At 32.3% G+C, this 487587-nt stretch overlaps 7 protein-coding genes across 20 annotated transcripts; 4 read left to right on the forward strand and 3 right to left on the reverse strand.

Annotated features, from left to right (window-relative positions):
• Positions 1-74496: 74496 nt before the first annotated feature.
• LOC118200189 (B-cell receptor-associated protein 31-like) lies at positions 74497-110937 on the reverse strand. Of its 2 annotated transcripts, none has more exons than XM_035372121.2 (8): positions 110810-110937; positions 106908-107013; positions 90793-90893; positions 88641-88788; positions 86703-86829; positions 81824-81920; positions 81647-81747; positions 74497-74971 (listed from the first exon to the last, which is right to left on the reverse strand). In XM_035372121.2, the coding sequence occupies exons 2-8, from the start codon at positions 106997-106999 to the stop codon at positions 74921-74923; spliced, it is 717 nt and encodes a 238-aa protein (XP_035228012.1). In that variant the 5' UTR covers positions 107000-107013; positions 110810-110937; the 3' UTR covers positions 74497-74920. The 2 variants fall into 2 exon arrangements, with proteins under 2 accessions (XP_035228012.1, XP_035228013.1); XM_035372122.2 differs by lacking the exon at positions 110810-110937 and adding an exon at positions 110756-110775.
• Positions 110938-111193: 256 nt separating this feature from the next.
• On the forward strand, positions 111194-156408 carry bys (Bystin). Its single transcript, XM_085819651.1, has 9 exons — positions 111194-111364; positions 133413-133498; positions 136051-136153; positions 137285-137417; positions 138309-138546; positions 141737-141815; positions 143436-143501; positions 151106-151314; positions 156168-156408. Exons 1-9 carry the CDS (start codon positions 111230-111232, stop codon positions 156385-156387), a joined length of 1269 nt encoding a protein of 422 aa, XP_085675777.1. The 5' UTR covers positions 111194-111229; the 3' UTR covers positions 156388-156408.
• On the forward strand, positions 111371-112765 carry Trmt6 (tRNA methyltransferase 6 non-catalytic subunit). The gene has a single exon (XM_035372119.2). The coding sequence runs from the start codon at positions 111440-111442 to the stop codon at positions 112688-112690; it is 1251 nt and encodes a 416-aa protein (XP_035228010.1). The 5' UTR covers positions 111371-111439; the 3' UTR covers positions 112691-112765.
• Positions 156409-201462: 45054 nt separating the features above from the next.
• Positions 201463-310666, forward strand: 140up (RPII140-upstream gene protein). 9 transcript variants are annotated; one of them, XM_085819675.1, is made up of 8 exons: positions 201465-201676; positions 210283-210448; positions 221363-221451; positions 223278-223348; positions 241543-241621; positions 255840-255941; positions 273106-273180; positions 290989-291219. In XM_085819675.1, the coding sequence occupies exons 1-8, from the start codon at positions 201576-201578 to the stop codon at positions 291065-291067; spliced, it is 762 nt and encodes a 253-aa protein (XP_085675801.1). In that variant the 5' UTR covers positions 201465-201575; the 3' UTR covers positions 291068-291219. The 9 variants fall into 9 exon arrangements, with proteins under 9 accessions (XP_085675816.1, XP_085675801.1, XP_085675805.1 ...); XM_085819679.1 differs by lacking the exon at positions 290989-291219 and adding an exon at positions 292085-292124 and having other exon boundaries at positions 201468-201676; XM_085819678.1 differs by having other exon boundaries at positions 201473-201676; positions 223281-223348; positions 290989-291145.
• LOC118199208 (phosphatidylinositol 4,5-bisphosphate 3-kinase catalytic subunit alpha isoform-like) lies at positions 262806-363716 on the reverse strand. 2 transcript variants are annotated; one of them, XM_085819669.1, is made up of 19 exons: positions 363201-363716; positions 350558-350755; positions 345296-345508; positions 340980-341189; positions 334203-334450; positions 319887-320114; positions 319611-319799; positions 312445-312720; positions 298302-298487; positions 292767-292931; positions 291786-291889; positions 287718-287886; positions 277731-277837; positions 277495-277616; positions 266781-266859; positions 263686-263856; positions 263494-263611; positions 263263-263414; positions 262806-263179 (listed from the first exon to the last, which is right to left on the reverse strand). In XM_085819669.1, exons 2-19 carry the CDS (start codon positions 350688-350690, stop codon positions 262918-262920), a joined length of 3132 nt encoding a protein of 1043 aa, XP_085675795.1. In that variant the 5' UTR covers positions 350691-350755; positions 363201-363716; the 3' UTR covers positions 262806-262917. The 2 variants fall into 2 exon arrangements, with proteins under 2 accessions (XP_085675795.1, XP_085675797.1); XM_085819671.1 differs by lacking the exon at positions 319611-319799.
• Positions 363717-364804: 1088 nt separating this feature from the next.
• On the forward strand, positions 364805-416857 carry LOC118183038 (ATPase inhibitor mai-2, mitochondrial-like). Of its 4 annotated transcripts, XM_035352441.2 has the most exons (6): positions 364854-364930; positions 393469-393511; positions 403185-403387; positions 407063-407088; positions 407182-407245; positions 416390-416857. In XM_035352441.2, exons 3-6 carry the CDS (start codon positions 403322-403324, stop codon positions 416549-416551), a joined length of 318 nt encoding a protein of 105 aa, XP_035208332.1. In that variant the 5' UTR covers positions 364854-364930; positions 393469-393511; positions 403185-403321; the 3' UTR covers positions 416552-416857. The 4 variants fall into 4 exon arrangements, with proteins under 4 accessions (XP_085675825.1, XP_035208333.1, XP_035208331.1 ...); XM_035352442.2 differs by lacking the exon at positions 393469-393511 and having other exon boundaries at positions 364824-364930; XM_035352440.2 differs by lacking the exon at positions 403185-403387 and having other exon boundaries at positions 364828-364930.
• LOC118193937 (meiotic recombination protein REC114-like) lies at positions 416847-476971 on the reverse strand. Its single transcript, XM_085819692.1, has 5 exons — positions 476825-476971; positions 475345-475428; positions 466810-466893; positions 418379-418546; positions 416847-417042 (listed from the first exon to the last, which is right to left on the reverse strand). Exons 1-5 carry the CDS (start codon positions 476948-476950, stop codon positions 416887-416889), a joined length of 618 nt encoding a protein of 205 aa, XP_085675818.1. The 5' UTR covers positions 476951-476971; the 3' UTR covers positions 416847-416886.
• Between the last annotated feature and the right edge of the window lie 10616 nt (positions 476972-487587).

Genomic DNA, 487587 nt, shown 5'->3' on the forward strand with positions numbered 1-487587 from the left:
CCCATTACGTCTACCTGTATATCTGCGCATGTGCTACCGTACATCACCTTACTTAATCTCCTGATTGGTCTTTCTGTCCGCTCTGCCTCTTCGTTCAGCTGATATGCAAATTTTTCGACTTCGTCCTTAATTTTTGCACACCAGTGTACTAGACATTATATTAAATTTTCGTAAGTTTAAGATAGCGTTTTGTGGAGACACTGAGAAGGTCTTTTTGATGATAGGAATTGCTGAAAGTGATAGACAATTTCTAAAATTTCTTTTGTTTACTGAAAATAATGACTCTTCAAATGTGTCGCATAGCTTTCGGTTTGACACCTTTTATTTTGGTTGTCACTGTAAAATATCGCATTCAAAAATATAAAGATAAAATGTCAGACAGTTGCGAAATGTTAAATTCTTCTATCTATGTCGACAACCTGTATTTCGGAGAAGGAACGGTTGAAGATGCATATCGGTTATCTGTGGATGCGGTTAACATATTTAAGGATGCTGGGATGAATTTCAGAAAATTAAGAACTAATTCTAAAGCATGTAAATGATTTATGGATCTTATTGGGATAAAGGAATCAGATAACAAATTAACTAGTGAATCAAATTTTTTGGGCATGATTTGAAATTCCATTGAGGACAATATAAAGTTAAATTTTTAAAAAAATTTATTGACTTTTCTTCTGAAAACGATTTTGCTATACAAAAAGGAAAATTTTACAAAGTATCGCCCGAATATACGATCATCCATTTGGATTTATTGCGCCCTTTGTTATTCGGGCGAAATTCATTATTCAAGAAATTTGGTGTTCCGGTGGTGACTGGGATGAGGTCCTTCCTGAGAAGATTAAGGACAAATTTAACATTTGGCGAGATGAACTTTGTGATTTAACTGAAATATCGATGCAGCGAAATTTCTTTGGCGAATCCAATGAATGTAAGTCTTCATCCATTTTCGGACGCTAGTCTTAAGGCATATGGGGCCATCACATATTTCAGATACTGTACGAGTGATTCAGAAATTAAAACTTCCTTTATCATGTCGAAATGCAGGGTTGCACCTTTTAAGATCAATCACGCTTCCTCGTTTAGACTTGATAGGAGCACTCATGGCTGCTCGAATGTATAATATTTAGAGAAATTATTTGGCGATTTAATTGAGAACGTTTATTTTTGGAACGATTCTGAAATCGCTATTACTTGGATTATTATTGGAGCTGCAGCGTCTGAGGATGAAACTATATTCAATGCAACAGAGCTGGGGGTCTGCTGTTTACATGGTGTTTCAAAACAGTTCCTTCAAAGAAGCTTTTTGGGTAAATCTTTACATTATGGTAACTTGGCGATTTTTTGGCGAAATTTTGGCGACCAACCCTGTTACAGCAACCTGCTAGTTTTGTTTTGGACGCCATTTTGTTTTAACGAAGTAAAGCAATTTTTTTTTTTTTTTACTCAAAATTTTTTCCAACAATCTGCTAGCCGAATTACGCTTATACTAGAACTTTTCTGGAACAAAAATGCTTAATCATGACGAAGGAAGATTAGGTGCGAAATTGGGAGAAACTGTAGAATCGCAAACTGCTTGTCGCGTTTTAAAGAATTGCACATACACAGTATCCATGTACACGTCGACCTATTTTCACTTAAAAAAAATCCCAGAATTGCACAAAAATGGCATTGCGCACACTCTTGACTTTATCTATGTACACATCGACCTATTTTCACTTAAAAAGTCAAAGAAAATTGACAAAAATCCAATTCTTCTTACTCTTGTAAAAAGCGCCAAACAAATAAGTGGGCGATTCTGCATTTTAGCAGCGAAATTGTTTCTAAGTGCTTATTAGCTAAAATCATGATCGGAATTTTCCGGAAGATGTCACATTACATGTCTCATGATTTTTCATTTCTCTGAGACAGAATAATCTGTAATTCGAACTGTGTACTTCTCAGATTATTGCTAAAGTCCTAGCTAGTAACCTTTATCGCATTACCAAAATGTCGCCAAACTACCTGTTACCATATTCTAAAGATTAGTCGCTTTCTGTTTTGTCTGACATTTTCCCTCTGTCCATATTTCGTAAGTTTTATTTTAAAAAACCCTTAGAAATTATTTTATTTTACATAATGATATCCTAGTTACCAAACATTACAAAGTTTTATTGTCATTCAGTTGAAAATTTTACATTTTATTTCTATAGAAAAATTCCTACTGTTGGTGTTATTGACATATAATACTGACGGTTCTCGAGTTGATGGGAAGTATGGTGCAGCCTTCTGTGTTTTTTATTAAGGAGCCGAAATTGATAGTGGTTGCTTTAAACATAATATGTATAATTCCGTTTTTCAATCAGAATGCTGCGCTTTACTACAAGCCTTGAAATGGATTAAAGAAAAATTAAAGTGCTGAACCGAAATAGATAGTTATTCTGATTCTTTATCGCTCCTTATGTTACTGGCTGCTCCTACTATAGAAAATTATCTGGTTTTAAATATTAAAGATATTTTAAAATCCCTGCAGAAAAATTTTTTTATTAGAATTCACTGTGTCAAATCACATATAGGATGGTTTGGTAACGAACGGGCGGACAGCATAACTAAATATTCCGCTTTAGATGAGGAGGCTCCACTTTTTTAAACTTCGGATTCAAAACGTTTTGCAATTAGATCCATGAAATCTTACTATACTAATCAATGAAGAAAGTGGTGCGAATGGTCTGACCGAAATCAAGGTTTAATTCGAAATATTAAAATTTCCTTGAAAATGAATATATACAATGATATTGACCCAAATCAGTTTATTACCGGACATGTCCGTTTCCCCGCTTAAGATTTATTATTCAGAAAATTCTTTATGCAACCATTATAAAGTTTATGGCGACTCGGAACATTATTTGTATGATTGTAAATTGTTTGAATCAATTCGTCCTGCGGATTTAAAGCGTAATGTAGATAGGGTGGATCTTGTGAAACTTACTTGGGCTGCCAGAGTACCTATGAATTATTTACACTCATGTCCATAAATTAAGGATAATTCGGAGTCACGCGGAAATCGAACTCCAAAATAAATATATCACCTGTAAAATCACTACACACATCTTCAAGAATCATATGCAAATTTCAGGAAGTAACCAGATGACACCTATGGTACGTCACAATGAAGAGAGTGTAAGAGAGTGATATATAAGGAATACAGGCAAAGAAGTAAAATTGTTCGCAGGTGCTTTATAAGCATTTCAGTGCAATAACCGAATAGTTATGACACAAAGGACACATTTGGATGATTTTTTACGTGATAGAATTATCGGCCGTCTGGAATGTGGTCGTACCCAACTGGAAGTATCAGACGAACTTGGAATTGCCCAGAGTGTCATCTCCAGGCTTTGGCAACGATTCCAAGATGATGGTAATGTGAGCAGACGTTACAGCACAGGTCGCTCCAGAGTTACAACGCCGAATGAGGACCGGTACTTGGCAGTTACTGCCAAAAGAAACAGGCGGAGCACAGCCTCAGACCGTCTCGTCAGCTCTCTTCAGCCACTGGTACGACAATTTCAAGGCAGACCATGTACAGACGCTTAGGGCAGATTGGTCTATATGCTCGTAGACCTGTCAGATGCGTTCCACTTACTGCAACTCACTGTCGCCTGCGATTAGCCTGGAGTAGAGAGCATGCATTGTGGACACCGCAACAGTGGGCTTGTGTAATGTTTTCCGACGAGTCCAGGTTTAGCTTGCAGTCTGATTCTCGCCGGACTTTCATATGGAGAGCTCCATGTACCCGTTACCACCAAGAAAACGTCATTGAACGTCACCGTTACGGTAATGCAGGAGTGCTCGTTTGGGGTGGAATTATTCTGGGTTCCTGCATTCTGACCTACATGTTCAAATTGCAACCATGACAAGCCAGATCTATCGGGACGTCATTCTGGAACAACATATACGTTTGTTTCGGGGCGCCGTGGGAGCACAATTTGTGTTTATGGATGACAACGCCCGTCCTCACCGTGCAAACATCGTAAGCGAATGCCTTCAATCGGAGGATATCACCCGTATGGACTGGCCAGCATTCTCACCGGACTTGAATCCGGTACAGCACGTGTGGGACATGTTTGGCCGACGAGTTGCAGCCCATCAACCTCCTCCTACATGTCTACCGGAACTTCGGAGAGCATTGCTTTTTGAGTGGTGTAATATTCCCCAAGACCGGATTTATAATTTGATACTCAGCATGCCTAGGCGTTGTACGGACTGTATTGCATCGTCTGGGAGACATACAATGTATTAACCATCATACCAAACATGTAATATTGGTTTTTTGTAAATAGGTTTTTTTTTTTTTTTTTTTTTCTTGTAATTTGCTCCAGGGGGAAAAATCGCTACTTTTTTTAATAATATCAAACATATAGCATCTTTTTTTGCTCTTTACCTTTTGTTTAATAAATAAGCTTTACAAATAAGTAAAATTTGTTTTGCTTCTAACTCTTCCTTTGCCTGATTTTGCATTATCCTTAATTTATGGACATGAGTGTAAATTCTAATGTGGTATTGAAATCTGAGACTGTTCTGATCTTTTGTTTTTATTTAAAGTTGCGTGATTGATCTTATGTTTGCATAATATATAATTTTGAAAACAGGATAAAACAGGAATTTGTTTTGATAGTATTATGAAATAAGGTTTGTAAATAAGTTATTTGGGTTGAATATTTTGTATGTTTTATTGTAATTGAAATTGTACTGTTTTGATTTTAAGATTTTAAACTTTGTAATGTAAATTTTATTTTAAAACTGTTTTGAACGGGTGTTCATCTTTGACAGATCTTATTGATTTAATGTGAAGTTTACCAGAAAAAATTTAGATGTGATGCCTTGTATTGCTCTTGCTCGACAATTTGTCTTGTTTGTATTACGGTTTTGTATGTTTGTGCTTTTTTTTTTGTCTGTTTCTTATTTGTTAACAAGCTTGTATGATCGAGGCGACCTATATTGGTCATAAGGTCTTCATTGACAAGAGGGACCGGGTCGTCCTCCAATTCAATTCAATTACTTGGATTAAAGAGTTAAGAAAAAAGTATTATTTTGACGGCACCCATAACTGACTATAAATCCCCAATTGTGGGTATAGAAAAATTGCGCTATAGGAAAATTACTCCGAATTACTGCCTATGTATTAAGATTTATTGGGAGGCTTCTGAAAAAGTCTACAGAGAATAGACCTTAAAGTGCTTTTGAGATGAAGCAGCTGAGCTTTATTGGGTAAAAATTACTCAACGAGAATCATATCAAGTGGAAATAATTAAGTTATCAAATAAAAAACCAATTCTTGATTCTTCCATCTACACCCTTAATCCAAGGCTTGATGAGGAGGTAATTCTCCGGTTGAAAGGTCGCATTCAATTTGCAGACTGTCACGAGAATTTAAAACACTCTATTCTATTACCCTCTAAATGCAAGTTCACCGAGTTAATCATCATGGACTCACATGAAAAGGTACTCCATGCTAGAGTTAATTTGACAAAAACTCATATCAGAGCCAAAGACTGGAACATTAAAGGGAGGCAGCGTGTTAAAACTATCATCACTAAATGTCCCCTGATACGCAGACAATATAATTCTCGTCCTGCGGTACAGGATATTGCTCCACTTCCTCCGAACAGAATCCAAGAGTCGCTTCCATTTGCTGTGACCGGGTTAAACCGTGGCCTTCGAGAACAAGGCCTTACAGCTCAGTGACGTAGAGCGCGTGGCGTCAGTACAGAGAGTGCACCCTTCTTTGGGTTTGAAGGCAGCGTTGGGTCAAAGGTTATTGTTAATCGCCATTGCTACGAGAGAAGTGGTTGAACTGCAATTATTGACCTAAAATCTTGGTATATACCGTGCTTTTTTCGTAGTCGGACACTTTAAATTTGAGTTTTTTTTGCAATTTGTGTGTTGTTCCAGAAACAATATAATGTCTTACATGTGTTCAGTGCCGCGATGCAACTGAAATTACAATACATATTTTCGCTTTTCCTGTTGATGCAGATGTGAAAGTGGATACGTGCAATAAAAGGGAAGGACTTCATTCGGACTAAAAACAGTAGGGTGAGGTTTCATCACTATGATTTTATTGATATTTAAAGAAAACTAGATTAAATATTCGATGCGTTTACTATGTCTATTTTTAAAGCTAAAATGATTTCTACTGAAAAACTAGTGTAAAATATCAAAAAAAAAAAAAGTAAACAATAACTAGTGTAAAATATAAAAGCAAACAATAAACTAATTAAGTCCATAATACTACAGGATTATTTAATGTATTGTAAATTTTGTTTCATTTATTGCTGAAACGCTGTGCATTATGATTATATATTAATCATATAGCATTAAATGATTTGTAATATCTAATTACTTCAGTTTTATTTTTAATGTACTTGTCATTATAGATTTAAAGATTTAAAAGTAATAATGTTTTTCATTTAAAAATCCAAATTTGTGTTATCATTTTTTTAAACTTTTTTTGTCATATTTTCAAAATTTTTGTGAAAATTGTAATTAATATTATATTTTTAAAAATATATAAACAAAACTTGAAAACAATATTGTTACACCAGTTGCTTATAAAGCTTAGACTTTTCCCCCCTAAAATTTTGCTGTTATGTTTTTTAAATTAAACTTCATACATTAGCAAAATGCTATATTTTTTAAAAGCTATAGAGTATATGATGTTTTAAATGGATGCAATAGAATAAACAATTAAAAAAGATTAAATATACTGGGAGAATGAAGTGCTTTTGCAAGGGACGTCCGGTATCCTATATTATCATTGCACTTTCCTGATCTGATATAGGCTTTACCACATGTGCTTCGGTAACGAGATGTGGGAACCTCGGCTAACTGCCTTGCATATTGTAAAATTTAAAACATAATTCTGAAGTGTGTCCCTTTCAAGATGTTGTCTATTAAATTTTCAGAGAATTATTATTTTTTCCCCTTTACAATTCCTTAAGGATACACATAATTAATCCAATAAATCAAAACTCACACCTAGTCGCAGGCACAACTTTCGATCTAGAGAGCTACGAAATTAACTATTATGATCATAAACTCTAAAGTGGACATATCAAGATTTCGCTAAAGAGTAATATAGAATAGTAAGAATTCATATCGCAATTAAAAAAGTGTTTAATAAAGACAGTCGGCAAAATTAAAGTAAAATGATTTTCTGTGACAGATTAAAAATAGATCTTTGGTTTTTATTCTGTAAGAATCTGGATCACTGTAAGTTTAATAATTATTTTAATAATAACAATAGCACCATTTGACAGTTTAAAACAATGCTGACATTAAAAATTATCATTAAAAATAAATTTTAATATATTTATATCGATAAATAAATGATGAAATATTCCTTTTTAATATTTAGTTTATTATAAAAGATCTTCTACACTAAAATTTGTTTAAACAATAAATGTAATAACAAAAAATGCTAGTTCTTTCATTTTATCGCCATACTGAAGAAAATTAAATATTATTTAAAAACGTCTGTAAGAAAAAGTTGGTTCTTGTAAAATGCTCTTTTTTTATTCATATTTTTCATGTTTACATATGAATGAAAATTAATATACAATGTTTCGTTTGCAGTTCGAAAGCTTAACATTTTCTCGTTATGAAGTGTTGGAAAGTTTATCCAATCTATGGAAAATAAAATGGGACTAATATAAATAATTATTGATCATCCAGGTGAAAATTTTTATCAAGTATTAAGAAAAATAAGCTCAGATATCTGAAGTCTTAAAGCATGATATATAATGAATAAATATCATGCTTTAAGACGTGATAGTATCATTTATTTAATGATCTTTTATTTACTTTACATCAGAATAACATGAAATTAGCTTCTCTGATAAATTAGCGCGCTGTGGGTTCACTAGCTTCGAATGCAGGAGAGAGATTTCTTCGCACTCCTCATCGTGACGTCACGAGAGAGCTGGACGGCCTTGTTTCTCAAAGGTCACGGTTAAACTTCGCAGACACATTTTTTACGAAAGACAGCCAAGGTAAAGTTTACATGCTGTTGTTAACGTGTGCAGTTACTAGTGCCTTACATATAGAGATAGTATCTAATCTAAGCATTGAAAGATTTTACTAGCTTTAAACAGATTTTTAACTCGACGAAGATTGTGTACCACCGTGTACTCTGACAATGCCAAGACATCTTAAAGAGCTGACAAAGCTAAAACATATTTTCAGAACTTTGACTCATCTGTGAAATAATTATTTTCTGCTAGAGGTATATATTGAAAATTTATTATTGAGAGGGATCCATGGTGCCGAGAGTTTTAGGAGCGTATGGTACGAATCATAAAATACAGTTTACGCAAAATTAATGGTTGATCATCCCTTACTGTGAAAGAGCTTGAAACAGTGTTCATTGAAATCGAGGCAATGATTAATTGTAGACCAATTACTTACGTGTTTAGCAATCCCAATGAACCTCCTCCACTAACGCCCTTTCATTTTCTGGTTGGTAGACGATTACTATTTCTGCCTGGCAATAAAATAACGTCAAATAACTTGATTGGATCAAGAAATTCAATTATTGAACGATATAAATGCCATCAAGATATTTTAAATCATTTTTGGAAGCGTTGGAAAAACGGAGCATCTTTTAATCTGAGATATGCTAATATTTGTCTTCCAAACTCGAAAGCATCTCCGTTTAAAGCCAAATCTATTCTCTTTGTATATGACGATAAATATCCCATAAATTTCTGGACAATAGGTAGAATTTTGGAATTAATACCAGGCAGGGATGGTAAAATAAGATCTGTATAATTAAAACGCCTACTGGTACTTTAAAAAGGCTTATAATATTGTTTTATAGTATGGAAATTAACTAATGTTTGTATTTTATATTTTTGCGTTTAATTCTCCTGACTTCGCTGATAGATAGCATTTAATGTCTGTAAGATTTATATGCTTATATTTATGTATGCGTGTTTGTTATATGTAACCATTTCTCTATGATTGATTGTCGAAATATTAATTGAATATTCTAGAATATATATTATTGAAACATGAACTCTCCACCGAGTTCAGGCGGGGAAAAATATTAAAATTTTGTGAATAACTGAACCACTATCACCTGATCTAGAAACTCATTTCCAAAATGGCAAAGTACTCCCGAGAGATACGTTTTTAAGGTAAAACCGGTTAGCATATATATCACATGCGAGGAGAACCGCGAAAATGCCCAAACCCCGGACCGAAAGACCAGCCGTCAGAGACTTTTACTCGGCCGCTGGTGGGGCAAAGTACAAGGGTCTTGCAAATTGAACACATAATTATCAAAGGGATCACTCCAGACTCTTAACAGTTCACTTCTTTTCTTCTTGTGGAATGGTGTTTGATACACCTGGGTGCCTAGGCTGACATTTTAACCCAAATCGAACATAGTTGAAAGTTTCGAAATATTTTAGAAAGTAATTTATTTGAGATATAGCAATCTTTTTTAATTTAAATTTTGAAGAAATTCACACACTATAAATTCAGGCCTCATAGCTGTCTAATTGAATCTATGTAATTAAGGTAATCTTAAATCATTAGGTGTCAAGTGGTGAAGTTTTCAAGTAGTCAGCTCACTTCTGTGTATAACACTATAACACAATACTGTTAAGATTGCTTCAGTATTATTTATGTAATTACTGTCATTTTTTTATTAAAATTTTGCAAAAAAAAAATTGTTGCTATTTAATTGAACTTGTTTCTTTCATTGCAAGTCTTTAATGGTTGAAAAAGAGATATTAAAATAAGAATAAAGAAGTAAATAGTTACTGCAAGAGAAAATAGTCCTAGTTTTACATAGGTAATGATTTATTAAATATAGCAGCAAGCATACATTAAGTATTCTGATAATAAACTGGCAGTTTTCCTATAAATGTATTAGATGCTATCGGTAAGTAATCAGTTCGGTAAATTAAAATAAAAAATTGATCTTTTCCAGTAAAAGATAACACATGAAAAACATCTCTTTTTTTTTTTTTTTTTTTTTTTTTTTTTTTCCGAAAAAGGCCCATGTACCAAATTGAAACTTAACAGCGAGAAATTATCAGCTCATTATAACTGTGATAAAAAAAATTTTCAACATAAGCGATACATCTTTTAGGTTATTGAATGAAATAGAATGATTTATTTTGAAAACTTATTAACTACACTTAATTCGGAGGAGGGACATTGTTGTAGGTAATGAGGGTACTATATAATTTAACTATACCTAGCAACTCAACGTCTGCATACGTGTCTTTTGGAGGGAAAAAATTTGGCACATAGTAGTTTTAAAACACGAAAGATCTACAGTTCGTTTTTAGTTAAAATGTTGCATTTATTTATAGTTCAAAACTCAAGCAGGACAATAATTAAAGACATATTGAATTAGTTCGAATATATTTTTTAACTGCCTGTGTTCTTTATATTTAATCATGAACAGTAGAAAGAGAATTCACAGTAACCAAGCATTCAAAATACTTTCCACACTACGCTTTCTCCTCATCCAAGATTCTTATCAGAAGTCGAGCAAAAAGATGTTTCTACATCTTGACACTCGAAAATAAAATACGATCTGTGTGTGAATTTAAATCTGAATGCGATTTAAGCATGTTGTCACATAAAACGATAAAGATATTAAAGTCAAAATTGACATTTGATTAAAAATTAAAAATAACTCATTATGAGAGAAAAGAAAGTTTACTGACTGACGCATAAGATTCTACAATTCGCCTCAGTTTATATCAAACTGTGTTAAGATATAAGCATTTTACGAAATTAGAGAGGGGAAGAACCTAATTAAATTTAACACATATTCATTAATTGCAATATGATTATTTTTCGAAGAGGGATTGAAAAAAGATCTTCAAACTAATCATAGAAATCATTAACCATGAAAACCGTAAGTTATATTTAATAATTTGAAGAATAAAATATAATCACTAGTGAGAAGAATTAGATTTGAAGAATAAAAGATAATCATCAGTGAGCAGAAGTGTGGTTAAGATAATATTATCTCACAACTTAACAGTTTGTATATAAAGCTATAAACATAATCCATCGCATAAAACCATAAGCATTTCCTCTTCTGTCACGAAGATTAGCTTCCTGGCAAGGCATATAAATGTTTAAATTTGGAATGGCCAAAAGATAACGCCATCTAATGCTCGCGACATTTCTGGACCCGTTTTTCTCCTGCAGTTTCACCTCCTTCTTTAAACTCCGTGCCGCGAATGAAACAGGTATCGTGAGATTGATTCCTTTATTCGAATTGATTTGTAGTGCAAGAATTTGATTGACTATCGAGATCAATACCAAGATCAAACTTGTCTGGAATCGTTTTAGAGGAGGTTCATGTGTAACTTAATATTTGTTTTCCGGTTTCACTTCTTATTAGTCTATTATTACAAAACGGGAAATTCAAGTTTATTTTCCACAGTTCGATTTGATTCGTAACCATAGGAACAACAGCTACAGAAAATAGGTAGACTCACTTAATATCCCCACCCCATTCCATTTATCATGTTTCTTTTCATAAAAAACATGCGAATGATGACTGATTTGAACTACAGTCTTAAATGAGGTGGGGAAAAGCTATATTCTGATGATGGCACGAATTACGATCGAGATGGGGAGAGGTGGCTAGCAGTGACCTGGAAGGGCTATTTTAAAGTAACAGACTACAAAAAGGAAAGGAACTTTTCATATTATATTCTAGCATTTTATACTGTCCGATACTGTCCATTTTCATTTTGGTTCAGTTTTATCCTTTTTAATGGCAGCTGCAACTATGAGAATTTTAGCGTTGTTTCCCTCGCATGGAAATTGGGATAATTCATCAGCATTAGTATTATGAGGCCAAAATGATAACTTCAGTTTTCATTATTATTAAAAACAGAGCCATTACTTCATCTGGCTTACTGAAAGTGCATCTACTGCTGATTTTTCCCTTTCAGTTTCAAACCAACCTAATTATGATTCTGTAATGTCAGACGGATATCCATTTTAAAAATATTTTATTTCTATAATTCAGAAATCTTTAGAATTTAAATTTATGATTAGCAAAGTTTATTATTTTTTTGCCAACCAACCAGAATAGTGGTTACCGACGCTGACTACCGCACGGAAGGGCCTGGGTTCCAACCCAGAAGACATGCATGTTTGTAAATGTATAGGGTCTGTACGTCATGGAGGCACTCTAAATATGCGGCGATCCGAAAGTCCTCTCGAGAGGTTATGAAAGGAGAAGAGGGATAGGAGACCCTTGGACCAGTCCCCACCCCGGGTGGTAATCTTAAAAATTGGGGATGAAACGGAGCAAAGTCGTACTGTCACCTGTATGGTGAACAAGACTCTTGCCAACAACAGGTGCAATCTTTACTTCTTGCCATGATAAATTTCGTGAGCTTTCTCTGATATCAGACAAGCGAGATTAGTCACAACAACGACAATTTTATTTTTTTTTAGCTTTAATGTTTTGTTTTTTAAGTTGCTAACGGAGTTAATACATATTAATAATTGAAGTATGGCAACAAATTTACTCACTGGGTTTGTTTGGGTAAATAAAGTTTCGGTTTGATTAGCTCGAAGTTAAACATTATGTTAACGAAAAGGTTGTAAAGCTAAATAAATCTGAAAATGTCTTCCACTTTTCTTTTTCTTATTGTTGTTTATTTGTGTATGCTCATTAATTTCAGCCAAACAGGTAACCACTACATAAAGTTCATCGTAATAATATGATGTGAATTAAAATGTTATGTAAATTATGGTATTTGTAAATATTCTTTTCATTAATGATAATCTTTTGGTTAATTTTTTTTTAAATGAACAATTAGCCTGTTTAACCGTTTTTTTTTACATCCGAAGCTTATACTTTTTCGTAGGTAATCGGATTGTTATGCTTGAACTTCTGGTGATAAAAAATAGTCAAAGAGAATTAATTGTGTAAACAATGTTTATTAAAGCAGAGATGTATTAATTTTACTTCTATATTGTTTTAAAAATATTTCTTACTCTCAAGCAAAATATTTCGCCAGTTTAATGTTTTATTAATGTCCATTAGATTGCACTTTTATGAATTTGTGGTTAATTTTCTTCTATGAACTGTTTAATTTAAAATGTGTCTGTGATTGACATTAATGCACTGAATACACTTTTATTTTAAACTTTTCTAGTTTTCTTTGTTATTACCTTTAATATTTTCATCAGGAACTTTAGTATATAAATGTGTTATTTCTGTTACTTGTAACAAAAGATGCAAGTAACATGAAGCAAGAACTGCCAAATTCTAACAAATGTTTCATTTTCAATTAATTATTAGTAAAGTTCTGTATGTCTAATGTGTGAACGAGACAGTTTTCTATAGAATATCTTACATGAAAATCTCGCAAGGCTTACAGCCCACATTTGCTTTGTCAGTTTCTAATGTTCTTAAGTCTTACACTTTTTCTAGTTATAATTAATTGTAAAAATATTTATTGCCTCATATTGTAATATTATTAATTGAACTTTTATGGAATTCTATTCTTCCTTCCACAGATGTGAATAAAATTTGGACTTTTCATGAAGGATTGTATTGCTTTGATCCTTAAAATTTTGTATTTTAAATCATGATTTATGACTGAAAAAGATGCGCAGCAAGGAAAATTTAAATTTTTGCTTTACAGCTAGATTATTGTAAATGCTTTGTAATATATTTTTTTGAATATGCTAGCTGATAAGTCAACAACACTTTAAAATTTTAAAGAAAAAAGAAAGCCTAATTTGGCAAATAGTTGAAAAGTTTCATTCATACGTATTGAGTATTATTTGCCAGTTATGCATTTTCTCTAAGATTTTAAAGAAACAGTACTTTCATATTATCCCATCCACCATGAAAGTTGATGAAAATGCGGATAAAGTTGCACCAATTGTCCTTGCTGAATTCTAAAGGAATTCATGCTCTTTATGTAATAAACAATTAGAATTTCACTTGCTTCGTATTTTTTGCCTTTTGAAAAGGCTTTCATTGATTTCTTCTATTTTGTTAGGCTCTCGCATTTTACTGGAAGTATTCTTTGGAATGCTGTGAGCAGAAAATTCATGCAGATAATTACTCCAGTCTGTTACTGTTTTGTCGGCCATATTCAGCTGCTCTAATGAAGTCCATTAATGCACTTTTATTGATGGTAGGATCCCATAACTTTAAAACGTAAGCTGCGATTTGCTTTTCTGTAGAAGGCAGCCCCCTCCCAAATTTTAATTTTTTTTCCACTCAAAATATGAGAAAGAAATGTAGCAATAGCAGTTAATTTACATCCTTCAAACTATTAACTCTGTGTATAATTGTGCTATCCTTCTTTGTCATTTATTATGCATAGTTTACATACAGTTTTTTAATTTTTATATTTAGGCTTAAAAAGAAAGACGTAAATTTTAATTCTGCTGTTATCATTGTATGCTTATTCTCCTCTCACGAGCAGTTGTAATTATATTCCTGTTTAAAGTGGTGTGAACTTTTGCCAACCAAGCTGATCCTGAATTTGCTGGTCCATCTTTTTTTATTCTAGAGCTTAAATTGCAGGCTCCAGCTCTTCTTTTATGTAACTGGACTACAATTTCAACAGAAAATCACAAATAAGATGCAGTCCAGTATTTTATTATTTACCTGTTTATCTTTAGTTTAATAATTTATTAAATTCTTATTTATCTCTTTACATTTTTATAAATTTTAGTTAGCAGTTACTAATCCTTAATTTATTTTTGTTCCTGTTTCCTGATGGTCTTCCATAGGACTCCATCATTTCTAATTTTTGTAATCAAACCCTGCTTGATTCGCACATAAATAACTACAAAATGACATGCAGGGAAATAAATTAAAATTCTATATTTTTAAGAAAAATATTTAATTCCTATATTCTAAAATTATATTATTCTGTTTATTCTCCTGTTCGCAAAGCCATCAATGTCATTGCAGTGGTCGGCTACATTGCTCTTGCTGCCGTTATGTAAACAGTATTGAAAGATTACTTAAGTACAAAATGATTTCTTAAATGCTTTTTATTTAGAAAATGCTTGTCAGAATTAATAGCACGTACCGCAATTGAGAGAAAAGTTTGCACTAGTGTTACAATATTTGGAACTTCATTCTAGAGATTTTATTTTGGAATAAACAGCTAAAAATTCAAAAGGACTTCCCATGCACATTCCTGTTCCAATTTTTCTAGCACGGGGAAGCTAGAATTAGCTGTATAATGGAGATAAAACTCTGAAATACTTCTTCCTATACAAGGAATTCCTCCTTTTGAATGTCACTGTGATCGTAATTTAGTTTATATTTGTAATTTGCATTCAAAAGTTTGAGTGGAATAAATAAGATGTAAAAAAAATATGCAGCTGTTGAAAACTTTGAATGTATTATCTAGAGTAAAAACTATTTTCTTCTCAATTTAAATTCATATGGGAGTTCACCTACCGTGAACGTTAACATGACTAAACACTTAACCCCCCTCCAAAAAAAAGTACCAAAAAGAATATTTCCCATGCTTAATTAATCTTAATATATGTTTTTTTAAATGTTAAAATTTAAAAAGAATATTTTTCAGGTTTAATTAATTTTAATATATTATTATTTTTTAAATGTTAAATTTTATTTATTTATTTTTTTTTTTTTTTAGAAAATTTTGAAGTTTTGTCGAGAACTGGAAGAAATCTCTTATCTCAGATTAAGAAATCAAACCATACTCATAATGAAACAGTAGGTAACTTTTTTATGAATAAAACATATTTCTACTATTTATCATATAAAATTAATTGTTTCTTTCAAAATACTATTTAATCAAATTTATATTGAAATTGCATATAATGTGTATATGACTACATTAATAGTTATATATTTATATAGAAGTTGATTTGGATATTTCATACAACTAAAGACTAAATTAAAACATTTTGTTGTGCTTAAAATTAAATAAATATTTTCCGTATGAATTTCAATATGACTGCTATCAAACTTATAATTTTTATGTAAATAACTTATTCATGTATTCTAATGGTATGTATCTTCTGTAGCAGCCTTGGCTACAGAAAATGGCATTGGCACAATTTGTTCCTTTTTCCTGACAGTCTTCCACAGTTCTCCCCTTTTTTAAAAAAACTCTGAAAGTTTAACCACTTTCTCTTTTTGGTCTAATTTCAATGCTTGCTGAGTTGTTAACTGATTTATATAAATAAAGAACAAAAACCTGACCATTCATTAAAGAGTGTTTTTTCAGATGGAGAATCTAAAAAAAAGGGGAGAGCCAGGTACCAAAAATCTTTCAGTTTATTTGGTAGTTGGTACTAGAATATTCTTTTGACTATTTTAGGTCTTAAGATTATTTGCAGTGTAATTTCCGATTTCAAAATAATATAATATTTATAATCTCTCTTTAAAATGTTCCTTTTTCTCAGTTATATATGAAAATATTACTGCCTTCGAAAACATTTTCAAATTTAGAAATCTTTAATCACTGAATATTTTTGTCTTTGTCCAATAATTGTAATGAGATATTTATTCGCTCCTAATTATAAACATTGATTGCAAATTGCACTTTTTAAAATTTTGTGTTTACTTAATAAACTCAGTTTTTAATGATGCAGTGCATTGAAGAGAATATTTACCTTTTATCATCTGTTAAATTTAAACTTCAGAACTAAGGGGCCAGAATTTTCTTGATGCTGTTGGGGAATTCTGATCAGGACTTTCCTTAGATTTTCAAAAATAACAAAAAACTTTGGAACTTACAGAATTTATGCTGCATATTTTTCTAATTTCTTTTAAGATGACATACATATGTTTATTGTTATGTGATGACAATGTAAAAACCAACCTATTTAAATCTATTCTGACATTTTACTACTATTTATTAATGTAGTTTTATACAAAGTTTTGATTAAAAGGAGTACATGCCAGTTACATATTAGTGCAACCATCTTGACACAGTTTGTCCAATTTTATGGAGGGGGAAAAACAATGACCTTTTTCCTTAAAAAAAATATTTATTGCATGCATTCGCATTATTATACAGTACAAAGTCCGTAATCCGGACCTCCATTATCCGGAATGATCTATAATCCAGACCTCAAAGCTACAAACTTTTTTTCTTTTGTATGCTTTACGTATGCACGTTTAATGTATAACAAACGGTATAAGCTATTCTAAAATTATCTTTATTGATTCTAAGGCATTTCAATTAATGTTGCAGATTGTGCTGTTCCTTAATCTTCTTATTGGATCTTTCTTATTATTTTTTGCAGACTGTTAGAGCAATTTTATAAAAATTAAGCTTGAACTTTCGATTATGTCAAAAAGAGTTTCCAATTCTGGAGCTGCCAAAGGATCTACAAAGTGAAAGCATGTTTCGATGTCCATCAAACAAAAAGTGGAATTGCTGCAAAAAAAAAAAAAAAAAAAATGGATAAAGGCATATCCATCTCAATTATGCGAGGAGTATGACATTAGAAAGTCAACTGTATATGACATAAGCAAAAAGAAAAAAGGAACATTTTGAATTTTTTATGGATTCCGACCCTCTACTTGCAATGAATAACAGAAAAAGGGTTCGTTATGCTAAAAGTGATGATTGAATGCGTCAGACAGCGTCACAGCGAGCGCATGCCATTGACGGATCCAATGCTAATGGCTCAAGCCAAAATATTTCATGAAGAAATGAACTTAAACACCACGTGCACATATTCGACAGGTTGGTTAACCAAATTAAAAAATCGCCATGGTATAAGACAATTAAAAATTTCAGGTGAAAAAGCTTCAGCTGATACTGAAGCTGCTGAATAATTTGCAGATGAATTCATTGAACTCATTACTAGTGAACAATTATCTCCAGAACAAATTTACAACGCTGATGAAACTGGTCTTTTCTGGCAATATGTACCGCGAAATACCTTGGCAACCTCTACAGAAAAGGCTCCAATTGGTGTCAAAGATTCAGAAGCAAGACTAACAATTTTAGCATGTGCAAATGCTGCAGGAACGCAAAAGTGCAAACTTTTCGTAATCGGGAAACATGCACGACCTCAAGTTCCCCGTTATATATCGTGCAAATAAAAGAGCATGGATGACACAAGTGATGATCAATGATTGGTTTGAAAATCATTTTATACCCGAGGCTTGGCGACATTTGAATTCGGTTGGTTTACCTGATGACTCAAAAATAGTCCTGATTGTTGACAACTTAAAGTTTTAGTGAAAGATAATCTATCCGTATTATTCTTCCCTCCAAATTGTACATCTATCATTCAGCCTATGGATATGTGAATAGTGCACACATTGAAATGCAAATATAAAGTAGCATTTTTAAAATCTATGTTAAATTTCTTGAACAATGGTAAGACTATTCAAGACTTTTTGAAACTTTTTAGCATAAAATCTGCTGTGTGGAGCATCGCAAGATCGTGGGAGGATGTATCTCCAGATATGTTAAAAAATGCTTGGCATAATTTATGGCCGGCTACAATATTTCATGGTGAGGACGATGATGATGATAGCCGCGAATTTGAAGGTTTTCGGACATCGCAAACTAAACGTGAAATTTTTCAGTTATTGGATTTTGTAAAGAAATGTGGAGAAGCGGTAATAAATGAAGATGATATAACAGAAGTTTTTCATTGCGACAACAATGCCCCAATCATCAATTAATCAATAGACAGCGAAATCTGTAATATGGTTCTAGATCCAGAAAATACCTCTTCCGATAGTGAAGAAAGTGACAGAAAGTATTAGCACAAAAAACGAAGCAAGTTAAACAACTTACATTGAAAAAAATGTTTAATAAAGTAAACAAATAAATATTAAACTTTTTTTTTTTTTTTTTTTTTTTTGTAAATTTTGATACTCTTTGGATCATAATTGCTCTTTATTTCATAAATTACAGTTTCATATTTTTAATTGTATTATTTCTGCATGCCATCTTACCAGATTTAAATTGATGATCTTATAATCCGGAATCACGAAGTCCCGACGAGTCCGGGTTACGGACTTTGTACTGTATACATGTTTAATGTTTAAGCTGTATATTTATTCCAAAAAGCAATCAATGAATTTTTATAAGTGGACTTTTATTTCTTTTGTTCTGGTGGATATTTTATGACGATTGCTTTTAGAAGATAAGAGAGTTGAAGAGATTCAAAGCATTGTTCCTTTGAAATTTTACAGCAAAATACTGTATTCCTGCAGAAATTTAGCCCAACTTTCATTGAAGGCAGCACGTATTTTAAAATTACATATTTTAAAATTGAGTTTAAGGCATAAAAATAATCATGACTTGTCCATAAAAACTGCTGGAATTTTAAATACCAAAATAAATAAATTATTAAATAAAACCAAAATGGTGACATTGATTGTTAAAACTGAAGAATTGTTATGTGTGTAATTGCCAGAGATTGGTGTATTCTGAAACTTGAAACTCTGGTAATTTCTGGAGATGCAGTTGTGATAATATGTAAGTACGAAGTAAATAATATGAATTTTAAATTCAGAGTTTTGTTATGCCTAAAATTATTTATGCTGAGTGGCCACCTTTATTATGATCACTCCCTTCAACATATCGTTAGACCACCTTTTGTTTTTAATATCTTCTTTGCATTGATTTTGCAAGATTTTGATAAGTTTTTTTGTGAAATCCAACACCATGCTTGATAAATAGTACTTTACAATAATATGACATTGTATGTGTGTCTGGATATCTGGTAGCTTTTTCAGTCTCATCCCACAAATGCTTTATGGGATTGAGATCCAGGGGTTGGGGGGGGCACGTAAGCAAAATAAACTCTCCTTTATATTCCTCAAACCAGTCTTGTACAATACCAGCACTGAGGCAAGATGTTATTATCTTGTTGAAAGTAACTATTCTTATAGCAATAAACCATCAACATTTAACATATTTTTTCCCTCCTTCCAGCATGCCTTCATGGTGTAATGGTAGCACACTCAACACGTATTAGAGAGGTCCCAGCAAGGGCATTGCTCATTTTTCATGTACTCCTGCTTAAATAACAAGATGACTCTACGAACATAACAGAGTATATTAGATAAGCAACAATTTTAACTATATCTTGCTCAAATGCTCATGAATAGAAATTAAAAGGCTCAAAGTATGCCAGAAAATATTCTTCAAACTATCACATAACCTTTTCCAACCTGAAAGTTATAGTGAAGCACTTGGTGTCTATGCTTTTTTATGCTGTTTCTGCCAAAATCTCATTTTGCCCATCTGCATTGTATAGCTAAAAGCTATATTCATTTGACTACATACCATATTTGATGGCATATAAGACGCACTGGCGTATAAGATGCACCCTTATTTAGAAGGCCACACACATGTAGATGTAGAAACAGTTATGTGTGTCTAGACCAGTGTTTCCCAACCTTTTTTGTGCTATGCCACACTTAATCCTCTCTAAAACTTTTAAGCTCCCCCCCCCAGCATATACATAATTTTTAATATTTAAAAATTGAAATGTTCTTGAAAGAAACTTGAATCATAGCTTTTAGGAAGAAATGACTACGAAATTTTGTGAGCAAACACAGTAAGTGAACTTTAAAAACATGGAGAACTGAAATTCAAGAAAAAAACTCATTTTAGTGAAAGTTTTTCATTTTAAGTACAGTCAAAAGTTGTTAATCTGGACTCGTCGGGACTTCGGCAATTCCGGATTATCGTTTTTTCCGGATTATAGATCATCAGTTTAAATCTGATAAGATGGCATGCAGAAATTATAAAATTAAAAATATGAAACCGTAATTTATGAAATAAAGAACAATTATGATCTAAAGGGTATCAAAATTCACAAAAAAAAAGCTTAATATTTATTTGTTTACTTTATTAAACATTTCTTTCAATGTAAGTTGTTTAAGTTGCTTCATTTTTTATGTGATAATACATTCTCTTTAATTCTATAAACAGACATAATTTCTTGTTCAGTTACAAAGTTCCGCTGTTCAAGTCCTATAATTGCTTATCGAGAATACCGACTAATTTGTCAGTCGAAATTTTTTCGCTTTCAATAACCTCTGTCACTTTCTTCGCTATCGGAAGCAAATTATGATGACAAGGAATTTGATTTAAATCATATCAAAGACGGAGTACATCGAGATGAAATACTACATTTAGTAAGGAATTATAAGCCAAATAAAATAAAAACATCTGCCATGAAGATAAGGATAGTGCTGACAGATCAACTTCCAATTCATTGCGCGCCGCGGTGTTAAAGATAAACAAAGTTTATATAAACAAACTTTAAAGTTTAGATAAACAAAGGATATGCCTTTATCCATTTTTTGCAGCAATTCCACTTTTTGTTTAATGGACTTTGAAACATACTTTCGCTTTGTAGATTCTTTACATATTAGTAAATATATATCAGAAATTCTATTTGCCATAATCGAAAGTTCAAGCTTCTTTTTATAAAATTGCTCTAACAGTCTGCAAAAAATAATAAGCCAAATCCAATTCGAAAATTAAGGAACAACACAATCTGCAACATTAACTGAATAAGATAATTTTAGCTGAGCTTATACCGTCTGTTATACATTAAACGCGCATTCATAAACGTATTTTGCACACGCGCACACACGTATTCACAGCCGTAAAGGTCTTACGTGCATGCGTCAACGTGACGCATGCGCAGAAAGTTTGTAGCTTTGAGGTCCAGATTATAGATCATTCCGGATTATGGGTGTCCGAATTAACGACTTTTGACTGTATTAGTAATTTTTATTATTTAAATTTAGCGAGTTCCTTGCGCTTGATACTTGCTGCAAAGTCAGGTTCCAATCTAGATAACTTCAGTCTCAAGTCTCCTGGTTTCATTATATCCAACCGATTCTGGTTTCCTCACAAAGCTATGTCATCGCTCCTTTTATATTAAATAAAGTTTTAATTGACTCATCATTTTGCACTTTTGAAATATCAGCCAAATCCACTAGCATTGGCTGCATCATCCAAGTCGGGAAATCAATTTTTTTTAAGTTACAAAATCTTTCAAATCAGCCAATAAAATTTTCAGATCATCAACAATAACAAGTATAGCAGTATCAATAACAGGTATAGCGGTAGTCACGCCCCATTTTTGGAGCCAATGAGACTTTTCAAAATTTTTGTGGTAAATAGAATATGCCTGACATAATTCAACAAAGATAATGAAAACAAATATCTTCCTTTTGCATCGACATAAGTTTTATTTGCTCCTTGAAGTTGTTTATTTAATATATTTAATTTTTCAAAGATATCGGCTAAATAACCCACAATTGCCTTGTTATAATCCATTAACGCATTTTTCATTTCAGGTTTATCGCTTGTAAAATAACTAAGAGTATCAAATAGTTTCATAAATCTTTCCAAGCAGTTCCCTTTCGACAGCCTTCTTACTTCAGTGTAAAGTACAAGTCTCATATAGTCTTCATTTTGTTCTTCATAAAATAACGTTAAAAGACGTTCACATTTGGCCCTAGCTTTAATAGCTCTATTAGACACTTATACACTTTATAACTGAATTTAGTACTTCATTTGGAACAGGGGAATTGTTTTTAGCTAGCAGGTTTTCTCTATGAATAACACAATGCACAAGAAGCATTTCTGGATTCTCATCTTTTATCAATTTTAAGCAACCCTTTCTCTTATTCCATGCTTTATTTTATTTTTCAACCATCATATTAGGAGCACCATCTGCAGTATAAGATGTATTATATTTTTTATTGGTATATTTTTATATCTAAGTAATTAATCTAACCTTATATCTAAGTAATTAATCTAACCTTACTATAAATGTCTTTGGAGGTAGTGGTGCTTTCTAGTGATTTACAGAAGAACATTTTGTCAGCAAAATCCCCTTTATGAATATATATTACATAAGTTATAAGTACGGCTTCTCTGTCTCTCAAAGTTGGTTCATTTATTTGCACCAAAAATTTTCTTATTTTCAGCTTTTCAACAAGTTGTATTTCAATATCCTTATTTAATCTTTCTTTTGCAAACAGTATTGTTATTTAGTGGCATAGATTTAACGTCTTTGTCATCGTTTTCTAGAACAGTTTTAAATGCTGATATTGATGGTTTGATTCAATTCTCCCCTATAGTACGGCTTTTCCCAGCTTAAACGATGAGTAATGAAATTTGATAACCTCAAGAGCACAATTAACAGTTGTATTATGAGCAGTATTTAGAGACTTTAATATTACTATTTTTTCAAAAATTTTCCTTAAAGTATGAAAATAATTCAAATCGAAATTAATATCAGCATTATGTTTCGCCTTCAAATGTGTATCAAGACAACCTAGTTTCATTAATTCATTGGTCAGGCATTATTGGCATAAAAAAAAACAAAAGTTGACCGGGTATTAAACCAAATTTTAAATATGCCTCCGAATACCGAGAAACATTTTTTTTCTTGCTTGCACCCCTCATTTCACTAAGGGCTGAAAGAAATAAATATAAGATCAATACAAACAAAGCTGAAAGCAGCTGCTCTTGCCATTCAAGGAAAGAATAATATACTGGTTGCCATTCCTACAGTAAAAAATAAAATAAATTTGTTGGCTGAAATGTGCGAGAAACTTCTAGAAAGCACAATGTGTCAGTTATTTAAATGCCTTTAAAAGCATTTAAATGTCCATGTCTACAGAGAGAATTCTTTATAAAATATTTAAAATTCACCGCAATTTAAAAACTTTTTCACGTATACATCACTTACATTTTTCTTTATTTTGGGGAATAAAAAATGGAATTTCGAAAAATTTTGACTTCATGAAACATATTTAGAATGTCCTTTGTCCCCTTAAACTCTGGACATGTCCATTTTCGAATTGCCCCCCTTAACGGTCACATTGCCCCTTGTGGGGCGTGGGCCCCACGTTGGGAAACACGGGTCTAGACGTTTATCTGGGCTAAAAATAGCATTCACTATTGAAAGTTAACCTATGTCCTTCACATATAAGGCGCAGATAACTTTTTTGAGACCAAATTTAGGAAAAAAAGTTCATCTTATATGCCGTCAAATACAGTAACTTATTTACAACTATTCTCTGTCCAGTCCTTGTGCTTCTGAGCAAATTTGAAATATTTTGTCATGTTAGCTGCAGACAGCTAAGGTGTTCAAACTGGCCTTTGACTTCCACACTCATATGATGCATTGTATGGAAGACAGTGCAGTTGGAGATCTTTTGAGACTATACTTGATTAAGATCTGCAGTTTTACTGCATTCTTACTATTCTATTGTCTGTTATAAATCTGGACAGCCTTTGTTCCAATGCTATCCGAGTATTCACCAGCCAATTTCGAGTTCCATCCGAGTATTCACCAGCCAATGAAAACCACAGGCTGACATTTGAAACCATTTTTTGTTCTGGGGATTTGGTCTTCAAACTTAACTATAGCTGCTGTTCAACATTTCATAAATGTGGTTGTTTTATTGATATTTACTCCATGGCCTCGAGCTCCTGCAATCATCTGAGTTCAAAGCCCATCAAATCACTTTTCTCCCTCATATGTTCACAAGCAATTCATGTATGATACTGTCTCAGGAACTAAGCTTTACTTTTTTATACTAGTCTACCTGTCTAGTTACAACAGTGTGATGACATAGTTAACTTAAAACTGTCAAGTGATCATAATAATGTGGCACTCAGTGTGTAATAAACTTTGAAAGTATAACATGACATTATATCAAATTATATTTAAATATTTTAGCTATATATATAATGCCTAATATAATTTAGTTATTTAAGTGTTTACATTTTTATTTAATTTTATTTATTTATTTCCTTTCTTGTATTTCACCAGAAAGAAACAAAGAATATTCCTAGTTCTGTCAAGGAAGAAGATTCCATGGTAATACAAGTTTCTTTAATCTTCTAATCAGCTTACAAATTTAATCATATTTTTTATAATTTTTTTTTTTTTTTCATTTTCAGGCTGGAACAGAAGCTGCGGTCCTCATCATCGTTGTCATAGTCGTCCTTGCTGTCATTGGTATGGTTGTTTACTTCGTACGTAAATTTGATCAACTCAACAGAACGTAAGTGTAGCATAACATTCTTATTTTCATATCTGTGTGCTATTTTTTAAAAAGCATGTGAAGGGATTTTTTATTAAATAATATGGTACTTGTCTTCTGTAACAGCTTTAATAACCTTCGCAAAGAAATGAAGGATGCCAGTATAATTCAAGCTTAAAGAAAGTGTGATTTGTTGCTGAATGTTGTAAATATCCGTGAAAACAAAATTGACTGCTGTAAATGATAAATTAGCTATTCAGTCATCTATTATATTCAGCATTATGTAACATAAGTTATTTAACCTCAAGATACAAGTTTAATGTGTTTTAGCATTGAGCTCGTATAGGAAATTTCTCATATCTATAAACAAACTCCATTTAAAATAACAGAAATCCAGTTAATCCATTCCGCACCCCAAAAAAATCTCATTGCCATCTCATCTTGAGTTGACATATCTGGTGTTTTTCGGAGAAGGTACAAGTACGGATTCTTAGCCTTAGTCTTAGTGCAAATGAGAGCTTCCGACACCAAATCGCCTTTTAACTGCTCCTTCCTAATCCACAACAGCTTCTCCGCATCTTCTAAGAGTTTTGGACAGTGCTTGTAAATAATGGGAACTCCTTTTGTCACATCAAGTTTCATAATTTCTTCCTTCTTCTCCAGAATAGTGCAGATCGTCGATGTCGAACGGCCATAAATCTTTGCCTATTATGATTTCTTTCTTAATTTCAAAGGCGGTGACTTCATTCTTTTTCTTTGCAGAACTATCTGAAGCAGCAACCTTCTTGGGAGGCATTGTGAAATAATTATTTTCGCATTAAATGTAAAAACAATTAACTCACAAACGCACAAACATGTAGATCAAAGAACACCAAGTGATCTGACGAGGGGATTCCCCGAGTGAGCCAGATCAGGAAACGTGCCATGCATACCAATAGCTTGGCTCGTTGCTCGTTACTCAAGTCAGTGCTCGTATTTAGAGATGAATGTTTTTGCTCATGCTTTCCTCGTATCTAAAATTTTTCGTATATACTATAGAGGTACTCTTATCTTGAGGTTCCACTGTACATATAGAAGGAATTTAACATAAATTTGTATTTATTATACAATACAATACAATATTTAATATAATTTTGGCAGCAATTTATTTTAAATAACATGAATCAACAGAAAGTATTTAACAGTTAGAAGACAGTAGCCAAAATATATGCCAGAGTCTTAAAAAGGCTGTGGCTGAAATTTCAGCCAGAGAAATTCCTCCACCCCTTTTGCAGAGATAGTTATTGTCTGATAACGCTACCCTGGCACTTGTCCGATGACTTTCACACCTCACAGATATTGAGTTTCATAAATTCCCTTTCCTTTTCCCTCAACAGTAAAATGTTAACTCAGGACAAAAACTTTCAGTTGTGTTTTGCATGATTCACTTGGCCTACACAATTCTACACAAGTAGCCTAACCATATTAATATACATATGTGCATGGTATGTATGTATGGAAATGAGGTGTGCAATACAAACCAAATATGTAATGTGTATATGCTAATTGTGTACATATATGCAAACAGGTATATATGTGTTATATGCACATGTGAATAAATGCATATACATGTAAATATGTCTAAGTGCCATGTATATAATTATGTATTATTAATAATTGTATATATAAAGAAACATAGTGCAGTACAAAGTCCATAATCCGGACGTCCGTTGTCTGGAGTGATCTATAATCCAGACCTCAAAGCCACAATTTTTTTTTTTTTTTTTTTTGTATGCTTTATGCATGTGTGTTAATGCTTGTTTACGCAGGCACGTGTGCGTTGGGAGGATGTGTCTCCAGATACGTTAAAAAATGCTTGGCATAATTTACGGCCAGCTACTATATTTCATGATGAGGACGATGAAGATGATAGCTGCGAATTTGAAACATTGCAAACTAAAGGGGAAATTTTCCCCGTTATGGAATTTTGTAAAGAAATGTGGAGAAGCGGTAATAAATGAAGATGATATAACAGAAGTTTTTCATTGCGACAACAATGCCCCAATCATCAGTCAGTTAACGGACGGACGGCGAAAACTGTAGCATGGTTCTAGATCCAGAAAATACCGCTTCCGATAGTGAAAAAAGTGACAGAGAGGTTATTGAAAATGAAAAAATTTTGATTGACAAGTTATCGGTATTCTCGACACAGCAATTACAGGATTTGAACAGTGGAACTTTGTAACTGAACAAGAAATTATGTCTATTTATAGAATTAAAGAGAAAGTATTAGCACAAATAAATGAAGCAAGTTAAACAACTTACGTTGAAAGAAATGTTTAATAAAGTAAACAAATAAATATTGAGCTTTTTTTTTCTTGTAAATTTTAATACCTTTAAATCATAATTGCTCTTTATTTCATAAATTATGGTTTCATATTTGTAATTGTATAATTTCTGCATGCCATCTTGCCAGATTTAAATGGATGATCTATAATCCGGAAAAACCCCTAATCGGGAATCGCCGAAGTCCTGATGAGTCCGGATTATGGATTTTGTACGTAACAGGTCAAAAGTTGCTGCTTCAATTATTAATATTGTTGAGGGATTGCCCTGCTTTGATTCCAATTTAATTTTAATAATGTTTTAAGATTATATATAGAGAGATATATCTCTCTGTATATGTGTGTGCATATATATTTGTAATAATAAAATTCCATAGTCAAGAATACATTTAAAATTCTAACTGTATGTTCTTTTTATTTTTAATGGCAACGTTCTCTTATTTGAAAGTACGTGGCCCCGTAGTACTAAATCCACAGCCCCGTAGTCAAGTTGTTTTTCTCACCTTTTCTACACGTACAGTTATAGATTGTTCTGGAAATATTTAAAGCGAACTGGATTGGCCGACGTCATTTCTTGGAAGCTCCGCCTTTCAAGAGGCTATAAAAGGACTCGCCTATCGGCTATCGGGGGCCGGGGGCTTTTTCTTAAATGTCACGATACAGTAAACTTCATACAAAAAGTTATTAGTAATTATTTTTATTTACTCCGGATATCTGATTTTGTAACTGCTATTTCTCCTGAATAATAATAAATGGATCTTGTTTTTTTTTTAAACTTAGCATCTGATAATTTAAGCTACGACTAAAGCTTTTACATCACATATATATATAGATGTATCTCTATATATATGTATATATGTATACACACATATATTTGAAAAATCACAGATTTAAGTTTAACCCTTAGCGCTCCGCACGTTTTTGTACCACTGCCTATCAGCAATTCCGGCACATTTTCTCTGCAGAATGCAGCATCCAGAATATCTACATAAATCTTTTTCTTGTAAATATTTTACCGAAGAAAGGGATGTGACTATTCTCCTCAACAGACCAGTAATCCTGCATATTCGCCAGGGATATCGTACCCATATTGATAATAACTCCAATAAAAGCCCAAAACTCATCCTTTTCCACCACACGCCACATTTTCCAAATAGAATTACTAGATATTTCTTTATTCTTTAAAACATTTTCTGCATAATTGTTGGTTTCTTTTATAATTTCATTTACCAGTTCGTTTGTGAAAAATAATTTATAATATTGAGTCAGCTGTACAATATTTGTAGGAATTTGTGGTCCAATGACCTTTGGCAATACACTAATATTTATTCTATTCCGAATGTGTAATTCTTCCGTGACATCGCACCATTCATCTAAGTCTTCTGGCGACTCTTCGCTTTCACTTTCATTAACTACCATTCGTCGTCTCTTTGGTAGTATAATTTTGGAACCACTACTTTAAGTTTCAGAATTATAATCAACATTGTCTTCCACAATATCTTCTAACAATGAAAAATCAAACACATCTTCACTATCACTCAACTATATATTCTCATCACAATAATTATTTTTCTCCATGTTGCTAACCATAAAATGGGCTAAATAATGTTTCAATCATAACAGTAATGAGACTGAGCATGTTTTAACTACAGATAACAATTGCCAACGGCGATGATTCCGTAACGTCTTAAGCCAAATGATGATAAAAACATTGGGCTCCACAGCGGAGCCTACGGAGTTACGGAACAAATGATGGTCGGCTTCGTAGCAGAGCCAATGGAGCGCTAAGGATATTATATTTTACTAATTTGTATTTTTTTCGCATTTGGCATAGAAGTTTTATTAAAAAATACGAAACACAATAATATTCCAGTTATTGATGATTTTATGGAAAGAGACTATAAAAGTTAGGATTAAAAAAAATTTAAATTATACCCTTAAAAAGTTAGGATCTTTCTATGTGATAGGCAGTAATTAATCTTATACAGTCAAAAGTCATTAATTCGGACACCCATAATCCGGACCTCAAAGCTACAAACTTTCTGTGCATGCGTCGCGTTGACGCATGCGCATAGGCGTTTATGTGCGTGCGTAAGACCTTTACGGCTGCTAATATGCTTGTGCGCATGCTCATAAAACGTCTACGCATTAAACAATGTATAACGGATGGTGTAAGCTAAGCTAAAATTATCTAACTCAGTTAATGTTGCAGATTGCGTTGTTCCTTAATCTTCGAATTGGATCCGGATTATTATTTTTTGCAGACTGTTAGAGCAATTTTATAAAAGTAAGCTTAAACTTTTGATTATATCAAATAGAATTTCCGATATATATTTGTTAATATGTAAAGGATCTAAAGTGAAAGTATGTTTCGAAATCCGAAATCTGTTTATCAATTTCACGCTGCTCGGCGGGGGAATGCCGCGGTGCGCATTGAATTGGAAGTTGATCTGTCAGCACTATCCTTATCTTCAGGGCAGATGTTTTTATTTTATTTGGCTTATAATTCCTTACCAAATGTAGTATTTCATCTCGATGTACTCCGTCTTTGATATTAAAACAAGTTCCTCGTCATTATAATTTGCTTCCGATAGTGAAGAAAGTAACAGAGGTTATTGAAAACGAAAAAATTTCGATTGACAAATTAGTCGGTATTCTCGACACAGCAATTATAGTACTTGAACAGCGGAACTTTGTAACTAAACAAGAAATTATGTCTTTTTAATAGAATTAAAGAGAAAGTATTATCACATGAAACGAAGCAACATAAACAACTTACATTGAAAGAAATGTTTAATAAAATAAACAAATAAATATTAAGCTTTTTCTTTTTGTAAATTTTGATACCGTTTAGATCATAATTGTTCTTTATTTCATAAATTACGGTTTCATTTTTAATTTTGTAATTTCTGCATGCCATCCTACCAGATTTAAACTGATGATCTATAATCCGAAAAAATCGATAATCCGGAATCGCCGAAGTCCCGACGAGTCCGGATTAACGACTTTTGACTGTATATATATATCATGCTTTCTGTTTTTCTTTCACTTTTAATATTTAAGTTTTATTAATTAAACTTAATACATTTTCCACATTTTGCTTTTCCTAGTTTTACAGCATTTACTAAGATTTACCGTATTTAACTGCATATAAGATGCACTTTTTTTCATAAATTTGGTCTCAAAAATGTTACCTGCATCTTATACGTGAAGGACACAGTCTTATACATGAAGGTAATTGCATTGAATAATTTGTTATTTGGTTTTTACGAAACGTGAGAACTAAAAGAAACCACACTATTGAAACTTTTTTTTCTTGTGTGTGGCCGTCTAAATAAGGGTGCATCTTATATGCCGTCAAATATGGTAATTTTTAAAAAAACTTTCATCAAATTAGTCTTTATTGTTCATTTCCTAAGAGATAATCAAAATTTATATTAATAATCAAAATATAGCAACTTCTTTCTTATAAAAAATTGTACTCGTATTTATAACAGTTAGGTCATATCTTCAGTCAACTGAATATCACCTATTGGCATATCGGTAAGATCAATATACACTGGTGGTTCTCAACTTTTGTGTTCTCTGCTGCTGGCTAGAATGGCTAAATAAAGCTTCTGTTTTTCCATCTACGTACAACAAACATATGGACCAGTTTCACAGAAAATTACACTATTGTCATAAAATTCTATTGTCTGCTGCTGGATAGAATAGCTAAATAAAGCTTCTGTTGTTCTCTCTACATAAAACAAACATATGGACCAGTTTCACAGAAAACTTTTAATGAAGGCACACCATCAGCTGAATGGTAAAAGTCGCTAAATGCTAGTAGTGCAGTTAGTCTAATCATCAAGTCTCTGCAAACAGGCTGGCTGGATGGGCATTTTCGTGGTTTTCCGTGGGTATGAGCAAGTTTCCCTTAAAAAGTTCTCCTCGAAGCATCCTTCGCTTTCGCTGCTTAATGGCAGAACACATAATAAATACAGTGGCTCCCAAAAGTGTTCGTACACTTAGGATTTTCATTGAAATAGGGCTCTAACTATTAATTAAAAGTAAACTTTCTGAATGAGATTTTAATAATGAGATCTATAATCTATTTGTAATAAAATTACACAAAATATTTTTAAAATATAGCGAAACTTTATTTTTGGGAAATTAATAATAAAAAATAACAAACATTTTATCTCATAAAAGTCTTTGTAGGCTGAAATATTTTTGGATAAAATCAAAATTAGAATTATCATTTGCCACTTTTTTTAATTTTTGCATTGTGCTGGTATTTAAAAAAATTGTTTGCTTTAATTTTTTATTGTTTACTTCATAATATTCTATTATTGAAAAATGGGTCACAGTGGTAAAGAAATTACGAACAGCATTTAAAAACTGATAATTTTTCACCATAGTAGTGGTAAATCAATTAGAAATATCTCAAAATTAGTTAATTTATCCCAATCTACAGTACAGTATGTGATAAAACACTTTAAAGAAGAAAATCGGATTGAAAACAAGGTAAGAAAAGGTCGACCGAGAAAGTTAACTAAACGTGATGAGAGATTTATTATTAGAAAATTTGTGAAAAACCCACGTTTGAGTGCTGCAAAAGTTTCTGCAGAATTTAATACAAAGTTTTTTACTTCAATTTCACCTGAAACTCTTCGATGAGTTCTCAGAGAAGCTGGATTACATGGGCGTTCTGCCCGTAAACAATATTTTGTTAGTGAGAAAAACAGAAAACTTAGGCTTTCATTCGCAAAATCAATGATAAATACACCCGAAACGTACTGGAATAATGTCCTATTTGCCGGCGAAAGCAAATTTAACATTTTTGGTTCCGATGGTCGAATAACTGTATGGAGAAGTAAAAATGAACTTTTCATTCTAAGAACTTAGAACAGTTATGCATGGCTGTGGAAGTGTTCTTGTGTGGGGGTGCAAGGCAGCATCAGGACTAAATAATTTGGTTGGTATTTATTGATGGCATAATGAATCATTCTCTTTATTTAAATATTTTAAGAGATAATTTAAAATAATCAGCCCAAAACTTGGGTATTGGAAACAACATTATTTTTAATCATGATAACGATCCTAAGCATACAGCTCCCAACGTTCGCCTGTGGTGTCTCTATTAATTGTCCACAGGTTTTCCACCTCAGTCGCCAGATTTAAACCCCATAGAACACATTTGGAAAGAACTGGAGGTTAAAGTTCGAAAACACGACATCAAAACAAAAAGCGAACTCAAAACAGTCATGATGGAAGAAGTGGACGATCATTGAGACAAAAAAAACTAGTAAAATATATTCCCAGACATTTAAAAACTGTTGCTGATGCTAAAGGATATTCTACGAAATATTAATTTAAAGAAAAAGGAAAATACTTACTAATATATCACGATTTTTTTGAAGTGTACAAAGACTTTGTGAGATAAAATGTTTGTCATTTTTTTATTATTAATTTCTTAAAAATAAAGTTTTACTATATTTTAAAAATATTTCATGTTATTTTGTTACAAATAGATTATAGGTCTTATTATTAAAATCTCATTCAGAAAGTTTACTTTTAATTAATATATAGAGCTCTATTTCTATGAAAATCATAAGTGTACGAACACTTTTGGGAGCCACTGTAAATAATAATAAATAAAATGTCTAATGATATTATTTGTCCATACTGGCAATAATTTTGCATAATCATACAATCTACTTTATCTGTACTATCTAATTTTATTTATATTATCTAATTTATCTCATTTTATGTATTTCTGAGAGATTGAATTACTTTTCAACCAAGTATCTCCTCTTTTTTTTATTATATTTTATTTTTGTATATATATTGTGATGAAATAGCAACGAGAAATCCTATTTTAATAACATTTGTAAGCTAAGTACAACAGTTGTTTGCAGATTTTTTAGACTATTTTCATTGCAATTACAGAAATATTTTACCAAAAATTTTTATGTTTTAATTGTTCTATTTGATAACTCTTATTCTTCACTATCTTTATACACCCTTATTTTAAAGACAATAAAGCCTTTTGTAGTATTGGAAGAGATATTTTATCCCGTTGCTCTCGAACAGTTTTCCCGAGTCCAAGGAGGTTGTAGGTCGACGTTTGGACAACCTGCTTTTTAAAAGTCGAAAAGTGAACAAATAAATTAGCGATAGATCAGAGGATTTAGGTTGGATATGAGAGAAGTGTATGGCCTTGATACCCATTTCTCATTCCACTTTCTCCAGGAAATTAGCAGATTTTGATGTGTTGCTGCTTGCTGTGTCTTGATGCAATTCTACTGATTGATCACACTGTGTGTAAAGAGAAGGTATTTCATGTTTGAAAATTGGTATACAATATGTTTTTGATAACATGTGGAGTCGATTTTAACATTTTCTCCACTCTCTTTATTTTTAATTTGCTGTTATATGAAAAACCACCAACAATCATAAATCCGTTAGAAAAACTTTTTATGTATTCCGTGAACCATGTTTTAAGATTTTTTTTCTCCTCTTTGATGGTAATAAATGGATCTCTTTTTATTGCAGTCATTTAAATACATCAACGATTCATCTGTTGTGACAACGTTTTTCCATTTTTGCACTGGTAAATGTTTCTCATAAAGAATTATTCTGCAGTGCATTCTTTATTCGGCAACATGTCATAGAGAGAAATGATGCACATTATGTTTTTTGCCTTCTTAAGATAAAAATCAGCATTAATCACTTTGTTTACAGCTGACACTTAGCATTTGAATGATTTTGCAACCGTGCTTTGAGTTGGCGAATTTTCTTTTGACATTAAAGATCTCATTTTTGCAACATTTGAAACATTCTGTTTTTTCCTTAGATACATATTTGGAGCAATGTTTCCACTTAAAGCTAAATGTTGATGTTTTTTTCCTCTTTGTTGTGGACAACATTTAGATATAAAAAAACTATGGCTTTCACGGCGTTTTTTAATAACTAAATACAAATAATTTTCCTCAGAGAGAATACAAACATAGCTTTTCATTCATTGCTTCTTTAAAAGTAACATTTTGGCTGAAAACAAAATGATAGCAGACAATAACTTACAGGATACCTCTCTGTTTATGACAATTGAAGTCTTTATATGCAAAATATAAATAAAAATTGGAATATTTGTATTATGACCAAGGCACAAAAGGGAGAAGGGGCTTCCTTGAGGACATTTTAAGGGGAATTGGTTGATATTCACATTACACAAGAGGCTACTTGCAACCAGCTAGCTCACAAAAATGTGAATCCAACCCAACTACCAGTATTCATTCATGTTACTTTTCAGCTGCTGGTGGGTCAATATAAATTAATATAGTAAGTCCAGTTGAAATTTTATGATGTTTGCATTCATTTCACCAATTTTTCAGTTTCATCAAAAATGTATATACTTGCAGATCAAGTGCACCCTGAAATGCTGCATTTCTATCCTGATTGCAAGATATACTTCAAGGACAATAATGCAATACATCATGCCACAAGTGTTCAAAATAAGTTTGCTGAACATCAGTCTGACTTCCTCACCTTTCCTGGCCACCACATACCCTGGATCTTAACCCCATAGAAAATGTGTGGGATAAGGTGGAAAGATACATTCTACAGTACTCTCTTCTTCCACCTAATTTGCAAGATCTAAAAAGCTGCATGACCTGTGCATGATATTCTCTGGATGTAAATGCACTCCAGAAACTTGTGGACTCAATGCCCACAAGTAAAATCAGAGCAGTTATTCGTGCAAAAGGTGGTCTGATAAAATATCAATCTTGGGCTTCTAATTCATTGGCAAGTGTGTGTAATATTTGTATTTATTTCAATACATCTAGTTGAAATGAAAGTTTTCTGCCTAAAAACCTTAATAAAGTTAGAAAAAAATGAAAGGCTGCAAGTTACATTGGCTACAAGTCCCAAAACAGATCAACCTCATAAAAATCATCAAAAAATAAAAACATGAAAGCAGTACCTTTAGTGTGGGTAGTAATCATCACCCAAATCTATGATTTTTCTGCCAACGTTTTGGTAATTTTTTAAGGAAATAATATCGCGAATTTAAAAAATTGTATGTCACAAGACGGGATAGTTGTTTTGAAAGGTTTGGGTTCGAATCCTGGAGAAGGCACACGTCTTCTTAAGTGTGTAGTGTCTGTTTTTCTATGAATTTTCAAAACATGAAATGTTTAAAAATGAAGTTTAAGACAAAATATCAATTATGAAAAGACAAGAAAAGCTGTATAAGTAATGTTAATCTGAACGTTGATATGATGAATTGAGAAAAGACTGGAAAACAATTAATGGCATCAACAAAGAATTGTTACTGCTTTTAAAATTTTTGTGATTTTATTGTTGAATTTTATGTGACGTAAGTGGGAAGAAAGTGATATTTAATAATAAAGGTATAAGGACAAAAAAGTTGTACAGGTCATCAAGAAAATTGAACATTGATATGATAAACTGAGAAAAGACTGGAAAAAATAGAAAAGTGTATGGCAATGCTTAACAGTCTATCAGGAATTCTGAAAATGTGGTCTTTTAAAAATGTGATTTTGCAGTTGAATTTTATGTAAATGCAAAGAAAATATGTTTAATGGATTAGAATTAAAAAATGTTTAATTAAAAAAAAGTTTAAAAGGAGGAAAAAATTGTCGTAGCAGGATTGATTCCAAGTCCAGATTGGTAATTTTTAAGTGCAGTTAGAGCATAAAAGAAACCTTAACAAATCCTATTGTGTAGCCATTTAGATTTTTTCTTTCTTCTTTTATATATATATATATATATATTAACTGTGTGCCTCTTGATTCTTCAAGTTATTGATGCCTCATAAAATATTCATTTTATCCAAACATGTTACAAGTTTATTATTTGTATGCATTGCATACTTAAATTTCTTGTGGGCTTTTTCTTTCAGACTACCAACTTATAGGTACTCTTCATTAAAAACAGAAATTAATGGAGTTTATGGCCCAGATGATAAAACAGAGTCTCAAGCTTTAGTTAATGTATCTACGGAGGAAGAAGATGATTATGATGATGATGAAGAAGAAGTATGATAATTTTATATTATCATTTTTAACTTATATGCATAAGTTAAAAAATGTAATTTAAGTTTGCATGCAAAAAAAGATTACAAAATATAGTTATTTGCATTTTGCTCTATTAATGTGTTTAACTTAAAATATGTTTTGTTAATTTTAATTTTAAAATTGTAATGTGTATTTTGCTGTAATCTATAGATCAGAAATATGCAAACACTGAGTTTCAGTGCACTTCATAAATTAAAAAAATGGTGTTTAAAAAGAGATCCTTTAGTAAATGGATCTCTGTAGAAGTGCATAAAATGAATGAAATTTACTCAGTGTGTAAATTCTCTTCACCTTGACAGCATGTTTCTCTCTTTCAGTCGAGCCACCTAAGTCTAGGTCTCCCTCTTTTTCGGGTGCCGAATGGTCTGGCCGAGAAGATCTTTTTAGTTATTCAATTTTCATCCATTCTGCACAAATGTCCTGCCCATTTAATTCTCTGAATCCTTATATATTTTACAATATCTATTTCTTTAAATGATTTATAGAGTTCAGAGTTAATTCTTCTCCGAATATTGTTACATTTTATGCCACTAAAAATACTTCTCAAAACTTTTCTTTCAAAGACAGAAATGATACTTTCAGCTTTTTCTGTCAATGCCCAGGTTTCAGCAGAATGTGTAAGAATGGGTCTGATTAAGCTTTTGAAAATTAAAATCTTCATTTTTCTGCTAGTGTTTTCTCTGACTGCTCTTTTTTTCTGTTTCATTAACAATCATAAGTTTTAATTTGAAAAACAAATATTTGCCATATGATTTATGCTTTGGTATGTAAATAAAAGAAACTGAAAGATTAGGTTAGGTTTATTTGAATGTGGCAAAGGCAGAGACTATCTGCTTAAGAGGAGAGATGTTTTCATAGAGGACATTTTGAGGCAAATTGGCTCATATTCATATTATACAACAACAGCCCCCCCCCAAAAAAAAAGAATGGAAGTATATGACCCGTAAACTAAAGAGGAAGTTATAGATAATTTCCTGAAGCACTTTACACTTAACATAACAGGGCACATGATTGACTTTTGACATTTCAGGAAATACGCGTACACCTAATCCCTCGATTTACACAGAAGATAAGTTCCGCACAAAACCGTGTAAATCAAAATCTTGTATTTTGCAATCTATAAAACAGTGTAAAAAGAAAAACATACTAAATGTGTATAATTTAGTTATTTATTTACATAAAACAAAAAGTAAGACATTAGGAATTAGACATTAATTACATTAGGAAAATATAAGATCATTCGAAAAAATTATTATAAGTTTAATCACTGTCATCACTTTCATAAACTATCAGTCTTTTCTTCTTGATTGGTATGATGTCACTTGCATCACTTGAGCATTCTTGATAAGATTCTGCTTCACTGTTTGACCAATTAGGGAAGATCTGAGATCAACAAGACTTTGTAATAGACTTTAGAGTAAGAGATTTATCATTCTCCATTTTTTTCTAAAATATGCCTGAAGGTTTGTTTGATATACAATGCCAGAGTCTACGTTTTTTCTAATTGTCTTTATTGTTGCTTCATTCATGGATTAAAATTTAGCAACATCTGTTACTCTTTTTCTATTACATTCTATTACACATTTTCTTCTTATTTGATTTTCTTTCAAATCTTTTGCCATTATAAAACCTCAAAAAAAAAATTACATAAATTATAAAAATGCCACAAAAAATATAAATGTTGAAAACTTACTAGTAATCATTCAAATATGTAGATAAAAATGATGTAAGCTTTGCTAAAATACTGATTCTGCACTAGTTCACATGTACCAAATAACTTTGCTGTTGTGAAATATACGTACGTAGGTTAATCCAAAAAAAAAGTTTACAAGCAGAAGCATTTGAAACGTAATAATTGTGGAGTGAATATTTTCACCCAGGGTGGTTGACAGATGGCGCTAGTTGTCCTACAGCAGTTCTACGAGTAAGTAGCGTCAGTACACAGACACTTAAGAGCAACAGTAATGGCATGACGTCTAGAAAAGTGGTCTCGCATAGAGGTTCGAGCCGTAATTCGATTCGTATGGGCCAAAAATGTGGCCCCATCCAAAATTCACAGACAAATCGTTGAGGTGTATGGGAACAAAGCAATGAGTTGACAACAGGTAGCGAAATGGTGTCGTTCTTATCAAGCGGGCAGGGAGCATGTGGAAAATCGCAATATGAAAGCGAGCGGCCGTCCAAGTTCTTCAAGGACGGATAGCAACACGTCATGTGAAGAAATCATCCAAAGGGATCGACGAGTAACCGTGCGTGAGATTGCCTCAGAGTTCGACCTGAGTTATGTTAATGTTCAGTGTATCGTAACTGATGAGTTGCGATATTCCAAAGTTTGTGTCCGCTGGGTTCCACGTGCGTAGTCATGATGTGCAGCCTCACATTTCTTCACTTCGGCCAACACTTCATTCATCGCATCGTTACCGGTGATGAAACATGGCTTCATCACTTCACTACCTCATCCAAAAGAGCCACGATGGAGTGGAAACACGCTGGATCACCAACGAGGAAGAAGTTTAAAGTCACACCCTATGCCGGTAAAGTGATGGCAACCATTTTCTGGGGTACGACTGGTGTTATCCTAATCGAGTATTTGGAGCGTGGCCATACCATTAAGGCCGATCGTTATTGTGCCACCTTAACGAAATTGCATAAAGTCATCCGACACAAACAGCCTGGATTACTGAGCAAAGGCGTCATTCTTCTGCATGACAATGCCAGGCCCCATACAGCTCGCCAGACTCAGGAATTGCTGCAAAGGTTCAAGTGGGAGGTCTGGAATCACCCCCATACAGCCCCGATTTGGCTTCCAAGTGACTATTTCATTTTTCCGGTGTTGAAGCGATACTCATCCGGAACACGGTTCACCTCAGATGATGCAGTGAAAACGGCTGCTGAGAAATGGCTCAAGGAGCAGGGCCCTGATTACTACCAAGATGGGATAAACAAGCTCGTCAAATGTTCTGACAAATGCCTAAACAGGTTTGGCGACTATGTGGAAAAGTGAAGGCCAGATGTGTCTCTTGATTCCCATTTGTATCTTGTTTCTATTGTTAATAAATACTTTTTCATTTGCCTTGTAAACTTTTTTTTTGGATTACCCCTCGTACATACTGTGGGGACCTTTAAGAACACGGGAAATCTCCATCCTTGTTGTTGCTACCAGTATTACCAAAGGAATGAGATTCAAACATGACTTCAAATATACTATGTATATGCATATATGCAGATGAACGTACATTTTTACCAAGTTTTTGAAATCCGTTAATTTTTAAACCGTGTAAAACCGAAATCATGTTAAACGAGTACCATGTAGATCGAGGCATAGGTGTATTCTATATTGGGTAATGGTGTGTAATCTTCTTCTTTCTTTTCTCTTTACTTCGACTGTATATTATATCAGTAAGAACTACAACAAAGGGAAGCATAACTAAGAATGAGATAAAACTCAGGGAAAGCAAAGTCTTGCAATTAGTGAATGAGTAAATTCAAAGTATAAGATTTTTTAAGATTCAGATTATTCAAAATTTGATTTTCGTTTAGTTGAATAAGAGAGCTAGTTTTAACATTAAAGATTTATAAGCTTTTGATACATATTCAGTATTCTCATGACAAGAACTGATAACATAATTGTACTAAACCACACAAAAAGCAGCAGTACATAAATAAATAAATACAAAGAAATTATATGTGCTTATCTTTATTGTATTACCATAAGATATTTGACATTTTTTTATTATTGCATAAAATTATACAACACAATTAGAAGAATACACTGATGTGCTGAATAAGACTTATATCTCTCAATGGTCATCGCTACACTTTAAACATATTAGAAAAGCAGTTTAAACAGCCCTATTTTGCAATTTAAGTGGTTTCCTTATGTGTGATCCTAATTTCTGTGCTCTATTTTATCCAAAAAAAAATTATTTACCCTTTTATTTCTTGAGAGAATTTTCATAGTATGGAGCTGAGCAGTGAATTTTTATATTAAGTTTTGTACTTTTTCAGTGGAAGAATATATGTTCTTAAAATAACACTCCAGCCTTTTTGATTATATATATGATTTTAAGGGTGAAATTGTGAACTTTGTTTTCATAGCTTCCCCTCCCCTAGGAAACATATATGAATTTGTTTTTATAGTCATACCGAATTATTTTGGGTAAATCTGTTTTATAAAGAAACATTTTATTATTTTCAAGATTATATATTGAAAATTATAATTTGGGACATGAAGTACTAAAATGATAAATAAAAAAATAATAAAATAGTTCTTATTTATGCATCAAACTACATTGAGATTGCATTGAAGTGGAGTTTTTGCTGCAAAGTCATTTATGAAAGCAGTGATTCACAGTTATTTTATTATTTTTATTTATTGAAAAGTTTATTATCTTTTTAATAGGAGGGCTATTTTTTTTCAACCTCCGATGGGCTATAAAGAAAAAACGGGTGAATATACAAAAAAGATTTTATTACCAAACGTAATGTACAATACAGGTTACTTCTCTAGATGATCACCTTGACGATTGAGGCATTTGTCATATCTGTGAACAAGCTTTGCAATACCCTCTTCATAAAATGTCCCCGCCAATGATTGGAAGTGAGTTATGACGGTTTCTTTCAGCTCCACGTCATTTTGGAAGCTCTTCCCGCCAAGCCATTGATTCAGTTCAGGAGGGGAGTGAGGACGGGCATTGTCGTGGATTAGAAGAATTCCAGAAGCCTCTTCGTTTGTTTTGAATAACTCTCCGTAAGCGTCTCAAAGTTTCACAATATGAATCTGCATTAATTGTTGTTTTAGCTGCATAAACTCCCCAAGCAACGCAGCTCTTTGGTCCCAAAAAACAGTTGCCATAACCTTACGGTCGTTAAAGGTTCGTTTGAATTTTGTGGGTGTCTTCGGAGAATTTGTGTGCATCCACAGTTGCGATTGTCGTTTCGTTTCAGGCGTGTCATATTGAACCCACGTCTCATAACCTGTCACAATGGATTTCAGAAACTCTTCTCCGTCAGTATTGTAACGGTCAAGAAACTCAAACGCTGCAACCATTTGGCGAGTTTTGTGGTCGTCAGTCAACATCTGTGGGACCCAGTGAGCGCAACTGTTCAGTAACGATAGAGTACAGGGAAGATCTTGAAACTTCCAGAAATTTAATCGATAATTCACTTATGGTGAACCTTCGATTTTGCTTAACCGCTTGGTCAACTCGTTGAACAATGTCCTCTGTAGCGACAGACTTGCGTCCTTGACCCTCTTCATCATGCACATCAGTTCAGCCATTTTTAAACTTTCGATACCATTCACGAACAACGCGATCACTCATAAAGCTGTTTCCATACACTCAACTCGTGCTTCGATGAATTTCCGCTGTACTGTTCCCTTCTGCCTGCAAGAAATGAATAACAGCTTGCAATTCATACTTGGCGGGAGAATCAGTAGCGACAGCCATGTTTACATGACTGCAACTCAACAGAAAATGGTGTGTTGAATATGCCAGTGACAGAGCGAGTGGAAGGGGAGATGCGCAGTCGCCTACTATGCACACCAACCACCTGCTGCATATCTGGCCATCATACTATGCGATCGGAAGGTTGAAAAAAAAAACAACCTACATATTAATATAATTAATTTTTTAAGCATATTCAAATTTGTGTCGCTATTTTATGGCCTTTTTTATATGTATACTCTGGTTTTGAATTAAAAATTTCAGTATTCTGCAACAGGTGACTTACCACATGTATGATGACCTGTATCCCACGAATCATGATCAAAATCAAAGAAACTGATAATTTTATCATATTAAATTACACAAAAGCTGCAGTATATAAGTAAACAAACATATATGAAGTAATTATATGTATATACTTTCATTACATTACCAGATTATTATATTAAGTTATACAGTAGAATTCCAAAAATCCGCAAAGCTTGGGACCAGACGTTGTGCGGATTTTAGAATTTTGTGGATTTCAGGACAGAAAAGATAAAGCATAATATTCAGACTAAAAGTGCAAAAGGAATAAGGCATATTAGATACATTTAATTAAATTTTTATATACATTATTGCAATAATTTATTATATGCATTAAATTATTATTACATATATAAATTGATTATATTATTCATTGTATTACATGTACACAGCATCAAGGTTTGCCGATTTCGCCTCATACAAAGATTTCCAGTTTCGGATTCCGGTATTAGAATCATTGTTGCTGTAAAATTTCTACAGCTTTTCTTTATTTTTCCGTATATCATACACAATCGAGTCACATTTCCATACCATTCTGCTATAAATCAAAGAGTAGCACCTGCTTCCATCTTTTGCAGAATTTGCACTTTTTGCGTTACCGTCAATGCAACGTGTTTATGTTTTTCAACATTGCAAATCCAGTATCATGAGTGCGTTTCTTATCTGTAAAATCATGAGTGCGTTTCTTATCTGTCATTGTATTATAAAGGGCTGAAATTAAAAATATTCTTAATTTATCCACAAAATATCCAGATTAAAAAAAGGCAGCACTAAACAATCTCGTGAAATGAAATAACAAAGCTCAGAAAATACAACGTGAATCGTGAACTTGAACAAAGTGTTGAGTGAATCATCTGCTTTTTTACCTTGATGCAGATTAGAGGGGAAAAAACTTATCTTATTTATCTTATTTTTTTTAACTCTTTTATATCAATAATTTGGTATTTCCATTTTAACCCATTATTATTCGATAATTATGACATCATTATTCAGAAAGTAGTTTTTTCTTCGGTATTTCGTACTCAATGTTGCGGTTTCCATAACCTATAAACTGAATGTTTATATTCTGAGAGGCAACGCGGATTTCAGGTCGGCGGATTTTCGGTATTTGACTGTAGAACATAACAGAAGGCAATTTGCACTAATGTGACCATGTAAAAGACCTTTCATAATGTTCATTGGTCACCATTGTACTTTAAATACATTAAAAAAGCAAATAAAGGAATCTTATTTGGCATCTGTTAATTGAAGTAATTTTAGAATCAATAGTCAGTTGTCATAATTTTACTAGTATAATCTGTTATAATATATAATACTAAAAACCCTCATTTGTTAGAAGTAATTTTAGGATCAGTAATCAGTTGCATAGTTTTACTAGTATAATATAATAATATCAAAAACCCTTTCTATTTTTCATTCACATGCACACTATCTGGGTGCATCTTAACATAGCAAGAAATTTGGTCTCCATTGTGGACGGATAACTACCACAATTCAGCAAGATGATGAAGAAGCATCATGAGTGTTGTTCTTCTCATATTCCATGCAGTTATTTGTTTAAGATGACCTCATAGACATTCTATTGTCCAATGACAGGTGGGTGTATCACATAATTCCTCCTCATAACCAAAGCCAAATACAGGGTAGACCATATGTTTTTGTAGATACAACCCTGTAGGTCACCTATCGCAAGAATACCATCTGATGTTGATTTCATATAAGCCACTTTTGATTTTTTAAAAACAAAGGCTTTTTGTGTATTTTATAGTACTGATCTTTTTATTTGTATCATAATAAACTTACTCTGTTATTTAATATTCACTTATTTATTTTTATCATATGTGCGTAACATCCATACTACTTTATGTTTTAGGATGTTTCTCCGCCAACTTTGTTAGTGAGGTCTCAAACAGTTATGTCCAATAAAGCTGTAAATGGCTCCATACCTGTGCCCATTGACAGAAGTTTAATGTCATCTGAAATGACTGTGAGATCCGAAGATGCCACCATTGATTCTGATGATGTAAGCTCATAGATTATTAAAAAGTCTTTTCTGTTCTTTCTTTTTGCATTCTTAAAACACTATTATAGAAGAGATTTGACATGTTTAATGATCTAAAAAAATGTTTTAATGATACCATAAACTATGGTTTTAATAATTTAAGAACTATATTTTTAATAATTTAATAATTTTGAAAGAAATAATTACATGAAGTATAGTTTCATTTTATATTGAAATGTCTAAATGGCTTGTTATATATGCTGCTTACTATAACTAAATTAATTACCTAAGTTACTTAAAATAATTTTTACCATTGGAATCGTAAAATATGCTCACCTATAAAGATTATTTGATCTCATATAAAATGAATTATGACTTAAATGATATGTGATTAGGCTAACCAAAATATTTTTTTCTGAAAACAAGAAAATTTTGAGAAAATATTCATGACAGAAAATAAAATTTATTAGATAAATACCTATGATTTAAAAGGCTAAATAAAGAAGTTGTTAATAAAATGTTAGTTAAAAGCAATTTTTAGTAACTCAACTGTACATTAAGAACTTATGAATATTTGTTACTGGTATGAACTTTACAAATTCTTCGTTAGTTTTAATGGCATCGAAAAATTCATTGCAATTTAGTTCAATGTTAATTTTGCAGCAAAGTAAAGCTTTTAGGGTCAAATTCAGCCATTCTAGTGCTTTCTTCAAGCCATGCTATTCATAATTGAGAAAAACTCTTTCAACTGGTAAAGATGTACCCATCATGTTAAAAATGTATTCTATAATCTGAACAAGATTGAGCAATGTTTTTTCCTTGTAATGAAATGACTGAAAATTTATATCAATCATTTTTACAACTTATCTTCAAATTTTATACTTTCATACTGACCAAAATGTTTTTGCAATCACTACCTTCATCAAAAAGTTGATCCATTTTTATTGTATTATTTGCAGCAATTTAAATAATTTGTTTGCCTAAAACATCAATCTCAAACCATGCTATTTCATTTCTGGTTATCCACATAAGAGATTCTTATCCAAAACTGTTTTCCAATATCTCCGTATAAGAGACATTTGTCATAAAATGTATGTTTAAAGAATTCCTGCTACTGCTATTAAGATTGCCTTATGTTTCACACATTTCAAGTGGTTTTTATGTCTGAACCTTCATGAAAACCTTTTGGAGATTCTGAAAAGCACAGTTCATATTCCACTAAATCAATAGGATCACTAATATTTTTAAAAAAATAGATAATCCTTTTAGTAAACTTAGTTCCTTTTTGGAGGTGAAATCGATTTTACATTACAATATATATATTATCCACTGCTTGTTCAGCATTGGCCACTCCTAAGGCCAGAAGTGGTTCCAATTTTATTGTGGAAGCACCTGATATGCATTCACTGTTGCCATGCCTTCTCTGGGTTTTGAATTTGGCCCTTTGGTTCCACTGTAGGCTCGCTTAACCACAATACTGTCTTGGCAGCACAGTACTGTGTATCTGCATAATTGCAAACTGATTTGCAATTTGAACTCCATTGAGATAGAAGTTCCAGTGTTGCCAACTTTAATTAAAACAAATTATCTAAAAGATGAAATAAAAATATATAGATTGCATATGGTACATGCTATTATAAATTCTGGGGGGGGGGAATGTATGGATTAAAAAAAAAAAACATGCCACGTGCCATAAATTTTGACGCAAAACATCTAGGCAACATTAAAAGTACTTTGATACAAAATATTTAGATCGGCAACAATTGGAGTAATAGAGGAGATATTTTTGTTTCCAAATCACTATTTTACAATCACCAAATCGCCATTTACTGCCCTATTTTTACTTCTCCTATATTTAGCATTTTAAAAATTTTATCAAATAACTGGGATAAAATGAGAAACTGACCAGAGGATGTATTTAATAAAAAATCATTAATATAGCTCATGGTGGTCATATATACAGGGTTGCCACGCTACCTGGAAAACCGGGAGAACCGGGAAAAGTCAGGGAATTCGAAAATTGACCAAAATATTCAGGGAATTTAAGTATTTTTGTCAAAATCTGGAAAAGTCAGGGAAGTTCATACAACGATGCCGCCAAAAAAAGCGATTTTTGCGCCGACGTCGGAAGAGATAACTTTTTTGGCGAATTATGTATCACGTGAGTGTCATTCGGGTAGCTGGCATAGAGCCAATTTTCGCAGCTCCAATTTGATTGTCTTTTTAGAAAGGCAAAGCAACTTTCCCGCAACTTTTGGTTTCCAGTATTCTCGAGAATCGCATGTGCAGTGCATGAACTAAAGAAAGTACCTGTTCTCGTATAAAACAAAATGGGTTTAATCCTAGTATATGGTACCATGGAGGTTAGAATCAAAGAATATGTATTGTAAAGAAGGAAAACTTTTCTGCAACAGACGTGGCTCCGTTCCATCATAGAGGGAAACAGCTGTGCATGTCTGATATATCTGTCGCCGAAGATCGAAACCGGTGTCGAAGTTCGAAGGTCACGTTATCAAGAGTTCATAAAATGAATATCGTTTAAAATTTCTTGAACGACTTGCGCTAAAAAGACGTGCCACGCGCGTCGAGATGCTTTTGTCTCAAACCGTGAGCGACGTGAACACCACGTCGATAAGCATTTATCGCAAAAATGAAAATAACGTGGTGCACACGTCGCCTAACAACGAGATTGTTTATTTCTCTAGTTACAGCTCTGGATTGCACTCGCAGATGCTGAGCGGCGTAAATGAGACACTTTACCGCTTGTTATATTGTAGCGCACGGCACCGCAACCGTGAAGTTTAGTCTTAGCGCAAGTGGTTAAACTCTAAAGGAAAAGAAAATATTTTTTGGCGCAAGTAAATTAATTCATGGATTAGTTATTTTCAGGGGGAAAAAAAACTACGAAAATCCGTTTTTAAAATTATTGCGTGGATTTTTCGCAATAATTTTTAAAACGGATTTTCGTAGTTTTCTTTTTGTCAAAGAGCGTTTCTTCTTAACACGTGTTTCTCAATTTCCTGTCACATCGCGAAGAGAGAAATTCTGGCCGCCAGGTTCCGTCGCCAAATCCCTTGACAAATTTTCCCTCCGCATTCTAACGGCGTAATAGCATTTTACTTGTATGGAACCTTTTTTTCTTTACATAGACGTTCTTTGTTTAGAGTAATAATGGGATTTTGCGACATCACGATGCGCAGTAAACGGGTCATTTTGGTCTTGGCGACAATTTTCAAAATCGTTCCAAAGCCTTACCGTATACTAGAATTTTACCGCAAAATCTTTTTAAACCTTTTATTTTTTTATTTTATTTTTTTTTTTTTCCTTTTTAATAAATACCTTGCCATTTTGCAGTAAAATAAAAAAATAGTAATCAGTCATCTAGGCTAGCCATGTAATATAACTATATTCGCTAAAATATCGTTGATTATTCTAATTCAATTTTTAAGTAATTATTTTTATGTTATTCATATAATTTAATGTTGCTTCTTCCCTCTAAATTTATTTATTATTAGTAAATAATATTTCCAAATTTCAGGAAATTTTCTCTGGCATAATCCTAAAATTAATTATAGTAGTATGATGACATACCATCACGAAATTTAATACACATATTTTTTCCTTATGTATGCTGCAAAATAAATATAAAATACCTCAATTTATTAAAATAGATTTCTTTCTTTCGTTTAGCTGCAGAACGTCTGCAAAAAAAGCCTTATTTTATTCCAGATTGGGAAGATTCTAATCTCAATCTTCAGTGGAGAAAACAACAACTATTATAATTATATTTGTGTTTCCAAGTGTTAAGGTGCCTTTTAAGAACATACCTCATGCAAATTAAATTTACCTAAAATCTAACCTAACTATTTAGCATTGCGTTGTGATTTATAAGGACCGGATTAGCCTCGTGTTGAACTGGTGATGATCATGAGTAATAATTAAATAAAACATACATTTGTTATCCAATGTATATATCTTAAATTTTATTAAGTTTCTTAAGTGGAAAACTAAACAAAATTATCAAACAAAGTATACCAAGAATAATTAAGAATAAATGTCCTCTGGGATTTATTGAATAATTAAGTGAATTTGCTACACAATACAAGTAATACCATAATTAATTTACCTCTTAGCACAGCCAACGTACATTACGCGGATAGACTGGAATTTTCTTGAAACACACCTGGAAAAGTCAGGGAATTTCATTCTCCTGTTTGAGTGGCAACCCTGTATATATGTGATGATTTAAAAATTGATTGCATAGCAAAGAACATGATTTACACAGTGACAAAGCTTGACTCATAAAATATAACAGTGGTAGTGGCTGATTTTAAGATTCCTGTAGAAAATGTAATTATTTTGAAGAGAAGAGAGAGATACTTGCAATCATGGCCAGTTTTAACATTTCTTTTTATTTTAGTTTAAAAACTTTGTCATCCTAATATAGATAAATATCTGTTCTTAAAGAACTACATTAATACTTGTACAATTTTGAAGAGATATTTAAAGACAGGCAAAGCAGCTGGCTAGCTAGCAAGAAAAGCAGAAAGCAAATGTGATGTGTTTAAGATGAGATCATTGTTAAAGTGATTTAATTTTTATTTAACTGTGATGTGATTGGCTAATATTAACAATCTGAAATTATTATTTCCAACATCAAAATAAAAATGCAAAAAAATTAAAAATTAAATTTCTTGATGTTCTAATTGAAGAATGTAAGAGAACTGAAATTAATTGGTAGCATTGGTTCTATATTACCCATTTATCATGAGAAAAGTGGGGAGGAGCACTAGAAAGAACTCTTGATTCTTTTTTCAGAAAGACATCCAGGTCTTCATATCTCACTGTATTTTGTGATATCCCAGATGATCCAATATCTACCTTTTTCATGACCTAACTCCTTGGGCTGAAAGGAGAGATTCTGGATCACCTGATTCTTACAACTTGACTTTTAGTTAAAAATGAGCCTTCACCTAATTCCACCTTGCTATCATTAAAATCATATAAAATGCCACTGTTGATCCAAAAGTAAGATTAAAGTTTACTTTTAGATACAGATATAAATTATAATTTTTTATTAATTATTATGTTATATTAATTTAACTTAAAACTAAATATTTTATATTAATTTTCATTGTAAAAATCTTAATATTTCATTTTGTGCGGATGTGATTTAACAGCATTGATATAAGAATACAATACTGGAATAAAATAAAGGCCAAATGCTTTACTATATTTTTTTAATATTTTTAGGTTATTATTATTTATCATTTTGTTTCATTAGGTATTCTGGCAGTGTTATTGCATCAGAAATTAAATACTGAGTGTAAAATATTCATTTATTTATTAATTTCCTAATACAGGATGGCTAATACATGCTGAGATTTTTTGTTTTTAGCCTGAAAGGGCTATTAGTCTTGAAGTGAGATTTTGGGCAGAATCACTTTTCATTTGAGTCTGTTGCTATTCAGTAAAATGTAAGATATTTATTACTCTTTCCAGTTAAATCTATCTGTTATGAATTAACAAATCAAGCTATTAAAAAACAGTAGATACAGTTCTTAAAGACTATTATTTATTTTACTTTTTAATCAGATTGGTATAAATAAAAATGCACTTAATTCATGACATATGTAATTAAAACATTTCATTATTTTTATAGAATTAGGTAATATGTTTTTTCACTATTCAAATATGCAGAAGATGCATAATGTTCCCATGTCATTCTAAATGTCTGTTCACCAGGCAACCCATAAAATGTTTTGCTATTCTGCCTGGACCATTTCTAACGATGATCTGTACTGGTAAACCATATTAATCTTTAAAGTAGCCCTTTTAGGCAACAATTAAAATCTGAAGCTTTTTTTTTTTTTTTTTTTTTTTTTTTTTTTTTGTTCTTTTAATGTTTATAACTACACCTAGAAACCACATTGAATTTCGAAAGCTTGTGCACAACCAAAGAGCTATTTATTTATACTGCAAATGAAGCCAGTAATTTTAATTACTATTTTTTCTAAAACTGTTATTCCAAACATATTTTACTGCATGGTAGTGTTCAATCATATCGGTCAGTCTGCATGCAGCAATTCATAGGTACGTAACCATCATTTCTGTTCTCCATATTTTATGTCTTTGGGATTACTTTTTTTTGGGCGGGGGGGAAGGTGGACATTAAAAAAGATTTTAACATTTAACTGTGACATTCATCTCAAGAGTCATACCAACAATGGGCATCTCTTCATTCATTATTTGCTTGTGTTAATATTTTCCTTAGTGCATGAGACTGATATTTTGGGTAGTGTAAGAAGAGCCTTTTTTTTTAAAAGCATGCAATGTTATTTAATTACCAGTTCTGTATAAAGTATACTGATAATGTATGCTACTGTGCTAAGTTTTATGTACTTGAATTTTCTTTAATATTTTATTTAGGAGCTTCTACAATGATGAAGTTTTTATATTTTGAAGTTCTGTTCTGGAATTAGAAATATTTCTACAAAATTATAGGAGGAATATGTGCATTATTGAGTATTTTGTATTTCTGCCTTCATTTCAAGATATGACATATTTACTGGAAGTATTTATATCAAGTGAAAACTGTGTCAAGCTATGTAAATTCTGTAAGTTCTGCTGAAGACTATTCAAAATTCATATTTAATATTATATTCAGCTTCAGTTTTTTTCTATAAGAATGTTCTTTTAAATTTTTAATTTAATCAAACTTTAAGCATATAGTATAGTATTATTACATTATGAGCTTAAAATGAAAAGACCATAAAGTAAATTAGCACGGATGTCTTCTATTCCAAAATAGGGTTTGGATTCTAAAAATTTCCTTTCATATTTTAAATTATTATAAAATAAACATTGCTTTTTTGCAGCCAGCAACACTATTAGAGAAATCGTTTGGTGGTTTTGCTGTGTGCAAAATATGTAAAATTTTGCATTCTAGGTTCTCCATTTGTAAAAACAAATATATTGAAAGACCATTTTAATTATCTTGTGATATATCTTATATGATTGATATTACATATTCTTATATATAAGATCAATCATATAAGATACGTAACATACCTTTTTGGGGTTTATGTTCATTATATCCATTGTTATATGACTTTTCATTATTTCAATATGATTAGCTATGCCATTAAAATTATCTCCCCTTTGATAAAGTGATAATGTTTGTATAATAACATTCATTAAGTTACTAAAAATTCCACATTATACAAATTCATGTTAATAAAACTTAAACAAAAAAATAGGCATAGGCTGAAATGAAGCAAAATTATGCTGTTTTCCTTTTTTAACTACCAGAAATATGGTTATTAAAGAAAAAAGCATTGGTAATCAGTTAGAGATACTGTGCAATGTATTCCTTTAAATCATCACCATGAAAGCATTCTTACGTAAAAGGATTATCTTTCATGCTAAATTCTAACATCCTCTTAGTTTATGCTTAATTCTTTATTATCCAATTTAGCTCTTTTTTATCCAAAAAATGGTTACTTGCTGTTCTTAAGAGAATTTTCATGGTATGGAATAGAGTAGTGAAGTTTTATTTTGATTTCTGTGCTTTTTTTTAAGAATCTATGTTCTGAAAATAACACTACAGACTTTTTGATTACATTTATGTTTTCTGAATGCTTTCTAAGCTAAAATTTTGAACTTTGTTTTCTTAGTCGCCCCCCCCCCTTCCAGAAAAAATACATGAATTTGTTTTTATAGACATACTGTAATTATTTTAGATAAGTTTGCTGTATGTGGAATCATTTAATTATTTTTGTAATTATACACTGGAAATTATCATTTCGGACATGCAGTATTAGAATGATAAATAAAAAAAATAAAATCGTTTTTATTAATACTTCAAACTGCAATGCGATTCCAGTAAAATGAAACTTTCACAGAAAAGTCATGTGTGAAAAATGGATCACAATTATTTTATAATTATTACTTATTGAATATTTTATTATAATGTTATAATAATTTTTAAGCATATTTCAATTTGTTTGGATATCTTGTAGTTTTTCTTATTGACATATATTGGTTTAGAATTAAAATTAAAGGTATTCTTGCAACAGGTGACAAACCACTGTCTGATGACCTACTGTCCATGAAGCAGGATAGAAACTGAAGAAGCTGATAACATTATTGTATTAAACCACATGAAAAGCAATTTTACATGAAAAAACAAAAAAATAAATACAAAGGAATGATTTAAACACGTTAAAAAAAGCAGCAATCCTGTTTGTCATCTGCAACTGAAGCAGTTCTATTTCATATTTGTTTACTACTATTAATCAGATAAGAATTAAAGGTGATAGCCATCCATAGTTTGCATTCACACAAACAATGTTCTGATATCTTTTGATATGGCCAAAAATTTAGCTTGTGGTGTTGACAGATCGCCACCACAAATCAATAAGGTGACAGGGCTATGACTCCATAGACATTCTATTGTCATAGTGTTGGCACCATAGCAAGATCGACAAAATTATTTACTATCAGGTGAGATCATGTGGTTCATATTCATAACCAAAGGCAAAATACTCAATAGGTCACCTGTTGTGAGAATACCAAATTTTATTCTAGAACACATTTTTTTATTCCATATTGTACGAGGGGTGATCCAAAAAAAGTTTACAAGGCAAATGAAAACGTATTTATTAACAATAGAAACAAGATACAAATGGGAATCAAGAGACACATCTGGCCTCCACTTTTCCACATAGTCGCCAAACCTGCTTAGGCATTTGTCAGAACGTTCGACCAACTTGTTTATCCCATCTTGGTAGTAATCAGGGCCCTGCTCTTTGAGCCACTTCTCGGCAGCAGTTTTCACTGCATCGTCTGAGGTGAACCGTATTCCGGATAAGTATAGCTTCAACGCCGGAAAAAGGAAATAGTCACTTGGAGCCAAATCGGGGCTGTATGGGGGTGATTCCAGACCTTCCACTTGAACCTTTGCAGCAATTCCTGAGTCTGGCGAGCTGTATGGGGCCTGGCATTGTCATGCAGAAGAATGACGCCTTTGCTCAGTAATCCAGGCCGTTTGCGTCGAATGACTTTATGCAATTTCGTTAAGGTGGCACAATAACGATCGGCCTTAATGGTACGGTCACGCTCCAAACACTCGATTAGGATAACACCAGTCGTATCCCAGAAAACGGTTGTCATCACTTTACCGGCAGAGGGTGTGACCTTAAACTTCTTCCTCGTCAGTGATCCAGCGTGTTTCCACTCCATCGAGGCTCTTTTGTTTGTGGTGGTGAAGTGATGAAGCCATGTTTCATCACCGGTAACGATGCGATGAAGGAAGTGTTGGCCGTCTGAATGGTATCGCTGAAGAAATGTGAGGCTGCACATCATTCCAGTGGCCTTATGCTCCGCGGACAACGCATGTGGAACCCAGCGGGCACAAACTTTGGAATATCGCAACTCATCGGTTACAATGCGCTGAACATTACCATAACTCAGGTCCAACTCTGAGGCAATCTCACACACAGTTACTCGTCGATCCCTTTGTATGATTTCTTCAACATATGATGTGTTCATATCCATTCTTGAAGAACTTGGACGGCCGCTCGCTTCCATATTGCGGTTTTCCACATGCTCCCTGCCCGCTTGATAAGAACGACATCATTTCGCTACCTGTTGTCTACTCATTGCTTTGTCCCCGTATACCTCAACAATTTGTCTGTGAATTTCGGATACGGCCACATTCTTGGCTCATAAGAATCGAATTACGGCTTGCACCTCTATGCGAGACCACTTTTCTAGACATCGTGCAATTACTGTCGCTCTTAAATGTCTGCGTACTGATGCTGCTTACTCGTAGAACGCTGTAGGACAACTAGCGCCATCTGTCAACCACCCTGGGTGGAAATATTCGCTCCACAATTATTACGTTTGAAATGCTTCTGCTTGTAAACTTTTTTTGGATCAACCTACGTAAAATTGCCTTGGTATATGAGGGCATCAGCAGTTATTTTAATATCTTCTAGTAAAGCTTTATTATATGGAGAGTACACTTTTCTGGTACACTGCCAACAAGTACTCTCATGAATGAACTCAAATGTGTACTTTTTGGGGGCCATATCAGCCATTCATTCGTTTAATAAAGTTAATCAGTTCATGAACAAATAGGACATCTCTATTCCTGGCATGCTTTCAATAAAAGTTCTGCTGGATAGAAAGAGAGCTATCCCTCTGTTTTCTGAAATCCCTGTTTATTTCCTCACTAAAGTGAATCAGTTCTGGAGCGACTTATCCAATTCTAGTTGTAAAGCTGTTAGATATGAGGATTGCCTGTATTGCTAACTGAATAAAAAAATGAATTCAAAAGTGATAATCAGGTATTAATGTAAATATTTGTGTTTTATGAGACAAATAAAATATGGGTTGTGAGATGATTGAAATCTGGAGAAATCTGTATTTCTAAAGGATTTGTCATTTTCTTTTGACTGTGATAACAGGAAACTGTGATTTTCTTTTTTCGATCAAGCCTGTTTTCCCCCAGTTTTGACAGTCTTCAGCTTAGAAACTTATGTACATAAATGTATAATACTTTATAAGCCATTTATTTCTCAAAATTTGCAGTGTTATGCAATATATAGGCTTATGTAATTATTACAACTGAATATCCATCAATCTCCTTTAGTACCTATTTCTTGATTCTATTTTTTGCATAGCATCCATCATTCTTTTGTAAATATTCTTGTAATATTTTTTATTCTTTATTTTCTTATCTCTGTCATATGCCGTGTTATTTTTAAACATTTCATTGGAAGAAACGTGGACACAATGAATTGGTCAGTGGTCTCAAACTCAAGCATGTGAGTTGAATGCTTAATTTGAAAGCAGCTGACTAACCAAAACATTTTTAATAAAATTTTAACCGGTCTATTTATAATCTTTTTAGCCAATGTTTGTTGCCACAGTCGAAATGGAATTAGGATTGAAAATGTGAGGGTTTGCTTTCACGAAAATGTACTTAACAAAAATAAATAAATAAACTAAATTTTAAATTTTTCTAGTTAAATTTTTATGAACTTACATAAACAATTTAAAATAACTTACATAAATAAACAGTAATAACAATACAAAGGAAAAATGTTTAATTTATATTTATTTTTGATCTGAAGTCTAAAGGCTGGTACTTGCAAGCCATTTCTATAGAATACCATGGAATACTGTGAAGCCACCAGCTGTCAGCTGGCAAACTAAGTTTGCTTACCATACTAATGTGGGAAATTCTGCCACCTGATCCTGGTTACATAACCTTACCTATAAACATACAGTGGCAGAGCTATTCCTTTAAGTGCAGTTGTGCTCATAAGCTCAGTTCATAATCTTATATCCCTAAAACTATAAGCACTTCAATTGCAACAACTATGTAATTGAAATATATTTGTGGGTAAAATTCGGAGGCCACATGCAGCGTGCAGGCTTTGAGTTTTAGACCACTGCAATAGATTAAGAAAGGCCATAAAGTGACTTTTGTAATTAAAGTTTATTTTAAAATATCTTTACTATTCCAAAGTCACAAATTTAAAGTTCTGGCACATTTTTTCAGTGCTTTTTAATAATCCCTTCCCTCAAGGAGAAAAAAAAAAATATTAAAAAAATTATTCTCCTTACTCGATTTTTCTTCAAGGATGAAATCTTCAAATGCATTCTCTCAGAAGATTAAAGATTATTTTGAATATTCATGCTTTTGCCAAAGTGTTGCTTATGTTTTAGTTTCAGACTTCGTAATTTGTTAGTGTGTCATAAAATATTCTATCATTTTTATCTGTGCTTTTATTCATTCAGCTTTGCTAATTTTATTTTAATTGCAGGAAATTCTTGTAAAAGATTTTGTATGAAATTAGCACAGTGATTTTCTTTACAAATTTCATTTGTCTTTGTTGGTTATGCTATTATGTGTTTTGCATATGTATATATAATATAGTACCAAGAGAAGTGCTCTGTAAATTGTGTGTTATTTATCATAGTGTGCTGTATTTTATTAAGTTTTCTAATTGAATTTGTCTTTTATTTATTGCCTTTTGAAATGATCTAATATACATCTTCAGATGTTATGCACATTAGATATATACATATAGATTTTTTTTATCGTACAAAATTATGTAAACAAATAAAATTAATCTTATAGAGGGTGCACGTATCATAATTTATTGACTTATCTAAAAATATAACTGATGCTTGTTGTACTTTTTCATGTTTTAAAAGCATTAGTTTCATACAGCTTGTAATAATGTTTACCAAATTAAACCAAAACTAAGTAATTTTTGTGTTGCATGAAACTGATATGAGTAAAATCTGCAACTTTGTTCTCACATTTATTGAGAATTCTGTTCTTGTTTCTGAAGATGTAGCCTTTTGAGCATTTGCTTTGAATAGTACAGGTTCTCAAAACAATTTTCTGATGCATTTCATCTGAAGATATATGAAAGATTATCTGAAGTATATTTAGACTAAGATTATTAAACAATTAAAGATGAAATGAACTGCATTTCACAGGAGATTTGTGTAATTATTACTTACATATATCATACACTTTAGAGGTTGAAACAAACTGGATTTTGAATTCAAATTTTCTTCCATAATTGCTGCAAAGAAAAGGTTTGACGGGGTAGTTGAAGCTGTAGAGTTGCAGGTACTTCATTGTGAAGAAAAAATATTTCTTTCGACACAGAGCTGGTTAATTATAATGGTACATACATATTAGCCATGTCGACCGTGAAATTGTGGCCAGTTGTTCCATAATTGAAGTTAAATTACTTTTAATAAATTGGATGAGGGTGACATAACAAGACATAATGTGTACTTTTGTTTGATGTAATTCTGAATGATGAGTGAATATGAATTCTGAATGATTCAATGAATTCTGAATGATTCCTTACTCAGGATTTTCTGAGCATAAAAGTGTAAGAAAATTATAAAACGAAATTAGCCAAAGAACAAAAAATTTAGAATATCTGATCAGATTTTATTACATTTTTCATGAGAATCCTATTATAAAAGCAGAATAACCTGAATCATCCATTATAAAGTGAATTTGAGTCACTTTGGATTTCTTTCAATATAGCGCTAATGTGGCACGAAAACTTCCCAGAAACTCCCGGTTTCATGAAATGAGATATTTGACACATAAAGGAATTCTAGAGAGTTGGTCAGTTTTAAAAAGCAGCTACCCTTTTATGTCATTTAATGGTCTCAATAATTAATTTTCATGATATCCCTATAACATGATGTGTTTGACATCAGGTTGATACATTCAAACTCATGCACAGACTGGCTATGACATAATTAACCTAAAAGACACAAAAGAGCCAAGAAAGGTTAAACATAGACTTCATGTAAGCATAGTGAAACCAAACGAAACATTCTATTTTACTTTTAAAACATAATATTAAATAAGAAAAACATAACTTTATTGTATACTTTTAAAGTGTACTAAGTAAAATATTTTCAGTTTTATATATTATTTGGAACATTTACCAGTTGAAGTCTAGGAGGCTGACATTTCTGACACATGGTAAGGAAATGATAATGGGACAAAAGGTGAAAAACCAGTCTCATATAATCTAATAAATAGAAGTTTTATATGTACATAATAAAAAGCAAATAGTGAATTTGAATAAATCAGTAGCTAAATCACACAGTGAAAGCTGCCGTAATGAAATAAAAATCTAAATTAATAAATTCAGAAATCATATTCAGATGCAGCAAAGTAAAACAAAAGTGATCTAAGCACTGTAAACAATCACTGTATAAAATTAAGAAAATTGAAATACAAACAGATCTTAAAAATTAAACAGTTTCATATACTGTTTGTTTGCACTGCTTTGATCATTTTCTGATTATTATTTTACATCTGCATCTGAAAATGATTTTTAAAGTTGCCTTATTTATTATCTTGGTCAATTTTTTGTGTAAAGAAACAAGAAAAGATTCTGCTGGGTCAGATGTTTTTAATTATTAAAATTTAATTTTTGAGATAATTACCTCCTGATGAGTTTGTCTCTAACATTAAATTATGAATAATTCATAAAATATTGTAGAATGATATTTTAGTTCTTTCTTTAAATTTTTTTTGAAAAAAATCAGTTTATTTTTTGTTTTGCTTAAGTTTGATTTCTATTTTATTTGCCTTTTTTTTTTTTTTTTTTTTTTTTTTTTTTTTACTAGTTACGATGCTGCTTTACACAAGCATATTACAATTTTCCAGATAGTATAATCTTTTAAAAATTAAATTTAATCAGTCTCAGCTGAATTTGTGCTAAATTTTATACTGTGAGTCCTAAATTATATATATACAGTGGGGGCCAAAATTGTGGACACTTGGAAATTTTTATGTTTTTGAACTTTGTATACTTATAGAAAACGTTACGTTTCACAAAATGCAAACTTGTATATATCATTTTAAAGAGAATTTATTACTGAATTCAATACAAAACACAAAATTCAATTATTTGCAATACAAAAAAAGTTAAATGATAATAGTTATTTATATACATTAGATAGTGATGATTGCAGTGAGTTATCAGTATTTACTTAGTAGGGTACCCTTTATTTTTTATTACAGCTTCACATCGACGTTTCATTGAGCTGACAAGAGTTTTAAGCTCTTTTTTCGTTATTACATGATGCCAGGAAACAATTATAGCCTCAATTAGTTCCCTTTTATTTGATGAGCGCCTCATTCGGACAAGAGTTTTCAAACGGTGCCACAAATTTTCGATAGGATTGAGGTCAGGACTGTTTCCTGGCCATGACAACAATTTAATGCTCTCTGTATGATACCACTCTTTCGATATTTTGGCCGTGTGGCAAAAAGCAGAATCCTGCTGAAAAATAAACGAAGCATTGTTGGGAAAGAGATCTCTGATGGAAGGCAGAAGTTTTGGTTCTAGAATAGTGTCAGTGTATTTTCTGGCATTCAGTGTCCCATCGACGACATGAAGGCGACCAATACCACCTGCTGACATGCATGACCAAATCATAACACTAACTGGGTTCTTCACAGTTGCTTGAATGCAATCAGGATGTAGCTCTTCTCCTATTCTACGTCTTACATATTTTCGCCCATCACTACCGAATAACGATATCTTAGTTTCATCACTTCATATAACTTGTGACCACTGATCATCTGTCCAATTAATGTGTTCCTTTGCCCACTGTAATCTTTTTCTTTTTTTTTTTTTTTTTTCCATTGCTGAAAATTAAGATAAGGCTTTTTTCGTGTAATTCTACCTCTCAGTCCAACATCTGTTAATCTTCTCCTGATTGTTCTTGAACTGACAGAAACACCAGCATCATTCAGATCACTTCTCATGGCCGCTGATGATACTTTTCTATCCTGGAGACATAGTATTTTTATTCTTCTGTCATCAATAGATGTGGTGCACCTTTTTTGGCCTTTTCCGTCTTTGTTTTTTATTGAATTTGTCTCCTGATATCGCAAACAAAACTTTCTGACTCCAGATGTAGTCACTGAACCACCTACCTGTATTGCAATTTCAGCATAGGAAAGACCACTTTCTCGTAACACAATAATATTAAATCTCTTTCTAGGTATCCAATCTACTCTTTTATTTGATGTCATTGCTTCTTGACTAAATATTAAAAATTTTTACAAAAATTCCTACTTGTAATTGTAAGAAACAGGTCCTCCTTCTACAGAACAAAGCAAAATAATGAATTGTTTCAAGTGTAAACATGACGACAGCTTCTACTGGCAGTTGCTAACATTTGATTGGTTCTCAGAACAAGAACAGTGATTGGCCAGGAAAGCTAGACATTACAAACGACTTCATAACTGTGTTTTTTATTTATATTAAAGTACATATAACTTTTTTGTATTGCAAATAATTGAATTTTTTGTTTTGTATTGAATTCAGTAATAAATTCTCTTTAAAATGATGTATACAAGTTTGCATTTTGCGAAACGTAACATTTTCTATAAGCATACAAATTTCAAAAACATAAAAATTTCCAAAAGTGTCCACAATTTTGGCCACCACTGTATATATATATATATATATATATATAATTTTAAATTCACTTATTGCGAAATCAAGTTACTCTACTACTTTTGCAATAGCTGCAAAGAGGGACAATTACTCAAGTAATTTATCAATTTTACTGCATAAATTGCTTTTCACTCAAAATTGAATTAGCAAAAACGCTTAATCAGAATGAGTTCTTTGATGCTCTGCATTGGTTCTTGATCCCTTCAATTCACGGAAATATTTGGCCTAACTTAAATTGCCAGTTTGGCATTGCCTTATTGCTTGAGTAAAGGACAAAACATCTTCATATTTATTTCTTAATTATTGTTCATTGAACACGAGTTGGTTTGTTCTCCTTGAAATGTCAACTAATTTCCGATCAATGGCAATGATTACTTGCTTTTAATTTAATTTCTTTTTACAATTGAAATTTTGTTATTCATGATTTAATTCAAGTCCCAGTTAGACATCTTTAACAATTTACATTCAAGTTACTTTAAAACAATTTTCGGAATTAAACTTACTAACTATGCAGGGTTCGTAGCAGTCCTTGCAAGTGGTTATAAGTCCTTATATTTGAAAAAAAAGTATAAAAGCTCTTATAGGTGCTTATTTTTTCTCTAAAGCACTTACTTTTTGTTTTTAGTGCTTATTTTTTTTGCTTGTAACGCTCTTTCTTTCTTTTTTTTTTTTTTTTTTTTTTTTTTACAAATGTACATTTTTTCTCCGTACCAAAGCCAAAACTAAAGAAACAACTTTTCTAACTTATATGGAATGTCAGATGGTGAATCATAATCCCAGAAATACCTTTCTGCCCCTTTCTCTGCATTAACATACGTGCATGTCGCTCTATTGGTCAAAGAATTGCGAAAGCGGTAGAAAATTCCGGTACATTCCGTATTCTTTTGCTCCCACCCAATACTTCACACGTTTGAATTTCTATGAAGATTTTAATAATTTACATTCTCATTCCGTGTGGTGAGTTCATGTTCGCATTTATTATGATCTGTATGCTTATATCTTTATATATATAAGCGGCTAAAGTGTGTGTTGCTGATAGTTTATTGTTGCCACTAGGAAATTAAAGTTTCCGTAATTTTTAATTAATGTCTTGGCCGATTAAAGTCGTACGAAGATGAGAATGGTATCGATGGATTTGGAGAATTTTTTGGAATCCGAGGATACGTGTCTCGAATTTCAACTCGGCACCGTTCCATAGATATTCGAGAAAAAAGAATTTGGCACGTAGCCAAATCCCTGTAATAGGGAAAACCCAAGAAAGAAAGTGGAAAATGTGGGGAAAATTAGTTTTTAATTAATATCTCGGCTAATTAAAGTCCCAAGAAGACGCGAATGGTCAAAATGGCGTCCCATGGACTCCAACGGTGTACTTCAATAAGCCCGGGAGCCAGCCGTTTCGGAGGAGATGATGTTACTTCACTCCATATATATGCGGCTTAAGTGTCTGTTTGTCACCAATAGTTTATTGGTTGCTTGCGTAACTGTACTAGCCAATGGGGTGAAGTTGCCACGGCACAGGTTTGCCGTTTCAATTGAGACGTAGACAATTTCCTGTAAAACTTGCCTTTGCTATGACCATCCATAAGTCTCAGAGCCAAACGCTTAAGCGTGTTGCCATTTTTTTACCTGAGCCTGAAGCCTGTTCAAGAGTTCATGAAAGAATGGACGTAAAATTAAAAATAATGGATGGACTTCTGCAAGGCAAGTTTAAAAACAATGGAAAGATCTACACAAGAAATGTTGTGTACAAAGAGATCTTTGACATGTGAATTAACATTTCATTATTTAAATCACCTTTATTGAATGAGCTAGCAGTGGCTGTTAAGAAATATACCGCCAGTGGTTTCCTTCATTGCACTCTACTTTAAGCAAGTAGAAGGGGGAAACCCCGTGGGGCAGTAAGCAAAAGGGCGTCCTCGCCGCCTGTCAGTTTAAATTAGCAGACACCTTTGCACAAATCATTTAAATTTCAATTTATAATATCTAGAACAGCGATCATTTCGTATGACCGCCGGGCATTCTAGTTATGAACATATGTATGAATATTTATAATATTATATTTGCAGTAACTGCTGAAGTATAGGTAAACTTCAAAAATGGGTAAGTGTGTTTTAACACAAATTAGTTTTCAAAGGAATAATATTCGGAATGGCATAAATAAAGTGAAAGTAATCGAATAGTCAAAATAATTTCTTTCCCCCCCCCAATGCATTATACAGTACGGAAGTTGGGGGTTCTCCCCTTTCTCCACAAAATCTCAAATATTGAAACCGTTACAGTTTGCAGCAAAGCAAGCAACAGACTTTTTTTTTTTTTTTGTCACTTTCCCATCTGGATTGAATAGGACTAAAAGTTCTGCGGTGTACCACTCCAAGCGAAGAATTATTCTATTCCGGAAATTTAACGCAGTCTGTTCAAAATTAGAATGACAAGCACCCCAGATTAGTAAATCTCTTTATTAATCAATATGAGTATGGTAGGAATATCGCGCGGAGCGCAACGTGTTCTGCTCAATGATAAATATGCCACATGGGTGCATGATGGTGGAAACCGGACGAAGCAAAGGGGCATTTTCTTTATTTAGTTATTTATTCTCCGAATACCGGCAGCTGATTCCGATTGCGTAATATCACGTGCGGAAGAATTAAGGCACATATTGTGCAATAATATTTGCGATATTTCCCAGAGATAAAAGAGTCTTACTGTGCTTGCTAAGCAGATTAATTTTCAGTTCCATTGGACTATTTTTTATATGATGCACATATCAAAATGTCAAGAGCATTATTTAGCTGAAAAATCTAAAGAATGGCTACAACCTACCCCCCTTTCCGCCTTTACCAGTTATGCTCGACTATCCGGAATTTTCAGATATTCGGAAATTTCAGAGTATGCCGGTTAGTTAAGCTTTTACTGTTAAAGGATGACTGCATGAAGAAATGTCCCATCTTCTGATTTCAGAAAAGTTCCTTTTTTTTACTTATTTTTACTTAAATTACTTTGCCTGCAATATCTATTAAAGGAAAACTGTTATACAACGAAAATTTAGAAAATGTTCAGAATTTTGATTTAAGTTATTTAAATATTAATAAGATTGGAAAAATAAATTGTATTTATTTTAGGTGCCAAATGAAATTTTTGTTCAAAATAGAGAAAATAATTAACATTTTATTTATTTTCTCTATTTTGAACAGAAATTCCATTATCTTGTAATATGTAATCTTGCAATATGATTTAGTTCTGCGTAATTTTTTTTCTCTCATTGTAAACTAGTTCTGTGAATTGAACTGTTATTTAAAATTTAAAAAAAAAAAAATGTAATTGTTTTCCATGGTTGAGTAATGCTCTTTCTCTCTTAACTAATACTGAATTTCTCATATTTTAAATTACAAGTCTAATTTTTCTTTTAAGATCATGCAGTTGTATAATGTAATTAGACAGATGCTTATTTTTTTAACTAAAATGTGGCTACAAACCCTGCTATGGATTTACTCTTTTTAGATAATTCTACTAAAATTAATCTTAGGAGGTAATATAATCAATATTTCTTTAGTAAATAAATTATAATTATATTATAATATATAAATTATATAATAATTATGTGTATATAACAAATATTCTCTATTCGTATAAAGCAAATATAAATTTAATTAAGAAATTTTAATTGCAATGAAAAAAATTATTGCTGCAAACTAATTTACAATATCATTTAAATTCTAAGAGCATATGTAAATTAATTGCACTTATCTAAAACCATGAAAAAATATATTATTCCAAAAAATTAAATTTATTATTCCTAAAAATTGCATAAGTGAATAATTGTTGAGCAGGCAGGAGACAGGCTTATGAAGGGGAAGTTGTCCCCAAACCTAACTCTACTCAATTTGTGTTTCGTCTATATACATATATACACACAATTTGTTAAAATCTAATATAATCTTATCTAGTATTTTCGTGCATTAAGCTGCTGAAAAATATCAGTAAAGACATAAAGAAGGAAATTTAGAACCAATTTTACAAAGACCAAAATTTGAAATTAAGTAATAAATTTCATAAAATCCGATAAATGACAAAAAGAATTTAATCAATGTTAAATTTTAAAATTTTAAACAAGTAATACCCTAATTTAAAAAAATCAATGAAATTTAAAAAAAAGAACATAATAGAAGAAAAAATTAATCAAGTTCAACGCTATTTCATCAGGAGGAAGAACACTGAAATCAATTGAAATCGCTCTTCCTCAAAAAATTCTTCCTTTTCTGTATCCAGAATTAGCCGATGAACCATTCCAATGTATTTTAATTATAATAGTTCACTCGAAAATTCTGGTGCCTCCCCAAAGCAAGGCAAAAAACAAATTAAGTTCTAAACATAATTCTGATGTTAAACAAAGAGTTTAATACTTAACGTAAAACAATTTTGAAAATTAAACTAACTCCCTACAAGTTATGAAGTAGATAACATTAAATTAGGAACATCATTTCTTGAAAAACATGTATAAGTGTATTTTATACTATTAACAGTCACAGATATTTTAGATATTTACATGATTATTATTTAACTTATTTGATATTTATTTAAACACAGTCAACTACTATTGTAATCGCAATGTAAGAATATTTTGCAGATTAAAATAACAGATTTGTAAACATACAATTTATTTCTTTGGTTTTTTGAAAGATACTAGAATAATAAACTATACAATAAAAAATACAAAACATTTATGCTTTTTTTAAATCTGAAATTTTTTCAGATATTTTAACATCTAATTTATGTCTTATTTCCTTTTCTTTAACTACTCTTCTAAGTTTATTTGCTTTGATGAACAAATCAATGTTCCTGCAGGTCTCTGCTTCATCTGCTAAAAAGCATCTACTTCTTCATTAATATCCCTTTGAAGAAATTTTTTCTTCTGCTTCATATAATCAATTTCTTCCTGAATAATTTTTCTTTTCCTCTTTGAATTTTCAGATTGAGTTAAAGATTTTTGTTCTTCTAAATACTGCATATATTTAGACCTTGCAGAAGCTGCTGCTGAACTCATTTCTTTATTAATTTCGATATTAAGAATACCTCCAGAAAATTTTATGTAATCAAATACTGTGTGTTGAAAAATGTATGATGAGTCACTTAAATTTTCAATTGCTTTATTTACAGAGAAGCCCCTTTCCACAGAGGCCTGTCCATATGACAAAATAAGAATCATTTTCACTACGAGAATATCCAGAAAGTAGATTACGTTTTGGAATAAAAAAATAAACAAAGTATAGGAAACAAATTTTATTATATACAGATGAAAGCCACACTCAAATACTACTTTTCTACATAGTCACCATACAAATTAAGGCATTTATCGTAGCGATGTACGAGCTTGGAAATTCCTTCGTCGAAAAATTCGGCCGCCTGCGCCTTCAACCACTTCGTTACCTCTTCTTGCAGCTGTGCGTCGTCATCAAAACGCTGCATAGCCAGCCACTTCTTCATTGCTGGGAATAGGTGGAAGTCGCTCGGTGCCAGGTCGGGACTGTACGGCGGATGAGGAAACAACTCCCACTTAAAAGATTCAAGAACTTTACGAGTGACATTTGCCGTGTGGGGCCGGGCGTTGTCGTGAATCAACAAGATCTTAGAGCTCAACATTCCTCTGCGCTTGTTTTGAATTGCTCTTCTGAGTTTTTGGAGAGTTTGGCAATACCTTTGAGAGTTTATTGTAGTGCCTCTTTCCAGGAAGTCCACCAAAATTACACCTTTTCTGTCCCAAAAAACAGTCGCCATCATCTTCCTTGCCGACATTGTTTGCATGCATTTCTTGGGTTTTTGGGGAGAACTTGTGTGCCCCCACTGCATTGATTGAAATTTCGTTTCACAGTTCACATGTTTCACCCATGTTTCGTCACCAGTAACGATGCGATCGAGTAAAGAGTCACCATCCTTATTGTAAGCGTCCAAAAAGTTCAACGCTGCAGCCATTCGCTGACTTTTGTGGTCCTCTGTCAAGTTTTTTGGAATCCATCTTGCACAAAACTTGTGGTAACCAAGCTTTTCGCTGATGATTTCGTGCAACAAACTTCGCGAAATTTGTGGAAAACTCAAAGAAAGTTCCGTTATTGTGAAATTTCGATTTTCACGGACTTTAGCATCGACTTTTTCGAGAAGTTCGGCGGTCACTATGCTGGGTCTCCCACTTCGATCTTCGTCGTGAACATTGGTTCGGCCATTTTGAAATCTTATGACCCACTGACGCACTCCACCTTCAGTGATAATGTTGTCCCCATACACTTCACGAAGCTGCCGATAGATTTCTATCGGTTTACAGTTTTTTGCAGTCAGAAACCTTATTACTGAACGCACCTCGCGGGATTTTCAATTAACGCAGACATTTCAAACCGTCACAGTATCTGAACGGAGCACAGCACGAACCTCTCACTAGCACGGCTAGATGCAGACTGAGCTGCGCAACGCTCTGACCCCAAGATGGCCGCGCTAGCCCCGCCCCTAGCGGACACAGACGGAAACGTAATCTACTTCCTGGATGGCCCTCGTATTTTCCATACTTTTGAATAGTGAAAATCATTGGAAATGATCAGAAATGTCAAATGAGCAAAATTAAGGACTTTTAAGGACAAAAATCATTTTTGAAAAATTTAAGGACCGTACAAACCCTGAAATTTCAAATCAAAATTTTACCTTTAAACAAAGATAACTTATCCAAAGAATTGAAAGCATAAGCGAAATTACTAAATCCTTACATAATTGAAATACACATAATTAAAAAACTTCCTAACTATGAAAAAGATCTTTACGGTAGTGAATTTTAGGTTTGCCAGTTTGGTGTCATTGGTGAGAAAGTAATCTCACAAAAGGTGGCAAATTGCAAATAAAAAAAGTTTTCTTGAAACCAAAATAAAAAAATTTAAAAACTTATATTAAAATATTAAATCAAAGTTTACTTTTTGATAAATAATAATAAAATTTTACTGAATAAAAATGAAATCTAAGTAAATTCTGACTTTTTTTTTTAACAAATAGGGAATAAAGAATATGATTTGGTGAAAAACTTTAATTAAATTATAGAATTAATTATACTTTAAAATTAGTAGACTCAAAAAGTGGTCAAAAAATTTTTTATAAAAATGAGTAGAAAAATTCTATAAGTTGCATTATTTCAGATTTTTTAATTACAGAAATATACAGATGAAAGTTTGAAAAAGAAGTAAAGGAACTCTATTATAAAAGTAAAAACTCTTCAAATCATGTTCTTACCATGACAACTTTGAATATAGGAGGCCCTTCTTTCAATTAAAGGATAGAAATAAACATAGAGAGGAAGAAATAAATAAAAACCTATGAACTCTTTAAAACATCCTTCTCTTTTGGAGCTTTCAGATTTAAAAAAAAATCATACTTTTAAAAAGTATTATAGGGTGTAGACTACTCCAGATTTTTGTAAAAGACTGTTTGCTGAATTTTATTGGAATTTCATTTTCTTTCAAAATTTTTGTGAAAATTTGAATTTCTTATTTTTGCATTGTTTCAGTGCAAACTTTTTTAATTCTGCTAATTTGGTTAATAATAGTATTTGTAATAACTTTTTTAAATATGTTAGAATTCAATTTTTCTACTATTTAACTTCTAAGTTGGACCTCCTTTTTGTTATCAAAAAGTTTAATTTCTTTAAGATTATGAATACTAAGATAAAAATAAACTATTTCTGATTTGTCTTTATTGGTTTTATTTAGACAGCTTAGGTAGATGTTGCTACTTTTATGAGATTATAATTATTGAAACTTTTAATGTCATCAATTTATCTATAATGTTCAGATTTACTGAAATCTTTATCAGAAAGGCTTTTTAGGAATTTAAATTCTTTAGAAAATAGAAACAAGTTACAAAATAAATTGAATAGCACATTTAAAATTCATTCCATATTCAGCACAGAAGGACAGTAGTAAACAAGAAAAACAGGGCGAAACATACCAGAACCAAAAATGACATAAATTAAAACTTTCTCTGCACCATTGTCAAGGGGTTAGTGGAAAGCAGGGATAAATAGAAGGGCTAGGTCATTCCTTTGTTCGACTCCTCGCGGACGCGAGTCTCATGGAGGGGGGGGGAACCGGAAGTAATCTGACGTGTCTCTGTTGCACCTGCTTTGATTTCGCGCCTTTAAAACTGTAGTTTCATTCAGTTGCGAGACGATTTTCTGGAGATAGCATATCCCAAATAAATTTTAATCATACGTATTTGTTTTCTAATAATGCAAATATTTAAAATAATTTGTGTGTATATATATATATAGTTTTAGTCAGTTTTCCTTTTAAATTCTATATTTAAAGTATCCTTTATGTAATATGGCTTCTTGTGCTGTAGCAACGTGCCGTAACACATATAGAAATACGAAAGGAAGAGATATTGTAATTTCATGCTTTCCCCAAGGACAATTTGCTTTTGACGAAAGAATGGATACATGAATGTTGAAGACAGGATTCTATTAATGTAAAAAATGCAAGAATTTGCAGCGAACATTTTCTGTGCAGTGATTATGAAGATGACATGAGAAATCGCTTGCTTGGATTGCCGCAAAAGAAACTGTTGAAATGCAATGCCGTGCCGAAAGTAAATTTATCGTGTGCAGTAAACGAAATAACACCAAGAAATCGGAGACATTTGAAAAGGAAACTAATGCAGAGTGCTTTTGAAAGACTACATGAATTAAGCCCAAAGAAAATTTGTTTTGAGGCCGAGAACGAAATTGAAGCTGACAATAATAAATCAAATGTGAATGATTTTGAAATAAATCTCACAAGTGACAATGCCCTATGTGACAGTATCCCTGAGTGCCCTAAGTGTAAAGATAAACAAGAATGTATTCATAATTTGAAGAACAAAATAATATCCTTAGAAAACTGTAATAAAATATTGAAAAATAGAGAAAAGAAAAATTTTAGAATGTTTGCTCAGCGACAAAGAAGGTGGACGTCATCTAGAAAGAAATTTGTATCGGAAATTCAGAAATTAAAATCCCAAACAGCGAAATTTAGGAAAAAACAGAACAGATCGGAGAATTTGGAAAAACGTCTAAAGCATATTTTTACAAAGACGCAGATTAACGTATTGCTAGAAAAGAAAGAAAAAAATCAGGTGGACTAGTGAAGATATTTCATGTTGCATTGTCATAAGAGCTCTGTCATCTAAAAGCTACGATTTTTGGAAAGAAAAAATGGGAATTCCTTTACCTAGCACTAGCTCATTAAAGAGATGGTGCGCTAAATTTTCATGTAGTCCAGGAATTCAGAGTGATGTTCTTGCTGTAATGAAGGAAAGATGCCAATATTTGAATTCTGTAGAAAAAATATGCGTTCTCAGTTTCAACGAAATGCACATAGATTCTAAACTCTGCTATGACTCTAAACTGGACAAATTTTCGGTCCTTTTCAAAAAGTGCAGTTTGTTTTAATCAGAGGTCTCATTTCGCAGTGGAAAGAACTTCTTTTTTCACTCATAAGACATATTCAATCATCTGGAGTAGAAGTGAAAGCAATAGTGTCCGATTTAGGAGGATCTACTACTTTGTGGAAAGAGTTAGATTTCGATTAATAGTTCTCAGTTTCCAAATCTAGTATTCAAAACGAAAAAAATATGGGTTTTTGCAGATTCAGCGCACTGCCTCAAATTACTGAGAAACCACTTTTAGATAAAGGATTTGTTTTAGAAGATGGAACTGTTTTAAATGTTGATATTATTAAAGAGGTTTTAAATAAAGATTCAGGAGAAATTAAATTGTGTCACAAACTAAAACCAAATTATTTAATGGTCAAGGGAAACGAGAGACAAAAAGTCGCTCCAGCGAAAACATTATTTTCAAGAACTACAGCAAAAGGTATACTCCACCTCACAGGAAATAAAAAAGCATCCGACTTCTTTGAATTAATCGACAATTTTTTCGATATTATGAATAGTACCAAAACATACCCTCCTTCAGATAAAATACTTAAAGCAGCATTTTGATTAAATGAACATCATGAAAAACAAATTCAAGTTTTGGAATTAATGAAGAAAGTCATTGGTGGATTAAGAGTTCAGGGAAAAGCCAACTTACTGCCTTTCCAAAAAGGAATAATAATTTCAATAAATTCTCTTTTTGGCCTACACCAGGATTTGAAATCATCGTATGATGCTAAATATATTTTAACCTCTAGATTAACTCAGGATGCACTTGAAAGTCTCTTTAGTCAGATTCGAGGGCTTGGTAGGTTTAATGACAATCCATCACCTAGTGAAGTTATACGCCGCTTAAAGCAATTAATACTCACTAATAAGCTGCCAAATTTATCTTCAAAAGTATGCATGACTAAAGAAAGCAGAAATATTGATTCATATTTAACATCCGAAATACTTGAAAGGGCTTTGAAAACTGAGGAGGAAGATGCTTTTCCATTAAATACTATTGATGATTTGGATTTCATAGAGGAACCTTCTCCTATGGCTTGGGAATTAGAATTGAATTCTGACAGACAATTTTCGACAGCCGAAAAAGAAGCATTAACATATGTTGCAGGTTATATTGCCTATTGTGTGCGAGACAAAGACCCATCATTGGGAACAATATCTAAAAATAGTGCTGATGAACCAATATTTAATTCTGAATGGATTAAATTACTGTCCTTAGGAGGTTTGACTACACCTTCTCATTCATGGATGAATACAGTTTATGAGTTCGAAAACATATTTTGTGCAGTTCCTGGTACAATTTACTATAAAGGGAAGCATGTAATTGGCTCTTTAATTAATAAACTGGAGAAACATTATCCTGAAGTTAACAGAGAAGGAATTAATTTATTTTGCAGAGTGAGAACTTTTATTAGAATATGTTTCTTAAATAGAAATGCATATGTTTTTTCCCAAAGAAAAGCAACCCAAAAGGCAAAAAAATTGATTGCTTCAAATGTGGCAGCCAATAAATAATGTTTCAACAACTTGTAGTTGCATTGCAACTGTACAAGTAAGCATATATAATATGTTTTGATTTGAAATATTTCTAGATGGCATTTTAGAAGTTAATAGCGTAAAGCATATTTCAAATGAGAATTAATTCTGTTAAGTTATTGTTACAGTTATTTTTATTGTATCCTCTGTTATTATTGATTCGATTTTGTGCTAGCTTAGCATTCTAGATAAAATATATATAAAGTATAATATTAAAGTAATTGGCATAAGTAGACCTGCCCCCTTAACCCACACTTTTGAAAAATTAAATAATTATTTTAGGTACTGTGAGTAAAGTTGTTTTGTCTAAATTAAGATAACAATCTTACATGTATTTATTTAAATGAAATATTGATGTAAGCCTATGTTACAAAATTATTTTTAAAAAATATATATGTTATTATATTGAATCGGGAGAAAAATATGCCAATGTAAAATTTACAATTAGGCTGAAACTCAAACTTAGATTAGCAGAATTTTTGCCATATATAACCATACATGTTTAAAACTAGGCCAATTTAAGGTTGTTTTTTGATTAATTTTAAATAGCTGTTATTATAGTTATCCTAGAAGCAGTAGTACAGTTCTCTTAGTTAACATGCAGATAAAGAAATGATTAGAAACAAACAGGCATTTAAAGAAAAAAAAATCCCTGCAAATAAAAAAAGGAACTTAATGCTAAGAGTAGCGCATTTTATCTATTATTTTAAAATTGAGTAAGTACTATTAAATTTTGTAATGTTCAGTGTAAAATGCATACTGCAGTAACATTGTCTCTTCCAAATTATAGCTATATTTCACACATAGCTCATTTTAAACGCTGGTTCTTCAAATTTAAAACGCTAATTTCTATGTTGTCAATTGCATCTCTGCACTCAGTGGCATCATTGCTACGTCATCACTCCTCACTGCCTGTTTCAGGGCGAAACGCTCTATGAGCTAGCCCTTCTCTTTAGTCCTGGTGGAAAGAAAGACGTAAAAAAATCAGCTTGTTTCTCATTCATTAAAAATACAAATTAAAGTTTAAAACTTAAAATAATTTCAGAAAAACAATCAAAGTAATTTGTAATAAGTAAGTGTAAAGTAATAAGTCCAACTCATACATTCCAAAGTAAGCAGTGTAAAAAATTGTAAAATTATAGCATCAAAAACATAAAAAAAAAAGCATAAAAATATTATTTTGGAACAGACCGAGTCCATAAAACAAAATATGCAAATATAAGCTGCCAGTAAATAAAAACATAACTAAATTTTGAAACCATATAAGATGGGTTAAAAAGTTTTTTAAAAAATTGTATAGCATCAAAATCCTAAACAAGCAAAAAAGGCTTAACAATCTAACAATAATAATTTTCAGTTTAAGTGGACAGAATCCAAAAAAACTTGAAAAACAAAAGCAATCCAACCTATGAAGAAATAACAAATAAGAATTTAATCTAAAAACTATAAAATAAAAAGAGGAGTTATTTCTTGCACCAAAGATGTAAATTTCTTATTTCATTTTAGATTTTAGCATGTTTTCCCTCCTTTTTTGTGCAGTTTGACACTGTACTTCTGGTTTTTACATAAGATTAATCCATAAAATCCTTAAAATAATAGTAAAAATTAAACAGATTATGTTTCTGAAAACTTGAGTATCTGCATATGAAACATAAAGTGTTTTAAAATTTCGTTTATTTACTTTTGAATTTCTTAAATGAGAAGCCTCAAAAACAAATTTGCAGCTATAAATGAAAAATTTTGGTAAATCAGAATTTTTTCTTTTTGTTCTTACTAGTCTTATTGTTTCAAAGGAAGTAAGACTTGTGTAAAAACAGGATTTCATGTTTCATTCTATTAGGAAAAATGAGCTAACCTCAAATCGTACTGAAATTTGATTTCACATGCATTTTTTTCATTAACATTCCTTAGTGGTACTGAAGTGTTTTTTCAACTTATTTCATTATATCTTAATTATATATCTTAAATATTTATACTTCATATAATTTTTATCAGGAGATTTCTTATGAGCTGTGTAGAAATGCAGTACTCTAAGAAATGTGAAAATATCTGAATATATGTATGAAAAGTTAATAATAGAAATATGAAAAATTTATCAGTTCTCAAAATTTGGCGAGATGGATTAAAAATATTGAAAATACATGACTAAATAAATGATAGTTTTATAGTATTACAAGCGTAATATTTTCTGTTTTAATTTAGAGTAATAAACTAATTTTAAGTATGCAGTTTTTTAACTAAACTGCTTGAATTAGATTGGGGGCTTGTGATTTATGGGTGACTTCCAATAGATGAACAAGCCAATGTTTGCATTTCATATGAAGAAAATTTAGAATTTTTTTTATTCTATTTCAGTTATAAATGTACATTATTGTTAACTATCTTTCAGTTGCTGTGAATAGAACTTGGAGACATATTACTACCATTCCGTGGCTCTAGCCATAGAGTGAAGTAAAACCTATTGCTGCAGATTGAAAAAGAATTAAGACCTAAAATTCTTAATAAACTCATTTCCTAATTCACGTTTAAATTTACATTATACAGTGTGAATGTTTCCTACAAGAAACTAACCAAAGTTTACATTTCAGAATTATTAAAATTTATTTCAGTGTTTGTGTAAATTTCATTTCTTAGCAAAAGCAAGAATGAAAAGACTTGAAAATATACTTGATTTACCACTTTTCAACAGTTTACCATCTTTAATATTGCAACCATGTTTTTTGAAGTCATAAAATTTTTAAATTAGTTATCTAGCACATGAGTTAACACTATGATTTCTAAGCTGTATTTCTAGAAATACATTTCAAAAACTCAACCCAATTTGAATTAAGATTACAGTCAGTGTTACAAGTTTGTTTCTGTTTTTACAATTATTAACATGCTAAATGATACATTTCATTAGATGATATGTAACTGTGTTTTATGATAGTTAAATTTTAATTCCTTTGTTTTATGATGGTTAAATTTAAACTTCTTTTGCATGATAGTCAGTCTAATTGTGCAAAAATTAAGAATGGATAAAGTATGAGCATTCCATTGTGCTGATTATAATTTTGGGGGAGTTTTTCTACAGATAAAATGTTCATGAAATTTATTCATTGCTATTTTCAACTTTTTGAATATTAATGCTGTGATATTTATGTTATAAGTATATTACAAAATTTATGTATCGCATTTCAGTACAAATGCATATCGTTGTTAACTATCTTTCCAAGTCTTTGCAAAATGTTGTAGTCATTTTTTACCTAAAGAAAACAGTACAATTTAAATAAAAATAAAAAATTTATTGATTTCAACTTATATTTTCTACAGCATTTCTTTTATTTTTAAAAATTATATGAAATATGCTTTACAGAGGATGCTTTAGATAATACAAAACAATATTTTCATTTATTAGGATGTTTAATTGTGTTAATATTTTATCTGTACACAAATGCAAAAGTGTTAATATAAATTACATAAATACAAACCACACAAAGTACATATCATAAGAATGATAAGTGCATATCAAAGAAGTGAAGTTCTTAATTTTTGTAAGTACGCATTTATAACAGCTTGTAGATTAGATGCAAACATGTTACTCTCACATTTTATCTTCCAAAAATTCTTTATGGTAACTCACAAATGAAAAACATTCTCGATGCTGCAGTATTGTTTCAAACATCAGTGCACAAAATAAGTTTTTATCACAAATCATTCCTCCTTCTTATTTTCATGATCACCTCCCTCTCTTTCACATTTTCTCTGTAAAAATAGCATTAGAAAAAGTTATTTCTCTGTAGAAATAGCTTTAGAAAAAGTTAAGTAAGTTAAGTCCTAGCACTGTTCAGAGTTATATCAAACATTTTTTCAAAATTTTTAATCGAATGCATGATAATTTATACACACATTACCAAAAACTATCAATTCATTTTTAAGAAATAGTATTTTTAGTATTTACTTATAAGTATATACTAAAAAACATCTCTATATTTTTCATTTATATTAATAGTTATAATTTTTAACAATTTCAGTTTGCTTTTAAGTTGTAAATTTATTTGTACCCCGAACATACAGTCAACTAAAATTTGAAATATGATCTAAATCCTAATGAGCAAAAACAATATCTATTTTAAAATCCCAGCCTTCCTCATAAAAGGAAGATATGCCTTAAAAACATTTTTTCTGTTGACTAACCAAGAATCCTGTATGTCAATTTCAATCACTGGCTGACAAGGGAATTGCAGGATGACAATACATTGATGCTTGCACTTAGCCTTTATTTTCAGCCCTTGAGTGATTTATAAGTGGGATTAGCAATTTTTTATTCGATGTAAACAATAAATGAAGCTTGAAGACATGATTAGAGTAAAATATTCCTCATACTGTTTTTCTTTTGTTCGCATAGCAGCAAAGAAAGAATTAAATTTTAAAGAACACAAGTTCAGTTTATGTAGAAAATTACACTCTTCCTTAACTTTGATTTGAAGTAGCTTAATATTTTGTTCTATTTATTATTAATTTTACCAGAGTTGGTTTTAATAAATGATAATGTTTCCATATTACTCTTTTTCCAAATTTGTACATTCATCAATCAACCAACGAATACTGGAATGTACCCGCTGAAATGCAGATATAAATTAGCTTTTCAAAAACTGATACAGCAAGACCAAGAATTCTAGAAATATTTCAGTATAAAATCTGATGTGTGACCTGCACAATCATAAAACATGTTTGCAAGTATAAAAAAAAAAAAAAAAAAAAAAAAAAATTATGTTTGGTATAATTTATGGCCAACTAATCAAATGCTATGATGATGAATGGCATATCCGAAGGTTTTTAATATCGTAAATAAAAAGCCAAATTTTCCAATTAATCGAATATAAGAAAGAATGCTAAATGGAGATGTGTGGCTTCAACCATTACTCAATTAACTGAATGGCAAATATCTGTAGTACGATTTTAAATCCAGAAAATATCATCATCTTAGCTTTGAATCACATTTTAATTTCACATGGTGGTGATTCAGTAAAAAATCTTTTTCAGTACAATACATCTTTTTTTTAAAAGAAATATTAATAGAGGATACTGATTCAGAAGTCAAACAACATGCGGTTTTGCAGCTGAAGATGATGGTTCGGTAAAACCATTGAAACTAGTCCTGTGAAAATTTTGTGAATTAACGCTGATTTTTGTTGTTTGACTTCTGAATCAGTATTTATTCGGCGTGTTATTGTGTCTTAATTAATAGAGGATACTTTTATAATTTCTGCAGGTGATCTTAGTGGATTTAACGAAATCACCTCCTATTTGCAACAAAGATTCTTGTGTGTAGTTTAATGCATTCTCAGAGGGGTGTCTATGTTGCAAAAGAAAGACCTTTGAAAGAGATAAGTGGTTAAAACCCCAAGAACGTCAAATTTGACATTTCACCCCACTTTTCAGCCTAGAAAATGGAGGAAAAAGACATGGCCACTAAAGTAGACAACCCAGTTTTTTCAAAGAGAGGACTCTATGGCCACTATAATGGCTATCCCGTCTTCAAAAGGTTAAGTCAATCCCAATGATTCCGGATCTTGGACTGTAATGTCTAAAAGTGTCCAGATTTGACTTAAAAATACATAAAGCTTCAATTCTTGGCCAAAAATGTAACACTGATTAATGAAATAAGTTTAATAGTTCTAATTATCAAATGGAAGGCAAACTTTTGGAGGAAGACAAGTATAATGTTAGAGAACTGAATTTAGCTCCAGCTCTTAAGATACAGGAAAAGATCTATTTTAACATAGAATTATATGCCAATCTGCAGATAAAACTGAAGGCAAAACAATTGATTTTAACACACTAAGTCTCATACATTCAAACTATTCCTCGGAAATTTTCTTTTTAAATTATACCTAAATAAGAAAACATGTCGAGTTTTAAATAAGCAAAGCACCGCTTTTTTTATTACTTAAAAAAAAAAGGTGATGAGGACACCACGACGTCTGTGTATGGCCTATTAAGTTATACACATTTTTTGTTGCATTTCATTTAAACTTATTTCCTCAAAATTTACTAGTTATATATTTCTCATTCAATAAATTCAGCTCTCACCTCACAGCAAGGCAAAAAATACAGAAAACCTAAAACACAGAGTACAGTTAAAAAATAATTTTTAAAAATAGAAATTATATGCAACAACAAGCAAGTTGGCCAACAGACAGGAAGACAAAATTTTCAGTACACAAAATTGAAAGTTAACTTTTGGCCATACTGGGCAAAAAGACACTGAATTTGGTTCACCAATTGACTTTATTCACTATTCTACTAAAAACTTCAAATGCATATAAATGGTGGCTTTATTAAGCCTACCACCTCTTAATTTTTTTTTTTTTTCAGTTGTTGATAATTGTACAACTATTGTGTGCAGATTAACTAAAGGTAAACGTAACATATGAACAACTTGATTTAATGACTTTAAAAGAAAAAAAAAAAAAAAAAAAGCAATTTACTAACATATAAGAATAAAAACACTGAGGTGGGTATGATAGCGATATATGTATGTGTGCATATATATATAATATACACACACACACAGGCTTGATGTGGTCGATTGCAACAAAAAAATGAGGTGCACAACTATATGTTACAGCCATGCCATATACAAAATTTCAATGTTCTATGGCTAATCACTTTCAAGCTATGAGATATATATATACATACAGACATCGTGAAAAACCCTTCTGAATCCATTTTATAATCCGTTTTGGAAAAAAAATTCCTTCTGTCCATAAATACAGAATCACTTAAAATAAAATCATTGAAATAGATTCAAGAGTGGTCAAAATGGATATTTTCATTGAAATAGGATACCCGAAATTTTTCACGATTGTAATACTTCCTTTACTTAGTACAAAGAAGTAAAAAATTGATACTTTTTATTTACATTCATATGTTTTTTATAATTTTATTTATATGGAAAATTTTAGGCAGTGCTTTAAAAACTCGAAATTATGTAAAACAGACTATTCTGAATACATGCTGTTTCACCATATTCCAGTATGATATTTTAGATATTCCATTATTTTTCATTTTGAAATTCAGAGTTCTGCTTCTGCATATTCCAGCTTTAACAGTATCCTAGTACTGAAATAGAAAACGTAACACTAAACTGGAATCAGAAATGTGATTTATTCTTGTTCTGCAATTTTAAATTTTTGGTGAAAAGACTTAATTCCAGTTGCACAAATCAGTCGTTTCCAAAATATGTTTGCTAAAGTGAAGAATCAGCTGTGTTTCCGAGATATATTTGCTTAAGTGAAGAATCATTTTTGGGAAACAAACCTCAGAGTCTCATTCAACTGATAATCATTGTTTAAAATAATAATACTGTGTTCAGTAAAAGAGAGCAGTCATAATAATCCTTATTCATGATTTACCCTTTTTTTCTGAAGACATATTTTACATTTTGACACTGATTATAAAATGTGGGTTTTGTTATCTTATGAGATATCTTTGATAAACTAAGAGGGTTTTCAAAAGTATCACAGAATTGAGAGCTTTTAAACAGCTAATATGTGCTTCCCAAGCTCATACTTCTAGCAAAAAGCAGTTAAGTATAAAAATGTTACAATGCACTACTTGAAAACCATTTGTTTAATTAATTACATAAATTAGCACTGAATGCAGAGATTTCAATACCAGGCAAAGTTTGCAACCCATTAAGGTATCTGCCTACGTTAAAAAAACGATTTCGGCGAAAAAATCTCTTTTTTTTTTTTTTTTTTTTTTTTTTTTATTGCCCAATTTGAAAGGTCAATTTTGTAGGATTCCGAAAATGGTTCATTTTTACGTTTGTGATAATTAGAAGAGAAGGTATAGCCAATTAACTGCACTGGAAGTGAAAGCAGAAAGACCAGAAGTGCCATTTAAAAGGCTCAACTTAAAGGTAAACAATGTTGTTATCCGTGCTTTGTTTTAACTGTTTGTGTGCAAAATTGTGCTAAAACATTTCATTTTAATTCTGGGTACTTTTTTTTGTTTCTGGCAATAATTATTTGCCTTAATTATTTGAACTGGGACTGGCAACATTGCGGTTTTTTTAACTGGGTTTGGCAACATTGCGATTAGGTATAAAGACTATGTTGCTGGGTGCATATATAGCCGTTTTAATTTTTAATTCAGGATATCTTGGATTACTTCCTGTGTTTGAACATTTAGGCATATCAATTGAACAAGAAATGATTAAAAATTACTTTGGAATTGATAACGAAAGAATAAAGAACTCGAAAATTCATTCGTCGCTCATTTCGAAAATAGCCAGAAAAAAATTAAACTCAAATAGGAAATCAAAATTACTTAAGTATAAAGATATGGAGGGTGTGATGTACAAATGTGGAGAATTTTAAGTGTGTAAATACAAGAGAACAGTTTTTCTGTTAATGTGAAATCTTTAAATGCGTTTTCTGAAAAACTAATTTTTCTAGTGTTTTTACATACAAGAAATGTAATTACTCAAAATGTTCTAAAGATATCTCTATTAAATTTCACTAAAATGTTTTCTATATTATTTATTAGGTTTTAAGCTACAATCTAAGTAATATTTATTAATTTGATTGTTTTATAAGTATTTCTATATAAAACGATAAGAAATATTTTACAAAAAACTATGTTTTTTCATGTAATTACACATATTTTAGTAAATTTTAGAAATATCATATACATTTTAGTTCATAACACAGATAAGTGTTTTAGTAGTATACAGTATAAAAAAAAATTGAAATATATGCTGTGAGAAAAAATATACGGCATTTAACGTAAGTGTTAAATTCTCCTAAAAATTTGCATAAAATTGCATATATTTCAAAAATTTATAAAAATATTCCTAAAAATTTACCTATTTTCATGATTTGATATCATAATTTGACTAAATAAATATATATTTCATCAGAATTCTATGTTTTTAAAAAAAAGTGCTCCGAACGTAGGCAGATACCTTAAGCAGTCAAACAAACTCCAATGAATAAAAACTTTTGATCATGCCTCTCCAATAAGAGATTCAGACAATTGTTTGAATTATATTAAGGTGTGGGAAAAATTATTTTACAAAGGAAAATAATATTGTTACAATTTGTTTTTTTGTTCTTCCGACACCAGTTGTTGCGTTATTTTCTTCGTTCACATTCATACGGGGTTCGTAGATTTAGAGTGAATAAAGACGACACTTGATGAAGTATCGAAACACACTTTATTTGTCAGTATTAATCAGGACAGCTCCAATAACACTTTTTTACAGTCGTCTAAGATCTACTATAAACACACTGACACGATCAGCAACACAGCCTTCAGGTTATCAGGCTATCACAGTGGAGACAGCTTCCTGCAAAGCACCCGACTCTGCTTGGTCGTTCTCGGAACTCCATGTACTCTCGAGACTCTACACACTACAACTCGCGATGCACTCGACGACACACGAGCACAGCTTTTGACTCTTCGGTTCAGTCGTTGCCGGAGCTCAACACGCTCTCTCGATGATGCACTAACAGACTCCTTCGGTGAGCTCGACGACCCACTCGGCACTCGCTGCCCGGCTGTCAACTCAATCAACTCCGCAGGGATTGACTCGCTAGAAGAGACACACTCACTCTCGATGCTACTGACAGACTGCGGACCAGCAGGGTTTATATAGCTTTCGGCTTGTGTTCGAGAACATTCTGGGCTAAACCGGTACGATTTCGTTCCAGAAGGTTCTCCATCTGTCCATGGTATGTCGCCAAATGGGCGATTTCTCGCCAAATGTGGCGACCCTGCCTTCCCTTGCCATTTTATGGCAACCCTAAAACTGCTTTGCGTTATTGCCGCACCTTTACATTTCACAACAATATATAAGGACACTAGCATAGCCGCCACCTTTGAATCTTAAAAACTATAAGATCTTCACACTGAGCAGCAATATCATTTCAAACTAACTCCAAGCTGACTTTATAATGTACGATTCTGGTTAATAAACAATTTGTAATACAATTCTGATGTAACATATTAGCATTTAATTATATATTCTTATGCTAATTTCATTTTTAAATTTTATATTAAGAAAATGCCAAACATTATCTTTATTATATTTATACCAACTTTATCAAAATACTTTTAAATATGGTGAAAACTAATCAGATCAATTAAAATTTAATAAGATCAATAAAAAAATTATGATGAAAATCGCTAGTAGTGGGAAAATGCAATTTGCCTAATTTCAGTTTCATTAATTCAATAAATTTTATTTATCGCTGGCAAACTTCCTTTAGTAAAGACTAAAAATTAAAATACGGAAGAGTTAGCAGCTATGCACTATGAAAATAGAATTAGTACATAATCTAAATAATAAAATACACAAAAATGGTTTCAGTGTGGTGTAAAATAAATTACATAATTAATCAATATACCGAAACTTAATTTTCTCACCTGCAGCTTGGTATACTCTTCTGATAATCTATCGTACTCTCTGTTAGTTGATTCAGCTTGGGATCGTAAAGCCTCTAAGTTTTTATTTGCTTTTTCCAGTTCTGTAAAAATATAAAAAATTTGTATCTTATGATATTTACTTCTATAAAACATTTTTTATACATGTTAATGACGTACCTTTCTCTGTCTTTTCCAGTTCACTTCGTAAAGTTTTTATTTCATTATCATACTTTTCCTTCAGCCTGTTTTCTTCATTTTCTTCTTTTCCATTAGCCTTTGATTTAAAAAAAAAAAAAAAATGTAACACTACTGGAAAAAAACTTCAAAACTAATGTTTCATATTTTAATACTCAATTTTGGGATTCCAAAGTACTATAATGTACAATTACTTCTGTAAGCATACAAAAGTAATACAAAATAATAACATGCAGAATAATTCAATTAGCCGCATTGCACATATTCAGATCTTTTTTTTTTTTTTTTTTTTTTTTATCTAGGGCTATTAAAATTTAAGCTTTTGTTAATTCATTAAAAAAAATATTAAAAATATGTATATTTAAATGTTATAAAAAGTAATAGTAAATATACTTTTAAGAAGCTATACTTTACTATTATTTTATTACATTACCATTTTATGTCAATAAAACAATCTTATTGCTTTAATTTTAATAAAAAAATAGGTTACGAACTTTGTTTAATTTCAGCTAAACAAATAACCTAAAAATAAGGTTATTTGTTTAGCTACAAGACCTACATAAGCAAGCATTAATTTCAACATTTTAGTTAAAACAGAAATGGGTTACACTTGAAAAAAATTTTTTTTATAAAAGATCAGTGGTTATGTCATGAAAAGTGCATTTTGTATTACACTGTTCAATAAAAATATTTTATTTCTTTAAATGTCAAATCTTTGTTACAATACAATAAAAAATAAATTCCCTTGCTTGAATCGTACTAAATATGTATTTAGCTCATAGAAAAAATACATCATCTGTCCTCATAAATATACTATGTATAGATAGACTGACTGTAGTCCCAGTTAAGTTCAGAGATTTAGAGTTCAACAAAATTAAATTGCATTAAAAAAATCAGTTACTTAATTCATTTAATTTATTCCTTTTTTCTTTAATTAAAAATTTTAAGATATAAAAAATCTTGCATTTTTGTTTTCTCTACATTATCTTTTTGCAAGTGCAAAACTTGATTAACCAATGAAATAAATACCCTTTGTATATTTAATTCTTTGTAGTTAGTATTTATTGAAACACACTGGGAGAAGTTTAGAAATTTGCTTGATAATTACTTCAGATAAAAAAAAAAAAGAAAAAAGAAAAAAAGAAATGGGAGATAATGTAAGCAGAGAGCATGAAAGCATAATTTACACTCGTTAAATAATTAAATTACAAAAAATAAATATTGAAACATTCAGGTCATTGTCTAAGTATTATACAATGCCATTCCGACACTGATACAGAAATAAATTTATAAAAAGGAATTAATCATTAACTTGCCAATGTTTTTAATTAAGAACAACTACAAAAACATTCAAATAGATCTTACAGTTTTACACTTATATTGATCACTGCTTGAATACAAATAATTTTTTCATTCTTTTCAGCAAAGAAATATTTACTTTTAATGCATGTTTTGGGATATTTCCAATTTCTGCTAAATCTCTTAATGCGAAAAACTGAAATAAATAGTTAAAAATTTCTAATAAACTAATTATCCAAATACACTCATGTCCATAAATTAAGGATAATTCGGAGTCACGCGGAAATCGAACTCTAAAATAAATATATCACCTGTAAAATCACTACACACATCTTCAAGAATCATATGCAAATTTCAGGAAGTAACCAGATGACACCAATGGCACATCACAATGACGGAAGTGTAAGAGAGTGATATATAAGGAATACAGGTAAAGAAGTAAAATTGTTCGCAGGTGCTTTATAAGCATTTCAGTGCAATAATCGAATAGTTATGACACAAAGGACGCATTTGGATGATTTTTTACGTGGTAGAATTATCGGCCGTCTGGAATGTGGTCGTACCCAACTGGAAGTATCAGACGAACTTGGAATTGCCCAGAGTGTCATCTCCAGGCTTTGGCAATGATTCCAAGATGATGGTAATGTGAGTAGACGTTACAGCACAGGTTGCCCCAGAGTTACAACGCCGAATGAGGACCGGTACTTGGCAGTTGCTGCCAAAAGAAAGAGGTGGAGCACAGCCTCAGACCTGTCTCGTCAGCTCACTTCAGCCACTGGTACGACAATTTCAAGGCAGACCGTATACAGACGCTTATAGCAGATTGGTCTATATGCTCGTAGACCTGTCAGATGCGTTCCACTTACTGCAACTCACTGTCGCTTGCGGTTAGCCTGGAGTAGAGAGCATGCATTGTGGGCTTGTGTGAGGTTTTCCGACGAGTCCAGGTTTAGCTTGCAGTCTGATTCTCGCCAGACTTTCATATGGAGAGCTCCAGGTACCCTTTACCACCACAAAAACATCATTGAATGACACCGCTACGGTGGTGCAGGAGTGCTCATTTGGGGTGGAATTATTCTGGGTTCCAGAACTGACCTGCATGTTCAAATTGGAACCATGCAATCCAAACCTATCGGGACATCATTCTGGAACAACATGTACGTTTGTTTCGGGGCACCATGGGCACACAATTTGTGTTTGTAGATGACAACGCCGTCCTCACCGTGTAAACATCGTAAGCGAATGCCTTCAATCGCAGGATATGGCCTGGCCAACATTCTCACCGGACTTGAATCCAGTAGAGCACGTGTGGAACATGCTTGGCCGACGAGTTGCAGCCTGTCAACCTCCTCCTACATGTCTACCGGAACTTTGGAGAGCATTGCTTTTCGAGTGGTGTAATATCCCCCAAGATCAGATCGATAATTTGATACTCAGCATGCCTAGGCGCTGTACGGACTGTATTGCATCGTCTGGGAGACATACAATGTATTAAGAGTCATACCAACCATGTAGTATTGGTTTTTTGTAAATAGGTTTTTTTTTTTTTTTTTTTTTTTTTTTTTTTTTTTTTTTTGTAATTTGCTCCAGGCAGGAAAAAAATTGCTAATTTTTTTAATATCAAACATATAGCATATTTTTTTGCTCTTTACCTTTTGTTTAATAAATAAGCTTTACAAATAAGTCAAATTTGTTTTGCTTCTAACTCTTCCTTTGCCTGATTTTGCACTATCCTTAATTTATGGACATGGGTGTAATATGTTTATTATGCTTGTTATCCGACATTGCAGGATTTGTAGATATGTAACATGAATAAATCCATTAGTTAAAAAATATATATTCTCAATTTGAGAATATGCCAGAACAGTATAATTTTTTATCCTTAAAATGGCTATACTTTTCACTATGAAAGAGAAATTGCAAGAAGTTGAAATTTTAAATACAAGTGAATTTGTATGTAAATGATTAAATATGCACAGTTAGCCAAAAAAAAAGTACATGACCAACTTTAATTCATACACATAACATTTAAACTTTTTATATGGCATTTTGATATTTACTTAATTTCTTACATGGAAATTCTTAAAACTAGTCGGGTATGTATAAAAATAATGTATTATAAACATCTAACTTCCTTGCACCATAAATTTAATACAAGATAAATTTAGAAATAGAAGGTGTACAAAAGCCTACTATTTCTCTTACATATTTTTATTCAAGAGACCTTCCAATGTATGCTGAACAGAAAACTGTCACAATTTGCTAGGTAAAATTATAATTACAGATAGTGAAAGTTGAGAGTAATCAATAGGTTAGATTTAATAATCAATAGCAATTCAGAAGTAATCACCAGGTCTTATATACAGAGAAACTGAACCTAATGATTACTTCCAAGAACATTTTACACAAATAACAGTATTTAACGTCACTGATGTGAACGGAGAAATTTCACTCTCTCTCTCTCTTTATATATATACACTACAGGAATAATTACATTACTTCAAAAATCATGAAAGATACTGTGCAGTAAAAATCTCATAATTTCAAATAATTCAGAATATTATTGTGAAACGCAGATACATGCATATACACATATTTTCAAACTATTTCAATAGTGAAGGAAAAAGTATATGCATTTTCTTAGTTTCTTAAAAGTTAATTTATGTTTTACTACACCAATTCACATAGTTGCCATAGTTCACATTCACAATACATATCTTTGATTTCTCAATATTTATTATGAAATAATTTAAGCTTGCTCTTTTGGTGGAGAGGGAGTTCCATTTCTGGGACTACTGCATTCCTAACAATTGAAAATTTAGTATGATCAACAAGATATTTTGAAGTAGCCAATGGGCTTCCCAGTGTAGACTATGCATTAACAGGTGTTAGAGATAAACTGCTAGGAAGAACAGAATGGTTCAGGGAATGTAAAGTATTTTAATAAGCTATCCAGTTATGTAATAAATTAACCTTAAAACCTTTACTATCAACAGAGAGATTTTCTGACTTGAAAGCTTCATACATAGATTTGTGTAATGAGAATAAGTAATATTTCAGTCTCTGCAGCAGATAAGCTATTACTGTGTTCAAGGATGTTTTTCATTCTGACATGGTATCACCCATATATTCAAATGAACTTCCAACACTGGTCCATGAAGTAAAGCTCAAAACAAACTTAAAGAGCTTTTTCAATACTGGATGCTTGTTCTTAACCAATCTTAGTCTGAATTTTCAGCCCAGTAATTTTATAATATCAATTTTTTTTTGTATAAGAAAAACAGCAAAAATAACTTACAGAAAAAAAATTTAGCTCGGGCAAGAAGTCTGACCTCTCACTGAACTTTAAAATATAAAACATTTACATAAATTTAAATCCCTGAATAATATTTGTTCTAAAAGAAAATTTGAAAAAGATTTTGATGGAATCTAAAATACATCTCTTGAATGTGAAAAAGTAAGAATTCTAGAATTCCAGCTACATCTGACCATAATCAACCCAATTATATTTTATACTTTCATATGAAACAAATATTTATCTCAGACGTAAATAAATAAATACTTTTTCTCTTTCCTTCATAAGATTTTCTGCAGCTTCGGTGGCACTTTTCGCTTGTTTCAAAGATGCTTCGGCACTTGCAATTAATTCTGCTTGCCTCGATAGTAGCGAAGCAATGCGACGAATGACCCTGCAAAACAAAATTCAATCACATGATCTTTAAATGGAAATACTTTAGCACACATATTAAGTAACCAAATGTAAGTACAGGAAAGTATTTTAAATTCCTGTAATAATTTTATATTTTTACTGTGGACATGAAGTCAAATTCCTGATACTTGATAGATGCACCATGAGAGAAGGAATATGATAGGCTCCACAAGCTTTTAGAAATATGCTGTTTATATTTCGAATAGTGCAGTGTTTCGAAATTTAGGGCTATACCAAGATCATGCACCTGTTTGATAGCACATTGCATGGCATTTCAAATGTGTTCTATCATGTTCAGATCTGGAGACTTGGATGAGAACGGCGCATCTGTATGTGGACGTGCAGATGGAACTCGGATGGATGCGCCAGCAATTATAATGTCACATCTTGACATTTATGCCGAGTTATATTATCTTGTTGGAACAGCTTCTGTATTTTATTGCTAATTATCTTTAATGTTTCAAATACAATACCTATCAAGTATCTAAATATCTACAAAAAACTGATAACGGGAAAATTTCAATATTACACTCCTTTCAGTAATATTGACATACTGAAATATACATAGGTTATTCAGAAAGTAAGGTCTGATTTCTTATAAAACATGAACCATTACAGAATTTTTAAAAAGCTTCTTTTTTATTTAATTCCCTACATGTTTCTATATTTTTCTACATAGTTTCCATGTTTGTTTAAACATTTGTCATAATGTTCTACAAGCTTTTGTATGCCTAAGTCATACATGTCTGATGCCTGCAAGGATAAGCAGTCTTGAACTGCTTCTTTCACCTCGTCATCTGTGGTTAAGCGCTTGCTACTGAGAAACTTTTTAAGTTCTGATCAGATTTTGTATGTGAATGTCAGAATGGGGTCTGGCATTGTCATGGAGCAACAAAACTCCAGATGTCAGAAGGCCACATCACTTATTCTGTATCACACGTCTAAGTTTAGTCAGGATAGAGCATTAAGTAGCTGCATTTATTGTTGTCGCTTGCTGCATAAATTTGACTAACAAGACTCCATGTCTATCCCTAAACACAGTTGCCATAACCTCGTGTACTGAGATTGTCTGCTTGGCCTTGACTTTGACTGGTGATGCTGTGCGACACCATTCTATTGACTGATGTTTAGAATCTGGCATCATGTGAGAAACCACATCTTGTCTCCTGTAACAATCGTCTCAAAAAATTGGTCACCTTCCTTATGATATCAGTCAAAAAAAAAAAAAAAAAAAAAAAAACGAGCACAATTTGTAAGATCGCTAATTTTCAAAGGCAATTTTGTGCAAAGTTGTCCTACCCACATTTGTAAATTCTAAAGCTAAAGTTTAAATTGTGAATCACCGGTTTTCAGGAATCTTTCTGTCTATGGCATTGACCAAATTTTCTGTGATCACACGATAGTCGGACTGATTGCTGTTCATCATGCACATTTTCCCTCCGTTCTTTGAAAGCTCTCACCAACTTATGCACTTTGCAGTCAATCAAAGCATTGGAGCCATACATGTCGCTTATTGTCGATGAATTTCTGCTGCTGAAATCTTCCTTGCTGTTAAAAACCAAATCATTGACTGTACTTCACAGTCGGTGGGCTGATCAATTGTTTTAAACCGACACAGCAAACTGAAACAGTACCAATGCAAATGGCATCGGTAGACGAGCAAGGCATTCCAATGGTCGGCTGATATTCAATTAGCTATGGTAATTCGGACCTTAGTTTCTGAATAACCCTCGTAATTTAAATACTGTCATATTGAAGTATAATTTATATTATCTAAAATATATACATTACGGGGCAAGGAAAAGAGCAAAGCCAGCAATATAACAATTTCTTTGTGCTCTAAACATTTTCATGCTTTGCTGCAGTTCAGCATCTAAGTGGCCATGATCTTGCTCCTGGTCCCTAGCAGTAGAATATTTATGCATCTGTCTCAAAGAATCTGGAAGGAAAATATATATATATATATATATATATATATATTCGAATATATAAATTACCAGAAGGATTATGAATTTCATGAAAGCAGTTTATAAACAAATCAACTTAAAAATGGATGAAATTTGTGTTACATTATAACAAAATAGATATTAATGTATTTCCATTTTTATTGGTATTTTCTTGGTTCCCCACAAGTCACTAATTCATGGTGGCTTTGTGACTTAAGGAAACCATATGTTCGACTAACTTTATGAACTCATAATTCTGCAATATCCTCTTCATAAGAAGCATTTTATGTTGATGTTTAAGTTTTTACAGCTACTTTAACAGTATTGTTGCAAAAAAATGGTTAAATATAAAGCATGTAATCTGTACCCACTTAATCACATATGTGGTACACCCATGTGCAATGTGGCCATTATTGCATGTAAATTCTAAAATACGGCAAACACTTCACAGTTTTATTGAATGCTGGATGTGAATAACCAGAAAGTTCCACTTTTTTTTTTTTTTTTTTTTTTTTTTTTTTATACAGTCAAAAGTTGTTAATCCGGACTCGTCGGGACTTCGGCGATTCTGAATTGTCGATTTTTCTGGATTATAGATCGTCAATTTAAATCGCCGTAAGATGGCATGCAGAAATTCTAAAATTAAAAATATGAGACCGTAATTTATGAAATAAAGAACAATTATGATCTAAAGAGTATCAAAATTTACAAAAAAAAAAAAAAGCTTAATATTTATTTGTTTACTTTATTAAACATTTCTTTCAATGTAAGTTGTTTCGTTTTATGTGATAATACTTTCTCTTTAATTCTATAAACAGACATAAAACAGACATAATTTCTTGTTCAGTTACAAAGTTCCGCTATTCAAGTCCCGTAATTGCTGTGCCGAGAATACCGACTAACTTGTCAATCGAAATTTTTTCGTTTTCACTAACCTCTCTGTCACCTTCTTCATGCCTTTGTCCATTTTTTGCAGCAATTCCACTTTTTGTTTGATGGACATCAAAACATACTTTCATTTTGTAGATCCTTTGGGAGCTCCAGCATCGGAAATTCTATTTGACATAATCGAAAGTTCAAGTTTACTTTTATAACATTGCTCTTACAGTCTGCAAAAAATGATAAGCCGCATCCAATTCGAAGATTAAGGAACAACGCAATCATCAACATTAACTGAAATGGATAATTTTAGCTTGTACCGTCTGTTATACATTAAACGCGCACGCGAAAACGTATTCTGCGCTTGCACAGACACATATGCGCAGTCGTAACGGTCTTACGCGCATGCATAAACGCATATGCGCATATGTCAATGCGGCAGAAATTTTTTAGCTTTGAGGTCCGGATTATAGATCATTCCGGATTATGGGTGTCCGAATTAACGACTTTTGACTGTATATTATATTTCCATACTTATGACTTGTCTCAAGACTATTCTTTTCTTATTTATGTAAATCATTCAAACTTTATAAGCTGACAATATAAAGATAATTAACAAATTATCTAAAAGAATACACATCATAGTATTATGGAAAGAGAGAAAAGTATAATTAAGAATCCATTCACTTCCAGTTTACAGATAAAGTAACATAAGTCTGTTAAAGTAAATTAAACCATCAAAGGATCATAGGTTCTATGCATAATAAGAAAAAAATTAAGTCTGCCATTATGTACAGTATGTTGTATACAATATCTCATGTTCTATACAGTATCTTGGCAAACAGACTATAATAAACAAAGAAGTCCAATGTAAAAATTAATGCAAACAAGCAAGAAATTATCACTGACTCCAGTTTTAGGGGAACTCAGGTTAGTTCTGTCAATTTGGTAAAAAGTAACCTTATGTCTGAATCCAGAACTGCATAACTATCACCTTTCATTAAAAATTAGCTAACTATGTATAAGATACTACAAATACAAATGACACATGATTATCAACATGAACCTTTTGTTACATCATATATTCTACATATAAAAAAACAAAAGAAAATACTTACCTAAAAACAACAAAAGCAGTATCACAAAAAATGCAGAAAAGTAAAAATTTGAATATGCACCCAGACTTTTCAAGAATCTTGATTTGAAGAACTTCTGCCACCTTTAAAAATAAAGCATTGGAAATATAGCCAGCAGAAACATGGAATATTTAAGTATCCAATATAAACATTTTTAAAATAATTTAATAATAATAATCATTTAGTAAGACATTTCAAATTCATTTTAAAATTTAATTTGCAGTCTAAAAAGAATGGTTATCTCTGAGTAAATTATATACAATTTACTGAACAATAACTCTTAAATGTAAATACCAGTAACTGAGTAAAGACTAATTAAATTTTGTGTATACTTTTCTTTTAAGTTTAAACATAAGTAATTACTGCTATTCTAATTTGATGCAACAGAAAGGTATACAGGGCAATAGTTGCATATGATAAAATGATACATTTCACATCATAATACATTTTAGATGATTTAGCTAGAGAGCTTACCAAACAGCTTTTGTTATAAGATTTACAGTGCTCTCAGATTATCTGCCCATCCCTCTTGTAAGTTGCCTATGGTCAGCAATAATCTTTCCCCCCCCCCAACTTGAGGCGTGAAAAACGGTATCCATTCTAAAAAATGGCAGCAAATTGAAATTACACAAAATGGCAATAAATTAACAAAATTACAAGGCAAGAAACATTGACAATTACATACACTCTTGCAAAAAATAAGCATGCCCAAGCAAAATTGAGACACAAATGTATTGCAAGCTGTGTAAATGATTAAACTTACAGTACCACTCAGCATTGTGGAACGATACAACACACGTCTGAAGTACGCAGCTAGTAGAATGTAAAAGGGCAGATGCAGTGAGTTAGGAGCATTTACAACCACACTGATAGCTTCGATATGCGACACTGTAATGAAATGTGCTTTTAAGAGGTATTCAACAGCATTACAAACAGTTGTCAGACTTTGAGATGGGTTGAATCATAGGGCTAAAAGAGGCCAACTGGTCCAACAAGCGTATCAGCTGAAGCGATATTGTCATTGTCTGTTGTTGGAACCAGTCGCTCAGCGAAGGCATAGTCAATTATCATAATGACTCAAGACATCCCTGGGCCACCAATGCACGAGATGATCGCACAATTAAAATAGCTGCCATATCTACAACAACAGTTACGCTATCATCAATTCAATGCCATTTGCCACCTCACAGAGATCCCGGGATATGATTCACAGAAGACTAGATGATGCTGGGCTCAGATCTTGATGTCTATTAAGATGCTTGCCATTGACAACTTCACCACAAGCAGTGTCTTCTTATATGGTACTGTTCTCGCTCAAGCTGGCCAGGTCTAATTGGAGAAATATGATCTTCAAAGACAAATTACATTTTTTTCTTAATGCTGATGACTGCCACATATATGCCTGGAGACCGAGAGGTGAGTGGGCCAATGTACCATTTGTTACCGAGCAAGACACAGCCAGAACACAGGACGTGACAGTGTGAGAAGTGATCAGCTAGGCCATTAGTCATGCTCCAAGGTACTCCAACTGCTGGCAGGTATGTTGATGACATTTTGCAGCCAATCATACTGCCTATTTACCAGGTTATCCAAGTTCTGTTTTATAGCAGCACAATGCTCGGCCACATAATGCAAGACTTTCCCAACAAAGTTTGCGACATATTAATGTTCTTGACTGGCCTGCCAGGTCTCCAGACCTGTCACCTATAAAACATGTTGGGCAAGCAAATTCAGCCACGTAGAAATACACCCCAACTTACTGACCAGTTGCTCAATTTGTGGCCCTATCTACTGCTGAGGAACAGTGACAACCTAATAGACTTCATGCCCAACTGAGTATTGGCTCATATAGCTCCCAGGGATGGCAATATCACCTACTGATTTTCACATTCTTTGGATTGCTACCCATAAATAAAACGCTTTTTTTCCCTAGGTTTTAAACAGTTGTTTACCTATTCAAACATTATACTACTGAGTTTCATAGTTATGGTTAAATTCTTCCCAAGTTCCCCCCCCCCATTAAAGTGTATAACAGCAACAAATTAGCTAAACTAAAAATGCACGAAACATCTATAATAAAACATTTAGCTTTTTGCCGCTAATCTTTCAACAACAACTTTCAACAAGATATAATATTCATAAGAATTGGACAAATTTGTTGGAAAAAATGAAAACTTATCACAATCAATTAAGAATAGTTAATAAACTACTTTCACTCTCTTCTACCACCTACATACCGACACATTTTAACTTAAGCATCAGAATTGTACAAATTTTACAGAAATTATTACCATAATCACCTAACCAGTAGCTGATAAACCATTCTATTCCTTCTCCCATATACACATCAACCTTTTTAATTCAAAAAAGGTCAAAGAATTGCAAGTTCAGAAAAAGCTTTTACCACTAAAAAAAAAAAAAAAAAAATTGCAGAAATTCGTAAAAAGCTTATCACAATCGCTTAAGAATAGTTGTTAAACTACCTTTCTGCTCTTCTCCCATGTACACATCAACCTATTTTAACTAAAAAAAAAAAAATATCAGAGAATTGCACAAATTCAGACAAAGCTAAAACAATCACCTTAGATCTGTTGACAAGCAGCAATCGCATGCTTTGTTGCCAAAATGGGTAACCCATAATGTCACTAAAAGGTATTTACATGAAAACCTAGGTATGCATGCAGAAACAGCAAATGGGTGACATTTTCAACCTTCAAATACAACAGCAATTACTGTTTTTGTTGCATTGAACGCATATCTTTCTTGTAAAGAATCGCAATGGGACAGTGGAATCTGCCAGCTGATGAATAAAAAAGCATTACATTTCTTCAGAAATATGGTATTTTGCCAAACTGTTACAGAAAGTAAGAAATCGCATTTCGTGAAGTCGTATTCTTCATATACAATTGAATTTTATAGATAAAAATTTTTGCAATTTTCTAAATTTATTTTTAGTGAAAACAGACCACTGTGTACATGGGAAGAATAAAAGTATGTGCAATGCCAAATTTGAGCAATTAGCTGTTTTTAAGCGAAAACATACTGCTGTATACATGGGTATATGTGCAGTGCTAAGTTCTACGCGATTCTGGAGTTTCTGCAATTCTGACTTCTTTGAAGTTAAAACATATCACTGTATACATGAGAAAAGCAGAACAAGTAAATGTACTGATACAAGTAAGTATTTTATCATGGACGTTCTTTGCATTTTTAATTTTGTTTATAGGTTTCCTGTTTCATACAGTTCTTACTGTGCCACCATTTTTTAAAACGCTGTCTTGTGCATCTTAGTTTGGGGGAAAATTAGTTACCAAGAGTTGACATCAGTAAGTTACAAAATAATATTAAAATTTAAAAATGTCAAGTTCATCAATATTTCTGGCGCATATTTGAAACAAAACAAATTTTAAATGGCTCTAAAATCTCTACAGATGTAATATCTCATAACCTAGGAGGAGGACATTCAACAGGCTTCGTTTTCTGATTCCAAAAGACAATATCAACTATTGTAACAAGATATAATATTCATAGCAGTTCACTTTAAATCGTTATGGATCATAGAATCACACTATACATCAGGTTCCAAGTATATTTATTTTACAGTTACTGCCTAAAATTTCGAATATTCAGAATCCCATGCAGTTTTTAAACAATTTCAGCTAATCTTCTGTTTCATGATAAGCTTTGGATTTGAAAATATTCACCCTTTCCGCTCGAAGGTGACTCTCAGTCATCACTTAATTTGATGTAGTGACTCTCGATCACCACAGGGTTTCGCGCTATAATTTGAGCTATAATAATGTTTATTTAGGTTTGGTCTAAGCAATATCGCTTCAAGAGTGTTGCGGCGATTAGAGACATGCACCCCTCAGACTTCCAGGTGCTTAATGAGAACTTCCTGTTTTGATCAGAGACAAAATGGACAGCAGAACTTTGAAGAAATGTGCAGTGGAAACCCCCTCGCGTGGTTTCCGGCAATAAGGGACTAATTATTCTCTTTCTAGGTTTCTTAACAAAACGAAGAGAGAATTTCGTGTAAGAAGCTTTTGATGCTGTAAACGAGAGATAGCGGACGCATTTTAGCGTCCTCACTGTGTCAGCGGCTTTTGTTTAATTTATGGCTGTAATGATTCATTTATTTTACTATTTAATCAAGAATTTCTAATCAAGATTTTAAAATAAATATTTTAAAAGGCAACCTGTCTTTCTTGCACCCAACACGGGTGTTCTGACGTTACAGCTTTATTAAAATGGCAGCAGAGGTTCAGATGAGAAAATCCATGCAGAGATTGCAGACCGCCAGGCTCTGAAATTCATCTCAAGTTTGTAGGACAGCCATTGTATGAACATCATAAGTGTTTTGCAGATATTACAGACCACCAGGTTCTGAAGTGCAGCAGGAAAAGTTATGAGCATCAGTTCAGAAAAGTGATTTACAGCTCTTCGAAGCAGCAAGATAGAATCCACGAAGTTTACGGACAACAGTCCAGATAAAAAGGAATGACAGTCTGCTGAATACAGCTCATCTTCAGCAGCATAAATTGTGCGATCATCTTGTGTTCGAGAAAAATTAGTGCAGAAGTGTGCGGACAAGCCTTGTCCGAAGATCATCAGATCATTGTGAATGTGTACTGTAGTAGCCAAAAAAAAAAAGTGATACAAGTGTGATCATCTTTGTGCTCGAGAAAATTTAGTGCGGTGAAGTGCTGTGAAAGTTGTAGTGGGTTGTGATATAAGTGCTTGGATCTTCAGCATCCATAAAAATCTTGTGTTCTTTTCCCGAAGATCATCAGATCATGCTGAAGGAGTAAAGTGCGTGATTCATCAACATCTATATATTGGTGAGACGGGTAAGTACCTTGGATTTTTATATTGAGTTAGTAAAGTAATTTAATTTATTTCTGTAATTTAGTATGTAAGTTCACATAACTGTTTTAAGCCAACTTTGTTTCTGTAAAGCTTAAAGAAATGTGCTGTTTGGATGTTTGTTATGTTACAATAAGAAGTATAAATTTTAGAATTTAAATCTGTGTTAATAGATTCTTTTGATATCTAAAAAATTAACGTGTTGTGCTCAAATTAAGCTTATATAATTGAATGTGTAAAGGAGAAGAATTACTGTAACTTTGAAGGTTCTAAATATAGGTGGCATTCTGACATTCATTTCTAAGACGTCTTGAATATTATAAATATTATAATTTTCAGTTAAGGTGTGTCAAACATTTTTGTAAGAACTGAGAAAATTTTTTCTATTGAATGAGTAAAAAGGGAATGCTAGAAATCCCCAGTATCTCATTTTAACGGATATCATATTAATGTTTAGTTATGAGCATGTAAATATATGTTTTTTATAATTAACCTTTGAATGCATATTTTAATATACCTCAAATTTTGATGAAAGTATATTGTATTATCATAAGCAATTGAGTTTAACGCAAGTGAATTTAAAGCATTTAAGAAGTAATATTATCTGTAATATCATAAGCCCTCAAGTAGACAATTTTTTTTTTTTTTTTTTTTTTTTTGAACGCATAATGTTCATTTTCTGGTGTAAAATGTTTTGAATTTATGTTTAGATCTATAAAATATGTTGTGAAAAAAATTAAGGGTTCAATTTTACTCTCTCTTTGTGAAAATGATATTTGTTTAAATCAATTTTATATATATGTAGTGTCAGGGAGCTAAAATTGTTAGGTTGTTATCATATTGTTTTTATATCATGGCATTCTTAGCAAAAGTTAGGAAAGAGGATCTTAAATCCTTGGCTGAAGAGTTAGGGGGAAACATTAGCCCTGAACTTAGGATATTGAAATTAAGACAGCTGATTATGGGAAATGAATCCTATGAGGAGGAACTAGCGAAAGGTCTCTTAGAAAATATCACTTCAACGAGACTTGAGAAAGAAAAAAGGGATCAGGAAAGAATTAGGAGAGAAGAAGAAGAGAGGCAGGAAAAACTTAAGAGAGAAGAAGAAGAAGAAAGGTAAGAAAGAATTGCAGAGAGGCAAGATAGAATTAGGAGAGAAGAAATGGAATTTGAATTATCGAAGTTAAGATTACTAGCCACTAACGGAATTCACTCTGTAAATGGTGGGAATGAAGAAAATGGACTTAAGAAAAGCCGTTAAATAATCTAAAAATTATGATTCCAAAATTTTATCCTGAAGAGAACGACATTAGTTTGTATCTAGTCATGTTTGAGAGCCAAGCAAAGCGTGCGAATCTTCACCAATCAGAATGGGTTTCGGTTTTATTGACAATTTTGCCAACTGACATAGTTCAGCTGATTATGCGAGAACCAGAGCAGCATGCTTATGACTACAATTACGTAAAGAGGATATTGCTTAAAAGGTTTAAGCTTAGTCCAGAAAAGTTTCGTATCAAATTTACGGAATCCCAGAAAAATACTCTAACTACTTGGAGAGATTTTGCCTTTGAATTAAGGAATTATTTTGAAGAATGGATTGCAGGCTTGGAAGTTACCGATTTTGAACTTTTAAAGGATCTCATGATAACAGACCAAATGAAGCACTGTGTAAATGTCAGAGTGGCAGCATTTTATTGACGAATGGTCGAAGATAACGACTCCAGATAAATTAGCAGAAATGCTAGAAGAGACTCAGAAGGTTTGCAAATGCCTAAAAATTCCATAAGAGAATTGCCCAAGACACCGAGTAGTGTAAATTTACCAAGGAAAGTAGAATCCCCAGTTCATCATTTATCTATACTGATGCCTGGTACTGAAGGGTCAAAGGGGATTAAATATAGCTACTTCATGAATGATGTAAATTCAACTTGCAATGAGGTAGTTTTTTCTGATCTTAAAGCCAAATTAAATGTGCATGTTTACTTTGAGGTCAAATGTAGTAGTTCTCATCCGCGTGTTGGGTTACCATTGAGAGATTATCACAAATGGAAAATTAAAAATCTGCAAGGTTTCCCTTGCCTGGCTAGATATATAATTAATATCAGCCTGGCTAGATATATAATTAATATCAAACTTAGGACTGTATATTGTATATTACATATTTCAGAAAATTATACGTTCTTTATTTGTATGTGTACAATTAAGTTTATTTCTCAGTATTATGTTCACTACCTTATTTGATGGCATATAAGACGCACTTTTTTTCCTAAATTTAGTCTCAAAAAAGTTAGCTGCATCTTATACATGAAGGACATAGGTTAACTTGCAATACTGAATGCTATTTTTAGCCCGGATAAAGGTCTAGACACACATAAAATTTTCTACATTTGCCATAATTATTTTACGCATGCGTGAAATATCTGTCGCCAAAAAGCGCCAAAGCTCGAAGCTGATGTCGAAGTTCAAACAGGTTCGACGGTCACATTATGTATATGGAGCCTTTCCTTCTTTACATTCCTAGACTTTCTTTGACTCAGCCGACACACGTGCTGGTATCTGTGCTACTCTGTATAAACATGTCGGTATCGGTGCTACTCTGTATAAACTTGTCGGTATCAGTGCTTAAAACTATTTGTTTTAAAAAAATACCCTGGATAATATGACTACAAGAAACAAGCTATATAATTCAGGATAAACTAGGAAAGTTAAACTACGCCAAAGCGCATGGACACAGAGCAGCAGCAAGGCATTTCGGTCCACCACCTACCGAAAAAATTATACATACTTGGCGACTGCAGGAAGATCAACTGAACGCTGCTAAAAAACAAAAACATAACCTTTGATGCCCAGCTCCATCTTAACCAGAACTTGAAAATGCCGTAAAAATGTGGGTGATAGATAAGAGGAAATCTGGAATAAGTGTTTCAACCAAAATGATAATCAATGAGGCCAAAGGATTTGCAGAAAAACATGGGAATCGGAACTTTTCCGGGTCTAAGGGCTGGTGCTACAGGTTCATGAAAAGGCAAGGCTTAATCAATGTGCACAAAAACAACAACTGCACAGAAAATGCTTGCAGATTATAAGAAAAAATACTAGCATTTCATAGGTTTGTTATAAATGCATGCAAGAAAACTTCTTTTGAGTGGTCAAATAGGAAATATGGATGAAATTCCACTCACATTTGATGTACCATCGAACAAGACTGTGAATATTAAAGGGTCTAAATCAATAACCATAAAAACCACAGGTCATGAAAAAACCCGATATACGGTAGTTCTAACATGTTGTGTTGATGGCACAAAACTACCGCCATTTTTCACATTCAAAAGAAAAACTCATCCGAAAGAAAAACTTCCAACGGGTGTAATTGTTCATGTTCATCCGAAAGGCTGGATGGACGAAGCTGGAATGAAACTGTGGTTACGGAACGCATGGGCGAGGCAACTTGGTGGACTCCTAAGAACACCCTCTCTTTTGGTTTTGGATCAGTTTAGCACCCATAGAACTGAAACCATAAAGAATAAATCAAGAGAATTAAAAACCCAGATAGCTGTCATTCCAGGTAGACTGACTAGCCAATTGCAGCCTTTAGATGTATCGGTGAATAAGCCATTTAAGGAAAAAGTGCGAGAACGATGGAACAAGTGGATAGGAGAGCCACATCACGCCCCTCACACCCTCAGGTAGAATGAAGCAGCCCTTTATTTCACAAGTGTACGAGTGGATAAAAAGATCTTGGGAGGACATAAAGGCTAAAGTAATTGTTAAGGCCTTTAAGAAGTGCGGAATCAGTAATGCTCTTGACGGAACAGAAGACGATGCATTATTCGAAAAAGGTGATACTAGCGATGACGGAAACAGTAGTGATGACGATATTCTCGTTTTCGATGATGATGATAGTGAAAAGGATTTTTATGGTTTTGAAAGTAATTAAAGTCAAATTTCATGATAGGCAATGTTTTCCTTGAATCTGGGTTTTTTGTTGTTTCTGCTTTATTTTGTATTATGTTCGATTGCTTGCCGTTCATTCATTTATTCATTATTGAAATTTGCATATCATGTTCAAAATAGCTTGCCGTTTGTTAATTTTCCTTAATAAAAATATGTTTGGTAATTGCATTCAATGATTGTTTATTTGGCTTTTACGAAACGTGAGAACTAAAAGAAACCACATTTCAAGTTATTGTGGTACCGCGCTTTCGGGCGGACTATTGAAACTTTTTTTCCTTGTGTGTGGCCTTCTAAATAAGGGTGCGTCTTATATGCCGTCAAATACAGTGTATATGTATGTATATTTTTTTTTTACTGGCTTCAATATAGTTGTTATGTTTATCCTTGGTACTTAGCCCAGCGTTGTGAAAAAAAAAAGCATTAGTGCTAATAACTATTAGTTAGTTTTATTATTAAGACTTGCTGTGGTAAGGTACCAGGAAGTGGAGTTCTGAAAACACCCTCACCCCCGGCGAGGGTAGGAGTTGTGACGATTAGACACATGCACCCCTCGGACTTCCAGGTGCTTAATGAGAACTTCCCGTTTTATTCAGAGACAAAACGGACAGCAGAACTTTGAAGAAATCTGCAGTGGAAACCCCCTAGTGTGGTTTCCGGTAATAAGGGACTAATTATTCTCTTTCCAGGTTTCTTAACAAAATGACGAGAGTTTTGTGTAAGAAGCTTTTGATGCTGTAAACGAGAGATAGCGGACGCATTTTAGCGTCCTCGCTGCGTCAGCGACTTTTGTTTAATTTATGGCTGTAATGATTCAGTTATTTGACTATTTAATCAAGAATTTCTAATTAAGATTTTAAAATAAATATTTTAAAAGGCAACCTGTCTTTCTTGCACCCAACACCCAATGTTCTGACGTTACAGTGTATTTAACATAGAATGAGTATAAAACAACTTCCAGCCATTAACCTTAAATATGTTTTTTATGCATCTTTGACATTAGTTCAAACTCAACAGTCGTGGCTACAAGAATATTATTTTCAAAATAACAGAGACTAGTAAGCATGGAAATGAATAAAATTTATGTCCGTGCATTTAGTGGATGATAGGATTTACGATAGAGAGTAGAAACCAGCGATGATAATAGTTGATAAATAATTATTAATTTTGTTAAATGCAAATTTGCATTTAACAAAATTAATCATAATTTTGCAAATGAAACTGAAAAACACAAGTGTCTGAGAACAAATACAAGACACTATATTTATTTTGCCAATGCTAATTTTCTCTAGTAAAATCTTGAATCATGAAAGTTAATATTAAAACATAAATTTTAGCATACATTTACGTTTAACTTCATTCCTGGCACTTAAATTTTATCAAAAGATAGACTGAAATCTACCAAGCCTATCAGATAGTTTTTGCTATCTGTGTTTGTAAACTAAAATAATTTTATTAATGTGAAAATTTAATTTCATAAAGTTAGGCTTTCAAATGGATTTAACCTTTTGACTACTAACAGGACATATAAGTCCCACTAAAAGTTTAAAAAGTACTTAGAATTTCCAGAATGTTGTGAATCAATCATCTTCCAATAGTTGGAAAATCAAGACGCCACTAAGCTCGTTGTACACAAATGAACATAGAGAAAATTTGATATAGTTCGACCATCTCAAGTGCAACCCTGGTTGGTATTCTGCCAAAACACATAGACTCGTCCAAAAGGGGCGGTATTACTTGCTGCAACATGAAAGGTCTTCACTTCTCCGGAAAGAGCTATGCTGGAGGGAAAGAAAGTCCCCATCCTTCCACCCTATTTTGAGATTATATCGGTCCGAACACGCATGCGCCATTCGGACTATTAAAAGGTAGGGGATGAGGTGGTCGACCTATAATATATGAAGTTGATGATAAACAAATATGAGTTGCCCAATGTGTAATGTTGGGTTATGCAAAGAATGCTTTACCCTTTAGCACACAATGTAAAATCTGTTTCATATAATAAAGTTTTCCAGAATAATAGGTATAATTATAGTAAGTCGATCGCTACATGTGGGACATATGTATCCCACCCTTAACTACGGCTGGGACATATGTGTCCCAAACTTCGGCTTGAAAACCATTTGTCAAAAAAATCCAAAATGCTAAATTTACCTTATTTACGACATATTTTGTTCACTTGGATAGAAAATGGGGTAATTTTTTTTTTATTTGTAATCAAAGGCTTAAGCAGTATATGCATTTAACATAATAGAATGCAAATCTGTAGAAAGAATATTAGTACAGAAATTAACAATTTTTGGTACTTTTCCATTTTGCCAGCACAAGTGATAAAGTCGCCAAAAATAGCACAAATGATGCCGAACGGAATATCCTCACTGGTAACCTTTTACAGGGTTCGTACACATTTCCTTACATGAAAATTAAGGACTTTTAAGGACCATCAAAGAAAAAATTAAGGACCTATCAGCAAACAAAAAAATGAATAGAATAAAGCAATTATCCATAAAACCGACTTCATGCTTGTAATTTCACTTTAAGAAACTAACAGAAGTGTGTATTATGCACTATTATTAAATTCAATTTAATACTTAATACCATAAAACAATTTTGAAAATTAAACTAACTCCCTACAAGTTATGAAGTAGATAACATTAAATTAGGAACATAATTTCTTGAAAAACATGTATAAGTGTATTTTACAATAATAACAGTCACTATTTTAGAGATTTACATGATTATTATTTAACTTATTTGATATTTGTTTAAACACAGTCAACTACTATTATAATCACAATGTAAGAATATTTTTCAGATTAAAATAACTGATTTGTAAACATACAATTTATTTCCTTGGTTTTTTGAAAGATACTAGAATAATAAACTGTACAATAAAAGATACAAAACATTTGTGCTTTTTTTAAATCTGAAATATTTTCAGCTATTTTAACATCTAGTTTATTTATGTCTATTTCCTTTCTTTAACTATTCTTCCAAGTTCATTTGCTTTGATAAACAAATCAATGTTCCTGCTGGTCTCAGCTTCATCTGCTAAAGCATCTACTTCTTCATTAATATCTTTAATGTCCCTTTGAAGAAATTTTTTCTTCTGCTTCATATAATCAATTTCTTCCTCAATAATATTTCTTTTCCTCTTTGAATTTTCAGATTTAGTTAAAGATTTTTGTTCTTCTAAATACTGAACTTCTAAATAACAAACTCCACTTCTTGCAGAAGCTGCTGCTGATCTCATTTCTTTATTAATTTCGATATTAAGAACACCTCCAGAAAATTTTATGTTATCAAATACTGTGCATTGAAAAATGTATGATGAGTCACTTAAATTTTCAATTTCAATTGCTTTATTTACAGAGAAGCCCTTTACCACAGACGCCTGTTCATGTGACAAGATAAGAATACTTGTTACAGTGAATATTTATTTGAATAGTGAAAATATACATTTTTTACTATATATAATTTATTTCCTAAACAATATTGATTAATTGATTATATTACCTCCTAAGTTTAATTAAAGTAGAATTATTTTAAAAGAGTGAATCCATACTGGTAAGTTATATTTTGAAAGATGTGTATATATATATATACAGTACAAAGTCCGAGATCCGGACATCCAATATCTGGAATGATCTAAAATCCGGACCTCAAAGCCACCAACTAATTTTTTAGGGCTTTTTTGAAGGGAAAGGGTATGCATTACGCACGCGCATTAGATTTTTTTCCTCATCATAAAAAAACGTGTCGGAAATCCCGATTTTTAATCTCAGTTTGGAGCTAAATAAAATATCTCATTATTGAAGAAATAATTATTTTAGCATAAATTTGTGTGATTAGTAACTTGACTCCATAGCTGCGTATCTGCTTGGCATAATCTCAAACCGAAACATTTGTTAATTTTACACCAACTAATATTTTATATCCTTGATGCCGAAATCGCAAATCATTATTTATTGCATTTTGCTTTCATCACCTCATGTTTATCAACGGATGACAACTTGAGTGATAAATCATGCAGCGACGCCAAATGACAGAGTATTATCCGATTACAGATTTAAGTTTAATGCGCTAAAATGTTGACAAGGGAAGATTTAGCAGAAATTTCTTTCCTTATGCTAAGAATATATTTTGTTAATGATACTCATAGGACAAACGATTATATTTAATGCTATTTAAATTAAGAATAACTGATTTGTTATTCACATAAAGCCAGAACTAGCACCAGAGCTCGCATGGCCGCATCAGGCGGCAGAATTTAACGAAGTTAAACAGAAGTTTTTCATTGCGATGACAATGCCCAATCATCAATCAATTAATGGAGGGCGAAATCTGTAGTATGGTTCTAAATCCCGAAAATACAGCTACCGATAGTGAAGAAAGTAACAGAGAGGTTACTGAACGAGAAAAAATTTTGATTGACAAGTTATTCGGAATTCTCAACACAGCAATTACAGGACTTGAACAATGGAACTTAATAATTGAACAAGAAATTATATGTCTATAGTACTAGTCTAAAGTATTAGCAGAGAAAACAAATCAAACAACTCACATTGAAAGAAATGTTTAATAAAGTAAACATATAAATATTAAGCTCTTTTCTTTTGTAAATTTTGATACCCTTTAAATCATAAATGCTTCATTATTTCATAAATCACGATTTTATATTTTCAATTTTATAATTTCTACGTGCCATCTTAGTAGATTTAAAATGATCTAATATCCGGAAAAATCTCAAATCTGGGATCGCCGAAGTCCCGACGAGTCCAGACCTCGGACTTTGTACTGTATAAATATATATATATAATACGGAATGTATATTTTCAGTTAAACTTCTACCCATTAACTTTAGTAATTCATGAAAGTTAATTTTGCGTCTAGTTAATTTAGGAAAATTAGTTTCAATTAGTTGTTTTCAACTTTAAAAATATTAAAAAAATTTTAATTAGTTAGTTATTTTCAACTAATAATTGTATCGCCATTAGCAAAAATTATGCATTACTATCAACAACATAGGTTTAAACCAAATACTTAATTGTCTATTGAAGCTTCAAAACGTATTTCCGAACTTCACTTTTTCTCGGCTAGCGTTACCGAATTTGCCCTTGGCGACCTAAAATCGAAATGGAGCCAACAGATTTCCCGCGAAATCGATAACAGACCCTCTGCAGAAATAAACTCATAATTCCGATATCCCACATATATAGTATGTGCAAAAGAGAATAAACTCCGTAGAAGGTGATAAAAAATTAATTTATGGCTTAATTGAAACAAACAGAAATTAAGCTAAGCAAAACCGTGTAAAAACAAATTGAAATGATAAAACGAAACTTAATTTTCATGTGAATTTTCAGCGCTGACTCTCCCATTCTAGAAATTTCAATTTTTTCAAGACCACATTTAAGGATTGCCATCTATCAATATCTAGTCTTTTTATTCAGCTTGATAAAGCCACAGTTTATTGAAAATGCACTTTCCAGGCATCTCGTTCCTATTTGGCGTCGGAAGGCTTGTGGCCTTCCAGGTTGGAATTGCTCTAATTTTGGCAAATATTTTCAGAATCCCCCCCCCCTTTTTTTTTCTCGAGGACCTTCATCATCACTTTCGCCTCTTAAAGAACTTCCGGCTTCACGCTTTCGTCACAATCTGCCTAAATTTATGGATAACACCTGTTTCGAAAGATTGGGTGAATAGCCAATCAGACACCGATACTTTCGTTCGGGTAGCTAATTGTGTTTTTTTTTTTTTTTTTTTTTTTTTTATCGTTTGCAATGCAAATCCGCCAACAGATTGGTTAAGAGCCCTGTAATTTTAATTCCACATTCATGAGAAATCGTAATTCACACTTAGAATGGCAATCATTAGAAATGATAAGAAATGTCAAATGAGCAAAATTAAAGACCGTTTATTCATTTTGGCCAAAATTAAGGACTTTTAAGGACCAAAAATCATTTTTGAAAAAATTAAGGACTTTTAAGGACCGTACGAACCCTGTTTTACGTCTCATTTTTAAAACAAGTCGCAGCCATTTCTCACCAGATTGACTGTTTCTTTGGCTAATCTTTGGAATGTAGTAACAGGTAGTTTGGCGACATTTTGGTAAGGAGATAAAGGTTACAAGCTACGACTTTAGTAATAATTTGAGAAGTACACAGTTCCAGTTCTTTTTACCGACTTCAAAGATTCACAAAATCTTTCTGCATTTTCATGCAAATTTTTCTAATTTATGAGAAAAATTATTTACATGTTTCATACATAAATTTGCCTTGTTAAAACAAATTTCTGTGCATGTTTGTTCCACTACATTCCGGAAAATTCCGATCATGATTTTACCTAATAAGCACTTAGAAACAATTTCGCACCTAATCTTCATCATGATTAAGGACTTTTGTTCCATAAAAGTTCTAGCATAAGCGTAATTCGACTAGCAGATTGTTAGAAAAAATGTTGAGAAAAAAAAAATGCCTTTTCTTCGTGAAACAAAATGGCGTCCAAAAAAAAACTAGCAAGTTGCTGTAGCAGGATTGGTCGCCAAATTTTCACCAAAAAATCGCCAAGTTACCATAATCTGAAGATTCACCATTTCTTTCAATACTAGCATACAATTACATATAATTTTTACCAGATTATGCCCCAAGACCATTTGCGGTAACCAAGTCAATTAGGATGCAATTACACCGCTCAGCCGAAGGCAAAAACACAGAAAAGGCAAAGTTAAGGGTTAAATTCATCAATTTCTAATGAGAATGCACCAGCGAAGTAAAGCACTGTGGTTTTACATAATTTCCGAGTAAGCTATTTGTACGAATTAACATAATTCTTGCACTTGAGCTTGTATTCCAAATTAAGATTTAACTTAAAATTAATGTAGATAATTACTGAGAGAATTAGATTTTTGCGATTTATGCGAGATGAGACCACTTGGGGTCACATGATATGAAACAGCGAATCAGGATTAAATGAATCACCATGAAAGCATAGTAAATTCTTAAATTAATGTCTTTTTACAAATTTATTGTCTTTATTATCTTTTTACAAAATTTTAAACAATATTAAAATGTTTATGAATTAAAATTAAAAATTTCATAGAACTAACATTCGTTAACAATTTTTATGTGTATACTGTGTGTTGTCGCCAATAAAGTCTGCCTGGCGAGATTTGCACCGGCGAAATGGAAAAGTACATAATTTTTTAATAACTTTATTTAAAATTAAATTTGATGCTTCTAAATATTTAAGAAGAGAAAATAATTTTAAGTTGTACTTACATGGTAGCCGATATGAAAGGCAGCATTAACAAAACTACAACAGCCATTTCCGCATACAAGAACCCTGCAACTAATGTCCACTGCAAACTCATCTTGAATATATTAACTATAAAGTACAAAAAAATAATAATTAATACACGATATGTTTACTTAACTATACATTCTTTTTTTTGGGGGGGGTAAAGTGCAGAATCGCCCACTTATTTGTTTGGCGTTTGTTTGCCGCTTTTTACAAGAGTAAGAAGAATTGGATTTTTGTCAAATTTCTTTGACTTTTTAAGTGAAAATAGGTCGATGTGTACATGGATAAAATCAAGGGAGTGCACAATGCCATTTTTATGCAATTCTGGTATTTTTTTAAAGTGAAAATAGGTCGATATGTACATGGATACTGAGTATGTGCAATTCTTAAAAACGTGCCAAGCAGTGGGCGATTCTGCACTTTCCCCAATTTTTCTTACCAAAAATAATTTCAATTAAAGGCATCATGCAAATTCAAGAATAAGCATCTACTTGTTTTTAAGATGAATATTTTTTCCCCTTAAGCAGCTTAACTTTTACCTATTAGTATTATAAATACAATCCAGTTATAAATCTTAGAAATTCCTTATTATAAGAAAGGAAAATACAATTCTGATTGAACCAATATTAAAATATAGTATAATTTTGCATTCAAATGAATGTTAAAATGACATTCACAAGCTTTCTTGACGCATATTAACTAAGGTGACCAGACGTCCCGATTTAGGCGGGACAGTCTGGATTTCAGACTTCATGTCCCAAGTTCCCTCGCTTGTCCCGGCGGGCAACTGTTTGTTCCGCTTTTCTGCAAAAGAGACTCTAAACGTCAATTAACTCGAATTTTCTTGTAAATGCATTACAAGGGAATGGTGTGACAAAAAATGTTGTTGATTTCTGCACAGACAACTCTAACACGAATTTCGGGGGATTAAAAAGAAGAGGTAGAAACAACGTTTTTGCAATATTACAAGATGCCCTCAGGAGGAAACTGCTAGGTATTGGTTGTGCTGCTCGTATCATTTACAATGCAATCCAAACAGCAGGAGATTGCTTTCAAATTGACGTGGAAGCAGTTATTATGAAAAATTATTATTATTTCTATATCTACACTGTTCGTGTTGAATTCGCCGTAAATGTATTAATTCGCAAAATTCTAGGTATTGGTTGTGCTGCTCGTATCATTCACAATGCAATCCAAACAGCAGGAGATTGCTTTCAAATTGACGTGGAAGCAGTTATTATGAAAAATTATTATTATTTCTATATCTACACTGTTCGTGTTGAATTCGCCGTAAATGTATTAATTCGCAAAATTCAAAGAATTTTGCGAATTAATACATTTACGGCGTCGTTCTGGATGGACACGTTCAAGCAGCAAGGTAAGTAGAAAGTTACAAACTTTTATATTCCGACTGCCTTTTTTTTTTTTTTTTTTTTTTTTTAATTCTTTGTTCACTCTTACTCGTACTGAAAGCGCACAAGTTGTCTCAGTCCAGATCCCAAAATCCATGATTGTTGACTTAATAATTGATTCAGTCTGAGATATGGATAAATTATATTTTTTTTTTCTCTCAATAGAGTCTGTTTAACACACATGCTAATTCGCAAATGATGGGTAATTCTTTACAGGACAATGTGACTTCACTAAAAATTTTTAACTCCGTATTTTCACCTTCTGAGGGGGCTTCGCCCTTACAGTAAGGGTTTTACGACTGTCGGAGGACTCTCTTACAGCAAGAAATTAAAAATAAGATGATAAAAAATATTAAAATGAACTCAATGTACTATCAAAAGAAAGTTTTAAATCAGATATTTACAGAAGAAATTTCATGTCTTTATCCCAAGGACTTTATCAAGTAAGAAAGAGTGAATCTTCATCAAGACAAAGTAACAAGTTATATTTTGAAAAATAATTTTGCAACCCATGAAAAAAATAAACGGTTGATACAGGTATTACATATATGTTCCAGATGTTACACCTATGGACCATTATGCTTTTGGTCTCTTAAAAAAAGCTCTTTTTAAGTATAAACCCACCACGATTCATGGACTCTGGAAAGCAGTGGAAGAGGAATGAAAATCAATACCACTGGAAATTTTAAAAAAGCCCTTCTATTATGGAAATCATGATGCAAACTTAAAAAATTATCAGGTCAAATATTTAAAAAATACTTTTTATTTTAAGCATTAATTAAAAGATCTCAAAATCATTTTAAAAATATGTACACTTTCTGCACAATATGAATAGAAATGTGCTGCTCACACGTTAATTGGCCAATAAAATTCATCAATGTGTTAATCATTTATATACTTCAGCCAGTTATTAAATCCTACACCTTTCTATTAAGGTACATTCACTATTAAAATAAATTAGTTTATCAAAATCAAATATATACATTCATTTAATTTATTTTAAATAAAAAATCCATAAAAATCTGCAAGTTGTCTTTTGTACATGCACTTGACAGTTACAAAATTCATTAACTATGTCACTGCTTTAAATAGTGTTTTTTTAGTAAGTCTTTTGACTCTACTTAATCCTATCAATGTAAAAGAATCTTAACAGGATTGTATAGCAATACATGAACTGATGGAAAAAAATCTTAAAAGTTTAAAATGCTAGGCAGAATGTCTGTATTGCTAGTTTTCAACTCTAATGTAAAATTAGTTTTGTTATACAGATCCAAAACCTGCGTGTTATAAAAGTTCACAAAAATTTATCAGTTTCCTTTCCAGACAAAATATATTCATTATTAACTTTACATACACAATTATTTTCATTATCCAACCATATACAGAAATAATAAAATTCACCGTAGAAGGATTTAAATACAGAATTTGAACTTCGGCAAGGTTTGCATTAAGAATGCTGCCCTAAATATCTAACAGTGGCAATGGCATGGATCTCCCTGCAGAAATAGAAAAAGACCGATTTAAGAAAACATAATTAAAAATAAAAGAAGAAAGTAAAATGGTACAACTGAAGAGAAACTATACAAACGGTAGAAGAGCTGTAACAAATAAACGGCAAGATTAAAGGCTTCAAGCACATATATGAATAAGAAAAAATTTTAAATAGCTAAAAACCCCTAGTAATATTCCTCAATTTCAAAGCTGAAAAGCATAAATGCAATTCAAGGTTAAAAATTAGCAGCATTACTAACTGCTTCCACTTTTTTAGTAACTTTAAATTAAAGCAGTCATCAAATCATGCAAATGCTGTTTATTTAAATAAAGAGGCAAACATCAAATAATTCTTTTTTTAAATATAATTAGTAGATACACCTTTTTTTCAACCACATATTAAAACAAATACTTTAAAAATAACAGTTTTGCAAGACAATACTTAGAAACTTTAATTTAAATTTCTCCTGTGTGTCATAAATATAATGCACCTGATTTGAACGCTAAAATTTGAAGGAAAATTACAAATATTTTGTTTTCAAAATAAAAAATCGTAGTAAATCTGTGTCTGAAGGAACCGTTTCTCTTTCCAAACCGGCATAAACATCAGATTTAAATATAGATAAAGTTATTCAGAATTCACATAACAAAAAAGCTGCATTAATACATCCAAAATACAATTAAAACTACGTATGCATTAATCAGGTATAAAAGATATTTTGAGTGACATCTGATTCATAAACATTGACTTATATGAAAATTTCCGTAACACATGACATTGCTAGAGGGTTACTCAATAAAAAAGTTACAGATCGCTCCCAACTAATTAATAACACAGGAATTATTTGTAAAAACTAAATTTAACGAAAAAAAAAAAAAAAAAGACCCAAAGATATAAGAGGAAAACTCCTCTTTTAACGAACTTTAGAGATAATCTTCTCAAAATGAGTCAACGAAAACAGTAAAATAAATCTCACCAAGCGTTTCCTTAACAAGAGAAGGAAATACTCGATGAATCACTCTTTATACTCCTTCAGACGATAAGCTTACGTTTCGAAATTTCATTAAACAAAGTATTATTATTCTTGTCTCTAAAACAGCCAAACATTGCAAATAATATGTTATTAAAAATTAAATAAACTGAAATCGTTATTATATTTGTTTAGTGAATAAATTACATTTAATCAATGCTACAAATTTATTTTTTATTAATTAATCATAATTAAAATTAATTAATATGCATACATAAACTTAACATAAAATATCACATCAACTCTATAGCGAATACGATCAAATGATGAAAAGCCATTTCTTGTGAAACGCTACCATTTTCTGGCTTTTGACTGTAATTGTAACTGAGTAAATAATTTTTTTTTTTTTTTTCCTTAAATTAAGAAATGGGGAAAATCAAAAGAATTAAAGCGAAAAATCCTAATCGTCATAATCCCTTAGACCAAGAAATAATACATAATAGATACGCTAAATCGTCTGTTCGAATAAAAGTAAGAAAACGTCAAGAAGAAGCTGAAGAGGTAAGTGCATAAGTTCGCCATTAAGCACGTGTAAAATTTTATAAACAAACGGTAGTTTATTTTGCATTTTATTTCATGATGAGCGCTTCGAATTTTAATTCATTGTGTATTAAGGAAGGTGATTTTGTAATTGTGAAAACAGATACAGTTCTGCGACTGGTAGAATTAAAGAAAAACAAGCCTCAATTTCTCGGAAAGAGAAAAGCCAATCTGTTTTCAGCAGTTGGCCATCCGTACGGAACATTTTTTGAAATTAATTCCGATGGCACGCTAAAAAAGCTATCAAACCCAGGTGTAACGCAAAATTTGCTCATTAAAGTTGAAGATGATGCTGATATGAAGGATAATCGATCTCTGATAGATACTGGCGAATCCCAAAAACTCACAACCGATGACATCGAGGGATTCAAAGCTCAAGGTTTATCCGGTCAAGAAATGGTTAAAATTATTGTTCAGAATAGTAGTTCTTTTCAGGATAAAACTGCTTTTTCAAAAGAAAAGTATTTGCGAAAGAAGCAAATGAAATATATAAATTATGTTCAGCTATTGAAACCTAATATACGTTTGCTGGCTGAAATGTATTACGCTCAAGGTCCTTTGAAAATCTGCAACTTAAGGATAGATTCTTTGTCTCAAATGCTTGCCTTTTGCAACGTAATGTCTGGAGGAAAGTATATGATTTTAGAAACTGTTGTTGGTTTGTTAACTGCTGCGGTAATTGAAAGACTAGGTATTCATGGCTGTGCTGTACAACTGCATCTAGGTCCTTTTTCGATTCATCCGTGTCAGCAAATAATTAAGGCTTTAAATGTGCCCCAGCATCAGTTGCCGTCAATCCTGTATAATGTGGATTTGAAAAGTGTTATGGATTTATTACAAACAAAAGACAATGAAGATAACATGATTGTAGATGAAGTCGAGAGTATTGCTTTGCTCAGTGATTCACCTCATGCTGAAATAAAAAGAAAAATGGAGAAGATGGAGCATGTGCAAAAAGCTAAAGAAATTCTTTCTCAGAAAAACATGGATAGTTTACTTATAGCTATAAAAAACCATCCAGGCAATGTTTTGCCATTGTTAGATTTTCTTTCATCTTCTCGGCCATTTGCTATATTTTCAATGTATCAGCAACCATTAGTTGATTGTTATGTTGCATTAAAATCTCGCGGTGATATCATATCATTAAATATATCTGAAACATGGTTTCGTAAATATCAGATTCTGCCCGACCGAACGCATCCATGTTATTCCATGTCGGGCAATGGTGGTTTCTTATTGACTGGAATAAAAGTTGAAAGTAAACCCCAAGTTGGCATATGTAATTAGTTTCTTGAGTAAACTTAGATAAAAATTGCATTTGTTAATGTTTTTAATAAAAGTATTTTCGGCAATGTACCTGTATTTAAGCAGCTTTTATTTTTATTTTACTTCATTTAAAAATGATGCACACATTAAACTGCCTTTTTACTGTTAGGAACCATTTGAGCTTTTCTGCCAGCCTGCAAAAAAATTGCTGATTGTTATTTTTAATTTAGAAGCCATGTTGTTTCAAATATATTCAACATTGTCACTAGATAAAGATTTTGCTTTTTTGACATAGTTGCTGTAGATTAGCAACTTTTTTTTATAACTTTTCCTTTAATTGTTAATATTATTATTACTCATACATTAACAACAAACAAGTCTTTGCATCTCTTAAATTAAAGAAATTAAAAGCAGTATTAAAGCTTCTTTCTTGCTTTATAAACAGTTTGGTGGTGTTTAAGGGTGTTATTAATGGAAATTTTCATTAACTTGTTTACATAACAGGTAAAAAAATTAATTTGATATTTTTGCTTAGTTTTTATTGACTTAATTATTTTGTAATTTGGCTTAAATGTTTTCAGTCCAAATCAATATACAGTCAAAAGTCGTTAATCCGGACTCGTTGGGACTTCCGCGATTCCCGATTATAGATCATCAGTTTAAATCTGGTAAGATGGCATGCAGAAATTATAAAATTAAAAATATGAAACCGTAATTTATGAAATAAAGAACAATTATGATCTAAAGGGTATCAAAATTTACAGAAAGAAAAAGCTTAATATTTATTTGTTTACTTTATTAAACATTTCTTTCAATGTAAGTTGTTTAAGTTGCTTAATTTCATGTGATAATACTTTCTCTTTAATTCTATTAAACAGACATAATTTCTTGTTTAGTTCCAAAGTTCCGCTGTTCAAGTTCTAGGAAGCACTTCCGCAGAGAACCCGGTAAATGTAAACATCGCCAACTTTGGCGATAATAGTTCAAACCTGGTAACCCAGAGTATTTATCCTATTCACTTGTTCGAAGTTTGCAACTATTCCTCTTGCGATCAAATTTTGTTGAAATATCACTGTCGTTGTTTGCATTTGCAAATTTATATTATTTTTCTGAATTTTTTAACAACGAATATATAGAAATATTTTCGTAGATAGATGCCGGTTCTCGGTTCGGATGAAAGGAAGAAAATACGGCGGGAGCTTAAATGCTTTTGTGCTAACTTGAATTTAATACAAATTTATTTTCGTATATCACGTTTAACCGGTTAGTTTTACATCTACATGCGTATTATCTGTGAATTTTTACTACCATGTGCTTAATATATTGTTTTTCCTGCTAACTTCAATTTACATGCACTAAAAATCATGTTTACGGCTCGGCTCATCGTCGATGAACCGCGAGCTTGGCGGGTAAAAATGCAACGGCGCCAACGGGTTCTCAGCGGATGATAACCCAAGTTCTATAATTGCTGTGTTGAGAATACCGACTAATATGTCAATCGAAATTTTTTTCGTTTTCAATAACCTCTGTGTCACTTTCTCTTCACTATCGGAAGCGAATTATAATGACGAGGAACTTGATTTAATTCATATCAAAGGCAGAGTACATCGAGATGAAATATTACATTTAGTAAGGAATTATAAACCAAATAAAATAAAAACATCTGCCCTGAAGGATAGTGCTGACATATCAACTTCCAATTCATTGCGCGCTGCGTCGTTTCCCTTTCCCCACAGAGACGCGTGAAATTTATAAACGTATTTCGGAATGATTAGATAATCAAAGGATATGCCTTTATCCATTTTTTGCAACAATTCCACTTTCCATTTAATGGACTTCGAAACATACTTTTGCTTTGTAGATCCTTTACATATTGGTAAATATATATCAGAAATTCTATTTGACATAATCGAAAGTTCAAGCTTACTTTTATAAAATTGCTCTAACAGTCTGCAAAAAATAATAAGCCGGATCCAATTCGAAGATTAAGGAACAACGCAATCTGCAACATTAACTGAATTAGATAATTTTAGCTTAGCTTATACCGTCCATTATACATTAAAACACGTATGCGTAAATGTATTGTGCGCATGCGCACATGCATATTCGCAGCCGTAAAGGTCCTACCCGCAGAAAGTTTGTAGCTTTGAGGTCCGGATTATGGGTGTCCGAATTAACGACTTTTCACTGTATTAGAAATAGAATTATGCATAATAAAACAAACACTCAGGTTATCATCTGTATTTGAAGCTTTTTGTCAATCATTTTAATGTTTGCATCTTGAATTTCATTTTTTTAATGATTTTGGGAACAAAACATAATTTTTTATTTTTAAAATATCTCTCACAGTTTTGTATATATAATTACAAAACAATTTTTTAAAAACAAAATGTAATCATGTCTAGTATTTTCACACATTAAGTTGCTAAAATCAGTAAAGGCATAAAGTTAATTTCTGTGGTTTTAAAGATTCACACCAATTTTGCTGCATTTCAGACTTTTTCCGTTTTATGTTGTTTTATGTTTGTATGCTTTTGGAGAAAGTAGGTTTTGAATTGATTTACTGTCTTTTTATAGTTAAATATTGGACTGACCTTTATAATATGATAACAGATGATTTGATGCTGGTTTTTATGCCAATGAAGGTTGTTGATCTAATGATCATGTGCAGTAATCTGAAACTTCCGGACCAATGATTTTTATATAACAACCTATGTCATATAAGTTCTATGTTTTAATAAACTAAGATATAGGGTGGTATATCTTCACCCATATTTTATAAATATTTTTAATAGTTTAAATTTTATTTGTTTTCAATCATTTTAATGTTTGCATCTTGAATTTCATTTTTTTAATGATTTTGGGAACAAAACATAATTTTTTATTTTTAAAATATCTGTCACAGTTTTGTATATATAATTACAAAACAATTTTTTAAAAACAAAATGTAATCATGTCTAGTATTTTCACACATTAAGTTGCTAAAATCAGTAAAGGCATAAAGTTAATTTCTCTGGTTTTAAAGATTCCCACCAATTTTGCTGCATTTCAGACTTTTTTCCGTTTTATGTTAAAGCTTAATTAAATGATGCATGTATAAATTTATCCCAGAAGAAATGGAGGTTGATCTTTAGATTATGGTAACTTGGCGATTTTTTGGCGAAAATTTGGCGACCAACTCTCCTACAGCAACCCTCTATTTTTTTTTCCGGTCGCCATTTTGTCTTCACGAAGTAAAGACATGTTTCTTTTCTTTTTACCTACTGAACACTTCTTCCAACAATCTACTAGCCGAATTACATTTATGCTAGAAATTTTATGGAACAAAACTGCTTAATCATGACAAATATTCACTGCAAAATTGGGAAAAAGTGCACAATACCATACTCCTTACGTGTTTTTCAAAATAACACATACACATAAACCATGTACACGTCGACTTATTTTTACTTAAAAAAACATCCCAGAATTACATAAAAATGGCATTGCTCACACTCTTCACTATATCCATATACACTGCTTTTTTCTCATAAATTAGAAAAATTTTACGAAAATACATGACAATTTTCTGAATCTTTAAACCCAGTAAAAAGAACATATATGAAATTACCTGATCGCGAAAAAGTATATACCCTTTCCAAATATGAACATTTCCACATATAAAATAAATAAAATATCCAAAAACTTTTACCTCTAAATCATCGATTATATTATAAACGTCACCAACGAATTCATACCACAAGCATTACAAATACTTAGTGTCAAATATTTAAATTATTTCCATGCACGTTTACTTCAACTTAAACGTGTACCAAATTCCTACAAACATATAATTCACAAAATAACTATCATTTAATTAAAATATCACTAAATCATGTACACGTCGACTTATTTTTACTTAAAAAAAAAATCCCAGAATTGCCAAAAATGGCAATGCGCACACTCTTCACCATATCCATGTACACTCCTTTTTTCTCATAAATTAGAAAAATTTCACGAAAATGCATGACAATTTTCTGAATCTTTAAACCCGTTAAAAAGAACATATATGAAATTACCTAATAACGAAAAAGTATATACCCTTTCCAAATATGAATATTTCCACATATAAAATAAATAAAATATCCAAACACTTTTACCTCTAAATTATCTATTATATTATAAACGTCACCAACGAATTCATACCGCAAACATTACAAATACTTAGTGTCAAATATTTAAATTATTTCCATGCACGTTTATTTCAACTAAAACGTATACCCAATTCCTACAAACATAAAATTCACAAAATAACTATCATTTAATTAAAATATAATTAAATTCAAAAACACTACTTAAAATATAAATAAGCACATACATTAAATTAATAAAAATTAGCTTACAATCCTAATTACTTTAAACTACATCATTGCTAATAACAATTTTCCCAATAATACCAAATTACTTTACTTCCACCTTACATTTAGAACAATGCATAAAAATAATATCCTCAAATAATTAAAAATACTAACTTACCTAATCTTCTTCAGAATCTTGATTACGTGTCCGATAAACTTTTCTTATTTCCTCGGCTAAACAAAAAGCAAACGTATGTGCGCCTGTTTCAGGATCTTTAAAATCATACTTATAGTTCACAGCAGGGTACCAGGTAAAATAAATAACTTAATAAAACATGTTTACTTCTATCTCGCACAACCTTAAAGAAACACTTATTACTACCCCTTTCAATTCCACTAAATACCCATTTCGAATTCACTTTAGTTAGGGCCATGGGATCCAAAAATTAACGAACACTGTTTCACACAACACAGAATAAGGCCAAATACAAAATTTCCAGATTTTTTCCCGATTTCCCCCCTTTTCCGATTAAAGAACCATAATTCGTCCATTAATATCACATGACATATCCCATGATCTCTCATTTCCCTCATGGGAAAAACTAGAGTAAACCTAAGATATAGCTAAGTCATTGTCGAATGTGGAATATTAACTTTTAGCACTGCATTATAATGAAAATACATCTTAGTAGCATACCTCCTAGGTACACCTAAAATCAGTACACTGTCTAGTCAGTTTTTGTTTGTTTTCAAACTGAATCTAGTTTAGAATTACATGTACTGATTAACAATTTTAAACTTACGAGGGTTGGAACTTTAATAGTGGCGACTATTTATTTACAAGGAATACAAAAGTGATTCATGTCACTATGTTTTACAGTCCTTCAATATAGTCGCCAGCATGTGTACAACCCATTTCCAACAATGTGGAATTCGCAGAATACCTGTAGCAGCGCCTGTTTTGTTGATAGTTTGAATGGACCGGTTTACTGCCGCAAGAATCTCAGGAACAGTTTAGAAGCGAGTGCCACGAAGTGGTTCCTTCATCTTAGGAATTAAGTCATAGTCACAAGGGCTTAGATCTGGGGAGTATGGTGGATGGTAAAGCACTTCCCAGCCCCATCGCTTGAACAAATCAGTCACAGTTTGCGCTGCTTGCGGCCAAGCATTGTCATGCAAAATGAGAGGAGCGTTCCGCAGAAAGTGTCGCCGTTTCTTTCTCAAAGCTGGTCGGAGATTGTGCTCAAAAAATGAGCAGTAATAGTTTGCTGTGGGGGAACGGTATGCGTTAGGATGACACCATCACAGTCGTACACGAGAATCACCATAACTTTAACATTGCTGGGGTTCTGATGAAATTTCGAACGTCGTGGTGACCCGTGATGACGCCATTCGTTTGATTGGCGTCATCAGTTCTGGCTGGTACGATCGGGCCCAAGTCTCATCCAACGTAATGATATGGCGTAAAAAAGCATCTCCTTCGCACTCATAGCGCTCCAGGTGGATTTGGGCAGCATCGTATCGTAGTGAACACATCGTGAAGCAATTTTTCTCATGGACAGGCGTTCCTTCAGAATGTTCAGCACAGTCATATGCGCTAATCCTGTTTGTCCGGCCAGCTGACGAATCGTTTGGCGGCGATCACTGTCCATTAGTGCGGCAACAGCTTGCACGTCTGCATCGCTGACAATCGGACGACCTGGCCGCAGCATGTCTGCCACGTTTTGGCGTCCTTCATTGTATGCTTTCACCCATCTTGCTACGGTTCTGTAAGGCAATGCAAATTCTCCGCAAGCATCTTGAAGCCCTTGATGACACTGTCGTGCTGTACAACCTCTGGCACATTCAGTTTTTATCCAACATCGTTGTTCTTGTTTTGAAAACATCCTGACAACACTTACTTTAGACCGCGAGCTAATACAAGGATCCGTTCTTCGCGTGACTCCGCATGCGCGTGACGTAGGCAGGCCGAGTCTTTTTGCTGAGAGGTAAGGTAGGTATGTAGTTCACGTGTGGTATATGCGATATTCTTTGGTTTTGTTGCGTAGCGTTTTTTCAGCTGTGTTGCCACTATTAAAGTTCCAACCCTCATATATTTGAAAATGATCTTTGACCATTTGTTTCTTATATCAATTGGCTATTTGCATTCATTTTATTACAAGCAGTATGCAACAGCTTATATTTATATATATAACAAATCACCTTGTATTTTTATGATATTAGATTCAATTCTCTTTTTCATTACTATTCTTATTAACTTTTTTTTAATCCCAAAGACCCAGAGGGCTATTAGTTTCAAAACGACATTCTGAGTCGTTTCACTTTTCAAACTGTTGCCACCAAATATTATCACCACGTATTATATTTAAAGAAACTATATAATGAAGAATCTGCATGAATGTTTGGTACAACTCTGATATACGCCCTAATTTCACCAAATGTGGCGATATGCATTCTGTGCTGGTTTTTTTCGCAATTCCATGTTATATGGCAATGTTTCTTGCACTGTGAAAAAACAATGGTATTTAGAGCTATCAAATTTTGAATAATGTAGTCCTCCAACCAACTAGAACATGGGTACTTGGAAGCCTGAATTTTGAATTTCAAATTTGTTTTATTATCTATTTGAAATTTCGTATACCTTTAACGAATTTTTGATAAACAAACTCACTGGTTTCAAATCGGGCAATAGCAATGCTGTGCAGAAAAAAAAAAAAATTTTTTTATCTCCAACACGCGATACTGCATATTGGAAATTCTAAAGGTATGCTGTTTTTAAATATTTTCTGATATTGCTGTTGAATTGAATTTTATATGGTGTAAGTGCAAAGAACATGATATTTGATAAATAAAGGTAACACAAAATGTTATAAAAACGCCCTTTTAGCCACAGTATAAAATCTGAAAACCTTTTAGGTTTTTCTCCTTTTTCTTTTTTTAATTTATTAATTTTCCCCCATTCTGTTGTATTTAATCATTTTTTCAACCACATTACTGTTTGTTGATCCGTCTCACATTTTTGTGATAAAAGCTTATTTTTTCCCTTAGCGTCTTTAATATTCTCCTGAAGTTTAAAAAATTAATTTAATTATCATATTTTCATTGTATTGCATTGCATTTTGCATGTTTCAGACAGCAATATTAAATACAAAAATTACAATAAAAACAGAAAATACAAAGAAAATGTACATTGTTGATGACACTGAAAAACTGATGAAATTAATACTAATATCATAAAATTTCAAGTGGATTTATTAACTGTAATATATATATATACCCACTAAAAGTTGAGTCGTAAAATTGATGAGCACTGATAGCTGTGCTTGGTTCACATTCCGGTGAACTAACTGGCATCATGTGGAACATGAGTACTTTTAAAAGTTGTGTAAAGACTGGACTTATCATAAGCAGGTACTAAGCGTCATGTCAAAATATAGGTGCTGTTATTCAGGTCACTTCTACATGGATTGAGCTTGTATTTTCATGCATTGAAATGTGAGGAATACTGATATTACAAATGCTATTAAAATAGTATTTCTCGTTATTACTTCACCACAGTGATGACTATTTCATTCTTAATTAAAAAAAAAAAAAAAACTTATACCGAAAAGTAATTTAATGTCTTGGTAAAATATGAAATAAGATAAATTGGATAATATAGTTTTGTTTTGTAAGGGCGTAGCCTGGTCCACCTTGCAAAACAAAGTTTGCCCTATGACTGTGTATGGGCTACACCAGTACAAAAATCACCACTCAACTATACAAATACACGAATCACACAATGTCAATGGCTTCTTTATTGTTGTTAATAATCTTCAAATTCTTATGCACTATTCCTCTTGACCTAAGTAAGCCATTTTTCACAAAATATATGTTCTCTCCATCAATGCATCTGGTTAACTTACATTCTGTAATAAAGTGGACATTGTCTCCTACTTTTGTACATACTTTACATAAATCATTATCTTGAACATGGAATCTCCCATGACCTGTAATTAACTGATTTAAGTCAATGTCGTTGTTAATATTCATATTTTCCTTAGGAAGAAAAATCTTCATGAACATATTATTTTTAGCAGAGTTTTCCCATTGAATCTGCCATTTATCTACAATGTGACACTTCATAATGTTAATGCATCTTCTCCTGGAGGCTTGTACATCGACAGTTTCAATATCATTACTCATTGTTGCCTTCTTTGCTAAGACATCCTCCCTCTCATTGCCCAAACAACCAATATGGGCTTTAACCCAATTAAAATTCAATTGATACCTTACCTCCAATTGTATCGCCAATTTTTTAATAATTTGAATATTTAAATTTTGCTGCTCGGGGTCAGAGATTGCTTGAAGAACTGGCATACAATCAAAATGTATTGTAATTATATGTGATTCATTTAGATTTCTTACAAGCCACTCCAAGGCTTTTTGTATAGCAATCAGTTCGGCTTGATACACCAAATTATATTTTTCTAATTTAAACTTCGCAGTTTCAATCTCCAGTCCATGATAGAACACTGCAAATGCTAAGCCAATTTTTCCATCCAACCCCGAGCCATCCGTATAGACATCAATATCATTAAATACAGGAATGCATCTATTAAAAGTAATTGATCTTTTTTCCCTTGGATGTAAAAGATGACAATTAAAAATATAAAAAGCAGTGTTAAAAACAATATCATCTGTATATGTATAAAAGTCAATCTTATTTGATCTCGATAAAACCTTTTTATAATAAAAGTCATAGGACAACGAGATAGGCGGAATGCCCGCAAGTATATTCGCAATTTCCGTAGGAGCAGTTCTAAAAAGTCTTGTGATTGCTACCAGCCAGCCTCTCTGGATAGAATTCAATTTGTTCCTTAGTCTCAGCAACTCCGCCGCCCTAGAACCCCAAGCTCCAACACCATACGTTATAATAGGAGCAATAACACATTCGTAAATTTGTTTTATACTCCTACTCTTAATGGCTAAAATCTCACCAGAGAAGGATCTCTTATAAAATAATATCTGTTTTTTTATGGACCATATCGAAATGATATTTAAATGATAACTTATCATCAAAAATAACTTCAAGGACCTTTAAATTTTTTCTTATCTTTACCTTCTCACCTTTATATCGTAATCTGAGATATCTAGTATGTTTACCTCCCCGCGAGAACATAGCCTTGGTTTTGGTAATATTTAATTTCAATTTTCTATTCAAACGCCATTCTTCTATAATATCCGAAAATTTCACAAAAAATTTTTCAATCTTCTCGAGGGAGGACTCAGTTATCAAAACTATTAAATCATCAGCATAGCATAGTAATTTTGCATTAGTAGGTAACTCCCTATGTAATAAATCGTTAATAACCAGGTTCCAGAGTATTGGAGAGCTATTCGACCCCTGTGGGCATCCTTTTTTTATCTTGAAGTAACTATAGCTATCCAAATCAGATCTTACTGAAAAACCAATCGTCCTATCCTGAAAGTAGTTTATAATCATACGATAGCAATCACAAGGAATTCCAAGTTGCGAAAGTGCACGCAGGAGGGAGGGCCAATAATATAATATCATACTTGGATAATATAGTATGATTATGCAGAATTTTCCTAGTGCTGTTTGCCTATATGGATAAATAGCATTTTTAAGGACGTTATTTATTTATTATATTCTCCGCCATTAGGCTCTACAGGGAAAGAGAGGGCTGCTTCATGGAGGACATTTTAAGGGAACTGGCTCATATCTGTGTTACGTGTGGGGTAAACTAAAAAAATGTCCATGTAGTGAGCCTATTCGTCAGGACTCGAATCCCAGCCTGAACTACCAGTGTTCAGCAACATTTTATTGCTTGGCCCCTGGTGGGCTAAGGACTCATTAAAGACTTTCTGAGTTAAGCTGGCCCATATGTTCATTGTATGTGTGTATAGGACGTTAAAAACAGAAGTTTTATTTAGCTGCAGCAGAGAATAGAACCTTCGAGAACCATTCGTATATATATATATATATATATATATGGACTTTACTGATATGCCATTAGGTGATATTCATTTGACTGAAGTTATGGCCTGACTGTTATCAATACAGGTACAATTTCTAATAAGAAATAAGTTAAAGCAAAAATATATGTATATATATATATCTTTTATTGTTTGTTCTTTTTACTTTACTTTAAATTTTATATATATATCTTTTATCGTTTGTTCTTTTTACTTTACTTTAAATTATATATATATATTAATTGTCTCCTAGGAAACAAAGACTATATGCTAGTTTAATGAGAGCTTTTTTAAAAGCTAAATCTTAGTAAATACTGTAAAACTGTAGAAAGCAAAATGGGGAAAACGTTTTTAATTTATTTAATAAAAATCAAATATTAAAAATAAAAAAATAGAAAGCAAATGTACAAGATTAATTATTGCAAAGATCCTGTTTGTATAAGGGGAATTAGTCTCTTTCCATAAAATCATCAATATTATCATGTTTCGTATTTTTTATAAAACTTCAAGGCCAGTTGCAAAAAAATATAAATTAATATAATATTTGAATGTAAATCTGTGATTTTTTAATAGTAGATACACACATATATACGTGTAAAATATAAAAAAAACACGATGGCTTTGCTCTGTGCAAACAAGCAGCCGCTAATTAACTTTCCACAATTTCAGGATCTTCCCCCTAGACCAGTACTTTCAAGAAATTCCAGCCTATTACGTAACTGCTTCTATAAATAGAGAACTCGCGGCATTTTATGTCAGAGAGATCGCTTTCACCCTATGCTTCTAAGATCTGTACTGCGCTTCTCATCCTTCTTCCCTTTGTTAGAATAGTTATGATGTCAAAAGCCTAGATTTCATCGTATTTAGTTTAAAACACTATTTGATGTGCAATTAAAAGCAAACTCCTGCATCATCATTCTGCTGTATTCCACTCGGCCAAACAACTGCCAAAATATCACACACACATATATATGTGATAAATATATATATAACAATATATATATATAAAACAAACTTAGAAATAATGACTAGCAATTTTGATGGCGTTAACTGTGCCTATCCCAAAAAGATTACATTTTAGGTAAATTTTCAGTAAGAAAGAGCAGATAGGCTGCAGTCTAGCTAAGTCCAGTGTAGGAAGCAAGTGCATTATGTTCAGGGTTAGATCTTAAATCAGACTGAGTTAGTTTCAGTTTTCAATGCCTTTTGATTGGATAGTTAATATTGCTGCAAAATTACTATTGGCTTCTTCAGTTTTAGTTCTATTTACATCACCAGAATTATGTAAGAGTCATATGACATGGATTAATCTAGAAATGATTCAGTGCAGAAAGAGGTTATTGTTTTTAGAATAGAGAAGGAAAATTAATTTATACTGCTAATTTAATCTTTTATATATTCTTTATTTTTCTTACATACATGCATATACATATATGAATATCTATATATATATACACACAACACAATTAGCGTACACAATGAGTAAATTTTTCTGTAGCTACATGTGACTGCTTTAACACATAACTAGAAGTTAGTGTCATTGGTAATCATATACACAGTTATCATATATGTATGGTACTTATACATATGTACATGTGTATGCTTTTATCTGCATGTGCATATAATATGCATATATCTCTTTGCATAAAAGTACACAATTACGTTTGTATTGGATTTGACACATACCTCATTTGCATATGTATATACCATACACATAGGTATATCAGTATAGTTAGGTAATTTATGTAGAATTCTAAAGAGCAAGTAAATCATGTGAAACACAAATGAAAGTTTGTGTCTTGAGCTAACATTCCACTGTTGAGGGAAAATGAAAAGGATTTTACAAAACCCCAAAGTTGTGAGATACGGAAGTAATGGGAAAAGTGTCAGGGGAAGGTTATCATACAGTGACTATCCCCACACTCTGAATGATAATGGAAAAAAAATTTCTCTGGTCGAAATTTTGGCCACAGCCATCTTTTTAATTCTGGTCTTAGTTTCGATCACCCATCTTCGAAGTGTTAAATGATGCCTTTGAGCCATAACTACTGAATATTGATCTTTCTCAGAAACACATACACTTAACACTGCAGTAAGTAAACAACACTGCAGATCTGAATTCTAACATGCATCTGTTGCACACTACTTTGTCAGTCATGGAATTTGCATATTTCCGGATGCATCAAGTATCAATTGTATTTAGTTAAGGTAAATAATTACAGCATTGGGCATTGGTTGCAACGCAAAGTGAGCATATTTTTTCTCATTATCTTTTAATTTTTGTGGCCAACGTATACAGTCAAAAGTCTTTAATCCAAACTCGTTGGGACTTCGGCGATTCCGGATTATAGATCATCAATTTAAATCTGGTAAGATGGCATGCAGAAATTATAAAATTAAAAATATAAAATCATAATTTATGAAATAAAGAGCAATTATGATCTAAAGGATGTCAAAATTTACAAAAAAAAAAGCTTAATATTTATTTGTTTACTTTATTAAACATTTCTTACATTCATTACGAATAGTCAAAATTAGAAAATTGCAACCAGAAAACTATCTGATGTGTATTCGTGATATTTATAATGACAAGGAATTTTATTTAAATCATATCAAAAACGGAGTACATTGAGATGAAATACTACATTTAGTAAGGAATTATAAGCCGAATAAAATAAAAACATCTGCCCTGAAGATGAAGATAGTGCTGACAGATCAACTTCCAGTTCAATGCGCGCCACGACAATTTGAATTGCCAGCCAGCTTCTGTATAAAGCTTGATTGTTTATGAATCCTCTAGCTTTCTCATAAACATAATATCAGACAATCCCTTGCACAACGTTATCAGTGATGAGACAGCTAAACGGTTGATAGGTTTGGCCATGCTTAACAAATTCATAAGAAACAAAAACCCATTTGGGGAGGGGGAAAAAAATCTACTTTCTATTGTCTATATCAGCTCTTGTTATTGTGAATTTACTGATGTTTCTTTTGTTTAGCTATCCTCTTTATTTTTGTTATTTATTTTATTTTAATTTAATTTTTATGATATTTTAATTAATTATTTATTTCTAGTTGCTTGTTAGCAACTCAATTTATTAATATTTTTGTCCTTTTATATTTTATTTAATTATTTATTATTTGTTGCCTTAGCTATCATTTTATTTTCGTTCCTATTCCTGATGAACCTCTAGAAAATTCCAGTACTTTTAACTGTAGAAATTTAGACTTGTCTGTAGAACAGGTATAGAACTTGTCATATACAAATGATTAAAAAAAAAAAAAAAAAAAAAACTTCATTATCTATTCCTTTATAAAAGAAGACCTACCTACCTTTAGAGGCTTCATCAGTCTGATTCTACAAATATGTAAAAATGCATAAAATTAATAAATTTAAATGAAAGACAAAATAGTAGCCACAATTTAGTATGGATATATTTTATTGCATAGAATGGCTTTATAAAGTACAGTTGAAAATTTTGCCTTAATTCCATTTGAAGGAAAAAGCAATTTCTCAGTTTATTTCAATCCAAAAGCACAGTCAACCAATATGCAAAAAAGTGGGCTAATAATAAGTAAAATAAATGGGAATTCTGATGTTAAAAAAAGTTTTTTTTTTTTTTTTTTTTTTTTTTTAAAGATATACAGTGCAAAGTCTTTAATAATCCGGACTCCTCGGGACTTCGGCGATTCCGGATTAGGGGTTTTTCTGGATTATAGATTATCAATTTAAATCTGGTAAGATGGCATGCAGAAATTATAAAATTTAAAATATGAAGCCGTAATTTATGAAATAAAGAGCAATTATGATCTAAAGGATATCAAAATTTACAAAAAAAAGCTTAATATTTATTTGTTTACTTTATTAAATGTTTCTTTCAATGTAAGTTGTTTAAGTTGCTTTGTTTTATGTGCTAATACTTTCTCTTTAATTCTATAAACAGACATAATTTCTTATTCAGTTACAAAGTTCCACTGTTCCAGTCCTGTAATTGCTGTGCCGAGAATACCGACTAACTTGTCAATCGAATTTTTTTTCATTTTCACTAACCTCTCTGTCACTTTCTTCATGCCTTTATCCATTTTTTGCAGCAATTCCACTTTTTGTTTGATGGACATCAAAACATGCTTTCGCTTTGTAGATACTTTGGCAGCTCCAGAATCGGAAACTCTTTTTGACATAATCGAAAGCTCCAGCTTACTTTTTATAAAATTGCTCTAACAGTTTGCAAAAAATAATAAGCCGGATCCAATTAGAAGATTAAGGAACAACGCAGTCTGCAACATTAACTGAAACAGATAATTTTAGCCTAGCTTATACCATCCGTTATACATTAAACGTGCATGTGTAAACGCTACGCATGCGCAGAAAGTTTGTAGCTTTGAGGTACGGATTATAGATCATTCCGGATTAAAAACTTCGTAATGTATTTAATAATAGTCCTGCAGATTATTTATGTTGAATGTTCGAAAATAAACTTACATGTGGATTTATACCACATAGTATTCATAACGTAAGTGAAACTCAAAGATTAAATCATTAATTAGTTAACATCAGTATTAACTGTACCTTGTTATCAGGCACTGAAAGAAATTAATTGATTTACTGATTATGCTTAGAAATATATTATAGTGCGATCTGGAGATGCAGAATCAAATTTTGAACAATGATTTAAACAATAACATAAATTTATGATATAAACTGTGTGCTAATCTTTCTCAATAATTCCATTTCATATTGTAAAACCAAAGAATTTTTGCAGTATTTAACAATATATTACTATTTAAATATAGCCATTTTTCAAATGTATATAATCTAACTATCATTCATTAATATTATTATTAAAAAATTGAGTGTTCGCCAGCATGCTTTTTATGAAAATTCAAGATATTCCCTTTCATAGGAGTTGAAATTGTACTCTCAGTTTCAGGTTATAAATTAGCATACCGTGCGTTGTGGCTATTCTGCAAAGATGCAATAATAAAACAGGGTTCGTACGATCCTTAAGAGTCCTTAGATTTTTTGGAATCGATTTTTGGTCCTTAAAAGTCCTTAATTTTGGCCAAAATCAGCAGAAGATCCTTAATTTTAATAATCTGAAATTTCTGTCTATTTTTACGACTGTCATTTTGAGTGTGAATTAGCATTTTGAGGAATATTTTTGGTGATTCACTGCCATATACTACAGTTAAAAGTCGTTAATTCGGACACCCATAATCCGGAATGATCTATAATCCGGACCTTAAAGCTAAAAACTTTCTCCGCATGCGCCGCGTTGGCACATGCGCACAGCCGTTTTACACATGCTCGTAAGACCTTGACTACTGCGCATATGTGTGTGCGCAAGTGCAGAATACGTTTTCGCCTGCGCGTTTAATGTATAACAGGCGGTGTAAGCTAAAATTATCTAATTGTCTATTTCAGTTAATGTTAATGATTGCGTTGTTCCTTAATCTTCGAATTGGATCCCGCTTATTATTTTTTGCAGACAGTAAGAGCAATTTTATAAAAGTAAACTTGAACTTTCGATTATGTCAAATAGAATTTCCGATGCTGGAACTTCGAAAGGATCTACAAAACGAAAGTATGTTTCGATGTCCAACAAACAAAAAGTGGAATTACTGCAAATAATGGATAAAGACATGAAGAATGTGACAGGGAGGCTAGTGAAAACGAAAAAATTTCAATTGACAAGTTAGTCGGTGTTCTCGGCACAGCAATTAACGAGACTTGAAGAGCGGAACTTTGTAACTGAACAAGAAATTATGTCTTTTTATAGAATTAAAGAGAAAGTATTATCACATAAAATGAAGCAACTTAAACAACTTACATTGAGAGAAATGTTTAATAAAGTAAACAAATAAATATTAAGCTCTTTTTTTTTTTTTTTTTTTTTTTTTTTTTTTTTTTTTTTTGTGTGTGTGTGTGTGTGTGTGTGTGTGTGTAAATTTTGATACCTTTTAGATCATAATTGTTCTTTATTTCATAAATTACGGTTTCATATTTTTAATTTTAGAATTTCTGCATGCCATCTTACGAGATTTAAACTGATGATCTATAATCCGGAAAAATCGATAATCCGGAATCGCCGAAGTCCCGACGAGTCCGGATTAACGACTTTTGACTGTATATGGTTATCTTTTGAATGGGTTCATAATTTGCTTCTATTTCTAATATAAATGATGGGATACTCGAGTTTCTAAGCAAGAAGTGAAACATAAGCCTTTCGAAATTCATTTTTTCTAGTAAAGAGCTCTTAAACAACTTTTCGCTTTTGGGGGTTTGAATTCTTTTATTAAACGGTTCTAAATTTGGCGACTTTTCAACATTTTGGTGATTTTAAGATTAGTTTCTATAGAAACTTTTTAATTCCGAGGTCTGAGAATTTTTTGACGATTTTTTTAAAACATTGTAACATTAATAAATTTCATTAAAATAATGGTAATAGTATATTGAAATTGTATTTAAAAAATAACATTAAAATAAGACATTTTTTTTTCCTGTAATATTATAAAGTTTCATTTTGGCAACTTATTATACAATATTTTAGATCTGAAAAATAAACAAGGTATAATACTATAAAGCCCAATTTATGAAACAGCTCTTAGCAAAAGCAAAATTAGCTGTGTAATTAATTAAAAAATGTCGTTTTTAATTTTTTCATATTAAGAGTTTTTCCCATGTAATTGCCTCAGAATATTCAAAATTCTCAGAATGTGCATCAGTTTTCTCTATAAAATTAATTTTATACTTTTTCCCTCCTATTTTTTCCCAAAATATTTCTGGCTTTTTGCTGTTACAGAATTGGTAGGGATAATTTTTCTTTAGGATTTTACACATTGCAGCTTGGAAAGTTTAGAAGGATTTGAAGGCAAGATTTTTAGACCCACGATTCTAGAAGATTCGAGAAATATATGTCCAAAATGAAAAATGTCTCCATGGTATCAACATGTAATGGATGTATTTTACAGAAAGTTTGCAATGAATTTCTTAATTTTCGGAGAACATCTGGAAGAACAATAAAAACATTATATTTAAATGTTTTATTTCTGATACTAGAATCTTAACATATTTATCTTCTCTTTATTTTCTCTACTTTTTACTAGACAGAAGCATGGAAAATGTCAAAAATGCTTCTGATTTTATTACATGGGCAGGCATTATAGAAAGGGAATTTTTTATTAATAAAAAATTGAAAAGTTACAATTTAAAAGATTCATCTAATATTCCTTACACATAGCTGGCACTAGGCATTTTCCCTTCTGATGCAATCTCTGTGGATCCTAAATTCTGTTTCCTAAAGCCTTTCTAAATTCTACTTCCAATGCCTACTCTAAATTCTAAAAGTTTTCCCATTTCTAGATTTTGTTGTTCGGTATGTCACTAAATTTTAGAAATTCTGCCTCATCATCTCTGTAACCGTACTTTACTATATATATTTCATATTGCTTCTGAATGTTCATATTACTAAAGAAATAAAATTAGCCACTTTTTCTGTACATTCTGTATGCATTTAGTGTTTTTTAGAATAACGGAAATCCTTAATTAAATCCAAAATTTCTAAAATGAAAAGGAAAAATGTTGAAGAAAGAAACTAAATTATTCTTAAAAATATGTGCAGTTATTATTATGTAAATTACCTAATTGTTTATGATTTCAACCTTTACTATAATTCCCCATTTCTATTTCCTCATATGATAGAGTTATTGAGTGAGATTAAGTTAAAATTAAATTGTATAATCTTTGACCACTAGTCCACATTATTAGTTTGAATTCGACTGTTCTTGTTTAATTACGTCACCGTGAGCTGTAATTGATTTTGTTAGCATCAGAACATGCCTTTATGTTCTGAGCTCTTTTTAAATAAGAGGCTTATTTAAACCTTTGTTGGATATTGTAGTTAATTTCAGACATAGCGATAATATGCTTCACGCCTGTAGGACGTTTTGCATTATTTAACTTTTACCAGATCAATTAAACCCTCATAGGTACATTGTGAAGAGGTTGACAAGATAAAGATGCAGAAACTAGCAAGAGCATTGATTTGCATGTTGAGACAAATCTCTAATTGTTAGAAAAGATGCTTAAAGAGAAGGAAATCGATATAAACTAGCCAAAATGTCTGGGAAGGCTTCAAATTAAAATGACGGATAAATATTTTGTTGACTGTTGTTGTTACAAAACATAAATGTTCTGTAGCTTTTAATGCGTAATTATCTTAATATTGTTTAAGGATCTGTGTCATAAATTACATGTACTTTAAACTGTGAAATTTTATTAGATTTTGATTTAAATAGAGCTTTTTTTTAACAAATATTGTTAAAAAATAAAATTTAATAGTGGTCATGTAAATCCATAATGACTAGGGTTATCAAACTACCTAGTTTAATTATTTATATCTAACTGCTTACCCTTAAAAATTATCTCTACATATTAAAGCAAGTTATTGCCTTTGATTAATACTCACTGTGGTCACAAGATTAATTATAAAAATGTAAAAATTCAAGTAAAACATATTCTATGCATCTACTTAAAATAATACAAAACAACTTATCACCTCTGGTGCTTTAATGGCTTATTGAAACCTTAAAGTATATTTAACTGGATTATAACCCCTGGAACTGTACATGAAGCTACGACACTAACTTCATCAAACAGAACCTGACTAACTTTTCAACACTTGCCAGCCTTGCCTACATCAGGCCTTTCAGGTTTGTTCTAGTCAGCAGGTCTCTCTCTAGACAAGCAGCAGCGGTGACAACATTCAGTCTTTTGTTATGAATCATGCTGATTATGATCATACTTCTCATTTTAACCTATGCTGTTTGACATAAAATCTACCTGATTATTTACTAAACCTTTAGACTGACCTAGTATGTGACAAAAAGAGACATTAAAAAAATCAACATAAAGCTAACTTTTAGTAAAACGTAAATGTCACTTATCTTCTTTCAAATATGACCAACAATTATAAGTGTAAAATATTTAATGCTACTTGATAAATTGCATAAAGTTTTTTTATTCTCAAACTTATTAACAATTATCTTAATTAATTCATGTTTAGCAATAGTGTGTACTACTTAGGGATCTATTTTATTTTTAGGATGGTATTTTAGAAGTGAAATTCAGGCATAGATAATATCTTCAATTGAATTTATTCAGTTTACATTTGCTCATAGGTTCTTAATTTTTTTCATTAATGGTCCTTAAAAGTACTTAATTTCCGTGTGGAGAAATGTGTATGAACCCTGTAAAAAACTTCCATGTCTTATCCCAAACATATAACTTGTATAATATCCAGTCATCATTCACTAATAACTATGCTATTCTGGGATAGTAAAATGTTAGTCAGAAAAAAAACTGTAGTTTGGGAAAATAAAAGTATGTAACATATCCATGTAAGAGAATTTCATTTTATTATTTATCATGTTTTACTCAATGAATAAAAAAATTAAACTCTTTTGTGTAGAATTTCATTTAATGATACTTATGTGTTATCACAACCACCTTAGTAAAAGTCTCCAAATTTTTAGAATGTGCCAAACTGTGGCAACCATGTGCATACCACTCTTCAGGCAACCATTCTTATAATAAACCTTCAGTCAAGCAACTTTGCCATTTTCGAATGTGTTCATTTTGTTGTATTCCAAGCTCCAATGGTTTTTATAAACAAACTGTGATATTTTTTGCTTTAGTTTTAAAATATGTGCTTGTGGAATTTGCTAGCAATGGAGAAAACATCAGTAAAATTTCTGCAGAAGTACAGAATTTTGCCGCAAAATCTCTTCAGACCATAACAAAGAGTTGTGGTTGGTAGATGCCAGTGTTGCCGAGGTTTGTGCAATGAGCCTGCAATTTTTTTTTTTTTTTTTTTTTTTTTTTTTTTTTTTTTTTGTATACTTAGGAAAAATACTATCACAAAAAAATTGCAGAAAGATTTGGAGACGAATGTAATTAGTAAAATATGTTAACTTTCATATGTTGATAATGCTTGTCACTTTAGATAAATATTGTTGCGTTCTATGGTTCGTGGATTTGAAGTGATTGATGACAACACTTGATAAAGTATCAAAATGTGATTTATTTGCCAGTATTACTCAGGACAGTTTCAAAAACACATTTACAGTTGCCAAAAAATTATGACAAGCACAGAGAAACGATCAGCATTACAGCCTTCAGGCTACAGGAAAGGTGAAGAAAGCTTCACAGCAAAACACTAAATACAGCTACCAACTTGGTCGATCACTGTCGGAGCTCAACACACTCAAGATACTCTTCACGATAAGAACTTGCGATACACTAGTTATGCATAAGTAGATTAACTGATACTGAACTGGAAACTAGAATTTTTAAATGCTAATTGTGTGAAATTAATTAAAAAGTATTATTAATATTTTATGTAACATTTTGTTTGTTCTCTTTAAAGCTTGTAGATAACAAACTCACAAGAAAAATCTTAAAGCAAGTTAAAAAGCAACAGGAAGATCTTGAAGAAGAAGTGGGATTAAAAGGGTAAATTTATACATGATTTTTAATTTTCCATTTTTATTTATGTCAATCATAGGTATATGTTTTTGTTTACTAAAATTAAAATTTTGTTATATTAGTAAATTATCAAAATCTAAAATGATTTTTAGTTTGAAATGATAGTTTATTTGTTTTAGGCAGCTTGTTTTCTTAATTATGAATTTATTGAGCTATCTGACCCTGTGAGCAAGATGAATATTTTTTAATCAATAATAAGCATCAGCATAGTATAAACAAAAACAAGGAGAAACTCTCAACATAGCATGATGGTTGGTGGTTTTCAAAAATTATTAATATATTGATGATCAGGTGAATTTAAACACAAAAGAACAAACTATGTTTCTACAATTTTTCCAAGTTTTTCTGGAGTTATGATCAATATTTTGTACCAATGAAAAGTAGCATGAAGCAGCCAAGACCAAAAGCAGTTTATTAATTAAGAATAGAAATCGAAAAATAACTTTCATGAAATAAAAACTCATTTTAATGCCAAAAATGTAGGTTTTCTTTGAATCATTATCAAAGATTATCTTTATTGCTTGGAATAGCTTATTGCTGCCACAGGTCAATCATTTCTTTCATTTGATCATAAACTTTTAATTAGTAACTGTAAATATTTTACAGATATCTGTATATTATATATGTACAATATCTACAATTAATTATATTTACATTATGTACAATTATATTATTATTAATATATATTTACAGTATCTACAATTACATTATTATTAATATATATTTACAGTATCTACAATTACATTTAAATATTGTAGATATTTAAATGTAATTGTAGATACTGTAAATATAACCTTCTAATATTGTAGATATTTAAATGTAATTGTAGATACTACTTTTAATTAGTAATTGTAGATATTACATTTAAATCACTGAATTCTATTATAGATGGGAAAACTAGAATGTGGCATAACTAAGACAAATCGATGAATGTATCTGTGTGGTTTCTGTTAACAAGTTTGTGATGGCTTGATTATTATCGAAATATGTTTGTGGGACATATGTTGTTGCTTATCCTGGAAAGATCAGACATATGTCAGATCAGCTCCAGAAGGTTATTGACCGCCTGATAATAAGGAGATCGGATGTTAAGTTCCCCATAGAAAGACCAATGCAGCTCAGAATGTGATCCGGTGAAGCTGAATGTTCACAGCATTTTTTTGCAAGTGGAGTGGATGTTTCTGCCACTATCAAAGGAAGGGCATTTAAGGTGGTCACTTGTTAGTCTAGTCAGAGTAGTCTGGGAGCCACGGGATGTTCTTGTGTACCATTAGTGCATAGGTGGAATACGCCATATTAAACAGAGTTTAGATCTTATTTGTTGTATAATTGATAATTCTAATAGATGTTAGATATAGAGTGGAAAGGTGGGATGTAATATAAATGCAGTTCATTTTTTTTAGCCCAAAGGGGCAATTTGACCAAATGGCTATTAATTTTGTTTTGACATTTTGTGCATTCATTCACTATAAACAGCAAATCACTTTTTAAATTGTTGCCACCAAATATTAGAGCCCTGTATTATAATTAAAGAAATTAAATAATGAAGAATCTGCATAAATGTATGCATGTTTCTCGCATTGTGATAAAACAACTGTACCTAGAACCAGCAAATTTTAAATAGCATATGTCTCCACCTGAATATGGGTATTTGGAAGCTCAAATTTGGAATTTCTTTTATTATCTATTTCATATTTTGTAACACATTTATGAGTTTTTGATTAAGTGATTAAGAAACTCAACGATTTCAAAGTGAGAAATGGCAACACTCTACGAAAAAAATTTTTTTATCTCCAGTGCGTGAGACTGTGTATCGGAAATTCTAAAGATATGCTCTTTTAAATATTTTGTGATATTGCTGTTGAATTGAATTTTATGGTTTAAATACAAAGACCATGATATTTAATAACTAAAGGGAACACACAAAACATTTAGGAAAAAAAACCTTTGGGCATAATATAAAATCTGAAAGCTCTGAGATTTTTTAAGATATATAGTTGAAATTTCTGATGCATATTAATATTATATGCATTGAAAATATTTTTCATGCATGTTATACTCATTTACAATAGTTTAAAAGCTTAGTTACAATACAGTATATTATAACTATCTGCCTGAAAGAAAAAATAAAATAAATACTCTGAAATGTTTACCTAGTAATTAATTGTGAAAGTTTCATACACACAATTTACTTTATCACTGGAATTGAAATTAGAATTAATTAGACTTTTGACTATGTTATCAAGTAAAGTTAATGGCTGTCATTTTATAACAGGCGTTTATGCCTGTACTGAAATATTTTGACCTGAAAAGTAAATACATAAAATTACCAGAATTTGGGAATTTTTATCAATTAATACTTGAAAACTAAATGATGGACAAATTGTTATTTTTTAATTATTTATATTCACAAACCTGATCTGTGTTATCAGATATTCTTCTCTTTTACTTCTGAATAAGTTTCATTTGTTTGTTTTTAGTATTTTATTGTGCTTCATTAACAAAATTGTGCATTGCAGTTCTGACAGCAAAGCACGGGTGCCACATTTGCTGATTGATGATGGACTGGATGATGATGATGATGATGAAAGCATAAATGGAAGTGAATGTCTGGAAGAAATTGTAAGTGTATACAGGTTGAATCTTCAATCCAAAAATTTATCTTGGCTTATTTTTTGTGGTTTTCGCCAAGAGTAATTTACTTGGTGAACTTCTTAATTTATAACAACCTATTTTCCTTTTCTTTTTTTCACTGTAGACGAGCAGGGAAAAACGTTATCATTCATACTTTCAAATAATTTTAACAAAGTGAGTAAAACCACATTTGGCATTATTATCAATCAAAAAAAAAATAATAAAATAAATTTCAAAATGCTCCAATTTGTAAATTCGTGTATATCTTAGAAAATTTTGAATAAAAAAACTCTAATTTTTTATAGGTGTGCCTAGAAATACATCTACTTTAGGACAATGGTAATAATTTTATAGGTTTTTTTCAAAAAATTTATAAAAAATATTTTAAAATACAAATTTTAAAAGTAAATCAAAAAATGTGTGAATTATATTTGGATTAAGCCTAAATTTTGAATTCTGGAAGAAGGAGTCAAATAAGTTTAATAAAAAAAAAAGAGAGATTAACAAATATATGTCAAATTCAATTAACGTTGAGGAGCTAATTTTTACAAAACTTAGCAGTTTGGCATAATTTGAGTCGTGGAATCGAAATATGGAAAAAAAATGGCATGTAATTTCAGAAAAGGTCAGATTTTGTGTTAAAATACCTATATTAGAACAACGCTATATATAAATCTAATACATATCCTAAGTAGCACTTTTGAGACATGAAAAATGCAAGCTGGATTTAACCAAATGGCCCAGTAGAACGTGAAATATAGAACTGCCCCTCTTTTGGGGGGGTGTGCATTTTTCATCAATTACATTTCTGTTAATAAAATGTTTTCTGAAGTATCTCTTCTCATTCATCTCTTAATACTTTAAATGTGACAGTGCAAAATTACCTTTTAACTTCTCATCACTTGCATTCTGACCATATATTCTCTGATGAATATTGCTCTTATAGCTGTGTTCTGTCACCCCGTAAAGTTTTGCTCATTTTTTTCAGATTCACTTTGTGTAGTCTTAAACAATGTGATTATAAATATCCATTCACTAAGTGATTATAAATATTCATTAACTAAGTGATTATAAATATTCATTATGAAGTATTCTTATATGTAATTTTCTTTCATGTAGAAAATCAGTGAAGAAGATGAAAAGGCTTTGGAAAATTTTATGTGTAAAGATCCACAAAAAAAAGCAACTTTAGCTGATATTATTAAAGAAAAGTTAACTGAGAAGCAAACTGAAATACAGTCCGTGTATTCAGGTAAGGGGGGGAGAACTTGGTTTACTCAAATTGTTTTCCATATGGATTTGAAAAATAACTTAAAAGGGAGAGAAAACTTCAGTGAGAGAAAGACTGTTTTCTCTCTTTATTGAGAATATAAACTACTTCAAACTCATTTCAAACTAGCTTTAAATATCCTTTGTTATAACAATGATTTAAAATGAAATAAATTTGATTATTGAAAGAATATCTGTTAGGCTACTATTATGCAATGTTTAAGTTGTTCTACCTCGAAAGGGTGAAATTGAATGCTGGAATGAAATGTAAGTGGTTTTGTGGGATGTGTTGAACCTTAGCCCCCCCCCCAAAAAAAAAGGTAAGCCATATTGTGAAACGATGTGGGAAAATTTAAATTAATTTTTATTAATTTTATAAAATTATACTTTTTGCATCGTATTGAAATTGTTGGAAAATAGTGTGTGCATGTATGTGTTTGGGTCATATTATTTTTCTGAACTATTTGGAGTTATATCTTATTTTTGCATTTCATTGTAGTATTCGGGATTTTTGAGATGGATTCACAATTACTCCTGCATACACCCTAAATTCTAAAATATTGTAATGGAATGTTTTTCAATCATTTTTATTGTTTTTAGAGCATCATAGTATAATGTAGTGTACATTTATTGAAAGCAGTTATTAATGTGTAGGAATAATTAATTCAAAGATATTAGTGGTCAAACAAATTAAACCTAAGCTAACTTCACATTCTCCCTTTCTCATATAAGTTTTTCTAATGAAGTGTCAGTGGAATCTTTCTTCTAAAGGCACTTTAATATTTTGCCATAATTAATAATCTGAATTAAAATAATAAATAAATAAATAATAAAATAATAGAATTAAAATAATAAATTAATTTCCCCCCAATAGATGCTGGAAGCTTGAGACAAGAAGATTTGGAGAAAATAGCACCTATGTATAAAGGAGTTGCCCAAGTACTTTCACGTTACCGTAGTGGAAAAATACCCAAAGCTTTCAAAGTTGTTCCAAAACTGACAAATTGGGAGCAAATTTTATATCTTACAGAACCTGATAAGTGGACAGCTGCAGCTATGTATCAAGCTACTCGTCTTTTTTCATCCAATTTGAAAGACAAAATGGCACAAAGGTAAATTTTTGTTTTTCATGAAAATCTGTAATTAATATTGAAATATTGGAAATAATTTAAATTACTGTGTTTGCTGGCATATAAGATACATGTTTTCCTTTGGAAGTAGGTCTGAAAAACGGGGTGCGTCTTATACGCCGGTATAGTATAGTGTCTGATGTGTCAATACGTCGTTTGTGAATGGCTCAAAGCTTCATGGGATGCTGTGAAAACAGAGACAGTGGTTAAATCATTTAAGAAGTGTGGCATTAGTAATGTACTGGATGGTATAGAAGAATTTGTTGAATGAGGATTCAGATACTGAATTTAGAAGAGGTTTCAAGTGACTCTTCTTTAGCTCTGGAGATGAGTGTCTGGATATTGACAAAGGAGATTAAAAGGTGTCTTTTCCCAGATAGATTGGGCATTTTCAGAAAGTATTACTTTTCATTATTTTGTATTTAAAATACTGTAAAGTCATTATAATGATCAGTAATAAAGTTTTATCCTTCAAAAATGTGTACAAAAAAGGGAGTGTGTCTTATATGCCGGTTAATGCGGTAATTCTTAAATCATTAAAGAGGCATAAATTTTTTTACTTCCTGCGACTTCCTTCTTTTGAAGTATCTGTGTCATTTGGCTTTTAACTTAAGTGTGAAGCTGTTAACTAAAATGGTGTTAATTTTTACATAATATATTTTCTATATCACTTTTAAAGTTCATATTACACACATGGATTAGCAAAAATTCAATTATTAGCCTCAATCAGTTATGATGTAGGTAATCAAAATGTTATTGGATAAGAAAATCTTCTTGAAATGGAGAATGCAGAAAATGCAAATGGCATAGATGAGGGCCAGACTTTCAACTGGTAAATAAACAGAAATATGTGAAATGAGAAAAGTATACTATTTCATCAGCAGCCATTATTTGAAAGCATTTTGTGCAGAACTTGCCCACATTGCCGTGTAAAAATAGTATTACTGTTTTAAACATTATCATGTAATGATAAAAAAAATTTTTTCTTCTTCAATTGCACTACAATTGGCCAAGGCCATCTCTACAAGCTTCCTCCGGTGGATATGATCAGTCACTATGGTCCGTAAATGATTGATTTTTAAAGTCTTGAGATTTGCCTCCAGGCAGTCTATTCATCTTGTAAAAGATCTTCATTTTTCCTGGTACCCTCTGCACTTGCAAAGGTCACCTTTATAACAGAGTTCAATTTGTCACATCTAAAAATATGTCCAAGCCACCTGATACGATAAGATTTGATGACTTGGACAATATTAGGGTGTTTGTATTTACTATAGATTTCATGGATTAAACTAAATTCTGTATCTATTATTTTCTCTAACTGGGCCGTTTATTTTTCAGTGTGTTTTACTTTCAAAGGTTAGAAGTGTCTTCATCAGTCTCTGTTTACCCATTCAGGACCAAAGTCCCTTAGGTGCGACATAATGATTCCACTCTAACCAGCCCATCATCCCTTATATGCGAAGAGTTCCGATCAGTCTCTTCAGACTAGCGTCTCATATGCATAATTTGAAGATGGAACAATTTGTTTGAATTTTTAAATGCCAGTAGATGGTGTTAAATGATAATGTTTTCACATTGGTTAAGTCACATGGCTTTTGACCTTCATGTATGAGCATCAGTTTCTGTTCTGTGCTTTTGGTTTTTGATAGATTTATTGATGTAAAGGAACTGGGAATTACACCTGTGTAAGTTACATTTTTTTTTTTTTTTTTTTTGGTTGTTTTGTTTTTCATTATTAAAATGGAGAATGTGTGAAAACACTTGTAACTGACTATAGTGGGTGTAACATCGCTGAACTTCCATGATAGAAAAATCAGACCGGTTGTCCTTTTTTATATTTATTTAAAAACTTAAGCTTTCTTGGTTAATTAAAAACTAATTGGTTAATTAAAAAAAATTGTAAAGTAACTTTACAGCATTGTTACACAAGGGGAAAGACATCAGCTTTCCCGATGCATGATGCGTCTTACTTGCTCAGCATATGCTTCGCAAAGAAAGCCATCATTGTCCTGTGTGTCAATCCTCATTTTGAATTATTCCATGCACCGCAGAATTTTTAAATTGGAATTTAATTACCTACAGATAATTATTGCTTAACTTTAGTTTACATTTCATATTTGTAGCTTTGCTTTCGTGTGTATACTATTTGTTTTCATGTGTATAGTTACAATTTTAGTATTTTGCATGCTTCATTTATTTCTATTAAAGTGATATTCTTTATGTTAATACATATTAAGAATTAGTATAGTAAGTACATAATTATTTAAAAAACTGAGGCCATTCTATTAAAATGCTAATTTTGTATGATTTTTTTTTTTTTTTTTTTTTTTTTTTTTTTTTTTTTGTAGAATTAAGCTTAACTGCTGAAAATGCATGGGCCAGTGGCAATGTTCCATTTTGGAGGGCTCAGTCCTCGTTCTCCACGCACTGGCGGGGGTTAAACTCAAGGGGTTAATGGCCAGCATTCACTACCATACAATATGCTAGTTCTAATAAGAGTTGTATAAAGATTTATTTTTGCCGTGAAGTTTAATAATTTAGATATTAATAAATTCTTTAAACATGATAACATCTATTAGCTCTAAGTAATCTGTTGTCAGTTTCAAGTTTAATATTGCTCTCATTAGAGATGATAGTACCGAGATATGTAAATTGGGCAGCACCCTAGAAAGTATAAGAATTTATTTGCAGTGGGAGGGGATTATATACTTTACATATTACTGCCATAAATTTTGTTTTACTCTCATTAATGATCAGTCCAATATCTCTGGCTGCAGAAGTATCCATCTATGATTTAATGTTTGAGATTTCTGAATCCCCATGCCAACCCCCAACCTGAAGGACCAATCCATGATATAATCCCCCAGGGCAGGGTGCCAGGCTATACCACTTAGTCGCCTCTTATGACATACATGAGCTGCATTAGGACTATTCTGTTATACCCAGTCATCCCATGGGCGAAAAAATGTTTTTATTAGCAATAAATTCATGTTAATGTACTAAATTATTACTATGTAATATATATTTATAAGTATATCCTAAGTCTATGAAGGTTTCACAGCATTTTTATTCCTCTACTTTTATTACTTTTTCTTCGATATAAGTATTTAGCTTGCATTTATATAATAAGAAAAAGTATGTGAGTGTGCAAAATATATGTTTATTTTTAAAGGTTCTACAATTTGGTTTTGCTTCCCCGTTTACGTGATGACATCGCAGAATGCAAGACTTTAAATTTTCATCTTTATCAGGTGCGTATTATTTAACATGGTACCCAGTTCTCTTTTTACACTGTCTAAGGTTTTTAATTTTACATCATTTAGAGAAGAAAAAGCTCTTTTTATATGGCTATAATATGAAAAAATATGTAGGATAACAGATTAATATATGCAGTAGTCTCTTGGCTTTCTATTTTAACTTGAGGTCTCCAGTTTGTATAATACCAAGAACTGAAAGTGAAAAATAAATAAAAATGAAACCATAATTTCAATAGAATATAACAATTGTTATGATGTAATACAGTATTGAAAATATTTATAATGTCACAGAAATTAGAATATTCTAATTTTTTGTAGTTTGTTATAATGTATCAAAATAGTGATGGATAAGTAAAAGTGTTTTATTATTTATTTGTGTATGTATTCTGTGAGTAACGAAAGCCTTAACTGAAGAATCATTATTATTTTGACTTCCCAAAAAAGGAGTTTTGGAACATAAAATTCTAGAGGACTTTTGTTTAATTTAAATATATCTACATGCTATTGTATTTTTTAAGTTATATATTTTATTATTTGTATTTTCTATGTTATTATTATTATTATTATTTCCTTCTCTAATGCTTTTTTCTAAAAATGCTTTTCTGCCACTAAGCCTTTTTTCTCTTTTAAGAAGGAGGCTATGGAAGATAAAAAACATATAAATCAAGATACTAACTTTAATAGTTTTAATCTGGTTATGTGTCCTAAAAACAGTAAATTGTGATAGTAAATCATTCTTGTCTTCATAATTTCAAAATTAATCCTTTTCATAAAATTCTGACATAACACTAATGGTGCAGTACTTACCTAAACATTTCAGCCAGTAGTGATTTCAAATTTGGGAGCCAAAACTTAAAATTAGCCAATCATATCTGAACTAAACTGGGCTCAACTTTCATTCTGAACATGTAACATTCTTTCTCTCACTTCACTACAACCAATTTAGTAAAGCCTGCAATTGTGTTTGTCTCTGAATGTATTAAAAAAAAAATACATAAATGATGTAGTTCTTCTAGCTGCATTTATTGTGCTGATTTGTCAACATTGCTTTAAAAATGTTTGCAAAAATAAAGAAATGTTAGGCTGTTAGCTGTTATCTCCCCACTCTCAAAAATCATGAAGTAGTAGTTTTCATAGTTTTTTAATTAAATCCTTACATTTAATACTTAAAATATATTTACAAAAACAAATTCAAATTGATGAATAGTAAAGTGTAATAAAATAGCTTAATTTAAATGAAACTGCATTTATGGAAAAATTTTGCAGAATCTACTCAGTTTAAAAAAAAAAGAGTCAAAAGAGCAAAAAGTGAAAGCAAGTCAGTGATTGGGTTTCATTGTAAAAATAATTTGCTTTAGGTGAGCATATACAATAAACATTATTCTAAAATGAATAAAAACATATATAATTTAATTAAAAAATTTTATATAAGCATGATTAGAATCACTTGTTTGTTTTTTATGTGCACTATTATTTTATTTTATTTATTTGTTTATATATTTATAATTCAGTACATTGTCTAAAACCAGAATTCGATATATTTTTTCTTTGAGCTCGAATCTAAATATATATTTATTAAATTAAATATTTCATAATTCTTTATTTTACTTTTAGGCACTGAAAAAATCTTTGTTCAGGCCTGCTGCATTCTTCAAAGGCATTATTCTGCCACTTTGCGAAGTAAGCCATATTTTTTCTCCAGGTTGCTTTAAATCGTATGTATTTTGAAAAATTTAATTTGTTGTATTATTTTTTGTAAAATGTTAAAAGGAATCAAATATATTCATTTTATTATTTTACAGAAATCATAAAATGAATATATTTTAACATTTTATTATTCCTTTTTAATTGGTCATATGATGAACAATAGTGAAGTATTTTAAAAATAAAAATTTTTAATCCTAGACTGCTCACACTTGTACATTTTAAGCACTAGTTGTTTTTTGTATCGTATGGTGACATAAATGCATATAAAATAATTTTAAGTGTTATAAGTACATGATCAAGTAAGATAAGTTTTTCATAATTGTTTTATTATTTGTAACAGTTAAACCTAGATATTAGCTCTTAAATACAGTTGAAATTGTAGTTTCCAATTTTTTTTTAAATTTTTTATTCATGTTTACCATGTAATTTTTCAACTGTTAACTGTTTTAATCTTTTTATAACAATTTTTCATTGTCAACCATGCTTTTAGATTCATATACATAAGCATTAATTTAGGAAGCTACTGTATTTTTTTCCAATATATTTTATTTTTGAAAACATATCAACATATCAAGGTACTGTAATAAATAATTTTTTTAAAGAGGCATACCTAAATAAAAATGTATAAGTCTGTAATCATTCAGACTGGATAGAGTTTAAGGTTATTTAAAGAGTAATATTCTATACAACCTCTATTCACTAAAGATGAACTACTACATAGACACAAATATGACAGCACCATTTCTTTTATAAACACTACCGCCATCTATTGGCAATCTGAGAATACATAATCATAACCCCCCCCCCCCATGTATCCATAAGTGGATGCATCAATTCTATGGAATTTCAAGATTGTAAAAGTCTTTCAGTTGGTCTTCTAACAACATCCTTATCCAATTGAATCTCACAAGATCTAATTATACCATCTCTTCCAAGAAATACTGCTTTAATCTTACCTAACTTATAGTTACAGCATTTCACGTTATCTTCAAGTACATGTACACATCATTAATTTTTAATTCAGGAGTTTTTTTTTTTTTTTTTTTTTTTTTTTTTTTTTGAGTTTTTGAAAACATAACTGATCTTAATTCTAACAAACTTTTTTTTTTATAAAACCTCTTACTTATCCTTATCATGCAGTACTCTTAAATCCTCTTTTCTACTCCTAACTAAGAATGACATGTTGAACAAATCATCTTTAATAGGCTTTCATTTTAAACTGAATCTGAAAAATCTCACTTGTATTAAAAAAATATATAAATTTTAACGAGACAATTTGTCAAATACAAAATTCACTCTAACCATTTGGAGAGAATTATTTAAACTTTGCCAGTTTGGCACAGAATAAAATAATACTATTTCAAGTTGACATTTAAACTAACTATTCACAATCCTCATTGGTGATAAGTATATAAACACCTTTGCCAGTTTCACAATACAATGGAATTATACCCTTGTCAGTGTTTCGATTTTACTATCTATCTGCACGCCTGGTTGGTGATAACAGAAACAATTTTTGACAGTTTAGCTGTAATATATCAGGATGATGTTGCTGTCTATGATACATCTAGATGGTGAGAACTAAGAAAGATTTTTGCCAGTTTGACAGTACAATAAAACCACACTACGTCGGCTTGATGCTACTACTTATTTTCCACGCACCGCCTTGGCAACAAATTCAAAAACACACATAAGCAGTTCTTTTTAATTATAAATGCTGGGATGGCTTGCTCATATCAATTATCAACATAAAAAAATTCAATACAAATAACAGCAAAGCCTGAATATTTTTTTAAATACTTCTTAGCCACAAATATCAGTTATAAATTTAGGATTATATTTTTGATGTCAGTTATTTTAAACAAAAGCTTACACAATATATCTATAATTTGGAAATAAAGTATTAAAAAATTCAGTTAACTTCTTCTTCTTTTTTTTTTTTTTTTTTTTTTTTTTTTTAAGAAAACTAAAAGTTAATCTTATCTTTGGAGATCAGGAATATCCTGTTTTGACAATTCTTTGCTGGGATACAAATTATGCAAACACAGAACATGACCTTTGAATGATCCACTTCAATTACTGGTGCTTTAAAATGGCAGTCTTCTGACATCCATTCCTCCTTGAAATAAACAGACTTGGCCATTGGTACTCCGATTCAGTAGGAATCGAGTGAGGATTTAATACATTAGCGAAAAAAACTTGTTCTCAAAATTTCAACAGTTTTCTGGGATTAGGAGACCAACACCATCAAAATCGATAATTAAACTCCTAATTTCTATTATCTAATGTGGAACCTCCAATTTAATAACACTGTAACCTATTTTGCAGTTTTTATCAAAATAACAGATGAGTGTCTTAGTAAAACATAAATTTTATGCTCAATTCACGAAGATAGATAATTTGAATACAGTTCTGTCTGTTATAGCTTCACACTCGAGCTTGCTATAACAGTTTCTTTCTCTATAAATTTTTCATACTGGTAAAAATTTCAGAATAACATTTGTAAACATTTTCTGATGTTGCTCAGCAATGATTACACGATACAAATATGCCATTGCCACTCCAATGTCAAGGACATTAAATATAATTATTTGTTAAATAATAAAATAGTACAAGTTTAAAAGATTTTTTAAAAAGATATGTATTTATTCAAAGCATTAAAATTTTAAAAGCATCATCACATGATGCATTTTTAATCATCTTCATGCATCTTTGACAAACTGAAACATATATAACAATTTCAATGTAACAAAATATTAAAATATAAACTGCTTGCATCACATTTGAACATAAATTATGGTAAAAAAAGTAAATTCTGTTTAAAAAACAAGATTATTTTTATAAAAATATTTTGTTTTATTTCAGGTATGTATGTGAATTTAATATCAAGAACTATGTATTTCATTGCAAAGAAATAAATCTGAGTATACATGGTGAATAAGATGAATTTAAGCCTTAATTTCAAAGCTCTTCTGGATTACATAATGCTTCATTTGTGCTATGTACTCTTCAGGTCTGATTGCTTCTTTAGACTGTTGAATGAGCTTTTTGGGGTGTCATATTTCTTCTTTCATATATTCCTTCAACACTGCAAATTGTTTTCTTTGCTAGGGAATAGAATTGAATAGTTTCAAAAAGGAAGGAAAACTTAAATGTTTTCTTTTCCTCAAGGCTTGCCTGCATTAACCATGAAAGATTTGGTGGTGCTACGATCACTAGAAGGGAAAATGTTTTCCCAGGAAGCAAGCAATTTTTGTTTTGCTGTATATTTGATATTTGGTGTTAGTCTAAGGGCCACCCTTTTCTGTACTAGAGCCAAAATTTCATCTCCTCCCTGGATGTTCCTCAGCCCCAATGGAAAACTCTGTTTTGGATCCATCTTTCTAATTTCGCATATCAGCTTCAAATCAAAGTGCTATATCACAGCTCTCTCGAAAACCTTGAATGGAATCATAGAACCAATTCAAGCCCTTTGTCTCAGTGGCTCATTGGCTCAGCGTATGACACACTAGGATCTAAGCTAGACATCCTACTGAATACATAACTGGCACTAAGCAAAAGAACAATACAGTATACAAAAACTTTGTGGCAGTTCTCAACCAGAGGGGAATTTCGTAGTTTTGGTTGAATGTGATCAGACTTTTGCTTAGCTGTTAAGTATTTAATTTTAGTTTATGAATCTTTATAAGCATCTACATTTGTCCAAGTTTAGGTATTTATCAATATTTTCTATACTTTTCTTCATTTAATTTATAAAAACACATTAAAAATAATCTAAATGAAGGAATATTGTTTTGAAATGACAAGGGAAATTATCTTCTAGCAATTGTGAAAAATGGTGCATGAGGTGAAACATGTTGAGAAACACTGCTTTAAGATATATCTGTTGTATGTCCCAGATTTTCAAGAATTGAGTGCCACACCTCCCTGGCATACATAGCCTTTTGGAATATAGGAAAAGGTGGGAGGGAGATTCGAGAACAATAGCCTAAAAGATGTTTTTCATTAATGTAAATTCCTAAACCAGATAAATGTAAGGGTTAAGAACTTTTCAGCCAAAAATTATAGAAATTAGACAAATAAGTTAAATAAATACACAATAAAAATACAAAATATTTTCTGTCCACAATATCCACAAAGTTCTCTATAGCCATATAAAATAATATTAAGAACCATGAAGAGCTGAAATTTGGATCTAGATACCAATAGTTTTTGTATAGAAATACCTGGAATTTATCCTCATTTATAGACCATAGAAATTTTACATATCATTCTTTTTCTTATTTAATGGAATGTATGTTCAGTGCAGTAACAATTCCAGTAATTAAAAGAAGAAATCAACTGTTGGGAGCTAACAAGGGGATTTTAGAATGTAACTAAAATGGAGCCAAAGAATGACAAATTGATAGAAGCTAATGAGGCTCAACTTTTGTATTAATTTTATCCGTTACCTATTCTTTATATAACTAAGTTAACCAGTTCGCTGTTCTGAAAATCGCAAACATTTCCAAAGATAAGCTTTTTGTGTCTAAAACTGGCCTTGGACTATTTCTTTCCTACTTTCACCAGCTGTGAAAACCTCTTTAGAAGTTCTGTTCAAATCGGATTGAACCACATACCTGTCATATTGAAGGATACTGAATGATGACCCCCTAACGATGGCCATAAAACACAAAGACTGGTAGTGTATCCCTTAGAATAGATATTTTCCCTTTTGACCTCACTTCTTGCACCCAACCCCAAATCTATTTCAATCTATCACAAGGTAAATGTAATTTTTAATTATCAAGTAAAAGCTTTATTTAAAGTAAAAATAAGTGCACTAGCTGGTATTGCCTATTTGAAATATCCTTGAATTTTGTTTATTAATTTCTTGATACACTGTAACAAAAATAGTAATCGAATTATTTCCTGTATATTTTTATATATTTATTACTTAAAATTGCAATTATTTTATTTAGAGATTCTTTTTAGCTTATTGTATTTAAGCATAATTGTTTTTTCCTACAGCAAAGAAAGTTTTTAATTATGTAAAGTGCCAATTTCAGAGAGTAAGAAGATAGTAATCATTTGTAGTTGTAGCAGTTTGTTGTTGAACAGATTACTAGAGAAGTGATAATTCTGTTCTTAAATTGGACTGAAAGTTCAACATTATTCTTAATAAAAATAAGCAAATTTTTGACCATTTTTAATTTTTAAAATTGTAATTGTTGCAGCTATCTTTATAATTCCGTTAATAGGTTTTTTTTTTTTTTTTCCGTATTCTAGCCTTAAAAGTAAATGGCTTCAAGAATAGTATTTTCCAAGACTATTCTCATATAAACTTTTCAGTGTCCTTAAAATTAGCTTAGGCAAACTTAAGTACTTATCTAAATTTATTTCTTAAGGTTTGGGTATATGTAGGTTAAAAATATGAAGCAGTCACATTACAGCTCGTATATTTTTTAAATGATGTAAGAATATATAAAATCGAGTTTTCCATTTTGTATTTAGAATTTAAATACATTAAATTTTTTAATACTAAATTTTAATTAGCACAAGTCTGTAATTGTTAAATAAATAACAGGAACAACGTATAACAAATTATAAATTGTAAAATACCAGACTTTTATTCTTATTTACATATTTCTGTATGACTTTACAATGAAGGTATACCTAGTTTTACTTAAAGAAAAAGTTGCATTTGCAAAATAAATATTTGTAATGTAAAGATATATTAGAGGTTTGTGTATGAAAGTGATTGCTAATTGTTTTAAGATTTCTATGATATAAACAAAAATTTTGTACCAGTATTTTTTGCAAATGAAGATATACTAGCTATTTCTACCACTTGTTAGTATATAAATATAAATCTGTCTCCTCTAGAAAGAGGCAGATGACTATTCCCAAACCAAAAACGTACATATTGTCAGAACAGTTTTGAGCAAAATATACTTATACATTAGGAAGGAACTAAAAGAAACAATACAGAAATCCAAATTTCATATATTAATGGTATTTTTTTTTATTAATCCCCAAACTTAATGCTGTAGCTTTCTCAATTAATAAAATTTAAAAAAATAGAAAGGTGTGATTAAAAAGTAAAATAAACATTAATAGTTGAAGTTTTGAAAAATAAAATGTAACTTCAAAAAGTTTAGTTCAACAAAGTCATTCATAATTGGCACAACATAGTCATAATGAAATTTAAAGTGAGTAATATTTCCATTAGCATAGGTAAAGGGTTAAAACAAAAGGCATGTATTAGGTGAAACATTTCAATGCAATTCATAGTTCAGAGAATCGTTAGGAATTGAAAAGCTAGCATTTAAAACCTTCAAATCTCTTTGTTCGTTAATAGAAGGGAGAAAGCTTGTTGTAGATCTCATAATCCCTCCAGCCTTTACTTTCCTGAAACAGCTCACAGATTTAGGTTGCAAGGGGGGGGGGGCATTGAGCACTCAGTAAAGTAAGAATGGGCAATAAATCCAAAAGGTTTGAGAAATGCAGATATATAATATGACATTAATATCTCTTCACGGCATATCAGACTTATTTATTTGAGGCCAAATGTTTAATGAATACTTAAAACATAAGTATTTTTTTAGTGTAACTAGCCATTATACTCTTATTTTATATTTATGCTTTTAATGTAATTAATAAAATTTGTCTCGGTGTAATTAGTGAAATATGTAGGATGTTTCTGAACTTCTAGAAATTTAGGTAGAATTGTCTTTTATTTCATCATTATTACAAATTTTACTAGTTTTCATGCAGAGCAGTTTTTATTATTGTTAAATATCAAAATTTTTTGTTAGTTTAGAAAAGTTTTTATATATAAACTACATTTAAAGTTAGGAAAAATATATAGGAATTTGTTTACTTTTTAAAGCTAATATTAAAGAACTTCATTTTGAATTACATAGGATGTTTCCAAAGTTCTAGGATTTAAGGGATAATTTTTTTATTTCGTCAATTTTTATCAATCTTACTGTGTAGTTTTCCAACATTATTCTCATGTAATTGAATACTTTTGTTCCAATGAAAACAAACTGTCTGCAAATAATTTTTTGGTGCCTCCTTTAATCTGCTTATTTATGGCATGGTTAAACTCCAAACTGACCTCATAATGGTTTTTTTAATTGTGGAAACAGAATATTCATCACAGATGTTGAACAATTTCTGAAGTTTTCCTACCCTCTTTCCACAATAAGAAAATTATTGCTATTTGTATCTTTATGATAGGAAAACAGTGCTTCAAAAGTGTGCCTATATTAGTGAAACAACTGAATTTTGAACAGGACAGCTGCATAAACGTGTCAAGACTTGTCTGTTTCTGATACTATTGCGTATAAGGTCTGGTAGTTGAGCTAGACTCAGTTCTTGAAACTTCAGAAACATCCTATGTTAGTTTAGTACTTTAACATACAAAATTAAATTCAGTTGATAATCAGTTCAATTCAGTTCACATACTTAAAAATATTTTTTGCATCCTTACATTAAAACTTGAATTATTTCCACATTTATAAAATTGAAAGTTTATTTCTTCCCCTACCCCTCTTTTCCCAAATTTAAAATTAAACTTTTTTATTTCTTAGTCAGGAACATGCACTTTACGAGAAGCTACAATTTTTGGTAGTGTGTTGGCTAAATGTTCCATTCCTGTTCTCCACTCAAGTGCAGCTTTATTGAGAATTGCAGAAATGGATTACAATGGTGCCAACAGCATTTTTATGAGAATTTTGCTGGAAAAGAAGTATGCATTGCCCTTCCGTGTCGTAGACGCTGTTGTGGCCCATTTTCTGAGGTAAGCTATGTTAATAAATGTTAACAAAAAATTTATTTTTTGTAAGCTGAAGGATTTTTAAAGAAATTGGTACAAATTTGACAATTATCTGAAGAAAAACTGAAGTTTTATGCTTAAAATTAAGCATTGAGTTAATACACTTAAAACTAAATTAGAATTGTAATATGTCACAAATTTCACTAAAATATTGTGCATTCATTTTATAACAAACAAAATCATTATATTAATCTTGCATTTCTTGTATTTGAATTTATTGTTCACTTCTGTCTATTATTACAGTTTTGAGACAGTTGTGTTATAGAGTATTTAACCCTCTGACCAATAAGGCTGTATGTGTACAATCCAGAGTACTTTTTGTAACATCTTTAAGGGAGTGTATGTATATGTACATTTTGAAATGTGTCCTAAAAGTTAAGGCAATATATTAAAGGTACATAAATCCAGTTATATAGTAACAGGTGCATTTTGGCATTAAAATTAAGATAATACCTTTCTCATAGCAGTTCTGAGAAATTGGGGTTTCATGGGGGACCACACAAAGATTAGAAATACGTGTGTGCGGTAACAAACGCAACCAGCACTAATTACCACATGAAGCCACACCATCAGTGCAGCATATGATCATCACCCCAGTTTCATAGTGCACCCTGTATCAATTGGTAGGTTAAAACAGTTGTAACAATGGATGGAACTGGAGAGTAAAATAATAGAAATACAGCTTTTAAATAATAATTTTATTCCATACATGTTTTAAAATGAATGCAATATATATATCCAAGCATGCTCATTCAATGTATTTTAAAAGATAAGATAACAGTAAACATATTCTCAGTTCTTTAAATAACAGAATTTTTTTTAACTTACTGTATGACTTCTTCCCATCTCATCTGTGGTCTTAATTTAAATTTCAAAAGATAGGTAAAGTTTAACATGAAAATTTTTAAACTTTGTGGGGGGCATAAGCAGAATTAGAATTTTGAAGAATGTAAACATTTTGCATTAATTAATGTAGAACATTATTTAGTAATAATGAAAAAGTTGCATCAGTTATGATAAGGCATCTGGTTCATTATTACTGTTTTATTTTATTTTTATTCATATATTTTTACATGTTTTTAGCTAAAAAATAATCGGAATAGGTGATGTTAATATATTTTTCATATAATAGAAATTTACTATAGATTTTATTCTTTATGATTTAATAAAATTTTGGATTTTGCTTAAAGTAATTACCCATGTTTTCATGTGATTCAGCTGTTCCATGGAAGTGGACATATTAGAAAAATGACTATCGCTGATGTTCACTATGATCATTTAATTACATTCTTTTAGAAATACTGATTACTTTGGGAAATAGTTGTCTTGAGATGACTGTTGTGAGAGATTTTCCCTAAATACATTGTTAAGTGTGTTGGAAAATTAAGAATTTTTGCTTATGGGAGAATTCTACATTTATGTTTTATAGGAAATATTAATAATTTTTAAATAAATAACAGTAATTAATTATATTTTTAGTTTAATTTAGTCACTGCTTCTCTTGTAATTTCTGCATACAACATTAAAGTAACAAAATTTGTCATTCAGTCATTTTAGCGAGTATGTAAATTGTCCCTTTATTATAAAGCACCTCCGGCCTTTTTCCCTGTTTAATCATTGATAATGCATGTGCTATTTTTTACTTCATAAAAACTTTCAACTTCGACCCCCCCCCAAAAAAAAATAGCAAGGGAACCTGAATTTGGTTCAAAGAAAATCAAGTAGTACTGAGTACAAGATCTGTGTTCATAAATTTCAAAAATACAGATGTCTGAAAACAAATGTGAAGCACTGTATGAAATATTTCCTTATGTTTATCATTGTTGTTGTTTTCCCTCATGCTCAAATACCCTGGCTGATGGATAAATTTTGGTACTTTTCCGTTTCGCCGGCGCAAATCTCGCCAAGCAGACTTTGTTGGCGACAACATACAGTATACACATAAAAAATGTTAATTCTAAGAATTTTTTTTTTATTTTGAAGGCATAAACATTTTAATATGGTTTAAAATTTTGTAAAAAGCCAATAAATAAAGACAATAAATTTGTAAAAAGACATTAATTTAAGAATTTACTATGATTTCATGGTTCAATATCCTGATTCGCCGGTTCGTATCACGTGACCCCAAGTGATGTCATCTCACGTAAACTACGCTACTAAAATCTAATTCGCTCAGTAATTATCTACATTAATTTCAAGTTAAATCCTTATTTGGAATACAAGTTTAAATGCAAGAATTATTTCAATTCGTACGAATAGCTTACTCAGAAATTATGTAAAACCGCAGTGCTTTACTTCGCTAGTGCATTCTCATTAGAATTGATGAATTTAACACTTGATTTCGCCTTCGGATGAGCGGTGTAATTGCGTTCTAATTGACTTAGAACTAATTGACTTATTACAGTGAATTGTCTTAGGGGATAAAATTTAAATATCGTGTAAAAATTCTATATTATTGTATGCCAGTATTGAAAGAAACAATCTGATAAGAAATGGCTTCAACTTGTTTTGAAACTGAGGCGTAAAAGGTTACCAACAAAGATATTCCGTCTGGCATCAGTTAAACCATTATTGGCGACTTTATCGTTTGCGCCGTCAAAACGGAAAAGTACCTAAATTTTATTTTTCAGTGTTCTGTTGCATACATTTATCAAAGAAAAATGGTAATGTTGTATGTACTTACCAAGTCATTACACTTTTTTGCTTGTTAAATGGAAATTAAAGTGTGTTTCTTTTACCATTTTTCACATTTTCCCACAATTTCACACCTGTAGCTCAAAGAGTGTTAGGCCAGAAGTGCTATTAATTTCGTTTTGGCATTTTGCTTTGATTCACTATAAATGTCGGTTTACTTTTCAAATTGTTGCCAACAAATATTATAATCCTGTGTTACATTTAAAGAAATTGAATAATGAAGAATCTACATATATGTATGTATGTTTGATAAATAAATGGTACCTAGAGCCATCAAATTTTGAATAACATAGTCCTCCATCGAATATGGGTGTCTGAAAGCCCTAATTTGGAATTTGTTTTATTATTGATTTCATATTTTGTAACACTAACGAATTTTCGATTAACAAACTCAATGATTTCAAAGGGAGCAATGGCAACACTGTATGGGAGGGGGATTATATCTTCAGCACGCAAGAACTGTGTATTTCAAAATCTAAAGATAAGCTCATTTTAAAATTATTTTACGATATTGCCATTGAATGGAATTTTATGCTTTTAAGTGTGAAGAACATGATATTTAATAAATAAATAACACACAAAACGTTAAAAAAAATGCCACTTTGGGCATAATGTTATATCTTTTACCTTACAAAAACAAAGTATCAAGCTCTAATTAATTGTTTGCTTTTCATAAAAACAAAAATGCAAATAATTGTACATGAGCCAAAAAAAGAACAAAAATAAAAACACAATAAATCATAAAAATTACATGAAATAATGATTACATTATGTGGCAAAGTTTGTACCAGAACCTGCTAGGTATCATTTTCTTCTGTCATGTCAGTTAATATTCTAGGAGGTTTTAAAGCCAAGCAATAGTTTATCAATTAATTTGAAATATTTGTGAAGTTAACTAAATACTGTGTTCTAAGTCAACTACTCGGGCACAGGTAGAACTGGGCAGAACACCAGAATTTCACTGTTCTTTGTACAGGTATAATCCCAACACATGAACTGTGTAGCTTTGTTCCAAATTGGACTGAGAAAATCCCTTGGGACAGATCAAAGGTTTTCTATTCCTCTTTTCTTACCACCAAAACATCTCTGAGAGGAATTTCAACTCACTAGTATTACCACCATGCCACACAGACACTTGACAAACATTAGGCAACCAGCATTGCTAACCATTGTACTGATTAGGCTAACAGTTAACTAAATAATGGTAATTTATCCCAATGCTAAAAATGAGATAAAATATTGAGGTTCACATGCTAAAGTCAAGTTTAAATGTAAGAAAGGGTAAAAATAAGAGTGTTTGGTTTTTTCTGTAGCACAAGTTGTGCCGTTTATGTTCAATTTAGGACTAAAATAAGAAAGATTATTTTAAAATCTCCATCTTAGCCTCTGTATCCAGTGGGTTGTGTTTAAGATGTAGCAATAACTTGCTATCTGTCTAGTAGGGTTAGCAGGACTTAAGCTTTCAGATACAGTAGCAACTCTACATACTGATGCATTGGGTTTCTGTGTTAGTTCTCAATGTATGGGTATTTTTATTTACATCTCAACCTAAAACAATAAATGGATGTAAGCATGGTTTCAGTACCTCAGCTTGGAACATTTTATCTAATTTTTTTAACTTCATGTGCCATTTAATTCTTTGATGTATCCTACTGTTTTGATATTAAACAATTTTATACCTAAGAATAAATTTATGGAAAAAAAGCATTTTCTGATACCTGTTTAAATTTTAAGTTACTTACAATGTTTTTGACTGAATTAAAAAAAAAAAGCATGAAGAAGTTTGAAGAAAAGAGAGAAAGACTAAAATCTAAGTATTATTATAGTATGCAGAGCACTTGGTTGGGGGGAGGGCCAGTGTTAATAAACAAGCAAATAACAAGAACAAGTAGTTAGTGAATTACAGAAAAATTTAACAGAGGGCTCATATGAGCCCTCTGTTAAATTGAATCTGAAACTCACCATTGGGGTTTCATCTGTTGCAGCTCGTAATTTTTTATAATACATGAAATTTTATTTCTAGATTCAGTTAATTATTATGCTATTTTGAACTTAATGTAATATAATAAAATAAAAATAAATTTGCATCTGTAAGAAAGTTAATAGGTTATTTTATCTTTAAGGTTTGTAGATGATAAGAGAGAGCTTCCTTTGTTGTGGCATCAGTGTTTACTAACATTTGCTCAGATATATAAAAATGATATATCTGCAGAGCAGCAGAATGGATTACTGCATTTGCTTACAGTTCATCACCATCCTCATGTGACTCCTGAAATACGCAGAGAATTGCAAAGCAGTAGTTACAGGAATTCTGAAAATTGTATAGATATGGAAAAAAGTTAATAAAATTTATTATTTATGTTATTATGGTGTGGTGTTTTGATTTGTAAGCTCAAGATTTAAAAAAAAAACGTAAACCCTCTCATTTGTGACATGTTTTTGTTATAATACGTAGTTTGTTATTGTTGTTATAACAAGTTATAGATGTGTAAAAAACCAACCTTTTGCATAATTTAATATTTCTTGACTTTAAAGACTGTTTTAATAATAATCATAAATCATTTATGCGTAACAAACAAATTTGAATGCCTCGTTTTCTACTCTATTAGCTGTTCTGACGTACACAACTCTAACAGCATTGTCTGCACCTTTAACAAACCTTTCAATTCGACCAAGTTTCCAGGCAAATCTTTATTTTTAAGAATAACCATGTCATTGAGTTTAACATTTTTTAGAAACATCCATTTGTTTTGCAAGTTTAAATGATTGAGGTAATCAAGTGACAATCGTTTCCAAATACATTTAACAAATTTTGTTGTTTTTTGCCACCTTGTTAAATAATTGTCTGGTTTATCAATGATTGTTTGTTCTGCAACAGAATTTAATGGACGACCAATTAAAAAATGACCTGGGGTCTACTGATATTGAATTGATTGGTTGGCTATTTAAGATCCCTTCTATTTCTGTTACAACTCTCAATAACTCTTCAAATGTTAATTTAGATGAACCATTTACTCTTCGTAAGTGGTATTTGAAGGATTTAACTCCTGATTCCCATAACCCGCCAAAGTTTGGAGATCTGGGCATCCCTTCCATATCCTCCCGGTTAAATCCCTCCCAGATTTAACATCCGAATGCTCGTTGAACATTCGGATGTTAAATAGTTCGCTAAATCTTTCTCTGGATTATTCATAAGTTTGTGCAATCTCTTTAGCTCTGAATTTGCACCAATGAAATTCTTAGCATTGTCAGAGAATATACTTAAACATTTTCCTTTTCTTGAGAAGAAACATTTTATTAATGTTGCTATAAGAGCCTTTGATGTTAAATCAGTGATAAGCTCTAAATGGATTGCTTTGGTGGCAAAACATATTAATATTGCTACATATACCTTTTGAGAGGGTCCTCTATGTTGACCCTTATAAGAAAAGGACCACAGAAGTCAGTCCCACAGTTAAAAAAGGTTGGGCTTGGATTGACTCGCTTCATTGGTAAATTTTCCATTAACTGATTTGAATTGATTGGTTTGTTTTTGAAACAAATCACACAAGCATTCACAGTCTTTCTAGCCAGATTTCTGCCTCCAATGGACCAAAATTCTTGTCTGACAAAATGCAAAAGTGACTGTGGACCTACATGCAAGTTTTTCTTCTGAAAATATTCCGTAATGATTTCAGTGAACCTATGCCTAGCTGGTAATAGCTTTGGGTGTTTTGAATCCCTACTCAATTTAGAATTTTGTAATTGACCTCCAACTCGAAGAAGTTCATTTCGATCTAACAAAGGATATAAATTTCTTACCTGACTCAGCTTCAAGTCCTTGTTATGTTTTAAACAATTAATTTCATGGCTAAAAGTTGCATGTTGAACTAATTTAACTAAATGATTAGCTGCACTTATTACTTCTTCTGTTCTGACTTACCAACATGTCGATCCTTAGGACAGTTGATATTATTTATAAATCTGCAAATATAACTAAGAACATGTACGAGTTAAGTAAAACTGTTACTAATATTTAAAAAATCATCAATGAAGTTGTTGGTAGTGTTAGAAACTAACAGGATTATAAATAGTCTTTAGTTTATTAGAATAATTCATCATCAGTCATGTTAATAGGTTCCTTAGAAGATGGAATGTTTGAGTTTAAAATTAAAGACCCAGTCCACCACATAGAATTATGCAGAAGATTGGTCATACTGGTTCCTCTAGATATGAAGTCAGCTGGATTGCTTTCTGAAAAAACATGTCTCCATAGTCAGGACATAGCTCATTGATTAATTTAATTCAGTTGGATACAAAGTCTTTCATGAGGAGTTTTTATCCCAGCACATGTTATCATAAAGTCCGACCACAGGTACACATGATGAAACTCAACTTGAATTATGGAGATGACTTTGAAGTTAGTCCAGCTAGTAGCAATGCTGCACATAATTCCAGCCTGGATATTGTTAAGGTTTTTATTGGAGATACTCTAGATTTGGAACATAACAGTGTTGTTTGCCACTGTCCTTGATTATATTTTGAGCTTATGTAGATTGCTGCACCATAGGCACGCTTCCGATGCATCGCTGAATCTATGTAATTCAATCATTATGGGATTTGTAATGATCACATGTTTAGGAACTTTACTTGATTTAAAGTGTGAAGTTGGGTTGTTAAGAAATTTAACCATTCCTTCATATCATTGGGAGGAACTGGATCAGACCATTTTAAAATTTTTCTCAACAGATTTTGTAGAAATATCTTTGCCCTTGTAATCACTGAACCAATTAGTCCAAGATGATCAAACAGGCTTGCTATAGAAGATAGAAAATACCTTTTTGTGAAACATGCCTTTGATTCTATATTAACCTTAAAGGTTAAATTATCGGAATTACATGCCCAAACCCTTGCTGAGAGTTTTCACAAGATAGGAATCTGAAGAAAAGTTATGTTCGGTAGCCTTGTTCTCGTTTAACAAGTCTGGATGGTTTAAAACCCATTTATGTAACTGCATGCCACCCTTGTTCAATAGATTTATTAATTCAAATTGCAAAGAAATTGTGTCCTGTAAATTTTTTGAACCTGATTAAATATCATCCATGTAGTCATAGGTAAGTCAAATTGCAGAAGCACGGGGAAAACAACTATGCACCTCCTCAGCTAAAGCTTTTTAAATTCTAGTGGCCAAATACAGGGCACATGTTGTACCATATGTAATTGTTTTCAGTCTGTAAGTTTCAACAGGTGAGCACGAACTTGATTTCCACAAAATGCTCTGAAGTTCTCTATCAGTTTCTTCGACAAGAATTTGCCTGTAATGTCTGTGCTAAATACATATATATGTGTTCGAAAACGAGTTACTATTGAAAATAGATCTTGTTGCACAGTTCCACCATTCATTAATAAGGAGTTGAAACTTACTCCATTTGCGGACTTAGCTGATGCATCAAACACAACGAAGAGGGGTAGAAATGCTTTCTGGCCGAGCACTGCGTGATATGGGATGTAATAATTTTCACTACAGTTCTCGCAGTCAGAAGTAACCTTTTCCATATGATTTAATGCAAGATATTCATCCATGAATGTCGTATATAAAGCAGTCATAGTTTGATTTTTGTTCCAGAGCAAATTTAGACGTCTTTCCGTCATTTATTTAGATTCTCCTAAACTAGAACGTTTTCCTTCCTTAATGGGTAATCTAACAATAAATCTTCCAGTGTCATCGAGCTTGTGAGTGGCAATAAAATGTTGCTCAAAATATTCTCTTTCAAACGTTTGAGAATCGTCATTTGTATCATCTCCTGGAAAGGATTCAACTTCAAAGAATTTTTAGATAGAATGTTCTAAAGAATCCAAAATCTTTTTTGCTGACAATTTTGTAACATTCTTCCTTTAGAACATCGAATTTATCTTGAAGTTTCGAAATCACATCCAACTGAGCTTGCAGCTCGGAAATATTTTTATCCTCACATATAGTAATCTTCTTTAACTGTCCTTTGATATTGCCACATTTGTGATTCAGCATTGTAATGACGAATTCAGTCGCCATAGTTCTTAGGATTGAAACTGTTTAACTTAATGCACTGCTAAGACCTCCGGCCTGACCAACCAAATGTTAGGGAGGTTTGATTTAGAGAAGAATTATGAAACAGTGGACTGAATTTTAAAATAGGAAATAATTTTCAATGCACAGTTTGCATAGGACAAAGAATTAAACTCTGCTAGTTGCTGGAGCTTAAGCAGATACAGAGATGCTATTGATACATCCACACCGCTAGAGGGCGCACCTAGTGATTAGTGGTTGGTGCTACGATATACATTACTTAACAGAACCTCATTATGAATGATTCGGTAGCCTGAGTTGTGCATTTTAAAGCTATTGTTTTTTAGTAAATTACAGGCAACTATATTTTTTGCCAAAATCTTAGATGATAATAAATAACTATATTATATTTGAGCTTTTCTAATTTATGTTGACAGCTAATAGCAATTCTATTTCCCAAATATAAGAGGACCTCGTATATAAGCAACTGAGAAATTTCATAAGGAAATAAGACACAGTAGGCAATATGGCCTCATGTATGTAAGTTAAATATTTAACAGTTCTGCCCCCCCCCTTTCCCCGAAAAAAAGAGAAAACCGATAATTGATTGGCCATACCTTGCGGTAAAGCTAACTAAGTCTATTTTCTTTTAACTCTTGTCTGGATTTCTTTTAAACATGCAAAGAAGGTAAATAGATAGTTGTATATTGTTTACTTGTTCATAGATGTTAGAAGAACTCCCTTGCAACATATTAATGATTCCTGCTTGAGTTTTAGAAACTAGGATGTCATGGTAGTTGCCACTGTCAGGTCTCAAGGTAAACAGTCAGATAGGAAAATTCATGCAGATAAGCTGACAGTGAATAGCAAAACTATCTCTACTACTGATAAAATAGACCTCTACATATGGAGGTGGCAAATGCCATCAGCAGTCTCAAAAGGGTTGATGTTAAAGTTTAGGAATAAGTGATGTAGAGACATTAGGATTTTTTGAAAGCCGGAGAGATGAAAAATTAGCAGCCGCCTTCGCCAGGAATCGAAGCACTGACCACTGGAATACCGGCCCAGCGTGCAGAACCACTACACCACGAAGGCACGCTAGGAAAGCAGGAGAAATACCTTATATACTCCCCTTAAAGGGTGCCTGGGGTTTTTAGAGGACCCAATCGCCAAATCCTGGGTATGAAGAATCCTCATCCAACACCCTTTTTAGTTCGGGCGCCACTGTGGAGACATTAGGTTACTTGGAAAAGTCGGAGAGATAAATAATGAGCAGCCGCCTTCGCCAGGAATCGAAACACAGACCTCTGGAATACCGGCCCAGTGGGCAGAACCACGAAGGCACGCTAGGTAAGTGGGAGAAATACCTTATAACTTTATAGATTTCAATATTCTATTAGTTTATTATTATTATTATTATGTCAGTCTTTGAGAAGAAACATACTTCTGTTATTAAGAGCTATTTAGTTACTTTTCATGAACTGATTTTTTTTAATTGAAAAATTAAATAATGCCTACTTATATTCTAATATTTACTACTTATATTATTTATTTATATATAATAATAATAACAAAATTTTATTTAATAATTGAAATATTCTTCTTGTGTTTTATTCATTTTTGTTTTCAGTGTTATTCATTATTATGATTGAATTTTCTGATTCATTTTTGATGCTGTAAAGTACAAATGCAATTTGTTTCATTTCTTTAAGACTGACTATGAAAAATTGATGCATATTATTGAATGTCATGCTTCATATATACAAAAATTATTGAAACACATTCTGCTGTGTATACAGCATAAGTTAAGTCTAAATGCAGTTAATATAGTTTGAACCTCCATTAGATGACTTAAATAAAAGTTAGGTCCATTGAATAATAAGGATTCTGAAGACTTTTGTTGTCACGTGACTTTAAAACATACTTTTTGTATTCACATCTAAATACTTTTTACATCTAAATACTACAATAAATACTTTTTTAGTTAGATACTTAGTGATAAACAGATTTAACATTTCAATAAAACTTTAGTGTGAGAAACTGTTAAAGTAAATCTGTAATGAATATTCAGGGGGTTTGTTGGATATTCCATTTTTCATACCTACATAACAAGTACATGATAAAAAATCACAAAACACTTTTTAGTTGCCAGTTTTTTGTTCCATAACAATGAGTATGTAAAAATCTGCGAGCGTGAAAGTTTGTATGTGAGCCATACGTGTAAATAGAATTTAACTTTACTTTCCAGAATGTAATTATACACTGGTTATCATAAATTAAGGAAATATCACGATTACTGAAAAAGTTACATGTAGAATTTAATGAAACCCACAATATACAACACATAGTAAGGTATCAAATAACATAAAAAGAAATTACCAGACAAATACGGTAGTATAGAAATTAGCACGTGTATAAACCAAACAAATCGAAGGTGTCAGTTTGCTATAGGAAAAGTACCTTCAATATGGAATATGATTACCTCTAGAAGCAATACAGAGATCTGTAATGCTTTCAATTATGCGGTCTATCAGTTCCATAGGAAGCGAGCGAGAGCCATTACTCTTGAAAAGCAGTTGCAAGCGCGACAAGAGTCTGAGGGGGTGAATTGAGAGCAGCTAGACGTCTACCTAAAGCATACCAAACGTGCTCGATAGGATTCAAGTCCGGGGATCGAGCTGCCCACTCCATGTGCATAATTGTCTCCTGTTGAAGATAATCATCTACGATGTGAGCCCTCTGTGGTCTTGCGTTATCGTCCTGTAACAGGAAAGCATCACCTATTACCCTGACATTTGGGCGCACATAAACATCAAGGATGTCATCTCTATAAATCTGAGCATTCACGGTTCCCCTTGGAAAGACATGTAGGTCTCTGCGCGTCCACCCAAAGAGGTGCCCCCCCCCAAACACAGACACTGCCCCTTCCGTATGCATCTCTTTCACGGATGATAATGGGTTCTAGGTGCTTTCTAGACTAAACCTGGACTCATCCGTAAAGAGAACCGCCCTCCATTGATCAGGCGTCCAGTGGACATGTTGTCGTGCCCACTGAAAATGGTCCTTCCTATGGCGTGACGTGAGCGGCACACAAATGGCTGGTCGCCTCGCATACAGACTACCTTCGTAAAGCCTTCTACGCACAGTTGATGCTGACATGAACCTTCCGGTTTCTGCAGCAAGGGAGGATCTAAGAAGAGTCGGAGTAGCGGTTCTATTCTTGCATGCACATAATGTCAAATATCGGTCATCGGCGCTCGTCGTAGCAGTTGGCCATCCTTGGCTGAACCTCCTAGATGCCGAATCTGTGGTTTGAAATTGCCTCGAAAGTCTATGAACCACAGAAGGACTCACATTTAGCCGTCTGGCGACTTCTGTTTGACTTTGTCCTGCCTCTAGTCTCCCAATGGCTCTCCATCGCAGTTCTGCAGGCAAATGATGCCTGGAGGTCATTATTACGAATTGGCTGTCTCAGATTTCTCATGTCACTGTCACAGTGAATCGCAGTTTTACTTAGCTGCTTTTACTTGGTAACATATTCAAATTTTACACGGTTTGGCTTATTTTTGAGGGCGTTATCGCTATTTTTGTGATTTTTCTTTAATTTATGATAACCAGTGTATGTTGGTATACTATACAATATATTGTGTAATATATATAATATATTAACATTACCACAAATGTTGCGCATGTAGGAAGGATAAATAGTTTTTTGAATTTGGGAGAAAAATATGGAATACCTATATCCTCACAGAAATTTTTTTGGTTATTTTTATGAATAGATGGTGCTAGTTTGTTCATGAATAATATTGAAAAATAGCATTTTAGAAAAGCAACAAATTATATGGAAGGAGGCGACAAAAATCTGTAATCCACATATTTACATTTTTATTGGTCATGGGTGTTGTTCAGCTGTAGGAAAGCTCACCATATTTCTGTGAGTCGGAAATAGGGTGAAGGCTAATCATGGCAGAAAATGTTTCATAGCATAAATATATAGAGATTACCATTGTTCTTCATTAAATGAACCCATACAAATCTTTAGGCATGATGAACCTTATTTCGCCATGACTATACATTGAATATTTCTTTGGTGAATTTATCTTCTTCAGTCTTTCTGCACTTTATCATAAACTTCCTCACATTCCAGAATACGATTTTTTCAGAAACATTTCAGAACAATTTTGTGCCTTTCTCTCACTTCCAAACTGGTATAGTAGTTAGTAATGCTGATTGCAGCACTGATGGGCTAAGTTTCGATTCTCAAAGAAAGTGTGGATGTTAGTAAGCGTATAGTATCTATGTGGCAGAGGAGCACTCAAAATTGGGGTATTCTTCCCTAAAATTGAGGTAAAACTGGACAGCTAATGTCGCAGGACTCCTCCAATGCGACAAATGATGAACTTTTTGTGTCCTATCCACTTCTGTCTGTATCAGTATACAAGATTGCTTCTTTATTTCACCTGTTCAATGCCTCACAACTTTTTTAAATCTTTAAATGATGCAGATGCCAGTAGTAATGCTCCATAGTTATCCTGGCATTCAAGATATTGATATGCAATTGCAGGTTATAAACACTAATATATAATTGCTTAGTTAAAGCATTATTTCTAGCTTTTATTTAAAACTGGGCAAAGTGGTCTGGGTAGAAAATGTCAAGAAAATAATACATATGTTCGGCCTAGTTATGGTTTGATTTAAATATAAATATGTGTATGTGGACTCAAATATGTATATGGTTTGGACATGCATAGGCTGGCTATAGTTGCATTTATAATCGGAAAGTACCATATGTGGATTCAGAAAGCATTACATTTTCTAATCTGTGAATGGTTTCACAAATAATCAATTTATTGAACAGCATGCTTAACAGAACTTCAAGTGAACTATAGGTTCTGTACAGGTTTTTCGAATGATTTTTCTTAAAATTTTAAATTGACACTATCATTCTATTGGCACCAAAAAATTGTACGCTTTTGTTACTAATCCCAGTGTAAAGGCAACATTTTTTGATAAATTGTGTTGAGAAAATCAGCATCAAGTCAAAAAATTGTAATTATCGTTTACCAAAATTCATTTCTTTCTTAACGAATATAATTACATTTTTGAAGAATATTTTGCATAATAACTGAATAGAGTACCCCTCGATTTATAAACTATCAAAATTACTATAAAATGACAAATAGGGTTATGTTTTATTTATTACCGATATTGGACAGTTTTAACAACTCTCCAGCAATGCCTTTTTTTTTTTTTTTTTTTTTTTTTTTAAATTTATTTTTAGTCTAAAGGGGCAGTCTGCCCTGAAGGACTATTATTTTCGTTTTGACATTTTTCGTCGGTTAGCTATAAATGCCCGATTCAGTTTTCAAATTGTTGCCACCAAATATTATCGCCCTGTATTATATTTAAAGAAATTAAATAATGAAGAATCTGCATAAATGTATGTATGTTTCTCGCATTGTGATAAAACTGTACCCTAGAGCAGTGCTCCGCAACCGGTGTGCCATGAGTAGGATATAGGTGTGCCGCAATCAAATACATGTATTTGACATTTTGCAATTTTTTATCATGTATTTAATACACAATGACAATTTTTTCCCTTAATAATGTCCATTTTAAATGTTTTTATATATTTCACTGTTGTGTGATTGTAAGTGTGTCAGCATTTGAATTTTTTCGGCACTTCGTAGTTCTCACTCTAATATGGGCATCTGGAAGCCAAAATTTCATATTTCGAATTTATTTTTTTCATTATCTCTTTCATATTTTGTAAAACTTTAAAGAATTTTTTATTAACAAACTGAACGATTGCAAAGCGTTCCATTAACATTGCGCGCATGTTCAAGACGGATATTTTACGCACGAGGTTTCTTTACATTTCTTAATGGTATTATGTTGGTAGCGTAGCAACGCAAAGACCTTACAATGTGTAACATTTTGCATCGAATGACTTTGAATGCCTATCACTTTTCAAATTCCCCTTAAAGAAAACGCCACTTTGGACGTAATATAAAATCTGAAAGCTTTCAGATTTTTATTTATTTATTTATTCTAAACTCAAATTATTTCGCGCTTCACTTTCTCAGAATGATAGATTCTTCATGAATTTACCAGTGAGCCTGAAATGAAGCTCACTTACAGCTTCGTGACTTTAAATCGTTTTTGAGATTTACGCCGTCTTGCTTAGCAAGCATGCATCGTCGTGAATTAAAAATCCTCGGTTTTTTTTTTTTTTTTTTTTTTTTTTTTTTGGCATTGGATGGAACAAATGAAGGACTAATTTTGCGAGGGGTTTTCTATTCTACAACTATTTAATAAATCGTCTTCGCGCATTAAAAGAAAATCGTCTGCGACTTCCTTTCGTAATCAAAAAGGAATCACAATATAGATCTTTTATAAATGTGAAGTTTTTTCCTTATCAATTGCACTACCATTTCGATATTCACTATGAGGATGACTGAATTGATTTTTTGGATATTCTTCTGAGAACAGCCTTGACGCCAAAAGAGGGAGAAATAGCATATTATGGTAGGTTAGGCTATGGTTGTCATCCGATGACGTACTTCATCTAAGAAGACAGCCGTGATACTTAAAACGCAAGAGAAATACGCCGATGTGTAAAATAAAACAGGCAAATCGACAATCTTGTATTCGGCGTCGATTTTGTAAAATCTCAATGGATTTCGAGGGCAAAACGGGTGCCCCTTCATCAGGAGGCCTTATATTCGGCGTAGATTTTGTAAAATCCCAATCCTGATAAAGAGGGATCCGTTTTCCCCTCGAAATCGATTGGGATTTTACAAAATCTACGTCGAATACAAAGGTTTGTCCCCCATTTGCCTGTTTTATTAGCCGTGATACTTTTTCTCTGCTGACGGATTATCCGTAGTAGCAGATCGGGGTACATAATCAGAAAATATTGTTGCGTTTTCTGTTTGCTTATCAACGCGGTATATCCAAAATTATTAAATTAAAAATAACACATAATTGAATAACATATAATTATAGGTATAATCATTGATAATTTATGTAAAAGAAAGTGTCCTAATGTAAATATTTATTTAATGCTTTATTATCTGTTTTCATTTTCTTTGTTATGCTTCCCTCTATTCATCGATGTTCAAACATGGTTTATTCTATAGCTTTTTAGCATTTGTTTATGTGCATTGCATCTATTAACATTTTCTTGTATGCCCTCATTGATACCTAAATTATTATACTTATGCAGTGTAAATGTTTTGCAAACACGGACTTCGTACTCTAGATACCCATGTATGAGAGGAACAATCATATTAAACTTAAGTTCATGATAGTACGATTTACATGGTTAATAACTTTTTCTCCCTGTCAAGAAATGTAAAATAGGTTTACTATATTTCTGTCAGACATATTCTAGTTTCCTTCACTCTTCTCTAGAGTAACATGATATCCATCTTTGTAATATGTGCTTTCATATCCTAGTTAGGATATTGTTCGGAGAACAGCCTTAACGCCCAAATGAGGAGAAACAGCTTATTATGGTAGACCAGGTTATGGTTGCCATCCTATGACGTACTTCCTCTAGGAGGACAGCTTGATATTTTCCCCTGCTAAGGGATTATGAACCTAAAATTTGCTTATAAAGTAGCAGTTTTACTTCGCAGTTGCTAGAGGTAGCTGGCTTAAACCAACACCGACTCTGTGCTTAAACAGATCTCATTTCCAGACTAAACATATTTGTAGTATATTTGTTCTGGGACATTTGTAGTCTCAGTCTGATATTTAGCAGCAAATTTGGCGCCCCCAAGAAAATCCGAATTTTTGAAGTCATTTGAAAAATTAAGTTATGAAGGCATCTTTGAATGACATGGTGAAAAGGGATTAATTGCTTTAAATAGTGGTGCATTTTCACCAGAAAGATAGGAAATTTGAGGACTATAAAATCTTATAATTTGAGAGTTTCAAACGTATCAGATTCCTACTTCGTTTGATTTATGTCCTTCTGAAAGCACAGAAAAAATACAAAGATCACGCCTACGTTTTCATTATTTTTTAAGTGTATTAAAACCATACAAATCATGGCCTGTATATCAAGAAATAACTAAACATACAGTCCCTCAAAAAAAGTATTCGAACACCGGCACCCATCTTAAAAACAGAAAAATCAGGAAATTACCACCACCTTAATAATTAGCTTACCACCACCATAATAATTAGTTGACCTTATGTCAAATTGTAACTCTACCATTATTCTTTAAATAAGCAAGAAATGTCAAGTCATAGTTATACCATTGTTGTTCCCCTACTAAATATGTATATAAAAAACTATGTCAAATTGTAACCAACCATGAGCAAACGTTAATCTAAACACTTGTAAGAATTAAGGGGTGGTCAACTTCGGCTATATCTTTTTTATTTAATCCCGAGTGGAGACTTTATTGTAACTCCAAGATGGAGTCGTCTTTATTGTGAAGGGTCCCTTCGCATGTTTACGTCTCTTTGAACTCGCCAATTCTTAACATTTTTGAATTACAGATGTTAGAGTTTTATACTCTTATTTACACACGCCCCTCTTATATATCACTATTTTTAACTTCTGATTAATTTTTTTTTTTTTTTTTTAGTTTGAAATTTCATTTCTCTCTAAAGCAAACAAAATTTAAATATACAAGTTTATTAAATTATATTTATACATTACACATCTTTTATACAAAATTAAATTCAGTTCATTTTCAATTAACTTAATACATTGATTCTGTAAATGACATGAATTCTCCCCACAATTCATTTTCATTTTGGGGAATTGTAGAAAGTCATATTGACTTAGTAAACCTACTAAAAAATTGAAATCTCGTTTCCATTTGCTGTTCTGCCTCTGGAATGTCTGGTTGAACACTAATTCCATCTGAAAAGTTATGGTGAACACTTGGCGAGCACTGAACATTTGGAACGTCTTGTGGATGAACACATAACTCCATCTGAAAAGTTAGGTTGAACAGTTGGCGAGCTCTGAACATTTGGAATGTCTTGTGGTTGAACACTTGACGAGCACTGAACATTTAAAAGTATTTGAACACTTACTGAAGACATTCCATCTGAAAAGTTAGGTTGAACACTCAGCGAGCACTGATTATTTGGAATGTCTTGTGGTTCAACACTTGGAACGTCTTGGGGTTGAACACTCGGCGAGCACTGAACATTTGGAATGTCTTGTGGTTGAACACTTGGCGAGTACTGAACATTTGGAATGTCTTGTGGTTGAACACTTGGAACGTCTTGTGGTTGAACACTTGGCGAGCACTGACCATTTGGAACGTCTTGTGGTTGAACACTTGGCGAACACTGAACATTTGGAATGTCTTGTGGTTGAACACTTGGAACGTCTTGTGGTTGAATACTTGGCGAGCACTGTACATTTGGAACATCTTGTGGTTGAACACTTACAGAAGACATTCCACCTGAAAAGTTAGGTTGAACATTTTGCGAGCTTTGAACATTTGGAACGTCTTGTGGTTGAACAGTTGGCGAGCACTGAACATTTTGAATGTCTTGTGATTGGTTAGTAATGCAATTATACATTGTAGATGAATCATTCGATAGTTCTACTTGCCACAATATTATTTTAGTGGGCTGTAATACAAAATGCGGTGGCTTGATAGCAGAGGGTGGATGAGGTACTTTAAATACTCCTTCATCCAAATCTTTGCCAAAAAACTCGGCTTCAGATTTATTTAAAAATTCAGAAATTTTCTGTTTTGGTTGTTCCCTTTTCTTTTTCTTTGGAGGAGGTATTTTGGAAGAAGCATACCATCGAGTTCCTTCAAGGTTTTGCATTAATAAATAAGTTATTTCAACTCGTTTATAATACAGCTTATTCTTATTACTTGGAATATGCGGTATAAAAGCACTACAGTTATCTTTAAACGGAAAATCCAATTTTTTCAAACTGGAGATTTGTACAAAGTTATTGATAGCTGTAATACGTTTAAAAGGGAAGACATCGCACACCTCCTCCATAATTCCTCAGCTATCCGAGTTTGTGACCCTTTTTATATTATTCTAAATATTTTCTGTTTATAATCTTTCTGGAAACATCTATTTCCTATTACAAAATTTATTTTCTGTTTTCAAGCCTTTTTATACTATTTCCTCTTGCTTCTGGAAACATCTGTTTCCTGTTATAATTTTTTTTTGGGGGGGGGGAGATTGTCCTAAAAAAAGAAAACAAAATTCTTTGTTAGGAATCACTCCATGGTTTGAGTTGTTTAACATTTTAACGCCTCTAGCTTTATCACTTGAGACATAAACTAATTCTTTTAATAATAAAATCTCCTACACTTTAGTCCACACTCCTACACTACAAAAAGTTAGAAAATTAAAGGAATCTCATGAGTAGTTTTGCGTTGATGGCTTCTTCTAATCAAAAAAATTTCATAAATACGTTTTATTTTCATTTTGCTATTTATCTTTTAATTATAACGTCACCATAGATTAAATATATTAATTTTTATAACTAATTAAACATTTCCATAAGATATTACAATAAGATTACATTTTTATAATTCAGTATATAACAACACAATCAACTTATCCAATAACAATTAAATATCATAACGGTTCCGTTTGTATAGCTTATTCTTCAAAAGTCTTCTCAGGTTTCTTTACTTCTATGGTGGAACACAAGTCATCCTCAGCAGGTTCAATATAAAATCGTTTTTTAAATGGGAGATTGTTAATGTCCATTACCGGAGGTCCATACATGTTTAACCATTTGATTTCTTCCTGTTCTAAAATTAATTGGAAATTAGTACATTTAGCAGAGTTAAAGTTTTCAACGTACAAATAATATTTATCATCTTTGTTTGATGAACTCTGAACCATCAGTAGGGGTCTTCGAAGAACCTTTTGCAACCAATCCAAAAATGGAATTTGAATTTGTTTGTTTAAAGTGATAGTTTCAATAATCCACACAATCTGTGGATAATTTAGAAAAGCTGTTGAGGGCTAAGTTTGGTTTTTTCCATTAGAATGCGTTGACCAGTTTAAAGAACATTTTGAAATGTCAAAACATCTTGTTCCATAAAAAATTTCTGAAAAATTGCATGTATACTTCCAGTTAAATGCTATCCTACACATTTTGTAAAATGAAAAGCTTTCATATAAAACGTTCCTCCTATAATGTAGAACAAGTTGATAAAACTTTTATACTTGAATGGGATCGTGGTTGTGATTTGAACATTCACAGCAGGAGAAACAGGAGGACTCATAGGAGAATCCATCATAGCAGGAGAAACAGGAGGAGAATCCATCACAGCATCACAGAGAATTCATCATAGTAGTAGACTCCATCATAGCAGGAGAATCCATGAGAGCCTTTTAAACGAGATTTTCTGAAATAAATAAAAAAGAGGGTGATTTTGCTAGCTTAGAAAAATTTACTTGGAAAGTAAAGACGGTTCATTCAAAAGACTCTCGTAGTAAATGTTACAGTAGCAACATAACCTTTTCAATACATAAAAAGGTACAACTTAGTTCTCATCAATTTTCTAAATATTAGGAAAGCGAAAAACATCTTCATTATGAATAAATATTTACTTACCAAAAACACTTCAAATGATTCTTGAAGTCAGACCTCGTAGTTTCCAATATTGTTTTTTTTTTTAATGAGATTTAAGGTTGTATATATTTAACGTTAAATTATACTCTGTTTTAAGTTAAGTTATGGAGTCCTTTATCATCTTCAGCTTTGGAGGATTTGAATTGATCAGTAATGAAAAGTACGATGAAAGTGTAGGAGATTTTATTATTAAAGAATTAGCTTATATATCAAGTGATAATGCTAGAGGTGTTATATATGTTAAACCACCGAAACCATGCAGTGATTTAACACCTTCCATGAGACGCTATTTTGTTTCTACTTGTCTACATTCATCAGAAACAACTCATGGATTTTCATGGAACGAGGGTCATCTTCTCTATGAAAAATTGGAATCATTTCTCGTTTCATTAACGCCAGGTTATAGTAAAATTTATTGTCCTCAATACTGGAAGGCTAATATTTTACAAAAAAATAATACATCGTGATGTCAATGCGGAACTTACATTGTTGAATATAGATAAAAACTATCTAGTTATCATTGTTTACACCACCTTCCTCTTGTTTAAGGCATTTAGGACAAAACAATTTTTGTGCTTTTCAAAATGTCGTTGTATATTATCGATATCTTAAGGAATATTTAATAGATCAAATGAGTATCCAACACGGTACAAATCGAGAAGTGAATGTTGATAAATATTGGCGAACTTCCCAACAAAGGAATTTTTTTTTATTTTTTTATTTTTTAGAACAATCTTAAAAAAAAAAAATTATAACAGGAAACAGACGTTTCCAGAAGCAACAAGAAATAGTATAAAATGGCTTGAAAACAGAAATAAATTTTGTAAAATTCCAGAAAGATTATAAACAGAAAATATTTAGAATAATATAAAAAGGGTCACAAACTCTTATAGTGGATTTCTTTCTCGGTATAGTCATTCACTCCTGTAGTTATGCAAGGACTTCTGCTTTGATGCACATAACAGTGTACAGAGAAACGGACTCTTTCAATTGCATGTTTTTCTGCGTTCTATTTTTTACATTTTTTATATATATTATGATCTCTTGTGTGCAACATAATAGAAGTTCAATTTCCAAATGAATAAAAAGTATTCTTGATGGAATCACCCGATAGCTAAAGGCCCGTCTAAACGTAGCGATTTCTTCGGCCGACTAAGCTGGCAGACAATATCTGAGATCAAGGTCTGAAACAGCTCGCCTGTCCACACGGAACAATTTTCTCGCTAGTACAGGAATTCACTCAGCCAATCACTGTGAAAGGGAGTATTCCCGCCCTCTACAGCGTCATGGCGGTTACTACGGATGACTATTTTACGTTAAATTGCTATTATAGATACAGCTACAATTTTAAACTTAGCTATTGCTACAGAAGGGAAAAAAAAAAGAAAATGCTTTGGACCAGAAATTGGGTCAAAAGACGAGAAAGTCATGGTGCCTTCGTAATACCCTGCTCCAGGAGTTGCGTATTGAAGACACGATACAATTCGGAAAGTATTTACGGATGATGCCGCGTGATTTTGATTTTTTGCTGAATTTAATTTGCAGCAAAATTTTAAAAAAATATATATGCTTTTCCTTTGTGTACTGAGTTCACAGATTACTCTTTTTTTATTTTATTTATTTTTTAAAATTTCATTTTCTGGCACTTCTATTTGTGCACTTGAAATAATAATCTTGAAATAATAAAATAACCATGTTTCAGAAAAAATAAGTAACTACTGTTCTTTAAATCTAAACCTTTATTAATGAATAAATGGACAATAATGTCATGAAAATCAAATCAGTATGAGTAAAAAAGTAGTAATAAAGAATAAAGATTACTACATTACAAAGCGACAGTGTACTTTCAATGCAAAAATTTCAAATAAGAAATATCATAAAGGTGCAAAGTCTTAAGTAGTATATTTATTGAACATTAAAAAACTAATATCAGCATAATTAAATAACTAATGCAGTCTGAAAACTATGATCGTATGACTCTGTCAGTTAATCAGCTAATAAAATTTAGCAATATTGTATTAAATTAAGCTGTAATTTGTTTTCGCAAAACTCAATTAACTCAAAACTGAGTTTGTGACTTGTGACTTTCTTTTGAGCTGGTACTCTACTAAAGTTTTCACCAGTAGATCTAAAACACGTGCCAACGGCCATTCGAAAAATAAAGTCGTTAAAATTCAATAAACACCACACTCGTAGGCGAAAAAATAAAAAGTGACTTTCAGTGGCGTAGCTAAGGTTTTCAGCGCCCGGGGACACCTAAAGATTTTCCGCCCCTTTCTGTGTTCCAATAATGGAAAACATTTCATTCTGTAATGTGTATCATCAATTTGGCGCCCCCTGGATGCTGCGCCTGGGGCGGATGTCTCCCTTTGCCCCACCCTAGCTACGCCACTGGTGACTTTTATGTCATGCAGTTCGAATTTAGTGATGGAGAAACGAAATTCCTTGCAGGCGCAGAAAGTCCAAAATTAGGGAAAGGGATTGTGAAGTTGAACCTCTACCTGATTATTATCTTTATTTTGATGTAATTTAGTAAATCGCGATTGGCAACAGTTGAGTTTTGACATCTACGCTTTCGAGTTTGTTCTATAGTTTTACTTTTCGTTTTAAGTAATAAGAATAATGACTTTTTGAGATGTTTTTCTTGAGTATTTAAGAACTGATGAGTATTATTTTATGCTATTTATGTTCTGAGTATTGCTTTGAGGTGACAAAGCTAAAACTAACACTTAATTAGACTTGTAAATAGAATCGTAATATTAAACTGTTTGTGTTGTGACGAGATGTCTTTCATTGGATAATTGATTGTATACTCATTTTCCATCATAATTCTTCTGATATCGAAGGTAAAACGGGATATCTGGCGTCCGCGACAGGACCACGGCTGCATTATTAAGAGTGAGTGAAAAAATATTTTTATATTTTCTTTTGTTCTTTGTGCATTATGGATATTGTTTTGAAAGATAGAAAGCAACTTAGAAGGTTGTTTACTCGAGCATGTAATGCTTTTGATCAAGAAAAAATCAAATTAAATCGTGCTGATAAAATTAATAAATTAAAGCTAATTGAAGAGAAAGCTTTATTAATGATAGCATGTGAAGAGAAATGTAAACATTTGTTGTATCCTGAAAATGCCTCCGATACCGACATAGAGAAAGCGGTAGATGAGTCAGAAATGTATATTGATCGATGGAGATCTTTAAAACAGAAGCTAGAAACACTAGTGAGTGAACAATTATCTTCTAAAAAGGAAAATGTGAATATTGTGTCGCAGCCGAACACTTTATTACGTTACCCAAAAATAAAATTACCTACTTTTGACGGTAGTGTACGAAATTGGCTATACTTTTGGGGTCAGTTTCAAAAAATTGATGAGGACATTAATATCGATTTTCACGATAAATTTTCGTATTTATCTCAAGCAATAGAAAAAGGCAGTCCTGCTGAAGAATTAATTAAGAGCTATCCCCCAGGGGGTAATAGTTACGAAAACAGCTGAAAATGCGTTTCGGCAGAGAGGAACTATTGATTCAGGTATATGTCAGAGACTTATTAGTATTAGTTCTTCAAAAACAGAACACTTCTAAAAATTCATTAAGAAAATTGTTCGATCACTTCAGAGTAAACTGCGATCACTTGAATTATTAGGTGTTACTAAGGAAAAATACGCTGCAATGCTTTTTCCACTACTTGAATCATCATTACCCGAAGAAACTCTTGTTGCTTGGCAGCGCTATAGATCTGCTCATCGTAGAATTCGAGAAGTGAATTTAGATGATTCAGACGTAAGTAAAACTATAATTGAGAAAAGTGATTTAGAATGCATATTAAAATTTTTACAAGCCAAAGTCGAAGCTGAAGAAAGCATTTTTTTAGCCTCTCAAAGTTTCAACACATCGAAATAAAAAGCAGAAGTAAAACATAATCTTTCCTATGAGGAAAAGGTAATAGAGAACAAATGTAAGAGTAGAAAGTTTTCAAATATACCTAGTGCAACAGACCTTTTAACTTCATCTCAAGTATCAAAACAGTGTATATTCTGTTCTAATTCACATTTTTCTGGAGACTGTCTAAAAGTAAAAAAAATACCTTTAACCCTCTGAGCGTTATGACTGGGTTTAGGCGGTCAAGACGGCCTACCTCGAAAGCGTTACGGACGCTTCTGGGCGGTCACTGGAAAAGTGTTCGAAAGCGTTACTGACGGTTCTAGGCGGTCAGTGGTGAAGACCTCGAAAGCGTTATAACCGCCTAAAAGCGGCCGTGCAGATGTCTCCTGCCCCCCTTATTTCTGGAACCCTGGAGATCTCTAAATGACAGTTCTCAGTAGGAGACAAAGAGGGTTGCTCCTTTTTCGTTTTAGACCGCTATGTTTAATTGCTAAGAAAACGCTTGAACATGTAGTGGTTTATAAACAACAAACAAAGGTGGACATTCTTCGCGAAATAAAAAGTAGCATGTAAGCATGTTTTTTCAATACTCTTTTTAAACAGATAACATTTTCATAAAATATCCTTTAGTTTTTAAATTGAATTTTCAGAAATATGCGAAATGCTCGTGAATTCAATAAAAAAAAATAGCATTAGGAAATATTTAAACAAATTTACTTATGGATATATAGATACATAATTAAAACCGACAAGTTATAAGTTTTAATTATTCGAGCGAAACGAATAGCGCATTTTATTACTGCATTTAATTTAATACTGCATTTAATATGAGTTATATATAATTACATGTAAAGAATAACATAATTAAGCAATAATTCAAATAAAAATTAGCCATCAACAGTAATTTATAATAAGCGTATTTTGAACGGGTTTATGAAGCATAATCTAATTTGATAGTAACTATAAACGGCGAATCACTTTTCTAATTGTTGCCACTAAATATTATCGCTCTGTATTATACTTAAAGAAATTAAATAATGAAGAATCTGCATGAATGTACGTATGTTTCTCGCATTGTAATAAAACAACGGTACCTAGAGCTATCAAAATTTATAAAACGTAATCTTCCATACAATATGGGCATGTGGAAGCCCTAATTTGAATTTGAAATTTGTTTTATTATCGATTTCATATTTTAAAACACTTCAAAGAATTTTTGATTAAAAAACTAAACGATTTCAAAGCGAGTAATGTCAACACCGTACGAAAAAAAATCCTATTTTTATCTCCAGCGCGAGAGACTCTAAGATACTCTCATTTTAAAATAACTTTGAGATATTGCTGTTGAACTGAACTTTATGGTTTGAGTACGTAGAACATGATATTTAATGAGGTAACACACAAAACGTTAAAAACGCTCCTTTGGACGTAGTTTAAAATCTGAAACCTTTCATATTTTTATTTATTAGCCCAAAGGGGCGTATTAGTATTTAAAACAATAGTCCTTGAGAGACTATTGTTTTAAATACTAATACTGTTTTCGTTTTTGCGATTTTGCGTTGAATCATTATAAACGGCGAATCTCTTTTCAGACTGGTGCCACCAAATGTTAGAGTCCCGCATTACATTTAAAGTAATTAAATAATGAAAATCTGCGTAAATGTGTGTATATTTCATGCATTGTGATAAAAAAAAGGTTTGAAAAAAGACCATCCAAGTTTGAATGATGTAATCCTCCTACGAATATGGGCATGTGGAAGATCAAATTTGAAATTTGGAATTTGTTTTATTATCTATTTCATATTTTGTGAAACTTTAACGAATTTTTGAGTAACAAACTCAGCGATCTCAAAGCAAGCAATAGCAACACTCTACGGAAACCTTTTTATCTCTAGCGCGCGGAATTGTGTACCGGAAATTCTAAATATATGCTCATTTTAAAATTAATTATCGACATTGCTATTTAACTGAATTTCATGGTGTAAATGCAAAGAACATGATATTTAATAAATAAAGGTAGCACACAAAACGTTAAAGAAATGTCCTTTTAGACGTAATTTAAAATCTAAAACCTGTCAGATTTTTTTAAAAATTTTTATTGTTTTTTGAATGTATGTTGTTGGCGAATGACGCAGTAGTCGTGTATAATCTAATTATATAATAATTATTTGTGCTATTTTTTATTTGAAATGCATAGAATTCTCAATAATAGTAGCATTTTTAGATTGAATATTGTCTAAGCAGGTGCAATGATATTTTAACTTCATTACCATATCAAATACAGTTTCTTTTTAATTTAAAAACTTCGTCAGCGGTCTGAAGCACCTTTTTGAATCATAGGATGAGTTTTAATAAAATTTGTAGTAGTCCGAATTTTTATAAGTATTCAGAGTTACTGAAATAAAAAAAAGCTAAACTTTTTAGAATTTCTTTATCAAAGTATTACATCAGGCCAGCTAGACCTGATTAGTAAAATCTGGGAAAGGATCTATGACTGTTTAGTAAGAAGTAAAAAAAAAAAAAAAAAAAAAGTACTCTAGGTCTAAGCAGTAAAAAAATGTTGTCACGTATGTTAGAAAAGATTTTGCAAGACATTAATATTTTAGCTCAAACATGATCTTTTTTTAATTTAGTCTCTTGTTTTGGAGATGGTGTTCAAGCATTTTACCATAATTTTATTTTAACATGTGCAGAATTGTTATATTTTTTATTGATCGCTGTATTTTTAACTTCCATGGCATAAATTAAAGAAATACACATAGCAACTTCAGCCATAAACAGATGACTTAAGAGAAATTTGTTTTGACATATTATGCGAAAGACTAAATAAATATTAAATGCTTTTGCATTTATGTTACATGACAGTAATTAGAAAACACTAAGTGTAGATGTGCAAAAAACCTGTACTTATAAACCTTCTGTATTTTTAAAGAAAATACAAAATAGTTCAGAATAGCAGATGGCTTTGAGATCTTCAGTAATGTCATCGTAAGTATATTCTCTTCACGTTTCGGAAGAACTGCAGCAGTTCAAAATTGTCGTAAAAGAATAATTACACCCCTGGGGATTGGCGTACTTACGGAACGGAAAAACAAGCTTTGAAACATACTCATACAAAAGTCCTGCCTTTTCTTCGACAGATAAATGACAGATGTGATAATTTGAACACATACTTTCAATCAGTTGTTTCCTTCTAACAAAGCGTCCTGCGCGGCTAGCAGGATCCTAGCTGTTATATAAGAAGGCTGTTATATAAGAAGTCTTGTAATAGTCTCTTGTTTTAAATAGGCTGTGTTCGAACTCAAATTCAAAGACAGGCATTTAAAGATTTTATTAATGCTTTTTTTTTTTTTTACATTCGACGATTCAATATTTGTTTAAAAAATAAACACATAAATAAACTTGCATAGCAGATCAAAATTATGGTGCTGTGGAAATGTTTCATGAACAGTTATTAGTAGTTATAACAGCATAACTAAATAAGCCCATTTCGAAATATGGATGATATTGCATTCATTATTTTTAATCTGAAACAATATCAAGTTGTTATTACTAGATAAAATGGCTTAAAATAAGCTGACACATTATACGAAATTTTTTTAAAATGAAAATTGGATTCACTTTCTTTCACATAATTTCTGACCAGTTCTAAAATATTTTAAAGCTTACTTTACTACATAATAGAAATGTCTCCACGTTCGTTGTTTTTAGTTAGCAATTCTAATTGAGGCTGTTATATAAGAAGGCTATTTATCGTTATTGTTGTGTTATAGTACTTATTTTATTGTATAATGCAAATTTTGATCAATTGGTTCATTTTATAGTGTATAGAGGAACTTCAAAAAGAACAAAAGTAATTTCCACCGTTATAATATGTCCTTAAATGGTTCCCAATAAAAACATAGTTAACTAAGTAGTATACTACATTATATTAATTAATTTACTAACCAAACAGCAAAAACATTTCAAATTCGAAATCCATCTTTTTACTTAGTACTTTTTGCAAAGTAACAAAAATTCTAATCCCTTTGTTGTTTAAATTAAAGATAAACATTTTTTTTTTTTTTTTTTTTTTTTTTTTTTTTTTTTTTTTTTTTTTCCTCATGAAATTCTTATTTTATGTTATTTGATAAAAATTGGGAAGTGCAAAATCAAAATCCTGGCGAAATACACATACTTATGAATGAACACAGCATACAAACATTTCTTCACCCTAAGCACGAACACAAATAATATTTTAAACAGCTTAAAATGAATCCACTTTCAAAGTATTTAATTTGTGATAGATAATGACAGCTGAAAACATTTTCCAATGTTACAAGATAAAATGAAGTTATTTCTCAGATAGTTTCACAAATAAACTCACAAAATAAAGAATGCTTTTTAAAATTTTTAATTTGCAATATGTTAGATGCTTTACTGAAGAATTTGCAATAATATCGTTCTGATTTTCATTTTATCCAAGATTGCCATGATGTTTCACTGATGAGCAACTTGCTAATTATTAGTCCAATGTAGAGTCCTCCTTCTGTTTTCTCATAAAATCGCCTTTGTAAATTTAGAGTTTAATTTTGCAAAACGTTTCACACCTAAGTGGTAAAATGTCTTCGTAAAGGATTCCCTAAAGAAATCTGCCTTGTATTTATGTTGCATTTAGGGATATTTTCAAAAACACACGCTGCTGATTGTTATTTTTAATAGATGAACAAAAGAAATATTTCTTTTTAAGAAAGAATATAACTTAACTGCAAGCTGTATCTTATTCCTAGATAGCGAAGCTTGATTACAAACTCAATTTTTAAAATACATTTAATTATCTTTATGCTTTAAAAAATGCCTTGTCTGGTAATTGTAAATGCATAAATCACTTGTTTTTTAAAACTAAGTGATCCACTCTAAGTTGAATAATTGCAAATAGCATAATGTGAATGATTAATGAAGCTAGAACCGCCAGTTTATTCTTATGTAATTAATAAAAATTTCATAGTTTCAGCATCCTAGTATCTTTCTTCTTCCATACTAAAGCTCACATTTAAGCTTTAGAAAATAATCATATTTCTTTCAAATTAAAATTCAATTACCATCCCTCAGTCGAAACTGATGAATAAGAGTTTTTATGCATAACAAAGGTGTTTTACTGGGTATTCGGATAGAAAAAAAAATTCTCGAAAAATCTGAGTTGTTAATATATTTTTGGATAACATCTTGAGAGGAATTCATTAATAATAGTAATATATAGCCATGAAACAGGTAAACTCAAAACGTCCTTGGAAGGATCAAAATCATGATCGATTCAGTTATTTAAATAATGCAAAGCTGCGAGGGCGACCTGCCTATGAGGAAGGATGCCTTCGTGGAGGACATTCTGAGGAAAACTAGCATATTATACAGGGGGAAAACCACAAGAACCAACCATGCAGCCGGTCCGTTCGTTTGTGATCGAACCCAAACCAGGTCGAACTGCCAGTATTCAGAGGTGTATCTTAACCACTGATGAGGCTTGGATCACAATCATGAACTTTCAAACTTATTCATCTGGATGTGCTGTCAATTTACCTTACGAGAGCACAAAAAAAAAAAAAAAAAAAAAAAAAAAAAAAAAAAAAAGATCATTCCTTATATTCTCTACTACTTGTACCACCACAGGACGCAAGGTAAACCAGTAAGTCTTTATAAATATACTAGCACGACAGCATTATATGAATTGTTGGGCATTTTAACTTCGAAAATTAGATAGAATAGTATTTGAAAATGAACATTATGTTCAATCATTTTTAAGTTTGTTTGCAAACTGATCGTTGCCTATTCAAAAAAATTTCGAATCATATCTAGATGCTAGATATATCATTAAAACATTTACTTGATTTGGCCACCCACTTAACTTACACGTTGACCATTTAAATAGAGCACTACCAAATGGCACATTGAAAATGATCATATTCATCTCTGTGAGATGGATATGATTCGCATCTCTTTCTCGGAAACAAATCTACCTCTGTAGTAGATTAATGTATAGGTAGCAGACATTCTGTCACTGTCAGCCGAGCGGTAAAGTCGCTGAATAGTCGCAGAATACAGAGTTCTGACTTAAGTTCGATTCTAGGAGAACGGGCTGGCTGCATGGGCGTTTTTATAGTTTTCCGCATATATACGAGCAGTTTCTTTAAAAAGTCCTGGGGCCCACCAGCGGCCGAGCGGTAAAGTCGCTGAACACTGGTAGTTCGGTCCGAGGTTGGAATCCCGCGAACGGGCTGGCTGCATGGGTGTTTTCGTGGTTTTCACCATGTGTAACGTGTATACGAGCCAGTTTCCCTTAGAAAGTCCTCCACGAAGCCATCCCTCCCTTTAGGCAGATAGCCCTCGAGGCTTTGCCGTAATTAAATAACCTAACCTTTAAAAAGTCCTCCACGAAGAGACCCTCCTCTTAGGCAGACAGCTTTAGTATGCTTTGATGTAGTCAAATAAACCAAAACATTCTGTTGGCGAAAAAGCAAGATTGCATTTATCGTGAATAATTTCTAATGCAAAAGTTATACTTGTTACTAAGGAAAGAATTTATTTTTGTGTAAAATTCAGATTGCTTGAATTTTAATAATTCTCAGAAACGAAACACAAATAACAAGAAACTAAAAAAAATATTAATAATTAATTAGGATATATAAACGATGTAATCATTAAGCATATTTTTAGTAAGAAAGAATATTTTGTAATAAGTAAATGAAAAATATATTTAATATTAAAGAATCCTCTATATATCTCTACAAAGTATAAAAATTACAAATATTTTCCAAGGTGCATGTGTATATGTACCTGATAAAAATATTTACATTGTATATTAATTAGCGATATTTTTAACTAGGTGCATATTTTCCGTGAGGCATTTTCCGGAGATTTTTTTTCCCGGTATACATTTTCAGGATATTTTCTTAGCATTCGTTTTACTCAAGTGGTTAGATTAAAGTGTTATTTTGTATGTTGTGAAACCTAACTAGAATTTATTTTCATTCCATAGTTGCTTCACATAAATTTTCGATTTCATGTAATATTCAGTTTCATAATGGCACTATCATTTTGAGATTTACTATACTTTTCAGTTTTTTTTTTTTTTTTTTTTTATTAAATGTCGTCTACAACTACTTTCAATAAAATACTGATATATAATAGGGAAATATAACATACACGCGCACACATGCTCACAAACATACATCACCATATGTATACACAGTGTTTTGTTTTTACATATATATATATATATATATATATATATATATATATATATATATATAGTTTACATACAAAACAGTTTTAATAATTCCTACGAAAAATGTGATAAATTTTCACGAAATAAACTGCTTAAATTTATATATATATATATAAACAAATTTAAATTCTTAACAAATACGTATAAAAGTAAAAAAGCAAATTTAAATTCTAAAAAAAGGAAAAAAGCCAAAATAATTTAAAATAATTTAAAAATATGCAAACATGTAAAAGATTTAATTCTCGAACTAATCTACAATATCATTTAAATTCAGAAGCATAAGCAAATCAAGTGCAAAATCTGTCCATGAAAATAAATCTACTAATTTAATAAATTAAACAATTTTTTTTAAAAATGCATATGTGAATGATCGTAGAGTAGGCAGGAGACAGACTTATCAAGGGGAAGTTGCCTCCAAACCTAACTCTCCAATCATTCAATTCGTATTTCGTCATTCATGCAGGCAAGGGTAAAAGTCAAAACCAAAAGTAATTCCAATAAAGTGGTACCCTTAGAAATTAACATTTAAGTATTAACATTTAAGAATTAAAGTTCAAAAAGGAAAATACTAATTAAGTCTTTTGAGAAACAAGCAAGTAAAGTCAAGAATTAAACTTTTTCTTAAAAAATTAAATTTTTTAAAAAGTAATTTTTTATAAAATAATAAAAAAATCTAGAAACCAATGTATTTTAGAAATCCTTGTCTACAGAAACTTCCCCTACACGAATATGCAGGTTTGGAGGCAACTTCCCCTTGATAAGTCTGTCTCCTGCCTACTCTACGATCATTCATATATGCATTTTTTAAAAAAATTGTTTAATTTAATTTATTAAATTAGTAGATTTATTTTCATGGATAGATTTTGCACTTGATTTGCTTATGCTTCTGAATTTAAATGATATTGTAGATTAGTTCGAGAATTAAATCTTTTACATGTTTGCATATTTTTAAATTATTTTGGCTTTTTTCCTTTTTTTAGAATTTAAATTTGCTTTTTTACTTTTTTACTTTTATATGTATTTGTTAAGAATTTAAATTTGTTTAAATTTAAATTTCATTCCTTGCAGCAATGGCGCAAAGAATATTTAATTAAATATGTATTTAAATTTAATTTTTTTAATTAAACTCAATTTATTCTTATGAAACAATATATATATATATATTGCGCTTTCCATAGTTTAACATAGAAAAGTCTGAATTTAAATAATGATATTGTGTTTATATGTACTGTAATTACTGATGAAAGGATGTTTCTGAATTTAAAGCCAGGGTAGCTTAAATTACTAACAGACGGCAAATACACAACATGAAATCAGAGTCTTTGGAAGAAGCAATAAATTTAGAATTTACGGCAGCTCCATTTCTCGTCATAGTTAACAAAATGAAAGAACTGAGAAAGATCAGAGTTACAGATAGCGGATGCTTTTTTGTCCTTGCACAAAGGTAATGGTCTCCCATATAAAGTAGAAAATGTACAAAGGTGGTAAGCTTTTAGTTCAGTAACCCCTGGAGGTATATTTACGTTGAAGTTAACTTGGAGATTGCGCTATTAGGTGTTTTCTTTGAAAAGGGTAATATTTTTTCAGCACATAACCAGAAATAAGAGTTTATGTTTTCATTACTTAATCTTCAAAGCTGTATAATTTGGAGCATCTGCTCGAAAAACTGTTAACTTATTTTTCATCATTCATGAAAAGAATACACACCTGCGTAAATGTCTTGGAGAAATAATATCGTTAACAATTTTGCTACAAAGAATTTTTTTTTTTTTTTTTTTTTTTTGTTTCTATTAACATCTCGATAATGCACGTAGTATATAAATACTTGCATTGTAACTCATATATAGCTAATTACAAGGAAATTGCATTGTAACTCGAAAATACATTTATTTTCTCAAGAAGCTCCTTTGACCAAGCTATTTACTTGTTTTCTACCCCCAAAGTGATTTTACTCTATAGAAGCCGAACTGTCTGATCTCATTCATCTATTCTGCTGTTGAGGTATGCGATATACATGCATACATACGTACGGACATACGTCGCGCTAAGACTAGTCATAAGTCCCAAATATAAAATTTCAACATTTTATGTTAAGTTATGCGACATACGTACGTGTAAACGTCATGATGGAACTATTCAAAATGGAAATTTCCTTTGATATATGAAAATCGAAATGTTTCGCGATTACAATACTTTATTTATTTCTCACAAGTCAAAACGGTGTCATAAATAACTAACTACTAATAAATTTATGATGCAATCTAAAGAATTATTTAAATTTAACACTTTAAACTGGAATAAACTTATAATATTTGAAAATTAAATATAAACATAATACTACTAAAATAAGTTGCGAATAATTTGTATTCGAAAAATTGGAACACGAGAGAAAAAAATTCTCACAAATTCCCTTTGTATATTAAAAAGTATTTCCTCAGAAAATAAGGATAAAAAAATGCAAGATTAATTTTTCACCATTATCAAAGCAATTCCTTAAAGAAACTGGAAATTTAAAACATTTTACGTCGTTTCTCTTACTGATGTATATTGACTAAATTTCTGTATTCGGCACATATCTTGATTTAAAGTACGAGTAATATGCAGCATATGTGTTAGTGTGCAAATTATAAAGTAGCCAAATAGGAGATAAAATACTAATTTAGCAACCAGTCTCGTGACGAAGATACCATAGGGAGAAAAACTAATTTCACTCGCTAAATTCAACGGAGGGGAGAATTAGCTTAATTATATCCACATTGGTAAGGGGGGGCCCGCTTTTGAAGTAGTTTGAGTAAAAATGCTTGCCGTTTTTGCGACAGACTTAATAAGAAAACACGATTATTTTTACGTCGTTTCCTGAAAAAACCCGTAACGCTCGGGGGGTTAAGACAGAGGGAGTCACTGGTTCAACAATCTCACAAGTGTTTTTATGTTTGAAATCTGGACATTCAGTCAAGGATTGTAACTTGAAAGCTGGTTGCTTGTGTTGTGGTAAAAAACACCATATTCTTCTGTGTAGAGAGATGCACCAAATAACTATGTCAAAAAACGAAGAATCACCTGAGGTTGAAAAGAAAACTGAGATTAGTGCTGAAGTGGATCAAGCTCTTTCCAATTTATCTTCTAATCCGGACGTAATGCTTCAAACATTAAAAGTTATAATTAGAAGTAATGGGCAAAAACTCGTCGCAAGAGCTATTATCGATACAGCTTCACAGCGATCATATTTATTAAGAACTACAGCTCAAGAAATGAGCTATGAACCTCAGAGTTGTGAATATTTACAACACTCTTTATTTAGAGGGAAGGACTCAGGGATATGCAAGCATGATGTATACACTTTATATTTATCGAGTGTGCAGGGGAATTATAATTGCAACGTTAAAGTTCTTTGTCAACAAATTATTTTTAAGTCAGTGCCACCTACTGTCAACAAGCTTTGTCTGAAAGAGTTAGCAGCCTGTAATATAAATATTGTGGATGACTGTCAAAATCCTATTGAGATTCTTATTGGGGCTGATGTAGCTGGAAAACTCATGACAGGTGGTCGTCGTGAGTTGCCTTGTGGTCTCGTAGCTATTGAGACCAAATTTGGATGGTCAGTTATGGGACGAATGCCGAATACTTCGAAAAGTGAGTTTTCATCATCGTTCTTAGTTACATCCTTGTTATCTACTGTGGAGACCATAACAGATCTATGGACTTTGGACACACTTGGGATCACTGACCCATCGGTCAAGAAAAACCAGGCTGAACTGCAAGATGCTACTCGGTTACATTTTCTAAATACAGTTCGTATAGTCGATGATCGTTTCGAGGTTGATTTGCCCTGGTTGGAATATCATTTACCACTAACAGACTATTTTGACTTAGCCGAGAGAAGACTGAACAAAACTGTTAAACGTCTTAAATTCGAGTCCAATTATGAAGCTTATGGAGATGTTTTCAAGGAATGGCTAGAAGAGGGAGTAATTGAAGAGGCTGATAAAAATTATCAAGGGCAAGTTCTTTATCTTCCTCATCGAGAAGTTATAAAAAAGAATAGCACTACAAAACTCCGACCGGTATTTGATTCTTCGGCCAAAGTAAAAGGATTTCCTAGTCTTAATGACTGCTTAGAAAAAGGCCCAAATCTAATAGAACAGCTTCCGAGTATTTTAACACGCTTTCGAAAAGAAGAGATTGGTGTTATTGCTGATATGCGAAGAGCCTTTCTTCAAATAAGTGTTTCACCTACTCATAGAGACTTTTTGCGGTTCTTATGGCTTGATAGTGATGGTCAACTGAAAGTGTACAGGCACTGCCGTGTAGTTTTTGGTGTAGGAAAGCAGCCCTTTTCTTCTAAACTCTACTATTCAGCTTCACCTACAAACCGTTTTAGAGAAAATAGAAACCGGTGAATCCTTATATACGAAAGGTGTCATTCAAAAACTTATGCATAGTTTTTATGTTGACAATTGTGTCAGTTGTGTTAAAAATGAAGAAGAACTCAATCATTTTATTAGTGTATCAACTGAGGTAATGGCTGAGAGAAAATTTAAGCTTAGAGGGTGGGAGTTCAATGATATTAATGCTGATGCTTCTGCTGATACAAATGTGCTCGGTTTAATATGGAATAAAAAATATGACACTCTAAGAATAAATACTGGTAGTATAAAAGAGTTATGTTTTGAAAAAGTGACTAAGCGCTTAATCTTATCTACAGCTCATAGATTGTTTGATCCTCTTGGTATATGTTGTCCTGTTATCCTTATCCCTAAGTTATTGCTTCAAGAAACTTGGAAGCAGAAGATAACATGGGATTAAGAAGTTGATACCTGTACGAGAACTACATTTTTAAAATGGTTGAAAGATATTGACTATCTGGAAAAGATCCATTTTCCAAGATATTTTGGTTCAAGGAGTACGAGTGAAAATACTTCAGTACATATTTTCTGTGATGCCAGTAAGCATGCTTATGCCGTGGCTGCTTTCATTCGTATAAAAACTTTTGATTCTACTAAAGTACAACTGATACAAGCCAGGAGTAAAGTTACACCAACTGGAAAAGAAGAAACTACTATCGCGAGATTAGAATTACTTGCAGCTACTATAGCGTCTCGCCTTTCGTCCTCAATTTCGTCTAAGATACAGAGTGAAGAAGTTTACTTCTGAACTGGTTCTTCTACTGTTTTAGCCTGGATAACGAGAGAAAACGCCTGGAGTGTATTTGTCCGGAATAGGGTGAAGGAAATAAGAAGACTAATAAATAAAGATTCTTGGAGACATATTCCTGGTTGCATGAATCCAGCTGATCTTACGACTAGAGGTTGTTTAACTCTCTCCTTATTGAAATCTCAGTGGTGGTTAGGTCCAAGTTGGCTTTACTTGCCCGAAGAAGATTGGCCTAAAGGTGACTTAAATTTAGATGAGACTGAGATTGTTAGAGAAAAGAAAAAGAGCATAGTTTCTTCTGTAACAAAATGTTTAGTTTCTACATGCTTGGTTACCAAGACAGACTGGTATTACAGATATTTTTCCCAATGCAAAAGGATAGTTAATCCAATTGCTTGGATCCTAAGATTCACCTCCAATTGTCGAACTGAAAAAACAGTGAGGAAGCATGGAAACCTTGATTCTGAGGAAATTTTTGAGGCTGAGAAGTTATTGATCAAAATGGTTCAAGAAGATTGTTTTGTGAATGAAAAGGATGAGAAATTAAGAACTTTAGGAGTATTCAAGGATCAAAGTGGAATCCTCAGACTAAAAACTAATTTTACCTTTCGTGAGGATACAGAAGACTTTAAAACGCCAGCTACCCAATCATGAGGTTGCCAATAGACTAGTGCGATACTATCATGAGAAAAATGCACATGCTGGTACTCAAATTTTAATAAATATTCTACGAGAGAGATTTTGGATTCTGAACGCTCGCAAAACTGTGAGATCTATCATCAATCAATGCACAGTGTGTAGAAGATTTTCTACAAAGAACCTAGAAACTTGTAACTGGGGCTCCTCCAGAAGATAGATTACGAGAAGCAGCTGTATTGGAAATCTGTGGAGTTGATCTTGCGGGACCAGTAATCCTGAAAGGCAACAAGAAATCTTGTGTTTGTTTATTCACCTGCGCCATTTATAGGGCAGTCCATTTAGAGTTGGTTGAATCGATGTCTGCTGAGAGTTTTCTACTAGCTCTTAGAAGATTTATAGCTCGTAGAGGACGGAGCAGAATCATATACTGTGACAACGGAACCAATTTTGTTGGTGCTTCAAATGTACTTCAAGACTTAAACTGGAAGCAAATCACTGTAGACACATCTATACCACCAATTCAGTGGAAGTTCAACCCACCAACTGCCTCCTGATGGGGAGGCTGGTGGGAGAGATTGATAGGAATTCTTAAGAAATTGCTGAGACGAGTATTAGGAAGAGCTTCGCTAACTTCTAAAGAAATGAACACGACTCTCTGTGACTGTGAAGCAGTAATTAATTCCCGTCCATTGACATATGTAACTGAAAGTGATGCTACTTTAATGCCTTCTTTATTTCCTTTAAGTCCATCTTTATTTCTGCAAGATAATCAAATAAGTGGTGTTCCAGATCTTGATGACATTGGGCATAAAAGTCTTAATAAGCGAGTCAAATATAGAGAAAACTTGCAAAAGGATTTGAGAAACAGGTTTAGGTCTGAATATTTAGGAGCACTTATTCAAAAAGCAGGAAACAAAAAATCTGTGAAAGTGAATATTGGTGATATTGTATTGATAGGAAGTGATAACACCAAGCGAATCAATTGGCCATTAGGTAAAATAATTCAGATTCTTCCAGGAAAAGAGGGAATTACAAGACTTGTCAAGCTTAAAACAGCTAATGGACACTTGCTAAGACCAATTCAAAGATTGTACCTACTTCAAGTTTCCAACGATGATCCCATTATTGAGAAATTTTCAACCGCGAAGGTGGGAGGTGAAACCTGTGCCAGTTCTTCCTTTGATAACGTGTGTGCACTTGAACCTCAGATTCAAAAGACTAGAGCAGGTCGTACAATCAAAGTACCTAAGAGACTGGACTTATGAACTACTTATAATTTTCTTTTTGTAACTTATAAAATATTCACAATTTTCTTTTGTTAGTTAAATTTTTGAGGTAAAAATATTAACTTAGGTGAGAGGATGTGAAGTTGAACCTTTACCTGATTATTATCTTTATTTTGATGTAATTTAGTAAATCGCGATTGGCAACAGTTGAGTTTTGACATCTACGCTTTCGAGTTTGTTCTATAGTTTTACTTTTCGTTTTAAGTAATGAGAATAATGACTTTTTGAGATGTTTTTCATGAGTATTTACGAACTGATGAGTATTATTTTATGCCATTTATGTTCTGAGTATTGCTTTGAGGTGACAAAGCTAAAACTAACATTTAATTAGACTTGTAAATAGAATCGTAATATTAAACTGTTTGTGTTGTGACGAGATGTCTTTCATTGGATAATTGACTCATTTTCCATCATAATTCTTCTGATATCGAAGATAAAACGGGATAGGGATCGAACCCACGATCTCGATGTACAGAGAAAACCTGCTCTGCTCTTTACCACTGGGCTATGATCGCTCGTATAGGAGTTGTCGGAAAAGCTATGTAATGCATCACGTGATTAACTCCCATTTTCGGTGAAGTCAATGAGTCTCTGCGCTGCTTTAAATCTGCCCGTAATTTCTCGACTGGAGATTTTGTTTTCTGAATTTTTTCAATAAGTGCGACCACAGTTTCAAGTAATTTCTGAATATTCTCATCTAGTACCCATGAGATGGCATCATTAATAGTTTTTGGAACTTTTCTTGGGAGAGTTAAAATAATTTTCACCCCGAATAGAAAATATTTGAATATATAAAGTAATGGGGAAGAAAAGCTTACCAAAATAAGAGAATCTCTTATTGTTTTATTTTTAAAATTTACATTTCTCGTGTCCCACAATACAACATTTTCTCTATAGAAATCTATTAATTGAAAAATTTGAGTTTCGCTCCAACGAAATGCAATGTTTATTATTCCAAATGAGGAGAAAAGCATGTGATCACTCAAAGCAATCTTATTGGCAAGACTCCAATTTTATCGTACGCTAGTGAGCAGTGAATACCAGTTCTGAAATCGCAGCAGAGAATATGACCCCCCAAATGAATCTTTTGCTTTAATAAAAGAAATCAATTACCAGTTAGCCAAAGCAATAAATCAACTGCGAATGCAAGAGAATGAAACTTCCTCCAAACGTATTAACGATCTAGTTACCATGAACCAAAACCTAACCCGAAAAATGGATGAAATCCAGAAACTTTGCGAAACCCTCCAATCCGGCGGCCCTTTTAAGGAACCACGAAAACGAAAACACAATTCAAACTCCTCAGACTCAGAAATCGAAAATGACCATAATTACACAAAGATGTCAAATAAATATCAACACCTGGTAGATGAAACTGATACAATGAACATCGAGGATACCGTCGAGAAAGAAGATATCACTTTCAATTCAAAGAATAAAGAAACAACCGCCGATAAAAGTCAACCTCAGAAATCGTAAACAAATAAGAAAAATGATAATGAAGCAAATTCAAATCAAATATGAGTTCCCCCATAGTGGTCGGTGACATAGTAAAGCCCGACGAATTCATAGAGAATCTAAATATACAAACAGGCAAGGAAATTATAGGACAGATAAAAGCAAATAAACTACACATCTACACACCAGACGCAGATACGCACAGATACGTGCGTAAAGTTGTAACGGACACTAATCTCAAAGCACACACCTATCAACTTCCAGAGGAAAAAGTCCTCAAAATTGTTATCAGAGGCCTCCCAACTACAATGAATCCAGTGGACATTACCCAAGATAAAGGATTCAACGTGAAATACATCACTCTTCTCAGAAATCGACATGAAAATAGACCAAATGCCCCTTTTTCTTATACACCTTGAAAAAACTGATGCAAATAAGGCTATACACCAAGTAAAAAGAATTGGCTACCTCAATGTTCAGATTGAAACATTTATGAGAAAAAGCGGACCTCCCCAATGTTATAAATGTCAATCATTTTTTCACAGCTCCCTGCTTTGCACCAGAGATTGGGTATGTGTCAGGTGCGGAGGCCCGCATGCCCCTAAAACGTGCCCAGTACCACTCACGGAACAAGCAAAGTGCTGCCACTGCAATGGGCCTCATCCAGCCAATTTTTCTCAGTGTCTGGCACGTCCAAACCCAGATAAATCCAAGTTCATACCAAGTGCACCACCTAAAATCAACCCGTGGAAAAGAAACAACATCCATACAGAAACAGTACCACCTACTAATGCAAATTCAACACAAAATAGCAGCGAACCCTCCCAAGAATCCAATAGCTCCCTACTCTCCCGACTTGTCAACTTCAATAGTCTCAAAGATGCGTGGAAAGTCATTATTAGCAGAATCAAGCAATTTGTCTACAGAAGACAATATGACCGATCAAGCAATTTATCTACAGAAGACAATATGACCGATTTTTGGCGCATACGCAGATCCTTAAAATTGTTGCTTTACGAGAAAGTCGGCCGAGAAAATCACTTCGTGTAGACACAAGGTCCGTAAAAAGAACAGGTTAGCTCACTTGGAGTTAACAAACGAAAAGCCAGCGACTCGTTCGGCTGTGACGTCACTAAAGTTCGCTGTAGCATCTCCTAATAGTAGTTTCGTATGTCCTTTTGAAATATTTTCTGTTTTTCATCGGAGAAGTAAAAATTCTAATATTTGGAGTTGAAACTTAACTACCTAAAATATTATTTACTGTATAGAATAAGTTTTAATTACGAAAAGTTCCCTCAGTAATATATTGTTTCACCAAAAATCTTCCAAACTTCCTTACAGAATTTGCTATTCAAGATTCAGCTGTTTATACCGTTACTCATTTTAGCTTCAACAGACTGAAAACCCACATTTCACAAGAACTGGAAAATATGTAGTGTAGTTAGAGCTTAAATTGTCCCGGCTCCGGTACTTTTCAGTTCATGGGATAAATGATAATTCTAGCCGGAGCGCATCGGAGCCCTACATAAGAAGGCTCCGGCACTTCTTTTATGTAATTAACGGAACTACAATTTCAGTAGAAATTTAATCTCAAAAATTTTATTTTTAGCAGCAATAAAATTATACTAAAAATCGCTTATTAAATATTAATTTACATCTTTACATTTTATTGAATTATTTTAATAAATAATAATCAATTATTCATTAATGGTTAGAGAATAAATATTAATCGCTAATATTAATTAAATAATTATTTATGAATTCGATAATAATTAACTACTTAATTTTTAAATGATAAATGATTTTAATAGTCATTTTATTTATTTATTTACTTTTGTTCCTCTTTACTAACGGTCTTCCATAGGTTTCCGGCACTTCTAATTTTAGAAATTAAGCCCTGAGTAATAATATAGAAGAAATAGAAGTTGATATAGAAGAAATTCAAATTAAGAATATTTATTCTCTAAAGCTGTATAAACTTGTCCCTAATGTTTGGAATCTAATTTGGCTGAAATTTAAATTAATTTTATTTTGCTAAAGCCTACTTTCGGTCCAATTGTTTTGCAGTACTTGTTTCATTTAGAAATCTTAGTTTACTTGTGGCTTTTTTTTTTTTTTTTCAGATGAACTCGCATGAGCTTTTCCTGTAATATATTATAAATTTTAATAGATTAAAAAAAAAGAAATTGCATAAAATTATAAGTCGCTAGATTCTAAAACTTGTTTGTAATTTCTTGATGTAAAGCAGCAACAAGAAACATAAACAAATGAACTATTCAAGCTATAACTGAAAGGAAGTGTAATACTTAATCAGCAGACTCATTAAAATCAGCAGCTGCATTATGTAATTCTATATAAAATTGAGACTTAATTTTAATTTAAATCTTAATTCTTTGAACTCTTTGTATTTTACTTTTTAGCAAAAATAAAAAATAAAAATTTCCAAAAGTATTCAGATAGAAGATGTTCACTTTTTATATAAAAAATGAGTAAAAGATATTAAAAGAATAGTTGCATATCCTCTATTATGTTTTGTTATTAATATTGTATATTTAGAATTTTATTTTTTAGGTTTCTATATTTATTTCACTTATGCACTTTATTTCTTATTTATTTCACTTATTGTTTAATTTATAAAAACAATAACGAAATGAAACATGTAGTCATTTTCAGGATTGTCACCCTCATTTTTTATTTCAGAGAAGTAAATCCTAGATATTAATAGGTGGTGTGGTGTGTGTAATTTTGGCAAAGCCTAGACGGCTATGCGCCTGAAGCGAGGGATACCTTCGTGGAGAACTTTCTAAGGGAAAATGACTCGTATACACGTTACACATGGGGAAACCACGAAAACGCCCATGCAGCCAGCCCGTTCGCGGGATTCGAACCTCGGGCCGAACTACCAGTGTTCAGTGACTTTACCGCTCGGCCGCTGGTGGGCAGATATTAATAGTGTAATATTTAATAATTTGTAAATGGTAACATTTAATATTTAGTAACTTGTAATTGGCAACACTTGGATAGAGATTGAAAGATAGAACTATGCTGGTATTGCAGTGCTCTGTGATTATACATTCTAAGATTGTAAATAAATAGTTTCTAAAAATTAAAAGTGTACCCTCATAATTTTATATGGTGTCAGAAGTGTTTTGCTTTCAAAATGGAAAGTTTAAAACCACCAGAGCCGATGAAATTTGATGGAAATCTGGCTTCGAATTGGCAGAGATGGCTGCAATCATTTGAAATATATGAAGTAGCTAGTGGATTACATAATAAAGAAGAGAAGGTAAGAGTTAATACTTTTCTTCATGTAATAGGAATTCGTGGTCTTGAAATATATAATACATTTCCTATAGAAGAGGGTAAAGAAATTAAATTAAGTGAAATTAAAACAAAATTTACAGAATATTGTATTCCTAAGAAAAATATTACATATGAAAGACATTTATTCTTTACTAGAAATCAAACCGCGTCAGAAACCATAGATGAATACGTAACTGATCTTCGAAATAAAGCTAGAACATGCGAGTTTGCACAATTAACGGATAGTTTAATAAAGGATAAAATTGTTTGTGGTATTAAAGATGATATAGTGAGAGCAAGATTGTTACATGAAACAGAATTAACATTAGAAAAAGCTCTTGATATATGCAGATCTGCTGAAATAAGTGCACATCAAATGAAAATCATAAAGGATGAGGAAACTGCTGTAAACTTAGTGAAAAAGAAACTAAGTAAATATAATAAGAATACCTACAAAGAGGTAAATACCAATAAACAAAAGACAAAAGTTTGTTCTAAATGTGGAACATCTCATGAGTATCGAATGTGTCCAGCATATGGAAAAATCTGTCATAAATGTAAAAAGGCAAATCATTTCGCGAGTCAGTGTAAAAGCTATATAATAAAAAATGAAGCAGTCAAGGTAAACAAAAAAGATAGACAAATTAAATTAATAAATCATGACTCTGAGAAAGAGTTAGAATTTTATGTTGGCACATTAAACCTTAATTCAGATAACAAGGAAGAGAAATGGACTGTTGACGTTAATGTAAATAAAAGTAAACTAAATTTGCAGTTAGATACTGGAGCAATGTGCAATGTTATTTCTAAAAGCAAACTGAAATTGCTAAATGTTCCGATACAGAAGTCTGAAATTAAAAGATTAGTTACATTCTCTGGGAATAAAATGGATACTTTAGGAAAAGTAGTACTTAACTGCCAATATGGAAAAAATAATTATATTGTGGAATTCCAAGTTATTGACAAAGAAGTACCTTCTATATTAGGATTAAAATCATGTTTGCAACTAGGTTTGATTCAGAAAGTAATGTCTGTTTACACTGAAGACTTACTGGAGGAATACAAAGATGTATTTGAAGGCTTAGGTTGTTTGAATGGAGAATATAAAATCCAGTTAAAACAAGATGTAACGCCAGTCATTCATCCTCCAAGAAAAATACCCATAGCTATACGTGATAAAGTTAAGAAAGAATTACAAAGAATGGAAAATTTAAATGTTATTGAGAAAGTAAGAGAACCAACTGAATGGGTAAATTCAATGGTCACAGTTGTCAAACCGAACAAAATAAGAATATGTTTAGATCCTAGAGATTTAAATAAAGCTATAAAACGAGAACATTATCCGATGTTAACCATTGACGAAGTTGTCACTAGAATGCCTAACGCAAAAATATTTTCTGTTTTAGATGCTAATAGTGCTTTTTGGCAAATCCAGCTTGACGAAGAAAGTAGTAATTTGTGTACATTCAATACACCTTTTGGCAGATACAAATTTAAAAGATTACCTTTTGGCATATGTTCAGCTCCAGAAATTTGCCAAAGAAAATTAAGCCAAATAATAGAAGGTCTAGATGGTGTTGAATGTATTATAGATGATATCTTAATATGGGGATCTAATGAAAAGGAACATGAGCTACGACTTAAAAAAGTACTCCAGAGAGCACGAGAAAATAATTTGAAGTTCAATAAGGCTAAATGTAAAATAAAAGTTAATCGTGTGAATTATATAGGACACGAGTTAAGTGAAAATGGACTAAAACCTGATTTTTCTAAAGTGGAAGCAATTGTTAAAATGCCAGAACCTACAGATGTGCCTTCGCTACAATGATTTTTGGGAATGATTAATTATTTAGCCAAATTTATTCCTAACTTAACTACTATTACTGCACCATTAAGACAGTTACTTGAGAAAAATGTCCTCTGGCACTGGACTGAAAAGCATCAAAAAGCTTTCGAAACACTTAAAGAACTGATTGCAAAAGCACCCGTATTAAAATTCTATGATGTTAATAAGGATGTAACTCTTTCAGTAGATGCAAGTTCTGAAGGATTAGGTGCTGTTTTACTACAAGAAAACCAACCAATTGCTTATGCTTCTAGAGCTCTAACAAAAAATCAGAAAAATTATGCTCAGATAGAAAAAGAGCTTTTAGCTATTACTTTTGGATGTTCTAAATTTCATCAATATATATATGGCAAACGTATTACAGTTGAAACTGATCATCGACCATTAGAAAGCATAACTAAGAAACCTCTTTTTAAAGCACAACTAAGAAACCTCTTTTTAAAGCACCACAGCGATTGCAAAGAATGCTGTTAAATTTACAGAAATATGATCTAGATGTACGATACAAAAAGGGGAAACACTTATTAATAGCAGACACTTTGAGTAGAGCATATTTGAATACAACAGAAGAAGATAATGATGAAGATACAGAAATTTGTACACTGATTCCAGCATCTGATGACAAAATTTATGAATTAAAGAAAGAAAGTGAATGTGATGCTACACTACAGTGCTTAAAGAAATATATTCTGAGAGGCTGGCCAGAAAGGAAACATCAGGTAGAACCTCAAGTCAAAGTATTTTGGGACTACAGAGATGAGTTGACAATGGAAAATGATTTATTTTTCAAAGGAGGAAGGGTAATTATTCCTTTATCTATGCAAAAGGAAATGTTAAATTTAATTCATGAGGGTCATTTTGGTATAGAAAAATGTAAGAAAAGAGCTAGAGATGTTTTGTTTTGGCCATTTATGAACAAGCAGATAGAAGATAAAATTTCAAAATGTTCTATATGTAATGAATACCAGAACAAAAACATAAGAGAGCCTATGATACCACATGAAATTCCCAATTTACCTTGGTATAAAGTTGCGACAGATTTATTTGAGATTAACAAAGATGTATATTTATTAATTGTAGATTACTATTCCAACTTTTTTGAAATTTGCAAACTACCGGATACTCGAAGTCAGACAGTGATCAGTTACATGAAATCTCATTTTGCAAGATACGGTATACCATTGATAGTGATATCTGATAATGGACCTCAGTTTGCAAGTAAAGAATTTTCAGAATTTGAAAAGAAATACCAATTTAAACATATAACAAGCAGTCCATACCATCCACAGTCGAACGGATTAGCAGAGCGTTCAGTACAAACGGCGAAGAAATTGTTAAAGAAAGCTCAAGCAGATCATGCTGATCCTTATTTAGCATTGTTAGCTCATAGGAACACTCCAACTAATGAGATGCTAGGATCGCCAGCTCAACGACTTATGAGTAGAAGAACAAGAACGATTCTTCCTACATCTGAAGAATTACTTAAACCTCAAGTTGTGAGAAATGTAAAAGAAAAAATCAACCAAGAAAGAACTAAACAGAAGTCATATTATGATCGTCATACAAAAACATTACCATTGCTAAATAAAGGAGATTGTGTTCGGGTATATCAAGATAATCGCTGGAAACCAGCAGTTGTAGAAGAAGTGCATAAGACGCCTAGATCATATATACTTAGATCAGGTGGATCAGTATTGAGAAGAAATAGAAAAGATATTAGAGGAAACAGTTTAGCTGTTGATGAGAATATCAGAGGAACAGAACAAGGAGTTAATACACAGAAAACAGATGTAAAAGGATATGATTCCAGATATTCTCAAGGGCAAAGTTTAGAAGATCAACTACCAAACTCTGCTAACTCAGAAACAAGGAACGGTGAGCTAAGAACTAGAAGTGGGAGACTGATTAGAAAGCCGGCCAGGTATTTGGACTGATTTTAGACTGTTAAAACTTTTGAACTTTTTAAAAAAACGGAAGATGTAATATTTAATAATTTGTAAATGGTAACATTTAATATTTAGTAACTTGTAATTGGCAACACTTGGATAGAGATTGAAAGATAGAACTATGCTGGTATTGCAGTGCTCTGTGATTATACATTCTAAGATTGTAAATAAATAGTTTCTAAAAATTAAAAGTGTACCCTCATAATTTTATAAATAGGACTGAATGCTGTATGTGTTTGTTTTAGTATCAAAAAAGAAATATGTTTATATAATAACTTAAATGTTACATTTCATTTAGCATATTCAGTTTAACCATTCTATGAATAAAAAAATAGAGTTATCAGTTTAGTTGTGGAAAAATATTATTCATACACAGATAAATACACTCATAAATACATTATGCAGTTTATCTTAACGTCATTTGACTGTCATCGTACTTTCTGTGAACACATGGAAAAAAGGTGAATGTTTATTTATGACCTGTGTACAATATCCCCACAGACATAATGATTACATTCGTAGATGCTAGCAAAATATAATTCTGCAGGTAAATTTATATAATTAAATGCAAAAGTCAAAATTGGTACTAAATTTTAAACACTACATTCAACAATATCTTAGTAAACATGAATCTTAATTTTATAAATGAAATTTTGTATGAAATATATCATGGTGCACTGTATAGTAATGGAATGCAAATTTTAAAACTATAGTAAATAAAATATTTGCTTAAGTTATATTATTCATTCGTAATACAAATCATAACAAATTATAAGTACAGATAGAAAATGAAATTTTATTTTTTACAAGAATTTTAGCATATTTGTTTGTTAAACGTTTCTATATTCTTAAATTATACATTTCCTAAATTTTGATTGCATTTAAATGCATGCTGTGTATTACTATGTTTTCAAATAATATGAAAGAAAAAAGCCTTAATAATTGGAAAATTAATATTGCTGAAGGAACTGCTTTACTATCTTTGCAAAATTACTATAACTAAATTATTCAGAACTGATAGCCTTAAGTATAACAATACAACTTAATTTGCTCGCCAAATGAATTGTGGACTTCTAATATGTTGCTTTCTGTACTCTGCGGTGTTGTTAGTCCTTCTTATTACCTTATATGTACCCCGTGTATTAATGATATTGTATTTCTGGCATGTACCATATTAACAGTAAAATAGGCTCAAATTCTAAGTAATTGACAAGGCCCATCAGCTGAACACTGGTGGTTTGACTTCAATTCCTGGAGAAAAGGCTGGTTGCATGGCCATTTTTCCATGTGTAACACGAGTTAGTCAATGCAGTGAGCTACATACACATAATTTAAAACTATTTAAGCATATTTATATGCATCTGTCACAATTCACAACAATATTCAAAACCGTTGGCATTTAAATACACCTAATAAAATGCATAGAGGTTTCTATATATATTAATGAATAAATTAATTTAAGTAACCCGAAAATTCAAAATAACTTGCATCAAATCAAAAAACACTATAAGTTTCTATACCTATGAAATAATACATTTTGCTGATTACTTTTTATTTTGCCTGCATTATTGGTGCATAATGCAATCGCGCAGTGCGTACCAACCATTATACTACATAAATTTAATTATATTTGAGAGAGAAAAAAAAAAAAAAAAAAAAAAAAAAAAAAGAAGAAGAAGAAGAAACCGAATGAGTTTCCACAGTCGCGCACAAGCTTACATTCCAAGGAGGTTAGAATAGAAGGAGGGAGGGTTCGCAGTTTCCTCCACTATCGGGGAATGAAACTCCGCCGAACAAGCGGCGTCCATGTTTGTGACTTCAAAACATTGCATTACGGCAGTGATATGTACGTGTTTCTAAGCTGTTCCGTGCATTTATTTTCCAGTAAAAATATGTTAAATTTATAATGAAATTCCTCGCTATTGTTGAATTTTTGTTTTAAATTAATAAAGATGATATCCATAATTTACTATGTACAGCAAATTATTAAGAAATAGTTCGAAATCTAAATGCATGCGCATAACATTAAAGCCTTTAAAAAATGATGTTTCTGCATATTTCACGTATTTGCTTAGGTTAGAAAATAAATCTTAATAAAATAAAACAGATTTATGTGAATTCATTGATTTCAGTTTATGCGCATTTCATATTTATTAATCTCAAAGAAACTGCCTTTAAGTTTTACAGAAATACATCTATATAAGTGTTTGGATACATCTTTCCACATGTTCAATTGTGTAAATATTTTACTTAATTTTATCACTATACTGCCCAGAAATTTGTAAGTTTATGCAAAAAATTTTTAACAACAGAACAGTTTATCTTAACTTAAAAAAATGAATAATAATTAATATATAAAGAAAAGCATTGCTTTATTTAACACCTTTACAATTAATAAAAATAGTAACAATTGATTTCTTACTTTTCATGAAAGTTATAAAACGAATTAACTAAAACGTTCAAATTATACAATTTAAATCCTACCATATAGCATTGTATCTTAAGGAACGAAGATACCAGCTATAAACAGAAATATTAAAATGTATTTAATATATTTTGATTATAGTTATATTAAATAACCTATTTTAAGTCCTTTTTTTTTCACATCTGGAAAGAAAACCACATGACATTGTGATATTTTTTGACATAGTTGTCATATTACATAAAAAAAAGAAAATTAATACTTACGTGTGAAAAATAATGCCCGGAATTTTTTTCGAGAATCTATTTGTGCATCCATATGCAATACAAGCTGACATGCTTCAAAAAGAAAAGAAAAAAATGTTCACGGTGATAACAGGAAGATGGCCGCGAAGCTTGACCGTTTGATTTGAACCTTCCCTCCTTCTATTCTAACCTCCTTGTTACATTCAATGCAAAAATCTATGTTGATCTGAGGAGAGAAAACTTCAGTGACGTCACAGCCAATAGACAGCGAGAACGTATTTTCGTTTGTTTACCCTAACCTGTTCTTTCTACGGACCTTGGTGTAGACGGGCCGTTTATCAGTCAAGTATTTACATTTTCGCCAGCGGGCAAAAAGACGCAAGTTAAATTCAAAACACTGAGGTTAAGTTCGTGAATGTGCACTGTTGTTAAGCGTTGTTGCATTTAATAGTTTTTGTAAATGGAGTGGACCCCCAACAAAGATACATACCTTAAACCTCTGAAAGACCCTGTATTAGCAGAATCAGGTTTTGAACGAGTTAAAAGGATGTATAAGCCAAAGTAGGTATCAAACTGCAACAAGAAATAGAAATAGAATTATGGATTAGATATTTACCAAAATAAAAGGAGGCTCTGATTTTTTTTTTGAAGTGACACATATTCCACGGACATTTTTTTTCTTTTATGTACGTCTGCTGAGCACCGGCTGAATGCAAATATTTCCATATTGTAAGGCTAGGAAGCACTTCCGCAGAGAACCCGGTAAATGTAAACATCGCCAACTTTGGCGATAATAGTTAAAACCTGGTAACCCAGCAGATTTATCCTATTCGCTTGTTCGAAGTTTGCACCCATTCCTCTTGCGTTCATTTTGTTGAATTATCACTATTGTTCGCATTTGCAGATTTATATTATTCTTCTCTTATTTATTATTATTTTTTCTGAATTTTTTAACAATGAATAGATAGAAATATTTTCGTAGATAGATGCCGGTTCTCTTCGGGATGAAAGGAAGAAAATACGGCGGGAGGGGTGAATGCTAATTTGTAACACGGCTGTTCACGTTGTGTTCTTAATTATTAACAGCTCTAAGAACCATGAGTAGAATCATGAGGTTTCCAACCTCTAAAATAATTTGTTTCCATAGGCCGCAAAAATGTGCATGTGCATTTTAAATAAATAAATAATGCTTTTATTTTTATTATTAGTTATTGTCATCTAAAATTATGAGAATAAGTCAATTTTCATGGCGTAAAATTTTAACAAGATAATGTTAATGCTTTTCTAAAAATAACCTTTCAGAGGATGGCAGGTGTGACATAAATAGATGATTAAATTGAAATCAAAAATATTATTGATTATCTAAGATGACAGAATAGTTTGATGCATCACCATGTCATCAAAATTAGCAAACCACTGCTGGTGTAAGGCATATATTGTTTTCTGTGTTAACTGGAATTTAAGACAATTTTTTTTTCGTTTATCGCGTTTAACCAGTTAATTTCAGTACATTAATACTAATTTATACTTTTAAATAAATATATCATGTTTAACTGGTTAGTTTTACATCTACATGCTTATTATCTGTGAATTTTTACTCCCACATGCTTAATACAGTCAAAAGTCGTTAATCCGGACTCGTCAGGACTTCGGCTATTCCGGATTATTGATTTTTCCGGATTATAGATCATCAGTTTAAATTTCATAAGATGGCATGCAGAAATTCTAAAATTAAAAATATGAAACCGTAATTTAGGAAATAAAGAACAATTATGATCTAAAGGGTATCAAAATTTACAAAAAAAAAAAAAAAAAAAGCCTAATATTTATTTGGTTGATCTTTACATTATGGTAACTTGGCGATTTTTTGGCGAAAATTTGGCAACCAACTCTCCTACAGCAACCCTCTATTTTTTTTTCCCCGCCGCCATTTTGCCTTCACGAAGTAAAGACATGTTTCTTTTCTTCTTATCTAATGAACACTTCTTCCAACAATCTACTAGCAGAATTACACTTATGCTAAAAATTTTATCAAACAAAATTGCTTAATCATGACAAATATTCACTGCAAAATTGGGAAAAAGTGCACAATACCATACTCCTTACGCGTTTTTCAAAATAACACATACACATAAACCATGTACACGCCGACTTATTTTTACTTAAAAAAACATCCCAGAATTGCACAAAAATGGCATTGCGCACACTCTTCACTACATCCATGTACACTGCTTTTTTCTCATAAATTAGAAAAATTTCACGAAAATACATGACAATTTTCTCAATCTTTAAACCCGGTAAAAAGAACATATATGAAATTACCTGATCGCGAAAAAGTATTTACCCTTTACAAATATCAACATTTCCACATATAAAATAAATAAAATATCCAAAAACTTTTACCTCTAAATCATCTATTACATTATACACGTCACCAACGAATTCATACCGCAAGTATTACAAATACTTAGTATCAAATATTTAAATTATTTCCATGCACGTTTATTTCAACTTAAACGTATACCAAATTCCTACAAACATAAAATTCACAAAATAACTATCATTTCATTAAAATATAATTAAACTCAAAAACACTACTTAAAATATAAATGAGCACATACATTAAATTAATAAAAATTACCTTACAATCTGAGTACTGCTCACATTATTATCAAAGTCCCAGGTAGTAACCTTTATCGCCTCCAAAATGTCGCCAAACTACCAGTTACTATATTGTAAAGATCAACCATTTATTTGTTTACTTTATTAAACATTTCTTTCAATGTAAGTTGTTTAAGTTGCTTCATTTTATGTGATAATACTTTCTCTTTAATTCTATAAACAGACATAATTTCTTGTTCAGTTACAAAGTCCCGCTGTTCAAGTCCCGTTAATTGCTGTGCCGAGAATACCGACTAACTTGTCAGTCGAAATTTTTTCGTTTTCACTAACCTCTCTGTCACATTCTTCATGCCTTTATCCATTTTTTGTAGCAATTCCACTTTTTGTTTGTTTGACATCGAAACATACTTTCGTTTTGTAGATCTTTTGGAAGTTCCAGCATCGGAGATTCTATTTGACATAATCGAAAGTTCAAGTTTACTTTTATAAAATTGCTCTTACAGTCTGCAAAAAATAATAAGTGGGATCCAATTCGAAGATTAAGGAACAACGCAATCATTAACATTAACTGAAATAGATAATTTTAGCTTACACCGTCCGTTATACATTAAACGCGCAGGCGAAAATGTATTCTGCACTTGCGCACACGCATATGCGCAGTAGTCAAGGTCTTATGCGCACGCGTAAAACGTCTGTGCGCGTGTGCCAACGCGGCGCATGCGCAGAAAGTTTTTAGCTTTGAGGTCCGAATTAACGACTTTTGACTGTATATTGTTTTGTCGGCTAACTTGAATTTACATTAACAAAATATCACGTTTACGGCAAAGAATCTGTTTACAGTTCGGCTCGTCGTCGATGAACTGTGAGCTTGGCAAGTAAAACTGCAATGGCACCAACGGGTTCTCTGCGGATGAAAACCCTAAGGCTATTAAATTTCCTCATGAAAGTGCTTCTATGCTTTTAAAACATGCTAATTTTCGTACTTTGGATTTCCTTCCGCAAGCAAACCGTTGGCGAAAGTGCCATTTTTGTCTTCAAGCTCACCAACGGTAATGGTTTTAGCGGTATACGGTTAAATTTTGAAATCAAGCATCGTATAAGTATATAGATATTCGGAAGTATGGGTATTTGTTGTCAGAGATGTTTTACTCAAATAAATTTTATTGAACAGGAATAGAAAATTTGATGTGGTGCAGCAGCATTCTGATGCTGTAGTATTTAATTGTGAAGTTTATAGTAAAGAAACATTTCAAGTAGGAATTTATCGGTACCAGATTCAGAAATGTATGTATGTATGCGTTCATACTTGTGTAAATGTATACATGCATACATAAACACGTACGTTTGTATATACATACATTTCTGAGTCCGGTCCCAATAACAGAAGAGTGTCGAAAATACTTTTTAAAAATTGTTATTTGTATGGTATTTACTCATGTATTTTTGCTCCTCCTTCTATTAATTTAACCCCTTGAAAATTGAAGGGAAAAAGTATGTGGTGTATACTATTTCTTAAAAGATGGCTTAAAAGATAAGCCAAGCGCATTAAAAGGCACATGTAAAGACACATTATATTATGTTTTTCAAAGAACTTATCAATTTCAGCGATATTCTCTTTACGTATACAAAATAATTTTCTATACATAAATGCATTGTGCCATAAATCAGAAGTTCCCAGGTCATATGCTGAAAGAAAAAGGGAGGAATATGTGAGTAAATATGGCACTTATTTTCAAATTGCCACTTTAACAAGATTGTAGATTTAAGTATTTTTTCTAAATGATGACTATAAAAACATTATATTAAAAATAGCATTAGTAACAAAATTAGGTACTTTTTGCTATACCTGCACCCCCTTATCATAAAGTTGTAAACTTGCTAGCCACTCATTTTTTGTGAAGCTAATTTAAAAAAGGCAACAACCATTTTCAAAATGGCGTCGTACCAAAAATACTATGCAAAAGCAATCGGTCAATAAAATTTAAAAAGAAAGAAGCGTTGTTAATAAAACATTTACTTTCTCTTAAAAAAGTGCTATAGAACTGCACATGCATGCAACTTTGACATTGACACCAGCCAAAAATATGTATTGTTTTATATGCTTACTGGGTTCCCACATAACTATTTTGCCAACATAATGCTTTGCCTCCTAAATACTTTTTCCCAAGTGTGCAGATAATTAGAAATTATCCAAAATAATATATACAGGGCCTGAAAACGAAAGAAATATTAAGCTGTTTTTGAGTAAAAGTAATCTATTTTTTCATTCCATTTAAGCAAAAGCTGATTGAATAAAGAGTGAGAATGCATAATAGTTTGGTATTTACATATTATCTTATTAGCTGTTGGTAGAAATATCAGCAATGGTCACCAGTTGATAATTGTAATTGCAGATTTCTAAAGGACATGATCATCCGTAATTGGTGTTAAATCATTCCTCATGGCTACTTGAAGGATAATATGCATGTACCAATACTGTTTATAACATGCACATACACCTTTGAATTTAGCATGTCTCATTACAATGTTGTTATATTTATATACAGTCAAACGTCTTTAATCCAGCCTCGTCAGGACTTCGGCATTAGAAAATTGCAACCAGAAATTAGAAAACTGCAACCAGAAAACTATTTGATGTGCATTAGTGATACAGTCAAAAGTCGTTAATCCGGACTCGTCGGGACTTTGGCGATTACGGATTATCGATTTTTCTGGATTATAGATCATCAGTTTAAATTTCATAAGATGGCATGCAGAAATTCTAAAATTAAAAATATGAAACCGTAATTTAGGAAATAAAGAACAATTATGATCTAAAGGGTATCAAAATTTACAAAAAAAAAAAAAAAAAAAAGCCTAATATTTATTTGTTTACTTTATTAAACATTTCTTTCAATGTAAGTTGTTTAAGTTGCTTCATTTTATGTGATAATACTTTCTCTTTAATTCTATAAACAGACATAATTTCTTGTTCAGTTACAAAGTTCCGCTGTTCAAGTCCCGTTAATTGCTGTGCCGAGGATACTGACTAACTTGTCAATCGAAATTTTTTCGTTTTCACTAACCTCTCTGTCACATTCTTCATATCTTTATCCATTTTTTGCAGCAATTCCACTTTTTGCTTGTTGGACATCGAAACATACTTTCGTTTTGTAGATCCTTTGGAAGTTCCAGCATCGGAAATTCTATTTGACATAATCGAAAGTTCAAGTTTACTTTTATAAAATTGCTCTTACAGTCTGCAAAAAATAATAAGCGCGATCCAATTCGAAGATTAAGCAACAACGCAATCATTAACATTAACTGAAATAGATAATTAAATAATTTTAACTTACACCGTCCGTTATACATTAAACGCGCAGGCGAAAACATATTCTGCACTTGCGCACACGCATATGCGCAGTAGTCAAGGTCTTATGTGCATGCGTAAAACGCGGCACATGCGCAGAAAGTTTTTAGCTTTGAGGTCTGGATTATAGATCATTCCGGATTATGGGTGTCCGAATTAACGACTTTTGACTGTATTTATAATGACGAGGAATTTGATTTAAATCATATCAAAGACGGATTACATCGAGATGAAATACTACATTTAGTAAGGAATTATAAGCCGAATAAAATAAAATCATCTGCCCTGAAGATAAGTATAGTGCTAACAGATCAACTTCCAGTTCATTGCGTGCCGCAACGTTCCCCCCCTCCTCGCAGAGCAGTGTGAAATTTACAAACAGATTTCGGAATGGTTAGAGAAACAAAGGATATGCCTTTAACTATTTTTTGCAGCAATTCCTCTTTTTGTTTGATGGACATCGAAACATGCTTTTGCTTTGTAGATCCTTTGGCAGCTCCAGAATCGGAAACTCTTTTTGACATAATCGAAAGTTCAAGCTTACTTTTATAAAATTGCTCTAACAGTCTGCAAAAAATAATAAGCCGGATCCAATTAGAAATTAGAAGATTAAGGATCAACGCAATCTGCAACATTAACTGAAATAGATAATTTTAGCTTAGCTTTTACCGTCCATTATACATTCAATGTGCATGCGTCAAAATATTATGGGCATGCTTAAATGCATATGCACATGTGTAAATGCATTATGCGTTTACGCATGCGCAGGAAGTTTGTAGCTTTGAGGTACGGATTATAGATCATTCTGGATTATGGATGTCTGGATTAAAGACTTTTGACTGTACATCACTATACAAATAGTTTTCATAACAAATTTAATTAAGATGATAGGGAAAAAACAAAGCATTATGACCTTTGGTTTCGTAGCTATTTAATGTTATTGTCATAGTGATGAAGTGACTGTATGTCACTTTAAATCTTTTTTCTTTAAAAATATTAAGATTTATATGCTGTAAAGGTACTTGGCTGTTATGGTACATAATGATACTTATCTTTTTAACATTATAAGTTTTTGCATCTTGCTGTGGGATTTAAGTATTATTGGAATAAGCCATCAAATTTGCTTTGTTTTTAAATCTCCTGCTATTGAAGAATGAGAAAGTACAGTGCACACATGTACAAGCATGCTTTATTCTTTTTCTTAATCTTTGTTTTCAGAAATGTGAATAATCTATAATATGGGAAAATTAGCATAAGATCTGTGGTTTCTTTGCAAATATGTACAATATTTTTTTTATTACCAGAGGTAGTGCGAGTCTCAATCCTCAATTTTCTGTCTATATCACTTTTCAAATAAAAGTATTTTGCCGTCAAATGTTATTACCATCTCTCTCTCTCTCTCTTTTTTTTTTTTAAAGAAATTATATAAGCAATATAAAAAGTATGTATGGAAAAAAAATAAACTGTTAAAAAATGAACCACAAAATACTATATGAAATTCACTAAAGACTAATTAAAAAGTAATTGATCAAAGTTCTGTTACAGTATCCATACTATAATGCAGTGGCAAACCTACAACTAACGAGATTCAAGTGAAAATCTCTTTGGGGCTCCTTTCATGGCTCATTGTTGGTTGTAATCAACTTTGAAACACTTCTTTCCCAGAAGCAACTGAAATGACACTGTCAAAAAGTCTTTATTGACAAATATAGGTTAGGACCTAACTTTAAAACTTTAACATTTGCAATGCAGACCACATTTTAGCTTCATCCATTTCAACTTTTCTGCTTGAAGTTGACGTCTTAACCGTTTAATTTCTGATAAAATTTCATTTTCTTCTATCTCATTTGAAGCTTCTTAGAGGCTTGAAATCATTTTTCAATTTCTGTTTTGATAAGGTGCAGTGACTGAACGGCTGCAAATTTTTTATATATTTTTTGCACCAAACATCACATATATAAGCACATATATGTGGCACATTTTTATCTTCCCAGAATAGAAAATTACTTTTTTATGTTCCGACATCTGAGTTTATATACTTATTTTAAGAGCTTCCCAAACTATTGATATTTATCATAAGTTGGCAAACGTTATCAACATAATCAATGTATCAAAAGAAAACATACTTTATCGATTTAAAATACAAATTTGGATTATTAAATAAGGATTAAGTGATACATTAAAAAATAAAACAAACACATTTTTTGCAAAAGCCTTCTGCAGTTTTTACCCACTGGACTTCCCTTGTACATAGCAATTTGTTTTTGCTTTAAAAAACATCAGAAAATGTCACAAACTCAGCATCGTGTGCAAGCTTGGCATTGCTCAATGACTATCTGCTAAAGAGTTCTCATCATTGTTCCTTTTAGTGATTTTTGCCATAAAATACTGTATTCTTACAGAAATTTTACTGCAGTTTCATTCACTGTTGGCAAATTCCACAAGTGCTTATTTTAAAATTGAGTTTAAGGTAAAATATATCAAGAATTATTTATAAAAACTGTTAGAACTTCAAATACAAAAGGATGTATACAAAAATGGCAATGTTGCTTGACTGAAGGATTCTGTAAGCATGGATGCCACTGTCTGACACATTTCGAAAGTTAGGCGACGTCTACTAAGGTGGTTATGATAATCTATGATAACCCCAAAATTTTTAAGGTAGCAAAAAGTAGCACTGTAGAGACATTAGGTATTTTTTTGAAAGCAGACAAGATGAAAAATTAGCAACCACCTTCGCCGGGAATCGAACCACGGACCTCTGGAATACCGGCCCAGCGTGCAGAACCACTACACCACGAAGGACGCTAGGAAAGTGGGAGAAATACCTTATAGCACAAGGAAATGAAATAGCAGAAAATTTCCAAAATTGAAATGCCATAAATTATAGTAGTGCAAGTTTTTTGAAAGTAGCAAATTTTTGAAAACTTAGAAGATTTGGGCAACATTGTGGACCAGTCAATATGCTGCACACATTCATTTTAATTAATTTAATGGTTTTGTACAACTAGTATATTAAGTTTCTATTTTGTTTAAATCTGTAAAAAAATAGAAAGCATGTAATTAAATTTACAGTAGTAGTTATTTTACATAAAAAGAAAAACGAGCAAAGTTGGATACTGGAATTTATCTGTGACAAACTTGTTTTGCCTTGTAATGGCTATACTCTTTGTAATTGTTTTTGTATAATTTTCAGTGACTTTGGATCATTAAGCCCTGAACTGTATTTTGTTGTAAAATCTACTGCTGCAACCGTTATCTGTACTGGTGTTTTAGGAGGCTTTATCAATATGCAAATAGCAAAGAACGATTTCTTTCGGAGAAATGTTGCTTCCACATTTGAAAGTCAGTATTTAGCGAAGGTAAGTTAAAATTTTTTACTTATATATTTGTGTAACTAGCTTGGTGCAGTCTCACAAATTGGTAAAGTTGCTTATCAGATGCAAGCTGGCAATTTTCGTGGTGGTGGTGGGTGGACTTTGCAAAATTGGTCGATATTTATCGGCAAACAATTATCAACATATCAAAAGTAAACTATTTTAGCAATTTAAAATAGAAATTTCAATTATTAATAGGGATTATATGATCTTCTATTAAAAGTAATGAAAAATCTGTGTCTATGTGTGCATGTATTTTTCTTGCATAGTGAAAAAAAGGTGGTACTCAGAGCCACCAAATTTTGAGCATATGTAGTCTGCATCTGAACATACATACACTGAAGCCTTGAATTTGTGTTTTATTTATTTTATATCTTGTATGAATGTAATGAACTTTTGATTAAAATCTTAGTGATATGAAAATTACGTGTTACTATTTGGCAAAGTGTAAGATATTAGTATTTCAGATTTAATCAGGAAACTGAGCAGTATAAAAGAAATGTGCTGCCATTTGGCAAAGTGGAAGATATTTGTCATTTGATTTAGTGAGAAAACTTAATGATTTAAAAGAAATGTGTTGCATTTGCCCAAATTAAAATATTTAAATCTTCCATTCAGCAGTGTTTTGTTGTTCAACAAAGCATGTTTTCCTTTCAGATTTCTCTGTTAATAATAATCTAAGTGATTTAAAAGCCATAAATGCAGATTCATTTAAATTATTATTAATTACTAGCTGGACCAATGTAATGACATTAATCGTATTCATTGATTTCATTGTATAGTTTTTTTCTTTTTATAATAACTACTTTAGGTGGGTAGTTGTTTGAGCTGCTAGTGCATTAAAGAATAAAATACATTTTTCATCAAATTCCCGTCTAGATTTTCTATGTTTTTATTTTGCCTATGTGCACAGTGATCTGTTTTTGCTTGAAAAAAAAAAAAAAAATCGGAGAATTACACAAATTTGAGTCTGCATATCAACTATCTACCAGATAATCCCATTATTGCATACAGGACTTTCAGTCTTATTTGCAGTAAAATCTATTCACATACACCCCTGCAACACAGATGTTATCAACTTTTGTTCCAAATATGCAGTTTTAAGAATGACAAACAGCATTAAAAAACAGATAATGTATGTCAAAGAGTGAAATATTCCACAATACCTTTTGTTCGGTTTAAACAAAAGGGGTAACACTGGTCGTTAAAACTGAAGAATTGTCATGCTATGCGGTTGCCCAAACAATTGTTATGTGCGAGGTTGCCTCAGTTTGAGAAACCATCAATCTTCTGATTTTTATTCTATCCAATTGAAATGCAAGAGTGATGCATAAATAAATTGATATATATATGTACTTATTGCAACCACCTTGGTAGAAATTGACAATTAGATTTTTTTTTTTTTTTTCCTTTGCTTCAGTTTTACAGTAAAGCTTTTGGAATTCGTCAGCAATGGAAAAATGCAAGTATTGACTGCAAAATTGCTAAAGAGAATAATGATAAGATGTCTTTGGTAGAGAGCCAAAAGTTTTTGTAATTGTCTCACCTTTTAAGTAAAAACAGAACACAGTGTGAATAGAGAGAACAGCACTAAAAAATTTAAAATGGATTTCATGAAAAAAGGTTGAGTTTTATTTTTTAATCTGTCATATAATTTTTATTTGATAATTAAAATTTATATTAATTTTTTGATACATTGATAATGTTTGCTGACTATATAGAAATATTGATAGTTTAGGAATATTAAAAAAAGGGGGGGGAATCAACAACTTGCACCCAGTTAGTAATTTTTATCTTTTCATCTTTAAAAAATCACCAGATTGCTCCAAAGTGGTTGTGTAAACGTGTAAGTATCGATAAAACATTCAGCTGATCTTTGGAATGTGATCACAAGTGATTTGGCACTTTTGTACCATAAAAACTGCTAGTTGAGAGCTTGAAGATGATCAGTAATAATTTGAAAATTTCAAGTTTTATACACAACAGCCTATGCAAAATAAGTTCCATGTTTTAAGTGACTAAGAAATTTATTTTCAACCACTTTTATTAACTAAATAAAATGCACCCTATAATTTAAATTATATTTAATTTTTAAAATTTTGTATTATTAATTTCATAGTTTTTTTTTCTTTTAAGATTTCATAGTTATTAGAGATAGTTAGTAGAGAACAAAATAGAATGTTGTGTTTTTTAACCTAACATATTTTACAGTTTATTTAATAATTTTATATGTACATGTGATGTACCAGCTTTAGTCGTAGCTTAAATTATCAGACAATAGTTTTAAAAAATAGGATCCATTTATTATTATTCAGGAGAAATAGCAGTTACAAAATCAGATATCTGGAGTAAATAAAAAAGAATTACTAATAACTTTTTGTATGAAGTTTACTGCATCGTGACATTTAAGAAAAAGCCCCGATATTCCTTTTGCGAGTCCTTTTATAGCCTCTGGAAAGGCGGAGCTTCCAAGAAATGATGTCAGCCTCGTCAGCGAATCCAGTTCGCTTTAAATATTTTTAGAACATTCTATAACTGTACGTGTAGAAAAGGTAGGAAAAACAACTTGACTACGGGGCTGTGGACTTAATTCCACATACTTTCAAATAAGAGAACGTCACCATTAAAAATGAATAGAACATACAGTTAGAAAATTAAGTGTAATTTTGACTATGGAATTTTATTATTACAAATATATATATTTCATCCTTCAAAAGGGATATATGGAGAAATAAATATTTACAAATATCTGTAGAATAAATAAATATATTGTTTTCATTATTCTGAAATCAAAGATTCACCATAACTTCTTGCATTTGTGTTCAGAATGATTTATGTTAAAAATAATTTAAATGCTACATATATAAATTTGTTCTAGAGGAAACAGATTTCTATATAATAAACACAGGAATATTTGTTTCACTATTTCAGCGACAATTTTAACCAGTATTCATTTTGAAACATGTAGCACATATCTTTTACAATTTTTCACTATTTAAAGGTAAACATTTTTTTTTCTTTGTTTTTGTTTGGTGCTAAAATATACTTAAAAACAAATTGGAAAAATTCTAAAATAATTTGGCTCAAAATCAGAACAGGAAAAAAATGACATTTTCCCAAAAAGGTGAGTAATTTTTTCTGCAATTTCAACAGATAGGCATACATTTTAGCACTTACTTTTTCATCTCTGTTTGAAAAGTAAAACATTTTTATTGACCTGAAGCAGTAAGAAAATGGAAAAATGTAATTTGGCAGGGAATCAAAGCAAGGAGGGGAAGAGAGAGAAAGAAAAAAAAAAAAAAAAAATGGGTTGACATTGGAATCAAATTTTTGTTAAGTAACTATAAACTAAAGTTTCACCAGTGCTGCATTATGGGTCCTTGAAAAGATGAGTGTGCTGGGACTTTTACAGAAACCACTCTTGGAAATGAAATGTAAATCAATTAACTTGGGGCTCTATTCTCACGGGTCTCCTATGCTAGTGCCCAATGGGCTCATCCATTAACCCTCCGACTGCTCAATTTGTGGACCAAAATCGCTTCCAAAAGTGTGGGTTTTTTTTCCTATTTTAAATTTATATATATTGGAGAATATAAAAATGCACTTTTTCTTTCTAGAAAATATTTTTTATATAGATTTTTATCATGAGAAACTAAGTTGCCAGAAAAACCAATTTCAGATGTTATCACCCCCCCCAAATTTTTTTTTTTTTAATAAATTTCAGTCAAATTACAGTTAATTTCTATTTATTGCATAATATAAAAAAGTAAAATATATAAAATTTAAGAAAATATAAAGCGCTGAGGGAAAAATATCTTAGAAATGCAATTTAGTAGAGTTCAAACAGGGTTCAAGGCAAAGTCCAACTTCACAGTCTTTGCACCAGATTCGATAAATCTAATTAATAATTCAATAATTTAATTAAATAATCAAGATAATCTCGGAATGTTTACCATCAGCCATTTCTGTAAGAAAAATGTGGCAAAAAGTGAAGTTTTAATAGTAATACCATGTGCCTTCAAATGCCGCAATGTAGTGGACAACTAACGATATCTGTTGACCAAAACATTAACTAAACGTCTAATACTGTATATAATTTATTTCAATGGTTAAACAGGGAAAAACGGGATGCGCTCCTCAATAAAGGAAGAAAAACATATGCCCACAGAAATCACGGGATGAGCAAATTTTGCTACATTTGAGTTGCTTGTGGAAATCGCGGAATAATCAGCCAGAGGGTTAAGACAGCCTTGAGCTTCACCAGACATCATTCTTCACAATATTTAGGAATTGTTTTTATCCTCAACTACATATCATTTAATTGTACATAGTCTGGAACACATAAATATTATTAAATCTTCCATTAAAAATAAATTCGCAAATGATAAAAATATAAATTAAGTATGCAGCTATTAATTTTTTGTTTCTTATTGACTCCTGTTGAAATACTAGACTATGGTAGAACCTTGTTTCACAAACGCCTTGGATCAGGAACAGATTTTTCAAATGAAAAGGGTCTTGTATGACAAACAATGTCTCGAGATATAAACAGTGAGCCAGAAATAATTGATACTTCAGTATGCATTTAATTCAGGGAAGGAAATGTCATTTGAAGAAAAAGATGAAAAGATGTTCCTTCTTAACTAATATGTGAAATTTGTGCTGAATGGGGTAAGCTGCAAAAGTTTGTAGAACATTATCACTTTAAGCTGTAGCATAAGGATTTCCAATGACAATGCCATGTTTTGCTTTAGGAGCGTTTCAAAAGATAGAAATAAATCACAGTGGCAAATTTTTAATGTGTCAAAGCCTCAGCGATTCTCAGATGAGAAGTTAGGTGTGGTGTCAAGAGAAAAATAAAATCCAGAGACACAATAGCTACCTGACACTTTTTGCAGTGTAGGTTTTCCGTTTCAAACAATGCCATTTTGCACCTTTGGCTTCTTCACCATTTTCTCCTTACACTGTTAACTTCCCTTCATAGAGATATGGTAAAATTTAATTTGATTTTTCTTACTTTTATGTAATTAATACTGTGTTATATGTTAATAATGCACATATTATTAATATTATGTTAGATTTAATGAATTCTATTGGTTTTGCATTATGAACTTGTATATAAAGTACTCTTTTTCTAAGGTTTTTCTAAGATTTGTATATAAAGTACTCTTTTTCTCTCTTTCTATATTTTCTTTCATTTGGAATCTAGGAACAGATAAATTTATTTTATATTAGTTTCTATGGGGAAAATTATTTTAATTTACAAATATTTCAGATGACAAATTATCTTCAGGAATGAATTAAGTTTGTGAACTAAGGTTACTCTGTAATATAAACAAAAATGCTTTTTTTTTTTTTTTTTTTTTTTTTTTTTACTTTTTTGGAATGTGTTATTTTTGTTTTGAATGCTGATTGACATACATAACCAAATGAACTTATTCTCCAAATTAAACTGTTTAAAAATACAGGTAAATTGTTACTACAGTATGAAGTTTAAGTCCAAAATCTAGACGTTTAGGATTTAATATCCAGGCCAACAATCCAATAAGTAAATATATAAATAAAATTAAAATAATAAAAAAAAAATACCTCTCGGCTTACACAGTCTTGGAATGGAGACAACTCTGCCGAGGAGCCAGTTGTACCATAAATGTCACTACTCCCTCTCTAACTGAGATTCCAGCAGGTCACTTTCAAATGCCTGTTGGCTAGGAAGTCTTACTGGGAATGACAATGAATTGATTGACATATTGATGTTGGCCAGGATCTTACTTTCCAAGTTTGAGTGGTTGTGAGGGGATTTTTCTATCTGACCTAGATACTAAATGAAGCCTCAATGTTGCAATATCTGCATCTTATAAATTTAAACTCATGATCTAAAATCGGGAAACACAGAAGTCTGTTCGAATCTAAATCTCAGACTTTCTACTCAAATATTTTTTTGCTAATTGTAATACAGGTTATTCTTTTTCCTTTGCTTTTTCTTGGTTTTCTTAATTGCTGTTGGATTAATTATTAACATCATCTCTCGTATAATCACAATTTGTGGGAAGCCAAGTTCAAGTACAAAATCACAGTCTAATTGTAGAATTATAATCAAGAAAATATATCTTTCCATGAATAGTTGGAGAACTTTGGAATTTCATTTGCAAAGCCATAACATTGGAGGCTTAAGGAAAAAAATATTAAAAATGCAAAAGTTTTATTTACACATATAGATTGAAATTAAATTAATCTATAAATGAGGACTGCAGTATGATATTTGTTAATTATCGATAGTTGTTTTAAAAGATGTAGTTATCATATAATTGATGTCCTGCTTTTTTTTAAATTATATAACTAGAGATTAATCAGAGATTTATGATATAAAACTAATCATAATCACATGTTTTTTTAATTGTAAATGAAATTCATTGAGATATCTTGTTAATCAAAGTTTATTCAGAAGATATTTGTATATATTTTAAAAAATGAATAAATACGAAGTAAAAAGCAGTTCAAAATATAATCCATCTGCATGCTGAAAGCCACAAAAAGTGGTGGTAGTAGTGTAAAATAAATTAAAAAATAAGTTTAAAATCCATCCATCTCATCTTCAATTCAGAACAAACCATAAGCAAAAAACAGAAAAACAGAAGCACAGTAGCAAAGTGCATGATTGTTGGTGCAAAAATTCCAAAAGCAAAATTGAAAAAAAAAAAAAAAAAAAAAAAAATAAATAAATAAAAATAACATCTCACAGGCTGGGTGCAGTGAAAGAAGTAAATGCATCAGCCTGTTTCTGATTCAATAAAGACACAGATTAAAGTTGAATACTTAAAATAATCTCGGAAAATCCATCAAAGTAACCTGTGTATGACAATGTCATGTCTTGCCGACTGAGTTAGCATATATTATTTTTTTGATACTATTCGGTTTCGAGGGCCAAAAAAATCGCCAAATTATTGTTGCTGCCAATGCTGCCAAAAAGAATTATGGCAACCTTAATAATTGCGACAAGAAAGGAAGTATAATTGTAAATAACTACCTAAGATTGATGTTTTAATTTAGATGAAAGGTTAATTTTATATAATACATTTTTATTATTAAATTTATATGAAAAAGGCTAAACATGACTGAATCAAAGCATAAGAGTAAATAACTATTTCAGATCATTATTATAATTTATATAAAAATTGCTAAACATAACTGAATGGATGCCTGCATTGCTGTTTCGCTACCGACTTATCGCTAAAGCATAATTTCATCTCGTTGGTTGTTCAAACATAATTTTCTATAATGAATGATGCCTTTTCCTTGAAAATATTCTCAGGAAAGTGCAGAATCGCTCAGTTATTTGTTTGCCGCTTTTTGCAAGGGTAAAAACAATTGGATTTTTGTCAATTTTCTTTTACTTTTTAAGTGAAAATAGATCGATGTGTACATAGATAAAGTCAAGGGTGTGCGCAGTGCCATTTTTGTGCAATTCTAGGATTTTATTTAAGTGAAAATAGGTTTATGTGCACATGGATACCAAGTATGTGCAATTCTTAAAAACGCGTCAAGCAGTGGGTGATTCTGCACTTTACCCAAAATTCTATTGCAAATTACCAAAATTCTATTGTCATGGGCAATTCAAAAGTTGTTAAATCCATAGGATATCAAAAAAGGATTTAAAAATTAAACTAGTATTTCAATGGCATCTTAAGAAATATAGAACTATATAAACTTACGCAATCTGAAATCAATGCGTACGCTAGATTTGGTGCGCTGTTAAATGGGCGCGTTTGCTAGATTTGGAGCTTTTGCGTATATATTTTCGCTGCAATTTTCTTACGGCCCTCAAAACAGAATAGTACCTTTTTTTTCCCCATGTGTTGGATTGCTTGTGTTTACATGGTTTGTTTTTCAACTTGGTTCTGCTCAAAATAATTTTTTGTAAAAAAAATGTTTAATCTTTCATTGCACCAACTCCGTTAATAGTGCAGCAAAAGATACAAATTTCTTTTTTCCATTTGATTTTGGCGGTTTTTGCACCTTTTTATACAGTTTGCCATTGTGCATCTGTTTTTTGGTATTTTCAAATGATTTGTTCCAAATTGATGGATTTTAAATTTATTTTGTATTATATATATATAACCTTTATATATTTAAAAAATTTTTCTAATACAATAAGCAAAATTATAAAGCATTTTATGAATACAATAAGCAATGATAAATGATTTACACTGTTGTCAAAACTTAAGCAACAATGCAAATTTTAATCAGATAACCATGCAGTTGCAGAAAAGGGGTTCTTGCTATCGGTACAATGAACTTGCAATTCAGTAGAAAGGTCGTGCATATGCTAAAGTCCGGAAAGAAACATCACAGGCTACGTGATCGTACGCAAACGCGTACACTTGAGACTACCATAAAAGGAACAACGAAGACGCAATTAAAGACATTCGCTGCAAGTCCAAGTGAAATCTTTCATGAAATATGGCTAGAAGAAATCATCTGGATGACTTCACGAGTGGAAGAATGATCAAAAAGCTGGAGAAGGGGCATAGTGTGAACAGTGTGGCTGAAGATTTCGAAGTCAACAAAAGTGTCGTTTCGCGGACTTGGAAAGCCTTCCAAACCATAGGTACAGCTATTAGAAAGGTTGGTGTTGGCCATTCCAGGACAACAACTGCAGCAGGTAACCGATATATCATCCTACAGGTGAAAAGAACCCAAAACCAGTAAGCAAGCTCCACAGCTCAGCAACTGTGTACAGCAACCGGCGACAATTGTCGTGGTTTACTGTGTCCAGACACCTTCACAAAGATGGCCTATTCGCCCGCCGTCCTGAACGCTGCATCCCTTTGAAAGTTGGCCATCGGCGCCACCGTTTAGAGTGGTGCAAGGAGCGCAAAAACTAGGCATCTCATCAATGGATTTGTATCCTCCTTAAGGATGAGAGTCGCTTTAGTGCCCCAAGCGATTGTCAACGCCAACTTATTTGGAGAGAGGTAAGGACGCTGTTTAATCTCAGTAACATCACGGAAAGAGGCCATTATGGTGTCCTGGAGATCTCATCTGTGGAGGCATTATGCTGAACGGGCTGACAGAGCTCCACGTTTTCGACAGAAGTTCTGTAACCGGAGATTGCTATTATCAGGAGGTGATCCTTCCCTGTGTGCGTCTGTTACGGGGTGCAATTGGACCAGACTTTGTTTTTATGGATGACAATGCACGGCCATACCTGACTCCTGCTGTTCAAAAGCTATTGAAAAGTGAAGTTATCACTCGAATGGATTGGCCAGCGTACTCCCCTGATTTAAATCCCATAGAACATGTATGGGATGCTTTGGGGAGATGCCTTGAGGCACGATTACATCCTCTGGCGAACACCCAACAACTGAAACAGATGCTGATTGAGGAATGGGCACTCTCACCTCAAGATCTGTTGGACAATCTGGTGCTGAGTGTGGGGAGACGGTGAGAAGCAACCATTGCAGTAAGGGGAGGGCATATCCAATACTAAGGAACATATGCTTGTTGTTCTTCCTCTTATACAGACAATCATGTCTAACCATGAGTTCAATAAAGCCTGTTTTTGTTTAATTCCATACTGTATGCGTAGTATTCATTTTTGCGCAATTATGCTTTTGTCATCGTTTAAATACAAAATGCTGTCTCTTATTTCTGAATTTCATGTCTCTCAGATGATATCTCGTGGATTTATGTCAAAAAGAACACCTGTTGCTTAACGTTTGCACACCAGTGTATTAAGCATAAACAATGATAAATGATTTGGAAATATTAAACCAGTTTTATTTTATATACTTTAATTTTTTATTAAATTAATTTACTTGTAACCACTTCTGTTTGAAATTAAGGCAGTATTGAGGATCAGAGTATTATAATGCCTAAATGACTTTAAGTTTAAATGTCAAATTCTTTAAAAAAAGAAAAAGAATTCATTTTATGTTTGGGTATTTTACTGCTTACAAGAACTCTGTTTTGATTTTCCATGACACTGGAAAACTGAAAATTGGCTTGATTTTGATCAACCTCTTAAGAAAGAGCAAAATTAACTTAAGTATAATCTGTTTTAATTTAGCTTATTAGCTTTTGTTGTTTTTGGCTTAATGTTTAATGATTTTCCCATTATTTTATTTTAATTTTTATTTCTATGTAAATATTATTACTTATTGACTTTTTTATTTCGAGATCATTTGCCATTATTATTATGCTTTATAATTTGTGCTTATTGCAAATTTGAAAAGTTTAAAAGATTACAAAGGTTAAATATTGTTCTTTAAATCATTGCTGTAAATATTCACAGCTATTATTTTTATTTGAATGACTAAATTAATTTGATTATTAATTTTAGGTTACTTTTTCTTCTTATATTTATATATTATCATGGTTTTAATGTATTTTCGGATGCGAAATAAGTTTGTTATTAATATGCAATATTTGCTCCACAAAAATAAATTTTGTCTAATATTGAGAAATTAATATGAAATAAGTTCAGTTACAGTTAGAATATAGAAAATAATTTTTTCCTTCTTCTTTTCCTTTCTTTTTTTTGGGGGGGGGGTAGGGGTTAATTTTGTTAATGGCGTTCAGAAATATTAAACTGTGACCAGACAGCAGTTATTCAAAATATCTATTAGACTTCAAAGCCTGTGATTTGATACTTTTCATTCACTAAAGATAGTATAAAAATGTGTAATCTCAAAATATTTTGTAGAATTTTGTTTAAATTAAATTTGTTGCAGATTTTCAACAGTTTATATTGAAGATTAACTTAATATCTATTACTGTTATGTTAATTTTTATGAGATTTCATAATATGCAATATCTGGTGTGGATAAAAGTTGTTCAAGTGTTGTTTTGTAACTTAACCAGATTTATTAGAAATGAATAGATTTATATTTTATGTAGAGGAAACTAACAGACAGTATGACGTTAGCTGGTATTACCGGAGCTATAAGAAATGGCATAAAATATGGATCTTTTACATCATTATATCTGTAAGTAAATTTCACTTTAATGTTTTTGTATTTTATAAAAGTGATTTATGATAGAAATTTAAAATTTATAATTTTTATGTTGTTGTTCATTTAGGAAATGCATATATTGCAGGTAACATAGTAAAACTTCTTAAGTATGTGTATCTCCAAAACATCTTTTTCAGTTGAAAAAGGAAAAACACTTTTTAATAAATTTTTGTGTTGATCCAGTATTATTACTGTTTTGATTCGAAATCAGACTTCATTTTATATCCAATTTATTTCACTTTACGAACACATACAGATAAATGCGATTATTTACATGGTTAGTATAATGATCCGTACATCTTAATGACGAAAAGCATTCAGCATCTCAGTAATGTAACTTAACTGCTTAGAATGTGATCAAATCATTTGTACAGCTTAATGATGAGAAACAGTCAGCATCTCAGTAACGTAACTGCTTAGAATGTGATGAAATGATCCATACATCTTAATGATGAAAAACATTCAGTATTTCTGTAACTTAACTGCTGCTTGCTTAGAACGGGAATTTGTTCATCCAAAAACAAAACTGAGTGTCAGATTCAAACATCAAGCAAAATTACAAAACAAACTATTAAATAATAAGAAATGGGGAATGCTAAACTTAATAGGAGTCACAACAATTACTGTGGAATGATTGTGACTCCTTTTAATCATCTAATAAGAAAAAGAAAATTAGATGACATCCTGGTATTTGATCTTGGAAAGAGGTTGAGAATTCTATCACTCTCCTCCTCAGTCTATATACATATGAAGGAAGGTAATGGTCCAAAAATTTGATAGTGAGTTTTTAGTGAAAGAGCACAAATTAGGGTCTCCACAACTTGTTCTTTATAGCTTTAACTGTAATGTATGTTTGTCTGTGTATGCCTGTTACTATTTTTTTATTCCATGATAAGTCTTGCATAAAACTTCCAAAAATTCCTGCTTTCCTGTATTCAAGCTTTCTACATTCATATAAAGAGTTGATTAGATTTGGGGTAAAATTGTCTTAACAGAAGTGTTACTTGAAGCCCATAACAGTTTTAGTGGGCAACTAGAAGTGGTACTTTAATTGAAGCCATAACAGTTTTCTAATAATCAACATAACATATTATTGCAAATATAAGCCATTATATATTGTTGCAATTGAATGTGCATTGTTTACCAATACCAAAATATCAGGGAAATATGCATGCAGATTAAAATGAATTTAGATCAGTTAATATTATAAAAATAATGTAGAAGAAAATTAAATTATGGTATTTGTTTCAAAGTATTTATTTTCAACATATTATAAACATTTCAATTTCTTTAATGAGAAACTAATTAAATTATGCATTATTAAACTGCTCAATAAAAGTACAATTTTTAATAAAACAAATTGAAGGCAAAAACATTGGATTATGTTATTATAAATTTAGAAAAATCAGTTTTGACACATGGCCAATAATAATAATAAATTACTCAAAATTAATAAAATATTACTCTCAATTTTCTGTTCCTGACCTTTCTTTTTAATGTTAAACAAATTAGATTTTATTAACAAACAATCAACCAGAAGTGATACTTTACTTAAAGCTCTTTGATCTTTAAAGTATAGAATTGCTAGGAGATCACATGCTGACCACATTATATTTTTGAAATGCTTTTTATATAAGCATTAGGTTTCCTAAAATTTTAAGTTATATACATAGTTTTAATTGTTCTGTTTATGGTGCCATTTTATTAAATATTTAAGTTTTTCTGTATATATGTTACATATGATAGTATATATAGATAGAAAGAGAGGGAATCTATGATTTAATGTATGCTTTTTTAAGCAGATTAGGCACCATGACAGCTGCTAATTACAACAATAAAATTACAGTATGGGAACATGGAGCAACTGGAGGTAATCATTTTTATAATTTTCATAAGTGAGTTGTGATATTTCAGCCATTTATCTGTCATTATTCTCTATTTTTTGAAAAGGTTAGTTTTTTTTTCACATTTTCTGTAGAAACTCTTTTATTTCATATTCTAGTTCTGTGAAATGGATTTTTGATATAATTTGTTACAGTCAAAGAATATTAATCATTTATCATATTCTATTTTATATTAAGCATTTAAAAATCATTTTTAGATGATTTCTTTTAAATTTCTTAATTCATAGAGGGAAAAAATTAAGTAAATAAATAAATAAAAAATTGCTTGGGAATTAGCTAATTACATTGTTTGTAAATGCGCTTAAAAGTAAATTTGGGCACTAATATATTAAAGCTGGTTATCAGAGAAGCATGAAAATTGCTGGAGATCCCAGCAAAGGTACACCAGTCATTCCTGTAAAATTCTGAACCACACATCTATCAACAACTCTTACAGTAAAACATTCATCAGTTTCTTTGCAACCAAATAGCCACTGTTGCAAAATTATTCTACCCACTTTGCAAAAAAAGGCTTTCATTGATTTCTGCTGTTTTGTTAGGACCTTCAATTTTACCACAAGATTTGTGTAGAATGCTATGAATACAGACTTTTGGCCAAATATCATTTCAGATATGTTACTGTTTTGTTGACCATATCCAGCCGTTCTTTTGTACATTAATAGATGTTAACTCTTTCAGTAAAAAATGAATCAGATGAAATGCAGCCGTAAAATTATTGTTATTATTTTTTTCAAAATGCAAGGAAAAATTTATATCAGTAATCATTAACATATATCCTTGTCTATAAAAACAAAAGTTGGCTTATGGAGGGTCAGTCAGGTTTACATGAAATGAAAGCACAGATGTAATGATTGTGTTGTGTCATCATGCTTATCCATGAGTAGCACTAAACCTCATCTATTGTGCCAGTTTCACAGTAGATGGGATAATATGTAAGTACACTGCATAAAAAAAGGGTTCATTGCCACATTTTAGTTAAAAAAATAAGCACCTATAAGCACTTTTCAAGCACATTTTAAAGAAAAAATAAGCACCTGTCTAATTACATTATACACAACTGCATAACCTTAAAAGAAAAATTACGCTTGTAATTTAAAATATGAGCAATGCAATATTTATTAAGAGAATGAGCATTCCCTCAACCATGGAAAATAATTAACTTTTTTTAAAAATTTTAAATGACAGTTCAATTTACAGAATTAGTTTACAATGAGAGAAAAAAAAAATTATGCAGAACTAAACTATATTACAAGATTTAATGATGAAATTTCAGTTCAAAATATAGAAAATAAATAATAATAAGTCATATTAATTGTATTCGTTTGGCACCTAATAATAAATGCAATTTATTTTTCCACTCCTATTAATATTTAAATAATTTAACTTAAATAAAAATTCTCAACATTTTCTAAATTTTCATTGCATAACAGTTTTCCTTTAACATATATTCCAAGCAAAGTAATTTAAGTAAAAAAGAGGTATATTTCTGAAATCAGAAGACGGGAAATTGCTTCCTGCAGTCATCCTTTAACAGTTAAAGTTCAACTAACCCGCATACTGGGAAATTGCCGAATATTCCGGATAGTAACTGGAAAAATAGGAGTGGGGGAGATTGTAGCCGTTCTTTAGATTTCTCGGCTAAATAAATGATTTTGACATTTCGATATGTGCATCATGTAAACAGAGACCAACGGAACTGAGAAATATTCTGCTTAGAAAGCACAGTAAAACTCTTTTAAGTGTTTATAAACAGATCTCAGACTGAACATCAAAATTAATTATCTCTGCAAAATACAGCAAACGTTATTGCGCAATACGTGCGGCGTAACTGTTCCACATTGTGATATTACGCAATCGGAATCAACACCTGCTGGTATTCAGAGAATGAAGAACTAAATAAAGGAAAAGAAAGAGACTTACTAATCTGGGGTGTTTCTGATTCTAATTTTCAACAGACTGCGTTAAATTTCCGGAATAGAATCAATCTTCGCTTGGGTTGGGTATACCGGAAAAACTTTTAGTCCTATTCAATCCAGATTGGACAGTGACAAAAAAAAAAGTCCGCTCCTTCAATATTAGAGATTTTGCGGAGAAAGGAGAGAACCTCCCAACCTCCGTACTGTATAACGAATTCGGGGGCAAAAAAAAAAAAAAAAAAAAAAACTTGACTATTCGATTACTTTCCTTTTATTTAAGCCATTCTGAATATTATTAATTAGAAAGCTAATCTGTGTAAAAACACACCCATTTTTGGAAGTTTATCAATACTTCAGCAGTTACTGCAACTATATTATTATAAATATTCATGCATATGCTCATAATACAAGCATAACGATCATAATAAACACGAATATGAACTGACCATGCGGAACGAGAATGCAAATTATTAAAATCTTGATAGAAATTCAAACGTGTATAGTATTTGGGTGGGAGGTAAAAGAATACCGAATGTAAGGGAATTTTCTACCGTTTTCGCAATTCTTTGACCAACAGAACGACGTGCACCTGTCTGTATTCTCGCGTGTGCACCCTAGGTTACGTTAATGTAGAGAAAGGGGGGGGGAAAGCAATTTCCGGAAGTATGAATCACCATCTGACGTTGCATATAAAAGTTATTTATTTAGTTTCGGCTTTGGTACGGGGAAAAATTGCGCGTTCATTAAAAAAAAAAAAAAAAAAAAAAAAAAAAAACACTAAAAGCAAAAAAATAAGCACTAAAAACAAAAAAATAAAGGCCTTAAAGAAAAAGTAAGCACCTAGAAGGGCCTTTATATTCTATTTTCAAATATAAGGACTTGCAAGCACTTGTGAGGACCGCTACGAACCCTGAAAAATCAGGTGGGGGGGACTCTTCTATATCTCCCGTTCTACTGGGCCCATAGACGAAATTCAAATTGCATTTTTCATGTCTCAAAAGCACGACTTAGAATATATATTAGATTTAAATATAGCATTGTCCTAACATGGACAAAAAATCAACATTTTGACACAAAATCGGACCTTTTTCTGAAATGACATGCCAATTTTTTTTCCATATTTAGATTTTATGGCTCAAATTATGCTAAAGTAAAACGTTTTGTTAAAATCGCACAATTAGTTTTTAAAAAATTAGCTCGTCAGTGTTAATTGAATTTGATATATATTTATTAATCTCTGTTTTTTTTTTTTTTTTTTATATTAAACTTTCTTGATTCCTTCTTCCAGAATTCAAAATTTAGGCTTAATCAAAATATAATTCTCACATTTTTTATGATTTATTTCTAAAATTTGTATTTTTAAATATCTTTTATAAATTTTTTGAAAAACTTTTGCATTATAACCTATAAAATTTTTAACACCATCTTAAAGTAGATGTGTTTCTAGGCACAACTGCAAAACATTAGGTTTTTTTTTGGTACTATTTCGTTTTGAGGACTGTAAAAAATTGCCAAACTGTTGTTGATGCCAGTTCTGCCAAAAATAATTGCGGCAACCCTAAGGTAAGAAAGGAAGTATAATAGTAAATAACTATCCAAAGATTATTCTTTTTATTTATATGAAAGGTTAATTTTATATAATACTTTTTTGTTATTATAATTTATTAAAAAAAAGGTTAAACATAACTGAATGGAAGCATAAGAGTAAATAACTATTTCGGATCATTATTATAATTTATATAAAAAAAGGCTAAACGTAATTGAATGGATTTCTGCATCGCTATTTCATTACCAAGTTATCGCTAAAGCATAATTGCATCTCGTTGGTTGTTCAAACATAATTTCTATAATAAATGATGCCTTTTCTTTGAAAAAATTCTATTGCAGACTTTTCGTCATGGGCAATTCCCAAATTATTAAATTCATAGGATATCAAAAAAGGATTTAAAAATTAAACTATTATTTCAATCATGGGTTGATGTATGGATGACACCAACCAACAAGATGTATAGAGGGCACTGGCTCTCAATCTGAAGGCGCAAAAAAGTTTAGTATCCAAGAGGGAGACCTACAGAGAGGTTATAGGGAAGGCTTGTGGGAGCCATTAATGAAACCGAAATTAATTTGTATTATTTTATATATTTCAGTTATTAGTATTGTAGTTTAGTATTAGTTTTGTGTTTGTGCAATAAATGTTCAAAATCCAAAAAGTTGGAGTTATTTCTGTATGAGGCGGAGGATGAAGAAAGGGGTATTATCACACGCTCTGTCACTCAAACCAGAGGTTTAGATGATGGTAGAGAAACTTCAAGAGAAGCAGGTAGAAAGCTTTTGATTTTGTTTACTTAAAGTATAGATGGTATATGTGTATATATATATATGTAGAATTTGACTTGATTCACAGCATGAGATCACGAAGTAATATTTAAATGGTTTATTTAATAGAAAGAAATAAAAGTAAATAAAAAAAGTATATAAAGATGAAGTTAACGGTATGCAGGATTAACATAATGATGTAAAGGCATAACATCGAAAGCACAATTAAAGTTCATAAACTCTTGAAGACGTGTGAGCCGTCTGCTCACGTCTGCCATCCACTCTCGACCAGGTCTCAGCGCTGTCTGGGATGATTCTTACTGCGCTGGGCTGTGATGGTATACTGATGACGTCATAATCCTGGTATTCTAATTCAGCATTGGACGTTGATGACTCCCACAGCTTCGGCCAGCCTGAAGAGGCATCGTCCTCGATGTCTGTTGAATGGACATCACTATCATGTACCTGCAAAGATAATAAAAAAAAAAAACAAAAAAAAAGAAAAAAAAAGAGTATCAGGTCCTTAGGCTTTGAGCTGATACAAACATCAAATCAATTTGACCATGGCTTCATATGGTCAGCCGCAGTAGATGTCAAATTTGGTCCTTCATGGCATCCTACTTTTTCGACTTCATATCTCTGTCATTTGATCGAACAGCTATGATTTTATACGGTCCATGAAACTTAGGTCGTAGTTTCAAACCAGTCCCATATTGAGTTCTCTGAATGGCTACCAAGTCGCCAATCTTGTATAGTTTCGGTTTCTTACGTTTCTTGTTGAATTGTTTTCGATTCTCTTCTTGTATCTTCAAAATGTTGTTTTTAGCATCTTCTCTCATCTCATCGCGTTCTTGCATCAATTGCTTTAAATATTCTTCATTCAATATTTCACTAATTCTCAAATCTTCTTTATTCTTCATTTTCGTGCCTATGAGAAGCTCAAACGGTGAATATTTCGTACTTCTCGTAGTTGTACTGTTGATTATTCTCTGAACATCTGAAACATATTTAAACCATTTCGTTGAATCTTCATGTGATAATTTTGACAAAACAGGAATCAAAATTCTATGAATTCGCTCAATTTGTCCGTTACCTCTTGGAATACCGGTAGTAATTTTGACATGTTCTATTCCTTCTTCAGTACAATAAGCTAAAAATTCTTTCGATGCAAAGGCACTACCTCGATCTGAAATGATTCTGGCTGGATTTCCAAATACAGTCTGTTGTTGCTTCAATTTTGAAATAACTTCTTGCGTAGTTGGTGATTTCACTGGATAGAACCAAGTAAATTTCGTAAAAGCGTCGACAACAGTTAGAATGTGTTGGTATCTCTTGTTCGTCGATGGAAGAGGTCCAATAAAGTCGATATGATACGTACTCAAGGGAACGTTTTCTTTCGGTACAGGATGAAGAAATCCTTCTGCTTTTCCTTGCTTCTTGTTGTACAGTATACATTCTATACAGTTAGCAATTACTTTTTCAACTTTGCATTTCAGTCTGGGAATATAGAATTCTTGCTTTACAGCATTCACAGTTTTATCTACAGCAAAGTGACCTTTTTTATGTACCTTCTGTATGATTTCGTTCTGTAGGGATTCTGGCACTACTAGAAGATCTTTACCATTTTCAAATTTGTACAAAATATCATTTCTCACGAAGAATCCATTTTCTTCTCCCTTCTCAACTAAATTCTTTATCAATTTCACATGTTCATCTTCGTTCTGTTGTTGTACTAACCGAATCTTCTCAGTTACATCGGATGTGTATGATGTTAAAATTAGAGCATTTCTACTTAAAGCATCAGCATGTTTCATTTGGCTTCCTGAACGATGTACAATTTCGTAATCGAATTCTTCAATAAACATTGCCCATCTCGCAATTTTAGGAGTTAAATCTTTCTTATCTAAAGTTTTCTGAAAAGCACTACAATCAGTTACAATTTTGAATTTAGTCCCTAACAAATAGTTTCGAAATTTCTTCAGAGCTTCTATTACTGCAAGGGCTTCTAATTCGTAACTACAGAGTTTCTCTTGCTGCGGTGAAGTCTTCTTACTCATATACTGGATTGGGTGATAATTACCATCATCAGACAATTGGAGTAATACCGCACCAAAGCCTTGACTATTAGCATCAGTATGAAGTTCTAATGGATATCCTTGCCTAAATATGTGTAGAACAGGTGCCTGAGAGAGAATTTCTTTTAATCTGCAAAAAGCTTCCTGTTGTTCGGAATCGAACTTAAAACCAATACCTTTTCCAAGTAAGTCACTAAGAGGTTTAGCTATTTTAGCATACTGAGGAATGAATTTACGAAAATATCCCGTTAGTCCTAAAAAGCTTTGTAGTTGTTTACAGTTACGCGGTTGTGGAAAGTTTCGAACAGCAGCAGTTTTGGAAGGCGATGGTCGAATAGTTCCGTTTTCAATTACATGTCCCAAAAATTCAATTTTACGTTTTAAGAATTGGCACTTTTTGAAATTTATTTGTAATCCATACTCCGAAGCAGTTTTGAATACTCTTTCTAATTTGTCTAAACATTCAACTTCATCATTAGCCGGTATGACTATATCATCCATATAAATAATTAGTACACCTTCATTTAACAAGTCACGAAATACTGAATAAATATACCTTTGAAAAATATTTGGACTAATACATAAACCAAAAGGAGCTTTAAGAAATTCGTAGATACCATTATGTGTTACAAATGCGGTATATTTGGTGCAATTTTCGTCTATGTCTACATGGAAAAAGCCATTTTTCAAATCTAGTGTCGTGAAGACTTTTGACTGTTCTAAGCGATCAAGTACTTCCGGAATTAAAGGCAGTGGAAATTTGTCTTTAATAATCTTCTTATTCAATTTCCGATAATCTATACATAAACGTTTCGAATTATTACGCTTGTTACACAAAACAATAGGCGCCGAATAATTAGAATTGCTAGGCTTTATTATGCCCTCTTTCAACCATTCCTTAATTTGATCGTCAACAATTTTTTGTTCCGCGAAAGACATGTATCTTCTATTTTGACAGACAGGAATATCATCGCATAAATTTATTTGCATCTTGAAGTCAGATTGTCTATTTTTCTGAGGCTGGTACGAATTAATTAAATTACACAGTCTTTCTTTATGTTCTGCATTTGAAATATGCGATAAATCAAACTCGTTGACAGAAATAGCATTCACCAGATGTGAAAGGTAATTAAACGTCGAGCTACTTCCGCTTTCGGGACTTTTGTTTACATTAACAGAGACGCCAGACGATCGCGAAGGATCATAAGCATTCTTCAATGAGATAGCAATATTCAAATTTCCCATAACGCAACGCACGTTAGAATTTCGATATGACTCAGCAGTTATCAAGTTTACATTACTTTTATTCCGATGAGAAATTATTTGAAGGCCATTCTCAGTAAAAGAGAAGTTAAACTGACTCAATACATCCAAACCTAATACAATTTGATTACATAATGACTTAACAACATAAATTTTCGTACGCAGTGAAAAACTATCAATTGAAATATCAGAAATGAAAAAGCCGATGGGGTACGTTTGCTTTGATTCAATTCCGTTTAATGTGATATCGCTACAATTTAAATTAGGAGAACCAATCTGCTTGTGTAACTCTACGCTGCATATCGTTACATCTGAACCAGTGTCAACTAAACTATTAACTAAATGATTATTTATTTCTACAGTCTTCCTAATTCTATCCTTGTCACAAATTCGTTGTAATAAAGCTGCTTGTTGTGTCTCGGGGGTCTGCTCTGGACAGTTCGTTGAATAATGCCCGAACTTCTTACATTTTATACATTTTACACCCTTTGATTTGTTTACACAATGCTTAGAATAATGCCCTAATTCCTGGCAATTAAAACATTTGACCTTATTAACGTTAGATTGATTTCGGTTTGATGACGAAAGCTTACTTCTATCTTTAACTTGAGTGTCTACTTTCGGTTTCGGATTTTTAAACTTATCATTGTCCGATCTCATCTTATCATAAATTTTAAGCCTTTGTTTAAATTCAGATATTGTTTCGCAACCATACAGTATAGTTTTCCTAACCACAGAATCGGGAATACCATCAATAACATATTTAATTAATGAAGCATCTTCAATGTTACCTCGCGAACACATTTCTTTCATTTTCAAAAAATACTCATCTAAAGATTCATTAGGCATTAATTTACGTTTACATAACATTTCATGCAACTCAGCAGAATTAAAAGCTTTACCATATTCAGATTTCAAAAGCTTTTTTAACTTACACCAGTCATTAACTTTAGGTTCACTCTGAATAAATAGTTTCGCTTTACCTTTTAATGATCTTTTAGCAAAAACTAATTTATGCAAATCACTTAATTTCAAAGAATTTATAACATCTTCAAATTCATCAATCCATTTATCAACATTTTCATATGCATTACCAGAAAAAGGATTAACAATACTTTCAATATCAGAAAAACTAAGATGAGGTTTAAAATGATCTTGAATTGGAAGCTGCATACTGTTATTTACTTGAGACTCATTAAAACCAGGATTGTCTCTTTGATTATCATCAAGCATTACTTCAGAAATTTTATTAATAGTTTCATCTTCAATATCACTATTTTCTTCATGCAAAATATTTTCAAATAATACAGATAAATCACATAGGTAAGAGACAATTCGGGTTACGACTTCCGTTTTTGAACCTTCTGAATTTACGCACAGTACATTGCAAATTTTAATTAACTCATTCAAAGTAAAACTATTCTGCACTGCATCTATTTTCTTATTAAATTCTTCAGAATCTGGTTTAAATACAAGGCCAGAAAATTCACGTAATCGTTTCCGGTTATTTCGATCTCCATCAGTATTAAAAATAAGCTTATGCAAACTTTTGATTTCAGAACTTTTACTGTTCTTTAAAGCTGCTTCCAATTCTGGAATTTCTACTAACTTCATATTGGAAAGAAAGTTTTGTACTCACCCGACAGATGATCGTCGTCAATTGGGTAATCCACACTTTATACGAGTAATCCAATAAATCGAATAACTTGTGACAACAGTTCACTCAGTTCACAGTTCAAAGCACAGTTCTACTACTCGAACATTTTGGAATTCGAGGCCGCACGGTTGGTCGCCATATTTTTTTGTAGAATTTGACTTGATTCACAGCATGAGATCACGAAGTAATATTTAAATGGTTTATTTAATAGAAAGAAATAAAAGTAAATAAAAAAAGTATATAAAGATGAAGTTAACGGTATGCAGGATTAACATAATGATGTAAAGGCATAACATCGAAAGCACAATTAAAGTTCATAAACTCTTGAAGACGTGTGAGCCGTCTGCTCACGTCTGCCATCCACTCTCGACCAGGTCTCAGCGCTGTCTGGGATGATTCTTACTGCGCTGGGCTGTGATGGTATACTGATGACGTCATAATCCTGGTATTCTAATTCAGCATTGGACGTTGATGACTCCCACATATATATATGTACTGTATCATACATATATACAGTATATATATATATATATGTATGATACAGTACAAAGTCCATAATCTGGACTCGTCAGAAAAACCCCTGCGATTCTGGATTAGGGGTTTTTCCGGATTATAGATCAATTTAAATCTGGTAAGATGGCATGCAGAAATTATACAATTAAAAATATGAAACCATAATTTATGAATTATGATCTAAAGAATATCAAAATTTACAAAAAAAAAAAAAAGCTTAATATTTATTTGTTTACTTTATTATCTTTCAGTGTAAGTTTTTAAATTGCTTTGTTTTTTGTGCTAATACTTTCTCTTTAATTCTATAAACAGATATAATTTCTTGTTCAATTACAAAGTTTCATTGTTCGTGTCGAGAATACTGACTAACTTGTCAATTGAAATTTTTTCGTTTTCATTTTTCCGTTTCATTTGTTTGTTTTATTCTCTGTCACTTTCTTCACTATCGGAAGTGCGCATGGGTAAATGCTTTACGTGCATGCGTAGCGGATGCGCGCATTAAAAGCATATGCGTAAGTTTTTGGCTTTGAGATCCGGATTAAAGATCATTCCGGATAATGGACGTCCGGATTACGTACTTTGTACTGTATATATAAATTAAAATGTATAAGAATACTAAGAAAGAAGATTTAGTAAACCTTCTTGGTGAAGTTGAAGATACACCAACCGTTGGTTTAACAGTGGTTCAACTAAAAGGTAAAATTGAGGACAGTAAAATATTTAAAGATGATCCAGAATTTGTAATTGGATTATTAAACTCGATAGTTGAGGAAAGAAAAATTAGAGAAGAAAATGAAATAAAAACTAGGGATGCACAGTAGCCTTAAAAGCTCAAAAAGTTGAACTTGAGAAATTAAAATTAGCGCAGCTAGAGAAAGAATTAGAATTGGAAAAAGTTAGAAGTCAGAACACGGCTAAAGATGGATCTCGCGCAGATAACGAAATGATTACAGGTTCGGGAAATTATTTGGAAAATTTGATAAAGAGTGTTAAAACATTATATATTCCTGTTCCGGAAAGATCGGAAAACTTCAATGTGTTTTTTCAAACATTAGAGAGAGCATTCATAAGTAAAAATGTACTACAGGAGCTCAAATCCAAAATTTTGATTAACATTTTAGGAGATAAGGCAACCAATACATTATTTTACATTAATGATGAAGAACTAAAATGTTATGAAACCATTAGAAAACTAGTATTAAAAAGAATGTCAACCAACCGCTTATCAATGTTTAATAAATTTCCGAAGAGCATGATGCGATCCTAAAGAGTCGCATGTTCAATTCGCATCTAGACTGTCTGCAAAGTTCCAGTATTACTGTCGCTGACTTTGATGCAGTTTGTCAACTAATCATTTCCGACAAACTTTTCCAAACGTTAGATAGAGAAATGGCAACTTACATTAATATTAAAACAGGAGAAAATTGGTTAAAACCTAAGGATTTAGCTAAAGAAGTTGACCTATATTTTGTAAACAAAGGCAAATCGTTAAACAAAAGCACTTTTAACACTAACAAAAACATAGCTAAGTCGTCCCACTCTTCAAGAGAATCGAAATATATTCCGCCTCATATGAGAAGCAACATAAATAAAAATAAATATGTATCAAAAGACTGTTACATATGTGGAATATTAATGCATTTCGCTGAAGCTTGTCCACAAAGAAACAAATCGGTAACACAAAACTCTCCTCTAAAAAAGGAAACACCAGAGAAAAATACTAGTGATAAAGTAATAGCAAAAATCGGATCTTCATGCTTGTCAAATGAAATTTTTACGCAACCATTGCAAAAGGTAAATATTTGTATTGCAGGTAACAAAATCCAAGTCATAATTGATTTGGGTAACGAGATTTGTGTTATAAATCCGAAACGCATATCAAATTTCTCTGTTGAGAACAACTGTAATATTGACCTAATTTCCGCATTTGGAGAAATCATTTCATCTAAAGGGGCTAGAATTCCTATATCCATCAGAAATGTTGATAACCCTAATTTATTGAAACCTGTCGAAATATTAGTAGCTTTAACAGAAAAACTGCATATTCCCTGCGTAATTACTCCAAATGTTTATGATTTATTGACCTCTGAATCACATCTGCTTAGCGCGAATCGTGATTGTGACACAGTGTCTCCATCACAGATACCGGAAGTGAAGTGTCATCAGTCAAAACAATTCGAAGGTGAAAGCCGTGCTGATTTATTTATGACAGGAGGAGAGCAAAATTTAGTCATAAGTTGCATTCAGTGTGAAAACGAAAGTGAGGATAAATTAAATGTGGGTCAACATTCGGATGACAGTATTTTTAAACAACAGCAAAGGGAATGTGAGACATTATGCAATATCTGTAAAGACGCGCAAAGAAATAAAAATAAATATTTTTTAATGGATGATTTGATTTGATCTGAAAGAATTTCAAGTTAACAAGTTAGTCAGTTGGTATTGCCTAAAGTTAGAAGGGAACAAATTTTAAAATTAGTTTACCAATCTATTTTTTCAAATTACTTAGGGATGAGAAAAACAAAAGAAAGGATTCGTTATTCATTTTATTGGCCAAACATGTCACGAGATATTGAAGAATATTGTAAAACTTGTAAGGAATGTCAATTACAAAGTAGAGGAAGAACCAGTGATTGTATACCCATAGTTCCAGTTCAGAGACCTGAATTTCCATTTGACACAGTGAACGTAGATATAATCGGTCCAATTGAACCTCCAGCAGCACGTAAACACAAATATGTACTATGTCTAATCGACCAACATTCTAGGTGGCCAGAAGTTGTCCCTTTGAGAACAAATAGCACAAAATCAACATGCGACGCATTATTAGAAATCTTTATGAGAATGGGAATACCTCGGGTAATACCTAGCAATTAAGGTACCAATTTTGTTGCAGAACTAACACAAGAATTTCATGCCAAATTAGGAGCAAGTCCTAGATTTGCAATAACAGGACAACCACAAAGTTCGGGATTAGTTGAACGGTATAACCAAGTTCTAAAACTTATGCTTCATCATATCATTAGAAATGACTCTAAAATCGGGACAAACACATACCATACCTGTTATTCGCTTACCGTGAAATTCCAAATTGTACTACGGGAGTATCCCCATTTAAATTAATGTATTGAAGAGAGGCCAGAGGTCCATTGTCAGTATTAAAATCATCATGGTCAGGAAACATTCCATTACCAATAAAATTGGGTAAAAGTGCTGTTAATTATCTACAGGAGCTAAAGATGAATTTGGAAATAGCAGCAGAGCAAGCATTTTTAATTGCAGAATTGAAACAAGGTGCATATGCAAGATATGCTAATCGAAGAGCGATACATAAAGAATTCAATCCTGGAGATCAAGTGTACCTGCTGATTCCAGATTCTAGTAATAAATTATATGCCAGATGGACAGACCTGCAGAAATAGTATCTCGTTGTAATCCAGATTCTTACAGAGTCAAACTGGCAGATGGTACAATAAGAAGAGTACACGTAAATAAAATTAGAAAATTTAATCCAAAAGTACAGGCAGTAGGTGTAACATTTGAGAACGAAGAAGAACTAGAAGAAGTCCATCCCACAGTCAGTGTGAGTGACAAGTCCAATCATTTTCATCTTAGCGAAGTAGACTTAAGCCATTTAGATGATTATAAAAGGAATGACATGATGAACTTGGTAAGAAAATATGACAAGTTATTTATAAATAAGGTAAAATTGCCCAAATAGGAGAACATAAAATAAGATTAAATGACACTGAAAGAAAGAAGCCATATGTTTATCGAATTCCAGAAGCATTGAAGCCGCTAGTAGACAAAGAAATCGAAGAAATATTGTCATTGGGATTGATTGAAGAAATTGATGCTGAAATTTCGTATCCTATCGTATGCGTTATGAAGAAAGATGGTAATCTTCGCCTTTGCATTGATTTTAGATCTCTTAATGCAGTAACGAAACCAGATAACTTCACTATGGAAAATCCTAAAGAGCTCTTATTCCACATTGGAAAAGTCAAAGTGATATCCACCATTGATTTACTCAAAGGTTATTGGGCTATACCATTAGAAAGAGAAAGTCAAGAATTAGCATGTTTGAAGACGCATCGGGCTCAGTATCAATTTAAAGTCATGCCTTTCGGGGTACGCAATGCCACTGCAACATTTCAGAGAGTGATGAACCAAGCCCTTGCTAAATACAAAGATTTTGCTCGAGCCTATGTTGATGACATAGCAGTTTATTCAAATAGTTGGAATGAACATTTAGTACATCTTGACACCATTTTTTCAAAACTTTTAGAACTAAAGTTTTCTGTAAATCTCAAGAAATGTTCCTTTGCTAAAACTCACATTAAGTATCTAGGACATATCATCGGTTCCGGCAATCATCGTACTGATCCAGAGAAAGGGAGGCTGTCTAGAAATTAGCGAGACGTTAAATGAAGAAACAATTGAAAAGCATTTTAGGCCTATGTAATTATTACAGAGATTACATTCCACGCCGAAACAGCTTATCCATTAACCAAGCTCACCAAAAGAAGAAGTCCTGAAGAGCTGTGCTGGACAGAAAAACACGACGAAGCATTGAATAAATTAAAGAAATGCCTAATGGAAGCACCTAGTCTTTATACTCCTGTTCCAGGGCTACCTTTTACAATTCAATGTCATGCATCTTCAACAGGTGTTGGAGCCTGCTTATCTCAATGAAAAAATGGAAAGTTGTACCCGATTAGTTACGCCAGCCAGAAACTAACCAAAACACAACAAGCATGGCCAACTATCGAGAGGGAAGCTTATGCTGTTATTTGGAGCCTGAAAAAGTTTGAAACTTGGATTTTTGGATCACCTGTGGCACTGATAACTGATCACAATCCATTAACTTTCATCACAAAGAACGCATTACACTCTTCTAAGTTACAGACGTGGGCTTTAGCATTACAAAAGTATGATACTAGAATTTCGCATTGCCCAGGTGCTAAGTATAACAATGCAGGTGTGTTGTCCAGACTAGAGACTATTAAGTGACTTGTGTGAAAGAAAGAACTTTTTATAGACATTTATGAACTCTTAGGATTATTATTTTCTTTTGTGTGTGTTTTCTTTTCAGCTGCTCTCATAGAGAACTTTTAAGTGTCCCGTAGAAACTTTTAAGTATTATTCTATTGCATTAGAATTGTTTGATTACTAATTTTTAATCATTTATATGTTACAGTTTCAGAAGAAGTCTTGTAGTAGGTGTAGAAGTAACCTGTATAAGTATTCTATTATGTATCTTTCAACTTCAGTATTGATTGATTTGTAGACTTTAGTAGATAAGTAACTCTTTTGTTTGACATCACCGTAATTTGTCATATTTCAGTCGGCTTTCACCCTATTTCAATCTTGGATGGGGGTGTGATGTATGGGTGATGCCAACCAACAAGATGTATAGACGCGCTGGCTCTCAATCTGAAGGCGTGAAAAAGTTAAGTTTCCAAGAGGGAGACCGACAGAGAGGTCATAGGGAAGACTCGTGGGAGCCATTAATGAAACCGAAATTAATTTGTATTACTTTATATATTTCAGTTATTAGTATTGTAGTTTAGTATTAGTTTTGTGTTCGGGCAATAAATGTTCAAAATACAAAAAGTTGGAGTTATTTCTCTATGAGGTGGAGGATGAAGAAAGGCCTAATATCACAAGTGTCATAAGAAATATAGAACTATCTAAACTTATACAATTTGAAATCAGCACGTACGCTAGATTTGGCGCGCTGTTAAATGGGCACGTTTGCTGGATTTGGCGCTTTTGCGCGTACATTTTCGCTGCAATTTTTTATAGTACTAAAAACGAAATAGTACCGGTTTTTATGAATTCAAAATTTTCTAAGATGTAAATAATTTACATATTGGAGAGTTTTGAAATTTTGTATCTTGTTTTTGAGCGATAATAATACCAAATGTGGTTTAAGCACTTTGTTAAAATCAATTGAAAGTATGAAGGATGATTTTTTCCCCCCGCTTGTCTGCAATGAAAAAAAGAAAATGAAAATAGATTACTATAAATTAAGAAGCTCTCCAAGTGAATTATTCTTGGCAAAAACTGAAAAAAGTGCGCCAAGATAAATTTTTGAATTTCTCTTTAAATTTTGCATCAAATTTTACAAAATTAGGTATTTAGGCATAATTTGAGTTGTAGAATTGAAATATGGAAAAAATTGGCATGTCATTTTATAATAAGGTCTGATTTTGTGTCAGAATACTTATGTTAGAACTATGCTATATATAAATCTAATATATATCTTAAGTCATGCTTTCGAAACATGAAAAACGCAATTTGAATTTCGTCAACCGGCTGAGTAGAATGGGAGATATAGAACTGTCTCTCTCTCTCTTTTTTTTTTTTTTTTTTCCATAGTGTACCTAAATTTGCTAATGAAAGAGTACATGTGACCCAAATATGAGTGTTACTAAAAGAAAAGATAAATATATAGAATTTTTCCCTTTAATATAATAATTCTTATTCTCTTGTATAATAATTCTTTTTAAGGGGCCATAATTCCAAATGATTATTTTGCAGTTTTTGCTTGAGTCAATTCATTATCATCGGAATCATCACAGAAGGTCTCTCTTATTAAAGTTTAAATTGATATTTGTGATACCTAAAAAAAGTGAATGAATTTTTTAGATGTGGACATATTTATGTGCTTTTTTAATGAAATTTGGTGAAATAAATCCTGTGTAAATGTAAAAATTGTAATAGTTATGTATTGAGTCCAAACATCAAACTACACTCACTTCCAAAAGTTAAGCACGAAGATGTAAAATACAAAAAAATCAACAAATACTGCTTTGATTGACACAAAATTCGGCAGGAAAGTAGCATATATATTTGTGCATAAAACAAAATCAATAATTATATACAGAAATGAAAATAATATTAAATTTTTGTAAGTTATCAGTTAATGACATACTGTAGACTTAAACAGAATTATGTATAAAGTGAAAATAAACAGCATAAAATGAAAAAAAAAAAAGGACATTAATAGGGTATGTGATCCCCCCTTATCTGTATACAAAGTTTACACCTTGTGACCATGCTTTCAATTAGGTGGTCAACCACCGCAGAATTAAGCAATCACCATTCTTCTTGTACAGCAGTTTCCAGCTTAAAAAGAGTGGCTGGAGGTGAGAAACGTGATTATACAGCATGGCCGAAAGCATCCCAAAGATTTTCAATGGGATTAAGATCGGGCGAATATGCTGGCATGCCATACATGCAAACCCTTCACTCTCCAGGTAGTCATTGACGATGTCAGCTGTATAAGGACATGCGTTATCGTCCATTAAAACAAACGTAGGGCCTACTGCTGCAGCGTACAATCTCACAATGGGTTCTAGGGCTTCATCTTGATACCGGAGAGCCGTCAAAGATCCCCGTGTAAAGATGTGCAGGTCGGTGCGGTATCCTAATGAAGTCCCGCCCACACCATAATGCGCTTCCACCTCGGAATGCGTGATGTTTTGGGACTGATTGCGTGTTCATTTTTTATGCCATATCCCTATACACTTGTCATCTGGCTCCAGAGCAAATCTTGACTCATCAGTAAACATGACATTGCCCCAGTCAGACACATTCCAATTGACATATTTCCAGCACTACAGTAATTGTGCCCCTCTTGATTGGACGGATAGAGGAACACAAACTCAAGGTACCCTGGCGTACAGTCCACTCATATGTAATCTTCGGCATACAGTAGCTGCAGATATCGCCTTACCAATGGATGCTGTAACTATAGATGTCACACGTGTGGAGGTCGCTCTGCGATTCCGCTTGGCTACAATAGTAATATATCAATCTTCCACGGGGGGTTGTAACCCTTGGGCGACCGGCTACGGACCTTCGGACAACTGTCTGTGTGGTTTGGAATTGTTTCCATAAACTTGAAATTACAGAATGATGAACGCCGAAGAAAAAGAGCAACATCTGTGATCGACTATCCTGCTTCAATGCACCCCACAGCATGCCAGCACTCAGAATCTTCCTTTAGTCTTCTGGAAGTCATAGAAACATGTATGTCTTAAAAATAAATTGTACAGAAGTTTTAAACACCTTCTATCAGCACTTACAATCAACTTCTGTAACCCTTCATAAAGCTGGCTTCTTATAAGACTGCCTTTTTTGCATATTTCTTGACATGAAAGCGCGATTGGCTGTTACCTAACATATTTGCATACTTCCATCTACCTCTGCAGCGAATTGCATCCTCTTCAATTCTGATTAGCTTCCGGAAATTAGCATTTTCCTCTCTGTGCTTAACTTTTGGAAGTGAGTGTATTTGATTATATGTAAAAGTGATTGAATATTTTTACTTTTAGTTAAGCAATAGTATTAGGGGTTATTTATTTGGCAATATCATAGTTTTTTGTTAAAATTCACTTAAATTTTTTTAGCAATATTAGGAGGCCTCTTTAGATTGAATTATGGATTAAAAGGTGTTTCTGTAGCTGGATGTCTTGGAGGAGTGCTTGGGTATAATTTTAAATTATCCTTTTCTTTTTCTTAAATTTAATTCTTTTAACAGCAAAATATGCTCCTAGGCATTAAAACTGTGAAGGAAGCAACCATTTGATATGAAATTTGCATAATAGACAGAGTATTGTAGAACAGAAAAATGATTAGCAGTGCAAATTATATGAAAATAATGGGCACATGTAAACAACACTGAGAATTGATATGAAAAAGAAGAATTTTCCACACAACAATCATATTTGCTCCTTATTTGATGCTTAAAGTTTACTGAAGTATTTTCACAACCATCTTGGTAGAAATCGCCAAATTTTTCAGAATGCACCAAGTTCTGGAAACCATGCACATAACATAGCTGCCAACTCTCTTGCTAAATCATTAAATCTCATAGTTTTTTATTTTTAGCCTTTATGTAAGAAAATGTTTCCCAGCAATAAATGAAATTATTGAATGCTAAATTAAAATTAATTTACTAATTGAATGTTAATTTAAATTAATTTAACATTCAATAAAATTTATTGAATTAATGAAACTTAAATTAGGCAAATTCCATTCCCTCTACTGATTTAATAATATTAATTTAACTTTTATAATAATAATTTTTCTTATTAAATTTTATTTCATCTTGATTACATTTTTTCATTATTATTACATTTATTGCATTTTATTGATCTTTGTTGCATTAAATTTCATTTGATCTAAATTATCTTAATCTGCTGTAGATATTTGTAGATTTATATGAAGATTCAAGTAATAATGTGGTTTATTCTTGTATTTAATTTTATTTTATTTCAACATATTGTACATTACTAAATTTATCCACACAAATGCTATGTGCATTAATTAATAATTTAATTTTCATTGTATTTAAAACCACTGAATAAATCACTATTGAGGATTTTCACTATTGAGGATTTTCTCAGTGTAAAATTGTAAGAAAATTAAAAAAATGAAATTGGCCTAGCATCAAGTATTATTTTTAAAGAAATAATATAGCAGATAAAAAAATGTATGGCAACACAAATGAAAGGATGTTGCTACTAAATATTATTGCCATGGCTTATTTTTAAAGAAAACGTATAGCGAATATAAAATTGCAAGGCAGCACTTAACACTTTATCAGGAATTCTGAAGATAACTGTTTTTAAATATTTTGTAATTTTGTTGTTGAATTTTGTATGGCATAAATGCAAAGAAAGTGATGTTTAATAAATCAAATTAAAAAGACAAAATATTAAAAGCAATAACAGAATGTCATGTAAGTCATCTTAGAAAGAAAGCTGAGCATTGATAGGTGATCTGAATAAAGACTGTCAAGTTAATGTTCTCTCCTTTGATACTGGTTTGCTGGAAATCCATACATTTTGTGAAAACTTATGTCACAAGAAGAAAAACTGTGAAGTCTTAGGGGCAGAGGAACAAGCATTTAGGAGCTGTAGGACCCACAAAATATCATTAAAGTGTATATAGATGGACATGTTCCTGTAATGACGTCTCTATTTCTTGTATGTTCATGCATTGTTTGCTTCCAAAGTACCTGATATTAAAGTCCTACAAAAAAGAACTGGTACCTGAAAGATGTATGGGAAAGATCCAGTGTCTGGATGTTCATTTTTTCAGCCACTGCAAATCTTTTGCTCGTTACATAACGGACACAATCATTATCAAGACACAGAAGCACATTTGGCATCGCGATATATTCTCGCTCTGCAGTCTTTTTCCCTATATGAGTTCAGCACTCCTCATTTCAAGAACTTCATTAAGTATGCTTTTTATAAGGGTGGATACTTGGACGACAAACCTGGAATGTGGATTGCGCCAGTGGATTACTGCTTTGATTCATTGACAAATTATGAGTGTGCAAAGTGTGAGGCTGTCGCTTTTGTAAAATGTGCCCATTATGAACTGTCTTTCTGTCTGTCTCGCTGTTTATTTGGTGAACTGCACATTAATTGTCTCTTGTAATAGATTTTGTTTGAAATCAATAACAGGTCACATTTTCAACATCCTAATGTATATCATTTCTTTTTAACGAGTTGTTTCTTCCGTTATACTGAGATCCACCTTCTTACCATATTATTAGTTCATTAAAATACCTGAAACGAGCACTTTAGTTACTTTTGGTGTCATGTTTCCAACACTTTAATGATACTTTTTGGGTGCTATAGCTCCTAGGCATTTGTCCCACTTCCCCTAAGATTTCACAGTTTTTCTCCTTGTGACATAAGCTTTCAGAAAATGTATGGGTTTCCGGAAACCTGGTAACAAAGGAGAGAAGGTTTAACCCTTTGACGCACGGTGGTCACGCCTTGAAACCACCATTTTCCGAATTTTTTTTTTCTTTTTTCCGAAATTTTTGAGTGAAAATGAATTGATTACTGATCTTTTACATCTAAATAACACAAAATGACTGTAGAATCATATATGTTTTAGGTATTAATACTTCAGACCGGATGCCTTTTAAAATTCGTTTTCGATGAGACAAAATGACTTCCTTTTATTAATATAAACAACTTAAAATTTCAAAAGTTAGTCATCGCACATCATGATTTCTATCATAAGCAATAAAAAATTGCAGTAATTAAACTATATATATAAAAAAAACCCTCTATATGTATGGCATTTGCTATGTGGTTTCAGGGCGCGACCACTGCGCCACTAGAGCATTGTGTCACAATGCTTACACTCCTCTAGAGCAGGGGTTGCCAAACTTTTTTTATCATCGCCCCCTATATAATTTTTCGAAATCTCCATAGACCCCCATAAAGGTAATTTTCAGGTAATTAAAATAAAACTATATATTAGTCTAAATATTTAATAAATCAGAAACAGTAAGTAAAGTAGCTACAGATTTTTTACTTCTTAATGAGATGAGTGTGCCTGGTGTTTCTTGGCAAGGTTCGCTATATTGGGTTCGAAATTAGTCAATTTTAACCGTAAATCCCCTCGAAGCTCCACATTTAATTTATTTCTGTTTTTAGTTAAAATTGAATTAACATGACTGAAACCGGCTTCAACCATATACGAACTTGGAAATGCCGGCATAAATGGCTGAGCCATTTCGTAAAGTTTCACATATTTTTGCTTTATATTTATATTAGTCCAAAATTAATGTATTGTCAAATTTTTAATAAGCGTTTTTGCTTCAAGATCGGACAATAGTTCAGCAAGCTCATCTTGTATGTTGATGTCGATGTTAATGGCGCAATAATCCAATCAGGGATGTCGATGTTTTCCAAATCAACAAAGCGCAGTTTAAAATTGTCGCTTAATTTTTTAAGATGATTTGTATATATTTCCAAGTCTTCTTCTTTTATTTTTAATTGTTGCAGATTTGAAAAATACTTATAATCCTTACGTAGCAATGAAGATCTAAATAAATTTAATTTTACTTGGAAGCCTAACAGTATTGTCTGAGCTTGGATAATTGTTAAATCTTTTCCTTACAGTTTTGTTTGAACGTCATTAAATTTTCCAAATAAGTCTGCTAAATAAAAAATATGGTTCTTATTGTTTTGGAGTTCATTGCTTAGAACAGGATTTATTTCGTTCAGAAATTCTGTCGTAGAGTCAAATAAATTAATGAGCCGTTGCAAGCATACACCTCTAGACAACCATCTAACCTCGGTGTGCAGAAGTAATTGGTTAAATAACTCATTGTTTTCCTCACAAAGTTTGGCAAATAATCTTGATTTAAGAGGTTGAGCTTTAATTTGATTAATAGATTTAATACAAAACTGTAAAGCTTCATGTAACTCTGAACTCAGATATTTTGCTACTAAGTTGTGTCTATGCAACACACAATGAATAGTACAAATACCGGGCACTTTTTCTTTGAGGCATGTAGCAAAACCTCCGTAATGCCCTACCATAGAAGGTGTGCCATCTGTGGCTACTGCTATTATATTTTCAAGCGGAATGTCATATTTATTTCAATATTCTTGTAAACATCTAAAAATTGTCACTCCCTTCCCATCGGTTTCAAGATATTTAGCAAATAAAAATTCATCAATGACTTCTCCTTTAATTTTACTGAAATATCTAACATACGCCATAAGAATAGCAGAAACGCCAAAAACAGATTCATCAAGTTGTATAGAGAGCTTGCAATTTTTTAGCTTCGAAACTACTGTGTTTTCTATTTCTTCGGCCATTTCGTCAATACGCTGTTTTACAGAATTTGCACTTAATGGCAAAGACTGCAATTGTGTGGGGTTTTCCCCTCTTTGCTATATTAAGCGAAATCTTGTACGAAGCAATTAATCCTCCTTCATTTTCAGTTTCAGTAGACTGTTTCATAAAACTTTTTAGAGTTGGTCGACATGTGAATTTTTCTTGTGAGTTTCATGTGAGTTTTTTGAAAAATTCTAATTCTTCATTTTTTTTTTATCTGAATGAAGCCTTTCAAGATGATCTTCCATTTTTGACGGTTTCATGTATTCATTTCCAAAAGTTTTTTCGCATATAAGACACATAGGAATAGTTTCATTTGTCGGTGAACAAATAAATCCAAATTTTAAGTAATCCAATGAATAATACCGACATTTCTTTTTAGATACTGAAGCTGTCATTTTTAAATTAGGGTTCTGTAAATAAGTTAAAATTAAGTTGGTATATTATACTAATCCACATTATTAAAGCTTACCTTTTCACAAGTAACAATAATTAAAATTGATATCAAAACTAAACGAATAGTTTTATAGAAACAATAACTCATTATCCAATGGTAGATATAATAGTAGTAATAATGACACTACAAGCATTTAATACTGTTCACAGTTCACAAAGATAGCTGAAAATGCATATGATATTTGCATTTGTAGCATCCAGTGTAGAATTGGACAAGCGTACATATGCATCTGACTCATATGCAAGGCTCGTATGGTTTGCGATGGAGACAAAGGACGAACCAACGACACAATGCGTAACGTAATGCGTATAAAAAAGAAAAAAACTAAAACCAAACACTTAAGAAGAAAGAAAACGGAGTACTGAAGATTCCCTTCGCACTTAATGCATAGAAAGCCAACGGCAGTGTCGTCGCTCGCCAAGTCTGTGCCAAAGGCTCCTAATTGGTTGATGGGTTTGCCAGCAAGAGACACGGATAAGCCTCAATTGCTCTTCTGCCTACATACTATGAGTCGTGCAAATTACAAACTGGTCACAAGGTCAAGTTGTGACGTCACGGTATACATACGAAAACCCATAAGAAAAAAAGGGGCAGATTGTTTTCTGATTTATTATTTTATTTTCTATAAAGAATATAATATTAAGTCAATTATAAAAATATTTTAAATTTTTATGTATGCAGTTAGATATATGTGATTTGCGTATTAAGAGCTGTTTTTCCTTCGAGTCCCAATAGACCCTTTGGATCAGATAGACCCCTACTCTTGTTAAATAGACCCCTAGGGGTCTATATAGACCACTTTGGCGACCCCTGCTCTAGAAGCTCGGTAGTCGTGCTTTGAAACCACTGGCGTTTGCTTCTCAATGGCATTCGCTTGCTTTTCAAATAGGAATGTTTATTTTTACCAGGATATAGAAAAAGGGCTTTGAAACCACAGAGTTATTTTATTACTAAACAATACATGCACCTGCCCAGTAAAAAGTCTTTCTTTTCCAAGTACTTTTCTCTGACATCACAACACATGCTCCCCAAGCTAGTATTGTGATTTTATAAACTATTTCCTGTGGTTTAAATTTAATGTAAATATACTTTGCTATAATTAAAAATAGAAATTGCATAAAAGTTTTATTTAAATTTAAAATATTTTCTGAATATTTTGGGACCAAATACAAATAAAATAAGTATGAATGAGAAACGAACGATCCGTACAAAGCCAAAAAGACCAAGCCCCGCCCCCCCCATTAACATAAAAAACCACAAATTTCATGTGCCAGATGAAAAGAAACTAAATAATGCTGGACATATACCAGTGAAATTTAAATCCAGGCAGTGTACATTTTGTAGCACAAGGAAGAAACCTCATAGAACAAGATGTATGTGCGAAACGTGCAATGTGGGTCTGTGCATGTACCAAAGAGACAAAACATGCTTTGAACAGTGTCACACACACACACACACAAAAAAAAAATAAATAAATAAATAAATAAATAAATAAAAAAATAAAAAAAAATTAAAAAAAAACGTTGAGTTCTTTTTTATCCTTATTTTATTAAGTTTTTTTATCCATTCATCTAAATGTTCTTATTATGTAGGTACTTATATTTTCACTGCTATAGAAAATTACATAAATGTTTATTTTTTAATTTTTTCTGACGATTTACTTTGTAAAATAATGTAAAAAAATTATATATAATGCAATTCTTACATACATTTTTTTTAAATCTGTAAATTTCATCATTTATTGGAAACGCTCGCGGAAAATGGTAAGTTTTTTTTTTTCCTACTACATCAGAAAGTTTCAATGTCCTAGACGCGCGGTGGTTTCACAGTGCGACGACCACCCACAGAACAATGGGCAAGAGTAGATTTTTTAAAATCATATATTATTTTTCTCTAGGATCATAATATTCAATTTCTAGAGTTTTTAGTTAAAAAATTATAAAAAAAAATATCGTGTGCGTCAAAGGGTTACTTGTGAGAAAAATTAATGGCAACACTCAGCACTCTATCAAGAATGCTAAACAATGGCTGCTTTAAAAAATTTCGTGTTTTCGGTGTTGAATTTTATGTGGTGTAATTATGCAGAAAGCAATGTTAATAAAGAAGTTAAGAGGATTAAAAACAAGTGTTAGCAGGAATGAGTCCAAAGAGTAGATTGGTAAACTGCGAACTCAGCAAGAATAAAAATTCTTAACAAACTGGTGCAATGTTAAAATCTGAATCCTTTCAGATTTTCTGGTCCAAAGGGGCAATTTGCCCTCAAGGACTATTAATTTCATTTTGGCATTTTTGCGTCAAAAACTTTAAAAGGCTTTATCACTTTTCAAATTGTTCCGACCATATATTATCGCCTTGTCTTATATTTAAAGAAATTAAATAATGAAGAATCTGCATAAATGTATGTATATTTCTTGCATTGTGATAAAACAGCAGTACCTAGAGCCATCAAAATTTGAATAACGTAATCTTCCATAGAATATGGGCATGTGGAAGCCCTAATTTGAATTTGAAATTTGTTTTATTATCAATTTCATATTTTGTAACACTTCAACGAATTTTTGATGACAAAACTAAATGATTTCAAAGCAAGCAATGGTAACACTGTATGAAAAAAAAACATTTTTATCTCCAGCGTGTGAGACTCTGTACTGAAAATTCTAAAGATATGCTCATTTAAAAATTAATTTGCGATATTGCTGTTGAGCTGAATTTTATAGTTTGAGTATGTAGAACATGATATTTAATAAATAAAGGTAACACACAAAAAACACTCCTTTGGACATAATTTAAAATTTGAAACCTTTCAGTTTTTTTTAAAAATTTTTTATATTAAAAGCATTGTTGGCATTTCTTTCATATACCTTCAAGTCATATACCTAAAATACCAAAAAAATTTTACTGGAAGGCAAATTTTTTATTTTGTATTTAACTCAATTTTAGAATATACATTTATGAGATTTTTTTATAATAGAAGAATCTGCAGCAAATGTTTTTAGGAATACATCATTTTCCTATTCATGAAATTGCCTAAGTGTTGTGCTAATATGTAAATACTGATAAAAGTATAGAATATTTCTCAAGTTAATAAGGGAAAAAGAATGGACAGCAGCATGTGTTCGAGTTTTATTGAAGGAAAATAATAGTGTATCATAATCGTGGATTCTTATACTGCCACGCTGCTTCTTGTGTTGTTAAAAATTCATTGCTTAGAACAGGATTTATTTCGTTCAGAAATTCTGTCGTAGAGTCAAATAAATTAATGAGCCGTTGCAAGCATACACCTCTAGACAACCATCTAACCTCGGTGTGCAGAAGTAATTGGTTAAATAACTCATTGTTTTCCTCACAAAGTTTGGCAAATAATCTTGATTTAAGAGGTTGAGCTTTAATTTGATTAATAGATTTAATACAAAACTGTAAAGCTTCATGTAACTCTGAACTCAGATATTTTGCTACTAAGTTGTGTCTATGCAACACACAATGAATAGTACAAATACCGGGCACTTTTTCTTTGAGGCATGTAGCAAAACCTCCGTAATGCCCTACCATAGAAGGTGTGCCATCTGTGGCTACTGCTATTATATTTTCAAGCGGAATGTCATATTTATTTCAATATTCTTGTAAACATCTAAAAATTGTCACTCCCTTCCCATCGGTTTCAAGATATTTAGCAAATAAAAATTCATCAATGACTTCTCCTTTAATTTTACTGAAATATCTAACATACGCCATAAGAATAGCAGAAACGCCAAAAACAGATTCATCAAGTTGTATAGAGAGCTTGCAATTTTTTAGCTTCGAAACTACTGTGTTTTCTATTTCTTCGGCCATTTCGTCAATACGCTGTTTTACAGAATTTGCACTTAATGGCAAAGACTGCAATTGTGTGGGGTTTTCCCCTCTTTGCTATATTAAGCGAAATCTTGTACGAAGCAATTAATCCTCCTTCATTTTCAGTTTCAGTAGACTGTTTCATAAAACTTTTTAGAGTTGGTCGACATGTGAATTTTTCTTGTGAGTTTCATGTGAGTTTTTTGAAAAATTCTAATTCTTCATTTTTTTTTTATCTGAATGAAGCCTTTCAAGATGATCTTCCATTTTTGACGGTTTCATGTATTCATTTCCAAAAGTTTTTTCGCATATAAGACACATAGGAATAGTTTCATTTGTCGGTGAACAAATAAATCCAAATTTTAAGTAATCCAATGAATAATACCGACATTTCTTTTTAGATACTGAAGCTGTCATTTTTAAATTAGGGTTCTGTAAATAAGTTAAAATTAAGTTGGTATATTATACTAATCCACATTATTAAAGCTTACCTTTTCACAAGTAACAATAATTAAAATTGATATCAAAACTAAACGAATAGTTTTATAGAAACAATAACTCATTATCCAATGGTAGATATAATAGTAGTAATAATGACACTACAAGCATTTAATACTGTTCACAGTTCACAAAGATAGCTGAAAATGCATATGATATTTGCATTTGTAGCATCCAGTGTAGAATTGGACAAGCGTACATATGCATCTGACTCATATGCAAGGCTCGTATGGTTTGCGATGGAGACAAAGGACGAACCAACGACACAATGCGTAACGTAATGCGTATAAAAAAGAAAAAAACTAAAACCAAACACTTAAGAAGAAAGAAAACGGAGTACTGAAGATTCCCTTCGCACTTAATGCATAGAAAGCCAACGGCAGTGTCGTCGCTCGCCAAGTCTGTGCCAAAGGCTCCTAATTGGTTGATGGGTTTGCCAGCAAGAGACACGGATAAGCCTCAATTGCTCTTCTGCCTACATACTATGAGTCGTGCAAATTACAAACTGGTCACAAGGTCAAGTTGTGACGTCACGGTATACATACGAAAACCCATAAGAAAAAAAGGGGCAGATTGTTTTCTGATTTATTATTTTATTTTCTATAAAGAATATAATATTAAGTCAATTATAAAAATATTTTAAATTTTTATGTATGCAGTTAGATATATGTGATTTGCGTATTAAGAGCTGTTTTTCCTTCGAGTCCCAATAGACCCTTTGGATCAGATAGACCCCTACTCTTGTTAAATAGACCCCTAGGGGTCTATATAGACCACTTTGGCGACCCCTGCTCTAGAAGCTCGGTAGTCGTGCTTTGAAACCACTGGCGTTTGCTTCTCAATGGCATTCGCTTGCTTTTCAAATAGGAATGTTTATTTTTACCAGGATATAGAAAAAGGGCTTTGAAACCACAGAGTTATTTTATTACTAAACAATACATGCACCTGCCCAGTAAAAAGTCTTTCTTTTCCAAGTACTTTTCTCTGACATCACAACACATGCTCCCCAAGCTAGTATTGTGATTTTATAAACTATTTCCTGTGGTTTAAATTTAATGTAAATATACTTTGCTATAATTAAAAATAGAAATTGCATAAAAGTTTTATTTAAATTTAAAATATTTTCTGAATATTTTGGGACCAAATACAAATAAAATAAGTATGAATGAGAAACGAACGATCCGTACAAAGCCAAAAAGACCAAGCCCCGCCCCCCCCATTAACATAAAAAACCACAAATTTCATGTGCCAGATGAAAAGAAACTAAATAATGCTGGACATATACCAGTGAAATTTAAATCCAGGCAGTGTACATTTTGTAGCACAAGGAAGAAACCTCATAGAACAAGATGTATGTGCGAAACGTGCAATGTGGGTCTGTGCATGTACCAAAGAGACAAAACATGCTTTGAACAGTGTCACACACACACACACACACAAAAAAAAATAAATAAATAAATAAATAAATAAATAAAAAAATAAAAAAAAATTAAAAAAAAACGTTGAGTTCTTTTTTATCCTTATTTTATTAAGTTTTTTTATCCATTCATCTAAATGTTCTTATTATGTAGGTACTTATATTTTCACTGCTATAGAAAATTACATAAATGTTTATTTTTTAATTTTTTCTGACGATTTACTTTGTAAAATAATGTAAAAAAATTATATATAATGCAATTCTTACATACATTTTTTTTAAATCTGTAAATTTCATCATTTATTGGAAACGCTCGCGGAAAATGGTAAGTTTTTTTTTTTCCTACTACATCAGAAAGTTTCAATGTCCTAGACGCGCGGTGGTTTCACAGTGCGACGACCACCCACAGAACAATGGGCAAGAGTAGATTTTTTAAAATCATATATTATTTTTCTCTAGGATCATAATATTCAATTTCTAGAGTTTTTAGTTAAAAAATTATAAAAAAAAATATCGTGTGCGTCAAAGGGTTACTTGTGAGAAAAATTAATGGCAACACTCAGCACTCTATCAAGAATGCTAAACAATGGCTGCTTTAAAAAATTTCGTGTTTTCGGTGTTGAATTTTATGTGGTGTAATTATGCAGAAAGCAATGTTAATAAAGAAGTTAAGAGGATTAAAAACAAGTGTTAGCAGGAATGAGTCCAAAGAGTAGATTGGTAAACTGCGAACTCAGCAAGAATAAAAATTCTTAACAAACTGGTGCAATGTTAAAATCTGAATCCTTTCAGATTTTCTGGTCCAAAGGGGCAATTTGCCCTCAAGGACTATTAATTTCATTTTGGCATTTTTGCGTCAAAAACTTTAAAAGGCTTTATCACTTTTCAAATTGTTCCGACCATATATTATCGCCTTGTCTTATATTTAAAGAAATTAAATAATGAAGAATCTGCATAAATGTATGTATATTTCTTGCATTGTGATAAAACAGCAGTACCTAGAGCCATCAAAATTTGAATAACGTAATCTTCCATAGAATATGGGCATGTGGAAGCCCTAATTTGAATTTGAAATTTGTTTTATTATCAATTTCATATTTTGTAACACTTCAACGAATTTTTGATGACAAAACTAAATGATTTCAAAGCAAGCAATGGTAACACTGTATGAAAAAAAAACATTTTTATCTCCAGCGTGTGAGACTCTGTACTGAAAATTCTAAAGATATGCTCATTTAAAAATTAATTTGCGATATTGCTGTTGAGCTGAATTTTATAGTTTGAGTATGTAGAACATGATATTTAATAAATAAAGGTAACACACAAAAAACACTCCTTTGGACATAATTTAAAATTTGAAACCTTTCAGTTTTTTTTAAAAATTTTTTATATTAAAAGCATTGTTGGCATTTCTTTCATATACCTTCAAGTCATATACCTAAAATACCAAAAAAATTTTACTGGAAGGCAAATTTTTTATTTTGTATTTAACTCAATTTTAGAATATACATTTATGAGATTTTTTTATAATAGAAGAATCTGCAGCAAATGTTTTTAGGAATACATCATTTTCCTATTCATGAAATTGCCTAAGTGTTGTGCTAATATGTAAATACTGATAAAAGTATAGAATATTTCTCAAGTTAATAAGGGAAAAAGAATGGACAGCAGCATGTGTTCGAGTTTTATTGAAGGAAAATAATAGTGTATCATAATCGTGGATTCTTATACTGCCACGCTGCTTCTTGTGTTGTTAAAAATTTTATTGCCTTCATGTAAATATGGAATCAGTCAGTCCAAGCAGTGGTTTCACACTCACATTGCATTTCAGACTCAAATGCAGTATACCAGTTTATATTTATTTTCTTTCTGGAATTTAGAGATTGGCATCTGAAAGAAATTTCTGATGGTTACACTTCATAACTCAGTATATTGACTTTTAAATATTGAACTTTCAGATTGACATTTACTTCAAGGAATTTTAATGTGTTGAATAAAATGCTAAATTGAACTTACTAAAAATAAATAAACTATGACAACTCTACAAGTGGGACAAAAGTTGAAAATAATGAAAATCAATGCTGCCATGCACTTTCTTTTATTTATTAAATTTTTCTGTGTTGCATACAGAAAAAATACAAAACTAAGAACTAATTACTAGTGAGATTTATTAAAAGCATTAGATATTTTTTCCCTTTTATATAGTAACTATTTTAAACAGCTGGCCATGCTCTAGAGGCTAGTCATTTGAAAAATGAAATGAACAACAAAAGTTATTGGACGCAAAAGTTAGATTTGAGACTAATAACCGTTCTGGGTAAAAAATGTATGGCAGCACTTAACACTACATCAGGAACTCCAAAGATATGCTATTTTAAAATATTTTGTGATTTTACTATTGACTTTTATGTGGTGTAAGTGGAAAAAAAAAAAAAAAAAAAAAACTTAAAAAGACATAAAAAGTTGTATAGGTCATTTTGTGAAGAAAACTGGACTGTGATACAATAAACATAGAAAAAAAGACTGAAAAATAGGAAAATATATGGCATCAATTAATATTGCATTGAGAATTCTGAAAATTGCTGCTTTTAAATATTTTCTGATTTTACTGTAATTTGGTGTACAAGCAGAGAGACTGGTGTTTAATAATGAAAGCTAAAAAGACTCAGAAATAATAATAATAATAAAAAAAAAAAAAGGTTGTGTTCAGTCTGAAAACTTTCAGTTTTTACTTTTTTTAATTAGAATTATATTCCTTTTAATCCCAAAGGAGCATTAGCCCAGAAGGGCTATTAGTCTCAAAATTAGATTTTGTGTGGAATCACTATAAAAGTCTGAATCACTTTTCAAATTGTTGTCACCAAATATTACTGCCCTATATATTATATTTAAAGAAATTATATAATGAAGAATTCGCATGAATGTATGCATGTTTTTTATTTCATGCAAAAACAATGGTACCTAGAGCCATCAAATTTTGAATAACATAGTCCTCCACTCGAATATGGACACCTCAAAGCCCAAATTTTGAATTTGTTTTATTCTGTAAAACTAACAAATTTTTGATTAACTCAATGATTTCAATGCAAGCAATGGCAACATTATATGGGGAAAATACACTTTTATTTTTAGCGCTAGAAATTGTTTATCGGAAATCCTAAAGATGATAAGTACATATCAAAGACAATTCGGACCTGTTTCTAAGTATTTTTTGCCCAAAGGAACATTAACCCAAATGCTGTGGAAATGTGTATGTAAATGATAAAACTGGCCTTTGGTCGTAATATAAAGTCTGAAAGCTTTCAGATTATTTATTTACTTATTTATTATTATTATTTGAGAATGCTAATCAGTTATTTGTAATTCCCTAGTCAACTTTTATACTTTTTCGTGAGATAATTAATTTTTCGTAATAAATGAGGTACAGCAAACGCAACTTTCTGAGGTTATACTGTGAGAGGATTTAATTGCTTGTTAATCTTTGAAGTATAGTTTAAACAAAAAACTTTTAAGGGGAAAAAAAAAAAAAAAAAAAACCTTTCTGAATTTTCTATTACTATTAAAAAGTATTTAAGTGCAATATATAAATTGCACATTTATCATATAATTCAATTCTAAGACTATTTTAATTTGCTATTAGTTCAAGCACAATTTATTTCTGCAAGTATTCCTTCCTTAAAAATATTTTGAAGCAGCTGCATGATATAATAAACTTAAAAGAAAATATAGACAAAAATATAATATAAAAAAAATTATTTCATTCACTCTGTGCATAAGCAAATTCAGTTTTTTTTTTATATATTGTATTCAAAATTTATTAGGTATTAATGTATATGTCCTTTCAGTCTTCTAGTTGGTGGAGTAATTGTAACAAGTTTGTGGTTTACTGGTGGTACCATAGAAGATCTCCGTCAACTACAGCATGAATATTATTATGATTTTGTCACGTAAGTTAATTTCAATTTTTTAATATAGATGAATAATTGTGTATTTTACTTTGAATTTCAGAACAGTCTCTTTAATATAGGTACCAATGTAAATATTATATTTATAGTATTATAAAATTCTGGTACTTTGCCATTGGCCCCACCATGATTCTGGCCAAGATTATCATTTCGGTCTGAAATGCCTCTTTCTTGGAAGAATGATCTTCCTTATTTGTTCACAAATAAAAAATTGTTAGTGTTAAAAACGAAAATATATTAAAATGTGGTTTACTTATGTCTCTTATCTTCAATATTTTTGGAAAAAGTAAATGCAATAATTAACACGTACTCACAATTTTTCTCATGATGAATGAACATATTTAATAATCAATGATAGTGTAAACATCATTCCAGCTTTCAAATGTGAGAATCGTAAGTAATAGTGAATACAGCAAGATATATTAAAATTTATCGCAAAATAAACAACATCACACAAAGGAGTAATCATTTTACAAAATTAGAATTCATATCTTAAAATTAATTCAAAACCTATCTGCTCTAAATTTTTTATTTTACAGTCATCTATTCTTTACTTCAACAGTGACAAAACAAACAGCATCTATGCTTTATTTTGCCAAATTATGTAGTTTACATCAAGACTATCATTGTTTTATCACTATTCTTTGTAAAGTTAAAAAACTGGGGTTTAAGAAAACGAGAGAGCACCAAAATTCTCCATAAATAAATATATCATTTTGAAAAAATTAGTTTTATGAATTATTATTTATCTAAAATAATCAAAATATACATTTTATATTTATAGAGGCCAAATTATTTCTCTTTCATATTTGCTTTTTTCATGGTAAAATAATGTCATAAAAATAATCATAGAAAGAGTAATATTAAATTTAAAATGCACTTTAAAAAAAATGTCATTAGCAAGTTAATAGAAGAAATTTGAGCAGTAAAGTTGGCGAGTTGTTAAATGTGTTTCACTTGAATATACTACAAAATGTTTCTCGGTTGTATAGCGTAAACTTGAATAAAATGACGAGAAGTGATCAATTTTTATAATTAAGACTTTTAAAATAGGTGTAGAGTTGATATATTTATATTGACTGAAAATATTTTTATATTTTTTACCTTGTTGATTAACTGATAAAATTTAAATTAAATTTTTCATATCTTAGATATGCATTTACATTGCTTTTATAAACAATGTTATGCTAATTGTGAAAATTCTACTTGTTTGAAATGTCATCATTCCTTACCCACTGATAAATCAATTCTTTGTCTACATACAAGACTTAAATTATTAAAGCATTTTTTCCCCAGAAATTTCAACTAATGTTTATTTTTGTAATACAATTCAATCTCTTGTCTTTGATATGTACTTATGGGTTGTTTAAGCAGAAGTTTAAAATTTTTAAAAAATTAAAAACTTTTTTCAATTTGTTACAAAATTAATTTTTTCTTCAATTTGTTATAAAATTTTTGGTTTACGACTTGTGAAATTTCTATATGTTTTAACATAGGCGATGTTTATATGTTTTTCCAAAAAATGTTGCTATTCAAAACATCTGATACTTATGCAAGAATTCAAGAAAGTTACAAGCATTTTCCTGAGTGTCAATTCAAGAAATTTACTTCCAAATGCCTAGTTTCTTAAAATAAAGCTGAATATTTTATGATAACAGTTTCACCATTCATGTTACGAATACTAAATAAATTTAAAAATGAGCATTTTATGATTCCTCTAGAGCAAAAATTCCATTTAGTCATTGTACTTAAATTTATTAAAATTTTAAATATGTTTACAAGCAAAATCTACAAAGATATGATTAAGAAATATTTTCAAGATCTCTGTAACATTAATTCTGTAACAAAGCAAATTTTTTATTTTCACCCTAAATTGTTCTAAAAATCCTTTTTACTGGTAACAAGCATGGGAAAATGATCTATCATAATTTTTTTTTTTGGGGGGGGGATGCTCCAGTATATGCAAGCAAACATATTGAATTTTTTACTCTTTAATTCTTTAAAATTTAAAAGATATGGATCTAAATGGAATTTTTACTGTAACAGGCTTCTATGAAAAGTTAGATTTTATTTTTTCCAGAACTCATGGTGCTGAAATTATTTCCTAAAATTTTTGGTAACAATGTAGTATTCAATCTGTCATTTTTAATTGGTTGCTTCTACATTAGCTGGCAGAAGCATGGAGGAGATCAATTACTAAAAGTGATGACTATTTTTCGGCCATGGGCATGACATTCATAAAATGTTGAACAACTCATAAAAATGGTCTTTTCAAAAGCCACTCCTTTTAGTTTGTAAAATTAGAAAGAATATAATAAAATGACTAACGTAAATATTTACTCTTGTGAAAAAAATCTTTTAACAGTCCTCAAAATTTAAAAAATAACATTTTGTCTATTATTAATAAATAATTATTAAGCATTGTTAATAAAATGAAAATAAAGAAATTCTCTAATTAATGATCCTTAGAAAAAAGTTTTTTTTTTTTTTTTTTTTTTTTTGAAATTTATGGTTCAAAGTAAGCATTGCAATTTACTGAAGATTATAACAAAGTGTACTAACCACATCTGATGTTATCATCACTTAATAATAAATATGTGGAATTCAAGCCAATATATAAATTCACGTTTATCTTGGAAATTTTGAATTAAAAAACTTTAATTTTTGGCAAGTATGCCTAGAAATACATCTACTTTAAGATGGTAATAAAAATGTTATAGGTTATTTAATTTTTTTTGAAAAAATTATTTTAAAATACAAATTTAAAAAATAAATCATAAAAAAAGGTGCAATTTTATTTGGATTACACTTAAATTTTGAATTCTGAAAAAAGGAATCAAGTAAGTTTAATAATAAAAAAAAAAAAAAAAAAAAAAAAAAAAGATATATTAATAAATATATACCATATTTAATTAACTAAGAGGAGCTAAAATTTTGAAATCTAATTTTTTAAAACTTGGCACAGTTTGAATCGAAAGAAGGAAAAAAATCAGTACAGTTAAAAGTCGTTAATCCGGACTTCGGCGATTCTGAATTATCGATTTTTCCGGATTATAGATCATCAGTTAAATCTGGTAAAATGGCATGCAGAAATTATAAAATTAAAAATATGAAACCGTAATTTACGAAATAAAGAACAATTATGATCTAAAGGGTATCAAAATTTACAAAAAAAAAAAAAAAAAAAAAAAAAAAAAAGCTTAATATTTATTTGTTTACTTTATTAAACATTTCTTTCAATGTAAGTTGTTTAAGTTGCTTCGTTTTTTTATGTGATAATACATTCTTTTTAATTCTATAAACAGACATAATTTCTTGTTCAGTTACAAAGTTCCGCTGTTCAAGTCCTATAATTGCTGTGTCGAGAATACCGACTAATTTGTCAATCGAAATTTTTTCGTTTTCAATAAACTCTGTCACTTTCTTCGCTATCGGAAGCGAATTATAATGACGAGGCATTTGATTTAAATCATATCAAAGACGGAGTACATTGAGATGAAATACTACATTGAGTAAGCAATTATAAGCCAAATAAAATAAAAACATCTGCCCTTAAGATAAGGATAGTGCTGACAGATCAACTTCCAATTCATTGCACGCCCTGGTGGCATTAAAGATAAACAAAGTTTAGATAAACAAAGGATATGCCTTTATCCATTTTTTGCAGCAATTCCACTTTTTGTTTAATGGACTCCGAAAGATACTTTCGCTTTGTATATCCTTTACATATTAGTAAATATATATCGGAAATTCTATTTGACATAATCGAAAGTTCAAGCTTACTTTTATAAAATTCCTCTAACAGTCTGCAAAAAATAATAATCCGGATCCAATTCGAAGATTAAGGAACAACGCAATCTGCAACATTATTTGAAATAGATAATTAGATAATTTTAGCTTAGCTTATCCCGTCCGTTATACATTAAACGCGCATTCATAAACGTATTTTGCACACACAAATTCGCAGCGGTAAAGTCTTATGCGCATGCGTCAACGCGACGCTTGTTTGTAGCTTTGAGGTTCGGATTATAGATCATTCCGGATTATGGGTGTCCGAATTAACGACTTTTGACTGTATGTCATTTCAGAAAAAGCCCAATCTGGTGTCAAAATATCTATGCTAGAATAATGCTTTATATAAATATATCTTAAGTCACACTTTCGGGACATTAAAAATGCAAGCTGAATTTCATCAATGAGCGAAGTAGAACGAGAGATGTTACCCCCCTTATTTTAACGTACTTTTTCAGACAGTCTCAGGAATATAAAATTTTAAGACACAGAACATGTTAGTAGAATGCTTACATCTCACCCCAAAAGGTGTAGTTTTCATTTATGGCTTATTTGAGAGTCAAAGGAGACCATTACAAAACACGAAACAAATTTTAGAAATTGGAATATTGGATGAGCCACAATAAATTCAGGCAAAAATACACAATATTTTGATGTCACAAGGGCACATGTTCGAGTTAGGTTATAACACCCTTCAGTTCTATGTTGGAGTTGACGAGCAACTGTGAGAGCAACGTTCTGAATTTGTTCGTACAAAAATAATATAAAATGCCAAGAAATAAAGATGCATTAAATAATATAGTGTAAGAGACATGTAGAAAAATAAAGGAAAGGTTTATTGAAAGATAATAAAGAACATTTAGCTTTAAAAAGGAAAGGAATGCAACAAGAAGTATTGTAAAGCTAATAAGAAGAAAATAAAGTGAACCAAAGTTGTTAGTTTTCAAATAAATCAAGGTGCTTTAATTTCTTCTACTGTTGCCAATAATAAATTACTTTCACAAGAAACATCAATGCTGAACTATGTTATTTTTCTTATCATCGACCAATTTTACATAAAGTTTCAACTATTCTGCAACGTATTGAGGAATAATTTTAAGAAATAAATAATTAATATGCTACTGTTAGTTTCATTTTAATTTTCTCCAAACTTCCCTAAACTTTCATTCTTTTAAGTAACAAAATAGCATGTAAAATAAATAAAAAGAACACTTAATCAAAATAAAAATTAAACACACACTTAATTAAATAAAAATTAAGAAACATTAAATATCTTATACTCATCTAAACCCAGCAGCCATTTGGAACATATGTAACAATTAGTCAATATTTTATTTTTTGACTTGGTGTACATTACAAAGTTTATTCACACAAATACTGTTTATGTTAATTATTAGTTTCCTTTTAATCCCATTTAAGAGTACTTTAATGAACAAAAGCTTTCTTTCACTACTCGGGATTTACTGAGTAGTACAAGATAATTCAAAAATTAAATTAGCCAAAGAACATAAATTTAGAATATCCAATTAAATGATGTTGTTGCACAGTGTGAAAAACATCCTGATTTTTAAGATTTCAAGGTTGGCAGTTATTGCCATATTAAAATCTTATCTTTTCACTCTTGCAACCTGATTATTATTTTGGAATGGAACTGCCTATATTGCAATTCTAACTTGCTGGTGCACATTTCTCAGGCATCTTATCTTCCCTTATGATATAAACTCAGGCACATGACTCTCATTTGAAATAGGGGAAAAAATTAATGTACCATTCATCATTTTTTGTGTACAATATATAGTAACACACTACATTTATCTAAAATGTTTAGCTGTATTTTTGACTCACTTGTATAGGAAAACTATAAACATTTTTCCTTTATAATAGTTACATTTTCCTTCTAAGCAGGTATAAATGGAATAGAAAATACAAATATATTATTTATATATAGGGTACAGGATAGAAAACATTTTTGACTATACATTTTAAAAGTGTTTTGGCCTTAGCGACAATGAAATTCCTGATATTTTATATATCTTTCTAGCTACACGTCCATTTACATAGGCCCTGCAGCTGTGCTTTGGATGCATTTGCTATACTTATTTGTAAAAACTTATGTCCACCACTTTAACTCTCTTTGAAAATGGAGAGTTGGGTACACTGCATAAATGAAAACTTCTGCATTTCATCAGTTACTAGTACTAGGTGCTTTAAGTACTTCAGATTTCTTCCTTTAGGGACACTTGAAGCTGTAGGCAACCAGAGTGGGAAGTATGCAATAACTGAAGGAAAGAATCAGGGAGGAAACTAAGCGCATAACTTCAGATATGTTTGACCATGTTATGGAAAATGATTTTTTTAAAAATCATTTTGTGCAGTGCATTGCTAAATGAGGTGAACATTTAGCAGACATAGCATTTCACAAGTAACTGTAGCAAATGCATGCAAAGTATAGTAGGAAAGTGTATGTCACGTGTATGCAAATGAATAAGTGTTGCCAATTGGTTTATTAAATTCTGGCAAAGCCTCAAGGGATGCCTTTGTGGAGGACTTTCTAAGGGAAACTGGCTCGTATACACATTACGTGTGGGAAAACCATAAAAAATGCCCATGCAACCAGCCTATTCATGGGATTTGAACCTCGGACCGAACTACGAGTATTCAGCGAGTTTACCGCTTGGCCGCTGGTGGGCACGAGTGTTGCAAAAAAGATTGATTATGTTAAAATATTTGGAGTTTCATTGTATATTACTTTCAAAATGGATAACCATTATGTCTTGCATAACTGTCGTCATACCGTAATTGGAATTTCCTGGGTAAGTGGCAGCAAGAAAGGCCCAGCTCCACATTTTTTTTCCTCGTTAAAAGTGTTAATAAAAATGATTTCTTACGGCTACTCCAATGCAACAAATAATTTTTTTAACAAAAAAGAACCTTATAATCTGTGCATGTGTTATGTTTGATGTTCATAAAATCTACCAAAGTGAAGCTGGGCCCTTCTTGCTGCAAGCCTATCAGTTGTCATGTGAATATTCAAAATGATCTATTATCACTCACTTATTTTTATATTTTTATTTAAAAACTATTAATGTATAATTCGTATCTTTCTTTCAGCAAAAACAGAAAAATGACTAGTTGACATGGTGGTTAATAAATAGTCCATAGCTTATTACAAATGCTTGACACTATGAAAAAACCAATCTAGTTTTGTAGTCCAGGCACCACCATAAGCTTCAAAAAATTGGTTCTGAAAATATTCAAGTGCTTCCTTTTCTGTTTTCTCCACCTGTAAAGTTTTACGTAAATATCCTACATCATCTATAGATTGAAGTTCTGGAATTCCAGTTGATAACATCATAATGAACAGAGTGATGAGCAAGTTTGCATGTCGTCTCAGCATGAGGTATGCTTTACCACATAACTGTTGGAATCTGTTAATAAAAATGCATAGTAATTTAGATACAAGTATTAAAATTTCATAATTTAAAAATAACTTGACGGAAACATTTCTTACGTTTGAAACTCTCGACTTTTTTTTGGATTTTCTGCACCTTTGGCAATGACGTACAGAAAGTCCTCTGTGAGCACAAATGGAACTCTTTCACGGTTGATGCCAAATTTCTTTTTAAAATGTCCCAAAAAGTGTCCAAAATCAATATGAAATATCTATTTAAAAGAAATTTTAGTATCACGAACAGAAATTGAGCAAAATTTATTTAAAAATATATATTTTTTTAAAATTAACCTGGCCTTCTTCATTAATCATGATATTGTCTGGATTTCTATCTCCTATTCCAAGAATAAAGGTAGCAACACAATAGCCAGCACAAGAATGAGTGAATGTTTCAATTGCTTGATCATATCTACCAAGAGAATTTTTCGTGTAAATAACAAGTAATGAGGAGAAAAGAAAACTGTAAAAATAAATTATACTCACTTATTGCCTTTATTCTTTTCTTTGATATATTTATAAAGCTGAGTCGAATCAACTTGAAAAGCAGCCATTCTTCCACCTTTACGTTGGATGTTCATCACAGTTTTTGCATTTCTTACAACTTCAATCATACCTACTTCTTTCCCAGTAGCTAAGCAAGCATAAGGCATCATCCTATAAAAACACATGAATCTTATCAAGATACAAGTTATAAAGCAATATTAATGCATTTATGAATTCTGACATGTTTTGAAGGTTTAGCTGCATTTTAAATATTAGAATACACAGAAGATATGAATAAAATGCAATATTTAATTGCTGTAGTAAATCGGTACCTAAGGAAAGATGTTGTTTTAATCATATAATTAAAAAAAATAATTGGCTAATATAATACAGATTATAAGGTTCATATTGGTATATTTTTAAATTTTGGTCAGAGACATAAATATTAGGAAATGTGTTGATGTCTTCGAAATCAGAACAATTTTAGCAAGGGCAGAAAGATATAAAGAAGAAATCTAATGATTTTCTAAAATCTTATACTGCTATGGTTAAAATTCTTTCATTATTACAAAAGATTTAAAAGGGGGGAACTGATAACAGATATGCTAGAACAGGCATGCCAAACTCGCAGCCCTTGGTTCGTTCCAGAAAATTAACATATACAGACAAAAGTCGTTAATTTGGACACCCATAATCCGGACCTCAAAGCTATGCGCGTAAGACCTTTACCGCTGCGAATTTGCGTGTGCGCAAAATACTTTTACGAATGCGCGTTTAATGTATAACGGATGGGATAAGCTAAGCTAAAATTATCTAATTATCTATTTCAGTTAATGTTGCAGATTGCGTTGTTCCTTAATCTTCGAATTGGATCCGAATTATTATTTTTTGCAGACTGTTAGAGCAATTTTATAAAAGTAAGCTTGAACTTTCGATTATGTCAAATAGAATTTCCGATATATATTTACTAATATGTAAAGGATATACAAAGAGAAAGTATCTTTCGGAGTCAATTAAACAAAAAGTGGAATTGCTGCAAAAAATGGATAAAGGCATATCCTTTGTTTATCTAAACTTTAACGTTTGTTTATCTAAACTTTGTTTATCTTTAACGCCACCAGGGCGTGCAATGAATTGGAAGTTGATCTGTCAGCCCTATCCTTATCTTCAGGGCAGATGTTTTTATTTTATTTGGCTTATAATTCCTTACTACATGTAGTATTTCATCTCGATGTACTCCGTCTTTGATATGATTTAAATCAAATTCCTCGTCATTATAATTTGCTTCCGATAGCGAAGAAAGTGACAGAGGTTATTGAAAACGAAAAAATTTCTATTGACAAATTAGTCGGTATTCTTGACACAGCAATTATAGGACTTGAACAGCGGAACTTTGTACAAGAAATTATGTCTGTTTATAGAATTCAAGATAATGTATTATCACATAAAAAACGAAGCAACTTAAACAACTTACATTGAAAGAAATGTTTAATAAAGTAAACAAATAAATATTAAGCTTTTTTTTTTATAAATTTTGATACCCTTTAGATCATAATTGTTTTTTTTTTTCATAAATTACGGTTTTATATTTTTAATTTTATAATTTCTGCATGCCATCTTACCAGATTTAAACTGATGACCTATAATCCGGAAAAATCAATAATCCGGAATCGCCGAAGTCCCGACGAGTCCGGATTAACGACTTTTGACTGTATTCAAAATATTAATAAAAATTTTAATTTCACTGAATATTGAAATGAATACACAATTTTAGATGCTAAAAAGAATTCTTGAAATGGTCTGTTTACAAAACTACTTAGCCTGTTTAAGATAGAATTAGATATGGTAGGATGTACCAGTGTGAATAACTTTTGTAAGTAATGAAAAGAAACAAATCTCCCAGTGAGATCCAAATTAACATTCATTCACCTGACCTCTCTTCTGAAAATTGCTCATTAAGCAGCATGTCTCCAGATATCTAGATTTCCTGCAACCAACTTACTTTTTAAATACCTCATAAAGTATAAAAATGGGTTTTCCCTCCCTTGTGCCCTGTACTATTTGTACCCTGATGACTGCTTGGCACACATGAAGTTCTAAGTTTGGTATGCCTATGCTAGAAGATACGTTTGTAGAATGTATACACAACTCACACTAAAAGTGTGTAAGCTTATATCATGACTTCGCCCCCCAGTACATGTACTTCTTACCGGGAAGCAGAATATCTAAGCAATTTAGAAAATCTGGCATGTGAACCACATAATCCGCAAATACTTAAAAAATTAAAATTTTGGGTATGTTATGAATGCATAAAATATATACCTAGATACCAGTGTATTTTATCATTAATTACCTTAAAATAAAAAGCTCTACTTAAAAAAAAAAAAAAAATCAGACAGATGTAAAGATAATTATTTGCTTAAAAATAACTGTAGTTACATTACTACCACTTCAAATGCTGTACATTGCTGATAATATTTGCATATCTTTAGCTTGTTTTTTCATTCCAATACAGTATGAGAAATGAGAGAAGACATATTAAACATGAATTTGTAACTGCTCTGTGAATGCTAACATTCCTAACTCTCGTGTAATTCAAAAGTTAACTTTAAATGGCATTTAAATCCAAGGAATGATTTTGAGGATATAACAAACAAATTAATCTTGCCAACAGTTAATTATTACAATGATTTCTACATTTTTCGAAAGATATGAATAAGATTAATTATCCTGGATCTTTACTTCTTAAGACATGGACTTTGTTTATAGTAAATTATGGGCATCTAATAACATCCTACTCAAAGTTTTTTTTCCCTTTATATAATTTCTTTTTAATGTTCCATATTTTCAGCTTGTTCTGTGAAGCTGAAAGTGTATACATATGTACAGAAGTACAAGACTTTAAAACATATTTTTCTCCTTTCTCTTATATTTCATGTCAGTTTCATATTTACCATTTTCTTGAGTAAATTTCATGGGTTTTACGTCTGCTTTTGTTACATATTGTATTATACCCTAATTTTTACTCAACAGTGTATTTTCAGTAAAAAATTTTTGTTTCACTTGTAAATGAATATCTAAATATTACATCTTACCTAAGATCTAAACCTTCATTTTGCCATATGTGATCCATAATCCGAATTACTTGCAACGTGAGCATATCTTGTCTGAGATCTAAAAGAATAATTTGCATAGCTACATTTTGATTTTAATGTAGAAAAGAACAGTACTTTTAATAAAAAAATAAGTAAAATGTAAAATATACAGGGTATCTGCCAGAAAAAACTCTTTTTCACACACAAAAAAAGTTACATTCACGAAGCTTGGTAATGTGTGAATATATCATCTATATTGTGGAGACATACCGGGTGTCCCATCAAGACCACTCAAACTCTGCACGCCCAGATTCCTTGCTTAATACATTAAAAGTGTCTAAAGAACTGTACTTGTGCAACACATAGTTCTTGAGATAAATACAAAAGAAAAGTATGATGTCATACCTGGTGCAAGAAAAAACTTAAGTGGCTACATGAGCATTGGTATATGCATATGATTGCATGGGAAGATGTTCAATATGTCCACTGCATATATCAAGGCATGCATACACATGCCGTAGAATTAACCAATTTCATAGATGGCATACCTCTAGCATCAATACATGGCTTTCAGCATGATGGAGCTTCAGCACATTTCAGTGCTTCTACACGTGATTGACTGGATACGGAATACTCAGGCCAACGGATTGGGCATGGTGGTCTGGTTTTATAGCTACCATGATCAACAGATCTGACACCTTTGGATTTATTCCTAAATCAACTGAATGAACTGGTCTCTTGAAACCTAGTTACCATGGAAAGTTACTTAGTTGTTTGCCTTCATGCAGCATATACTTGGGTAGAGAACATGCTGCTGCAATGTATGCAGTCAGCAATTCAATAGTGTGTGCATGCATCTCTCCATATGCACAATAAACGTGTCTTTTCCCCCCTTGCACCAGATATGATGTTACACTTATTCTTTTTCACATTATCTTGAAAACTACAAGTTATACAAGTACAGATTTTTGGGTATTTCTTTTTCTTTTTTTCTTTCTTTATGTATTTCAAGTGAAGAATCTGATTGTGCAGACTTTGGGGGACTTGATGGGAACATCCTGCATAAATAATTAAAATTATGGACCAAAAGTGATTATATTCCTCTGCAGATTATGCCACAAACTTTATAACCAGTCAGTTAATTCATTGGCAATTGAAGAAGGCTGCAATTGCTTTCTCAGCATGTTCAAGATGCATTCAATCTGTGATAGGTTAGGGAATCCAGATGGCTATGGAATAAAATGAAATTGGTCAAAGACATTAGTGAGAAAGTCATGCTCTGTTGTCTTGTTATGAAATGATGCCTGGATAGCTTCAGAGCACAGGCAATATAAATCAGTTACAGAATGTTGTCAGCATCCATGCAAGTCATCAAACTGCTTTGCATCAAAAACCTGAGCTTATCAGCTATTCCAAAAGATGTCTTTTAAGCTGAAAATAATTGCCATTCATCTAGCACTATCACGTTGTGATGATTTTCAACTCTGAAAGAGATGCTGAACTCATTGTCAAAGATATAATTTCTAGTGTGATAATTTACAGGATGCCTGAAATGACATTAATCCAGCTGGTTCTGTCTAAGCTGGGAGACCAGAAAGTAATCTCACACGATTATTTGTTAAATAATTTAGTACACTTCACAGCATTTGGTCTCTATAATGGCCTTGGCAAGAAAGTGAATTTCGCATGTTTTAGCACTGGCCAAAAACAAACGGTTACCGATCTGTGCATGTTTGAGAAACAAACAGTTAACATTCAAACAATTTTTTGTGATAGCATTATGTCAGTATCGCAGTTTTGCACTGTAAAATACTCATTATGCTTATTCTTTTCAATCTAATATGCTGACTATTTTCAATCTCCCATCAGTAGAAAAAGATTCTTTAAAAATTAATTTTCCAGTATGTTTATGCATATTTTTTTTAAAATTACTAACAAAATTTTAAATAAAATAACAAATGGAATTTTCTGACACACAGTCAAAAGTCGTTAATTCGGACACCCATAATCCGGACCTCAAAGCTACAAACTTTCTGCGCATGCATCGCGCAGACGCATGCGTAAGACCTTTACGGCTGCGCATATGCGTGTGCACATGCTCAAAATATGTTTATGCATGCGCATTTAATGTATAACAGACAGTATAAGCTAAAATTATCTAATTATCTATTTCAGTTAATGTTGCAGATTGCGTTGTTCCTTAATCTCCGAATTGGATCTGGCTTATTATTTTTTACAGACTGTTAGAGCAGTTTTATAAAAGTAAGCTTGAACTTTCGATTATGTCAAATAAGAATTTCCCATGCTGGAGCTCCCAAAGGATCTACAAAGCGAAAGTATGTTTCGATGTTCATCAAACAAAAAGTGGAATTGCTGCAAAAAATGAATAAAGGCATATCCTTTGTTTCTTAACCATTCCGAAATCTGTTTATCAATTTCACGCTGCTCTGCGGCGCGGAGGGGGAACGACGCGGTGCACAATGAATTGGAAGTTGATCTGTCAGCACTATCTTTATCTTCAGGGCAGATGTTTTTATTTTATTTGGCTTATAATTCCTTACTAAATGTAGTATTTCATCTCGATGTACTCCGTCTCTGATATGATTTAAATCAAGTTCCTCGTCATTATAATTCGCTTCCGATAGTGAAAAAAGTGACACAGAGGTTATTGAAAACGAAAAAATTTCGATTGACAAATTAGTCGGTATTCTCGACACAGCAATTATAGGACTTGAGCAGCGGAACTTTGTAACTGAACAAGAAATTATGTCTGTTTATAGAATTAAAGAGAAAGTATTATCACATAAAACGAAGCAACTTAAGCAACTTACATTGAAAGAAATGTTTAATAAAGTAAACAAATAAATATTAAGCTTTTTTTTTTTTTTTTTTTTGTAAATTTTGATACCCTTTAGATCATAATTGTTCTTTATTTCATAAATTATGGTTTCATATTTTTAATTTTATAATTTCTGCATGCCATCTTATCAGATTTAAACTGATGATCGATAATCCGGAATCGCCGAAGTCCCGATGAGTCCGGATTAACGACTTTTGACTGTATTTATATATATTATTTAAATAGATGCAATTTACTTAAATAAATTGCTTACACAATTATATTAAATATGATAATTATGCATATAAAATGAGTTTTATTGAATTATTCTGTTACTTTTTTAACGTTCAAGAAGAAAGGTTTGCCGAGGTTGGCATTTTGCTAAAATTTTTCATCCACTGTCATGCATCCAGTATTCTAGTGTTAAGTAGTTAAAAGATGTTAACCTCATGTTAAGTAGTTAAAAGAAATAGCGCTTCAATTGAATCTGAAAGGAACTTGCTTTCAGTGGCTGCATAATTTAAAAATGCAGCATAGAATCTAATGTCATATAAACATAGAATCTAATATCATTTATGGAAAATAAAAAGCGTTCCTGCTAAATTGGTTGAAGATGGTTCAAGAATTTATTCACCAAAATAGATGGATATGAATTAAAAGGTATTTTTAATGTTGATGATTTAAAAGCTCATTATTATACTCATTTATTTAAACTCATGCTTGCAAGAATCCTAGCTTTCAAACATGGCCAGTATCATGTAGCTAAGCAAAAGTCCGTTTTATTATTTTACTTTGTGTAAATGCTGATGGTACAGAAAAAATAATTCCTTTACGTATAGGAAAGTCACAAAAAACAAGGTGCTTCAAACATGTTAAAAATTTGCCATTAGAACATAAAACAAATAAGAAAGCATGGATTTCTTACGGACATTTTTACATGATGGCTGAAGAAAATAGTCAAAACTATGAAGAGATAAAACTGCAAAATTTTACTTTTTATGGATGAATGTACCAGCCATCCTTAAATGATAGATTTCCTGCAAAATGTTCAAGTTGTTTTTCTTCCCAGTTTTCTTCCCAGTAATCACCATTAGATCTTGGTGTCATTATGAACTTGAAAATGTTCTACAGGCAAAGGTTAAATATAATTGCCCTTCAAAATATAACAATATGAAATACACAGAAAAATTTAAATATTCTTGAAACTATGAATCTGATTTTACTTGCCAAGTTTAATCTGCTCAAGTAAATCCACAATTAAAAAGTGCTTCATTAAAGGGGTATTTTTTTAACCCAAGGTTAAGTGAAAGTGTTGACAATGAAAATAATGAAACTGATTATGGATGAAGAAAATTGGAAACTACTGGGATTAGATATTACAATTGAGTAATACACAAACTGTAATGCCAATGTAAAGATGTCAGACTTCTGCACTGTTGAAGAAATCATTGAAAACATTTCACTATACAAGGATTTAAGTAGTGGAGATGAAGAAGAAAATGAAGAAATAATCCCACCTTCTTTTCAAAATGCAATCTACTGTACTGACACACTCAGAAATTTTTTTTATATGTAATAACACAAGCGAAAAACATTACAAGAAAAAAATTTGATTCACAGCACTTTGTTTGAGAATCAGAATGAAAAGACAAGTCAGACAACAATTTAAAAAAAAACTTTTCCTTTAAAAAAAAGTTAAAATTCGCATTAAAATGTTTTGGGGAAAAAATTACTTATTCAAGATGATAATTTAAATAAAGGTATGACCCTCTTTTTTTCGGCATACACAAATATGTAGAGAAATTCTCATTCTTATTTGAAAATATTAAATTTATTGATGATGATGATTAAAAATGATAAGTCAACAGTTGCTACAGTGGTGCAGAGCAGCTTGGATTACAAATGTTCAATCTAATGACCATCTGACGGGCACAAAATAAATATATTTAAGTTGTTACATGATATCGAATAACTTCTTTAAATATGACAAATTATGTCAGTTGACGTTTGTGCACCTGTGACTTTTAAGTAGCCATATAATCTGTATTTAAAAGCAACTATTCTGGCAGTACAATTTTTCATTATTAAAAAAAATCCCATGTCTCTGTGAAAATTGCTACTGTCTTTAACTTTTCAAAGTATTGAATTTTTAATTTTTCTGTTACTTTTGGATTGCTTTTCACCTGCAACAGAGTGTAGTTATGAATACTACATATATTTTTATATACATATATATTTAAAGTCCGAAAACGCATCAGGAAACATAATGAATTGTTATGTTCAATTTAACTTTCCTTTCCTAAAAAAAGAGGGGGGGGGAATAAAGTACACATAAGGTAACAAAATAAATTGTTGAATGCAATAAAAAAGGAAATTCATTATTAACTTATATATATTGCGACACCTTCTAAAACCACACAAATATATAATGAAAGCAATTAGTGAATTTAGCAATTTCTATTTAGAGCATGTTACAATGCATCACAGATTCTTTATTATTAATTGAAATTTACTCAAGAGTTAAACTTCATTTGTATACTCTGATAAACAATGCAACTACAAAACATTTAAAAAAGGATTTTAAAAAGATGCTGGTTCGTTGATGATTAAAAATAAAACAGCTGGCAAATTTTTTAACACTTTTAGGGGTACTCTTCAACAGTTTGAAAATTATCTATATTGCAAAAACTATGGAAGTTCAATTTTATTTATTTTACTACTTTTTTATTTTTTTTATTTATGGTTTTAGTGGAATTAGTTTCGTGTGAAACCATCTTCTGTGTTTATTTAATGGAGAAAGAAACTTCCTTTCAAACAAAGAACAAATCTGTTGACTCTAAAGGGATGACTGCTGACTCCAGGGGATTTTAAAATGTACTAATTCAAAATGATAATAAATATAGAGAAAAACAAAAGTTACATAAATTTCAACATCAGAATAAATATATTTATAAACATTAGATGCTTACTAGAATTTGCAGCCTATTTCAATACATCTTTTAAAAAGAGGATTTCAAAATTGCAACATATTCGCAGATATTTGTTTTAAGAGATTAGATATTTTAATAGATACTACTCATTATCATAATTGGAATGAGTTAAAAAATTCATGAATGAATAAAAATATAGTACTCGATTTCCCAAATTTAAGGCTTTGAAGAAAGCATTTTTGTCTTGTGGCTTTGAAAACAGCTTGTATACATGTGTGAGTGTATATATATGCATACAATATATACATTTATAGATGAATCAATATTTGAAAAATTATTAACTGTATTCACTCCTCTATTTTCTTATTAAATTTACTGCTCAAAAACTGGATGGGAAAAGTAGGGCAGTGTGTACTATTTCTGAAGAGATGCCTTAATGATAAACATAGTACATTTAAAAATACACCTAAAAACACATTCCTGTTTTTATATTATGTATTTCAAAAGAGGTATTAATTCCAATAATAATCTTTTTTTTTCTTACATGAAATACTAGTTTACATTATTACCATAAATCAGAAGTTTCTAATTCATATGCTGAGAAACTAGGAAGAAAACTGCTGAGAAATGTGTGAGTAAATATGATATATAAAAACTATTAATGCAAAATTAATGTGAATAATATATATCCAAATATAATTCAAAAACCTGATAACTGTCCTGGCTGAACCTAGAAAAAGATAAAATTGCAAACTTTTGTTAATTATTTTGTATTTGTTTGAATTTGCATTCTCTTCCAAGATTGATTTATGCACACACACAATATTAGTATTTTAGATTTTAGCTTAATACAGTACAAAGTCCAAGATCCTGACTCATTGGGACTTTCGCAATTCTGGATATTAGATCATCAGTTTAAATCTAGTAAGATGGCATGTAGAAAACATAAAATTAAAAATAAGAAATCATGATTTATGAAATAATAATTTTATGATCTAAAGCATATCAAAATTTATCCCCTCCCCCCCCAAAAAAAGCTTAATGTTTATTTGTTTACTTTATTAAACATTTCTTTCTACATAAGTTGCTTCGTTTTTTGTGCTAATACTTTCTCTTTAATTCTGTAGACAGACATAATTTCTTGTTCAGTTATATTGTTGAAGTCCTGTAATTGCTGTGTCAAGAATTCTGACTAACTTGTCAATCGAAATATTTTCATTGTCAGTAACCTCTCTGTCACTTTCTTCACTATCAGTAACAGTATTTTCTGGATCTAGAACCATACTACAGATTTCGCCATGCATTAATTTATTGATGTTTGAGGAGCATTGTCATCACAATGAAAAACTTCTTTTATACAGGGGTTGGACAAAAATATGGAAACACCTTTAAAAAAACATGTTTCTTTGCTTAATATGGTGTAGGAAACCCGTTGGCATCCAAAACAGCTTGCAGTCTTCTCAGAATGGATAAATACAGTTCCTGTATGTTTGCCAAGGGAATATTATACCATTCTTCCTGCAAAATGCTGGCAAGTTCAGATAACGATGTTGGCGGTGGACAAGAACGCACTTTCCGTTCCAATGTAGACCACAAAGGTTCGATAATATTCAGGTCTGGTGACTGTGGTGGCCAGGGGAGATGGGACAACTCATCCTCGTGCTCAGAAAACCAGTCCTGGACAATGTGAGCTGTGTGAACAGGGGCTTTGTCGTCTTGGAAGACACCATCACCATCGGGGAACAAAGTTTGTACCATGGGATGAACTTGATCGGCCAAAATGTTCACATAAGTCTTGGCAGCCATGTGCCCTGACACAGTTATCATGGGGCTAGCAGAGAACCACGATATGGCTGCCCAAACCATAACAGAACCCCCGCCATGTTTCACTCTTGGCAACAAGCAGTCTGTATTATAGGCTTGAGATGGCGTTCTCCAGACGTAAACTCGGCCAGAAGTGGGAAACAATGTGAAAGAAGACTCATCAGACCATATTACTCGCTTCCACTGCTCTATAGTCCAGGCTTTATGACTTAAACACCACCTTTTCCTGTTACGGGCATTAGCATCACTGATGAGTGGCTTCTCAATTGCAGCAGGGCCAGCAATTCCCTGTTTATGAAGCTCCCTTCTAATTGTTTTGGTACTCACAGGGTTCGGTAACACATTCATTTCAGCAGTAACTTTTCCAGCTGTGGTCTTATTTTTCGTCACAATTGCCCTTAATGATCATCTGTCACGATCACTCAGGACACACTTTCATCCGCGCTGTGATTTAGCAGATGATGTTTTTCCGCTTTTCAAATATGCGGAATAAATCTTCGATACAGTACCTCTTGAAGCACTAAACACCTCGGCTACCTTGCTTACGGAAGCATCTACCATACGTGCTCCAACAATTTGCCCACGTTTGAAGTCTGTTAACTCTGACATAATGCAATGACAACCTCACATAACAATACTCCGACAACAACTGAACTGTTTAGCACATTTACGAAGTTGTATAGGTGGCGTCAGTAGTCAAAAATACCAGCGCCACCTACATATTTCATTAAAATCAATCTTTCTTTTCAAACATGCATTTCACAAGGTGTTTCCATATTTTTGTCCATCCACTGTATCACCTTCATTTATTACTGCTTCTTCACATTTCTTTACAAAATGCGTTAATTGGAAAATTTCATCTTTAGTTTGCGGTATCTAAAATCCTTTAAAATTTTCGTCCATCATCATAAAATTTAGTTATCATTCACTATACATATTTGGCTATGTATCATGAGATTGGCGACTAACGACAAGTTGTTCCACTAAATTTTATCTTGCTTCTATCGCCACTGAGACAATCAAGCCTAAATTGTATTATCTCAGTTATTTATTACACTTATGTCTTTCTTGCACATGCTTATCTGAGTCCTGAATAAATAAATTCCCAGATATATTTAAGGCTTATTGAGGGCCAGTGCTAGATATTTTACCGCATAATGCAGTCTCTGTCGGTCCTAAATTCTGCTACTAACTGCCTCCCTTTGTCTTCCCTAAATTCTGCTGCCCGATGCTGGTTCCCTGAATCATAAAAAACTTCTCATCCCTTAATTTTGCCTTTCTGTGCTTCCCAAAATTACAAAAATTTCGTCTTCTCTAAATTCTGCCATCCGGTGCCGACATATTTTGCCGTCGCTTCTGGTTTTATGGTGAATAACAAATCAGTTATTCTTAATTAAAATAGCACTAAATGTAATCTTTTGGCCTATGAAAGTATCATTAACAAAATGTATTTTTAGCATATGGAAAGAAATTGTTAAATTTTCCCTTGTCAATATTTTTAGTGCATTTAACTTAAATCTGTAATCAATGCCAAGTGTAATACTAATTCAGAAGTCAAACAACAAAAATGACAGACATTTATGTTGTAATGTCAACATAAAAGGTTACCATACTCTTTATTATTCAATAACATAGAAAAAAATGTTTAGGCGTCACTACATGAGTCATTACTCAAGTTGTCATGTGTTGATAAACATGCGGTGATGATTGCAAAATGTAATAAATAATGATTCGTCAGGAATATAAAATATTAGTAGGTGTAAAACCAATGATGTATCTATGTAGAATGTTTTGGTTTGACATGTAAGCCAAGCAGATACGCAGCAACAGAGCCAAATTATTGATCATACAAATTTATGCTAAAATGATTGTTTATTCAATAATGAGGTATTTTATTTAGTGCTGAAGTGAAATCAGGACTCTCCACATGTTTTATTATGCATGGAAAGGGGGAATCAAATGCACAGGGGTAAAGCATAAAAAAAAATAAAGTTAATGGTGGCTTTGGGAGATTTTAGATCATTCCGGATATTGGACGTCAGGATCTTGGACTTTGTACTATAATGTGGTTTTCAAAAATGCAACTGATAAAAGTTTTAATTCAAAGAACTTTCAAACGGGTTGTTTTTCTTTTTGATATCCCATATCTTATGCAATGGTCAGCATGTTGAATTGCAAGGGGAAAGATCATGAGTTTAGGCCTCACTTGTAGCTTGTCCCATTCAAAGTGTTTTCCACTTCTGCGAATTTTGGTTCATCATTATTGTTTCTTATTTTTTTAATGTGTTTCCCATATTTAATCATGAATCATTTTATTCTTATTTTATCTATTATTATTATTATTTTCAGTTTAAATATGTGCACTGTGCATAGAAATCAGTAACAGTGTGTTCTGATTTATCTGCATGTATAAAAGCTCTCTCTCTCTCTTTTTTCTTTTTTATCTGACTGCCTATTTTATTTTGCACATACCTCTGCATAGTACATAACCCTAAATTTGTTTATGGCTACTAGCTTTCTTCTGCAAATTATGAATTTCATCAATTAAAAAAATAGCTAATGCATATTTTAAAGTTTAATTCTGCACTGCAGAGAATTCAATCAATTCTAATTTGAAGTTGTATTGTTATGCTGATATCTTTGCAAAGAAACAATTTTATAAAAGTATTATTTATTACTGTATATTTTTAAAGGGTATCAAAATTTGTAGATCCATTACTCTGACAATTTTCAACACTGATCTGCTAAATCTATATCTCCAGCATATTTACTATACTTTGAAAAAATGGACAGGCTCTCAGCCCCTTTTCTTATAACAACACAGTGTTATTCATTTTGACAATTTGTAAAAATATTAGGAATTCTCTTTTTTACCCAGCCAAAATGAACAAAGCATATTTGACAGTTTTACATTGCATGATTTTGTTAATATAGTACTGATTTTTGAATATTATTTGCTATTTTTGTATTGAATCACAATGATATTAAATAACTGTAAATGCAGCAAACATACACTTGAAAAATATATTTCATGGTTCTCAGATTTCAGTACTTTACTTTTCATAGTTACATCAAAACCATGGGATTCAAAATTCTTTTTCTCAAAATAAAATCTACTTACCATCTCCATTTTTGAAAATAATGGAATTGAATTTAAATAAACATTCTGCCATTGGATCAGGATTAAGCCAGACTAGCCATAATGGTCGCTTTGCAGAATCTAGAATTTTACAATCCTCAACACTGGGGGGGAAAAAAAAAAATTGAAGAGGATCCAACAGAAAAGGGTAAAAGGCTCCATCATATCAACAACAACAACAACAACAACAAAAAAAAAAAAAAAAAAAAACCACTTACATTAAATTTCCTAAAACATGGTTATTGTTCAGAGGAGAAGGAAAATTCTGTAAAGCTTCTAGATAATCTGCCTGTTGTACTTGCTCATACAAAAATTTAAGCCTCTCCTACATATTAAAGAAAAGTGTTTATAGAATCAAAATAAACAAACATGAGAATTAAAATACACATTTTTTTTTTAAATACCATATACTGAATATAAGGCAAGAGTGCATTTTTCTTCAAAAATTTACCCAAACTTCTAAATCTGTGTATAAGCTGAAATGGAAAAAAATTCTGTAACGTTCAAATAGTCACGATGAGGACAAAAATGTAGCTACGGACGTAAAATTGGAATATTATGCAATCAAATCACCATTCAGGGTTCGTACTCATTTCTGCACAAGGAAATTAAGTACTTTTAAGGACCATTAATGAAAAAAATTAAGGACCTATGAGCAAATGGGAACTGAATAAATTCAATTAAAAATATTATATGTATGCCTGAATGTGAGTAGGATGCATTATTATTAAACATAACTTAATTAACATAATTATTAATATGTTTGAGAATAAAAATAATTTTATGAAATTTATTAAGTAGCATTAAATATTTTACACTCATAATAACTGCACATATTTGAAAGAAGATAAGTGACATTTAAGTTACGTTTTACTAAAAATTAGCCTTTTTTTTAATGTCTCATTTTGTCACATACTTGCTCAGTCTAGAGGTTCAGTAAATAGTAGTAGATTTTATGTCAAGCAGCATAGGTTAAAATGAGCATTAAATCATAATCAGCATGATTCATAACAAAAGACTGGCTGTTGTCACCGCTCCTGCTTGCCTATAGAGAAACCTGCTGATCAGAACAAACATGAAAGGCCTGATGTAGGCACAGTTAGCAAGTTTTGAAAGTTAGCTGACATCTGTCTGGCACTGTTAGTCTCGTAGCTTCGTGTAGAGTTCCAGGGGTTGTAACTCAGTTAATATACTTTAAGGTTCTATTAAGCCACTAAAGCATTAGTGGTGATAAGTTGTTTTGAATTAAGTCTCACTAGATGCAAAGAATAAGTTTCACAAGAATTTTTATATATTTGTGTTTTACCTTGTGACCACGGTAAAGGTTTAACACGTTGAGCCCGGCACCGAATTTGCTGTCCTTTCCGTTCAGCCGTCGGCAATATTGCTGACTTAAATTATACAAAAAGGAAGGAGACGCACATAAAGTCCGAAAGTATTGTTTGAAATGTTATGATGACAATTCAAAACTATTTGGACGCAAGATAGCCAAAAATGTTACCAAAATAGTTGTTTCGTATTGTAATATATGTAAAACTAAGCCGTATTTTTGTTTAGAATGTTTCAATAAATTTCATTAAAACTACATTTGATCATATTTCATTGAGACTATACTTATTTTTTAACTTTAATACTGTCAGCCCTGCGAACCAACGCCAGCCAAACGAAATTTTCAGTGCCGGTTCCCAGGCACCGACGCCGGGCTCAGCGTGTTAACGAAAAGCAATAACTTGCTTTAATATAGAGAGATGATATTTAAGAGAATGCATTTAGATATTAGATAACCTTAGTCATTATGGATTTACATGGCCACTATTAAATTAAATTTATTTTTTAATAATATTTGTTAAAAAACCCTATTAATATCACAATCTCATAAAATTTCACAGTTTAAAATACATGCAATTTATGACATTGATTTTTAAACAATATTAGGATAATTACACATTAAAAGCTACAAAACATAAAACTCAACAAAATAATTATGCATCTTTTTAATTTGAATTTTGACATTTTGGCTAATTTATATCGATTTCCTTCTCCTTAAGCATGTTTTCTGACAATTAGAAATTTGTATCAATATGCAAAACAATGTTCTCATTAGTTTTTGCATGTTTTATCTCCTAACTGCCAACCTCTCCACATTATACTACCTATGAGGGTTTACTTGATCTGGTAAACGTTAAATAGTCTGACCCTCCTTAATCAACAAAATAAAATTATCACTAAACAAATTATCACTATGTCTGAAAGTAACTATAAATCATATAATAAATTTAAATAAAGGTTTAAATAAGCTTCTTATTCAAAAAGAACTTGGAACATATAGGCCTGTTCTTATGCTAACAAAATTAATTACAGTTTGTGGTGATATAATTAAACAAGAAGAGTCAAATTCAAACTAAAAATATGGACTAGGGGTCAAAGACTATACAATTTAATTTCAATTTAATCTGGTTCAGTAACTCTATTGTCATAATAAACTCAAATGTCAGCAGCAGTAATGGAAAGACTAATAATTACAAATTACCAGAACTAATGCAGGGATTAAGTAGAGGTCAGAAACACACTCGTCTTACACTCCAAAAACTGTCTAAGTGATTTGCATTCTGGTCAGTAAATAGAAATGGGAAATTATAGTAAAGGCTGAAACTGTAAATAACTGGGTAATTTACATAATAATAACTGTACATATCTTTGAAGAATAATTTTCCTTCTCTTTACATATTTAGTTTCTTTTTTCAACACGTTTCCTTTTCACTTTAAATTTTTGGGATTTAATTAGACTTCTGTTATTCTAAAAGACTAAATGCATTTAGAATGTATGGAAAAAGCTTCTAATTTTATTTCTTTAGTAATACGAACATTCAGAAGAAATATGAAATATGTATGGTCAGTCACAGTCTGGTCACAGAGCTGGTGTGGCATAATTTTTAGAATTTAGGGACACACTGAGCAACAAAATCTAGAAATGGCAAAACTTTTAGAATTTAGAGCAGGGATTGGAAGCAGAATTTAGGATCCGCAGAGACTGCGTAAGGTGGCAAAATGCCTAGCGCCAGCTCTGTGTATGATGCATTAAGACATATTAGATGAATCTTTTGAATTGTCAGTTTTCAATTTCTTTATTAATAAAAAAATTCCTTTCTATAATGCCTGTCCATATGATAAAATTAGAAGTACTTTTGATATTTTCCATACTCGTATCTAGTGAAAAGTAGAGAAAATAAAGGAAAGATAAAAAAGTTTAGACAGCGATTCTAGAATCAGAAGTAAAACATTCAACTATTATGTTTTCATTGTTCTTCCAGATGTTCTCCAAAATGTAAGAAACTGCGTGTTACTACCATGGAGATATTTTTCATTTTATCACATTTTTCTAGAATCCTTTAGAATCCTGGGTCTGTAAATTTGCCTTAAAATCTTTCTAAACTTTCCAAGCTTCAATGTCTAAAATCCTAAAGAAATATTACCCCTACCAATTCTGTGACAGCAAAATGGCAGAAATGTTTTTTAAAAAAATCGGTGGGAAAAGTGTGAAATTAATTTTATAGAGAAAACTGATGCATTTTCTAAGAATTCTGATCATTCTGAGAAATTGGAAAAATTCTTACCATGAAAAAATTTAAAAGACATTTTTAATTAATTACATAGCTATTTTGCTTTTGCTAAAAACTGTTTTGTAAACTGTGGTTTATAGCATTATTCCTTGCTTATTTTTCAGATTCAAAAAACTGTATAATATGTGCCAAAATGGAACTTTATACAGTCAAAAGTCGTTAATCCGGACTCGTCGGGACTTCGGCGATTTGGATTATCGATTTTTCCGGATTATAGATCATCAGCTTAAATCTCGTAAGATGGCATGCAGAAATTCTAAAATTAAAAATGTGAAACCGTAATTTATGAAATAAAGAACAATTATGATCTAAAGGGTATCAAAATTTACAAAAAAAAAAAAAAAAAAAAAAAAAAAAAAAGAAAGCTTAATATTTATTTGTTTACTTTATTAAACATTTCTTTCAATGTAAGATGTTTAAGTTGCTTCGTTTTATGTGATAATACTTTCTCTTTAATTCTATAAACAGACATAATTTCTTGTTCAGTTACAAAGTTCCGCTGTTCAAGTCCCGTAATTGCTGTGCCGAGAATACTGACTAACTTGTCAATCGAAATTTTTTCATTTTCACTAACCTCTCTGTCACCTTCTTCATGTCTTTATCCATTTTTTGCAGCAATTCCACTTTTTGTTTGATGGACATCGAAACATACTTTCGTTTTGTAGATCCTTTGGGAGCTCCAGCATCAGAAATTCTATTTGACATAATCGAAAGTTCAAGTTTACTTTTATAAAATTGCTCTTACAGTCTGCAAAAAATAATAAGACGGATCCAATTCGAAGATTAAGGAACAACGCAATCATCAACATTAACTGAAATAGATAATTAGATAATTTTAGCTTATACCATCCGTTATACATAAAACGAGCACGCCAAAATGTATTCTGCGCTTGCGCACACGCATATGAGCTGTCATAAAGGTCTTACGCGCACGCGTAAACGCCTATGCGCATGTGCAGAAAGTTTTTAGCTTTGAGGTCCAGATTATAGAACATTCTGGATTATGGGTGTCCGAATTAACGACTTTTGACTGTGATAATACAGTGAAAAATAAAAATGCTTTATTTTAATGTTATTTCTTAAATATAATTCCAATATATTACCATTATTTTAATGAAATTTATCATTGTTAGAATGTTCTAAAAAAATCATCAAAAAATTTCCTGATCTCGGAATTAAAATTTTCTGTAGAAACCAATCTTAAGATCGCCAAAATGTTGATAATCGCCAAATTTAGAACCGTTTAATAAAAGAATTCACATCCCCAAAAGCGGAAAGTTATTTGAGAGCTCTTCATTACAAAAAATGAAATAATTTTGAAATGCTTATGTTTCACTTCTTGCTCAGAAACTCGAGTATGCCATCATTATTTATATTACAAATAAGAACAAATTATATCTCATGAACCCATTCAAAAATAGCCATATATGTCAGTGAATCGCTCAAAATATTCCTGTAATATGCTAATTCACACCCAAAATGGCAGTCGGCAGTCGTAAAAACAGACAGAAATTTCAGATGATTAAAATTAAGGACCTTCTGCCGATTTTGGGCAAAATTAAGGACTTTTAAGGACCAAAAATAGATTCCAAAAAGCTTAAGGACTTTTAAAGACTCTTAAGGGCTGCACGAACCCTGCCATTAAGTAAAATGCCAATGACAATACTTTTAACTCTTGTAACCCTCCCTTTTTTTTACGACTGACAGCTTACTTGGGGAGCGAATCAATCCTAGGTTAGCACATTTTCCTCATTTGTTTTGTTCTCCTGCATATGAATCTGTGCTCTTTTTTTTTTTTTTTTTTAATCTGAAAGATGAGTGGAAAATTCTTATACAGCATATTTCAAACTACAGATGATCACATTTGCTGAAAATGCTAACAATGACATGGTTGTACCGTATTTCTCCTAACTATAAAACAAGTTTTGGAATGAAGGGGTCTTCAATTAGCGGAGATGCCAAAATCCTAAAAGACAGCACATAGTTTATTTCCATTAACAGAGCACAAATTTCACCAACATCAGATTTTTCATTTTGACAATTACACTACAAACCAGCCTTTTTTTTTGGGGGGGGGGGGCGAGATAAGCGGATCCATATATAACAAAACCCCTCAAAATTTAGGTTTAGAAAAAGTTCCAAAAATTCTTGGTTTATATACGGAAATATACAAGACACATCTCAGCAATTATTTAATATAAGTAATTTTTATTTAACAAAGAGTTACACTTTTCTGCAATAGATAATCACTTCATTTCTGATATCTGATTTTATTATCATTAATTGCACACAGCAAGACTAGAAATCTGTAAACTATTTCAAGGAAGATAAGTTTTAAATATTTAATACTTTGGGAAGAATTTGTGTTACGACTTTCATTACCTTATAATTCCAGCTGCTTAAGTGCTGTAGTGCTCAACTGATAAGTTTCCATATTAAGTGGGCTCAGATTTGAACCTCAAAAAAAAAAAAGCCTGAACATTTGTGACTACAGTGTGTATGCGAGTGAACACGAAGGAAGGCATCAGTCTAAAAACCTTCTAAAGAAATTGGCAGTGGGTATAAATATAACCACCCATTATTCAAAAGGTCTGTTTATATAGTTAATACAAAGACTTATGAAACATAAAAACAAGATGATGATGATAATGCATTTACATGAATCTAATTTGCATCTCTGTCTTTTGCCATATTGCTATAAAAAAATCTAGAAAGTGCATTTATAAGTGAACACAAGGGAAAAGAAAAAAAAAAAAAAAAATCATGGTTTTTGGTACAGGACGAAAATATAACATTCTTATTTTTACTCAGGTATATTAGAACATAAAATAACCATACAGCATTAAAAAGTACACAGATTTGCTTAATTCATTCTAATGTAGAAACGTTGGTACTTTTCCTTATTATTATGGCTTCTGTTTTCTAAACTCCAAGTTCATGTTTACTTCTTATATATATATATATATATATACACACACCCACTTTGTGGCTGTTATGTTTTTGCAATTGCTTTTATTATGGCATCAGAAGCATTTGGACATTCATATGAACTTTGCAAGGTAAGAATCATGAGGATATTGAATTGTGCCTCAATTTTTATTCTGCCACTGAGTGGAGCACCACAGTCTTACATTTTCTATATGAGCAGCTAATACTGAATGCACAAAATGAAATTTAGGGTTCACAATAAAATATCTCTAACTTGCTTTTTCCATATTCTTTATCTTACATGCTCATCAATAGTCCGAATAAATCATCAATCTCTTTTATACATGTTGATGATTTTTGCCATGACCATCATTGTCTCTCTATTCAAAGCCTGAGCAAAAAAGAATTTGCCAGTTTCTCGGCATAACCTGCCAAATATTCAGTACTGTGGGAGAATTCTGCTGCTGTTGTTTTTTTCCCTGTTCCAACAAATTTTCACTCTTGTCCGCAATTTCTTGAAGGCTATCTATTTACTTATTTGGTTGTCAGATTAGATATAAAGAATACACCTCACATAAAACTGTTCTAATCAATAGTACTTTTATAATGGCTGAGTTGTTTCTTCCATCGCTTAACTGAGGTCAGTCCTTCTGCTCAATAGTTATACAGTGGCCCTTGAGATATGAGCAGCTCTGTATATGAGAAATTCAAGATACGAGGAAAGTATGAGCGAAAAATTTGTCTCTAAATACGAGCATCGACTCGAATAACGAGCAATGAGCTACGCTGTTGGTATGTGTGGTGCCATTTCCCGATCTGGCTCGAATTAAGAAATCCCCTCGTCAGATTACTACAGTGTTCTTTGATTTACAAGTTTGTGCGGTCGTGAGCTAATTGTTTTTTACATTTAACGTGAAAATTTTTTCACGATGTTTTCCAAGAAGATTGTTGCCTCAGATAATGCTGCAAAGAAAAAGAAGGAAACTATGACCATTGAAATTAAGAAAGAAATCATAGATAAACATAAGCGTCATGTAAGAGTGACAGAATTGACGAAGACTTATGGCTGTTCGACATCGACGATCTGCATTTGTCTCTTTTACAGAATTTAATATTTTATCTCAACCTGACCATCCGTATAAACTATGTTTACTTGATAATAGCTGTGACCTTTTATTTGAGGCACATCCATCTTGGGTGCCTTCTTTTCCTGTCAGAGTTCGGCTCCTCATTGAAGAATTCTCCCTGTCTGATATGTCCTCACAAGCAGTACAGCATTTTGAAATCGCACCTTGGGAAAATGCACAAATCCAGTTTTTTGATATTTTCCACAGTTACATCAAAACAACTACTAATGAGAGCATCTACAGACAAATTTTTGCTGAGCACAGGCATAGTTACTGGAGTTATGTTTCCATATATACGGATGGATCAAAGCTTGCCATGTTGGAATGTCATTTATAATTGGTGACCACATGAAAGGCAGACGTTTACACGACGCTTCCTCTGTCTTAACCTCCGAACTGACTGCCATATATTATGCGCTTTTGTACATCTCAACGCTGCACCATAGAAAATTCATTATATATACAGACTCCTACAGTGCATTGAAAGCTTTAGAATCCTTTTCTACCACCGAGAATCCTGTGATAGTTGAAGTTGAATATTAAGTTAACAAGTTGTGGCAATGAAATTCTATACTGCTGGGTTCCCGGACATACAGGAATAAAAGGCAATCAGCTGGCGGACATCACAGCGAAATCTGCTGTTGAAATGTCCAGCCACCTCTTCCCTTTTAGAGATATCTGTTGTGTAATCAAGGAGAAGATCAGAAAAAAATGGCAGCAGCTTTGGGACATTCAACTTCATAACAAGTTGAGAAGGGTGAAGCCTAAAATAGAGCATTGGGATACTACTAGCAATCACAAGGAGGAAGTTCTTTTGACTTGCCTTAGAATTGGTCACACTAGAGTGACACATAACTACCTTCTGAATGCTGAGAACAAGCCTGTTTGTGCAAACTGTGTCTCTCAGTCCATCACATTTTAATTGAATGTCCATATTTTAATAGTCTTCGTGAGAAGTATTTTAATAGCTGCAACCTGCCTCTCGACCATTTAATTGGAAGAGAGGTCAATACCAATGTGTTTCACTACCTAAAAGAAACAGGTTTCTATTATTTAATTTGATTTTTGTCTTGAGATTTTATATTAGAATTTTAATGAATCAGATGTTTTAGGATTTTATATCTATACTGCATATCTCATTATCTGAATCATAATCAGCATTTTCATCCCACCATTTCAATATCTTTTTACTTGCCTCGATTTTAAAAGTGTGCTGTTGTCTTTAGACTTTTTTCTTTACCTAAAATCTATACTTTAGTTTATATGTTGAAAAACAAATCCTGTGTTTGGCGCATATGGCCTGTAGAGCTTTGCGCCATAAATCTACTACCACCACCACTACTGTATAAGCTGTTGTGCTGTTACAAATAGTATTTTGAAACCACTGAACCAGTTGTGAAAACATATGCTTTTCTTTCATTTGCAGCTTTCTCACTGCACCTTTAAATGCTTTCATTGATATACAGTTTTATTTAATTGTTTTTTGCATATTCGAATGTGAAGTAAAATGCGTCTTTCTTGGAAGAAATAAACAAAGGAACTACAATAATGTGTGATTTACTTGGATCTCTCGTTACAGGCAAATTATAAATGATAGTTATCAGGACTTCCAACCATTTGAAGATGGTTTGTGTTGGCGTGTTTTTGATAATCTTCGTGCTGCTTAGAAAATGAGGACTGTAATAATAAGGAAGTACCAAAAAATTTAGTACCAACTTCTAATTTTTTGTTTCATTTATAATAATATGAGGAAAAAGCTTGGTGGCTTGTTATATATTGTGATCTTATGGTGCCAAGTTAAAGCTGTGAAAATTTTTATTTACCAAAGCTGCTGAGCACTGCACCTTGGGAACAGAACTCAAGTTGGTTGGGAACACAAAGTTATAAAAGGGCACTAATAAGATACAAAGTGCACTCAGTACTAGAATCCTTCTTGGTGTTAACGTTGGTTGATTACAAGTCACATCACAGTCCTCCAGGAACATACTGGAAGGCAGTACTGGAAGATACAGCTTGTTATCAGGATTGATCCCTTGTTGCCATGAGCATGGCTGCAAACCTTGATCATTGATGTGATTGATCTTTGTATTGCAGGGCTGTAGCTCTAATCCATAGGCATGCCTTGTTGTACTATGTGACATGCCATGTAGTTTCATGATGTTGGTTTACTTCCTAGATGGGTGCAGGTGTATATTCGATCACCAATGTGAGGGATCACCAACAAAGCTTACTTGCTGATCATATGGCATGGTTCTAGCACTGCCATTTTGTGATAAGGATATACTATAAAAGTTTTACCACATTTGTGACTTTAAGGATGTATCCTAGGCTGATATGTTTGAATCTTGTAAGTGTACCATAAGATAAAATGCATTCCTAATTCTGGGACCAATACTTGGATTTCTTTCTCAGTATAAGTGTTAATTATTGCTGGTCAGTGCTCAACAGTTTCTTAAAAATTCTAAACTAAAAAATTTGGGGGGATGGGAGAGAAAGAAACATGAAAATTTTAGTACTTTTAGTTACTTACTTTCTGTGTATCATCTTTTCTTTCTTTTAGTATATCAGTCAATTTTGTGAGCTTTTCAAGGGCTTCAACCTGCCTTACAATGGATTTCAAATGTGAACCAACACCTCGGCAATATGCTTCCAAAAGTAAACCAAAACGTGTAGCTATTGCAGGATCATGCATTTCTGACCTGCAGTTGTTAAAATGATGTAGTCAAAATAAAGAGCTATATAATTTCATGAGAAATATGATAAATACACAGGTAGTTAAAACCAAAGTAATGATATAATAAAGCATATACAAAATCTTACTACATACAATTTCAAAATAATTCTTTAATGTGTGTCTTCACAAATATGTTTACAAAATTTGAGGATAACTTGATATAACTTGGATGCAGTTTAAAAGAAAGCAAATAGAGCAGTTTCTTTATTTGTTACCATTAAAAAAGCATACCGATATAAAAATTTATTAAAAGTATTTAGGCTAAATATTAATATAAAAAATTTCTAAATCAGGGATGTCCAACCTGCAGCGCACTCTAAAATTTTGTGGCCTGCAGTGGAATTCATGAAATTTGTGAAATGCAGCATAAGACATTGTGAGTGCTATTGGATCAACTTATGTCTGTAAATCTTCTTTTTCCCACTCCAAAAATGAAATTTTTTAGATTTACAAAATATAAATCACAGGCATTTTCAACTGACAAAAACCTGCAACATAAATTACAATGTATTAAAATAGACTTGGGGGGGGCAACTAAGTGACAGAAAACAAATAAATATTGCACTTATTACAGTACATATAATATAATTCACTTGTTTTATGAGTTATTATCGTTATAATTCTTTATGTATAGTCATAAATGTTTAACTGTTATACAGTCAAAAGTCTTTAATTCGGACACGTCAGGAATTCGGCGATTGCGGATTATCGATTTTCCCGGATTATACATCATCAGTTTAAATCTGGTAAGATGGCATGCAGAAATTATAAAATTAAAAATATGAAACTGTAATTTATGAAATAAAGAGCAATTACATTCTAAAGGGTATCAAAATTTACACAAAAAAAAAAAAAAAAAAGCTTAATATTTATTTGTTTATTTTTTTAAACATTTCTTTCAACAAAGCATACATTATGCATAGTCGAAATCAGAAAATTGTAACCAGAAAACTATCTGTTGTGTATTCGTGATATTTATAATGACGAGGAATTTTATTTAAATCATATCAAAGACGGAGTACATCGAGATGAAATACTACATTTAGTAAGGAATTATAAGCCGAGTAAAATACAAACATCTGCCTTGAAGATAAGGATAGTGCTGACAGATCAACTTCCAGTTCATTGAGCGCCACTACGCCCCCCCCCACAGAGCAGCGTGAAATTGATAAACAGATTTTGGAATGGTTAGAGAAACAAAGGAGCCTTTATTTCATTTTTTGCAGCAATTCTGATGCAAAAGCAAAGTTTAAAGTTGTAAAAACATTTAGCAGAATTAACAATAGAAACTCCCTAAGGTTATATACTGTGCAGACATTGAAGACAAAAGTTTTAAACTTAACCAATTTATTAACAATATATATAAAAATAAAAACACAATGAATAAACTTAAAGAGTGTAACATAATCATTATCAAAAATTACACTTAGTTGATTATTCACTAACTCCAAGGGTTTTTTCCTTTAAAGAAGATTACACTATTAATGATACAGTAAATATTTTACCTGATCTTTATATACTGGCATTCAATATGCAAAAAACATATCACAGAACAGAAACTATGCGGTTATTATGAAATTCACTTCACTATCAATAAGTCCATGTTTTGTGGTCAGGAAAGCACCTGAAAAATTAAACTAAATCCTTGAGTGCACTTAAACTGGCGAAAGCTGCTCACTGTAATTACACACGAGAAATCACAGCTTAGAAAAACATCGCCACTAGTCCTAGAAAAACATTTGTATTGATGCCGCCCACGGCAGTTGCTCACTGGAAATCACAGGTTGGAATCTATTGCCACCGAACCGTAGAAACAGGATGCCGCCCACGGCAGTCACTCACATCGTAGCCACTTTTCAGAATCCAGAAAAAGTCATCTTCGGACCAGAATCACGGCACTAATCGCAATATCGTCTTCCAATAGGGGCTGGAACGGCACACCATGGAGCAATGGAACAGGAACCAGAAGGAACAAGACAGAGCAACGCAAGATACTTATACCTGAAGTAGACATGACGTCATCTCACGGCAACCAATCAGCTATTGGCACGACTCAGCTTTCCAGATGACGTAACATCAAGTTTCGTTTTTGCATCTTAATTAGGCTGGAACAGTCTGTTCTTAATAGACACAGTGGCAGTGAAAAAGAAGTAGAAGTAATTGCTGTATCCCTTTAAAATAAGAACTAAACCTTATGTAAAAGTTAGAATTATTTCAAGGAGGAAAGATGATGCAGAAAAAGGGATACAATACAGTAGGGATTACAATAGGTCATATTTTCGAACAAATTTCACTTTTTGTTTGATGGACATCGAAACATGCTTTCCCTTTGTAGATCAGGCATTGGAAATTCTATTTGACATAATCGAAAGTTTCAACTTACTTTTATAAAATTGCTCTAACAGTCTACAAGAAATAATAAGCTGGATCCAATTCGAAGATTAAGAAACAACGCACTCTGCAACATTAACTGAAATAGATAATTAGATAATTTTAGCTTAGCTTATACTGTCCGTTATACATTAAACGCGCATGCGTATACGTATTATGCACATACGTACACACATGTGCACAAGTGTAAAGGTATTACACGCATGCATCAACACAAACGCACAAATGCGCAGAAAGTTTGTAGCTTTGAGGTCCAGATTATGGGTGTCCAGATTAACGACTTTTGACTGTATTGTTAATTTATTTATAATAATAATAATATATTCTAATTTAAATTTTCATTTAAAAACATTTATATACAAATTATATAAAATTTATATATTTATATACATATGTATAAGATATAAAATATGAAACTTAATATTATAACTTTAGCAATAACCCCCTATAATTTTTCACTTTAATCTGTATATCTTCCTTTTATGTTCTAAAAGTAGAAATTGTTTATAATAACTTTCTAGACTGCATCTTTCAAAATTAATTCGTGTCATGTTTTCTTAAGGAATCCTACTGCAATGCGTAAGCTCTTATCCTAACAGATTAAATAAATTTTTTAATATTGATAACACTTTGCTGATGTGTATTCCATTTTTCTACTTTGCTCGCTGATGCTTAGATGTGCTGCATGCCTCTGCTGTCCACTATTTGAAAATGTAAGCTGTACAACACTGTGTGGGTGTATACCGCACACATAATAATGTATGAATCTAATACTGCATCTGTAGAATTGTTTTATCCAGCAATAAAATTATGCTGAATTGAGCCGCATCTGTGTGCAAGCCCATCATTCCATCTATGCATTTGAAGCCTCTCCAAATACTTAAAATGCAGATAAAGATCTCAACTTTAACAGCTACTTCTCCAATCATCTCATTATATATATATAATGCAGGCCATGAAGACTTTTGGGTTGGATAGGCTTGTTCTAAATAAACATATAAATGTCAGAAATTTATAATTCTTTATTTACTGTTATTATTAAACGAATCATTTCATCTCTGCCATATCTCCTTATTATATTTTCTTCTTCAGCTACAGAGAGAATACAAATATGAGTTACACTAAAAGTAATTACTAACTGTTCTAAAAATTTCAGAATTCAAAATATTTGTCATGTATAAGAAAATATAAAAATTCTCTGAAAAATATCAATTAAAAAAGTAATTCTATCATGAAAAATTAAACAGTATTCCATTATTAATTACATGGCATCAAATAATTAATTGCAGGTTTTTTTTTAATATTACAAAATTGTGTTTCTAATTTTGAAATTTGTAATATATAACAGTAATAAGACTTTTATATATTTGTTCACAAATTTAAACTTCATAAATATTTGAAATAAATTTTAACATTTTGTTGAGGTAATAAAAGATGTAAAAGGATCAATTATTGCATATCAGCATTACTAACTTCAAATGCCAGAAAAAAAAGTGCCCAATTTTTCGGTTCGAAAGAGCCCTTCTGATGAGAAGTTTAGCAAGGTTATTATCCAAGTAAGATTCATACTTCAGAACCTATACAATGAAAAAAGAAAACATACATTTGTATGCTAATTTTAATTCCAAGAAAAATTAATTCATTTTTGTGAACATTAGTATAATAGTTTAAAAAGACTAAGCCAAAGTACCTAGAAATATTTCATAATTTTTTTTATATAAGTATCTACAAAGAGATCATAAAGATCACTGAACACTGCTATTTTATCTTAGGATTCAGTCCTGGCAAAAGAGCTAGCTGTGTGGGGTCCGTCTTTTCCATGTGCAAAGTGAATACTTACCAGTTTGTCTTCGAACTCCCTTCATGCAGACATTCTTCTGCATGCAGAGAGCCCTTGCATGCTTTGTGTGATCTATTGATCAAGCAACTGAAATAAAAAACTGAGAATGATATATTCCCTTTATTATCAACTGTACTCTGACATCACAGCAGGAAAGTCATATGCGACTAAAGCACATATTACTATTTAATTCTGTTTTTGTAGTTTTGTCATCAGGATTTATATCTGCAGAAACACACAGGTTCAAAACTATACTTATATCTTCTGATATATCTTCATTAATTAACAATACATTTTTGAAATGTTAAAGGTGATTACATGAAGAAAATTCTGACATGTTGTATTTCAGAAACAAGGATATTTGCTTAGAAATTAAAAAAATATATTACACTCCGAGAAGTTTCTCTGAGTTCTCTAAGGAATTTCAAGAATTAATTGAATACTGTAAATGCAGTAACATAATAAATAAAGTATAATATGAATGACAGTTTTATGTAAAACGTTTATCAAAATAAGTTTATGTAAAATGTTTATTAAAATAAGTTTTCAAACAATTATGTTTAAAGCAGTGAAACTTCCTTGAAATTAAATATAAAAGGTATTTATTTAAATACCTGAACCAACTGAAGTAAATATTGTGACATCAGATCATCGGTAAGTGTTGAATCGAGCCAAAGCACAGCATGTTCACGAACAACTTTATCAGCATATTTACAATCAAGTAACTCTAATGCAACTTCAGGTGATACTTGTGGCCATTCCTTAAAAAGGACATATATCTATATCGAGAGAAATTTAAAAAAAAAAAAAAAAATATTTTAACAGGGTTAATGTAAGTCATATATGTTCAGTACAGGATATACTAATCTAAACTAAAAACTAAAGTCAGTGGCACAACAGCCCTAGTGGGCCAAAGCATGATCTTTGAGAGGGAGAAGGCTATGACACTTTATAAACATGGCAGAGCTTTCCGTCCGATGTTATCGTCAGAAAGTCATCTGGATTTTTAAATTTTCATCGGAAATATAACTTTATCCTGTTGCTTAGTTAATTAAAATAGCTGAAAGAAAGGAGGCTTTATATACATTATTTTCTTTAACTTTTTAGGCTTTTTACAGATATTTTAATTAACTTTGTGCATAAATATAATTGAGAGAACCAAAGAACAAACGAACATTTTACAAAAATTTAAACGCTGATTGAAAATTGCCACTGTCATGATAAATTGGGAAGGGGTTCTTTAATAATTAATATTTTACCTAGGCTCAAGTATCAATTTATTTGCGTTTCAGAGCAAAATATATAACCATCAACTTCTATATCTCCTTGTAAATAAATTAGCTAATAAATGTGATAAAAATATTTCATGCAAGAAACATACCTAAATCTTATAACAAAAAAGCCTTCCAACATTCATATTTCAAATGAAATAACCTAACAAGCAACATACACAACTGGCAATAAAAAAATAATAAAAAGCATATAAATGATAATCGTAATTCCCGTTATCCTAAAATTTAGAAACAAAAAATATGTATATACACCTGCATATGATTGGAAGAAATGGTGTTAAGAAAATCAGCATTACTACTAAATATTGTAATTCATAATTATTGCATTTTTAATCATATAATATTTAAAAAACATCAAATTTTACATTAAGTGCAAATTGCAGTTCTGTTATTTTTCTCTTGGAATTTGTAATATATCTCTTGGTATGAATACGAGTGTTGCAAGTTATGTTTTTTAATTATTACATTTGAATACATTCCATTTTCATTGTTAATTTTTGTACATGCTTGTGATAGCAATAAAATTCATGATAAATGGGAAAAAACTTTTTGTTGTGTGCTATTTAATGAAGAGCAGATTTAAATGTGCAGTTCTTACTATTGTGTATATTATTCAAATAATTTCTGCACAGTATCCAAAGGAATGTTATTGATTTGAAAAAATGAATAAAATGGCCATGAGAATCTGCCATTGTCTAAAACAAGTGTATATATATATTTACATATGATCGAGAGAAATGATGTTAAAAATCATCAGCATTGCTACAAATTATTGTACTTTTTACAGCTTGCTATTTAAAAAATACTAAAGGATTTTTTTATTAATTGGAAATAGCAGTTTTGTTACTTTTTTCTGGTAACTTTCAAAAACTGCATAGTTTTTGTGTTTTTTTTTTTAATATTGTCACATACACTAAATATGCCAACATACACTATTTTAAAATATTTAAAATAGTTTTTTTAATATTTTAAAATAGTGTATGTTGTTTGTTAGGTTATCTCATTTCAAATACGAATGTTGGAAGACTTTTTTGTTATAAGATTTAGGTACGTTTCTTGTACGAAATACTTTTATCACACTTATTAGCTAATTTATATAGTATTTCATTTACATACGTTGGAGATATAGAAGTTGCTGGTTATATATTTTACTCTGAAATGCGAATAAATTAATACTTGAGCCCAGGTAAAATATTAATTATTATCTTAAGAACCCCTTCCCAATTTATCATGACAGTGGCAATTTGCAATCAGCATTTAAATTTTTGTAAAATGTTCGTTTGTTCTTTGGTTCTGTGAATTATATTTATGCACAAAGTTAATTAAAATATCTGTAAAAAGCTAAAGAAAATAATGTATATAAAGCCTCCTTCCTTTCAGCTATTTTAATTAACTAAGCAACATGATAAAGTTATATTTCCGATGAAAATTTAAAAATCCAAATGACTTTCCAACGATAACATTGGACAGAAAGCTCTGCCATGTTTATAAAGTGTCATGGCCTTCTCCCTCTCAAAGATCACAGCCAAAGCCAGCAGTGTCCTGAAATCTGCTTTCTTTACCGTGGGCTCTGAGATGCATAAGCATATGCCCTGAACAAGTGGTCAGCTTGTCGCAGGACCCCAGTGTTTAGTCCCCAAGTGAACTTGGTACTCATTTTATCGACCCAAGGGATGGAAATCGAGGGTTGAAAGGCTGAGTTGATCTTATCCAGCCCAGGGATCGAACCCAGGACCTGTGGTGCTGCTGTGCGATGCACTAGCCACTGCGCCATCAGGCCTCGGATATACTAATCAGTATTCTGTAATTTGCTAATTATATAAAATGCTTTAAGCAGTGGTCTCAAATTGCATGCAAGCTGGAATGCGCAATCTGAAAACAGCTAAAAAGGCAAATCTTTTTTAGGGGGAATGAAAAGTTTTTTTTAACCTGAATTTCATTTACTAAATATTTATCAAAACGTACATAAACAGAATAAACAACAATGAATGCAAAAGGAAAAAAAAAATTATATTTATTTTTTAAAGGTATCTGAAATCTAAAGGAATGCAAGATATTTCTGTTGATTATGTTTTATAAATTTATTTTATTATTTAATATTGACTTAAAAATTAAATTTTCAGTCTGACAATTATTCCAAATAACTTTAATATGTTGAATTACCACTAAATAACTTACTTACACTAAAAATAAATCACAAATTTTATAGTGGGATAAAACTCGAGAATAAATAATGACTGCCTATTCACATTTTTTATTCACTAAATTTTTTCTTAATGCAGAAAAAATACATAATTTGTATGTAAGTAATTATAAACTCTTTCATTTTTTACCACAACTTTCAACTACACTACCTCATGGCATTTTGATAAATTTGTAACCTTGGAGAAAAATTACTAAACTTTTCATCACAAATTGTATACCAATGCTCATTGGTAAATTTTTTAAGGACTTACTTAATTTTCAACTATCAGGAAAAAAGAAAGTTCACATATAAATAACATATTCCCAAAAAGTAATTATTCTTATGACAAAACTTGCAACTGATGGTATTTATTCCTTGACAAGTACAGCAGAGGGCTAATCAAATCTTTATATTCAAATCTTTGAATAAGATTTATACCACAGTATAAATTAATTAGCTTCATTTGCAAATCTTCAGGGACATTGCTCATGTTTGTTTTTAATGGTAATGATATTCATATAGAACTGGACTTCAAATCCTTAAAACGTTTTCTTCAAATTCTTGTCATAATGGTGCTAATTAATTTATGGGAAATGTATTTAGTGGGCTGTGTAATACTGCTTCAGAAGCTGTATGTAGACCAATGGCTTTATGCACATATCAAATTTATAATATTGTTATGAAATGTACAAACACGATAAAATAGCTTTCCCGCAAAGCAGTTTTAGGGTTGCCATAAAATGGCAAGGAAAGTCAGGGTTGCCACATTTGGAGAGAAGATGATGGGCGTTTGCCAAACGAAATTAGCGATATGCCATGGATGGATGGAGAACCTTCTGGAACAAATTCTATCCGGTTTAGCACAGAATGTTCTCGAACACAAGCTGAAAGCTATATAAACCTTGCTGGTCCACAGTCAGTGTGTGTCTCGAGAGTGTGAGATAGTGTCCCGAGTCAATCAAGTTGACAGCTGGGCAGTGGGTCGCCGAGTGCATCAAAGAGTCTTTTAGTGTATTGCGGTTAGTGCATCGTCAAGAGAGTGTGTTAAGCTCCGGAAACGACTGAACCGAAGAGTCGGGAGCTGTGCTCTGTGTGTCATCGAGTGCATCATGAGTTGTAGTGTGGAGAGTCTCGAAAGTACGTGGAGTTCCGAGAATGACCGAGCAGAGTCGGGAGCTGTAGTCTGGTGCTTTGCAGTGAAGCTGTGTCGCTGAACGTGTCAGCGTGTTTATAACAGTTTGACGAGTGTAAAAGTGATTTTGGAGCTGTACTGATTAATATTGGTAAATAAAGTGTGTTTTGATATTTCATCAAGTAGTGTCATCATTATTCACTCCAAATCCATACGAACCCCTTACGAACATGAAGGAAGAGAAGAAAATAACTGGTCAGAAGAAAATAATGTAACATTATTATTTACTACTAAGCTGATCTTTTAAGCAAGTAAATTTTTTTGCTTTAGAATTAGGCCTATGAAAAGGTATCTAAACTTAATTCTAAGAGCACAGTATTTATTATATGCTAAATGGCTCTCTTGTTCTTTGTATTTCAAATTTCTTCTTGAATATTTCATGATAAAAATTACAGCAATATGTCCTATGTAATTCCTAAGAGATATATTCTGCTAAAACTTATGGAAAATTTACCAAGTTTCTAAAACATGATCTATTCTGTTTTTGATGACATTTTAGAGTATTTGACGATAAATAAATGAATTAAAATATTAATAAATATAGCTATATGTTTGAAATAGCTTTCTTAATACAGGCTTCTCTACTTTTCATGCTGTTTTCCATTCTTCCTCCTTCCTTAAACTTTGCAACAGGAAATAAATCTGATATTGTCTTCAATAACTTTTAGTTTCATAAGAATTTGGATTTGATTGTTCTGTGATAAAAAGCTCTAAGTAAAGTGGTTTCTCATTTGTAAGAAATAGAAAGTTCAGATTGAAATGCATTAATACAATATTTCTCAATCTATGATTCACGAACAAGTAATCCTCAAAGCCTGCTTTTGTGGTGTTCCTAGATTAAAATTTTGTTATTTGTACAAAATTAAAGATGATTTTACATCATTTTTGATGATGGTCTGATTAAGTATATAGATATATCTTCCAGATGTATTCTCAAAACTAAAAGTAAATATCTATCTATAATGCTCGTAGACTATTTTCAATGTTCAAGAGAAAATATAGGGATTTCAGAGGAAACTTAGTTTGCAGATTAGCTGTGTAAAATAGAGAAAATTTTCACCATTTCTAATCTGAGAATCTCTTTTAGTAGAAAATCATATTGTTATTGGACATATGATTAAGAATTTGACATATGATGTATGTTCGCATTTCAAAGTTCTCAAGTCACCATTTGAAACTTACTTTCTAAGTGGTAAATGGTATAATGAATTTTCATGGATTCACGATCCTTTAATTATGATATTGAAAATAACAACATTGAATGAGACAGAACAGTTTATCAAACACTGGAATGACACATTTCAAATGAAATTCCAAGTAAAAGGTATGGTTCATTTCTGAACTGAATAAAACAATTCCAACCAGTGGTGTTCGAAATGTGATGATGGGTTATGATTTACATGGGATAGTCTCTACTAAAAAACACTAAAACTGGAATAAAAAGTATGGCTAATAAAAAAGGAGGAACTTTTGAATTAACCTGTGACACTTCATCTCTACTATTCCATTTCACAGCTTCCAGTAATTTTGGCAAAGAGTCAGGTATTGTTAAGCAAACACGACGCATTTTCCATAAGAATTCCTTTTCTTGCTCTGATATTTCTGATAATGGATCTCTGTATATGATTTCTTTAAGGGCTTCAATATCTGCTGGAGTTTCAGAAGGCTGTTAAAAAACGAATAATAAGCTTTAATATCAGTCTGTGTATTAACAAAAATCATTATTTTAGCATTTTTTAATAATTTGAGCTACAAAACAGATCAGAACACAATAAGCACTATTCTCATGGATACACAATCGAGAATGAGCAGAGATAAATTATGCCTGAAAATATCAAATAAAATCACACAGATAACAGGTATATAAAAATTCTGTATACATAGAGATCAGGATAAGAGATATTCTGTATACAAAAAAAAAAAAAAAAAAAAGAGAGAGAGAGATCAGGATAAGAACTATATAATCAATATACGAGCTGTGACACACACACACACACACACACACACACACACAAAAAAAAAAAAAAAAAAAAAAAAGACTGGACCAATAAATCACTGCACTTAAAGAATCAGTTCTCTGCGACATTATCACCTTCAAAGTCATCACACCCTTCAGCATTCACACACTTCTACATTTGGTGCTGCCATTGCTGGCAACTGTTCTGGAATGAGGTTTTTGGAAGGCCCTTCAGGGGATTCTCTGTTTCTGCCTGAACCTCTTCAACTGAGGTAAAATGGGCAAGATTTAACTTAAGGAAATAATAATAATAAAAAAAAAAGTTGCATGGAGCCAAATCAGGTGAATAAGAAGGATGCCCCATCACAGTAATGTTTTTGCTGGTCAGAAACTGCTTGATAGATAGGGCCATGTGAGGGGGTGCATTGTCCTAGTGCAACAGCCATCCATCTGGGCGGCCAGCACGTTCATCATCTTCCACACTGTTTTTTCCCCCTAAAAACCGATTATGCCATTTTATCACACATGCACAAGACAAAGTTTCATCTCCATAAGCCTCAGTTAACATTTGAAATGTTTCCTCCATGGTTGATTCGTTAAGTTTCACAAGAAACTTGTTGATTCGCTGTTCAGTTTTTATATTAGACATTTTTCCGGCAGAATGCAGTTTCACATGTTCACTAAATGATGCAGTACTCGCCACTGGGGTGATCGGTTAAGTCGAAACTGGCCGTATGGATAGAAGAGATGTGTAGCATGACGTCACTAAAACAGTTGTCGCCATCTCCACTCTTTTTTTTCACGCTATACACTTTTTTTTTTTTTTTTTGTTTTTTTGTGTAACACCTCGTATATTTCCTCCTGACACAAGTATAATTATACCTTGCATAAATTTATCTGTCTTCCAGTTTGGCCTTGACTTCTAGATAAATAGATAAAGTGGTGTTGGATAACATGATGTCCAGAATATCTCATTCACTTGGGTCAGCTGGTTTGTATGTAGATTCGATTGGAACATGTAAGGTGATGGGATGGTTGCTAATGAAGCTGTGCAAGATGTGACCATTAGCATTGGTACGCCGACAGCCCCAATCAATATGTTTAGCATTGATATCACCAGCAAGGATGACTTGATTATCATCAGAAAATAAATTTTTAAGCATTCTTCTGAAAGTCTATGATGAGGTGGACAACTACTTTATGCTACTATTTCACACATGGCAACTACTTTATGCTACTATTTCAACAAAACTGATCTAGAGCAGCAAACACATACATTTTTACAGGCATATTTTAGTCTATCTTTGCAGCAAAATTTCTCATAACTGAGGAAGAGAGATTTATTCTATACTTAGCCCACTAATGTTCCAGTATTTACGGTTATATATATATATATATATATATTCAGTTTTCAATAATTTATTTTCAATTTTCACACTTTTTGGAATTGGTACTTAAATTACTTAATTGATTGGAACTGATGTTGACTTCAGATTGAAATTCATTGTTTTGGCTAAATTTGCACTTTTGATGAGTATTTCCATTTCATTAATTTGATGATTATATTTATCAAACACTTAAATTAATAATTTAATAGAAGTAGATCAAACCATCCCAGGAAGATGATAAAACTGCATGACGAAACCTACTACATTTAAATTATGAATCAAAATTAAAGATGATCCCTTATAATTTCTGAAAATTTTTTGTAATTTATTTAAAGTGGAAATACCAATTATATAAAATTTTTTAATACATTATAGATTATTCTTATTTTTATAATCCAGACTGACTTTTCAAGGGGTAATAATCAGAATAATCCAAGAGAACTGTATAATGTTTCTTTTCGCATGACCTTTTGAGCATTTAAAGATAAAAATAAAATACACAATAAAATAAAATGGAAATAGAAATGAAAAAGGTATTCATTAGTTACACCTCATACTCAAATAAATCACGTGATAACCCTGCCATGATAAAGTCACACACGTATAAATCTTATCTTAAATTACCATAAAAATATAAAACGTAACTGAATAGAAAATCTAGTAAAAACACATCAATTAAGATTGAAGATATAGTCGTTGATTTAACCATAGAATTTAGACTTACTAAACATCTCGTAACAAATTTGCCAATAAAATGTTGTAAAACGCATTACTGTAGATTATTAAATTTATCTTCATTTCAAGATCTACAGATCTTCTTTAGTGATTCCAAGAGAAGTGATGACAGGAACATGATCCGAAGACAGTTTGGCCTTGACTTCTAGATAAATAGATAAAGTGGTATTGGATAACATGATGTCCAGAATATCTCATTCACTTAGGTCAGCTAGTCTGTATGTAGATTCGATTGGAACATGTAAGGTGATGGGATGGTTGCTAATGAAGCTGTGCAAGATGTGACCATTAGCATTGGTATGCCGACAGACTCAATCAATATGTTTAGCATTGATATCACCAGCAAGGATGACTTGATTATCATCAGAAAATAAATTTTTAAGCATTCTTCTGAAAGTCTATGATGAGGTGGATTGTAGATTGACCAAAAATGAAGAGTGCTGTAGTTCAGAAGAACAACAGGAACCACAAAACTTTCATATCCACCAATATTATTAGTTGAAAAAGGCAGGATTACAGAGAATTCTTTACATGAATGGCAGCACAACCATGTCTATGCATCAGCCTGTCACTTCTGTATATGCGATAATTTGGAATGTAAAGTCTATCAGCTGGGATCGTATGGGTTTAAACTATTAATAGTAAAAGATAATGCTAAACTTTTTTTATACTACTGAAATAATAAAAGAAATTAAAACTTACAAAAATTCTGTAATCAACATTCAAACAACTTGTAAAAATCAAAATGGCACTATTCCTCTTTTCTTGTTAAGAACACGTGGAAACTATGTAGCAAGGTGCCCATTTCCTGTGAACTTCAGTCAAGCACAGTAATGGTCAAATCTGACAATGCATTTTGCATTAAAAAATCCTACCAAATTATCCCAAAAAGGCTTAGACATTTGGCATTACAAAGATGAAACATGGCATGATTATTTAAGATTTTCACCCGTGTGTTGTAAAAAAGGGCGAATAAAATACGTACCCAGTGTCCAGAGGTATAGCTGAGTATCCTGCCTCTGAAGATTATATCAGGGGATTGGGGGTTGGGCATGACTGTAACAACCTCATTCAATAAAAACCTATTGTTTACGAAATCAAAGGAAGAATTTTCTGGACTGTGTGTGTGTGTGTGTGGAGACAACTTGGAAGGTATTTTACGGATCTGAAATTTGGAACTTATAATTTGCATTCACTTTATAAAAGCAAAGGACATTCTGTTTTAATGGAATTAATAGATGATAATATAATTAACTTAATCACACTTCAAGAAATGAGATAAATTGGACAGGAAATTCAGGATGGCAGAAATTACACTATGTTTCATATGTGTTCTCGGGAAACGTTTACCACAGGTTTCATTGTCTATAAGAGGATTAGGCATATTATTATTGATTTTGAGGCCAAGTCTCCCCAGTTATGCAGAATTAGACTGACAGGTAGATTCTTTATTTATAGTTTAATAAATATATATTCATCACTGCAGGTAAGGATGAAGAGGAGAAGGATACATTTTACAAAAGAGTCCATACACTGTAATCTGCCCGCCCAAACATGATATCAAGATTGTAATGGAAGATGCAAATATTAATATAGGGAAGGAAAATAGGTTCAGGCCTACCATTGATAAGTATAGCTTACATCACGACTCAAATGACAATGAGAAGAGACTGATATATTTTGTTATAGAACATGATATATTGGTGGCCACTACTTGCTTTCCACACAAAAGTATTCACAAAATGACATAGGGATCTCCAGATTCTGACGCTTTCAATCAGATGACCACATTGTAATTGACACCAGGCATGTATCAGACATATTACATGTAGGTCATTTTGTGGAGTGAATTTTGACTCTGACCTTTCCTTGGTCATGATGAAAATCAGCAAGAATCCCTAATGCTCATAAAAATCAGGGAGTGATATAAGAGAAATTTAACTGTCTATTGTTAAAAGTAAAAGATATAAAACAGAGAATTATGAATGAAATTACAATTAAATTACAAATGACTTGGAAACTCAATTAAAAAACCTCAAATTGGAATAACTGGAGTATATAGATAAGAAATGGAATCTGTTAAAAATTTCTATTATTGAAACTGGCAACAGAGTCTTAGGAAGAGCAGAAAAGAGAAGGGGTGACTTGGTTTGATCAAGATTGTAGGGCTGCCACTGACCTTAAAAATAAGCTGCTGCAAGAACCAATGACAGAAATGAACTCGAAGAGGGTAATCTGCCTCTTGCAAGGCTTGGACTCTCTGCAAATGGTATGGGTGCAAACCATTTTCATGCAATACTCTCCAAATGGTGGAATGACTCAGCTGCAGATGACATGCAATAGTTCTTGTCTGAGGTGATTCATGCACAATGCTCAAGATGGATTCTTCAATGTGAGGTTGTTGTGCAATTCTTCTTCCATTCCTAGCGTCAGAGGTGGCTTCAAATGACCCGTTTTCACACAGCGGCTGATGCAACCTCTTGAACACTGTGTTCGGCATACGCCTGTTCGGAAATCGTTCCTGGTACAACCATAGCGCTGCTCTGCCGTTCCCATTAGCAGCACCATACATGAGATGCATGTCAGCTTTTTCCCTGTACATAAACTCACCCATCACGCTCGAAATCAGAGTTGCAAATGATCCTCTCATACATCAGATCATGGTTTGTCCGGCTCACTACCGCCACATTGCCAGCCAATTACAGCTGTAGTTCCTATTACTATTAGTGTTCCCTTTTTTTAACATTTATTGTTAATACTGTATTGCTGCAAAGAAGCACTTTGCATTGATTTTGTACATAAACACATTTTCCTCTCGTGTGGTTTTTTGCATTCCTGCCTTAACCCATCTCTTTAGACCCTACATTCCTATACAAAAAATGCACATTTTAGTATGCTCCATCACCCATTCAAATTTGTCCCATGATCTATGAAACACCTTGTATGTGTGTATATATATATTGTCACACGCACACACACATATGTATACTTAATTTCTGTAATTCTGACCAAAACCAGAATATTACCACTGTTAACATATTTTCAGTCTGAAACGACTATATTTGAGTAAAAAATCTATTATTTTCAGTCATGCAATTTAGTTATAAATTGAGCATAAAAAAATCAAAACTTCAAATAGTTTTACTATTCATTTAGAATTATATATATGTAACTATGTTGGTATATTGTTGATATCAAAGTTATACATCTATATTTTTTCCTCCTTTCAACTAAACATTTTGGTTTTAAAGTAAGCCAAAAGCAAATGACACATATTTTATCAGCTGCATATAAAACAGCTATTGTGTAAAAGTTTCAAGTGTTTTTCTTCAGAGGCTATCACTTCTAGGGATGCGCGCGCTTACCCGGGACAATTTATTCAAATTCCGAGAAACGAGATTCTAGTAGGACTGCTTTAAGCGGGAGGCTTCCGAGAAATGTTTCGTCTAGCTAGGAGGAACATGTCCCGGCTACGAGCAACAATTTAAAACTTTCCCGAAAATGTTCCGGCTGGAGACGTGTTCCTTGAACGTTCAACCAATCGAAAGTTCTGCTTCTGAAGGATCACGGGTAATTTTCAATATGGCAATGGCTCTCACTGTGAAGTCATGGATGGTGGAAATGGAGGCCGATTTAATTATTGCTGTTTTGTTGTAATAATATGCCTGAGTCATTTTTAAATATTTATATATTCAATAAATATATAATCGTGGAAATTTCAGAGTTGACAGTATTTTACGACGTTCTTGCAGTTTGGATTTGTTTACAAATTGTTCATCGCCAAAAGTTTGCCAAATTTGTTGTATTTCGTGCATAACGTGTATTATCATTTATATAATAGAATTTTATTTCTTAAATTTAAGTTGAATAATTTTTTAAAATCCATTTGTATATGCGCAGCTTTTCTCCTAATTACTTATCTTTTAAATTGTTAATTGCATAATCAATGACACATTTTAAACAACATAAAAGATGCATAAAAAAGAAAAGCATAGCTTGTGTAATAATGAGAATACTCATTAAATTTTCCTATTATTTTCATGTTATTAATGAAATACTTTTTGGATTATAAATACATTAGAAACTATACTTTTATTGTAAATGCTACACATTGAAACATTGGAAATTTATGGATTTATTATTATGCTTGATGAAAAACATTTGTATACACATTCATTAATATAAATCTTATTCATTACATTAATACTAATAAATATATATTAACAACTTCTAAACCATCGCATCTCTCTATCTGTATGTAAATATATGACTTATTAGATGTGTATACATACTTGCCAACCTATGACACTCAAAAATAAGATTTTTCACAATGTTAAAAAGACTTTTTAAATGATGAAAATATAGTTTTTAATAATGAATTAACTTTAAATGGTAACTAATTCTTAAATGCAAGCAATACAAAAATACCTTACACATAAAAAACATTTTTATTACTTGCATCGTTTAAGAAAACGAAAAAAAAACTTTAATCAGTTTTCGTACAAATGTTATAAACAGTCACAGATTTTGCTTTCTTTAAGAAAGAAACTTCATAATTTTGTTGATAGCAATTGCCACATAGGCCTGCTTTCGCTAATAAAAGTTTTTCTAATGTATCATCACTAATTTTAGATCTAAATTTAGTCCTCGTTTTCGCAACAACACTGAAAATTCTCTCACACTCTGCATTACTATGGGGAACTGTCAAGATGGCCAACATAATTCTAAACAGTTCACTATATTTTAAAATTCCATCAGCATCTTTCAGTTTTCCAATTAAACTCCACTGGGTGTCAATCCTAGCTGATTTTATAACTTCATCCAAGTTTTCTAATTGTAAACTGCTGTTATGAAGCTGTTGGAAATGTTTCAATTTTACCTTCCTTTTAGAACTCCTTTCAAGATAATAGTAAATATCAACAATGTGTTCATCCACATTTATTGCTAAAGAAGCTGCCGCTTTTTCGACTGCTAAATTTAACAGGTGACAGGTGCACTTTGTAATATGCAAACCTGAATTTTCCTTTCTTAAGATGCCTGCAACACCAGTCTTCAAGCCTACCAATACTGGTGCATTATTGGTACCAAGTGCTAAGCAATTATCCAGAGGGACTACATTTTCTTTTAAAGTTTTAATAATTAGCTGTGCTATAGTAAAGCCTGTCAAATGTCCTTCTAAAGTGAGGCCAGAAAGTAAACTGCACTCATTTTCTGAAGACTCTGGATTAAAAAAAGAAACACTAATTGGATACAGTTTTGAATCGTTATTATTGCTTCTATCCGTAGAGAGGCAGAATGAAGCTGTTTTAATGCAATCAATAACTGAAGATTATTTTTCAAATCTATTTCTTTAACAATTGCACCTGTTTTCGTTCTTGCACTTGAGTATTTCTTAGCGATTTCACTATCGAGAAACATTTTTTTAAATAAAGCTGCAGCATGATCCGATGCATTCAGTAGCAGGTTGCGCTCCAGTAAAAAAGCAGAGAACAGACATTCTGCATTAATAAATTTTTGGTCCTTTGTTTTTGAAGAAAAATTTAATTTTTCGTTTTTTTCAAAACAATTCATGTTGTCCTTGTGTTTTTGTGTACGCACATGTTTGAGAACATCCGCCCTTCCACCATGCAAAATCGAAAAATTGCAATGACAGGCAGTACACATCGCAAATTTATTATATTTCCTTGAGGAAATAATGGAAGGAAAGTCAACTGTGTACGATTTTTGAAACGTACACTTCTTGCAGACATAACAAAAGATGATAATTTCTAAAACTATTTCCCGAAGGCACATGTACTCATACAACTCAGGAGAAGATGAACGAAATAACTAAAGAACATCCAAATAACAGCTTGCTTTGTCCTCATTTGTTAATATATGCCAGGTGACATGCAGTGGAGCATGATGCCCATTGGAGAACTGGAGAACGACGTTTCTGGATACGTATATGCTGTCACTCACAAAGCAGAAGTTATCTAATTCGCAAGTTTTTGTTTTAGATATAATCTAGAGAAAATTCAATTGCTTTCAGATGCCCAAAATCACTTTTATTTGTTCATATAACAAAGTATTAAGCCAAGTTCCATAAAAATCGTGAGAAATTTTAAGAATAAGAAAAAGTCGGGAGAAATATATTGTAAATCGGGTTGGTGGGAGAGCGGTCGAAAATCGGGAGTCTCACGCCTAAATCAGGAGAGTTGGAAACTCTGTGTATATATATGTATGTATGAATACAAAAATGAACATTGCAAAAAGTTTATTTGAAGTTACTTTTAATTCGTATAATGATCATGTAATTTGCAGCAACTGTAGTCATCAGTTCTTTGCAAATTATTATGGATATATAATAATCAGTTGAAAAATAAATGATGAGCATTTGAATACTAAAGAGTGTACACATTTTGTTATTGGGTTAATTCATAATTATATCATACGTATGATCTACATAATATAAAGATGACTAATAAATAATAAGAAATGTAACAGCTGTGCATTTATAACATTTGATTACTTAAAACAGTGCACAACTGATTATCACCTTCATGTCTGTTTACATAATGAATTGTACTATCCAATTAAGTGCACGGGCCTACTAGGGGCCGAAGCGTCGTTGAATACTGGTAGTTCTGTCTCAGGTTAGAATGCCGCGAACAGGCAGGCTACATGGGCGTTTTCTTGGTTTTCCCCGTTTGTGAATGGTATATGAGCCAGTTTTAAAAAATCTTCTACAAAGGGATCCCTCCTGTTAGGCAGATATCCGTCGACGCTTTGCCGTTATCACATAAAACAAACTCATGATGTGCACACCTAATTTCTAGAGTTCGTATAAGTAATGTGTTTTAGGTATATTACCGAGTGTTCTACGGGACAGTAAGCAACTCATACATGTTTGATTGCTCATGTATTTCATATGCTTTATTTGATCTTCATTTTGCTGAATAGTATCTGCTGGCTGTGAGGATGTAAATATCAGCCATATAGATTTTTGTCATAGATTTTTTTTTTTGGTCTGTTTGTTTGAATGGACAGAACAGTAATTATGAGCCATAAAGTTAGTCAAGAAAATGCTTTCACCAGGTCACAAATTTTCCAGTGAGCCATCAAATTTTCATTGAAGTGCAGACAACAGAAAATACACATAAGTGATGTCTGATAAATAGATTTATCCAGCACACGTTTTTAAACTATTCTTAGTGTATACAGATTTTGGCTATTACTGATGTAATTGATTGCTATAACCAGAAGTGTGTTTATCTGTTACTTGAGTGGAGATCAAAGTGATTAACTTGATAGCAATCACCTTTCTATTATCTTCCAAAAAAGATGAGTGATACAAAAAACAAAAGAGTGTGAGTGATGCAAAACAACACGAAAAAGCAAACGTCACTTGAAAGGAAATGTCACTTTCGCCAATCTGAGTGATAACTGATTCTTGTTTGGCTTTCAGCCTGTTTACCAAGGGAAGATGGTAACCCTATTTCGCCAATGAGCGTTTCTCAGAACTGTTCCACCAAACCTTTTGTTCCGGGAACAAATATTGTATGTGATAAGGGTTTTAATGTTCCAACCCTTTAACCCTTCGAAGACCAATATTAAAATGTAATTAAAAATATACACAAAGTTGCTTTTCATAATATTTTGGCATAATTAAAATGTTTTTCATCCAAAAAAAATATTCAATTTTATTTTCAGTTGGAATTGTATGGGTTCCAAGACAAGAATGCCACCCAGCTAAAACCCACAAAGCACATGACGATATGTATAGGAAATGTGCTAATTGTATATAAAAGTAAAAATTATGACTAATATTTTGTATGATGTGTTTTTCTATTCTGAAAAACCACAAATTACTAGGTCTTAGAAATTCATGCATTTCAATTTTATTTTATAATTTCCAGTGGTACTGCTGTCTATTGAATAAAAAGATAACTAGAACTTTTTTTTAATAGATTGTTTTTTGCAAAAAACTATTTTTTGTAGAGGGGGGGTGGAGATGTCAAATATGCATTCTCAAGGCAGGGACATCACCTTTCAAAAGGTTAAAACATCATCTTGAAACAGTGGCTTAGCAGATTAATGATCTAAATGCCTCTTAGACAGTATAGCAGTTAATGAAGCAGGCTACCATACCAATGGGCACAGGTTCAAATCCTGAAGAAGGTATGGTTGTTTGTAAATATATAGTGTCTGTATGGCACAGGTGCATTTGTTATGTATTAATCGTTTTATTTTCAAGCTTAAGTTGTTTCACTTATTATTTCAGTTTTGATATGAATTAATCGTTTTATTTTCAAGCTTAAGTTGTTTTGCTTATTATTTCAGTTTTGATTTGTAATTGAAAGTCCTTTTTTTTTTTTTTTTTTGTTTAAAGTTGGTTGTAAGTTTAAATTGTAACCTTTGTAAATTTTAAATTTTGGTTAGGTTGCTTTAAAAGTTTTCTTGAGTTGAAGTTGTTTAATTTTAATTTGAGTTTAGGGACTTATCTTTTAAGTTAAACGAATACATATTTTCTGACTGGAGGTAGGAAAAATTTATCGTATTTGTATTTCAATTTGGATAATATGTGTGTACACTTTAATTGTGGCTGAAGAAACAATTATTACAGTGCTTACATTTTTATTATGAATTATAATGTTGTGTAATTAGTAGTTTCTTTTTTTTTAATTTCACAAAGTCATTTTTGTATTAACTTGGTTCAGAGATTTTTCACCCCTTGCCCTCGGCTTGGATTTCATTCTCGGAAACTCTTATCAGCGGTTTTACTGCACCCCAAAATTCCTTCCTTCTAAACGAAAAAACACATGTGGGGGGTGAAGTGCTGGATGGATACACGATATGGTTTCTCACGAAAAGAGGACCCTGTTTTGCTGGACAGGCAAGCATGGAGATGTTCTACAGCATATTTTATGGTGGGGGAAAATATTCCTTGAGTTAGAAGATTTGCATTATCGACTGGGACCTCGAGCAAGGCTAGTTTCTTCTCCCCCCCTTGTATTCGTCTGCAGATCTGATGACACATTGGTGTGGCCTTGGAAGTTGAATGATGGAATAGCGAAAAAGGGTTCTTCTGGTAGTCGGGAAACCCCTTCCCGTGAAGATTCCTAGCGTTAGGTTGCTGGTTTTGGCTTCCTTGCTGTTCAACATCTACGCCAAGTTTTCAAAAAACGCACCAGCTATTAAAGTGGCTGCGCAGTGTTTCGAGTGGGGAGGAAGACGAAGAAACCATTTTTGAATAACACCTTACTTTTGGAGGAAGGGTCCAAGGGAGATTATTTTTGCTGTTTCCGATGGCTTCCACGATGCACAGAGGGGACCAGCCGACGGCGTGCCATGGCAGACCAAGAAATTAGACAACTTGCCCGACGGACACAGTGGTAGCACCTGAATTGCAGAATGGCTTCCACGATGCACAGAGGGGACCAGCCGACGGCGTGCCATGGCAGACCAAGAAATTAGACAACTTGCCCGACGGACACAGTGGTAGCACCTGAATTGCAGAATGGCCAACATCTTGGTGATGACCGGAGTCCTGCTGAACGGAAGCGGCTGTGGGGCGGAGAGCTTGGCCTCCGAAAATATTTCTCATTATTAATTATGATTTGTTTTCTTTACAGAAACCTCTACCAACGAATTTTGTTATTTCCAGCTCTGTTACAAGAACCCCCAAAAATGTTTGATGCCTTCGCAAGGTGAATTTGTTAAATTTGTTTGCAGGTATGTAAATTTGTTTCTTCAGAGTAAAGGCCGACCTGCCGCCACCATTGTTAAAAATGTAAATGATTCATAAAAATTTGCTCATAAATAAACGTTAGATTGATTTTACTTATTTAGCCTTGTAATTATTGTATTTAATTCCTTACACTGGACCTTAAACATTATATTATGCCAACAACAGACACAATCTTGCACTCCTTGCCACAATAAAATTAATAGGCTTTGGTCAGACTGGGTGAAACAAATAAGATTAGCCATAATAATATGATTTGAACAGTATGGAAAAACCACAGATGCAAGAATGAAAGGAATTAAAAATTAATCATGAGAAGAAAATGTAGGATGTTAAAAAAATACATTTTGATTTCTTCAAGTTAAAATGTTCAGTATTTAAATCAAGGAAACTAAATAACATCCTGAAACTTAACAAAACTCATTTGTGTAATGCAGCTTGAAAAAAATCAATTATGATATTTCCATAAGTATTTCCCCCCTTTCTTAATTTTATCATTGAAAATCAAGAGAGGAAAATTAAGTGAGTCACTTAATTTCCATAAACAGTTACGATAAGAACATAACAAATGAAAGGCAGTGAATGGATAAACTACTCGTAAATATCACAATATTATTTCTTTAAATGAAACCTGCATTCCAATAAGAAAACATAGTAATATTAGCATTACAATATCTGAAAGTAACTGAGCTGAACAATGTTACACAGAGTGTGATGTGTCCGTTCTAAGTTACCTTGTAAAGCCTCAGGAGCATCTCACATCTCACATGAGCTGGAACATAAAAATAGAAGTAAGGTGATATCACATGTTTGGAAAGTTTCTTAAGTACGAGAACACCTGCCACATCCGAGTCCCTTTCGACCAGACTTTTGCATGATTAAAATTTAACTATGAAAAGTAGTTTAATTTAATTTTAACAAATACAAATGTAAAAATACAACTACAAATGTAAAATCCCATTTAAAAGTGGGTTTTATTTACTCAATAGGATATACTAAAATAAATGGAATATGAGGTTAAGGTTTTTAACTTTTCCCGTTTCCTGGAAATCATCTGAGACAATATGTCCCAATTGTTTAGGATATTACTCTTTCTCAGAAAACAAAATTAAAAATTACAGTAATAATGTGAATATTACAAAACATAAACTCTTATCACATGTGCTAGTTCATATACAACAGAAATTTTCATATATGTTTCATAAACACAAACATAATATATCAGTATGTAGTAATTTGATCATTGGTGGGACATATTAGAATACTATTAAATACGATTGGAACAATAGATTCCATAAAAAGAATTTATTCAAAATTTCTTAAAACTGACATTAAAAATGCTAAATTACTACTTATATAAGAACAATAAAAACTATTTCATACTAAGAATGCCTCAAATATAATTGTAGTTACTGTTAAATTAATAAAAATAGATAAATCGAAACTTCAGTAATCGGCGTGCTAAAAAATATAAGTGCGCCATCTGCAATCTAAAAGTGTTGCCAAGTTTCTTTAGTCATTTATTTGTTCTCTAATTCCTTAAAAACACTACAAATGTTAAAACACATTTAAAAAGGGTTTTATTTACTCAATAGGGTATGAAATCTAATCTCTGGGACGTATGTGCTCATTAGGACTAAAATGTTTACTGAAGAATCTGCACAAAATATGTTTAAAATAAATGCAAGGGAAAATAAAATGGATAAAATGCTAATACAAAATGAATACACTAAACAAAAAAGAAAAAGTAATAATCAAGGAAACATAATTTACCAATCAAGCCCTCAAAAAGAAAAACTATGTACAAAAAAGTCACCATTTTTTGGTCCTCTTTTTCCAGTTTTGAAACAAAGTGGGCATATTCCTCCACTTCCTGCATGGAAGGATATTTAACTGTACTCCCAAATCGATCAAATTCAAGTTCCAGACAAGGCGAGTCTTTATTTGGATTTGATCCAGTAGTATCTATTGGATTTAATAATTCATCCATTCCTTTCGGCATAGCCCATAAATGGACACTAACCCTATCAGTTAAGAGTCTTTCCTTGTAATCAAACAGATTGATATTGCCCCACGCAATAGCACAGTGCTCCTAAAAATAAGAAATTTTATTTAAAGTACAACTGAAAAATGACAATGAGAAACAGTGCAAAACACTTATAATATATGAAGATTATAAAAATTCTTGAAGGCATATGTTGGTGTATAATTAAGGATATCATACAACACAAAATATACCGTTATCTTCATGCGCATGAGAATTATTTTGTTAACAATTCACTGTGCAGTCATAAAACATTAATAAAGAACACAAATTTCTTTTTATTTATTTCAGGCTAATGAATTTAGAAAACAACATATCATACTAATTTAGCATACTCCTTGCATATGAATGAAAATTTGTTTGTTTTGCAAATTTTCCTGTTTTTTTTTAATTGGTAAAATCTTGATTTTATATAAACATTTACTTTGTTGCACACTTTACACAGAAATTTATGAATAACAATGGCAGTTTTAGTGCCAAGTAACAATGTTTGTTTGCTTTAATTGCTTACAGCAAAGCACTGAATAGTTATCCAACATGAAGATGATTTTATAAAAAGTTTTCAAAGGAAAATTGGCTTTTATTTATGTTGGACGTGGAAGAACCATAAAAACACTCATGCCGCCATTCATTCATTGATAATCGAACTACCAGTATTTAGCAATCTAATCAAAATGGCTGCTAGTGGGTCTATGTCTCAATGATAAAATACTTACTTTTAATGCAGATAATTCGAGTGCAGCACATATTGATTACATTTAACAGAATGCATACCCTGTTCTGAAGCAAATACATATAATATTTTTTGCAGTATTTCTGAAACTATTTTCATGTGGGGACCACTTTTATAAGTTAGAATGTACTACGGATCACATTGCTCATTGTCAATGTCCCCTTCAAGGGAAATGTTTTTAGCATATGTACTATATTTTTAACATATGTTGTTATTATTTTTAAAATACAATTCATTAAATGTCATTTAATGTTTTATCGGTGTTAAGCAATTAAGTTAATAAATGAAAATTTATATTCGTTTTTAATTATTCAAGGATATTAGAGTTTGGATAATCTTTACCTTATTGACTAAAAATATAATAATTGTTGGTATTTACAGAACCATGCCTATATATTTTTCACCTGAGGCAAAGCGGTAAATGTGCGTCCCTGTATATAATGCAAGATTATTTATTTACCTATTTGTGGGGAAGGGAGGAGAATAAATAAATAATACTAAATGATGTTTGAAAACGTAACGTTATACAATACTGATTGTTTTGGTTTTTACATTAAGTTTTGGTTGATAAGTTTTGGTTTTTACATTTATTAAATTCTTTGTAGCATTTATTAGATTATTTGAAATTTATTAATTATTAATTTCAAAAATTTTCGTCTTTGTGAAACATTAGTTCTAAATTTCTTACTTTATGTCTTTAATATATATATATATGCATTATTGCATATATATACATATAATCATACATATAGAACAAATTAACTATATTTATATATATTTTATGCTCATTAAATGTGAAAATATAATAAATTCACTATTTCTAGTGCAAATATAATAACTCTTACAGTAATATTTAATTATAACTTTGTATATTCCACAAAGTGAAACATATATAATAATTAACAATTTTGAAATGGAAAACATTAAAAATATGCTTTTTGAAAAATGGCAAATAATATTAAGTATAAACAGAACATCTGCTCAAAAATTTATGGCATAAACTTTTCAAGCATATTTATAATTTAATTTATCTTGCTTTTAAAGAAGCAAAATCATCAATACTTTTTCAAAATCTATTTGATTACTTAACTCATGTTCTATAGAAAGAACGGCCATGTTTGAAAGTTTTTCTTGGCCTAGTGAGGATCTCATATAGTTCTTTATAATTTTAAGTTTGCTAAAGCTTTTTCATTACTAGCTGCAGTAACTAGCTACTTTAAAAAAAAATCTTAATGGTGCTTCCGAATTCAGATGGGACTGAACTAAATTATAATCATAAACTATTTTTAAACGTTCTAAGCTTGTAGCCGCTTTTGCTTCCGGGAATTATTTAAATAGCATGTGTTTTTAAAACTAGGTATTTCTGGCTGAATTTCTTCAGCATTCATATCATTCGGATATTTAAATAAGTGTTAAGTTAAGTTATAACCTGCTGCCTTTAAATTACTTAAATCTAATGACATTAATTGTTCACCAGTTAGAAACTGAAAAGGAAGAGATTTCATTTAACTTTTGGCATCGCCATTCCAACTGTGAAATTAAAACGTTGAACACTTCTTCAATTTCTATAAAAATATATTTTTTTGAAAAAAACTACAATTTATATCAATTGATTCCTTACAATTTGATTTATGAACTTTTCATTTTTGTTCCTCTTCAAACTCTGATGATATATATATACAGCTCTAAAGCTGAAGTTTTACATTTTTCAAAAATGCATCGAGAAATATTTTCTCTCATTTCTTGTAATGAAAGACATATTTTCTCTATTAAGTGTGCGGCTATATAGACTGTTATAGTTTTTGACTGCAAGGCTTTATTTACTTTTTTGATTTCTTGCATATTAAATTCCACGCAGGTAACAAACATAAAAATTTAAAATTGATTTGTTTCAAAATGCTGTTATTTTCAACCCATTGCAAAGATTTGTGATCAATAATCTATGTACTTCTGTTATATGTAGACCTAATTCTTTAATAGCATTCTCTTGATGACCATTGTGTATCCGTATGACCTTTTAATGTTGTTTTCAAAATGGACACAAGTGCCTTCCATCTATTCGTTGCAGATTTAAAAAAATTATAAATTCGCTGTACAGTGCCAAAAAATATTAACATACTTGAATTCATTGAAACGGTTGTTTTGCTGTAGAGAAGAAAATGCAAAAAAGAAAATCTGAAAGGTTTCAGAATTTTAAATTATGTTTTAAATTAAATTAATAATTAATTTTAAAGTGCAATAGCTAATAATATGGTATATTTCATTTTAAATCACTCTTTTTTATTCTTCGGATGCTATTTCAGAAGGCCTTTATGAAATTGCAAAACTCGGCAGTTATGTTGTGGTCTGTGTTCAGGTAGTGGACTTTGACAAGTTTGTTGTGACTAAGTAAAGAGCTTAAGTCAATCTTAAAGCTACTTTCAGTAACAAGTTTTAATGTTAAAAATATTATATACACTACTGTGAAAGCTCACGTCTTTTGAGAATAAATTAATGCTATTAGTTTTTCTTTTTAAGCTGGATTGTTTATAACACAAAACTCTTTTAATATTCACTACTGTTGTATTCCGAAATCAAAAGTTAAAAATCAAAAGTTTTAAAAATAAATTTCTGAATTTTTGATCCAATAAGCTATTTTGGCGCCCCTTCTATTTGTTCACCTGAGGCAACTACCTCACCTGCCTCACCCTTGTCCCAGCCCTGGGTATTTACATTAATGAGATGGATGAGCTTGTCAATCCTTGCATAATTATTATATATTTAGATGTAGGCGTGTAAGAAGCACCACAGTGATAATGTTTTAAATCCCTCATCTGTTGCTAAGACTAGAGTAGGATGTCCATTAATAGAATAAACCGTAATAAATTTGATAAAATATCAGCTTTGAAGGAAAAAGTGACAGACAATTAGCATTTGTAATAATTTCTAAACTTTAAGATTTTTTACTATAGTGTGGTATAAGTAGTTAATTTGAATTTTATTTTTTTGTCTTTTTGGAAACCTAGGAGGACTACAAGAGAAGGCTTCAAAAACTACTCGTGGTCTGCAGATACAGTTTAAGAAATGCTGCTTTATTGCTTTAATTCACGCTAAGTTACAAAACAAAGAAATATGCTTAGTTAAAAATTAAGAAATATGGATATGAGATATTTTTATTTAACATATTAAATACTATTTTGGTTTGGGATATTTTATTTTCAACTAAATTAGCATATGGGAGATTAAAAACTCAATAAGCAAGGAAATAATAAAAAGATAAATTTTATGAATTTCGTAAATTTATACAATTTTCCTTCCATTCACTTATTACTGTTCTGCAATAATTTTTCTCATTCATGTTCACTAAACAACTGCAATCTTTCAATGTTAATTTATTATGAAACTTGATAGTCTCTTGAAAAGTTCTCATGGCTACTGTCGTTTATATCACTTATTCCAATCATTTATCTAGTTATGAAATAAAGACTCTGAGCAGCACCATACCAAAATCAGGGAACAGCAATTCTTGCTGAAATCACCAAAATGCATTTTATAGGTTATTTTCCAGGGGAAAGGTGGGATGCATATAAAAATCTATATGACATAAAAGTTTTGATGAGTGTAACTTGATTTTTCTTTAAATACCAGAATTTGAAACATAATCTTCTTTTTTCCCAAATCACCTTTTTTTCAGATTACAGTATTTTCATTATTGATGAATAATTCTGATATTTATTAATGCTCTTAAACTTTAACACTAGAAGAAATTATGAATCAGATAAATTGTGCCTCTCTTCTACACCATATAGATATAAACCTGACTGATGTACTTCCTAAAGACATATAAGTTAACAAGCAACAAATTACAGTTTAAGTTACTAATTTATGCAGATATATAACTGACAAATTACAATTAAATTTACAGTAATAAAACAATGATGAAAAGCAGTTAGAATTGTGAGTGTATGAAGTGAGCAACTAACAATAACTGCATTTGTGAATTTACGATGTTTAAGTATATAAGTATATAATTATTATACGTAGCCAGGTTAATTATTAAAATACAGTGATCATCAAAATGAAAGCAGAATGAGAAAAAATAGGCACACTAAGTTAATGTTGTAACCAATGACCAATGCTGTAACTGCTTATGTTAAATATAAATTAACACAAATTGCATTTCCGTGCATACATTAGTGCTGAAAATATGCAAATTTTGTGTTTGACAATGTAATGCACAATGGACACATACTGGAATTCCAGTCTGTAGTATTGTTAAAGTGAATGTGGTTTCCAAGAATGATTAGTATTTAGTAGTTATGGCTTAAAGGCATCAAGGCATCATTTAACTGAAGATCAAAACTGGTGAATAATTGGTAGAATCAAGGGAAATCAAACCGAAATGAAAGTCACCCAAGATTTGAACATCCCCCAAAGTCTCATATCAAGAGTTTGGAGCCACTTTTCAAGCACTGGATCAGTTGATAGACAGCCTGGTCAAGGACGATGAAGAGCAACATCTGCATCAGATTACAGTTTTCTGACACTGTCGGCTCAAAGAAACCCTGAAGACACTCCAAAACATGTGGTTTTAGACCTTCAGGCTGCCACATTAACTCGAATTAGCCATTCTACTGCTGCACGAAGCACAACAAGGTTGTAAATAATATGTGAGAAAAGCAATGGTTTGTGACACACTTAGTCCAGCTTCCAGAAGGGTTGTTAAAACTGGTGCTGTCTTCATGCTCAATGCAGCCCAAATGAATAGACCCGAGTATTGTTTATTAACGAGTCCAATGTAGTCTGAACAGTAATTCTAGATGCGTTTCGATCTGGAGAGAGGAAGGAACCCGCAACTTGCCTTCTCTTGTACTTGAAATATTCCATTTCCCTGACCGCTGTTGGGGAAGAATCAGGACAAATGACTGCATATCTTTCAAGGAGGTTCTGTAACCACTTGGAGATATATGAATAAGGTATTGGAACCCCAAGTTAGACTGTTTAGAGGTGCTCTTGGACCAAAATTTTTGCTAATGGATGGTAATGCTCGCCTCATTGAGCACATGTGTTGTCATAATACTTGCAAACTGAAGATATCACTCAAACAAATTGACTACCTTACTCATCTTAAACTCGAATATCTGTAGGGTGCCGAATTTCAACACACCAAATTCCTTCCTGAACCCTCCAAAGAACTGAAAATGCACTTTTAAAAAAGTGGTATGCAATTCCACCAGACTTGATCAACACTTTGGTAAAGTCTATGGAGTGAAGATGTGAGGTATGCATATCTGACCGCGGTGACCATACACCATATTAAAGAAAAATTGTTTCCACAAAAGGTGACTTAATTTTTCCATCATTTTCCAAGTTCCATAAATTTGGTGTTAATTTCAATACTTAGAGAACAGTCAATGCCAAACATTGTAATTTATGTTAACTAATGCTTTTATACAAATTTCTAAAAATAATTTTTTCATTAAGTATTAGTTACATTTTATTTCTGTCATTATCCTTTAATTTTGATGAGCAGTATATTCGCTATTCATATTAAAACTACAGATTTAGAGGAAAACAATTAAAAACTACTTATGTATTATCTTGTTGACTATTAAGTTTGCTGAGATCTTGCCAAAGTTCTGACAAGCATTCATATAGAATTTTGAAGGAACTGACACCTGTTTATTTAATAAACATTCTTTATTTATATGCTTCTTAAAAAGGCTTTTTTTCAATTTCTACTATTTTATTAAGCCCTCTGATTTTAATGGAACACCTGTTTAGAACATTATGAGTGGAAACTTCCTGCAGTTGATTGTTCCATTCTATTACTGTTTTGCTGACTGTATGCAGCTTACCACATTGTGTCAATTAATATTCAGTTTTTTTGATGAAAAGATTCTATAATTTTGTGAAAAAATCTCCTATTTTTAATTCTGTACAAAACAGGTCCCAAATTTTAATCATTCCCCCAACCCGCAAATGCATGAAAAAATACAGCATTAATAGTTAAATTTATATCTTTGTTCATAAAAACAAAACATAGTTTATCTAGAATCTATTGCTTTTGCATCAAGCAAAAGCACAGGTGCGAAGAGTGTGTTGCTGCTTCATGTCTATTCATAATTGGAGCTAAATCAAGCTGCTTGATAATAGTTTCACAGTCAAGTGAATAATACCATAAGCACTTTCTTTACATACAACTAAACCAACAAAAGTTACTCACTTCTCTCCTTTTCCTTCGAGAAACTGAGCAAACTGAAAGACAAAGTCTAGCACTACGAGGAATATCTGGTACAAAAAGATCATATTCCAACCATTCCTCAAACTTCGGGTTTGAAAAGACAACTTGCGATGTATCCCGTGTCTGACAAAGTGGTTCTGTTCCATGGAAAATGCCAGTTTTTACATATATCTAATGAAATATAAAAAACTGCACTTATAAATACAAAGCACCAAAATATTTTGAAAGGTTTTCATAAATTTGAAAAACATAACATACCTTATCAACATCTCGAACATTGACATAAGTTGCCCATAATATACGTATTCTTAGCATAGCATCAACATTCCACAAAGACATGGTTTCCTCATTTGAAGATATGGGTGGAGGTCGGCGTAGAAATGAAGGCATGCGAAATTCACAGTGAGGCAAAGAATTACATACGCCTTCTTTTGACATTAACATCAACTGAGGAATTTCACCTTTTGCAATACAATTCCTGATATACTAAAAAATAAAAATAAATGAATATAAAATTTAATCGTGTTCAATATTGTTAGAAAGAAATCCTTTATAAGCTAAGTGCAAACATACATAAATATATAAAAACATTACCATGTAGAAGTACCTATATATTTTAATATAAAAATTAAATATTTACTTCACACATTTCCATTAGAATTACTTATTTAACCTTATTCATAGGCCAGCTCCAATAGTAACGTTTTGCAAAAGGCCCCAAGAAAGGCATATATTCTTGATTATTATTCCAAAATGCCACTCTGTACCTGAATTCTTTTTCTCGTGGTCAGAGGACAGCAACTGATTTTATGAATTAAATTTGATTTGTAATTTAATTTTATTATGAAAAACATAATGAAAATACTGTGCAAGTTCAATTGTTAATAGTCTTGAAATGACAGACACCATTAATTTTTTTCAAAATGCTGGATAAAGAGTTAAATTATCTATTTTTTATGTCACAAAATAACTCATTTGTTTCACTCATTATTTGCATTGAAATAATTAATTTAAGCAAAAATATATAATTCATGATTCATTGCAAATAAATGGTTAATTTCATGGTTTTAACATGATTAGATTATGTAATTATTTACATAATCTAATCATGTTAAAACCATGAAAAATACACTTCTAAACCAACTGTCATTCCTTCGTATAAAAAACTTAATAACATAATGAGATTTTTAACAGAATTAGAAAACTCTTCTTTGAATTTAATCCAAATTTAAATATAAAACGATATATTTTACTGTAATAAAATAAAGAGATTGAAACGAAAACTATCCATGTAGGTGTAATTTATATGTAATTCCCCCCAGACCCCAAGTTCCAAATAAATCTGTTTTCTAAAGTTTAGAAAAATTCATATTTTATGTGGTGTCAATAAAGAACTGAAAAATTCAAAACTATATACTAAAAAAACTCTTTTATGTATATATAATTCTAATATAAATAAAACTATATAAATTTTCATTACACAATTCACATTTATGCTGTGTGTGCAAATTGGTACCATGTATATCAAGAATAATTTTCTCAGCAACCTAGTCCTTCGTCCTTAGTTCAGTTTTGAAACTAGATTCTTTTCTCTTTTTGAGATTGGAAGCATCTTTATCAGAGTCCTCTGAAATTTTTAGGTCATTATTTTATATTACACCGACATGCCCATGTAATTTGAAGAGTGCTGCTGCTCCAGGAAGCAAACTATTATTCAGTTTATAAAGTCAAAAGTCGTTAATTCGGACACCCATAATCCGGACCTCAAAGCTACAAACTTTCCGCGCATGTGTGAACGCATAATGCGTTCACGCATGCGCATTGGCGTTTACACATTTTAAACCTTTTACTGCACCATCTCTCCTCCTTGAAATGTTTATTTAGTTTAGTTCTTATTTTAATGTAATATAGTAGTTACTTCTACTTCTTTTTCTTGCTGCCACTGTTTGCATTGAGAACGGACTGTTTCAACCTAATTGAGATGTAAAAATGAAACGTGATGTTACGTCATCTGGAAAGCCGATTCGTGCCGATAGCTGATTGGTTGCCGTGAGATGACGTCGTGCCTACTTCTGCTATAAGTATCTCGCGTCGCTCTGGCTCAGCCCTTCTAGTTCCTGCTTTCCTGGCACTTGAGTGAGTGGTTTCCAGCCCCTTCAGAAGGATGCATGCAGTCCAGTGAATAAAGTGCCTTGGTTCCGGTTTGCGGGATGGCTGTTCCTGAATAAAGTTCCTTGGTGCCTGTCCACGGGATGATTGTCCACGGAATGAGTTCCTTGGTTCACATCTATAAGATGATTGTTCCAGAATAAAGTTCTTTGGTTCCAGAGGCTACCATCTGAGTGACTGCCGTGGGCGCATCCATGTTCTTCAATAAAGGTGGCATTTAAAATACGTGAGCGGCGATTCCTCGTGTACAACTAATGCAAAAGGAGTTAGGCCGGTTTTGAGTGCTTTCAAGAACTTCATTTAAATTTTCAGGTGTTTTCTCAACCATTGATCATGGACGTTTTGAATGTGTAGCCAACTTCATTTTTAGGCCGCATAATTAATGTTTAGGACATTTTTGTTTGTATTGAATGCCAGTGTTTTGGAGACCATGTAAAAATATTATTTGATGAATGATGGTTATATTATATTTTTCCTAAGACTCTGATATTGTTGAAATTTATTTTCTGTGTTTTTATTCTTTATTATATTGTTAATAAATTGGTTAAGTTCAAAACCTTTTTATTGTCTTCAATGTCTGCACAACATGATATCTCAGGGAGCTTTTATTGCTACTACTGCTAAATGTTTAATTTCTTTAAACTTTAAACTTTGCTTTAGCATCACGCATAAAACCTTTACACATGCGCATTTAATGTATAATGGATGGTGTTCGGTTTAATACAGCGCCCTCTTGTGAGAGGAGCAAAATTTAGTTCAGTTGGTTGTTGAAGAAGGTACGCAGCGGACCTATGGTGTGTTCGTTCGTTACACTTTGTCTGTGCTAATGGAGCACTTAACTTGTAACCTTGTACATTAAGTAAATAATTAAATATTTATGTGGCCAAACTTAGTTTTATTTTGGAACCAGCACCATTATCTCTCGTAACTCATTGCATTTTATATCGAACAAAAATTTATGGTCCGCTCACGGAGTTGTTTTGTTTTTGTTAACTAAGTTCGTATTAGAATAGAATGGCCACTATAGTTGCTTTAAATCGAAAGAAGGGCTCGCTGAAAGACCAGCTAATTAGAATAGAGACTGTCACAGCGGATAGTACCAGCACATGCACAAAAATCAAAATAGATGCCAAGCTCAAGGCCTTGGAAAAGATGTCTGTTGCTTTGGATGCACTTTGATCGGAATATTATATTGCTGTGCCTGAAAAGGATGATACTTCTGAATTAGAAGAGGAATTATTAGATCTAGAAGCAAGAATCGACGATCTAGAGGTAAGTTTCAATCAAATGTTAATTGATAATGTTGCTAATATTAATAAGGTTGATATCGCAAAGAGTAGTTGTAAAATAAAGTTACCTGAAATTCCACTTCCACAATTTAGCGGAAAGTATGAAGAATGGAGCATGTTTAAAATTGAATTTAATAATATTGTTACCTCGAATACTCAATTAACGGATGCACAAAAGCTACATTATCTGCATGCCGGTCTTAAGGGAGAAGCAAAATTGTTGCAAACTCAGGAAGATACTTTTGAATCATTATTTAGGGCTTTAGAAAATCGCTTCAAAAACAAGAGAATTCTTGTTAATATTCACATTAAAGCTATTTTAGAATTCAAAAAAAAAAAAAAAAAAAAAAAAAAAAAAAAAAAAAAAAAAATTCATGAATCATCGAAAGAATTAACGCGTCTAGTAGATGCTGTGAATAAAAACATTAGAGCTTTAAATAATTTGGGTTTTGAACGAAACAAATTCTCTGATATTTTAATTACTACTGTCATTTTAGACAAAATAGATAAGGAAACTCAAAAACAATTCGAATTATTGGTAAACGCTTCAGATGTTCCTAATTTTGATAACTTGATGACATTCTTAGAAAAAAGAAGTCAAACTTTGGAAAATATCCAAAAAAACACAATAAAATCAAAACAAACGAATGAAATAAAACCAAAAAACCTTCTTGTTCATTCAAATAATTCGGAAAGAAATTGAGTTATATGTAATTCACCACATTCCCTTTTTAAATGTAGTAAATTCCTTAATATGAATTTTGGTTAAAGATTTACGCTACTAAAACGAAATAACTTATGTCTAAACTGTTTGGGAAAAGAATACATTGCTTCGCAGTGTCGATCGAATCATTTTTGCAATATTTGCCATTCAAAACATCATACATTGCTTCATGAGGATAAGTCATCGAATTCGGATTCTGTTTCAAATAAACATCCGCAGACAATAGAGCAGAAGACAGCTGGGGGTGGGAGGATATTTCTCCGGCGCCTAATGGCAAAGCGATGAGTCTTTCAAATTGTTTATTAGCTACGAATAAAAGTGTTATCTTGCCATCTGCAATTGTTATGATGAAAACTTCGAAAGGGACATTCATCAAAGAAAAGGCTCTTCTTGACAGCTGCTCACAGATTAACTGCGTGTCTGCTCATTTTGCAAAACAAATAGGGATTAAAAAAACAAAGGTTTTCGCTCCGATTTCAGGATTAACTGGAACTGATATTACTTTAAATTATAAATTGAGGACTTCAATTGCCAATAGGGAAAAAACATTCTCTAGAGAACTTGATTTTTTTTATTGTTCCCAAAATTACAGACTCCCCCCATACCTATTGAAATTATTGTCATTCCCAGGGATATTTCCTTAGCTGATTACAGATTTAACACACCTGAGGAAATTGATTTATTACTGGGGCAGAATGTTTCTTTGACTTATTAAAATCAAGTCAAGTTTGCAGCGCGACAAAAGACTTATTGTTCCAGGAAACGGTTTTTGGATTTGTAGTTAGTGGTATTATGCATAATTCACCACTTGAATCAATACTGTGGTCTGCTTATGCAAAATGAAAAAATTGATGAAACATTGCATAAATTTTGGGAGGTAGAAAATATTAATTTTCCAGATTCAGCATTTGGTCCTGAAGAGAAATATTGCAAAAAGCATTTTAAAGAAACTCATTATCGAACCTCGGAAGGTCAGTACGTCGTATGCATGCCCATGAAGGACTCTGAATTGTTGAGCGAGTCTAGATATTTAGCAGAGAAAAGACTTAATCAAGTTTGGCAGCGATTGGGTCGGGACTCGAATTTACAACGATTGTATTCTGAATTCATGCAAAAATACAAAGATTGAAAGCATATGGAACTAGCTGCGGGATCTGAATCCATAAATGATTCGTACTACTGCCTCACCATGGGGTTTACAGACCAGATAAAAGTAGTACACGTTTAAGAGTGGTTTTTAACGCCTCAACTGCCACGACATCGGGATTGTCATTAAACGATATTTTGTTGAAGGGAAGAATTCCACAGCGGGAATTATTTTCTATAATGGTTAGATTTAGAAAACACCGCTACGCCTTCACAGCAGATGTACAAAAAATGTATCGACAGATTCTAGTACATCCTCCACAAAGAGACTTGCTCAGAATTCTATGGAAAGACAGTGTTGATGCACCAGTGCAAACTTATCAGCTCAACACAGTATCTGTATGGGACTTCAAACGCTCCCTATCTAGCAACTCAAGCTCTTAAACAGTTAGCTATAGATGAAAGCCAAAACTTACCTCTAGCATCATCCGTCGCTCTTACTGACTTCTATGTCGACGACATACTTTCCGGAGAATCATCACTTGAAAAGGCTAGAATTCTACAATCCCAATTAATAACTTTGTTAAAATTAGGAAAAATGGAATTGCATAAATGGCGTGCAAATCATCCAGATCTGCTTGTGTCTGAAAATAAGGTTACCACTCATTCAGATTACACTTTTGAAGAGCAACAAGAATCTTCGTCTGTAAAAACTCTTGGTGCCCTATGGAATCCTCAGACTGACTGTTTTTTGTTTGCAATGACCATTCCTCACTCTAACAGTTATAGTAAACGAGATGTTCTGTCACTAATTTCGAAAATGTTTGATCCACTTGGTTTAATTGAGCCAGTGGTCACAAAGGCCAAAATATTCATGCAAAGGCTCTGGGTTGCTAAACTCGATTGGAATGACACATTGCCAGATTCTTTGGCCAAGGAGTGGATTAATTTCGTATCCACGCTCTCTGAACTAAGTAATCTGATTTGTATTCCAGGAAAATCACATAGTGCTCCATGGATTTGCAGATGCGTCATCTTCAGCATACGGAGCTGCAATCCATGTTCAAGCTTTACCAGTTTCGGGATTGCCAACCGCTCGACTTTTGTGTAGCAAGTCACGAGTTGCACCTATGAAAACCTTATCAACTCCTAGATTGGAACTGTTAGGTTGCCTTCTATTATCCAGATTGATGGATAAAGTGATATCTTCGTTGAATATTAAAGTAGAAAAAGTAATTCTTTGGTCTGATTCTACAATTTCTCTTGCTTGGATTAGAAAATCACCACACTTACTAAAAACCTTCGTGAGTAACAGAGTCACTTTAATACAAGAGCTTACGGGGTCATACCAATGGAAATATGTGCCATCTGAATGTAACCCAGCTGATGTCATATCGCGTGGACTGTATGCCAGTGACATTCTTACGTGTGATATCTGGTGGAATGGACCAGACCTCCTCCGTGAGGACATGCATTATCCAGAACAACCTATTGAGCCTACCACTGATAATGTCAAGGAACTAAAATGTTTATCAGACTCTAATTTTGCAATATTAGAAAATAATTCTAGTTTAACCTCTCTCTTAAATCGAACAAATAATTATATGAAATTAATCACAATTTGTAGTTTTAATTTTAGGTTCTTCAGAATCATTAAGAATAAGGAAAGGGTTTCAGGGCCTATATCCTTAGAGGAACAGAAAGGGGCCGAGTTAACATTGATTCGGGAAGTGCAGAAAGGTGAGTTTTATTCTGATATTGAGTCACTTACGAGGGATAGCCAAGTACCTTGTAAAAGCAAGCTTAAGTCGTTAAATCCATTCATCGATAATGATGGAATCTTACGCGTCGGTAGCAGATTTGTGCAATCTCAGGTAAGTTATGATTGTAAATATCCAATCATTTTGCCAGCTAGACATAGGTTGACTTATTTGATCATGTACTATTATCATCTGAAATATTTGCATCTTGGACTATTGAGTACTGTCAGACAAAAGTTTTGGCCCATCAGCGGCAGGAATCTTGCTAGGAAAATAGTACATGAATGCATACAGTGTTTCAAACACAGACCTGTAATAATAGATCAGATAATGGGTGATCTGCCTGCTGAACGAGTGACAATTGAATCAACCTTTAACAAATGCGGACTCGATTTTTGTGTCCGTTTCTTATAAAGGCAAACAATCAAAGAAAAGGAGTTTTTCAAAAAATGTATGTTGCACTATTTATATGTGTATAATTTGTATGTAATTTGATTGCAAGTATAATATTTTTATTTTCTTATTGTATGCTACTGAATTTAATTGTAATTGAAATAATTAGTGTTAAATTGCATTTCATTGTGTATTTCATATATATGTCTAAAATTGAATTTGATTGTAAAACTTTTATGGCATTATTGACTCTTGTTTCAATGGAGGCTGGAATGTTCGGTTTAATATAGCGCCCTCTAGGATCAGCGCCCTCTTGTGAGAGGAGCAAAATTTAGTTGAGTTGGTTGTTGAAGAAGGTACGCAGCGGACCTATAGTGCGTTCGTTCGTTACACTTTGTCTGTGCTAATGGAGCACTTAACTTGTAACCTTGTACATTATGTAAATAATTAAATAATCCTAACTGTGTTAGTTTTATTTGGATGTGTCCTAACTTAGTTAGTTTTATTTTGGAACCAGTGCCATTATCTCTCATAACTCATCGCATTTTATATCAAACAGACGGTACAAGCTAAAATTATCTAATTATCTATTTCAGTTAATGTTGCAGATTGTGTTATTCCTTAATCTTCGAATTGGATCCGGCTTATTATTTTTTGCAGACTGTTACAGCAATTTTATAAAAGTAAGCTTGAACTTTCGATTATGTCAAATAGAATTTCCGATGCTGGAGCTGCCAAAGGATCTACTATGTTTCGATGTCTATCAAACATAAAGTAGAATTGCTGCAAAAAAAATGGATAAAGGCATATCCTTTGTTTCTCTAACCATTCTGAAATCTGCTTATAAATTTCACGCTGCTCTGCGGGGGGGGGGGGGGACGTCACGCCGCGTAATGAATTGGAAGTTGATCTGTCAGCACTATCCTTATCTTCAGGGCAGATGTTTTTATTTTATTTGGCTCATAATTCCTTACTTAATGTAGTATTTCATCTCGATGTACTCGATATTTTTAACTTTATAATTTCTGCATGCCATCTTACCAGGTTTAAACTGATGATCTATAATCCGGAATTGCTGAAGTCCCAACGAGTCCGGATTAAAGACTTTTGACTGTATTTCACATGATATAGTAAACAGTTAGTTTCTACAGTGCTGCCACTCAGATTGATATAAGATCTTAAATTTATCGGAACTTATGTGCTATTCCATCGATCACAAAACTGTCACTAAGTTGTGTAATTTAGTGTCCGTTATGGATAAACATCGCATAACCACACACTCAAAACATCTGCACTTTTGTTTAATGCAATGCAATTGATTTTTGATAAGCCACCTTTTGTTTTTATGAATAAAAATATAAATTAACTGTGACTGCTGTATTTTTGTCTTGCATTTGATAAAGGACTTTTCAGATTTGGGGTTTGCCTTCTACAGAACCGCAAGCAGCAAATTATTTTCAAAGTTATGTGATCCTACCATTAAAAATAAGTCTGTCATATGTACACTAGTCAGCTGCATATGGCCAACAAAGCAGTAATGGATTGGAACAATTACCTGCGGGAGTTTGTACACACAGAATTCTTAACAGAACTTCCAGCAAAATCAGTGAGCCAAACAAAATTGTAGAAATCAACAAAAGATTTTTTGCAAAGCATGAAAATAAGGTGGGTCGAATATTGATTATTTATTACATGAAGAAGAGTTAGGCCTTCCACAATTTCTAGAAATGACTGGTGCACGTTTGTCGAGATTTCCTCCAGGTTCAATGTTAGCCAGTTTTTACTGTTGACAGAACAATACATAAGTACCAACTTATCCTTTAACCCTTTCTAGCATGCTACCTTTTAAAGTTGGAATTTCAACAAAAAAAAGGGGGTAGGAAGTCTAATCAAGCCTAGAGGAGTACACAGGTAAAATTTTACCAGCACTTACCATTTCAATTCTGTGTGTGTGCCAGAGTAGGCTCACTGAATGAATGGAGCTTTGAAAAGAGTGCTGAAGTGAGCATTGCTGGGAAGCGCATAATAGAGTAAAAGATTTTGCCTACGATTAAAAAACACTAGATTCTGATTACCATAGCAGATTGAGCATGACCCAGGGTGCATCGTGGGGAGGCCTGCTATTCTACATCCCCCAAAAAGCTGTTCTTGGGTATATGATGATTACATGCATATAAATGAAAAAAAAAAAGATATGATATTTACATTTCATATTTACACTTTCATTTATTTCCTTTCCCCCCATAATGGTACTTTTCGAAGCAAGTGACACCACCTTTAAATAGCACAACCCAACATTGCATGTTTTGCACATATACCGAGATCCGTATTGGATTCACTATCAGAAGGTAAGTTGTTTATCACTTTCAGTGCTTCATAAATGGTCAGCCCTCTCCGATCCACACTGGATTAAAAATCAGAAAAAATACATGAATATTGTATCTACAATTAAGAAAATATAAATTACAAAATAAAATTAAATAAACATCTACAACACAAAACTAACAAAACATAGAGCTAACAAAACTTCTTTCAACAAAAGAAAAAAGGAGAACTGTCCTAGTGAAAAATCAAAGAGCAAACTGATAAAACTATCCCTGACCTTAAGAAAAACAGTCCAACAACTTCTTAGTTGATAACCAACCCCCCCCCCCCGAAAAAAAAAAGAGAGCAGAAGAACAGGATGTGAAACACAGATGTGCACCCACCTTTCTGCTGTGAATGAGACCACGAAAGAAAATACTGCAAAGAAACAAAGATACAGTTGTTGGTTCGGTCCTGGTGTTTTAGTGATCCTACTCTGGGCACACCAGATGTTAATCATTTGATTTTAGGCAAGATTTCAAGGTAAAAATTTAAAACTAATATAGAATAAAGGGGTCAGTATACAGCAAGAAAATAACACAGAAATTTCTTTTCAAACAATTCCTTTTATAATCTTAAAAAAAAAAAAAAAAAAATTCTGGAAGACTTCTTTAAAAAAATACAGGTCTTTAGAAACTAAACCGTTTTTTTGTTGTGGCTAAAATGTATGGACTTTTTTTTTTTTTTTTTTGTTGTTGTGCTACAATATAGTATAAATAAAGAAGGTTAAAAGTAACTTGTTACCTATAAAGCCTTTTCCATTCAGTTTTTTTTTTTGTGTGTGTGTGTGTGTGTGTGTGTGTGTGTGTGTGTGAGTGTGTGCATGTGTGTGTGTGCAGAGGAAATTTCTTGGGCACACTGTACAAGAAAGGGTTAAATTATAGTTGCAGAATATCTCAACATGCTGTGTTATTTAAAAGCAATAAATATTCTTCTTAATAATTTATATCTTTATTTCTTTATAATATGCCTAACTGATATAATTTGAAATATGTTTAATTTATGATAGATTCAGATCCAATTGATAGTTTTCACTAACAATTACAACATTGCTATAATCAGTAAAAGTGGTTTCTAACATCATAAATTATGTATCGTGGTATAGAATACAGTTTTTCGGCCTGGTCATGATAGCATTAAGTAAGTCATTTTTATTAGTATGAAAATAGGTGTCACAACAAAAGTGCTGGATTTTACATGCTCACAAAACTATTATGTTTTTAGAAAACAGAAAATATCCTTACATACTTGCAACAGGCAAATGTTTTTTCGGTTTAAAAATGTCGAGTTTTATTTGACCTAGTAAGACTGGTGTTTTATCACTGGAAGTTCATTTCGCAACATCACTGCAGCTTAGTCGACGGACACGTAACAAACGTTACACATAAAAACAGTGAGTTTTAAATGTAAAAACTTGGTGCAGTACAAAGTCCGTAATCCAGACATCCATTATCCGGAATGATCTATAATGCGTACCTCAAAGCCACAAACTTACGCATGTGTTTAATGCGTTTTCATATGTGCGTTTGATGCACATGTCCATTATGTATGCGCATAAAGCCAGTAAAGCATTTACACATGCGCGGTTCCGATAGTGAAGAAAGAGACAGAGAAGTTATTGAAAACGAAACAAATTTCGATTCACAAGTTAGTCGGTATTCTCGACACAGCAATTACAGGACTTGAACAGTGGAACTTTGTAACTGAACAAGCAATTATGTCTCTGTTTAGAGAAGAGAGAATTAAACAGAAAGTATTAGTAAAAAAACGAAGCAACTTAAACAACTTACATTGAAAGAAATGTTTAATAAAGTAAAGAAATAAATATTAAGCTTTTTTTTTTTTTTTTTTTTTTTTTTTTTTTTTTGTAAATTTTGATACCCTTTAGATCATAATCACTCTTTATTTCATAAATTACGGTTTCCTATTTTTAATTGTATAATTTTTCATGCCATCTTACCAAATTTAAATTGATGATCTATAATGCGGAATCGCCGATGTCCCACGAGTTCGGATTACGGACTTTGTACTGTACTTATGCATTAAAGAAGAAAAAGATTAAAATTCAGAAAAAAAAAAAAAAAAAGTTGCCAACTTTGAATAAAATTAATAAAAATTAATCACTAATGCAACCATATGACATAGCTCAGTTTTAAGTTGCCTATATAAGCCGCAGTTTTAAGAAAGAAATTTATAGAGCCATCATAGATCTGTGGAATTTAGCAAATAATGAAGGTTATGCAATTAGTTTCTTACAAGAGTACAATGTACCGTTGAGTAACTGTCAGTGCTCCAGTTTGCACAGAATGAAGTTTTATTCAAATCAATCAAAGAGCACACAATGATATTGCAACAGCAAGACATTATTTAAAGTTTTATATAGTGGAGTTCACGTGGCAGCAGAAAATTGTAGCTAAGTTAAAAAAAAACACTTCACAGATATTTCAGAAACAACTGCCAAACATTTCCGACATGAAATAAAGAAAAGCTAATTGTATCAAATTACTGCTGGAGTTAGCCAATCTTTCTTCGTAACATGTTAACGACTGAAAACCAGGGCTGAGGAGTCAGAATCAGAGTTAAGCAGATTTTTGAGTAAAAGGAACTGAAAAAAATTAATGACAAACTGAGTTATTATTTTTATTTATGGACTATATACTTATTACAAATATTTAGTTATTTTCTGTTTAACTGATATATTAATAAATATAGGGGAGGACAATGGGTGTGTGATATTTGCCATTATTCATTAAACTGATTCATTTAGTTACCTCTTCAGCTCATATATTCTGGCATTCTTCTTCTTCTTCAACGACTCAACAGCCCTGGGTGGGATGTGGCCTTCTCTAGAAATCTCTATTTTTGGCAACTGTTTTCCGGTTTTTAGCTTTAAGATATTCTTTAAGAAATCTTTTTCAACATAATTAATACATCTTAGCAGGGGTCTGCCCCGAGGTCTTTTTCCCATGGGCTTTGCCAGAAAATTTTTCTTGCAGCAATGATCTTCATTCATTTTAGTTAGATGGTCAGCACAGTCTCTGTAATTTGACAAATTTTACAATATCAGGTTGTTTTTAAATTTTATAGAGTTCTAAATTAGATCATCTTCTTCATGATCCATTCATTTGAATCCCTAACACAGGTTGCTGCTTCACTTTTATGATTTTTTTAGGCGTGTTTATCTTCTGTCTTGAAGAGAAACTAGTTTGCTAGACAGTGAGATCTTACTGTGATCAATATATGTAAATCCAAAACACCGAATTATGTTGGATGATGAACAAATTAAAAACACAAAAAAGGCATCCATGAAATTTTCCTAAGAATGAAATTATTCTCAGAACAACTGGAGTATTCAAATCAAGACAGTCAGACTGCAGATATTGCAACTGAGTCTCAATGATCTTTTTCCAATGATGAATTAGATTTTCAGAAATATTTGTATAATATTGAAAAGGCTAAGGCAAAGTGAATGAAAATAAAGAACCAAGAGTCTTTAGACATAAAAATGAAGAAATACAAACAAGATTTCTACACAGTCCTTGAAGAAATAGAGAAATGTGATTGCTTTTTCAAGACACCTCTTTTAGAACTTATACAAATCTATCCTGAAAAGTTAAAACAAGTGGCCTTAACAGTAACAGCTCTTCCTCCTTCTTAGTGTGGAAAGACTATTCTCAGCCCTGAAGTTTATCAAATCAGATCTACAGTCCTCTGTCAAAGAAAATCTTACTAAAGCTCTACTGTTTCTTAAAAATTACTAATGCCAGTTTTTTCATTTCATAATAAATGCTAATTAATATAAATAATCTGTTAAGCCATCAGTTTTTTTTTTCCTTCTGTAGCATCTATTACTTCTTTTATATTTAAAATCAATAAGCTGTAACACATGTGTTTATGTTTACATACATATATGAGGAAGTTGGAGTCTTTAAGTTTAAAATTCTAGGAGTCAGATTCGGAGTCGGTAATTTTCCCTACTGACTCCACAGCCCTACTGAAAACTCATTAGTGTAATGGCGAATGTTATGCAAAGACTGTTACAAAGCTTTGTGCAGTCTTTAGATGTGAACGTACACCTAACAAAACAACAAACTGCAGACTGATAAAGACATTTAAGGACACATATTCAATAGCAGACACAAAATGTTCTCGACCCAGCTAGTTTGTTGAAAATATGGCTAATGTGTTGCCAGTGTTATTGAAAGTCCTAAACAAAGAATTAAAATAAAACAACATGAAGCGGAAATTGAATGTGCCATTAGTCACCTTGATAGGTAGATATGTGAAAAGGAAATTATGAATTCCATCAAGGCAATAGTAGAACAAGCTGTGGAGGACATATGCTAGACATTATTTATCATTCTTAGATTGGAACATTTACCTGCCATAAGTACATAAAGATATTTTCAGTTTTCTAAAAATAAAATAGTTTATTTGGCATATTGAATCTGGTGCTTCTATTCGAACACCCTTTATTGATACCATTTGAGAAGCAAGAAGCTCCTCCTCTATGGTATTGTATATGGCAATATTATGCATTTTCCATAATAAAGAAAGATTGATTAGAAAGATTGATTCCATAATAAAGAAAGATTGATAGAACAAAAAACACTACAAAGCTCTATTCCTTTCTCTCATGTGAAGGAAAAATACAATTTTATCAACCAATATTCTCAATAAGCATCTTACTGCTTTCTTTCCCATATCTGTTAGTTTTAAGTTATTTGAATAATATTTCAAAATTTCACTAACATTTCAATGAAATGAAGAATTAAAAGTAAATATTTACCTTGTATTGTGCAAGAGGAAACCTCTCTAACAAATATTCATCTATTCCACATACTTTCAAAAGATAGCTGTGTTGATGCTCTCTGGCACAATGCTGCTGCTGCTCTTTTGACATTTTCATACATTTTAATTTTTTTAATATTGCTTCATGCGTCACACTTTCAGGATATGCATCTTTTGAAACTTTAACTGTGTACTTCTGTTTCTCACCGGTAGGAGATAGAACCCAGACACATACAATTACTAAACCTAGAAAAAATATATATATATATGAACAAGCAAGGTAGTTAGGTACAATATTGTAAGACCAATTTGGTCTAAATAATTTTTTTGCACAATATGCTGCAAAATTAAAGATATTAGAAATGTAGAAAGCCCGCCAAAAAGTTACCAGGAGCTGTGGCTCCAAGAAAAGTTCAACACATTTTTTAAAAAAACAATGTCATTTGAAGGGTGAAAAATTATGCTACACATGAAATTAAACACAGTAAAATACTAATCGTTGGAAACTAGTAATGGCAAAAAACACAGTAAAATACCTATCGATGTGACAATTGAAAAGTTAAAACATAGGAAAACCAATCGATGGAACAAGTTAAAACATAAAACAAGCATAAACATATAAAAATATAATGCGGAAAATGGTAAATTAGCTGAATTCGAAGTCCAGCCTGGCTTTTCAAGGAAAATTTCTAATTGAACGTCGAATTAAGCTAACTCCATACTGCGTTTCACCAAAACAGACAATTGAAACTTTTGCACTACAAAATTTTAATTAAATAGATGAAGTGTCTTAGAAAATTTATGAGTCTTATTTCTCTGTTCCAATTTCCCGACGCGTCCGCACAAAATGACACATTAATGTGTTAAAAGATGTAAAAACAATTCTGATTTACATCAATAATCAAGATAAAAATAAATAGCAGTCTGCTAATAGTCAAAAAATATAATAACTTACGGGCTGGACCTACAAGCTTAAAGAATTATACCTTTATAAATTTTAGAAATCATATATATATATATATATTCCTGCTTTTAACTTTCTAAACTCATTATGTAATACATTAACATGTTAACTTTTAATTATTCCCATGGCATACTAGGTAATGAAAACAACAAAAAATTCACTATAACTCATAACAAGGAATACCATAATTTTAAACTTAGAAAGTCCTTCATAAAGGCATGTCTTCTCTTAGACAGATAACCCTGATGTAAATCAAGATCAACGTTGAAACTTTCTGTATCTTATTATTTTGTGTCAAGTCAGATATAACTACAGGTAGCTTGCCTGCAAGTGTGGTATATATTCTTATGTTGGAAAAGACAAACAGAAAAAAATGTATGTGGCTTGGGTACATTAAACTAATCAATGCTTACACCTGCAGAATATTATGCATTGCCATACTTTTTTTTTACAAATATTCTCTTTACTATTTATATGTGGGATGTTGAATGAAAACATCTGCATTTGTATCCAAAGCCAAAATTGTTACTGCTTTGAGGTATAAAAAAGGCTTCATATTTTTTCTCTTTATATACTTTTCTAGCATGTTTATTATTCACAAAGTTTATAAGAAATATTACACAAATATACTAACTCAGCATTTGAAAATAATGTACAATATCAAAATATTTAATTTAGTTATCTTTTGTTTTGAAGCTGGGGATGGCAACAATTTATAAAGCAAATTAAAATCGAATTCTAAGTTTTATGACTTTTATTTTGGAAAACCGATACAATGTTATTTTTTATACATTTAAAATTATGAATGTTGAGATTCCAATAATGCAGTCAATAGAATGTTATAAACCTTAATACAGTGTGTTTATAAATGAAGGATGCAGTTTTAAAAATTAGTAATAAATCAATGTATTACTTTATATGAGCAAACCTTACAGCATAAGCAGCAACAACTGTCCAAGTTTTTTATGCATTACTCCCAATCCTTTAATATGTGCACCCTTGGTCACACAATATATATCAATATGGTAATCAAATTCTTTCCATACTTGGTGTAGCATGCTCACCGTGATAGTTTGCAGTGCATGCTTTATCTGATCACAAACTTCCTCAAGGGACATGAGGTCTGGCAGTACATAAACTCAGTCTTTAACAAACCCATAATAAAAGAAATCGCATGGTGAGCGAATGTGGTGGCCAGGGGCAGATGGATGTTGTCTGCTGTTGCAGCACATCCAATTCAGTGTTGGTGAAGAACATAATTAATGAGCTCTTGTACATTTCTGAGAAAATAATTCGAATCGCTCTTCAGTTGCAGAATGTAATCATCATAATTGATATTCAGCTGGGTAACAACCAGGTTTCCAATATGCCTAGAAATAAGTCATTCGTTACAGTTTCTTATTCGAAGAAAAATAGGTTGTGCACTTTCTCACAGGACACTGCAGAGAGAATGTTCACTTTTGGAGAGTCATGCTGATGTTCTATCTGTGTATGTGGTTTCTTGCTTCCTCAGATAAGGACATTGTGCTTGTTCACTTTATCACTTAAAGTAGCTTCATTGCAGAAGATAAGTCTTTCTAGAAAATAATCTTCCTCCACTTTTAACTGCATTTCTTCACAAAAGTCATGCCTTTTCACTTTGTCTGCTGGTGTAAGCACCTACATCAATCCCACTTCGTATGGTTTAAAACACAGCCACTTATGTGACACCTTTTATACCATATTCTTTGGCATGTCCAATTCCCTGCTTGCTTTACTAAATGACTTGTCAGGACTTTGCTGAAATGTCCCAGACACTCTTACAATATTTGCATCAGACACATGAGACTAGAACTCTTTGCCTTTACAAAGGCATCCAGTTTTCACTAACTGGAGCATTAACACATACTTATGTTATTCTTGTGAGGTGAGTCTTTCCTAAACCGTGCACTAAACTCATTCTGGACTGTAACCGTAGATCTACAAACCTCAAAATACAGCTCACAGAAAGCCTTTTGCTACTGCGATGCCATCTTGAAAAATAACACTGTGGCTGTGCAGTAAGAATGACAAGCAAACAACAGGTAGCACATGAGAAACTTGTACAGTTGCCAATGCTTACAATGTAGGTTTTACCATGGGTATGGTAATACATTGATTTATTATTAATTTTTTAAACTTCATTCATTTATAAACACACTGTATTGTGATCTAAATTTATGATTTGCATTATAAGAACTGTTTTGATGTTAATTTTAAGATGTTATAAGATGAAGTACAAGTTGCCTACTTTAGTTATTATTCATTTTAGTCATTAATTACTGTTACTTTAGTAATTATTTCCAGCATCAGCATAGACATTAGCTTTTCATTTAATATGATTCAGAAAGGCAACAAGAAAAAATCGCAATGAAAAAAAGAGGGGCGCAGAGAAAAAAATGCTCAGGGTGTAGATGCACTGGACTGATCAAAGTTCATGTCAACAAGTAATATTTTCAAAAATGAGAACAGTGAAAAACAGGCAAGAGATCATTGAGCAATAAAAAAAAAAAAAAAAAAAAAAAAAAAAAGTTATCTCCATGCATTCAATAACTTAACATTCAATGGTAAAAATATTTGAGTTTTCATTGCGCTTAATACCAGATTAAAGTCTACAACATTAGCAGAATAATGCACTAATGTGGTCCCAAAGGGAACCTCTCATATCCACCGATGCTCATCAGCATACTTTATATACATTAAAAAAGCAATTATGTTTCGGATCTGCCAACTGAAGCAGTCTTGCTTCACATTCGTCAACCACAATCATTTTACTACCAAAATCAGATATAAAATAACGCTGACAGTCATCCCTTTTTTTTCATTCAAAAAAGTACTCTTCATGACGTCTCTCAAAACATGGCCAGAAAATTTTCCCCACTGTTGACGATTCAACAAGGTGGTGAGGCAGCATCGCAAATATGGTGTTTCTCATATTCTGTACAATTATTTGTTTAAAATGGCTCTGAAGAGATCCTATCATCTGAATGTTGGCACCCTAATAAGATTAACAAATATTGTCTGATGATTTACCATTTGGTGGGTGTAACAATTCCTACGCATATTCAAAGGCAAATACAGGATAGGAAACCTGTTGTTATAAATAAGGCATGTTGTGAAATTATTTAGTCACCTGTTGTGAAAATATCAAATAATCTATTCCTTCAAATTAAGCCAGAATGACTGGCATAAGTTTTGAGAGATCTCTGCCAACTTTTACTGTTGACAGGAAAATCAGAAAGTATCGATTTTTTAATGCAGCTAGTACATGTTAAGTTTTAAAACATTGGTATATGTCCTTTTGTTAGTAAAAGAACCTCTCTTGGACTTCTGGTTGTACATTTATCGTTATATATACCCATATAGACAAACTACTTCCTAAGATGTTAGGAAGTTAGTAACATGTTTTCAGTCCTCTCCATAACATGGCAAAAATAGAATCAGTTGTAAATAAAATTTGGATATACTAATGTGAAAAGAACTTGTTCCATTGCTTCCGAGTTCAGTTTCAGTAGTCTTGACTATACTGTTATATTCTTGTGTATATTCTTGTGTGCAGCGTATTGAGAAATATGTGTTGGCATTGCCAAAAGATGGCACTACAAATTTGTTTGTTTGATTCATCTCCTCACTGCCTGGGCATGTGACAGTGTAAAAAACTGAAACATAAACAGCAAAAATAAATACTTTTTATTCATTACCATTACTATTCAATAAATTTTTAACTGAAATTTTTGCTTTTTTCTTCTCTTGGTTAATGTTTTATAGCTTCTGCGTAGCAATTGTGGATTTTTTTTTACACAGATGTTTAGATAATATAAAAATCTTATTTCATAAAATTAATTATGAGATTAAATTTATACTATTCATCACAAACTTCTAATTCCTGGAATGAAGGCTTTTAACTATTGCATATGTACCCCTATAACAGAAATAGTGTCTTAATTTTAATTAAATTAAATTACCATTTAAAATGTATAATTTTATTTAAATATTATTTTAAATCAGAGTAGTACTAAAGGTTTTTATTAAAAAAGATCACACCTATTCTGAAAATTTTTATTCCCTATATGTCATGTATCATTTTAAAGTTTAGACAAGGTTAAAAAATTCTATTCCAAAATAAAAATTCATTCATTCTTTCTTAATCTCACAAGAAAACTCGATACTCTTCTGTTATCGGCACCAGCTTCAGAAATGTATGCAATTCTATTTTTGCCATGTTAACATGGCAAAAATAGAATCAGTTGTAAATTAAATTTGGTTATACTAATGTGAAAAGGACTTGTTCCATTGCTTCTGAGTTCAGTTTCAGTAGTCTTGACTATATTGTTAATATACAGGTATATCAATCATTTCCATTGTACTATCTGGGAACAACAAACAATCTCTTCCAAATATGTATAGCATATACATACCAATATTAAATAAATCATACAGCTATCCTTAAGAGTCACTAGTTTCCTTCAAGTGAACGCCATTCTTTTAATGACATTTTATTTGTGCATACTGATGTTACACTCTCATAATATGCTTTCATGAATGCTATATAATTTCACAGCACATAGATTTTGCAGAAAAATGTCATAACTTGAGAAAAAAATTCAACAGCCTCTGTTTCCATGGCTCAGCTATTCTCAGATATACACATATTTAAAAAACTGTAAGAAATTCTTAATGCAGCAATAGATAATAGGCCAGTAGAAAAGTACAAATACAATAACAGAAATTAAAATCGACTAGCCATTTGCCATGGAGGCCACTAGAATAGAAGCTATTAGACTATATGCTTAAATGAACTGACTTTAATGACATCACAGATTTACGTTTCATTTGCATTTTGTCAAAAAAAAAAAAAAAAAAAAAGGAAGGAGACACAGATTTTATAATTATTTTATATTTACTTAAAATGTTTTTTTTTATTTCATTTTAAGTAAATTAAAAAAAATTATATTGCTTGCTATTTCTTTTGAAATCTCTGAAGAGTTAACTTTTTGTCTCATCTACACAATACAGTTCGTTAATATTTTAGAGGGTAGGTTTTGGATTATCAGAGCTTTTCATGCATTAATTAGCATGGATACACATAAATTTAGCATATGCTTAAAAAATAAATAAAAACATAATCATTTAAAAAAGTTTTGAAATATTACAAAATATTTATGTATGTGTATTAACAGAAAAAGGATTTTTAATACAAAAATCTTTAAAATGTCTTTAATATAATTACAATATATTTTTAATATATATATGTGTGTGTGAATGTGTTTATATCCTTGACATCAAATATTGTACTTTCTTTTCATTTTTTTTAATGGTTCAGTTATAAGTTGACCCAATATTTTTTTGATTCCATCGATGGGTCCCAAGATCAATGAATCTTACACCAGAACAATATTTTCTTTCAAGAAAACATTAAGAATGTGTTTATATTGCCTTTGCCTACAACAACATGATTTTCAAAAACTTTGTTGCCGCTGTAGTGCAGTAAAATGAGTACGAATTTGGTTTTTTTATTGGCACTCATGTAACAAAAGGAAGGGGAAAAAAGTATTATAAGAACTCAGGACAATTTCCCTTTCATTTCACATATTACTTAAAATATTCCAAAAATATCATCTGAAAGCAAATTAATAATTTTGAATAATCCTTATTTTACATGTGTATCATTGTAATCATGTTGAACCATTTTGTTTCTCAATATCAGTAATGGTTTAAGAAAAGCATGAATATTTAATTTTTTTTCATTTAAGTAATTACATAACACATTATGAAAGCAGGCTGATGACTTACCTTTATCTAATTTTTTCTCCAAATTAGGAGGTAGATCTTTTGAACTTTCTATTTCAGGAGGATATACATATGTTGCCAATTTATCTTCAGCACCGGAATCTCGAGAATCAACAGTTTCTTTACATACATTCAGAATGCTACGGCGGAACTCTATTACTTCTGGGTCTTTCATTTCATCAAATTCATGAACAGGCATTCCTATCGCTAAACCTGCAAAATGAGAGAAAAATTACTTCTTGAGCTCTCCCTTAAATGCATATTATGAATGCATAAAATATTAACTAGGTAATGAAGGAACCAACAAACCAGCCAATTTTAAATCTTGTTTTCTTTGTGAATAGTTAGTATCAGAAAACGCTGCTGACACATTACAGTCTTCAGTCATTTATTCCTCATACATTTTCTTTTAATTCTGCAGGGGAGAAGAAAAATAACTCCCTACTCTATTCAGCAGTGAACATTTATCGTCACACAGTGTGTTCAATCATTAAAAAAATCTTGGTAATTCAAGAGAGCATTCCAGATAAGATTTGATTTCACAATTAGTAATGCATAAAATTAAACAGGCAGTCAATATCAAAAATCATCCATAAATTTTGCAAGACATAGTCAATGTTAGATTACTCTGACAGGTCCTCAACAATAGAGAAAGAAACATTTGAAAAGAGCTTGAAAAATTCAACCTGGTAAAAACCGAAAAACAAGCAATCTTCAACAACTTTTTAGAAGATCTTTATTTGTTTCCATAGCTAAACCCAACAGCTACTCAATAGAGAAAAATTGAAAAAAAAAAAAAAAAAAAAAAATTACTAGTGCACACAGGTATCACAGGTAATAAAAATCCAAAGAATTTTAATATATCTACTAATGAGTGGAAAATCCAGGACAGTCTAAGTAGATGCCCTCGACAAAATAATAAAAATTTGGGGTTAAGACTGCAAAATATCTTTAAAATTGAGAGTAAATATATAAACATGTTGTCAATAAATGCCAAATTATGCAGATTGTAATAAAATTTGAAGTTGTATGCATTTTCATTCAGCAATAACTCAAAACATAATTTTTGATTTACCATGTACTATAATTGCATTATAACTAGTATTTATTATTCTTGATACATTTTACATATTTAAATTTGTTTCCGATTTCAACAACATATTACAAAATATTAGGAGGGGGGAAATGACTCAAAAACATTTAGATTTAAAAAAAAAGGGAGGAAGAAACAAACAAAACTTTTAAGGTTCTTAAATGTTAATTAACCAGTTATTATGATTTTGTTCTTTACTTCTTTCCATATTCCTGACCAGAATACAAATCAGCTTTTGTATATTTGAGAGTTTTGGATCTAGCAGACAGAGTTTCTGGCACTCACGTAACTGTTAGATTTTGCCAACTCTATCAACTTATCTTGGCTTTTGCATTCTCTCACAGTTGATTGCTTTAACCTTAAAGTTAGCTGAGTTCACTTATGGTTTAGTTTATAGCCTCTGTAGTCTTAGACTACTTTTATCAACATTTAAATTTAAGTACCTGTTAGTAATTCACAATGCCACAAGTAGTGGTTTATAGGTAGCACAAGTTAAGCCATTTTACTCTTAAAGTTCAGTTAAAAAGGTTGCTTTAACATTCTCAAGTCACTGTTATGCTACTTTCAGACATAGCAGTAACTCACTACTTGTCTAGTAGGGTTGTAAGGTTAAAAGCAATATCTCAAATACAACCTTACAAACTAATTAACAGAATCTTAATCAAATCAGAAAAATAAATTTTACTTATTCATTTGTAAGCAGACCTGGTACTATGAATAAATTAAAACACTTGTATTTACATTCACATTTTTTTTATAAAAAAATTAAATTTTATTTCAAAATATATATTTAATAAAAACATGGTTTAAAAGCAAATACATATACAAATAAGTAAATTAAATTTAAACCGTAAAAATTCAAACAAACTTTATTTACTGAAGGTAGTAAATTATTTAAAAAAAATAATCCTGAAACATAGACCAGCTCAAAATAAAATCTTTTTAACAGTGAAAAATTAATTTTATAAGACAAAAGATAAGTAGCACAGACTAGGGGTAAGTTACTAAATGCTAAAATCAGCTTATACACTGTAACATTATACGGGGTGCAGTTACTCTTCCCAACCTTAAACTGAAAATTTCCATCAAAACTTACTACAGAGTGAAAAAAGAGGAACTCATATTCACTACACCTCAAAGTAAATATCAAGTCTGAGTAACTGATAAAAGACCACATCAGATATGGAAATCCTAGTTATCAACCAATGGATGCAGCAAACTAGCCTTCTAACAAAAAAGCTCTTACATTGATTCTTATCATAAAAAAATTGTGACCATTATTATATGAATTGATGATGATATTCTTTAAACATACATAATTTATCCTACGCTATTTGTGATTAAATAAACATATAGGACAACCCTCCAAATATTAATTATCATTTTTCTAAGACTCAGATCTCTGTTTTTCAGCTGTAAAAGCTTTGTTCACTTTAAATTTATTTCACAAAATTTTATGCTTTCTCTGTGGAAGGGAGAACTCTAGTTGCATTTGCTGTTACGCAAAAACAAGTTTTGTAATATATCCAGAATGCTAGAGAAACTAAAGAGCAAGTCCTTCATGATAATACTTCATAGTGCAGTTCATAATTATCTGGTTAAATGGTTACAGCATTACTTCTTTACTTTTATCCATCAAAGAATTTCTCTGTTAATTCAAACAACTTTATTTAGATATGTTCTGAAAAAAGTGATATTTCTATGATGATGCTCCGAAAGCAGCTTCAAAGGATGCTATGAAATACATGTCATGAAAAGAGCTCACAGAAGAATGTGATTTCAGAAAGATAATTTTTGAACATGGCTGTCTTTAAAATATCCTCATTTTAACTATATCTGTCAATACAAATACTAGACTCAAAACTTTAGGAAGTTAAAACATGTATATCATTAGTACCATGCCTATATCATACATCTCAAAAATCATAGTTTAGAAAGATTTGTTTGTTTGATATGAACTTGATTTTGCTAAGAATATACTTTGCATAATGTGCAAATTATATTTTTGTAATCATATGTAATTTTATAAGAACTAATAAATGATTTATATATGAAACAAATGCCATTTTTATTCAAATGTATTAATGAATTGTAAAAAATGTATTAATGACTGATTTTACCTTAGTTTCTTACACTTTTCTGTAAGTCCTGAGTAGGGAAGGAAAGCTTTAATTTAGCAAAGGCACGTAAGGGCCTAAGAGAAGCATGCCTTCACATAGGACATGAAAACTTTGAAAGAAGTGTTACAAGTTCCTAGTTTTAAAATTTACAGATTTTTTAGAGGTTTCAGAGACAGTGCAAACTCTCTAAAAAGTACAGAAACCTTTTACTACAGTGCTCTCAGTACTCTTTTAGTACGGAGCAAAACATCAAAAAGAAAACTAGCAAATAAATTCAGTTAAAAGCAGTAGATAATGCAGATTCTTTGTTTTGGCATGATGTTGAATGTATAACTTCAATAAAAAGGTTTGCAGAAAAATCATGTGCACGAAACATAAATCAGTTAAACAATTTAGATGTCGGAGGGTATTAATGTACTCTCTCCTAAAGAAATGTATGAAGTGAAATAGTTTGTGTTGCAGCACTAATGGATTTAAAGCATCATTCAGTCCTTTTGGTGATATCACATTTTGAACAAAGACTGCTCAAGCAAAGAAACTTGAATTGCTTTTATCAGAAACATGTCCCTGTCATCACCTCTTTATTTATTAAATTTTTTGTCTTTCTGATCCTACTATTCTCCTTTTATCTTAACAACTGCACCATTCCAGTTATACGCAAATAGTCTCATAATGCTGCTATGCTTCATTTCTGGTACCACATAAAAAAACAAGCAAGTCTTAGACATGTCAGAAAAGTGGAACAAATTTCATGGGCAAGCTTCAAATGCAAACCAGTGCTTATCATCTACCATAGTTATAACTTGTTCATCTGAAAAGATGAATTTCCATATGCACAATGTATTAATGATGTGAACCCTGCATTCAGCAAGGATTTACTGTATCACCATCTCTCTCTAGATTGTTGTGATGACTACACAATTTCTAAGACTTTTACAAATAAATTACTTTGTGCAACGCAATGAAATAATGCTAAAAAATAATAGTGTTCACATAAGTTTTTAATACAAAATGCCATTCATCATCAGGTTTTAAGTAAGGAGTAATCACAAAACAGAAAGTAAGATTTATAGAAATACATTTATGTCACTCAGAAAAATAAATACCTATTTCAGAGTTTAGCATTTTTTCTTCTTTATTGCCTTTAGGTTCAACCACTTTAAGAAAGGGTTGAAAAAGTCGCAAATCACACAGGCGACGAGTCTCATCATAAAATTCTTCTGTTTCGGCATCTTGGGTGACCGAGACAAAAATATACGACATCTGCTCACTGAGTTTATGATATAAAGGATAGCGTTTCGCATCATGCCATAAATCAGCTATAAGACAAAATAATAATAATATGATTAGTATATTATTATATGCAATGAAATAGAAATAAAAAACTTAAATCTTAACAAGAGATTAAAATTTTATTAACTGGAAGAGAAACACGCTAACGTAGAATTTTAAATTAGGTAAATAAACAAACTTAAATTGGCATAAATTTTGAATAAAACTATCAATTGAGGTGATCAGACATAGCTTCTTTTCTTCAGAAGCAAAAATGACATTTGCTCATGGATGAGAAATGGGATGCTTTAGCCTCGGCAAGAAATAGATGGTTATCAATCTGTACACATAGTTTATATTTGACATATGCACATAGTTTGTTTCTTCAGAGAGTGGAAAATTTCTGTTTTTCATTGCCTTAATATGCTTACAACTTTCAATCTCAAATCAATGGAAAATGATGTTATAGAGTTTCTTCGAAGAAAAAGGCATTTTACTTTTCAAAAGAATTTTTGAAAAAAATAGCCATAATATGCAACTGTATGCTGAGGGAGGGGATTATTTAGCTGCCACCAGAAAGTTACACTTCTGGTGTATTTCTATATGTTGAACATCTTATGTTGTTTTATATGCTGTGCATTCTACATGTTATGTATTAATGGTTATAGTAATATATTCCAGCATGTTTCTATCTGTTGTTTATAGTAAATAAATTTCTTACAAAATTGTCTTCAAACTAAGAAATATAAATTGCTCCTATAAAGTAAATAAACTGTGTACCATACACACTGAATCAATCAGTAGTGTATATTGGTAATTGTGCATTTGCTTCTGAAAAACAATTTATGTTTCAAGAAAAATAAAAATGGTTAAATTATTTTCTATTTTTGCAGGCTCCACAACTAAACACATCTTGTTTTACTCACTAGAAAGGGTAACAGATATAATATCACTATGATGTGTGTTTGTTTGTCTTTAGAATTAATGTAGTACAAGCTAAATATCCAAATGAATGTAGCATGTTAATGATTTGCAACAGATGATATGCTATTGATTGAAATTAGATGAATGCATATGCCATTGTTATAGCTTACATTAATTTTTTATTGCAAACACCTAAAAACAAATATACACATTCATCTACAGGGTGTTTTATAGATCATGGGACAAACTTAGAGGGGTGTTGGAGCGTACTAAAACATGAATAAGTGCTTCTTTGTAGCAATACAGTACAGTCAAAAGCCGTTATTCCAGATTCGTCGGAACTTCGGCGATTCCGGATTATCGATTTTTCCGCATTATAGATCATCAGTTTAAATCTGGTAAGATGGCATGCAGAAATTCTAAAATTAAAAATATGAAACTGTAATTTATGAAATAAAGAACAATTATGATCTAAAGGGTATCAAAATTTACAAAGGAAAAAAAAAAAAAAAAAAAAACTTAATATTTATTTGTTTACTTTATTAAACATTTCTTTCAATGTAAGTCGTTTAAGTTGCTTCGTTTTTTATGTGATAATACATTATCTTGAATTCTATAAACAGACATAATTTCTTGTACAAAGTTCCGCTGTTCAAGTCCTATAATTGCTGTGTCGAGAATACCGACTAATTTGTCAATCGAAATTTTTTCGTTTTCAATAACCTCTGTCACTTTCTTTGCTATAGGAAGCGAATTATAATGACGAGGAATTTGATTTAAATCATATCAAAGACGGAGTACATCGAGATGAAATACTACATTTAATAAGGAATTATAAGCCAAATAAAATAAAAACATCTGCCCTGAAGATGAGGATAGTGCTGACAGATCAACTTCCAATTCATTGCGCGCCGCGCCGCAGCGTTAAAGATAAACAAACGTTAAAGTTTAGATAAACAAAGGATATGCCGTTATCCATTTTTTGCAGCAATTCCACTTTTTGTTTAATGGACTTCGAAACATACTTTCGCTTTGTAGATCCTTTACATATTAGTAAATATATATCAGAAATTCTATTTGACATAATCGAAAGTTCAAGCTTACCTTTATAAAATTGCTCTAACAGTCTGCAAAAAATAATAAGCCGAATCCAATTCGAAGATTAAGGAACAATGCAATCTGCAACATTAACTGAATTAGATAATTTTAGCTTAGCTTATACCGTCTGTTATACATTAAACGCGCATTAGTAAACGTATTTTGCGCACGCGCACACGCATATTTGCAGCCGTAAAGGTCTTACGCGCATGCGTCAACGCGACACATGCGCAGAAAGTTTGTAGCTTTGAGGTCCGGATTATAGATCATTCTAGATTATGGCTGTCCGAATTAACCACTTTTGACTGTATTCACAATAAATGTTCAAAATTGCGACTACCAGCAGTAATACATGCTTGGTAACGTAGCAGAAGGGATTGACGAATATCTTGAAAAATAACAGTCATTTCGCGCATGCTTGCAGCCGCAATGGATAGTCACACAACGTGGTCCTCCAGTGAGTCAATGGGAGTCTCGTAAATGATGCTTTTCAGATGGCCCCATAAAAAAAAATCCAAGCTGGATAAATCTGGCGAACGGGGTGGCCATTGAACGTGTCCATCATGGCCAATCCATTGGCCCGGAAATGTCCAAGTAATTGCGGACTCGCATATGGTTATGGGCTGGTGCACCATCATGCTGGAACCACATGAGATCACGAACGGCAGTCAGAACATCCTACAGCAGTTCTGGTAGCACCTCTTGCAAAAAAAATGATAACATAAGCCATTTGTATGTGCAGGTAAGAGGTATGGGCCTATGAGGTAGTCGTTAACAATACCCGCCCACACATTCAAGGAGAAGTGGGTTTGGAATGCATACGGATGTGTGCCATGTGGATTATGAGTTGCCCACATGTGCATGTTGTGGCTATTGACGATGCTGTCCTGTGAGAAAGGTTGCCAGATTGCCAGGTTGCAAGATAAAAAATGTGCAAATCTCAATAAAACATATGTAAATCTCAAAATTATAATTTAAACTAGCAATAGTCCTTAATTCCCCCTCTCTATTCTAAAAATAGTGATAACCTTTCTCGATTGCATCATCATCATGATCAGTCTATGGCACATGGCTTGTGTAACGTTGATTACAAAGCCAATTCGGATCCTGAACTCCAAATTTCGAAAACTGAAACATTTCTCTTAATAAGCAACCTAAACCTTCTTTTGGCGAGCCTACATATAACATAACTGCACAAATTTAGCTTCTACCTCTCTTCCTGTTAAAACGTTATTCCACTCTGTATAATATGCAAGATAAAAAATATCTAATTCTCAAAATTATAATTTAAACTTGCAATAGTCCTTCATTCCATCTCTCTATTCTAAAAATAGTATAACTTTTCTGGACTACATAATTTCTAGATTAGTCTATGTCACATATTGTAATGCTGATATTAAAGCTAATTTGGAACCTGAATACAAAGTTTCGAGAACTGAAACCATTCTCATAATAAGCAGCTTAAGCTAAAACCTTCTCATCATGAGCTTCCATACTAGATAACTGTGCACTTTTGCTTTTTACCTCTGTTGCCGCTAGGACACTAATTCGTTTGCTTAGTCTCTGCCAGCTGTTGTCCACTGTTCTAAAAATATAATTTGTATAAAATTCTGGGGTGCATAGTGCACCCACAATGATGATGTGAAATGAAAAAGAATATGCATCTTCAAAATTCATTATTCAGCAATAAAAGTATCTATGGAATTTATGGCTGTATCTATAAAAGTATGTGTGGAATTTATGGCTACATTTCTAACCACACAGTAAAGGCTTCCCAACGTATAACAGGGAGAACCATCGCCAATCTGTTCCAGCTTTTTCTATGCGGGATTTTTTTTTAAATCTCGCCAAAAATGTTTCGACTGCAGCTCTGTCCTGTGTCAAACAATCAGACGAAAGTTCTGCTTCTGAAGGAGCATGTGATCCCAATATGAGCAATAATCAATTACTGTTTGGCGTTCAAATCTTTGTAGTAAGTAAAAGTGGTAACCTACCTATATAGGTTTTGTGAAAATGTGAGGGTTCTGAGACTTCTCCCTTTCGACATTCAGTCCCTTGTAGCAGAAACTTATGTGATTGGAACTTTATTGTGCCTCTGTTTCACTCAATTTTTTTTTTCAATAAGATTTCTGTAGCCTACATTTTAAAACGTTTCTAACGTGATACATCACATTTCCCTTGAAAATGCTTTTGCTGTACCTTGCTATTGCTTTATCAGGGTGATATCATTACACGGAAACTTTGCATCTTACCCCATTTTAGACAAATTTTGCAGATCAGGGTCATTTTTCCTTCTCCCTCTTCTTCTACAGATATTTCTTACATAGTTGTCTTTCATTGATACTTCTGAAATTGTAGCAGTTTTTTCTTGTTGAGCTCATTTTTATGGTTCTCTAGCAACTTCTCTGCATCTTTACTGTTAATTTCCAAGTCCATGGTTTTGCTGAAATACAATATCACACGTAACCAAAAAAAGCTTTAAATGTCAAAAAGCTGAGTCTCCACCTGCACCCAATCTGGCCATAATTTTCTCCAAGTCATAATCCTGTAAGTCACTTGCTATAGGCATTTTTGTTTGTGAGAATTAAGCAACAGAAAATATTAAAATGTTGTTTTCGGAAAGCATCAGTATTAATGATGTGGCATTAAGTTACCTCAAAATATTTTTGAAAATCATATGTTGTCAACTTGAATATTTGCAGTTTAAGACACCATTTGTCACATGAAACTTTTTTTCTTTTTGTTGTTGTTGTTCAGATAATTTGTTCATGAAATAACTGTTTATAAGTGAGGCTTTTTTTAATGTATTTTGGTTTAATTCACTGGAAACAGAATAAGTAAAAAAGAAAACCAGTGGTTTAATATTAAAAAAATAAAAGAACTATCAATGGTTTAATATTAAGCAAATTTTTAAAAATATTTATAATGATATTTTTTTATTTATAAGATAAGTTTATATTTATAAGATAAATAAAAACTATATTATTCATTATTACAAACTATTTGATTTAATAGCCTAATAAGTCTATATAATATACTTTTTAGACTTAAATAACAGATACACATTAACTTACATTTAACAGTTTCAAGTGTTGCATCTCTAACACAAGTCAAGGGAATAATTATTCCATTTGGCATCAAACAGTCTACTGTAATGGTTGGAGGCATCAAATGATGCCCCCACAGTTCTCCCGACGATGGTGGCATGTTTAATTTTCAAAATGCACCGGTTCTTCACATTTTTTCTATCACATAATAAGTGTCAAGACATTCTGAAACAAAACATGAAAATAATAATTATTAATAAACTAAAATTATATTATGAGCAAAAATAAATTATTTAAAATGTATTCAATTGTTTCATAATTAGTTATCCGATTCAGGCAAGGCTACCTTGGGGAGTTGGTTACAAAGGATGCATGATAGTAGAAATTACCAAATGCTTAAGCAAAGTGAATCGTTCAATCCATGAGTTTTAAAAAAGACATTTCACAATTACTTGCAGCATTTCAAATAGCTTGTGAGGAGATGCAGCAATAGGATGCAAGATTAGCAATTTTGAAGAAATTCAAACTTGAATGTAATGGATATTTGTGTCAATAAAACATGGGATGTCAGCATGACAAATAAACAAATCTGTATGTAGACCACTGCTTTCCAAACTTTCTTATTGTGAACACTTTTTAAGTTTTAATATTTTTAAGGAATGCTAGAGTAAATTTGAGTTTTTAATTGTACTAGATAATAACACCGGTTCTTATATTCGATGCAGCAACAAAGTTTTCAATAATTTAATTTTGCTGCAGCAAAATAATCTGAAAAATCTGCATCGCACAACTATGTTGTCACAGAAGGAAGTAGAATAGATATATACTGAATATAATATAAAGTAACATAAAATATAAACTGAGGGCAAAATTAATAATCAATGTTGGTAAGCATACATAAGACCAAATTGTTGAATTACTTTTAAACCTAGCTTATAAAAAAATAAGCATTACGTAACAACAGATTCATAAGATCTGTGTTTTCGTCCGATGTAATCCTGATTGATTCTCAAGAAGCTACCTCTTGTTTTTATGAACAAGGATATAAATTAGCTGTTACTATAGTTTTTTCTTGGATTCTGAAAACATAATTAAAATATGGGATCTGCTTTCTACAGAACAAGAAACAGTAGATCATTTTCAAGGTTATGGCAATCTACTACTGTAAAACAAAAAAAGAGTTTTTTTATTGCATAAAATATGATCAACTGAATATAGGGTTACAGTAGACTGAAGGGTACCCCTTGTATTATCACAAAGTTGTGGTTTCATTTATCTCCAAGTTGTTGTTTCGTTTATTCCCAAGTTGCTGTTTCATTTTTGGTAACCTGAGTAGTTGAATGTTCCGTACATATACTTTTACTTAGAATTGGGTGCTCCTTTGACTTTTTAAGTGAAAATATATTGATGTGTACATGAACGAAGTCAAGGAAGTGCACAATACCAAGTTTTTGCAATTCTCTGATTTTTTTTAAGTGAAAATAGGTCAACGTGTACATGGATAAAGTCAAGGGAGTGCGCAATGCCTAGTTTGTGCAATTCTCTAATTTTTTTTAAAGTGAAAATAGGTCAATGTGTACATGGATACTGAGTTTGTGCAATTCTTCGACTTGCTATTTTGGATTTGCGTAGCGGCGATTTTAGCCTAAAATCAACAAGCCTATACAAAGCCAAAATAACAAGCCAAAGAATTGCGCAAACTCGGTATCCATGTACTGCCAAAAATCGCCAATTTTTGCCAAGAGGTACCCGTAAATATACTTTTACCAAATATAGACAACAAGACAGAAACAGACTGGGACAATTACCAGCCAAGAGTCTGAACCCATAGCATTCTAAGTTGCGCTTCTGGTAAAATCATAGGGTCTAACAAAATAGTAGAAATCGACAAAAGCCTTCTTATGAAATGCAAAAACAAAGAGAGTTGAATACTGATTGTTCATTAAATAAAGAAACATCAATTCTTTCAAAATTCTACAAAAATTACTGGTGCAACATTAGCAAGATTGTGAACTTTGATGGCTCAATGGCAGCCAACTTTCAGGGTTGATGGGATAACATGTAAATACCTAAATAATTAAAAGTGTGAGAACCTAATATGTAAGTACCTAGTGCATGATTACTGTTTTGCTAACCAGGATACAGCAACTCCTTCAATAACACGATACAACAATTCACACGTTAGTAATTTCTTAGACCATGGTATTATTGCCAGCTTTCATTAGGGAATTTTTGCATTGAAAATACATTGGGCATGGAGTAACGCTTCCAAGAATAAATATTTTTCTGAATAAAATGTGTATCTAGTTTGTATTTGCAATTTTTTTGTTGTGTCAGAAAGGTTAATAATTATGAAACAACACAATATTATTAAATATGTTGTATATGATGCAGACCCAAAAACATGCTTTTAGACCCATAAAAAAGGATTTATACATGGAAAAGTATTGGAAATACTTAATATTTAAAAAAATCAAAGCTCTTACCTACAATGAAAATCAAACCAACTGAAGGAACTATGAAGAAAATTGATAAATAGAAAAATCTGATTGAATAATAATAATTAATTGATTAATTAATTCAGAATTCTATGCATTCAGTTTGATTTATCAGTTTTACTTCAGCTAAGTGCCAACTCATGAAAATGAGTATCACATCAGTACAATTAGGCATTATTAACTGCTTTTGATTTACATGTTTACGTTAAATTGTACATTTTACTATATATAAATGTTTTATAACCACATGCCTAGAATTCTTTTTTTTAAAGTCACAGTTGTCATTTGCTTGAAAATTTGCAAACTTTTAATCTCGGTGAATACTGCAACAAGAAAAAAAAAAAAAAAAAAAAAAAATGAAACGTTATAGTAGATTTAAGGGTGCCCTTTGGATTATCGCTAAGCTGTTGTTTCATTTATCCCCAAGTTGCTGTTTCATTCATTTATTGCCAAGTAGTTGTTTCATTTATGGTAACCTGAGTAGTTGAATGCTATGGAAACCCTATTATGACATAATTGGTTGCGTGGGAAAAGATTTGGAAAATGTGTTTCGGATTTTAGATAAGAAGTACGTTGTTATTTTGTGATTTAAGCAGTAAAATGGCTGAATGTGGTAAGATTAATTTGAAGTTTCTATACGATTTGGAACAAAAGGGAAAAATGAATTAATTGACTAATGTGTAAATCTGGGATGTCAAACACATAGGTACACTTGGGCCAAACAAACAAGGTTTAACTTTAAGCGGGCCGGAAAAAAAAAAAAAAAAAAACAATATTCATAGAAACATAGATTTATTTCAAATAATACAATAATAAACATATATATATTTATATAGAAAAGAACAAGAAAAATTTAATGTTTACGTCCTGATACTTGACATCTCTTCTCTGCTATTATCTTTTCAATTTCGGGAGAAATTTTGTTTGCAGTGATAACTTTCAACGCTGACCCAAGGTGAGCATCATTAATACGGTTTCTAATAGGAGACTTATTAACTTTCATGACTGAAAATAACTGCTCGCACCGATAAGTGCTACCAAACATGGAAATAATTTCATATGGGAATTTTCGAGTATTTTTAAACCTGGCTGGTAAATATTTGTAAAATTCAGGCACGCCCACTTCAATGAATTTTGCTTTCAAATTTGAGTTGCATTGAATCTCGATCACATCCATTTGCATATGGCTGGGTACTGAGTCAATACTTATTGAGAAAATCGAAGAAAACAAAAAACATTTGTCTTCGAGGGAACTAAAATCATTAAACCTCGTTTCAAATTCAGTTGTTGAATTTGCAATTTTTTCTGCGTATTTTTGATATGAACAAGTATCATCTAAACTTGATTTGTTAATGCTGCATGTCGGGAAGTGCTTCAAATCTTCATTTTTAAGTTGTTTTTCCCAAAGAACTAGTTGACATTTGAATGCTTTAATTATGTCAAACGTGTTCGTAATGATATGATCTTTTCCTTGTAACGATAAATTTAAATTGGTTAAGTGTTTGATTATATCAACCAAGAAAGATAAATCTTGTATCCATATTGGATCGTAAAACAAACTTACGTCTTGATTTTTCGTTTTTAAAAACTGACATATTTCTTCTTTCAAATCCCAGAATTGTTTGAGAATCCTGGAGCAAGATAACCAACATACCTCGGTATAGTAGGACAAACCCGAATATTCACTATCTAACTCACTTAAGAAAGCAGTGAATTGACGCTGATTTAAACCTCAAGATCTTATAAAATTTATAACTTTTTTTATATATGACAAAACATTCTCCATATTTATTACTTTCGTGCATAGAACTTCTTGATGTATAATAGAATGCATATGATGAATGTTTGAACCGTGAATTTCACTAAGTTTTTTTCTTAGTAATGCTACGAAGCCCTTGTTTTTCCCGGTCATTGATGGAGAGCCATCTGTAGCTACAGAATTTAATTTTGCCCAAGGTAGATTGTATTTCTGCAGAAGTCCAAAAACACAAGTAAACATAGCTTCTCCTGTGGTAGTACCAGGCATTGGTATTAGTTCCAGTAATTCCTCAAAAATGTTAAAATTCTTGTCACAAGAACGAAGAAACACTGCTAATTTAGCTTTGCCACTAATGTCCGTGCTCTCGTCACAGGCAATGGAGAAACTTTCGAAACTAGATGATTTTGCTTTGATCTGATCACTTAAATTCGCGGCTAAATCAGTAACTCTTTCCGCAGCTGTATTTCGAGACAATGAAATTGATTGAAAAGCCTTCACATTTCCAGGACAAACAATTTCTCCAGCTTTCATTAGGCATTCCTTGATGAAATCACCGTCAGTAAAAGGCTTCGAATGTTTAGCTATCAACTCGGACAAGACGTAGCTTGCATGTACCGCCGCTTCACTTTCTTGCAATACTTTACTAAACATGGACTGTTGCTTTTTCACTCCTAACTTGAGCTCTTTCAACTTTTCTTCTCTCATTAATCCTTCGTAATTGTTATATTTTGATTTGTGTTGTTCGTAATGACGTTTAATATTATATAACTTTGGTACATTAATAGTATTATTACATATCAAGCAGATTATTTTATCTTTTATTTCACAGCAAAAATATTCTAATTCCCATTTTACTTGGAATATTCTATGTTTGTCAGCGATTTTTTGTTTAATTTTACTACCACTTGGTTTTGATATAGACATACTGAATACAAAGGGCTGGAATAAACACGGTTAACGTTAAAAAGTTAACAAAAATTTATTCTTTCCACAAGAGATAAATCAAAATGCTGAAATATTTCTTCAAAAATATTCTAACAATATCACAAAATGTCAAACTTTTAACAAAAATCAATTCAAAACAGAGAAACTAATTCTATCTCACAGCGAAATCGCTACAAATCAATCACAGCATTAAGTAAAGAGTAAACAAACAGTTCGCTAGAACTACAGCTACTACTGAGATGAGTTGTTTCTTCTCGGCTTTTATAAGCTTTATAATTAATTTCTCGAATATACTGGAAACATCTATAAATATCTGGATTTTTGTGGATGGCAAGAGCAATTACGAGATATTTATTTATCAGGTATTAAATGCACGCGCTGTTCTATTTTTAACCTTCCAACGCAGCTGTCTTTTCAAAAATCATCTGCGTTGCTAAGGCAACATGAAGCAAATCTAATTACAATTCTAAATAAAAAAAACTAACTAAATAAATAATTATGAAATCCGTAACAATATGAATTAAGTAATAATTAATAATAAAGCAAAGTCCATGCACATGCATGCACCAATATATCGTACAAAATTATGATTGGAAAACTGAGACCATGTGTTCGGCCCATTCGGCTATCGGGGGATGCGTACAAGTTCTGAGTGCACGTGTCCCCCAAAAGCCGAAGGTAGCTGAACGCAAGCTACTCACACGCATTTGTAATTTAAGTAGTGTGTGTGTCAGCTTGCTATGAGTAATCTAACAACACTGAATAAATTATCGTTAATTACTTAGCAGTAAACATTTCATTTTTTTCTTCGTCGATATGTTATTTTATTATTATATATTATTATTTGCCGATATATTGGCCGGGCCGCAAAAATATTTGTTGTGGGCCGCGAGTTTGACATCCTTGGTGTAAATGAAGGTTTACTTAGTAACCGTTATTAAAGAGGTTATCACACTTGGCTACAGTACCTGCTAGACAGGACTATTCTGAGAAACGAGATTCTGGTAGCACTGGTTTTGAACAGGAGGATTTCTAGAAAAAAGAGCTCCACCTTAAGCGAAGTCCCGCCCAGCCACGGAACAATGTACCAGCTACGTGGGATTTTTTCAAACCTCACTGAAAATGTCTCGGCTGAGCCTCTGTCCCGGGTAGAAACAACAACCAATCAGATGAAAGTTCTGCTTCTGAAGCATTACGTTATCCCATCTGAGCGATAATCGATTAATGTCTGGTGTTCAAGTCTTTGTAGTAAGTGAAAATGGTAACCTAGCTACGAGGGTTTCCTGGAATTCTGCGGATTCTCAGAATTGTCCCTTTCGACGTCAAGTCCTGCGTAGTCGAAACATAATGTGTTTGGGACCTTAGTGTCCTGTTTGTAGGAAGGAAATGCGTATGGTCGAACGTCAGAGGATACCGGCACTACACAGGATATTTTTGTGAATTCATGTGCCAATGCCAGTATACAGATTCTAGTTCAGATAATTTTTCGATAATAATAGTTCAGATAATAATATTTTTTCGATGCTGTTAAGGAATTTTGGTAAAAGTATATTTACGGATACCCCCTTCGTGAAACTTGCCGATTTTTGGTGGTACATGGATACTGAGTTTGTGCAATAATTTGACTTGTTATTTTGGCTTTGTGTAACAGCAGTTTTTACACCAAAAATCACTGCTACACAAAGCCAAAATAACAAGACAAAGAATTGCACAAACTCAGTATCCATGTACACATCAACCTATCTTCACTTAAAAAAATATCCCAGAATTGCACAAAAATGGCATTGCACACTTCCTTGACTTTATCCATGCACAGGGTTCGTACACATTTCTGCACACAGAATTTAAGTACTTTTAAAGGACTTTTAAGGACCATTAAAGAAAAAATTAAGGACCTATGAGCAAATGCAAACTGAATAAATTTAATTAAAATTATTATTTATGCTTGAACTTCACATTTGTAATACCATCCTGAAAATAAAATAGATCCATAAGTAGGATGTATTATTATTAAACATGAATTAATTAACATAATTATTAATTAGTTTGAGAATAAAATAAACTTTATGAAATTTATCAAGTAGCATTAAATATTTTACACTCATAATAGTTGGAAGTATTTGAAAGAAAATAAGTGACATTTTATTTATTTTTACTAACAGTTATCTTTATGTTGATTTTTTAAAAATGTCTCATTTTGTCACATACTTGCTCAGTCTAAGGTTTGGTAAATAGCAGGTAGATTTTACGTCAAGTGGAATTGGTTGAAATGAGAAGTAAGATCATAATCAGCATGATTCATAACAAAAGACTGGATGTTGTCACCACTGCAGCTTGCCTGCAGAGAGACCTGCTGATCAGAACAAACATGAAAGGCCTGATGTAGGCACAGTTAGCAAGTTTTGAAAGTTAGCTGACATCTGTCTGGCGCTGTTAGTCTCGTAGCTTCGTGTAGAGTTCCAGGGGTTGTAACCTAGTTAATATACTTCAAGGTTCCAATAAGCCACAAAAGCACCAGAGATGATAAGTTATTTTGTATTATTTTAAGTCTCACTAGATGCAAAGAATAAGTTTTACATGAATTTTTATATTTTTGTGTTTTATCTTGTGGCCACAGTAAGGATTAATGAAATTAAATTACTCGCTTTAATATGCAGAGATAATTTTTAAGAGTAAGCAGTTAATTAAATTAGGTAGTTACCTTACTCATTATAGATTTACATGGCCACTATTAAATTTTATTAATTTTAAAATTTCACAGTTTAAAATACATGTAATTTATGACATTGATTCTTAAACAATATTAGGATAACTACACATTAAAAGCTACAAAACACTTATGCTTTGTAACAAGAACACTCAACAAAATATTTATACGTCATTTTAATTTGAAGCCTTCCCAGAAATTTTGGCTAATTTATATTGATTTCCATCTCTTTTGAGCATCTTTTCTAACAATCAGAAATTTGTCTCAATGTTCTCACTAGTTTTTGCTTGCTTTATCTCCTAACTTGTCAACCTCTCCACAATGCACCTACGAGGATTTACTTGATCTAATAAAGATTAAATAGTCAAAAACCCCCTAACATATGTGAAGCAAATCATGTCTGAAAGTAACAATGTCAGACAAAGGTTTAAATAAGCCTCTTATTTAAAAATAGCGTAGAACATAAGGGCATGTTCTTATGCTAATAAAATCAATTGCAGCTCGTGGTAATGTAATTAAACAAGAACAGTTAAACTCAAATTAAAAACCAGAACTAAAGAACCAGAACTAAAGAACCAGAACTAAAACATAATTTCTTTAAAGGCCGAAGGCAAATTTGGATTGGAATTAGGATCGTTAACTAGAACAGAAAGATTTTTATGAATGTGAAATGCCTCTAGAAAATCCAGTTCTCCAATGGAAGATGTTTTTTGAATAATTTTGGCAGCAGAAAAGCTGAAAGTGTGGTTTTCGGACCAACAATGTTGAGCAACAGAAGACCTCTGTGTTTCCTTTTTTCTAACATATGCCTCATGTTCCTTGACGCGAAATTTTAAGGCTCTCTTAGTTTGGCCAATGTAAATTAAACCACACTGGCAAGGAATCCTATAAATACCCCAGGAATTCATATCCGGAATGGGGTCCTTGAGTATGGAACTCGGAATTTTATTGATGGGAGAATAAACAACCCGAAAGTTAAATTTCTGCAAAATATGTGCAACTTTATAGCCAATTGATGGAAAGAAGGGAATGACAACAGAATTTTTATAATCTCCTAACACAAGAGTGTGCCTTTTAGTGTGTTGAGATGAGAATTTTTTAACTGCTTGATTAATAATGTTGGGTGGAAAGCCCCTGTCAATAGCTATTGCTTTTAAATAATTTAGTTTTTCATCAAGTTTGCTCCTCCAAACTAGCCCTTGATGAAGAACTAAATAATTTAAAAGCAATAGCTGTTGACAGGGGCTTTTCACCCAACATTATTAATCAAGCAGTTAAAAAATTCTCATCTCAACACACTAAAAGGCACACTCTTGTTTTAAGAGATTATAAAAATTCTGTTGTCATTCTCTTCTTTCCAACAATTAGCAATAAAGTTGCACATACGTTGCAGAAATTTAACTTTCGGGTCGCTTATTCTCCCATCAATAAAATTCCGAGTTCCATACTCAAGGACCCCATTCCGGATATGAATTCCTGGGGTGTTTATAGGATTCCTTGCCAGTGTGGTTTAATTTACATTGGCCAAACTAAGAGAGCCTTAAAATTTCATGTCAAGGAACATGAGGCATATGTTAGAAAAAAGGAAACACAGAAGTCTTCTGTTGCTCAACATTGTTGGTCCGAAAACCACACTTTCAGTTTTTCTGCTGCCAAAATTATTCAAAAAACATCTTCCATTGGAGAACTGGATTTTCTAGAGGCATTTCACATTCATAAAAATCTTTCTGTTCTAGTTAACGATACTAATTCCAATCCAAATTTTCCTTTGGCCGTTAAAGAAATTATGTTTTAGTTCTGGTTTCACCAACAGATGGCGCCACTTGCTTATTCTTGTCCAGGCTTTCTTATCTTATCTAATCATTATTTCCTATCTTGTTCATTTGCGGTTTTGCAGCTGAAGATGGTGGTTCGGTAAAACCATCAAAACTAGTCCTGTGAAAATTTTGTAAATATAACGCTGATTTTTGTTGTTTGACTTCTGAATTGGTATGTCTTGATTAGTCTAAATACAAAGTTTGATGGCATTTCGGCTATTAGATTGCGCTACAGGGCACTCCAAACACTGTCACTTTAAAAAAGATCACCCTATACATCCATTACGTGTTTAATACTATGGAGGCATTTTTTATTTTGTCACATATTTCTTTAATCTTCTAGAATCGAGGGTCTATAAATCTAGCCTTCGAATCCTTCTAAACTTTCCAAGCTGCAATGCCTAAAGTCCTAAAGAAAAATTATCCCTACAAATTGTGTAACATCAAAAAAGCCAGAAATATTTTGGAAAAAAAAAAAAAAAAAAAAAGAGGGAAAACATGTAAAATTAATTTTATAGAGAAAACTGATGCATATTCTGAGACAATTACATGGGAAAAACTCTTACTGTGAAAAAATTTAGCAGCAGACATTTTTTAATTAATTACATAGCTAATTTTGCTTTTGCTAAGATCTGTTTGGTAAATTGTACTTTATAGCATTTTATCTTGTTTATTTTTCAGATTCAAAATATTGTATAATAAGTTGCCAAAACAAAACTTTATAATATGTGTTGCGAAAAATAAAAATGTTTTATTTTAATGTTATTTTTTAAATATAATTGCAATACATTACCATCATGTTAATGAAATTTATCAATGTTACAATGTTTTTTAAAAAAAAAATCGTCAAAAAATTCACAGATCTGGAAATTAAAAATTTTCGGTACTTTTCCGTTTCGCCGCCGCAAATCTCGCTAAGCAGACTTTATTGCCAACAACACATGGTATACACATAAAGCATGGTAACAAATGTTAGTTCTAAGGACTTTTTATTTTGAAGGCATAAACATTTTAATATCATTTAAAATTTTGTAAAAAAGCAATAAATAAAGACAATAAATTTGTATAACAAAATTAATTTAAGAATTTACTATGCTTTCATGGTACAGCATCTTGATTCGCCGGTTCATATCACGTGACTCCAAGTGATATCAGCTCACGTAAGCTACAAAAATCTAATTCTCTCATTAATTTCAAGTTATCCAGTTATTAGTTCATGTTACATTAATTTCAAGTTATATCTTAATATGGAATAGAAGTTTAAATGCTAGAATCATTTTAATTCATACGAATAGCTTACTCAGAAATTATGTAAAATTGTTGAAAAATATAATACCTCTGGGCAGGGCCGCACCTGTAGTTGCACGAGGTAGCAAAAGTTTTAGAAATTAAAGAAGCAAAATTTAAGGATTGGGAAATTTTTAGAATTTAATGTAAATACTGGGCAGTAAAGAGTTTCAGAATTTAGGGTGTTATTCAGCAGTAGAATTTAGAACATATGGAGAGTGTACTGACAGGCAAAATGCTCAGCACCAGCCCTCTCTCAGGAAGCTTAAACAAATGTCAGTTTGGTAAAAGTTTACAATTGGTTGCCCCTTGTTTTTCTGGCGATTCTTCTGTGACACCAAGATCGGCATCAGGAAGGCACAATTTCAAGATGGCCGCTACACAAAACCAAAATAAGAATTGCACAAACTTGGTGTCCATGTACACATCAATCTATTTTCACTTAATCAGAGAATTGCACAAACTAGGCATTGTGCACTGCCTTTGTCCATGTACACATCAATGTAATTTCACTTTAAAAAAAATGAGGAAGCTAAAACTACCATGGTAACCAGAAATGGGGTTTAATCTCCAAAACTGAACAAAATTTGTCACTAATCAAAGGGTCACCCAATTCTACACTAGAGCGGTCAGTTTTACTTCTATACCAACAGAGAAATCGAGTAAATATTTAGCAAAAGTAACACAATTATTTAAAGAAGCTGTGTTAAAAACTTAAATGGGTCTGTGGCAAATTCATGAACACAAGCAATTATTCAAACATTTTGAACAAATTATTGGTACTAAACATTGACCTACAAATGCACACGTAAGAAGAGTTAGTTTCGGCAAAGTTTCCTAATAAAATCTTTTAAAAAATCCTGTAATTAAAATTTCATGAAATTATAGTTCTAGTAACTGAAAAAATGATATACTTGTAATGGATGTAATATACTTGTAATGGATGCTAAAGAGCAAAATCGCTCACTTATTTATTTGGAGCTTTTTACAAGAGTAAGAAGAATTGGATTTTTGTCAATTTTCTTTGAATTTTTAAGAGAAATTAGATCGATGTGTACATGGACAAAGTCAAGAGTGTGCGCAATGCCATTTTTGTGCAATTCTGGGATTTTTTTTAAGTGAAAATAGGTTGACGTGCACATGAATACCGAGTATGTGCAATTCTTAAAAACGCGCCAAGCAGTGGGCGATTCAGCACTTTCCCCGTAATGGACTTACATGCATAATAAAAATAATAGCATTTACAATAATCATTCTTTCTTAAACTATTAAATAGCCTATGTTTATCAAAACATCTTTGCTAAGTCTTGTTATAGCAATAATCTGTAAGAATAGTTATTTCATTGCAATTTAAAAAATGAATTTATGAAATCAAATTTCGTCACTTCATTTTCAACATAACATGTATCATACTAAATTAGCAGACTTAAAATCGCATGTTTTTATAAGCATGAATAATGCCAGGCTCTCATGATAAAATAGCCTTGAATTTTACTCTTTTAACTATATAAATCTCCGAAAAAATATAAAAGCAAAATCTCAAACGCTTGGGAAAAACCCTAATGTATGCTTAGATCTATTTTTTTATATACAAATAACAAGCACATAATTGATAAAATGCAAAAATTTCATCATATAATGAAGCGTTTTTGTTTACCTGTACTTAATACACCAATTTTTAGTAGTTTTTCTCTTCGAGGAGAAGGGAATAAATATTTCAAAAACAAATTCACTGCATCAATGGTAACTTAATGACGTTTCAAGTAACTAAGCATTATTCCAATTGATAATACTGCACTTTTAATTTATAATAAATTCCGTATAAAGTGGAACTCCTTTCCATACTAATTAAGTGAAATGCTTTTGTAATATAAGCATCCATGATTGGCGTTAATTGAAATTACATATTAACATAACGTGGAAAGTTCTTGGTTTGAAAAGTAATTCATTACAATCATCCAAGCATTCTGTTTCTAGACTGACATATTTGGTCACCAAAAACAAAACAACTTTCCTTAAAAGTATAAACCGATCTCACTTTACTTAAAGGAACAGTGATATTTGTCACAAACACTAAATTTTTTAAATTAAAAAATGAAAAATGAAATTATCCAATAGCGAATGAGAAAAGCCTTAAAAACATGACATCACATTCACTATTGGACACTTATCAAGTCTGCTTCCCATATTTTACATTTTGCATGGGGGAGGGCAGAAATATTTGAAATAAGATGTTTTTTAGTATCTGTTGTTGAATTTGTTTATCTATTCATCTGGCCGGAAAAAAAAGTTGTCGCATTATGGATTGATATTTATTTCGGTTTATAATCACTATTAATTTCTATATATGCTTTCAGAATTCAAGAATTTCTACCTAAAGATTTCAACATCCTCCCAGTTCAATAAAAAAAACTAAAAAGTCATCTTCTGTTACAAGGGTGTGGTTATTGGACGCAGATAAGCTCAAATTCGGATTCTGAATGTACACCATGATCCTGAATTACATTTCTCCATTCAAATCTGAAAAAGCAATGTAAGTCCATTCTGTGTGATGCATCCCACGTATAGAGGTAAAAATTAAACGTATCCTAACTCTTTTTAAGTTCTTTGACCCAAGGAAGATAATTTTTGATTATTAGATACTGAAATATTAATGGTTTCGACCATTTCTCAGTACAACTAGTTCGAAAGGGCTGAACTCTTGTAAATGCGCGAATGGTTAGCTTAATATTGAAAAAAATAAAAAGTTGGAAATTAATGTCTTATATGTAAAGACAAATATAAAATTAAACAAGAATAGATTTTACACGGCCTTTCTTTTTAAAAAGTGATACAGAATTGAGGTACATGGTCAGGAGTTTCTTTTCGTTAAGGCGTTTAATCTCCTCCTTGAAGAAAAGGAATATTTTTGCTCCTTGAAACAGACAGACTTCAAAATTATAACTTTAAGGCGAAAATTTTCCTTAGGAGAAAGAAGGTGGAAATTTAATGTTTGTTTCACAGTATTTCGTATTCAATATTACTGGATTCTAATTTGGGTAGAATTTTAATTTTTGTTTTAATTTTACCTTCAAAAAATCCTTTTAAACTGTGACCGTTACGATGTTTGTTTACTTTATGTCTGTCTGTTATGAAAAGTGAAAAAATGTACGAAGTTCCTTTTTACTCTCCTCAAATACGAAATTGCCCCCCTTTCTATATACCTTTCCTTCGCACCTATGCTTGATTTTTCGCCCATCGGTGCAGAAAGACTTAGCGGGTGCAAAACAAGACATCTGTCTACTTTGTCTGTCTGTCTGTCTGTTATGAAAAGCGCGTCTGATGCGTTTTAACCATGTTCGCGAAACGCTGTATACTGCTGCTGAGGTGCAGAATTTTGAAACAAAGGTTATTAGTTTACATTTATAACATAATGCTGTAAATATATAAGATTAATGTATATACTTATCATGTTAGTTTAAATGATATTTATTCGATAAGCGGAATATGCTACATGAGATTGCCATATTTTGAGAATTTAAATTATACGTCATTTAAACGATTTCTATGTATTTTGCGAGTAACTATTCCTAATTTTCGGGAATCGTATTTCAAATGAAAGATAGATTATATGAGTGTATTTTTGTTATCAGGCACTTAGTTCCTGTTTTTACTGATGATACTTTGATATCGATTAATTTTTGTGGTAAAAGTTTACAATTGGGTGCCCCTTTTTTTTTGGCGATTCTTTTATGACACCAAGATAAGCGCCAGGAAGGCACAATTCGAGATGGCCGCTATACAAAATCAAAATAAGAAGTCAAAGAATTACACAAACTCTGTCCATGTACACATCGATCTGTTTTCACTTAAAAAAACATCGGTTGATCTTTGGATTATGGTAACTTGGCGAAAATTTGGCGACCAACTCTGCTACAGCAACCCTCTATTTTTCTTTTTATTTACTGAACACCTTTTTCCAACAATCTACTAGCCGAATTACACTTATGCTAGAAATTTTATCTAACAAAACTGCTTAATCATGACAAATATTCACTGCAAAATTGGGAAAAAGTGCACAATCGCAAACTCCTTGCGCGTTTTTCAGAATAACACATACACATAAACCATGTACACGTCGACTTATTTTTACTTAAAAAAAATGCCAGAATTGCACAAAAATGGCATTGCACACACTCTTTATCCATCTACACTGCTATTTTCTCATAAATTACAAAAATTTGCACGAAAATGCAGGAAAATTTTCTTAATCCTTAAACTCGATAAAAAGCACATATGTGAAATTACCTGATCGTGAAAAAGTACGTACCCTTTCCAAGGATGAACATTTCCAAGTATGAAATAAATAAAATATCCAAAAACTTTTACCTCTAAATTATCTATTATATTATAAACTTCAGCAACGAATTTATACGCAAACATTAAAAATAGTTACAAATACTTAGTGTCAAATATTTAAATTATTTCCATACACGTTTACTTCAACTGAAACATATACCAAATTCCTACAAACATAAAATTCTCAAAATAGCTATAATTTAATTAAAATATCAGTAAACCATGTACACATCGACTTATTTTTACTTAAAAAAACATCCCAGAATTGCACAAAAATGGCATTGCGCACACTCTTCACCATATCCATGTACACTGCTTTTTTCTCATAAATTAGAAAAATTTCACGAAAATGCATGAAAATACTCAACGTATACTACTCAAACATATTCCAAAATACTACAAACATATAACTCACAAAATCACGATCATTAAATTAAAATATAATGAAATTAAAAAACACTACTTAAAATATAAATAAGCACATACATTAAATTAATAAAAATTAGATTACAATCCTAATTACTTTAAACTAAATCATTGCTAATAACAATTTTCAAATAATACCATTTTAATTTATTTACTCCTTGCATTTAGAACAATGCATAAAAATAATATCCTCAAATGATTAAAAATACTAACTTACCTAATCTTCAGAATCTTCATTACGTCGCTGCAGTACTACTGCTAATTTCTAAATCCTAAATTCAGTAGTCAACTGGAAGTCTATTCACCAAGTAATAAGTAATTAATAAAATTTCACCTATACTCAAACTACTTTCAGCAAACCACGTACCCTTCCTTACACTCCTTTTCACCATATTTCTTGCACCACCATTTAAACTTATAATATCCTTCCTTTCACACAATCTCATTATTATTATCAGATAAACACATTAAAAATTTAGAATTCACTTTACATAGTGCCATGCAATCCGAAAATTAATCAACACTATTTCACACTACACACAATGAAGCTTTTCCAAATTCACCCCTTTTTCTGATTAAAGAACTGTAATTCGTCCATTAATGTCACGTTTCACACAACACAGAATATAGCTAAATACGAAATTTCCAGATTCCCCCCCTTTTCCGATTAAACAACTGTAATTCGTCCATTAATGTCACATGACATATCTCATAATCTCTCATTTCCCTCACACAAAATAATGCATAATTGGAACTGAGTGCTTCTCACATTATTACCAAAGTCCTAGGTAGTAATCTTTATCGCCTCCAAAATGTTGCCAAACTACCAGTTACCATATTCCAAAGATCAGCCAAAACATCTTAGAATTGCACAAACTAGGCATTGCGCACTGACTTAAATTTGTCCATGTACACATCAATCTATTTTCATTTAAATAAAATCAGGAAGCTAAAACAAAGTTAAAACTATCATGGTAACCAGAAGTGAGGTTTCATCTCCGAAATTTAATTGTCACTAATGGAAGGGGCACCCAATTCTACACTAGAGCCACTTTTGTTGCTGTGAAATAATGCAGGAATAGGATTACTATATTTTGTGAACAAGAATTGAATCATGGAGTTTGGCCGGGAGGGTAACGGACACATGGCAAGGCTGGCTTAAATCCTGGCACGTTTTTAAGAATTGCACATACTCGGTATCCATGGGCACATTGATTATTTTCACTTCAAAAAAATCCCAGAAATGCACAAAAATGGCATTGTGCACTCCCTTGACTTTATCCATGTACACATTGACCTATTTTCACTTAAAAAGTCAAAGAAAATTGACAAAAATCCAATTCTTCTTATTCTTGTAAAAAGGCCAAACAAATAAGTGGGTGATTCTGCACTTTACCGCAGTTTTTACTCGGTGATATATCTGCTGAAAGTTTTTGATGGATACGTGTGAACATTCAATGTAATGTGCACAACTAGAATTTTGTGGGATCCACAACAATCACTTTAATATAATACATTCATATTTGTATTGCTGCAGTTATATTTAGTGATTTCTTTTTAAACTTGCAAAATAACTTTTTCTATATTTTGCTTGGGATTCCACATATTAAATCAAAATTTATTGATATAATTATTTGTCTCTGATCTTTTGCTAATCTCCTTGGAAGTTTTCTGTGCATGTCCAACTCTATCTAGTATGATAGTGGTCCTAAACTGAAATTGCAGGCATGCATGATCTGAAAATAACCCACAAACCAGAATTCTTTTTTAACAAAATTAAAATTTTTTATTAACAAAAAAAGTATTTTAAATAAATTAAAAAATTTTCTCACTAAGTATTTTACGAAATATCCATAAACAATAATTATAATGTTCGAAAGGGAAAAATTCGAACTTATATTTATTTTTTATCTGAAATCCAAATTTTGGTACCTGCAAGATTTTTTTTTTTTTTTTTTTTTTTTTTTTTAAATTTTGTTTGTAATACAAATATCTTGACCACTAAATTTTTAGACTAAAACTTACTTAAAGTAGTTCTAACATATTTAGTAAATCATTACTTTAAACTAAAATCATTACTTACTTTAAACTAAAAGAAGCTATAAAATTCCATCTCACAAAGAGAAAGATAAAAATTCTATTTTCCAAGGTATTAATAAAATCAGTCTTTACCTGTGCTTCAGAGAGGTGGACTCTGATTATAAGGGAAGAAAGAGCCTTGGCGATCTTTGAAAGGAACTATTTTGGTGCTGTTTTGGAGAATATATATGGCATAAATGGTATAATTTTGAACTCTACAAAATTTATAAAGATGAGGATATTATTAAATCCATAAAATTAAGTAGAATGAGATGGACAAGTCACCTCCTGAGAATAAATGCATGGAGGGTAGTCCTTGAGGTTTTTAATACAACTCCTGTTTGTGGAAGATCTAGAGCAGCAGTTCTCAACCTTTTGACTAACACTTTTACCATCTAAACAAAAATTGAAAAACTGTAGTGCCACCACTACATTTTACAATTTCTGAATAGAATATATTCTATTCAGAATATATATATACGCATTTTGCCATTTGCACAACCTGTTGCCTACTTGTATTAAATATGCACATGCAAAAAATAATAGATTAAAAATTGGTTACCATTTTAATTATCAAAATTTAAGTTTCGTGAATCTTTACATTATGGTAACTTGGCGATTTTTTTGCGAAAATTTGGCAACCAACCCTGCTACAGCAACCTGCTAGTTTTGTTTTGGACGCCATTTTGTTTTCATGAAGTAAAGGCTTTTTTTTTTTTTTTTACTCAACATTTTTTCCAGCAATCTGCTAGCCAAATTACGTTTATACTAGAACTTTTATGGAACAAAAATGCTTAATCATGACGAAGATTAGGTGCGAAATTGGGAGAAAGTGCAGAATCACAAACTGCTTCCTGCGTTTTTAAGAATTGCACATACACGGTATCCATGTACACGTCGACCTATTTTCATGTAAGAAAACATCCCAGAATTGCACAAAAATGGCATTGCGCACACTCTTGACTTTATCTACATACACATCGACCTATTTTCACTTAAAAAGCCAAAGAAAATTGACAAAAATCCAATCCTTCTTATTCTTGTAAAAAGTGCCAAACAAATAAGTGAGCGATTCTGCACTTTAGCAGCGAAATTGTTTCTAAGTGCTTATTAGCTAAAATCACGATCAGAATTTTCCGGAAAATGTCACATTACATGTCTCATGATCTCTCATTTCTCTGAGACAAAATAATCTATGATTAGACAAAATAATCTGTGGGAGACTTTAGCAATAATCTCAAATTATTGCTAAAGTCCTAGCTAGTAACCTTTATTGCCTTATCAAAATGTCGCCAAACTACCTGTTACCGTATTCTAAAGATTAGCCTTAAGTTTTATTACCTTAATTCTAAAATTTAGTGTGAAATTTGAGCCTCTTTAAGACACATCAATTTCTTTATGTCTGGTTTTAACTTAGTTTTAGCCATAAATTAGGATCCACTTTTAATTTTGTTCTGTATTTATTTTTAAATATAACATGGAAAAAATATCCTTGTACACACAAACAGGTTGTGCAAAAAGGCAGTAAAAATTAAATTGCTTTGTTTAATTTTTTTTTTTTTTTTTTTTTTTTTTTTTTTTTTTTGGTTGAGCCAAAAGTTAACCAGTGTGTTATTTTTTAAATTTTCAGTTAGAGTTCGATCACAGGAAATTTCTATGAGTTGTTCTTTTTCTTCGCAAGAAAAAATTTCAGGTACATTTGATCAAAATGGATTTCTAATGCAATTTTCTTTTTCATAATCCTCCAGAAAATACATGTTGAAATTATTTATCAATGAAAAACAATAATTTTTAATGTATGCTAATTTTATTTTCATATTATTTTTAGTAAACTTTCTAAAAGTAGCAAAAAGCTTAAAATATTATTATCCAATTCTTTGATTATTAGCTTGAGCTTTTTTATTATTGTATTTACTTTATTTCTAATGGTAAACAACACTTTGTACTTGTAATCCTAAATTTTATTCATTTGACTTTCCAAAAATATCAGCTAAATATACTAAACAAGCCAACCGTAATTTACTAAAGAAACATTTTACAATTTAAATTTTGAATCACAGAGAAAATTTTTTATTTCTAGTTGAAGTTAAAAAAGATTTAAAATTTTGCCTTTGGATAACCACTTTACTTCGTAATGTAACAAAAGCATTTAATGTTTACGACCCATCTCTTGGTATAAAATTGTAAATATTTTTTTTAATTTAAAGCACGGCTTTTAATAAAATTAACAATTGTCACAGCTTGATTCAAAACATTTTTCAGGTTTCCGGGGATGGTTTTGGCTACTAAAGCTTCCTGATGAATGGAACAATAAGTAAACTTGGTTTCAAGTGCGATTTTATTTGAAAATAATGCCGGAATGTATTCTCAGACATAAAATTGTCAATTACTTTGAAAATTTCATTTGCAGTTGCTCTATCATGAAGAGATTCATAAAATAAATACTCTACAGTAATTTGTTTATCTTTTTCGAAATGTGTGTAAAGTAATAATTGATCAAAGTTTGTTTTATCAGTACTTTCACGCAACTCCAATGCAAAATACAGTCAAAAGTCTTTAATCTGGACGTCCATAATCCGGAATGATCTATAATCTGGACCTCAAAGCTACAAACTTTCTGCGCATGCGTAAACGCATAATGCGTTTGTGCATGCGCATATGATCTTTACGCATGCGCGTTTAATGTATAACGGATGGTATAAGCTAAGCTAAAATTATCTAGTTATCTATTTCAATTAATGTTGCAGATTGCATTGTTCCTTAATCTTCTAATTGGATCCGGCTTATTACTTTTTGCAGACTGTTAGAGCAATTTTATAAAAGTAAGCTTTAACTTTCGATTATGTCAAAAAGAAATTCAGATTCTGGAGCTGCCAAAGGATCTACAAAGCGAAAGCATGTTTTGATGTCCATCAAACAAAAAGTGGAATTGCTTCAAAAAAAAATGGATAAAGACATATCCTTTGTTTCTCTAACCATTCTGAAATCTGTTTATCAATTTCATGCTGCTCTGCGGGGGGGGGGGGGGGGGAATAAACTGGAAGTTGATCTGTCAGCACTATCCTTATCTTCAGGGCAGATGTTTTTATTTTATTTGTCTTATAATTCCTTACTAAATGTAGTATTCCATCTCGACGTACTTCGTCTTTGATATGATTTAAATCAAATTCCTCCTCATTTTAAATATCACGAATACACATCAAATAGTTTTCTGGTCGCAATTTTCTAATTTTGACTATGCGTAATGTATGCTTTACTCATGCGCGCATTGAAAGAAATGTTTAATGAAGTAAACAAATAAATATTAAACTTTTTTTTTTTTTTTTTTCTTGTAAATTTTGATACCCTTTCGATCATAATTGCTCTTTATTTCATTAATTACGGTTTCATATTTTTAATTTTATAATTTCTGCATACCATCTTACCAGATTTAAATGGATGATCTGTAATCCAGAAAAACTGATAATCTGGAATCGTCGAAGTCCCAACGAGTCCGGAATAAACTGGAAGTTGATCTGTCATGAACTGTCAGTTGATCTGTCTGACAGTTCATGACAGTTCATCGTCTGCACTATCCTTATCTTCAGGGCAGACAGTTCATCTGTCAGGACTGTCAGGCAGACATCTGTCTGACAGTTCATCATCGTTGATCTATCTGAACATGTTGAACTGTCAGTTGATCTGTCTGTCAAGTTGATCTGTCAGCACTATCCTTATCTTCAGGGCAGATGTTTTTATTTTATTCGTCTTATAATTCCTTACTAAATGTAGTATTTCATCTCGATGTACTTCATCTTTGATATGATTTAAATCAAATTCCTCCTCATTTTAAATATCACGAATACACATCAAATAGTTTTCTGATTGCAATTTTCTAATTTTGACTATGCGTAATGTATGCTTTACTCATGCGCGCGTTGAAAGAAATGTTTAATGAAGTAAACAAATAAATATTAAGTTTTTTTTTTTTTTTTTTTTTTTTTTTTTTTTTTTTTTTTGTTGTTGTTGTTGTTAATTTTGATACCCTTTCGATCATAATTGCTCTTTATTTCATTAATTACGGTTTCATATTTTTAATTTTATAATTTCTGCATACCATTACCAGATTTAAATTGATGATCTGTAATCCAGAAAAACTGATAATCTGGAATCGTCGAAGTCCCAACGAGTCCGGAATAAACTGGAAGTTGATCTGTCATGAACTGTCAGTTGATCTGTCTGACAGTTCATCGTCTGCACTATCCTTATCTTCAGGGCAGACAGTTCATCTGTCAGAACTGTCAGGCAGACGTCTGTCTGACAGTTCATCGTCGTTGATCTATCTGAACATGTTGAACTGTCAGTTGATCTGTCTGTCAAGTTGATCTGTCAGCACTATCCTTATTTTCAGGGCAGATGTTTTATTTTATTCGTCTTATAATTCCTTACTAAATGTAGTATTTCATCTCAATGTACTTCGTCTTTGATATGATTTAAATCAAATTCCTCCTCATTTTAAATATCACGAATACACATCAAATAGTTTTCTGGTCGCAATTTTCTAATTTTGACTATGCGTAATGTATGCTTTACTCATGCGCGCATTGAAAGAAATGTTTAATGAAGTAAACAAATAAATATTAAACTTTTTTTTTTTTTTTTTTTTTTCTTGTAAATTTTGATACCCTTTCGATCATAATTGCTCTTTATTTCATTAATTACGGTTTCATATTTTTAATTTTATAATTTCTGCATACCATCTTACCAGATTTAAATGGATGATCTGTAATCCATAAAAACCGATAATCTGGAATCGTCGAAGTCCCAACGAGTCCGATTAAAGACTTTTGACTGTACTCACTCTGTTTTATTTTTTGAATAAGTCTCTTTTATGGAATTTGCTATTTCATGAATTCGTCGACTTACTGCATCATTTAATAACAGGATATTACTATGTTTATTAGCTGCTTTTTCATTGAATAATGTTAAAATGATATCTTTAGCTGTTGCTAATATAAGATTTTCTCCAATAGTGCGAGTTTGCCCAGTCTTGTCAATTCTTAGGCTTATTAGGTAACTAGCTTCCAGGACTTTTTTGCTCGAAGTAACAAATCCTTTCATTTATTATTATTTTTGAACTCCAGTAATTTCTTCTTAAAATATTCTTCAGATTTATCCTTTGAATTGGCATGCTTAGATTCAAGATGTCTTCTAAGAAACAATGGTTTCGTATTTTGATTGGATGTAGTTCACCACAAACAACTCATTGAGGTTGAGACAGTGCCGGATTTCTGTATGATTTGCACAAGCTATAGCTTAGGGCCCCCATTTCTTGGCGTCACCTTGAAAAATTGTACTATATCCTGTATTAAGAAAAGAAATGTCGGCTAATATCTATTGTACGGTACCCCTTTGTTTTTGTCTGAAAAAATCGTGAAGTGGTATTGGTTGTTCGTGAAATAGGTTTTCTGGTAACCCTAATTTTGATAATGTTAGCGAAACTAGTCTTAGGGAAGTTTTTTTCTTTTTAATTTTTCCTACTAAAAAGGGGTTATTTCCATGAATATCGCCAAACATCATATCGTCAAAATATCGTGTGATAAATTTAGATTTTGGCAGTTTTTTATAATAGTAACCCTTTTGTATCATCCTTGAACGAACGATCGTTGCACTGGACTGGAGTCCTATCCCAATCGATGTTATGTCACTTTTCGATCATTGTTTCCATATGGTGCATGAAGGCATATCTTAATGAAAGGCAATAATAGTCTTTGATAAGCAGTAGACTGTAGAGATGACACAAGCAATTATAAGTCCGCAACCGGAGGGTCGAAACGTAGCATCGGGAATACTTGCAGGCAATGCGCGATGAGAGAAGAAACGTCTAACATTGAAGGCATTGGAGCTGGAACTGGGTGGAGAAGAGACTGGACTATTGAAGTTGAAGAAGGTCATGTGACACTGGAGCGTCCAATGGCAGGTTGAGAAGGAGTTAGCAGTGATTTTTGTAAATTTAAGATGTATTAATTAACTTTGGGAAATTTTCAACATTTTTTTTAAACAAGTTTTAATTAAAGATGTTTGCTTCTTCACATATATTGAAGAGTAGGAATAGCTTTTCCATAGGAGTTTCTGCTTTTCTGAGCTGATCCATATTGGATCTTAATAGATTGAATAATTTTGATACATTACTATTTCCAAAAATAGTATACAATTCTTTTAAAGTAGAGAATATGTCAGAGCAATTATTATTGTTATCCTGGTTACTGTTGTTCTGGTTTTTAGCCGTTTGCATGTGCTTTGATGTGGCTTGGGCATAACTTTTTTTTCAGTGAATAAAGCTGAGTGAGAAGTTGTGTTTTTTTGGTTGGAGATTAAACTTGGTGTGCTATTATTATTTCTGGGTGGATTTTTTGGAAATTTTTCGCAACCGCAATAGGATGCTGGGTAAATTTTTAAGCAGTTTGCACAGACTGGTTTATCTATTCTTCCTGGTGTAGGGCATTCTGAAGTTTTATGATTTTGTGCACATTTAACACATCTGGGCAAAAAGAAGCAATTATCTGATGAGTGATGCAATCGTTGACAACTGTGACATTGTACAACTATGCTTTTGTTGATGTATCTTTCAATAGTGATCATGAAAAGTCCTAGGTGTGTTTCATTATAAATATTTTCAATATTGGCTGTTTGAATTAGTTGGGCCTGAAATAAAGGCATAGGTTGTTTAGTTTTAAAACGAGTTAATTGTACTACTTTGTAAACTGAGTAACCTAAGTTCGTTAATTCTGCTATTATTTCATCTTTATCTGTTGTGATGGGTAATCCTCTGATGACAACTTTTACTGGTCTTTTATTATATATATAGTATATGTCTAGGTGTAATTACATAGTGTTCAATGTTAGGTGCTTTTAAGTCTGAGGTTAATTGACGGTGATCATCTGGGGTGCTGGGTAGTAATTTGAGATATTCTCCGCTGACTTGCCATAGAGTACTGCTTTTGTAAGGTTTGAGATTTTTTTAAGGTATTGGTTATATGTGGCGCCATCTTTCGGCTTTAGCATAATCGGAGTTGGATTTTTGAAAGGGCCGGGTTTTTGGTTCTTACTGTTCTTTTCAATTGCTGTGTTTGGTTGAACGTGTGTGGTCTTGTATTTTGAACTTGCTATTATTTTGCTGTGGGTACCATCATTTTAGTATGTGTGAGGTGACTAAGAGGATAAATGTTGATGGGTTGGATTATGATGAAATTGTGAATTTGAGGTTTTTGTATGGGTTGGATGATGGACGAAAAACATTTGTTTTTTGCACGAAAGCTGGTTTAATTTTTGATAGATATGAATGAGCCAAAATGACGAAAAATTTAACTGGATTGCTTACCTGAAGGATGGAGGAGATGGTGGGGGGGGGAAGCCTAAACATATGTACACGAAAAAAAGGTTTGTTAAAAAAATTGACATTTCATTTATTTATTCGTCTCTATGTGTTAATTTTTGTTAAAAATGTGTTGTTTAATGTATTGTTTATGTTAGGAAATACGTATTTTTGATTATTTATTATTCTCTGTTTGTATATTTTTGGTTATTTGTTCGTCTTTGTGTGTTAAGACATCAGCAAATTTTTCATGTTACAACGATAGTTTTAACTTTGGTTTAGCTCCCTGATTTTGTTTAAGTGATAATAGATCAATATGTACATGGGCAAAGATAAGGCAGTGCACAATGCCTAGTTTGTGCAATTCTCTGATTTTTTTTTTTTTTTTTTAAAGTTAAAATAGCTTGATGTGTACATGGACACCGAGTTTGTGTAAGTTTTTGACTTCTTATTTTGGTTTTGTGTAGCAACCATCTTGAAATTGGTGCCGATATTGGCGATCCTTCCTGGTGCTGATCTTGGCATCAAAAAAGAAACTAATTCGCAAAGGGGTACCGTAGAATAAATTTTTACCAAAATATCTCATATCTCTCATAAAGGGCCCCATATCTCAAATAGCTTAGGATCTTGTCAAATCTAAATTCGGTCCTGGGTTGAGGGTCCACTCCATCTCCATTCCAAGTAAACCCAAATGATAAATAACTTCAGTTATATTTTCTATAAACAATTTTTCTTTTCAATATTCTTAGTGCTACACTTTTCCGCTTAGTCAATCCTAGCCATTTTCCCATTTTGAAAATCAAAGTGTGTTTTATTATTTTTTCATGAATATTTAAATGCATAATTTATTATGAGTTCTTCAAAACTAAACAACAATATTCTAATTTGCATAGAAACTAAGGAATACAAAACAACAAGAAGATAAAATACCTGCTATTATAGTAAAAAACAATGTAAAAAAATTATTGCATTTGAAAATACAGCAATATGAGCATGGAAATGGTGGCGACATAAAATTTAGACATCAGGGCAATCCTGGTAGACTTGCTAATAAATCGACCAACTCTTAAATTTATGAGATAGTATTATCTTTTTTATAGGAACTTATTTTTATTTCCTATTAGATACAACATCCATTTCTAATCCTCTTTTTAAAAACATCATTTATGACAAATTTCATTATGTCTATGACTAAAAGAATATTTATGAAAATAAGAAAGGAATATTTTGCTAAAATCTATGAGTGGCTATAGACCTTGAACAAAGCACGTATCACATAAATTTATGAGTGTTAGAAAGAAAGCGTAAACGGGATGTTAGAGTATTTAATTTTGAATTTAATAGTTAAAAATACTTTGTTTTTTTGCATACCACCTATTTTTCTCTTGAGTACCACCCATGGTATGCATACCACCAGTTGAGAATCACTGATCTAGAGGAAGACCTAAGAAAAGATATAGGGATTGCTTGAATGAGGAATTTGCCATTCTAAAAATTAAGAACTTAAGATCAATTGGTGGAAGGAGGGTGGAAAGAGAAAAGTTTCTGAAGAAGGCCATGGCCCACATGGATAAAAGTTTCAGTGAAAATTTTCCAAGTGGAGCAAAATTTTAAAATAAATAAGGACAACTTAGTCAGTTTCTCTTATTTATTAAATTTTTCCTCAAAACATTATAGTATTAAAATACATCTGTTTACATGGAAATAATTGTAAACTTCTTTTATTTTGTGGCAACAATTAAATTCATTATTGTAACGGTATGGTAGAACACATGCATCGATAACTAAAAGCAGTGGCGTAGAAAGCATACCTGGTGCACGGGGCATAAAACCTTTTTGGCGCCCCCCACAAACAACTTTCAGTAATATTGTAAGGATCTTAAGTTTTACTAACGTTTATTTTATTTTAAATCTTTACTATCACTTCTTATTTTCTACTTCCGGCCAGAATTATAAGCGTGAAGGAGTTTATGCAAAGTTGTCTGGCGAACGCCAAGTATTTAAGTGTGGCCTTTTTGCCAAGCAGAAGAGAGGAAGCCGTGAGTTCGAAGCAGGCCGCTTACCTTAGAAGTTACGCAGTTGCTACTTTGCCTTCCAGGCCAGAGGTTTTAATCCTCTTGATAAATTAAACGTATTGTAGTGTTCACAGTCTCTGTGCTACATACGCTTTCTGTTATTATAAGGCCAATCTTATTCTAAAGTTAAATTAGAGTTTAGTTTTATTTTGATATCTTTTAAGTTAGACCCCGAGTGGAGGGTCATTGTATTCCGAAGTACGGAAGTCATTGTATATAAAGAAAAAAATAAAGGGTTTTGTATACCCTTCGTCTGTATCCTGTCCACTTACTACAATTAGTGAACATAGCTTTAGTAAGCTCTCTGTTCTAGTCAGGTCATTGTATGTTTCCGAAGAAAGTTAGAAGAAACATTGAACCTGATAATATAATGTATAGAATATATTCGTAATAAGAAAATAATGCAAATAATAATAAAATGCTGAATCGGCCATAAAATACTCAAAAATATATTAAGAATAGTCACTACCTAACTACACTAGCCTTGGATTCGGAAGTGCATCTGTGTTGGCGGAAAAAATCGGACATACAATGATTTAGAATTAAAAGGTGTCATTTATTTTACATATTTATATAAGTGTTTTTAAAAAGTACAATTTTTAAACTAAAGTTTAATATACATTATAGATAAATAGATATGTTACAACTTGCCTACTGCAACTCAACTCTGCCAGTCTGGTAACCCATAGCAACCAAAAACAAAATAATATTTATTCTATTCAATTGTTATAATTATTTAACTATCTGTCTCAAATAATTGTACTACCATAATTGGTGACCCGTATTTATTACGAATAGCAACCTTCAATGTTGCATGAATATGGAGTTTTATGTCAAAATTCTGAGCAGCAGTAAGTTATCCAGTGTGATGAGATGCAAGTAAGATATTTCAATTGTAATTTCAAGCGTTGTGCCGCATTCCGGTGAGTCAACATAATTTCAGTGAATATATGTATCGTCTCCTGCATTTGAGTCGCCAATTTCTCTGATTTCAAGTACCAAGAAACCGTGTCACTATATACATATTGATTATTTTTCTATAGATATTATTATTGTGCATATTCTATACATATTATTATTGTGCATATTTGATTGATCTAAAGTGGTTGACAATGATGCTGCTTCACAATTGACGCGAGTGGCAGTTAAGCCACCGCCTTTTTGTTGCTGAGACCCATCGTTATGGTTTATTCAATTGGATGTGCAGTTTAAATTGAGTCGCATTACTGCCACAAAACTCTATTTTATACAGCGATCGCCGCGTTAGAATCAGAGGTACTGCAATCAGCTCGTGAAATAATTTTGAATCAATCCACCGGCGACGGACAAATACAAATCTTTAAAAAAATTAATGGTGCTACTTTGGTAGACGGTTGCACGGATTTTGGCGATTTTCCTTTGGCGAGTAATACAACTTATGGTAAACCCATTGCTGGATAAGTTATTTATGGTAACCGATACTTTGTTGTCATTTTATTTAAAAAATAGTGTGTTTTATTGTGCATAAGTTCCGTGTTTAAAATATTATTTATGGCTTTTAAATATTAAAAATCAATTTAATTTTGCATTTTTATTTGAAATAAAAATTTTATTGTTTATCATATTTTATTAAATTTTATGTTGTAGATGATGTAAGCAATGAGGTCACCTTACTTTAAAACACAGCCAACTCTATAACAGTCGGCTGTGACTTTAAAAGTAATTTGTTTTAATATGTATAAATTTAATCTAATGTTTTAAACATTATTTATGGCTCTTAAATATTAAAATACAATTTAATTTTGCATTTTTTTTTAAAAAATGATTTTATTATGTATGAATTTTTAAATAATTTTAATTCTAGCCCTGATGTAATAAGCTGTCTGATTGGTTATAGAATATTTGTGCATTAATGAGCTGTAATCAGCTCCCTGATTGGTTACTGACAATTTGTGCATTTCCGCGCCGTTTTAAAATTTAATTTATATCTTCGAATTCCTTCAAAGATGTTATCTAAATTATGATTCTGATATTTTATTGTGGTACTTATGAATAAACAACAGGTTAAACACTCAGAAAAATGTAAGTACATATTTTTCTTTTATTTTATAATTGTATACTTCAATTTTTGTTAAAAAAATTAATACACTATTTTCAGAAATTGCTGAGATAATTATTGTCCATATGTTTTAATGTTAATTATATTCTATATAACGTAAAGTATTTGAATTTAATAATATTCTAATTCTTTTAAATGTTGGTATGATGGTTTTTAATTCAATATTCAATTTCAGTAATATTTTAATCTAATTAAACGTTGGCCCAAAGTTTTTATAGTGATGTTTTTATTCTCTTCTTTGCTATATGAAAGTAATAATAACCTTACTTTAGTATTTTATACTCATAGTAAATGTATTTATTTACACTTGCCTGCCATCTTAAAAAATGACATTTTCAACAAAAAATTAATCCATTACTTTTAACGATATTTATTTATTTATTTTGTAAGTTTCGAATATTTTACTATGCATAAAAACAGCGTTTTTCAAGATGACTGACGTTTGTAAAAATCGCGCCAACAATTCGGCCAACGTAAATCGCCAAAAATCCATGCAACCGTCTACCAAAGTAGCACCAAATTAATTTCTGTTTATGAAAAAATCCGAGACAGTTAAAATCAAGCAGCTGTTGCATGATTTACAGTTGTACTCATATCAATGAGGCCTTCTCAATTGCTGTCTAAAATGTCAGACTTAGCCGCCGGTAACCTGACGGATAACATGTTAAACACATTAGGGATGAATAGACTCCTAACATGCAAACCATTTTAGCGGCCAGTAGCAAGCCACTTAAAAATCTTCCCGAAATCGATGATAAAATTCACGAGCTGGCCATTCCAGTGCAAATGCATGCAGTGCAGGCTCCTGGTCCAGGTATTGTGGCGTCACAGGCTTAAATTGATGATTTGTCCAAACAGGTTACTCAGTTAGTAGCCATCCAAGCTGAACCTTTTCAGCGCAACCGCTCCACATCACATGGTCGAAATACACGTCGTAAATGCTTAAATGCTAATTGCTTATGCTTGTATTAGCCCAGTTGGGCTTTAATAAGCTATTTTGATCTAATCCCCTAAGGACAATCAGAATGTCAACTATCAGCTAGTTCTCAGCCGGGAAATCGGAGCGGGTAAGAAAAAAAGGGCCCATCAGCCATAGTGACAAAGTCCAATCATCAAAGTAACTTAACTCTTACCCCTGAGACAAGAGTAATAATCACGTGTATGGAGCTATGAAGATGCAAAAGAAATGAAAATACATGAAATGTGCATAGGACACAGTGTTGAACATGTAATAAACAAATGAAAGTGAAGTAATGTACGCATAAAAATGTGTTATTTACATATTTGAAAACGAGTGGGCTAAGTGACAAAATTGTGATCCCTCATTCTGTGAGCCATGAAAGGCCTGATACTGTAGTCCTCAGGAATGCAGACATAGTTCAGTACAGCATTAAAGTTTCCTTTACTGCAATTCAAGCCTTTGTCAAAGAACTTGCTGTTAAGTTTTTGCAGATATTTGTCAATATATTCAACTTGTAAATCATCGTGCAGGAGTTTGTTACGGATGTAAAAATGCGCTCCAGTCATGATGCGTAAGATTGTGTTTTGAATCACCTGCAATTTGTTGATATCTGAGCTCGTAGCAGTCGCCCAGACAGGGGACGCAAAACACATAATTGGTCTTAAAATGGAAATATAAATCATACGTCGTAACCCACTGAGGAAACATTATGAATGCCCTCCTCCGGCTATTTGTTTTTACCACCACAAATTTGGAAACAAGGTAAACAAATGCCGCCCACCGTGTTTTTATAATGACCAGGGAAACGAGAAGGTCAAAGTCGTGAACGACAGCAGCCGAAATTTTGCACGCCGTTTCGTCATCGAGAAGAATTCGGGCTTAAGGTTTCTTGTAGACACCGGGGCTGATGTTTCCGTTGTTCCACCACATTTTCACGAAAAAAACCACCTTACCAAGTTACAACTTTATATAGCAAATGGAACTCCTATTCAAACTTTTGGTGAACGCCTGATATCTGTTGATTTAGGATTGCACTGCAACTTCCACTGGCCATTCATAGGACATAGCCAACTGGACACGTTTGTGCTTGGAGTGTCAAAGATCTAAAATTGTAAGACACACCACCAGCCAATTTAAAAATTTTAATTTGCCCTCATCTAGCTTCAATCACGTGCATCTCGACTTGGTCAGGGACTTATATTTATTAATAATAGTATAATACATGAATACAATTAATTATTATGCATATATCTTTCTTACCTTGGATGAAGCAAATTTATCATTTACTTCATCAAAGTCGATCCTTTCAAATTTTTCTCTTTCCACACTTAAAAATGCTAGATGACTTAGGGGTCTTGTCCCATCGTTGATTGTAAATATGTGAAAATTTATTTTAATTTGCTGAACGAATGTTTATAGTTAGCGTTTGATAACAAAATAGTAAGTAGTATTTGAAGTGCAACTCTTAGGTTTGGAAAAACATTTTCTCTATAGATCTGTAGTGGAGTTTTAGATTCCTTATCTTTTCTACTGCGGAATAACGTCATGCAGTCACATTCACTGGTCAAAACAATAAGAGGATATTGTGGGTTTCGGTATGAAATAACCATATAATCAACGACCTTTTTGAACAAAAGGAAATAGAAGAGATTATAAAGGAAAATTATAACGTTTACAAAGTTGGGAATATGCAAATTCAGTCTGTGACGTCGAAAACTATGCGTTTTAGATAAGGAGTAAGGAGCTACCTGCAGTATTCCTGTGATACTGTTTCAAGTCCTATTGTTGGCGCTGACTATTTACAAAAATTTTTTTTGCTTGTCGATCTTAAGAATCGCCGTTTGATAGATTCCACAACCAACTTAACTTATCCGGGAGTAATTCTCAATAGTCAAGATTTGACCATTAAACTGATTTCGAGTTACTCCCCATGGCATCAACTTCTCAGAGAATTCTCTGCAATCACGCGCCCAGTTATGCGTATTTCCGAACCCAAGCACGATGACTACATTATATTGAAACTACCGGACCTCCAGTTGCCGCTAAACCAAGACGCTTACCTCTGGACATACTTAAAGCTGCCAAAGAGGAATTTCAATACATGATAGAACAGGGAATTTGCCGTCTCTTCAAAATGTTCATGGGCCAGTCCGCACCATCTAGTTCGGAAACGAAATGGTAAGTGGCGATTATCGCCGGTTAAATGCAGCTACAATTCTTGATCGTTAACTAGACCCGCACATTCAAGACTATATGCAGGTTATAGAGGGAAAAGCTATTTTTACAACCCTTGATCTTGAGCGGGCGTATCACCAAGTGCCCGTTAACCCAGCTGATATTCCAAAAACTGCGGTTATTACGCCTTTTGGACTACTTGAGTTTCCGGTCATGACTTTCGGCTTATGCAATGCTGCTCAAACGTTCCAACGCTTCATGAATCAGGTGTTAAATGGCCTCGACTTTTGTGTACCTTATTTTGATAACGTCTTAATCGCCTCCTCTTCAGAGCAAGAGCACTCCAGAGGTCCGCGGTTCAATTCCTGCCGAAGGCAGTTGCTAATGTTTCAATCTCTCTTGCTTCTAAATATCATTATTTCTCTACAGTGGTGCTCGAATTAAAAGGGATGTTGGTTGAGGATTCTCCACACCCAGGATTTGGCGATTGGGTCCCCTAAAAACCCCAGTCACCCTTTAAAAAGGGGAGTATATAAGGTATTTCTCCCGCTTTCCTAGCGTGCCTTCGTGGTATAGTGGTTCTGCATGCTGGGCCAATGCTCCAGAGGTCCACGTCTCGATTCCCGGCGAAGGCGTTTCATATTTTTCATCTCTTCTGCTACCAAAAAATAACCTAATTGACACATCAACAACAGGTATAGGAGCAGTTTTACAACAGAAACATCAAGAATTATGAAGACCACCTTTCTATTTTTCTAAAAAACTCTCACCAGCACAAACCAGATAGAGCACTTACGATCGCGAATTATTAGGAATTTATGACACTGTCAAATATTTTCGACATATGCTAGAGGGATGCGTTTTCATGAACTTCACAGCTCACATACCCTTAACCTATGCTTTTCAACAGCGTTCAGATAAAGCTTCTCCTCGTCAAATGAGACACCTAGACTCCATAGGGCAATTTTAAACACATATCCGTTATATTGAGGGTTCGCAGAATATTGTTGCAGACACCTTCTCTCGTATTGAAGAACTGGCCGTTCCTTCGCCAATAAACTTTGCTGCCCTTGTGGATGAACAACACCGGGATTCAGAACTACAAACCCTCTTGAAAAGCAAATCTTCCACCAATCTCAACTTGCAGCCTATGCAGCTGTCACCTGGAAAATCACTTTATTGTGATGTTCAGGATTCAAAATTTTGTTCTTATGTTCCCTCCGGGTTTCACCATGCCATTTTTACTCAGTTACATCGTCTGTCACATCCTGGCATCAAGGCTTCGAGGAAACTGATACAGCAGCGTTTCATATGGCCTAGCATGCAAAAGGACATAGCCAACTGGACACGTTTGTGCTTGGAGTGCCAAAGATCTAAAATTGTAAGACACGCCACCAGCCAATTTAAAAATTTTAATTTGCCCTCATCTCGCTTCAATTACATGCATCTTGACTTGGTTCGGGACTTATATTTATTAATAATAGTATAATACATGAATACAATTAATTATTATGCATATATCTTTCTTACCTTAGATGAAGCAAATTTATCATTTACTTCATCAAAGTCGATCCTTTCAAATTTTTCTCTTTCCATACTTAAAAATGCTAGATGACTTAGGGGTCTTGTCCCATCGTTGATTGTAAATATGTGAAAATTTATTTTAATTTGCTGAACGAATGTTTATAGTTAGCGTTTGATAACGAAATAGTAAGTAGTATTTGAAGTGCAACTCTTAGGTTTGGAAAAACATTTTCTCTATAGATCTGTAGTGGAGTTTTAGGTTCCTTATCTTTTCTACTGCGGAGTAACGTCATGCAGTCACATTCACTGGTCAAAACAATTAGAGGATATTGTGGGTTCGGTATGAAATAACCATATAATCAACAACCTTTTTGAACAAAAGGAAATAGAAGAGATTATAAAGGAAAATTATAATGTTTACAAAGTTGGAAATATGCAAATTCAGTCTGTGACGTCGAAAACTATGCATTTTAGATAAGGAGTAAGGAGCTACATGCAGTATTCCTTTTGTAATATGAGATTAAAAACAATTGACATGCATTGAATGCCTTGTAGCAATGAATATAAGATGTCTCAGCAAGACGACTTAGTTGAATCGGTAGCCAGGAAGGCCATCACTCTTTTACAGGAGAGTCAAACGCAATCCATTATAGCGGAAGAATTAGGATTTTTCCAAAATGTCATTTCCAGATTATGGAATCGGATTTTAGAAGCTGGATATGTTTGAGAAATTCGGGATAAGGTCATGTTATCGTTTTAAAATAAAAAGGCGGGAGATATATGTGCATTTCATTTAAACAAATAAAAATATATCTCTACTTTGGAGAAATAAAGTGGTCCGAAAGAATTGATTCATGTTCTTCCGGAAAACTGAATTTTTCTGGAAAATCTTGTTTGGAGACCATTTGGTGCCCCTCTATGAGTGGCGCCCGGGGCATCATGCAGCCCCTTGCCCCCCCGCTCACTACGCCACTGACTAAAAGCATCCATTAAATTTCATGCAACAGTTAGATGGAGTGAAGTGTTGCCATCAGTTTTGCTTGGCATGAGGTCATGCATTAAAGAAGATATTGAATCATCACCAGCTGAAATGGTTTATGGAACTTGCTTAAAACTTCCAGGAGAATTTTTTTTTTTTTTTCAATTCTTTTTCAAATGTGTTTCCTGCAAAAGGCTTTGTTGACAATCTTTATCAACAGATGCGACTTATTTGACCATCTCCAACTTAGCAGCGCTGTTCGAGCAACATCTTCATTCATGATGATTTACATGAAGAAAATTTTTTACAATTGATATATATGGCAATAAATCTATAGTATATGTAGATCGCTTAAAGCCTGTATATATACTAGTAGACTCTCAAGAAGAAAATCATGTAACAACAAATAAAATCATGTAACAACAAATAGTCTGAAACTGAATCTAGGATAAACCAAACGTTGCCAACTTTCACTAAGTCTGGCAGATGCGTAAAAATTGTTCAACCATAACAAGCTTCTTAGATCGTACTCTAGACTGGAGGGAAAACGCTGTGGTAACAGTTAAATTTATCACATAGTAATGAGTTGCTATACTAACGATGAGCTCGGAACAACAATTATTATATATTTGGTATTTGAGTTTGTATCATCTTGATATATTTCTTTCCTGTACTTAGATATTTTTAACTGGTAAATAAATAAATATTTAAATATCAATGGAGTCATAATTTTGAATATCCATACTGACCTAAAATTTCTTACTACAGCTTGACATTTGATTGCATTTTGATTCTAATAATGCTTATAGCCTTGAATAAAAATTACCAGAAGTTATCTTCCTAATGGAATGTAGATGCTCCAATTTTTCACTTATTAATTTTTAAGAGAGAAAAAACATGCTCATATATTGCTGTTATCACATCTATAGACGCGCGCGCTTACCCGGGACAATCCCGAGAAACGAGATTCTAGTAGTACGGCTTTGAGCGGCAGGCTTCCGAGAAATGTTTCGTCTAGCTAGGAGGAACCTGTCCCGGCTACGAGCAACATTTTAAAACTTTTCCCAAAATGTTCCTGCTGGAGACGTGTTCCTCGAACATTCAACCAATCAGACGAAAGGTCAGCTTCTGAACGATCACGGGTAACTTTCAATATGGCGATGGCTCTCACTGTGAAGTGATGGACGGTGGAAATAGAGGCCGATTTAATTATTGCTGTTTTGTTGTAATACAACTGCCTGAGTCATTTTTTAAATGTGTATATATTCATTAAATATATAATCGTGGAAATTTCAGAGTTGACAGTATTTTACGACGTTCTTGCATTTCGGATTTGTTTACAAATTTTTCATAGCCAAAAGTTCGCCAAATTTGTCGTATTTCGTGCTGATCGTGTATTATAACACTGTTATATAATAGAATTTTATTTCTTAAATTTGAATAATTTTTTAAAATCCGTTTGTATATGCGCGGAACTGCATAATCAGTGACACATTTTAAACAGCATAAAAGATGCATAAAAAAGAAAAGCATAGCTTATGTAATAATGAGAATACTCATTAAATTTGTCTATTATTTTCATGTTATTAATGAAATACTTTTTGAATTATAAATACATTAGAAACTATACTTTTATTGTAAATGCTACATATTGAAACATTGAAAATTTATGGATTTATTATTATGCATGATGAAAAACATTTGTATATACATTCATTAATATAAATCTTATTCATTACATTAATACTAATAAATATATATTAACAACTTCTAAAACATTGCATCTCTATATCTGTATGTAAATATATGACTTATTAGATGTGTATATATATATATGTATGTATGAATACAAAAATGAACATTGCCAAGAAGTTTATTTGAAGTTACTTTTAATTCAGATAACGATTATGTAATTGGCAGCAACTATAGTTATCAGTTCTTTGCAAATTATTATGGGTATGTAATAATCAGTTGAAAAATAATTGATGAGTATTTGAGTACTAAAGAGTGTACACATTTTGTTATTGGGTTAATTCATAATTATATCATACGTATGATCTACGTAATAAAAACATGACTAATAAATAATAAGAAATGTAACAGCTGTGCATTTATAACATTTGATTACTTAAAACAGCGCACAACTGATTATCACCTTCATGTCTGATTACATAATGAATTGCACTTTCCAATTAAGTGCACGGGCCTACTAGTGGCCGAAGCGTCGTTGAACACTGGTAGTTCTGTCTCAGGTTAGAATGCCGCGAACGGGCTGGCTACATGACGTTTCCTTGGTTTGCCCCATTTGTAACTGGTATACGAGCCAGTTTTAAAAAATCTTCTACAAAGGGATCCCTCCTGTTGTTATCCCTCGAGGCTTTGCGGTAATCACATAAAACCAACTGAGCCCACCAGCGGCCGAGCGGTAAAGTCGCTGAACACTGGTAGTTCGGTCCGAGGTTCGAATCCCGCGAACGGGCTGGCTGCATGGACGCTTTCGTGGTTTTCCCCATGTGTAACGTGTATACGAGCCAGTTTCCCTTAGAAAGTCCTCCTCGAAGGCATCCCTTCCCTTAGGCAGATAGCCCTAGTGTGCTTTGCTGTAATCTCAATAAACCAAACTCATGATGTGAACACCTAATTTCTAGAGTTGGTATAATTAATGTGTTTTAGGTATATTACCGAGTGTTCTATTGGACAGTAAACAACTCGCACATGTTTGATTGCTCATGTATTCATATGCTTTATTTGATCTTCATTTTGCTGAATAGTATCTGCTGGCTGTGAGGAGGTAAATATCAGCTATATAGATTTTTGTCATTTGAATGGACAGAACAGTAATTATGAGCCATAAAGTTAGTCAGAAAATGCTTTCACCAGGTCACAAATTTTCCAGTGAGCCATCAAATTTTCATTGAAATGCAGACAACAGAAAATACACATAAGCGATGTGTCATAAATAGACTTATCCAGCACATGTTTTTAAACTATTCTTAGGTGTATACAGAATTTGGCTATTACTGATGTAATTGATTGCTATAACCATAAGTGTGTTTATCTGTTACATGAAGTGCCAGAGTGGAGATCAAAGTGATTAACTTGATAGCAATCACCTTTCTATTATCTTCCATTACTAACAATAAAGTTTAAAACGAAAAGCGTGTGAGCGATACAAAACAACACGAAGAAGCGAATGTCACTTGAAAGGAAACGTCACTTTCGCCAATCTGAGCGATAACTGATTCTTGTTTGGCTTTCAGCCTGTTTGCCAAGTGAAGATGGTAACCCTATTTCGCCAAAGGCCGTTTCTCAGAACTGTTGCTACAAACGTTTTGTCCCGGCAACAAACAGCTAATGTGATAACGGCTTAAATGTATTCACAGACAGAGCAACTATTCTTAATGCAAAAAATTCCTAACTAAATTAATTTTTTTAACAAGTTTTGAATAAATGTTAATAAAACCTGAATCTTCAAATCTTTGAATAAGATTTATATCACATTGTGAATTAGTTAACATTTATAAATTTTCTGGTGCATTATTCGTGTTAGTTTTAATGGTAAAGAAAAAAGTGTAAACTCAGACTTCATCTTTTCTAACACTGTATTTCTAACAAACGCTTAATTGAAATGTCTTCGTGGGCTGCATAAAACGGCTTCAGGGTCTGCATGTGACCCATGGGCCACCACTTTGAGACCACTGCTGTATGAGATATTAATTTCAGTGCTTAGAAAAGCTTAGAAAGCTCAAAATACTATAGAAGCCTCTATGACAGATAAAAGATTCAAGAATAACCTAATATTTAAGATATTGAATAATGCACTACATACCATTCATATTATGTGTAAAGGCATGGATAGTTTAGATTCTCGGTTTTCTTCTGCTTTTGCTTGTTTGTTATCAGATAATATTTGCCTTAGAAACCCTCAAAATGATTATGTGAATATTTGGAATTCATTTTTACTGTTTACACCTGTAATCATCTCTTTCTGGAGACCAAATTTTGTACATAACTAGAGAAACCCTTTCCAATTGAGCTTATACATTTAGTGATAAAACTTATTTGTTAGCATAAGGTCTAACAAATCAGTTTTCTTTTAAAATTGGGGACATTTTTCTGCCCCAGATGTGTAATAATATTATTTAGAAAGTAATGCAGAATATATTTAAGATTTTCTGTATACTTATTTACTTTAAAATACAGTCAAAAGTTGATAATCCGGACTCGTCAGGACTTCGGCGATTCCGGATTATAGATCATCAGTTTAAATCTGGTAAGATGGCATGCAGAAATTACAAAATTAAAAATATGAAACCGTAATTTAAGAAATAAAGAACAATTATGATCTAAAGGGTATCAACATTTACAAAAAGAAAAGGCTTAATATTTATTTGTTTACTTTATTAAACATTTCTTTCAATGTAAGTTGTTTAAGTTGCTTCGTTTCATGAGATAATACTTTTTCTTTAATTCTATTAAACAGACATAATTTCTTGTTACGAAGTTCTGCTGTTCAAGTCCTGTAATTGCTGTGTCGAAAATACCAACTAATTTGTCAATCGAAATTTTTTCATTTTCAATAACCTCTGTGTCACTTTTTTCACTATCGGAAGCGAATTATAATGACGAGGAACTTGATTTAAATCATATCAAAGACGGAGTACATCGAGATGAAATACTACATTTAGTAAGGAATTATAAGCCAAATAAAATAAAAACATCTGCCCTGAAGATAAAGATAGTGCTGACAGATCAACTTCCAATTCATTGCGCACCGCGTCGTTCCCCCCTCTGCGCCGCAGAGCAGCGTGAAATTGATAAACAGATTTCGGAATGGTTAAGAAACAAAGGATATGCCTTTATCCATTTATTGCAGCAATTCCACTTTTTGTGTAATGGACTTCGAAACATACTTTCGCTTTGTAGATCCTTTACATATTAGTAAATATATATCAGAAATTCTATTTGACATAATCGAAAGTTCAAGCTTACTTTTATAAAATTGCTCTAACAGTCTGCAAAAAATAATAAGCCGGATCCAATTCGAAGATTAAGGAACAACGCAATCTGCAACATTAACTGAATTAGATAATTTTAGCTTAGCTTATACCGTTCGTTATACATTAAACGCGCATGCGTAAACATATTATGCGCATGTGCACACGCATATTCGCAGCCGTAAAGTTCTTACGCGCACGCGTAAATGCCTATGCGCACGCTTCAAGGCGACGCATGCGCAGAAAATTTGTAGCTTTGAGGTCCAGATTATGGGTGTCCGAATTAACGACTTTTGACTGTACCACACAATTTTAATAGTTGCAATAAAAAACTGCTTTCGTAATTATCTATAGATGAGTAAATTTCATATGCTAGGATTAATATCATCATAGTTACCAGTTTAAGTAACAAACAATCCATACAGCAATAATAAACAAATAAGAAAAATTTTACATGGATTTTTTATCATTGCAAATGATGAATATCGTAAAAGTATTATTATTTATACCAATTGTTTTTAAACAATTTTATTGTGGCTTTATCATTATTATTGTCATTAGCATTTAGTACGCCATCTAATTTTTTATGGCTCATTATCAAAGGCCTTTTTTAGCACTCGGAAGCAACTGAAAATTTCATGTTCTGTCCTGTTTGTCAAAATGCAATGGGGAGCATCAGTTTGGTTCCCTTTGGATGCTGTGCCTGGGGACAGATGTCCCACCTTTTTTCCCTAGCTGCACTACTGCTCATTTTTAACATAGCTTTGTAGTTTTGCATTTTATTTATAATGTTTATTCTGACATACAGTGATATCTCAGATTTATATATTAATTCCTACTGATAACATTACTCAAGATGATTGAATCTAGACAGTTTTATTTTTATGTTTATTTATTTATTTATTATTATTTGATAAATACAATAACACAGTAATTTTAACAACTAGTCATCTTAAAAGGAAGCATTATTTATATTTAATGAAAATTTTGCTGTAATACAATTAAAATATGTAATAAAAAAATTTGCATTGTAAAAAATAAAATTAATGGTATTGCAGCAATAAAAAATATCCTACCTGAAGACAGACAGATAATTTTTTCTTTCCATAATAGATTTTATTCCTTTTAAGATTGTCATTATTTATTGCTTATCTGAATAAATATCTTCTCAACTTAATGAAATTTAAATCTTCTTGTAACCTAAGCAGACATGATATTTTTTGCAGGCTACATTTCTTTAATTTCTTCAAGAATATTTACATTTTGAAATTGTAGAGAAATTGACAAATGCAAGTTTTTTCTTCATACAAATTCAAGAGTTCTAAAATATATTATCCATTGATTCTCTAATTAAATCTTTTTTGGGGAGTTTCAGAAATATCATGTTTTAAGAGGAGTCCTACCTAAGGTGTAGAAGGCTCACCAGAGGCCGAGCGTTAAAGTGGCTGAACACTGGTAGTTTGGTCCGAGGTTTGAATCCCACGAACGGGCTGGCTACATAGGCGTTTTCGTGGTTTTCCCCATGTGTAACATGTATACGAGCCAGTTTCTCTTAAAAAGTCCTTCACGAAGGCATCCCTCCTCTTAGGGAGATAGCTCTCGAGGCTTTGCCATAATCACACACACATACACACCTAAGGTGTAGAAAAGCTTATACCAGAAGTTTGCATCAGGTGGCATAAATCAGGGTATTATTGTATATCTTTAAAAGGAACATCCGATTGTTTTAAAGTGTACAGTGAAAATTGTTTAACATGAAATTGAAAGGACTGAAATATTTTTTCGTGTTGAAGGATATTATAAAAAAAAATCATATATTCAAAAAATTAAGTTTGTTAGAGTACATTTGCATATGCATGTGTTTAATAAAAATCAATGAAACAAAAACATCCACAAGAACTTAATGAAATGTAATAAAAATATTTCAAGTTTTTTTAAAAACAAAACATTTATTGAGTTTTTGGAAAGTAATCTGATATTTTTCTGTGCATTGCCTTTTTTAGTATCAAACTGTTAATAAATTGTTCAATCTCGTTCATTTTTTTATTTATTTCATCATTGGAATGTGCGTCTAAATAACTGCGCATACTTTTTGTGATGTTTCTCATTTCGGAAACAGGAGCTGCATTATTCAATTCATTTTCGTCCTCAGAATCTGCATCAATAATAATTTGAGCTTTGAACAAACTTCAAAATGTCTTTGTCATAGTTAGGGCTGTACACACATTATCATCAACTACTGCAACGAATTCTTCCAATAATACAGTAGGAAAATCCAATAATACAGAAACTTTCTCAAACAGTTCATCAAGTGTTGGGCTCAGTTTCAATATCCTTTGCCAAAGAATCTGATACTTTTGAGAATCATACATGACGAAAACAATTTTCATTCAACCTTGGAGTCTTTGAATTCCATGCAGAGTGCAACGTATGAACCAAAGTTATGGATTTTATGCTCATACTGTTATGTACTCGTCACCAAATTCCAAAGCCAACTGATGAGAGATGAGATGTTTGTAGGGGTGGAAGGTAAAAGTAGCTTAGATAAACAAAACTGGCTCGTGTCACAGGCTATTCCAGGGGTATTTCAAAGCGAAGTTAGCCTCCTTTCTACAAAACACGTGAAACCACCTCTCTTTCATTTCACATGCCTCTAAAATTTCACCTGTGAGACCGGTGTTTTAAGTATTTTGTTCATTCCCAGAAAGGATATCTTTTCATGTTAAACGATTTTTGTTTTGTGTTAACAGAGACAAAATGAATGAAAATATATACTAGTTGTTTGTCGGGACCGTTGTATTATTTCGTGTCAACCGATATTTCGTCTTAAGTGTTTTCGTGTGGAACATATTTCACTGTATATGCATTTTGTCTGTTGAGTATTCATAGTAAAGTATATTTTTATTTTTTTATTTTTAGTGAAGCATTTTATTCTGGAGAATGGGGAAGTGGTGCTGGAAAGGTAGTAATCAATTAGTTGTTAAAATATCAGTGTAGCTCTTTTTTTACCCCCAGTGTTATGTTTAATTTTATGTGTTCTCAAATATTTGTAACTCTGGTAGCAAAATTAAAAATTATGTAGAGACAAAAAGCTTAAAATATACTACTTCTAAGAATCCAAGAAATTCGTCTTCAACCACAAGTGTTTATTTTTTTAAATTTATTTATTTTAATTTTATTTTTTAACTCTGCGTTAGATTTTCTTTGTCTGAAATTTTCAGATACATTATTTATTTTGTTTGCTTGATAATATAATATAGCCTTACTTTTTAATCAACCCTTGAAGCGGCAAGTCCATATATATACGGCCTAGAATATTTTTTGTGATATCTGTAAGAACGTACATATACTTGCATAAATCCAGGTATGAAATACCAGGAGAGGTTTTACATTAAAATCAAAAAAATTAATTTGTTCTCATAGTAGTTTTGGGAAATTTATGCTTTTTTAGCGAAAATCCTGGCCACTGAGAGGGTTAATTAAATTTGATACATAAAAAAGTATTGAAAAGAAATTTTCTCTATCATTTCAGTTTTTAGACTATTTATAGTGCTTTTTCTATAAAAGTTACATTAATGAAATTAAAATAGCACTCCACCAGTGGCCAAGCAGTTAAACATGCTGAATACTGGCAGTTTTTAGAATAACTGTTTTTGTTGATTTTTCCGATAATAATCCTATGTGCTGTATCTGACTTCGAATCTAAAATTTTCTGAAGAACACAAAAACCTTGTCTAAAACTTAAAGGTTTATTTAACTGGAACTTCAACACTGATGAAAACTTAACATCACAAACGAAAACTTAACATCTTGGGTGGAAAACATTCAAAGTGCTTTAAAGTAACAGCTATGCCGGCACGGTGAAGAACACTTTCCCTTAAAAGACAGAATCCATCTAGCCCTTTCGGCGTATAGCTCCATTTCGCTGAATTCAGACATCCGCTCCTACGTGTTTTGGACTTAAACGGCCACGGCTGGAACTGGAATAGGACTGGATCAGGACCGGAACTGGACTGGAACAAGACGGGAACCGGAACAGGACTGGATCCGCAACTAGACAGGAACCGGAACAGAGCGGAAACCGGAATCTCTCATCCCCTGGCTTCTCCCCGGGCAGGTCTATTTCTGGCTCGAACTAAAAGGAACTGCGGTGCCACTAAGGAAAGCACCTCCTTTTATTGCCGGCGGTTGCCGTTACTACAGGCGACTTATGCAAATATTTAACAGTTTTATATGTATTCACTTCTATAATACATGCAGGACATTGATATTCATTTTGAATAAAACATTTGTTATGTGCTTTATTTTTATATATTTTTACATTGATTTTAATAATTAAGAAATGTTTTAAGTACTTTGTAATTTGTATAAACTACAGGCAGAGTGCCACAATCAGTGTGGTTGCACTGGATGGCAGAATTTAGGGGAGGGAGAATATCTGGAATTTATGGAAACAAATTTGTTCAGAATTTATGGTATTGGGTGGGGGGCAATAAAATTTCAGAATGATAGACATTGATATGAGCAGCAAAAAGCCTAGTGTAGCAGCCTCCTGAGTATATGCTACCTAAAATTTGGTGTAATTATAGTATATCTAAGGTTGTCGTGATTCCCAAGCATTGATGGGGGATATTTAAGTGCCAAATAAGTAAAACATGAAAAAAGTGGGTTATTTTACTCTAATTGAAAATCAACAAAATTTAAGCAATCTAATAAAATGAATACTTTGAACAATAAATAAATGCAAGGCTAGCCCAATTATATTTATATTAAATATATTAAGTTGATTTTACTTTATCCACTTTATTTTTTACATAATTAAAAAATTGGCCAGAAATCATTTTAAGATTATAATGCCAAAGGAAAATTGCCTTAGTTGTCGCCATTGACAACCTGTTTCATCAGACCATTGAGTTGAGAAATAGGAAAAATAATTTCATCACATTTGCATTGTGGGCTGGAATGGCAAATACATAGTCTCATAGCTTCATTTGACATGTCTTCTGATCAACATATTTGTGCACTGGCTGTCTCACCCAATGTTTAGGAAAAATACAGGACTGAGTAGTGAAATACAGTAACAATATGTAAGACATATGGAAACCCTACATATATCAAATGGGCAAAAAATAAATCTTTTGATGAAGCATATGCTGAAATGCAAGTATTGATGAAATAAATATTTTATTTTCTTGTGTATTCCTCCCTTTTCCATTAAAAATTTTGCCATTTGAAACCTGTGGATGCACAACATATGTCTATATGATAGTCAAATTAGTCCCAAACCTTTGTGGGCATATAAACATCCATTGCTTTCAAAGCTGTTGTTATGCATATCTTCAGTTCAGCTGATATAATTGGAAGTGGAGGCACATAAATGGAATCTGTGAGAATCCCCTCCCCCACGAGAAGAAATCACACTATGAGAGGTCCAGCAATCTTGCCCAATGATGTTTAACTGAATTGTCAGGTCTTCAGTGGCCAATTGATCATTGAGGAATGCAACTGATGAAAAATTCTCGAACATCAGTGTTCAGGTGCCTTTTCCTGCTGGAAAATGAAGTCATTCAAATCAGTTTCTAATTGTGGTAAAATCCAGTTTTCAAGCATATCAAGATATGTGACTCCCACAACGGAGGGCTCTATGAAAAAGAGGACCATACCCATTTTCTGAGAAATAGTTCAAAAAACATTAATTTTAGGTGAATCTCTCTCATGCTGTACAGTTTGATGCGGATGCTTTGTTCCCCATATTCTAGCGCTGTGGTGGTTGACGTAAACGAAAAGTAGCATTGTCACTAAACAAGAAATGTGTTAAAAAATTATCATTTTGAAGTCATTCACATTCTGAAGGATAAATTCAAAAAATTCCACGGGTTATTCTTTGTCACCTGTATGAAGAGCTTGCAGCAATTGAGTCCTATATGGTTTGAAAAAACAATGTCTCTGCAAAACATGTCGGACAGGTGTTGCAAGGTGTTGCAAGAATGTTAAGTTTCCCACTGGTATGGCAAGTGGATTTGTGTGAACTATATGTGAAAACTGTTGAATGTACTCCATATTTTCATCTGATGTGTGAAGATGGCCAGGTGATTTAACTTTAGACGGACAACCCATGTCTTGAAATTGTTTATACCATCGTCTAATGCTCGGAGGAGTAAGTTGTTAAACACCAGGGTATTGTCACTGAAAATTACGTTGACAGTTATTATGTACTTGTACTTTGTGAAGCTTAGAACACAAAAGGATTTCTGTTGCACAGTCCCCATTAGTCACCACCATTAGTCAGTCATTATTCAATGAAAACAGATTAAAAGGTGAATAGTTTTTTTTTTTTTTGTTTTGTTTTTTTGTTTAATTGGATGATTTTTTTCAAAGCACTGTGTAAATTAAAAAGCACATGTAGAAATACACTAATATTATTACCATATAATCCGGCATATTACATGCACTTTTAATACCAAAAAATAAGAACAAAATTTCTGGTTCAAATTATATGCCAGTTTTAATAATAACAGATATAAAAATAGGGGAAAAATGAGCATAGAAAAATTTCATTTCTACATATACCTAGTAAATGATGTTTAAATAAAAGAAATAACTTATATTGTGAACTTAAAAACTTTCATTTTATCAAATAACAGGAAAAAAAGTTTGTCATATTTATCATCTGTTAAATCTTTAGGCACATCATTGAATTCTGTTTCCTCTTCACCATCATTGTTACTCTGATCCATAAATAATCATCTTCCTTTCCATCTAGATAGTTAGATGTACAACATTTTTTAAATGATTTTTTAATTATGTTGGGTTTAATTTCATTCCATGCTTGTGTTATTCTTTCAAGTTACTATTTCTAGACATAATGCATTTAACTTCCTTTATAAATGTTTTTTTCAGCTTCTAACATCCACATATTCCTCTGTCATTTTTATTTTCTTTGAATGGTTTACTGATAAGCACATCTAAAAGCTGAACTAATGGCATTAATCTGCCTGAAATAACTGCCATGTCTGTATTACACTCTCTCAACAATTTCTTCTTATTATTATCCATTAGATGGTGTCTGAGCATGTCCCAAGCTTAAAGACTTTCTGGATTCTTTAATGGAAGAAGATGCTTTTGAAAAACATTTAACCACAATTGCACAATGTTTTCATCCATTCATCCTTTCTTGTAAACATGAATGAAAACATTTGAGGAATTACATTTCGACATCGCCTTTCTTTTAAAAATAATCATTGTTTTTAACTTTGTACTACTATCCGCTAAGAAGAGAAGCATTACACTGAGATGATATTTTTCATGACCTTTTGTTTCTATGTGAACCGTTTCTGTTCCTTTCACATCACTCATTTTATTTTCTATCATATTAAACATTACTGGTGTATTTCATCTATATTTCTGGTATGTGACAGTATTTTTTTTTTTTTCTCTTCATAGGTAATAACATACTTCTGGACTTAAACTTATCAGTTTGGTGTCTAAATCTTTCAGAAGCCTTTGTGAAACTTTTGTTTGTTACACCTTTCTGCAAAGCATATTTATTCTTTGGCATATTAATTATTGTGATTTCATTTTACTCCCATTCATGTATGGAGCTTTCCCTAACACCGGACACCCTTGCTGCAGCACAATATCCATTTCCTTTCACATACCGAATGACTCTGCACTTGGAACCAGCACTGTGTTTGTTTCATTTGACAGGAGCTATAGTTACTGCTACAAGGAACTCAAATAAATTAGAAATAAAGTAGAAACAAATAAAGTAGACTATACTACAAATAAAGTAGAAAATTTAATTGAGTTAAATGAAGAGAAAAATTTTAGAAAAAAGAAATTTAGATAAACTGTATTTCAACTAAAGCAAATGCGATTTACTAAAGCCTTCGATTTTCACTTCATGATCACAGCTTCAAATGATTACAGAGAAAGAAAACATACGACTCCTAATTCCGTAAATTCATTCAGGTTGGTAGTACATTCTGACCCCAAATTATGTTCCCCTTTTTTGGAAACCCTAGAACAAAATTCTCGTATATAGCTGCATTGAATACAACCCATTGTCTCTGTGAAATTATTTACTCAAGCATTTTTCCCCTTATCCCTTGTCAATTTAGTGTATAATTGTTCAAAAATCTGGGGAAAATCTTCAAATAAATTACTTGGAAACTTTTTTTGACATAAAAGTAAGAGCATTGCACATGTATTTTTCAAGTTTCTTCGTAAAGAAAAGGTTGTACGTTATACAGCAAATTTGCCTGAAAATTAAAAAGCGTAGTTTGAAATTATAGCTGCAGGATATATATACCAGAATATACAGTATATTGTATGTACTGTCAAAAGTCTTTAATTCGGACACCCATAATCCGGACCTCAAAGCTACAAACTTTCTGCGCATGCGCACAGGCGTTTACGAGAGCGCGTAAGACCCATACGGCTGCGAATATGTTTGTGACCCAGAGATTATTGAAAACGAAAACATTTCGATTGACAAATTAGTCGGTATTCTCAACACAGTAATTATAGGTTTTGAACAGCGGAACTTTGTAATTAAACAAGAAATTATGTCTGTTTAATAGAATTAAAGAGAAAGTATTATCACATGAAACGAAGCAACTTACATTGAAGGAAATGTTTAATAAAGTAAACAAATAAATATTAAGCTTTTTCTTTTTGTAAATTTTGATACCCTTTAGATCATAATTGTTCTTTATTTCATAAATTACGGTTTCATATTTTTAATTTTGTAATTACTGCATGCCATCTTACCAGATTTAAAGTGATGATCTATAATCCGGAAAAATCGATAATCCGGAATCGCCGAAGTCCCGACGAGTCCGGATTAACGACTTTTGACTGTATTTCAAATGACTTATCAATTTCATTTATGTTTATTTATGTTATAAGTTTCATTTATGTTCTTACAAAATACACTCCTACTTGTCCATGCATTTTACATTATTGCTGTAAATAAGAAATTTCTAAATCTTATGCTGAAAAAATTAAGGTGTGAAGTATGCATGGAAATGAATCATGCGAATAAATATGATAGTAAATGCTCTAGTGGCAACATCTATGTTACTGATATGTGCTTCAGTTGTAAATTTGTAGTGCTGCTCTTCCCCAATACAGTACAACGTCTGTAATCAGGACTCGTCGGGACTTCGGTGATCCCGGATTATGGGTTTTTCCGGATTATAGATCATCAATTTAAATCTGGTAAGATGGCAGGCAGAAATTATACAATTACAAATATGAAACCACAATTTATGAAATAAAGAGCAATTATGATCTAAAGGATATCAAAATTTACAAAAAAAAAAGCTTAATAATTATTTGTTTACTTTATTAAACATTTCTTTCAATGCAAGTCGTTTAAGATGCTTCCACAAAAAATTCAAAAAGTTCCTTTTCTTTTTTTTCTTGTGTCATCTAATGCCATACTCCTCGAATAATTTTGAGACAGATAGTTTTGATATGCCTTTATCCATTTTTTGCAGCAGTTCCACTTTTTGTTTGATGAACATCGAAACATGCTTCCGCTTTGTAGATCCTTTGGAAGCTCTTTTTGACATAATCGAAAGTTCAAGCTTAATTTTTATAAAATTGCTCTAACAGTCTGCAAAAAATAATAAGGCGGATCCAATTAGAAGATTAAGGAACAGCGCAATCTGCAACATTAACTGAAATGCCTTAGAATCAGCCTAGCTTATGCCGTCTGTTATACATTAAATGTGCATGTGTAAAGCATACCAAAAAAAAAAAAAAAAAAAAAGTTTGTGGCTTTGAGGTCTGGATTATAGATCATTCTGGATAATGGACGTCCGGATTACGGACTTTGTACTGTATTTCTTTCTTGGATAAATCCATCATAATTCATTTTGTGCATTTCTAATTAGAATTATGATAATTCTTATTCTTTCCATCTTGTATATTGTATTTTTTTCATCAGATTTCGTGCTTAAATGTAAGGAATCAATGTCATAGGTGGAATATCCTGTAATAGAAGGTTTAAAGTGAATTCTATATTACTAGGAGGCTAATTCTATTGAACTGAAATTTTTAAATTAATAGTTAAATTGCCATGATAGTAAGCAGTGTTCCCAAAAATAATATGTGTTGCACATCCAGTTTTATTATTATTAATATTATTATTAATTTTGCTTTTGTGACTTTTGAAGTAAAAAATAAATCTTTTGTATTTTATTGATAAGCTCTGCAAAACTTGCCACCAAAATATCACAAAAATTGCAGTAACCATGTAATATGCAATCACTTAATGTGAATCAGTATCTAAATGAAATATACTTAGCTGTTTATCTATTCTTAACAAATAATTTTTTTAAGTTACTGATTGGAGAAAATTAAACTCATCTGTCATTTCACTGCCTCATCACCCAGAACAGCACTTGTCAAAATTTTTCTAGATTGGTCCATTTTTATAGATTAGTCTTATCCTCTTCTAAAGCAGTTTTTAGTATATGTTTCTACCATTATACTAATATTTTTAAAATGCAATTAATTAAAATTCATTTGTTTTTATAGGTAATAAATCAATTAAGTTAATAAAAGAAAATTTTTACTTAATTTTAATAATTCAAGGCTATTTGGATAATCCTTTTTAATCTTATTAACTAAAAATTAAATAAATGCTAGTGCTCAGATTAATGAGACGGATGAACCTGCATATTCTTGTATAGCTATTCTGTGTTTGGATGTATGCTGGTTAGGTTAAGTTTGAGATCAGCACATACACTGCTCGACGTTGAAAATGCAACACCAAAAAGGAGTGGTCAGAAAGTGATGAAATTTGGAAAAAAGGACCGAGACAGCAAGCAGCAATAAGTGATCTTTATTTCGAAATGATAGTCAGAATACAGAGCGAGAACGGCGTCAGCTCAGTAGAATGTAGGACCACTGCGGACAGCGATGCATGAAGAAACGCGTCTAGGCATAGAGTCAATAAGAGTGCAGATGGTGTCCTGAGGGATGGCTCTCCATTCCCTTTCAACCATTTGCCACAGTTCGTCTTCTGAGCGAGGCAAGGGCAGAGTCTGCAAACGGCATCCAATCACATCCCACACATGTTCGATTGGTGGCAGGTCAGGAGAGTATGGTGGCCAGGGAAGCCTCTGTATGCATTGCAGAGCATGTTGACAGATGCGAGCACTGTATGGTCAGGCGTTATCCTGCTGAAAAATTGCATTAGGCAGCCCCTGAAGGTAGGGGATTGCCACCGGCCGCAGTACATTATACAAGTATCGTTCGCCCGTCATAGTGCCCTGAATACAAACTAGAGATGACCTGGAATCATAGGCAATAGTGCCTCAAACCAGTATGAGACGTTGTCGCGTGGTGGGACATTTCACAGTTACTGCCAGATTAGATCTGTCTCCACGTCGATGCCACACACGTATGCGGTGACTGTCACTGGATAAACAGAAGCGTGACTCATCTGAGAACACGACCTTTCGCCATTCTGTCATCCACATCGCTCCAGTGCAGCGTTATTCTAAACATTGGCATCTACGCTGTGGGGTCAATGGCAGTCTTCTTAATGGACGCCGTGAGTGCAGGCCACGTTCAACCAAATGACGGGAAATGGTTCTGGTCGACACGGAACATCCAGGGTATCTTGCACGTGCTGCAGAATTGCTGTATAAGTGATTTGCGGGACCACCACAGCTTGTCAGCGGATGCGTCGATCCACTCTGACGTCACTCTGGCCGCACCTGCACCCCTCTTTCTTTCCAGATTTCCTTACTCCAACCATGTTCGCCATAGCCAATGCATAGTGCTCGCATCCATGTAGGTATCAGCTGTGATTTGACGTGAGGACCAACCCGCCCTTCTCAGTCCGATCACCACACCCCTTATAAAATCGTATGTCTGCTGGAAGTGCCTTCATTGGCGGCAGCCTGGCATTCTCTCCTATTACACGTATCCTCTGGAACAAAAACCAACTTTCTTCGATCATTCGTATGGCAGAAATAACGACATGGATATCGCCCATTTTGCACGTTCCTTCTATCGTACTTCACGTGCGTCGGAGAGCTGCGCATTTCACATTATTCGCATAACTCAGTGACATGCGTCTACTCTAAAATTTGCATAAATTTCTGACCACTCCTTCTTGGTGTTGCATTTTCAATGTCGAGCAGTGTGTATCAATTTCAATCTTTTGTTTTTATTTGAGTTACATTGATGAAAATACCTCTCACATAGATACGTAGAAATAAACTGTATTATAATTTTTAAATCACTATTGTACAGTTCACTGTATTCTGTTCTCACTGATAATGAGGTCCAGAAATTAACTATACCTTCTGCTTGGAATTTTATTTTAAGTTTGATGTCATTAGAGTGTTCAATTAACTGTTTTCTTTCAGTTTGGGAGTAGGTAAAAAATTTTGTTTTACACAACTAATCCACAAACCCCTTTAATTTCTTTTAGGTACTGAGAATGGTCAAAGAATTACTTTGTAGGCATTATTTAGTTCTACTTTGAGTTTTTGGTAAAGATATGGCAGTATACTTAGCCACACATAATCAGCAGAAATGGTGTAAATCTTGTTAATTTCATTTACAAAGACCAGGACATTTTTGAAAATCTAAGAGTACCTTAATTGCAGGCTTCAAGGACCACAGTCTGGAAAATGCTGATCTAGAATTTTGCTGAAGATATGCCATAAGAGATAGGCCAAATATTCTACATGTAAGGTATGAAAGAGACAACAAAAGAAGTCATACTTAAACAGAAGTTGAATCCATGCCCATTAATATCAGTTTAGTAACCAGCCATGCTGAATGGAGTAGCTTGAATAAAAAAAATAAGGTATCAATTCATATTCATCATGCATGACACACTGCAGATTATGACATCTGAATTAATTAAAATTCCTATTATACTACAATTTGCATACACCCACATTACTTATTGCCAAAAAATTAGCATTCCAGATTAATTTCCTGAAATTATTCCATGAAATAAAATATGATGAAGAAAGACATTTGTAATTATCACATGATGCTCTGCTGTTTGTGTTTTGTAACCTTTGTGATGTGTAGTATAAATAGCGTAAAACTGTTCAAATAAGTACTAGTTATTTTGTTTCTATAATTCTTTTGAGAGGTAAAGTTTTGTAATGGATTCAAGAATGTGAACAAAACATGTTTGATATTGAAAACATCTTTAGCACAGTATTAATAAATTTTTGGTCTGTTATGTAATGAAATCTGATATTTATCATCCATGAAACTTGTAAAGTAGGCCATTGCACAAGACCCAATATCTTTAATTAATTTTTCTAAAATTTTAACTATTAACTAACAGGACTGTGGAGTCGGTAGGGACTCAGACTCGGAATTTTAAAGACTCTGACTCTGACTCCCTCACATGGGTTACAGCATATTTTTTTAATATAAAAGAAGTAATAGATACTACAGAAAAAATTGATAGCATAGCAAGTTATTTATATTAATTAGTGTTTATAATGAAATGGAAAAACTGGCATTAGTTATTTCTAAAAAACAGTATAGCTTTCGCAAGATCTTCTTTGTTGGAGGACCATAGATTCGATTTGATAAACTTCAGAGCCGAGAAGAGTCTTTCCACACTGACTTGAGTAGGATGAAGAGATGTTACTGTTAGGGCTACTTCTTTTAACTTTTCAGGATAGATTTTTATGAGTTCTAAAAGAGGTATCTTGCAAGAGCAATCATATTTCTCTATTTCTTCAAAGGTTGTGCAGAAATCTTGTTTGTATTTCTTCATTTTTATATCTAAACGCTCTTGGTTCTTTATTTTCATTCGCTTTGCCTTGGCCTTTTCAATATTATTAAAAAATATATCTCAAAATCTAATTCATCACTGAAAGAGGATGATAGAGACTCAGTTGCAATGCCTGCTGTTTGACTGTCCTGATTTGAACACTCTAATTATTCTGAAAATAATTTCATTCTTATTGAAAGTTCATATATGGCTTTCTTTGTTTTCTTAATTTGTTCATCATCCAACAAAATTTGGTGTTTTGAATTTACATATATTGAACCGAGCAAGATCTTATCGTCTAGCACACTAATTTCTCTTTTCTTCATTGAAGAAATTATTCCTTCTGCAATAAACCCTCCCTTTCAGAAAGAACAAACATCACATTCTTCCATTCTTGCCTCCTGTTAATTCTTCAGATTGTTACTTTATTGTGGCTACAGTGTAGAAAGAATAGTTTCCAATTCTGAAATATTATTAGTTAGTGAAACATTAGGGTTAACTGCATCTTCTAAAAAAGTTCTTAATTCTAACAGCCTCTATATCATCAAATATGTACTTCCACATCATGTTGCTTGATCAATTATTACTCTTTTTCCTGCTGTCTTCCTAAGAATGGCATTAATTTTTGGGGTTCTTGCTGCTATTACTGCATACCTAAATTTACCAAGGAGATTTGTAACTAGATCAAGTAACTAAATGAATCAGTTTAATCACTAATGGCAAATATCACATCCATCCTCCTCCCTTATATTTATTTATTCACATTTCAATTAAATAGAAAATAACTATTTATTAATGTATGTAGTCCATTAATAAAATAATAACTCTGTTTGTCATTAATTTGTTTTTTGATTCACTTTAATTTCATTTCAAATTCAAACTGTCCAACAAAAACTGGAGTCAGAGTCGGAGTCGACCTGTTTTTAGTGACTCCAGCTCTGACTCCTTTTACTCCAAAATCTGCCCAACTCTTATTCTGACTCCATGACTCTGACTCCGACTCCACAGGCCTGTTAACCAACTTAACAAACTCAATAGTTTGTAATAAGAAAATGTGCTTCATAGTAATTTTAATCTCTATTTTAATGATATACTGAATTGATGTAATTTAAAATATATTTAGTTTATTGGTGTTAGATTTATAACTACTAGCCATAAAAAACTTTAGATTTTAACAAATGCATTAAAAGGGTCCTCTCCTCTTCCAGGGTTCTACTTTTACTTAGCATGTGAGAGTATCATAGAAATTCATCCAATTAAAAATTTACCATGCATCTTTGTTAAAAAATGAAGTATCCTAAAAACTAAATATAATCATAATTTTGTTTTTCTGAGGAATCGCAGCATGTGAATAGTAAATATTAATAAATAATAAAAAAAAATTTATCTGAAATTTGGCGATAAAAAAGATCAATATTTAAATTTAGCAAAATCTTATTCATTTCAACATTTCTGCTATCGTCAAAACTTAAAGAAACCTGCTTAAGTCACATAAAAGGCAAAATATTTGTATCATATTCTAAATAAACTGAGAATAGTATTGTATCAAATTATTATAAAATATAGTGAAATAGTTTTTAACCACTTAATGACCAAATTTATATTAAAAATTATCTGAAAATCCCTGAATTTTTATAGCATTTTTGTTATCTACAGATATAGCTCACCAGATGAAGCTCTGTAAGGTGGGGGGGGGGGGAATCAAGAGGAAAAACGCAAGATATTTATTATGGTTCATGACATTACCAGAATTCACTCGGGCTCTAATGAAGCAGCCAAAGAAAAAAATCTTGCCAAAAGTAATACAAAACTGTAGCCAAGGTAACAATAAGTAATAAGAGCTAAATTAAAAATTAAGTAAATACATTTTACAATCCATAAATTTCAATGACAGTATGCTACCGTCTGAAACATGGTGTAACACATAGCGGCAAATTACAGTCTGCAACAACATGGTAATCTGGTAATCTGCATCGACTAACAAATAAACTGAATTTGCAGTTCATTTATTATGCGGCCATGTCGCCAACTGCAGCTCAGGGTCATGGAGGAACCAATCACAAAAGCCTCTTTGACTTTTCCCACAGCCAAAAAAACATGTATGTCTCAGTGTTGAGGAACCAAACACAAAAGCCAATTGGAACCCCTCCCACAGCTAAAAAAACATGTGCCTGGCAGAGTGTCGATTACCATGTGATGTTACGGGCAAGGCAATAAATATCCCTAAGATTTTCAGCGCCGAGTTAACTCGTTCATAGGAAAATCAAAACGTCATCTATTTCTGAGATATCTCGAATGCAGTCATTAAGCGGTTAATGTAAAAAACTTAAATGTAATAGTAATTAATCATTTCATAATTGTTAAGTATGCTTTTCCCCTTTAAATTTCACAAGATGCATTTATTTTTTTCTTTCTTATTACTCAGAATTTTTAACTATGAGTAGTAATTAAGTGATTATGCATTTTTAAAATACAAATTCTAATGAAACATTTCATAATAAATATCAGTATATGAAAATGTTTTATAAACATTTGAAAATAAAATAAGCAAATAAATACTGCATATATGCAGTATTTATTTGAATGAATAAAACTGAGCAATGGTTCTCATCTAGATATATTTTTCATGTGTGATTTCATAAATATGTTTTTCACGAAATATGTGTTTAACATGTTATCTGCTAAATTACTTAAATATCTTAAAATACCTAAATTATTTAGCCTTGTGTTTGTTTATAGGGTGGAGGCTCTGGAGGTGCTGTAAGGTAAGTTGTTTTGTTACTTTTTTAAGTAATGATATCCTTTTGATATAATTATATTATACATTTTATAAATATTGAGTTTTTAAATATATTTAGGGATGCTGGTGGAAGCTTTGGTAAAATGGAAGCTGCCCGTGAAGAAGAGTATTTCAGAAAATTGGTATATAGATTTTCTAATTCCCCTTATTTCATTCTTCAAATTAGTTTAAAAACCTGTTTGGAAAAAAAAAAATGTTATTATTGTTATATGAGAGTGATGATAAGAATTTGTGGTACTTTTCGTTGAATATAGTCAAACTTGGTGGCAGATGTAAATAGTAGCATGAAATATAACTAGAAATAGAAGTGCTGAAACTAAATAACATATGCATAATCCAAGTTCAAAAAAACAAAACATTTATTTAACATATTTATGAAGAAAAAACGTTCTGAAACAACATGTTTCATCTGCAAAATCAACCAATGCTCTTGCTTCAAAAAGCATTACGCCTCTAACTTGGCACACATACAAAAAAAAAAAAAAAAAAAAAATCGAAGAATTACAGAAGCGGCGTTGCCACACAAGAAAATAAATGTAGTTACAAACACAATAATACACACAATAATAATGCAAAAACACACTTTTGAAAAATAAATAATAATAATAATAATAAAATTCTTATTTCAAAATAAACAATATTGTCTTTATATGCAACATCCTCCCCCCCCTTTTTGAGTCAGTGGCAAACGACTCAAAAACATAGGTTATCCTATTTAAAAGGTCTAGTACATCAAGTTTCTTAACAATCTGTCCTGATGACATAAATTTCTGTTTTATATGTTCTATGTCGGTCTGATCATTTTTCTTATCGTCGTTAGGCTCTTCAATTAAATAATTTTCATCTATTTGTGTCTCTAGTGGATAAATATGCTGAACGGGCCTTATGAAAATCCTGATCTGAGTTCGTAGATTAACTGCTTGAACTTTGGATTCCCCCGACCAGGAATTTTCTGTATAATTTTACTCAAAGGCCAATACAAACGTTTTTTGAAATCTTCCCCTATTAAGACTATCTCGCCAATTTTAGGCAACTGAGTTACTTTATTTTGTGGTTGTTTGATTATTAATTGCCCAAAATATTCTTTTCAGAAATGGTTCCTTAAATCGTTAAGAAGTTTTGCATGGTATTTAATTCTTCTCAGAAAATGCTGAGAGTCAATTTTATCTAAATTTGCTATATCCGAAGTACAATTTTCTCATTTCAATTAACAACATTGACAGAGTTAAAGGGATGTCATCTTCAGAGCGCTCCGAAATACACTCACGTCTAAAAGTTGAGCACGAAGATGTAAAATACAAAAAAATCAACAAATACTGCTTTGATTGACACAAAATTCGTCAGGAAAGTAGCATATATATTTATGCATAAAACAAAATAATTATACACAGAAATGAAAACAATATTAAATTTTTGTAGGTTATCAGTTAATTACATACTGGAGACTTAAACAGAATTATGTATAAAGTGAAAATAAACAGCATAAAATGAAAAAAAAAAAGGACATTAATGGGGTATGTGATCCCTCCCCCTCATCTTTATACAAAGTTTACACTTTATGACCATGCTTTCAATTAGGTGGTCAACCACCGCAGAATTAAGCAATCGCCATTCTTCTTGTGGAGCAGTTTCCAGCTCAATAAGAGTGGCTGGAGGTGGGAAACGTGAAGATACAGCACGGCCGAGAGCATCTTAAAGATTTTCAATGGGATTACGGTCGTGCGAATATGCTGGCCACGCCATATGCGCAATCCCTTCACTCTCCAGGTAGTCATCGACGAATGTCAGCTCTATGGGGATGTGCGTTATCATCCATTAAAATAAAAGTAGGGCCAACTGCTGCAGTGTACAATCTCATAATGGGTTCTAGGACTTCATCTCGATTCCGGACAGCCACCAAAGAACCCTGTTTAAAGATGTGCAGTATCCTAATGAAATCCCTTCCCACACCATAATGCTTCTGCCTCGGAATTCGTGAAGTTTGGTGATGTTTTGGGACTGATTGCCTGTTCGTTGTTTACGCCTTATCCTGATACGCTTGTCATCTGGCTCCAGAGCAAATCTTGACGCATCGATAAACATGACATTGCCCCAGTCAGACACATTTCAATTGACATGTTTCCGGCACCACTGTAATCGTGCCCCTCTTGATTGGACGAATAGAGGAACACAAACTTGAGGTACCCGGGCGTACAGTCCACTCATATGTAATCTTCGGCATACATTAGCTGCAGATATCGCCTTACCAATGGATGCTGTAACCATAGATGTCACAGGTGTGGAGGTTGCTCTGCGATTCCGCTTGGCTACAATAGCAATATATCTATCTTCCGCGTGGGTTGGAACTCTTGGACGACTGGCTACGGGCCTTCGGACAACTGTCTGTGGGGCTTGGAATTGTTTCCTTAAACATGAAATTGCAGAATGATGAATGCCAAAGAAAAGAGCAACATCTGTGATCGACTATCCTGCTTCAATGCACCCCACAGCACGCCAGCGCTCAGAATTTTCCATTCGTCTTCTGGAAGTCATAGAAACACGTATGTCTTGAAAACAAATTGTACATAAGTTTTAAACACCTTCTATTAGCACTTACAATCAACTTCTGTAACCCTTCATAAAGCTGGCTTCTTATAAGACTGCTTTTTTAGCATATAACAGGAAAGCGCGATTGGCTGTTACCTAACATATTTGCATACTTCCATCTACCTCTGCAGCGAATTGCATCTTCTTCAATTCTGATTCCAGAAATTAGAATTTTCCTCTCCATGCTTAACTTTTGGAAGTAAGTGTATATGTTAAAGATTACCGACTTTAACATATATGATTAATTACCGACTCACAATCGCATATTAAGTTTCTTCATAAGATAAAACCTAGTTTCCGAAGGAGCATCTTAAATGTTCTTTAACCATGCAAACTTGCCGTTCCCACCAACCTCCCCACCAGAAGGCTGTTGGTGGATTGAATTTTCATACTATTCCCTTTATTTTTGCCTCATTCTCTATTATGTCCCAGTTAAGCTTAGACATTTCATTATAAGTTCCTCGGAAGTTAGTCCCATTGTTAGAATAAATGGTTCGTGGGCTGCCATGTCTGGCTATGAAGCATCTTAAAGCCAAAAGAAAAGATTTTGTCGATAATGAAGTCACCAGTTCTAGATGGATAGCCCTGTACACAGTGCATGTGGACAGTGCCATCCAAACCTTCTTACCGTTTTTCAAAAACAATGGGCCAGCTAAATCTACTTCCAAAATTTCTAAAGCCCTATAATCTCCCACCTAGTCTTCAGGAAGAGGATTCACTTCACAAGACATCGGTTTCGCTTTATATCGTTGACATATTACACACCCTTTTAACACATTACACACATTTTTATGTTGTTTTAGCATTCAGAACCTTTCACTTAAAATGATCAAAGCATTTGAGTTCCAGCATGACAATGTTTCTTATAAACTGAATTAACAGTGTAGTAAAGATACATTTACTCGGTAACAAAGTTGGTGTTAAAAATCAGAATTGTCTTTGCATTCCAATATTCTCATTTTAATTCTTATAATTTTTTCATTATTAATGAATACATCAAGTGAGTTAAGTGCTCCAATGTCAGGGAAATATGAGCTTTGAACCAACCGAATCAAAATTTTTTTGGAATTTATGATTTCAGCAATAGTTCAGATTCTTTACACAAATTGGAATACTTCCTACAGTTAGAAATAAAACGTAACACCCAACCGATTACATGAATCATTTTCTCATAATCACAAACTCTTTCTGCAGACCAAGGACTAGTATCCTCTGAAAAGTTAACATTACTAAGTTTTACCTTCCTTTTTTCCAAGTCAGCTTCATTCGGCTGACAAACAATATTGTTAGGCCAAAATTCATTGCTTTCTCGTAGCCAGAGAGGTCCCTTAAACCACTCCGAGTTAATCACTTGTTTAGCAGAACAACCTTGAAATAACACATCTGCAGGGTTCATATTACCGAGCACATGCCTCCATGATTCATGTTTTGTCATCTTAGTAGTTTCTTTAACATGATTGCTTACAAAGTTCAACCAATTACCAGGATTTCTGATCCACCATAATGCAACTGTGGAATCACACCATAGGGTTACATTTATATCAAAAACATTAAGACCTTTACAAACAGAATATAATAATCGGGATCCAATGCAACAGGGCGTTAATTCTAATCTAGGAAGCATCAAATTCTTAATAAGAGCCACTCTAAATTTTGCTTTTAAGAGAGAAATTTTTACACTTCTTGCTTTTACACTTCACATGAATCAACACTTCTCGCGAAAATACATCTTGCATAAGCATATTTGCAGGCATCAACAGATACATGCAATTCAACTGTTGCAAAGGTTCCAATGAAACAGAGTACAGTCAAAAGTCTTTAATCCGGACTTATCGGGACTTCGGTGATTCCTGATTATCGGTTTTTCCGGATTATAGATCATCAATTTAAATCTGGTAAGATGGCATGCAGAAATTATAAAATTAAAGATATGAAACCATAATTTATGAAATAAGGAGCAATTATGATCTAAAGGGTATCAAAATTTACAAAAAAAAAAAGCTTAATATTTATTTGTTTACTTTATTAAACATTTCTTTCAACGCGTGCATGCGTAAAGCATACATTACGCATAGTCGAAATTAGAAAATTGCAACCAGAAAACTATTTGATGTGTATTCGTGATATTTAAAATGACGAGGAATTTGATTTAAATCATATCAAAGACGGAGTACATCAAGATGAAATACTACATTTAGTAAGGAATTGTAAGCTGAATAAAATAAAAAAATCTGCCCTGAAGGTAAGGATAGTGCTGATAGATCAACTTCCAGTTCATTGTGCGCCATGACATTCCCCCCCCCCCTGCAGAGCAGATTGAAATTGATAAACAGATTTCGGAATGGTTAGAGAAACAAAGGATATGCCTTTATCCATTTTTTGCAGGAATTCCACTTTTTGTTTGATGGACATCAGAACATGCTTTCGCTTTGTAGATCCTTTGGCAGCTCCGGAATTGGAAATTTTTTTGACATAATCGAAAGTTCAAGCTTACTTTTATAAAATTGCTCTAACAGTCTGCAAAAAATAATAAGCCGGATCCAATTCGAAGATTAAGGAACAATACAATCTGCAACATTAACTGAAATAGATAATTAAATAATTTTAGCTTAGCTTATACCGTCCGTTATACATTAAATGCGCATGCGTAAACGTATTATGCGCATGCGTAAACGTATTATGCGCATGCGTAAAAGTATTATGCGCATGCGTAAATGCATAATGTGTTTACGCATGCGCAGAAAGTTTGTAGCTTTGAGGTCCGGATATAAGACTTTTGACTGTATTACCACATTTCTCAACTAAAGTGTATCAGATAACCACACAAAAAATTTACATATAAAATCATGAGGCAATACCTTGTCCAAAGAAAATTTCCATGTTCCTTGTAGCAAAAGTTTTGGAAGCAAAGTTATTGGTGTAAGTATTCCAATTGGATCAAAAACTGATTGTATAGTAGACAGAATCAGTTTCTTAGTTACCTTAGTATCACAAGTTATCATATTTACATTTATATTACATCTGAACGTATCACTGTCTAAACTCCACAATATTCCTAAAAGAGGTGTGTCCCCAGAATTCTCTGCAGTATATTTGGAAGCAACATTGCCGTAAATTAAATCTTCTTCTCAACATAAGATTTTTGGCCTTTTAAATTAAATCCTCTTGTTCCTCAATATTGTAAATGCTTGTAATACAATTATCTACATGAAATGAATTTTTCAATTTGTCAGCCACTTCTACAAAATCAGATGAACAGTTATCCAAGAGATGCTTAATAGAAGCACCTAGTAGATATGGGCTGCAGGAGACTCCAAAAACTACTCTGCAATGCCTATACATTATTTCGCCCTCATCACTTGGATAGAAAAATCGCAAGTAATCTCTATCCTTTGGAGAAATTCCTAACTGCAAGAATGCTTTCTCTCTGTCTTCACTCAGGCCAATAGGAAAAAAATCTCATTCTATCTAAAATATCAGGGACTAATTCTATTAAATTAGGTCCTTTCAATAAACACTGATTCAAGATGGTTTTCCCTTTTCACAACAAGAAACATCAAAAATGGGTCTTACCTTAGTGGTTTCACTATTCATTTTAATAACCGGTCTATGTGGTAAAAAGTGGCATTTATTGTTTAGTTCCGTTTCCGGAACACTTTCTATAATATTTAAATTTTTCCACTCTCTAAATACTTCTTGATATTCTTTTAAAGAATTATTTTCTTTTGCCCTCTTAATAATTTTTTGATGACGTGCCAAAGCAGCGCTTTTTTATCTGATAAATTGATAGATTCACATTTCCAGGGTAAGTCTAAGTCATATCTACCATCAGGCCAAATAGATAATTTATTCTGAAATTCAATCTCATAGTCACAATGAGCATTTTTCCTTCTATTACTTTTTGTCGGATCGGAAATACCCAAAACTTCAAGCTCCCATAAAGGTTTCCATGAAGCGTTATTTACACATAGGGAAAGACTTATTAGGGCATTATCCCTAACAGTATCATTTTCTTTACCCATAATCATCCAACCCATAAACCACAGGGTAATTCTAGGTATTCGTCAGTTAACAGTTTACCGATGACATCTGCGCCTATCAATAAATCAATTTCACTTTCCACAAAATGTGTCACTGACTTCAATTTTCCTGCTCTTCAATGCCTCTATAATCTGAGTATCCTTAATTGTTGGGATAAATCCACATAGCTTTTTTTCTGAAAAAGCTTCAAAACAACACCTAAAAGTGTTATCTAAACTGCTTGTGTCAATAGCAAAAATAGAATGGGTTATGGGCCCAATTTCCCTCCCCCAACACAAACCATGACTTACTTTCTCCTGTCGAATAGGATCAGCTTTCTTTCACTTCATAATTTTCTCCCCAACATAGGATCGTTGGGATCTCGAATCCAAGAGAATCCTATTTTCTCTCTCTCGATCTTTAACTTTAATTAGAACACATAAAGTTTGCAAATAAATTTTCTCGCTCTTACTATTATTAGAAAGAGAAGCATCCAACTTAGAGTCATTTTGTTTTACGGAACAAACATTCTGAGGACACATAAAGTTTATATGATCACAACTGCAAATGGGACATTTAATATTGGCTTTACATTGTTTTTTTAAATGACCAATTCTTAAAAGTGAAAAACAAACACCTTTCTTTTATACAATTTGCCTCTTTTCATTTAAGATCATAGTTTCCGCTTTAACACAGTTAGCACTCGTATGAGACTTACCACAGAATCTATAAACATTTTGCTTACATTTACTGGTTTCATTTGTACTTACCAGCACTGCAGCTGTTGCTAAATCTGAATTACCTTAAATAAAATTTTTATTAACATGATAAATAAATTACTAATAAAATGAGTAAATGCTGACTGAGCTAATAGAATCATTTCTTCTGATTCTACTCCATGCCTTATAAAATGCATTAGTTTTTCAAGCATTCTTTCAGAACTCTTTTGCTGTCCTTGTTCAGAAGTTTGACTCCTCTCCCAGGCACGTAGAATATTCTCAGGTAGGCGCGACTCTACTAAAGGTTAAAAAAAATCCATAAACTTTTCCTTGGTGCATCCTAAGTTTTGCAGCACTCAAAACATCTTCATTTAAAATTGTAAAATACAAAAAATAAATAAATAAAAATTAAAATAAAATAAAATAAAATAAAACACTAAATACAGTTAAAAACAATTTTTGCTATTAAAATTAGAGTTTGTACCCACAAACAAGCCATTCGGCCAATGGAAGAAAGACAAAATTCTCAGTGTACAAAAGTTAACTTTTGATCCCACTGAGAAGACAGTAAAGTAAGTGGCACCAACTAACTTAATTTACTATTCTACGAGTTTTAAATGCAAAAAAATGACCGCCACGTAAGCTTTTAAATTGTAGGTTATTTTAGTACTGTTGGATTAACTGAAGCCATAAAAACCTTAACCTGAACATAAGAACAACATAATTGAACCACTTTTAATTTTAAAAAATGTGAAATTTACCAACATATAAGAATAAAAATACTGAGCTTACCGAGGCAGGTAAGAGAATGGGAATATATATGTGTAAACCTCAAGCATCTAAATTAATTAGTAAATTGGAATAAAAGGAAGGCAATTCCTCTATAATATAATAATTGCAACCATGTATAAGAAGTTTAACACAATATTGAAACTAATCCAATTAATGAGAGAATTCATACTAGAACAATCTTGAAAAATAAAAATGCGAAAAGGAAAATATACAAAATTATGCAAATAAAAATTAATCTCCTTTTGTTGAAACTCCAATTCAGAACTCAAGATGATTAATATGTTTCGTTCTCCTGGTCCATTTGAGATCAAAAACCATAAAAAGATTTCATTAAATTTTTATTAAAGACTTTAAAATTCATATAAAACCGAAAACTCGAATCTCAAATATACCAGAATTTTCCCTTAAGATTTTCGAAACACTTGGTAAAGGAATAAAACAGTACATAGTGCCAAAATGACAATTAAAAGCTATAGAACTTTACATTATGTGCATTGAAATTTTTTTAAAAAAAAGAAGAAATTTAGTCTAAAACCAATATATGCTAATCCGAAATTCCAAATCAAGTATAAATAAAGAGAAAAACTAATAGTCATTTAAACTAACTAAAAAATTGGGAGGTTCCCGATTATACTAAACTAAACTTTTGATATCAAGAAAATGAAAAACTGTACTTAGAGATTTTTATAATAAAAAGTTTAAATCTGAGCTTTAAACAGCTAAAAACTGAAAACCTATTCGAAACAATAATTGAAAACGCATACTTTCTGAAATCTTAGCTGGACCTTCAATGCTTGATGTAACTGAATTCTAAAGATGACCAAACGATGTTCTTGCTAAAGAAAGTACAATTCAAACTGCTCTGGACGAGCTTAAATTTTGTAGCTACAATTAGAACAACAGTATATATAAATCTAATATATATCCTAAGTCATGCTTTCGAGAACACAATTTGAATTTTATCAATCGGCCCAGTAGAACGGGAGATATAGAACTGTACCCCTCTTTTTTTGGTACAGTGTACATCATTTTAAATAACCCTGCATATCTACAACTGTGCTACCATTTTCATTTTCACTGTACAGTACTTCATGGAGTGGTTTGAGCACTGCATGATGTTTTATTATATCATAAATTTTTATTCCCTAGCAAAGAAAACAATTTGCAAAGTTGAAGGAACATATGAAAGAAGAAATATTGCACCACGAAAAACTCATTCAACAGCATAAAGAAGCAATCCAAAGACTTGAAGAGCGCATAGCACAAATGAAACATTCTGAGATCCAGAAAAGGTCTGAAACTAAAGCTTAAATTTGTGTTATTCAACATGTGTATTCAAATTTATTTCTTTGCAAGGAAATAAATTTTATTTGATATTAAATTCATGTAATGTACTTGAAATATAATGAAATATTTTTATAAAATTATCTTGTTTTTGAAAGAGAATTTAATTGTCTGCTATGATTCAAATGTGATGAATGTAGTTTATATTTTAACATTTTGTTACATTGAAAATGTTATATATGTTTCAGTTTTCCAAAGATAGCATGAAGATAATTAAAATGGGATGTTCTTAAAATTTTAGTGCTTTGAATAAATAAATATATTTTGCTGTTATGTATTAATTTTATTTGGATAGAGTTTTCTTACATGTTTCCTATACTCTTAAGGATGTCATCAATTTTTGAAACATAGGTGGGAAAGGTGCTATCAGTCATACAAAGTGTTACAATTTCTTTCAAGTTTTCATCTGATATTTCAACTGAATATCCTTTCCGTAATTTCAGCTTATCAAATATAGTCTAGAAAAAAAGAAAAATTTTTCTTTGAGTAGCATGTCTTAAAATATATATTTAAAAACATATCTTAAAAAATATTCTTTTTTAATATTTTGAAGTTTCACATTATGAAAATTATAATTGCATCTAACTTTTTTCAATGTTTTCCTGTTTTATGATATTATAATTTGCTGCATGAAATTCTAACTGGCATTCGAAATTTTACTTATACGGTGGTACCTGGTATATGTCGAACTTGGTATACAGCAAACAGCCTTTGCTATAACTGAATTTTCAAGTGATTTTATGTTTTTTCATATAAGAGTTTTTCTAATTCATTAAAAATGAGTTTTAGGAAAGTTAATAGAAGGGTTAAGCAACAAAGAAAATTTTTATGATTATCATGGTGATTAAAAAAAAAGGATTGTTGAAAAGTGTGAAGATGTAATGCATATCTAGTTTGCATACTATATGCCAAGTATGATGGCTTCAGTAATCTTGAAAAACACAGACACTGCTAAATCGGCTGATATTGCAAAGTGGATGAAATCGTTTACTGAACAAAGATCAGAGACATTAAACATGTTGAAAACTTGTTTTTGATCTGGATAGCAGAAAAACATATATAGAGAATGTCATGTACAGTGCTTCATTTATGTACAGTATGTATGTTTGTGTTTGATCCATTGCATTTGTATTTGTGTTAAACAGTGTTGTAATAATAACAATAGGATTTTTATAAGAACTGATTAATTATTCTCCCTTCATTTCTTATTAGCAAATTTTGTTTGGTATACATCCACGAATTGGGAATAGGTTATTGAGATATATATTGAGGTACTAATGTATATTCCCAAACTATTTGGCTAATAAGTATGTATATCAGTTTTTAAAGAAACTAGATTTTTATAAGAACTGATTAATTATTCTCCCTTCATTTCTTATTAGCAAATTTTGTTTGGTATACATCCACGAATTGGGAATAGGTTATTGATAATGTTGAGGAAATAGGTTATTGATAATGTTGAGGTACTAATGTATATTCCCAAACTATTTGGCTAATAAGTATGTATATCAGTTTTTATTTAAAATCCTAAATTTTCCATTTTCTATTTGAATATTATTTTCAAAAAAATATTTGTTTTAGCTCCTTCAATTCAAAAAAGTAAAATAAGAAATGCAATTTTTTAATGTCCTATTTATGGAAAATCTTCCCTCAAATTATTACTCATTTAAAATTTCATTTGACTTCTACGTCTGCAGTATTCTTGTTATGAAATTTACTGATTATTAATCCCTCAGAATTAGGTAGAAATTTAACCAAGCAGTTAAATGTAATGTATGAAACTAACATACTTACACTGTGAAGTTTACAGACTTCAGACTGTGTCATATTTCCATGATCACATGTATAATCACTTATCTGGAAATGCTTTTCTAATATAGCTGTGCATTGTTTTCTGTTTTCTGTACCATCTTTACTATCTATTGCATCAAACTGAATTCTGAATCTTCTTACATTTCCCTCCTATATAAATGAAAGAAAAGGTAATTATGTGATGTTGATAATTGTTAAATAGAATAATGCTATGCCAGTTTTGCTGCAATAATATAGGTTTGAGTTTGAATGCATTTTATTGTGCAAGTTCAGATATTGACATTCTGAATTAACAAATTTAGTATGGTTTTTCTCTGAATCAAGCAATAAATGTCTTACATTTTTCCAAATGGCAACAGATTCAATTGAAAAGTGAAACAAACATTAAAGTGAATCAACTCCAAATCATGATTTAACTAAATAGCCTTTTTGTGCTTGAAAAAAAAAATCTTTAATGTAATATATTTAAATAGCTTCAAGATATTCTAAAGCTTTGCGTTAAAGTCATGCAATGTTGAATGTAAATTTAAGGACATTATAGGAAATATTTTTCAGAAAATGGTTATCTTTAAAAAGAACTTTGTTAAATTATAAATAAACTGACTTCATACTTCATTGGCTACTTCAATGGGCTCAAAATGACTGCATGCAGCCCATGAATACATTTCAATTATGCAAATACGGTGCTGCAAAGGTTGTAATATTTTAGTTATTTGAAGTCTGAGTTTACATTACTGTTATTACCATTAAAAATGAACATGAATAATGCATCAGAAAATCTATAATTGGAGCTCATTAATGTAGGTATAAATCTTATTCAGGGATTTGAAGGTATAGATTTTATTAACTTTTATTCATACTTGTCAAAAAATAAACAAGCTTAATTACGAATGCTTGCACTAAAACTAATCTTTTTTTTTTTTTTGTGTGTGTGTGTGTGTATGTGTGAATAGATATATGTGAAAAGCATTTTCCCACCACCACCATTGAAAATTAATAAGTACTTGATTGACAGATGAGTATCTGCGATCCGATCCGCAATGAAAATAATTTCTAGTTATCTCTTTTCAATGCTACAAAGTTTATCAGAATCGAAATGACATGCAGTGTAAAGCTAAAGTAAGAAATAAACGACTTTAGGATTATTTGCATACAAACATGTGTATTTTAATTTATGCGTCGAAAAAATAGTTAATAAATAAGAGAAACAAAATGTATTGTTATGATTTATTCTTAAATTTTGTCACTCTTGGAAAATTTTGTTTGAAAACTTAAAAGTTTTCATAATTTTTACTACCTTGTACAAAATAAAGAAAGTATTGTGATTATGAAAACTTTCAGTTATTAGATTTCATCCATTTGATTGTTCCCAAATCCATTTTGACTGCTTTTTTGCTTGACATTTGTAAATACGGACAGAATAAATGACTCTTCCAAAACAGACTTTTTTCATGACCTCTGCTCATATGTACGTATGTGTCTTAGATAGCTCAAAAACTATTACCCATAGAACATTGAAATTTTATGTATAGAACTACTATAACATCCTTTTACCTGATTTAAAAATTCCTTATCTGTCCTTTATTTTCATAAACGTTGGCCGTAGTCATATACTTCCAATTACACAAGTGTTTTAACCTTTTCCGGCACACCAAAAATATTCCCTCTATAGACACTGAAAATAATCGATAAATATCACGAAAACTACACTAATGGTTAGTTTTAATCTCTTTTATGAATAATAGATGGCAGCACTGTACAAGCAAATTAATGTTGAGATATATTCAGTTTTTAAAGACACTGATTTTTCAAAGAAATGTTTCAGATTATTTTTTATTTAATATAAACAATATCAGTGAAAAAAAATCTTTGTATAATTCTGTTGTTTGTATGTTAATCTGTCTATTCTGTATTACTTTTAATTTCATCTTTGAAATATTGTGTATAGTGAAGCCTTTATTTAGTGTATGGTGTGTTCGGACTGAACTCACTGTACTGGTAGCACCTGTCACGTGAGAGTGAGTCATAGAATCTAGTCTCGTGCTTCAAACACGGGTGAGGCAGAAAGTGCAGATTTATTTATATTTGTTTTTATTCTTTTCTGTTTTTGGTTTGGAAGACCCTGGTGCTTTGTTTTCACTTAGCTATTTGATTTTCAGTAAGAACAGACCCTTTTTTCTCTTGCTTTCATCATGCATAGTTTGCTTAGTTTTAATTTCTGCATATTTTTATTTAAATACATATTTAATAATTATCTTTTCTAGTCAATAATTAATTGTAAATATTATAGTATTTTAATTATTTTTCTTATGAATTTTAAAATTGTGTAAATGGCTCAGAAAGGCCTCAGCATTGCCGAAGCAATGAGAGTTTCCTTTTTTCCCCCCAGTTTTTTTTGGGGGGCGTAGAGTAGCAGGCTTCCCGTGGTGCACCCTGGGTTATGCTAAATCTTCTACAGAGATCAGATTCTACTGTTTTTAAATCATAGACAAAGTATTTTACTGTAATATGTTCTTCACAGCAATGCTCACCTATCGCAACTCGTGCAGCTCAGTGTGTTCGCTTTGGACACACCCACAAAATGGAAACGGTTTGTGCAATCTTTGTAAAATTATACCTGCATACTCTCCTAGGCCTAAATAGAGTGCATACAAATTTTTTTGGTAAAATTCCAACTTTAAAGAGTAGCATGCCGGAAAGGGTTAAATGATAAAAATATTTTTTTTTGAAAATGTCATATTAATATCTATTTAAATTTAACAAACATTCTATTCGTAAAAAGCAAATTTTGAGTTAATTAAATTTTAAATAATGAAATTTATTTGCAAACAAATAAATGATATTATTGCTGCAAACTAATATCTATTTATATATATTGGGCAAATAACAAAATCTAACTTTTAATGCGGTGTCCTGGTTCCTGTACTTATATTTGGAAAAGTTTTATACTTGTTATGAAAAATAAAAGTACAAGAAGTTTGATTACCGTGTGACAAATATTGACTGGGATATTGAATTTCAAAATTTGCAGTTTTTGGTATCATTTTCAACTTGTCTTGAAGGATCAGTTAATTAAGGTAGAATAAATCGATGCAAAATCATTGTACTAGAGGAAAATTATAAAAAGTTAAGAAGACAAGAAAAGAAAAAGACTGTTTTTATATGAAAAAGAAAGCATATGGGGAGGAACAGTTTATTGACATCGAAAAACTAAAAACACAAAAAGAGTTGACAAATTTTACCAGAAAATCAGTGCTCTATCTCGCTTTACCTGTCCCTGGACTATTACTTGGAGACAAATGATTGAGTTGAAGTGCTGAAAAGATGAGAGAGTTCTTTAGAGACAGGGTTCGTAGCGGTCCTTACAAGTGCTTATAAGTCCTTATATTTGAAAATAAAATATAAAAGCCCTTATAGGTCCTTACTTTTTCTCTAAAGCACTTTTTTTTTTTTTTTTTTTTTTTTAGCGAATGCACATTTTTTCCCCCGTACCAAAGCCGAAACTAAATAAACTTTTCTTCCTTATATGAAACATCAGATGGTGAATCATGCTCCCTGAAATAGCTTTACGCCCCTTTCTATGCATTAACATAACCTTTGGCAAAGAACATCTATGTATTCAGCAATGTCTATGTATGAACAATATAGATTGATTTTGTACATAAACACATTTTCCTCTCGTGTCGTTTTTTTATGTGTTCCTGCCTTAACCCGTCACTTTAGACACAGAGAATAGACTTTCTTTGCCCTACATTCCTCTAAAAAAAATGCATGTTTTAGTACGCTCCACCACCCATCCAAGTTTGTCCCATGATCTGTGAAACACCCTGTATATTTTTTGCCTTTGGTGCGCGCGAGTATAGACAGGTGCATGTCGTTCTATTGGACAAAGAATTGCGAAAGCGGTAGGAAATTCCGATGCATTCCGTATTCTTTTGCTCCCACCCAATACTAATTTGGAATATGTTTGAATATCTATCAAGATTTTAATAATTTTCATTCTTGTTCCTCGTGGTCAGTTCTTATTCGCGTTTATTATGATCGGCTTATATTATGAGCATATGTATGAATATCTCTTAATAAATGCTGAATTTCTCATATTTTAAATTACAAGTGTAATTTTTCTTTTAAGGTTATGCAGTAGTGTAGAATGTAATTAGACAGGTGCTTATTTTTTTTTTTCTTAAAATGTGCTTGAAAAGGGCTCATAGGTGCTTATTTTGTTAACTAAAATGTGGCTACGAACGCTGAGAGATATTCTGTGCCTTGAAAGTGATCTTCCAAGGCAGAAGGCTGACCTGAATGTGATTGAGAATCATCGAACTCTGGCACTTTATACACTATCCTTACGTGAAGCGAAGATGGTTGTTGAGAATCTAAACTACAATAGGGCTGCATAAACAGGTGGTATTAGGGTAGAACTTATTAATATTGACCTACCTGAACTGATTGATGCTATTCATAAGGTTATACTTATTGTTTGGACTACGAAGCAGATGCCCATTGAATGGGAAGAGGGCTCCATATGTCCCATTTTTAAAAAAGGATACAGGCTGGTATGTTACAACTATCTAGGTATTCAGATATCGAGTAACTATCAATGTGGATTTCAAGCTGGAAAATCAATTCATCAAATTCACTCCAACTTCTTGTGAAACAGTGTTTGATGTAACAGGGTGCCTAGGCTGATGCCTTACACCAAATCGAACATAGTTGAAAGTTTTGAAATATTTTAGAAAGTAACTTATATGAGATATACAGTCAAAAGTCTTTAATCCGCACGTCCATAATCCGGAATGATCTATAATCCGGACCTCAAAGCTACAAACTTTCTGCGCATGCGTAAACGCATAATGCGGTTACGCATGCACAGAAATGAGCATAATCCTTTACGCTTGTGCATGTCCGTTTAGCATGTTCCTAAAGCGTACTCGCTGTACCTCCTGCTGTGATAGCTGCTTCGCTGCTATTGGTTAGAAGAATACAGACGTAACATAGAGCTTTCGGCGTCATTTGTTTTGTCACATGGTAAAGCTTCTCGAGCCCGTGTAATAAAAATCCTTTTATGGCGTGCATCGGTTATGTTTTAATCCTTTAAAAAAATCAGTTAAGAAGTCAGAGGTGATTTTATGTACAACTGAATTAATTCATATGTTAATATATATTTTTACTTTATGCAATACACACTTGAGAAATACCGGATCATTACAAAGGAAGGAAAATGGGTTATATCCTTATTCTATTTTGCTAATTGAATGTTGGAAAAACAATATTTAACATAGTTTATTAATGTTTTATCATGATACAACTACATTTTTAAGAACAAGATTACAAGGCTTACAATTATACACCTAAATTTATCTCAGTTTTCACTCTGAGATGGAATCCCAGGGAAAATATTGTTAATGATGGACTAGATCAAAGTAGTGATATAGAGAAAGCACACGTGGGATCTTTTCCTTTACTGAATAACATTTGCCAGTCAATTTACAGCAAAATATATATGCCTACATTGCCTACTGTCCCTTAAATTAAATATAACCTTTGAATTGTTCTTAATATTATTATTCTTTTAAAAGTAACTATTGTCAGTTAAATCTATCAGATACCTATAGTATGCATAAGTTAGTAAGGAATATACTTTTTACACACATAAACATTGCTTGGATTATCCCAAATTTTCATTTATATTTTAAAATACACAGAGCCATTTCCATTATCTATTTCTACTTCATTACCTTTTTTTTTTTTTTTCCTTCTTTCTAAAGATGGGGATGATCTAGAACTGTGACAAATTGCATTTTGAATGTATTTTAAATTTACCATTAATATTTTAAACTACATTTTGCACCAATATTTATGTTTGCTCTCCCATTAAGGGAAACATAGAAATAAGTTTTTGTGTTTAAATATAAGTTATTAAATTAAAATTCCTGTGTTTAATTCCATCTTTAACAACAGCCATAAAATATATGGAATTTACATTCTTACCACAGATGTGGTAAGTCATGAACTCATTGGCAACTTTGAAGAGTATTTGCAAACTTGTGAGTTAGGAGAGGGATGTTTGCATATCTTTAAATTTATTTCAACGATGCATCCACCACCACCACCTATTGTTTTACATTCTTCTTCTTCAATACAAGACATGCACAATTCTAGGCCTTTTTTTCACTGTTGTTCTCCCTATAAATCATTAAAAAAAAAAAAAAAAAAAAAAAAAAAAAACAGAAAATTGCAAAATTTTGGCACCAGAATCCTAAAATGAGAAAGGAAAGAGGGGCATGTGATGCCTTTTATGTTGTATGCATGCAGAAAGCTACATCGCCAAAGATTTTACCAGAGACAACAGAAACTGCAGTATGTGGTCCACCGCAATGCTGAAGTACTGAAATTCCCATAGGAGGGATGATAATCTGCAACCACACTGGTGAAAATATCTGGAGAAGTGCTGTCTGGGAGAATGCTATAATAAATGATTTTTAGTGACATGTGTGGCCGCATAAATTTTTCTTTGCAACATGGTTTAGACCATCAATAATTTTTCACAGCATTCTGGTGAGATCCAGAAAATTAGAAAGTACCAAAATTCATAATTTTAGATTTATTTTGAGTAAGTTATACACTTTGCGAACTGTGATGAACAAAAATTAATAAGCTGTACTTCCCTCAAACCAATTTCCTTTCTTTCACATAATGATTTATTTGCATATATCAGAACTTTACTAGTATTGCAATATGCTTTTGGAATGATTATTATTTCATTCTATGAGATTTTTACAATCCCATGACATAGCAGACTGAAACTAGAAAAAACGAACAGTTTTCTGTTTTCATTATTTTTAGCAAATCAAAAAGACCCATATTTATAAAATGAGAACATGGCTAACAAAAATGAATTTAAAATTACATACACAATTATCAGAAGTCAGTTATGATTATACATGATTGTTACAGTTAAATACTATTTATTGACACTTTACCACCAAAGAAAACGCACAGACATCATTGCTGGGAAATAACTACCTCTAAAAATCTGAGATGTAGTAAATAATCAATAGGTACCTTTGTCACAATTTGAATTATCATTTTTAAAGCACATTGATACTTAATTATGTTTAAAAAAAATACCTATCCTACTTGATCTGGTTTTCCTAAAGCTGGTGAATGCTTAAGCAATGAACTCACTAGTTTGACTCATTGATTAAGATAACATAATCTGTATGTATGGCTGTTTCAGTTATATTATTCTTCAGTTCAGAACTAAGTAGGTGCTACATAGCAAAAAATTAAAGTAGTTTTTTTAAAGTGACCATTGTTTCAGCTAACTTTGGTAGAAAAAATAAGCAGCCCTTAGGTGCTTTGCCATATTCAAATAACCTAACCAAACCCTCGTTAGAACGTTATAAGTGACTACAGCTATAGTTGTGCATAGAACTTTGCAAATAGAAGGATAAATAATATAAATTCATTTTTTCCAGATGAATCTTAATACATCAATACCATCAAGGATCACATCCATGGTCTGCATCAACAAAATGCCACATTATGTCATGCATTATGCATCCCCATACAGGTCTGAAACCAAGTGTAATCGTATGGTCCATTACATTCCAGTTGCCTTCACGCTTAATGCTCATCGGTGGCCAGGGCAACCTGTATGAGTGCAATGGGCAGCAAGACATAGGAGCGTCAAAATTTTTAGAATTTTGGCAGGAATTGGAAGGCATAATTTGCAAGCAACAGTTATTCTATTAGGTGATAAAATGTCTAGCTCTGCCTTCGCTAGCAGTAAAGCAGCTGAATACTGATAATTCGACCTGAGTTCACATTCTGGTGAAGGGGTTGGCTGAACGTGTGTTTTCATAGTTTTCCGCATATATGAAATATGTATAAGCTAATTTCTCTTTGAAAGTACTTCATGAAAGTATCTCTACCCTTAGCCAATTTACTATACTGTAATCAAATAAATTAAACACCCTCCCCCAAAAACAGCCTCCATGTTTAATGTGCAGTTGAATAGTTGCCATTGTTTAGGGCTACTGTAAATGATTTATCAGATTTAAAAATTCTAATATTGAAAATATTATGCATATTATAATGATTGAATCCAAGTAAAGAATGAGAAATTATCCAAATTTTCTTTATGTACAACAAATGTTTTGCTGTGTATGTTATGTGAACACCAGGTACATTATGTACAAAAATACCAGGTACATTTTGTACATAATGTATTACTAGTAGATTATGTACAAAAATGCACTCCTTAATGTTTGCCCAATGGAAGACTTCAAATGCGATAGATGATGCAGTATGGAAACTCAGGATACAAAAATTGTGAAATCAATAGCCATTTGGAAGTGTGCTATGTGATCAATGTTCATAAAATGTCTGTAGCACATGAGGTAATTTTTTAGTTTCTAGTTCATTTCCATAAATTGATTATTGTATGTATACTACTTATGAAAAGGCAGTGTTTTTAAAATCTGATGAATCATTTATTATTACTCTGAGGTTTTCGAAGCTCACTGCTGTCTATCTTTAGAGGTTGTTTAGAACTAGTGATCAACAAGGAATGTTTGGCTCATAACAGAGAACAACTCCTAAATTCCCACCATTTTTTTTACTGATCTATTTATCCCTTGATCTATGATTTCATCAGATCTGTTATCTACTGAATATATCAGGCCTATGATTATTAAAAAACTAATGCACCACAGTCTACCCATGGCTACATCAGCTGAACACTGGTAATAATTGAAATCTCATATTCTCACATATTCTAGGTGCACATCCAGTATCTGTTTATGTTCATGCAATGACTGTATGAGGAGGTATATTCCAAGTTTAACTGTTTTTTAAACCATGTACTTCAAGTCTAACTGATTTGCTTACACATGTACAGTTAAGTGAAGTATTAAAAGTTATCTGCATAATAAATATGATTTTACCTACTGTCTTCTGTAATGTTATGCTTCTAATGTCTGTCAGTGTTTTATGATTACAACAGTTATTTATACTAATTTTAACCAAAAAAAATTTAATCACTGTGGAAATCTACAAATTAGACAAACTGCAATTATCATTTTCTTCTAATATTTAATCTAAAGCAGCGGTTCTCAACCTTTTGACTAACGCGTACCATCTAAAAAAAATTGAAAAACCTTTAATACCACCACCACTCCTGAACTCAAAATAAAAACTCAATCAGGATGTTCGGTTTTAATTTTTTAATTTAATAGTTAAAAATACTTTGCTTCTTTGCATACCACCGGTTGAGAACTCCTGATCTAAAGAAATGTTCCTATGTTGTTTAGATTCATTTACACTCATTCTGCAAACAAATTGTGGAAATTTTTATATTTTTCTCTATTAATAGTCAAATGGTAAGTGCATTAAGTGATAATATCAGTAGAACATATTCGCTGTACTGATGATTTTCATACTCTTTCTCAGATGTACACATAACTATAATAATTTATTCATGGTAAATCATTAATAGAAGATTTTACTTTTTGATGAAATACATTTTACATAACTTGTTAGCTTTTATGCACTTTCGTAACATACATGTTAAATGCCAGTTTACATATTTTATAATTAATATTTCACTTAAATCATCATTTCCTAGAAACTAGTATTGCTGTTTCTTATTAATTTTTCATTAAAATGCATTAAGTTTTTTTTTTCTTCTCAGAATTTTACTTCATGTGATGAATAAGCATTATTTCCATTAAGTTGGCAAATTTGGATCTAGGAAAATATAAATTTTGTCCAGTTTTGTCTGACATCATTCTAAATCTCAAAACAGAGCTATAGCACATTACTTCAGAGACAATTTTGATTAAAAAATCTGTGCAAAATAACATCAACAAGAGAAGTTATCCTAGCTGTATCTAAGCAAATGTTCTGTGATACATATTTATGTAGGTATAATATATTTATGATATATTTTATTATAAAGATTAAGAGTTTTACTAAACATACATCACTTAACCTAGCTTCATATTTGGCAAAGACACAAAACATTTGTATGCTGATCTCGGGCAAGTCATGGCTGGCTTGGTCTTTCATGTATTTTCTAATCGGAAAAGCAGGTATGAGACAAATATCATTTAGTAGCTTCCATGAGAGCATCTCTCAAGCAAAATACTTGTCAAAATTAATTAATTAGCTTTTAAAGGTACATTAAAAGCATGATGTTATGAAGAAGAGAAAAGTTCCATAAAGCAGAAAAAAAAAAAAAAAATCTAAAGTACAAATTAGCAGAAAATCCAGCCTTAGTCCTACGAAGCTTTATTATAGCACTATTAGATTTATTGTTTTAAACTCTAATTCATTTACTCAGAAAAACCATTCTATTAAGTAATGTTATATAATCATCATTAAGAAAAATATATTGTTTTTAATATGTTTTTATATAACTACTTCATTTTAGACAATATATTACTTTATGAAGCCAAATAATAGATATGCAAGACTTAGTTGAATATCAATTGTGTAAATCTTGTTTTGAAATTTTAATATACGAGTATAATTAGTGCTTTATTAGTGTTGGAAACATGATTTTGTAATTATTTTCTTCTCAGAAGACATGCTGTATTTTTATCTTAAATCTGGATGGTATTTTCTAGGGAAGATGATCTTTTAGAAGACTTTTGCTTACATTTTTGTTTGATTTATCCCTTAGAAAATTTCATGAATATCATGATGTTGACCGAGCAATGCTACTAAGGCATTAGTTTTATACCATTATGCACAATGACAAATGGTATGAGAGCGACTAAATGGCTAGTCAATAAGACAGTGATTATTTCTGGTGCTTTTTATTAAATAAGATCTGTAGCTTTCATAAGTATAATAAAATCTGAAATAGAGTTAGTAAATCATCATGAATCAACTTGACTGCTTTATGTAATCCTAAACAATGCCTGAGACCTATGGAAAAGCCACTTTAATAAGGGAGTGTACCAAGCGTCTTTCTAAATTTACAGCCGATATCACTCAAAACAGTTTTATGTATCTTATGCATATAAATTATGTCATGATGCAAAATATTTTCCCAACATGATGATAATGTAAGTCGAGCCACCAGCAATGGACACTTCACATTATCAGATATACCCCATTAATAGACAGTTCCTGATTTCAAAGCAGAGAACCACTGTACGCATATATAGCGATCCTGTAACTGTCTAGTAACGGGTGGTTTTACTATACTTCACTTTGTTGTAATGATGCCACTAATTATATCTTCAAAGATATCTTTGCCACTATGATAATAAAAAACTGCAGTTGCTTATGATAGTGTCAAACTTAATTTTTCATCTGTTAAAATATTAATTTGATCCTAGACACTCTTATATTTATTAGTAACAAAGTGTCATGCACATATTATGCGAATATAATTATTTTGGCTTTGTATATATTGTTAATGTTTACTTCAGGACAGTCTGGCTATGTTGTAATTGTAAGTCACTTTGTTTTTTATTTGCAGTCTACTGGTGGGTGGGAAACGTATAAAAGAAAATCATCTAATATGAGTGTGTTGTCAACTGCATGAAGTCTTTAGGAGCTATCTATCCTGCATCAATAATTTTTTATACAGAAATATGCAATAGTTTTATAAACTATGTAAAGTACCTACTCTTGAAGTCTCTTAGATAACTGTTAATCAATAATACACTAATAGCCATTAAAATTGCTACAGCATGAAGGAAAGCAAATAAAAAAATATTTGTTGTACGTAAATAGTATGGCATGAAGACAAAATGATTAAATTTGTAAGCAGTTTGGGGGTTTACAAGGGTGCGAAATCAGTCAAAACAACTGCTCCACCTGGCAGCTAAAACGACCCTTACCCGGTTAGGCACTGAGTAGAATTTCGCTTGAATGACAGAAATCGGCATCTCATTCCATTCTGATTCAAGTCTATACCACACTTCATTAATCATATTAGATGGAGAGGGTTGCTAGGCCAGTCCTCAGCAAACCATGAGCAGGTGTTTTCAATGGGTGACAGGTCTGGAGACCGTACAGGCCAGGGCAGCAATCAAATACACTGCGTATCGAGGAAGGTCAGAACACAATGTGCAACATGTGGTCTTGTATTATCCTGTTGGAAGATTGCGTTTGGCAGGCCTCAAAGGTAGGGCATAACCACTGGATGTAAGATGTCAGAAATGTACCATTCTGGCATTCAAATTACCATCGATCCGAACTAGAGGTGTGTCTGCCATGTGCTCAGTGGCTGCCCATACCATCACATTAGGGTTCCTATGCTGATACTGAATGCAACCAGGCGATGTGCGTCTCCTCTCTAGACACTTATACAACCATCAGAATAATGCACACAGAAACGGGACTCGTCTGAAAAGACAACATTGTGCCCCACCTATATCCAGCTTTGTTGTTGGACACACCACAGTAGCCGTCTCTCTCTGTGCTGCATTGTCAAGGAAAGCTAAAGTAATGGACACCGTGCTGATAGTCCATGCTGATGCAAACGTTGACACATCGTACGAGCAGATACTGGGCATGCTGCAAACATGCCCATTTTCTGACTAATGGTCTGTGATGTGGTTGTAAATTTGGAGGGCTAACCTCACAATATGCCTGTCCTCTCGGGTATTAATCATGGGAAGGCATTGAGATCCTGCATGCCGTTCAGTATAATCCTCAGCATTCCATACATGCCATATTCGTTTAACAGTGGTTGGGTGTCGACTAGTACAACGGGCGATATCACAGAACGATAATCCACACTCTCTATAGGCAACAATCCTGGCTCTATTGAATTCTGACCCTTGCTGGTAAGCATTTCTTCTTATTATTCAAGGCATACCATGATATTCTGAGCACATTCCAACCTTACAAAGTGCTTTCCGAATGACAAATCCACTACACAACTTTTTGAAATTATTAATTCATCATGCCAAACTCTGCCTAGAAATACCATAATGACTGTTTCCAAGTTTTTGAATGCTTATTTTTTCCCTGTGATTCACATAACTTAGTAAGCAACTGAATACCCCCATCCAAAACTGAAACACTGTTTTTTGATACATTACTGGTGACAATGACAAAGTAGTATTCTAGTTTGCCTTTTTGTACCTTTTTAAAAGACGGACATCATCAGAAGTTGCTCTATATTTTTAAATAATCGAAATCAATATTCTTTTTCGGAATATCGGTTATTACTGCAAATATTAACATTTTTAAATTTTAGTTCCAGAAAATATTAACATACCAATGAAATATTAAAAGATTAAACTGTTCTTCTGCCAAAAATTTTCAAAAATACAAAACCAATCTTGTTTTATTAAAAATAAATAAAAAATCCCTCCATGTCAAGCTCCAACTCCCTCAAAATTGAATCTCTTATGTTAAATCAAAATTCTCTTACATTATTTCACAACTTCTGATATTTGAAAATCTAAAGTACAATAATAGATACTTTTATGCTCTGGTAACGAAATTTCTTTTACATAATTATATATTTTGTTTGCCGAAATTTGTCTTCCTAGTAAACATATCTTATGCCGTCCAAATAAAACACTTCAAGCGTTATGTCTGAAGAGTTTCCCGGCAGATAAAACCACCCTCAATAGACTAAATCATCTGGTCAGGACTCGAACCTACAACCATACACAACGCGACTGGACCAATTATCTCAAGTCCCTCTCAGCGGATCCTAGCTCTGTTTGGAAGGCGGCTGCCAAACTCAAGAGATGCTACACAAATATTCCGCCCCTAAACGGCCAACAAAATATTGCCCTCACAGATATTGAGAAAGCTGAGTCACTAGCTGATCACTATGCTTCTCAATTCTGCACAAACAACATTTCTCACCCTCAAACAGAACACCTTGTTAACACCACACTCACAGAATTCCTTTCAAAACCACGCACGGACAACATCACTCCTGTCAGACCCTCGGAGGTCTACGGCTACATTGAAAAGCTGATCATCAAGAAAAGCCCTGGCATTGATAAAATCTCTAACAAAATGATCAAGAACATGGGCACACTCATGATACTGAAGTTTACTGCCATCATCAATGCTATTCTTAGACTTGGACACTATCCAATGCCTTGGAAGATTGCAATTATCGTACCAATCCTAAAGCCTGGGAAGACTCCTACTGATCCAGCCTCCTACAGACCAATCAGTCTTCTGTCCTCGCTCAGCAAGGTGGCAGAGCATATCATACTGACGAGAATCCAAGACTACATGGATAATAAAAATATAATTATCCCTCAGCAACATGGATTTAGGAAGAATCATTCCTCTGTCCACCAGCTGTACCGGGTGACAGATTACATCTCCAAAGGACTGCAGGAGCGGCAGACCACAGGTGCCATCTTCCTTGATGTAGCTAAGGCCTTCGATCGTGTTTGGCTGGAGGGCCTCATGCACAAAATCATCACTCTGGGTTTCCCAGATTACATCACAGCCATCACCTACTCCTATCTTAAGGATAGACACTTTGTCGTTCGTGTCAACAACACATACTCAACCACACGGGCTATCAGGGCTGGGGTCCCACAGGGGAGCCTCCTTGGGCCTATTTACTACAATATTTACACGAACGACATCCCACAAACACCACACACCACCCTGGCTATGTATGCTGACGATACGGCAATACTCTCAAAAAATGCATCTACTGGTCCAGTTATACAAGCACTTCAATCTCACATCCACACACTCGAGTCCTGGCTTACTGCCTGGAAATTTAAAATCAATGTGGACAAGTCGGAGGCGATCTGGTTTACAAAAAAAGTTCGTACCGAATTGGAGGACATCCTCATGTATAACACTCCTATTCAGTGGACTAGGCAAGCCCGATACCTAGGCATCACTTTAGATAGGCGGCTCACATGGACCCCACACATTACACAACTTATTGCCAAGTTCCGTGCTCGTAAACGAACACTTACCCCTTTAATTAGCCGGAACTCCGTTCTCTCTATTGATAACAAGTTGCTCATTTACAAGACCCTTTTGCGTCCCATACTTTCTTATGCCTGCCCTGTTTGGGGATATACCAGCCAAACCAATATTAATAAACTGCAAGTCTTGCAGAATGTTACGCTTAGACAATTATCTAGAAGCCGTTGGTTTATTAGAAATACGGCCATTCACGAGGAGTTGGAAATACCAACTATTTCAAATTACTTTGCACTCCTTGCAGAAAAATTTTACCAAAACATTCCTAATGTTAATAATAGCTCAATTATAGTACCCCATTATGACTACTCACTGGATATTAATAGCAAGCGGCCGCTTGCGATTCTAAGACATCTAAATTAATTCATTTTTATAACCTATTTATGTAAACACCCTCCCCTACTTCAGTTTTGTTTTTGTTTTCTCTTTGATCCTATGAATAGTTTTGTACTGCCGCCTGGCACTTTATCTTTGTAAATAATGTACATATCTCCCATTTTATATTTGATATATGTTTTCCATGTAATACTTAAGTATCTTTGTATTTATGTTGTATTATATATTATGAGTGGTCACACGGACGCTTGTTCGGACTAAAGGGAATTTCTTTTCATGACATTGCCACTTACCTTCGTCAAAAGGCCTACCACTGGGCGTTTCTTCGGGACTCTCTCATCGGTTCGTCTATGAACATTGTATTCGGATCTAAATGCCAACTGTTCGAAGCATAACGGAATCGAAAATCGCACATATTATCCCGGGATAGCGTTGTTACGCGGGCACCCACTTTGCGATAAACTCATCGAGTTTGCCTGAGCCGAAGAGTTTGTGTTCTATATTCTTTACTTTTATATTAAAGGTTTGCTGTACCTTTTAGTGGTTTATTATTAATTCAGAATCGTATATGCATACAAAATTTATTACGCTTTATACAGCAAACTACAAATTACATTTTACAGCGGTCCCGTCCGATCAGAACAAGTATGGCTCAGCGCGCTGTTTTCAACGACACTTCAAAAAAATGACTAGCGTCTACATCCCAAAACGTCAGCCTATGAGAGAGGCGAATCTATTATTTTCATCGGATAGTAGGGGAGTTACAATGGTTTTCTGAGGAATGCAACAGCAGTGGACTACATGTTTGCTTACATTTGGAAGTTCAAAAAATTGCTAAGGTGGATTGCCTTAGTTTCTACGGTTAATTCCAGGGAAATATTAGGCAGTTTTTTCGGTTTGCTGATAGAGGGCAAATAGACAATTTATCTTTATAATCCGCGTTTATCTATTTAAACTTCAGAAGATTTAAGATGAAGCGAATATATTTAACACAACAGACCACAATCTTAAGACTTGTAAATCTTTTAAAAGACAACAGCAAATTTTTAAACATTACTGTAAAAAATATCTTCTCTTCTAATTAAAATAAATAATGAGGTAATGCATGAATGAATTGTTAATTATATGATAACTATGCATTTATAAAAAGTTTTTAATAATGAACTATAAATAATATTTTTAATTATCGATGTATTGTTTTTTAAAAGATTTACAAGTCTTAAACTTGCGTTCTGTTGTGTTAAATATATTCGCTTCATCTTAAATCTTCTTAAGTTTAAATATATAAACTCGGATTTATAAAGGTAAATTATCTATTTGCCCTTTTCAGCAAACCAAAAAAACTGCCTAATATTTCCCTGAAAGTAACCGCAGAAACTAAGGCAATCCACCTTTGCAATTTTCTGAACTTCCTACCTTCCTTTTCCCATTATTGCCGTGTGTAGCTTGCTGATAGCAAGCTGTATACCGGCTGTCATGAATTAAAAAGTACATTGCAGGTATAGCAAATGCTTGAGTGTGTCCGGAGGACAGGATGCAAAATGAAAGAAGGTGTGACTACTTTGTCACGTGAGGCTATAGCGGTGTCTGGTAGGCTGGAGAGATGCTGGTCCGAGTTTCAGATACAGTGTGCATTTTTACAAATATTCAGTGCATAAACTCATCAAAGTGCATTTTTCTCACAACTAGAAAGACTATATACAAAAGTAAAATTCCGCAGGGAGTCCAGCAGAAGCAGTCAAAGATATCTCTTAGTAGAGGTCTTTTGATTGGCTGTTGAGACGTGTATGCGAAAATCATGAGAATTTGCTATTTACAAAATATTCAATTGCAGAGACATAAAAACATACTTTCCAGTAAACTAAAAGTTAAATTAAATAAAATAAAAGAAATTTGAAACCAATAGGAGCAGTGAGAGATCTACAGTAAGCAGTAGAAGACTTTAGTTCGTAGTCCCGTGGGAGGTCACCCTCCCGTGCCTTGACCCCGATAGTGGCTGCTTAACTTTAAGCATTTCAGTTTTCCAAGTAAACACAGGGTAAAAACTTAGGTTGGAAAGTTCTGATTTTCATTGAGGATAAATGCAGTAAATGGTCTAAGGTGCCTGTCTTCGTGCAATATTTCATATTCAAAGAGGTTAAATTGACGCATATGATTGCAGTCCTGGGCTTCTCTGAAGAAATTCCGATTTTGCTTTGCGATGAACTTATCTAAGGGGTCGATCTTGAGGTCATCTTGTAGACACTTATTTGTCACGAAATAATGAGCATTCGTAATAATCCTGAGATAGCGGTTCTGCACAACACATAATTTATTGAGGTCAGTTTTGGTCAGGGCGGCCCACGCTGGGGAGGCGTAAGTCATGATCGGTCTGATCGCAGACATGTAGATGAGCCGCTTTTTTCCCAGGTCGAGAGTGGAGTATTTACCAATAATTGGGAAGAGACATTTGATAATTTGTAAGGCCTTATCCCTGACGTAATTTATATGGTTAGTCCACGTTAAGCGATCATTTATAATCACTCCGAGGTACTTGGCATGGGGAACAATTGGAACAATTTCGTTAAATAGATAAAGTCCTCTTTTGACAGGTGTGTTCCTTTTATTTCTGCGTATGAGGAGAAGTTGAGATTTGGCTGCGTTTATTTGGACTTTCCATTGCGCGCACCATCGTTCGATGCTAGGAATGACATCTTGTAGTTTTTTGATGGCGTGATTCATATTAACAGACTTTACTGCCAGGGCAGTGTCGTCTGCATAACAGGCCAAAATAGCGTTATTTTGAGATGCTTGAGGAAAGTCAGCAGCATAAAATAGATACATATAAGGTCCTAGAACTGACCCTTGCGGAATACCGCTATGGATATTTCTAGACGAGGAGATAGCACCGTTCACACAAACACAAAAAGTCCGGTTTGTAATGAAGGAGTGAATTGTCAAGATCATTTCTCGGTCCACGTTAGCAGTAATTAATTTGGATATGAGCCCCTCATGCCAGACGCGGTCGAAGGCTTTCGCCACGTCCAACATGAGGAGAGCAACACTTTGTTTGTTATGCAAAGCAGAGCCACAAAAGTCAGTAATGCGTAACAACTGCTTCGTAGTAGAAAGGTGCTGGCGGAAACCAAATTGTTCCGGAGGCAACATGTTTAGATAGGATTGCATACGTGAGAGAATAATGCGCTCATAAATTTTTCCGAGCACAGGCAGGAGACTAATAGGTCGATAGCCATCTGGTTTCGTGTGGTCCTTTCCAGGTTTAGCAATTAAAATAATTTTTGCACTTTTCCACTGCTGTGGAAAGTAGGAGTTAAATAAACACGCATTTAAAATGCTAGTGAAATTCGCTACTGCACAGGGAGGTAACATTTTAACTGCAGTATTTGAAATGCCATCATTTCCGGGAGCTTTGCGTGATTTGAGTTTTTTAATAATTTGAGACACTTCTACAGGGGTAGCAAATTTGGGAATATTTCGTGCTGTGGGGGCATTTAGCCAATCTTTCACATGAGTAAGGGTGAAAAGTTCAAAGTTTCTGTCCACAGGCCAATCATTTGGCGTAAATTGTAGTTCCAAATGCGAGGCGAAAACATTTGCTTTATCTTCATTTGAAAGGGCAACAACTCCGTTATGGAAGATGGGACGATTGGTAACAAAATTTGCTTTGAGGTTTTTTATTAAAGTCCAAAGAGATCCGTCACGGAAATCTAAGTTGCACATTTTTTCACACCAGAGTTCGTCCTTGTGTTGCTTCACAGCAGTTTTGATGTCCCGGTTTAGGCGATTTATCGCCCTTTTGGCGACAGGATCCCAGGTAAGGTTGTAAATTTTTCTGAGGCGATTTCTATGCCTCATCATTTGACGTATTTTAGGCGGCAGTCGGAAGAGCGTGTTTGTATTTACAACTGTATCACTAGCATTTTCAATAGCCCTTTGAATTTTTGAGGTAAATGAGGATACTGCAGAGTCGATGTTATCAACACAGATCAAATTTCTGACATCAAGAACACTGTCTTTCATGAAGAGTTCATAGCGCTGCCAGTCAGTAATTTTCCTAGTGGAAGCAGTATTACTTTTGTTCACTCCTAAAGTAGCAATGATCGGTAAGTGATCCGAGGATAGTTCGTGCAATACTTCAAGCGTGATAGGGATAGTTGTGATGGACAAAACAATATCCAGAATGTCGGAATATTCTATTCTGTCCGGGCGATAAGTGTATTCGTCCGGTGTGTAAATAACAACAGGATGGCTTAAAATGTAATTTTGTAGAGTTTTACCGTTTGTATTTCCTTTACGGCAATTCCATGCAATGCTCTTGGCATTTAGGTCTCCTGCCAGGATCGTAGGAGTATCAGGAGGAAGGATTGAGTCTAGTAGGTTATAAGTTAACACATTATGCGGTGGATTATAAAAAGCACTGAAATAAATATTTTTGTACACCGGAAGGGTAATGCACACTGTAATCAGCTCGCAACCAAAGTCTTTACACTCTTTAACGAGGCAAGATGGTAAATTTCTCTTCACATACATGGCGACACCTCCGCCTCGATGGCTAGTTCTATCACAGCGATAGATTCTGTAGTTGGAGATATTCAGACTGTAACATCTTTGAGCATGTGTCTCAGTAATGAGCGCGAAGTCAATATCGTGCTCGTACAGAAATTCTTGCAGTTCTGAGATTTTATTGCGGAGACTATTTGAATTCCACACCATGAAGCGGATTAAATTTGCCTTATTAGTGTGTTGGCCCATTATCTGAGATCACATTTTCTTGAGGTAGAGCGTTTTTTTCTTGGGTTAGTTGCTTGAAGAGCAGGGGAAGTCCAGAATTTTGAATAATTGCGACAAAGCTTTTAAGTTCATGTAGAATGGTTTTAGCTTCGCTTACCGCTTCAGGGGCAAGTCCACTGGCTAAGGCTTGCGAGTAGGATTTGTTACTAATTACTCGATCTGCATAAAATGATGGCTGAACCTGAGCTTTAGGCTTTGGAAACTTTTCACAACCACGAAAGTTCGCAGTGTGTCCAGTCATCTTACAATTCGCACACGTAGGGGGAGTATTCTTGTCTTTTTTACATAAAAACGATTGATGAGCGTCTCCACACTTAACGCACCGAGGTTCATGGTGGCAATGTGTCTGAGCATGGTGAAATCCCTGGCAGCGAAAACACTGCAGGGGTCCAGCTCTACCTCGGTATCTTTCTACTTTAATCCTCATTCCTAGGATGAATTCTTCGTCGAAGATATTTTTACTTTTTTCCTTACGATCCAGGGTGATCAAGAAGAGAGGCATATTTATGACTTTTCCGTCTCGTCTTCGTTTGAGTTGATTCACTCTGATGATGCTATAACCTTTTTGAGTTAAATACTCAGCAATTTCGCTTTCGTCCGTGTCATTGGGGAGATGTCTAATAACAGCCTTAACATATTTGTTTTCAGGCAATTCGAAGCAGTGATATCGAATACCTTTGTCTTTGAAGACCTGTACGATTTGTTTATAAAGCGCAGGTGATTTGGATTGGATTTTAAATCCACTCTGAATTAATTGACCAAAGTAATCCTTTTCAGCCTGCAGATTATAACCGATGAGGAGTGCTTTAACTTCTGAAAATTTGAATCTTTCATCTTTAACCATGATAGGCGGTGGTTTTCTTGAGCTCGTGTTAGGATTGGTCGATGGTAGCGTCAGCATTGGTTGCGGACTGGGAGAAGTGTCCATGACGTTATTTTTTGGTGTTTCAGTAGCCGGATCTGCGACCTGTACTTCTGGGGCTGTATCCATATTATCAGAAGTTGTTTCCGTGGTCGGCTCAGCTGTCGAATCAGAGGAATTCGTCAGGGTAGGCTTTCGAGAGGGTTTTCTTGGTCTTCTAGTAATATCTCCTTTAGGACCTGAGTCCGTATCGGAGCTGTCTTCATCCAATGCTTTATATTTTTTCGATTGCTCTTCATCTGAGCGCGCAGGGCTGCTGGCTCGTCTGGCATTAGTTTTGTTGATTCCAGTTATTGAAGAATCGTTGTCATTAACCTTAGGAGCTATGTTTGGTTTGGGAAGAGAAGTAGAAGAACGATCAGCATTCAATTCTCTGTCGATGAAAAGTTTGAGACGACGAAGGAATTTAAGGTCTCGTGCATCTTTAGATGAGAGAGATCCATCAGCTTCTTCAACGCATTCTAAGTTGGTAATCTCAGCGGCAATAAAATCAATCATTCGATCCATGGTGGAGCGGATGGCAGAGAATATAGCAACGGGGAAAGCAATCAGAGTCTATTGCAATGCCGGCCTACTGTTACAGCGGCATGCACTCTGATCAGGTATAATAAAAGAAGAGTTCTAATATCACAAAATCAGGAGCGAGCAGATGCACGTCTTACATGTACGATAGTCAAAACTCGAAATCTCTGGGCACGTGGCCACGCAAGCGCGGCGATTAGGCCTAGGACAGGGTGATGAAATCGAAGAACCGGATCTGGTGGAACGAGCACGACGTGCTACTCTCACGAGGGATACGACGACGTGTGAACTTCCTAATGTAAGTAAGGCTCCTATATACCAGGCTGAATCATCAGGCATTCGCGCTCCCAAGTGGGAGATTTAATGGCGGCTGAGTGGTTAAGGTGCAACAATTTTTTGTGTTTTTTTTTTTTTTTTTTGTGTAAAATGGGCGGATGTACAGCTATTAATTGTTCAAATCATTCACGGAAAGGTCATACATTGGTAAAATTTCCTAAAAATGAAGAAAGAAGAAAAATATGGGTAAATAATTGCCGAAGAGACAATTGGAAACCTGGTCCAGACGCTGAACTTTGCTTAGTAAGTATAATGTTAATTACGCCTTCATTTAGAGTTTATATCTTCTCTGATGTTTATAATGTGCAAGTAAAGTGAAATTATTGTTTACAATAACCTGAGTATCTGCTAATTTCTGTAATAATAGCTATAATTAAATTAGTCTAGGGTTAATGTACTCGTCGCCAAACATCGCCAATGTAGATGTTTTGAATATGGAAAAGAAATTTCTCTTCTAATATAAAGCGCGGATTTTGTTTTCCTGTGCTAATTGTGGAATTTATACTAATGTAACATGAAAATCATTAGCATATTGAAATTTATTAAAAAATAAATAATAATTTGGAAAGTCAAGATAAAATCTGAATGTTTGCTAAAGATATATGTAACATTATACTATACTTGCAACATCGTTGGAATGATATATAATTTTTTCTTTATTTTATAATCACTATTGTTAAAAAGTTAGATGAGTTGTTTATGCACGGTGCCCACTATTGTTTCTTGGTTAAAATAACTTCCAGAATTTTGACATTGACATCTGAAGTCAATAGAATAAATTGAATAGTGTGAGACAAAATATATATAATCTGACTTCAATAATTGCAAGGATTGTGCAAGTTTATTTATAATCACAGTATTATACAATTTGGCAATGGAGTAAAGATTTAGAAATGAATGCAGAACATTCAAATTAGTATTTTCTTGTTTCTAATATATAGAAATATAGTCTATTTTCCAGTATAAAAGTTTTACTTAAAAGTATGGGAAAGCAGATTTGTTTCATGCATGATCTTTATAATACTGGTATGAAATGAATGAATTTTAATCTGTAAACTATTTTTTGTTAATATTGAAATGCGTTTCTTTGGGTACATTTTTAGGCACTTGTGGATCATGTCAGACAACATGCAATAGAAAAAAGATGTCCGTGTGCATAAATTTTCCCATTGTGTTACTTCATTTTATCTAAATTTCAAGGATAATTCTTTTCATTTTTATATGGCATGTTATCAGTATAAAGGCTAGTGAAAATAAATTGGTATGTGTATCTGTTTTTGAAGTGTAATGCTTAAATAAAAAGATGGTGTGTGTTTCTTCATTTAAACAAAATTTCAAGGATAGTATTTTTCAGTGTTGTACGGTTTGTTATTTCTCAATGTAAAGTGTAACAAGGGGGGAAAAAAAACTGGTATGGTATATCTGTTTTTTAAGCATGATAATTTTATTTATTTCTTTAGTGATGCATATATATAGAGAGAAGGTGTTTGGTCCAACTGAAGTTATAATAAATCTAATTTTACTAGATCTCTCCCTTCCCTCAGGTGTAGAAAATTCTCAAGTGCAGAAAGTTTATTTGCAGAATTAATTCATTTCTGATAAACTTATTATCATTAATTTTTTATATAACATGTTATTAAGTTACACATTTGACTACTGTGTAATAAAATTGTATTTAGGGCAAAAAATTAACTATAATTTTGCATCTGGTGACTAATATCATATGCTTCTAAGAATATTACTTTAACTTTTTCCATAATTTTTGTATTTCAGGAACATGAAACTGTTATTTTGATATACTTAAATAATAAAAGTGTGTATCTGAATCAATTAATGGATACAAATATTTTACAGTTATTTTTAGAAGATATTTGCCATATCGCTTCTAATAATTCATAAAGTATGTTAAAATATAGGTAAATAATTTGGTGCAGAATTCAAAGGGTTTAGGGTTTAAAATATAGTCAATCATAAGACTAAATGATTTTTATTGTCATGATTTGCCTGGGCTTAAGAATGTACTTTTCGCCCGGTGGAAATTGTCATCAAACTGTCCTGAACAGGCTTTTTGTTGATAATAACTTCCAGGCTTATCAGTACCTCCTTTTGAGTGGAGGGTATGCAAGTATAGTACCCAATTTAAATTACATTGTGATTGTAATAATATTGTGGTATGAAATAAGTGATTATAATTACAATTTAGGTAATTGCATTGTAATTATATTACATTGTATCTGTGAACTCTTAATTTCATTACTTTATGCAATTATGTTGTAAGTGCATAATCTAATTGCAATAATATAATCTATTCGCAATTACAAAATAATTATAAATGCAGTTACATCTTAAATAGAGGCCATTTTAATACTTTTAAATTTTCGCAAGATAACTTCCCATTAAGGTTCATTTGGAGGAAACTATGCAAATATTAAAAAAGAAGTTATGCTAAATTTACATATTTTGTACAGTACTTTCTTGTTATAATGCTGTTCAATATATCTTCAATACTTTTGTAAATTTAACGACATTCTTTGCAATCACTGTGGTGCTTTAAAAAGAAGTTTCTTAGTTATGCTTTCTAATAAGAATGGGTTTAAAATTAAGTATTATGTATAATAACTAGCAGTTAAAAAAACTTGACTGCATGAAAATGCTGTTGCTGTGTAAAATAAAAAATAAGCTTTCTTTTATCCTTTGAAATGAATTACATGTGGTTAAGTCGTCCTTTTACAATTTAAGAATGTGGTTAACACACATTCTTAAATTGGACAGGTTTTATCTAAATTATTAGTATAAAATATATAAACTATGAATTATTTTGTAACATAACTCAAATTACAAAATTCATTCTATATACGTTCAAAGTTATTATCTTTTATGGAATAACTGTTTTTTTAATTTAGGTAAAAACTGGATTTTTAGAAGTATTACAAATACAATGCAACACAAAGGTGATCTGATTGAAGAGGAAGGACTTTTTATTACGGTTTCTAGTTCGTATTTATATTACATTTGATGAAAAGCATCCAAAACACAGAATGCTGTACTTTCTTCTTCCATATTATGTTATGAAATATTTCACACATTTAAAAGAAAGTGTTTCTTCAGAATCTTGCACAATTATTTCCATGTACCTCAGACTTAAATGACAACATATTCTTAAGTTATTTTTTTAGTATGAATTTACAGTGTTTTTATGGAAATTTTTGTTAAAATGTCATTAAGATAAATTTATTTGCACACTCTACGCTTTAACTATTTCCCCATTTGACACTATTGAAAGTTTTTATTCATATCTTATTTATTATAGTCTGCTAACGAAACTGAAACATCTAAAGAATAAGTTATTTTGAATATGTTTACAAAATATACGCGAAATTTTTATTTAAGTGAAAACGTCTATATACTATTCGAGAATTAATAAATTATCCGAAAAGTTTATATGCGCTGAATACCGCGCGTCTATAAAATAAATCTTTAAAAAAACAGCAGACATTCAGCCAGCGTGTGCGATAAACGCGCCAAAATTGGCAGCGCGTTCACTCCCTCGCCAAGAGAGAAACGTTGGTGATTCAGCCTGGTTTAGAGGAGCCTTAAATGTAAGCAAACATCGTGCACTGCCGTTGGCGTTCCTTAGAAAACCATTCTAACTTCCCTACTCCCCGATGAAAATAATAGAATCGCCTTTCTCATAGGCTGCCGTTTGGGGATGTAGACGGTAGTAGCAATCGGCTTGTCACGTGACCAAACAAGTGACGTTTTTACGTAGCAAGTCGATCAGCTAATATAGTGATTCAGCATTGTCACAGCAGGGGGTACGGCGAGTACGTTTTAGGAACATGCGTCCGTTTACACATGCGCGTTGAATGTATAATGGACGCTATAAGATAAGCCAACATTATCTAATTATCAAGTATTTCAGTTAATGTTGCAGAATTGCGTTGTTCCTTAATCTTCTAATTGGATCCGGCTTATTATTTTTTGCAGACTGTTAGAGCAATTTTATAAAAGAAAGCTTGAACTTTCGATTATGTCAAAAAGAAATTCAGATTCCGGAGCTGCCAAAGGATCTACAAAGCGAAAGCATGTTTCGGTGTCCATCAAACAAAAAGTGGAATTGCTGCAAGAAATGGATAAAGGCATATCCTTTGTTTATCTAACCATTCCGAAATCTGTTTATCAATTTCACGCTGCTCTGCAGGAGGGGGGGGACGTCGTGGCGCACAATGAACTGGAAGTTGATCTGTCAGCACTATCCTTATCTTCAGGGCAGATTTTTTATTTTATTCAGCTTACAATTCCTTACTAAATGTAGTATTTCATCTCGATGTACTCCGTCTTTGATATGATTTAAATCAAATTCCTCGTCATTTTAAATATCACGAATACACATCTGGTTTTCTGGTTGCAATTTTCTAATTTCGACTATGCGTAATGTATGCTTTACGCATGCACGCGTTGAAAGAAATGTTTAATAAAGTAAACAAATTAGCTTTAATTAATAATTAAACTTTTTTGTAAATTTTGATATCCTTTAGATCATAATTGCTCCTTATTTCATAAATTATGGTTTCATATTTTTAATTTTATAATTTCTGCATGCCATCCTACCAGATTTAAATCGATGATCTATAATCCGGAAAAACCGATAATCCGGAATCACCGAAGTCCCGATGAGTCCGGATTAAAGACTTTTGACTATAGTAACTTTTTTTTAATTTAAATTTTGAAGAGATTCATGCACTATAAATTCAGGCCTTAAAGCTGTCTAAGTGAATCTATGTTATCAAGGAAATTTTGAATCAATAAGTCTCAAGTGGTGAACAAATATATACAATGCTCACAAGATATAAATATACATAAATAAAAACAAAAGAATGCCGAATAACATTACAATGTAATTATAAAAATCAAACTTGCATGATTACATTTGGATTGAGAATAGACATTGACCTTTTTTTACTTCCTTGTAGGAAGTAGAAAGGAAGTATTGTAATCGCGAAAAGTCTCAGACAGCATATTTCAACGAAAATATGCATTTTGACCGCTATCGAATGCAATTTAACGATGTTTTTGCGTGATATCTGTACGTAAGGACAGAATAAAAGATTCTTTTCTCCAAAAAAATTATAAAACTGCTTTAAAATGAATTCTGAAGAGAATGTTTCATGGCGTCTGTACGAACGTACGTATGTATCTCGCATAACTCGAAAACGAGTAGCCTCAGAACGTTGAAATTTTGTATATAGGACTGCTATAACATGTAGATGTGCACCTTGTATTTTGGTTGCAATCGAAAGCACCAAAAGTATATACAGTCAAAAGTCGTTAATTCAGAAACCCATAATCCGGAATGATCCATAATCCGGACCTCAAAGCTACAAACGTTCTGCGCATGCGTCACGTTGACGCATGCGCGTAAGATCTTTACCGCTGCGAATTTGCGTGTGCGCGTGCGCAAAATACGTTTACGAATGCGCGTTTAATGTATAACGGACGGGATAAGCTAAGCTAAAATTATCTAATTATCTATTTCAGTTAATGTTGCAGATTGCGTTGTTCCTTAATCTTCGAATTGGATCCGGATTATTATTTTTTGCAGACTGTTAGAGCAATTTTATAAAAGTAAGCTTGAACTTTCGATTATGTCAAATAAAATTTCCGATATATATTTACTAATATGTAAAGGATATACAAAGCGAAAGTATCTTTCGGAGTCCATTAAACAGAACTTTAACGTTTGTTTATCTAAACTTTAACGTTTGTTTATCTAAACTTTAACGTTTGTTTATCTAAACTTTGTTTATCTTTAACGCCGCGGCGGCGTGCAATGAATTGGAAGTTGATCTGTCAGCACTATCCTTATCTTAAGGGCAGATGTTTTTATTTTATTTGGCTTATAATTGCTTACTCAGTGTAGTATTTCATCTCGATATACTCCGTCTTTGATATGATTTAAATCAAATGCCTCATCATTATAATTCGCTTCCGATAGCGAAGAAAGTGACAGAGGTTATTGAAAAGGAAAAAATTTCGATTGACAAATTAGTCGGTATTCTCGACACAGCAATTATAGGACTTGAACAGCGGAACTTTGCAACTGAACAAGAAATTATGTCTGTTTATAGAATTAAAGAGAATGTATTATCACATAAAAACGAAGCAACTTAAACAACTTACATTGAAAGAAATGTTTAATAAAGTAAACAAATAAATATTAAGCTTTTTTTTGTAAATTTTGATACCCTTTAGATCATAATTGTTCTTTATTTCGTAAATTACGGTTTCATATTTTTAATTTTATAATTTCTGCATGCCATTTTACCAGATTTAAACTGATGATCTATAATCCGGAAAAATCGATAATCCGGAATCGCTGAAGTCCCGACGAGTCCGGATTAACGACTTTTGACTGTAAATATATGTATGTATAAATATCCCCTCTGTTACTCGGCTCAGTGGTTCAATTTCTTTATTTTTATATGTTTGTAAATTGTGCATTTTTTGTTTTAAAAATGATTGAATTATGCTGTTCTTATCTTCCGGTTAAGGTTTCTATGGCTTTAGTAAATCTATATGCAATATTTTTAGAATTATCAACAATTTTAAAGTTGTTTAAGTGCCGCTAAGCCTTTTTTTTTATGGCGGCTATTGATTTTTTACATTTGAAACAGCAGACTAGTGGATTTGTTGCCAATCTAGAGAAAATTAGCTTCGCAACAACAAAGATAACGCCTTCATTTATTATTGCCAATTAAATCATGCTTAATCCTTTCTGGAATTTTTTCGAGGAAATAAGTGTTTAAGATTTACTTCGTAATTTTTAATATAGATATTTTGAGTTTTTATGTATTTTTGCCTTCTCGCGAAGTGAGAACTGAATTAATTGAATGAGAAATACTCAATCGTCTGTGAAAAACTATTCCTTTTTTTTTCTTTTGTTTGCTTAATTTCTTTTATACATAGTTCTAGCGTTATTATAGTATTTGAATAGAACATGTGGCAACGATTAGATAATTCTTTAAATGATATAAATTTTGTGCATTCTGAGTTATAATATGAACGAAATATAATACTGTTAAGTAAACCTAGCGCCAGAGTGTCGCTATGGTAAACAAAGTGAATTTTAAAGAATGCATTTATTCTATTGTGGTTTATGCGCTGTCGGCGAAGTAGACTTAATTCAATCCAATAAGTTTAAATGAAATGCAAGAAAAAATGCCTATAATTTAATATTCCGTACAAGGAAGTCATGTGGTGTACACATCAGATTTTTTTATCAGTATTGTTCTTATGATCGTAATCATAAGTTCAAAGTTACTTATAGTATGTATACAAATGTGAAACTGTTCTCAGCCGTTTGCAATTTTTTTTTTTTGTAGAGTTTTACATGAATACGCCCAGACTGGACAAGCGTAACAGAGCATGGGATGTAGAATGAATTTATAAATGAGTAACTTATTACAACTTATTACTATCGATAGATAGAACGCAATTAAGGGGTTGAGTTTAGCTTTAAGAGTGAGCGGTTGGTAAATGTGAAATTTAACACACTAAATGCATACGAATTCAAAGTTCACTTTGAATAATATTCTGTACTGGCTATTATTATGGAACATCTTTTTCATATAGACTGCAATAAAAAGTGCTGACTTCTATTTACATATATAATTGATGTAAATATTTTTCTCATGTGCATAGTTTTATGTAAAGATAGCATTGGGGCTCAGATGTTTATTACATATTTCTTTCTTCATCTTATTAACTAATATTTCACATGGATATTTTTGCGGAGTATGCAACATGTGTGTGTATTTATTTCAAATTATTTCAATCAGAGAATGGAATCTTTACAATTGCTTATATTTGATCTAACTTCGCAATGAAAATTTTGAGAAAAAAGCGACGTTGCTTTAATTATTTTGTACAGAAAATTTAGTGGTAAAATATATTCAACTGTCTTGCTTAAATCTTTAAGTGTGCGAAAGGTCATGTGACATGACAGAAATATTACTGGACGCCCATTGGCCCATCCGAGAAACCACTTCCTTGGTGGCTACACAGATGTGCACTTGTGAAATATGCTACTGGGACTCTTGTTATTTAAATTCTTTAGAGACCTGTATTGAGCAACTGCTTGTCAGCACGAAGTCTAGTGCGTTGGTATTGCCTTCTTGCAGCATTTCGTCTTTTAATTAGGTATTTAAGTTCCATACTTCTTTTTGGTTTGGAATTTTTGATAATTTTACAGGCATTTCTGTTGGGTATGTAATGTTGAATCCGTAAAGTCCTTAACCAAACTATCAATGTTACTTCCATTATGTACTGTTGGCAGTGTCTAATGTATGTTGTTTAGAGCTTTGGCAAACTTAGACCAGTCAGTAATAATGCCTCTTTTGACTGATATGATATAATAGCTGACGTCCAGGAGAACTCTGACCGGATTATGGTAGAAAACAGCTTATCCAGCTCAGAAACATCCAGTGGATTACTGGTATTTCTGAGCAGGAAGAAATCTATAATTCCTGAAGACACAGTACCATATCGTGTTGGAGTTTTTGCAGCTGCTATGCTTTCAGGAAAAGAAATAAAATTCATTCGCTATTACAGTATGGCCGATTGCTGCTGCATTCAGCTATCACACACGCATCAGAATGTTTTAGTATTTTAAATAATTTATTCTATAATTAACATTATAACTTAAAACATAAGAAAATATTTTTTGAATATAAAATATATAACCAAAACTATACTAATCTATCCTGTATATGTGATTAATTGCAATTTTTGTCACACAGTTACTAATACTTTTTTTTAATATTACATTGTTAGTACAAATCTCGCCAGCTTTCAAGTATCAAATACCTCTTAGTAAATTGCTAATTAAGCACCATGAATTAGCTTCTACAGCCCATTGATACTGCAAAGAGCTTCAATACAAAGATTACATAGATAAATTTCATAACATATTATTACAGGCAATTTAGCAATAGTTCAAAACTAACTTTTAAGAAATTTAATGGAAAAAGGAACCAAATTTAGACCAGTACTAAAAATTAACAAACATCACAGTTTTAAAAGTTTCGTAAAAAATCTAGACGAATTTATAGTTAAAACTAGTTACAAATTAAATATTCCAAATTCTACCTTCATGGCTTGGAAACATGAAGTATTAGAAGAATTCAAGCAAAGAATTCGAAGGATTGAATTTAATAGCGATTTACCATGGAATATTCTCATTCCTCTATTGCAAGATTTGAAACAAAAGTTCGTAATAACCAAAATTGACAAAGCCAATAATAATTTTAGCATAATATGAAAATGTCTCATTTTTTATGTCTCATTAATTAATACTGAACTGAATAATGCCATTACTTACAAACTCACCAATTTACAAGAAAATGCTATTGAAAAAAAAGCTAAAAGCATTTCATAAGAAACTGCAAATTTCACAACCATCTAACTACAATAGATTAGCAAATCTATATGCTCTCCCAAAATTTCATAAATCACTACTCAAATTTAAATTTATTGCTAATGGTACAAATAATTATAAAAAGAATATAGATTACATATTTGCAATTAAACTTAAAAAATCTGTAATTTAATCCAACAACTCTTTAACAAACAACACAACTATAGTTGGATTATTTATAATAATGCTCCAGTTCTCAGCAGATTTAAAAGTTTAGAAATCAAGAACATTAACTGCTATGACTTTGAAAATCTTTATACTTCTCTACCATTAGAAGAAATTTTTACTAGTTTAATGCAACTCCCACATCTTTTTCCTGACATACTTGACATCCTTTGCATTGAAAGATGGAATACTTATCTGAATTGTGCATTATTTAATAACTACATTAAATTCAATAATAAGATCTTTCAGCAAGTGAGAGGAATTCCTATGGGAGCAAACAGTTCTACACAAATATGTAATCTATTTCTTTTTACTTATGAATATAAATTCCAACTAAGTTTAAATAAGAATGAATTAAAGCTATTTGCACATACATTTAGATACATAGATGATATAACTTTCAATAATAATTCTGCTTTTGAGCAATTCAAAATTTACCCAAATAGTTTAACACTTAAAACGAATACGAATCAAGATACTATTGAATACCTAGACCTGCTAATTATTAAAAAATTAAATTATAATTACAGCAAAATTAAATTATATGATAAAAGAAGGAATTTCCATTTTCATACTATTAAGCTAATTAATTGGAACTCTAATATCTCTAGAAAAGGAATAGAAAACACGTTTCATAGCTAAATAATCAGAATAAAAAATATATGTACTGAAATAGAAGATTTAAAGGAAGAAATAATAAAGCTAATTAATGTTCAAGTTGATAACCAGTACCACCAAAACTTATTAATTTATATATTAAAAAGGCAGGCATTAACTTTAATTTATAATTTTTTGGCTCTTTATGGTATGATAACATTACCTTAAACCTTAGCTGGAGGGTTATGGAGGATATAGAAGAGTAAAGGTATTATCTTGTAAATTTTTATTGTAAATAAATTTATAAATATGTATATTTAATCAATACTGGATTCTTTCCTTTTACTAATAAAGGGCCAACTCTTTTCAAAAGTCTCAATTATAGCCCGAATTGAGTGAAATTTTAATCTTATTCTAATTTTCCATAGTTTAGTCAGTATTTAGTAAAGTTTTGATATACCAGTTGGAATCAAGTTTATTAAAACTTTCAATTTTTTTTAAGGAATTTTTGGGAAATTTCTGAGAAATATGTAGGAAATTTCTGGGAATTTCTTTTTTAACTTAGTTTCTTTCTTTAAATTTAATAAATAAAAAATTTCTGAAGGAATTCATTTCAAAATTTAAATTTTACTTAAAAAAATTTTGGGAATTTTTAAGACATCTTAAGACTTTTTTAATTTAAATTTTACTTTAAAACTTTTTAAAATTTTAAAACATTTCAGTTTTACTTAATTACTTTTAAATTATTACTTTTTATTTGCAATTTTCACAAAAAAATAATTATTTGCATTATTTACACAATTTTGCAACAGAACACACATTTAACATTACAAACAAGTGTACATTTATTAATTCACAATAACCTCTTAACTCTACTTTACTTCAATTAGAGTACTCTTTTTATGATATTTGCAGAGCAAACTTACATCTCTTGATTGGCTCAGCTACTAAACTCCCTACCATAAATAGTTGGACAGTTAAAATTAAAACTTAAATTTCATACTTTTAGGATTTCTTTGATTTTTTCTAGATTTATATTATTTAAATATTTTAATATTAAAGTATACAAAATAAAAAAAAAATTTAATAAAACAAAAATAGCAGCTTGGCACTCAACTTTATTTACATTAGCGCCATCTATATAATTTGCAGTACACACTTACATCACTTAGGAAATACTTTTGCAGACCCCAACGCTAATATGGTAAGTAAGTTAGAATTAAAACTTACTATTTACTTGCTTTTAAGTATTTTTTATGTAGTATTTAAGTATTTTCTAAATATGTAATTATATTTTTAAGTATATATTTGATTTTTATAAATTATGAATTAGTTCTTTTTAGTTTCTTATTGGTTTATATAAATTATGTCTAGTTCCTTTTTAGTTTTTTAGTTTCTTTTTGATTGATATGCATATTCGTGTCGGGGAGGTTTCTGTAAACAGAGGTTTTTAGGATGCATTTGTTTCTGAATTGATTTTTCTGGAAAATTTGGTTTTTTAAAAAATTAAATTTGGTACTGGACTTTGCATTGCTTGTTTCTCGGAGCGCTTCACTGTTGGTGTTTTTCTTTGGCCTTTAATTTTAGTTCCTAATTTCTCGGGGTGCCATTTTGTTGGTGTTTCTTTTTGGACATTCTTCACTATGTGTTTACTTTTGGTTTTGACTTTTGCCCTTGCCTGCATGAATGGCGAAACACGAAATGAATGATTGAAGAGTTAGGTTTGGAGGCAATTTCCCCTTGATAAGTCTGTCTCCTGCCTGCTCAACAGTCATTCACTTATGCATTTTTGAAAAAAATTTTAGATTAATTTTAATTTGCTAAATTGGTGAATTTATTTTCATGATTTGGTTTTGCACTTGATTTACTTATGCTATCTGAATTTAAATGATATTGTAGATTAGTTCGAAAATTTAATCTTTTATATGTTTGCACTTTTTTAATTTTAACTTTAGATTTGCTTTTTTACGTATATGCATGTTTGTTAATATATATATATATATATATTTTAAAGTTTGCAAAGAAACAATGATTTTTTAATACTAATAGATTACAAAAGTACTATTCCATGAACAAACCCTCAGGCTTACAGCATTGTTACTTTATAGCCTACAATAATAATGCAGTATAATTGAATAATAATTCTTTACAATAATAACGCAGTAAGATTCCGCTAATAAGCCCCTCAGCGGCCTAGCGGTAGAGTCCCTGAGCGCAGGTAGTTTGGTCCGAGGTTTGAATCCCGTGAACGAGCTGGCCGCATCGGCGTTTTCGTGGCTTTCCCAATGTGTAACGTGTATACGAGCCAGTTTCCTTTAGAAACCAGTTTTAAATCGTAATAAAATTACACACACACACACACAAAGAGAAAAAATCTGAAAGCCTTCAGGTTTTATATTACTCCCAAAAGATCCTTTTTTTTTAACGTTTTGCGTGTTACCTTTATTTAATAAATATCATGTTCTTCGCACTTAAACCATAAAACTCAATTCAACAGCAATATCATATAATTTAAAAAGAGCATATCTTTAGAATTTCCGATACATAGTCTCGCGCGCTAGAGATAAAAATTTTTCCCCCTGTTTTTTTTTTTTTTTTTTTTTTCGTACAATGTTGCCACTGCTCGCTTTGAAATCGTTGAGTTTCTTAATCAAACACTCATAAATGCTTTACAAAATATGAAATAGATAATAAAACAAATTCCCAGTTCCAAATTTGGGGCTCCAGATGCCTATATTAGGGTGGAGGATTACGTTATTCAAAATTTAATGACTCTAGGTACCGTTGTTTTATTACAGTGCGAGAAACATTCATACATTTATGCAGATTTCTCATTATTTAACTTCTTTAAATATAATACAGTGCGATGATATTTGGTGGCAACAATTTGAAACATTTATCGTGAAACACCACAAAATAACAAAACGAAATTAATAGCCCTTCTGTGCTAAAACTTATTTTTAAAAGTATCACACTAGTAGTAGTACTACTACTGAAAAAAGTAAAACTATTTTATATTTTTATAATTTTTTTTTAAGTTTTATTTTACAGTAGTGTGAATTGCGCGTAATAATGAACGACATTCCTTTTTGTGTTCACAGTATTGTTCGTAAGGTATTCAACTGTTAGATTTTAAAATAAACGTAATTCTTGCTGTACATAAATCGAGTAGAAGCTTATCGAATGTCTATATTTGTATTAAATGAAGAAGGTTTGTGTGCTTGATAAACTTATTATCTTCTACATATTTAAAGCATATAATTACAATTTATATCTATAATTTCAGGAATAGTATAAATAACCTTTCTTTCAGTAGAAATAACGTTCTTGTTTTCTGAATGTGGCTCCAAATACTCTCTCAATTCATAGCAAATTAAAATAACTATAAATTTTGGCAATCTGAAATTCGCAATGAAAACATCTTCTGGCAGAACAAAAGCATCAACATATTTCCTATAAATTCGCCACCGATTCAGAGATCTACGACCGTATTCTTCGTTTAAATATGAATAAAACAGCGGCGAAAACACATACAAAGCCATTGTCTACTTAGTACGTCAACTGCACAATCCTGATTGACGACGCGGCAACACTTTTTCGCGCGCTTTCGACAACTTCCGTACTCAGAGAATATAGGATGTCGGGCAGACCTGTTTTTCACTAGTAGCGACATCTTGCGGCTCACAACTTGCTGTCGACTCTCGTAGCGTAGAATAACCGTCCTGGACTGATCAAACTGCTCACATGCGTAGCAAAGTGAATGGTATTATTCACAGTTTGTACCCTTTCCTTGGATAATACTCTACTCTCAGCCTTAAGTGTAAAAATCACATTCTGTAATTCTCCCCATTATCACCTACGAACATGAAAGCTCTTAAAACTCTGCAAAATAGAATGCTACGAATTATCACGAATGCACATCACGTGGTAAGCACGGACATCCTGCATGCTCATCTTAAAATCTCTCGCATGCACAAAACCCTCAAAGACTCTAACGAATACTTCTTCCAAAAAGCAACAGGCTGTCACACAGTAAACTATTCATCTATCTTCCAATATGAAATGCTAGAAGATGTCCCTTCGGCGCTCATCTCTTAGCAGATGAAAATTTTACAACTTAGAGGACATTAACTGTGCACGATTTTCAGATGCTGACTATAAATAGTGTATATTATAGTGTTTATTTCCTACATTCCTCAGCTAGTATTGAAAAATTCAAATTGCATTTATCTGTGCCCTCTTGTACGTACCAGCATTTGTTTTCGTTCACCGTCACGGGATCTCTGAGGACCAATGGAGATTAATTCCTAGCTTAAGCTTCGGATTGGCTTTCGTAGTCACTTGGCCGCCCTGAAACTCAAGTACTCAGGATCAAGCTCCAGCCAATGAACTTGCCTCCTCATTTTACCTCGCTGGGTGGGACCTTAAAAATCACGTGACCACTGCGTTCTCTTTGAATACTCCCGCCACCACAAATTCTCTGCTGTTACAAAGAATATGTACTGTTAAGAAGGAAAACTTCGCAGCTGGAGGAGTGGCTGCCTTCGAACAAAAAGGGAAACAGCTGCGCATGCGTGAAATATTTGTCGCCAAAATGCGCCAAAGGTACAAGCTGATGTTGAACTTCGAACAGGTTCGACGGTCACGTTTATCAAGAATTTAAATCTGCGTGATTCCTTCCCCCCCTCCATATTGACGGATATAAAATCAGACATCAAACTGCGATATGGATAATGCAAGTTCAACAGCCAGTCAAAGTGAAACTTCACCTAATTTTCTTATTTATCTTAACCCGTGTTCTTCAATTTCCTGTACACGTCGCGGAGGAGGAAAATCTCGGCCCGGTCCTGTACGCTTAATGGCAAACCGCACATTGAGTTGATCAATGTTAACGAATTTCGCTTACTGCGCATGCTCAATGGTGTACCGCTGGCGTGGGAGAAAATACTGGTGACTAAGCATAAGCAACTCTACACAAGCCTGTTCGTCATGTAGGTCTTATCGACTGCTTACAATTGCAACAGTCTATTTCATTTACTTGAGGTAATTTATTTGACCTTTAATTCAGTAATTTAAACTAGATTTAATGCTTAATTTGTTAAAGTATATATGAATGGAACGTATGGTAAATACCCCATTGTTTTTATTCCTCAGAACTATAATTAGCTAATACATCTTTTAATGTTTCCTGTTTTGTAATCCTTTTTAAAAGAAAATTTGGATAGTTTACAATCGACATTTACACTCCAAGTAATGAAACAACTTACAACCTGACACGTTTTAAAACTTCGAACTGTTTATGCCCAAGATAACACAATATCAACCATATACCGTATTTATCTTCTTTTAAAATTGCGTCAAAGTCGTAACTGCGCCAAATTCTCTTTTGGGCATGCGCAGTAAGCGAAATTCGTTTAACATTGGTCAACTCAATGTGCGGTTTGTCATTACGCGTCCGGTACATCACAGAGGGGGAAATTCTCGCCAACAGTAAACCAACAGTTTGTCGCGCAGCAGACAAACTGGTTTACATTTACGTCTATGGAGCCTTTCTTTCTTTACTTAGAGGTTCTTTGGCTGTTGTTTGCCTGCCGACATCGCCACGAAGTGTACTCTTCACAGTAGCTCACAGTTACCCCCTTTCTCCTTCTCCTTCGTCATCACTCTTCCGCTCTCGCGGTTTTCCATCGCCATAGATATGCCAAAATCAAGTGTCGTTTTGTGGCAGTATTTTCAATTAAACTAAAGTCCTCTTGCGGAAGGCTTCGCTTTTTCTTTTCTTTTTTTATATTCAGTGGAAATGTTTTCCTAAATAGAGAGACAATTTTTTCTTTATAGCTAGTTCAATATTTTCCTAAAAAAAAAAAACTACCAGACTTCGTAATTTTTACAAAATAAAACCAAAATTATTAGATTTTTGTAATTTTTACAAAATTGACTCTTTTAAATTTAAAAAAATGACAGGAATGTTTCGTCATTTAAAACATTTTATTTTTGAGAGTATATGTCTACGATTAACAATTGCGAAAGTAAAAGCCGGATAAAGAGTTTTTTGGAGATTATGTATATATGCCCCAGCAAATTTAATACATCTTATAACATTAATTGCGCACATCGAGTAAACTTATTACGACTTTTCACCTTCCTTATTGCAGTAATTTGGAAGCACGTCTGCTAGCAATCGGAATGTCCATAGTTCGAATCTCAGCATGGTCATTACGAGGTTTATATTGCGTTCTCTTTCACCAAGAAACCTACAAACTCAAATAAAAGAAAAAAAAGTGTATCTGAAGTACAGGGCTAACATAAATGATTCATTCATTTTGAGAAGGCTATATTTTCAAAAGTATTTCACGTACACACATGAAAGATATATGAAAAGAACCATAAACTCACCAAGTTTATACACCCTTTACAAATATTCAGTATGTACCTCTTTGGTGACACCAGGGCCGGCGGAAGCGGGCCCGCAAGGCCTTCTTTGCAGGCGGGCGCCGACTAAGGGAGGGGCGCCGACCAGCGAACGACACAGAGCTTTTTTTTTAATAAAAAAGAATGTGCACTTATCGGGGAAGAAGAAAAATATTCCTTGAATGCTTACACAGGACAGAGGGCAGTTCGCGCCCCTCCCAACACCTCCTAACAGAAGGTGTTAGGATGTGTTGCCCTTCCCCACCTTTCCTCTCCAGCTCATCCATCAATGCCTTGTCACCCATCCGTCAATCGTCAGGGATAGTATCATACAAAGAAGTTCGAGTTGGGAATTCACGCTGTGAGCAAGTTTAAATCTAGATAATACCCTCAGACGTTGTTCATGACTCACAATTATCCTTCTGCGCATCTAGTACCAGATAACGGTCATTTTCCATGTGTCTAGAAAGCCACGTGTTATGTATCATCTACACATTCCATTTTCGTATTTACTGAGTATCACTGAGTGGTTGGCGAAAATTTTCGATGCACAATAACCTTACTACCATTGGAAAAGAAAAGTCCATTTGATGAAGTACGTTCTTATTTTATTTTACTTAATATAATTTCTATTTATCCTTATTTTATCGTTTTTATTATATTTTTATTTAAAATGTATATAGTGAACTACGGCTTTTTTTCCTTGAAAATTTCTGTGAGGGTGGGAAGGGGGGAAAGGATTAGCCCTTTCTATCAGGGAAAATTTGCCGTTTTGCCATATGTAAGAATGAACACAGGCACCACCTTTTCATATTTTTCACGGGAGTTGGAAGGGGGGCAAGATTTGCATGGACGAAAACGCAAAAGTCTATAGAGAAGTGCTTCTCAACCTTTTTTGGTCCGCTGACCGGTAAAACTTACGAAAAAATTTCGCGGACCAGTATGTTTTTTCCCTCCCCCCCAAAAAAAAAACTTTACAAAGTATTCAAGAATTACTACATAAGTTAATTGTAATATTCTTATTACCATTTGCCTACAATCATATTTAAATATTTCCTTCTTACTCATCCTGGTTATTGATTTTTAATCTACCTATAGTTAAAGAAATAGTAGTTATAGCACAGTATTAAATTCCATGGTTATTAAAAACTTACGCTGATGTATAGTTTTCAGTTGTCCAAGCATGCAGAAGAATGTAAGCAAGATAAAAAGCGAAACCTAACCTAAGACGCCTTAAACACTACGATAGATATTCATCGTTCAAGTAATCAGCGATACTCAAGGTAAACAGGAGCACACTAACTGGTGTACTAAGTGTACGGCACGGCAATTTATAAAAGGCGATTAGGTACCTAGTTACCGGGTTGCTACATTTTTCATCACCGATCATATTATTTTATAAATTAGTAAACTATTTTTATTGTAATGTTGCGTGCGTACGGGTTCGTTACGAAATGAATGCACAAGTCCGATAAAAAATGAAGAAATTTATTATTATCACAACAAATATGATTAAATGTCCTCAAATAATTGTGCAGTATCACAGTATATCACAGTAGTATCTTCTAACTACTCAAACGTTCAAGAGAACTTAATTCAAAACAGCTAAAGAAAGCTAATCCGCGAATTCGCTACAATTAACAAGAGCAGTTTTCTAAACAAACTCTTAAAACAACAACAAACTAACTCTCGAATTGAGAGGTTTTCCTGCTATTTATATGATTTTAAAATCGCGCGCGAGAATTTTCTAGCACTTTCTCGAAATCAAAAAGAGATATTTATTAAATGTTAGATGCACGCGCTCTTGTATTTTCAATTTTCCGACTTAGCTTTCTTTTAATATTCGTCACGCGCTGCACTGCGCGGGAAATAAAACCATTTAATTTACAATTCAACTAACATTAGCTATTTAAATACCAAATCCGTAACACTGCCCCCTTCCCAAGGACTTCCCGTCCCGGGCAGTACAATCCCTGGGCAGGAAGCCAAACTTACAACTGTGGCATAAATACAATAAACAACATAAACACTAAATGCAATAACTAACTTAAACAAATCAAAGGCTAAGTACAATTCAAATCAAATACTAAATACAAGTCAAATCAAATACAAAATACAAAACAAATACTAAATACACATTTAGAAACAAAAAGGACCATGGTCTTACACTATTTGCAATTGTTTACATTACGTACTATGGCCATAGTAATGAGCTAACCTGTCGTAACGAACGACTTTAGGTTTAGTGTTCTAGAGTTCGAAGACTTACGGATCCGAACCACGACGCTATTCAGCCTGTTTAGGACTGTGTACGGACCATCCCAAATCCCAAGATGACTGTAATTTCGGACAGAGTCCCCTCCGTCGAGTCAGATTCCACAACCAAACCTTGTCTCCATCGTGGAATTGATGTTCAGTAGCTCTTGTGTCGTATCGGGTCTTCATCTTCTCTGTCGCCAAGATGACTCGCTCTCGTGCAAAGTTGTGCATCATTTAAACCGGACCTGGAGATCTTGAATATATTCCTCAGGCGATGAAGGAGCATCCGGAGGACGACCAAACAAGAGATCACAAGGCAGACGAAGGTCACGACCGAAGAGCATCTGTGATGGGGAATAGTCGATAGTCTCATGGACATCACGCCAATAAAAACAGTGGTAATTTCTTGTCCCAGTCCTGTTGGTTTCTGGAAATCACTAATGAGAGATTATTAAGGATGGTTCGATTGAACCTGTCTACCATGTCGTCCGACTGGGGATGTAAGGGCGTCGTTTGGGTTTTGTAATGCCGAGTAGTTTGCAGAGTTTTTGATTACTGCCGACGTAAAATTCCTTCCTTGATATCAACTAGGACCCTTTAAGATATCAACTAGGATAAATATATGATGCTTTCTTTGAAATATCCGAAGGTGAATGCTTTTCAAACGAAGTGCAACATGAAGCACGAAGTCTGTGCACCAAAATCAAGGATTATAAATTTATTTGTTCCTTGATAGTTTGGCACGATTTGCTTAACAGAATTAATCCTGTTAGCAAACAATTGCAAGAAAAGGGTCTGAGTGTTACACTAGCCTTAAAGGCAATAAGTAACTTAAAAACATTCATTGAAGAATATAGAAGTGATTACAAAAGTATTCTTGAGAAAGCCAAAGAACTTCGTGAAGAAGTGGATGGCGAGCTACAATTTAAAACTGTTGAAGAAGTCCGAAGAAGGAAAAAGAAATGTCACTTCGATTACGAACATGCTGACGAATTTCCCCAATGTCCAGAAGAGAAGTTTAGGGCAAATGCCTTTTTTAGAATTTTGGATACTGCTTGGACATCATTAAACGAAAGATTTGATTCAATGAAAAATCACTACGATAATTTTAGTTTCCTGGGTAATTTATCAGAAATCGATAACGCAAATTTGAAAATAAAATGTGATAAATTAGAAAAATTGTTACAGTGTGGTGACAATAAAGATATTAACGCAAAAGAACTCTACGACGAAATAGTAGCTTCGAAAGACATTTTTACAGCCGGTATGAATGACTCATTCGATATTTTGAACTTAATTGTGTCAAATAATTTGTGCTCCCCGAACTTGAAGACCGTACTGAGAATACTACTTAGCATTCCTGTTAGTGTTGCTAGTAGCGAAAGATCATTCTCCAAATTAAAATTGATCAAGACATATTTACGTTCAAGTATATCGCAGGAAAGACTCATATACTATTTAGCTTATTGCCATTAAAAATGAAATCTGTCAAGAACTAGATGCGAAAGAAATTATAGAAAAATTTGTAAATATGAAATGCAGAAAAATAAATTATTCTCAATAAATTGTTAAAATCAATTTCAACAAATGCTTTCTTCAAAACTTTCTTCTCCCTATGCGTGAACGAAGTTCAGGTGTCAGTGGGCTCCTGGGTTAGAAAACCCTCATCCCAGTCGAATGCATGGATCTGTTTCCGAACTTTGTTGATCGTGAATGAAACAAGGATTAGCATTGAGGTCAGGCATAAGTTCTTTTTCATGTATGTTGTAGAAGATCTTGAGATTCAGTTCGAGTCTGGGAAGCAGAATAAGCAATATGGTAACGGGAACGTCGATTAAGGATGGTTACCATCGGAGAGTGTCGATCGAAGGAGCTCGCAGACAGCAGTGGTGGCGGCTGAGGGCTGAATGAGTTGAAGTCAGGAAAGCATCGAAGTAGACCAGGAGAAGAACGTTGATTGGGGTGCGTTAGTCACGTGTGCTAGGGGGGAGGGGCAAAGGCTCTTTCCAGTCCATACGAAATTTTGAAGGGAAGGCCAAAAAGTAATGGGGAAGGGGGTTAAAATTGAGGAAAGCCTGCTGGACTTAGAAAATAATTCGAGCTGAAAAAAATTATTTCTAATTTTCATTTTGCCTGAGGAGGAATATTTCCTTTAAGCATTACTTTGAAATCACCTAAGCGTTTGTAGTTGGTTGACAGTGCATTTAAGTTATAATTATTTATGTATAAATATTTTAATTATTTTTATTTATTTATTTATTTATTTTTAATAATATTTTTATAATCACTAATTAGTGATAGTTTCTTAATAAGGCACCTGGCCTCCTTCTGTTGCGCTGGTCATTAACGTTATACTGTAATGAGGGAATGGTAGGATTGTTAACGTTAATGATGTTTGCAAGGAATCGCTTTGAGATTTTAATCATAATCTCAACTAGTTGAGGTGTGTTTGTTTCTCTGTGTAAGGCTTCGTTTCTTATGTAATATGTGCTGTTGGTGATTTGTCTTAATGTGATGTTTTGAAGTCGTTGTAGTCTTATCAGTGTAGTGTTACAGACATAGCCCCAAACTGGGCAGGCATAAGTAATTATTGGAACGAGCATGGCTTTATAAATGAGTAGTTTTTGATCTAGTGCTAAAATGCTGTTTCGAGCGATTAGGGGGTGAAGTGTTATTTTACTGACTCGGAACTTTGTAATTATGTGTTTAATGTGGGGCTTCCATGTGAGTCTCTGGTCAAGTACAACGCCTAGGTATTTGACTTCCTTGGCCTAGGGGATGGGAGTATTGTAGAACACTAGATTTCCTCCAATTTTCCTTTTTTTGGAAAACTTGACAGCAACAGTTTTGTTGATATTTACTTTAATTTTCCACTGAGAGAGCCAGAGTTCAAGTGCATGTATGTGTGTTTGTAGCTGTTGGATAGATGAGCTAGGAGATGCATTTTGTGCGAGGATCGCAGTATCGTCCGCGTACATAGCGAGTGTTGTGTTATGCATGTGTGGAATATCGTTCGTATATAAATTAAATATAAAGGGAGCGACGAGCGAGCCTTGAGGCGTGCCCGCGCGGATAATTCGCTTAGTGGAGAGTGTTTGATTGATACGAACGATAAAATATCTATCGGTTATATAGGAGCGAAGTGTTGTTATGATGAATTCTGGGAATCCCAGAATGATTAATTTGTAGATAAGGCCATCGAGCCAAACACGGTCGAATGCCTTGGCTATATCTAGGAAGATAGAAGCTGTGCAGAGCTTATTTTGAAATCCAGATGAAATTAATTCAGTCAGTCTGAATAATTGATGAAATGTAGAATGTTTGCTGCGAAAACCATATTGCTGTGGGATGATGATTCTTCTGTTTTCGGCAAATTTCTTTATTTCCAGGAGGATGATATGCACAGCAATTTTGCTACATAATGGCAGGAGGCTGATTGGCCGATATGATTCAGGTTCATGAGGAGATTTTCCAGGCTTTGGGATCGATGAGATAATGGCAATTTTCCAGCATGAAGGAAAGTGGCGTAAGTCGATGATGAGTTGAATGATTTTAATGAGGCAACAAATCATCAGGAGTCCCATTTTTTTAATCATAATGTTGGTAATGTTATCATATCCAGGGCTCTTTTTCGTCTTTAATTTTTCAATATAGCCAAGAACATCCGATGGGTTGACTGCGATGCTGTTGTTAGCGTGTGTTTTTGAGAAAAATTGGGTAATGGTACTTGTGACTAAGTTTTCAGTGTATGGGTCAGAAATGTTGTTTGTGACAAACTGAGTAGCATAGTAATCTGCTAGAGACTGAGCTTTCTCAGTTTCTGTGTATGCGATCCTGTTTTGGCCTTTAAGGGGCGGAATAGTTTTGTAGCATCTTTTTAATTTAGCAGCGGCTTTCAAAATGGAGTAATCATCTGATGTAAGCCCTTCTAAATATTTAGCCAGCGTTGTCGTGTGTGTAAGCGAGTTTGAACTCTGACTTCCTGATGTAATTTATTTAGAAGTTTTTTGTCATCTGGGTGTCTAGTTCTTTGCCAGGATTTTCTTGCATGATTTCTTCTTTTTATTAAGTCTTTTATGTCTGCATTCTGAGTAAGGTTTTTCACAGGAATTGTTTTGGTATTATTCTGGTATGCTGTGGTGAGGTCATTAGTGAATTTTTTGACTAAGTCGTCTAACTCATCACTCGTATGTATTGTGGGGGTAGAGTACTGGATGTTGTTTAGAGCTTTGGTATAGTTTGACCAATTCGTGATAACGGCTCTTTTGTCTGGTGTGCTATGGTAACTTATGTCTAATTCAATTTCGACTGGGCCCACCAGCGGCCGAGCGGTAAAGTCGCTGAACACTGGTAGTTCGGTCCGAGGTTCGAATCCCGCGAACGGGCTGGCTGCATGGGTGTTTTCGTGGTTTTCCCCATGTGTAGCGTGTATACGAGCCAGTTTCCCTTAGAAAGTCCTCCACGAAGGCATCCCTCCTCTTAGGCATATAGCCCTCGAGGCTTTGCCATAAACACACGCACACAATTTCGACTGGGTTGTGGTCCGAGGAAAGCTCATCTAATGTTTGAATTTTAGATGGAGGTTGGATATTTTTTAAAATGAAGAAGTCGAGGGTAGAAGCATAAGTAGATCCATAGCGTGTTGGGGTGGGTGGAGCTGCAATATGAAGGTTGGCTGTATTAGCAAATTTTCGTAGTGTGGTGCCTAGGAAATTAGTAGAACTGCAGTTCCAAGCGCGGTGTCTGGCGTTAAAGTCTCCTCCATCAATGATTCGATTGTTGAGTTTGAATATCATGCTTAAATCTGCAATGATATCGGTTGTAGGTTTGGATGGTGGTACGTAGAGAGAGACTAAAGTGTATGATGGTGTGGCGGGTGGTATGATAGTGATAGCTACTGCCTCGGTGGCTAAAAGCTGTGGAATTGTGATTCGGTAATGAGTGATGGAGCGCTTAATCAAAATGATGACACCTCCAGCTGTACGATTCGTGCGTGGTCTGTCATATCTATGTAAATCATAGTATGCAACGTGAAAAGTGAAGTTTGGACCAAGGATGTGTTCCTGTATGAGGAGTGCATCAGGGTTATACTCATTTATAAATTATTTTAGTTCTGAAATTTTCGTGTTGAGGCCTTGCGCGTTCCAAGTAATTATTCTCGTATCTCTGGTGTGATTATTCATGATCGGGTTCGTTAAGCTCTTCTATTATCAGAAAAAAAATTTACATTTTTTCCATTTGTGTTTGTGCTGATCTGAGGTTGTTGAGGTTTTTCTTGAGTAAGTTTGTTAGTTTAGTGATTTGCTTTTGGCCAAAGATGGATTCAATTTCTTTCATTATTTGGAAAAGTTCTAAAAATACAGACGTATTTAAATTTTGATTTCCTTTGGAGTTAATTTGTCCTGTGGTTTTATTTAAGCGATTATGTTCAATTTTGTTACTGTTGGGGTGTGTGTAGCCGGAGCTGTGTTCTGATTGGTTGATGTATCAAATTGTATATTTTCTTGTGTTTTTTTAGTTTTTGGATTTAGAGTTTCGGAATAAAGTTTTCTGGGGCCTTGTGAATTAATGTTTCGTGGTTTGGGAAATTTTTCGCATCCTCTGTAGCAAGCTGGATGTGAATTTTGGCAATTGGCACATACTGGATCTTCAATGAATCCTTTTTTTGGACATGAGATAGATTTGTGATCCCCTGCGCATTTGACACAACGGGGTGTAAGAAAGCAATTTTCGGATGAGTGGTGCCATTTCTGGCAGTTGTGACATTGTGGTATGAGGTTTTTGTTAACATATTTTTCAATTTGCACTATGAATAGTGATATGTGTGTGATGTTGTAAATTTCTTCAATGTTGGGTGTGGGTATGAGTTGTGTTTGAAATAGAGGCATGGGCTGTCGTGTACAATTTCGTGTCATCTGAGTAATTTTATGTACTTTGGATCCTTGTTCTGTGAGAATGTCATGAATTTCATCCGTGTCCATGTCTATGGGGAGTCCTCTGATTACAACCTTCACAGGTTTGAGATGTCGTGCGTTTATGATGTAGTGTTCTATGTTTTTGTCTTTAAGGAATTGTGTGAGTATTCTGTGATCTTCGGATGAGTTTGGGTGTATTTTTAGAAATTCGCCGTTGATACGGCCAAAGAACTTTGCTTTGGATTGGTCTGCTACCTGTTTTAAATAGTTGTTGTATTTTGTGTTATCTAGTGGTTTTACCATGACTGGGGGTACCGATTTGTGTTGTGGAGGTGTAATTGTTTGTTGAGTGTCAGAATCATTTTGTGTTTCTGGATTGTTGTCATTTTGGGAAATAGTGCCATCAGTATTGTTATCCAGGGGGCTAAATCTAATTTTGGTAGCAATGTAGTTTGATGCGTCTTTTAAATTGGCAAATTTTTTGGTCTGTTTGCTAGTTCTGGTTGGTTTAACAAATCCTACATTCTGCTCATTGCAGTCATCTGAGTTTTCTGAAATGTCATGCTGTTTTCTTTTTTGATTCATGCTACAAGTATTAGCGTTAGAATTATCTAAGTTTCCCTCAGGTGAACAATGATTTGGGTTATTTACAGGGGTCCTAGCACACAATGACATAAAATGATCGCACTTACCCCTAAGGTGCTCCATTTCCAATTTCATCTGTCGTATATTTGTTGCCATTAGAGGAGTCTACTGGTCCGGGTCCGAAACAGCACGAAAAGCGTCCATTTGCTTCTTCAGGGATTTGGTCATTTCGATCTTGGCTTCGAGTGTGTGAATTTGGTTCTTTATCTGCATAACGATGAGTTCGGGTTTTATATCCAATTGCTCGGTTTCCGATGCTGTCGAGGTGTCCATGGAATCTTGGTCAGCAGTATTAGCCATACTCCAGTCGCTAGTAGGTTTGTCCGGCGGTATAGCGGCGCAAACCGGCGTCGGATCATGGGCTGATGCCATAAGCAAAAAGAGCGTCCTTCACCCACGAAGGCTGAAGGCAGATCCAACTTCCTTCTCCTATACAAAAATTTAGAAAAAGGGGTGGGGGCGACTTCAGGTACTTTGCAGGCGGGCGCCAGATAACCTAGCTCCAGCGCTGGGTGACACTATACACATTTAGACGATAATCGAATTCATTCCACACATGCAACAAAAAACTGTGTGGACAATTTTGCGTCAACGGTTGCATTTCAAGCTCTTGCGAAAATTAAAGCCGGGCGATTACCCCCGTCGACTAGATTTTTTCGTCAACATGAAGAAGCCCTAGAGGACGAAAATTTCGCCACCAAGGTGATATTCAGCGATGAAGCAATGTTCCACTTATCCGGGTAACTTGGTGAAATAGTGAAAAAAACTTTGTGTTTGAGTTTGTGGTTCTTTTCATATATTTTTCAATTTCATATATTTTACGCGTAATACTTTTGAAAATATAATCTTTTTCAAAATGAATGAATCATTTATGCTAGCCCTGTATCTACAGATATGAACTGCAGGGTCATTAAGCCACTCAGCTATTAGAAATGAATTGTGTACACTGTCACAATTTCCTTAATACATCTCGGGAATTTAAATTCACGATGCTTACTAAAAATGTTTATAGTGTTCTCAGATTCAAAAATTCGTTAAAAAATCTCTCTAAATTACAGTATTTTTTTAAAATTTTCTCTTACATTACCTTAAGCTGACATGTAAGAAGTAAGCTGTCTTCTTTTGCTACACCTTTCATCCATGACTTGCTGTTGATCAGAGAAAAGCTCTCCTAAAATAGGATTGAAAAAGTTATGGTCTTCTATGCTACTATATGCATTTATTTGTAAAATATAAAGTTTAGCTGAACTTTTAACTCAACCAGTTTTTACTATCATCAAGGCATTAAACGCTACATTACTAGGAAAATTTATACGAGGCTGATCTTAAGCCAGATAAAATTACCCGAACTCCACAATCTTATCTAAATTAAAACCTGGTCTTCAAATGATTTAACTGAGGTGTGCATAAAATATAAAACTATACATTAATTGTGTAACTTCTCCAACAAAGGAAAAATCTGAATTCTTCATTAGCAGGTAAAAATTTCAAAGCGCCAATGCATTCAGGTATAAAATGAGAGGTTTCTTTCTTAATTTTTAATTTTTTTTAAATGAGGCATTCTTTTTCGATATGCTATCGTGAAATAATTAGACCTTATCCCTTTGCAGGTAATGTCTTTTGTGTCAAGTATCTTTTGTCACTTATTTCATAAAATACAAATTTACCTAACTGGCGAGGAAGGACGAATTTTTAGCATATAGTCTAGAGTTTGAAAACTTTCTCATTGAATGCTATTCATAGAATAGAAGTCATTGACGTTTTCAAAGGTTTTTATAAAATTCCTATATGATTTTGCTAAGCAACGTTTCTGTACAATTCTGTTCTGTGATAGCTTTATAGAATTTTTACAGAATCGTATATAGAAGCTTTTCTATTAAGTCCTGTAGAGCTCTATAACGATTTTCGTATGGTTGTCGTCCCCCCCTTTTTTTTTCTTTTTAGGATACAGCTCCTTCTTACTTATTTCTTCAGCTTTATGAATCAAACTCATTACGACCTCGATACTGATTCTGTTAACTCCTGACACCCACACTTTTTAATATTTATGTGAACGACATTCTTACAACACCCAACACGACACTCGCAATGTACGCAGATGACACAGCGATCCTAACGCAATGTGCATTTGTTGGATCAGTCATACAACGGTTACAAGATCTCTTGTTACTTAAATCTCTTCATATAGCTCAATTCTTTTTTTTTTTTTTTAATTATTTAGAAATTTTCTTTGTGTTAATGCTCACATAATTAGTAATTTTTTTAATGTTGTTCGATAGGGGTAGGACCCCCATCGAACAACCCTGGTGTATACACCATTCCTGGGCGTACACCAGGTACCACCAGGGTACCTGGGTGTACGCCCAAGTACCCTGATGTATACACCATTCCCCCGTGAAACGGACTGATTCTGTTAAGGATATTACGACCATTGCCAAACAGGCGATGCTAAACACACTTGATAAGGACTTCCGAAGAGCATTATAATCATAGTGCCTGAATTGGTGCAGGTAAGTTTTGAAAATTTCATTGATTTTTCTTTGGTTTCTTTTAATCAATGTAGTAATAATTAAGGTTAAAATCTAAAAGTAATAACGTTAGGGTTATAAAATAAATTACATTCTATTTAGTACCTAGAGCCATCAAAATTTGAATAACGTAATCCTCCTCGGAATGTGGGCATCTGGAAGCCCTAATTTGGAATTTGTTTTATTATTGATTTCATATTTTGTAACACTTTAACTAATTTTTGATTAAGAAACTCAACGATTTCAAAGCGAGCAATGGCAACACTGTACGGGGGGGGGGAATTATCTCCAGCGCGCGAGACCGTGTGTCGGAAATTCTAAAGATATGCTCATTTAAAAAATTGTTTTGTGATATTGCTGTTGAATTAAATTTTATGGCTTAAGTGCGAAGAACATGATATTTGATAAGTAAAGGTAACTCAGAAATCGTTTAAAAAACGCCCCTTTGGTGTAATGTAAAATATGAAAGCTTTCAATTTTTTTATTAATTAATATTTTTTTAATTGTATTTTATTTTCTGTTTTTTAGTCTCAATTACACGTTATCAATGATGACATTTTTAGTTTTGTTAAAACAAAAGCAAAAAATTGTAAGAAAACTAATCGCTATGTGATTAGCCTTCGTCTGGCTTTTAAATTTGGTGGGAAAATACCTAAAGGGAACACCAAACATTAAATTTAAAAACTGCACAGAATTTTAATCTTCAGAACAACTTTATGAAAACAAAAACAAAAACAAAAAAATCGACAAAAGTGTATTAGATATATAAAACAAATTACAATGAAATAAGCAATATCCCTACATACAAATATTAATTATCCTAATAAATAAATTAACCAACTTCCCGTTGGCTTCTGTCGACAAGCGTATCCAAGAGAAACATTTAAAAACTGCACAGAATTATTGTGCTTATTTTTCCGAGTGGCAACAGTGCTGATTTCAATAGCAATAATGGCAACAGTCAGATATCAGCAGCCTGTGCCATTGCTGCACATAAAATAAAAAACTCTTTCGAATTTTGAAAAAATTACTTCGAGGTGACTGGCTCTTGTCTAGATGCACCTATGTACCAAATTTCGTAACCCTGGGTCTATTAACTTACGCGCAGCACGAACAAAAGACACACACACAGACAGACTCTTCCTTTTATATACACTCTTTTGCAAAAAAATCGAAGCACCATGAAGGAAGTGGTTGTTTTTGATGAAATTGGATATGTGTATAGCTCATACACAGATAATAAAATGATTAAAAACTCAAGGTCATAGTATTTGTTAACGACTCACAATCACCCATTAAGTGCTCAAATTAGTAGTTGGTCGAACCTTCCCTGGCCGCAATGCATGCTTGAATTCATCGAGGAAAGGAGTGGTAGAGGTTCCTAATGTCATCCTGAGCCACATCCTACCAGGCATTCATCAGTTGTCGCTCCAGATCTGCGATATTTTGTGGTCCAGATCTACTATGCCCCAGAAATGCTCGATTGGTGAAGGGTCTGGTGACCTTGCTGGTCAAGAAAGCGTATCAACCGCAAGGAGACAGCCCAGAGATATGCGAGCGGTATGTGGCCTGGCATTATCTTGTGGGAAAATGGTCCCAGGATGAAGTGCCACGAAGGGTAATGTAACCGGTCGCATATTTCACAAGTGTACATCTGTGAAGCCACCGAGGGAGTGGCTTCTAGGATGGACCAATGAGCATCCAGTAATATTTCTGTCATGTCACATGACGTTTCGCGTGCTTTAAATAAGATGGTTGAAAATATTCTGCCACGCAACTTTCTGTACAAAATAATTAAAGCATCGTCGATTGCTTCTGAAACTTTTCATTGCGAAGTTAAATCAATTACAGGAAATTATGAAGATTTCACTACCTGGTTGAAATAAATACAAACACATGTTGAATACTTCGCAAAAATATTGATGTGAAATATTATTTGGTAAGTGGTAAATAAGATGAAGAAAGAAATATGTGATAAACATCTGAGCCCAAATGCTATCTTTACATAAAACTATGCGTATAAGAAAAATATTGACACCAATTATATATGTAAATAGAAGTCAGCACTTTTTATTGCAGTCTATATGAAAAAGATGTTCTATAATAATAACCAATGCAGAATTTTATTCAAAGTGAACTTTACTAATTTGCATTCGTATACATTTAGTGTGTTAAATTTCGCATTTAATAACTGCTCACTCTTAAATGTACTGTCTACACAAGAAATATTCATCAAACAGAGTGAATTTATCGTATTCACAACGAGTACATTCAATTTATTCACATATAATTTTTTAATGTTAACAGTGGATATAATAAGATTATATGTTTTCTGAATCTTACACTTTAAAATCAAAAGAATGCAAGTACTGAAGAAACACTAGATTCATTGTAACACTTTCAGTCATTCTCAGCTGAATTAAAAAATATATACACTTGAATTCTCTTAATCCACATAATATGCCGTGAACATTAATCCTAATATTAATGCGCGATAAAAATCGCGAAAGTGAAATGTCAGCGATTAATCCAACTCAGAAAACAAAAACCACTACGAGATTTTCTAATAATACGCCATATATTTATAACTGCGAAACGAATGCAAATTAAAACGTAAACAACATACGCTCACATGCACCGACGATTTAGCGTCACAAGAACAATAGCAGCTCATTGGTTCATTTTCGAAACCCCTCCCTCAGTGGCTACGCTGATGTGCACTTGTGAAATATGCTAACCGGTTGCAGGATATCAACATGTCGTTGAGCTGTTAAAGATGTACGGAGGATGTGTAAAGATGACCTGCTGTCATAAGAAATAACGCCCCACACCATCACACCAGGGATTATGACTTTGTAAAACAAAGGCTGATTGGGACCTCTGGCCCCTTCCTCTTCACACACGAACACAGTGATCATCTGCTTCAAGAGTGAAGCGGGATTCAACACTATACGATGCCAGTCTGGTGGCAGCCATGATGATCGGCTGCGACACTGCTCCAGACGACTCCGCCGATGTTGTGGAGTCAAAGGCAAATGTCTTAAAGGCCTCTGTGAGCGTAACCCCGCCTCATACAAGCGCCGTGAGATGTCAGACGGTACCACGGGAGGTATAGACCTGGCTGTAGTGCGTTGAATAGTCGACAATGATACCGTTGGGGAGCTTCGGGGTCTGGCGAACAGTCATCCTATTTTGCTTCGCATTTGTGCTCCTTGGTCTTCCAGAGCCATCATTTCGTCGGCAATTTCCTTGTAGCAACCACTGCTGCCAACATCTTTGCACAGCAGTGTCTGTACGCTGCAGGTGACGGCCTATTTCTCGGAAGGACCATCCTGCTTCACGCAACCCTACAATGCGACCACGTTCGAAGTCGTTTAGTTGTCTGTAAGGTCTTCGATATCGTCGTAATGGCATCTTTAGTTGCTTCTTTACGGAATTACAATGGCAGTAAGAAAAATTTTCCACTCTCGTTACGGGTTTTATACTTTGCGAATTGCGCACTAGAAATGCGCGCTATAATCGCAATTCCTGTTCATTTGCCTTGAAACTTTGATCATTTGCATGTCCGATCAAGATGTTTTTGCATACCGAATTTCGTCACGATCGCAAAAGTCTTTTTTGGTGCTTCAATTTTTTTTGCAAAAGAGTGTATATATTTAGTTTATGAAATAAAGAAAAGTAACTGAACGTTATTCAGGGAATGAAGAAATCGCTTTGAATATTCAGTTCCGGAACTGGATATAATAATGTCAAAACAACATTTTACTTGAAGTCAGAGCCGGCACTAGAGCCAAGAACCGGTGTGGTCTCATCGGGTGACAAAACTTTTAGAATTTAAAGAAGCAACGTGCAAAAAAGTTTAGGGAAATTTAGAATTTAAAATTTAAAATTTTAGAATTTAAAGGAAGTGCTGCGCAACCAAATTTAGGGGTGGAACGTGTTTTAGAATTTAGGAAGTTGTTCGGCAGTAGAATTTAGGGTCCATAGAGTTTGCATCGTTCGGCAAATTGCTTAGCGCGGGCCATGCTTAGTGCTAAAGTGAAACTGATGTTGACACCACATGACTTCCTTGTACGGCTTATTAAATCATACTCATTTTTTGCTGCGCTTCATTGAAAGTTGTTTCCAAGAATTTCATTATCGATATATTTCTCATTCAGTCAATTCAGTACTCATTTAAAATACGTAAAAACTTAAAATATCTTCATTAAAAATTGTAAAATATAGAAAATATTTAAAATACCAAGTACATTTAACAGGTTTAAAAAAATTATTTACAATTAAAATTAGAGTTTCTACTCCAAAGCAAGAAAAATAAAATACAAGTAAAAAAATAAAAATCTGAAATGTTTCAGATTTTAAATTACGTACAAAGGGCGTTCTTTTTAACAACTTGCCTGTTACCTTTATTTATTAAATATCACGTTCTTCCCACTTAAACCATAAAATTCAGTTCAAGAGCAATATCGCAAAGTAGTTTTAAATTGAGCATATCTTTAGAATTTCCGATACAGAGTCTCGCGCGCTGGGGATAAAAATGTTTTTTCTGTACAATGTTGCCATTGCTCGCTTTGAAATCCTTGAGTTTTGTTAATCAAAAATTCGTTAAAAGTTTTACAAAATATGAAATCGGTAATAAAACAAATTCCAAATTTCAAATTTGGGCTTCCACATGCCCATATTCGCAATAGGATCACATCATTCAAAATTCGATGGGTCTATGTACCGTTGTTTTATCACAGTGCAAGAAATACACATACATTTATGTAGATTTTTCATGATTTAATTCCTTCAAATATATTGCAGTACAAATATAATGTGGCAACAGTTTGAAAAGTGAAACATTTATAGTGAACATTAGTGAACATTTATAGTGAACCAACGCAAAATCGCAAAACGAAAACAATAGGCCTTCAGGGTCAAAGCCCCTTTTACTAACAGTTCGGCCAACTGGCAAGAAGACCTCATTTTCGGTGCACAAAATTGAAAGTTTATTTTCAGTCCCATTCGACGAAACGACACTGAAATTGGTGCAACAACTGACTGTATTCTACTAAGAGTTTCAAATGCAAACAAATGGTGGCTTGTTAGGCCTAGTGCCACTTAAACTTTTAAATTGTTGATTAAACTATTCATGCAGATTAACTAAAGGCATAAAAACATTAACCGGAACATAAAAACAACATAATTCAATCAATTTTAAAGCAAAAAATTGCACAATTTACCAACATATAATAATAAAATGAATGAGCTCACCGAGCCAGGTAACATGATAGGAATATACATTACGAAAAAAATCTCTTCTGAATCTGTTTTAAATACATTTTAAGATTTAAGATCCGATTTCGAGGGGGAAAAAAATATTGTGCTTAAAAAAAAAAAAAAAAAAAAAAAAAAAAATGGGCTTACCTTTATTTATTAAATATCATGTTCTTTGCACTTAACCATAAAATTCAATTCAACAGCAAATTCACAAAATAATTTTAAAGAGCATATCTTTAGAATTTCTGATGCAAAGTCTCGCGCTCAGTTTTATGACAATACAAGAAACATACAACATTTATGCAGTTTGTTCATTATTTAATCTTTAAATATAATGCAGGGTTCCAGTATTTGGTGGCAACACTTTAAAAAGTGATTCGCGGTTTATATTGAATGAACGCAATCCATGCCAAAGCGAAATTAATAGCCCTTCCGGGCTAATGGGCTGAGGAAAAAGTTCTTTATTCCGTCTATACATACAAATGTCACACAAAAAAATCTTCAAATGGTTCGAGAGCGGTCAAAATGGTTATTTTAGTTGAAATATGATACCCTAAATTTTTCGCAATTAAATTACTTCCTTTACTTCGTACAAGGAAGTAAAAAAAGAATATCGCTAATTCTTCATTTTGCTGAGACAAGATGGCAAACTCAAGAGCAATTTTTCCGCTATAAAACATCTCTCCTGCGATATCTATCTGAATTAGACTGCAACACATTTACAAAAAATATATAATATGGTTTGTTTTATAATCTGTGAGAATTTCAAAACTTTATATCTGATATATTTTTAGTTCTTTAAATTTTAAAATCATAAACGTCAGACAATCTTCAAAATCAAGCGATTTTCAAAAATTCACCCAAAATTCAGGAATTAAATTAAAATATTCATACAAATTCATTGAACAGGTTTTTATTTCGTTCTATTCTGTGCTGCAAATAGTAAAATTCTGGTGTACTTAGTTTGTTCGTTAAACGCATAGATGTGCCGAAAATCGTTTAAACATTATGTTTAAAAAAAAAAAAAAATGTAAATCGAATCTTGGGAAGAGGGGAGAACAAAAAAGAAAAAAAGAGACTCCACCGTACTAGACTAAATACCGTACTAGAAAATAGCTTAAAAATTGATGACAAAATTTCACCCACAATAAATTACCATGACTGAACTAATTAAAAGCTTATAAAAACGAGCTAATTATATCAAAAACGTTAAAGCATTATAATAATAAACATTGTAATTATAAAACATAAGTTTTGCACAAAATCGGTTCTTTTTCAAGTCTGAATAGCATTTCAAAGTCAGAAAGAAATAAATAAAAGAATAATGCAGCGGAGTTCTAAAACAAAAAAAGCCAACTAACTTAAGAGAATTGTAACAAGAATTTCTTAATTTTTCCTTACGATTATGCAGTGGTTATTTTGCTCAGAGAGTGAATATTATTGTTATTTATTTCCCGCATCAGTTGCCTTTTTTCTCAAGAACTTATAATGCTATTTTTATTAACTTGCTCTTTTAGCTGCTGGTATGAACTTTCTTTCGGATTTTAGAACTCTTCTTTAATCTTTTGTTTATTTAACACTTATTTTATTATTTATTTATAGTAATATTGTTCTTCTAAAGGAATTTTACTTATACATTTTTCTAATATAGTCACTTAAAGAATCTGCATTTGTTACTATGAAAATTAATTTATTTCGATGAAAAAGAATCAGCATTAAATCAAAAACTAAATACCTTACATAGTCACACTGGGACTTGCATATACACAAAAGAAAGAGAAATGGAAAAAAGAAAAGAAGAGGGGGGAAGAGGAAGAAAAAAGTGAACTTACCAATATAATATCACCTCTTGACAACAGAAAATGGTCTGACTCTAAATAGGATAAAATGAGGTCCATGCCATTTCCAGAATACAGCTGTTTTCAAAATACATAAATAATTAATCTAAGAGCATTATTTGATGTTCTAAAATGTTAATTAGATACCCACTTGATTGTACATACAGAGTGGGCAATATAATGAGTATTACAACGAGTGAAAATAGGTGGCAGTATTGGGAAACAAAAAGCATTTGTTTTTCTTTGAAACAACTTCATGGCGAAAATTCTAGTATAGAAAACCTGTAATATTTTCTCTTTAACCCCAAATATGAAGAAAGCGCAGTTCTGCTAAAAAAATGACTGTTGAATGTGGCCTTATTTATCATTTTATCATGTCAAAGCGTTTTTGAAAAGGAAAGGAACATTAATTACACAAAATTACATTAATTTACTGAAGCTACTTCCCGCTGGGAATATGAGTAACTCTGAAAAATTTTTGTTTACTTATCAAGCTTCATTTTTAAAATCTGGAAACAGTTTTCGCTTTGTTTTAACATCATTAGTCATTACTCAAATATTATAAGATAAATTACGGGGCACCGTGTATATAAAAAGTTATGACTTATATATTGGCATCATGTGTGAATAACATAAACTGGTATTATGTGTGAATAACACATATTAGCTTAATGCGGATTCTTAATAATGGGAATGACTATGCTCAATTAAGAAATCTCATATAACTCTTCCTTTTCTGAATATATGCACACAAATTAATATGCAATTATACATACTCATTTTTGACAGTACACTCTAAAAATAGCATACATGTGTTTCAGAAAGCTTGCAGAATCAAACGTGCTATTAACGGTTGGTTGTAGATCTGTATTTCAAATTTTGGCTATGTGACTCAAGCTAGCAAGGTTTGAGTAATAACTGAAAGAGTTATTAGAGTTATTATCAATTAAAATTTTTTGGCTAGGTATACATATATTGCTAAAAACAACTTGACAAATTTTCAAATGCAAATTTCTGAGAGATCCTCTCTTCGTCAAACGCAAATGAATATAAAAGTATCAGCTTTAAATCCCCATTTAGAAAAAAGCTGGAATTTGAAAATTTTAACTAGCGTAATTTTTTCTCTATATTTTTACGTTCTATCCTATAAAACAAAAATATCATCATTCTTCTTTTTTTTAATAGCCAGGTGGGCTTCGTCCTAGTCAGTCCGATAGTTTGGAGCTCTACTGTATTTTTATGACTTACTTTTTTCTGGTCATTAACTACTAAAGAGTTTTCGCCAGTAGATCGCATTAAAGTGCACTAGGCAAATATATTTTCAAATAAATGGTACTAGGGAAGTACCAACACCCGTGGGCGAAGAAAATTCAGCTGCGTGAGCAGGCATATCTTAATACTACGAAAGTAGGCGTTCAACTGTATTTTTACACATTATTCTAAACAAATATACCTGGACAATTCTCTAACTTACTCTCCAAGTGCCTTTGCAAGGGACGTCCATTGTTTCAGCTTCTTCATCGTATTCATTCAAATCATCTTCGTAAAGAAATTTTGCATACTTTTTGAGACGCCAACTATATTTTACCGAAGAAGCCATGGAATAATGTTATTCCTTTTTCTTTTCGCGATTTATTTTTGAATCAGTGACTGCAGACGATATCCTAAAACAATCGAAAGTAATGCAAAAATTAAAGTGGGCTGCTGTATAACGCAAGAACTGAAATGTACAGAGGGGGAAAAAATAGGATTGATTAATTTTTTGCGTCCAGCAATTTTATACGAAATTAGTGCATTAAATAAGAAATAAAAGTGTTATAATTTTAGGTAACTCTTATACGAATATATTAGAATTAGTAACAGAAGCTCAACCATTTTTAAAGATTAAAAATAGCAGAAAAAATGTAATGATTTAGACTGGCAATGGTATTTCGACATTCTTTTGCTTTTTATACGACCAGAACTTGCTGTAGAATAATTTTAATTAAGCATGAAAATAATGATTTTCTGAGAGATTGTGTAATATAAATCGATTAGGAAAAAGGGTATATATTAAAATTAAGAAAATAATATTGATGCCATTTTCTTTTCTATACTTTCTTACATTTATAATTAGCCAACTGAGAATATACTAGTTTAACTTATCATAAGTTTTATTCTTCTAGAGTCAACCAAATTGGACATATTTTTTTCTGAATGTGAAAGATATTTTGTTTAAATTAACTCAGACAGAATAAGTCGGTTATTAATAGTGAATTTGACGTGCAGATATCACATCAGTATTAGCGTCTAAAATCAACTTTCTAGTTACACTAGGCTGGTTATATGTTCCCGTTTTGAACCCCCTTCCCCAAAAAATATGAAATGTCAAAAAATTATACTGTCCCCGTATCCCATGCTTCTTGGGTGGGTACAATAGGAAGAAACTCCCCACATGAATTTTCGTGTGCGTGATTTTCTCGATATGCAAAATCTAATTACGTGGAAATTGTAGGTAACTGGATTTTGCATAGTTCTCCAACATCTGCATTCTTGTTCTCCACGAAGAAGCTAGAAGCTCCACGAAGCTATTCCATTTATTACAGAGGAGTGGTCAACTCATATGAAGAATTGCGTGAAGCTTTTCGAAAGATGAGCTCTCAGATTCTCCAAAAGTCAAGAAGGAAATGCGAAGGCATATATCTGTGTGTACATAACGATGCAACGTATACAAAAACACTAGATCAGCGGTTTTCAAACTGTGAAACGCGGTGCCTTGGGAAGCCGCGGCCTCTTCACAGGGGCGCCGCGAAATATTGTTAAAGCTTCATAATTAATTGAATCGCGAGATATCTCACGATAATCTAATTTGAGAAACGCACAAGGCTAGAACGACCCTTCCAACCTCTTATTCCGTAAAAAGAAACGGTGAAATTTTCTTCGTATTGTTAATGAAGTTACTACATCATGTCGTTTTATTAGAGTCTGCGTCTACCGATTTTCAGAGATCATTTTTTCCCTCGGAGTCGTAAATCCACCATTTTCTTTCAGGTGAGATTTCATGTGATTTATGCTTGTCACAGAAATGCCAGTCAAATCGGCAGCAAAAGTAACTATTTCATTACCAGATTTATCAGGGAAATGCTACCATAATTTGGAAAAAAAAAAAAAAAAAAAAAAAAAAAAAAAAAACATTCATACCGATAATCTTAACGGAACTGCGTAGTGGTTTTTTAGTCTCTTAAGGTTTTGAAATCATACTCATCAAAGAAAATCTGTCAAATCTTCATCTGTCAAAGATGAAGCGGACGCCATAACAATTGCTTTCTTCTCTCGCTTAGTGAATGAGTGAGTGTTTCAATTTCTTTTATCATCGAGAATGGGGTTTGCAGTTTCGCTAATAATGCTAAAAAGGGGGATGTCTTACTATTGGTCACCCGATGACTGATATGATAATAGCAAATTTTTAAAGAAAACTCTGGATGTAACGTAATCTATCCACTTTTTATTCCGTCCTCTTTGCTCAACAAAATTTAAATTTCATAGCGTAATTTTTACAATACGACATCTCGAGGTGGTAGAATTATATTCTACGGCGGACGCATACACTTTCTACTATATCCAGGATTCTCCTCTTAGGCTGACTGTTAATATAGACACATCAAGGTGCGTAGACCCTTCATGACAGCTTTGGACTGTTCTGGAAGATTTTGCGAAAAGCATATAAGCTAGCGTTGCAAACTAGATTCAGTCAGTTGGTTTATAATTTAAGTCTAGTGAAATTAACCTCAGAGCTTCATATAAATAAGCGGCGATATAAATTAGTTCATGTACTATAGTTAGTGTTATATAACTTCTTGTTTGTTGTCTTTGATAAATAAGTAGTCTTGTGATTTGTTGGCTTTTTTATATTTGAATGACCAATTTTGGAACAGTAGTAAACGCAATAGAAGACGTAATAGATAAAGAAAGTATGTCTTCAAGCAGTGGCTTGACTATGAAGAAACAAAAATATCGTAAATATGATGGCAGTTATTTAGAATTTGGTTTTACATCAAGAGAATTCAATGTTCAAGAGATATCACAATGTGTATTATGTATGAAAGTTTTAGCAGCGGAGTGTATGCTTTCAAGTAAATTGAAGCGCCATTTAGAAGCTAATCCCACAGCATGGTTGGCAAACCTCGTGATTTTTTGGCCGGGAAGTTAAAAGAATTGAAACAACAAAAAATACGTTTCTTAAGACTACATCAATACCAAACAATACTTTACTAGCATCTTACAAGGTGGATTACAGAATCTCGAAATATAAGAAACCTCATACCATCGCAGAAGAATTTATTTTACCGGCTGCTATAGGTATGGTGAACATTACGGTTGATGAGTCTGCGAGAAACCTGCTTTTAAAAGTGCCTTTGTCCAATAACACAATTTGTTCAAGAATACAGCATTTGGAGTACATTATCAACTACTAATTAATTGGAAAAAATAAAGAAGGGGAATTTGGATTGCAGTTAGATGAAGCTACGGATAATATTACGGATGCTCATTTGATAAGCTGTGTGCGGTTTATAGATGGTAATAATATTAAAGAAGACCTTCTGTTTTATAAAAATATTATTGCAGGAGCAATGGCTCAAAACCTGTTCGAGATTCTTGATACATTCATATCCGAGAATAATTTCAATTGCCCTAAGTGCATCGGTGTCTATACTGATGGCGCTCGCTCCAAGTCTGGATGCTGTGAAGGATCATATGCATTTATTCGAAGCAAATCATCAAATGCACTGTGGATATATTGCATTATTCATAGAAAAGCGCTTGTGTCAAATCATCTGAGTCAGTTGTTAAAAAGTGTGTTGAATGTGGTAAATTTTATAAAATCTCGTCCGTTAAAAGCAAAGTTTTTTTTTTTTTTTTTTTTTTTTTAATTGTGTGAGGATATGGGAACGGAACACTCGTCTTTGTTGTGCTGTAACAGTGCACGATGATTCTCTCGTGGCAATGTTTTGTCACGTACCTTTAAACTGCAGAGAGAAATTTTTATTTTCATTGTAGTAATTCATTTGTAATTCTAATTTCATTTGTAATTGTAATTTCATTTGTAATTCTAAGTTAATGTTGGAAGTGAAGAATCTTAAGAACTGATAAGCGAATAATCGCTTAAGTTCGGGTGGCAAGAAACAACAAGATAGAAGGGCAACTAACCCTTTTATTCTAATAAGATTTAACAAAACTCCGCCTGGGAGTATACAAACAAAGCCGAAACTTGGGCTTGAGCTTAAAAGATTAAGAATTAAACTAAAACTAAGATTAACTAAAGAAATAGAGCCGAAACTATCAAGATTCAAATCGAGTTGGCACCTTAACTTATTTGACTACGAAGCTTAGCAAGGGCCTGAGTACGGCCGAGCGTAATAACAGCTTTGAGAGAGAGAGTGGCCAAAAGGCAGACGCGCGTAAATCAGAAACTCTGATTTTCTCTGACTGTAAGTAACTTCGTGGCTTAAATACAGCTCCTCCTCATTAAATATTCAGCAATATTCCAAAACTACGTTCTGGCCTGAAGTAGTAAGTTGAAGTTAAGAATTTGACAGGAAAGGAACTTTAACTTAAAATTTAACTGTTAATAAAATTAATATAATCCTTACATCATTAAAGACGAAGGATAAAAAGATGAAGAAGAATTTTGCTGATGCCGGTTTTTTAATAAAACTGGAATATTTGTGCGATATTTTTGAAAAGCTGAATTCCCTTGGTCTCTCTCTGCAAGAAAAACACATGCATCAACGAAAATAAAATATCTGTTTTCATTAAAAAGAGGAAAAGGCTCATTCTAAGGAGAAGAAAGCGGAATAAAAATGCAGAGGAAGATTATTTTTTAATATTGCAGAAAATTTTGATGTCAAATGAACCTGATCTTTTTCAAGATATAAAACCCCCATTTGAAGGGCACTTATCACAGCTAATTATCGGGTTTTAACGAAAGTTTCCTGTCACCGTAAATATCGTCTGCGCAAACAGTTCGCGTTTGCGTGTTTGTGAAAGTTGTAAAAAAGCTATCGTTACCATTAAGTACGAGGTGTCTGAAAGTCAGTTACGAAATGTCACCAAATCATGTGTAAAACTTTCGGTACTAATGTTGTATCATATGACACTATGAAGGTTTGGTACCGAAAGATCAAAATCAAGACCTATAATATTCAAGAAGCAGAGTGCACTAGCTGGCCCACTCATGTTGATGAGGCCCGCCTGTGAGAACACATGGAAGAAGATCAGTATGCAACAATTCGAGAGCTTGCTAAGGAGTTAGTGCCATGTCCATTAATCGCGCTATGCATTATATAAACTTAACGTACAAGTTTAATCGCTGGGTGCCGCACGAATTGACTCAAACAGATAAGGACACAAAAAATGTTCGGGCCTGCACTAATCCGCTCGAATATCAACGCAAGGATAAAAGTCTGGACTGGATCGTCACCTGTGATGAAAATTGGATTTACTTCAACAATACAGGCCGAAAAGGGAGTTGGTCTGCGCCCGGCGACGCCGTTGGCAGCGTTGCAAAGCACAATTTAACTAAAAAAAAGGATCATGCTTTGTATCTGACAGGATATCTCTGGTATTATCCGCAAAGAGTAGCTGGAAAAAGGTAAAACCCTCGACAGTAAGCTGTACAGCGAGATGCTAATCCGTGTTGATGATACTCTCAAGGAAAAACATCGAAGTGAGTTCCGGCGCAAAAAGGTGATGTTCCATCAAGATAATGCAAGACCACATATGTCTGCATTCACCGGCTGGACTCTGTACGGATTGGAATGGGATCTTTTGTTACGCCCACTATATAGCATCGACATCGCTCCTTCAGACATCTGTTTTCCCCCCTGCAGCTACATCTTGCTTGTGCTATCTTCCATTCTGCACAGAACGTCCGAAATGAGGTTGATTTGTTTTTGGAGTCGCGGCCACCAAGTTTCTGGGCCGAAGGCTTATAAAATCTACCCAAACATTGGAAGAAAATCATAGATTTGGGTGGTGATTACTACCCGCTCTAAAGGTACTGCTTTCATGGCTTTTTCCCTAATTTTATTAAGAAAGTTTTTTGGCGGAAACCTCTCGTTCGTACCAGATACTTTCAAAGTAAAAATTTTTGCGTGGATTCAAGATCCATTTAACAATAGCGCTCTGTCTGTGTCAAGCTTGGTTTTCGGCAGTCCCTGTAATAAAAAGCAAGTATAGAGCAAAAATTAACATGGAAAAGGAAATGGGGTTGGACGTGTCCAGTTTTTCTCCACGTTTCGAGAGAAGGTGCAGTGATTTGTAGGCTCGTCTATCACATTGATTATTAATTTGATGTTAATGAAGTAAAACAATGTTAAAAATTATGAATATATACGCGATTTTTTAATGGCTTACATCTGATGGGTATTCTTCAAACAGCCTCCTTGGTGGCTACAGTTTGGCTCCTTTAAGGATGTGGGCGACATTTGATTATGCCAACAGAAGTAAATATCATATGAGGAGCTGCAGCTACGGACAAGAGTTACTCAGACAGAACTCCAAAGCGAGGACCACCGTCCTGGATGACCCTTCGGGTCTACCATATCGTGGTAATAATATCCAAGCTATAGAGACCTCTTCGACGGCGGCGCAGATCCAAAGTTACTCAGACGAGAATCTTTGAGGTATCTGATGTGGATTATGTTGATTCTCTCTATAATCCACATCAAGTCAGATGGTAAAGCTTATATGCTTAATATGGGGAAAAGCTGGATTAAGATATGTTTATTTTTGTTTGGTAACTGATTGCTAATTTGGTTCTGTTACCTAGCTAATTGAAAGGAAAAATTGTTAAGAGTTCCATGAAATATGAAGTCACTCTTGAACGAGAAGTAATTTTAGAGACTTTGTAAGGATCTTAAGTTTTACTAACGTTTATTTTATTTTAAATCTTTACTATCACTTCTTATTTTCTACTTCCGGCCAGAATTAAAAGCTCTAACTTATTTATGCAAATTTGTCTGGCGAACGCCAAGTACTTAAGTTGTGGCTTTTTGCCAAGCGAGAGAGAGGAAGGAGTTAGTAGAAGCAGGCCGCTTGCCTTAGCAGTTTTACTCGGTTGCTGGTTGCCTTCCAGGCCAAAGGTTTAATCCTCTTAATAATTTTAAACGTATTGTAGTGTTAACAGTTCTCTGTACTACATACGACTTCCTGTTAATATACGGCCAATCTTCCACGTAGGCCCTTGTTTATTATTCCAAAGTTAAGTTAGAGTTTAGTTAATATTTTTATATTCTTACGTTCAGACCACAAGTGGTTGGTCTCTGTATTCCGAAGTCCGGAAATTATTGTAAAGAGTGAAAAATAAAGGGTTTCGTATACCCTTCCTGTGTATCTTGTCTACTTCCCACATTTATTGAACATAGTTTTAGTAAGCTCCCTGTTCCGAGTCAGGTTCTTGAATGTTCCCCAAGCAAGTAAGGCGGAACACTGAACCTGATAACTTTTAATGATTTTTTTTCGTGTGTGTGGGGGGGGCAATGTTTTCTGTATTCCATGAATTTGTTTTTGAGTTGTAGCTTTCGTTTGTTTTTAGATGTAAAGATTAATAAATCTGAATTTAAGTGATTGATTGGACTATTCTTTTAAAGTTTGACACACGTGTAAAGAACAACTGCAAATAAAAAATTACGGATGCCTTTTAAATCGCTCAAATGAGCTACAAGCTCTACAGATGAAAGAATACGATAATTTTAAAAATTAACAACTATTTAGATAGTTAAAATGCAGCCTTAAATTAGCATTGCTAACATAAACAACATAAAAAAAGCTGAGAACACTGCGTTCTAAACATTACGTAAAAAAAGAATATTTTTCTTGATAGCATTAATAATCGTTGCCATTCAATAACCCAAAAAGTGATTACAAAAACATAAATTGAAAATCATAGATGAAGCAGTAGTTAAGTTTAAATAACGATATTCATAATTGTACAATCTTTAACATACTCCCACCTTGCTAAGTAAAATTTACAAATTTAATTTTACAATTCAAATATAGAACAAGCATAATTTTTAAATTTGAGAATCTAAAACTTATGTCCTATACCTATACAATTACAAAAGTTGAAAAAAATAAAAAATTAATTTCATAAATCCATTCGATGAGGAATTCTTATATTCCTGATATAATTTTGGGAGAGCATCTCACTTCAATGGTACCAGTGTTTTCGACGGAAGAGCCGGGAATAGTTCTGACGGACAAGTCATTTTTCCTAGAAGCTTTCAATACATCAGCATCAGTTTTTGCTGACATCTTTCTAATGGACAGAGTCTTTGAAAAGGGCGTATCCTCTCCCCCTCTAGGTTCTTAGTCTCGCAACTTTCGGAGCGCTGTCTATTCCAAGATAGATTTGTAAAATTATTTCAAGAGGCCAATCGAGGCTTCGTACATGATCATGCCCAATTAGAACAATATCCCTAACGTTTAAAACATCATTTCTTCTTACTCCCTTGTAAAGTAAAAGAGCAAGACACTCCTTTCTAGATCTTTGTCTAATATTTTCACGTAACTTCTAGAAGTACTTTATGCGTTTTATCAAGGAAGATCGATCTACATTGTCAAAATCTGGAGTATCATTGTTGCTGCCTCCATGAATAAACATTCCTGATGTCAGTAGTACCAATTCACATGGGTGATCTTGTATGTAAGTCAGTGGTCTAGCTTTTATTACTGATTCACAGTCACATAAGATCATGTTGAGCTGTTCGTAATCTACGGTGAATTTCCCTAACACTCTATACAGAAGTTCCTGGAGCCTTCTCCTCACCCACCTACCACCACATCATGCGGCTGTGGGGGGAATGAATTTCCAAGTGATTTTTTGAGCGGTTGAGAACCCGGATGTCTTGCCCCAGTCTAATGCTTCAAACGCACTGTTTGTTCCTACAATGTTCGAGCCGTTATCCGAGTAAAGAACTGAAATCCCGCCTCTTGCAATAAATCGTCTTAAGGCTTAAATGTAAGCATCTGTAGTCAGTGACTGTACTAATTCGAAATGGACCACTCAGAATATGGCGCAAGTGAATAATACGATCCAAGCTTTGCCATCTGACTTCATGTAGAGAGAATCAACATTATCCACATCAGATACCTCAAAGACTCTTTTCTGAGTAACTCTGGATCTGCGCCTCCCTTGAAGGGGTCTCTAAAGCTTGGATATTATCACCCCGATATGGTAAACCCGAAGGGTCATCCGGGACAGGGGTCTCTGCTTTGGAGTTCTGTTTGAGTAACTCTATCTCTAGGTAGCGGAGCGAAAGGAACTTCTAAGTGTTTAGATCTGTAACGCTTGCACGTTACACGTTTAGAATTTGTTTTACTAACTTTTCAGCTTTAAGAATCCAAAATCTCTCCCTAAGCCTGGCAAGTAAAATTGAAGAACCTGCATGCATTTCTTTTTCATGCTCTTCACGGCTTAACTTGAGAACGACATCACAGACAGGAAAGAGGACTGGGTATTTAAAATCCTCTTTTTAAGGACTGTCCACAAGTTTGGCTATTATTCTCAGAAGCCCTTCTTTCTCTAAAGGCTTGCATTTTAAAAAGAAACTTCTCGTCTTGTATAGTACTTAACTTATGGACATGAAAAACAGAATTTCTGCTTTTTGAATTCCTCAAAGCTCAAGTTACCTTTTAACTTGTTTTCATGCGAAATGTTATGGAGAAAACGCAGAATCCGTGCCACTACTCTGATATTTCTACTATAAGTGGAAAAATAATCTCTCCAAATGTTTGTTAATTGACTATTTACCATAGAAGACATGATTTCTCTTCTTTTCTCTTTTAAGCATTTCTTGGTAGCTTTGTTTCCATAACTGGCCATTTACGAGGTAGGAGATACAACCCGCTGGGGCATTCCCAGCATTTAAAATTGCATAACTGCTGCACTGAACAACACCTACGCGCCAGATCTTCAGGGTTTATAAATCCAGACACGTGTCTCTATGCGTGAAAATGTGTCAGGTTCCTAATTTCTGTAACACGGTTCTGAAAAAATACACCCCACGAGTCTTCTCTTTTTAGCCAACCTAATACTGTAGTACAGTCACTCCAGATGTAAACGTTGTCTGTTTGAAACTCTATTTTTCGAGGGAAGGCACGTTCGCAGCGTTCCGAAAATAAGTAAAAAATATTCCTCTCCTCCGAGTGATAATCTATTTTTTGTTACTTCTGAAGTTTGTTCCCTCAACAAAATCTACAACTATTTCCAAAGATTTTCAGCTCCAGTGTTTAGGAGTGGCAAAGCAGACATTGTGAGGATACACAACAAAGCCTGGACTTTTCAGATAAGTTTCCTTCTTTTATCTAAACTAAGTCAAATCTCTATTACTTAAGTGCTTTTAAATTCATTATTGTAGTCGCGAAAAGTTTCAGGCAGCATACTTCAACGAAAATATCCATTTTTACCGTTATCGAATGCACTTTAACGATGTTTTTGCGTGACATCTGTACGTAACGACAGAATAAAAGATTCTTTTCCTTCCAAAAGAATATAAAACTGCTTTAAAATGAATTCTGAAGAGAATTTTTTGTGGTGTCTTCACGTACATACTTATGTATCTCTCATAATTCAAAAACGAGTAGCCTCAGAAGGTTGAAATTTTGCATATAAGACTGCTATATATGTAGATGTGCACCTCGTATTTTGGTTGCAATCGACTTAACCAAACATATATAAATATATTTTTATATATATATATACACTTTATTACCCGGCTCAGTGATCTCAGATTCTTTACTCATATAATTTTGTAAATTGGGCATTTTTTGCTTTAAAAATTATTGAATTAGGTTGTTTCTATCTTCCGATTAAGGTTTTTATGCCTTTAGGAAATCTGTAAGCAATATTTGTAGAATTATCAACACTATAAAAACTGTTTAAGTGCGGTTAAGCCTAATTTTAAAATAACAGAGCAGACATGTTTGTTTACATTTGAAGAGCAGAATAGTAGATGTGTTGCTAATCTAGAGAGACTAAGCTTCGCAACAACAAAGATAAGGCCTTCATTTATTATTGCGAATTAAATCATGCTTAATCCTTTCTGGAATTTTTTTGAGGAAATAAGTTTTTTATGATTTACTTCGTAATTTGAAGTATACATATTTTGAGTTTTTATGTATTTTTGCATTGTCGCGAAGTGAGAACTGAATTAATTGAATGAGAAATACTGAATCATCTGTGAAAAACTGTTTCCT

Source organism: Stegodyphus dumicola, chromosome 1 (genome assembly GCF_044657685.1).
Source record: "Stegodyphus dumicola isolate Sdum_Otavi_A_Nest chromosome 1, ASM4465768v1".
NCBI classification, from domain to species: Eukaryota; Metazoa; Arthropoda; class Arachnida; order Araneae; family Eresidae; genus Stegodyphus; species Stegodyphus dumicola.

Coding starts and splice junctions, on each gene's coding strand:
- 140up (XM_085819675.1), top strand. CDS start 201,576: ATGGAGTGGACCCCCAACAAAGATACATACCTTAAACCTCTGAAAGAC. Junction 201,677..210,282: donor AAAAGGATGTATAAGCCAAA/GTAGGTATCAAA, acceptor TATAATTTTCAG/TGACTTTGGATCATTAAGCC. Junction 241,622..255,839: donor TGTCTTGGAGGAGTGCTTGG/GTATAATTTTAA, acceptor ATGTCCTTTCAG/TCTTCTAGTTGGTGGAGTAA.
- LOC118193937 (XM_085819692.1), bottom strand. CDS start 476,950: ATGGCTTCTTCGGTAAAATATAGTTGGCGTCTCAAAAAGTATGCAAAA. Junction 475,429..476,824: donor CTTGCAAAGGCACTTGGAGA/GTAAGTTAGAGA, acceptor TTTTGAAAACAG/CTGTATTCTGGAAATGGCAT. Junction 418,547..466,809: donor TTCTTACATGTCAGCTTAAG/GTAATGTAAGAG, acceptor TCATTTATATAG/GAGGGAAATGTAAGAAGATT.
- LOC118199208 (XM_085819669.1), bottom strand. CDS start 350,690: ATGCCACCATCGTCGGGAGAACTGTGGGGGCATCATTTGATGCCTCCA. Junction 345,509..350,557: donor AACACTTGAAACTGTTAAAT/GTAAGTTAATGT, acceptor TTTGTCTTATAG/CTGATTTATGGCATGATGCG. Junction 263,857..266,780: donor AATGAAGGTTTAGATCTTAG/GTAAGATGTAAT, acceptor GTGTTTTTATAG/GATGATGCCTTATGCTTGCT.
- bys (XM_085819651.1), top strand. CDS start 111,230: ATGGGGAAAATCAAAAGAATTAAAGCGAAAAATCCTAATCGTCATAAT. Junction 111,365..133,412: donor GTCAAGAAGAAGCTGAAGAG/GTAAGTGCATAA, acceptor TTCTCTTTAAAG/CTTGTAGATAACAAACTCAC. Junction 133,499..136,050: donor GAAGAAGTGGGATTAAAAGG/GTAAATTTATAC, acceptor TGTGCATTGCAG/TTCTGACAGCAAAGCACGGG.
- Trmt6 (XM_035372119.2), top strand. CDS start 111,440: ATGATGAGCGCTTCGAATTTTAATTCATTGTGTATTAAGGAAGGTGAT.
- LOC118183038 (XM_035352440.2), top strand. CDS start 364,878: ATGTTCGCGAAACGCTGTATACTGCTGCTGAGGTGCAGAATTTTGAAA. Junction 393,512..407,062: donor GGGGAAGTGGTGCTGGAAAG/GTAGTAATCAAT, acceptor GTTTGTTTATAG/GGTGGAGGCTCTGGAGGTGC. Junction 407,089..407,181: donor GGCTCTGGAGGTGCTGTAAG/GTAAGTTGTTTT, acceptor AAATATATTTAG/GGATGCTGGTGGAAGCTTTG.
- LOC118200189 (XM_035372121.2), bottom strand. CDS start 106,999: ATGAGTTTGCAGTGGACATTAGTTGCAGGGTTCTTGTATGCGGAAATG. Junction 81,921..86,702: donor TTATGAAGGAAAGAGAAAAA/GTATTTATTTAT, acceptor TTTAAATCAAAG/GCTAATGGAAAAGAAGAAAA. Junction 74,972..81,646: donor AAGAGTATACCAAGCTGCAG/GTGAGAAAATTA, acceptor CTATTTTTACAG/AGAAAATGTGAAAGAGAGGG.